At 40.1% G+C, this 571,078-nt stretch overlaps 2 protein-coding genes, 2 long non-coding RNA genes and 1 other non-coding gene across 15 annotated transcripts; 2 read left to right on the top strand and 3 right to left on the bottom strand.

The window, feature by feature from the left end:
• Window positions 1-21,626: 21,626 nt before the first annotated feature.
• On the bottom strand, window positions 21,627-22,173 carry LOC138753148 (uncharacterized). The gene is made up of 2 exons (XR_011351011.1): window positions 22,127-22,173; window positions 21,627-22,019 (listed from the first exon to the last, which is right to left on the bottom strand). It is a non-coding gene; the product is annotated as an uncharacterized lncRNA (long non-coding RNA).
• Window positions 22,174-22,503: 330 nt separating this feature from the next.
• Window positions 22,504-319,326, top strand: LOC138751440 (glucocorticoid-induced transcript 1 protein-like). 5 transcript variants are annotated; one of them, XM_069913709.1, is made up of 10 exons: window positions 22,504-22,671; window positions 22,773-23,169; window positions 31,842-31,993; window positions 143,455-143,544; window positions 220,981-221,097; window positions 237,470-237,622; window positions 248,145-248,189; window positions 258,255-258,465; window positions 299,404-299,524; window positions 317,093-319,326. In XM_069913709.1, exons 2-10 carry the CDS (start codon window positions 22,782-22,784, stop codon window positions 317,442-317,444), a joined length of 1,629 nt encoding a protein of 542 aa, XP_069769810.1. In that variant the 5' UTR covers window positions 22,504-22,671; window positions 22,773-22,781; the 3' UTR covers window positions 317,445-319,326. The 5 variants fall into 5 exon arrangements, with proteins under 5 accessions (XP_069769810.1, XP_069769811.1, XP_069769813.1 ...); XM_069913710.1 differs by having other exon boundaries at window positions 22,504-23,169; window positions 220,984-221,097; XM_069913708.1 differs by having other exon boundaries at window positions 22,505-23,169.
• ica1 (islet cell autoantigen 1) lies at window positions 304,553-470,288 on the bottom strand. 7 transcript variants are annotated; one of them, XM_069913714.1, is made up of 15 exons: window positions 453,371-453,400; window positions 426,724-426,895; window positions 409,676-409,748; window positions 408,505-408,628; window positions 406,910-407,108; window positions 393,391-393,516; window positions 386,395-386,493; window positions 383,106-383,206; window positions 369,574-369,620; window positions 368,220-368,291; window positions 368,060-368,119; window positions 343,798-344,049; window positions 334,495-334,590; window positions 331,214-331,383; window positions 304,553-304,633 (listed from the first exon to the last, which is right to left on the bottom strand). In XM_069913714.1, the coding sequence occupies exons 1-14, from the start codon at window positions 453,385-453,387 to the stop codon at window positions 331,262-331,264; spliced, it is 1,560 nt and encodes a 519-aa protein (XP_069769815.1). In that variant the 5' UTR covers window positions 453,388-453,400; the 3' UTR covers window positions 304,553-304,633; window positions 331,214-331,261. The 7 variants fall into 7 exon arrangements, with proteins under 7 accessions (XP_069769815.1, XP_069769818.1, XP_069769819.1 ...); XM_069913717.1 differs by lacking the exons at window positions 304,553-304,633; window positions 453,371-453,400 and adding exons at window positions 326,101-326,308; window positions 470,182-470,288; XM_069913718.1 differs by lacking the exons at window positions 304,553-304,633; window positions 453,371-453,400 and adding exons at window positions 326,101-326,308; window positions 469,746-469,842.
• On the top strand, window positions 469,488-475,858 carry LOC138751445 (uncharacterized). Its single transcript, XR_011349926.1, has 2 exons — window positions 469,488-470,546; window positions 472,973-475,858. It is a non-coding gene; the product is annotated as an uncharacterized lncRNA (long non-coding RNA).
• Window positions 475,859-519,197: 43,339 nt separating this feature from the next.
• Window positions 519,198-519,316, bottom strand: LOC138752030 (5S ribosomal RNA). Its single transcript, XR_011350325.1, has one exon. It is a non-coding gene; the product is annotated as a 5S ribosomal RNA (ribosomal RNA).
• Between the last annotated feature and the right edge of the window lie 51,762 nt (window positions 519,317-571,078).

Below are 571,078 nucleotides of genomic sequence, written 5' to 3' on the forward strand. Positions count from 1 at the left end.
CAATCTTTTTATTGCATTTAAGTTTTCCCCATGTTAACAGTCCATCCTTCCAGTCAGAGTTGAGACACATTATTTCTACACAAAACTGACATGGAGCCAGATTTGAATCCTGGGATATTTTACTTTACAACCAAACCTTTCTTCAAGTGATTTCAGTTAAAATATTCCAAAAAACTTGACTAGAACAACATTTTTTAATAAAAATCAGAATATGAATGTGAAATAAATTTTCTGATTGCTGGCACAAGACAATTTGCATCAGTGGATGAGCTATAATAAATACAGAAAAAAAGCTGTCTGCTAACCGTACATTGAAACTTGCCAATAATGAGAAATCTTGTCATAAACAATCTGGATATTTAATTTTAAATTATAAATGGGTCATTTTAAATGTGTGGAATAATCAGAATTTGAATCGTTTGAAACTGGGTAACTGAAGCCACAGATTAAAGGACACTGATACATTTGAGAAGATTCAGAAAACTATGATGTAATAGTTTTAAGTTACAGATTTTACAGGATTTATTTTTATTGATTTACAAAATATAAATTTAATTTAATAGAATCACAGATGCTGAATAACAAAAAGTATTTAATTCATTGTTATGTTAAAGCAAGAACATAAAAATCTCAATTAGTGAGGCAAGATCATGTTTGACAAGATGAACACCATCATCCTCTCAAAATTGATCAGAAAACTCCAAGAACTGGAACTCAACACCCCACTGTGTAATTGGATCATGGATTTCCTCACATCCAGACTACAATCAGTGAGGATTGGTAAGAACATCTTCACAATCTCCATCAATATCAGAGCACCACAGTACTGCATTCTTATCCCCCTGCTTTACTCACAATACCATCTACAAAGTTGCCGACAGTACCACAGTAGTGGGCTGTATAAAGAAAGGCAATGAGTAAGCATACAGGAGGGAGGTTGAAAACTTGACTGAATGATGCACCAACAACAATCTTGCACTCAATGTCACCCAAACCAAGAAGCTGATTGTTGACCTCAAGATGAGAAAACCAGAGGTATATAATCCAGTGATCATTAGGGGAATCAGAGTTAGAGAGTGAGCAAATTTAAGTTTTTGGGAGTCACTATCTCAATGAATCTTTCAGTGAATCACACCATGATTAAAGTATTCCAGCACCTCTACTTCCTCGAGAGTTTGCAAAGGTTTGGTATGATACCAGAAACCCTGGCAAATTTTGACAGATGTGTGGTGGAAAGTTGCTGACAGGCTGCATCATGGTCTGCTATGGGAACACCAATACCCCAAGCATAAAGCCTTCCAAAAGGTAGTGGACACAACCCAAGACATCATAGGCAGAAGCCTCCCCACTCTCATCTACAGGGAATACTGCTGTAGGAGAGCAGCTGCAATCCTCAAGGAACCACACTACCCAGCGCAGCTCTGTTCTCACTGCTGCCATCAAGAGGTATAGGTGCCACAAGACTCACACCACCAAGTTCAGGAAAAGCTGCAACCCCTCCACCATCAGACTCCTCAACAATAAACTTAATCAGGGATTGATTTAAGGACTCTTACTTTTGCATTTTATTTTGTTTTATTCTCTCTGTATTGCACAGTTTGTTTACATTTGTTAACTGTTTAAAGTTCTTTATTTCTTTACATGTGTGTGCTGTGTACAAATTTTTTGCTGTGCCCGCAGGAAAAAGAATATGTACTCTGACAATAAATCTGAAATCTGAACTATACATGTCATATGTTTTAACTGCCATTTAAAACATATGACATGTTTCAAACTGGCAAATAATTTCTTTAATAAAATTGTCTCCCTAAATGATTATACCTGCTTTCCCTCAGAACTTTTCCAATAGTTTGTCCATCATTGAATCTATACCCTATTAGCAGCTTTATCATCTTCCAGAAGCTAAAGAAATGTCTTCACTGTTTCCTCTCTTTTCTTTATAACCTGTAATGTATTTCATTCAGCCTTGCAATTTATCTACTTTTAAGGAATCAAACACTGTTAATATTTTCATCTATTTATCATTCTTTTCCTCCCCATTGCAATCTCTAAATCACCCTGATATACCATCAAGACTGATTCAGTGTTGTTTTGGAGCAACACTGTTATCTTCTGTCTCCACATTATCTTTCCCTTCCAATTATAAATTACTAATTTATGTTTTTGTTTCAATGCTAGCATTTTCTCATACAGTTCCTGTGTTTAATTTCAGTTCTTTAGCCTTTATGCAGTTTAGTAACCCTTTAATGTGGCACATTTGGAGTTTAGTAGGCCCGGACTAGCGGATTTTTTCAATTATTCATTATTATTCCTCTTACTTCCCTAAAAACACAATCAATTTTCTTTTCAGATTTTACACAGTCGGTTTATAGGGAATACAGGAATTGGTGGCCTTGTGAGTTTAAAAGGAGCATGGGAAACATTACCCAGTGAGCTAGACACTGGGATTTCCAAATAGCTGCAAGGCAGATTATAGAAATGTGATTGTATGGATTGTTTGAAATCTGACAAGTTTTTTTTCTCGTCCTTGACACTTTAGATTTGGTAGTACCAATTGATTTTTAAATACAGTGCAATTTTTTTCCCCCTTCACTAACTCCTCAGTGAATGCTGTATCTCATTCATTTACTTTCAAGTGGCTCTTTATATTCAGTTATACAGCATGGAAACAGGCCCTTTGGTGCAACTCTGACATGCCTCTATGCTAATCCCATTTTACTGCATTTGACCTTCATCTCTTTGAACCTTTAGTATCAATGAACCAGTCCAAATGTCTTTTCAGGATTCCATTTATTGTCACATACCCAAAAGATCCTTTTGCCTTGTTTTCCCTGTAAAAGACACACAAGGTGGCACTTCTATCAAGATGAGAAAGAGACGCAAAGGACAGTTTCTTCAGACACATCATGTCCATGGAACCCACCACATCGTCTGATATCACTCCTGTGTTTCCAAACTGGCTGTCCTATAGTCAGGAGTAAGCCTAAACTTGAGACATCCTAATCACAACTCCCTGACCCTCATTTACAAATCTCTGAAGCGATGAGGAAGATGTCAGCATGCAAGACCCTCTCAGAGCCCTGCTTATCATCAGCCCCCCCCCCCCCCCCCCCACAAATCCTGGACCCGATACTTGAGTGCCAGATGCAGGTCACCAGCAGCCCTCAGCGTGGAGCCCTGCGCCTATCCACTGCTGTGGTTTACTTCTAGGCTTCTCCTGCTTTAGTGCCCTGTGCTGGTCCGCTGCTCCTTCAGAGCTTGTACCCTCAAAGTCAGGACAACTAAAATGTGGGTGCCACTATCGTGGGTGCCAACCTCTGAATCTTTGATATTAAATATCTACCACTGGCTCTGTTCTATGGGCAGTTTAAACATGCACAAAAAAAATGAGCTGTAGTGGATAGTGAAGGTCTCCCAGAAAGTATGACTATGGCAATATATCTCAATAACAGGAAAGAAGCTGGTCATCACATCCAAAGTGCTCTGGGACTGCTGTACTTGGCACAGGTATGGGTTCTGCACCTCTGTCTTCTGGTTCATCTGGAAAACCAGTATGCGATGGGTTTGATGGGTGGCCATGTACAAATCATTTGAGAATGGGGGTCAAGGACCTCATCCTGATGGCCACCTTCATGCGTGACTGCATGACTATTAGGTTGTACATGATACCAAGGTATGAGGGCACCAAGTGCCACTACATACTGAGGTTCTGCATGACTGATGTTGAAAAGGATAGGCCTGGGCCCACTGCCACACAATGTTCTAGTCAGGTAGACATTGCTACTCCACCAACCCTTTGTAGAAAAGTTTTTCCAGGAAAACACCTTTGAGCATAAGTCCATCAGGCAGTGGTCAGCACAGACATTATGCAGGCACTGAGGTACAAAGACTTCATGGATGTTGCGGGTCATTCCCTGAGCAGATTGTCCATCTCATCTAGCAGAATGCCTCATCACCAGAACTCACTAACCAGCACCAGGAACTAGTCTAAAAGAGAAATGAGACACAAAATCTGGCAGATACTGTGATTGTAGTAAAGCACAAAAATACTGGAGGAACTCAGCAGATCTTGCAGTGTCCACGGGAGGAAAAGATAAACAACCAACTTTTTTTAAAATGGGCTTCCCCTCGGTCTCAGCCTTCCATACCCAGTAACAGAAGGACTTCAATGTGTGGTTCTTCCCCACAGCACCCTCATGTTGGCTGTTCAAGCTTCAGTGTGTCCATCATCACGTACTCCTGTAGCCTGGAATGTGCCAGTCTGCAGCATTCCATCACCAATATCTTCGTATGCCGAAAGGCCAAGAGGTTTTGAGCAGAGAAAAGGCATTTTCTTTACAGAATTGATGATCTTCCAGCAGTTTTGGTTGTTTTACTGTGTGCCCCCAGGAAAAGCCCATAAATCAGAGAGTCCTCCGTCACACTGCTGCTGGGGATGAACTGTGGCAAGGAACCTTGCATCCTTCTCCACGCACTTTTAGCGAATTTGTGAATCCCTAATGTGGTTGACTATCTCCACTCCAGTGCAGTCATCTTGGGGACAATGTGTGTTCTGGATGATGCTTCAATTATGCAGGAAGGATCTGACTGGGATGATTCCTCTTACAGCCGGCCAGGCCAAGTTCTGGTGCTTGTTTGTGAGCACAAGCACTCTGATGCAATGCTCTGCAGCAAATGTACCATACTACGATGCAGCCAGCCTGGACACTCTTGATTATAGCTTCTGTAGAAAGGCAACATGATGGTGGCCAATAGCCTTGCCCACATCCATCTTCTCAGGAAGTGTAATCGCTTTTGCACTCTCCTGACAAGTGAGATGTATGTCCAGGATAGGATGCTAATTGAGTGGACTCCAAGGAACTTGGTGCTCTCTACTCTCTCCACTACAGTATTATCGCTGTGTAGTGGAGGGTGGCCATTCATAGTCCTCCTGAAATCCACAATCAACCCCTATAGCTTATTCACATTGCGACTCAGGTTGTTATTCTTGCACCATAACACAAGATTTTCCACCTCTTCTCTGTAGTGCAACTCGTTATTGCTGATGAGGCCAACTACTGTTGTTTCATCTGCAAATTTAATGACTCTGTTAAAGCTGGATCTGACCTTGCAGTCGTGGGTCAGTAGCGTGAATGAAAATGGGCTGAGCACACAGCCCAGAGGAGCGCCAGTGCTCAGTGTGTCATTGCTTGATGTTCTGCAACCAACCCAGACAGACTGGTCTTTCCATTAGGAAGTCGAGAATCCAGTTACAGAGAGGGGTGTTGAGTCCCAGTGAGGATAACTTCTCCACCAGACTCTGGGGAATGATCGTATTAGAGGCCAAGCTGAAGAACTGCAGCCTGGCATATGAGGCATCTTTCTCCGGCTGGGTCAGGACATAGTGGAGGAACAAGGATATAGTGGATACATCAGTGAAATTGTTCCATCTGCAGGCAAACTGAGATGAGTCCAGTGTCTCTGGGGTGTGCTTTCATGCATTCCATCACCAGACGCTTGAAGCATTTCATAATGGTGGAGGACAGTGCCACAGGGTAGTAGATATTGAGGACTGTTACTGTTGCCCTCTTTGGTACCAGGATAATGGTAGTCTTGAAACTATGGGCTTAATGGACTGTAGTTGTGATGTGTTGAAGATGCCTGTAAGGAACTCCATCATTTGATTTGCACTGTCCTTCAGTACCTGACCAGATATATTGTCTGGTCCCACTGCCTTGTGTGGGTTCCCCTTGTGAGGGTTCTTCTTACCTCAGCTGTAGTTATGCATGGGGCCCATTCATCAGGGGGACACGGACCTTTCTTTGATGTTAGATTATTCTTCTAGTCGAACCATGTTCAGTTTGTCTGGCAGAGAAGCGTCGTCTTTGACTTGCAAGGTTGTCTTGTGGTCTGTTATGGTCTTGGCCCCTTGCCACATGTGTCTTGCGTCATTGGTATCGCATGGCTGACTGTGGATTTTCTGTGTGTACCTGTGCTTTGCCTTCCAGATTGCACAGGAGAGTTCAACCCTGGCTGATCTTAGTGCAATCTTGTCTCCTGTTCTGAAAGCAGTATCATGAGCTCTGAGAAGTATTTAATCTCAGTGACCTCCTCAATGCACTTTCTGATGTAGCCAGTCACTGAACTTGCGTAATCCTCAATTTTTACATGACTGCTGTAGATGGCCGCCTCCCTGAAAAAGCTCCAGTCCATGGTTTCAAAGCAGACCTGTCACACCTCCCTCCGCTCCTCCCATGTCCTGATCTCCTTGTGAACTGGCTTTGTTTGCTTTGCAGTGGTCTGCAGACCGATTGTTTGCCTAAACAGGAGACAACATTGTCATCCATGTGCAGGGAGGCTTTGACCTAAGTGCCTAGACTGCTTGGCAATGTCACTCCTCTTAAGCCTTCGTTTTTTCAGATGAATTCAGCAAAGTGCTCTATGCAGCACAAAAATAAAGACTGGTGTGAGCAGTCAGCCTTGCCTGACTCCAGACAATGGGGAAGCTGAGAGACTATTCTATCTGTAGTCTTAGTCTCATTCAGTTCAGTTAAAAAAAAGGATCTGCTGATCCTCTGTATCCCCACCTGCAAGGATATAATTGAGCCATTCTCTTCCTTAAGGCTGTAGATCACAGAGCTCCCTCTGTGAAGCTTTTGGAAGAAAAACATGAGTACATCTCATCCTGCTCCACTGTGCAAACTCTGGATTGGAAGATGATCTTGGACGACTCCGAGGTGAAAAACACAGCTTACTAGCTCTTTACCTCTTGGAATTCCTCTCTCACATCTACCCTTCTTGACTGCAGAAGGAGGAGATTCTGCAGGTCAGCCTGGAGTTGGCTCAGCTCCTTCTGTCTTGCTCTCCGTACACCTCTGAGGATAATAAGCTCTTAATGTTCTCCTTAGTTGCTTCCCACCAGTTCACTGGGGAATCAAAGGAGGGTTTCACGGTTCTCTAAACAGCATACATCTTCTTTAGTTCCACTACATTCTCTGAGTTCAGCTTTCATGTTCCCCTGCCCGCCTTCTGGTCCTGCTGAAGGTGATAGGAGGTACAAAGGAGGCAGTGGTCAGAAAAAAACACCAGTGTGACCATCTTGCATTTATTCCATGATGACATACAACCAAATAATTCTAAGAAACTGTAGAAAAACCTATCATTGACCAACAAGTTCCTCAATCTTTCTCACTATAAGGAATCACCTTCCATCGAACAAACTTTCCACAGATGCAGAATACATTTATGTATTCTCAGAGGCTGAGTTCCAAGCCATTATTGACTCATTCACTGAACTACAAGAGGCTGGCCCTTGCACTTTACATCCACAAGACAAAGAACCTTGATCAACCTACCTTTGGTGCACAACACTGCTCTCAAAATTTTTCACTTTACCTTTGCATCCTGCTCTTTTGTTTTTATGTAACATGATCCCTGCACTTGCAGTTCATGCCTTTCTAGGAAAATTTGGATAGCACGCAAAACAAAGTTTTTTCACTGTATCTTAGTGCCCATGACAATAAAAAATTCAACAAAATAAGCCTTAACCACTTCCAGCTTCCCCATCTGCATCACCCAAATTGGTCTCATTAGCCAAAATAGAACTCATAAAACCAGAGTGGAAGCAAGCCAACCTCAATTCCTAGGAACTACCTACAAAGATATAACTGCAGTACACAAGTCCTTTTGAAATGAAGGCCCAACACAACTGCTTCATGCAACTTCATGTTAGTTTTTATTGACATATACAAGGTCTGCTTGAGAAAGATCCATTAGTCCTTTTTTGTTCATCAACTCTCTATATATATCCTTGGATATGACCCCCAATTTCACATGCTTAAATGATGTTGACCATTGATTATGGGACCATAATCAAAAGCCTTCTTAAAATCCAAATGCACTATTTCTTCTGTTTTGATCTCATCAATTTTTTCCCCCAAAATTTGCCTCAATAGATTAACCTAACATAATTTTCCTTTCATAAATGTATGGTGACTCTGCTCAGTAATATTATCAATTTCCAAGTGCCTTCTTATGACAACCTTAATTACAGAATACAAAATTTTCTCCACTACAAATCCAAAGCTGTTGGTTTTCTATTTTCTTCCACCTTCCTTTCTTAAATAATGGAAGCACATTTGCTATCTTTCAATCTGTAAGAACCATTCAACAATTTCTAGAACTGTGGACAATAATAACCAGGAGGTTCCAAGCCCCCATAGTAACTTTCAAGTCTCTATGATCCATAGCCCCTTATGACTTTTAAGTTTTCAGTCTCATTACTGCCATAGAGAGAACCATAGAACATTACAGCATAGAAAATAAGCCCTTCAACCATTTTAGTCTGTGCCAAATTAGTATTTTACCAAGTTCCACTGATCTGCTCCCATCCATGTACCTGCCCACATTTTTTGTGAATGTTAAAATTGAGCCTGCACTCACCTCTTAAGCTAGCAGCTCATTCCATACTCCCACCACTCTGTGAAGAAATTCCACCAATTTTTAGATATACAGCATGATAATAGGCCATTTTGGCCCACTAGCCCTTTCCACCCAATTAACCTACAAGCCTTGGTATATTTCAAACGGTGGGAGGAAATTGGAGCCACTGGGGAAATTGCACGGAGATGTACAAATTCCTGATAGACAGCGTAGGATTTGAACCCTGGTCCCTGTTGCTAACACTGTAACAGAGTTGCACTAACAGAAAACATAGGACCATGGGCAGAATATTAGCTTACTGGCAGGAAGCAGAGAGGGATCATATTCTGGTGGCTGCTAGTTGCTAGTGGTGTTCTGCAGGGGTCGGTGTTAGAGCCGCTTCTTTTTGTGTTGTATATCAGTGATTTGGACTATGGAATGAAAGGCTTTGTGGTCAAGTTTGCAGATAATATGAAAGTAGGTGGAGGAGCAGGTAGTGTTGAGGAAACAGAAAAGCTGCAGTAGGACTAGGAGAATAAGCAAAGATGAGGCAAATTAAATGCAATAGCAGAAAGTGCATGGTCATGTCCTTTGATAGAAGAAATAAATGGGCAAACTATTTTCTAAATGGGAAGAAAATTGAAAATTTCCAGATGCAAAGGGATCTGGGCATCTTTAGGTTGAGTCAGTGGTGAAGAAAGCAAATGAAATCTGTCATTCTTTTCAAGAGGAATAGAATAATAAGAACAAGGATGTGATGTGGAGGCTTTTATAAGGCACTGGTGAGACCTCATGGAGTATTATGTGCAGTTTTAGGTTCCTCTTTTAAGAAAAGATGCACTGACACAAAATTGGATACAAAAGAGGTTCACCAGGATGATTCCATGAATGAAAGGGTTGTCATACAAGGAATGTTTGATGGCTCTTGGCCTGTGCTTCTTAGAATTTAGGAAAATGAGGGGGCAATCTCATTGAAACATTCCGAATGTTGAAAGGCATGGACAGAGAAGACATAGAAAAAATATTTTCCATGGTGGGAGCATCTTGGGCAAAAGGGCACAGATAAATGCAGATACATTTCTTTAGCCAGAGGGTAGTGTATCTCTTCAGCGCTTGACGTCCTGCTTTGCGGAAACTGCCAAAATGTTTGGCCTGGAAGTCAGCCTGAAGAAAACTGAGGTCCTCCATCAGCCAGCTCCCCACCATGACTACCAGCCCCCCCACATCTCCATCGGGCACACAAAACTCAAAACGGTCAACCAGTTTACCTATCTCGGCTGCACCATTTCATCAGATGCAAGGATCGACAATGAGATAGACAACAGACTCGCCAAGGCAAATAGCGCCTTTGGAAGACTACACAAAAGAGTCTGGAAAAACAACCAACTGAAAAACCTCACAAAGATAAGCGTATACAGAGCCGTTGTCATACCCACACTCCTGTTCGGCTCCGAATCATGGGTCCTCTACCGGCACCACCTACGGCTCCTAGAACGCTTCCACCAGCGTTGTCTCCGCTCCATCCTCAACATCCATTGGAGCGCTCACACCCCTAACGTCGAGGTACTCGAGATGGCAGAGGTCGACAGCATCGAGTCCACGCTGCTGAAGATCCAGCTGCGCTGGATGGGTCACGTCTCCAGAATGGAGGACCATCGCCTTCCCAAGATCGTATTATATGGCGAGCTCTCCACTGGCCACCGTGACAGAGGTGCACCAAAGAAAAGGTACAAGGACTGCCTAAAGAAATCTCTTGGTGCCTGCCACATTGACCACCGCCAGTGGGCTGATAACGCCTCAAACCGTGCATCTTGGCGCCTCACAGTTTGGCGGGCAGCAGCCTCCTTTGAAGAAGACCGCAGAGCCCACCTCACTGACAAAAGGCAAAGGAGGAAAAACCCAACACCCAACCCCAACCAACCAATTTTCCCTTGCAACTGCTGCAATCGTGTCTGCCTGTCCCGCATCGGACTGATCAGCCACAAACGAGCCTGCAGCTGACGTGGACTTTTTACCCCCTCCATAAATCTTCGTCCGCGAAGCCAAGCCAAAGTGTATCTGTGAAATTTATTGCCACAGGCCAAATGTTTGGATATTTAAGGCAGAGATTGATAGAGATTTGATTAGCCATCCCATTTCTGCTCCTATATCTTATAGTCTTATTTACTCTATCTATAACCATCATAATTTTGTATACCTCTATCAAATCTCCCCTCATTCTTCTGTACACTAGGGAATAAAGCCTTAACCTGTCTAACCTTTTCCTGTAACTCATTTCCTCAAGTCCCGGGAACATCCTGGTTAATCTTTGCACTCTTTCAATTTCATTTATATCAGTGGTTCTCAACCTTTTTCCACTCACATACCACTTTAAGTATTCCCTATGCCATAGGTGCTCTGTGATTAATAAGGGATTGTTTAAGGTGATATGTGAATGGAAAGAAAATGTTTGAAAACCACTGTTTTAATCATACCTAATTGACTCGTTATGTGCACGGTTTCATAACTCCAAAGGAAATGGGCCAATGACAGTTTTTCTCATGCAAATTATTTCAGTAACAATTGGGTCTAGAGCAGTGATTCTCAACCTTCCCTTCTCACTCACATACCACATTAAGCAATTCCTTATTAATCACAGAGCACTGATGGCATATGGATTACTTAAAGTGGTATGTGAGTGGAAAGATAAAGGTTGGAAACCACTGATTTATATCTTTCCTGTTGTGACCAAAATTGCATACAATGCCCCAAATTTGTCCTCATCAATGTCTTGTGCAACGCCACCATAAGATCCCAATTCCTGCACTCAATCTGCTAATTTGCAGCCCATTTTCCCAGCTGGTCCAGACCCTTCAGCAAGCTATGAAAGCCTTCCTCACTGTCCACTACTCCTGTAATCTTTGTGTCATCTGAAAACTTGCTGATCCAATTTACCACATTATCATCTAGATCATTGATTTTTTTTAGCCTTTTTTAAACAAAGAAAGAATATGACGACACTCCAATCCTCCAGCACCTCACCTGTGGCTCATGCCACTTTAAATATATCTGCCAGGGTTCCTGCAATTTTTGCACTAGCTTCTTTCAAGGCCTGAGGGAATACCTAGCCAGGCCCTGTAGATTTATCCACCTTTATTTGCTTTAAGACAGCAAGTTCCTCTTCCTCTTTAATCATTATTATAGGTTCCATAATCTCACTACTTGTTTGCCTCTCTTCCCTAGACTCTGTGACAGTAAATACAGATGCAAAAAACTCATTTAAGACCTCCCCATCTCTTCTGGCTCTAGAAATAACTAACCACAAAACTTCAACAGGACCAACTTTGACCCTTACTATCATTTTACTTTTAATCTACCTGTAAAAGCCCTTAGGATTTTCCTTCACCTTGTCTGCCAAAGCAACCTCGTGTCTTCTTTTAGCCTTCTTGCATTTTTTTTATAGACTTCAGTACCTCATTTGCTCTGTGTTTCCTATACCTGCTAATACACCTCTTTTTTCTTCAGAACTAGATACCCAATATTCTTTGAAAACTTTAGTATTTTCCTTTACTTTGTCTGCCAAAGCAACCTCATGCCTTCTTTAAGACCCTGTAATATGCCTATTAAATCTTTTCCTGCATTTTTTCAGACTCCTCAAGTACCTCATTTGCTCATGGTTGCCTAATCTGCTCTACATTTCTCTTCGGCTATATACCTTCTAAAGCAGATCCCCAACATCCTTTGAAAATCAAGGATGCTTTACACCTGTTAACTTTGTCTTTAATCTTGACAGAAACACATAAACTCTGTACTCTCAAAATTTCATCTTTGAAGGCCTTCCATTTATTGACCACATCTTTGCCAGAAAACAACTTAACCAATCCATGGTTTTTAGATTCTTTCTCATTTCCTCAAAATTGGCATTTCTCCAATTTAGAATCTCAATGCAAGGACCAGACCCATCCTTATCCATAATTATTTTTTTAAAAAATATTTTATTTTTGAATTTCAAAGACTCATATAGATTCAGACAATACACCTTCTTACAACACTTATGTATAACATAGAGACTCAGTTTTTCCCTTCCCTACCAACCCCCCCCCCCCCCACCCCTCATGCCCCAATACAACTGAGAATAAAGTTATATAAATTATACAAATACAAAAATCACAAATACCAGTGAAGTCAACGACACTTGTGAAAAAAACTGAAAAAAAACTAGGTACTTAAAAAGGGTAAGGGACAAAGAAAACAAGAACATATCATCTGTGCCACATCCCACTTCTTTGATCCCAATCGTTTCCGTGCTCCGATGGATTGTTTCCTTTATTCTGAAGTGGTAAAATTATATCTGTGTACCTATGAGTTTCAGATAAGGTTGGCACAACCGAACAAATGAATCATATTTCCTCCTTAAATTTTATTTGATTTTCTCCAGGGGAATGCAAGTCTGCATTTCCATATTCCATTATGTAGTATTTAGTTAGGAGTCGGATTTCCACATGACTGCTGTACATTTCCTGGCTACCGCCAAGGCGACCTTCACAAACTAAATTTGGTACTTGGACAGTATTAAATATTTCCCAGCAAGTACAATTTCCAGATCCTGTGGAAAATCCACCTTTGTAATTTTTTTTTAGAATGTCCGCCAGGTCCTTCCAGAAGTATCTCACCTTTGTACACAGCCAGGTTGAATAGATAAATGTTCCAATATTCACACCACACTTAAAGGACATTTGCAAAATTTCTGATTTAGATTTATGTAATTTTTGTGGTGTGAGGAATATTTAATGCAGGAAATTCTATTGCATAAACCTGTATCTGGCATTAATAACTGCTGTCAGTTTGACCAGCACCACTCATAGATTGTTGTGCCCAAGTCCGACTCCCATCTTTCCCTCGACCTGTGTAAGCCCGGCTTTGGCCCCTCACTTTGGAATATGAAATACATTATAGAGATAAACTTACACACATTCCCCCTTCTAATTAGAATTTCCATGTCATTACACATGGGCAAGGTATCTCTTAAAAAAGATCTTAGTTACAGATAGCAGAAGAATGTTCTATTAGACAAATCATATTTAAGCTTCAACTGCTTGAATTACATGAGCTGCCCTCGCTTGTAACAATTCTTGATACACCTGATCCCTTTCTGGCACTAGGTGTCCAGATCTTATTGTCCAGAGTCATGGATATTAAGGTGTTCTGGGTCAAGGATATTTTGGAAGATAACCCCACTTTCTATCCAATACATTGATTTATTCTTTGCCATGTCTGAAGTATGGGGTTATCTGTTTTCTTTGAAATTCATATAGTATCCCATTATATATAAACTCTCCTGCTATCTTTTCACCTACCGCATGTAGTCCAATTTGTGTCCATGAGTCGTGGGCTCCCTCAAAGAGTGAGGTTAATAACCTTGCTTGGGCTGTCCAATAATATATATTTTTTAAATCTGGCAATTTTAAACCCCCCAGTTTGTAATCCCAAGTCAACTTTTTCATGGAAATTCTAGCCACTTTACCATTCCACAGGAACTTTCTGACACATCCATTGAGTATCTTAAAGAAACCCTGGGACAACAGAATGGGAAAGAACTGAAATAGATCTTGCAGTCTATGCATCACCTTTGTTTTAACACAGTTAACTCTGCCCACCAAAGTTATGGGCAGGGTTTTCCATCTAACCAAATCCTCCTCAATTTTCTGGAGCAAAGAGAGAAAATTGAAAATAAATTGATTTTGTACTCCTCCTGGCCCACCTTGAACCCTTTTATTTCTGGATCCCATTGGATGGCTTTTGCTAGCAGTTCAATAGCTAATATAAACAATGCTGGGGACAATGGGTATCCCTGCCTACTGGATCTACCCAGCGGGAACACTGAAAATATCTGCCCGTTTGTAATAATTTTAACTTGGTAGAGCGTTTTTACCCAATTAATAAATGGTTGTCCAAACCAAAATTTCTCTAGTACTTGGAACAGAAATTCCCACTCCAATCTGTCAAAGGCCTGCTCAGCATCCAAAGCGACGGCCATGCCTGGGTCCACCCCAACTGTGCCAGATGCACTATATTGAGTAGTCTACATATTTTTTCTGCTGATTGTCTCTTTTTCACAAATCCAGTTTGGTTTGGATTTGTCAACTTCAGCAAATATTGTGCCAATCTATTGCCCAAAGATTTTGCTATAATTTTATAAACTGAATTCAATAATGAAATGGGCCTATAGGAAGAGGGATTCAACAGATCCACATCCTTTTTTTGGGATGACTGTAATAATTGCTGTTGACAAAGTCTCTGGGAGGGTATGTGTCTCCACTGCCTGATCCAACACTTTCATATGAAGGGGCATTAACAGATCTTTGAACTCTTTATAAAATTCAGTGAGGAACCCATCATCCCCTGGTGATTTGTTGGTTTGTAATGAACCCAAAGCTTTTTCAATCTCCTCTCCAGAGAAGGGAGCACTCAGCTCCTTTTGTTTATCCTGATCCAATTTGGTAATTCCAATGCAAGAAAGAAATCATCTATTTTAACAAAATCCCACACTGATTCTGATTTATACAGTCCTTTATAAAACTTTCTAAAATGTATCTCTTTTGGTTTATGGGAAATCTTGCCTTCCCCCTCCCTGTTTGAATCGCATTAATTATTCTTACGACCTCTTCTGTCCTTACCTGCCAAGACAAGACTTTATGGGCTCTTTCCCCAGCTTATAATACTGCTGTTTAGATCTTAAAATCATCTTTTCCATTGTATACATTTGCATTGTATTGTATTTAAGCTTTTTATTCATCGAATTTCTGTACTTTTCCTCAGAACTTGATCTTTGATAATTCTTTTCCAATAGGATTATTTCCTGTTCCAAATTGTTTATTTCTTTCATGTACCCATTTTTGATGCCTTTGTATATCCAATTAACTTGCCCCTTAACTAAGCCTTTAATTTGTCCCATAATAGGAAACTATTGGTAGTAGAGGGACAGTTCATCTCACTGAACAAATCTATCTGAGCTCTAATGAAGCTACAAAATTCTGGTTTTCCCAACAACAATGAGTTAAGGAGCAATGGTCTGCTTATCTGGCATGATGGTCAGAGTCAAGAGTGAATGGTCAGACAATAACTGAGCTGTGTACCATATTTATACAAAACAGGCATTCCCCTGCGCTTTATATGCATGTGCACGCTATACGTGAATATTTTTACATGTTGAAAGAATGTACACAATTAAAAGCGGACATGGGGAAAGTCAAACCGGCAATTTATAACGGGTGTGGGAATATAATAGCAGTATTGAAAGAATACGCACAATTTATAGCGGCTGTGGGAAAGATGCACCAGGAATTTAGAGCAAGCGTGGGAATATAATAGTGGCATTGAAAGAATACGCACAATTTATAGTGGCCGTGGGAAAGACGCACCAGGAATTTATAGTGAGTGTGGGAATGTTATAGCGAGCATGAGAATGTAATAGAGGCAATGAAAGAACATGCACAATTTATAGCAAACGTAGGAAGTTTTGATCTTGGGAATATCTCTTTTTACTGAATGCCATGGTATTCCTATAAACAGGATATTCTGGCAGGGGCACTGCACCTTCACCAATGTTAATTGCACATATTTAACCCTGAGGGAAGCGATTAACATATCAAGTGCCTCTGATTTGAAACAACATTAGAATTAAAATCCTGCTTAACTCTCAAGCCTGTCTTCCTTCGATCTATTTAATTGATTTTTCTCCAAAGCTTGTTAATATGTTGCAGCAGGATATCATCTCTATAATGGGCAATTGACACCTCTGGGGGAAGTTGATTGGGTGTTAATTGCAGGAGATTAACTGTGGCAGATGCTGGTATGTGCTTTACCTTATGTCCTATTGAAATATCGAGTCCACGCTGCTGAAGATCCAGCTGCGCTGGATGGGTCACGTCTCCAGAATGGAGGACCATCGCCTTCCCAAGATCGTGTTATATGGCGAGCTCTCCACTGGCCACCGTGACAGAGATGCACCAAAGAAAAGGTACAAGGACTGCCTAAAGAAATCTCTTGGTGCCTGCCACATTGACCACCGCCAGTGGGCTGATAACGCCTCAAACCGTGCATCTTGGCGCCTCACAGTTTGGCAGGCAGCAACCTCCTTTGAAGAAGACCGCAGACCCCACCTCACTGACAAAAGGCAAAGGAGGAAAAACCCAACACCCAACCCCAACCAACCAATTTTCCCCTGCAACCGCTGCAACCGTGTCTGCCTGTCCCGCATCGGACTTGTCAGCCACAAACAAGCCTGCAGCTGACGTGGACTTTTTACCCCCTCCATAAATCTTCGTCCGCGAAGCCAAGCCAAAGAAGATTGAAATACAAATAGCTTTTGTCAGTCAGTCAGAATTTAGTACACCAGTGCGTGTATGTGTTATACAATTTTTTTACATAATTCAAGATTTTCTGTATGTAATATGCTTGTGCACGTTATATGTGTGAAAATACAGTAGTTTGTCTTCACCATTCTACCCTCAATTGAGCTGATGCCAAAAATAAATCAATTCTGGTGTAGGAATTGTGTTGTCTCTTGTAAAAGGAGTAATACCTCTCTCAGATTCTGCCTTTTCCAGATGTCTATCAAATTTAGCACTTTCATAAAGGCTAGGGTAGATTTAGCTGCCCTTACCCTTGTTACTTTTCTCACTGATTTGTTCATGACCAGATCCAGAAAAAAGTTAAAATTCCCTCTAATCAAAGCATTTTCACACCCCTCTGTAACCTTCAGAAATATATCTTGTATGAATTGCTCATCATCAAGATTTGGAGCATATATATTCATGATTCAGAGTATATTTGACAGTGGATCATCACATATCTCCTGGCTAGATCAGTGACCACATACCAGAAGATAGCCACTTCATTGGCTCTGGAATTGAAGCAGGACATCATCACCTGGCCCACTCACCCCCTTTTAAACTTTTTGTGTTCTTGATTTGTGAGGTAGGTCTCCTGTAAAAATGTTATATTTACCTGAATTTTCTTTTAGGTATGCCAAGACTCTTTTTTCTGTCTGTTTATCCCATTTATGTTGAAACTTAAGAATTTAATTGTCATATCCATTACCCCAGTGCCATAGGGTATGGCAGGTGGGGCAGAGAGGTACCACTATCCTCACCTTATCACAGTCCTTATCCCAATAATCTCCATCACAGGGGTACAGTACTGTGCTGCCAGGAATCACTTGAGCATTGCTCAGGGCTGGCATCTCATCGGGGCCACTTGGGGTCGCTGTGGCATGGTCGGCACCTCGCTCAATGCGGGTGAAATGGGCAAAGTGGCTGTCTTTCATCTTCCTTACCCATAATTCCCCATGTAGCTGGAATCACTCTGCGTTTGCCTGGCGCTGGCATCTGGCAGAACAGTTCCAGATGCAAGGGGGATCATAGGTAAGGAAGATGAAGACGACCATTTTGCCAATTCATCCTGCATTGAGAGGAGCTGCAGCCAGCGGTAGCGACACCAGTGTGTGGGCGGCAGATGGCAGAGATGGGTGCGGAGCTCTCTGTGGTGGCTGGTTCGCTCCCACCGGGGATGGTGGTATCGGCAAACAAGGCGGGGGAGTTACAATACCTCTGCGCCAGACAAGCTCTGCCCCTCTCTGTTCAGTCCTGAGGCTGTCACAATGCCAAGGCGGCAAGAGAGGACAGGTAACATTGACCAGGATCCCACCCCCCACCAACAGGAGTATACGAACAGATGGCACCCGTCCTTGCGCCACTCTGCAGCCATGGAATCCTGGTGCACAGGCTGGCAGTCTCCAGAACCCCTGTCTTCGAAGCAGGTGGCAGCATCAGGGGAGAACCAGAGCCACCACCATCATCCAAGCAGCTTAGAGAGGTCACCAAGGTTGGCAAGGTACTGCCGGCTAGGCATGGGCTGTGGCAAAGAGCTAGGCTTTCTTCTAAGGTTACCATATCAAGAAATTATTAGAGAGCATTGGCAAGAACCTGGAGGTGGAGGAGGGAGGGAGGCAGGTCAGGGGAGAATCCAGGGAAGAATCCATAGATGCTGTCATGGGATAACCCCAAGAATGTCCACCTGCACAAGAGAGCAGCACAAGATCTCAGAGCCGGAGAGGTGGCAAGCCGGAGAGCACAGCTCAAAGCTGAGGGACCAGCAATTTAGATCAAGCGCACGCTTGCTACAAGCCCTGCAAAGTGATCATACATGTCAAGGCGTTGGTTTCAGACATGCACTGAAAGATACCTTATGAGCACCATCAAAATACACCACCAGGCGGAGATAAACGGGGAGATCAGCACTGACTATAGAATTTTTAAAAAAGGTAACAGCCTACAAACGCACCGGGTTTGAGGGTGGTGTCACAATACATTGTTTGGGGTGGGGGGGAGGCAATGCTCATGAATGCACCCCCTTGGCGCTGACCCTGTTGCCAGCTTTAAACTCCTAACAGAGTACAACACTTTCTTTTCCAAAGAAATTTCAACCCTCATTGATTTTATCTAATTTTATCTATGCTCTATTATCTGATTTCTGAGAAGAACCATTACAAAAAAATGGCTGGATAGAAACCCTGCAAGCTGATAAATTCAAATAAAATGAGATGTGTGAAAGTTGTAGGGCTAGAGGGAATATTAATAAAACCTCGCTCACTCACATTGTATGACAATGTTCGTCATTCCTCAGAGGGTCAGAACACAGGTTTTATAAAGAAAACAGCAAAGAGTTTAATTTGCAGGGCATTTTTGTGCAGTTTTTTTAATGAGGGGCACCGATGTCAGGGGCACCCCTAGGGCACCACTTTACCTAGATATGCCACTGCCTAGCGCCTCTCCATTAATTTTCTCCCCTTCCTTTTCCCCTGGTACTTATTTTCCATTCATCCTATCATCCATGGGTCGTTGACGCTGACAACAGCGCTCCAAATAAAGCCTAAACAAACTAAAAAAACTAAAACCAACAAAACAGACAAACAAAAACATTAATACTCCCAGGTACCCCTCCCCTCTTCTCCTCTTCTTCCTATCCCTCTGTTTCCCTTCCCAGCACCCATTCTCACACAACTGGCACCAAATTCTCCATTAATATGGAGTCTACTGCACCCATCTACCTCATACTCTGTTTCTTCTACCCTTCTCAGAACTCCCCATATTATTTCTTTAATAACATTCATGTTTCTAACAATACAATGAAACTTCCCCCTTTGTTCTTATCATTTACAGTATATTTATTTCCTTAATTTCTTTCCCATTTATATTTACATTTAATCCTGAGGGGCAGCAAGTATTTAACATAATTCATTGCCTCTCTAGCATCCACAAATAATACTTTTTTCCCTCCTAGCCTTGTTATTTTTAAAGTTACAGGGTGAAGAAGGGTGAACTCTATACCCTTTTGCTATAAATTTCTTTTAACTAGGTCGTATTCCTTCCAGTGCCTTAATAATGCTGCACTAATATTTTGGAAAAATAGGACTTTTTTTACCCTCATATTCAGCTGCTCCCTCCTCTCCTTTGCTCCCCTTGCCGCTGTCCATATAATTCACTCCCTGTCCTGATAGCAAAGGAGCCTGACCAGGATCGAGTGTGGTCTTTGATCTGGGTTCAGGAGGGGTGGGTGAAGGAAAAGAGACCAGTGGGATTTTTCTATTTCCAGATTATCCCCAATTTGGTCCCTCCCCAGCACTTCTGGGATCCATTTTTTTAAAGAATCCCACCGAATCTCTCCCCTCTGCACCTTCCTTCACCCCACTATCTATATTATTTCTCCTATAATTTTCTAAGGTTCATTTTATACCCATATTTTTTCTCTTTCTTTCATCCACACATCCATCTCGCTCTCCCTTCTTCCACCCTATCTAATCTCTCCTCTGTCACCATTACCCTTTTGGGTAAATGATCCAACCTTTCTTTAATTGCATTTTGGCCCACTACCAGTGTTTTTAATGTTTTTTGCATTTGTATAGCTTCCATAATATCCCTAGTGGTGGGCACCAATCTCTCTGCCTCCTTATCCCCCTGCCTTTCTCTTCTCACGGCCCTTCTTCTCTGCTCCTTTTCCTTCTCTTTTTCTTCTGTTCCTTCCTCCTTGCTGTCAGAAGTTATCAGGCTGGTGCTGCCCACGTCTCCTGACCTCTCCTCTCTCCATCAGGTCCCCACCCCTCCCCAATTATATTGTTCACACTGCCTGCCAGGACCGGCACCTTGACTGCGGTCTCCTCCTGGCCCTCGTGTAGATCTTCCTTACCTGATAAGTGTCTATTCCCTCTAGTGGCCCACAGCTTCCCCTCTGTCACTCTCCCTGCTTCCACGGGCCCCGGTCACTCCCGCTGTCCGCGGGCCTCTACCACCTCGTTCCATCAAGACAACAGATTGTTAAATACTGAAATAAGATTAATTGAAAATGTTTACACATGGTTTCCTGCCTTTACATTTGAGTTATTATAGTTTTGACTTTCATTTGTTATATACTGTACTTCTTTCAATGGTATAATGGCTTGAACTTTTACTCCACAGTCTTGCAATTTCATTCACTCCATACTGGATGTTACCTGCATGAGGGCTGGGATCTAAATAAAAAAATCTTTGGTCCCTGCATAACCCTTTTGTTTAAGTTTGCAAAGGATGAATAAATGTTTCTTTCGAGGCCTTGCTGCTGCAGAACTCTGCAATGCTCAAAGGTCCAAAATGTTGTTTACATGCTTAAATGTCTAAAATCAAATCCTTTTTAGAGCTATTGCAGAGAATGTATGGGAGAAGTTATCCTGGAAGATATTTTGGGGGCAAATGTGAGTAAGATTGGGACACTGCTTTTGTCATGGTTGTGTTAGGGTAGGAGGTTGGGGTATGCTATCAATCTGGATTTTAAATTGTTTTTGCCAAATTTTACCACAGGGAGATTACAGATCTTATTTTGCACGACCGAAAATACAGTGGCTGAGGTGGGCTGGAATATTAGCAATGGTCGAATTCTTTTGTACAATGTCCCCCAAGAAGTGAACGATTACAGCAACGTGCAGCAGGCCACGTGGCTCTTCGAGCCTGATCCACATTCAAGAAGACCATGACTTGATCTTACAATTCGACACAAATTCCTTGAGCCATTTCCCATATTACAAGATTGCCTTAATATCTAGAAATCGGTCCATTTCTGCTCAGAATCTTCACGTCATCAATTCCATGGCTCTTGGGTTCTACTCTACAAGCAATTCCAAACGAAGCACACAGAAATTAAATGAACGATTATGGTTGGGAGAAAGCAGGATGAACCAGTTTTTATTTCGTCTATTTTCGGTCACTTCGTAGATGAGATTTGGCGAACAAGAGAGACCGTTTTATATTTTAAACCTGCTACTTCGAAAGAGCTAAATTCCAGCCAGTAGAGGGTCGGAGCCCAAGCTCTCAATTGTGTGCCTCGCCATTTTCGTGTAAGCATGACCAACATCTGTGGGGGTTGAGGATTCGAAAATCTCTATCGCGATATCCGAAATAAACTCAAGCGGAACAATAACACACCATCTCACAGCTGGATTTGTCGAGACTTGTGCAAAGCTTGAATAGTAATAACTGACAAGGACCACTGACCCCCAACACTCCATTCCAGGAAATGAGTGGGGGGCGGTAGAAAGAGATAAACCTTTCCTGAAAAAAAAGTCAACATTAAAAATTATTATGCAAGTCAAACGGAGAAAAGATGCAAAGATTGAAGTACAACCAATGAGTCAGAAGAAGCTCAGCAGTCGACAAACCTTGCACTGAAAGGACAGGTTGCGTGGAGATGCCAATCACAGGTGCGTCATGACATCGCACACCGTGAACTCGGCCCGGGACGAGACAAATGATTGGCTGAAGAGATTGTCAATCAAAGGGTGCCCTGTTGGAAAGCCCTGTCATATTCTTCGAATAGCAAAGAGCAGAGGAGGGGAGTGGCTGGAGAATAATTGCAGAAAGGGGGCGAGGCCGCAATCAAATAACTAATCGGGCGAGGAGAGCAGAACGTCCTTTCTCACCACGATAGGATAATGTCATTGTCAATCCCACCCTGCGCTACTCTGTTGGAGAAGGTTGCGGCTGCATCCTCGTTTCTGATTGGCGAGGATGCTGTCAATCACTCCTCCCAGGCTGCGGCAGGCTTGTCGTTTCTTTGGAGTTCGGCTGAGCACAGCAACGCGAATGAGTGAAGAGCAGAGTAACCGGAGTTACTTGAACAAGCTACAGCCTGGAACCGGAGCGATTCCGGCCAAAGGAGTCAAAGTTTTCCTCAAATAACACGAATAGGGGATAGTAACCAACTGTAAGGAATATTCTTGAGTACGTAACGTACGTGGAGTGAAGCTATTACGGTATTAAGAAAACAAAAGTGTTATCATTTTGAATAACTCTCCTGTATTAAAGGGCCACGCCATGTCGTCCTCACAACCCACGTCTCAGAGAGTGCGGCGCAATGGATCGCCGACTTCGAACCGATTGCAGCCCATTAGGGCCACCGTGCCCTTCCAGCTGAGACAAGGCAATAACAGCCCGACGCGCTCCTCCTCCTCCAGCGGCGGCAGCAGCTCGCCAGCAGCAGTGGCTTCAGCATCAACAACCACTGCAACCACCTCGACCTCAACAGCAGCCACATCTACCACCTCCAACGGGCAGAAACTTTCGCCAACCTCGTCGCCCACCTCCTCGCTCTGGGCTCCGACTGCCGCTGTCGTCGCTGCCGACGGACGCATGAGGCACAGACGGTCTCCTGACAGCAGGAGCTCACCTGAGAGAAGGAGCCCCAGTTCTCCTGTTTGTAAAGGTACTGAGGAAAGCCTGAGAAACCGATTTATTATTCTGTTCAGGATTAGAGGAATGCATTTATTTTCAGTCCTGTGTTCTCCTCAAGTCAGCTTAGAGAGTCTGGTTTTTATTTTTAGTGCATTTTAGATTAAATGTCTTGAAAATAGAAAAGAGCAATAAGAATTAAAAAAAAAACAACTAATCGATCACAAGGACATTCCAACTCCTCGACTCGGTATTGTTTCAAACGTAAGAAATTGCAGTTATGTTTATTTCTCCATGATGCGAGGGGTTGGCGGTGTTCATGTTGCTACAAAAATGGATTTAACTGACATTTTCTGGGATTCCGTGTCCGTTTTTACAAACAGGGTTTTGTTTCCTCTCTGTGGCTTAACACTGTGTCATCTTTTCGGATTATCCATGTCTGAAAGAAGACCATGGAATGGCGGTTTAAAAATATTTAAGAACTCGCGAATAAGATACAACAAGAATAAGATCCTTCGGATCTCTGCATTGTTGAAACTGAGATCTCAGAAGCAGTTTTGCTGGCGTTCAATGAGTAAAATGCCATTCTCAAGATATGGCGCTGCCATATTCCGAATGGTGATTTCCAGCATTTTAATGTTTCTCCAAATATTTTGTTGTGAAATCCAGATTTCAGATTCCGCTTTCGCCCTCAAGTTGAGAAACGCGAATGTGAAGCAAAAGTCAAATTGAATGCCAAACCTGCTTGTGAAACACCGCATCACCGAGGGACCAGAGAGAGGCTGCCTCGACTTTTACGTTTCCCTTGAAGTCTATGCACGATAAACACGAGTGATGTGTTCCTTGATTCCGCCAAAGTTTTCCTCCGAAGAGCAACACGATTAGATAATATTTAATGAGGTTAAAGAAATATTATTTTAGGCCAAGCAAAACATCAGGCAATTGTAAAGGTTTCAATGACTGGGCGGTACATGATAAACTTGGACTTGCTAGATGTGTTACAAACACAGTGGACTGATGCCAAACATTTATGTTGAAGATAAAACAAAGTCTTCGGAACGTTTTCTTCGTGAATCTACTTGTTATGCGCGCAACCCTGTCTGCAAGGCTTGATTAATATCAGCTTTTTATCATATTGGGGTTCAGTATTTACTTTGACCGCCAGATTAAAATGCCACCTTTTTCCCACGAGCGGTTGTCGTCTGCGAGATGACCGGAGTAATGTAACCAATGTACAACTACGGTTTGGGCAATGGATGTTGCCTATCTACAGAAACTTGGGGGGGGAGAAAAACATGAAAATAAAACTGTCGTTTTAACTCTGCGTGATTTAAGAGGTAGTTCCCAAACAGATTTTAATGATTTACAACCTTCCCAATCTATTCACGTAAGTGGGGGGAGAATATTTTTTTTTAAAGAAGGTTAATGACATTCAGTGCTGGAGAATGGGCTGCTTTATGCAGAGCTGCCGAATGCACTTGGCATTCAGACAGTAACACATGGACGAAGGGATTGTGGGATTTTAATTCATTCAGGGGCCGTAGCGAAGGGCGATGCGCGGACTCTGTTCAAGCACGAGAGCCTCCAACTTGCATCAAATGCAAGTACTTGCAACATTTATTCAGAAAAATAATGCTCTTTATTTGAATTAAAATATGAAATTGTTTTTGCTAGAAAAATAAGATCACTATTCCTCGACCGACCCGTCAGCATGAGCGGTTTTACAAAATGAATCGGTGAGTTTGCTACTGAGAAAATGTGTGGCTGCCTGAGCTGGTTCCCAAGAATCGGACATTGCATTAGATGGTCCTGATCTCCCCATGCTTTTCTCCAATGTGCAGAATTCAGTTAATTCCATAACAACCTCCACCCCCAAAAAACTCAACCACGTTGGAGTCACAGCAGCGTTTCTGTACAGATGACTTGAACATATTTTGTAAGAGTGATTATTCAGGAAAAACACTTGCACTCGCACGCATAAGGTGGAACATTTAAAGCACAATGCCTTTATCCGGAGCCATACGTGCCCCGTTAATGTTGTCCCATAAATGAAAGCTTTTCATTGATGGGAAGGAATTTTAACAAACGCAAAAATGTTATTTTCTCTCAGGAGCTCCAACTCACTGGCTTGACGTCTGAGCACAGTGAGTTGGGAAAGTGGATGTGAGCTGGAGACTCAATTGGAAGGTTTTTTTTCCTCCAGAAAACACTTCAACAGTTGTAAATAACCTTGAAAGAGCAGGACTAAACCTTTTGGGTGGAGCAAGTCTGGTGTTCTTAGAATTTAGGTATGGACTCCAGTAATTGTGATTAAAGATTAAAAATCTGATGCTAAGCAGTAAACTTATTTGTGAAGGTTAAATTTTAAATTTGGTTTGGGAAATTGTGCCTTTTTGGGGAATATCAATAATCTTAAAGCATTCTTTATTGAAGCATTGCACTTTCTCCAATGGCACTGTTCAGTTTCTGGGGCTAGGGGAATGTGTAATTCCAGTTACAGTACTATTTCGTACAATAGCTATGGAAAGTCTTTGTCTGGGATGAGATTTGAAATTGTGATTTTTTTTTGTAATTGTTTGAAAGACTATCTGAAGTAAATAATTAATGTATTTTAAAATATTCAACAATGCAAAATTAAATCTACTTTGCATTTTAATTTTTTTTGCACATGAATATTCTTTTAAGGAAATTTGTGGCAAGATTAATCTGTTAGAATTTTAAAATGTTTAAAAAAAAAAATAATGATAGTAGAATTTGTCAACAATTTCTAGCAACCAAAAAAATTCTAGAAACAATTGTGTAGAATAAAATTTTTAGATTTGGGTTAATTATGATTTTATTTTTATAAACACATCTCATCATGTGTCTGTCAGACCTGGCATTATTGGAGTAATACATAATTCCTCTGCTTTGTAACCATCATGTACTTTCAACAAAATCAGATTGTATTGTTGATAGGGCCATCAAAATTTACAGCAATAGGCCCATTAGGCCTAACTTTGCCAGCTGTCTGTTGCTGCAATCCAGGCTAATCCCTATTCAGACTCTTGTGTTTCAGATATTTATTCAACTTTCCCTTAAGAAGTTGTCTCTGGTGCATTTAACACAATGCTTCCTAATCTACAGCAAATGTTAATTTAAATAAAATTCTAACCTCTCTGCACCCCCAGTCAAAAATAAACCTTTAAGAGATAGCTGGATAAACTTTAATGTTGCTTGTTTGAGGGGAACTATCAACAATTCAGTTTGTTTCATCTACATTCCAAAGTTTGAGAGGTAACCTCACTGAGGTGTATAAAATGTCAAAATAACAAGAAATGCTGGAAACATTCATCAAGTCAGGCAGCATCAATGAAAAGATAAAAAGTTAACATGTTCATTTTTTTAAAAGGGGTTGTGACTTTCTGTGTCAAAGTGCCTGCTCTATACTGTATGTTTGACTTTATGACCCTTCAGTATAAAAAGTTGAAACTATGGAAGAAGATAGATACAGGATCATTAGTTCATTGGTTTAGGAAATCCGGAGGAAGAGAATGGTCTTACATTTAGAGCAAGGGCATATAGAAGTAAATGATTATGTAAATAGAGTAGGAATCTGGAACCTGGGTACAAAATGTGAAGAAAACAATCTGGAAGGGAAGAAAAAGGAGTTAGAGAAAATATTACCGTAAATGGAAAGATATTGAAGGATATCGATGAATAGAGACACCTAGGGGTAAGGGAGCATATTTCTTTAAGTGAAAGTTCTGAAGCTTGGAGTTTAGTAAATATAATTTGATCTTTCAAATCATTCAAAGCTGTTCTGCAATCCCAATCAATTATGAGTGATCTGTATTTGTGAAGTGGATTTAGTGACATTTGCAAGACTGTGATTAGAAGTGTTTAGTTTAAATATTACAGGATGTAGATTAAAAGTGGGCAAGCACCAATATTCACAATCTAATTGAATATTGGATTTGACTTGGCAAAATTGCCAACTCTGTTCATGCGTTACAGGTATTCCCATCCCTGTCCCTCAACATTGTTTATTCATCACCTGTGTTTCATAACCCCTTAGTTTTCTCTCAAAATATTTATATCTGTCCACTTTAAAGCAAGTCTCCCAGCATGCTGCTTGTACAGTCATTTTACTCAAACTGTTAAATATATTTGCAGTTGATATGCTTATTGTTTTACCATACTGCAGTGTACCTTGATCATGCACGTTTTCAGATGATAACCACTGTATATTATTGTCAGCTGATTACAATTTCCATGTTCAGTGTAGTGATTTATTTGCATAGTGTTCAGAAGATTGTCTCTGCACTTGTGAGTTAAAATCAAATCCTTTTATTCTGTCTAACTTGATGTTGCTCTTTCTATGTTCATCCCATGCGTATAGACATTCTTGGTGTTCGTGCCAATTAAAACTAAAATCTGATTACCGGTAGCTAAAAATTTGTTGCTTGAGAAAAGAACCATTGTAAAATCTAAATCATAATCACTCAATAGTATTATTGTTAGTTATTTAAATGAACCTCTGGGTTCAGGACGTCAATTCTCAGCCACCTTTTTCCTTCAGTTAGAAGATCTACCTTGGCTGGATATTTTTCAGAATCTTTTGCATTGCTAACCAAGATTAAATAATTCCTTGCACCTGGCACTCCATTCAATGCAGCTGGCCTTGTGAACTCTGGAAATTGTGTTTAGCTTTAATGGGGTGTTTTGGATCATTTTAATAAAACCATAAATTGCTGAAACACTCAGAAAGATAGCACTTCAGGTTGAAGAACTTGATGTTCTCTATTTTTATTTCATATTTCCAACATCTGCAGTTTTAATTTTCACTTTGCATAGCTAGCACAATCTGACTGAGAATTATGTGATCATTTCAGTTTCTGAGTCGTCCAGAATCTGTATTGTTTATGCCTGTAAAATATTATCAAAATAATTTGAATTGGGTTTTTTTTGCATTATTGCCAGCAAGTTAGCACTTTTCAGAACATGAAAATTCGACTAACTTTTATGTATATACAATCTGATTATATGGACATAAAGATACATAAGACCATGGGAGTTTATTTCCTTTAAAGTACAATGTTAATGCTTCTTTAAAATGAATTTCCATTTTAAAATATCTTTGGTAATTTTATTGCTGAGTTCAAACAATTGATCACTTCTAATTCCATTCTTAACTCACATTCAATGTAGTAGTTTCAATGAGTTTTTAGCCCCTTTTCCATTGGAACCTTGAACCAGGAATTGTCAGCTAATTTATCGGTTAAGGGCCCAGCGTCAAATTACGTAGAATCATGCCGGGGATTTATGGCCTGGACCCCTACTCCCATCCATGCTGATTTAAACTATTGGAAAAAGGACAAGTAGCATCCCTGGACTATTGTTGAAGGTGCACTCTCCTATCCCCGGGATGACTTGTGGTCAGTGGGAAAACAATTTGTGTCCTGGTTAAAATGTGGAAACAGCAAAAACGACTTATTTAACCGGGACATTGCGTGGCCAATAACTGGGATGTCTGTGAAAAGGGGCTTTTGACTGTTTGATCTGGGAAATAAATATTAATTTCTTGTGGAATGGTAGTATTTCTATTTCTTTATCTGGGCTGACAAGAACAGGAGTATCATCCAACTTCCATACATAGAACTATTGCATTCTTTTTACTGTTGGGAAGAAATCACAATTTCTGGTTTGGAGAAAAACGCTCAATGTCCCTTTTAGATTTCATATTTTTTCCTCCAAAAGAGGTTCACAGTCGCCATGCTTGTTCCACTGCCATCATCCTTCTGATTTTTTTTCAGATGGAGGTGCCAGAACTGCTCAGAATAATATTTTAAATAAATTATTGCACTTTCATTTTATTTCTCTTGTCCCTTTATTTTCCACATTACTGAGATCCCTAAGCTCAGATCAGCAATTTACTTTGTGGAATTCTGTGAATGTGTATCCATTTCCCTTTCCTCACTGAATACAGCAGTAGAGGATGAATATGACGTGTGACTTTTTTAAATGTTTTGACATGATCTTGAGCTTTGTCTGTGTGCCCAGTCACTTGATCCATCTTCCTTATTAGAAGACTGTTCCATGGCAAAGCCTACTGGAGCACAGTGCGCCACATGGGTTTTGCTGCTTTGTTTTCCTTTGTGAAATGATGTCCAGCCATGTGTAAATGTGCTGTCCTGCTGTGTGAGGCCTGCTGCTGGCAGCATCACAAGAACCAACATGATGGAAGCAATGTCAATACTGTATTTATCTACTCTGGACGTTAACAGTGTAATCTTCAAAGATTATGTCCATTACCATTTGAATAATGGTTGCTGGGGGCAGGAGGACAAGCAGAGTTGAGAGTTCGCTAGTTGCTATGTTACCAGTCATTCTGCCTGGGTTAAAATGATTGCGCCCCCTGGTTTTCTTTTGCATCGTCTCCATTATGAAATTATTGATATAAGGCTACTCTGAGAAATTTTTGTGACTTTGTCAGTGATTTGCCCAATTTTTCCATTGCTCTCTGGATGGTGCATTTCTATTAGCAGAGGTTAACAATGCTAGTTATTGCACACTGAATGATTCATACAGCAATAGCTGCATGAATTAATTAAAGAAGCTACTGGGGGCTCTTTGAAAGTATGCACCCATCTTTCTCCATTGAATGCAAACCACAACCTCGTTAATTCATGTCAACCTGTCTGATCACTTTTTTACTGTAATACATAGAAGATGTAATCTTCAACAGACCTTTTTATCAATAGCTGTGCTAGTTAATTAATTTCATTTAATTAGGGATACAACACAGTAACAGGCCCTTCCAACTCACATGCCCATGCCACCCAAATACGTTTTGGAGGGTGGGAGGAAACTGGAGCACCTGGAGAAAACCCAGACAGGTCAGGGGGAGAACATCCACACTCTTTACATAGAGTGCCAGATTCAAAACCAGGTCACTGGTGCTGTAACTACACTAATCTGAATTACAAAGTTGTTGCGCCATGTGTTCATATTTCTTGCACATTCAAAGGACCAAAATATTGTACATCTTTTTGCAGAGATCAGTTTTCGATTACTGATCAATGACATCTGTACCAGAAGAGCAGATCTATTGCATTGCTGTATTGTACCTGACTGAATTGGATGGCCGAGGCCTAGGGGTAATTTTTTCTGTTTTAATTTTATTACTCCTTGAGAGCCAACACTTTAACTTCTTGGGAGTCACTATCTTGGAGGATCTTTCCTGAATTCAACACACTAATGGCATTGTGAAGAAAGCAGGACAGCGCCTCTACTTCCTCAGGAATTTGCGGAGGTTTGGTATGACACCAGAAACCCTGGCAAATTTTGACAGCTGTGTTGTGGAAAGTGTGCTAACCAGCTGCATTTGCATCGTGGTTTGGTATGGGAACATCAATACTGTGTATAAAGCCCTGCAAAAGGTAGTGGACACAGTCCAGGATACCACAGGCAAAACTCTCCCCACTATCGAGAACATCTATAGGGAATTCTGCCATCGGAGAGCAGCAGCAACCATCAAGGTTCACACCACCCAGAACATGCTCTGTTTTCGCTGCTGCCATCAGGAAAGAGATACAAGTTCGACAAGACTCACACTACCAGGTTCACAAACAGCTGCTACCCCTCCACCATCAGACTCCTCAACAACAAACTCAAACAAGGGCTCATTTCAGGACTTGTGCACTTTATTGAATTCCAAAAAAAAATTCTCTCTATTGCACAGACAGTTTGTTTACATTCTGTTTACATATATATGCTGGTTACATTCTTTTTTTGCACTACTAATAAGTGGTAATTCTGCCTCACCCATAGAAAAATAATCTCCGGATGGTATGTGATGTTGTGTATATACCCTGACGAGAAATTGGAAATCTGAAACAATTTGACTATTGTTCAAATTATAAACCCCTTGGATGTAGCAAAGGCCGACAAGACAAATTTTCCTTTGTGGAAATAGTCCCTTTAGCCCAAGTTCCATCTTGAACAAGTTGGATTCTGGCTTGTTCCCATTTAGTCCATTTCTTCTAAACCCTTCCTTTCTCTCAAAAATACATTTCCAAGGTTCCAATTGTGACTGCTTCTATGGCTTCTTCTGGTAGCTCATATCAGATGTACGTGACGCTCTGAGTGAAAAAGTTATTCCTTGGGTCCCTCTTAAATTTCTCCCCTCTCATCTTAACCTATGCCTGCTAATTGTAAAATTATCTTAGGCATGGCAAAAAGACAAAACAATTTATCCATACCCCTTGGATTTTATAAGCCTCTACAAGGTCACCCTCAGTCTCTTATGCTCAAGGGAATAAATATCTAACCTATCCACCTCTGCTCCCTATAACTCGAGCCTCCAGTCTCGGCAACATCCTAATCATTCTCCTCTGACCCCCTTCCAACTTATTGATGTGCTCCTTCTAGCTGAGGACCAGAACTGCATGAAGTCCATGAGAAAAATGTGCAGAAATTATTTGAAACAGGGATGTTCTGAATCTAATCAATCTTGAAATGGAACCCAGCGAGTACGAGTATCCACTGTGCATTTAATATTGTTGGTTTTTAAAGCATAATACTGTATTCCAAGAATGTTTAACCTCTACAATGAATATTTTACAAAATATTTTTATTTTGGATTTTTATTCCTTTCTCGAAGTGATTATTTTGATCATGGTAAGAGCTATCTAATATATATACTGCCCCCCTTCATTTCCACAGTTGAAAGGCCCAAATCGCAACAGATGAGAACCTCAAATACCATTCGACGCACCTCCTCTCTAGACACCATAACTGGACCTTATCTCACAGGGCAGTGGCCACGCGATCCCCATGTGCATTACCCATCATCCATGAAAGATAAATCGACGCAGGTAAAAAGCAAAACAATAACTATGGGTTTTTATTGTAATATATTTTGTTATATAATTTTATATTGTTGGTCAGTGCATGGCTGTCAATTATCATCTTTTGTGAAAAATACTTACTCCATCATTAAACAGTTTGAATGTTAGTTTTTAAAAATTATCCCATTTTATCATCGTCAAAGTACGAGAAGGAATTTGTAGCAAAATGTATTATAATGTGGCCTTTCATTTCTGAGGGACTCCGTTTGAGCCTAACACAGACTAATGAATTGAAAGTTTTATCTCACTGACTCTGAGGGTTGTAATTTACATTTTGGCATTTTAGCAGAATTTTTGTTGTAGATGTCACTGTATGCAAATTGGAATACTGCTTGCAATAGTACAGATTTCATGAGGTGGATTTGTGGGAAAAAAAAATAGTTTGGGCCTGCTCCATGGAGAATTAGATGCCTTTGGAATGCACAATAGTACAATTTCTGTGGAAAAACATGATGATTAAAAATTGGGATGGAGTTTGGTTTGAAGAGTTCACTATTTCCAATGCAGTTCCTGCAATTGTCTCATGTGCTGAGAGCCTTGGATGTATGCGTGCAGGCATCGAAGTGCCTCAATTGTGATTTTTTTTTAATGAGCTTGCATGCTAATATTATCTGGGCCATTGGTGCAGAGACACGTGAAGTTTGGTTCTGCTTGATTTAAAGTGATTTTACTAACCTAGTTTCACATCAACATTGGAGCCTGAATAGGTGGAGCTGATCAAGTATTTCACTTGCCCTCCTCTCAAGACTCTCTTAGTCTAATTCTTGATAATGAGTGCCATCATCTTTTTACAATCTTGTGTTGCCATGCTACAGTTTCCTCCCCACCCAATCAATGATACACAACCGAACCTCATCAACCCTCCCCACTACCAATCTGTCATAATTCCTGCAATTGCACCCTTTTTTATTCTGCTGCCACTTCCCACTGTTGCCTTTTTAACCTGCAGTTCAGCAATTGCCATGATTATTTCTCTGCTGGCATTTTGCTCCATCCTGGGCCTCTTTCCTTAATGTCCTAAACTTGCCTGATTTCTTTTTCATGCTTCTCACTGATAAAGGCCTTGTTTTGTGCACAACAGACACACCAGTTGGGCAATTGTGAATCAGCTAATTAATATAGCTTTGCAGATCTGTCTTTTGAGATCAGATGCTGTTGTGGAAGAGAACATGGACCTTTACATCACCTGAGGCCAAAAGAAGGGGTTCTGTTTGAGATGCCTGCTTTTGGCAAATGCATGATCCATATGTTTATAGGAGGTCAGGATTGTTGCTGCTTGGTTAGCCATATGTGCTGATTTTGAGACCTTGACCTTCAAGCATTCCTTTCCTTAGTTTGTCGAAGGCAGTGCTATTGCACTGAAGGTAATAGTGAATTTCTTCAGTGTCTTCCCTCATCAAGAGGTCATTTCCAAGATAATAGGAACATGATCCATGTTTTTAGGGCCTTTTTGCAGACCCTCATTGGTCTTATAATAAGAGATGGAGAAATCACAAATGGCAATAAGGAAGTGTACAGGAGAGAGATGGATCAGATTTTTGAATAGTGTAACAGCAACAACTTTGCACTCAACATTAGCAAAGCCAAGGAGATGATTTTGGACTTCAGAAGGAAGTCAGAGGAACACGACTCAGTCCTCATCGAGGGTGAAGAACTTCAAATTCATTGGTGTCAACATCTCTGAGGATCTGTCCTGAAGCCTCCATGTTGATGCAATCACAAAGAAGGCTCATCAGCATTTATACTTTGTGAGGTGTCTGAGGAAATTGGTATGTCACCAAAGACTCTTGTAAACTTCTACAAGTGTACCGTGGAGTGCATTCTGGCTGGTTGCATCACTGCCTGGTATGGAGGCGCCAACTCTTAGAACAAGAATAAACTCGAGGGTTGTTAACTCGGCCTGTGACATCATAGGCACCAGACTTCACTCCATTGAGGACATCTACATGAGGTAGTTTCTTTAAAAAGACGCCCACCACCTAGGTCATGCCCTCTTCACTCTGCTACTATTGGGAAAAAGGTACAGGAGCCTAAAGATGAGCACTCAATGGCACAAGGACAGCTTCTTCCCTGCTGCAGTCAGATTCCTGAATGATCAATGAACCAAAGATACTACTTTACTTTTCGTGCACTACTACATTTTTATTTATAGTAATGTTATAAGATGGTTATAATATGAATGTTTGCTCTATGATGCTAAAGACATGGTGTAGGAGGGAGGTCTTTAGGTTTCTGGATTATTGTGCTCTCTTCCAGGGAAGATGGGACCTGTTCTGATGGGATGGTTTACATCTGACTGGATGGGGACAAATATCCTTGTTGGCAGGTTTGCTAGTGCTGCTCTGGTGGAAGGGAACAGAGAGCATGGATTGGCATCTTGAATTATGACATTGGGGCCATTAGTGGAACTTGGTTGCGGGAGGGCCACGAGTGGCAGCTCAATGTTCCTGGCTTTCGTGGCTTTTGACATGATAGAATTGGGGGGGGGGGGATGAAAGAGGGAGGAGTGGCATTGCTTGTCAAGGAAAATAACGCAGTGGTGCTCAGGCAGGAAAGAGTAGAGGGCTCGTCTACTGATGCTATATGGTTGGAATTGAGGAACGGGAAAGTTATGACAACACTCCTGGAGTTGTGTTATAGACCAGCCAATAATGAGAATTGGAGGAGCAAATTTGTAGAGAAATAGCAGACAACTGCAGAAAACATAAAATTGTGACAGTAGGTGATTTTTAACTTTCCACATGTTGACTGGAACTCCCTTAGTGTAAAATCAATGAATGGGTTGAAGTTTGTCAAATGTGTTCAGGAAAGTTTTCTAAATCAATGTATAGAAGTACCTACATAAGAGAGTGCAATACTGGATCTCCTATTAGGGAACGAGACAGGACAGGTGACAGAAGTATGTGTAGGGGAACATTTTGGGTCTAGTGATCATAATGCCATTAGCTTCAAGTTAATTATGGAGAAGGATACAACTGGGCCTCAGGTTGAGATTCTAAATTGGAGAAAGGTCAATTATGAAGAAATGAGAAAGGATCTAGAATACGTGGATTGTGGTAAATTGTTTTCAGTTAAGGATGTGCGAGGCAAGTGGAGGACCTTCAAAGTCAGGATCAAAGGCAAGGTTACAAGGTATAGGGAATCTTGGTTTACGAGCAATATTGGAGATCTGGTTTGGAAGAAGGAAAGGTGCATAACAGGTATAGGCAACATGGAGAAACTGAGGTACTTGGTGAGCAGGAAAATGCAAGAAAAACCTCAAGAAAGAAATCGGGAAGGGTAAAAGAAGACATGAAGTTGCTTTGGCAGGCAATATGAAAAAATCCTAAGGGTTTCTAAAGGTATATTAATAGTAAAAGGATAGTAAGGGACAAAATTGGTCCCCTTGAAGGAAGGTCAGAGTGGTTGGCTTTATATGGAGCCAAAAGAGATTGGAAAAGTCTTAAATGTACCCCCCCCCCCCCCCCACCCCGGTATTCACTCAGGAAAAAGGCAGAGAATCATGGGAATTAATGAAAACAAGCAGTGAAGTCATGGAACGTATAGATTAAGAGGAGGAGGTGCTTGCTGTCTTAAAGCAAATAAGGGTTGATAAGTCCCCAGGGCCTGAAAGATATTCCCTTGGGCCTTGATGGAGGCTAGTGTAGGGGCTCTGACAGAAATAGTTAAAAAGTCCTTTGCCACAGGTGTGGTGCCAGAGGATTGGAGGGTAGCTCATGTTCTTCCAAAAGTAACCCTGGAAATAATAGGCCGGTGAGCCTGAAGTCGGTAGTAGGTAAATTTTTGAAAGGTGTTCTGAGAGATCAGATATACAATTATTTGGAGAGCCATGCACTGATTAATGATAGTCAACATGGCTTTATGCATGGTAGATAGTGTTTAACCAATGTTATAGAGTTTTTCAAGGAGGTTAACAGGAAAGTTGATGAAGGAAAGGGAGGTTAGTCAGGAAGGTTCAAAGGCTAGGTATTCATGATGAAGCAGTGAACTGGATTTGACAATGGCTGGACAGAAGAAGCCAGAGATTAGTGGTAGATGATTGCTTATCAGATTGGAGGCCTATGACAAGTGGTGTTGTACCAGGCTGGGACCATTGTTGTTTACAATCTATATCAATGATCTGGTTGATAATGTGGTAAATTGGATTAGTAAATTTGAAGATGACACTAAGATTGGAGGTGTTGTAGATAGTGAAGGTTTTCAAAGCTTGCAGAGGGATCTGGACCAGCTGGAAAAATTGATGGAATTTAATGCAGACAAATGTGAGGGTTTGGATTTTGGAAGGACAAATGAAAAAAGGACATACATAGTAAATAATAGGGCACTGAAGAGTGAGGTAGAACAGAAGTATCTGGGAATATAGATACATAATTCCCTGAAAGTTGCATCACATGTGGATAGGGTTGTAAAGAGAGTTTTTTTTTAAGCATATTGGAGTATTGTATAGAGCTTTGGTCGCCTAAATACAGGAAAGATATAATTAAAATAGAGTGCAGAGATTTATTAGGATGTTGCCTGGAATTCAGGGACTGATTTGCAGTGAAAGGTTAAACAAGTTAGGGCTTTATTCCTTAGAGTATAGAAGAATGAGGGGAGATTTGATAGAGGTATTTAAAATTGAGGGGGATAGACAGAGTAAATGTAGATAGGCTTTTTCCATTGAGGGTTGTTGAGATTCAAAAAGTAAGGCATGAGTTAAGAGTGAAAGGGAAAAAGTTTAGGGAGAACATGAGGGGAACTTCTTCACACGGAGGGTGGTGGGAGCGTGGATCGAGCTTCCGGCTGAAGTGGTAGATGTGTGCGCAATTTTAATATTTAAGGGAAATTTGGGCAGGTAAATGAATGGGAGTGGCATTGAGGGCTATGAACTGAGTGCATGCCAATGAGAGTAGGCAAGAACGAGGTTCAGCTCAGACTAAAAGGGTTGAAGAGGCCTGTCTCTGTGCTGTAATTGTTCTATGGTTCTTTCATTCTCTGAGTATGTAGATACACAATCATTACTGTCATATTTCTCAATGGCAGGTGTCGATAACCATGGTTTTACAATGGGGGTGATATTTTTTTAGTGGTATTCCATTTATCCCATAGATTAGATTCACTTGTGGAATATTTGTTGGAGACCTGGAGCAGGAATGAAGTGAGAACGATTGAAAAGTGTTGGGATGAAGAATGGGTCAGTTGTCTTATGGTTATGGCCATGTCTTGCATGCCATTTTACAGATATTTATTCTCCTGCAGTTTTATCACTCGGACACTATTCTTGCTCCTATTTGAGAAATACTTGGATATTCAGAACAAAACCAATATCAAACAAGGAAAACGAGCTTCAACCAAAGACCTGGGTGCCTGATGTGCTGTATGAGTGTACACTCCTGATGAAGGGATCAGGCCTGAAATGTTGACTGCCTTTTACTTGCTTTGAACTGCATGACTAGCTGAGTTTCTCCAGATTTTAGTGTTTAAAATCACCATACAGGCCTTTCAGCTTACGATGTTGTGCTGATCCATATAAACATATTCCTTCCTTACCTCGCACCCATAACTTTCAATTTTTCTTATTTTTGTGCCTTTCCAAGATTCTTTAAGTGTCCCTATTGTATCTGCCTCTACCACCACCCATGACAATGTATTCCAGGTGCCCACCATTTTGTGCATGTGCGTTTGTGTTCCTCCACTTGCCTGAAACAGATGTCCTCTGGTATTTGTTTGTCACCTTGGGGTCAGGTGGGGGAAATGCTGCATGTCCCTCTATTTAAGGCCCTCCTAATCTAGTATATTTTATTAAGACTTCTCTCTTCCTTAGAAACTGCAAAGTGATAATCCCTAGCTTGGTTAACATGTTCTTCAATTCAGGCCATATCCTGGTAGATCTTCAGTACATTCCCTCTAAAGCTTCTACATTCTTTCTGTAATGAGATGACCAGATCTGAACGCAATTCTCTGTGGTTTAATGTGAGGTTTATAGAGCTGCAATATTGTGTCACATCTCTTGAACTCATTTCCTTGACTAATGAAGGCCAGCACCACATACACTGCCTTAACCACCTCATCAACTTGTGGGGCAACCTTGATGGACCCTACTTTTATAAATTTGGATGTGAGGCATGCAAACAGGCCCTCCTGGTCCATGAGTATATGCCCTCTCAATACATCAATTAACCTACAAACCCCATGTATGGAGGAAGGGAGGAAACATACGCAGTCACAGAGAGAACATAAACTCCTTACAGCATTAGATTCAAACCCAAATCGCTGTTACACTAACCACTATGCCAACAGTGCCATCCCAAGATCCCTTTGTTCATCTGCACTGTTAAGAATCCTGCCATTAACTACGTACTCCAAGTTCGACATTCAAAAGTGCATAACTTCACACATCCTTATTGAACTCCATCTGAAACTTCTCCACCCAAATGTATATTCCATCTATTCCATTGTAACCCAAGGCAATCTTCTACACTATCCACAACATCTCCAGCTGCCTTATGTTCTCCAAACTTACTGACAAACCCCACCCCCACCACTTCTTTGTCAAGTCATTTATAAAGATCACAAAGTGGGGAGTTCCAGAACAGATCCCTATGAAATTCTACTAGTCCCTGGCCTCTGGGCAGAATCCATGCCTTATAACTTTCTTCATGAATCTACCATGAGGGACCTTGTCAGATGCTTTACTGAAATCCTTATGTACCATATCTACCTCCCTACATTCATCAATTTCTTTCACCACCTCCTATTAAATGCTCTGAGGTTTGTGAGACACAACCCTCACATAGCCATACTGATTATCCCTAAGAATACTAAAAGTGCTCATAAATCCTCTCCAATAGTTTTCCCACCATTGGTCGATAATTCCCAGGATTCTTCCAATTAGCTTTCTTAAGCAAGGAGACTAGATTTGCCTTCCTCCAATCCTCTTGTGCCTTCCCTGTGGCCAGGGAAGACACAAAGGTCATTATCAACATTACAGCACTCTCTTCCCTTGCTTCATGTAGTAGCCTGGGGTATATCCCTTCTGGTCCCAGGGACTTATCAATCTGAATGTTTTTAAGAAGATCCAGCATTTCCTCTTTCTTAACCTCGCCTCATTAGCCAGCTCTGCAGGGCCTCACATTCACCAAGATTTCTCTCCCTGATGAACACAGAAGCAAAGTATACATTTCTGACCTCCTCTGCCTCCAGAAACCTATTTCCTTTTTATCCCTAATTAGTCCTACCATCACTCCATTCAAAACTTTTGTTCCTCATGTATGAGTCAAATGATTTAGTTTTTCGTAATCCTACTTGTCAATGCATTCTTATGCCCCCTTTTAGCTTTCCTAAGTTTTCTTTGAGTTCCTCAGAGTTATTTCTCGTATTCCTGACTCTTGATTCCTCTTGCCTTCAAATCTATTTGCTGGGGTTATCATTCTGGTGGAATTAAAATATAGCCATTGAGAATGGTCTTGAGCAAATAGTGAGAAGTTGGGGTGCTCAGTAAGTCGGGCACTTCAAACCAGGCAGAGTGGAAATGGTCAACATTTTGGGTTGGGGTCCCTATGAGAGACTGAGTCTGTTAAGGGTCCCAAACTGAAATGTTGATTGACCAATTCTCAATCATGTTTGCACTAATTATTTATTTTTAAATACTGTACTTGCAGAACTGTGACTGGTGCTGCAAGACAGCAAATTTTGTGACACATACATGACATTAAATCTGATTCTGAAACCATGGATGGGGCCTGACCCACTTCTAGATTTTTATTGTTTGCCTCAGTGATCCTTTAGTTTGTTTTGGAAATGTTGCTTAGGGATATGGTTGGGGTTTAGGTACAACTCCTGAGGTTGTTTTGAATGTATTAGGAACAGACACAGGTCACTAGGCCTCCAGAGCCTGCTCTGAAGCAGATGGCTAAAGTTTTGTGATGCTGACAGAAATGATTGGGCATACTGAAAGACAGGTGTGACTCATTTGGTGAGTGGAAGAACTTCTGTGCATTCCCCCCCCACCCCTTATCTGTCTGTCTGCCTGTCTACCTATCTATCTATCTAAAACTGACATCCTACCTGATTGACAGGTTAATTGCCTATTGGGATGGGAAGTGATCAGGGAGTAAATTCCAAATAGTCAAGAGATTGTAGATAATTTTTAGAGTTTTGGTCAAAGCTTATTGATGGCTGATCAGACTTGAAGGGAACAAAGCTGCTTCTCCACTTCCTTCATTGATCTGGTCCTTCTCATTTAAAAAAAAATTCTGTACTTGCTGCAATGTCCAACTCCTGTTTAACTGGTTTTTACAGGTTAAAATCCTGTTTAAAATGGATTGTGTTTTTAAAGCCTTTTTCCTAAATGGATTAATCAAGTTGGTGGCTGGGATAGGGTAAGGAGCTTCTCTTCAAAATGAACTGGGCAGAGTATTAATGTTTTGGGAGGTGTCTGCAGTTGTCATTGATAAACATACTTCATCCCTTTAGCTAATTACACACTGAAGTACTTGCAGTTACACTGGTTGTATTTGGTAATTGATCTATTGTCCAGATTGAGGTTGGAACCAGTAATTGTATGTTAACAATATATATATATATATAATTGCATAGTTACCTACTAATCTTAAAAACTATAACTTGATTCCAAAGGCTGCTTTGAATATCTTATTGCAAACAAAGGAAATTGCTGCATTCTGAAAATTCCTCTAGATTGGGAAGACTTGTGCTTTGAGCAAGGACTTGCAGTAAAGATAGTGATGCTTTAGTCATAAATTTCCTCAATTGTTTTTGATTAGAAAAGTGTTAATATGAAAGCCGTATTTAACAAAAAAAATTACAAGTAGGTAAGGTATCTGCTTGTGTTTAACAGCTATTGTTCAAAAATTATTAGTCAATAATAGTGCTTTTGGGAAATATCAATCTGATTAAGCAGATCAATCCTATATCCTGCTTCTTACAAACTATTGGTTTTGTGAAGAAGTCTCAACCGAATGCCTTGAGGAGAAACCAAAGCTGAAGTGAATTTGGACTTGCAGAAGACATTTGACAGTGCCTCACAAGGGGTTAAGTCCCAAGATACTTGGTATTGGTGATAATATATTGGCATAGACCTCCTAAGTAGCCAGCTTTCTGGCACATGTCATTCTTTTGTTTGTTGAAGTGAATTGTCATTTGGGGTACTTAACTTTTGATCTTACATTGGAAAGAAATCAATTGTTTAATGATTCATGACAACTTTGAACAATAAGCATAAAAAATGTATGACAAATCTCAATGTGTGACTAAAAATGTATAGCAAATCAAAATGACCCAGAAGGGATTTGACAAGGTACAATAGAAATGTAAGACACAAGAATGAGATATTTTGCCCTGATGGGCAGAAGGCAATAAGTAGGGTTGAGGGTCATTTTCTCATTGGCAACAGTGACCATGGATACCACAAGGATCCATGCTGCAGCTGCTACTATATATGTTACTAATTTAGAAGAAGGAAACAAATGTTTAGCACCAAATTTACGTAAGGTACAAAGATAGGTAGGGCCTAAATTCACTATTTTCTCCTGAAGATGTTTCTTCTGTGCAGGATATTAATTAATGTCTTATTTTAGGTTGGTAATAAGTGCCAGTTGTAACTGGTTAGCTCTTGATAGGACATTCATAATTACTTTAATAGGAGTTCTAATGACTTTCTTGACATCTCCCACTTTTACTTTTCCCTGTACAACAATGCAGGGAGAATGGGACCTCTTGCATTGTCACTACCGATTGTTTTCTTCTGGCCCAAGTCCATGGAGTACATTCTGCAATCTGGCGTATGTGTTGACTATTTGTTAATGCACTTATTGCGAAGTTCTGCATTCTGAACTTAAATATGCTACTTTGTTACTTGTATTGTGAGTGAGAGTATTGTCAAATAATTTGATTGATTATGTATTAATAAAGGCATTTCATGATCAATCGGCCAAACTTTGATCTCATAGGCCACATATTGACAGAGCAAAGACTCTATTCCTCTCCAAGCTCAGTAATAAACTAAGTGCTTGTTTTGGAACATGTGAAAATCAATAGGGATGAAATTTATTTTTAGAATTGGTGGCATAGAAGAATGAACATAGGACTTTGCAAATTAAGCCCAAAGAAAAGACACAAGGTTTTCTGGATGTGCATTTGGCCATGTCAATTAGTTTATTAGTAGTATGTTCTTCAATAAATAGATATTTGTAACTTGGTACAAATGGTTGGTTTTTTTTTACTTCCATTGTTTTCAGGAATGTAACAGGCACAGAAACAGGCCATTTTCCACTGTCTGCATTACCATTAAATACACATTTGCACTCATCCCATTTATTCAATGCTCAATTTCCCCCCCCCCCCCCCACCCTCCCACCCCTCCCAGATTCTATCACTCACCTATACACTGGATACAGTTTATAGTGGCCAATTAATCTACCTACCAGCACATCTTTAGGATAGCCAAACTTCTGTGATCTCCGGGAGAATCTGTAAACTCCACTCAGCACCTGATTTCAGGATTGAATCTGGATGCTGCAGGGTCACCAGCTGGACCACTGTGTTGCATGGTATGAAAACACAGCAGATGGGGAGTGTGCCTATCAGACTGAGTTTGAAGCACAACATCAAAAGTAAGGTGAGGCCATTTGATCCAATGGGCAAACTCTTCCACTCAGTGATCATGGTTGGCCTTTTACCTCAAAACCTTCCTGTACCAGCTCCTTTCCTTTGATACATCTAATAAATAACCTTTGTCTTGAATATATTGAATGACTGGGCCTTCACAGCCCTTTAAGTTAGTGAACTAGGAGTCAGTACCTTTGGGATACTTTACCTCAATAATGAATAGGGCTCCTTATTTTGAAACTGTGATTCTTGGCACTAGATATTGAAGCCAGGGGAATCGTCATTCATGAATTTACTCTATTGAGGCTTGTTCTTTTAAAATAAGATGTGAATATACATATATATATATATTATTTCATGTGTTCCATACATTTCAAATGGAAGGGCTTTTTTTGCTCTGCATCTCTTACAGAGAAAAAAGGACTTGGTGGGTCTAGTGGATTGTTTTGTTTCGTCATCTCTCTAATATCTCTGGAGTTATAGATAGTGATCACCAGCTTTCTGAAGATGTTGTCAATTGTTCATCAACTTCTGTATTCCACTGAAATATTATTCATTTACTTTTATAGTCAATTAGCTTCATTCCAGTTGGAATTGCCTCTCTCCAATTAAAATTCTGCCTCATCTGATTAATTTCCACCCACTAGCTTCAAGTTCTTGACGCAATGAAAAAAAAAACAAGATATTTATAAATATACTCAATCTACTGTTTTTGATTTCATTTGAAATAGAAGATGATTTCTAAATGAATTTATTAGGCAGTGATGTGTGTATGTGTCCACCATCAATTTTCTCCCTGGTGCCCAGACATGTGCTCCTTGCAGACATTTGGCTCATGTAGCTTTTTTTGTCTTATTGCTGCCTCACCTAAGAGGACATTGTTGGTGTCAAACTTCAAAGATACACGCCCACAGCTAATTGTTCTTCTGGGTATTTCTGGGTAATTCCGTCTGGCTCCCTTTGGCCTAAACATTGATGAAAATATTCATGAATGATCAAGCCCTGTTTTGAAAGACTAACAGCCACCCCACATCTGTCCTGTCAATACCATGAATTACGTACTTGTATATTAAATCATCCCTTATTCTCCTCCCAGCAACACATCAGTGCTTCACCCACCTAATGAAACTGTGAGTCTAATAGAGGATGCATCGCTATTTCACCACCAGCTCATTTAATCTCCAGCTCCAGCCATTTCATCTACAGCTCATTTCAGATGAGATGGGCAAAACCCCAGATACCAGCCGGTCAGGTATTGTGAACTACTCGCTGTCAGCCAGATCAACTCTACCTTTTTCCTTTGCTGTATAATTGCAACTCAATCTGGCGTTTTGTCCAAGTTTTAAATGTTTATCAGTAAATATAATTTAAAAAAAATAAACATACACATCCTTTCCCATCATGGTCCCAGAATGCCAGATTGCCCCTTTTACACACAGCAATCCGGCACTGTTACTACCTCTGCTGCTGGAAAAAGTTGGGGCTGGAATGACCCACCCCACCCCCAATTCCATGTCTGTGCTTTTTACACAGAAGGTATAGCATAATTAAGCCGCAAATATCCCGGAACAAAATGGTTGTGTAAAAGGGCCAAGTAAATGATTGTTGTGTGTGTACAAGCAAAACTGAGCTTCCCTGGATGTTCTAGTTTTCATTTTCTGCTGGCAGTTAAGCAAGTAATGAACGTGTAAAGAACTTTCCTCCATATCTGGGAATATATTTGGGACAAAATTATTGAAAACATGCTTTAGTATATTCAGTCCTTGCAAACAAAACAAAAAATGAATTGATTGGATTAATCAGGGTAACTAAAAACAATACTAAGTAATTACCTGAGCCATGAAATAGGAAGTTGTTATTCTAAAAATGTTGCTTCAATATCTAAGTTCTTGACCATGGTATTTTAAAAAAATCGGTAATTTGACCTTTGTGAATGGACTGAAGTGACTGATCTATCTCAATTCAAGGTCAAAGTAATATTGCAGAAATATTTGTGAATATCCAGTACCCGTACAAATACTTTGTGTTTTTTTTTGCACTCTTGGTGAGAGTACAAGCTACCTTGATTGAATATTTTTCTTTGCTGAGAAAATTCTGCTACCAATGAATTAGTACAACCTTCCTGCACCCCCACCCCTCTGCTGACTGTTGATCTTCCTTATTTAGAGAATGATGAGATCTTGAGACAGGATAATCTTATTTATAAGAGAATGTTTAGCAGGAGAGATGATACAAGTTGTAAACTTGTAGAGGAAGCTTATTATTTGACATTGTACATTGATAGATGTTTACCTTTTTCTGATTTTGCCTATTTATCTTCAAGCTTGTATTCTGGAATGTTGCATTGTTGAAATATTTTAAAAAAAAACCTAGTTTTTGTCAGTTTTGCATGTGAAAGTTTGTAGGCGTCAACGATATGACACATGATTCCTATTTGATAAATGAACATTGACGCCTACACTATCTTTCAAGTATCTGGAGGAGTGTCAAAGATTTCAGAAAGAACATTTGCTAGATGGGTAGGTTTTTGACTTTGACCTTGTCAAACGAATGCTGTTTTGAAATATTAAATTTTGGTCTCTGCAGTGTAAAACACTTTAAATTAATCTTTTAAAGGAAGGAAGCTAAAACTGACTTTAAAGTCCAGCAGCATACATTTTTAAAAAAATTATAAATTTCATTAACATAAATTTTGAAGAACTGGATGTTTTTTTAACTACTTCACTGCTCTCTGAATAGCTGAACTTGGTTAATTTAATTTTCAAACTTTCACAGAAAGCATCTGTGAGAATGCTTACTGTGTAGGTTGCAACTTGATGTCACAAGGCAGCAAAGATGCACTAATGGACTGTGGTGTCAGGAGATACTCTCTCTTTCACACTTGTCAAATCATTTGACATTCACTGCATTCTCTTGTGCACTGGTGTTACTTTACAACTTTGGATAGGATATGTCTAGTTATCAGAATTAATTTTTGGATAGTGTAAACATGTTTGTGAATGAACAAGTACATGGCAGCCATCCAGGAGAGAGCTGTTTGGACATGGAACCCTTTCAATACTTTTTAAAAAAAAACTTGAAAATTTTTCGTAATTGCATTTATTTTTTTTGAAAGTTTGAAAAATGTTAATTGATCTCCATATGGAAACTATCAGCAAATATCTCTCTCCAGGTAGTGTATGTCAACAAACTGCCATTTCATAAACCCACAATAACCTTGCTCTTGTTCTTGTTTGCCTCATAAATATTACATACATCCCATTTGTACAAGTCAAGGTTGTAAAGATCATCTGGAATTGAATCAGTTTAAAATGCATTGCTTACTAATCTGAAGTTCAAATGTTTTTTCTGTTAAGACAAAACAATATAAAGGCAGGCAGAATTAATTAGATAGGAAACACCCCGTCTTGCATTGACTTGATCTGCCCATTTTCAGTTATATGACACGATTTCTTGACAATCAAGATCACTTTGCAATAGCAGATACTTTCTGCAACCCCCACAAAGTACAGTTAAAAACGTTTGGTATCCAGCACCTTTGGGGATTAGTAAATGCTGGATAAGTGAGTATTCCTGATGCTTGAGACACAATGCCCAACACTCTTACACTGCAGTAAGAAAATACAGTTTAAAAGACAAAAATACTATACTGTACTTGCACTGAACAAAATTCACTTGCATGAATATATAAACAAAGCACTGTAGCGGGTCCCTACTGCTACAGCCAGGTTATAGCTCACAGTTTTAGCTCCTGAGCTGCAGCTCGAAACTTGCAGAGGAAAGAACACGCACGCCGGTAGAGTGTATTTGACACTGAGCTTATTCAGGGGCAGCTCTGCCTTTTATAGTGAACTCTGCTGTGTCACTACCATGGCTTGAGCAGGCTGGCCACGGTGATGTCATTATTAACATCTGGGCCCTGATTGGACCCCCAGCGATCCACTGGTGGTGGTTGCCCAGTTTCATCATTCCATAGGCGGCCTTCGGAAATGGGTGTGTCCGCCTGTGTGAGGTCTTGCCAGTTGCCACGTTCGACAGACATTTCTGGTGTTGACCTGAGGTGTGGGGTGCTACACGACCCCTCTCCCCACCTCCAGAACCGGCAATCAGGGCAGAGTTCTTAGGAGGCCGAGCCCCTGCACTGTGGGGTTGGATGGGTGATGGACTGGTCAGAGTCTAAGTAGGCCTGTTTCAACCGGTTGATGGTAAAAGCCTCCTCTCTACCACTAATGTCCAGAACACAGGTGGAGCCGTCGTTTCTTATGAGACGGTATGGCCCCTTGTAAGGTCTCTGGAGAGGTGGCCAGTGTGCTCCGCACTGAACGAATATGTATTTACAATCAGCCAAGTCCTTGGGGATGTACGTGTGGGGCTGGCCATGGGGTCCGGGCTAGGGTGCCTAGGCAATCACAAAGCTGGGACAGTGGTTGCTGAGGGCTCCCCTAAGTCCTCATGGGTTGTTACATATTCACCCAGTATGACCAAGGGTGCGCAGTAGAGCAACTCAGAGGAGGATGCCTCAAGGTCCTTTTTGGGTGTGGCTCAAATTCCCAACAGGACCCAGGGAAGCTTGTCATCCCAGTTAGGTCCAGTCAGCCTTGACATTAAAGCCGCCTTGAGGTGTCTGTGGAACCTCTCCATTAACCCGTTGGTTTGCGGGTGATGCGCTGTGGTGTGGTGGAGTTGGGTCCCCAGGGCGTGGGGTAAGGCAGTCCACAGAGTAGAAGTGAATTGGGCCCCCCTTTCTGAAGTGAGATGTTCGGGGACCCCAAAATGTGCTACCCAAGTGTTGAATAGGGTCCCGTGCACATGCCCCTTGGAAGCCTCGAATAGTGGCACTGCCTCAGGCCATCTGGTCACCCGGTCGAGCAGTGTGAGGAGGTAGCGTGCACCTCTGGACACAGGTAGGGGCCCCACAATGTCAACGAGCATGTGGCTGAACGTTGGATTTACCAGCTATGTGCTCAATGCCCCTAGTAAATTCAGAGATTTAGGACAGGTGCCGCTGTTGCCTTCCTGACCAGGCAGACACCTTACGGAAGGTAAAGGTAAGGGGTTTGTGGACCGTGTAAACTTTGAACTTCCTGCTCTCCAGAAAGTATCTGGTTCCTCACTCCATGTTTGGAATCTGCTGAATGGATGTGAAGCATGGTGATGGTGCGGAAATCTGTCAGCATCTTGGTGAACTCATTGGTGGCAGTACTAACCAAGTGCAGGTGGGGGCTGGTGAGCTTGGTGCTTTTGAAGGAGAGCAATTGGAATATCTGGGTGTGTACCAGTCGATGCCCCTTGATGTCCACCAGGAGGGAGTGGGCCCTCAGGAAGTCAGCACCTAAAAGTCATTGCTGCACGGTGAACTTCCAGGAGAATTGGTGGTCCCCGAAGCGGAGGGGCATGGAACGGGTTTTGAAAGTTCGGATACTGGAGCTGTTAGCCTCTCGGAGTTCTTGGCCCATTTTGCCGCAGTGAACCTCGAGGCTGGTGGGGGTGGAATGATGCTGTTTTGTGCCCAAGTGTCCACGAAGAAGCATCAGCCTGACAGTGAGTCCTGGACATGTAGAAGGCTATGCAGTTGGCCAGTCGTCAAAGCCATTAATGATGGCTGGCCTGGACATTTCCCTGGAATGCACAGGGGGAGTGGCATCGATGGGCATAGGAGCCCTACAATTGATGATAATAACAGTACAGTTCACCAGTGGGGCATCTCGTTTGGTTGGTCGGTCGGATGGCTGGTTGAAGTTCCTCGTGGCCGGGCACTGTTGATGTGATGTCGTCACCTGGTCGATCAAAGTGCAGGTGTCCCTCTTTGTTGCCCATAGCATGTCTGCTTTGGCAGCCACCTTCCTGGGGTCCTCAAAATCCTCCTCCGTGATGAGCAGCTGAAAGTCCTCAGGCAGCCTCTCCAGCAATATTTGCTGGAACAGCGGGCAGGAGGTGTGACCATTGCACAGAGCAAGCATTTCGCCCATGAGGGTGGAAGGAGCCCTATCCCCCAAATCGTCAATATTCAGCAGATGGGCAGAGTGCTCACGTTTTGAGAGCCAGAAAGTGTGGGTGAGTAGCTCTTTGATGGCCACATACCTTCCTTATTCTGGGGGCAGCTGAAGGAAATTTATAATTCAGCCTGTTGTCTCCTGGTTGAAGCCACTGACCACATAGTAATAGTGAGTGTTGTCCTCTGAGATCCTTTGAATGGCAAACTGTGCCTCGGCTTGCTGGAACCACAACCGTGGTTGGGCAGTCCAGAAGCAGGGCAGTTTCAACACTATGGCGTTGATCTCTGGTTGTTGCTCCATCGTTGGGCCCAAAATACCACTGATCGGGGGTCAACACTGTAGCGGGGTTGCTACTGCTATAGCAAGGTTATAGCTCATGGTTATAGCTCCTGACCTGCAGCTCAAAACTTGCAGAAGAAAGAAGATATGCATGCCGGTAGAGTGTATTCGACACTGTTTATTCAGGGGAAGCTCTGCCTTTTATAGTGAGCTCAGCATGTCACCACCGGTGTGTGGCTTGAGCAGGCCGGCCACCAATTAGTCGGTTCCAGCATCTGGGCCCTGATCTGCCAGCGGTGATTGCCCAGTTTTATCCTTCCACTGGTGGCCTATGGAAACTGGTGACTCAGCCTGTGTGAGGTCTTGCCAATTACCTTGTTCGACGGCCATTTCCGGTGTTGGCCTGAGGGGGCAAGCCACTACAGCATTTTACTTTATACATTCCTTGAAAACATTTAACTGTCACTGCATCTATAGGTTCCTACCGTTCCACGGAGCTGCCCAAAAGAAGAACAATAACATCATTAATGACCCTTTCCTCCAAGTTTACAGGTAAAGCCTTACTAATATACTTAATAATATACAGATAAAGATTCTTACTAAGCAGGGATAAAGAGACACTTTAAAAGAGTCACCCAGTGGCAGGTGGCATCAACCAGCTCTTCATCCTGGACAACACTATTTTATTCCAAACACAACTTTATTCAAATAGTTGCTATGAGCAAAGCTGGACGAAGGCACTCTGGTGGCTGAATATTTGCCAAAGGTGTACGTGTTACTCAGAACATTTACTTTTGTAACTTTAAACTTTTATTTAAATTTTTATTTATTCTTATTTTTCTTAATTTTTGTTTATTTATTTATTTTCCTCAATTTTCTTTTTTTTTTTTGCTGGTTGCTTGAATTCTTGATAACAGGGGCTTTATTGTACATCCAAAATTAAACTGAGTTTGTGCATTGCCTTCATGGCAGGGACATGCATAGTGTCTTGCAGAACAATACTTATATAATTTGTTGATCTTCTATCACAGCATTTCCTCTCTTTCTGAGAGTCTTGTCAACAATGTAAAATTAAAATAAAATCATCCTTTGTTCAGATTTTGCAGCTTTGAAGAGAAAGGAATCAGAGTACCTTCATCTTTTCCCCACGATGGCCCTTCGAATCCTATCTAACTCGATGCAGCTCGGTTAGTGCAGCTGTTGCCATGCTGCTATTTCAGCACTGGTGACCCGGATTTGAATCCATCACTGTCTGTAAGGAGTTTGAATGTTCTCCCCTTGTGTGCATGGGTTTTCCCTGGGTGCTCCGGTTTCCTCTCACCTTCTAAAACGTGTGGGGTTGAAGGTTAATTTGGGTGTAATTGGGCAGTATGGGGTTAAATGGCTGGATTCTGCTTCTACTGTGGTGAAAATAAATTTTATAATTTAACATGTCTTAAACACATCCCATTGACCAATTTTTGGGATCCATTTCAAGTTGAATTGGTACTTCCTACATGTTGCCACCTCCTGGTTTTCAGGAGTCTTGTTAATATATTGGTGGGACTGGTTGATCAGGCTTTGCCATCAGGTGATGTTTTGCAATGATTATTTTCATTCCTCAACATGTATATCCAATTAGAAGACAACTTGAGAATACAACAATGGTACATAGAAATAAATAAATGTATTCCATTAGAAAAAAATAACATATAATTTAAGAAATAACATCACAATATTCGAACAAATATGGGAACCATACATGAAATACAATAGAGAAATCCTACCGTGGACCTCCACCACCTAAAATGACAGAAGGAGAAGACAACGAAATGAACTGACTCATATATAAAAGTAAAAGATAAAAATTTCTGTTTATTTTTATTAAGTGACGACATTGTTTAACGGGTTTAATGTATCTTATAGATTGAACTTTAAATAAATGGGGAAGGGGGTGAGGGAGGGAGGGAAGGAAGGGGGAAAAAGGGGAGAAAATGACACTATATATTCAAGAGAAAAACGTCTATGTATTTTGGTCAGTCTGGTTTATAGTGTGAAAAATAAAACAAAGAAAAACATGTATATCCAACTGACATGCCTTTTATTGTTTCTCTTAAAAGTAGAACTGCTGCACTGATAACTTGGAAGCCTTTGTAAAAGTCACTATTAGTTATTTTAAATTGCAGCTGCTTTGAAATTTCAAAGGTTCACACTTTCATCCTAGTACACTTCTGTGCATCTATGATACTGTGTGTATGATTTACTTCCCCTCAGACTTCCCATTTTGAAAGGCTTGGCATTGAGTAACTTGATGCAGTGTTACTATACAGTGTTACAGGTTGTGGAGCTCCAAAAAAAGAGCAGAATGCATTGCTCATCAGGAGGTTGGATCTTGTGTGAATTAAACTAATGAGCATCCTGAGCAAAATTAAAAACAAGTAGGCATTAAAAACAAGCTGCTCCCTGCCAAAAGCTACTTGCATGAGATCATGTTTCATTTCACGGCCAAGAAATCCATCAATACCATTTTATTTTGGTTTGTAAAAATCTTTCTCTGGGGTAGAGCATGCCAATGACTCTTTCTCGCTGAAATTGCGAGCCCTCTGACATTGACTGCACATCTTGGTGCATCTCACATTTCTTTCCACATCAATTGTGCACTGCACATTTACTCCTTTTTAACTTAAATTGGAGCTTTAGGATGTATCCCACAACCTTCACTGCACGTGCCCAGCGGAGCATCACGCTACCTTGTTGCTTTTGTGCCCATTTAAAGGGACACACTTGCTGACATGGCCCTATTGGGCAGCTTCAGAACAGACTGTTGACTGATGAAACACCTCCCAAAATCTACAGAACAGGGTTAAACTTTCATCTTTTTCTTCATTGGTTTCACTGGTGAGACTCCATTTAAAAACATCTCGGTGAGGCCTGTTAGCAATGGAACAGTTTCCACAGCAGTGATACTCCCTGTGATTGCAACAGGATCGAAACTAGATGGGGAACTGGGCTAAGGAAATTGCAGTTCAACTTGGCGCAAGGCGCTGCATTTGGTGAAATTGAACAAGGGCAAGACTGCTCTGTTAAGTGTTATGATGCAGAGGGACCTCAGGATGAAGGCACACAGCTCTTTAAAGATAGCAGCACAGAGTTGTGAAGAGAGCATTTGGGATATTCGTCTTCATTGGATGGGGCACTGAATACACGTGGTTGGATGTCATGTTGAAGTTGTACAAGATGTTGGTGAGACAGCACTTAGAATATTTTGTGCAGCTTTAGTTGCCTAGCTATAGGATTTCCATAAAGTTGGAAAGGGTACGGAAGAAGTTATGAAGTTGGGGCTAGGCTGAGAGAAGTTCAATTGTCTTGAAAGAATGGAAAAGCAAAGTCTTTGAGTTAAGGAAGTTGGAATGGGATCTTATTGCAGACAATAAAGTCATGAGGGGCATTGATAAGGTGAATAGTGACAGTCTGTTTCATAATGTGGGAGAATCTGAGATGAGAGGGCATGATGCAAAGTGATTTAGGTGGGATTTAGAAGAGATGTGATGGAGCAGTTCTTCACTCGAAGAGCTGCCAGACAAAGCTGTGCAGCCAGGTCACTCCAGCTCCTGTTCCTCTTGTCTATGAAAGAAAACACTGATCAATACAAGGAATACTAAAACCAGTAGGTTTATCAAGCGAGAGGACCAGATCATGAAGGTATTGTGTGAATATGAAAGGCACAGCGAGCCCGAACACTGAGCTGAAGCCTACTGTTGAAACCTGGGGAAAAGTTTGTGGACACGATGGGCAAGAAAGCAGAAATGTTCTAAGAGTGTTGGCATTCATGTAAAACTTAAAGTAAATCCATCCAGCCCCATGCTCCCAATGTTTTTATTTGCAAATGTACGATCTCTGGAAAATAAATTGGATTACCTGAGGCTGTATCTGAAGGACTACTGCACTCTGGTAATTATAGAAATGTGTCTCCACAACTCCACTCTAGATTTGGCCATCCAGTTAGCATTATGTTTGTTTAGATTGTTTATGTGATCATTGTGTACTGGACATTGTGTGTTTTTATGTGTAGAATGAACAAAGTTATGATTTAACAGCATGGTCTGACGAGAAGCTGTTTCATCTGGTTGTATATGTATAATCAAAAGACAATGGACTTGAATTTGTTAGCTTTATTTAAAAAAAAACATTTGGATAGCCACATGCATGGGAAGGATTTGAAGGGATATGGGCCTAATGCACGCAAGTGGACCTAAAGCAGGAGCATATATAGTTTGTTGTGGTCAGGCTGGGTTTGTATGACTGACTTTAGGCAATTTCAGGTGGCCAAAATTCCCCGATGTTAAGCCGCCTATTGTACTCCAATGCAGCTGTTGGGTGGCCACCTGAAAGTGGAGAACCCGGCCAGGAGCAGAACTTGCCTAACCCTCCTCATGTAGGTATAATATCTGGCTCCGAGAATCCCCCGTTGCATCTGAAAGCAGCAGTGGGACTACGGCCACGGTCCACAGGAGCCGGCGTTCGCTCATACGCGGCTCTCCTTCAGCTGGCACATTCAGGTGACAGAAAGCAGTCTTCTCTGTGTCCACCTGAACATCCCAACTGAGTCCAAGCACCTGAAAGCGGCTTTTATGACGATCATAATGACCAGATAATTTGCTTTAAAGACATTGTTATTAATCAGAGCTCGAATTGCTCTTCAAAATAATGCCCTGACTTGCATTCACCTTGGATAGCAGGTGAACCTTCTGTTTAATCCCTCAATCCAAGGATGATACCTTAAAAAATATTGTGCTTAGTAACTGCACTGGAGTGTTGACCTAGATATTGTGTACAGACATCTGGAGTTCGGCTTGAACTCAGATTTTCCTATGCCTGAATTAGGAGAGCTACTACTGCATTGGAACGGCCAAGTCGCAAGAAAATTAGAAAAGAAAGTGAGCTGGAGATGATAGCTGCATCTTTTCATTGCTTGTATGCTTAATCTTAAGACCTACTGAGGCTAAGAAATTTCTTTACAGTAAAAGACTGATCTCAACAGTTTGGAGCCTTGTTTCCATATGTTACCTCACTGGTTGGAAATTGCAGTTACAAATAAAATTGGCATTACATCGATTTGGGAGATTATTACATTTGGTGACAATTATAAAGACCAGCTTGACATTTATGATATGAATGTTTGTCATTATAATACAATGTGCATATATACCAAAGGTTTTACTTGTGCAGCCAAACAGCTACGCAATAAATTATTGCAATGTGTCATCCACTGCAAGATAACATGGATGATAGTGATGGTAAATAACTAGTTAATCAATTTTATGGTTGAGGTGTAGCAGCAGCTACACTGCTCCCGAAAGAACACACACAACCAGACGGGTTGAGCTCAGTGAGCAGACTAGTTTATTGCAGGCTGCTGGGCTGCACTTGTACTCCCAGCCCGGACCTGGCTGAGAACGGTGCTGAAGGGTGCTGACGTCACATGGGCGTCATGTGGTCCCCCAGCCCGGGCTTCTGAGTCCGGCGCTGGGAGGAAGGGAAAACCCCTAACGGCGCCATTTCAGCCGACTGCCCTGCGGCATGGCTTGCAAGCGGGGCTGGTTTGCCTGCCTAGTGGTGAGCCGCCACAGAGGAATAGATACTGGCTAAGATTTAGAAAAATTCCCTGCTGCTCCCTGTCAGCTAGTGCTGTGGGCTGTCTGATATCAGGTGAAATTTACCTTGTCCAAACCACAGCACATTTTTCCACGTTGCATTTGGGTGTGAGCCCAGATTCCAACGATCAAATCCTGGACCGTGACTTGAAACTACCACCTTCTGATTGATAGGAGAGTATGTTAGCAACAGGGCTAAGTTGACCTGACTGGAAAATAGAGAGGATCTATGTTGTGAAGTGATGCTTGTTGATTTTTGCTGTTAGAAAATTGGCATTTATTTTATTAATTCCCTTTAGTCGCTTTGGCATGCAGAACATTCAAGCTTATTTTCCTGGCTAAATGCAAAATTCCACATATTTGGACATGCTTATTTAAGCATAAATTCATCACTGGAAATCAGAACCATTGTAAATCAGACCATCTAAGCTCCAATATGAATTTAAGATTTATGTTCCCATTGTGTGCTCTGGTAGTGTCTTGCATATTTTCTATTTTTATTTTGTGGAGATGTACAATCCAACATTTTTTTCATTTCGCTGTTTAATTCCTTCATATTTGTCAGAGCAATTGGCTGATTTTTAAGGAATGAGTCAGTAGATGAGAGATGAACTATTTGCCTCATTTAAAATTGTCACATTTCTACTTAACACTGCTCAGACAGCTATGGAACATAGTTTGGGGTTGAAAGGCAAATCTGACGTGATGTCATTGAACAGTGGAACAGATTTTGGAGCAGAATTGTCATAGAGCAATAGGAATAGGCCTTTTAGAACTACTCCTCCATACTGATCAAGTTGATATTCTGGGCTTGTCCTATTTTCCTGCCCAGCTCTTTCAACCATTTTCCTCTGGTGGCTGTTCAGTGCCAAATCCCTCCCCACACCAAGATATTTCTGGCCAGTATGGTTATCTCTGAATATTTTGATCCTTTCCCTCTTGGGGAAGAATATTTTCTGCCATTTGTGTAATATGAAAGTTATTGGACTTTATTTTAAAATAATCTTCAGATAATATTGGTAGATTATTTGCTCTATTATATTTAGCCAAGATTGAGTGGCTTTGGATGCTGAAAAACTTTTGATAGGCTTTTTTTATTATTTCAAACAATGGAGAAATTTAGTTTATTAATTGGGTAAGTGCACTTTACCATCAGTCAAAAGCTCAAATAATTTCTAATGGACAGATTTAATCAGTCTTTTCATTATATGAGATCGAGTAGCCAAAATTGTCCACTATCTCCATCTCTATTTGTTTTGGCAATAGAGCCATGGCTGAAGCTGTCAAGAGGGGATCTAGACATAAAGGGGTTTAAAGTGGAGCAGGAGGAATATAAAACAAATTTATTTGCTGATGATATATTAATATATTTGACTGACCCACCTGACTCTCTGGGTAGACTTAAGACCACATTGGATAATTATGGGAAAATCTCTGGACATAAAATAAACTAATTAAAAATTGCAAGCACCAATATAAATCCAGTATTTTCTCCATGATAATTACAGGAAAGATGTACAGAAGGTGTATGGAACCTTGGTTTTCAAGAGACATTGAGACCCTGGTTAAGAAGAAGAAGAACGGGACAATTAGAGGACGCACAAAATCAGTGAACCTGTGCGGACTCGAAAGGCCAACATGGCCTGTTTCCGCTCCCTAAATGGTTATATGGTTTTATGGACAAGAGTGAGATTTTACCTTTAGGCAAAGACTATACCCACTATCAATATGGCAGTCAGCTTAATTGGACCAAATTTGACAAGAAATATTTGGGGATTAAATTTAATAATAATTTTGAATGATCTATATAAGCTTAATTATCTCTCCTTGCTGCAGAAAATTGAGGAAGACCGATTATAGGTGGGTTAACGTGCCCATTACATAATTGGGCAGAGTAAATTGTATAAAAATGCAGAGACTTCAATATACTTCCTTGTTATGTTGTCTTAATCCTTGAACTGAATGTTTTAGAACATGTTATTTATGAATAGGTATTACTTGAAGACAAAGAATTTTTTTAAAAATGGACTTGTTTTACTGGATTACCTCGTTCTTTAGAATTGACCTGTTTTACTGGATTATCTTGTTTTTTTCTGTATATTTCTACGGAATGCAATGCTCCTGCACATTTTGGAATGTTCCAATGGTTGGCTTGCTTCCTATTTGTTCGGTTGTGAACTTGTATGCTGTTAATGGAAATAGAATTTCAAGCATTGTTCAAGTGTGACCTGGGCATAGCGTACCAAGTGCACATGGATACTTGATATTTTTACAATACAGCTAATGGGTTTGGACCATTCATAGAATATTAGTTGCCTTTGTGTTCATTAATCATGTGCACCTTTTTAGGATGTGATGTCAAGAGGTTCTGAAGTAATTAGAATGTTTTCTGTTGGTCAGTGATTGGAAATGACTGGCTGATAATAAGAAGTATGGCTTTTTATTTAGATTTTTGACATGTTTAACGTGCACTTATAGAATTTTTAATTGTAGAGATCGAGGAAGTACACTTTACGATGATGTGTACTTCATATAGATGTTTATCCTGATGAGTTAGAGTTTAATGAAGATGACAAATGAGCATGTAATTTTTATTTTCTCTCTGAATGGTTTCCTAATTAGCAGGATTCTTGGAACATCTTCGCCTGGGTATGGTATTTTTGTGCCTAGCTGTGATTAAATCCTTTTTGAGGTTTTGTTTATTCTGAATTACTGACATTTCAGAGTCTTATCTCAAATATGTCAGAATTGTGCATCATCTGTTGCACAAAGTGCACTTCCTTGCATTTTTAATTGTTGGTTAATTTCTATTATCAGTTTTAATATGACGAACTAGGTTCTCTTAAGTACTTGCTGATTGCTGAAGTAGTTATTCATTTTAAATCCCATTTATGTCTAAAAATACCAGTACATTAAAACCTCCAATATCCAGAACCATTGGGGGTTGGTAGATGCCGGATAAATAAACTTGCCAATTGCCCGAGATTGCATGTTGCGTAATTGGCAAACTGACTGCTGGGTGTGCCAATTTTAAACTTGTAATTTTTACCTATTTATTTTCTGCATTTTTTTTTTGCCGTTTGCTTGACGCTGCCAATTGCTTGAATTTTACTGTATCACAATTAGTAAACTTTTAAGCTACATACAGAAAAGAGATTCCTTAATATCCAATTTTTACTTGTGTAAAAGTTTAGAAAAGTGTTTAAGACCTTGGGTTCCAGTTGGGATTGGTGGTTGATATGTTAGTTTTTATAATCGAGGGAGTGAATAAATTCTGCTAAATACTCAGTCTTTGCATGAATCTGTGCTTGCTATAAGATGGCTGAATTTCCAACTGTGGTGCATTGCAAGTGTCTTTATATGCCCTTTGTATCAGCATGGGTTTTAATGATCTGCAATATATCCAATGTACAAAGTAGAACTAAAAGTTTTGTAGACGGGGTTTGTTTGGGAAGCGCAAAAGACTGGGCAACTGTTCATGATTTATAATTGACATTTTGGCCATTCAGGTTCTGATCCCATTGAGAATGCAGATACCAGCCAAGGCATGGATGGCAGTAGTTCTAGTCATGTGCATGATGTCATACCTGAGTCAGAGATGATATCTCCATTATCATTGCTGCTGAATTAAAAAGGTATACAAGGAAAATGAATCATTGTTGCTCCCTACTTTAAAAATTAAAAGCAAAAAATAATTCTCCTTTGATGGAAATCTTTAAAAAAAAAAGCAGAAAATGCTGGAAATAATCATATACTTCAGGCAGTATCAGTAGAAATGGAAGGCATTTCATCAGATGTTCATCTACTTTAATCATTGATTTCAGATCATGCTCCCACGTCTTGGAGTTGCAAGTTCTGAGGTTCTGTTTGGCACCTTTTAAAGTTGTAATTTGCTTGCTTCATCAGACTTTTTTTTGCTTGTTTCTCTTTTTTTAATGCCTGCTCAGAGATCCTTATCTATTATTTTCCTCTTTCTCTACTTCTGGAACAAAACTGTTTGATATTTAACTTTTCCCAGACTCTGGCAAGTATTAACCAAGAACCACATCGTACTATTCTCAGAATATTTCTTGCATTGTCTGTATAAAAGCATTGAATGAACAAATTGAAGCAGGGAAAATCTCATATAGCGTTGTAATCAGAAATGAGTAACTTCTTCTCATTTTCTGAACATTCAACCTGACGATCCCCCAAACCCCATTCCCCCACATCTCGATACAGTGGCTTGTGTATTTTAAGTCAAAGTCATAGCATTGTAATCGTAGAAGTAATCTCTGCAGTCTAGCTGGTGCCTTGTTTAGGCTCTTTCTCTGGATGTGTTCCAGTGGGCGATGATCATTTTACACTATAAACTTTCTTCCATACAGAAACTTGTGAAACTTTTTGCATCCACATATGACTGCTACAAGTCTCTCTCAATATTGGCAAATCTGTCTCTGCTGTTGTTAGTACTTTTGAGGCAAAAGCTATTGGTTTTCCTCCTTGTACTAATGCTGCACCAGGGCCTCTGTTAGATACATCTACTTGTAGAGTGAGGGCATTTTCTCTAACATAGTATCTCAACTCCACTTCTCTGCATATTAGTTCTTTGAACTGGTCAAAACTTCTCTGATGTGATGGTGACCACTGAAATTCCATGTCTTCCTTCAGCAACTCTCTGATGTTTGCTGTGTAGTCTGACATATGTGGTATGAAGGAACTTGTGTATTGGACCAACCTAAGGAAACTTTTGAGTTTCTTTTCGGCCTTTGGGTGCTCCATCTTGGCAAAGGTTTCAACCTTTTCTGGAGTTGGCTTTATCCCATCAGGAGTGTACATCATTCCAAAGAATTGGCATTCCTTCTCTTTTATAACAGATTTGTCTGCATTAAGTTTAATTCCAGCTCCTCTTGTTCTTTCCATGGCCTCATGTAGATGAAGATCATGAGGTTTTCCATCTTTGCCAAAATCCTGGATGTCATCCACAATGACAACAGCACCTTTACACCCCCTGTAGGTCTCAGTAATCTTCCGTTGGAACACAACCTGGCTCTCCTTTAGGCCAAAAGGTAGTCACAGGAACTTGTAATGACCAAATGGAGTACTGAACATTGTTAGTAATATTGATTCCTCATCTAGTTTCACATTCCAGTATCAATTCTTAGCATTTAGCTTGCTAAAGATTTTGGATCCTGTTAGTTCCGCTGTGATGTCTTCTAGTGTCAGTGTTGGGTAGTGACCCTTTTTTTTTAATTGCTTGATTTCAGTCTTTAGGGTTCAGACATATTCTCAAGTGGCTATTTGGTTTTTCTTTGACCACTATGGAATTTACCCAGTCATTTGGCTCAGTCACTTTGACTATGACTTCCATCCTTTCCATGTCCTTTAATTCTTACTCCAGCTTCTTAAGCTGTAAGTGGTACTTTCTTTGGAATATGGACTACTTAAGATGGGTTTGTTTAATTCAAAAGAAAGGTGGGAACAAGATTTAGGTACAATAATAGGTCAGTAGGATTGGAAAAATTTATGTAAAGAAGTTGTCTAATACTATTAATGCAAGATATAGATTACTTCACTGTAATTTTTTTTACATCAATTGTATATCACACCTTAGAAACTGAATGGATGGAGATCACATTTATCGAATCAATGTTTTAGGTGTGGAACAGAAATTGTAACGTTTTTTCATTTCTACATGGTCTTGTTCAAAGGTTAATTCTTTTTGGGTTTCTGTTAATAAAATTTTGCAACGAATTACTGGAGTGATTTTTGCCGTTAAATTCTGAATTATTGTTGTCAGGAAATTTTTGAAAATGTTACTCCTAAATTACAGTTGTCAGATTCTCAATTAAAATTTGTTAAGTTAGTTTTAGTAATAGCAAGGAAATGTATCGTTATAACATGGAAATCTGATGTTTGATTAATATTAGATAGATGGCATGCTGAGATTCAAAGTTGTATTCCTTTAGAAAAAAATCACATAATTTGCGGGGTAAATATTTTTTATTCCTGCAAATTTGGAGCCCGTACGCTAGAACTATGAGGCTAAAATTATAATTTACTTAAAATTGATTTTAAAAAAATTCTCCTGTTCAGTGAAGTTTTCCTTGAATAAATAATAATTTTATGTTATTTTGGTTCCTTGAGTGTCATTTGAAGCAATCGATTACTATGTAGTTATGATATTATGTATTTTAGTTATGGGATTAGATTATGTAGTGCGCATCGAAAGAACCAAAGACTTGTTGATCCAAACCAAGGCTTTTATTAACTAGAAGAATGGAGCATATCACATGTAGGTCAACCAGTCCAGAATAACCTGGTCTAGCTAGGAGCAATCCTTTAAGACCTGCCAGTCAGTAGGTGTGGCTACACTCTCAGGCAATCACAGTCATCCTACGCTACCATATGTACATATACACGTTGGTGATAGAATCTGTACTATCACAGATTAGGTTTAAGGGGAGTGGGAAGGTTAGAAGGGGTTTTTAGTTACTAGCTATTCGTTAGTTTTAGCTTTAGTTAGTTTTAAAAATATTTTTTCCATACATCTTCAGCATTTATTTGTTAATGTATTATGGTGAATTATCTATCTTATTATGATCTTGTATATGTTGATTAAGTAAAATATTCAAAAATAAAAAGAGCATGGACTACTGGTTTGCAGTTTGGATGTATGGCAATGTGATAATCAAAATCTCCAAAGCATCCAACTGAATCATCAAAGCATTCAGGGTACATGCTCATGAGCTCAGCCTTGTTTGTGAGTGGATGTTGGTTCTCCAATGGAGTGTCTCTGTTGATCCTTTTGGATATCTTCTTCATCTGGATCTCATAATTGACAGATATCAACTGCAACTCCCGACAGCTATCTAGACCTAGAATTGCTGGTCTGTCTGCATCTACCACCTAGAACGTACAGAGGATGTTCTTTCCTTTATGGCAGCCATTGATTTCAGCTCTTCCGAGCTGCTTGATCATGGGTCCACCATAGGCCTTTAATGTGACATTTGCTGTTTCCAATGCACTGTCTTTTGGATACCCTTTTATTATGTTCTTTGGGAACATCTGGTGGTAGAGTCTGAGTGGAAGGACATTGCTTTGTGATCCAGTATCCAGCTTCACCTTTAGGTTAAATATTGTAGGTCTGTTCTGGATTGTCCTCTGTATTTGGATCCTTATGTGCAACTCGCTTCCTTCTTTCATCTCACCCAACATCTCGTGAAGGTGTATGGATCTATGTCCAGTATCTAGGTGGATCTTCATGTCTTTATTTCTTCACAGGTATTACTGTTTTCTTCATACCAGACTTGCACATCTTTGCCCAGTGGTTTGCTTTAATACAGGCTCTACATTCAGAACCGTACATGGGCATTTGTTTCTGTCATTGAAGGGGTGTTGTCTGCCACACTTCCTACAGGTCTTGGGGGTTTGCACTTTTCTGATTGTGTTCTTTATAGCATCAACCCTGTCTTCTCTTTGCTGTGGGTGGGTCTGCATAGATAGGGATTTCATTTGCATCCTTGTAGCTTTGAAGTCTCTGGCTGTGTCTATAGCTTTGGCCAGCTTCAAGCTATCCTTCCCAAAAGGGACTTTTGCACTTTTGGATGGGCGTTTCCCCATGTTAGGTGATCAACTAATCTTTGCTCTATATCCTTAAATCTGCATTTTTCAGCAACAATTTTTAGTCTCGTGAGGAAATTATCAATATTTTCATCAGTCTCTTGCATTAAGCCTTGAAATTCATAGTGATTAATTCTATGATTAAACCTGGGTTCAAAGTAAGAAGCAAACTTTGCAAATAGCTGCTCAAGATCATTTTTCTCCACCTCTGTAAACTCCCAGATATTAAGTCAAGGCCTCACTCGCCTGTCGAGAGAAATACATACTGACCTCCTCTGAAGTTGTGTTTTTAAATTAGCTTTTGAATGTTAAATTTCACTTCTGTTGAAACTCTTTAACTGATTCAATAATAACTTCAGCCTCCCAGTCCATCACTGGATGAACTGCTGTTGCTCCAGCCATTTTTTTTCCAGTAATTATTTTTCTCTTCTTCCATTTCGTATTTCAGTGACTTGCAATCAATTGTATGGCTTTATTCTTGTTCTTTTATGCTGCTGCCACCATGTAATGTCTCTGTGTTACTTGGGAGGCTTCTTAAAAAACTTTGAGATGGAAGATTCAAATAACAGAAGAGACTTAACTTACTGATACCTTCCACCATCTCAGGAAACTGTTTTCACGCACGCGCACGCACGCGCACGCACGCACGCACGCACGCACGCACGCACGCACGCACGCACGCACGCACGCACGCGCACACACACACCTCTCTCTCACATGCCCCACAGTGGTGCACTATAGTTACTATAGTGAGAATGGTGTATTCTTACGTGGTTACAAAATAGTTGACGTTATCCTGACTACATAACATCTGCAATGTTTTTTTGCTCCAGAGCATCTGCAGTTTCTTGTGTCTCCATGAGGCTACTGAGAACTGCTTTCATCTTAATGGTTGGGTGTGCAGACAAAATGAAGCTTCACTGAAATGTCATTTATTCAATTTTTTAAAAAGTTATACAAATATGGAATAGTCACCTCAACCCAAATAGAAAGCAGTTTTGTGACAGTGTGCTGAGACAGCTATTGCTTTGAAGAAAATGTAACAGTTAAATTTTAAATTTATTTACAGCAGATTAGAAGCCAATTCCGGCCACTTGTACCCATGCAACCCAAATTAACCAACAACCTTGTACATCCCTGGAAATCCCATGCAGACATGGGGAGAATGTACAAACTCCTCACAGACAGTGCTGGATTCAAACCTGATTCACATAACAGATTGAGAATTTCATTTCAAGTAATTCAAGCTACTGTTTCAATTTGCATGCACAGGATGAGAGCCACCCTGGTGAGGTCAATGTTTAATGTTTATGGATGGTACATGTAATGAAATTTCTGCTTAAACCCTGCAGCCATTCTGGTGCAGGTGCTATACAAGAGAGTGCATTCTGGAGCCTTGACTCTCCAATGAAAGAATCCAGGATCGTTTCAGGTGAGGATAATATGTAATTTGGCGGAGAAAATGTCGTCCAATTTGCTCATTCTATATAGTGGAGCCCTCTGGTTGGTGATATGGGTGGGGGGGGGGGGGGGGAACAGAGGGAGGAAAGGTTGGATGATGGGTACTCTAGAAGAAGGTTTGCTAATATGCTGTGTGAAAATTTTAAATACACACTGCCACCAGCATGTGACAGTGGTAGAAGAATTGAATGCTGAAAATGATGGAGTGCCACTAAAATTGGAATAACTTAAACAAATGTTGGTGGTGGTCTTATACAAGCACGTTGAGGCTATTCCAAGCACTTCTGCCTTGCCTCAAGTCTTGTGGCACCTACACCTTTCCTGATACAGCAGCAAGAACAGAGGATATTCTGGGTGATGATTCCTGCTGCTCTCCAAAGACAGGGTTCCATGTAAATCTTATTGATGGGGGTGTGGGGCAGGGTGGAGGGAGAGAGAGTTTTGCCTGGGTTGTACTAGGCTGTTCCACTACCTTTAGCAGGGCTTTTCACTGAGAGGTATCTATAGAAATTTGCCAAGGTTTTAGCTATCATACCAAATCTCCACAAACTTCTGAGCAAGAAGAGACGTCAATGTGCTTTCTTCATGATGACATTTGTGTTGGGTCTTGGAAAGGACTGTTGATGCTGTATAATGATTCTCAGGAATTTATATTTGCTCACCCTCTCCACCTGTTTTCTGGACTGTACACCTCTGGTTTTTCCCTCCTAAAGTCCACAGTCAGCTCCTTTGTTCAGCTGATATTGAGGTTGTTGTGAGTACAACATTCAGTCAAGTTTTTGATCTCCCTCGTATATGACCTATTGTCCCCCTTTTTTTTTTAACAACTCACTACCATGGTATTGAGAGCAAATTTGTAGATGGTGTTATTGTCTCACCAAGCCATGCAGTCAAGGTACAAAGTGAGTTGAGAAGTGGGCTAAGAATGAAGTTCTGTGGTGCTCCGATAACGATGGAGATTGTGGAGGAGTTGTTCTTGCCAATCCTCATTGAGGTGAGGAAATCCAGGATCCAATTATACAGTAGGGTGTGGAGGCCCAGGTCATGGAGTTTGCTGATAGGTTTTGAGGGGATGATGGTGTTGAATGCTGAACTGTAGTCGATATGTAATTGATGTTTTTTTTCAGAAACACAGCAAAATTAAAACAGTATTAGGCCAGTCAGCCCCTTAAGCCTCCTCCAGCAGCCAATACCATCATGGCTGATACTCTTTCACATCATCATATTCCCATGCACTCCCAACAATCCTTCATGCCTTCTATGCAAAGAAATTGATCCACTGCTTAATTATATTCAGTGACTCGGCCTCCATAACACCGTAATAACAAACTTCTAATCCTGAAACTGTGACCATTAGTTCCAGACCACCAGCCAGAGGGAACATCTTGCTCCATTCCTGTCAGATTTTTATACATTTCAATGAGATTGATTCTCATTCTTCTAACGCAGGCCTAAATTAATCCACTCTCTTGTACAACAGAACAGCCATCCCAGGAATCAGTCTCGTGATCTTTTGTCACGATTCCTAATGAAGATTCATTTTGTCACAAAAAGGGATAAAAGAAAATGAAGTAGGTAAAGGGATGAGAAATAAGAATGAAAGTTTGATAAATTCTATGCAATAGGATTAGGATTATTGAAAATTGGGTCAGGTATACTCAGTGATACTGGGCTTCGGTAACCTTAATTGACTCATGATCACATGAATAACTGTAACAAGCAAGTTAGAAAGATCTTCTAAAGAGTCTTTAATTTGGAGAAGTATATATATTTTCCAACAACATGCATAAGATTTGTATTGAAGTTTGGCTAAGTGTTGAGACCACTGTACTGAAATAATATTCTTGGGGAAGGTGGAGGGGGGGGGGGGGTGGGGGATGAAGAGCAAATAATTAGGTTGTAAAATGTTTACAAAATACTGTGATATAGGTGATACCATTAAGTAAAATTCAGCATAATAAAAGCCATGATTGTAGTAAACTATAAACACATGATATTCATCAAGATATTGAAAGCAGATGTGTTATCTAGGCCTGACATCTTTTGAGTTTCCTGTATTTAGTTTTGCCTTTCAGTGACTTAGGATGCCCACTCATTAATTTCAGTATTAAAGTTTCATTTACAATTTATGCAATGGCAAACCCACTCACTTCATTAGTGCAGAACTTATGGTACTTTTCTCAAAATAACCATAACGGAAGCAGGCCTTTCACAGACCATTCCACAGTCACAGAAAGTCTGCTTTCACAACAAGCTGAAGTTGTAAATTCCTTTGAGAATTAATTGAAACGGGTTTCTTTTTATTTTTACATGTAGCATTCACTGCATAATCACACAGTGAAAACAAAAATTAATGCGTTTCTTCAGCTTCAGTAAGGTGTAAGCATACAATGGTTTAAAGAAAGCCAACAGTTCCTTGAATACTTCGAAGAAGCTGATTTCCTTCCTGGACAAAAAAAAGTGGAACAGAATGTATTAATCAAAAACTAAAATAGTAAATTGTCAATGGACAATTGTCAATGGACATCAGTACTTGATGTTGAAGTAGCTCTGCATTTTTCTACATGGATATTGGATAATGGCCTACACTGAACTTGCACAAAAGCATTTCTGCAAAAACCAAGTGTTCATTGTTTATTTTTTTTTACATGACATGCTGATCGGAGTGCAGCAGAAGCACCTCCGAGGCACTGACGGCAACCCTCCTCCAGGAGGGATAATTGGTGGAATGCAGTGCTCCGCCGACGCACCCGAATGTGCAGCCGCTAAAAGCGGCTGCCTGGGGGCAGGCTGATGACTCTATCAACCAGCAGCCTAACTTCCCGCTGCCTGACAGCCCCCCCGCCGCCCCATTACCTGAAGACCCTGCCCCGGGGAGGGGTGGCTGGCGGTGGATGTCGGAGGGGGGGCGACTGGTGCTGTCTGTCACAGCCTGGCTGGCCACTCCTGCACCGGGGCTGCTCAAAACGCAGCATAGCAATGGCAGTCTTCCCTATCCATAATCCCCCCACACAGCTGGAACTATTGTGGGAATCACAGAGCGGTTCCACCTGCGTGGGGGATTATGGTTGGGTAGATGGCCATTACTATGCCGCATGTGCTGCTACAACACCAGTCTCACCGCCTCTATCAGATCCAGAGGCGCTTTCAGGTGGACCAGGCCAATGCTACAAGCGTCCTTTTAGCAAAGCCACCTGAAAGGTGAGTCCGCATGTTAAGATCCAATCCTGCCGCCACCCTCAAGGCGGAGGGTTCACCTGAAAGGGCCTAAAGTGAAGTTTCTTGAATTGTAATTGCAGAATTTCTTTGAGCACATGCCACGTTTCATCACATTGGTATTTCCATTTACAATTTGCAAATAAGTGGGAACAAAAATCAACACTTTTCATTTTTATGTGACCGTTTTATGGCAGTCTTTAGTGAACACGGAATGGGAGTCTTGGCAAAGGTATTTTTAAAGACTCATTTGCTATGTTGAAGTAGCTCTGCATTTTTCTTCATGGACATTGGATAATGGCCTACACTGAACTTGCACAAAAGCATTTCTGCAAAAACCAAGTGTTCATTGTTTATTTTTTTGCTTTGATTAAAGCAGTCCAGATACAGCGAATCTCTCAGAGGTTTTGGAGTGCAGGCAATAGGTAAATCAGAAGGGCAAAAAGAAGACATGAGATGAAGCTGGCAGGCAGGGAAAAGGAAAACTCCAAGAAATTTTACAGATATTTTAAGAGTAAAAGGGTGGCTAGGGAAATATTTGTTCGCATTACAGATCAATGTGGCCATCTTTGTGTGGAGCCGTAGAAGATGGGTAGGATTTTAAAAGAATACAGTATCCATCACCTATGAGGATTGGTAGATGCTGGATAAGAGTATTTCCAGTTGCATGAGACTTACTCTTACAATGCCTCACTAATAAATCTGCATTAAGAATAAATAGTAATAATTATAAATCTCTGGTTTTGTTTCATTTGATAAGTATATGAGAGGAGGTTACTAAAATTATAGGAATGCCAGGAAGATTACCTAGATATACTTCTTTGTTGCAAAATAAGAGTTTAATTTTCACGATGGACAATAACCTCCTTAAAATTTGGAATCCGAAAGGAATAAGAACAATAAATGATTGTTTTGGGGTGAGTCGTTTTTTATCATTTGATAGGTTGAAGGAGAAATACCAAATTCCTAATAAAACTCTTTTTGTTATTATCAACTTAAATCAATGTTGTATGATTGTTTAGGGAGACATTTGGAATTACCTAAAGAATCATTATTTGAGGTATTAATTCGAGATGCAGGAAAGAAAGGATTTGTTTCAGAAACATACATATTATTACAACGGAAAATGTCTAAGGGGGATTTGCATAAATCGCGACTTAAATGGGAGGAAGATTTGGGGATTCAGTTTGATATAGATAATTGGAGGAAGATTAATAAAGATACTATGACAAAGTTAGTTAACGTTAGGTGTAGGTTGGTAACTTGTAACTTTATACATCAATTATATTTAACTCCTGAACGTTTGAAACGATATAAATTGAGTGCTTCAGATTTGTGTTTTTGATGCAATGAGCAGAAGGGTACATTTTTGCATTCAATTTGGGCATGTGATAAGATTTTTGGTCTAAATTAAGAGACAGTTTGTAAGAAATCTTGAAAATACATATATCTCTAGAGTCAAGATCCTTTTAATCGGGGACCTTACTAAAATGGCTTTATTACATAAATTAGATAAATTTCAAATGGCATTTTTGAGATTGGCTTTAGCTGTAGCAAGGAATTGTATAGCTGTTTCTTGGAAAGATCAGATGGAGCTTAGCTTACAAAGATGGCATTCAGAAATGAGAGAAGAAAACTCAAGAGAAGAAAATTTAAGAGATCAATATTATAGATTTAAAAATATCTGGAGTGCTTATTTGGATTATTTTAATTTGATAATCTGAAACTGGCTGGACCTCTACATTGAAAACTAAATAAATGATTGAAGTTGTTCTCCTTATCTCTTTTCTTTCTTTTTTTTATGGGAAATGAGATAGATTTAGATTAAGGGGAGGGGGGGTTAGGTTTGTAGATTTTAGATCTTGTTTTTTCTATGTAACCATGTAAATTGCTTTTTGATAATGTGCTAATTCTAATTCGGTAATTGTAGTTATTACTTTGTTTTCTTATAAATAAAATATTAAAAAATTAAATAAATAGAGCAAGGGTGGCCAAACTTGCTTAATGTAAGAGCCACAAACGATAAAGCTCAGATGCTTGAGCACCGCAGGACAAGAACAAAATTCACACATATGTTTTTATTGTTACATACACATTTTGTAACCAAAATTTTATATACATTTTAAGAAATGCATATTAAATGCAATAATATTTATTCATGCATGAAGTTTTTAAACTGTTAATTTGTATTAGTTTCAGTAATCACAAAGACACAAATACACTGTATGTAAAAAAAAACAAAAAATGAGAGATATTTTAATCAGATTTCCATCTTACAAAATTAGTCTTAATATAATCATATTTTTATGACTAAAATACATTGCTACAAATATCAGTCTATTAAAGATGTGAGTTGGGCGGGCGAGAGACTGGCAGCGCGAGGTAGGCGAGGGCTAGAGACTGGCAGTGCAAGTTGTGTGGGCGTGGGGAGAGACTGGCAGCGTGAAGTGGGCGGGCGAGGGGGGAGGACTGGCAGCGCGAGTCTGGTGGGCGAGGGGGAGGGACTGGCGGCGAGCCGCATATTAAAGGTCAAATAGCCGCACGTGGCTCATAAGCCGCGGTTTGCCCACCCCAAATAAAGTAAAAGACAAAAATACTATACTGTACCTATATTGAACAAACTTCACGAGTGAATATATCAACCTTAAAGCACTTTATTTTTAGTCACATTCTTTGAAAACATTTAACCATTGCTGCATTTACAAGTTCCTCCCCATTCATGGAGTCACCTGAAAGATGAACAATAACATAATAGGTAATTAGCTCTCCTCCAGTCCCCCACAACTTTACAGAGAAAGCAACTGACTGGGTGACTCTTAAAGCAGGGATAATGAGACTCTTTAAAAGTATCACCCCAATGGAAAGTGGCATCAACCAATTCTTTATCCTGGGTAATGCCATTGTTGTTTCACACAACTTTATTCAAACAGCTGCTACAAGCGAAGCACGACCAAGGCACTCTGCTGGTTGAATATTTGCTCCCATCTTCACCAGAGGCTTATTTGTTACTTCAGACAAATTACTTTTACAATTTTAAACTTGTATATTTTTTAATCTATCATTTTCTTATTTATTTAAATGTTTTTTACTCATGTTCCTCGATTTTTAATGTTTTTTTGCTGGTTGTTGAACTCTGGACACCAGGGATTTTACTATATTTCTCATTATTCTTTATAGTGGAGAAGATCATGGAAGCCATGAAATGTATGTATGTGTGTATGTATAAATACATACAGTCATGCATTGCTTAATGTCCACAATGCGTTCTGTGAAGTAAGATATTGTCTGATTTGGACGCTGTGCGAACACCACATTAGCAAAGCTATCTGAGATACTGTAGTGTACCTGTATTGACAAAATAGCCAAGATACTGTAATTATACAGTACTGTATTTCAGCTAATGTATTTGGCTGTGGTTCCAATCCTGGGCCTCAGATAGCTTCAGTTCTGCTCTTTCCTTCCAAAATCAGGTCGTGTATAATTTGTGCCTCAGGACTTTAATCTGCTTGTTATCGGACAATGATTTTCTTTTCCACATTTATCACCTCACAAAGCTGTCTCTGTTTATATGTTCACACATTGTCGTCAGTTAATTGCAGATTTTCTTCAATATGGCAGTTCCCATTACTGTTGCTCTGATCACGTTGCACCCGCCACCGCCGCATAGAACCATATTGGTCAGCAGTCCTGCTTGAACATGCCGACCAACCAGCTCTAGTGGTCTGCTTTCTTCCCGTATATCTCGAAGCCTCCCCTTTCCATGTCCCTGGCTAAATGCCTTTTGAGCCATACAGATGACCCGGATTATGGAACTTATTCTGGCAGCGCATTCCATCTACATCCCAACAACGGAAGTATATGCAGTTGGACTTTGCCCAAATGAACGTTATGTGATGCATGACTGTGTGTGTATTTTTGTGTCTCTGTGTTGAAAAAGCCCTATTGATGTAAAGAGTGTGAGGACAAATGTGAGGTATATAGATTTGAACCGAGGCTGTCATACAAAAGGAATGTATACTGTAATGTCATGTTGCAGCTATATAAAACTTTGGTTCAGCCATGTGTGGTGTGTTATATGCATCCCTGGTAACCACATCACAGGAAGCCTGTGAAGGATTTGGACAGGGTGCAGAAGAGGTTCACCCTCATGCTATAAGGGGAGGTTGGGCAATCTTGGATTGCTTCTTTGCGACTTTCAGAAGCAACCTGGTGGTTTATAAAATTATGAGCAGTGTTGATGGAGTCTTGTTCCCAGGCAGAAATGTGAAATACTAGAGAGCATAGCTTTAAGATAATGGGGGTGAGAAGGCGTAGTTTAAAGGAGTCTTGAGACCTTTTTCCACTCCCTGGGAAAGTGGTGGAAACCGATAACAACAATGTTGAAGAGGCATTTTGGACCACAATGTGAAGAGTCAGGGAATGAAGGCATATGGACCATGTGCAGTTTAAATTGATATCATGTTTAGCATAGATATCCTGGGTCAAATATCCTGTTCTTGTGCTGTACTGTTCTATGCTCTGAGTGCAAAAGAAAGATAATTGAGCAAAATTTCATCACCAACAGGATGATTGAGAAGGCAATGAAAAGTAACTCTTCTAAGTAGGATTAGGTGTGTTTCTGGAGAGAAAAGGGATTGAGAGATATGTCACCACTGTGGATTTATTGTTTGTTCTTTGAAATTTAGAATTGTAAATTTTGTTTTCGTTATGAGATCTATTTTAATGTGAGAATAATGAACAGTGGCTCTTCCTTTGACTGAAGAAGCAATATCCAGTAGGATGCAAGTTGCTAAGACCAACCTATTCATGCCAGTGCTTGTGGTCCTGTCAAGCCAGCTCCCTCCTTTTCACTAAATTTTTGGCAGCATTGCTGTTCCCTTTCATCTTGTGTTTGTTATAAATTCCCTTAAATTAATATAATATTTGTCTCACCTACTTATAGAGTTAGACATAAAGCATGGAAACAGGCCGTTCTACCTGACTCATATGTGCCAACCAAGGTATTTTGCTGAGTTAGTCCCACTTACCTGCATTTGGCCCATATTCCTCCAAACCTTTCCTATCCATGATTCTGCCCAAATGCTTTTTAAATGTTGTAATGGTCCCTGTTTCTACCATTTCCTCGGCAGCTCATTCCATATTCCCATCACCCTGTGGGAATACTTACACCTCCAGTCCCCCTTAAATCTTTCCCCTCATCTTAAACCTATATCTAATTTTAGTCTTCCTACCTTGAAGTAAAAACTTGACCATTCTCCTGATGATTTTATAAACCTCTATTGATAGCCTCTTTTGGGGGAAAAATTGGTTCTCCCCTAACAGTCCTCTAGTGCAAACAATATTCTTTTAAATGTTTTTCTGCTCTTGCTTATGGCATATTTCCTATAGTATGGCCACCAAATCTGCATTCAGTATTCCAGATACAGTCTCGCTATTTTCTTATGTAGCTGTAACATGATGTCTCAAAGTTTCTTAAGTGTGTTCTACTTTAACTTTTTGTGTGGTTTCAAATTCCATTCCTTACAATACATGCCAAAAAAAATATTTTGAATTATCCATTGAATTTCTTGATGACTGTCTTGCATTGTAGGTTTTATCTTTACTATAACTGGAGTAACATGTATTAATAAATGACCCTCAATGTTGTATACTTTTAAAATGTTTAATTTACTTTGCTTCATAACTTTCTCTCCAAAGAATATTTTATGGGATTATTCTGCCAAATATCAAATGTTTTAAAATGATCCTTTCTTTTTCATTCTTTTTATTAACATTTTATAATATACATAGCATAAGGAGAGTAGAAATAACAATTCAAATGGTTTATCCAAGTCCACATAGTATAAGTATCATATGTATATAAATTCCAAAGAGTGAAAATGTGACAAATTAGAAATAATTCTCCTAAGACAAGAGAGATAAAGAAATAATTATAACATTATATCAAAAACACCAACTAATCTACTAAAATTGTGTGTGTGTGTGTGTGTGTGTGTGTATAGATATCTATATATATATATCTATATATATATAGATATCTATATATATCTATATATATATGAATAAATGTATATCTATATCTATATATGTGTATACATATGTCAATATCTGTTGAAGAGTTGAAAACATAGCTCTGGTCCACATGTACAGATAATAAAAATGGTAAGAATTATATTACATCTGGAAAGAAAGGGCTAATTTATAGAGTAATGCGTTGTATCCCATGAAAGTAATCAATAAATGGTTTCCATGTTTCTTCAAAGTTAATAGTCATAACTAAAGTGCGACTTCTGATTTTATTTTCTAGATATTAGAAAGACATTACATGAGAAAGTCACTAAAATAATGTAGGATAATCAGTGTTTCCATTTACGTAAAATGGCTCTTCTAGCTAATAGTGTAGAGAGAGAGCTATAACTCGATATGCAGAAGTAGGTAAACAACCTGACAATTTGTCCCTTTTGTAATTATACTATTATAATTAAGATTACCAATGTTGGTAGGATGAATTCCTGATTATAGCAGAAGAGAATGGCTTTAAGAGCCTTGGCTAGAGATTAGCAATCCAAAACACAGATTTTTAGTTGAAAATGTTGGAGTTTTTGTTTAAAAAAAACTTCAAATGGCTAGTTAAATGAAATGTTTCAAAGCGTTGGAAGTGTTAAAGTTATTTTTTCCCCAACTGGGAAAAAATCATTTGTTATTATTAAACTATTTAAGTCCCTGATGGATTTAACTGACTTTTTCTGATTTTATCGGCAGGATTAGTTTAGACTGGCCCACACAATTCTTTTATACCATCAAGCTCTGATCACACAGAAATCCTATTTCTGGAGAATCATCCTCGTCAATACACTTTTACTCATTAGCTCACCACTGCCATTTAATACACGCTGTGATGTTTCTCCTAATTGATGACAGGAATCATAATTCCTCAGGAATTATCTCAAAGAATTGGAAGTCTTGATTGTATTACATGTTAATAATTGACTATAGTAGTTGCATTTTGCAATTCCACAGAATAATCGTTGGAGATTTGAAGCTTTCGTATTAGGGAAGAATTGGAGTTCTGTGATCCCCTTGTTGTACCTTTTTATGTTTTGCGACATTTCCTTGTACAGAAATGCTATACATTTAACATGTCAAATTATCTTGCACAGTCTAGGATAAAAGGATAAAGAATAAGCAATAATGGCCATCAACTAGCTTGGCAGATTTTGAGACTAAATCCAAGAACTGCTTGCCTTCTCTTGAAGGATCTTGGACGTCACTGAGATACTTGGGAAAAGTTAATCCTGAATTGCTGTTCCCACAGTTCATCAAGTTTTACAACTGATATCCTGTTGACACCTGCAGCTGACTCCTCATCATTTTTTCCTCCTAATGGTCTATTAATCATCCAACCAAGCATGGTTTTAACAGTGTAAGGTCCATCTCCCACACTCCAAATTACATCTAGTGGTTCCAGAATCTTTGGTACATCTAAGCCAATATGCAACTCTATCTCAGAGTCAATTTCAGGTAGATGAACATTCCTTGGATGAGACCACTGATCAATATAGTTTTGATGTGGGATGTTTCCTTTGTGCACAGGCATAGCCTTCTGGGTGTATACCTTGGAGATCACAAAAATTGCCACTATCCAGTCCAGTGACCTCTAGGCCTGAAACAATGCTGATTTCAACGACCTTCCTTTGACCCATAGTTCTCAATAGAGTCCTTGACCTTCTTCCCTGAAGATTAAGCTTATTCATTAGCCCCATTGTGCAAAATAATGCAGTGCTACTTGGGTCAACTATGCACTATTACATTCCCCTTCCTGGCCTTGATTTGTACAGGCACTACTGAGAGTTTTCAGTTATCCTCACTGGACCCAGTAAGACCAGATTTCAGATTTATTGTCAGAGTACATACATGATATATACAACTCTAAGATTCTTTTTTTCCTGCAGGCGCGGCAGAATTACCACTAATTGGTAGTGCAAAAATTAACTGCATGCAGTGTGAACACATAAACAGATAATGAATGCAAAAAACTGATTGTGCCATACAGGGAAAGCAAAGAAAATCATTGAAGTGCAAAAGTTAAGAATCCTTAAATGTGTCTCTGATTGAGTTTGTTGTTGAGGAGTCTGATGGTAGAAGAGGGAGCAGCTGTTCCTGAACCTGGGTGGTGCAAGTCTTGTGGCACCTATACCTCTTTCCTGATGGCAGCAGAGAAAAGAGCATGTGCTGGGTGGTGAGGGTCTTTAATGATTGTTGCTGCTCTCTGATGGCAACGTTCCCTGTAGATGCAGTCAATAGTGGGGAGGGTTTTGCCTGTTGTGCCCTGGGCTGGGACCACTACCTTTTGGAGGGATTTATGCTCAAGGGTGTTAGTGTTCCCATACCAGACTGTAATGCAGCCGGTCAGCACACTTTCCACCACACATTTGTAGAAATTTACCAGGGTTTCTGATGTCTTGCCACACCTCCATAACCACCTGAGGAAGTAGAGGTGCTGTCATGCTTTCTTCACGATGCCATTGATGTGTTGGATTCAGGAAAGATCCTCCGAGATGGTGACTCCCAAGAACCAAAATGTGCTCATCCTCTCCACCTCTGATTCCCCCAATGATTGCTGGATTGTCTACCTCTGGCTTTCCTTTCCTGAAGTCAACCATCAGTTCCTTAGTTTTGGTGACATTGAGTGCAAAGTTGTTATTGGTGCACCATTCAGCCAAGTTTTCAATCTCCACCCTTTATACAACCCAATAGTGTGGTATCGTCGGCAAATATGTAGATTTTTTTTGTCATATCGAGCTACACAGTCTTAGGTAGGTGTAAAATGAGTAGGACAGGAGACTAAGAACACAGCCCAGTGGTGCTCTGGTACTGATGAAGATTGTGGAGGAGGTCTTGCCAATCTTCACTGATTGTGGTCTGGAGGGGAGGAAATCCATGATCCAATTATGCAGTGTGGTATTAACTCCCAAGCCTTGGAGTTGGCTGATCAATTTTGAAGGGTTGATGGTGTTAAGTACTGAACTGTAGTCAATAAAGAGCATTCCTGCTGTCCAGATGTCCAGCACTTTGTGTAGAGCTAGTGAGGTGGCATCTGCCCTAGACCTGCGATAGGCAAACTGGAATGGACACTGCTCAGACAGAAACTGATCTGCTTCATCACCAGCCTTTCCAAACACTTCTTCACTGTTGTAAGTGCTACTGGTTGATAGTTATTAAGGCATGATACTGTGTTCATTTTGGGCACTGGTATGTTTGAAACAGGTAGGTACCACACCCTGCTAGAGTGAGATATTGAAGATATCTGAATACCTGAAGATCAGCAGAGGTCTCTAGTACTCGGCCAGGTACTCCATCTGGGCTGGATGCTTTCCTTGGATTCACTCTCCTGAAGGCAGTATGCACGTCATCATCAGATATGGACAGGAAGGGATCATCGGGGACGTGGGGGTGTGGAGGGGTGGTTGTTCACTGTTACTGCCATCAAATCGTGCATAGAAGGCATTGAGTTCCCCTGGGAGAGAAACTTTGCCTTCAGCTACTTTACTGGATTTGGTTTTGTAACAGCATTTAGTCCCTGCCACAGCTGTCGGGTATCCCTTGTTGTTTCAATTTTCATCTAGAATCTCCACTTCACCTGGGAGATGGCTTTCCGCAGGTCATACCTGCTCCTGCTGCACTGATCACTTATCAGATCAAAGGCTACAACACTTTTTAGCTGCTTCCTTTCTTTCTGCTCGCTCCTTTTCCATTTCCTTCTTTGGTGGACACGCAGCATTCTGGAATGCTTTAAACCGCATATTTTGCAACTGAGTTACTTGCAGTTTTTGGTGATGTGTCCTTTACGCAGACGGCCCAAATGTACTCCACTTTCTTTTAAGAATGCACTTTTTTTTAAACTGTGTCCTCTTTTCCAACTGTGAACACATCTCCAAAGCATGTCCACCTCCACAGAAAAAAAACAGCTCTTCACAGCAGGCAAACTCTCCTTTTCCTTAGTTCCTCCATTGTTTTCCTTGTCTGCATCTGTCACAGTGGTTGGCAAAGATGCTTCATTTTATTAAATGAGGCTGTGACTTGGATCTCATCACATATCTGCTCACTGTTGAAATGTCTTTTGATATTTGAAAATACTGGTTTTGTTGTAATGCTCACTTGTCTTTCAAGGAAATCCACCATATCCGTAAAGGTAGCTCTTTGACTGTGTTTTGCCTATAAATCAGAGGACACAGTTCTCCATATCTCTCAGCCGGTAGGGAAACTTCCTTATAATGACTAGCATATTAGTAGGCATGTCAAGTTCATACATGTAGTTGATATCTTCCATTGCATTACAACATACTCTTAAAAAGATGGTGTATTCCTATAGAGCTTTTGTGTCATCCGGTTTTATCGACGACCATGAAAGAGCCTTCTCCATATAAGCCAGGGGTGTCAAACTCAAATTCACAGAGGGCCAAAATTAAAAACTTGGACTAAGTCGTGGGCCAAACTAAATATTTATTGAAAATTTTCAACAACATCTGCATGTTTTCTCTTCTTTCAACATATATAATGTTAAACTTTTTCTTATTAAAATAAATGTTTAATAATAGTTTTGGTTAAACTCTTTCCAGAAGAAGCATTAACAAATGAGAAATAAAATATTCAATAAATAATATTTCTCTATAGCCTTTAAGCTCCTTTTAAATGTATTTTTTTTCACAAGCCAACAAGTCAAAAAAATAACAACTTGCTTCAATGAAAATCCAATCTTTCAACTATGAACAGTCCAAAGTTAACCAAAGAAAATATTAATCCAAGCTGTGATTTACACTGTGATTTACTCTGATGCACCTGGGTCTAAACCAGATACTTGCATCTCTTCTTAGATGCAAGTTCATCAAACTCTGGGGTCAGAGTTTGCCTCCCACCTGTCTTGAAAGGTCCTGTTTTCTGTCTTTTGTTTGGCCATTTTCCGTAAGGGGTTTATTACATGTGAGTTCGGCGACAGGTCGCAGATGCTAATGAAAGTAAAGAGAGGAGGTGGGGGTGATTAGCGGGCTGACGGGCCGGCGGCAATGCATTTGCAAAGCATTCTGGGATTTGTAGTATTAGCTGTGCATGCGCTATACTGGCGCAGCGGCCAGCGGGCCAGCTCTAATACATATTTGATATGATCTTGCGCGCCAAATATAATTATATCACGGGCCAAATTTGGCCCGCGGGCCTGAGTTTGACATGTGTGATATAAGCTGTAGCAATTTTGTGCTGATTACCAAAATATTCCTGTAGTAAAGACTTAGCCTTCTTGAATCCTCTGTCCAAGGCCATATATAGACAACTCCTTACAAGTTCGCTCTGTGTACTGCTCCAGATAATAGAGACAATCTCTAGGGTTTTGTTTTTCCCTCAATTCTGTGTTCAAAGGATTTAATGAATGCTTCGTACTGAAGTGGGCCACCATCAAAAACTTGAATCTCCTACTTGAGCATGAAAGAGAGACACTGTAGCTGGATTAAAAATGTAGAGATTTCATTTTACCTTTCCTTGACTGAGAATACGTGGCTCTGTTCCCAGTTGCTTGTAGCAGGTATTGTCACTGGAGATGTCATATATACATGTTCTGATGCTTGTCTGGAGGTCGAGGGAGCTGCGGGGAGAGACAACTCTGTCTGTGGTTGTTAATATTGGAGTTTGAGGATTGCTAACACTGTGCTTTGGGAGGATTTGTCCATGTGTATTCATGTCTTGTAACTGGTACAGAAGGATCTGCCTTAACGTTAAATGTTTTTCTTTTCCTGCTGTCCTTTCTCAAAATATAACTCCATACCATCAGACACTTCAGATAAGTTACTTCTAACACTGGATCCCTTTGAGGTTCCTAGTACCTTCACTTTGGCCATAGAGGCAGTAATGTTTGCTTCCAGCTGCAGCTGCTCTTTTTTTCTCCATAGTTGTTCCACCTGGTTCCTTAGCTTCTTCCTCTGCTCTTCTAAAGCATGTTTATCCTTGAGCAATGTTTTGGCGTATAACAAGAGCAGCCATTTCAGCCTTGGCCTTTATATGTGTAGATGCAGTACTGGAAACACTGGAGCTTGATCTAGAAGAACTTTGTCACCTGGTTGTATTTAATCCTGCAGGTGTCGCCTTAGTTCTTGACTCTTTCTCCATTTGGAATTTGCACATCCTTTGCATCTTCTTCATCTTCATCAATATTTTGTGACGCACCTTCAGCCATTTCCAACTTGCTGACTTTTGTTTCAGTCGACGTCATCTCCAGTAGTTTTAATCACACCTCAGCGGTGGACTGCACCCAACCATCTGCCGAGCTTGAGCACCAAGCACACACAACACAAGCACAAAATCAAAATCCCCAATGGACAAGCAGCAGCGCCTCCAAACTGTGTTCAACTAAATAAGTACACAGAAAGAATCCACAGAAGTAAATCCTTCTGATGTCTATGAGGCGCTGCTGTCTATGAGTGAGTTGCCACCATGCCAGCAATCAGTGATGTCATAGTGATTCTTGACAAATGACTCTGCCAGCGTGTTCATGGGTTGTTCTACTCTAGGATTAGAAGACCTGGACCCCTCTGATGGAGGCGGATTGCTGTCAGCGGCCTGCACTCAGCATTTCCAACATTACCAGCATATTGCTTTCAGGCATATTGGTGTCCTCGTACTCCAAACCAAAGAGGGATGTTCAACAATGTCCAATTCAATCCTGTTCAATAATTTTCTTTTGACTAAAATGTAGCGACTACTATCCATAAAAAGCCTCTCGGAGGTGAAGTGGGTTCTTTGACATGTTGGAGGAATTTATGAAGAAGTCCAGATGAGTTCTAAAATGGTTTATTAACACAAAAAGATTTTTTTATGTCTGTGGTAATGTTCTTGAACTTGGTAACGTGTAATGATCAATCTCCTCAGTAACATCATGTGAAATGGTCAACAGAAAATATCAGAGCCTCACTCAGCCACCACTGAACGTTGGCAACCTCTGGACCCTGGGACCAACAATGGTAAATTATGAGCCTTTGACTTTTACAGAAGGATGTTCCATTCATCATATTGATCAAATCCTGATATTTTATCAACATCCAAAATGATGCAGTGTATTTTGAATTCTAGTTTTTGTTTGGCAAATAGTTTTTGGTAAATAATATTGTGGTCAGGGCATCATTCAGCATGAAGCCAACAGTTTATGCCAAGTTTTTACCAAAATTTTGGCATTTTAGCTTCCTGTGCTGAATAGTTTTATTTTGGAAGTAATGCATTCAATCAGCAAATGAGTTTTAGATTTAGTTTTCAGATTTATTGTCCGAGTACATGCATGACGTCACATTCAACCCTGGGATTCTTTTTCATGTGGGTGAGGCAGAATGACCACTCTCACAAAAAACTACACAACATGGTAAACAGATAAAGAAATATAAACACAAAAAAATGTTAGCAATGTGCGATGCACAGAGAATTAAAAAAAACAATAAAGTGCAGAATATAGTCTTTAAATGAGGACATGATTGAGTTTATTGTTGTGGAGTCTGATGGTGGAGGGCAGCAGCTGTTCATGAACCTGGTAGTGCAAGTCTTGTGGCACCGATACCTCTTTTCTGATGGCAGCAGCGAGAACAGAGTGTGCTGGGCGGTGTGGATCCTTGATGATTGCTACTGCTCTCTGACAGCAGTGTTCCCTGTAGATGTTCTCAGTGGCGAGGAGAGTTTTGCCTGTGATGTTCTGGGCCACGTCTACTACCTTTTGGAGGGCTTTACACTCAGGCATATTGGTGTCCTCGTACTAGACCGTGATGCAGCAGGTCAGCATATCAGGTCAACATACCACACATCTGTAGAAATTTGCCAGGGGTTCTGGTGTCAAATCAAACCTCCGCAAACTTCTGAGGAACTAGAGGCGTTGATGTGCTTTCTTCACAATGCCATTAGTGTGTTGGGTCCAGGAAAGATTTTCTGAGATGGTGACTCCCAAGAACTTTCATTTGCTCCCCCTCTGATTCCTAAATGATCATTGGATTGTGCTCACTTAACAATGCAAATTCAATCCAGCTCAAAGAATGGCCACATAACTGTGTGGCCACTGGAATCACAGTGGACATGGCGAAATAACCACACAAGGCATTTTTACTCTTCACCACCCACCCATCCTTTTAAAAGCCCAAATCACACGCTCGACACGTGCTGACATCATCACGCACTGACAACATATGACCAGTTCGATGCCTTCTGCGAGTTGTAATGCCGCCATAGCGCCGCTGCAACTGAAACTTCAATCAAAACCATAACATTCACAGCAATTGCTTTTTAAAAATCATACCTTTCACTGATCGTTGTACTTCTAATTTGTTCAGTTTAGAGATTGGGAGTTAATTTTAACTGAAGCTTGATTTATAGGCATTGAAGAGAATTCAGAGGCACATTTACTTCAGACTCACTGTGCTAAATTGAGTATGGTGGGTAAACTGTAACATTAGTTTAACCAGCACAAGAAGTAAGTAAGTTGTACTGGCAGATTGAATCGATACAAAGGCCTTTGCACAAAAGGTTTTCAGCAATACACAGAGTTGCACATCAACACTGCTGAACTGTGTTGGAGAAGTTGGGGTTTGAGCAACTAAAGTATGCAGTCAGTTGTTTCAGCTGTAGAATATTATGCGAGCCCTGTAGATGGAAAAATATGGGTAAGTTATAGGAAAATTTGTTCTCTGTTTTAAATCCATGTTCTGATTTTACATGATTTGCTTTTATGTTATGTGCAAATTGTAACAACATATTATTGAGTAGAACACTGGCCAAGAAATCCTTCTGTGCTGGGAAAGCCTGTACAAGGCCCGGCAGCAGTGAAATCCTATTTCTTGTGGCTTTGGATGTTGGGTATGAAAGGAGACCTTGCATTGCTCAAATTTGTTTCCAGAACAGAAGAAGTCTGGCACGTTACGAACTGTCTGCTGGAGTGGGTTGGGAGTTGCTCAGGTGAGTTGGATTTGCAATTGGAGAGTCTTGGAGGATGAAAGCATGACAGGGGAGAAGTGTGAGGCAATGGAATGAAGGAGGCTGGCATGCAGTTGAACTGACATTTGGCAATAGAAGTTTGGCAAATGACTGCACCAGTGTTTTTGGGAGGAGGGAGAACTGGCTATGATTGGTTACGTTGGAGGACCAGAGTCCTGGTAAGTTGAAGGATGCCTGGGGCTATTAGCAACAGGCTCCAAATAAATTACTGGCGAGATTGAAGATGGCTTCATGCTGCATAGCAGCAGCCAGGTAAAATCAGCTCGGTCTATGGCCTGCCTTATTTGCATGCTCTGAGGCTCAAAACAAAAGAATTTTGGGCAAAACCGTATCAAGGTGCATTGCATACCCTCTGACTTGTTATGTATTGCCTGCACATGTGCATCTTGTAGACATGGAGGAACCAGATCAAAATTAATGAATTGCCCCACAGGAATAGGTATTGAGTATTACAGCTGAATTTCTTTTGTGGTTATAAAGATTTGTCCAGCAAGTTCAGATGTTTCCACTTATGAACCCATTTTGTGATTGTGTAAAAATAACTAGACAGACCAATAAATAAATTGAAATAAATTAAAAATAAATGAATAAAGAATGAATGAAAAGAATGAAGGAATAAAAAATAAAGAAAATAGCATTTTGGTTGTATAGTGTACTAAAATGTGCTTTACCCATGAAACTGTTCCCATTCCAGTATTCTGAAATGTAAATGTGTGTTTACTTGGGGTTAGTCAATACTGAGTGATTTTGCCATGATGCCTAGATGCTATTCTGTCTGACATTTTGGCTATCAGTTCGTGACCGGCTTTGAACAATTATTTTGTGCATTAAAAATGGTTGCTTTATATTTGGGTGTTATACTTGCATTTAAAAATCTGTCATGGAAAATTTCCAGTACAGGTACTCCTCGACTTGCGACCTCTGCATCCATCCACACATATGACCACTTTTTTTTTTTAAAAAGAAAAATATATAAAATGTACACGATTATGGTGAAAATTGGACCTATCTATGGTGGCTGCCATGTTGACTGGTGGCCATCCTCTCATGAGAGTTGGCATTGGTGGCTGCAATGTTGAGATATTTCACCTCATGTCCCATTTTTTGATGGTCAGTTAGATTTTAGAGGGCAGTAGAGTCCACAAGGTGCTCAGGGTCCACAGCAACAGAGAGAATGAGAAGAATTCAGAGATAAGAGAACAGAAGGAAATTGATTGTTTTACTTCAGTATCACAGGTAAGGCAATTCCCCAACATACATCCATTCCGAGATCCTACCGGTTATCCAGAACAGAACATAGAAGTATGTCAGGGAGTACATGTATATAATATCTGAAACAGGATAAGCAGGAAACTTGTTCATATATAATTATGCAGAACTTTGTTTAACTGTGTCGCATTGCTGGAATTCTGGTTGAATCTGTTTTTTAAACTTTATTCATTCAAAAAACAAATAATATATGACATGCAGCAATTAAACATGAACATGAACGTTTTTTTGAAATATAGAAAAAAAAAGAACCCCCCCCCCCCCACTTCAGCCAACTCTCCTAAGGAGAGCCATTTAAAAAAAAAAAGGAAGAATATTAAAGAAAAAGTTAAATATACATATTAAAATCTAGTCAATATAAATTGAAATGTAAATATTCTGAGTATAACAGTCACTTTTTAATAAAAAAATTGTAATTATCATGTGAAACATATGTAATTTTTTCCATTATTAAACAATATTTCATCTCATTATGCCATCTATTAATATCAATCGTATTTGTATCTTTCCACGTACTAGCAATACATTTTTTCGCTACGGATAAATCTAAATATACAAAAGCAAGCTGGAACTTATCTAATCCCAAACCTTTCAGAGGTTGTAAACTACCCAATAAAAATAGTGTTAGATTTAAAACTATTTTAATCTTATTCAGGTATTCTAAAAATGATTGAATTTCCTTCCAAAAAAATTGAATATGTATACATAACCAAACAGCATGAAAAAAAAGTTCCAACCGTATCACCACATCTAAAACTCAAATCTGATTCATTGAAAGCATATTTTTTAAATTTTTCAGGTGTCAAATATAATTGACGTAAAAAATTGTAATTAATCATTGCATAACGTGCATTTATCAATCTAGTTACACTATCATAACAAATATCTAACCAATCATCTTGAGAAAAAATAAAACCAATATCCACTTCCCATTTAATTTTAGATCTATCCCAACCCTTTTTATCTATACCATCCTGTAATATTTGATACATAGATGAAATATAAATCTTCTCTGGTACCTTCATAAGAAAAGTCTCAAATTTGGTCATTTTAGATAAAATCATATCTCTTCTGGTTGAATCTGTTCTGATTTTCACCCATTTCCAATGCTGATTAGCTGGGTCTTCCATTCCCCCTACCCTGTTGACCAATAAAATCCTCTTCACAAAGGTTGATCCTCATCTTCCCCAAATCTGACCTTTTTGCCTTTTCATGAACTTGGGCTCAGCTGGGATTTGTTTTGCTCACCAGTTTCTTTCTTTCCATTGCTGCTGCAGATGAGGCCTTTTGGGTTTCTTTGGTTAGTTGGAAGTGCAAAACAAAAAGTACTGTTGCGATAATTCCCATGAATTACAATCCAGTATTTTTTTCTGCAACATCCTTGTGTAAATCAAACAATTCTGCCTGCAAAAAACAACTCTGAATTTTGATTTCTCTTTCTCTTTCTCTGCTGCTTTTAGTTGAATTAATTCCTTTGTTTCTAGAGGTTTCCTTGGGACCACAACTTTCACAGCCCCTCTCCCAGCACCCAGTAGAAAACTTCCTTGCCAATGTACTCTTTCCTAGCCTCTTTGTACCATTTGCTCCATCACCACCACAACCCATCCTAACGAAGGGTCTGATCCCTTCATCCTGGGCCCCTCTCCATCCTAACTGAGGGTCTGATCCCTTCATCCTGGGCCCTTCTCCATCCACTTCATTCCTTTGTTTTTTTTTAGAATATGAAAATGATGAGACAAAGAATGTAAGACCTTGTCTTTAGGACACAATGCGCTGGCTTTGTTTGCAATGGAAGTTGGTTTTGGGGAGAGAGGAGTGAGAATAGCATTTTAAAATAAGAATATGAAAATTGATCTTGGCCTGCTGCTGCTTTAGCAAACCTTTTCTGATGCAGAATTTGCATCCTACGATTTCCCCAATAGTTGCCCTTCAACAGTGAAGATTAACAAGTAAGTGAAAAAAATGACAGTAGTGCATTGAGAGATTGGTGTGAAGGCAAGAGAAATTCTTCTGACCTGCTCAAGCTGAAGGGAAATTGTGAAAGCAAGAACAGGGTGCAGCAAACCAGCACAGAGCACCAGTAATGGGGAGAAGCTTGGGAGACGACCTTACAACAGTGGACCAACAAGGGGCTCAGTGGGTGAGGGTCCCACGCAGGATGAGGGCGACTTGCAGTTGGGGAATCCGGGCACATTGCTGGAGACTGGCTCATGAGAACCAGGTATAGGAGAGGGTCCTGAGGGCAAGAAGGGCTCCTGAAGGGTCTTGAGTGCTGAAGACTTCCTGATCGCATCGAAGATTTGGATCTGGAGCTCAGGTTGACGATGGATTGAACAGGAGTTTGTGCAGCTGCTGAGGCTGTGGGAGTGTTGGATGCAAATCCATGGACTTGCAGTGATTCTGAAGGGACTCTCTTTTGCTTTTTTCTTTGTACTATAAGGGGAACTGGGCGACTAATACCAACTCTTTGTCTGACATGGCAAGAAGAAGGCAATTTCATGTACTATTACTTGACAATAAAGGAATCTTGAATCTTCAGGGGGATAAGGGACCACTCCCCACTATATGTCAGTGGCTTTGTCGTAGAGAGAATGGAGAGCACAACGTTCCTTGACACCCATTTAAAGGATGACCTATCCTGGACCCACAACTCCACCTCATTTGACAGGAAGACGCAGCAGTACCTACACTTCCTTAGGAGGTTGAGGAGGGCAAGATTACCAGCCGCCATCCAAACAACATTCTACAGCAGTATAATGCAGATCTTGGCTTGGCTGCATCACAGAGTGAAATGATAACTGCAAAGCATCAGATTGGCGGTCAGTATGAAGGCTGATTAAAACTGCCAAGAAGATCACAGGGATCTCTTTTTCCTCTATTGAGGACCCTACCTTCAAGAAAGAGGCACAGGGGCACAAAAGCCAGGTCTGCCAAGCTAGGTAGCAGATTCTTCCTGCGGGCATGAGACTATTGAAACCTGTAAATTAATTTTGTGTGTATGGCTTTGTGTGTGCACTATAGTCCGGAGCTGCTCTGTTTTGTCATGTGGTACACGTACAATCAGATGATAATGAATATGAACGTAGTTTCCAACAGTTATCAGACTTTTGAATGTTTCCTTTGTATACTAATCATAGACTATCTGTCCTATGGCAAGTCATATTTTTACACCAGGATTACTGTGAATATTTATTATCAAACTTGTATATTTATTATCTCTTTTAATTCAAATAGGTTAGTATTATAAGTACCTGTTTTGCTACAAGTGGTAACAATTTCAGGTTCTGTAGATTGTGTATGACAATAAACTCATGATCACAACACTCTGCAGAGAATTTGTACACAGGATACAAACAAGAGTTAAACCATCAATGTGTACAGGTGTTGGTGAAGACCTTTTAGAAGGTTTTGAAAGGCCTTCAATAGTTAAAAATCACTTAAAGCTGAAGATTATGAGACGAATAATATCGTAACCTGAGACAAGAAAGTCTTGAGGTGGATGATCTAGAAAACGAGTAAATCTATAGGATAGGTGGAGGCATACTGCAAGATCCAGCAATTGGATTCAAATATGGAATTGATTAATAAAGACTTTTATGGATTGTGAGGATAATCTTCTTACAGAGTTAGTAAAGCATATAAATCTTTCATTGTATTAATTTTATTATTTAAAGGAAGGATATTTAATAGCATTGCTACGGAATAGGATTAATAAGGCTGTGAATTGAGTTTTAGTAGCAGATGAAATGCAGCAATCCAGTCTGTAACTCTGCTGTAACACTGAAAATAGTGAATGCGCGTTTCTTCCTTTTCTAATTAACTCTTTGATAGACAGTGTAGAATTAATAGTTGTTGATTCTTGTAGCATGAGTACTTCTTAAGGGAATTAATATCACTAAATACTCTGAAGCAACAGAATGTAAGTTGAAGAAATAAAGTTGTTCAAAGTCCAGGCTAGGTTCCAGCTGGAAATCTGTTCTGGTAGTACATCTATTTAGCATATGGAATTAAATGAGAAATTAGACTTGGAAAAATTTTGCTTTTTTTTTTGCTGATTTGGTACTGAAGCTGATTGTGGACCAGGAAAAAAGGGAAACCAGGAGAACACAAACCACCTCATCGAGGGGTCTACTGTAGAAAGGGTCAAGAAGTTTAAGTTTTTGGGTGTCAAAATCTCTGAGGGTCTGTACTGGGGCTTCCATGTTGATGCAATCACGAAGAAGGCATGTCAATAGCTATACTCATGAGGAATTTGAGGAGATTTGGCATGTCACCAAAGACTTGCAAATTTCTACATGTGTACTAGGGAGAGCATTCCAACTGGTTGCATTACTGTCTGGTATGGAAATGTAAATAGACAGACAAAAAAACTACAGAGGCTTGTGAACTTGGCCAGCACCATCACAGGATCGATCTTCACTCCATTGAGGACATCTACAAAATGTGGTGTCTTAAGAAAGACACTATCCTCAAGGACCATACCCTTTTCACACTTCTACCAATACGTAGAGGTACATGAATGCCCAGCAACCGAAAGACAACTTCTTCCCCTCTGCCATCATACTTCTGAATGGACATTGAACCACAGACACCACATCTCCTTCTCTTATTTTACACTAACGTATTTATTTTTAAATGTAATTTTATAGCAATATTTGCACTGTAATGTTGCTTGTTCGTGACAATAAATTCTGATTCTGAAACAATTGTGAAGGAAAAACTGCCATTGCAAAGTTCAAATGCCTTCTCTGGAAGGGTCTCATTAAGTCCATTTTAGAAGTGCTACCAATTACCTTTGTCCAGTCTTTTTTCTTAAGGGCCTTGTCAAATTCTAAATGTTAAATCTATTCCATAAGCACAGAATGCAAAATAACTTTAGTCCTGCACCCTTTAAGGAGCACTTAAAAACTTTATACCACAAATCTATACCGAAGGGTGTTGCATCAACATATTTAACTCTAGAGTTTGATGGTTTATTTAAGATGGTTTAGAGGTTTCTAACATGTAAAACAAAGCTGGAAATACTTCACATCTGTATCATAGTGGTTCTGGTAGGAAGTTAGTACATTTGCTCCTGAACTGGAATAAAATCTAGCAATGAATCTAGCTGCAATTGAAGATTCTTAGGCATTGTAGTCTTTTGAGCAAGTTAGGATAATGTTACCAGATCTATTTTATTTGAACTTTAATTTGGGAAATCTTACTACTCACAACAGGAAAGGTTTCCTCCCTCCCTTCAAAACGAACCAGGGATGTAGGTTAATGGAGTGTAAATTGGGCGACATGGACTCATAGGCCGAATTACCCTGTTACAGTGCTGTATATCTAAATTTTTTAAAAAAATCTTTCAATGATAAAGCATCACAAAAGAGGAAAGTTCTTCATTCGGAGCATACAAATTCATCAAAGTCCAAGCCTCTGAAATTAGTTTACAGTTAACCTTTAAAACCCTACCTGTATTAGCAGAAAAAGATTCTAAAGTGAAAGGCACCTTTTTATGTATCAAAATTGCTACTCCTTGAGCCTTGGAATTAAAAGAAGACACGTGCCCAACTCCATCCCATTTCAACTTCAAATGTTCTTTCTCCGTCAAATGATTCTCTTGTCCAACATGCATTTCCTTTTTGTCGGATGATTAATCCCTTTAACATTAAATGTCGTGAAATTCAATTCACTCATTATTCCCTTCTGAATGGCACCCAACACAACAAACCCTCACACAAAGTATAAGCTCCTAAAAAAAACCCTTAAACTACCAATATATAAAATTTTAAAAACCTGTATATATAACCCCCCAATAAAAAAAAACACTAAAGTAATACCCCCCTCTATTATCCGGGTGTGGTCAAATCCACTAGTGGCAGATGACTTTGAAAGATGCAGAGTCATCCACCACCCCCCCCCCCCCCCCCCCAGCTGATAGGCCAATAACAAAAAAAAACTTTTCCATGTTTAAACAATCATTCCACAGCCCTCATGGCACCAACAACTTGAACATCATCTCCAATCTCAATCAGTTTCTGATCCTCCACCTTCTTCCTTCCATTTCCATTCCCATTCTTCTTTGGAGATCCCTGCAATTTTGGTTGTTTCTGCAACTCAGAACTATATGAATTATTTGGCAAAGAGTTAGCAATGTCAGAGCATCACTTTCATCCTCTAAAAACTGAGTCAGAAAATTACTATAAAACACGTTCAACACAGCTGGATATCTAAAAGCAAAGCTGTAACCCCTCTTCCATAACACCGCTTTTGCTGGGTTAAATTCTTTGTCTCCTTGTGACATCCTGACTCAAATCAGCATTTTAAAAAAAAACATTCTATTACCCTGGGCCAACAAAGGTCCCTTATTTTGGTGAGCTTTCTGCACTGCCAAACGTAATATCATCTTACAACCTTGATACCTTACACATCGAACAAGAACCACTCGCGGGGGTTGGTCCGGGAAAGGTTTTCGCCGTATCGCCCTATGTGCTCTATTCAATTCTAACCCTTCCGGAAACGCATCTTTTCCCAATATCTCAGGTATCTATTTCTGAAAAAAATCACCGGATCCGTTCCTTCTATATCCTCCAGCAATCCTACTGTCTTAATGTTGTTATGTCGATTCTGGTTCTCCAATGAATCAGATGTAAATGAATGGCACACCGTACAACAAACTGTTATAACTTGAAGCTATTGTGTTTTTAAAAAAAATAAGCTCGGGGCAGGGTGGCGGGGAGGGTTGTAGAGGGTGAGATAGTGGGGGGGGGAGGGAGGGTAGTAGGGGGTAGTTTTATTACTTTTGATTTTGTAAAATTTCTAAATAAAAATTTTCAAAAAAAAAACAAAAGAGGAAAGTTGGAGAGATTTTTGTCAGGAGACACGTATACATATCCATGCAAAACAATTAAAATCTGCAATGTCTATTAAGAAGAGAACTGCCACCATGTGCTGAACACTCTAAATCAAGGGCATGGGTTAGAACCTGCAGAATTGTTAAATGCAGTGTTCAAATGATTGGAGAGACCAGATCAGTCACTGCATGTGATTGAGATTAGTTAATAGATGTAGCAATCACGTGGTGTGACCAAATATGAGGGATCTTGAGAAATCATTGCCTTTATTGCTTGTTGACTGAACACATTTAATATAACTGCTGCAAGTTGAACTGTGCACCTATCACAAGCCAGTTACAGGAAAGCAGGCTGTTTTGAGTACTCAAAGAGATGGACTTTAACTCATCATAGTTGAATTGTCCAAGTTGGCAGTGGAATGGTGAAACTGATTTAATTTGCTCCCTTTGCTGCCTTATCTTCCAATGCAACTTTAGAAAGCATGGTATCTGATCCACGTCTCTACAGCCAATCCTGAAAGTAGTTTACTCCAAGCTGCTATCAACTTTCAGCAGTAGATCCAATTGAAAATTGCTTTTTCCAGTTTGGAAGAAATATTATGCAATAAAATCTCCAGTATTCAGATTTCAAGCAACTGGCAACCTAACCAACAGCTTAAAAAAAAATAGGATGAATAAAAAATTAAATAAAAGTTTAAAATTTTAAAATGGTTCCTGAAGCAACATAAAACCCCTTGGTGAAGATGATAGCAAACATTCAGCCAGTGGAGGGCCCAGTCGTGCCCTACCCACAGAAGCTGTTTGAATAAATGGCGACACCCAGGATAAAGAGGGGCCAATGCCCCTCATCTAGGGTGGCCAGGTGTCTGATTTTAGAGTGGGAAATCCGGCTTTTGAGTCCTCTGTCGGCCAGTGCATGTGTGGTGGGTTAGTTTACTGGGGCTGATTGGTGCGTGTGTGATGGGCCCGCAGATGCATGTATATGCTGAAGGATAAATCATTGAATAGGAAAAAGGCTCAAAGAGAAAATCACTGATTTATGTTGAAAGGTTTTTGTGTATTTATATAGGCAAAAAAGTTTAATGTTAGAATTTTTATTTAATAAAATAACTAAGGTGATCATCTGTTTGCATTTGTTGTTTTTGCAATATGGTTTAAATTTCAAAAACATTTTTTGAAATGTATATGTATGTATGTGTGTGTATGTATATGTGTGCATTTATACATAATGACCTATAACCATGTTCTCAGAGCCAGCACCAGCCAAGGGGGGGGTCATTCGTGGGCATTGCCCCCCTAAATGAATTGTTGTGCCCCCTCCACCCGCAGCATTAGCATCATTACACTATCTAAATCACTGTCACTTTTGTTCCCTGCCACCTTCCCCCCCCCTCCCACATAGTTACCCTAATGTCACCTCGCCCATTAGACTTGTTCTGACACCAACTCTGCATGTTGGAAATTGCCACCCTACGCTCACCACTGGGCGATTTTCCCCCAAAGTGTCTCCCTATCCTTGCTTAGTAAGTGTCTTCTTTATTAGATTTAAGTATATTAATAAGGCTTTATCTGTAAACTTGGGGAAGCGGGGGTTAATTATGATGGTTGCACGGTTAGCGTAGCTGTTAATGTAGCACCAGCGAACAGGGTTTGAATTTAAATTTTTAAAGTTATGGGAATTGCCTGATTAAAGTAAATTTTACTTAAGGATTACAATACTGATTTTTTTTTTCCAAATTAATTTACATTTTGCTCTGTCTTTTGTCTTTTAAACTATTTATTCTTGATGTAGGTGGATTAGTTTTGAATTGTCTCAGTCAACCTGAAAATTTGCATGTCGTCATAGGTGTCGGATACCAGGGATTTTACTTGAGAGACTAATGCACAGCGTTACTTCAGAAATTGTAACTAAAATGTGCCATCAAGGAAAAGAATTTGAATTAAAGTAGAAATGTGAGGTTGGACTTCTGTATTGATATTTATATAGCAACACAACTGCAATTTTTGCAATCCAGAAATGCCGGATATTTATTCTCTTTAAGCATTGCAATCCAATGATGAGGTGTAACTTAACTTGATGGAATTGTTAAAGGTTCCTTTTATTGTCACATAATAATACATTAAAAATATAATATACGTGGTATGCTTCATTTTTTTGTCAAGAAAAGTCAATAGCCAAAGAGCATTCCTTCCATGAATTCATTAAAGTTTAAATGTTCTCTTGTTACCAAAACTGTCCATTTTAGTTTAGAACAATAACTCTCTCAGACTGGACACTCAATGTGAAAATTGCATGAAATGCACTCCATAATTGGCTTTAACTCAGTAAGGGTAAAAGTGATTCTTTTTGGAATGAGGTTCAACAATGTTTTAAGTAACTACTGTACAATAAAACCCCTGGAATCCAGCACCTATGGGAATTGGTAGGTGTGGGATAAGCACATTTTCTGGTTGAGGTTGCATGCATTGGCGAAGCACAACAATTTTAACATTCTTATACTTTACTTATTTATTTTCTGCGGTGTTTTTTGGCTGGTTGCTTGTTCTTTGCATATTGGGGCTTTTCCAGCTCTTCAGCGCTTGACATCCTGCTTTGCGGAAACTGCCAAAATGTTTGGCCTGGAAGTCAGCCTGAAGAAAACTGAGGTCCTCCATCAGCCAGCTCCCCACCATGACTACCAGCCCCCCCACATCTCCATCGGGCACACAAAACTCAAAACGGTCAACCAGTTTACCTATCTCGGCTGCACCATTTCATCAGATGCAAGGATCGACAATGAGATAGACAACAGACTCGCCAAGGCAAATAGCGCCTTTGGAAGACTACACAAAAGAGTCTGGAAAAACAACCAACTGAAATACCTCACAAAGATAAGCGTATACAGAGCCGTTGTCATACCCACACTCCTGTTCGGCTTCGAATCATGGGTCCTCTACCGGCACCACCTACGGCTCCTAGAACGCTTCCACCAGCGTTGTCTCCGCTCCATCCTCAACATCCATTGGAGCGCTCACACCCCTAACGTCGAGGTACTCGAGATGGCAGAGGTCGACAGCATCGAGTCCACGCTGCTGAAGATCCAGCTGCGCTGGATGGGTCACGTCTCCAGAATGGAGGACCATCGCCTTCCCAAGATCGTATTATATGGCGAGCTCTCCACTGGCCACCGTGACAGAGGTGCACCAAAGAAAAGGTACAAGGACTGCCTAAAGAAATCTCTTGGTGCCTGCCACATTGACCACCGCCAGTGGGCTGATAACGCCTCAAACCGTGCATCTTGGCGCCTCACAGTTTGGCGGGCAGCAGCCTCCTTTGAAGAAGACCGCAGAGCCCACCTCACTGACAAAAGGCAAAGGAGGAAAAACCCAACACCCAACCCCAACCAACCAATTTTCCCTTGCAACCGCTGCAATCGTGTCTGCCTGTCCCGCATCGGACTGGTCAGCCACAAACGAGCCTGCAGCTGACGTGGACTTTTTTACCCCCTCCATAAATCTTCGTCCGCGAAGCCAAGCCAAAGAAAAAAAATAAGCTGCCCACAGACAGCCATCTCTTTTAAGATGGCTCACAATTTCAGAGATTTGCACATAGTTATTGATCTGAGAATTATACCTAGTTGCATTTGCTTAGCACCTAAACTGGATTCTAATTTGCAGCATCCTTCAAATTGAACATAATTTAGTTTGATTCTTTGAACTTGTTTTTACTGCTTTATTTTCATAAACTTGTTGATATTTGCAGAAATGACTCTTGATTGTACGTTCTGTGACAAACAGCAAATATCACACTCTAATCTCTCCTGTGAAATTAACACCTGGAGCCATATTTCAAAAATTTAAACAAAGCTCTACCCTGTATATTGGGTTTCAATGATTGTTATACCTGTTGGGATCATTGATGCTTTTAGCTTAGAAGTAGTTTGATTTTTAGGGAGGTATCCCATTGTAATTTCCATGCAGGTTTCCATTCATTGTGTGTGATTTTTAAACCACATCTAAAGCAAGGTGGATGCAGGGGTATATAAAAATTAAATTCTTCAAGCATTCTTGCTGCAGCTGAACAGGAACTTTATTTTAGTTGGGGTTTTTTTTAAACAAAACTACAGAGGTATACTTAATTGAATTAAAAAGAGACAATAAATACAAAAACTATTCAGTTATCCTAGTGGAAAATAAAGTACAGCAATAGTTAAGGCATTGCTTTTGATGTGTCAGAGCAGTCCCTGATTAATGTGACAGTTCAACAGCTTGATGTTCCTTTTTTTTTAAAATTCAGCAACAATTTAAATAATTCTGCTGGTTTAAGCATGACTCAGTGTTATTAGAAAGTTGATAACTACATAATTTTAAATGATTAATAAAAGCAAAAGCATATATTGAGTCACTTTGGAATATCAGATGCTTTTGATGCCCCTTAATCCCACCTCTCCAGAATTTCTTATAATTGAGAAGAGCCTCTTCTCCCTGTGGAATGAATGAATAACTGCATTATGACCCTTTAACTCAAGGTAATCGGGAGCCAACTCATGACAGGTATTAGTGCATTGCATTTGGGATGGCGTTGAGAACCTTAAGGCAATTCGCTTAAGCGGACCAATCAATTCGCAGGCAGAGAGAGTTAAACATTTGTCAGGGAGAAGAGATTAAAAAAAGAACATTTGCAGGGATTGGCGCTCCAATTAAATCATGATTCATTAGCAGGAGCAAATAAAAGTAAAGCAGGCACAAGTGGAGTGGCCATTGTTGGCGCAGTGTAGGAGTGGTGGGTTAGAGACTTTGCCTCAAGAGGCTTTGACGAGCAGAGGCTGAGGACATGCTACAGGTAAGATCTTTTTGTAATAACCCAGAGTAAGTATTGGAAATAGCAGCTAAGGCGGTGATGTGCTCCAATTGTAGCCTGTGGGAAACCTGGGATAGCACAAGTGTCCCTGATGGCTACACCTACAAGAAGTACATCCAGTGCAGCTCCTTACAGAGTGTTAGACAGCTGAAACTAGATGAACTCCGGATCATTCAGGAGGCTGATAGAAGCTATAAGGGGACAGCCACACCCAGGAGGCAATCAACAGGTAACTGGGTATCTGTTAGGAGAGTGAAGGCAGTCACTGCAGAGGTTCCCTTTGGCCATTCCTCTCAACAATAAGTATACTGTTTTGGGTAACTTTTAGGAGGACAACTTCCAGTGGCAAGTCATAATGGTCATGTCTCTGGTACAGTCTGGCCTATCAACTCAGAAGGGAAGAGGGGATGGGTGGGAAAAGAAGAGAGCTATAGTGATTGGGGATTCGATAGTTAGGGGAATAGACAGGAGGTTCTGCGAACAAGATCAAAACTCACAAATGGTTTATTGCTATTACCTCCCAGGGGCCAGGGTCAGGGACATCAGAGTCCACAGCCTTCTCAAGTGGGAGGGTGAACAGCCAGATATTGTGATCCACGTTAGTGCCAATGACATAGAGAGGCGTAGGGATGAGGTCCTTAAGAGGGAATATAGGGAATTAGGAAGGAAACTAAAAAGCAGGACCTCAAGGGTGGTAATCTCTATATTGCTGCCTGTGCCACCCGCCAGTGAGGGCAGGAATAGGAAGTTGTGGCAGATGAATGTGTGGCTGGTGCAGGGAGCAGGGGTTTAGATTCATGGATCATTGTAATCTCTTCTGGGCAAGATACAAACACCATACAAAAAGGATGGATTGTATCTGAATGGGAAAAGGACTAATATCTTGGCAGGCAGATTTACTTGAGCTGTTGGGGAGAGTTTAAACTCGTTGGGCAGGGAAATGAGAACCCAAATGAGGGCAGTGAATAGGGAGAAGATACATAAGTAGATATACTGTGGGTAGAATTTCAAAACTGCAATGGAAAAAAAAACTCTGATGGGGTTTGTATACAGGCCTCCAATCAGGAGCGAGGATGTGGCTTGCAAACTGCAGAGGGAGATTGAGAAGGCGTGTTAAAAGGACAAAGTTACAGTAGTCATGGGGATTTCAGTGTGCACGTTGATTGGGAAACCAAATTGGTACTGGATCCCAGGTGAATTAATTTATCGAATGCCTTCAGGATGGCTTCATAGACCAGCTAGTGGCTGAGGCGATTCTGGATTGGGTATTGTGCAATGAACTAGAATTCATAGCAAGGGAATCCTTAGGAGAAAGTGATTACAATGTGATAGCATTTGCCCTGCAGTATGAGAAAGGAAAACTAAAATCAGAAGTGTTAGTATACCAATGGAATAAAGGGGATTATGGAGGAAGAAGAGAGTAAGTGTACAGAAGGCAAATAAGAAGGCTATTAGAAAGGAAATGATGAACTTTGAAAGGAAGCTAGCAAATGTGATGTATATGGATTTTAGTAAGGCATTTGACAAGGTCCCCCATCAGAGAGAGACATGTTCATAAAGTTGAAACCTTGATTGCGTGGATTCAGAATTGGCTTGCCTGTAGAAAGCAGAGAGTAGTAGTGGATGGAAAGTATTCTGCCTGGAGGTCAGTAACTAGTGGAGTTCTTGGACCATGCTCTTTGTAATTTTTTAAAATAAATGACCTGGATGAAGAAGCAGAAGGATAGGTCTGTAAGTATACAGATGATATAAATTTTGGAAGAGTTGTAGATAGTGCTGAGGGTTGTCGTAGGTTACAAAAAGATATAGACATAATGCAGAGTTGGGCTGAAAATTGTGAAGTGATGCATTTCGGAAATCAAATCTGAAGGTTGAGTACAGGGTTAAAAGTCAAATATTTAACAGTGTGGAGGAACACAGGGACCTTGGAATGCAAGGATGCTGAGGAGGTTGATGGGATAGTTAAGAAGGCCTATGGGATGCTAGGCTTCATAAATTGGGGGATTGAGTTCAGGAGTTGAGAGGTCATGTTGCAACTCTGCAAATCCTAGTAAGACAACACTTGGAATATTGTATTCAGTTCTGGTCACCTCATTATAGGAAGGATGTGGAAGCAATGGAAAGGGTGCAGAGGTGGATGTTTCTGGATAGGAAAATAAGTCTTGTGAGGCAAGGATAGCAGAGCTAGGACTTTTCTCTCTTCAGTGAAGGAGAATGGGAGGTGACTTAATAGAGATCTAAAGGATTCTGAGAGGCAGCCAGGACACCTTTTTCCCAGGACACGAATAGCAAACACTAGAGGACATCTGTAAAAAGTGAATGGAGGAAAGTTTAGGGGAGACGTCAGGAGTAAGTTTTTTTTTACACAGAGATTGTGGGTGCCCGGAATGGCTTGCCAGGGGTAGTGCCAGAGGCTGAAACATTAGCAGCATTTAAGAGACTCTGGGATAGGCACATGGATGAAAAAAAGTAGAGGGTTACGAGATAGGAAGGGTTTTTTTTGGTAGGAATATATAGGTCAGTATAACCTAGAGGGCTGAAGGGCCTATATTGTGCTGTTGCTTTCTAAGGTGCCCTCCATAATGTTTGGGACAAAGATACTTGTTTACTTACCCTTGTGCTCCACAGTTTTAAATTTGTAATCAAATAATTCACAAATAATTAAAGTGCAAATTCCAGATTTTTTTTAAGGTTACTTGTATACATTTTGGTTTGACCATGCAAAAATAACAGCACTTTTTAGACTTAGTCCCCTCATTTCAGGGAACCATAATGTTTGGGACATTTGGCTTCACAGCTGTTTGTGATTACTCAGGTATGTTTAATTGCTTCATTGTTGCAGATATAAGGGAGCTAGGCTTTCTTCTAAGATTTTGATCACATTTGCAGTCTGTAGTTGCCATTTTTCAATATGAGGACCAGAGTTGTGCCAATGAGTGTCAAATAAGCTATTATGAGGCAACAAAAAAAAAGAATAAAATAGTAAGACTCATTGCCCAAATCTTAGGATTACCAAAATCCACAGTTTAGAGCATCATAAAGAAGAAAAGGCGTACTGGTGACCTCAGTAATTGTAAAGAGACTGGTATTTCAAGGAAGACCTCCACTGCTGACAGAAGATTTCTCATCATAATGAAGAAAAATCCCCAAACACCTGTCCGACAGATCAGAAACACTCTTCAGGAGGTAGGTGTAGATATGTCGATGACTACTGTCTGCAGAAGACTTCATGAACAATGTACACATGTACCAAAATTCTTACCTCCTGCAGCTGAATATTTACTGTTAAGAAAAAAATGACAATAATATACCTTAAATAAAAATAAGATAATAAATACAAAATATGGATAGTAATAAATAATGCCAAAAAAGTGCTGCTACAATAGTGCAGTTTTTTTTGGACAAGTTTGTTATCATCTGATTGTACAAGTACAACCAGACGAAAGTGTTTTCCGATCCTTGGTGATAAATGCACAGCTATAACATACTGACAAACAATACATAGGCAAGACAAATATTTCAACTATACCAATAAATAAATGTTGTTTCATGAATACGAGTGTCTCAGATGGTTCCTTTGAATATTCAGCATTCTCACTGTAGGAAGAAGATGTTCTTCAGCTGGTTGTGTAGCTGGCTCTGGATCCTCCTGTTTCTCTTGCCCAACAGAAGCAAATGAAAGACACTCTGTGCAGGGCAGAAGGGGACCTCAATGATTTTGCGTGCTCTCTTCAGATCAGTCAATAGGGGTGGAGGGAGGGAGACTCCAGTGATCCCCTCTGCCACTCTTATGGTCCTGTGGATTAACCTCCGATCCATTTCTCTGCAGCAACCTTACCACACTGTGGTGCAGCCTGCCAGGACACTCTCTGAAGAACTCCTATAGAAGGGTGACATCATTGTGGGCGTTAGCCTTTCCTGCTTCGGTCTTCTCAGGAAGTGGAGTTGCTGTTGTAGCTTCCTGACAAGTGAGGCGATGTTGCATGCCCATTATAGATTACTAGTTAAGTGGCACTCTCCACTCTCTCTAACACAGAGTTGTTGATATATAGTGGAGGATGGTTGTTCTTGGTCCTTCTGAATTCCATGGTTGTCTGTCTTGTCCACATTGAGAGTCAGGTTGTTATTCTCACACCATTTCACGAGATTTTCCACCTCCTCTGTAGTGTGACTCATCATTGTTGCTGATGAGGCCATCTACTGTTCTGTCATCTGGAAACTTGATGACACTGTTGGAATTGGATCTGGCAAAGCAGTCATGGATCTGTAGCGTGAACAGGAGTGGGCTGAGTATGAAGCCCTGAGGTGCGCCATTGCTCAGCCTGATGGCGCTGATGTCGGAGCAGCCCTGTGGTTAATGTAATGTAATGTAGGTTCAAGATCTTGATGATATGAGTTGGAAGGAAACTGCACTTGAACCTAGAGGTGTCAGTCTTCAGACTTCTGTACCTTCTACCTGAATGTAGCAGTAAGAAAAGGTAGTGACCAGGATGGAGGGGGTCTTTTTTGACATTAGCTGCCGCCTTAAGGTAGTGTCTCACGTACATTTTCAATGAATGGAACATTGGAGTCTGATCTTGAAGACTCGCATGTCTCAAAGCAGAGTGAGAAATAATCAGGCTCTTTTGAAAGAGGATTAGAGAAATTCCTGTTGCTTCCATTTCTATACTACAAAGTTCTGAATAGTACATTGCAATACAATGATCTTGTGGCGCATTTGAATGTGAAACAGCTACAGTTCAAACCAAATACTTTTAACTTCAGAGAAATATTGGTTGTCAGTGTGAAGAAAATTGGAACAGGAAAGAATGATGATGAATGAACTAGATACCTGGATGTGTTCCATTTCCAATGTGTCAACCAACAGAATTGCAATGGTTTTCAACTACATAAATAATGCATTTAGTCATATTTCATTGTGGTAGTTGAGGAATTGAATAATATATCTCATACCATAAGGGGATCTTACCCAGAAATAGTAACAATGTGGCAGCCTGCTGCAGTGGTGATTGAGCCTGCCCTCTGGGTGGTGAGTGCGTCCAAAGGTCAGCAGCCCTGCGCAGCAGCACTGGTTCCAAAAAGTGAACCGGCGGTTGAATGGCAAGGGCAGCTTAAAGGCCAGCGACCCCAAAATGGCTCTGGCCTTGCTGTGTAGTGTAAGGGATACTGGAATGTGAGGAGTCAAGCAAGTGCTCATTAGAAATGAAGTATTATGGGTTAACTTAAGGTGAAGGGATACTGGAATACAGTAGCCAACAGACATGGACAGCGTGCAGAGAAGGGCATTATTATGTCGGAAAGTACCTATTGTACTGACAATAAACACACCAGCAGTGCGAGTATAAGACCGCTTTAATAAACTAATATATATGTACACTAAGAGGTCTTGTCCCTCTGCAAGACGAACCTGGAAGGCTAGGCTGTAGCTCTGGACTGCTTTATATACAAGGTCACCGGGATGACCCCTGGTGACCTAATGGAGCATTTTGCATGTTGTGACATCCAGCCAAGGGGGTGGGTGGGGGGGTGGGCCACGGCAGGAAGAATGTATAAAAGCCAGGCCTGAGCCCTAATAAAACTCAGAGCTTAAGCTGACTACACTATGCGTGTGTGTCTTCTTTAGAGTAGCGTGCGGCTTCAATTGGTGACCCCGGCGGTTTAGATGGCATCTAAACCATCAATGAGCAAACAGGCAGCAGTCAATGTGGTCACTCTCAAGCTGCCGACCTTCTGGACAAATCAGCCATGTGTATGGTTTGACCAGGCTGAGGCACAGTTCCAGATCCAGCAGAATCCACCCGGTACTACCACGTGGTGTGTGCCCTGGACCAGGCCAGCAGGCCGGGTGGCCAACTTCATCCAGGAGCCCCCATTGGAAGGCACTGTGGGCTCTCATGCGTGAGAGAAGGGCACGACTGCTCCACCTGGATGGGCTAGGGAAAAGGCACCCGTCAGCCCTCATGAATGAGATGCTGGCCCTCCTGGGCAAACACGAGCCCTGCATCATGTTTAAGCAAGTATTCCTGGAACAACTGCCCTAGGACATTCAAAGCACTTGGCTGACATGGATTTCAGTGACCCCACCCTGGAAAGTTGCAGCACAAGTGGACGTTCTGTAGAAACGAGAGAGTGCTCTGCGTCCGTGGGGCACATCACTAAACCCTGCAGCTAGACCCATGCAGAGCCGCCGAGAAAACACCAGCACCCCTGAGGAGGTGATCGAGATGATCAGTGGGGTTTCTACCACCAGAGATGTGGCGCCGCAGGCTGCCATACACGTTTCAGGGAAACGCCATGGCCAGCCATCGCTAATGGCCATTTCGGCTGGCCACCAAGACAGCCTCCTGTACATTTGGGACTGCCAGTCCAGGTGACACTTTCTCGTGTAAACGGGAGCAGAGGTCAGCGTCCTGCCCCCGTCAGGTCAAGACACTTGGGAGAGGCATCGGGCCCTAAGCTGAGGGCTGCAAACAACAGCACAATTCAGACCTACGGTACCCACAAAGCCCAATTACAGTTTGTAGGCAGCCTCTTCTCATGGGTCTTCACGCTGGGTGCAGTGGAATAGCCACTCCTCAGGGGAAACTTCCTGTGCACCCACAGCTTGCTAGTGGACCTCAAGGGAAGGAAATTGGTCCACGCCAAGACTTTTCAAACATTCCACCTCAAAGACGCCTGGCTCCCAGCACCCCATCTGGACTTCGTACAAAGATCAGACAACAAGTATGCCAGGGTCCTGGCTGAGTTCTATGCAGTGCTTATCCCCCAATTCACCATGGTGATGCCCTAACATAGAGTACAGCATCACATCCTGACCCAGGGCCCATCGCTCCACGCAAGGGCAAAACACCTTCCTCCAGAGAATCTCCATCTGGTGAAGGAGGAATTCAGGAAGCTGGAGGAGCTCGGCATCGAACGGCAGTTGGAACAGCTCATGGGCTTCTCCCCTGCACGTGGTACCCAATGCAACTGGGGGCTGGAGAACATGTGGCGACTACCGCTGGCTTAACGTGGCCAAAACACCAGATCGGTACCCTGTGCTGCACATCCAGGACTTTGTGGCTAACCTTCACAGGGCAAGGATCTTCTCCAAGGTGGATCTCGTGTGGGGATATGATCAGATCCCAGTACACCCCGATGATATCCCCAAATCCACCATCATCATCCCATTCAGCCTCTGAATTCCTCCAAAAGCCGTTTGGACTAAAGAACGCCACACATACCTTCCAGTGACTCATGGAAACAGTGGGCCAAGACCTGGATGGCACCTTCATGTACCTGGGTGACATCTTGGTAGCAAGCAGGAACCAACAGGAACATATGGCACACCTCCACAACCTCTACACCTGACTGAGCGAGTTCGGACAGATGATCAACCCAGCCAAATGCCAGTTTGGATTGGAGGCCATGGACTTCCTGGGCCACAGGATAACCAGGGAAGGAGCCACACTGCTACCTAGTAAAGTGAAGGCCGTCTGGAAGTTCCCCAGACCCAACAGAACCAAGGGACTACAGGTGTTCATGAGGATTATCAATTTTTATCACAGGTTCATCCCTTCAGCTGCCTAGATTATGCGGCACTTGTTCGCCCAGATGGCAGGGAAGGCGAAGGACATCACCTGGGACAAGGAGTCGGCGGAAGCCTTTGTGAAGGCCAAGAAAGCCCTGGCGGATGCTGCTCTCCTGGCACATCCCAGGTCAGACGCTCAAATGTCCCTGACAGTGGATGCATCAAAAATGGCGATCGGCGGAGTTTTGGAGCATCAGATCGAAGGAAGTTGGTGGCCACTGACTTCCTTCGGCAAATATCTGCGGCCTCCAGAACTGAAGTACAGCACTTCCAACAGAGAGCTACTGGCGCTGTACTTAACCATCTGCCACTTCAGGTATTTCTTAGAGGGCAGGTCCTTCATGCCTTTTACAGATCACAAACCCCTGACTTTCATCTTGGCTAAGATCTCGGACCCTTGTTCGGCCCACCAGCAATGACACCAGTCTTACATCCTGTAGTACTCCACAGATGTAAAGCATGTCTCCAGCAAGGACAACATGGTCACATGATCATAAGAAAAAGGAACAGAAGCAGGCCATTTGGCCCATTGAGTCTCCACCATAAAGCCTCCCTGAGCCAAACTGTTCTCACATCTAGTTCCAAGTTCTGGCTTTGACCCCATAATCCCATGATACCTTGACTAGTTATATATCTATTAATTTCCCCTTTAAATTCCCCCATTGATCCAGCCTTCACAGCTTCATGTAGCAACGAATTTCACAAATCCACTACCTTCTCGTTAAAGAAATTTCTCCTCATCTCTGTTGTAAATTGGTACTTTTTTAATTCTGTGCCCTCTTGTCCTGGAATCACCCAACAGGGGAAACATCTTATTTGCATCTACTCTGTCCAATCCATTCATTATTCAAAATGTTTCTATGAGATCCCCTCTTATTCTTCTATATTTCTAATAAATAGAGTCCAAGAGCTGCTAAGCGTTCCTCATATGTTAGCCTTCTCATTCCTGGAATCATTTTGGTAAACCTCCTCTGTACCCTCTCCAACATTGCTATATCCTTTCTAAGATATGGGGCCCAAAACTGCACACAGAACTCCAAATGAGGTCTCACCAACATCTCTCTATTCTTATACATAATCCCCTTTGAAACGAATGCCAACATAGCATTCACCTTCTTTACCCCTTATCCAGCATGGCAGTCAACTTTCAGGTTATCCTGCACGAGGACCCCCAAGTCCCTTTGTACTTCTGAGGTTTGAATTTTCTCCCCATCCAAATAATAATCTGTCCGTTTATTTCCTCTACCAAAATGCACAACTATAAACTTCTCAACATTATATCTCATCTACCATTTCTTTGCCCATTCTCCTAAGCTGTCCAAATATCTCTGCAAGCTTTTGGTTTCTTCTACACTTCCTACTCCACCACCTGTCTTGGTGTCATCTGCAAACTTTGCCATGAAACTATTTAATTCACAATCTAAATCATCAATATATATTGAAAAAAGAAGTAGCCCCAATACTGAGCCCTGCAGAACACCACTATAAAATGGGCAACCAACCAAAATGGAATCCCTTTATTCCCACCCTTTGCTTCCTGTCTATCAGCCAATGCTCTACCCATTGTATTATTTTTCCGGTAATTCCATGGGCTCTCATCTTATTAAGCAGCCTCTTATGCGGCACCTTATTGAAGGCCTTTTGAAAATCCAAATGCACTACATCCACAGCCTCTCCCTTGTCTATCCTATTTGAGATTTCCTCAAAAAATTCCATTAGGTTGGTCAGGCAGGATCTTCCCTTCATGAAACCATGCTGGCTTGGACCTATCATGCCATGGACTTTGAAGTATTCCATCACTTTGTCCTTGAGAATCAATTCCATATCTTTTCAATACTGAAGTCAGATAATAGGCCTATAATTTTCTTTTTTCTGCCTCCCTCCTTTCTTAAACTACATTTGCGACCTTCCAATAATCTGGAACCATGCCTAAGTCTATTGATTTCTGGAAAATCAATTTCAATGCCTCTACAATCTCCAATGCCACCTTCTTCAGAACCCATGGGTGCACCTTATCCAGTCCTGGAGACTTGCCTACTTTTAGACCATTCAGCTTACAAAGCACTATCTCTCTTGTAATTCTGACTGTACTTAATTCTATTCCCGGAGACCTTTGAATATCAAGCATATTGCTAATGTCTTCCATAGTGAAGACTGACTAAATATCCATTTAGTTCCTCTGCCATCTCTTTGTTACCCATTATAATTTCTCCAGTTTCATTTGCAACCAGCCCTATATCTACCCATGTTTCTCTTTTACTTTTTATATATTTCAAAAAACTCTAAGTATCCTTTTGTATGTTATTTGCCAATTTCCTTTCATAATTCACCTTTTCTTTCCTAATGATGTTCTTTGTCTCTCTAAGTTTTTTTAAATTTCCCAGTCCTCTGCTTTATCAGTAATTTTTGCTACCCCGTTTGTCCTCCCTTTTGCTTTTGTTTTAGTTTTAATCGCTCTTGTTAGCTACATTTGTGACTTTTTACCATTCATCATTTTATAGACAATAGACAGTAGGTGCTGGAGTAGGCTAATTGACCCGTTGAGCCAGCACCACCATTTTTTAGATCATGGCTGATCATTCACTATCCATACCATTCCCAGCCCTATCCCCAAAACCCTTAACTTCCCTGCCTTATCTAACTCCCTTTTGAACATATCAAGCGAATCTGCCCCTATCAGCCTCTGTGGTAAAGCATTCCACAGATCCACACTTCTTTAGGTAAAACAAAATTCTCCTCATCTCTGTCCTAAAGGGCCTTCCCAGTATTCTTAAACTACGCCCTCTAGTCCTAGTCTCTCCTAACATTGGGGACATGTAATCTGATTTCACCCTGTCTAGCCCCTTGATAGTCTTATATACCTCAATCATGTCTCCCCTCATCCTTCTAAACTCCATTGCATATAAGCTCAGTCTTTCTAACCTTTCAGTGTATGTCAATCCTGCTGTCCTGGGAACTAACCTTGTAAATCTGCGCTGCACTCCCTCTATAGCGAGTATGTCCTTCCTCAAATTTGGGGACCAGAACTGGACGCAATATTCCAGGTGAGGTCTCACCAGGGCCCTGTAAAACTGCAGGGGGGCATCTCTGCTCCTATACTCCAATTGCCTCTATGAAAGCCAACATGCCATTTGCCTTCTTCACAACTTGCTGAACCTGCATGCTAGTTTTTAGTGACTGGTGTATGAGTACACCCAGATCCCTTTGCACTACCCCACTCCCTAGCTTGATTCCATTTAAATAATACTCTGCTCTCTTATTACTGCCTCAAAAATGGATAACCTTACATTTGCTCACTCCCCCAACCTGTCCTAGTCCTTCTGCATTTACCTGACCTCCTCCTCACACTTTACATTGCCACCCAGTTCAGTGTCATCTGCAAATTTGCTCATGTTATTAATAATTCCTTCATCCAATAAATTTACATAAATGATAAACAACTGAGGACCCGACACCAATCCCTGTGGTACCCCATTTGTCACATCCTGCCATCCTGAAAATGACCCGTTTATCCCAACCCTTTGTTTCCTATTTCTTAACCAATTTTCTATCCATGTCATCACCCTACCCCCCAATACCATACTTGTTGATTTTGCCTACGAGTCTCCTGTGCAGGACCTTATCAAAGGCTTTTCCTTTTCCTTGGAATATATCTATCCCGTGTTTTCTTTATTTCTTGTAAAAATATCAACCAATTCTGCTCTGTCATCCCTTCATCTAATTTACTTTTACAGTCAACTCGGGCCAGTTCCTCTCTCATACCACTGAAATACTGATGGACCTGATAACAGGTTTTTCCTTTTCAAATTGGAAGTTGAACTCTATCATGTTGTGATCATTACTTTCTAAGGGCTCTACAACCTTTAAATCTCTAATCACCTCAGGTTCATTACGCATCACCCAATCTAAAACCTATCCTTCTATAAACTCTTTCTCCTGAGATCCTGTACCTTCCTGACATTCCCAATCCCCCTTTCATATTAAAATCTCCCATAATTATCTTGACATTCTCCTTCTGACATGCTTTTCCTATTTCTAGCTGCAACTTGCACTCCACTTCCTGGCTGTTATTTGGGGGCCTGTATATTACTACTAGTAAGGTCTTTTTAATCCTTGCCATTTCTTATTTCAACCCATAAGGATTCCACAATTTCTGTCCCTATGTCCCTTCTTTCAAGTGATTTAATAGCATTGTTTACCATCAAGGCCCTACCACCCCCTCTGCTTACCTAATTATCTTTTCTATTCAAGGTGTAACCCTGTACATTAGTTTCTAATCACATCCATAATTCAGCTATGTTTTGGTGATGGCCACAATGTCATACCTTTTTATTTACATCTGCATAACTAGGTCATCTACCTTATTCCTAATACTCCGTCCATTGAATTACAATACCCTTAGATCGTTATCTGATTTCTTGGTAGTTTCATTGTTCACCAAATTATCTGGTCTTTTCCTTTGTCTGTCATTTTTGCTGCACATCAGTTTGGACTTGATTCCAATTTTAACTTTGTCCACCATTACATCCTGGTTTCTTTCTTGTTTGTAGAGGTCAGACCTTCCCCAGAAGAGATTCCAATCATCCACAAATCTGAACCCCTGTCCCCTGCACCAACTCTTGAGTCACGCATTCATCTGCCACATCCTCCTATTTCTACCCTCTTTAGCATGTGACCCTGACAGCAATCCTGAGATAACCTCCCTTATTTCTTAACTTCCTACCCAACTCCCTGTATTCTCTTTTTTAAGACCTCATTCCTACTCTCCATGTCATTAGTTCCCACATGGACCATAACGTCTGTCTGGTCTCCCTCCCCTGCCAGAATGCTGTGAAATCGATCAGAGATGTCCCTGACCCTGGGAGGCAACACACTAGTCAGGAGTCTCGATCTCATCCTCAGAAGCCCCTATCCACATGTCTAATCAAAAAGTCCCCAATCACTATCGCTCTTTTCTTCTCCCCCCTTCTCTTCTGAGCCGACGGACTGTCCAGGCAAAGAATCCACACGCCATCAAGGGAAGTATGCTTCATGGCAGAGGTGCAGGAGAAAGACAAGGACAATACAGGACTGCCACAGCTGGACTGCAGCTCCAGGATCTTTTCTTCTCCCCCCTTCTCTTCTGAGCCGACGGACTGTCCAGGCAAAGAATCCACACGCCATCAAGGGAAGTATGCTTCATGGCAGAGGTGCAGGAGAAAGACAAGGACAATACAGGACTGCCACAGCTGGACTGCAGCTCCAGGACATCCCAGTTGGCATAAGTAACACCACCCTCTTGTCAGACCTATTGTCTTGGCGGCTTGAAGACAATAGGTTTTCGAGTCCATCCATGGACTGGCTCACCCATCCATTAGGACCACGGTCCAGCTGGTGGTCAGCAAATACATGTGGCATGGAATGCAGAAACAAGTCAGTGGTTGGGTGAAGGCATGCACATAGTGCCAAACAACCAAGGTACAGCAGCACACCAAAACCCCACCTCAGCACTTTGAGCCCACAGAATGAAGGTTCGACCACATCCACATGGACATAGTAGGATGCTTTCCCATATCCTAGGGTTTCCACTATCTGTTCATGACGGTCGACCACCTCACCAAAGAGGCCAGAAGCAGTCTTGCTGGCAGACATGTCCACAACCTCGTGCGCCAGGGCCCTCATCTAATCCTGGGTGGCACAGTTCGGGTTACCATCTCACATCATATCTGACAGAGGGACCCAGTTCACCTCCAGTCTGTGGTCCGACCTCGCCAGCCTGTGGGGTGCCCAGCTGCATCACACAACAACTTACCACCCAAAGTCCAATGGCATAGTGGAGCGCTTCCACAGGCACCTCAAAACTGCACTTGTGACCAGACTCAAGGATCCAACTGGGTAGACAAGATACTATGGGTGCTGTTGGGCATCCGTATGGCACCCAAAGAGGACCTCAATACCTCTTCGGCCAAACTCGTCTACAGAGCTCCACTGGTCGTCCCAGAAAATTTGTATCATCCCCAGATGGACAGCAGGGTGACTCTGCAGCATTCCTCAGCAGGATAATGGAGTCGGCAATCTGGCCAGACACGGACATGCAAAGATCAACATACCCAAAGACCTGCAGATCTGTGAGTATGTTTTGTTTCTCAGGGATCCACATCGTCCACTGCTTCAGAGGCCATACGAGGGTCCGTTCTGGGACATCTGCAACAAAGGGGCCATGTTTGAGCTGTAGGTCAGTGGCAAGATGGAGGTCTTCACAGATAGGCTGAAGCTGGCACACATGGACCCGGCGCACCCCGTCGAGACACCAGCACCACGTCAATGAGGCAGGCCAGTAAAGGCTGCAGAGACTATACCTCTGGGCATTAAGGACAATAGCAAGGAAAATATCACTGGTTCTTTGAGGGGGCGGGGGAATCATGTGACGGCCTGCTGTGGTGGCGATTGAGCTAACGCTCTGAGCGGTGAGCACAACCAAAGGCCAGCCGCCCGTCCAGTGGCACTGGCCCCAACAAGCAAACCAGCAGGTGAACGGCAAGGGCAGCTTAAAGGCCAGCAACCCTAAAATGGCACTGACCTTGCTGCGCAGCCAACTGACAGGGACAGAGCACAGGGAAAAAAGGACATTGTTATGCAGGAATGTACCCGTGCATGGGGAAACTTGGTTTTGTTATGCCAGCCAAGGGGGGCCACAGCAGGAACAGTGCAAGTATAAAAGTTAGCCTGAGCCCTAATAAAACTCAGAGCCTAACTTGACTACACTAGGTGTGTGTGTCTTCTTTTGAGTAGCACGTGGCTAAAACAATACCATTTAAATAAATGTGGGTAAACAGATTTAATTTTTTTAATAAGCAAAGATGATTTTATGGCTCAAATGTCTACCTTCCTACTTTCTGAAACTCTTATTAACCACCTTTAGTCTTAACTCACATCAATTTTATCCCACTTTTCATTTTTCCTTAATGCCTGAAACAAATTTTATTTTTGGTGACATCAGTAATCTGAATAAAGATGTTTCTGATCCTCATCGAGATGATCACTCATTTCTGACAAAATTGTGAATTTCATTAATTACAAAGAATGGCATCATAACTAAAACTTTAATCAAAACCATAATATTCACAACAATCAATTTTCTTTGCCCCGATAAAATCATGAGGGGCATAGAAAAAAAATTGCTTCTCTCCCCATTCCTCCCCCTCCCCCCCCCCCCCCCCCCCCCCCCCACAGAAGGTGAATTGAAACATATAGGGCATAAATTTAAGGTACGATGAAAGATCCAAATGTTAAAAGATCCAAATGTTAAAAGATCCAAATGTTAAAAGATCCAAATGTTAAAAGATCCAAATGTTAAAAGATCCAAATGTTAAAAGATCCAAATGTTAAAAGATCCAAATGTTAAAAGATCCAAATGTTAAAAGATCCAAATGTTAAAAGATCCAAATGTTTAAAAGGCATTTAGACAAGTACATGGATAGGGAAGATTTAGTGGGATATGGGCTAAGGTAGGATCGGTTTAGGGAGGTGTATACAGCTGGCAGCATCCAATCATAGCATAACAGACCTGGGGAGGTAAGCCAGGCGGGTAGTGTAGTCCCTGATGCAGACTTTCTCGGGAAAGCAAACATCCATTCTTGAGGTGTGTTGTTGGTGGCTGTACATAAAAGTGGTCAGACAGAGTGGAGGGCATCTGGGAGGATGTGCTAGGAGGATCGTTTTCCAGATCGTGGCATTCTCCCTTTCAACTTGCCCGTTTTTCCACTAGGATGTAGCTGGTGGTTCTAGTCATGGCAATTCCCCGGCCGTCGCTCATCACTCATTAATGAGGTCCCCCGGTTGATGTGGATCAAGCCCCAGAGTGTGAAGATATTGCGGAGGGCCTTGATAACTGTGGCCATGTTCAGGCATGGGATGACAAAGGGGAAATGGTAGTATTCGTCAATGATTGTAAGGAAGTAGACATTCCAGATGGAGGAGGGGAGGGGCGCCTTGAAATCAATGCTTAGGTGTTCAAAGGGGTGGGTGGCTTTGATCAGGTGCACCTTGTCTGGTCAATAGAATTGCGGTTTGCATTTGGCTCAGTCCTGTCAATTTTTAGTCATTGTCTGGACTTCCTCAATGTAGTATGGTAGGTTCTGACCTTTGATAAAATGGAAAAACCTAGTCACTCTGGGGTGACAAAGGTCATTATGGAGAGTCAGTCTGCAGTCTGTCCATTTGGACATTGGCATAGGTCTCACGGGATAGAGTGTTTGGAGGCTCATTAAGTTTGCCAGGCCGGTAGAGGGTGTGGTAGTTGTGAGTGGACAGTTCAATTGTCTACCTGAGGATCTTATCACTTTTTTCTTTTGCTTATTATTAAACATGAATGCGAGCGCTCGGTCATCTGTGAGGAGAGTGAATAGTTTTCTGGCAAGATGGTGCCTCCATACTGCCACCATGATGGCCTGGGCCTCCTCGACAGAGGAGTGGCAAATTTCATGGCCCTGGAGGATGCATGAGATAAAGGCGATGTGCCTGCCTGCTTGGTTGAGTGTAGCAGCCAAGGCAAAGTCGGATGCATCGCCCTCCAATTGGAACGGTGTGGACTTGTCTATGGCATGCATGGTTGCCTTGGCGAATGCAGCTTGGGCCTTTGCCATCAGAGGAAACGCGGTGGCTTTGACCAGTGGGCGAAACTTGTTCATGTAGTTGGGGACCTATTGAGCACAATATGAGAAGAACCCGAAGCATCTCTTCAGTGTTTTGAGGGTATGTGGGTGAGGTTGACCCTTGCTTTCATTACACTGTGCCTGTTTAGTAGGATCAGTTGTGCATTTTGATATGTCCCAGAGTAAGTTTATTGCCTACAGAATGGGTGACCTTATATTCACACCTTAGGGTTAGGTGTGGGATTTGGGTTGGGGTTAGGTGTGGGATTTGGGTTAGCAGCCAACAGCAAAAGAGAGCAGTCAGCAAACCACTGGGACAGAACAGGATAGCAGGCTGCAGGAGGGAGCAGGCAGCGGACAGCCAGGACAGTGGAGAGCAGGCCGCGGGAGAGAGTAGGCAGCTGATCGATGGGGCAGAGTGGGCTGCGGTAGAGAGCAGGTACCATTAAAAATGTTACGAATATACTAATTACGGTACACAATACACTTTAACCTGAGTTCGTCACCGAATACCTGAAGTACAGTTTACACTTCAGGAGTTCTGGAAAAATGACAAGGGGTCGAGGCGGAAAAAAGTTTGAATTGGAATGGCATCCCCATTCCGGTTCTGAGCTTTTCACACAGCATGCATTCTGGGAAAATGGGAATAATTTTCCGGAACGCAGCAACTGTGTTATATTAAAAAATCCTCATAAATGACTGGCCATTACAGCTGACAAAGTGAGGGCAAACTCTATAAATGGCTGTGATGCTTCACTATCCAATGAGCTGAACACCTTCTATGCCCGCTTTGAGAAGAACCCCAAAAAGTGCCCACTAGAATCCTTGAAAAGGCTGAGGCCCCTGTGATATCTATCTCTGAGAGCAACATCAGAACATCATTCAAGAGGGTAAATGCTCGCAAGGCATCAAGCCCTGACAGCGTACCTGGCAGGCTGCTTTTCTCAATATCCTTGTGATGCCCTTGTGTTACTCAGAACATGCAATTCATTGACATTGAGAGGCTGGTCATGGCTCACACCAACTAGCCTCTCAGCTAGCCTTGACCCACTTCAGTTTGCCTACCATCTAAACAGACCCCCAGTAAACTCATTCCCAAACTTCAAGACCTTGTTCTCAGCACCACCTCCCCCACCTGAAACTGGATCCATGGTTTTCCATTTAACAGCCCACAATCAATGAAGATGGAAAATAACACCACCTCCACGATAAGGCTCAATATCAGCTATGAATTTGTATTTATCTCCCCTCCATGCACCCTAAAAACCGATGACTTTGTACCAAAACAGAGCCAACTCAATTTTTAAGTTGTCTTGTCACCACAGCTGTAGACTGGATATCAAATAATGATGAGGTGCTATACAGGCAGGAGATTGAAGGCAATGTCTCTTTCAATCTCAGCAAGGCAAAGGAGCTGATCATAAGCTTTAGGAGGGGAAAATGAAGCACACAACTGCCCAGATCAGTGGTGCTGGAGTGGAGACAGTAAAGAGCCTGGGTGTCCACATTTCAGGTGACCTGAACTCGACCAACATCAACCTGACAGTCAGGAAAGCACACCAACACCTGTACTCCCTTAAAAGGCCAAGGCATTTGAGGTGACCCATAACAGCTTGGTGCACAATTGAAAGCATACCAGTTGGATGCATCACAGCACGGTGTGGGAGTTGCTCCACCCAAGATGAGAAGAATCCTGAAAGTGGTGAATGCAGCTCAGAACAACACACAAATCTCCCTGACCTCCAACTTGATCTGCACTTACTAGTGCCTTGGAAAGCCAGACACCATGCTGATGGACCCCATCCCACCTTGGACATACACTCCCTCCTCTCATTGGGGAAATGGTTCAAGGATGTGAGAATGATCAACAAGTTCAAAGACAGTTTCTTTCATGCTGCCCTTGCTGTGAACTAATGGATTTTTTAAATGTGACACAACACACTGTGAAAGGCTCTTGCTCTTCAACGTTGTACTGCTGTGTATATGTTAGAGTTGACTTGTAGAATTGCTCATGAAACAAGCCTTTCTCACTGTACCAAATATAACTCAAGTGAATGAAGTTTAATGGTTTATTAGCTAAGGTAACATGAATCCTAGGAAATGGAAATGAAATTTTGTCTATTTGATAGACTTTTTAAAACATGGAATATACATTATTGTTCTTTCGAATACTTCCCTTGAATGGCTTGAATAATGTGGAGCTATTGCCTGGTTAAATACAAAATGTACTGTTTGCTTTTTATGGCACATTGTATGAAAGGGAATTGCAATAGGCACTTTCAAGCAGGGAAAACACCAGACTATAAAGGCGGATGTTCTATGCCTTTATGGCTAAAGACTTACCTTTCTGAATGCTCTGTGGCCAGCTCTGAGATGCCGATTATACTGAGGTCCATAATAATTGGATAGCTGAAAGAGCACAGCACTCTGCTTGTGATCATGGCAAGAAAGAAAATAGTCTCCTCAAGTAATCAAACTGAAAATTACTTTCTAGCATGTGCTGTCTAATCTGGAACTGTAAACTCCAATATTTAATCCAAAGTAAAACCTTCTAAAACTATAGAAAGTTACAGCACAGAACAAGCCTCTTCGGCCCTTCTAGTCTGTGCTGAACCTTTTTTTTGCCTTATCCCACTGACCTGTACCCAGTCCATAGCTCTCCATACATCTCCCAACTATATACGTGTCCAAATTCCTCTTAAATGTTAAAATGTTAACATTACAGCTCAAAGCTTGTTCCACACCCCCTCCAGTCTGCGTGAAGAAGTTCCCCCTCATATTCTCCTAAACTTTTCCCCTTTCATTCTTAACCTATGTCCTCTGGTTTGTATCTCACCTACCCTCAGTGGAAAAAATCTATCTACATTTACCCTCATAATTTTAAATACCTCTATCAAATCTCCCCTCATTCTTCTACACTCCAGGGAATAAAGTCCTAATCTGTTTAACTTTTCCCTATAATTCAATTCCTGAAGTCCGGGCAACATCCCAATAAATCTTCTCTCTACTCCTTCAATCTTATTGGTATCTTTCCTGTAGTTAGATGACCAAAACTGCACACAATTCACCAAACTTGGCCTCACCAATAACTTATGCAATTTTACCATAACATCCCAACTACTGTACTCAATACTTTGATTTATGAAGGCTAATATGCCAAATGCTCTCTTTGCAACCCTATCCACCTGTGATGCCACTTTCAGGGAATTATGTATCTGTATTCCCAGAATCCTCTGTTCTATTCCACTCCTCAATGCCCTACCATTTAGCATGTATATCCTTCCAAAGTGCAATATCTCACACTTGTCTGCATTAAATTCTATCTGCCATTGTTCCAGCTGGTCCAGATCCCTCTGCAAGCTTTGAAAACCATCTTCACTCTCCACAATGCTTCCAATCTTAGTGTCATCTGCAAACCTGCTGATCCAATTTACCACATTATCTTCTGGATGATTGATATAGATGACAGACAGCTAAGGCACACCACTAGTCGCAGGCTTCCATTCTGAGAAGCAGTCATCCACCATGACTCTGGCTTCTCCCATCTAGTCAGGGCTGGATTAAAGTAGTAGCAAATGTAGCCAATGCTATGGGCCCCATATTTTCAAGGGCCCCCGTGTTTATGTACTATGAAATATGAGAAACTTTATCGTTTTCATTTTCGTGCAGCAGCTATGAGATAGCACACTGATAGTCCGTGTTAATGACCCCAATTAAACATAAAAAAATATAAGAATTTACAGCACGGAAACAGGCCATTAGGCCCTTCTAGTCCGCACCGAACCAAACACCCCTCTCTAGTCCCACCTCCCTGCACAATGCCCATAACCCTCCATCTTCTTCTCATCCATATATCTGTCCAACCTTTTCTTAAATAATACAATTGACTCCGCCCCCACTATTTCTCCCGGAAGCTCATTCCACACGTCTACCACTCTCTGAGTAAAGAAGTTCCCCCTCATGTTACCTCTAAACCTCTGCCCCTTAATTCTTAACTCATGTCCTCTTGTTTTAATCTTTCCTCCTCTTAACGGAAATAGTCTATCCACATCCACTCTGTCTATCCCTTTCATAATCTTAAATACTTCTATCAAATCCCCTCTCAACCTTCTACGCTCCAAAGAATAAAGACCTAATCTGTCCAATCTCTCCCTATACTCTAGATGCTTAAACCCAGGTAACATTCTGGTAAACCTTCTCTGCACTCTCTCCACTCTGTTTATATCCTTCCTATAATTAGGCGACCAGAACTGCACACAGAACTCCAAATTAGGCCGCACCAACGTCTTATACAGTCTCAACATCACCTCCCAACTCCTATATTCCATGCCATGATTGATAAAGGCCAGCATACTAAAAGCCTTCTTCACCACCCTATTCACGTGAGTTTCTACCTTCAGGGAACGATGTACCGTTACTCCTAAATCTTTCTGCTCTTCTGTATTCATCAATGCTCTCCCATTTCCATGTATGTCCTGTTCTGATTCTTCTTACCAAAATGAAGCACCTCACACTTATCAGCATTAAATTCCATCTGCCATTTTTCAGCCCACTTTTCTAAGCAGCCCAAATCTCTCTGCAATCCTTGAAAACCTTCTTCATTATCCACTATTCCACCTATCTTAGTATCGTCTGCATATTTACTAATCCAATTTACCACCCCATCATCTAGATCATTAATGTATATAACGAACAACAATGGGCCCAATACAGATCCTTGAGGCACACCACTGGTCACCGGCCTCCAACCTGACAGACAATTATCCACTACCACTCTCTGGGCTCTCCCTTTCAGCCAATGTTCAATCCATTTGACTATCTCAAAATTTATACCTAAAGACTGCACCTTCTTAACTAACCTTCCATGTGGTACCTTATCGAAGGCCTTACTGAAGTCCATATAGACAACATCCACTGTGCTACCCTCATCCACATTCCTCGTCACCTCTTCAAAAAATTCAATCAGATTGGTCAAACATGACCTTCCTCCCACAAATCCATGTTGAGTGCTCCTGATCAGACCCTGTCTATCCAGATGTTTATAAGTACTATCTCTAAGAATTTTCTCCATTAATTTACCTACCACAGACGTCAAACTTACAGGCCGATAGTTGCCAGGCTTCCTCCTTGAACCCTTTTTAAATAACGGAACCACATGAGCAATGCGCCAATCCTCCGGCACTATCCCCATATCTAATGACATTTGGAAAATTACCGCCAGAGCCTCTGCTATTTCCTCCTTCACTTCTCTCAATGTCCTGGGGAAGATCCCGTCTGGTCCTGGAGACTTATCCACCTTTATATTCTTCAAAAGCCCTAAAACTACATCTTTTGTAATCTCTATATTCCCCATATTTACCCAATTTGCTTTTTTTTTATCTCACATCTCCCAATATCCTTCTCCTTAGTGAATACCGAAGAAAAGAAACTGTTCAATATCTCCCCCATTTCTCTAGGCTCCACACACAGTTTTCCGCTCTGATTCTCTAAGGGACCAATTTTGTCTTTAGCTTTCCTTTTACCATTAACATATTTGTAGAACTCTTTTGGATTAATTTTCACCCTGCTTGCCATAGTTTCCTCGTACCTTCTTTTAGCTTTCCTAATTCTTCTCTTAAGATTCCTCTTACATTCAATGTATCTTTCAAACATCCCCTTAACTCCATGCTTTTTATATCTAATGTATGCCTCCCTTTTTCTTTGAACCAAGTTTCCAATATTCCTTGAAAACCACGGCTCTCTCAAACCTTTTGCCCCTCCTTTTAACCTAACAGGAACATAAAGCTTTTGCACTCTCAAAATCTGATCTTTAAAAGACTTCCAATAATTGACTAAAATAACTAACTTTAAATGAAAGTTTAGTAATTTTAGCCAATTTTCACCTTTAATTGGGGTTATTACTACAGTCTGTGAGTGCGTTGTATTTCATGGCCGCTGCACAATAGTCTGATTAAAGATGATAATGGGCTAAAATTGCTAACCTTAAAAGGCTGTCCTCACCATGCCCAAATGCCTTGTTCCAAGATCTAGCCCCCCCACTCCCCCAATCTAACTCCTGACACTGCAGCAGGGGTGCAGTACTGCCGGAGCTCACCGGAGCTCCACTCCGACATCTGATCGGGCAGCTTTAGGTCAGCCTCAGCAGCTTGCAGCGACGGCTCAATGCGGGAGCAATGGCCGTCTTTGTTACCCATAATCCCCTACACAGCTGGAATCGCTCTGCCAGTGCCAGGGAAATGCAGAGTGGTTCCAGCTGCATGGAGGATTATGAGTAATGAAGATAGCCATTGCTCCTGCATTGAGCAGTTTTAACAGAGGAGGGGGAGGGGAGGGGAAGGAGAAGTGGGGGTGCAATTTTAGTGTTAGTGTAAGTGCAAAATGTGTAAGTAAGTTTTAACAGAGGAGGGGGTGCACAATTTCAGTGGTTGCCATAGGCACTATGTTTGCTGGAAACGGCAATGGTAATCACTGAATATATAGTGATCTGAGAAAGTTAGCATCATTTTGTTAAAAATAATTAAGACTATTTCAAACTTACCAAAATGAACGTGCAGGGTCACCATCAGAAACTTTCTTGGGTAGAGGGTGGGGGGAAACGCGCTGCAGTCACACTTCCTCCTCATTGCGCAGGAATCAGCCAGCCCTATTTAGGACCATGCATGCACCAGCTGGCACAATTTAGGGCCTCTTTAAAATAAGTGCTATAGGCCCCACCCTATCTTAATCAGGCAATATGTCCAGTGGCGAGTTACCTACTACCTAGGCTCTTGGCTGAGCTTTAGTAAGGCACCCCCTGACCTTTCCCTACAGAACCATCCTTCATTTGACACTGTGACTATGGTAAAACACAGAAATGCTGGAGGAACTCAGCTGTTTCGTAACGTCCACAGGAGGTAACGATACATTGAAGAAGAGCTCAGGCCCAAAACCTCGGTAATATATCTGACTGGCTGAGTTCCTACAGCGTTGTGATTTTACTACTCCATTTATAAACGTGAGTTATGCTTCTCTTTCATTTTGTTGAGATTTTATTCAAAACAATTTATACGTTACCTTTTTTACAACTGTCGAACGAATAATAACAAACCAAATACCCCTGCAGCGAAGGAACGAATTAAACTTTCATTTATTAATATAACTTGATTATGCAAAATCGCAGTACAGCAATGATTAAAAATGTAGAAATATTAAAATTCAAATAATTGTATTATTTGAAGAGAAATCAGATTTAGTTTAATATATAAGTTTATATATCAGGTTAATATATAAATTCAACAATTTACTTAATGTGCAACATTTCCTTGCTGATCCTGCCAATTTCAACGAAATGTTAAAGCGGTAGACCCGTCCCGCTGGATAAGGAGAGGCCATTGTCCCCTGTCCTGCTGGGCAGGGAGAGGTTGCCATTTCCTGGCAGCAGCCCCATTCTGCTGGGCAGGGAGAGGTTGTTGTCCCCTGTCTCGCTAGGCAGGGAGTGGTCGCCATCCTCCATCCCGCCGGGCATCCCCCAGCCCGGTCCACCGGGTCAGTGAGAAGTGCCTGGCCCGATACCCCCGGGACAAGGAGAGGTCACAATGTCGCTCAAGTGAGTGACCACTGAAACCCGCCGTGCCCCAGGTGCAGATGCGGGTAGGAAGGGCCACAAATGTCCCACCAGGTTCCTGCAGCACTGTGGCTACAGCACAGCATTCCTCCAGTGTTCCAATATATGTGCACTCTTCTCCAACCTGCAACAATATGGTCCATTTTTTCTGCTACTTTTGCGACGCTTTGATGATTTAATTAGCACAACAGAAAAGAATTGCCTGGCTGGCTCACTCGCCCAGAGCTTTTCATCTGATGGGAGGCTATCCCTGCAATTTTAATGAAATCAAACAAACACAAAGGATGAAGGAGAATAATGAACCTCATTGTTTTTGAAAATCAGTTTCATCAGATCATAATGCATCAGGGCCCCTTACCTTCCAGGCTCCTAGGTTTCAGCCTACTCTATTTAATATTTAATCCTCCACTTCTCCCATCCATCCATTGTCAAATCCAGTTCATAACTTCACCATCAATACCTAGTGTCTGAACCTTCCTGGCTGACCTACAATGTGGGACCTTGTGTCAAAGTCCTTACTAAAGTCCACTGTGATAACATCCACAGCCTTTTTTTCATTAACTTTCCAGGTAACCTCCTTGGAAAAACTCTACAAGATTGGTTAAACACAACCTACCATGTACAAAGACATGTTGACTCACTCTCCCTAATCATTCCATGGCTATCCAAATAATTGTATATCAGTTCATTTAGAATACCTTCCAATAATTTACCTATGATTGACATCAGGTTCAGTGTCCTATAATATCCAGGGTTACTTTTGGAGCCTTTTTTTAAACGGAACAACATGAGCTACCCTCCAATTCTCCAGCACCCCATCTGTGACAAAGGACAATTGAAATACAGGTGCACGATCCTTTATCCAGACATTTAAAATCCGGAAAGCTCCAAAATTCGTTAAGTAGGGAGAGAGGTGGCTGGGCGGCCAGTGCTTGGGGGAGGCGGCTGAGGGGCCGGCGCTTGGGGGAGGCGGCTGCGGGACCAGCGCTTGGGGGAGGCGGCCGCGGGACCGGTGCTTGGGGGAGGTAGCTGGGCAGACGGCGCTTGGGGGAGGCAGCCGAGGGACCGGTGGTTAGGGGAGACGGCCGGGCGACTGGAAGGGGGGTGGCGGGATGGATACGGCAGCACAATTTGGGTGGCCTTTCCGAAATCCGGAAAAATCCGAAATTCGGAACACACAGTCCCCCAAAGATAAAGGATCATGAACCTGTATTTCTGCCAGAGATCCTGCGATTTCTACACTAACCTCTCTCAACATCCAATTGAATAACTTGTCAGGCCCTGGGGATTTACCCACTCTTATTTGTTTTAAGACAGCAAGCTCTTCCTCCTCTTCAATCTGTATAGATTCCATGACCTCACTGCTTGATTTCGTTACTTTTCATGATTCTGTGTCCTTTTCTTGAGTGAATACTGATGGGGAAAAGAAACATTTAAGACCTCTCCCATCTCTTTTGGCTCCATACAAAGCTGAACACTCTGATCTTCAAGGGGACCAATTTTGTCCCTTACTATCTTTAGCTCTTGATATACTTGTAGAAACCTTCAGGATTTTCCTTCACAGTGTCTTCTAAAGCAACCTTGCATTTCCTTTTAGCTTCCTGATTTCTTTCTTGAGGTTTTTCTTTCATTTTTTATACTCTCAAGTACTTCATTTGCTCCATGTTGCCTACACCTGTTATACAACTCTCTTTCGAACTAGATCCCCAATATCCCTCAAAAACCAAATTTCCCTCTGCCTTGATCCTGACAGGAACATTCAAATTCTGTACTCTCAAAATTTCACCTTTGAATGTCCTCCACTTACCTTGCACATCCTTAACCGAAAACAATTTATCCTAATCTATGCATACTAAATCCTTTGTCATTTTATCAAAATTTGCCTTTTTCCAATTTAGTATCTCAACCCGAGACCCAGTTGTATCCTTCTCCATAATTAACGAAACTAATGGCATTATGATCACTCATCCCAAAATGCTCCCTTACACATACTTATGTCACCTGTCCTGCCTTGTTCCCTAATAGGAGATTCAGTATTGTATTCTCTCTAGATGGTCCCTCTATATATTGATTTTGAAAACTTTCCTGAACACATTTGACAAACTCCAAGCCATCTATCCCTTTTACAATATGGGAGTCCCAGTCAATATGTGGAAAGTTAAAATCTCCTACTATCACAACCTTATGTTTCCTGCAGCTGTTACAGATTTGTTCCTCCAACTCTTGCTGACTATTATATGGTCTATAATACAATCCCATGAGTGTAGTCATACCTTTCCCTTCCTCAACTCCACCCGTATATCGCCTCAGTGGACAAGCCCTCTGGTCTGTCCTGCTTGCTGTGATATTTTCCCTGACGAGCAATGCCACTCTCCACCCGTTTCATTTGTTCCCCCCCGTTCGCCCATCCATCCTATTCTATCGCACCAAAAGCAATGGAAGCCCAGACGGAATATTGAGCTGTTAGTCCTGTCCCTCCTGCAATCAAGTTTCAGTAATTGCCACAATGTCAATTTCCCATGTTCTAAGCTCATCTGCCTTTCCAACAATACTCCTTACATTGAAATAGATGCACCTGAGAACATTTCCACCACATTCAACCTGTTGACTTCTAACAGTGCATCCAATTTTAACTTCATCTTTTTCCACCTCAACTCCTCTATCTGCTCTGGCACTCTGGTTCCCATCCCCTGAAAACTAGTTTAAACCCACTGGAGCAGCACTTGCATACCTTCCCACAAGGGTATTAGTCCCCTTGCAGTTCAGATGCAAATTGTCCTGTTGGAACAGGTCCCACATTCTCTGGAAGAGAACCCAATGATCCAGAAACCTGAAGCCCTCCCTCCTGCACCATGTCTTTAGCCAGATGTTAAACTGGATTACCCTACTATTTCTAATTTCACTAGTACATGGCACAGATAGCACTCCTAAGATCACTAGCCTGGAGGTCTTGTCCTTCAACCTAGCACCTAACTCCCTGACCTCTCTTTGCAGGACCTCCTCACCCTTCCTACCAGTGTGACCTTTGTCCCTACGTGGCCCATGACATCTGGCTGCTCACCCTCCCTCCTGAGAATGCCATGAACTGGATCTGAGATATCTCTGACCCCGGCTCTAGGGAGTCAACATACCTTCCAGGGTATGCGATCTCTTCCACAGAAACTCTTATCTGCCCCCCTAACTGTGGAATCCCCTTTCACTACAGATCACTTCATATCCTCCCTTCCCTTCTTAGCCACAGGACCAGATTGTGCGCCAGAAACCTGATCTCTGTAGCTTGTTCCTGGTAGTTTACCATCCCTCCCATAAGTGTTTGAGGGATGTATTGTAATGGAGAACAAATAACTAGAAATTAGGATACAGTTTCATAATCCCCTGATTTAAACCATATCTGAAACATAATGGACATTTCAATGCATCACCCCAAAAATCTTGGAAAGCATTTATTATTGTACCTGGACTCAAGTATTAAATTAAGGAGAAAATTTAGATTTGAGTTTGTGTTCCCAGGAATTGTAAGTTGATTGAAGAGGAAATTGTTTGTGTTTCTTGGGTGGGTTCAGGTCTAGGGGCCATCATACTAAAGCTGAATTTGGAAATACAGGTACATGATCCTTTATCTGGACATCTAAAATCCGGAAAGCTCAAAAATCTGGCAAGTGGGGAGAGGGACTGCAGCGCAAGTTGGCTGGGCGAGAGACTGGCAGCGCGAGTCGGGGAGGTGTGGTGGAGGAGACCGGCAGCACGAGTCGGGCGGCCGAGAGACCGGCAGCGCGAGTCGGGCGGCCGAGAGACCGGCAGCGCGAGTCGGGCGGCCGAGAGACCGGCAGCGCGAGTCGGGCGGCCGAGAGACCAGCAGCGCGAGTTGGGCAGGCAAGGGATGGGGTGGGGGGAGACTGGCAGCGCGAGTCGAGCGGGCAAGGTGGAGAGACCAGCAGTGTGAGTTGGGCAGGCGAGGGGGAGTGGGGGGAGATGGCAGCACAATTTGGGTGGGCTTAAATCTGGCTTTCCAAAATCCGGAACACACTGTCCCCCAAGGATTCCGGATAAAGGATCGTGTATCTGTACTGCGATACAAAAAGATTGATTAAAAGTAGAAGCACTTTCTGTGCATGGCAATTGATGTGAGGTCATTTCTTAATTTTATGTGGTAGATTTTTGAAAAAAACATTTTAAGGAATGCAGGATAAGGTAATTTTATGAAGATGGGGTACAGCATGACCCAGCTTCGATTGAAAGGCAGAGTAAACTCTTGGATGCTGATTCCATGTTCTGGACCAAGTCTGACTAAAGAATGTCCCTAATGAGTTCCTGCACTGCTGTCATGGAGTGGAAATGATTGGCCTACAATAGCCACAACAATTTCATATTTGGTAATGCAGTTACTGCAGAGTTTTTGTTGATTTACGTGGATTGATTTTAGAAGAGAAAGAGGGATATACACCCTTGTCTCATCAATAGTACTAGAGTGGAGATTGTAGACCGTTAAATAACACCATCAAAATATTTTGGTCCATCCATGTTGATATTATGGCCAAGAAGGTGGATCAACGTCTCTACTTCCTTGGAAGCCTGAAGAAAATCTGCATCTCTGTCTGTATCCAATTTTTATAGTTCACATCCAAATATCTGTCAATCTCTCGTTTGAACATGTATGATGATTTAGTATTCATGGCCTTCTGAGGCAGAGAATTCCCAGGTTTCGTTGGCTTCTAAATGAAGTCTCCTTCCTCAGTCAAGTACCTAAAGTTGTATGAAGCGTACCTTGGCTATACTTAAAATGCTGTCAACAGCTCTGGCCTAACAATTCCCTATGTGTGCACATAAAAGGGAATTGAAAATAATTTTAAAAAGATTTGCATGGATGAGTTGAGAACTGACAGGTCATAAGTAATGTAGTAAGATTAGAAATGCTGGGAATGGTTTCTTTTGAAAAGAGTAGAGTGAGGAGTGACATTAAATTTATTTTAGGTTATCAGCAGGGTTGGATAAGATACTTTTAATCAGGGAGGAAATCAAGACCGATGAATCGAATAATTAAAAAAATGTAGACATGCAGCACAGTTACAGGCCCTTTCAGCCCATGAGCCCACACCAGCCAATTTTATCCAATTGACAAACAACCACTGTATTTTGGAACTGGAAACACCTGGAAGAAACCTAGGCAGACACAAGGAGAACGCACAAACTCCTTACAGACAACGCGGGATTCGAACCCTGGTCCTGATTGCTGGACCTGTAGCTGCATTGTGCTCACTGCTCTGCTGACTGTGCCACCCTAAAAAAAAACCAGTAACTTCTTTAGCCAGCATGTGGAACTTGTTCTTACAATAAGAATGAGTGCATTTAAGTGGCAACTGGATGAGCACACAATGGAGGAATATGTTGATGGGTTTAAGTGTGAAAGGCTAGGAAATTCAAATGCAGCATGGGCCAGTTCATCCAAGAGGAGCTATTTCTGTGTTGTAGACTTTGTTTAATGAAGGAAAAAGTTAGATTTCCTTAGTTATGCAAAATGGATTTGAAGTTTTCTAAAAAAATGTTTTAGACCTGACCTATAAATGTTAGCCATTCATAATCAGATATTTCATGTGCACACTATATGTGAGACGGCAATGTGGAGTTCATTAATATTTTGCTCTGAATTGCAGTATTATACTTGTTTTTATTATAGGTTTCGATCATTTTGAAAACCTGGGGGCACACCTTCTACATTATAATTGTAGCTCCACTACCTGTCCATTTAATAGAAGGCCAACAGCCCTGGGGAATTTTTCCATTTATGACCAGAATCTTATGGCCTGCAGAAGCTTGCTAATCAATCACAGGGCAGCAAAACGACTATCACTGTGGTTGGGGTGACTGAATAAAGACGTGTAAAATAAGTTTTTTTTTTCATCATTCAAACTAAATTATTTAAATATTGGGCCATGAATGTAGCCATGTGGATGAGAGGGCCCGGACCTTTGAGTGAGGGTTATGAATTGTATGGAGAATGTGGCATTTAATGAAGTGCTTAGTGAAGGTGATTGGTGATGCTGGTGGTGGAAGCCTGTGGTGTCCAGGCAGAGAGAGGAATTTTCCCAGGTGGGTAGAAAGAAGAAGTTGACTAATAGGTGGGTATGGTGTCACATCTGGGGGTGGGGGGGGGGGGTGGTGGGGGGTTGGATGCATGGTGAGTATGTAGGGACAACTGGTGAGTTTTACATGAATAGGTTAAAGGGACCCTTCTGAATTAGGTATCCAATACTGAACTGAGACCTTGTCTGTAACCTATATTTGTCATAGCCTTCAGTGCCCCCACAGCACTTTTATATAACTGAGAGAAAAAGTGCTCCCAAAACGACAAACCCAGCCCAAAACACAAAAGTGTGTAAAAATTCACTGTCATGCAACATCCATAAGAAGTTGAGGGTAATCAACTTCCAATGGATGCTGCATGATCTGTTGAGTTTCTATAGCTTTTGTGTACTGCTCTTGACCCCAGCATCTGCAGTTTATCTTGTTTAACTCCACAAACTCAGCACAGCTCATTGCTCTCCAGCGTTCTTTAAATACATTGAATGCCTACAAGCAGTCCCCTCAAAGGACAGAAATGTGACCAACGTTGACTGAGCCAATCCATGTTGTTCACTTGTCAGACTCAAGGGAAGCTGTCTTCTCCAAGCTTCAATAAAAGGTTGCCAAGTGACAAAAGAGTAGGTAGCATCCTAGCCTACTCAGCCAGTCCTTAAGCCATGACTATACAAAATGGAGAAAAGCCATCTGCAAAGACATGGAAAACTTTAAATCTTTTCATTGGAAGCCCAGACACAAAGAATATGTCACCTCCCGAGCTCTCCGCCACAGGCCCCTGTGTGTGTAGATCCTGTTTAGGATTTTGGCCACCTGAAAACCTGAAAACTACATGACTGGGTGGAGCTCCTAACAAAAGAGATATCTGTCGCTCAACACATCATTTGATCTGCGATTTATGTGCAGTCAACAACAATTTATTTTCCACCTTGGGAGTACTCTTGCTTTTTCCTCTGAAGTTGCTCCCATAGCCTTGCTGCTCTGTACACCACTAATACAAAATAGCACATCAGATCAGCGCTTCATAAATTTTTGTTTCCTTTCTGTCCATCACAAACACATCAGACTTTCATTTTGCTTTGGTCGATAGCTTTTACTTCACTCTTCTATGAATAGTAATTGAAATTTTCTTTGAACCATATTCTCATTAATCTTTTATGAAGAGGCTGTATGTTTACTCACGATGCAGATAGTCAAAATACTGAGAAGAAAATGTTCTTCTCATCCTCTAAAAGGGAGAACAGCACATGATGGAGGAGGTTTTAAAAATTTAGACATACAGCACAGTAAAAGGCCATTTCGGCCCACAATCTGTGCCACCAATTTACACCCCATTAACCTACACCCCCGGTACGTTTTGAACAGTGGGAGGAAACCGGAGCTCCCGGAGAAAACCTAAGCAGACACGGGGAGAACGTACAAACTCTTTGCAGACAGTATGGGAATCAAACTCTGGTCCGGTCCTGATCGCTGGTGCTGTAAAGGCAATGTGCTAACTGCTACACCAATAGGTGTTCATGTCTTTCAGAACAGTATGTGAGATATTGTGGTCTTTGCAGTCTTCTCTGGATGGAGCAGGTATTCCAGTTCACTGTTAATGTTAGTTTTTGTCCTGCTTTCCCCCCCCCCCCCCCTCCCCCATAAGGACTGTATGAAAATATTTGAACAAGATCTGGCTCGGCATGGTTCCCACTTATCGCTGGTGTTTTCCAGCACATGGGAAAGATTGCATGTTAGAGATTTGTGTGACAAAGGACCAAATGCAGGTAAATGGAGCAAGTACGGATGAGTACAGTGATCAGCAAGGATGAGGTGGGCAAAAGGCTCATGAGTTAGCTATTGTCTCCGTTCTAGTAACCCAGGTTCAATCCTGGCCTCTGGTGCTGGAGTTCTCTCTGACACTTCGCTGGTTTTCCCCTCCTTCACCAAGAGCTGTGGTCTTTTCCTGCATCTGCTTGCTGTAAATGATCTTTGTTATACTGGGTAAGGAGTTGAGCATTTGGGGCAGAAAAGGTTCAGGGAATAGGATTGATGGGAATGCTAAAAGAGCCAATATTACCTATTTTATAGAAGAATACCATGAAAATGTTATTGAAATAGAATGCTCAGAATTGCCCAATTGTACTCTCAATCTCCTGTCCTCCTCCTCCTTCTTTTCCCTTTTTCTCTTTAACACACTCTTTGCGTCTCTCTAATTTTTGAATGCATGATCATCCTCTCTTTCCTCCAAGCTCTGAGCTTTACAAGTTATATCCATCTGCAGTGTGATAGATAGATAGATGTATATATAAATATATATACACCACGTGAAAACAGTGTGCACGTTTGTGCTTTATATATTATCAGAGCATCCAGACCTGCTGAAAGATAATATTAGAGGGTGATGCTTCGTTTGAAACATCAAGTCCTTAAAAAAACAGTGCAGTTGATTATTGTATTTGGATGTTCTGTTGTTTTGAGATTTGTTCTTGAAACTGACTTGTGGACACCATTATTGTAGAAACGGGACTTTCTGTTTAAATTCTAAATCAAATTTTGTTCTGTTCTATAAAACAAATTATTTGCTGGTGAAACAAGTTACAGACTGCACCTCTTGTGTTCTCCACTGTTAGTAGGGTACAGTTTTACAACATGCTTTATATTGTGATCATTTTAAACATCACTTTCTTTGACCTATCTTTGTAGCGACAAAGGAGGTTAATGGCTTTATTTTCCCTGCAATGCAACTTCTTTTTCCACCTCCTTATTTTACTCATTATCCTCCTTCAGAGGAATTGGCTAGAAACATAGAAAATAGGTGTAGGAGTAGGCCATTTGGCCCTTCAAGCCTACACCGCCATTCATTTTGATCATGGCTGATCATCCACTCAGTACCCTGTTCCAGTACTCTCTCCATACCCCCTGATCCCCCTAGTCACAGTACTAAATCTAACTCTCTCTTAAATATAGCTATGGAACCGGCCTCAATCACTTCCTGTGGCAGAGAATTCCATAAATTCACCACCCTCTGAGTGAAAAAATTCTTCCTCATCTCAGTCCTAAACGACTTCCCCTTTATCCTTAAACTGTGACCCCTGGTTCTAGACTTGCTCAACGTAGGGAACAATCTTCCTGCATCTAGCCTGTCAAATCCCTTAAGAATTTTGAACGTTTCTATTAAATCTCCTCTTAATCGAGTACAAGCCCAGTTGTTCTAGCCTTTCTTCAAATGCAAGTCCCACCCTGGTATCAATCTGGTAAACCTTTTCTGCACTCTCTCCATGGCAATGATGTCCTCCCTCAGATAAGGAGACCAAAACTGAGCACAATACTCCAGGTGAGGTCTCACCAAGGCCCTATAAAACTGCATCAATACCTCTCTGCTCCTGTACTCGAATCCTCTTGATAAGAATGCCAACATACCATTCGGCTTTTTTACTGCTTGCTGCACCTGCATGCCTGCTTTTAAAGCGACACCCAAGTCTCTTTGCATCTCCCCTTTTCCTAATTGGATACCATTAAGATAGTACTCAGCCCTCCCATTCTTTCCTCCAAAGTGGATAACCGCACACTTATCCACATTATATTGCATCTGCCATGCATTTGCCCACTCATCCAACCTGTCCAAGTCACCCTGCACACTCTTAACAGCCTCTACACAGCCTACAGTCCCACCCAGCTTCGTGTCGTCTGCAAACTTGGACATGCTGTTTTCTATTTCCTCATCTAAATCATTAGTATATATCGTAAATAACTGGGGTCCCAGCACTGAGCCTTGTGGTACCCTGACTAGTAACTGACTGCCATTCCGAAAAGTACCCGTTTATTCCTACTCTTTGCTTCCTATCTGTCAACCAATTCTCTATCCACCTCAATACCATATCCCCTATACCGTGTGCCTTAAGTTTGTATAGTAATCTCCTGTGTGGGACCTTATCAAAAGCTTTCTGAAAATCCAGGTAAACCACATTACTGGTTCTCCCCTATCCACTCTACTAGTTACATCCTCAAAAATTTCAATAAGATTAGTCAATAGACAATAGACAATAGGAGCTGGAGTAGGCCATTTGGCCCGTCGGGCCAGCACCGCCATTTTAGATCATGGCTGATCATTACCATCAGTACCCCTTTCCAGCCTTATCCCCATAACCCTTAACTCAGTTACCCACAAGAGTCTTATCTAACTCTCTTTTGAACATAGTCAGCGAATCCGCCTCTACCACCCTCTGTGGCAGAGCATTCCACAGATTCACACTTCTCTGGGTAAAAAAATGCTTTCTCATCTCCGTCCTAAAGGGCCTAACCTGTATTCTTAAACTATGCCCTCTAGTCCTCGTCTCCCCCATCATTGGGAACAAGTAATCAGACTTCACCTTGTCTATCCCCCTGATGATTTTGTATACCTCAATCATGTCCCCCCTCATCCTTCTAAACTCCCTTCATAAAACCATGCTGGCTCCGACCGATGAATTCACCACTTTTCATATGTGCTGCAATCACATCTTTAATAACTGACTCTAACATTTTCCCCACTACCGATGTCAAGCTAACCGGTCTATAATTCCCTGATTTCTCTTTCCCTCCCTTTTTAAAAAATGGAGTTATTTTAGCCACCCTCCAGTCCTCAGGAACTACTCCAGAATCTAAAGAGTTTTGAAAAATTATCAACAATGTATCCACTATTTCATGGGCTACTTCCTTTAGCACTCTGGGATGCAGCCTGTCTGGCCCTGGGGACTTGTCTGCCTTTAATCCCTTCAATTTATCCAATACAACCTCATAACTTACACTTATTGTGGTCATTCTTGCCCAAAGGGCTTTGCACAATAAGATTGTTAACTAACCCTTCCTCATTACTCAGAACCCAGTCTAGAATGGCCTGTTCCCTCATTGGTTCTTCAACATACTGGGCTAGAAAATTATCCCATATACCTTCTAAGAAATCGTCCTCATCAGAACCCTTACCAATTCGATTCATCCAGTCTATATGAAGATTAAAGTCACCCATTATAACTGCCTTGCCTTTGTTGCATGCATTTCCAATTTCCTGTTTAATGCCATCCCCAACCTCTCTACTACTGTTAGGTGGTCTATATACAACTCCCACTAACGTCTTCTGCCCCCTTGCATTTTGCAGCTCTACCCACATTGATTCCACATCATTCAAGCTAACATCCTTCCTTTCTATTGCTTTTAACTCCTCTTTAACCAACAATGCTACCCCACTTCCTTTTCCTTTCTGTCTGTCCCTCCTGAATATTGAAAATCCATGAATGTTAAGCTCCCAGCCTTAATCCCCTTGAAGTCATGTCTCTGTAGTCATTTACAGCTATCTGCACTTTCAAATCATCCACCATATTACGAATACTCCTTGCATTAAGACACAAGGCCTTCAAGCTTGTTTTTACCAGAGCCTTAACCCTATCACCATTATGCTGTAAAGTGGCCCTTTTACATTTTCGCCGAGGTTACCTGCCTGTCTCTTTTGCTTTTCACCTTCCTATCTCTGACTTCTTCCCTCATGCTAAATCCCTCCGTCTCACTACTCCTGATCCCATCTCCCTGCCACATTAGTTTAAACCTTCCCCAACGGCACTACCAAACCCTCTCCCGAGGGCATTGATCCCAGCCCTGCCCAGATGGAGACCATCCTTTTTGAACTGATCCCATTTGCCCCAGAACCGATTCCAATGCCCCAAGAATCTGAACCCTTCCCTCCTACACCACTGTTCAAGCCACATATTTATTCTATCTATCCTGCAATTCCTACTCTGACTAGCTCGTGGCACTGGCAATAATCCAGAGATTATTATCCTAGAGGTCCTACTCCTTAACTTCCTTCCAAGCTCCCTGAATTCTGCTTGTAGGACCTCATCCCACTTTTTTCCTATGTCGTTGGTACCAACATGGACCATGACAGTTGGCTGTTCACCCTCCCCATACAGAATGCCCTGCAGCCGCTCCATGATATCCCTGATCCTTGCACCCGGGAGGCAACACACCAACTGGGAGTCCCGTTTACAGCCACAGAATAGAGGAGGAAATAATAGATCCAGCAGGGAGATACGTAATGTTAAAATGTCAGATATATTGTCCTACCACTCTTTTTCCGGCCCTCTTGCACAGCAGAGCTACTCACAGTGCCCTGACCCTGGCTACTGCTGCCTTCTCCTGAAGGGCCATTTCCCCCAACAACATCCAAAGCGGAATATCTGTTTTTTTAGGGAGATGACCACAGGAGACTCCTGCACTACCTTCCTGTTCTTACTCTTACCTTTGGTCACCCAGTCCCTTTCTCCCTCAACTCTATGAAGCTGTGGTGTGACTAACATGCTAAAGGTGCTATCCACCAAATCCTCAGCAACCCGGATGCTCCAGAGAGAGTCCATGCGCAGCCCCAGTGCCATCATGCGGTCAATCAGGAGCTGCAGCTGAACACACTTCCTGCATATGTAGTTCCTTGAGTTCCCACATAGCACAAGTTGTTTCATTTCAATCTCTATCCCCACTCCCTCCCCCCAATCAATTAAACATGAAGGTTGTTCCCTCAAGCTTTTGCCCTGCCAATATTGGCTTTCAGCAGGTCTGGATGGTCTGATAATATTAGAGGGTGACTTTGTGATCTTTTTGAAGAGAAGCAAAACAGGAATTGTGTATTTGCTTATTATTTAATTTGTGGAGATCTTGCAGTCAGATGATTTATATGAAGTCTATTCCACTCTTCTCCATTTTTGATGGCTACTTGAGATTTTGTTTTGATGAATGAATGTTTTGTTTATTGATCGTCAAGTTTATTGTCATCTGATTGTATAAGTACAACCTGACGAAATAGTGTTCTCTGGTTCTCAGTGCAAAACATGTAGACACACAGCCAGACATAATACACATACAAAATACATTTGCAAGACAGGTCTTTTCATGTATATAAATAAATATTGTTTTGAAAATATGAAAGTCTTGAATCGTTACCTGTGGGCAGTTTCTTTGGTCTTTCAGCGTTCTCACTGCCTGTGGGAAGAATCTGTTCCTCAGGCCTAGTGGTGCTGGCTCTGATTCTCCTGTATCTTATCCTGGACAGAAGCAGCTGAAAGATGCTGTGTGCAAGGTGGAAGGGGTCATCAATGATTTTGCGTGCCCCTCTTCAGACAATGATCGAGGTAGATCGCATCACTGTGGGGGAGGGGGGGCTGTGCAAGACTCCAGTGATCCTCTCTGCCACTTTGTGGTCCTGTGGGTTGGCCTCCGATCCATTTCTCTGCATCAACTATGATGCAGCCAGCCAGGATGCTCTTGATAGAGCTCCTATAGAAGGTTGACATAATGGTGGCCAGTAGCATTGTCCGCATCAGTCTTCTCATAAAGTGGAGTGGCTATTGCGCCTTCTTCACAAGTGAGGAGATGTTAAGTGTCCACAATAGATCTCTAATTTAGTGAACTCCAAGAAACATAATGCTCTCCACTCTCTCCACGAGTGTTGTTCATGTGTAGTGGAGGGTGGTTGTTCCTGGTCTTGCTGAAATCCATGATCATCTCCTCATCTTGTCCAGTTTGAGACTCAGGTTATCACTCTCGCACAATTTCACAAGATTTTCCACCTCTTCTCTGTGGTGCGACTCATTGTTGTTGCTGATGAAGCCAAATACTGTAGTGTCATCTACAAACTTGATGACACTGTTGGAGCTGGATCTGGTGAAGTCATGGGTCAGTATCATGAACAGAAGCGGGTTGAGCACACAGCCCTGAGGTGCACCAGTGCTCACCCTGACGATGCTCAACATTCTGCTACTGACTCGGACAGACTGTGGTCTTTCTGATAGCAAGTCCAGGATCCAGAGAGGGGTGTTTTTTAAAATATTTTTAAAATTTTTCACACTATGTACCATATTAACGAAAATACACACAAACATTTCCTTCTTGAATATACACAGTGTCATTTTCTCCCCTTTTTTCCCCCGTCCCTTCCCTCCCTCCTTCCCACCCCCCTCCCTACCCACTAAATGTTCAACATATACTTTACAATAAGCCCATTAAGCAATTTCATCACACAATGAAAATAACTAAGAAATTGTATCATCTACTTTTACACACTGGGTCAGTTCATTTTGTCTTCTCATTCTATCATTTTAGGGGGTGGAGGTCTGCTGTAGGTCCTCTCTGTGGTGTTCCATGTACAGTTCCCAAATTTGTTCGAATACTGTGACTTTATTTTTTAAATTATATGTTATTTTTTCCAATGGAATACATTTATTCATTTCTATGTACCATTGCTGTATTCTCAGGCTCTCTTCTGATTTCCAGGTTGACATTATACATTTTTTTGCTGCAGCTAAGGCTATCATAATAAATCTTTTTTGTGTTTCATCCAATTTGAGGCCTAATTCTTTACTTCTTATATTACTTAGAAGAAAGATCTCTGGATTTTTTGGTATGTTGCTTTTTGTAATTTTATTTAATACCTGATTTAGATCTTCTCAAAACTTTTCTACTTTCTCACGTGCCCAAATTGCGTGTACTGTTGTTCCCGTTTCCTTCTTACAGCGAAAACATCTATCTGATAATGTTGGGTCCCATTTATTTAACTTTTGGGGCATGATATATATAGACTGTGTAACCAATTATATTGTATCATGCGTAACCTAGTGTTTATTGTATTTCTCATAGTTCCGGAGCATAGCTTTTCCCATTTTTCATTTTTTATCTTTATGTTTAGATCTTGTTCCCACTTTTTTTTGGGTTTACAGCTTATTTCATCATTCTCTTTCTCTTGCAGCTTGATGTACATGTTTGTTATAAATCTTTTAATTATCATTGTGTCTGTAATCACATATTCAAAGCTGCTTCCTTCTGGTAACCTCACCCTGCTTTCCAATTTGTCCTTTATGTAGGTTTTCAGTTGGTGGTATGCAAACATTGTACCGTGAGTTATACCATATTTGTACTTCATTTGTTCAAAAGATAATAAATTATTTCCCAAAAAACAATTTTCTATTCTTTTGATCCCTTTTCTCTCCCATTCTCTAAAGGAAAGGTTATCTATTGTGAAAGGGATTAGTTGATTTTGCGTCAATAATAATTTTGGTAGTTGGTAATTTGTTTTTTTCCTTTCGATGTGAATCTTCTTCCAAATGTTGAGTGCAGTACTGGTGAACTTCTATGTTGAACCAATTTTTCATCCCACTTGTTTAGTATATGCTCTGGTACCTTCTAGCTCTAACCTGGTCCAATCTGGTTTTTCCCTTGTTTGATAAAAATCTGATTGATATCTTAATTGTGCTGCTCTATAATAATTCTTAAAGTTTGGTAGCTGTAAGCCCCCTTGTTTGTACCATTCTGTCAATTTATCTAGTGCTATCCTCAGTTTCCCCCCTTTCCTTATTATTTTCTTTAGTTCATTGAAGAATTTTTCTGTTAAGGGAATCGGTAATGATTGAAATAGGTATTGTATCCTTGGGAATATATTCATTTTAATGCAATTTACCCTTCCTATCAGTGTTGGAGGTAAATCTCCAAAGGTTCTAAGTCATCTTGTAATTTCTTCATTAATAGCTGATAATTTAATTTGTATAGATGGCCTAGATTATTATCTAGTCTAATATCTAGGAATCAGATTGCTTGTGTTTGCCATTTAAATGGTGATTCTTCCTTAAACTTTGTGAAATCCGCATTATTCATTGGCATCGCTTCACTTTTATTTGCGTTGATCTTGTACTCCGATATTTCTCCATATTCCTTCAATTTCTTATATAATTCTTTTATTGATAATTCTGGTTCTGTTAAGTATACTTTGATGTCATCTGCAAATAGACTGATTTTATATTCCTTCTCTTTTATTTTTATCCCTTTTATTTTATTTTCAGTTCTTATCAGTTCTGCCAAGGGTTCAATAGCTAAAGCAAACAGTGAGGGAGATAGTGAACATCCCTGCTTAGTTGACCTGCTTAATTTAAATTGGTTTGATATGTATCCATTTACTGTCACCTTCGCCAATGGTCCCTTCTATAATGCTTTAATCCAATTAATATATTTCTCTGGTAGGTTGAACCTCTGTAGTACTTTGAATAAATAATTCCATTCTACCCTGTCAAAGGCTTTCTCTGCATCTAAAGCAACAGCCACTATTGGCATCTTATTTCCTTGTACTGCATGGATTAAGTTAATGAACTTACAGATATTGTCCGTTGTTCGTCTTTTCTTAATAAATCCAGTTTGATCTAGTTTTACTATTTTTTGTACACAGTCGGCCAGCCTGTTTGTTAATAGTTTTGCTATTATCTTATAATCTGAGTTAAGTAGAGATATTGGTCTATACGATTCTGGTGTTAGTGGATCTTTCCCTGTCTTTGGTATTACTGTAATTATTGCTGTTTTACATGAATCTGGCATGTTTTGTGTTTCTTCATTCTGGTTCATTACTTACAGGAGAGGAGGAATTAATAGGTCTTGAAATGTTTTGTAGAATTCTACTGGGAGTCCGTCCTCTCCAGGCGTTTTATTGTTCGGTAGCTTTTTTAATATCTCCTGTATTTCCTCTATTTAAAATTGTTTTATCAATTTGTTTTGCTTCTCTTCTTGCAATTTCAGTAGTTCAATTTTAGCTAGGAACTCATCTATTTTGTTTTCTTTCCCTTCATTCTCATTTCGTTATAATTGCTCGTAGAATTCCTTGAAGTTTTCATTGATCTCTGCTGGGTTATATGTAATTTATTTGTCCTTTTTCCTTGATGCCAATACCGTTCTTTTAGCTTGTTCTGTTTTAAGCTGCCAATCTAGTATTTTGTGCGTTTTTTTTCCTAGCTCTTAATACTTCTGCTTTATTTTCATTATGTTCTTCTCCACCTTATAGGTTTGTAGTGTTTCGTGTTTTATTTTTTTGTCTACCAATTTTCTTCTTTTTGTTGTATCTTCCCTTGTTGCTAGTTCTGTACTTACTATTACCCTTTCCAGCTGTTCTATTTCCCGATTGTAGTTCTTTTTCATCTTAGTTACATAACTTATTATCTGCCCTCTGATGTACGCTTTCATTGCACTCCATAATATAAATTTATCTTTCACTGATTCTGTATTTATTTCAAAGTACATTCTCTAAAATCCTGTCTTTTAAGTAGCATGGAGTTTAATCTCCATCTATATGTTCTTGGTGGGATGTCCTCCAGCTCTATTGCTAATAACAGGGGTGAGTGATCTGATAACAATCTAGCTTTATATTTCATTTTCCTAACTCTCCCTTGGATATGGGCTGGCAACAGGAGCAGGTCAATCTTGAGTGTGTTTTATGTCTACTCGAATAATTGAGTATTCCTTCTCCTTTGGGTGTTGTCTCCTCCATATATCCAAAAGTTGCATTTCCTGCATTGATTTAACCATAAATTTGGCTACTTTGTTCTTTCTTCTAGTCTTTTTTCCAGTTTTATCCATCTTTGAATCCAAATTAAGGTTAAAGTCCCTTCCTATCAATATATTCCCCTGCGTATCGACAATCTTCAAAAAAATATCTTGCACAAACTTTTGATCCTCTTCATTAGGTGCATATGGATTGATCAAATTCCAGAGTTCTGAATATATCTGACATTTGAACATTACTTATCTCCCTGTTGGATCTATTATTTCCTCCTCTATTTTGATTGGTACAGTTTTATTGATTAATTTAGCTACACCTCTGGCTTTCGAGTTATATGATGCTGCCATTACGTGCTCTACCCATTCTCTCCTTAATTTCTTGTGTTTCACTTCAGTTAGATGCATTTCCTGCTCGAATGCTATATCTATTTTTTCTTTTTTCAGTAAATTTAATAGCCTCTTCCTTTTGATTTGGTTATGTATTCCGTTAATATTTATAGTCATATAGTTCAACATCACCATTTCATACTTTGTTTACATCTCATCTCTGCTTCCTCACCACCACCTTTCCCCTTTTCCCATTTCCATTTCTCAGTTTTCTTTTTTTGAACTCAATGTATGACAACACTTCTAAAACATAAAATATTTCAACCATTCCCACATCTAAAATTCCCTTAACCCCAAGTGTTCCCCCCTCCTCTCTGAGTAGCCCCTTGTCCCTTGCCGGGCAACCACAACTCCCTTCTCCATTCGGACTGCGAACCCATTCGCAAGTGTCAACTGATTTCGCAGTGACTGTTATTCTCTCCCACCCAATCCCCTCCAGAAAAGACTTTTATCTTCACTTTACAACAAAACTCCCCCTCTTTTATTCTCTTTTTCTTTCTATTATTTAATTATTTATTATTAAATATTTTTTAACCCCTCCTATTTCTTTTTCCCCCTTCTCCCTTACTTCTCTCCTTTAGTTCTGACTTGTACATTATTTTATATGTAGCTTGTCGTCGTTTTTTGTTCTTGCTACATTTTTTCATCTCTCTTTCTGTCTTGCAGGCATTCTGCAAATTTTCGTGCTTTCTCCGGATCTGAGAACAGTCTGTTTTGCTGCCTCGGGATAACTATTTTATGCACCGCTAGATTTCTTAACATAAATTTATCGCCTTTCTTCCATGGGATCGATTTTGCTGTGTTAAACTTCTTCAGGACCTCAAAACTTGTGTCTGGGTAGAAATTTTTTTTTGACCTTTGTATTCCAGTGGTTTTTTTTGTCTTCTCTAATTTTATTCATTGCCTTCTCTGATATATTTTCTCTTGTCGTGTATTTCAGGAATTTTACTAAAACGGATCTTGGTTTTTGTTGTGACTGTGGTTTTGGGGCTAATGTTCTGTGTGCCCTTTCTATTTCCATTTCTTCCTGCATTTCTGGTATTCCCAGGACTTTTGGGATCCATTCTTTTATAAATTCTTTCATATCTTTGCCTTCTTCATCTTTCTTTAGGCTCACTATCTTTATATTGTTTCGCCTACTATAGTTTTCCATTATATCCATCTTCTGAGCTAATAACTCTTGTGTATCTTTAACTATTTTGTCACTTTCTTCCAATTTTCTTTTTAAGTCGTTCACTTCCATTTCTACTGCCATTACACGTTCTTCCACATTTTCTAATCTTTTCCCTACATCTGTTATGACCAGCTCTATTCTACTCACTTTTTCTTCTGTACTTTTAATTTTTCTTTTAATTTCACTAAATTCTAGTGTCAGCCAATCTTTTAATGCTTTCATTTGTTCTTGAAATTTTTTTTTAATCTTTGTACTGTCCATTCATCTTACCTCCTTTTCCTCTGTGCAGAGCTTAGTATTCTTCTTCTGTGTGTGCTCTTGGGTTTGTGTCTTCTATTTCTTTTCCTTGTATCTGTGTCTCTTCTGACTTTTTTGTTGAGTTGCTTGTCTCAGTTTGTTGAGTTTTTTTTCCCATGGTGTCTTGATGTTGGTCCTCTTCTTCTGGGTTGGTTATCAGTTGTGTCTCTAGTTTTCTTTTTTCTTTCTCACCCCTCCCGTTCCCGTTGTTTTCTTTATCTTCCAGCTGGGAGCCCTGCTGTCGGGTCTCTCTCAGCTGTTCGTGCTGTGGAGTTTCACTCCACAGCTGGTCCTCCCTCCCGTCGGTGTTGTCCTTGTCATGCGCATGCGTGATTCCTTGTGCATGCGCAGTTGCACACCCCTGTTTGGCTCCGTGAGCCATTTTTGCAGTCCTGTGGTTAATGGGTCGTGACCCTGCAGGGTCTCCACCAACCTCGGGGAGTGGGCTCCTCTTTCCACGGTGGGTCCCTGTTTTATCGTGCAGGTAAGGCCTTCACCTTTCTCTTCTGGCGTCTTTCTTTCTTTTCTTCCCGTTGTTTTTGGCATTTTTTTCTGAGGTGCCATTTTCTCCACACCTCTATTTTTTATTTGTTGCGATTTGTGTGTCTGGGGCTTTGTTTTTTCTTCACTTTTTTCCTTCTTTTCTGGAGAGGGCTGGTATTCTCCTACCGGCCACTACTCCATCACGTGACTCCTCCAGAGAGTGGTGTTGAGTCACAGCGAGGACAGCTTCTCCACCAGTCCCTAATTGTCTTAAACGCTGAGCTGAAATCAATGAACTGTAGCCTGCTGTACAAGGTATTATTCTCCAGGTTGGACAGTGATAAGGCTTCTATAGGTGAATTGAAATGGATCCAGCATCTCTGGGAGGTGTGCTTTGGTGCATTTCATCACCAGATGCTCAAAACATTTCATAATGGTGGAGATTAGAGGCATAGAGTGGTAGTCTTTGAGGCCTGTTATCCATATAACCATATAACCACTTACAGCACAGAACAGGCCAGTTCGGCCCTACTAATCCATGCCGTAGCAAATCCCCACCCTCCTAGTCCCACTGACCAGCACCCGGTCCATACCCCTCTAGTCCCCTCCTATCCATGTAGCGATCCAGTCTTTCCTTAAATGTAACCAATGATCCCGCCTCGACCACGTCTGCCGGAAGCTGATTCCACATCCACACCACCCTCTGCGTAAAGAAATTTCCCCTCATGTTCCCCTTATAATTTTCCCCCTTCAATCTTAAACCATGTCCTCTAGTTTGAATCTCCCCCTTTCTTAATTGAAAAAGTCTAGCCACATTTACTCTGTCTGTCCCTTTTAAAATCTTAAACACCTCTATCAAGTCCCCTCTCAATCTTCTACGCTCCAGAGAAAAAAGCCCCAGTCTGCACAACCTTTCCCTGTAACTCAGACCCTGAAATCCTATCAACATTCTTGTGAACCTTCTCTGCACTCTCTCTTGGGGACTGGGATAATGGTGGCTGTCTTGAACCCTGTGGGAACGATGGACTGCTGCAGTGAGGTGTTGAAGGTGTCTATGAAGACCTCCATCAATTGGTCTGCTCAGTCCTTCATTACCTGACAGGTATGTTGTCTGGTCCTGCCACTATGTGTGGGGTCAACTTGGATAGGGTTCTCCTTACCTCAGCCGCGGCTATATAGGGGGCCCATTCATCAGGGAGATATGGAACTTTCTTTGGCGTCATCCTGTTCTTCTCATCAAACCGTGCATAGAACATGTTCCGTCTTCAGAAGGGAGGTGTTATTGTCCTTAACCTGAAAGGTTGACTTGTGATCTTTTATAGTCTTGATCCCTTGCCATATGCACCTCGTGTTCCTGGTGTCGCAAAGCTGTCTGTGAATCTTCTGTGCATACCCCTGCCTTGCCTTCTCGATTGCATGGGAGAGAACAATCCTGGCTGATCTTAGTGCCATCCTGTCCTGAAGGCAGCATCATGAGCTCTGAGAAGGGTCCGGACCTCTGTCTCTTCTTCTTCTTTGGCTTGGCTTCGCGGACGAAGATTTATGGAGGGGGTAAAAGTCCACGTCAGCTGCAGGCTCGATTGTGGCTGACAAGTCCGATGCGGGACAGGCAGACACGGTTGCAGCGGTTGCAGGGGAAAATTGGTTGGTTGGGGTTGGGTGTTGGGTTTTTCCTCCTTTGTCTTTTGTCAGTGAGGTGGGCTCTGTGGTCTTCTTCAAAGGAGGTTGCTGCCCGCCGAACTGTGAGGCGCCAAGATGCACGGTTTGAGGCGATATCAGCCCACTGGCGGTGGTCAATGTGGCAGGCACCAAGAGATTTCTTTAGGCAGTCCTTGTACCTCTTCTTTGGTGCACCTCTGTCACGGTGGCCAGTGGAGAGCTCGCCATTTAACACGATCTTGGGAAGGCGATGGTCCTCCAATCTGGAGACGTGACCCACCCAGCGCAGTTGGATCTTCAGCAGCGTGGACTCGATGCTGTCGGCCTCTGCCATCTCGAGTACTTCGATGTTAGGGATGAAGTCGCTCCAATGAATGTTGAGGATGGAGCGGAGACAACGCTGGTGGAAGTGTTCTAGGAGCCGTAGGTGATGCCGGTAGAGGACCCATGATTCGGAGCCGAACAGGAGTGTGGGTATGACAACGGCTCTGTATACGCTAATCTTTGTGAGGTTTTTCAGTTGGTTGTTTTTCCAGACTCTTTTGTGTAGTCTTCCAAAGGCGCTATTTGCCTTGGAGAGTCTGTTGTCTATCTCATTGTCGATCCTTGCATCTGATGAAATGGTGCAGCCGAGATAGGTAAACTGGTTGACCGTTTTGAGTTTTGTGTGCCCGATGGAGATTTGGGGGGGCTGGTAATCATGGTGGGGAGCTGGCTGATGGAGGACCTCCGTTTTCTTCAGGCTGACTTCCAGGCCAAACATTTTGGCAGTTTCCGCAAAACAGGACGTCAAGTGCTGAAGAGCTGGCTCTGAATGGGCAACTAAAGCGGCATCGTCTGCAAAGAGTAGTTCACGGACAAGTTTCTCTTGTGTCTTGGTGTGAGTTTGCAGGCGCCTCAGATTGAAGAGACTGCCATCCGTGTGGTACCAGATGTAAACAGCGTCTTCATTGTTGAGGTCTTTCATGGCTTGGTTCAGCATCATGCTGAAGAAGATTGAAAAGAGAGTTGGTGCGAGAACACAGCCTTGCTTCACGCCATTGTTAATGGAGAATGGTTCAGAGAGCTCATTGCTGAATCTGACCCGACCTTGTTGGTTTTCGTGCAGTTGGATAACCATGTTGAGGAACATTGGGGGGCATCCGATGCGCTCTAGTATTTGCCAAAGCCCTTTCCTGCTCACGGTGTCGAAGGCTTTGGTGAGGTCAGCAAAGGTGATGTAGAGTCCTTTGTTTTGTTCTCTGCACTTTTCTTGGAGCTGTCTGAGGGCAAAGACCATGTCAGTAGTTCCTCTGTTTGCGCGAAAGCCGCACTGTGATTCTGGGAGAATATTCTCGGCGACACTAGGTATTATTCTATTTAGGAGAATCCTAGCGAAGATTTTGCCTGCAATGGAGAGCAGCGTGATTCCCCTGTAGTTTGAGCAGTCTGATTTCTCGCCTTTGTTTTTGTACAGGGTGATGATGATGGCATCACGAAGGTCCTGAGGCAGTTTTCCTTGGTCCCAACAAAGCTTGAAAAACTCATGCAGTTTGACATGCAGAGTTTTGCCGCCAGCCTTCCAGACCTCTGGGGGGATTCCATCCATATCTGCTGCTTTGCCACTTTTCAGTTGTTCAATTGCCTTATATGTCTCATCCTGGGTGAGGACCTCATCCAGCTCTAGCCTTAGGGGCTGTTGAGGGAGCTCAACAGCCCCAGCTCCCCGGACCTCTGTATCAAACCATGATTTCTCATTAGCCCTAGCTGACAAGCATTTGACCTCAGTGACATCCTCAATGCACTTGCTGATGTAGCCAGTCACTGAGTTCATATACTCCTCTATGTTTACCTGACTGTTGTAGATGGCCACTTCCCTAAAATAGCTCAAGGTTGTGGTCTCAAAGCAATGTTGCTGTGCCTCCACCCCCATCCCACCATGTCCTGATCTGCCTGCAAACTGGCCTAGCTTGTTTTGCCAGAAATTTGTATGCGGGGGGTTAGCAGGACATATATGCGATCCTGTTAACCAAGTTGGGGATGGTGCAGCCTTGTATGCACTGGGGATGTTGGTGTACACCCAACCCAGGTTTGTTCTCTCTTCTGGTGGTGAAGTACACATGCTGTTTAAACTGTGGAAGACTGTTTTCAGGTTGGCATGATTGAAGACACCAGCATAAAATCATGGCACCATCGGGTGGGAAGTCTGGCCTTCGCAGATGGCACTGTAAAGCACCTTCATGGTTTCACCCTCATTAGCAGAAGGGGGAACGCAGACTGCAGCAATCACTGGGGCTGACAATTCCTTGGAAGGTAGAAGGGTCTGCATTTCAACAAGAGATACTGTATCTCTGCTGAGCCGAAGGTTTTTTTCAACAGAGACATTGGTGCACTAGTTCTTGTTGATGTATTCAGGTTATGGATAGCATCCCAATCTTTCAGTTTCCAAAGTTAGGAGTAAAACATGAAAGTCTGTAGATATGGTGATTGATGTAAAAACACAATGCTGGAGAAACTCAGCAGGTCAAACAGTGTCCTTTATATAGCAAAAATAAAGATACATAACCAACATTTCAGGCATGAGCTACTCATCAAGGTATGAACAAAATGTAGGCCTACCTTGGATACTCAAGTCCAAAACTTGGTTATGTATCTAAACTGTATGACCTGCTGAGCTTCTCCAACTTTGCACTTTGAGATTCCAAATTCAGTTTAAATTGTGATTCTATGCGCACCTAACTGCTCAGTGTCAGACAGTTAGGTGAGTTTAGTTTGAAGTATCTGTACATTGATAGGAAATTTAAAAACAAGTCAAGATTTTAAGAGAAAATTTGGATGCTTTAAATATATACTCATGGATTCGTATACATTTTTATAATCCTAAACATTTAAATTTATTTTTAATTTAAATTTTTAAAATTTAGACACACAGCATGGCAAAAGGCCATTTTGGCCCACTAGTCAATGCTGCCAATTTACACCCCGTTAACCTATACCCCCGGTGTGTTTTTGAATGGTGGGAGGAAACAAGAGCCCCCTGGAGAAAACTTATGTTGACACAGGGAAACGACCAAACTCCTTACAGATAGTGCATGATTCGAACCCTGGTCCGGTCTCGAGCGCTGACCCTGTAAAAGGCTTTGCGCTAATTGCTTCACCAACCGTGCTGTCCATTCTGCAGGAAATGGGATGAAAGAATCAAGTTCTTACTTTATCAGAAATCATTCTGATATTCTTCTGGATACCTGCACTGAGGGGCAAGCTCAGTTGGTGGTAATCTGAAATTCCCTTAAAATCACGGCCCTTTCTTCCCTCCTCACTTGACCTTTTTATTTCGGCAACTACCTACTTTTTGCTCATAACTTTGACAAAGGGCTCAGACCCGAAACATTGGTTATATGCCTTTACCAGTTATGGACGCTGTAAGACCTAATGTGTTTCTCCAATACTTTTTTTTGTGTTTTTATTTCTCTTAAAATATGGTTTTGTTTTTCTCTTTTTCAGACTCCCAGTTTTTGGACAGATGAAGGAACAGAAAAGAAAACCACACATCAGCGCTCTGCTTCATGGGGAAGTGCTGATCAGTTGAAAGAGGTAACAAGCAAGTAGTTCAAAATAAACATTAGATTTAATCAAATAGGGTGGTGAAGAAAGCATTTGGCATGCTGGCCTTCATAAATCAGAGTATTGAGTACAGGAATTGGGATGTCATGTTGAAGTAGTGAGGTCAGATTTGGAATATTGTGTGTTGTTTTGGTCGCTGAATTATAGGAAGGATATACAAGGACTGCTTAAAGAAATCACTTGGTGCCTGCCACATTGACCACCGCCAGTGGGCTGATCTCCCCTCCAACCGTGCATCTTGGTGCCTCACAGTTCGGCGGGCAGCAACCTCCTTTGAAGAAGACCGCAGAGCCCACCTCACTGACAAAAGACAAAGGAGGAAAAACCCAACACCCAACCCCAACCAACCAATTTTCCCTTGCAACTGCTGCAACCGTGCCTGCCTGTCCCGCATCGGACTTGTCAGTCACTAATGAGCCTGCAGCAGACGTGGACATACCCCTCCATAAATCTTCGTCCACGAAGCCAAGCCAAAGAAGAAGAAGAAAAAAAAGAATAAACAGAATAAAGAGAGTGCAGAGAAGATTTACAAGAATGTTGCCTGGGTTTCAGTATTTGAGTTTCAAGGAAAGGTTGAGCAGGCTGGGACTTTATTTCCTGGAGCATAGAAGATTGAGATGTGATTTGATAGAGGATTTAGAATTATGAGGAGGACAGATAGTCCATGTGGACAAGCTTTTTCCATTGAGAGTGGGGGGGAGGTTCAAACAAAAGGACATGGAGTGAGATTGAAAGGGGAATTTATTCACTCAATGGGTGGTGGGAATGGAATGAGCTTCTGACTGAAATGGTAGATGCAGGTTCGATTTTAATATTTAAGGAAAAATTGGATAGGTTTATAGACAAAGGAGGTGTGGAGGGTTAGGGGTTGGGTGCAGGTCAATGGGACTAGGTGGGAGAAAGTGTTTGGCATGGACTAGAAGGGCCAAACTGGCCTGTTTCTGTGCTGTAATTGTTATCTGGTTATGTTATATGGTTAAAGCCTGGGAATTAAACTTCAACACTGGCTTAAAGAAAATGTCTTTTTTTGTTGCAGATCCAGGGTGCTATAAATGTGAATAGTTGGTCATAAAAATTGTAATCATTATTCCATAGTTGGTTACTTCTGACATTCACCCCAAAAAATAGCTTTTTGCAACTCAGCATTAATTGAGTACCCTGTTGGGTTATCTGTATTTGATTAGGATATGTTTCCGTTGATGCACATTTTGTTATTTTTGCTTTAAATGCAAAAGCTTTCTATTAAACACTGGAGGATCAGCATTGGAATCCTTGGCTACTTTTCCTGATCTTTTCCTTGTGGGTGGAGTTAAATCAATAGCTGGTTAACCTTGAGATTGAAGATCATGAGGCTGACCAAGGATAGAAGCGATATAATGTTCTGTGGAGTTCTCTTGTGTTCGGGAAGATGAAATGGTATAGATTGTGAAGTTTATCTGAGATAATGATGTCTAATAAGATTATTTTAAAGTTTAAAAAAAAGCATTTTCAATTTGTTGTTATTCACCACTTTTGAAGTTATTTCCTGATAAAATGAATTCTAGGTGGACATTTTGTTGCAGTAAAAAAATCTTGAAAAAGGTGACCTTTCAGGACCTGATGAAATTCATTCAAGCCTGCTGAGGAACTCAGACTTTGTGAGCATAACAAGGAGGTCTCCAGATGACGGGATTGAGGGCAATATACAAATGTGCTGGAATAAATAACGGGTCACACAACATCCAAAGGAAGTTGAGGGTAACCAATGTTTCAGGCATGCGTCCATCATCAATTATAGTTTGTCAGACTGTGAGCACGTTGCATATTTGTCCAATAGCTTGCATTGGTTAGGAATGACTCCCTTCAATTGAAAACCAACTTGCGTAAAGTGGATCTTCAAAAATTCAAGAAAAGATTGGAGTCGTGTAACTGCTGGACCATCTGCCTGATATTCTTGGATTTGAATCCTTGACAATATCCCAGGCAATGCTCTGAGTGATCACTGGAAAGAAAAGGGATGAACAGAGATACTTAACAGACCTGTTTGTGTTAAAGGTGTATGGAAGACCCGGATAACTTAGTGCATGCTGATTATTTAATGGCATTTGATAAGCTTATGCTGCAAGATGCAATAATGAGATACCAAGAGATGGTCTGGATTGGGAATATCTTCAATTTAGTTGCTAGAAAGTTTGTCTGTTCTTTGAATCAGCTCGAGGGTGTACCAGTTGTGTTTTCCGGGATTTGAATCGATAGATAAGATTGTTTAGGTTTGCCATATTTTTGGTTAAGTTTTGGTGAATGGTGATGGTAGGAGTTCATAGGTGAGCTTGGTTATAAGAATTTTATTGTGACGTCTTGAACTATAGGTCATTTTGAACTATTAATGAAGCAGCTCTCAGAACATGTCTGTTTTAAAATTTATTTTATTCATAAAGTTGTAAGTTATTTAATTGCTTAGCATTAACACATGATCAGTTATCATCCTTTTATAAATATAAAGGAAATAGAACACAAATTTAAATATTATTTATGGAGAAGTCTACTCCCATTATGATATTGAAGAAAGCCATCAGGCTAACAGGTCCATCCTGATTCCTGGCCAAGTTAACCAATGAGTCTATTTCCCCTCTTCCTTTATTTCAAATTCTGACTGTATATAAGCAGCCAAACGAAACAGTGTTGTTCTCTGTTGCACTTTTTCTGCCATTTCCATTAAATGCTCTTTCATTACTTTGGCACACCTTCACTGAGAACTTGCTCACAGTAACCTCTTAAAACTGAGTTATGGTGAGAATGTGCAAACAGGACCCGAAAGCGGGATTAAACCTAGGAAACTGACTCGAGCTGGAGGCAGCAGCACAAAATGCAACACCAATGTCTTATCCAATTCTGTGTATTTTTCTTACATTTAAACTATGTGAGCAATGGGATGAAATTCCCATCACTGGTGCCCAAGCTCATTTTCCCTGCAGCTGCTCAAGTGTCAATAACCCAGAAGGAAGTGGTGAGTTTCATGCAATTCTTGAATTGCTCAGTCCTGGAGTTCCTGTGATGTTTTGATATTTAAATTGAATTTTGCAGATAACAAAGTGTGGCACCAAGAGAATCCGAATTAGAATATATTGTCATGAGCATGTCACAAAATTTGTTGCTTTGTGGCAGAATTAAAGGTGCAAATATTGTTATAAATTATGTTAAAAAATAAACAAATTATTACAAAAGGAGATAGTGAGCGTCTGTAGCTCAATGTCCATTCAAAATTCAGATGGCAAAGGGGAAGAAGCTGTTTTTGTGCCATTGAGTGTTCGTCTTCAGCCTCCTGTACCTCCTTCCTGATGGTAGCAGTGTGAAGGGGCATTGCCTGGGTAATGGGGATCTATGAGGAAAGAATCTTTATACACTACCTCTTATAGATGTCCTCGATGGAGTGAAGATTGATGCCCATGATGGCAACTCTCTGTAGTCTTTTCCTTTCTTGTGAGTTGACGCCTCCTTACCAGACAGTGATGCAACCAGTCAGAATAATCTCCACGGTAAATATGTAGAAGCTTGCAAGAGTCTTTGGTGTCATACCAAATCTCCTCAAACTCCTCGCGAAGTATAGCCGCTGGCAAGCCTTCTTCATGGTTGCATTGACATGCAGGCCCCAGGACCGATCTTCAGAGATGTTGCCACCCAGGAATTTGAGGTTCTGAACCCTTTCTGCTGCTGAATGGTTCATGTTCTGATTTCCCCTTCCTGAAGTCCACAATCAGTTCCTTAATTTTTCTAACATTGAGTGCTAGGTTGTTGTTGTGACATCACTTACTCACTGATCCATCTCACATCTGTTCAATTCCTCATTGCCATCTATGATTCTGCCAATTACTGTGGTGTCATCAGCAAATTTGTAGATGGCATTTGAATTGTGCCGAGCCACATAGTTATGGGTGTAGAGAGATTAGTGCAGTGGGATAAGCATGTATCCATGATATGCGGCTGTGTTGATTATCAGTGAGGAGGAGACTTTATTTCCGATTCGTACTGATTGTGGTCTTCTAATGAGGATGTCATGGATCTAGTTGCAGACTGCGGTGGAGAGGTCCAGGTTTTGCAGCTTGTTGCTGGAGGATAAGATCATGTTTAAAGCTGAACGGTAGTCAATGAATAGTCCGATGCATGAAGTTCATTTTCTTGGCAGGCAGAATCCAAATCAGGATTGATTGTGATGAACAAGTCGTGAAATTCAGTGTTTTGTGGCAGCATCAGAGTGCAAACATTCATATTACAACCATCTTATGACAATTTTATAAAAAATAAAATAAGAGTAACAAAAAGCAAGACAGTGCCTTTAGTTCATTGATTATTCAGGAATCTGATGGCAGTGGGGAAGAAGCTGACCTTGTGTTGCTGAGTGCTCATCTTCAGGCTCCTGTACCTTTTCCCCAATGGTAGCAGAGTGAAGAGGGCATGGCCTGGGTGGTGGGGGCCTTTGAGGATAGAGGCTGCTTTTTTCCAGACACCGCCAGATGTATATGTCCTCGATCGAGTGAAGACTGGTGCCTGTGATATTACAGGCTGAGTTAACAACTCAGTTTATTTTTGTCCTGAGAGTTGGCGCCGCCATTCCAGGCAGTGATGCAATCAGCCAGAATGCTCTCCTCGGTACACCTGTAGAAATTTACAAGAGTCTTCGATGACATTCCGAATCTCCACAAACATCTCACAAAGTATAGCTGCTAGCAAACCTTCTTTGTGATTCCATCAATGTAGAGGCTCCAGGACATATCACTGGGGATGTGGACACCCAGGAATTTGAAGTTATTGACCCTCTCCACTACTGAGCCCTCAATGAAGACTGGGTTGTATTCCCCTGACTTCCCTCTGAAGTCCACAATAATCTCCTTTGTTTTGCTGATGTTGAGCTCAAGCTTGTTGGTGTTACACCATTCAATGAGCTGATCTAACTCCCTCCTGTACGTTTCCTCATTGCCATTTGTGATTCTACCGTCAACTGTGCTGTCATTGGCAAACTTGTAGATAGCTTTGGAATTGTGCCTGGATGCACAGTTCTGAGTATATAACAAGTAGAGCAGTGGGTTAAGCATGGATCCTTGGGGTGCCTAGGATTGATGATCAGTGAGGAGGAGAGACTGTTTCCAATTCATACTGACTATGGTCTTCCAATGAGAAAAATCAAGGATTCAATTGCAGAGTGGGGTTCAGAAGCCTAGAGTTTGCAGCTTCTTGATCAGCACTGGGGGAAATAATGGTATTGAAAGCTGATTTGTAGTCTATGAAGGGCAGCCATATGTCTTAATTGTTGTTTTCAAGGCGATCCAGAGCTGAATGGAGAGCCAGCGATATTGCATCTGCCGCGGAGTGATTGTGACAATTGGCAAATTGCAGTGGGTCCAGATCTTTACTTAGGTACGTGTTAATTCTGTGGAGTATATGCAGGTTCAAGTAATTTTTAAAAAACTTTAAATGTTGGAAGTCTGAAATAAAAATAAAATACTGTAAGTGCTCAGCATGTCTGGTGACATCCATGGAAGGAGAAACAGTTAATGTTTCAAGTTGAAAACTGTTCATTGTGGCCCCAGTTCTGGCAAAGGGTCTTTGACTTGAAACATTAATTCTGTTTATTTTTCCCTAGGTGCTGCCTGATCTGTTGAGTGTTTCCAGCACTTTATAAACAGTGATGGAAACTTTTGAAAGAGGTTATCATTCTGCACAATCATGAAAGCTTCATGCGGTGAAGCAAGCAGTTACATTAATAGAACAATTTAGGAAAAATCAAATACATCCTCCTTTTTAGATTTCTTGGTTCAACTACATTTGAAATACTCTTTCTAAGTTCTCTTAAAACTTGAATGGAGCAACCTGAGGAGAGCTGTCAAAATTATTACTTGCTCAAAGCACCTTTATTGCAAGCTTTAAAGAGGCCGAATGATTTTTTTTTCATAACTTTCAATGACGTGACGAAGTTACATAAATAATGCCATGCCCTTTGATTATTTCTGTTTGACAGATTTAAGATGGGTCAGATGCCATAATTGCATTACTTAACCTCTAATTTATTTCCACTTTTAAGTGATAATTTTTCCAGGTAGTATGCATCTGGAATCTTGTTGGATTTGTGTGAGGATCTTCAAGAGTAATTGAAAAGTAAAGAACTGCAGATGCTATGAAATATCAATAAAACGGACTGTTTGAAACTCTCCAAAGGTCAGATCACCTTGGTGGGAAGAACAGTTAATATAATACAGTACCTGGCAAAAGGTAGACTAGGAGTGTCTCCTTTCTGTTGTCCATAATCTGCCCAGTGGGAAGTATTCAAGGGAAAAACAGCAAAAGTTCAGAGGCAACATGTCCCTGTAAGGATGAAAGCAAATTGTATCAAGTACAGGATATCAAGGGTTGGATCGAGAGAGACATGGATTTAGAGAACTTCTTTCTTTCTTTGGCTTGGCTTCTCGGACGAAGATTTATGGAGGGGTAACATCCACATCAGCTGCAGGCTCGTTTGTGGCTGACAAGTCCGATGCGGGACAGGCGGACTCGGTTGCAAGGGAAAATTGGTGGGTTGGGGTTGGATGTTGGGTTTTTCCTCCTTTGTCTTTTGTCAGTGAAGTGGTCTTCTTCCAAGGAGGTTGTTGCCCGCCGAACTGTGAGGCGTCAAGATGCACGGTTTGAGGCGAGATCAGCCCACTGGCGGGGGTCAATATGGCAGGCACCAAGAGCTTTCTTTAGGCAGTCCTTGTACCTCTTCTCTGGTGCACCTCTGTCACGGTGGCCAGTGGAGAGCTCGCCATAGAACACGATCTTGGGAAGGCGATGGTCCTCCATTCTGGAGACGTGACCTACCCAACACAGTTGGATCTTCAGCCACGTGGATTCGCTCCAATGAATGTTGAGCAGAGACAATGCTGATGGAAGCGTTCTAGGAGCCGTAGGTGAATTTAGAGAACTAATGAGCAGTGAATAGGGGGTAGGGACTAAGAACCTATCAACAGTAGAAAAAATGTAGGTAAGTCCTGATAAAGGAAATTAGAAGGCAAATGGGGATCATGAAGTACCATTGACAGACTGGATTAACATTGACCCAAGTGATTTTTATAAGTATATTAAGGACAAAAGAATAACCAGCAAAAGAGTAGGACCATTAGGGACATAAATATTTATCAACAATATTCACAAAAGAAACAGACTTCGTAATCGGACGATTCAGTGAAGGGGAAAATCTACTTCAAGCTTCCATAAATAGAGGAAGTATTCACTGCCTTAATGAGTTTAAAGATGGAGCCCCAGGCCTAAATCTAATTTACCATAAGCTTCTATGGGAGGCAAGAGAGGAGACTGCTGAGGCTCTGGCTGAGAATTTAAAATCTCTGCTGGCTGAACATAAGGTACAAAAAGACTAATGGATGGCAAATGTGGTTTCCCTTTGAAGAGAAGCAGAATGTCCTCCTTCTTGGTAATTACAGACCTTTTGACCTAACATCAGTAGTAGGTGAGCTATCAGACCAATTCCTCAGGGACAGGACAGGCTAGAACTAATTTGATCTCCAGCATGGCCTTGTCAATAACACATCCTGTCTGAATAAACTGGTTGAAATTTTTGAAGAGATAATAAATGTTGTAGTTGGATTTATAAGAACTTAAGTACAGCCTTTGACTAGGTCCTACATGGCGACTTCAGGGGTTTCTACGAGGCTCTAAAGGCTGTGTACGGCCCCTCACCCCAAGTCCAAAGCCCGCTGCGCAGCTCAGACGGCAAAGTCCTCCTCAGCGACAAGATCTCCATCCTCAGCCGATGGTCAGAACACTTCCAATCTCTTTTCAGTGCCAACCACTCAGTCCAAGATTCCGCCCTGCTCCAGCTCCCTCAACAGCCCCTAAGGCTAGAGCTGGATGAGGTTCCCACCCTGGATGAGACATATAAGGCAATCGAACAACTGAAAAGTGGCAAAGCAGCAGGTATGGATCGAATCCCCCCAGAAGTCTGGAAGGCTGGCGGCAAAACTCTGCATGCCAAACTGCATGAGTTTTTCAAGCTTTGTTGGGACCAAGGTAAACTGCCTCAGGATCTTCGTGATGCCACCATCATCACCCTGTACAAAAACAAAGGCGAGAAATCAGACTGCTCAAACTACAGGGGAATCACGTTGCTCTCCATTGCAGGCAAAATCTTCGCTAGGATTCTACTAAATAGAATAATACCTAGTGTCGCCGAGAATATTCTCCCAGAATCACAGTGCGGCTTTCGCGCAAACAGAGGAACTACTGGCATGGTCCTTGCCCTCAGACAGCTCCAAGAAAAGTGCAGAGAACAAAACAAAGGACTCTACATCACCTTTGTTGACCTCACCAAAGCCTTCGACACCGTGAGCAGGAAAGGGCTTTGGCAAATACTAGAGCGCATTGGATGTCCCCCAAAGTTCCTCAACATGATTATCCAACTGCACGAAAACCAACAAGGTCGGGTCAGATACAGCAATGAGCTCTCTGAACCCTTCTCCATTAACAATGGCGTGAAGCAAGGCTGTGTTCTCGCACCAACCCTCTTTTCAATCTTCTTCAGCATGATGCTGAACCAAGCCATGAAAGACCCCAACAATGAAGACGCTGTTTACATCCGGTACCGCACGGATGGCAGTCTCTTCAATCTGAGGCGCCTGCAAGCTCACACCAAGACACAAGAGAAACTTGTCCGTGAACTACTCTTTGCAGACGATGCCGCTTTAGTTGCCCATTCAGAGCCAGCTCTTCAGCGCTTGACGTCCTGCTTTGCGGAAACTGCCAAAATGTTTGGCCTGGAAGTCAGCCTGAAGAAAACTGAGGTCCTCCATCAGCCAGCTCCCCACCATGATTACCAGCCCCCCCCACATCTCCATCGGGCACACAAAACTCAAAACGGTCAACCAGTTTACCTATCTCGGCTGCACCATTTCATCAGATGCAAGGATCGACAATGAGATAGACAACAGACTCGCCAAGGCAAATAGCGCCTTTGGAAGACTACACAAAAGAGTCTGGAAAAACAACCAACTGAAAAACCTCACAAAGATAAGCGTATACAGAGCCGTTGTCATACCCACACTCCTGTTCGGCTCCGAATCATGGGTCCTCTACCGGCACCACCTACGGCTCCTAGAACGCTTCCACCAGCGTTGTCTCCGCTCCATCCTCAACATCCATTGGAGCGCTTACATCCCTAACGTCGAAGTACTCGAGATGGCAGAGGTCGACAGCATCGAGTCCACGTCTCCAGAATGGAGGACCATCGCCTTCCCAAGATCGTGTTATATGGCGAGCTCTCCACTGGCCACCGTGACAGAGGTGCACCAAAGAAAAGGTACAAGGACTGCCTAAAGAAATCTCTTGGTGCCTGCCACATTGACCACCGCCAGTGGGCTGATAACGCCTCAAACCGTGCATCTTGGCGCCTCACAGTTTGGCGGGCAGCAACCTCCTTTGAAGAAGACCGCAGAGCCCACCTCACTGACAAAAGGCAAAGGAGGAAAAACCCAACACCCAACCCCAACCAACCAATTTTCCCCTGCAACCGCTGCAATCGTGTCTGCCTGTCCCGCATCGGACTTGTCAGCCACAAACGAGCCTGCAGCTGACGTGGACTTTTTACCCCCTCCATAAATCTTCGTCCGCGAAGCCAAGCCAAAGAAAAAACATGGGAGACCATTCCAAAAGATTAGGCCCTATGCAATTACATGATGTTGTATTTGAAATTGGCTTGGTGATTGAATTAAATATGAATGAGTAGCTAGAATCTTCCAATGACTGAATGCAGGCACCCACAGACAATCAGGCAGCGTCTTGTGTAGAAAGGACCTTGCATCAGGATTGGCTGCTTCTGCCACAGTCTGGTTTTGTTATGTATGTTCCTTGGCAGTATTATGGGTTGCTGCTCTTTCTTCTTGTATTGGGCATCATTGAGACAATGCAGGAGGTCAATGATCAAGGGATCTGTTTGGTAATGTGAAAGAATTAAAGTGGCGTGGAAAGGAAGCAAGCCAGTGGACTAACTGAACAGAGGTGTTTTGCAAAGTAATTATCTAATCTGCATTTGATTTCTCCTGTGGAAAGGAGACCATGGCCAGATCAGCAATGACCTCTTTGAATGGAGGAGCAGGCATGAAGGCAAAATAGCCCTCTCCTGCTCCTATTTCCTAGGTTCTTGTGAGTCTATGATGTGAGCTTCCAGTGTACATTAGATGCGAAGAAAGAAGTGTAAATAAATTGTCATTTCAACTGGAAGGCCTTTTTGGGTCCCTGGATGGTGAGAATATGGGAGGTAGAGGGCCGGTGTATTCCCTGTGGTTGGAAGGGAAAATGCCATGAGAAGGGTTGGATGGTGGAAGTACAAGTGTGAGGCAGAGCCATGAAGGGAACTATCCCTTTAGATTGCTGAAAGGGTAAGTATTTCAGGTGCTATGTCTCGCAGTGGCTGGTGTTAGGAGAGAACTAGGCAAAAACAACCCAAGAAAAGCTGCTGGACCAGATAACATTCCCAGCAGAGTCCTCAGGAGTTGTGCAGCTCAGCTAGCAGATGCTCTCACTGATCATCTTTAACATCTGTCTGAGTAGCACTGTGGTCCCTACCTGCTTCAAAGGTGCCACCATTGTCCCTATGCTAAAGAAGTAATCTGCATCCTGCCTCAATAATTACCGCCCTGTCGCACTCACATTCATTGTCATGAAGTGCTTTGAGAGGCTTGTCATGGGGCACATCAAGCACCTGCTGCCCCCCCCCCCCCTCACTGGACCCCCTGCAGTTCACATATAGTTCCAACTACTACACTATCGCCACTGCCCTTCATCTAGCCCTCACCCACCTGGAAAATAAAGACTCGTATGTTCGAATGCTGTTCGACTTCAGTTTGGCATTCAATACAATACAATACCACCTCAGTACCTGATGGGTCTTCTGGGTCTAAACGCCTCCCTCTGCAATTGGATTTGCAACTTCTTGATGGGGAGACCTCAGGCAGTCCAGATCGGAAACAGCACCTCCAAGACCATCACACTGAGCACGGCTCCCCCACACCCCCAGGACTGCATGTTTAGTCCACTGCTGTTCAGTCTGCTGACCCACAACACAGCTCAAACTACATCATAAAGTTTACTGATGACACGACTGTGGTGCGCCTTATCAGCAAGATTGAGAAGGCAACATATAGAGACAAAGTGCAGACACTAACAACCTGGTGCAGAGCAAACCACCTGTATCTAAATGTTAAAAAAAACAAAAGAGATGTTTGTCGACTTTAGGAGGGCCTGGGGAGATCACACTCCCCTGACCATTGATGGCTCTACCGTTGAGGTCGAGTATCAAGTTCCTTGGTGTGCGCCTGGTGGAGAACTTCACCTGGTTCCTTAACACCAGCTCCATAGCCAAGAAAGCCAAGCAGTGCCTGTGAAGGCTGAGGAAAGTTCATCTCCTTCCTACCCTCCATCCTCACTAAATTCTACTTGTACTACCCAAACCATAAACTACTCTGGAAATGCAAAAAAGATCTATCTGTGCAAATGAAATTCCACCTTTTTTTCTTGTACTAATTCCAGCTGAATATTTATTGATCTATAATTTCATATTTATCTATTTTTCTCTCTTGGCATACTGTATTGTGTTAATTTGCAGTGTTGGATTAAGGTATTGTGGGGCCTGTAGCATTTATTTTAAAGGGACCCTAAATAGTGCTGGCTGGCGCGGTGGGGGGAAGTCTAATGGCAGTGCACAAAGTGCCACCTGGCACATGCACAATGTGGGGGATGGGTGATGTGGAAATCCCGCCCCCCACCCCCCCCCCCCCCCCCCCACCCTACCCCGTGAGAGTTTCTGACGCGAACCTTGCATGTTAATTTTGGTAAGTTTAAAATAGTCTTAATTATTCATAACAAAATTATCTTTCTCAAATCACTATATATTCAGTGATTACCAATGGCGAATCTAGGGAACATGGTGCCTATGGCAAGCACTGAAATTACACACCTCCCTGTTAAAACTAACTTACACATTTTTCACTTACACTGAAATTATACCCTCACTGAAATTTCCCCACCCCTATTTTTTTTAAAATAAAGCTTACTTGGGACAGCAGTTGACTCAATGTGGGATCAATGGGCATCTTCATTACCCATAACCACCCCCACTCATCTGGAACTGCTCTGCATTTCCCATTGCTATCTGCAGATGTAAATGAATAAAACTAGCCAGCTGACTGAGGGGCTGAGGTGAGGATTATTTTTTGTTCCGCTAAGGTGCGTTTTGCTTACATTTTTGTTTCATCTTTGTGCAGCGGCTATGAGATACCAATTAAAAGTGATAATTGGCTAAAATTTAAGTTATTAACACAGATTGTCAGTGTGGTGTCTCATAGCCACTGCACAAAGATGAAAATGAGAAAAGTTTCTCCTAATACATAGTACTTAAACACGGGGGCTCTTTTTTTGCTACTACGTTTATCTGGACCTGGTCATTTGATAAATACTGTTGTAGTTGGTGTATAGTTATTTGCAGCAAGTAAGAACTTTGGTGCATTGTATTTGCATGTAGATGATAATAAACTATCATTTTTTTTAAAGGAATTGAGTTGCAGCTGCATCTTTTAAAGGTGCAAAGATCACATAGTGTTGCTTTATAAATATGAATGTTCAGCGATGGTGATTCTCATGGTCCACATGGATTTGTGTTTGAATGCTGCAGGATGGCTGTCATTTTTTACTGAACTAGAGAGTAAAGCATTTGACCGCAGAGGAGCTGATCAATGGTGGTGATGGAGATATGATTCTCCACTGGGGAACATTCCCACTGGGGAAGCATGAAAAGCAAGTGATCTCTTCTGACTTGATGGGATTTTATTCTTCCCTACAATACGCCTGGGAATTAAATTGTCCTTGGCACTTGAGTTTTGCACTTCTATGAAGTCACCTTAATTTTTGAAGTGTTAGTGATTTGTAAACATGTTGCAAATGTTTACTCAGGATATAAGACCTGTTTTTGAAATGATCTCATTTTATTCCCACAACGTATCAAGCACAAAGAAAGTGAGAGAGAAAACAGAATTAGGAATGGATTATTTTTGTTGCTTGTTTATTTTCATGGTATAGTTCTACTTGGGGATATCATTGCACAGTTAATTAAATGTTACTCAGATTAGGTCATGCTCCTGCATGCAAGAAGAAATGGACATTCTTCTTTTAAACTCCATTGCTCTAAGGCTCAACCCAAGTTTTCTTTCTGGATCATAAAGTCTAGAAATAACAGGGGGTGGTGAAGGAAGGGAGACTCTGTCCTCCTTTACAAAGGAGAACGAATCAGGATGTACTGACAATAACCACACCAGCAGTGCGAGTATAAGACAGCTTTAATAAACTAATATGTACACTAAGAGGTCTTGTCTCTCTGCAAGATGAACCTGGAAGGCTAGACTGTATCTCTGGACTGCTTTATATACAAGGTCACCAGGATGACCACACAGGAGATATGTAATGAAGATGGTTAATAAAAGAGCCAGAAGTGACATGAGGGGAAAACTGGTTTGCAGAGCAAGTGATAGTAGTGGAGGCAGGTTCAATGGTGGGGGAGGGGAGCTACCCAATTAACACCTTTAGGCTGTTGGGTCTCAACTCCTCCTTCTCCCATTCTTCATACTATGTAGTCTTTAAAAGGCCCTTTTATAGAGGGGAAAAAAGACAAATATAAAGACAGAGATTCTCCGTCTTTACATCGCTGCACTTACCTCCATAAAAGTTTTGAAGGCGGATGGACTGCTGGAATACGCTCCAACTCCAACTTCCAGTAGTCACTCCACCTCCTCCATAAAATGAATGCCATTGAATGCAGCTCCAAAGGAGAGGGCTGATGACATCGTGATGACGCTGTCCGTCTGCGGCCCAGGAGTGCGAATTAAAAAAAAAACCCATATGGTTAATAGAGGCTATTATATTGTGCAAGAGATCTGTCTGAGTCCTAAGACTACTTGCACAGATCTCCACTAGCGCTCTTACCTGCTCTTTAGTCGCCATGGTTGAGTATAGGCCACTTTCCCTTCTCGGCACACAAATTTGTCATCTCTGTGGCAGGTGGCTCTACTGCACCACTCGCACTACTTCCCTCAGCTCTGGAAGCCGCTCCCGACTCAGCTGAGCATAAGGGGAGCATGGGATCTGCCTTATAAGTTGTCAGCATAAAAGGTAAAATCACCTTTTTTAAAACCTGAGACAGCTATAATGAATGGTTTTAGCATAAAAAGGCCTTTTAATTCAGATGTTTACCTGCCTTTTGCTTATAGTTTGAAGAAGGGCTCAGGCCCAAAATGTCATTAATATATCTTTACCTCCTATGGATGTTGCAAGACTGGCTGAAATCCTCCAGATTTAATGGGAGCTGGAGAAGAAAATGAAAAGAGAGAATTTGCAGCTGTTGGGGTAAGGGCCAGTAACGTCTGATTGCTCTTATGAGAGCCAGTAAAGAATTGATGGACCAATGACCTGCTTTCATACTGTAACCATTCGGTGGCTGATATTAATGTTTTGATAGCCCTCTGTACTGTCCACAACTCCACCACTCTTTGTATCATCTGCTAACTTTCTAACCCATCCACCTACATTTTTATCCAAGTCATTTGTGTATAGCCCAAACAACAAAGATCCCAATATACCACTAACACCATGGATAATAGGCCTCCAGCCCAAATAACACCCTTCCATCATGCAGACCTCTCAAAATGCAACACCTCACATTTTTCTCTGAATTAAATTCCTTTAACCATTCCTCTGCCTATCTGCCTAATCCATTAAGATCCTGTTGCAATATTTGGCAGCCATTTTCACTATCTGTGATGCCAGATACTTCAATGTCACTTCCAAACTTCTGCCATGTTCATTTTCATCTAAATTATGGATGTAGATGACAAACAGCAATGGGGCCAGCACTGAACTCTGGCACATCACTAATCACGGCCCTTCAATCTGGAAATACAAACTTGAACCATTGCCCTATGCCAGTGGTTCTCAACCTTTTTCTTTCCACTCACATATTACCTTAAGCAATCCCTTACTAATCACAGAGCTTTAATGGCATAAGCATTACTTAAAATGATATGTGAATGGAAAGAAAAAGGTTAAGAACCACTGTCCTATGCTTTCTACAAATTTTCTATCCTGTTTATGTCTCTGTGTTATTTGGGACACAGATTTAAAGTGCTAGGGAGAAATTTAAAGGTCATCTGAGTACTGAGTTTATCCACAGAGGGTGATTAACAATTTGGAATGAACTGCCAGGAAGTGGTGGCTACTGAAGGAGCTAGTGGTCTGAAGTGCATTATTTGCAGCTACATTGACTTTTCTGCACTTAGAACAGGGATATGTCTGCCTCTAACTTTTTGCAACTTGTCATGGAGGTGAACTATCCACAAAGAGGACTATTACCTACACCTTTATCCACCCTGAATTTCTGAGAACCCACGGCCACGATTGGACTTTTCAGAGGAGCAGTGCTTCTGCACCTCCTTCAGTCCTGACTGAGCATGGTCCATTCCCTCACCCATGATTGAAACATCCATCCTTGAAAAGGCAGCATTCACTTGTGGCTGGAAGTAAAAAAAAACAATGCTGGAGAAACTCAACAAGTCAAACAGTGCACTTTATATAGCAAATACCATCTAACCAATGTTGCAGGCTTGAGCCTTTCATCAAGATACGAGGAAAATGTAGATAGATTATAAATGATCAAAGTAGAGTGAAAATATTTTTTTTTGAGGTGTTGATCCCAAATTTGCAGTTCTGTTGTTAAGTTCAGGTAACTATTTTGAGTTAAATATCACAACATAATTGAATTCACTCTGCAGTGTTTGCGTGGGGAAAAGCTAAAATCTGATATTTTGGACAATCGAATAAAGGTAATCACAGAGGCATGAGAGAGGAGCTGGCCAAAGTTGATTGGAAGAGGACCTTAGTAGGGAAGCCGGTGGAGCAGCAATGGTAAGAGGTTCTGGAATAATTCAAATGACCAGGATCATTTCATCCCAAAGAAGAAGACGCATTCTCAAGGGTGGAGAGGCAACCATGGCTGACAAAGGAAGTCAAAAACAGCAAAAGAGAGGGCAAGCAGCTTTACATAAATTAGTGGGAAGCTAAAGGATTGGATAGCCTTTCAAAAGCAAGAGAAGGCAACAAAAAAACCAATGGCCAATAACATAAACAGGACACCAAAAGTTTTTTCAGATATATAAAGTAACAGAGAGGCAAGAATGGATATATAATGGCTAAGCATTATGCTGGAAATAGGGAACAAAGAAATGGCAGATAAACTGAATAGGTATTTTGAGCCAGTCTTCACTCTGGGAGACATTAGCGATGTGCCAGAAATTTGAGTAAGGGCAGAAATGAGTGCAGTTGCTTTAACTAAGGAGAAGTTGATTAAGAATCCAAAGGGGCTGAAGGTTCACCTGCACCAGATGGAATACACCCAGGGGATTTGAAAGAGGAAGCTGTAGAGATTATGAATGCATTAATAGTGATTTTTGAGTAATCACTGGAATTGGGAATGGTAACAGAGGACTGGAAAATTGCAAATTTCACTCCACTTTTTACGAAAAGAGAGAGAGAGGGGGGCAAATGACAGGAAGTTATAGGCTGTTTTGCAAGATTCTAGAGTCCATTATTTAGGATGAGGCCTTGGAACAATTGAGCATAAGATAAAATATGCTGGAGTCATCATGGTTTCCTTCAGGGTAGATTTTATGTGTCAAATCTTTGGGGTTCTTTGAGGAAATAGGAGCAGGACAGACAAAGGAGATTTAGTGGATATTTACTTAGATATTCAGAAGACCTTTGACAAGGTGCTGCACATAGACTGCTAAACAGACGAGGAATCCATGGAGTGTGGGAAAGATAATAGATTGAATGGAAGATTGGCTGACTGGTGGAAGGCAAAGAGTGGGAATAAAGGCAGCCTTTACTGGCTGGGTGCCAATGACTGGTGGTGTTCCATAGGGGTCAGTGTTGGGTCCGCTATTCACACCATATTGACATGATTTGGATAATGACATTGGTTTTGTGGACAAGTTTGTGGATGATATGAAGATAGATCGAGGAGCAAGTAAGGTGTCTGCAAAGAGACTTTGATTGGTTGGGCAAAGAAGTGGCAGATGGAATACCCTATAGGAAAGTGTTTGACAGAAGGAATAAATGGTGAGAGAAATCAGAAAGCAGAAGTCCAAATGGACTTGGAAATCCTGGTGCAGGATTCCCTAAAGATTAACATGTAGGTTCCATTGTTTGTATGGAAGGCAAATGCAATGTTAGCATTCATTTTGAGAGGACGAGAATATAAAGGCAAAGGTGTAATTATGAAGCTTTGTAAGACATTAGTCAGACTGCTTTTGGAGTATTGTGAGCAGTTTATGGCCCAAGATCTATGGAGGGGCTTGCTGTAATTGAAGAAGACCGAGAGGAGGTTTACAAGAATGATCCTGAGAATAAGAGGCTTAATGTATTAGGAATGTTTGATGGGCTAGTACTCACTGTAATTTAGAAGGATGAGGATGAATTTCATCTAAAATTACCAAATAGTGAAAGGGCTGGATAGAGTGGATGAGGAGAAGATGTTTCCAGGAGAGTCTAGTCCTTGAGGGTACAGTCTCAGAATAAAAAGACATTCCTTTAGAACTGAGATGAAGGGAAATTTCTTCAAGCAGAGGGTGTGAATTGGTGGAATTCATTGCCACAGATGGCTGTGCAGGCAAAGTCATTGTGTATGTTTAAAGCAGAAGTTCACAGGTTCTTGATTAGTACGGGTGTTGAAGGTTATGGGGAGAGAACAGGAGAATGGGGTTCAAAGGGAAAATACATCAGCCATGATTTAAATAGCAGAGCAGTCTTGATGGGCTAAATGGCCACATTTTGCTCCAAAATCTATGGTCTTATAGTCTTAAGAAACTGTAAAAAGTCTTGCAATAGGTCAATTAAGCATCCAATCCTAAAACCTACTTCACATTACACAAGAAATCTCTGGTCTGGGAATGTTACAATTAGAGAACTTTGTAAAAATTGTGTTGTGGAAGATATTGTGGGAATATCAAACAATTGATAAGAAGTGAAGTCATTTCTAGGTGATAATGACCATCAAAAAAATACCACTTATTTGTCCTTGTTCTCGTTGCTGTGACCCTGTGAAGACTTTATTGCCTGGTCACCAAGGACTTTAAGTTGACAGGCAACATGTTTACTTTGTACCATCTGGGTGTTGGTTTTAATTGCCATGTGTACCAAGCATCATGTCTTCCACTTTGCAGTATTCTCTTGTGTAATACATAGTTAAAAGGAAATAATTGTGGTGGCTATTTCTTTGAACAATAATGCTTATGAACATCAGTGTGGTTGCTATGCAATTAGATTTCAGGTATCTTGGCTTCATTTCAACTCTGAGGGAAGCCTCAGGAATGCTTTCCTCATCCAAGTTTAAGTCCATTGTACTGAAAATACTTAAAGATCTAAAATAGTGACTGTATGACTTTCAACCAAAGCTCTCTGATTTGGGCTCTGTGGTAAATATTTCAGACAGATAATAATATTTTATCACATCTGAAATAACTTGCCATGTACCAATCCAATTTCCTATACTGCCTTTAAATACTGTTTCCCTGAATTTCCTTTGGATGTTATGGGCTTTTTGTTGTATCCTCATGCATAGGTTGGCCCAGGTGAAGATTTGGAATTGATTTTATTCACAAAAATAAGTATAATTTTAATTCCTTGAACTTGCTTATGGATGCTTTTTATTTATTTAGAAAAATAAATTTTCTTGATACTTTAAAATCTGCCACAGAACCAGGAGAATAATGCAAGTGAGGACATGAAGTGACAGAGCAAGCTTCAGAATTCTGCCCCTTTCGCAGTTTGGGCTTTGAGAAATGGCTTTTTGACTGAAGATAATAATTTGGCCGTCACCAGTTTCACTATGGTCTGAATACAAAACTCCAAGCACAAGTTCCCTGCTCCCCCCTGAGCTTCCATATCAACTTAACTGAATCTCATTCAAACCTAGATCATCTTACTTTGTTCATCAAACCTATATATCTGATGTGCATCTACCCTATTGCTGATTGCAGCAGAGTAGAGCATCTAGTTTAAGATTTGTTTTACTAGACCCTTAGAATTCACATTTCTTTTTATTAAGTTTGCATTCTTTGTGAGGTGCCTTCTTCATTTCAGACCTTTCTTTCCTGGAGCCATTATGATATTATGGGCTGATCATTCTCCATTACGCATCAATATTTCTTTCGTGGAGAGAGTGGAAAGCAAAACGATCCTTGGTGTGTATATAAAGAATGACCTATCCTGGACCCACAACAGCACCTCATTATTCAGGGAGGCACAGCAGCACCTACACTTCCTAAAGTTGAGAAGGACATGGCTTCCAGTCCTCCTCAGGACAACTTAGTACAGGAACACATCTTAGAATGCCTTGTCTGGCTGCCGCATTGTGTGGTATAGTAGCTGCAAAGTATCAGACTTGAAGTCAATTCAAAGGATCATCAAAACGACCAAAAAGATCACTGGACCTCCCTTTCCTTTATTGACAACATTTATTGGAAGCATTTCTTAAATACAACTCAACAAATTATAGAAGACCCTTTCCATCTAGCACACAGGATCTTTGACCATCAAGAAGGATGTACAGGAGCATCAATATCAGGACTGCCAGACTGGGAAATGGCTTTTTCCCACAAGCTTTGAGATTGAAGAATAGTTTCCTATAGCTGAGTAAATCATTCCAAAATATATGTATTGTTTTAAATTGTATATTAATGTGTGTGTGTGTGTGTGTGTGTGTGTGCACACACCCAATGAAAATAAACAAGAAATTTCCACCCCCTAAAAGGATAGAATGAGAAGAAGATGAAATCAACTGACCCAGTGTGTAAAAGTAGATGACGCAATTTTCTTGTTTATTTTCATTGGGTGATGACATTGTTTAATGGGTTTAATGTATTGTATATGTTGAACGTTTAGTGGGTGGGGAGGAGGGTGGGAAGGAGGGAGGGAAGGGAGGGGAGAAAAAGGGGAGAAAATGACACTGTGTCTATTCAAGAGGGAAATGTTTGTGTGTATTTTGGTTAATATGGTTCATAGTGTGAAAAATAAAAAAATTATTAAAAAAATGATGAGCTTTGTTTTGAACTATTAAAATTTGAATTAGTGCATTGAGTGTGTTTCTGTCCGGATATTTAATGTACAAGAGTGACACACTGTTTTCATTCTTTGTAAGCAAAGTTAATTATTTGCGTTTGATATCTCAAGCTAAGGTCAATGTCAACTTGGGCTATCAATATACTTGCCAAATTCAAAGAGGAAATTTAACGTTGTTTGTTCAAGTCTGTACTGCTGCCTTTTTTTTCAAACTGATGAATTGATAGAAACATAGCATGCCTAACCAATGGCCTTGAACTTGTTTATAGTTTGATTCAGGATGTGATGGCTCTGGTAATTAATTCCACAAACTCATTAAAGCTGCAAATTATTTTAATGAGACTGTTATTAATGGTAGCAGTTGCATTCATGATCTCCAAACAAGATCTAACTCCACACTTCATGTAATCTTCCTCAAAGTGCATCATAACAGAGGCTCTTCACTTTGTACAAATGCTTTACAGGTACTCCCTGATTAGCAATCTATGTGACTTGAGTCCATCCGCACATACGACCAAATTTTAAAAAAAATATGAAAAAATATAAAATTTACGAGGTTTATGTTGTATTTGACAAGCTATAACAGGGATACAGGGCATGTAAAAGCCTAAATATGCATACTTACTTTGTTAGTCGCCATCCCGGGGTCCATAGGCTGGCCACGACCATCTTGATTCCTTGGCGCATGTGTGGTGAGTTTGCATATTGGACTTCGGATAGTTAATGTGCAGGAGTTAAGGACACAAATTCATTATTGTCAGGACACTATCTCGTGCATGTGCCAACTAAACTCCAATATTCAAACCCACCACACGTGCCAACTGACTCACGCATGCGCACAAGAATCAAGATGGCCGCACCCAGTCTATGAACCCCAGGACACCAAGTAACAAAGTATGCACATTTTGGCTCTTATGTGCCCTATATCCCTGTTATAATTTGTCAAATACAATATTTGATTAAAAAGTTTGCTTTAAGACTTTGGTACTCCACGTGTGTGGGCAAAATTCCAACTTAAGTCCATTTCGAAATACAACTGATCCTTTAGTCTCCATTATGGTTCTAAATCAGGGAGTACCTCTACAAAGCAGTTGCAGGAAGTCAAACACTAAAATCTAAATGTAGTGAGAAGAGTTACTCAAACAGTTAGTTGGCGTAGCAGTTAGTGCAACACCTTTATAGCTCCAACGATCTGGATCGGGATTCGAATCCCACGCTATCTGTAAGGAGTTTATACATTCTTCCCGTGTCTGCATGCGTTTACCCAAGGGGCTCGGGTTTTCTCCTACCATTCAAAACGTACCGGGGCTGTAGGTTAATTGGGTGTAAATTAGTCGGATGTGGGCTGAAATTACCTGTTTAAAAATTAAAAATTTAAATTTAAGGACTCAAGTTCAATAAAGTTTTCTATTCAAATTTCTTTAGGTTGAGAATAACAGATTAGTGGATTGAATTTGTTTGGATTTTCAAATTAAATTGCCTCTTATTATTACTTGTGTAATAGATGACATATGTAAAGCAATTAATTTTGGTTAAACTGACTGAAAGCTTTAAATATGCCATGTGTTGAAGGATCCCATTTTAAATTGAACTCTTTTGCTGAAGTTGAACATGTCTCTGACAAACACTGTCTGTCATTGTTCATGATTTGTACAAGACTCAATATAATTAACTTAGCTGACTTATGGTCCAATTATTCTGACATCACACATGCACTTTTTGAAGTGTTTCTTACAATTTTTGCTGTAATAACATGCAGATGCACATGGTTGTACACGAGTTCAATTGGATTCTATCTGAATTTTTGTCAACTCTTTGCTCAACAAAGTCTCATCACACAACCAACTCTGTGAATTGTAATTGAAAAAAAAAACTTTGGATTTAGCATGAAAATTGTACCAGTGGTCTTGCACTGTGCCTAAGCAGGGACTACATACATTGGTGTTCCACCCATAGTCTCCTTGAGAATGCAGAGACCAGATATGCTGGTAGCTTTCCTGTCAAGACCTTACCAAAACACATTCGTTTACACAGTTCACCCTCTCCTCTAGGATCCCGTCTGATCATTGCATTTGCAAGTTTCATTATTTGTGCATCTTGGGCTCCCTTCCAGTGAAGGTAGGACATGTTCTGATGGGTTGAACTGCATCTGAACTGGAGGGGGACTAATATCATTATGGGAAAGTTTTCTGGTGCTGCTCCAGGGGTTTAAACTAGATTTGCAGGGGAATGGGAACCAGAGTACCGGAGCAGATAGGGGAGTGGAGGAGGAAAAAGATGACATGAAGATTGCATGTAACATCAGAAATGAAAAGGTTGTACATGGTGGAAATGTTCTCGGGTGCATTTATTTCAATGCAAGAAGTGTTGTAGGGAAGGCAGACGAGCTTAGAGCATGGATTGACATATGGAATTATGACATTGGGTCCTTTGGTGAAACTTGGTTGCAGGAGAGGCAGGACTGGCAGCTCAGTGTTCTGGACTTCTGTTGTTTTCAGACATGATAGAGTAGGGTAGATGAAAGGGGAAGAAGTGGCATTGTTCATCAGGGAAAATATCTCAGCTGTGCTCAGACAGGACAGACCAGAGGGCTCATCTACTGAAGGTATATGGGTGGAGTTGAGGAACAGGAAAGGTATGAACACACTCATGATGTTGTATTATAGAACACCCAATAGTCAGTGAGAATTGGAGGAGCAAATCTATAGAGAGATAGTAGATAGCTAGTAGCAGATTTTAGCTTTCCATATATTGACTGGGACTCCCAGACTGTAAAAGGGCTGAATGGCTTGGAGTTTAGAAATCAGGAAGGCTAAAAGATCTGAGGTTGCTTTGGCAAACAATGTGAAGGAAAATTCTAAGGGTTTCTACGTATAGTAATAGCAAAATAATAGTAAAAGTCAAAATTGGTTCCCTTGAAGATCTGTATGGAGTCAGAAGAGAGGTGGGATATCTTAAGGAATTTTTACATCAATATTTACTCAGTAAACTGGCCTAGAGTCTAGGGAAGTAAGGAAAGCAGCAATGAGGTCATGGAACCTATACAGTTTGAAGAGAAGGAGATGCTTGCTGTGTTTAAATCCCCAAGTCCTGACAAGATACTCCCTCAGTCCTTGAGGGAGGCTAGTGTAGAAATTGAAGGAACTCTGGCAAAACTATTTAAAATTCCTTAGCTGCAGGTGTGATGCTGGAGGATTGGAGGATAGGTCATGTTGTTTTGTTGTTTAGAAAAGGCTCCAAAGGTAATCCTAGAAATTATAGGCCAGTGAGCCTGACATCAGTTGTAGGTAAATTATTGGAAGGTGTTCCAAGAGATTGGATTTACAAGTATTTGGAGAGTCAGAGACTGATCAGGGTTTGTCAACATGTGCGTGGTATGTCATGTTCAACCAATCTGACAAATTTACAAGGAGGTTACGAGGAAAGTTGAGGAAGGAAAGATCGTGTTTGTTGTCTACGTGGACTTTGTAAGGCATTTGACAAGGTCTCACATGGGAGGTTAGTCAGGAAGGTTCAGATGCTCCATATTCATGGAGAGATAGAAAACTGGATTTCACCTTAGCTAGATGGAAGAAGCAGAGAATAGTAGTGGATTATTGCTTCTCAAATTGGAAGCCTGTGACTAGTGGCTGGGACCATTGTTGTTTGTCATCTCTATCTGATCTGGATAAAAATGTGGTCAATTGGATCAGTAAGTTTGAAGATAACATGAAGATTGGAGGCATTGTGGACAGCAAGGAAGGCTTTCAAAGCTTGCAGAGGGATCTGGACAGGTTTAAAAATGCCAGATGGAATTTAATGCAGACAAATGTGAGGTTTTGCAGTTTGGAAGGATCAACCAAGAAAGGACACGCATGGTAAATGGTAGGCACTGAGGAATACAGTAGAACAAAGGGATTTTGAAATATAGATGCATCATTCCCTGAAAGTGGGGTCACAGGTTGTAAAGAGAGCTTTTGGCATTTTAGGGCCTTCATAAATCAAAGTATTGAGTACAGAAATTGCAATGTTATGGTAAGGTTGGTTAGGCCAAATTAGGAGTAATATATCCAGTTTGGTCACCTAACTACAGGAAAGATATTGTGAGAGTATATTGATATGTTTTTGGGAGATAGGTCACATACAAACATTTTAAAACAGATCTTATTTGAAATACTGGAGCTCTGCTAATGCTAGACATAATGACCCCACAGCCTTTGCAAGAGCTTTGGAGAGTGCCCAAGAGACTTCACTAATGGATTGTTGCTTACAAAAAGGCAACAGATGAAAGAGCTTGTCAGAGCCGCAGACAATCTGAAGGGGAACTTGCTGTTCTAAGAGGGTCATGGGGTTTTGCAAGCAGAGAGAGTAAAGCAGGCTTTCTCTCAAAGAGAGAGAAAAAGAAAGAAAGAGACATGGAGATCACTCTACAGTGTTTCAACCAGCAACAGCAGCTGGGACTGGAACAGGACAAGCTGGCAAGCTTGTGGGAAACCCTATGTGGAAGATGGGTTGTAAATGCTTGATTCAGCCTGTTCAAAGCCCTTATGGTTTATGCAAGAGGAGAGGACTGGCTGCCTAATGTTTCACTTTGAATAAGAGAAATAAAAAGGCACTCTGTGGTGACCTGAAAGAAAGAGGTTATCATCTGGAGAACCCTGAAGGGGGAAAGTCTCATCAGCAAGACACTGAAGTGGCTGGGAGTCCATCGTACTGCTAATCTCTCTCTGAAAACTGACAAGAACCCTTCCAGAGCAGTAACCATTTACCTTTCAAGCACCAAAGCCTGGTGAACTTTATAAATGTTAAATTCTGTGCACTGTATAAGAATTGCCTGCAACCAGTGAACTTGGAGGAATGAGAAGTGAGATTGGACTGTGAATCAAAGAATGTTTCTGAACTTACACACACATTACATACATGTTCGCTTAAAATTAGAATGGGGCTGTTAGGTTAAGTAAGTCAATAGTGATAAGTTAAAGTTTGATTCTTTTTTCATATTTAAAGATAATTAAAAGTAACTTTTGTTTAAGTAACCATTTGTCTTGGTGAATATCTAATGCTGCTGTGTTTTGGGGTCCTCTGGGCTCATAACATTTTCAATAAGATTGAAAGAGTGCAGAGAAGATTTTCTAGGATTTTGCCTGGACTTGAGGAACTGAGTTACAGAGAAAGGTTAAACAGGCTAGGACTTTATTCCCCTAAGCATAGAAGAACAAGGAGAGATTTGGCAGAGGTATTTAAAATTATGAATGGGTATATACAGAGTAAATGTTGGTAGGATTTTTTCAAGATGGGTAGGTGAGATACAAACCAGAGGAAATGAGTTAAGGGCGAAAGGGAAAACGATCAGGAAGAACTTCTTCACACAAAGTGGTGTGAAGTTGTAAATGTGGGCTCAGTTTTAATATTTAAGAAAAATTTGGCAGGAACATGAATAAGAAGTGTATGGAGGGCTACGGACAGGGTGCAGGTTAGTGGGACTCGGCAGAAAAATAGTTCGGCACAGACTAGAAGGGCCAAAGGGCCTGTTTCTGTGCTGTAATGTCCTATGGCTCTCTAACAGCTGTCATTGGATTTTCAAGCAATTATGGGTCTGCATTGATAGAAGTTACCAGAAATGTTTTACAGTCTTGCACAATTTATCAAAATCTTCAGCTTGCAATGATTTGACATCAAGTTAACAGCTTGTTAACACCTATTGGTGGGAATCAGAAATTGTTGTTCATGGATCAGTCGAGTGGAAAATGTGATCGAAACTGATACTCACTGACAGATGGAAATCGGATTTATTTATGAATGTTTTAAGTGAACTTCGTATATTTAAGCTACTTTGAGCATATTCGATCCATGCTTGAGCTTTATCACTGATTTCAATCAGGGGATTGTGTAATATATCCAAATTTGTTGATAATATTGGGTGGGTGCCGGAGCTTCCAGGTGGATGCTGACAGACTGAATGAGGCTAAAGCAGTGTAGTGAGAGAAGACATAAAGACATCCATTTACATTTGAAGAAACTGGCATAAAGCCAGGGTCAAAGGGATGACCATCATAAACTATCTAAGAGTCAGCATTGACTCACAATTCACATTTATTGCTGTGCCTACAAGACGCAAATTCAAAATGTAATGAAATACTGTCCATTTGCCTGGATGAATGAAGATCCAGCCACGGTCAAGAACCATAGCATCATAAAAGCCAAAGCAGCCCACGAATTGATGCCCCAACAACCACCTGAAAGGTTCATTCTCCACAGTGGCTGCAGTAAGTACTATGTATAAAATTAATTGAGTCTATTTGCCAAGGATCCTCAATAGCACCTAATGCTAAAGGTAAGGCTTCAACCACCAAGAACAACAGGTGAATGATGTCCCTTTTACGAGTTACACACAGTCATGACTTGAAAATGTACCACTAGTGCTGAGACTAAAACCTGGAATTTCCTCCTGTGGGAATACCTTCACCAGAAATTCGCTGGCAGATAATACTGAGCTCAGATAATGAGAGCTGGGCAATAAATATTGACCTTGCTAACAATGTCACACCCTTCTCATCCCCAATGAAGAAAAAAGAGATCATATTTTAAATAAAGACTAAAGTGTTTGTTGGAGCCTAGGTGACTTTGTAAACAAAGCGGTTAAAGTTTCCAGTCGTCTTAATTTATTACAGCAAGTAATTAGAAAGGAAAATTAATGTTGACCTTCAGTGAAAGAGGATTTGATTGCAAGAGTAAAAACATCTTGCTTTAAGGCCTGGTAAGACTGCACTTACAATTTTGCATAAAACTCTGATTTCATGCCTAAGGAAAGATATTTTGTATCAGAGTAAATAAATCCAAGGATCATCAGATTGAGGACTAGGATACAAGATTTGCTGTGTAAGGAAAATCAAGGAAGACAGATCCTACATGCTAAGAGTTTAAGACAGCAAAAGATACCTTCATTGAAATTCAGTGTTTTCTGGGGATTAGCAGGGAGAATTTTCTGCCTGCCAAGGACATGCAGAAGCAGAGGTCACTGTCTCACAATAAGGGCTTGGCTTTTCAAGACAAAAGGGAGAGAAAAAAAACTTCATCCAGTGATGTAACATTTGGAAATCTCTGCAAAGGCAGTGGAAGCTCAGTCACTATTGGTATTCATGGCCTTCTATTTGGACCCAATGAGTCATAGAGCATGCTAGCCCACTGTGTCTGTGCTGACATTCAGGCATGATTCTACTTTTAACCTGCAGTAATTCCATTCACCAAACCATTGTTTATAATACTTGCGAATTTCATCAAATATTGGGGGTAGTTGTAATAAAAACACAGTGTTGGAGAGACTCAGCAGGACCAACAGGGTCCTTTATGTAGCAAAGGCAGAGACACATAACTGACATTTTGGGCTTGAGCCCTTCATCAAAGTATGAGAAAATGCCGTTGAGCGTCAGAATAAATGAGTGGAAGAGGGTGGCAAGGCAAGAGATGATAGGTGGAAAAGGGAGAGAAGGTACAGCAGTACTGAGGGGTTTGGGGGTGGAAAGGCAAGGCTGTGTAGGTGAAAGAACTGGAAAGGCAGGAAATGGAGAAGGAAGAAAAAGCAAGCAGGTCAAGTGGAATGCAGTGAAGTCAACGTTAATGCCATCTGGCTAGAGGGTGCCCTGATGGAATATAAGATGTTATTCCTCCAATCTGCAGGTGGTCAGGTGGCACAGTACTCAAGGCCACGGACAGACATGTGAGTGCAGGAATTTGACCCAGAATTGAAGTGATTGGCCACTGGGAGGTTGCTATGGCTATGAACGAAGCGGAGGTGCTGAGCAAAGTGATCTCCCAGTTTGTGCCCAGTCTGTCCGATCTACAGAATGCCACAAAGGGTGCAGTGGATGCAGTAAAAAAAAAAGTCCCTGGATGTAGAGGTGAAGTTTTGCTGAACATGAAAGGCCTGTTGGGGCTCTGGACCATGGTGAGGGAGGAGGTGTGGGCGCAAGTGTTGCATCTTCTGCAGGCACAAGAGAAGGTGCCAGAGATGTGATGGGTGGGGAATGATGAGTGCACGAGGGAATCGCAGAGGGATCGGTCCCTGCAGAAAGTCGAGAGAGGAGTGGCAGGGAAGATATCCAGTGGTGGGATCCTGTAGTAAGTGCTGGAAATTCTGCTGGATGCGGAGGCTGGTGCGGTGGTAGCTGAGGATGGGGGGGGGGGGGGATTGTATGTTGATTGTGTCTGGAGGCAGAGGGGGCCAGGGCAGATGAGTGGATGCGGGTGAGGGCTGAATTGATAGTGGTGGAGGGGGAAGCTATGTTTGTGGACCAACCAACTCACACAACTACCTTGACTACACTTCCTCACACCCTGCCAGGATTCCATCCCCTTCTCTCAATTTCTCCGTCTCTGCCGCATTTGTTCCCAAGACCCGCTCCATAAATGGTTATATGGTTATGAGGTCTTTCCCTCTAGCAATGAAGGCCAACATTCCATTTGCCTTCTTGATAGCCTGCTGCATCAGGAAACCCTTTTGTAATTCATTCACGTGCATCCCTAAGTTCTTCTGTGCGACAGCATGCTGCAATTGCTTGCCATTTAAATAATTTGATCTTCTATTTTTCCTTCCAAAGTGGCTAACCTCATTTGCCAACATTGTACTCCATCTGCCAGATCCTTGCCTACTCACTTTATCTATCTATGTGTCTCTGCAGACTCTCCGTATCCTCTGCACACTTTGCTTTTCCACTCAATTTAGTGTCATCAGCAAACTTAAATACACAACACTCTGTCTCCTCTTCCAGATCTTTAATGTATATCATAAACAGTTGTGGGCCCAGCACTGACCTCAGCGGCACTCCGTTCGCTACTGATTTCCAACCAGAAAAACACCTTGATTCCCAAATCTGTTTTCTATTGGTTAACCAATCCTCTATCCATGCTAATACATCATCTCCAACTCTATGCATCCTTATCTGGTGTGTGTATTTTATGCGGCACCTTATCGAATGCCTTCTGGAGATCCAAGAGAACAATGTCCACCTGTTCCCCTCTATCTACAGCACCCATTATATTCTTAAAGAACTTCAGTAAGTTTGTTAAGCAGGACCTGCCTTTGCTGAATCAATGCCACATCTGCCTGATGCATCCATCTCACTCGAAACGCCTTGCTATTTCTTTAATGATAGCTTCAAGCATTTTCCCAATCACAATGGATGTTAAAATAACTGGCCTATAATTCCCTGCCTTTTGCCTACATCCTTTTTTAAATAGTGGTGTGATATCTGCTATTTTACAATCTGCCAGAAACTACCCACAGTCCAGAGAAGTTTGGTAAATTATCACCAAAGCCTCTACTATAATCTGTCTTTCTTTGAGTACTCTGGGATGCATTCCATCATTTGTTTACAGTTGCTAATGCAATATCTAAAATTTTTTTCTTGTTATTTGTCCAATTTCAATTTTATATCTCTTTTATAAATATCTCCCAAGTAAAAATATTATTGGATCCTTTGGTATCTTTTTCTTCATAATTTGCCCTAATAATAAACTCAGTTCTTTCCAAAACCTTTCCACTTTTTCACAAGACCACACTGAATGCCAAAGAAGTCCCTATTTCTTTCGCACATCAAAAACACTTAATTGAATAATTAGGATTAAGTCCATTTAACTTATGTGGAGTATGATGAATAAAATTATATTGAACTATTTGATATTTAACATTTACTGTGTTCATAACACTTTCTTCACATAATTTTGACCAAATCTCCTTCTGAATTTGTATAGTTAAATCTTTCTCCCATCAAATTTTTGAGTTATATAAATCTTTTTTCTTTACAGTCTCTTGTAATTTTATATACATTTTAGTAATAAATTTCTTAACAAATTTATATGTTATTATTTCTTCAAATTGACTTTGTTCAGGGAGTTTCAAACCTGCTCCAAGTCTCTCTTTCAAATACATTTTTAATTGATGATATGCAAAAATTGTATTATTATGTATATTGTATTTATCTTTCAATTGATCAAGTGCCAGATTTCTTGACAACAGTCCAGTGGAGCAGCTTGGTGTATTTGCAGTTTAATTAATGTTTTGGGGTGACAAATGCCCTATACTCTAATCATCACTGATGATCATGGCCAATTACAAAACCGTTGCTACGGTTACCATTTGCATTCCTATCTTTGGTCTATTTATTTTGCAATTCATTGGCAGTCCAGTACCATTGAATGTCCAAGGGATGTTAAGTGAAGGTCCTCTTGAGTTATGGTGACAAAATCATTGCCCATGTGATCATAAGAGGTGAAGACCTTTGCATTTGAATCCAATTATGAGCAAACTCTGTATATAAAAAAAAATTAGAAAAGGCAAAGGAGAAAGGCATCAAATGGAGACTATTTACTTATATAAGTGTGGGGTGTAGGTTGAGAGTTTTAAGAAAGCAGTCAGCAATTGTACACCAATTGTCTGCAATTGTCATTCGATAAAGTTCACGAATTTGACATGATCTAATTGTTGATAGAGTTGCATTTTCTTAAACCACCGTCCTGTTTCCTGACTGAACTCAAAATAGTAAAATTTTGCTGCCCATAATCTGTACCATCTGACCTCCATTTGCACACCTGTACTGTGCCTTTCAAGTTCATTTTCTATCGAATAGGGTAGAATTACAGAGTTAAGGCAACAGTCATTTTTTATAGAATGTGCCTGGATAATTGGTTTTATTTCATAACATTTGCTGATTGTAACTAGGCTTATTGATCTGGAACGGTGATGTAAAATGTTTGCATTGTTTGCCTCTTATTGCCTTTGTGAGGCAAGTATAACTATTTTTCAAAAAAGTCATTAATTTTCCTTGCAATAGCCATGAAAGGAATTTTAGTATTTGAATTCAACTTCTGGTATATGGTAAAATCAACATACTTCAGGTTAATGGCTCATCCACCAGATGATTCTTGCTAACATATTAACTCCTAATTATAGTCCTTTTTTTAAAAAAACTTTATTCAAAAGATTTTTGAACAGTAGACAATCAAATAACAAAAAAACCCCAATTTTTATTTATAAACAACAAAAACCCCTCCCCATCCTCCCACCTCTTCAGCCAGCTCCCTTAAGGAGAGCCAAATATAAAAACTGAAGAGAATATATACAATATTTAAAAGTATTTCCAAATTCGTATATTCCAAATAAGAAGAACACATTTTAATAAAGAAGGAATAATTGGATAGTAACAATCATAGTACTACATTATACCAATGTACTATATTAATCTCTACATTATCTTTCCAAGTACTAGCTACACATTTTCGTGCTACAGCCAACACTAACGCAATCTGAAATTTATCCAACCCCAATCCCTTCAAAGAGACCATATAACCTTCGAAGAGACCATATAACCCAACAACAAAATTGATGGGTCTAATGGTAATTTAATTTTGAGTAATTTTTCCAGAACCAACCTAATTCCTTCCCAAAATGGTTGTACTTTAACACAAGACCAAATGGCATGTAAGAAAGTTTCAATACATAATCCACATCTAAAACGAGAATCCAAATTACTAAACCCATATTTTTTCAGTTTATCTGGAGTCAAATATAACTGATGTAAAAAATTATAGTTAACCATTCCATATCTTACATTCGTCAGTTTAGTTACGCTTTCGTAACACATAACTTCCCAATTCTCTTGAGAGATAATATAAGTTAAATCACTTTCCCATTTATTTCTAGATTTCTCCCAGTCGGGTTTATCCATACTTTCTTGTAACAATTGATACATATCCAAAATATAACCTCTCTTTGGTATAGAAGAAATCAAATATTCAAATTTTGTTAACTTAGACAAATTCATCTCTTCACCATAATTATCTTTTATCAGAGCTCTGAGTTGATAATACACAAATAAAGAATTTACAAATATATCAAATTTCACCCTCAAATGGTTAAAAGAAAGAAACTGACCTTCTTCAAAACAGTCTGGAACCATCGTTACACCCTGAGAATTCCATCTCTTTAAATGATTAGTGAACATTGATAAAGGAATAAGCTGATTATGATATAACTGGGTTTGAATTGATAATTTACCCTTCGATCCTAAAACCATATTTCTTTTAATCCATATCTTTAGCAAATATTTTAATACCGGCATATTAGATTCCTGCAATAAGTTCATATTCCACTTAACTATAAACTGGTGTACCTCAACCTCAGAAATACAAGCCATTTTCACCTTCGCCCAACTCGGGGGTTGGTCCATATCCATCAATCTACTAACAAATTTCAACTGAGCTGCTTCATAATAATTTTGAAAATGAGGTAACTGAAGTCCATCTAATGCATATTTCCATGTAAGTTTGTGCAAAGCTACTCGTGCTAATTTTCCCTTCCATAAAGCTCCCGCACTGCTCTATTCAGATCCTGAAAAAAACCCTTTGAAAGTAAACATGGTATCGACTGAAACAATATTGGATTCGAGGAAAAATATTTATTTATTTAGTTTTTAATTTTTAAAAATTTTTCACACTATAAACCACATTGATCAAGATACATACATTTTCCTTTTCAAATATATACAGTGTCGTTTTCTCCCCCCCCCACCTCCCTCTTCCCATCCCACCCTCCCTACCACCCCTCCCATTCATTTAAAGTTCAGAATCTAAGATACATTAAACCTGTCAAACAATGTTGTCACTCAATAAAAACAAACAAGAATTTCCACTGATTCTTTTCATTCCCTTATCCTTCTGTCATTTTAGGTGGTAGATGTCCCTGGTAGGTTTTCTCTATTGTGTTTCATGTATGGCTCCCATATTTGTTCAAATATTGTAATATTATTTCTTAAATTATATGTTATTTTTTCTAATGGAATACATTTGTTCATTTCTATATACCATTGTTGTATTCTCAAGTTATCTTCTAATTTCCAGGCTGACATAATACATTTTTTTGCTACAGCTAGGGCTATCCTAACAAATCTTTTTTGTGCACCATCCAAATCAAGTCCAAATTCTTTGTTTTTTATGTTACTTAGGAGGAAGATCTCTGGGCTTTTTGGTATATTACTTTTTGTGATTTTATTTAATATCTGGTTTAGATCTTCCCAAAATCTTTTCACTTTCTCACATGTCCAGATTGCATGAATTGTTGTTCCCGTTTCCTTTTTACAGCGAAAACATCTGTCAGATACTGTTGGGTCCCATTTATTTAACTTTTGAGGTGTAATATATAGCCTGTTTATCCAGTTATATTGTATCATACGTAACCTCGTATTTATTGTATTTCTCATAGTTCCTGAGCATAACTTCTCCCATGTTTCATTCTTTATCTTTATGTTTAGATCTTGTTCCCATTTTTGTTTAGTTTTACTATTTGTTTCCTCGTTCTCCTTTTCTTGTAGTTTAATATACATGTTTGTTGTAAATTTTTTGATTATAATTGTGTCTGTAATCACATATTCAAAATTACTTCCCTCTGGTAACCTCAGACTGCTTCCCAATTTGTCCTTCAAGTAGGATTTCAGTTGGTAGTATGCCAACACTGATTCGTGAGTTATATTATATTTATCCTTCATTTGATCAAAGGATAATAATTTATTTCCTGAAAAGCAATTTTCTATTCTTTTGATCCCTTTTTTCTCCCATTCTCTAAAGGAAAGGTTATCTATTGTAAAAGGGATTAGCTGATTTTGCGTCAGTAGTAGTTTTGGTAGTTGGTAATTTGTTTTATTCCTTTCTACATGAATCTTCTTCCAAATATTGAGCAGATGATGTAATACTGGAGAATTCCTACGTTGTACCAATTTTTCATCCCATTTATATTATATATGTTCGGGTATCTTCTCCCCTATTTTATCTAGTTCTAATCTAGTTCAATCTGGCTTTTCCCTTGTTTGATAAAAATCTGATAGGTATCTTAATTGTGCAGCTCTATAATAATTTTTAAAGTTTGGCAGTTGTAAGCCTCCTTGTTTATACCATTCTGTTAATTTATCTAGTGCTATCCTCGGTTTCCCCCCTTTCCATAAGAATTTCCTTATTATTTTCTTTAACTCCTTGAAGAATTTCTCCGTCAAATGTATTGGCAATGCCTGAAATAGGTATTGTATCCTTGGGAAAATGTTCATTTTAATACAGTTTATCCTTCCTATTAGTGTTAGTGGTAAGTAAGTCTTTCCAATGCTCTAAGTCGTCCTTTAATTTTTTCATTAGTGGATAATAATTGAGTTTATATAGATGGCCGAGGTTTTTATTTATTTGTATACCTAGGTATCATATTGCTTGCATTTGCCATCTGAATGGTGATTCTTTCTTAAATTTTGAGAAATCCGCATATTCATTGGCATTGCTTCATTTTTATTTGCGTTAATCTTGTATCCCGACACTTCTCCATATTCCTTCAATTTCTTATGTAATTCTTTTATTGATATTTCTGGTTCTGTTAAGTATACTATAACGTCATCTGCAAATAAACTGATTTTATATTCCATGTCTTTTATTTTTATCCCTTTTACTTTATTTTCTGTTCTTATCAGTTCTGCTAGTGGTTCTATGGCTAACGCGAACAATAAGGGCGATAGTGGGCATCCCTGCCTTGTTGATCTGCTTAATTTAAATTGTTTTGATATATATCCATTTACTGTCACTTTCGCCAATGGCCCCTTATATAATGCTTTAATCCAATTAATATATTTCTCTGGTAAACTGAATTTTTGTAGTACTTTGAATAAATAATTCCATTCTACTCTGTCAAAGGCCTTCTCTGCGTCTAAAGCCACCGCTACTGTTGGAGCTTTATTTCCTTCTACTGCATGAATTAAGTTAAAAAATTTACAAATATTGTCTGTTGTTCGTCTTTTTTTAATAAATCCAGTTTGGTCTAGATTTACTATTTTTGGTACATATTCGGCTAATCTGTTTGCTAATAGTTTAGCTATTATCTTATAATCTGTGTTAAGTAAAGATATTGGTCTATATGACGCTGGTGCGAGTGGATCTTTCCCTGTCTTTGGTTTTACTGTAATTATTGCTGTTTTGCATGAATCTGGTAAGCTTTGTGTTTTATCAATCTGGTTGATTACTTCCAGGAGGGGAGGAATTAATAAATCTTTAAATGTTTTATAGAATTCTATTGGGAATCCATCCTCTCCTGGTGTTTTATTATTCGGTAGTTTTTTTATTATCTCTTGTATTTCTACTATTTCAAATGGTTCTGTTAATTTATTTTGTTCCTCTATTTGTAATTTCAGTAGTTCAATTTTAGTTAAAAATTCATCTATTTTGTCTTCTTTCCCTTCGTTTTCAGTTTGGTATAATTGTTCTTAGAATTCTCTGAAGTTTTCATTAATCTCCATTGGATTATATGTGATTTGTTTGTGTTTTTTCCTTGATGCCAATACCATTCTCTTAGTTTGTTCTGTCTTAAGCTGCCATGCTAGAATTTTGTGCGTTTTTTTCTTCTAGTTCATAATATTTCTGTTTTGTCTTCATTATGTTCTTCTCCACCTTATATGTTTGTAGTGTTTCATATTTTATTTTTTTATCTGCCAATTCTCTTCTTTTAGTTGTGTCTTCCTTCATTGCTAATTCTTTTTCTATATTTGCTATTTCCCTTTCCAACTGCTCTGTTTCCTGATTGTAGTCCTTCTTCATCTTGGTTACATAACTTATTATTTGCCCTCTGATGAACGTTTTCATTGCGTCCCATAGTATAAACTTATCTTTCACTGATTCCGTATTTATTTCAAAGTACATTTTAATTTGTCTTTCAATTAATTCTCTAAAATCCTGCCTTTTAAGTAGCATGGAGTTTAATCTCCATCTATACATTCTTGGAGGGATGTCCTCTAACTCTATTGTCAATATCAGGGGTGAGTGGTCTGATAATATTCTAGCTTTATATTCTGTTTTTCTAACTCTGTCTTGCATGCGAGCTGATAACAGGAAGAGGTCTATTCTTGAGTATGTTTTATGTCTACCCGAATAATATGAATATTCCTTTTCCTTTGGGTGTTGTTTCCTCCATATATCCAAAAGTTGCATTTCTTGCATCGATTTAATTATAAATTTGGTTACTTTGTTCTTTCTGTTAATTTTTTTCCCAGTTTTATCCATGTTTGAATCCAAATTAAGGTTGAAATCCCCTCCTATTAGTATGTTCCCTTGCGTGTCTGCTATCTTCAAAAAAATATCCTGCATAAATTTTTGATCTTCTTCGTTAGGTGAATATACATTGAGTAAATTCCAAAACTCCGAATATATCTGACATTTTATCATTACATATCTCCCTGCTGGATCTATTATTTCCTCTTCTATTTTAATTGGTACATTTTTACTGATTAATATAGCTACTCCTCTAGCTTTTGAATTATTTGACGCTGCTGTTACATGTCCTATCCAATCTCTCTTTAATTTCTTGTGCTCCATTTCAGTTAAGTGTGTTTCTTGCACGAATGCTATATCAATTTTTTCTTTTTTCAGTAAATTTAGCAGTTTCTTCCTTTTGATTTGGTTATGTATTCCATTAATATTTAAAGTCATATAGTTCAACATAGCCATTTCATACTTTGTTTATCTTTCCTTTCCGTTTCCTCATCATCACCTTTCCTTCTTATCCATTTCAGCTTTCTTGTTTTGAACACTTTATAAGACAACATTTCTAAAACATCAAACATTTCCCTTATTCTCCTATCTAAAATTTCTTTAACCCCACTATCCCCTTCCCTTCCTGAGTTGCCCTTTTTCCCTTGTCGGGCAACCACATCTCCCCTCTCCATTTGGATTTGCGAAGTCACTCGCAAGCGTCAACTGATTTCGCAGTGACCGTAACTCCTCCCCACCCAGCCCCCCCAGAAAAGATTCTAATTTTCATATACAACAAAGGTCACTCTCTTAATTCCCTCCTTACTTCCTCTCTTCCCTTTCTTTCCCTTATTAATTCTTATCTATACTCTATATATTTTCCTTTAAATACGCATACACTCATGTACACACATATATACATACACACACACACATATATATATATATATATATATATATATATATATGTGTGTGTGTATATATATATATCCTCAACATTCATTGGAGCGACTTATATAGACTTATATAGACATATAGACAATAGACAATAGGAGCTGGAGTAGGCCATTCAGCCCGTCACCGCCATTTTAGATCATGGCTGATCATTACTTCATCCCTAACATCAAAGTACTCGAGATGGCAGAGGCCAACAGCATCGAGTCCACGCTGCTGAAGATCCAGCTGCGCTGGGTGGGTCACGTCTCCAGAATGGAGGACCATCGCCTTCCCAAGATCGTGTTATATGGCGAGCTCTCCACTGGCCACCATGACAGAGGTGCACCAAAGAAAAGGTACAAGGACTGCCAAAAGAAATCTCTTGGTGCCTGCCACATTGACCACCGCCAGTGGGCTGATATCGCCTCAAACCGTGCATCTTGGCGCCTCACAGTTCGGCGGGCAGCAACCTCCTTTGAAGAAGACCGCAGAGCCCACCTCACTGACAAAAGGCAAAGGAGGAAAAACCCAACACCCAACCCCAACCAACCAATTTTCCCCTGCAACCGTGTCTGCCTGTCCCGCATCGGACTTGTCAGCCACAAACGAGCCTGCAGCTGACGTGGACTTTTTACCCCCTCCATAAATCTTCGTCCGCGAAGCCAAGCCAAAGAATGTATTTATATATATATATATATACATATATATATACACACATTCATATAGTTTGTGGTCATTTTTGCTCTTGTTACATGTCTTCATCTCTCGGTCTGTCTTGTAGTTGTTCTGCAAATTTTCGTGCTTACTCCGGATCCGAGAATAGTCTGTTTTGCTGCCCTGGAATAACTATTTTAAGTTCCGCTAGATACTTTAGCATAAATTTATATCCTTTTTTCCATAGGATCGCTTTTGCTGTATTAAAGTCCTTTCTCTTCTTCAGGAGTTCAAAACTTATGTCTGGATAGAAAAAAATTTTTGACCTTTGTATTCCAGTGGCTTTTTGTCTTCTCTTATTTTCTTCATTGCTTTCTCCAATATATTTTCTCTTGTTGTATATCTTAGGAATTTTACTAAAATGGATCTTGGTTTTTGTTGTGGCTGTGGTTTAGGGGCTAATGTTCTATGTGCCCTTTCTATTTCCATTTCTTCCTGTAATTCTGGTCTTCCTCGGACCCTGGGGATCCAATCTTTTATAAATTCTCTCATATTCTTGCCTTCTTCATCTTCCTTAAGGCCCACTATCTTTATATTATTTCTTCTATTATAATTTTCCATTATATCTATCTTCTGAGCTAACAGCTCTTTTGTCACTTTAACTTTTTTATTAGATTCTTCTAATTTCTCTTTTAAGTCCTCTACTTCCATTTCTACGGCTGTTTCTCGTTCTTCCACCTTGTCCACTCTTTTTCCTATATCTGACATGACCATCTCTAATCTATTCATTTTTTCTTTTGTACTTTTAATTCTTCTTTTTATTTCACTAAATTATTGTGATTGCCATTCTTTTACTGATTACATATATTCTTCAAAAAAAATATATCCATTGTCTTGCCTTTCCCTTCTTCTTCCATTTCTCTGTGTTCTTCTTCTTCCTCTGGGTTGGTCATCTGTTGTTTCCTTGATTTCTTTTTACTCTCTTTCTATGTTCTCTTCTTGTTGTTGTGTTGTGGCTGTCATTCTCAGCTGTGGAGATCGACTCCTCAGCTGGTCACCCCTCCCGTCAGTGTTTTTTTTGTCATGTTGCGCACTTTTGCTTGGCTCCGCGAGCCATTTTTGTAGTCCCGGGCTCGGGACTTCGACTGACCTGAGGGAGCGGGCTTCTCTCTCCGCGGCGGGCCTCCTCGGATAGGTAAGGCCTTCGCCTTTTTCTTCCGATGTCTTTTCTTCTTTTCTTCCTGCTGCTTTCGACTTTTCTTTCTTCGCTGCCATTTTCTTCCCACCTTTACTTTCACTTTATTTTAATTTTTGTATTTGTGCCTTTGTGTTTTCTGTGTTTTTTTTAAAAACTTTTCAGGAGAGGGCTGGAGTTCCCCGACCGGCCACTACTCCATCACGCGCCTCCTGGAAAAAATATTTATTTTAATGCAATTTACTCGACCAATTAATGTTAACGGAAGATCTTTCCATTTAATCAAATATTTCAGACTGCTCTGGTTCTGTCAAATATACCAGCACATCGTCTGCAAATAAATTAATCTTATATTCATCATCCGCAATTTGCATCCCTTTAATCTTATCATTCTGTCGTATTGTCTGAGCTAATAGTTCGATAGCCAATGCAAACAAGGCTGGTGATAATGGACAATCTTGCCAGGTCGATCGCGTCAATTTAAATGGTAAAGAAGTGTGACCATTTGTCACCACCCGAGCAATTGGATTTGTACATAGAGCCTTAACCCAACCAATAAAATAAGGGCGAAAATTAAACTTCTCTAACACCTTAAATAAAAAATTCCACTCAACCCTATTCAAAGCTTTTTCTGCATCCAGTGGTTGGGTTGCTGTTGTTATCAATCTAAGGATGTTATCAGACACGTTTCTATTCTTAATAAAGCCTGTTTGATCTATATGTATCAACTGAGGTAAATATTTAGCAAGTCTATTCACTAATACTTTTCCTATAATTTTATAATCTACATTTAATAAAGAAATAGGTCCATATGAAGATACTTTCAACGGTTCCCTATCTTTCTTTGGAATCACAGTAATTATAGCACTTGAACAAGATTCTGGTAATAACTGATCCTCAGTTATTTGCTGTAATACTTCTCCAAATACAGAGGATGAATCTTCATAAAATACTTTATAAAATTCAACTGAAAATATGTTATCCCCTGGCGACTTTCCATTCGGCATCACCTGTATATCTTCTTTAATCTCAAAATCTGTAAATGGAGCTTCCAATTCCTTAACCTCCAACTCACATAAAACAGGTAATTTTAATTTGGATAAATAAGATTCAATAGGACCAATGACCTGCTTTCCCAAGAACAGTGGTTCTCAACCTTTATCTTTCCACTCACATACCACTTTAAATATTCCCTATACCAATGTGATTAGTAAAGGATTGCTTAAGGTGGTATGTGGGTGGAAAGAAAAGTTTGAAAATCACTGTTTTAATTGTTCCTAATTGACTCGTTATGTGCACGGTTTCAAAACTCCAAAGGAAATGGGCCAATGACAATTTTTTTCAAGCAAAATATTTCAGTAACAATTGGGTCTAGAGCAGTGATTCTCAACCTTCCCTTCCCACTCACATACCACCTTAAGCAATCCCTTACTAATCACAGATCATTGATGGCATAGGGATTACTTAAAGTGGGATGTGAGTGGAAAGAAAAAGGTTGAAAATTAATGCCCTTGAAGTATATAATTTTTTGGTAAAATGAATAAAACTGATCATTAATTTCCTGAGGTTTATAGGTAACTATTAAATTCTTTTTAACAGCATTAATAATTTGCGATGTCTGTTCCGTTTTTAATTGCCATGCTAATACCTTATGAGCTCTTTCACCCAGTTCGTAATAACGTTGCTTAGATCGGTGAATTAAATGCTCATATTGGTAAGTTTGTAATGTATTATAATGTAATTTCAACTTCGTTAAAGCAGCTTTTTTATCTTTTGTAACATCTTTCTGAAATTCCTTTTCCATCTCAGTAATTTGCTTCTCCAATGTTAAATTTTCCACTACATACTATTTTTTAACTTTCGTAGTATAACTAATAATTTGACCATGCAAATATGCTTTCAAAACGTCCCACAATACAAAATTACTACTTATTGAATTAGTATTCTCATTTCCTTAACAAAAGTAATAAACTCTGGTTTCTTCAGTAGGATTGTATTAAACCTCCATCTATAAGACAATTGCACCACTTCTGGACTTGCACAGGAGAAGAACAACATAGAATGATCTGATATAATCCGGCTTTTATATTCAGCCAGTCGTATTCTACCTTGTCAATGTGCCAATACCAAAAAAAAAATCTATTCTCGAAAATTAATCATGTCTAGATGAATGAAAAGAAAAATCTTTCTCTGTAGAATTTACTCTCCTCCAAACATCAATGAAATTCAAATCTTTCATCAGAGCTCCTATTTGTATTGCCGTCTTTGATTTCCTTATACTTTTTGGAGATCTATCCAATAAAGGATCTAAAACACAGTTAAAGTCTCCCCCAATCAAAATATTTTTATTAGCCTGATTTAACAATAAAAAAGCCTCCTACATGAACCTTTTATCATCTATATTAGGTGCGTAAATATTTAACAAGGTCTATGATTCAGCAAAAATTTTACAATTCACCATCAAAACCCTCCATGCATTTCCTTCAAATAATTCCAATTCAAATGGTAATTTCTTATTAATTAAAATAGCTACACCTCTTGCCTTAGAATTAAAAGAAGAAAACACATGACCAACCCACTCTCTCTTCAATTTCAAAGGTTCTTTTTCAGTCAAATGTGTCTCTTGCAAAAAAACAATATCAACTTTAATTTTCTTTATGTAAGCCAATACTCATTTACACTTAATGGGATTATTCAATCCCTGAACATTAAAAGTTGCAAAACTCAAATTAGTAATAAACTGCACACTACTATAAAATTGCTTCCCTTTCTAATGCCCTTAATATTCTGAATCCTCCCCCATATAAAAATTCCACAAAGTCAAAAAATATACTAGCCCAAACAAACTACTAAAAAGTAGTAGCTCCCTAAAAAACTGGGTGTGGTAAAACCCACTAGTGGCAGATGAGTATAAGGTCTCAATGTCATCCACTCCCCCCCAGTCAGACTTTCACAAAGTACATAATCAAATATATTCAATCTAATGATTCCAGTCCCAATTATTGTTCTGGGTTTTCAATGTCAAGAAGACTTTGCATCAATTTAACTTTCTTTCCATGTTTCCCATTCTTCCCATTCCCATTACCATTTACCCTCCTTTTAGGCGACGGTAATGGTGACTGTCCACTTCCTCGCAGATCTGGCAATGAATTAGCAAAAATTAATGCATCATGGTCATTTAAAAAAAAATGAGATTGAAAATTCCCATAAAAAAACTTTCAATACAGCTGGGTAACGAAAATTTAATTTATAACCCTTTCGCCACAATACTTTTTTTGCTGAATTAAATTCTCGACGCCTTCTAATAATTTCTTGACTCAGATCAGCATTAAAAAAACACTCTGTTATTTTGAACCATCATTGGAGTTTGATTTTGCCACGCCTTCTGCACTGCAACTCGTAGTATAATTTCTCTATCTTGGTATTTCAAACAATGAATCTAAACTGCTCACGGTGGTTGACCTGGAAATGTTTTTTTCCTCAACGCTCTATGTGCCCGGTCTAGCTCCAGACCATCCGGAAAAAATTTATTGCCCAGTACCTCAGGAATCCATTTCTTAAAAAACTTTACCGGATCTGAACCTTCCATATCTTCTGGGAGACCTACAATTTTTACATTATTTCTTTGATCTTGATTCTCTAATGAATCAATCTTCTTCAGTAATTCCTTCTTCTGAATCCCCCAATCCACAAAAGAATCCTTCACTTTTTCCATTTTTTCTCTATTATGATCCACTTGATTCTTACATTCAAAAAAAGCTTCTTCAATTTTAAAAAAATTATCCACTGTTTTTATACATCTACTAACATCACTTTTAACTACAGTCATATCTTTCTTCATAGAAGTCATCTCTTCACACATATTATTCATTTTATTTTTCACTTCCATAAATCCTTGATTTATCTGAGAAGACATCTGCATTGACATGTTTTCCATTTGATGAGCAATCCCTTCCAATATTGTAAACTTCCCCTTGAGGCCTACCTTCTCTGGTCCCAGTCCCCATATATTCTTCCTGTGTTGATTCCAGTAATGCTGTACTTTCTTCCTCTTCTAATACAGTGGTTCCTCTTCCCGTGCAGCTGCGAGTCTGGATACCTGTCGACAGCATTCCGACCTCGTCAGCCCGCTGTCTTTCGGGCTCCCCCACATCCCACACCTTTTCTAATAGTTCACGGGCTCACGATGCACCACGCATGCCCGGAAGAGTCACTGACCGCGCAGGTGCATCTTCCGACACTACACTGTGCGTCCCTAGACCACCAGGCATGACTGCGGGCTCGTGAGTCTGCCCCCGCTCAGCCGATCTGCCCGCATGCCCGGGCTCACGGAGGCATGAGTCAGGCCTGGCCGAGCTTGTCACAGAACCAGCGCCATCTTGCAGATGTGCAATTGGCACCGGCATAATACTCAGCCGAGCAGGGGTCCTTTAAGGCTTGGGAACTCCAGTCGATGACTCCGTGGCTTCAACTTGGTAGGTAGGCCTCAATTCTTCAATGCTTTTATAAGGTAATTTCTTTTGTAACTGAGTCTTTGATTTCTTCACATTTGTAGCCATTGCAATCCTCCACTTTTCCAAGGTCTGTAAATACTATTTTTAACCACTTTTACAGGTTTTAAAATTGGGCATGTATAAGTCTAACTGGGGAAAGGTGGAATTGCACGTCTTCCCTCTACACCATCTTGCCATGCTCCTACTCCTAATTATAGTCCTAACCCAATTAACACTTGTTAATTATTTTGTTTTGAGAAAGACTGACTGATAGGTTATTTTGGGATATCTTTGATCAAATGTGAATCTGATGGACTTTTGTTACAACTCTATTCAGTCTTTTTGAATACAATCCTCTCCTTTTTGAATACTTTATTTTAATTTTGTGGACAACATGTATCAATAAATAACCATTACTTAAATACATAAATTGAAATTTAAAAAAAATCAATGGTACAAGTTCAAATAATCCCACCCCCCTCCCCTCCAATCAAAGCCCTGAAATTTAAAGAAATAAAAAAAATACAAAAATTAGGAACAGAAAAGCAGGAAAAAGAAAAAGAGAGGGAACTGTCAGGATCTGGTGTCCAGTTCAGAGGATCTAATTAATTTTCTTGCCTAGATAAGAACCAGGTTGTAGAACTCAGGAATAGGATAAGTATCCCTAAATATTCAACACTGTGTGCCACAAATATGGAAGTCATATCTACAAAAGCATATTATACTTCTTCCTTAGATTGTAAATATTTTTCTCCAGGGGAACACGATTCATTTCCACATTCCATCAGGCTATATCCAGAGGCGAATCAGATTTCCAAATAACTGCAATACATTTCCTGGCCACCACCAATGCAATTTTAAGAAATTCTAATTGAGACTTGGACAACCTTATTTTGGATCTTATGTCCACAATATTTACTAGGAGTAACAATTTTGGACTTTGTAGCAACTGTTTCCCAATAATCTGGTCTAATAAAATTGTTAAAATATTCCCAAAAAGGTTTCACTTTAGAGCATGACCAGGCAGAATGTAAAAAGGTTCCTGTTTCTTCACCACATCCAAAACATATATCCCATATATTAGAATTTAATTTATGTAATTTCTGCAGGGTAAGATATAGCTGATGCAAAAAATTATATTGCACCAATCTATATCTTACATTTTTTGTATTGGTCATGCAATCCTGACATAAATCAGACCAGTTCTTATCGCCAATACTAATATTCAAGTCTGAATCCCATCTTTGATTTGATTTATATAACTCTCGCTTGGGAGTGCCCAACTGAAGTAAGGAATACATTGCAGATGTAAACTTCCTTGTGGTAGAGCGCGTCAAAAGAATCAAAGACTTTTTGATCCAAACCAAGGCTTTTATTAACTAGAAGACCGGAGCATATCACAAGTAGGTCGGCCAGTCCAGAATGACCTGGTCTGGCTAGGAGCAATCCTTTAAGACCTACCAATAGTTCTCAGCCAATCACAGTCATCCTACACTACCATCTGTACATATACACATTGGTGATAGAATCTGTACTATCACACTTGTGTTCCACTTTGAATCAGAATCTTAATTTCACTACACTCTGGTAACATAATAGTCGACCATAATTCAGCTCTGAAAAAAAGCTCTTAATTGAAAGTAGCAGAATATTATATCTATTTTTAGACTGTTCAAATTACATTAGTTGCCATTGCAGATAACAATCTTCTGCATACCTTATCCCTTTACGGGAACATCTGTGTAGAATTTTATTATACATTGTTAAAGGAATTAATCTATTTTGAGTCAAGGGCATTTTTGGACATATTTTCCCCTTTGTTCCAATTAAATTATTCAATTTGTACCGAATATTCAAAATATGCTTTGTTGAAGGTGGTGCTTTTCTACTAGAAATAGATTTCATTTATATATGAGATCTTCTGCCACTCTCTGACTTTGTGCAGTTTAATTTCTACCGATGCTTGTCTCTTCCATCAAAAAGGGAAGTGACACATTTCATCTGGGCTGTACAGTAGTAATATTTAAAATTTGGAGTTGCAAGCCCCCATATGATATTTTCAAGTTAATTTTTCCATGGAGACTCTGACTAACTTCTTTTCAAAGAAACTTCCTAACTAATTTATTCAAATTTTGAAAAAAACTTCTTTGGTAATGGTATTGGAAGAATCTGAAAAAGGTACTGTATATGTGGGAATATATTCATTTTAACAAAATTAACTCTTACAATCAAAGTTATCAGAAGAGTTATCCATGTAATAAATCTTCTTCAGCTTTCTTAATCAGGGGGAGATAGTTCATTTTATATAAATTTTTCAAGCCATTATCTGTTTTGATCCCCAAATACTTAATCCCATTCTTCAGCCATCTAAATTTCTTATTTCTTTGACATTTGTATAATCCCCCATCAATTAGCTGCATAATCTCATTTTTATCCCAATTTATTTTATACCCATAGACACTTCTGTAGTCTTCCAGTTGTAAATGGAACTTTTGCAAAGAAGGTTCTGGTTCTGTTAGATATATTAAAACATCATTTGCAAACAGACTGATCTTATGTTTATCTTGGTCAACCCTGAATGCCTTAATGTCTGGATCCCATCAAATAATTTCTGACAAAGGTTCTATAGCCAATATGAAAAGAGCTGGAGATGATGGACATCCTTGACTGTTAGATCTGGACATTCTTGCTCATTTGTCACAGCTGTGGCCTGAGGTTCATTATATAGGGCTTGAATCCAATTTTTGACCTAATCCAAATCTTTCCAGTATTTTTAATTAAAATAAAATCCCACACCCGTCTATCAAAAGCCTTTTCCGTGTCCCAGGCAATTGCCATACTTAAATCACCTCTTTTCTGGGCCAAATGAATTATGGTCAGCAATCTAGTTACATTATCTACTGATTGCCTCCTCTTAACAATCCTGTTTGGTCCTTATTTGTCAATTTTGTCAAAGATTTTGCCAATCTGTTTTCCAAAGCTTTTGCTAGTATTTTATAGTCCGTATTTCAGCAAAGAAATCAGTCTATAGGATGGCTGTTTCAATGGATTTTTTTATTGGAATCACCGTTATTATTGCTGTTGAGAAAGAGTCTGACAGGATATGTGATCCCACTGCTTGATTTCATACCTCCATAAAGAGAAGCATTAACCCATCATTAATTGTGGAAAACCACCTTCACCAGGAAATCTATTAATATGCAATGAATACAGTGCCTCCTCTATCTCGATATTCGGTGAAAGATGCATTGAGTTTCTTCTGCTCTACAAAGTCCAAATTTGGGAAAATGAGATGTGACAAGTAATCATTTATTAATATCTCCTTGAAATTTTGATTTATATAATTCTGAATAGAATAATTTGAAGGCCTCATTAATTTCCTGTGGTTTTTAAAGAGATGACATTGGCTTTTGTTTCAATTGCACTGATTGTTCTAGAGACCTGTTTTTAGTTTCCAAGATAGGACCTTATGAGCTCTTTTCCCCAGCTCGTAGTACCTTTGTTTTGTTTTCATTAATGCTTTCTCTATATTTTAAGTGTGTAAAATATTGTACTTGAGCCTTTTATTAATAAGCACTCTTCATTTCTGTTCTGAGCTCCACAACTTCAGGTCTTTTTCCAAATGATGTATCTCTTCCAATTTATCTACTCCCCTCATGTATTTTTTTTAAATTCTTGAAGTATAACTAATTATTTGACCTCTTAAATAAGCAATCAAGGTGTCCCATATAATAAATTTATTGGCAGCAGAATGATAGTTAGTCTCACAGAAGATTCTAATATGTTTTCTTATGAATTCACAAAACTCAGATCTTCTCAACAACAATGGATTGAAACACCATCTATATACTATGTCCTGCTTATCAGGCAGAACTATTGAAAATAATAATAAAGGTGAATGGTCTGACAAGACTTTCGCCTTATACTCAATTTCCATGATTCTACCCTGCAAATGCACTGATAGTAAAAAGAAATTCTATCTGGAGTATGAATCATGTCTACAGGAGTAAAAGGAATAGTCTCTTAGTCTTGGATATAATTACCTCCAGGCGAATACAACCCCCTCTTGATATTCAAGTCAGGTGCCAAATATTATCTGAACTCCTGTAATCTCTACATTGCACTGGAGCTTTAGAGAAAGGTTTAGATTATGGTATTCTCATTCTAGATATACATATTACTTTTTAAATTTAATCCAGGAAATGTATCACTGAAGATGGGCATTAGTAAATTTGGAACACTTCACACCTCTTGTCAAGGACATTGCAGTGTTTAAAAATAACAATATTGCTTATATTATACTGGCACTACTCAAGACCAGTTTCATCACCATTGTTTCTATCTGTAGAGCTCTTTAGAACTGGAGGTTGAAAGGTAGTTATATCAATAGTTTGAATCAAGGATAAATCGAGTGAGTTGTAAGTAGTTAGAAGTTAATGAATTCTGTTTGATGAGAAATGGTTGCTTGCTTGTCTTTTAATCAATTTCTCACAATAAATGTAAATACCAATGAAAAAGGAGGAATGTATAATCTGGGAAATTTGTGAAGTGCATAATTGAGGGTGTTGATCAGGTTTGTAAATTTTATCCACATGAACTAAATGACAAGTTTGGCCAACAATCCTGTCTGTTTCATTTTGTGACCACAGTTTCTAATGAGCACCAATTTCTTACTATGTTAGTATTCTTTCTCCCTTGACTTTAAATTGGTCAACACTGTTCTGAGAAAATGGTGCTGTTAATTTTTTTTATGAATATCAGATTCAGGTTTCAAATTTAACGTCATTCAATACTCGCATCACTTACAAACCTGAGATTCTTTTTCCTGCAGGTGAGGCAGAATTACCACTTACTGGCTGTGCAAAAAAATTGTACTCAATATACACATTCAAACAAAAAATATAAACAAACTGACTGTGCAATATAAAGAGAGAAAAAATCAATAAAGTCCAAAAGTAAGAAATCTTAAATGATTGAGTTTATCGTTGAGGAGTCTCATGGTGGAAGGGTAGCAGCTACTCCAGAACATGGTGGTGCAAGTCTTGTAGCAGCCATACCTCATTCCTGATGGGCGCAGCAAGAACAGAGTGACGTAGATCCTTGATGATTGCTGCTGCTCTTTGGCGACAGCATTCTCTGTAGATGTTTTTGATGGTGGGGTGGGTTTTGCCTTTTGCAGGGTTTTATGCTCCGGGGTATTGATGTCCCCATACCAGACCATGACGCAGCCAGTCTGCACACTTTCCACCCCACATTTGTAGAAATTTGTCTGGGTTTCCGATGTAGTACCAAACCTCCTCAAATTCTTGTGGAAGTAGATGCGGTAATGTACTTTCTTTATGATGCCATCAGTATGTTGGGTCCAGGAAAGATCCTCCAAGATGGTGATTCTCAAGAACTTAAATTTGCTCATCCTCTCCACCTCAGATCCTACAAGGATCACTGGATTGTATACCTTTGGCTTTCCCTTCCTGAAGTCAACAATCCGCTCTTTGGTTTTGGTAACATTGAGTATTTTGCAGTCAGTTGCCACTGATGTCGTAGGAGTAATAGCATGCATGAGCGGGGTAGTTAAGCAGTCGACATATATGGGATCGATTTCAGACACAGGAGGAGCATGAGAGGGTCAGGATCACCATTGTGGCAGTGAAGCATTGAAAAGATCAGAGGGGTTTGGCTGGCTGGTGTTTGGGGATTTGAAGAATGGAATATTGTATCTAAAGAGAATAAAGAAAGTCAACTCCATTTTGTGCTGAAAGAAACAAATGAGTGTATTCTTCAATTGTGTTTCGACTGGAAAATTCAATGCTGCTACAAGCGCAAGGCTGTTGTTGGTGTACTGTTCAGCCAAATTTTCAATCTCCTCCCTGTTTGCTGACTCATTGCCCCTTTCTATACAACCCACTACCGTGGTATCGTCAGCGAATTTGTAGATGATGTTGTTGCCATACCAAGTCAGACAGTCATAGGTGTATAGCAAGTAGAGCAGGGGATTAAGAACACAGCCCTGTGGTGCTGCGGTTACTGACAGAGATTGTGGAGGAGATGTTCTTACCAATCCTCACTGATTGTGGTCTGGCAATTGTACAGTGAGGTGTGGAAGCCCAGGTTGTGGAGTTTGCTGATTAATTTGGACAATGGTGTTGAATGCCGAACTGTCGACGATAAAGGGCATATTACAGCTAGGAATGAGCCTGCATTTACCACGTCAGATGGCAGCTCATTCCACACCCTCACCACTCTCTGTGTGAAGAAGTTCCCCATGAATTTTTCCCCTTTCAACCTAAAGCCATGTATAGATCTCTCCTAATCTAAAGCCCCTTTCACACTTGCATCCCAGTAAATTAGCCATTCAGTGTCCTGGGATAGGAATGGAGATTTACCCTTTCACAGAAGACCACTCCTAACTGAGACACTGAACGCTTTCACACTTGCAAGGGTTTATCCCTGGCATTTGGTCTGTTCTACCTTTAATAGGAAGTGCCTCCAATGCAATTGCCCATTTCACACTTGCCTGATCTCAACACCGGTGTCTGCAGATGCTGGAGATTGTACTAGAGGTCGAGGCCGGCAATCCCCAGCGTGAGATGATATCATCTGATGCCGGCGTTGTGCAGATTTTGCTTTCACACTTGCCACTTTAAAGGCTGCTTGGCATTCGATTCCTGGGTTCACTGGTAAGTGTGAAAGGGGCTTAAGTGGAAAGAGCCTAATCATATATATTCTGTCTCTATCCCTCATAATTTTGTAAACCTCTATCAAATCTCCCCTCATTCTTCTTCACTCCAAGGAATAAAGTCCTAACCTGTTTAATCTTTCCCTGTAACTCAACTCCTGAAGACCCAGCCACATCTGAGTAAATCTTCTCTGCACTCTTTCAATCTTACTAATATTCTTCCTGTAGTTAGGTGACCAGAACTGCACACAATACTCCAAATTTGGCCTCACCAATGTCTTATCCAACCTCACCATAACATTGCAACTCCTGCAATCAATACTTTGATTTATAACTTTTTTTACAACACTGTCTACCTGTGACACCTCTTTCAGGGAATTATGTTAAAGTCCTTATCCCTTTGTGTGATTCCGAAAATTGAAAACCTCCAAAATCCGAACAACTTTTTACTGCATGTACAGCAGTACATGGGTGGAAAGTAAAAGTTTGAAAACCACTGTTTTAACCACCTAATTGATTCATTATTTGCACGGTTTTGTAACTCCAAAGGAAATGGACTAATGACAATTTTTCTCAAGCAAAATATTTCAGTAACAATTGGATCTAGAGCAATGGTTCTCAAGTTTCCTTTCCCACTTATGTACCACCTTAAGCAATCCCTTACTAATCACAGAGCACCGATGGCATAGGGATTACTTAAGGTGGTATGTGAGTGGAAAGATAAAGGTTGAGAACCACTGATGTATAGTATATCTTCAGGTGTTCTAGAGAAAGTGAGAAAAGAGCACAGCTCGGGCAGGAAAGCAGAGAGAGAGCAGCAGCAAAACTCGAGTGGGTGACTAGGGAGAGAGCAAGGAGAGAACACGGCACGGGTGGGCTTGCAGGGAGAGAGCAGCAGCAGCAAGACTTGGGCGAGTGAACGGGGAGAGAGAATCAGCGTGACTTGGGCGCGCGTGGGGAGAGAGAGAGAGAGGGGAGAGAACGCAGTCGAAGAATGTGGAGACCCAGTGGTGGCAAGGAGAGTCTGAGTCGTCGAGATCAGAGGGCGAAGGGACCTGAGTGCTGAGCTCATGGCCTGGGAGGAAGGAGGAGAGAAGCAATCCGACACAGGATCAATGGCTGTTTTCATTACCCATAATCCCCTATCCAACTGGAACTGCTCTGCATTTCCCAGAGTGGTTCCAGCTGCATGGGGGATTAAGAGTAATGAAAATGGCCCATTCTCATTGAGCTGGCTTCAATGCGGCATCGATCCTTGAAAAGGGCTTGTGTTTTACGCGAACCTGTACCGCTGCCATTTTGATTCCATTATCCGGAATAATCTGAATACCAAGAAGTGTCTGGTCCCAAGAATCTCAAATAAAAGGACAACCACTTGTATCTGTATTCTCAGATCCCTTTGTTCCTTGGCACACCTCAGTGCCCTACCATTTACAGTGTATGTTCTACTTTGGTTTGTCCTTCCAAAATGCCACACCTCACTTTTGTCTGCATTAAATTCCAACTGCCATATTTTGGCCCATTTTTCCATTTGGTCCAAATCCCTCTTTAAGCTTTGAAAGCCTTCCTCACTGTCCACAACACCTTCAATCTTAATGTCATTAGCTGATCCAATTTACCACATTATCATTGAGATCATTGATATGGACAACAAACAACAATGATCCCAGTACCAATCCCTGAGGCACAGCGCTAGTCACAGGCCTCCAGTCTGAGAAGCAATCATCCACTATCACTCTTTAGCCACTTTCAGGTGGCCACAATCTCTTTTTTTTTTTTTTTTCTTTGGCTTGGCTTCGCGGACGAAGATTCATGGAGGGGGCAAAAAGTCCACGTCAGCTGCAGGCTCGTTTGTGGCTGACCAGTCCGATGCGGGACAGGCAGACACGATTGCAGCGGTTGCAAGGGAAAATTGGTTGGTTGGGGTTGGGTGTTGGGTTTTTCCTCCTTTGCCTTTTGTCAGTGAGGTGGGCTCTGCGGTCTTCTTCAAAGGAGGCTGCTGCCCGCCAAACTGTGAGGCGCCAAGATGCACGGTTTGAGGCGTTATCAGCCCACTGGCGGTGGTCAATGTGGCAGGCACCAAGAGATTTCTTTAGGCAGTCCTTGTACCTTTTCTTTGGTGCACCTCTGTCACGGTGGCCAGTGGAGAGCTCGCCATATAATACGATCTTGGGAAGGCGATGGTCCTCCATTCTGGAGACGTGACCCATCCAGCGCAGCTGGATCTTCAGCAGCGTGGACTCGATGCTGTCGACCTCTGCCATCTCGAGTACCTCGACGTTAGGGGTGTGAGCGCTCCAATGGATGTTGAGGATGGAGCGGAGACAACGCTGGTGGAAGCGTTCTAGGAGCCGTAGGTGGTGCCGGTAGAGGACCCATGATTCGGAGCCGAACAGGAGTGTGGGTATGACAACGGCTCTGTATACGCTTATCTTTGTGAGGTTTTTCAGTTGGTTGGACTGTAAAGCAGCCTATTGTACTCCTATGCGGCTGTCGGGTGGCCATCTCAAAGTAGAGAACCCGGCCAGGAGGTTTGCCTACCTGACCCTTCTCTTGTAGGTATAATATCCTGTTCCAAGTCACAGTGACTGCAGACTTTTGTGTGTTTTTTTCTCCTCTCTACTCTGCCTATCTGAGAGTCCTTTGAATGTTACCATTATGCTAGCCTCCAGCACCCCCTCTGGCAATGCATACCAGGCACCCACCACTCTGCTTCCTTCCTGTAGTGAGGCAACCAGAACTGAACACAAGTGTGGTCTAACCAGTATTTTGTAGAGATGCAACATTAGCCACTTTTAGGTGGAATCATTGGGAGAATGCAGCTCCAGAGCCGGCTGCGGGTGTCTGTGAAGGGACGTTCAGGTGGCAGTGCTGAAGGCAGTGTTCTGCCATCTGAAAGGCCTGCAGTGGAGCAAACGCCGGTTCCTGATTCAGGGCAGGGCAGCCGTCTGACAGCTCGCCTCCCCGCTACCTGACAGCCCCCCTTCCGGACAGCCCCTCCTCGCTGCCTTACAGCTCCCCGTCGTGGGAATACAGGGCTGGGGCAGCTGGTGCGGGCAGCCCCGTAGTCCCGTGCTGGCCGCCCCAGCCCCGATGTCTTGCGCCGGTCGCCCCAGCCCCAACGTCTTGCGCCGGTCGCCCCAGCCCCGACGTCCCACGCCGGCCGCCCCAGCCCTGACATCCCGTGCCGGCTGCCTCAGCCTCGTAGTCCCATGCTGAGGACTGTCAGGCAATGGGGAGTTGGGTTGCCGGCTGCCTGTCATCATCCTTCCCCGCTGCTAGGCACCTGAAAGCTGCTAATCGCTTTGCCTTGCTGCTTTCAGGTGCAATGGGGGATTATCTGAGCTGGAGAATATAGCTACAGGAGGAGGGTTAGGTAAGTGCTCCTCCTGGCCAGGTTCTCCACTTTCAGGTGACCACCCGACAGCTGCATTGGGGTAGAATAGGTGGCTTTACAGTCAGGTGTTTTGGCCACCTGAAAGTGACTATTAACTCAATCTCCAACTAATAAAGACCAGTACATCAAATTTTACTTAAGTAAACTTCAATTTCCATTGTGCCTTTCCTGCACCTTTGTTTTTGTATATGTTTCAAATATTCATAATTTAAATCTCTTAGATTTGAACATGTAATGAATTTGAAAATAATATTGCCAAAAAGGTCATTGATGCTCACAGAAGTTTGCACAGTGTATGAGACTCTAGGTTTCACTCATTAGGCTCTTTCAGGTGGCCAGAATACCCCAATGTAAAATTGCATATTCTACCCCTATGCGGCTGTCGGGCTACCCACCTGAAAGACCCTTCGCTCCTCCGAGGTGCACTCACCAACCTTCCTCTGGGAGGGTCAGCGAAGTCCCCTAACGCACCTGAATGCAGCCACTTGAAAGTGGCTGCTAAAGGATGGGTTAATGACACTATTAGCTGGCAACCCAACTCTCTGCTGCCTGACAGCCCCCCTCCCCACTGCCCGACAGACCACCTCCCTACAGCCCTGGCCCCGAAGTCCCCGCTGGCCGCCCCTGCCCCTGCCCCGATGTATGGCCGACCTCCCCTCCCAAGTAAGGCAGGGCCTATCAGGCAGCGGGGAGAGGGGATTCAGGCAGCAGGTTGGGGGCCGTCAGGGCAGGGGTGGCTAGTGGGGGAACGTCGGGGACACCCTGTGTGGGCTGTCACAGCCCGGCTAACCGCTCCTGCACCGGGGCAGCTCTCTGCTGCTCAAAATGCAGCATAGTAATGTGGTCCTCCCTACCCATAAACCCCCATGCAGCTGGAACTGTGTGGGAAACACAGAGCGGTTCCACCTGTGTTTGGCGGATTATGGGTAGGGAAGACGGCCATTGCTGTACCGCATATTTATGATGGGTGGCACCAGTCGCCCTGCCTCCTTCAGATGCTCTACATTCCTTCTGCTGATAAGGCCACATCCCTTTTGAATATATCCAATGAACTAGGCTCAACAACTTTCTATGTTAGGTGTTCCACAAGTTCGCAACTCCCTGAGTATAAAGATTTTCCTCATCTCAGTCCTATGAGAGATGTCCCATCTTGGGAGACAACTTTTCCACTGACATATTTTACAAACCCACCAACTCCCACAACTACTTCGACTATACTTCCTCACACCCAGTCTCCTGTAATGATTCTATACCCTTCTCGCAATTTCTCCATCTTTGCCTTGTCTGTTCCCAAGATGAGGTTTTCAGGTCCAAATCATCTGAAATGTCTGCCTTCTTCCACAAATGTGGCTTCCCCTCCACCACCATCAACTCAGCCCTCACCCGCATCTCCTCCATTTCCTGCTCATTTGCCCTGGACGCTCTGCCCCAGACACAGCAAACACAAAAAAAAACCCCTTGTCCTTACCTACCACCCTACCAGCCTCCGCATCCAATGCATTATCCTCTGAAATTTCTGGCACTTACAACATGATACCACTTCCAGACATATCTTCCCCTCTCCTCCCCTCTGCCTTCTGTGGGGACTTGGTCCCTCTGTGATTTCCTTGTGCACTCATCCCTTCCTACAAATCATCCCCTGGCACCTTCTCCTGTGGCCACAGGAAATGCTACACTTCTGCCCACACCTCCTCCCTCACCAGTTTGGTGCCCCAAACAGTCCTTTCAAGTGAAGCAACACTTCTCTTGTGTATGTTCAGGAGTCATCTACTGCATTCAGTGCTCCCATTGTGGCTTTCTCTACAGCAGAGAGACGGGATGTAGACTGGGAGCTTGCTTCACTGAGTACCTTCGCTCTGTCCGCATCAGTGACGGGGTCCTCCCATTGGCCAACCACTTCAATTCTGCATCCTACTCATGTGTCTGTCAATGGCCTCATTCACTATCCCACCAAGACTTTCCACAAATTGGAAGAACAACACCTGATTTTCTGTCTGGGCATTCTTCAGCTAGATGGCATTAACAACGACCTCCAGTTTCTGTTAACCTACTCTCCTTTCTCACTCACTTCCCTTCCCCTTCCCTTCTCCTCTCAGCTCTCCTGCTCTATTCACCTTGTCATTCCTCCTCTCTCTCCTTGCTGCTCTGCCATCCCTCCCTTCTCCACCTATTACCTCCTGCCTTTGGGACCATGTTCTTTCCCACCTCCCCCCCCCCCCCCCCCACCCCCGACATTCCTTTTTTCTATACCTTGATGAAGGACTCAGGCATGAAACATTGGTTGGACAGCACAGTTGGCATAGCCTTTACTATGCCAGCGATTGAACTGGAGCTTGAACCCCACGCTATCTGTAAGGAGTTTGTACGTTCTCCCTGTGTCTGCATGGGTTTTCCCCAGGTTATCCAGTTTCCTCCCACCATTCAAAATGTTCCGTCGGTGTAGGCTAATTTGGTGTAATTTGGGCAGCACGAACTCATGGTCTGAAATGGCCTGTTACCATGCTGAATGTATAAATTTAAAATATACATCTTTATCTTTGCTACAAAAAGTTCACTATTTGATCTGCTGAGTTTCTCCAGCATTGTGTTTTTATTTCAACCATGGTGTCTGCAGACTTTCATGTTTTATTCATTCCAATATGACTTGCTCTTTATTCTTAGACTTGAGGAAGGGTAAACCATAGGTGTACAATACAGTTATCATTGGGGAAATCAGAGGGTGAGCAAATTTAAATTCCTTGGAGTCATGATCTTGAAGGACCTTTTCTGGACCCAACATACTAATGTCATCAGGAGGACAGCACATCAGTGCTTCTACTTCCTCAGGAGTTTGCAGATGTTTGATAAAATATCGGAAACCTTGGCAAACTTCTACAGATACTTCTCAGTGGAACGGCCTGATAAAGGTAGTGGACGCAGTCCAATACATCACAGGCAAAACAATCAAGAAAATCTACATGGAATACTGCCGTTGGAGAGCTGCAGCAATATTCAGTGATTCACACTACCCTCTACTCTGTTCTTGCTTATGCCGCAGGAAAGAGGTATTGGTGCCACGTGACTTGTACCACCAAGTTCAGGAATAGTTGTTACTCCTGCACCATTAGACTCCCTAAGCAACAGACTCAATCAGCAACTCATTTAAGGACTCTAAATTTAAACATTATTTATTGCTGAATATTTATATTTTTCTGTATTGAACAGTCAGTTTCTTTACATTTATTTCTTTGCTTACATTTCTTTCTTTTGTATACATATCCTTTTAGTATAGTTTACAGTTAACGATAAGTAGAAATTTTGCCTGGGAAGCAAGAATTAGAGCACACTTAGAGCATTGTATGCAGTCTTGGTTGCCACAATATGGGAGAATGTGGTTGTGCTGGATAGAGTGCAGAGGAAATTTAGCAAGATGTTGCCTGGACTGGAGGATATAAGTAATGGGGAGTTATTGAGTAGACTGGGCTTGTTTTCCCAGGAGCAAGAGAGTTTGAAGAGTGGCTTGATGGAAGTGTAAAAAAAAATTAAAGAGGCATAGATTGGGTAGATCAAATCTTTTTCCCTTTTTTAAGGATATAAAACATAAGAGGATATAGGGTTTAGGTGAGAGAAAGGAATTTTAAAAGGGATTTGAGGGGAAATTGTTTGACATAGATTTGTTGATATCTGGAACTCACTGCCAGAGGATGTAGTGAATTTGGATGCAGTCATGATATTTAAGAGATATTTAGATCGGCACTTAAGTTCATTATCATCTGACTCTACATATATAGTACAAAGATGAAACAATGTTCTCCTAATCACTATGCATACACATACACACATAACTAACAGCACATAACGTAGATCACAGATAAATAATTAGACAAGACGTGGAAGGATATTGACCCAATGTAGGCAAGTGGGATTAATATAGGTCAGTTAATAGATGGCAAGGATACAATGGGCTAAATGGCCCATTTCTGTGCTGTACAACTCTGCAAATATTAGTGTCTTTCAATTGTTCCTGGAATGGTGACATTGATCTGCAATCTTGTGTTAATTTGTTGTTCTGTTAATGGAACTCTCTCAGGCGTTTAGATCCAAGATGGAGAAAGAAGGGTAATGAAAAGGTTAAAGGTGGCAAGGAAATCAAAGAAAGTACATTGAAGCAGAACAGGACAAGTGTTGGGATAAGACAGATTAGCTTTGTTGAGTTTATTTTATCACAAGAAGCCTGAAAGGGAAAGCGGAAGAATGAGCTTAGGGTGTGGATAGGTACAGAACAATAGGATATTGTAATATTAAATATAAATTTAGACATACAGCATGGTCTGTTATAGACCATTTCGGCCCATGAGCCTATGCCATCCAATTTACACCTAATTAACCTACAATCCCATACGTTTTGAACAGTGGGAGGAAACCGAAGCCCCCAGGGAAAACCTACGTGGACACGGGGAGAACATACAAACTCCTTACAGCATGGGATTTGAACCCTGGTCCCGATCACTGGTGCAATAAAGGCAATGCGCTAATCACTATGCCAATCGTGGTTGAAGGAAGATCAGGTCGAGCACGGGTGTGATCGGAAGAGATACTGGGCGAGGGGGGTGATGTAATATTACTCAAAGATAGTCTTTAGTGAGGATATTGTGAGAGAACTATTGTGTGAGGCAGGAAATCAGGAACTGAAAATGAATAGTCACTCTGATAGGTAAACAGTGATCAAAGGATCAAATATGTAACGTGATTGCTGATGTCAATTTAAAAATAGCATAGCTGTGGTTGTGGGTGATTTCAACTTCTTAACATTGACTGGGAATGCCAAAGTGTTAGGGGATTGGATGGAGTGAACTTTATTAAGTGTGTCTAGAAAACATCCTACATGCCTAGACCTTGTGGGGAATGGACAATATTGGACCTTGTACTGGGGAATGAAGCTGGTCAGGTAACTGAGGTATTGATAGGGGAACACTTTGGGACCAGGGTCCAGTGTCCATAATTTCATTATCTTTAAGACGGTTATGGAAAAGGATAACACTGATACTTGAGGCAAGGCCAATTTCAAACTGGTTAGGCAGGAGAAAGGAATAGCTGACTGGACACAAATGTTAGAGAGGAAGAGCATGACTGCCAAATGGGAAATGTTTTAGAGTGTGATAAAGAACGTCCAAGATAAACGTGTTCCTAGAGGGGGAAAGGGCAGGATTTTTAAAAAAACCAGAAATTCTGGAGGAACTCGCCAGGTCTCGCAGCATCTATCCGAGGTGATGATATCTTACTGCTATTTTGGGCCTGAGCCTTTCTTTAAGGTATGAGGGCAGGAATGACAAGAGTGAAGTGCTTCATTTTGAGAAGAATAATCAAAACAGGACATATGCAGTGAAGTGGAGGGCGGTGACGAATGCAGAGGAACAGAGGGATCTTGGAATAACAGTTCATTGTTCTTTGAAAGTGGATTCTCATGCAGATAAGGTGGTAAAGAAGGCTTTTGGTATGCTGGCCTTTATAAATCAAAGCATAGAATATAGGAGCTGGGAGATGATGTTGAGATTTTTCAAGGCATTGGTGAGGCCAAGTTTGGAATATTGCATGCAGTTCTGGTCCCCAAATTATAGGAAGGATATCAATAAGTTAGAGAGGGTGCAGAGAAGATTTACTAAAATGTTGCCTGGGTTGCAGTATCTAGAATATCAAGAAAGATTGAGTAGACTTGGCCTTTATTCATTTTTTAATTTTTTTTATTTTTCACACTATAAACCATATTGACCAAGATACATACAGACATTTTTTCTCTTGAATATATACAGTGTCATTTTCTCCCCCTTTTCCCCCTCCCTTCCCTCCCTCCCTCACACCCTTTCCCATTTATTTGAAGTTCAATCTATAATATACATTAAACCCGTTAAACAATGTTGTCACTTAATAAAAATAAACAAGAAATTTTACTGAGTCAGTTCATTTCGTTGTCTTCTCCTTCTGTCATTTTAGGTGGTGGAAGTCCATGGTAGGATTTCTCTATTGTATTTCATGTATGGCTCCCATATTTGTTCAAATATTGTGATGTTATTTCTTAAATTATATGTTATTTTTTCTAATGGAATACATTTATTTATTTCTATGTACCATTGTTGTATTCTCAAGTTGTCTTCTAATTTCCAGGTTGACATAATACATTTTTTTGCTACAGCTAGGGCTATCATAACAAATCTTTTTTGTGCTCCATCCAAATCGAATCCAAATTCTTTATTTCTTATATTACTTAGGAGGAAGATCTCTGGGTTTTTTGGTATATTGCTTTTTGTGATTTTATTTAATATCTGGTTTAGATCTTCCCAAAATTTTTTCACTTTCTCACATGTCCAAATTGCATGAATTGTTGTTCCTGTTTCCTTTTTACAGCGAAAACATCTGTCTGATACTGTTGGGTCCCATTTATTTAACTTTTGAGGTGTGATGTATAGCCTGTGTATCCAGTTATATTGTATCATGCGTAACTTCGTGTTTATTGTATTTCTCATAGTTCCGGAGCATAGCTTTTCCCATGTTTCATTCTTTATCTTTATGTTTAGATCTTGTTCCCATTTTTTTTTAGGTTTACTGTTTGTTTCCTCGTTCTCCTTTTCTTGCAGTTTGATGTACATGTTTGTTATAAATTTTTTAATTATCATTGTGTCTGTAATCACATATTCAAAATTGCTTCCTTCTGGTAACCTCAGACTGTTTCCCAATTTGTCCTTCAATTAGGTTTTCAGTTGGTGGTATGCAAGCATTGTATCGTGAGTTGTATTATATTTATCCTTCATTTGTTCAAAGGATAATAATTTATTTCCCGAAAAACAATTTTCTATTCTTTTGATCCCTTTTCTCTCCCATTCTCTGAAGGAAAGCTTATCTATTGTGAAAGGGATTAGTTGATTTTACGTCAATATTAATTTTGGCAGTTGGTAATTTGTTTTATTCCTTTCTACGTGAATCTTCTTCCAAATGTTGAGCAGATGGTGCAATACCGGTGAATTCCTACGTTGCACCAATTTTTCATCCCATTTATATAGTATATGTTCATGTATCTTCTCCCCTATTTTATCTAGTTCTAATCTGGTCCAATCTGGTTTTTTCCCTTGTTTGATAAAAATCTGATAGGTATCTTAATTGTGTGGCTCTATAATAATTCTTAAAATTTGGTAGTTGTAAGCCTCCTTGTTTGTACCATTCTGTTAATTTATCTAGTGCTAACCTCGGTTTCCTCCTTTCCATAAGAATTTCCTTATTATTCTCTTTAGCTCCTTGAAGAATTTCTCTGTTGGGTGAATTGGTAATGACTAAAATAGGTATTGTATCCTTGGGAAGATGTTCATTTAAATACAGTTTTTCCTTCCTATCAGTGTTAGTGGTAAGTCTTTCCAATGCTCTAAGTTGTCTTGTAATTTTTTCATTAATGGATGATAATTTAGTTCATATAGATGGCCGAGATTTTTATTTGTATACCTAGGTATCGCATTGCTTGTGTTTGCCATCTAAATGAATTTTCTGAAATCCGCATTATTCATTGGCATTACTTCACTTTTATTTGCGTTGATCTTGTACCCCGATAGTTCTCCATATTCCTTCAATTTCCTATGTAATTCTTTTATTGATATTTCTGGTTCTGTTAAGTATATTATAATGTCATCTGCAAATAGACTGATTTTATATTCCTTCTCTTTTATTTTTATCCCTCTTATTTTATTTTCTGTTCTTATCAGTTCTGCTAGTGGTTCTATAGCTAACGCGAACAGTGAGGGAGATAGTGGACATCCTGCCTTATTGATCTGCTTAAGTTAAATTGTTTTGATATATATCCATTTACTGTCACTTCCACCAATGGCCCCTTATATAATGCTTTAATCCAATTAATATATTTCTCTGGTAGACTGAATTTTTGTAATACTTTGAATAAATAATTCCATTCTACTCTGTCAAAGGCCTTCTCTGCGTCTAAAGCAACCACTACTGTTGAAGTTTTATTTCCTTCTACTGCATGAATTAAGTTAATACATTTACAGATATTTTCCGTTGTTCGTCTTTTTTTAATAAATCCAGTTTGGTCTAGTTTTACTATTTTTGGTACATAGTCGGCTAATCTGTTTGCTAATGGTTTAGCTATTATCTTATAATCTGTGTTAAGTAGAGATATTGGTCTATATGATGCTGGTGCTAGTGGATCTTTCCCTGTCTTTGGTATTACTGTGATTATTGCTGTTTTGTGTTTTTTTCAATCTGGTGGATTACTTCCAAGAGGGGAGGAATTAATAAGTCTTTAAATGTTTTATAGAATTCTATTGGGAGTCCATCCTCTCCGGGTGTTTTATTGTTCGGTAGTTTTTTTTTCATATCTCCTGTAATTCTTCTATTTCAAATGGTTTTATTAATTTATTTTGCTCCTCTGTTTGTAATTTTGGTAGTTCAATTTTAGTTAGAAATTCATCTCTTTTGTCTTCTTTCCCTTCGTTTTCAGTTTGATATAGTTGTTTGTAGAATTCCCTGAAGTTTGCATTGATCTCCGTTGGATTGTATGTAATTTGTTTGTCCTTTTTCCTTAATGCCAATGCCATTCTTTTAGTTTGTTCTGTCTTAAGCTGCCACGCTAGAATTTTTTACGATTTTTCTCCTAGCTCATAATATTTCTGTTTTGTCTTCATTATGTTCTTCTCATTATGTTTCATTTTTGTTTTTTTGTCTGCCAATTCTCTTCTTTTAGTTGTATCTTCCTTTATTGCTAATTCTTTTTCTGTATTTGTTATTTCCCTTTCCAACTGTTCTGTTTCCCGATTGTAGTCCTTCTTCATCTTAGTTACATAACTTATTATTTGCCCTCTGATGAACGCTTTCATTGCGTCCCATAGTATAAACATCTTTCACTGATTCCGTATTTATTTCAAAGTACATTTTAATTTGTCTTTCAATTAATTCTCTAAAATCCTGCCTTTTAAGTAGCATGGAGTTTAATCTCCATCTATACATTCTTGGAGGGATGTCCTCTAACTCTATTGTCAATATCAGGGGTGAGTGGTCTGATAATATTCTAGCTTTATATTCTGTTTTTCTAACTCTGTCTTGCATGCGAGCTGATAACAGGAAGAGGTCTATTCTTGAGTATGTTTTATGTCTACCCAAATAATATGAATATTCCTTTTCCTTTGGGTGTTGTTTCCTCCATATATCCAAAAGTTGCATTTCTTGCATCGATTTAATTATAAATTTGGTTACTTTGTTCTTTCTGTTAGTTTTTTTCCCAGTTTTATCCATGTTTGAGTCCAAATTAAGGTTAAAATTCCCTCCTATTAGTATGTTCCCTTGCGTATCTGCTATCTTCCAAAAGATATCTTGCATAAATTTTTGATCTTCTTCATTAGGTGAGTATACATTGAGTAAATTCCAAAATTCTGAATATATCTGACATTTTATCATTACGTATCTCCCTGCTGGATCTATTATTTCCTCTTCTATTTTGATTGGTACATTTTTATTGATTAATATAGCTACTCCTCTGGCTTTTGAATTATATAATGCTGCTGTTACATGTCCTATCCAATCTCTCTTTAATTTCTTGTGTTTCACTTCAGTTAGATGTGTTGTACGAATGCTATATCAATTTTTTATTTTTTCAGTAAATTTAACAGTTTCTTCCTTTTGATTTGGTTATGTATTCCATTAATATTTAAAGTCATATAGTTCAACATAGTCATTTCATACTTTGTTTATCTTTCCTTTCCGTTTCCTCATCACCACCTTCCCTTCTTATCCATTTCTGCTTTCTTTTTTTGAACACATTATAAGACAACATTTCTAAAACATAAAATATTTCCACTATTCTCATATCTAAAATTCCTTTAACCCGAATAGTCCCTCCCCTTTCTGAGTTGCCCTTTGTCCCTTGTCGGGCAACCACATCTCCCCTCTCCATTTGGATTTGCGAATCCGCTCACAAGCGTCAACTGATTTCGCAGTGACTGTTATTCTCCCCACCAGCCCTCCCAGAAAAGATTTTAATCTTCATATATAACAAAGGTCACTCTCTTAATTCCCTCCTTACTTCCTTTCTTCCCTTTCTTTCCCTTCTTAGTTCTTACTTATACTCTATTTTTTTATATGTATATATATATATATATATATATATGTATTGTTGTCATTTTTGCTCTTGTTATATCTCTTCATCTCTGTCTGTTTTGTAGTTGTTCTGCAAATTTTTGTGCTTTTACCGGATCCGAGCATAGTTTGCTTTGCTGCCCCGGGATAACTATTTTAAGTACCGCTGGGTATTTTAACATAAATTTATAACCTTTTTTCCATAGGGTCGTTTTGCTGCATTAAACTCCTTCCTCTTCTTCAGGAGTTGAAAACTTATATCTGGATAGAAAAACAATTTTTGACCCTTGTATTCCAGTGGTTTTTTTGTCTTCTCTTATTTTTGTCATTGCCTTCTCCAATATATTTTCTCTTGTTGTATATCTTAGGAATTTTACTAGAATGGATCTTGGTTTTTGTTGTGGTTGTGGTGTAGGGGCTAATGTCCTGTGTGCCCTTTCCATTTCCATTTCTTCCTGTAATTCAGGCCTTCCTTAGGACCCTGGAGATCCATTCTGTTATAAATTCTTTCATATTTTTGCCTTCTTCATCTTCCTTAAGGCCCACTATCTTTACATTGTTTCTTCTATTATAATTTTCCATTATATCTATCTTCTGAGCTAACAGCTCCTGTGTTTCTTTAACTTTTTTATCAGATTCTTCTAATTTCTTTTTTAAGTCATCTACCTCAATTTCTATGGCTGTTTCTCGTTCTTCCACTTTGTCTACTCTTTTTCCTATATCTGTCATGATCATCTCTAATCTATTCACTTTTTCTTCTGTACTTTTTATTCTTCTTTTTATTTCACTGAATTCTTGTGACTGCCATTCTTTTAATGTTTCCATATATTCTTTAAAAAAAAAATATATCCATGTACTTGCCCTTCCCTTCATCTTCCATTTCTCTGTGTTCTCCCTCCTCTTCTTCTGAGTCGACTCCAGGATCTGTGTTTTTTACCTCTGTCTCTTCTGATTTTCTTGTTGGGTTGTTTATTTTATTTTGTTGGGTATTTTTGTTTTTCTTATTTTTATTAAAGGTGTCTTGGTGTTGGTCTTCTTCCTCTGAGTTGGTCATCTGTTGTTTCTTTGATTTCCTATTTTTATTCTCTTCCTTCTTCTTCCCGTTATTTTCTATGTTTTCCTGTTGAGAGTCTTGCTGTCGTGTTGTACTTGTCTGTTTCAGCTGTGGAGATTTACTCCTCAGCTGGTCGCGCACTTTTGTTTGGCTCCGTGAGCCATCTTTATAGTCCTGGGTTCAGGGTTTCCACTGACCTCGGAGCGGGCTTCTCTCTCCACGGCGGGCCTCCCCGTACCGGTAAGGCCTTCACCTTCCTCTTCCGACGTCCTTCCTTCTTCTTTTCTTCCCGTTGTTTTTAGTTTTTCTTTCTTTGCTGACATTTTCTCCACACTTTCACTTTCAATTTGTTATGGTTTCTGTGTTAGTGACTTTGTTTTTTCTCTACCTTTTTTTTAACTTTTCTGGAGAGGGCTGGTATTTTCTTACCGGTCACCACTCCATCGCGTGACCTCCTTGGCCTTTATTCATTGAAGTGTAGAAAGTTGAGGAGGGATTTGATAAAGTATATAAAATTATGAGGGGGATAGATAGAGTAGATATGAATATGCTCTTCCCCTTGAGATTGGGATGAGGGGTCATAAATTAAGGGGTAGGGAGCAAAAGTTTAGAAGTAACATGAGAGGAAGCTCTCATAGTGTGGTGGCTGAGTGGAATGACTTTCTGGAAGAGGTGATTGCAGCAGGGTCAATTTTATCATTTAAGAGAAGATTGGATAAGTGCATGGATGTGAGGGGGTTGGAGAGTTATGGACAGGGAGCAAGTAGTTGGGACTAGAGGAAATCACTTAAATCGGTGCAGACTAGAGGGGCTGAAATGGCCTGTTTCCGTACTGTAATTGTTATATAGATATATGGTTGTTAACTTGGCCAGCAACATCACACGCACCAGACTTCACACCATTGAGGACATTTACAAGAGGCGGTGTCTTAAAAAAGCAGCCTCTATCCTCAAAGACTTTCACTCTGCTACCATTGGGGGGGGAAAAAGGTACAGGAGCCTAAAGGCAAGCACTCAGTGGCACAAGGACAGCTTCTTCCCCACTCCCATCAGACTCCTGAATAATCAATGAACCAAAGATGCTGCCTTACTTTTTTGTTCACTTTTTAAAATTATTTATTGTTGTAAAGTGGTGTATATAAATGTTTGCAGTATGACGCAGTCTCAGAACACCTAATTTCTTATCTTGTTCATAACAATAAATCTGATTCTAGTTCTGATAAAGGAACCCTGGTGAACAAGTTATATGGAGGCACTGTTCAGAAAGGGAAAGGAGGCATTTATCAGGTACAGACAGGTTCGAGGGGAATCCCTTGAGCAGTATGTAGGAGCATTGTGAAAAGAGAAATAAGGAGGGCTAAAAGAGGTTTTGAGGCTAAGAGAGATTACGCTGAGTGATCTGCTGGGCATTGGCTGGAAGCGATTGCTATCGTGGATGGTCCATCAACATAACGCAGCACACAACGAAAATATGAAGCAATCTTGAGTTGAAAATGACAGAAATGGCCAAGAAAACCAACTGCGTTACAGCAAGAAAATTTGATGTGCATGAGAAGTTAGTAAGAGATTGGAGAAAGTAAGAAGAGACTTTAAGAAAAATACAAGGCAATGTTCATTGAGAAAAGGAATCACTTGTTGTCCAAAGTTGGAATATTATGTTGCAGCATGGATATGTGAACAGAGGCAAGATTGCTACATAGTCACCCAAAATAAAATAAGAACATTTGCACGTCAGTGGACCAAGTCGCACTCAGACCTCAGTGATGATTTTGAGGCTGCTCCAATCATTTCGTGAACAGGAAAAATCTGGTATTACACCAAAAAAAAACAAACATTGCACAGAAACTTCCAAAAGATCTTGATCATAAAGTTGTAAGTTTCACCAATTTATTATACGGAACTGGCAGAAACATCAGTTTGTATTGGCAAATATCGGAAACGTGGACAAAACCCCCTTGAATTTTGACATGATAGGCAATAGAACAATGGAATGGAAAGGTGTTAAAACTGTGCAAACCAGAAGTACAGTCCACCGAAGGACCAGGTTTACTGTGATATTATTGTGCATGGCTGATGGGACAAAGTTTAGATCCATCGTAATATTCAAACATAAAATTAGATCAAAAATGAAATTCTCTGCAGATATTTGTATACATTTTCATGAAAAAGGATGGATGAATGAAAATGATGTAAAACTATGGATAAAGAATGTGTGGAACAGGCAGCCAAGTGGTTTATGCAAAGAACTGAGTTTGTGGTTTGGGATATGTTTCATAGCCACTTAACTGAGATCACTAAAAGTAGATTAGCACTACATAATACTTGCATGGCGGTTATCCTAGGTGTTTGATGTCTCTATTGCAACCTCTCGATGTCTGCTAGAACAAGCCATTCAAAGACTATGTGTGTGAGGAATGGAATACATGGATGTTGAGTGCAGAAAAGTCTTTTACGAGAGGCAGGGCAATGCATGCTGCATCACTTGATATGCTGTGTAACTATGCTCGTGAATGGGACAAAGTTAAAGTAGAAACTGGGATTAAAATCGTTTAAAAAGTGCAGTATCTCTTGTGCAATTGATGGCACGGAAAATAATTTATTGTGGGACACTGACGACAAAGCTGAAACTGCCTCATCAGATACAGACTGGGACCCACATGATGACAGTGAGAGTGTGGATGTGCTTGTTGCCATCTTTGCTTCAGACAATGATATCAAGAGTGATTTTGAAGGAATCTAAATGTGTTGTGTTTTCAGACAATGATAGCGATTTTGAAGGGTGGTAATTGTGTTGCTGTTTTCAATAAAAATCTCAATGAAAATCTGTCATAGTCAAGTTTTTTTTGGTTTTTCAAGGGTCGACTTATACCACGGATCAGTGGGAGATTGGATTTTGAGCTGAATTTAAGGTCTCAAAAATACATTCAACCCTTTTTTTTAAAGAGTTCTTTAGGGTTTCCTGACTCAACTTATATTCCGACATATATTAAATTTATTAAGAACAAAAGGACCATGAGGAAATGAATAGATTCCCTTAAGGGTTTGGATGTGTGTCTATGTATAGGGCTAGGAGATGGGAAGATCTTGAATATTTTGCAAATGTGTTTACTGTGGAATAGGATAAGCAGGAGTGGAAGTGAAGGAGGTTTCAGAGGGCTGAAGGATGATAAATGTTTTGTCATTATTTAAAAAGGGTTGGAAGGATAATCTGGCTAAATATGGACCTGTTTGTCGGATGTCAGTGGTAGAGAAACTGCTGGAGAAGATTCTGAGAGAATGAATCTATCGACATTGGATGGCCATAAGGAAATGAAGGAGAGCCAGGGTGGATTTATACCTGGAGAATCATATCTGATGTAGGAGAGTATTTTTTTGAAGAGGAAAGAGCAAGGCAATTGATGTTGTCTATATGGATTTTAGTAGGGCTTTTGATAAGGTCCTATATGGTGGGGTAATCAATCAGTGCATTGAATACAAGTTTTGGGATATCATATTCAAGTTATATAAGAAGCTACCTTGGAATATTGTTTGCAGCTTTGGTTGCCTAGCTATAGGAAGGATATTATAAAGTACGGAAGAGGTTCATGAAGTTGTTGCCAGGATTAGGGAAGCTGAGTTATCACAAGAGACTGGAAAGACGGGGCCTGTTTTGCTTGGAGCGTAGTAGATTGAGAGGGGATCTTAGTGAAGATTTTATAATCACGAAGGGCACAGATAAGGTGAATAGTGACAGTTTCCAAGAGTAGGAGAATCCAAGAGGAGGGCATAACTATAAGGTGAGAGAAGGTAGTTTTTAATTTGGAGGATGAAGGGCATATGAGCTGCCAGTCGTAGTGGTGGAGGCAGGTATGTTAGCTTCTTTGAGAAACATTTGGATAATTATATAGGATGGAGAGGCTTGGAGCGTAGGCCTAATATGGGCAAGTGGGACGAAAGCAGGCATGGACAAGGTGAGCCTGTTTCTGTACTGAAAGGCTATGACTCATCAATATGGATGCTCAGAAATCCAGGATTTCCCTACTCCCTTCTCTATCGACTTACACCCAGGCAAGTTAATCCATTCTTAGTTGTGCAATTTTTTAAAAAGTGCAGGGTTTAATGATATAGGAAGTAAAGAGAGCGGGATATTGTGTTACAAAGATGAAGTGCACGGTATGGAGATAAGTACAGTTAAAGAGCAGAAACCAAATGTGAGATACATGTAAAAGTTTGATAATTGCAGGGAAGAAATATCCTTCAATCTGGCAGTGTGTGGTTTCAAACTCTTCTGTACAGAAGGGGAGAGGAGAGAGAGTGATCGGGGTAAGATTGGACCTTTAATATATTTGGCAGCTGTCTCAAGACGATGGGAGGTATCAATGGAGGCAGTGGAAAGGAGATTGGTTTGCGTAATTGCCTGAGCTGTGCTCACAACTCTGTCCTTACTTCGTAGTGGTTAAGGGAATGTACAGGCAAGAAACACAATTCACAAACACTCTTGGCTCTTGCTGGGCAACAGCACGAGGGTGTAGCTCGGGTAAACATGATGTCAAGATCTCCTGTCACATGACCTTTATCCTGTCAATTCAGACATCAAGCAATTAACAGTTTATGAAAATAGTTTTCGATTCCCCGAATGCTGTTGAATTCTGGGTTGAACAAAGGATGTTATGCTTTATCTAACTGTGTTGCCTCAACTCTTCCACCAGTACAATCCCTCCCCCCCTCCCCGCCCTCCCAGCCCACTATTGTATCCCACCAAAATGCATTTTTAATTTCTTTGTGGTGGTTCTAAAATGGCATCTGCTGAAAGATATCTCATTAAAATTTGATTAAATCGAAACAACTCAGAGTGTCCATTGGGAAATGGATGCTAGTTTTGAATTGTGGTGAGTAAATTAGTTGGATTATATTTGGCTCATGGTGTCTTTTATAGATAATCTTTCCTCCCCCTTTGTGCTTGCTATGCAGCACTTATTTTGCATTAAATATTGTTAAGATTTTGTATACTTACAGACTAGGTACAATAATTGTATCAGGTCTCTTGAAAATTGGCCTAAATATGGTACGTGAGTTGCTTTTTTCTGTTCTCATTCAAATGTTTATGATCTAGTGTAGTCTTATTATGACAAAGCATTAGGATTTTTACTTTAAAAATCAATTTGTGATTTTTTTTTAATAATTGCGATGTGTGGAAATAAGTGTAAAACAGAACAATCACTTCTCTGAAAGTGTGGCCAGAGGATTGATGTACCAGCCTATATTGCTGCACCTGAGACTAAATTCAGGCAAGCTTGACCCTCCAGCCAAGGAATGGTGCATTATTTGATATAAAGGTCAGGATGAGTGAAAAGTTGAGGCTTAAGCATATGGTGCTATTTTTTTTTTTTGCAATCCCATCCCTCACTGTTAAATCAAATTTCTCACATGCTTGTTGGCTTTTTTTTGAAATATTGAAATATTTTTGAAATATTTGAAATATTCAAGCCTGCATTCATGCAACCCAACTCTGCCTGTTTTCCTACTGTTTAGACTGCCAGCACAATCGTTTTTGTTTTGCAGTGGGTTCATAAATTGTTCCCAGTGGGACCAAATTTATTGTATTGTAACTAAGAGCAGGTTGAGATAAATAGCTCCCTCTGCTGTAAACTAATGTGATTCTGATGACTGAATACACAATAAAATGGGATCCAAGCCTGAAGCATTGTCGGATGAGAGATCTGAGCTTGCAGTGGTTACTGATCTCTAACTCAGCCCTTGAAATGGAGATAGAAAAGTCGAGAGAAGCAAGGGAGTCAGAGGTAAGCCATGTGAAAGAGAGAACAGGGTAGAAACTGGCAGCAAATGAGAGGAGACAACTGGTGAACATAAAGCGATTACAACTCCCCCTCCTTCACCATGATACTGGAGAAGGACAGGAATAGACAATTTGGGAAAACATTTAATTGGGACAGGAGAATATATGGTGCTATCAGGCTAGAGCTTGGAAGCATTAATTGGGAGCTGATGTACTCAGGGGAATGTATAGCAGAAATATGGTAAATGTTCAGGGAACATTTGCATGGCACTCTGCACCAGTATATCTATTGTTCGGGGAAAGGATTTCAAGATGAAAGAACTATGGTGTACAAGAGATGTAGAAAATCAAATTAAGAAAAGAAAAGCTTATGAGAGATGTAAGTAGATAGGAACTGTTAGAGCCCTGGAGGATTACAAGACTGCCAGGAAAGAGCTTAAGGATTTAGGAGAGCTAGAAACCATGGCAAACAGGAATAAGGAAATCCCCAAGGCAATCCATGAGAATGTGAAAAGAAAAGAGACTGAATCATTTAGGGTAGGACCAATCAGGGATGATGACAGAAAAATATTCATGGAATTCAATTGAGATAGCAGAGGTCCTTAATCAATAATTTGCTTCAGTATTCTCCAGAAAATAGGACCTTGGCAATTGTGAGGATGACATAAATGGACTGAAATGTTGGAGCATATTGACATTACCAAAGAAGATATGTTGGAACTTTTAAAAAAGCACAAAGTTTGATAAGTCACCAGGACCAGACAAGATTTACCTAAGGCTACTATGGGAAGCAGGGTGGAGATCTGAGCCACTGGTGATGATCTTCACATTGGCTTGAGGGTCAATTAGGGTAGGGCAGTGGATGTAGTGTATATAGATTTCAGTAAGGCATCTGATAAGGTTTTCCATGCAAGCCTTATTCTGAAAGTGGATGCAATCATATAGTTTGAGGAGATTTGGTCTGATACAGGTGTATCATGGAGAGCATTTTGACTGGTTACACCATTGATATGGAGGTCCCAATACACAGGATAGAAACAGGCCACAGAGAATTGTAAACTCAGCCTGCGCCATCATGGGCATCAGTTTTCACCCCATTAAGAACACCTACAAGAGGTGGTGTCTCAAGAAAGCAGCTCTAAACAAGGACCCTCACCACCCAGACCATGCCCTTTTCCTATTACCTTCATCATGAAGGAGCTACAGGAGCCTGAAGATGCACACTCAAAGTTACAAAAACAGCTTCTTCCCCTCTACCTCACTTTTGCCTTTTTTTTCCACATTATTTGATTTTTTAAATTAATCTTGTATTTATGAAATTGTAATTTACATCAATTTTGCACCTTGTTCTGCGCTATACTGCTGCCACAAAACAACAAATTTAATGATACATGTTTATGACAATAAACCTGATTCTAAAAGTAAGATGCATTGTGGAGATAGAATTTCTTTTGCCATAGAAGATAGAGGATGTTTGTAGATGGTACATACTCTGCATGGGAGGTCAGTGACCCGTGGTATTCCACAAGGATCTGTTCTGAGATCCCACTTCTTTGTGATTTTCATAAATGACCTGGATGAGGAAATGTAGTGGCAGGTTAGTAAGTTTGCAGAAAACATGAAAGTTGATAGAATAGTGGAATGTCTGGAGGATTGCCAAAGGTTGCAGCAGGACTTTGATGGGCTGAGAAGTGGAGGTGAAGTTTTACTAGCAAAGTGTGAAGTGTGAATTTGGTAGGTAAAATTTGAAGGCAGAATACAATATTTAATAGGAGGACTCTGAGCAGTGTAGAAGAAATGAGAGATCTTGGGGTCATGGTCCAGAGAGTATTCAAAACTGCTGCACAGGTTTATAGTGTTGATAGTGGTGTGTTCACCTTCATTGACTGTGGGATCGAGTTCTGACCTTAGTTGGACCCCACTTGGAATATTGTGTTCAGTGCCAATCAGATCACTGCAGGAAGGATGTGGATGATATAGAGAGGGTGCAGAGCAGATAAACAAGGATGCTGTCTGGATTGGAGAGTATCCCTTTTGAGGATTGGTTGAGGTTATGAGAGATGCTTGATCTTTATGCCTTGGAATGGCAGAAGATGAGGGGTGACCTGATAAAAGATGTATAAGATGATGAGAGACCTTGATCATGTGGATAACCAGAGGCTTTTCCTTAGGGCTGAAATGGCTAACATGAGGGGTGCTTGGGAATAAGTACAGGGGAGATGTAAGGCAAGTTTTTCCACACAGAGAGTGGTAGATACATGGAATGTGCTGTCAGCAACATTGTTGGAGGCAGGTACAATAGGATCTTTTCTGAGACTATGAGATAGTTACATGGAATTGAGTAAAATGGAGGCTTCTGCACTGGGGAAATTTGAGGCATTTGTTAGAATAGGTTGTTAGGTTAGCAAAAAAATATTACAGTGCCAGCGATTAGGACCAGGGTTCGAATCCCATGCTGTCTGTTCTCCCTGTGTCTGTGTGGGTTTTCCCTGGGGGCTCCAGTTTCCTCCCACTGTTCGAAACATACTGGGGGTGTAGGTTGAGTAAGTATTCCGTGTTTCATCAGAATATTCACTCAATAAAAAATCATTATTTTGTTTTCAGAACTGAGTATGAGAGATCAGGCAAGACTTGAGGGTTAACCAACAAACATTAATCGATAAATATCTTTGCTGTAAACTCGTGTCACTGGGGATCCTCTGGATAGCATAGTCAGACATGACACTACCTGATCTAGGATACAATGATAGGAATGTTTCAGTCTTTACTGTCTGTGATCAATACAAATTTCTTCATAAGTTGTTTAAGGCATGGAATATTACTGCACAGTACAGGCTCGTCAGCTCATGATGTTGCGCCAACCTATATAAACCTTCTCAACAATTCTCAACCTCTGAATTCCCCCCGGAGGAAAACACACCCTGCATAGCTGCAGCTGGAGGTAATGAGGCTAAACCCACACAAAGCAGCAGGACCAGATAACATAACTTGTCAGGTGCATATGGACTGTGCTTACTATCTGACTGAGATACCTTCAATATCTCATTCAAGCAGTCCATTGTCCCTGCAGGATTCAAGCCAACCACTATCATCCCAGTGCCTAAGAGAGCAATGGTAGCTGGACTAAATAACTGCCATCCAGTGGTATTGACCTCCACAATCGTGAAATGCTTTGAGCGACTGGTAATGGCATCAAAGCACAGCTACCAGCGACAATGGATCCATTCCAGTTTGCCTATCGGCCAAACCGATCCACAAAAGATGCAATTGTCTTGAACCTTCACTCCATCCTGATCCACCTAGAGAATGATGCCTTGTACACAGGATATTTTTCATTGACTGGCAATTGTCCAGTCACTAGAGAATAAAATTGATGATCTGAGAGTGGGGCTCTTTATCAGTGGCAAGTGAGGCAAATCTCATTTGCTTGTTGCTCCGAGACCTAGCTCACAGAGAACACATCAGACTCTGCTATCTGACTAGAAGGTTTCATCATTCACAGACTAGATTGGAACTCAGATTCTAGCAAAGAGAGAGGGGACAGTGTATGCTTTTCCCTTAATACTGGCTAGTGCATGGACATTGGGGTTGTGTCGACCTTCTGCTCTTCTGCCTTAGAGCAAATCATGATTAAATGCTGACCCTTTTCTCTACCTCAAGAATTCTCATCAGCAATTCTTAGGGGAGTTTATATCCCTCCTGATGCCGATTGCAAATGAGCACTTGCGTGGCTGCATGATGTGGTCAGTAAACAAGAGGCGGCCCAGCCCAACACACTACAAATCTTGGTGGGTGATTTTAACCAGGCCTGTGTTAAGAAAACCTTGCCGAACTACCACCAGCATGTAATCTGCTGTATGAGAAGTCTCAGTACACTCAATCACTGCAACACCAAGATAAGGAAAGCCTCCCGTTCTTTCTTGAGACCGCATCTGGCTCCTTCTGCCTTCATACATAGAGAGCCTAAAAAGAGAGACTCTAGAGATCAGGACAACTAGAAGATCTGAAGAACAGTTACAGGACTTGTAGTGGATTGGGTAGTGTTCAAGGACCCAGTTGCTGATCTGAATGATTAGACCAGTGTTGTCACAGACTTAATCAAAATAGCTGTGGATGGAGGTGTCCTCACCAAATCATTTAGGGTTTTCCCCAACCAGAAGCCCTGGATGAACAATGAAATCTGGAAATAGCTCACAGACATTTAAGTCTGGAGATTCGGATTGCTACAGAAAGAGCAGGTATGACCATCTCATGGGTGAAGTGGAGTTTCTGGGTGAAAATGGAATCAACGAAGGATACCTGACAGCTGTGGCAGGGGCTAAATAACATAACCTGCTACAAATCCAAGAATAAGGAAGGATTACCACTCCACACCCCCAAGACCCCAGATGATCCTCTCCTATCTGTATCCAAGGATCATTTGCAGGCTGCCTTCAGGAGAGTGAATCCAAGGGAAGCATCTGGTCCATACGGAGTACCCAGCTGTGCATTAAAAATCTGTGCTGCCCAACCTACCGATGAATTCACAAATAACTTCAACATTTCATTCTGGTACTGCATGATATCTACCTGTTTCAAAATCCTTTTACACTTACATCCCACTAAATTGGCTGTTTAGTGTCCCGGGATAGAAATGGCATTTTTGCTATTCACACTTGATCACTCTTAATTGGGACACTCCACATGTTCACACTTACAAGAAGCCATCCCCAGGGTTAGGACTGTTCTACCTTCTCCTGGTGATGTCATAGTGCATCAAGTATTGGTGGACCTGCCTGAATCCTGATCAATGTATTATGATCTTATATTTAAACAAAATTATTCATGCCTAAATATAACATAATTAATCTTTACGTGCAGCCCAGTATGAGCTCTCGCAGAATTCTGTGCAGCAGAGAAAGGGCCGTATGCACAGCTGCATGCACGGAGCATTCATTGGAGGGGTTTCTCTGCTGCAAAGAATTCTGGGAGGGCAGATCTGCCATCACTTTTTCCCACGGTCTTTATAAATTGTGTGTGATAGCACTACCAACTTCCCCACACTGTGTATAAATTGTACGCTATTGCTATTTATTGCTAGCACTTTCCTTTCTCTCTCTCCCCCACTGCGACTTTCCCACAGCAAAGTTTATACCTTCATTTTAATCTTTTCTTCCTTCACATTCTTGCACTCACGCAAAAACTTGTAATTTCTGTCCTAGAATGCAATTGCCCATTCTACACTTGCCTGATTCCAATGCTTGGCATCTGCACCAGAGGTCGAGGCAGTCTACTCCCAGAGTGAGATGATGTCATCTCACGCTGGCGTTGAGAAGATTTTTATTTCACACTGGAGCCTTTTTAGGCCAATTGGCCGTTAATTCCTGGGACCACTTGCAAATGTGAAAGGGGCTTTGGTTTGTTTACATTTCTTTATTTGTTTACATGTATACGTTGTATACAGTTTTTTTTGCCCACAGGAAAAATAATCTCAGGTTTATATGTGATGACAATAAATCTGAAATCTGACTTCACCTTAGCATTCGACACAATCATACCTCAGAGGCTGGTGTATAAACTGTTCGCGCTGGGATTCAGTACTGCTCTCTGCAACTGGATCCTGGATTTCTTGATTGAAATACCATAGTCTGTCCAGGTTGGCAGCAAAACCTCAAGACCCATCACATTGAGCACTGGCGCATTTAGGACTGTGTGCTCAGCCCACTACTGTTCACGCTGCTCACTCACAACTGTATTGCCAGGCTCACCTCCAATGTCATCAAGTTTGCAGATGACACAATGGTAGCTGGTCTCATCAGCAACAATTATGAGTCAGCTGACAGAGAGGAGATTGAAAGGCTTATACAGTGGTGCAAGAGTAATGACCTGAATCTCAATGTGGACAAAACAAAGGAGATGATTGTGAACTTCAGAAAGACCAAGGACCACTCCCCACTAAATATCAATGGCTCTGTCATAGAGAAAGAGTAGTGGAGCACAAAGTCCCTTGGTGTCCATTTAAAGGACGACCTATCCTAGACTCACAATATCTTCTTACTGGTCAGGAAGGTGCAGTAGTGCCTACACATCCCAAGGAGGTTGGGGAGAACAAGACTTGAACCATACTTCACCTCTATTCAAACAATCCCTTCATAATTTGGGACTCTGAGTTATTGCAGAAGGAAATGCTTTACTCAGCTACCTAACAAGCCGACAATTCAGCTGTAAAATGAATTTGAAAATAACCTGGCTCCTGCTTATTGTGGAGGAACAGCAACTCACCTGCTGGGCTTCAAACTTTGCTGAAGGTCTTGCAGGAGGAATTATGCTAAGCATTTGGTGTGCAGTAAGCTAGGTGCACAACAGTTGAACATTCTGCAAATGTTAAGGTGTCCACTAATGGTATCAATTAAATCATTGGGATGTAGTACATGTAATAACTGTAGCCAGTGCTTAATGTAGGTTTGGTGTTGATGGTTGGGCAGATCCAGTGAGCTGCAGGGCCTTTTTCTGTGGTGTATCTCTATATGTCTAAACCATTGCTTTGCTGAACTCCCAAGTTCAAGTTTATTGTCACATGCACCAAGATCCTGTTGTTCACCTGAGTTCACTTGGTAAATGTCCATTAAAGGGAGGGTTCTGATCCATTCTGGACAAATGTGTTGATTGTGTTAATTTTTCAGTGGTTTGGTCTTGATACTATTAACATGCATCTGCTCATATCCAGCCGCTGGGGGCTATCTCCCAGATGATAGAGACCACTGGAATCATGAGACTATGATTTTGGTCTGTCTTATTGTTGGTAAAGAATGGAGAGACTTGATTGCCCACGCTGAATAGCAAGGCACCTGAATGCATGATTATCAGTATTTGTAATAACGTGGAGTGTTTTGTCAGAGATTCTTAATTCGTACTTTTTTTCCTTGTATTCATTACAGCAGATTGCTAAACTGAGGCAGCAGCTCCAGCGCAGTAAACAAAGCAGTCGGCACAATAAGGACAAGGAACGTCAGTCACCACTTCATGGCAATCATACTGCTGTCAACCAGTCTCAGGTAAGAAGCTATAAAGATTGCATGTGTACAAAAATTGTCAAAACTCTTCCCTTGCCTGTAAAATCACCTTGGGAAGGTATCTAAACACATAGTGTCTTTTGAGCATAGTAATTTGTTCAAGCATAGATGTGGTTTCTGAAATAAAATAAAAGCAAAAAATACTGAAAATGCCATAATATGGCCAAATTAAGCCATAACTTAATAAGCAGATGTTGCTTATTGTTGCCAATTATCTTGAAAGGTATTGGTAATTAACATGAATACATCTGACAACCTTCTTCACCAGATCTTTTCCTTTCAATTGCAATGCATTTGCATCAATTTTATTTTAGTTTGATTTTTATACTTTTAGAGTTTTATCTTACAATCCACACCTGTTTTTCCTGTGATTTGCCATGGTTGGTTCATGTCTGCTGATAGCTATGATGTAGATTATGCATTTTTAAAGATGAAGGCAACTTCTGGGGAAGAACTGAATGCATTAGTATCTTGGTCATACCTTGTGCTTTTCAAATTCACAGCCGCAATGCTCAGGGCTGGAAAAACCCCATACCTTTACCGTGGAAGAAAATGGACAAACTGCCATCAACCTTCTTACAACCTTGTAGGTTTGTTACAAGGCAAACTTGTGTCATAACAGCTATGATCAGCTGAGAACTGGCTACTTTCCTCAACTTTTTTGATGGATTGTCATCTGTGAAAAGAGAGAAATCTAATCTCTTGAGAAAGCATAATTAATAGAACCATTGGGGAAGGGGAACAGTCAACAAATGGCATAGTGAAAGAATTGAAGCACATGGGCTTGGTGAACAAGAGAGGCTGCAGATAGGGTAAAACTAGAGCAGCAAACAACATTTTGGAGGAACTTAGCAGGTCCAACAGCATCTAATGAAGGCAATGGATTGGCACAAAATGTTGACTGTCTTTTGCCTTCCATGGATGCTGCCTGAATTGCTGAGTTAGAACGTAGAACATACTATAGAAATCTAAAGCACAATACAGATGGGGTGGACAATACAGAGCCTTCGGTTCAGTGTTGTGCTGACCTAATAACCTATTCTAACAACTGCCTAGAATATCCCTACTGCACAATCCTCTGTTTTTCTCAGTTTCATGTACCTATCTCATAGTCTCTTAAAAGATTCTATTGTATCTGCCTCAACCACTCACTCTGTGTGAAAAAATTGCCTCTCAAGCCTCCCTGTTCTTACTCCCAAGCACTTTAAAATGTGCCCCCTCATGTTAGACATTTCAGCCCTTGGGGAAAAGCCTCTGGCCATCCACATGATCAATGCCTCTCATCCTCTATCAGGTATCAACCTATGTCACTCAATAAGACCACAGCCTTATATATTTCCTCTTCCAGATTGATAGGGTAAATAAGAAGGCTTATGGTGTGCTGGCCTTCATTAGTCAGGGGATTGCATTCAAAAGCCATGAGGTAATGTGGCAGCTCTTATTAAAACTCTGATGAGACTACACTTGTAATGTTGTGCTCCATTCTGAAGGCTTCATGACAGGAAAGGTGTGGAAGCTTTGGAGAAGGTGCACATGAGATTTACCAGCATCTTTCCCTGAATTGGAGAGCCTGTCTTTTAAAGCAAGATTAGCAGAACTTGGGTTTTTCTCTTTAGAGCAAAGAAGAAAGAGAGGCAACTTAATAGAGATCAACAAGATTATGTGGCATCGATGGGGTGGACAGCCTGCACCTTTTTTCTAAGAGCGACAAGCAAATATCAGAGCATCTATATTATATGTGAGGGGAGGAAATTTTAGGGGAGACATCAGGAGTAAGGTTCTTTACACAGAATAGTGGGTGCCTTGAATGCATTGCCAAGAGTGGTAGAGGAGGCAGGAACAACATGGACATTTAAAAGACTCTAAGGCACATGGATGCAAGAAAAATAGAGTGTTATGGGTACAGAGCCCTCCATAATATTTGGAACAAAGACCCTTTTTTTCCTTTATATGCTCCTGTGCTCTAAACTTTTAGATTTATAATCAAACAATTCACATGTGATAAAAGTGAACGTTCCAGATTTTATTCAAAGTTATTTGTATACATTTTTATTGGACCTGTGAAAATTGCAGCACATTTTATACATAGTCCCCTCATTTCAAGGCATTGTCATATTTGGAACATTGCATTGATAAGTGTATTAAAGTAGTCATGTTCCGTACTTGGTTACATATCCCTGCCGTGCAATGGCTGCTTGAAGTTTGTGATTTGTAGACATCACCAAGTGCTGAGTATCTTCTCTAGTGATGCTCTGCTGCAGACGTCTTCAGCTCCTGCTTGTTTCAGCTCCTGCTTGCTTCAGGGACTGGTCCCCTGAGATTTTTTCTTCTGCATATGAAAGGCATGTTCAGTTGGATTTAGATCGGGTGACTGACTTGGCCTTTCAAGAATATTCCAAGTTTTAGCTTTGAAAAACTCCTTTGTTGCATGAATAGTCATTCTGGGGGACCATTGATTTGCTGCAGGGTGAAGTGCCATCCAATGATTTGGGGGGCATTTGCTTGAACCTGAGCAAATAAGATGCTTCTATATACTTCAAGATTCAATTTGCTACTGCCAGTCAACAGTTACATCATCAATGAGGATAAGTGCACCAGCACCTGTGGCAGCCATACATGCCTAGGCCATAACACCCCCACCACCAAGTTTCATGGATGAGGTGATATGCTTTGGATCTTGGGCAGTTCCTTTGTGCCTCCACACTTTGATCTTGCATCACTCTGATTGATCTTGGTCTCATCTCTCCATGACCTTTTTCAAAATTCTGCAGGCTCTTTTAAATACTTCTTGGAAAACTCTAATCTGACCATCCTAGAACCATAGAAAACTACAGCACAGAAATAGTCTCTTTAGCCCTTCTATTCTTGCCAAAACATAATTCCGCTAGTCCCACTGACCTGCACCCATTCCATAACCCTCTAGTCTGCACCCATCCATGTATCTATCTAATTTGTGCCTGTATTTACCATGTCATATGGCAGCTCGTTTCACACTTCCACCACTCTCTGTGTGAAGAGGTTTCCCCTGAACCTTTCTTCTTTCACCCTAAAGCCATGTCAACTCATATATATCTCTCCTAATCTAAGTGGAGAGAGCCTACTTGCATTTCCTCTTATTATACCCCTCATAATTTTGTAAACGTCTATCAAATCTTCCCTCATTCTCTATGCTCCAAGGAATAAAGTCTTACCCTGTTTAATTTCACCCTGTTTAATCTTTCCATGCAACTTAAGTCATGAAGATCTGACAATATAGTAGTAAATCTTCTCTGCATTCTTTCAATCTTATTGATATCCTTTTTGTAATCTGGCAACCAGAACTATACACAATATCCCAAATTTGGCCTCATCAATATCTTATACAACCTCACCATAACATCCCAACTCCTATACTCAATTCTTTGATTTATGAAGGCCAAGATGCCAAAAGCTTTCTTTGCAACCTTGTCTGCCTGTGATGCCACTTCCAAGGAATTATGTTCAGTATCTGTATTCCCAGATCCTTTTGTTCCTCTACACTCCTCAGTGCCCTATCTTTTACTATGTTTTTCCTACCTTAGTTTGTCCTTCCAAAATGCAGCACCTCACATTTGTCTTCCATTTTCTGACCTATTTTCCAGTTGGTCCAGATTCTCTGCAAGCTTTGAAAGCCTTCCTCACTGTCCACAACACCTCCAATCTCAGTGACATCAGCAAACTTGCTGATCCAATTTTCCACATTATCATCCAGATCATTGTTATTGACAACGAGCAACAATGGTCCCAGTACCAATCTCTGAGGCACACCACTAATCATAGACCTCCAGTTGAAAAGCAAATATCCACTATTGCTCTTGTTCTTCTTCCATTCAGCCAATTTTGAATCCAGTTGACAACCTCTCCATGGGTACCCAGTGTCTGAACCTTGTGAATTAACCTCCCATGTGGGACTTTGGTCAAAAGTCTTACTAAATTCTATTCAGACAACATTGACAGCCTTTCCTTCATCTACTTTCTTGGTAACTTCCTCGAGAATATTTATAGAATTTTGTTGAAAATGACCGACCACACAGAAAGCTAAGCTGACGATCCTTAATCAGCCCTAAGCTGTCTAAGTACTTGTATATCCGATCTCTCAGAACACCCTCCAATAATTTACTAATAATGTCAGGCTCACTCGCCTGTAATTTTCTGGATAACTTTTGGAGCCTTTTGTATACAATGGAACTACATGAGAAACCTTCCAATCCTCCAGCACCTCACCCATGTCTAATGACATTTTAAATATTTCTGCTGGGTCCCTGTAATTTCTACACTAGTCTCCCTCAAGGTCTGAGGGAATATCATGTCAGGCCTGGGAGATTTATCTATCTTTATTCATTGTAAGGCAGCAAGCACCTCTTCTCTTTAATCTCCGTATGTTCCATGCCACTACTGCTTGTTTCCCTTCCTTCCTTCCTTGTACACTATGCCAGTTTCCTGAGTAAAAACCGATGCTCAAAAAAAAACTTTGAGATCTCCTCCATCTAATTAGTTGACCATAGTTGACCACTCTGATCTTCTAGGGGACCAATTTTGTCCCTTATTATCTTTATACTCTTAATATTCTTGTAGAAACACCGGGTTTATCTTCACATTATCTGCCAAAGCAACCTCATGTCTTCTTTTTGCCTTCACCATTTCCTTCTTTCCTTACATTTTCTACACTCTTCTAGTACCTCGTTTGCTCCTTATTGCTTATACATGCTATATACCTTTCTCTTCTTCTTAACCAGATTGCTAATATCCCTTGAAAATCAAGGTTTTCTATGCCTCGTAACTTTGCCTTTAATCCTGACAGGAACATACAAACTCTGCATTCTCAAAATTTCAACTTTGAAGGCCTTCCACTTACTGAACACATCCTTGCCAGAAAACAACTCATCCCTATCCACCCTTCCAAGATCCTTTTGCATTTCCACAAAATAGGACTTTCTCCAATTTAGAATTTCAGCTTGAGGACTAGACCTATTCTTATCCATAATTAACTTCAAGATAATGACATTATGGTCACTGGACCCAAAATGTTCTCCTACACATACTTCTGTCACCTGACCTATCTGGTTCCTTCATTGGAGATCCAGTATTGCATCATCTCTCATTAGTATCTCCATATATTGATTTAGAAAACTACTGAACACATTTGACAAACTCCAAGCCATCCAGCCGTTTTACATTATGGGAGTCCCAGCCAATATGTGCAAAGTTAAAATCTCACAACTTTCTGTTTCTTACATCAGTCTGCTATCTCTTTTCAAACCTGCTCCTCCAATTTGCTCTGACATTTAGGTGGTCTATAATACAACTCTATCAGTGTGGTCAAACCTTTACTGTTCTTCAGCTCCACCCATATGGCCTCTGTAGACAAGCCCTCTGGGCTGTTCTGCCTAAGCACAGCGGTGATATTTCCCCTGACTAACAATGCTACTCATCCTCCTTTCATCCCTCCCCCTCTATCATGTTTGAAACAATGGAAACTCAGAACATTGAGCTGCCAGTCCTGCCCCTCCTGCAACCAAGTCTCACTAATAGAAATAATGTTGTAATCCCATGTGCCAATCCATGCCCTAAGCTCGTATGCCTTTCCGATAATACTCCTTGCTTTGAAATAAATACACTTTAGAACATTTCTCTCATATGCAAACCTTTTCTGTCTATACATGCAGTCCTCACTATGCATTTCCAGCTCCAATTCCCTAACTTGCTTTGTCAGGAGCTGCAGCTGGATGCACCTTTTGCAGATGTAGTCATCAGGGACAGTTCTGCTGTCCCAGATTTCCTACATCCCGCAATCGGAACAATCCACTGCCTTAGCTGCCTCCACTTCCTTCCCTAAATTAAATTAAATGATTAATTAAAATATTAAGGAGTGCTAAAAAATAAAAAAAATGGAACTTCACTTCTCCGCTGCTCCCACCAGACCTCGCCTCATCGAGTTTAGCTCCATGCCACTGCTCCTGCTGGGCCTCCCCTTAACTCGCCAAAGCCTCACCACTGATGACCTGCTGAAGCCTCACCACTGCTGACTCGCCGAAGGTGGCCTTGCTGAAGCCTCACCACTGCTGATCCGCTGATGACGGCCTCACCTATACCTCGCAGCTCTCAACTCGCCAAAGCCTCAGTGGTTTGAATCTTGCAGTGAAGTCTTTGTATTTCTATTCATGAAGTCTTCAGCAGACAGTAGTCATTGACATATCCACACCTGCCTCCTGAAGAGTGTTTCTGATCTATCAGACATATGTTTGAGGATTTTTCTTCATTATGATGAAAATTCATCAGTCATCGGCAGTGAAGGTCTTCCTTGGTCTACCATTACTAAGCTCACCCGAACACTCTTTCTTCTTAATGATGTTCCAAACAGTTGACTTTGGTCATCCTAAGGTTGGGTGATCTCCCTTACTGATTGATTCTTGTTTTTCAGCCTCATAATGGCTTCTTTGACTTTCATTGGCACAACTCTTGTCCTCATGTTGAAAAATGGCAACTACAGACTCAAAGCTGTGAAGCAAGCCTAGCTCTCATACCTGCACCAATGAAGCAATTAAATATACCTGAGTAGCTACAAATACCTGTGAAGCCAAATGTTCCAAACATTATGATCCCTTGAAATAGGGGAACACTATGTAAAAAGTGCAGTAATTTCTACATGGTTAAACCAAGATGTACACAAATAATCTTTAATAAAATCTGAAATGTGCCTTTTAATCACATATGAATTGTTTGATTACAAATTTAAAACTGTGGAGCACAGGGACAAATGAAAGAAAAAAAAGTGTCTTTGTCCCAATCATTATGGAGGGCACTGTAGATAAAGTTTAGATTGTGGAGTTGAAGGGCCCCTGTAATGTTCTATGTATCCATCCTCTTATAGCATGCACATCCTTCCTGTAGTGACCTGACCAGAACTAAACAAAATATTCTAAATGGGATGTAACTAAAGGTTTTATAAAGCTGTAGCATTACCTCGCGAATCTTGAACTTGATGCCATGGTTAATAAGACCAATGCACCATGCACCATTCTAAAAACACTGTCAACCTGTGCAGCAGCTTTGCCTGTCCTATAGGCATGGACCCCAAGATCTTTCTGTTCGTCTGCACTAATCAGGGTGTTCCCATTAACATTGCCTTCAAATTTGACCTACCAAAATGAACCATTTCACACTTTTCAGTGTAAAATTCATCTGCCACTCCTTAGCCAGCTCTGCACCCTATCCATGTCTCTTTTTAACCTCTGACAACCCTCCAGACTATCCACAAGATCACCCACTTTCATGTCATAAGCAAACTTATTAACGCTCCCTTCTACTTGCTCATCCCGATCATTTATAAAAATAATGGAGGAGGAAGGGTCCCAGAATACATCGCTGTGGAACACCACTGGTCACGACCTCCATTCAGAATACAAACCATCTACACTTACCCTCTGGGTAATCCAATGCTGTATCCACAAAGCAAGGCCTCCTTGGATTCTATACCTCTTTACTTTCTGAATGAGCCTTGCATGGTAACCTATCAAATTGTTTACTGAAGTCCACATATACTACATCAATGTTCTTTGCTACAGCCTTGAGGAATTCTATCAGGCTCATGGGTCATGACCATCCCTGACAAAGGCATGCTGGCTCTTCCGAATCAGATTATGCCGCTCTAAATGCTTGTAAATCCTGTCTCTTAGGATCTTCTCCAATAGCTTTCCCACAACTGAAGTAAGACTGGACTATCTCTGTTCCCTTTCTTGAAGAGTGAAACAACATTTGCCACCCTCCAATCTTCCAGTAATTCTTCTGTCCTCATTGACAAAGAGAAGGTCATTGCCAGTGGGTCCGCAATCTCCTCCCTCAGTTCCCACAGTAGCCTTGCATAAATTTCATTGAGCTTTTCGAAAGTTCCAACACATCCTCTTATTATCAACATGCTCAAACATTTCAGACCACTTGAAGTTATCTAAACAATTGCCAAGGCTCTTTTCTCTGGTTAATATTGAAACAAAGTATTAATTAAGGGCCTCCACTACATCCTCCAAGTCTATGCACACGTTTCCGCTATCCCTCTGATGGATCCTGTCCTCGTATGCATTTTGTGTACTGCACATGGACCTGGAATTTCTCTCAAGAGTATTATCGGGCTATGTTTGCATATTAATCAGATTTAAATGATGGTTTGGGAAGCAAGTTTTGAAGGAACGTGCAAATAGGCTATGATTCACATGGTAGTACATTTTGTAGTTCAGTGAATCATACACATAAACAACTTAAGTCCTGGGTACTCAAGTTCTGGAATGAATTCAAGACCAGGATGTTATTACTACAATTAAATGGGAGTTACCAAGCTGATGAATTTTGCTCTGCAGAATATGGGCATGAACCATGTTATTGGCCACAAAAGCTTATGAGCACTGAAATGCTCCAAGTGCCAACTAGAAGTAGTTTTTCTATAAATTTAATGATTATAATTCTGTAGATGTCCATGTCAACATAATTCTCTGCTTTAGTGGTGATTAAATCAAATGGTGCTGGCAAATGTTTTAAACATTTGTCGCATTAAAGGTAACTGTTTTTTAGGTTAAAAAATGTTCAACCCCACAAATCAGGGTCTTGCTGAATGTTTGGTTATTTCAGAAAAAAATAATGGAAACCTCAATTATGCTTGATGAAGCATAATTGCCACTATAATATCTAATAAACTATGATCTGTTTGGTACACAATCACTTAAAAGTACACAATTCATGTTGAATGTTTAAATATTGCTGCTGAGAGCCAAGGACAATTTTTTTTTAAAGTTGAATTTCCTGGTTGCATTTAAGATGAAGCAATAGTTCACTTCTAACACGCATTGGCAATGTATGGATTAGCATTGTTATTTTCTGTATAATATACTTCATTGTCATTTCTGTGCACTTCTTTGTGACTATCTTTAAGATTAGTGGAAAAGGCTGTGTGGTTTGCTTGTGGAGATCCATGCTGTAACTTGAAAGAGGAAAAAGTTAAAAACACAGGGTTGTTTGTTAACTATGAGGCTTCACACATAGGGTTATTATGAGCACATTTCAGTCATGACCTGTGTAACTACTGATACCAAGATTAAGCCCTTGAATACCAAGGGGGAAAGAAATTTAATTAACCTTTAGATATTTTCAGGTTTGTGCTCCTAGACTAAGGCATTATTCGACACCATGTGTTGATTAAAAATTGACAAAGCCAGTGAGTGAGTGACAACAAGTTCGAGCACTCGCTTTTTGGTTCTCCTCAAGAAGACCAAGAACCAGACAAACATCTGTCCTTCTCTTTTCATACGTTAGTGGTTCAATATGACTTAAATGAAACCAGTACTAACAACAGCACAAAACAGCAACAAATGACTGCTTATGAGTAGCTGGCTGGTACGACAGGGAGATATCAGACTGCTGCAGTAATGGAATGTCTGCAATAAACTTTTGTAGGATTCCTTAACACAAGTCCTGACATGGACATGGTTGGAAAACGTAGCATGTTCTCATTGTTTGATACGGTCACTTGTAATTTTTTCTTTGCTCTAAACAGTAAATAATAAAAGAAAATTCAATTCATAGACTTTGTTTATGAGGTAATTCCATGACAGAGTAAACCTTGGAACTGCTTACAATTGCATATAGAAATTTGTCCCCAGCAAAACTAAGAAATCGGGCCCTTTGGGAGCAGCTATTCTTTTTGCTTAACATTGAAAAATCAGTTTAATCTCCCTGAATATTTTCACATAATGTGCATGTCTGGTCACCAGAATAGATCTGGCTATAGTTACACAGACATCTGCTGGAAGCTTTGGGAAATTAACCAAAATGTTGAGAGACAGCACATGATAGAATTTATTAACATTGTTAATTCAGTCCAACTTGCTGATGTGCAAATGGATGCCATCCCTAGTGAATTCTAAAGTAATAAAACCATTCCCATCCTCCACTCCACAAATGCCTTTCTTTATTTAAGTGTGGGCTAAGTTTTATGTTGATCAGCTATATACTGTCTCTGTATTTAAATCAAAATTTGAGAAAGTGAACTTCAAAATACCTGCAGATGGTGGAAATTGAAAACAAAATAAAAAATGCTGGATTGACAAAAGCTTTCCAACCTAAAATATTGATTGTTTCTTTTTACCACAGATGTGGCCTGATCCTCTGAGAATGTTCAGCATTTATCATTTTGTTAAAGATACCATAAAGTACTGCTTTATAAACAAATGAAAGAAACCCAGTGGTTTTGGAAAGATGCAAACTAGTTATAACCAGCTTACCCAGCTTCATCCATTATTATTCTCCCTGTACTTTTTCATTTAGTTCCAAATGTGCTCTTTCTATTAAAATTTTTTCCAAATAATTCACATTTCTTTTTGAAAGTATGTATGGCTCTCTGCTTTATCACACGTACTGCAAGTTTTAATACCTTCTGTCCTGTTTATATCCTACTCTTAAGTTTAAAAATCATGTTGAATTGTTACCCGGGTGTGACTAAAGCAGATTTTCGATCCTAGCTTTCTTTTGCGTCTGAGAGCAGTTGCAGACCCCATCTGCCCACTGAGGTTGATATGAAAGGTTCTGTGTGATTTTTCAAAAAGAAATGTAGTACTTGCATCCTAATCAATAATATTCTGCAAATAAATAACTAAAGCAGGTATTTATTCAGATCTTGCAGTACACAGTTGGTGGTAGGTCTTTCCTCTTTTATACTACTGATGCCGGTTTAGTTGTGATTCACTTGTGAAAGACCTGAGGAAACTCATTGCAAAAGCTGGAAAATTGTACCTTCAAGTTCTTATTCCTTTTCATTTTGTCAAACAATCAATCGTTCAGAATCTTAGACTTCTGACAAACTACCTCATAACCTTCTTAGTTGATCTCATAAAACCCCTAATCTTGAACTCTCTATATAATTGTGCCTCCATCTGAAGTATTTTGAACTTAGTGCAGAAAGATTCTTGTATCACAACATGAAGTAGCAAAAAACATCCCACTGTGACTTTTATTTTCACAAGACTGTACCTTTCATGAAATCCCAACTTCACTTTAAGTTAACTGAACAGAAATGAATAGCTGTGGTGAAATCCTTCCAAGATGTTAATCTTTAAAATTTCTCTGTGCCATTCAAAGATAATGGAATTAAATTCAGGAGCTTTTGTTCAAACTCGCAATCAATACAATTTAAACTCAATCAGTTGCATTCCACAAGTTACATTTCTGTTGCCCTCCTGCAACAAGAAATGTGCATGTCTTCAATAGCAGACAAATTTAAGATTAATTTCAAGACCAAAACCATTTAAATCTTTAATTGTCTAGCTATCATAGTTCTTTGTGGCCTGTGGCCTTCTAGGAGTACATAAGGCGAGAGGACCAGGAGTTTATATGCTTTTGAATTTTTTGTAGTTTTCAATCTTTTTCTGAATCGTCAATAGTTTTAATGAGCAAGATACCTTTCTTGAGTAAATATTTATATAAGTTTTAATTATTCAGAATTAAGTTTAAAGAAAATGCAAAAATTACGTGATGTAATTTATACAAATGAGTTTTTAAATTTGATAGTGAAATTTCATGAGATGGTTTTAAGGCAGGTTAACTGACTGTATCTACAAGCCTGGACATGCCTCAGCCAGCAATCTCCATCCAGTTGCAGGATTCCATGCTTCAATAACCAATAAAAGTTTGTTTCAGGTTACTGGAGGGTGGAAGCACAACCTATTGAGTAACTATTGCCATCCCAACAGATGAATGTTTGCTTCACAACAAACCTTTATTGGAGTAATCTATCATTCTATATTGTGTATGATGTAAGCTCTTGGAATTTAAAGGAGTAGAAAACAAAGCAATTTTGTTAAGAATCCATGTTTAATATTAAGGGGATCAGATGAATGGAGCAATGTTTTTGAATTTCCCTTGAGGGTAAAAGGAAGAAGTTATGGAAAGTTCACCAGAACAATGACTTGCATTTGAGGATCAGTGCTAAAGGCAAGGTATCTACCATATGCAGCAAAGCTGCCCGCAGTTCTTCAATTGATTCCAGAGCCTAGGTTTCCACTTTTCCTCCAATGGGACCTCAGATTTGTTGCGGCCGGAATGGTACTTCTGGCAAGCAGGTTGATAGAATGTGACAGTAAGGCAGGAAGCAAAAACTGGGAAATATAATTCACATTGAATTGTGGTTCAAATAACAAAATCTTCACAGGGCAAGAAACTCAACAGAAAAAGGGAAAAGGGAACTGTTGGCAGTTACTGTGAGAGTGCAGCATGTAATGCTGTGGGACTTCCCTTGTGCTGACGTCCAGGTTTGTGGGCATTTAGTCTTGCTCAGTAACACTGGCCAGCGGTGAACACCTGCTGTTGTTCCTACCATCAATTCCAAGCCACAGACAGACACAATATTAGCATTATCAAGGATGCTTATAAACTATTTTGTCTTCATTAGGAGACAAAGCAATATGAGAAGAACAGAGAGATTTACAAAATTATGGGAAGCTTTGAGCTGATAAGTTTTAGTAGCCTAACAGAAATATCCTGGAACAGACCAAAGATCTTGGTTAAAATCTAAAAGCAGAATTGATGGAAAGTTACTGAAGGTTATATCAACATGAATTGCTCCACCAGTTGTGGCTATTCAGAGTGATGTTTGAAAGAGAATCAAGTATGTTCAAAAGGAAGATTCTCAAGGACAAGTGTGAGGTGAGACTGTTCCTGGAGTACTGTGTGCAGTTTTTGCCTCCCTGCTTTAGGAAAGTTGGAAAGGGTGTGGAAAAGATTTGCAAGAATATTACTGGGATCAACAGGCATGAATTTTAAGATTAGGCTGGATAGGCAGGGACTTTTCTCCATGGATCTTTGGAGGTTTGATAGGGGATCTTGTATCAAAGGATCTCTAAGGACCAGTGCACTGAGGGAATTGTGGAAAAGGCTTACCAATGTTTCTATATTTAAGGAGGTTGCGGAGCTTTGGCATCCTCTATCAAACTCTACCCTACCGTGAGAAGTAAGCTGACAGGTTGCATCGTTGTTTGGTTTGGAATCTTGAATGTATCCAGAAGGATGCAGAAAGTAGCAGATATAGCTAAAGTCTATCATGAGCACTGAGCTCCCATCTATCAAAGACCTCTATTAGGCACTGCCTCAAGAAGGCAGAAATGTCACAAAGGACCCCCATTACCTTGTCCATGCTCTCTCCTTACTGCTTCCCTCAGGCAGAATGTACAGAAGTTAGAATCACCAGGTTCTGTTTTCATTAATCCAATTCTGTCTTTAATTTCTTTTGAGATCTGTGGCTAGATCACTTTTGCAATTTTTTGTGTTAAAGGGATATTGGTCACAAACTTTCCATTATTTTAATGTGGTTCATTTATTGCCATTGCTCTAAATGTGGTTTCCCAATCTATCATATCCAACAGATTCATCATTCTTTTGGAAGGCAGCACAGTCGGTACTGCTATTGCACAGCTCCAGTGTCCTGGGTGCCATCCTGACTGAGAGTGCTACTTGTGTGTTCATGTGTGACCAAAAACACGCTGGTCATCAGTTTTTCAGCTCTGTAAATTGTTTCTGATGTGGTGGGTGGCAAGAGAATTGGGGGTTGAGTTGATGGTTATGTGAGAAGAAAATAGATTGAAGGGAAATAATTGTGGGTTTGGAATTGGGAATGTTGAGAGCCAACATCAACTTGATGCAGTGAAGGACTGCTTTCTGTGTTATTATGAAATATAAATAAAATATAAAATATTATTTGTTACATCTAAATTTAAAACTTTGGTTTGTTAATAAATTAAATCACAATTTTTGCAATAGAAGCTTGTTATATGATCATTGTGTCATATGAAAGAAAGCCAGATCAAACATAGCCTTCCCCCCTCCATTGGTTTCTCACTGATCTATAAAACCGTTTCCTGTGCATACGAGTGCTTCCTCCACACAAGCACTTCTGATTTGGGTTTGTCAGTATTTTTGTGGATTAAACTCTCAGAAGTTTTGTATTATCCATGTATAAAGCAGTTCTACTTTCCTTATTGTGTGCTGCATTTCCCTTACTGTTTGAGGACACATGCACAACTCTCAGTACTTTTGTTTCTGAGCTTCATTTCAAGTAATTCTGCTTGATTTTCCAAGCTGAGTGCTTTTTTTTTGACCACCATTATTTTGTCCTTTAGACATCATGCCTCTCTTTCCATTGTGTCTCTTTTCTGACATTAACCTTGGGTATTTTGGGTATGACTCAATCATACTCATTTCTATTTGTGGCATTAATTCACCTTCCTTGTTGAAAATTCTTTCAGATCAACAACCTTCAACCTTACTTTTTTTTAACCATCTGGGGACTGTTTCTGCAAGATATGACTGACCGCTTATTCCTGTTCAAAATTTGGAATTTTAACAACCGTATGGATTTCTTTTGTTTACAGGGAGATGTGATTTAACTTAATTTGGTAGCATGCTTGGCACAGACATTGTGGCCCAAAGGCCTTGTTCCTTGCTGTACTGTTCTATATTCTATTTAAGGTCCCTAGACATTAAACAAAAGGTAATGTGACTTGGACTTTTTTCTATCAATTTTCTATCACCATACATTTCTTGCATTCAGTTAACTTCCTATATAAAACAATATCCAAATACAAGACAGATTAGAGAACTATGTGCTAAATCACCAGTGGGAAGAGAAGTGCTTTTAAATGGAAGTAGCAAAGGAAGATTGCTTGCTTTGTAGAGTGAATTTCTTTCCTTCAAACAAACATTTTCAATTTTGATGAAGTGGGAAAAAGACACTGAAGCAATGAATTTAAATGTTATTAGGAGTGTGATTATCATTTGTGCATTATGGAAAAATGCTCTACCAGATCATATTTTCCATCATTTTCTATAACATTTTATTTGTAATGGATATTCCATTACTGCAGTCTGTTGTGCCTTTGAGGTTCCCAGTCATATGCAAACACCGGGCTTTGGTCAACATCATTTATAAAAGCATCAGCTGTTCTTCCAAACTCAGTCACATTTTATCATCAGCTTTAAAAATTCTGATAAAATTATTTTAATCTGTACACCATAATACAATATGCTCCTTTAACTTTGATAATATATTTTTTTTAAGCGGTAACCCTGAAAATGTATTGCATATTATTCATTATTCACCAGTAATTGATCCTATGCTTATCTGAAAAGTGAAACCATAACTGCACTTTGGATATGACCTGTTACCAGAACATTTATTTTCTGTTGTACTTGGATTTAATATGATTTATATTTATTTAATCATTGAAATGTCATTGAATATTTTGTTATAAATCATTTAAATTTTACTTAGTGTTCAGTCTAAAGAAGTAGGAAAGAAGAATGCCATTTTCTTTCTCTCACTGCGATTTGTACTTTTAGCAGTGAGATGACAATGTAATTTGACATGTGCTGTTGAGGAGCAACTCTAGGGACCTAATTAAATGCTTGGAGTCACTATTGGGCATGTTACTGATTCTTTGGTCTGCCGCAAGTTTATGGTTTATTGTATGTTTGATTATTGATGGTTGCTACTGTCCTTGTTAGAATAAAAAAAATAATCCAATGCAGTTTAAATGCACACTTGATGAATATGTTGATATGGTATTGTCAAATCAAAATACTATTTTTTCTTGTACGGTGCAATCAGTACTGTGGGTAACAGTTAAGGTTCTCAATTGTTTGCACTGTTTATTATAGCAATGCACAAAAATGTTGCTGAAATTCAGCACCTCGCAGCATCCATAGGAAGTAAAAGGTAATCAAAGTTTCGGGCTTCAACCCTTCATCAGGAGTCAGGAAAAACCAGGTAGACATCTGATTAAAATAGTGTGGGGAGGGTGAAGGAGCACAGGTTAACAGGCAAGAAGTAATAAATGGTACAGGTGAGGGGGTAGAAGAAAAAGCTGAGAATTGATAAGAAGGGGTAAGAAGGATAGCTCTCTGACAAGGAGAAGCGGATGGAGCACTGGAGGAAATGAGACAGAGGGATAGGGAGGAGATAGACCGGGGGGGGGGGGGGGGGGAGGGGATGGTTAACAGAAACTGTAAATTCTGGGATCTGGAGCAAAGTTCTTTCAGTCTTGATGATGGGTTTAGACCTGAACTTTGTCAATTCCTTCCCACCCCCGCCAATTCCCATTGATACCATTGGACCCACTGAGTTCCTCCAGCCCTGCTGTTTTTGCTCCAGGTTTTATACTGAAGGAATATATTACTTTGAAATGACTTATTAAAGTATTGTTTACAAGACCTACTTTGTTTTCTTTTGCAAAAATTCACCATTGCTGTGTTTGAATGCTAACGATAATGTTTTTAATTTCTCTGGAATTTTTTTATTTCCCAGGCTTCTGCTGTACGATTCATCAATGGCCCAGTGTCAAACATAACCATTTCAAAATCTGCAATTTCAAGGGTCCAGAACAGTGTTGAAGGCATAAATCAAGAGATAGAAAGAATGTTTATTAAAGATAGTAATGAAAAAGAAGAACTATCCAGGGTAAGTGCAAATTCAGCCTTTTTACTCTACTTTTTTCATGGCACATAGGAACTGCAGGTCTGAACAGAGCAGATTATGTTTAGAAGGAACAAACAAAAAAGTTTAAGTCTTGGAAATGTAGCAAAATATTTGGAAAACCACAAGGTTATCAGTCTCTGCAGCAGGAAAAACAGTATTCAACAGAGCTGCACGTTCCACCTTTAACTGGCAGCAAAATATCTTTAAGCTTCTGTTTTTAATAAAGATTCAGAAGATTGTTTGTCCTACATTCAAATGATCTCAGTGGAGCCAATTGGATAACAAATCTCTCTGGACCTGGTTTTGCTTGTAGGTATGTATTGGTTTGGCAGCGTCCGTAATTTCCTGAGAAATTGGATGATGTGGTATTGCCTTCTAAATCAGTGGAAATAAATTGCTGTACCATGAGATTAAATACCCAATGTAATTAGTTGTGTAGTGACAGAGTCATCGAGGTCTTCTGCACAAATGAATGCAGTCCCTGCCATGACTCTGTTTTTCTGCAAGCAGCCACGTTCTATTAGATCCATTAAGGGTATTAAATCCCAGTGGTGACATCATTCATTTGATTACATCATTCATCTTCACTTTTATTTTTGAATTAGTGTGAATGTTTTTCAGGTGTTTGTTATTGCCCTAATCTCATCCTTTGCCACTAATTTAATAATCTTGTGTTACCATGACATGCTCTTTGAAAAAAACATTTGGGTAATCAAGTTAATTAATGGCTTGCCATTGAAAGTTTCTCTTTGCACATAACTTTGGCATTATAGTTGGTGGACTTTTCCCACACAAATTTAAGATTGTCTGTTTAACATTTACCTAGGGAAGGCATGGATCTGGAAGTTAGAAAGGTCAGGAAGTTTCACATCAGGAAAAATACCTGATGACATCTGAAAGTGCAATTCTTCCTGCAGGGGAAATAATGTAACAAGATCAATTTATACTTAAATTTTAGATTTTTTTGCAATCTATATTCTTTCATTTAAAAATACAGTAAAACCCCTGATATTCAGAATTCAGGTAACTGACAGCCTCAAGCAACTGGCAAAAACATTGAGGAAAATAACTAAATTATAAAAAAAAATGTTTAAAAAGAAAAAATGTTCTCTGAAGTAATACATAAACCTTTGGTGAAGATGGGAGCAAATATTTAGCCAATGGAGTGCTTTGGCCATGCTTTGCTTGTCACAGCTGTTTGAATAAAGTTTAAATAAAGCTGAATTGGAATAAAATGGCATTGCCCAGGATGAACATCTGGTTGATGCCACTTGCTATTGGGGTGACTCTCTTAAAGTGTCTCCTGATCCCTGCTTAGTAAGAGTCTTTATCTTTATTAGTGTATTATTAAGGCTTTATCTGTAAACTTGAAGGGGGGGGGAGTTAATTATAATGTTATTTGTCTTTCGGGTGTCTCTATAAAGGGGAGGAACCTGAAGATGTAGCGATGGTTAAATGTTTTCAAAGAATGTGACTGAAAATAAAGTAAAATGCTTTAAGGTTTATATATTCTTGCAAGTGGTTTGCTCAGTATAAGTACAGTACAGCTACAGTATTTTTGTCTTTTAAGCTGTTTGTTATTAATCCAGGTGTCTTAGGCATTATAAGAGTGAGTGTCAAGCAACCGGAAAACTTGCTCATCCCGCATCTACCATTCCCTATAGGTGCCGGATACTGGGGTATTACTAAATGTCTCTTTTGTGTAAAATTTCAAGAATGTTATTCAAACCTCAATTCAGTTTTTCAAATAACATTTTTTTAAAAAATGTACAATATAAAAAATGTAACTCATTTGTCATGTTAACAGTTGGATGATATCTGAAAAATGATAATGCTTCTTTCGTATCATGAGAAATGTAAATGTAGTCCAAAGAAGGCATATGAGAGGTTCAGGAAGCTGAAATTTGATAGGGCCCTTGAGCAACATAAAGGAAGCAGGGACGAGCTGAAGATGAGAATTGGAGAGTTTGGGGGGTGGGGGTGTTGTTAAAAGAGCCTATGAAATATCCTTGGAGAGTAGAATTAACAAGGCATTTTATGTTTAAAAATAAGAAGGGAGTGAGGGGAAGGGTAGAACTAATGAAGGATAAAGGAGGGAATTCGTGATTCAAACCAGAGGAAGTGGGCAAAGTACAAAATAAGTACTCCACGTTGGAATCACTGAGAGGGGCATGAAGGATAATGAGATCAGGAAGAGGTACGATGATAATCTTGGGCATGTTGATCTCACGAAGCTGGTGATGTTGGGACTCTTCAATTATATTAAGATGGACATTTCCCCAGGCCCTGATGGAAAGCAAGAGAAGAGTTTGCTGGACCCTTGACATATCTGAGTACACTCTTTAGCCAAAGGAAAAGTTCCAGAGGACTGGAAAATAGGAATATTATTTCTTTGTTTAAGAAAGGCAACAGGGATAATCCACCAATGACAGGTTGAACCTCTTTAATCCAGCAACATCAGAACCTGGCCATTGCCCAACCACAGAAAATGCTGGAAAACAGAAATTGACCCCTAAGGGAACCCCCTATGTAAACATATGAAAGGTAGAACAAAGTTTAAAACAGGAAATAATAACATGGAGAGGCATGGTTGGTGTAGTTGAAACATTCCTGAAGTGCAGTTTGGGCCTCCAAAATCACAGAGAACATTTATTTGATGACAGTTTGAAGGGCTAGTTTGATTGGATCAGAGGCCTGAAGAGATGGTTTGGTACAATATTGCTGAGACACAGACTGAAAGGGATACCTCTAAATTGAATGGTTTTGATTGTCATGTGTACCAAGATTCAGAGAAAAGCTTTGTTTTACACACAACTCAGACCATTATGAGGAGTGTGGGACTCCAGAGAGTTGGGTCTGTCTGGAAGCAGCTGGAGGTGAGTTCATTTAAAAAGCAAATTAAGGGTTAAATAGAACAGTGATTAGTGGGAGAGTAATTAAAATAAGGGATAGTGACAAATAAAAAGCGAGGAGGCTCAAACGGAGCAGCCAGTGAGTGACTGAGGATGAGCTTGATTTCACCAACGTAAGATCTTTGAATTTAATTAAGAATTAATGTAGTCAGCAGCTTGGGCAGTGGAATGCTCTAATTGCACAATTGTCCCTATGACCACACCTGCAAGAGGTGCATCCAGCTGCAGCTCCTGGAAGACCGTGTTAAGGAGCTGGAACTGGATGAACTCAGGATCATTTGGGGGGCTGGGGAAGTGCTGGAGGGAAATCACCACTAAAAATAAAAGAGACAGGTAACTGGGTGACTGTTAGGAGAGGGAAGGGGAGGAAGAGGCAGACAGTATAGAGCACCCCTGTGGCCTTTCCTCAATAATTTTTTTGGATACTTTTTTTTGCAAGGGAGAATAATCTACCAGGGACCAGTCATAGTGGTCCTGTCTTTGGCACAGAGGCTGGCCCTTGGCTCAGAAGTGAAAGGGGGAGGGAGAAGAGGAGAGCTATGGTAATGGGAGACTCATTGGTTAGGAGAGAAGATAGGAGGTTTGGTGAATGAGATTTGAAGCTCCCAGATGGTCTGTTGCCTCTCAAGTGCCAGGGCCAGGGACATCTCTGATCAAGTTCATAGCATTCTGGAGGAGGAGGGTGAGCAGCCAGATGTTGTGGTCGACATATAGACCAATGACATAGATAGGAAAAGGGATGAAGTCCTGAAGAGGGAATATAGGGAGTTAAAAAGCAGGATCTCAGAGGTGGTAATCTTGGGATTGCAGCCTTTGCCATGTGCCAGAGAGGGCAGGAATAGGAAGTTATGGCAGATGAATGTGTGGCTGAAGACTTAGTACAGGGGGCAGGGACTCAGATTTCTGGATCATTGGGATCTCTTCTGGGGAAGGTCTGATGTACAAAAAAGATGGGCTGTACCTGATCTAGAAAGGGACCAATATCCTAGCGGGCAGATTTGCTAGAGCTGTTGGAAAGAGTTTAAACTAGTGTGGCAGGGCGCGGGGAATCAGAATGTGAGTGCAGAAGTACAAAAGCATGATGTTCTGTGTTCTGAATTGATGAGGAAGGACTGTCAGGAGCAAAACATAAATGTAGCCAGTTAGAAAAGTTGAAATGTCTATTTCAATGCTAGGAGTATTGGGAATAAAGGGGATAAACATAGAGCATGGATCAATATGTGGAATTATGATGTTGTGCTCATTACTGAAACTTGATTGGAGGAGGGGCAGGATTAGCTGATGCAGGTACTGGGGTTTAGGTGTTTTAAAAGGAATAGGATGGGAGGTAGAAAAGGTGGGGAGTAGCATTACTGGTCAGGGATAGTATCACGGCTATAGATACGGAGGAGGCTGCAAAGGGAGTGTCCACTGAGTTGGTGTGGGTGAAAGTCAGAAATAGGAAGAGGCATCACTGTGCTGGGAGTAGTCTATAGACCCCCAAATAACCCAAGGGACATTAAGAAATGGAGTGGGAAATACAGGTTGTTAGTTATGGGTGACTTCAACTTCCCTAATATTGATTGGCTCCTCATGACTGCAAGATGGATGGATGGGGCTGAATATATCAGATGTGTTCAGGAAGCATTCCTGTCACAGTATGTAGACCAGCTGACGAGAGGAGAGGCCATAGTGGATCTAGCTCGGTGTAATGAATCTGGTCTGGTGGTGGATCTCTTGGTAGGGGAGCATTTTGGTGAGAGTGATAACAACTCCCTTAGCTTCAACTTAGTTATGGAAAAGGACAAAAACAGACAAAATGGAAAAGAGCTTAACTGGAGAAGGGTGAATTATGAAGGAATGGGGCAGGAACAAGCAAGAGTAAATTGGAAACAGATGTTCAAGAGTGAAAGCACAGAAGTAATGTGGAGGAAGTTTAGGGACCACTTGTGCTGGGTTCAGGAAAAGGTTTGTCCCACTGGGACAAGGAAAAGATGGTTGGAAAAGGGAACCGTGGTTGATGAAACAGGTGAGGCAACTAGTCAAAAAGAAGCATATGTTAGATACAGAAAACAGGAAGAGCTCATGAGAAATATATGGTGGCCAAGAAGGAGCTTAAGAAAGGACTTGGAAGAGCTCAAAGGGGGCATGAGAAGGACTTGGCACATAGACTTGACAACCCCAAGCCATTCTATATGTATGTGAAGAACAGAAGGATGATGAGAATGAAGGTGGGGCTGCTAAAGGATAAAGGAGGCAACATGCTGGAGGCGGAGGAGGTTGGGGAGGACGTAAATGAATACTTTGATTCAATATTTACAAGAGAAAATGTCCTTGATCAGGGTGAGGTTGAAATAGAACAGGCCTGTGTGTTAGACAATGTGGAAATTAAGTAAGTGTTAGATCTTCTTAAAAACATCAAGATTGATAAGTCTCCAGGGTCAGATGCGATTATACCCCAGGTTGCTGTGGGAAGTGAGAGAAGAATAGCTATGATATTTGAATCTTCTTTGGCTGCAGGGGAGATGCCAGAGGATGGGAGAATGGCAAATATAGTCCCCTTGTTTAAAAAAGGTAATGGGAGAATCCTGGGAATTATAGACTAATGAGTCTTGTATCAGTGGTGTGCAAACTATTAGAGAGGATTATTAAGGATAGGATGTATGAGCTTTTGGAGAAGTACAATCTACTCAAGGATAGTCAGCATGGCTTTGTGAAGGAAAGGACGTGCCTCACGAGCTTAATTGAGTTTTTTTGAGGAGGTAACAAAAGAAGTTGGATGGTAGGGTTATAAATGACCTGGATGAAGAGGCGGATGAATGGGTCAGTAAGTTTGCAGATGACACGAAGGTTGGAGGAGTTGTGAATGGAGCTGAAAGTTGTTGAAGGTTACAAGAGGACATAGGCAGGATGCAGAATTGGGCTGAAAAATGGCAGATGGGGTTCAATCCTAATAAATGGAAGGATTTTGGAAGGACAAACCAGAAGGCTGAGTACATGGTAAATGGTCGATTACTTAAGAGTGTGGATCAACATGGAAACCTTGAGGTTCAAATCCAAACATCCCTCAAGGTCGCCGCAAAGGTTGATAGGATAGTTAAAGCCTATGGGATGCTGGGCTTCATTAATAGGGAGAATGAGTTCAGGAGTTCAGGAGGTCACGTTGCAACTCTACAAATCTCTGGTGAGACCACACTTGGAGTATTCAGTTCTGGTCAACTCATTATAGGAAGGATGTGGAACCTATGGAAATGGTGCAGAGGAGATTTACCCTGGTAAGGTTAGTGGAACTGGAACTTTTCTCTTTAGAGAAAAGGATGAGAGGAGACTTGATAGAAGTGTATAAGATTATGAGAGCCATAGGTAGGGTGGATAGCCAGCACCTGTTTCCCAGGGCATGAATAGCAAACACCAGAGGACATGTGTACAAAGTGGATGGAAATTTAGGGGAGACATCAGGGGTATTTTTTTTTACACAAAGAGTTGTGGGTGCCTAGAATGCCTTGTCAGGGATGGTGTTGGAGGCTGAAACATTAGGAGGATTTAAGAGACTCTTAGATAGGCACATGGATAAAAGAAAAAATAGAGGTTTCCAGGGTAGGGTGAATTTAGTATTTTTTTTAAATGAGTATATGAGTCAGCGAGGGGGAGGCGGTGGCCCCGGCCTCGGTAGAATGAAGCAGGCGGAGGCCCCGGTCCGGGCAAAAACGAGGGGGGGGTGGCGGCCCCGGCCTCGATTGAGTGAGGCAGGCGGAGGCCTCGGTTTGGGCAGCAAGAAGGTGGCGGCAGCCCCGGCCCCAGTCCAAGCAGAAGGTAGGCGGCGGCGGCCCCGATCCGGGCAAAATTGAGGGGGAGGCAGCGGCCCCGGCCTCGGTAGAGCGAAGCAGGCAGAGGCCCCGGTCCGGGCAAAAGCGAGAGGGAGGCGGTTGTTCCGGGTCTGGAAGGCTGGCGGCAAAACTCTGCATGCCAAACTGCATGAGTTTTTCAAGCTCTGCTGGGACCAAGGAAAGCTGCCTCAGGACCTTCGTGATGCCATCATCATCACCCTGTACAAAAACAAAGCCGAGAAATCAGACTGCTCAAACTACAGGGGAATCATGTTGCTCTCCATTGCAAGCAAAATCTTCCCAAGGATTCTCCTAAATAGAATAATACCTAGTGTCGCCGAAAATGTTCTCCCAGAATCACAGTGCGGCTTTCACGCAAACAGACATGGTCTTTGCCCTCAGACAGCTCCAAGAAAAGTGCAGAGAACAAAACAAAGGACTCTACATCACCTTTGTTGACCTCACCAAAGCCTTCGACACCGTGAGTAGGAAAGGGCTTTGGCAAATACTAGAGCACCTCGGATGCCCCCCAAAGTTCCTCAACATGGTTATCCAAATGCACGAAAACCAACAAGGTCGGGTCAGATACAGCAATGAGCTCTCTGAACCCTTCTTCCTTAACAATGGCGTGAAGCAAGGCTGCGTTCTCGCACCAACCCTCTTTTCAATCTTCTTCAGCATGACGCTGAAACAAGCCATGAAAGACCTCAACAATGAAGACGCTGTTTACTTCTGGTACCGCACGGATGGCAGTCTCTTCAATCTGAGGCGCCTGCAAGCTCACACCAAGACACAAGAGCAACTTGTCCGTGAACTACACTTTGCAGACGATGCCGCTTTAGTTGCCCATTCAGAGCCAGCTCTTCAGCGCTTGATGTCCTGTTTTGCGGAAACTGCCAAAATGTTTGGCCTGGAAGTGAGCCTGAAGAAAACTGAGGTCCTCCATCAGCCAGGTCCCCACCATGACTACCAGCTCCCCCACATCTCCATCGGGCACACAAAACTCAAAACGGTCAACCAGTTTACCTATCTCGGCTGCACCATTTCATCGGATGCAAGGATTGACAACAAGATAGACAACAGACTTGCCAAGGCAAATAGCGCCTTTGGAAGACTACACAAAAGAGTCTGGAAAAACAACCAACTGAAAAACCTCACAAAGATTAGCGTATACAGAGCTGTTGTCATACCCACACTCCTGTTTGGCTCCGAATCATAGGTCCTCTACCGGCATCACCTATGTCTCCTAGAATGCTTCCACCAGCGTTGTCTCCGCTCCATCCTCAACATTCATTGGAGTGACTTCATCTCCAACATCGAAGTACTCGAGATGGCAGAGGCCGACAGCATCGAATCCACGCTGCTGAAGATCAAACTGTGCTGGGTAGGCCACGTCTCCAGAATGGAGGACCATCGCCTTCCCAAGATCGTGTTATATGGCGAGCTCTCCACTGGCCACCGATACAGAGGTGCACCAAAGAAGAGGTACAAGGACTGCCTAAAGAAAGCTCTTGGTGCCTGCCACATTGACCACCGCCAGTGGGTTGATATCGCCTCAAACCGTGTATCTTGGCGCCTCACAGTTCGGCGGGCAGCAACCTCCTTTGAAGAAGACCGCAGAGCCCACCTCACTGTCAAAAGACAAAGGAGGAAATACCCATCACCCAACCAACCAATTTTCCCTTGCAACCGCTGCAACCGTGTCTGCCTGTCCCGCATCGGACTTGTCAGCCACAAACGAGCCTGCAGCTGACGTGGACTTTACCCCTCCATAAATCTTCGTCCGCGAAGCCAAGCCAAAGAAGAAAAGAAAAAAATATGAGTCAGCGCAACATCAAGGGGTGAAGGGCCTGTACGGTGCTGAAGTGTTGTATGTTCTATGTAAATCAAGTCGTACTTGTGTACACCAGATAGTTCATTAATAAAACATTGATGTAGCATTACAATAACTCAAAGACTACAGGGCATAGAGTTACAAGACAAAATGAAGAGTATAAAGGAAAATGAAGTTGAAATAGTGCAAGGCCATCATCTTTTACCTACAAACGATCTGTTTAAGGGTCTGATAACAGCTGGAAAGAAACTGTCCTTGAATCTGGAGGTTGTGATTTTAAGCTCTTGTACCTTCTGTCTGATGGAAGAGGTGAGAAGAAATGTGGGATGTGTTCTTCAATATGTTGCCAGCTTTCCCGAGACAGTGGGAAGTAACGATTTAGGGGAAGTTAGTGTGCATATAGCTCTCTGCAGTTTACTGTAGTCTTGGGCATATACCCTAGTAATCTCAAATATAATGTGCATTTCTTTGAACTTTGGGTGACAATTAAATTTGGTTGTAATGCTATTACTGGTCCTTGTCCCTCTTGTTATAAATGTCTTCAAGAAAGCAGTGATGGACACACTAATGTATTCCTTCCCAAAGAGAGAAGAAAGTGGGTGCAGGGAGAGAATGATGAATAGTTTAAATTTTACAATAAGTTTTCTCCTTTAAACCCCACACCATTAAAACATCAATATGCAGGTTTTTCCTTTGGGCCATTTGCCAAAGGCAGGTTACAGGAGAACTTGAGGACTCAACTCCTGATGCAGTCTCAGCTCTTGATGCATGCTGTCAGTGAGTCTTGGTCAGTTTAGGAATGAGTGTGCAACTGTGTCCCCAGTGCAGTCAGTTTGGACAGGGGAACGATCATGAAGGTTTCCATCTCCCACCACTGAGTCAGTTCACAAGTGCACAATTCACAGTCTGTGCATTTCTCGTAATCAGAGCTTGTGAAAACTCTCTGATGCTCGGGGCCTGTGATTAAAAACCCAGTTGAATATGATATCATAAGACTATGTTTAAGATGTAAAATAGGAAGTGGAAGGACACATGAAAATGTAAATAATTGTTTTCTAAGGCACTTAACCCAAACATATTGCCAGACCCTCATCAGAAGAGGATGAAAGAACAAACTGAAGTGTTGTTTGGGAAGTAAAATAAATATGGAATTTACCAAAAATAATTAAAAGAAGACATTGACACCTAAAATATACATGTATTTTAAAGAGCAAACAATTGTTGTATTAACTGGTGTTCACATGATTGTTGAGGGGGCAGTTTTCCTTCATCAAGTTATGAGACAAAAGGTCTGTAGTAAACCGACCTTTTGGGATTCCTAACAGATGCTCGCCAACTTGGTCAGCATGGATGAGTTGGGCTGAAGGGCCTTTTCTCTGCTGTATTACTCCATGAGATGCTGCAGTTCAGTCTGGTGGCCCATGGCAGATCAATGAAATCCCATTAGGAACTATAAAAAATAATGCAATTGTGGATTAATAATGCCTTTTAGCTGATGTGATCTTTGGAGCAAAACTGGGTTACCATTGAACTATCAAAACAATGATGAGGTTGGTCATTTGTTCCTCTTGTGGTGTGCCAACATCCCAATTATGCTTGTGTTTTTAATAACCTGGTGTGTGTTGGGGAAGTTGTACTTTTAATGAAGATTGATTGGTTTATATGCTTTACTCTGGATCTCTGTGAATCATAACATAAGATGTCAGTCTCATTAAATCTCACTTGAATGTTTTATACTTGATTGAGATGAATAAAAGCATCAGAACAGCTGAGCAAAACTCATCATTCTGCCTTCAATTATGGTATGGGAGTTTGATGAAAAATCTTAAAAAAATGAAAATATCTGAAGTAACCACAGGAAATGCTGGAAATATTCATCAAGTCAGCAGCACTTGTGGAAAGGGAAGCAAAGTATTCACCCTAAAATGTTAACCCTGTCTCTCTTTCCATAGATGCTGCCTGATCCACTGAGCATTTCCACATCTATTTTTATTAAGGTATGGAACCCAATAGTTTTCCTTTAATGGTGACTTATGCTCACTTTGTAGCAGATGGAAATCCTGGGAAAAGAAACTCTTTGTGTTATAATGACCTTGTCAATGTTCTGGCCAGAAGCCTTCATCAAAGATTCCAGCCAGAAAAAAATGCCAATTAACATTAAAGATCTGGAAAAGGGGTCAGAGTGTAGTGTCTCCGAGTTTGCTGATGGCACTAAATAGAATGGAAAAGCAAATTGTGCAGACATTGCAGAGTGTTTCCAGAGAGACATAGATAGGTTAAGTGAATGGGCAAGGGTCTGGCAGATGGAGTACAATGTTGGCAAATGAGAGGTTATACATTTTGGAAGGAAAAATAGAAGATTATTTAAATGGCAAATGATTGCAGCATGCTGTCATGTACACAGAATGTACACGAATTGCATAAGAGTTTGTAGGTGCAGCAGGCTGTCAAGAAGGCAAATGGAATGTTGGCCTTCATCGCTAGAGGAATTGAATTTAGGAGCAGGGAGGTTATGTTGCAACTGTACAAGGTACTGGTGAGACCACATCTGGAGTTCTGCATCCAGTTCTGATCTCTTTATTTGAGAATGAATATACTGGCTTTGGAGGCGGTGCAGAGGAGGTTCATCAGATTTGTTTCAAATCAGTTTGATTTTCCAGTTTGTGCTTTTCATCAAAGGTTTGGTTTTCTATCTTGATGGATAAAATGCTTTTATAATTCTAGTAAATTGACAGGGTGATCTAATTATTGTAAGTATGAAAACCACTTCTGAACTTTCATAATAATAGAAGACGGGAGTAAAATAGAAATGTCTTTCATTTGATTTAGAATTAAGCCAGGGAATTGTGAGACTAATTTCCATCATGTCCGTTGTAACTTGATGCAATTTTTCATTGATTTAGAATGTGCTAGTTCACACAACATTGACTGATTGTTCTTTTATTGATTGGTCAATATGCATTATTTTGGTGACAAAATGTCATGTAAAAATTGCCTGCATTGAAAAGCTTTTAGTTTGCTTTGAACACAAAGCAGATATTTTGTGGACATTACAGTGTCTGGTCTTTTCTCATTTGTATGATCCTTCAGCTCCTTGTTTCCAAATACTTGAATACATTTTAACTTCTAAACATGGGATGATTATTTATTGTTTTTGGGCCCAACCAATGCTTCAAATGGAATCTGAATTAAGAATTTTATTTGTTGAAATAACAAACTTTTAATGAGCTTCTATCACTTCCTGATGTGTATGTAATCTTGTACACAGTATTACTTAATGCCTACACTTGGGCAGCAGTCAAACTATAGCTCTAGATCACAGACTAGTGTCTGTACTGTGCATTGCATGACAGGATATAATATTGGCAGTATATCCAACCAAGTTATCGCAATCCCCATGTAAAAAAAAGGTTTGCAAATTGCACTTGGACAATATGTGCAGTTGTCTGCATTTTGATTTGCCCCTTCTGTTGAAAATGTTTTCATTGCAATTAACTTTCAAGAAGTCTTGTTATGGAACTGAATTGCGTTGGTTTCTTAAATCCATGTGATGATAGATGATCCCTTTTTAAAAAAAAACACAGGTGTTGGGGAGGGAAGAAGTTTTTCTTTCTGCCCTATCATTACCGGTAACATCATTACCTGTTCATTGAATCTGATATCCCTTCCTAGAAATGTTGAAGTGGCAGTAGTCTGTTGATGTTGTGGAGATGAATGACTCATTGAATCAGAATTTATTGTCATGCTGTCATGAGCAAGTCACAAAATTTCTTGTTTTGCTGCAGCATCATATGCAAACATTTATCTAAACCACCTTACAACAATAAATAAAAATAGTGCACGAAACGTCAAAGTAAGCCAGTGTCTTTGGTTCATTGATCTTTAAGGAATCTGATGGTAGCGGGCCTTGTGCCACTGAGTCCTCATCTTTAGGTTCCTGTACCTTTTTTCCCAGTAGTAGAAGAGTGAAGAGGGTATAGCCTGGGTAGTGGGGGTCCTTGAGGATAGATGCTGCTTTCTTAAGACATTGCCTCTTATTGGTGTCCTCGATGGAGTGAATTCTGGTGCCCATGATGTCGCAGGCTGAGTTAACAATTCTCTGGAGTATTTCTTTTTGGCCTTGGTGTTGGCACCTCCATACCAGACCGTGATGCAACCAGCTAGGATGTTCTTCACGGTACACCTGTCGAAGGTTTTGAGAGTCTTCTGTGACATACCGAATATTTCATCTTGTATTCGGATGTGTGAGTTCTTAGTCAACACAAGGATGAAGGAAAAGGTTCTTTAAAGTTGTTGTAAACAGCACCATGAGGTATGCCATGAGGCTGCGAGCCTCCATTACAGATACAACATACTGTGTGTCATCCCCCTGCTGGCAGTCAAGTCTAATCAAATAGTAACTATAATCAAGGCCTTCCTTGCTAGTGACCATGCAAACATGATACAAACATTACAGCAAATCTCCTCAAATACCTCACTAAGTATATCCGAGCCGCCTTCATGATTTCATTAATATGGAAGCTTCAGGTCAGATCCTCGGATGTTGATACCCAGGAATTTGAAGTTCTTGACCGTCTGCATTACTAAGCTCTCGATAAGGACTGGATCGTGTTTCCCCCTGACTTCCTCCTGAAGTCTACAATCATCTCTGGTGTTTTGCTAACATTGAGCACAAGGTTGTTGGTGTGACACCACTCACTGAGTTGATCTACCTTCCTCCTGTACACTCCTCATTGCCATTTGTGGTTCTGCTGACAACTGTGGTGTCGGCAAATTTGTAGATAACATTGGAATTGTGCCTGGCCACACAATTGTGGGTGTATAGTGAGTAGAGCAGTGGGCTGAGCACTCATCCTTGGTGTACCTGTGTTGATAATCACTAAGGAGGAGGCATTTTTACCAATTTGTAATTATTGTGGTCTCCTAATGAGGAAGTTAAGAATCTAGTTGCATGGGGAGGGTGGGGGGTGATTCAGAAGACCAGTGTTTGGATCTTCTTGACCAGCACTGAAGGAATAATGTGTTGAAGGTTGAGCTATAGTCAATGAAGAGCAGACATATATATAGGAGTTGCTGTTTTCCAGCACTGAGTGGAGAGCCAACGATATTGCAACCACTGTGGAGCAATTATGATGATAGTCTGCAAAGTGCATTAAAACCAACAGCTGTTAGAAAAACTTTTTTTTCCCTCCAAGATGTAAAAATTGAAACTGAATTACAAAATATGGTAAGGAGATTGTAACTACTGAACCACGGTGTCACAACAATGATCAAACTTGCATGGGCTTGTTAATTTAAGGGTTTATTTTAGCCTTTGTACTCCCTGATTTGCTGTGTTCTAACAGCTGTACGTCCTTCTCTCAAAGGAGAGGTGGATTTTATTACTCCTGCTGGTGGAATGGAGCAGTAGTAATGATGCCCGAACTGTTTCTTTCTGTCTCTAACTCAGGTGTACCTTATATAAATATTTTGTGCTGTTTAGTTTAAGGCAAGGGTTTGATAGTTCTCAAAAAAAAATCACATGTTTAATTGTCAGTAATTTGCATATGATTCACTGCCAAGATCGTGCTTTATGGCGAGCTCTCCACTGGCCACCGAGACAGAGGTACACCAAAGAAGAGGTACAAGGACTGCCTAAAGAAAGCTCTTTGTGCCTGCCACATTGACCATTGCCACTCACCTCAAACCGTGCATCTTGGCGCCTCACAGTTCGGCGGGCAGCAACCACCTTTGAAGAAGACCGCAGAGCCCACCTCACTGTCAAAAGGCAAAGGAGGAAAAACCCAACACCCAACCCCAACAAACCAATTTTCCCTCGCAACCGCTGCAACCGTGTCTGCCTGTCCCGCATCGGACTTGTCAGCCACAAACGAGCCTGCAGCTGACGTGGACATTACCCCTCCATAAATCTTCGTCCGCGAAGCCAAGCCAAAGAAAAGAAAAGAAAGAACTGCATATGTAATACTAAAATCGTTAAGTAGGAATGCTGCAATCAAATTGACCAGATCTGCTTTTACTAAGTCACAGTACAAAGGGAATTTTCATTCCACTTGCATGGTCTTTGTGAGATGTTAAGGCACATTTTAGATTTATTTTTGTACTCAGTATATTTGAACTGTGGAGATTTAGAATCTGCACGGTTTTTAAAGAAGGATTTTAGCCTCAGTAAAAAAGGGGGCAAGGTTAATGTTTGAATGGTAATGTCGTTCAGTATGGCGGCTTGGATTTACAAGAGAGGAATTTTGTTGCCATCCCTGATTTTTTTTAAAATTATTTTATTAGTTTTCTTTCCCCTACCTCCATGTTTGAAAAATGGTGTTGTGTGGCGGTGCACATACTCATGACGGACTGGCCCCGCTTCTACCACCGCGTGGTGGGGCAGCCGCGAGAAGATGGCGGTGTTGGGGAACCTCCTTGCCTCGTGGCTTTTGCCAGCGTGCGCCCCAGGCAGACGTTATGATGTCACCGCCCACGCGGGGGCAGAGCTCAAGCTGTCCTTAAAGGGGAGTGTGCGGAATTTGAAATAAACGGTCTTTGAGAATCTCCATCGTGGTGGCTGTGAATCTCTTTCATTGCAGCTGCCGCTACAATGGTGACCCCGATGAGCCAAGACGTTTTTCTGGTCTCCCAGCATGGATCCCGCAGAGATCAACACGGTCACCATGAAACTACCCCCCTTCTGGACCCATTGCCCACGTATGTGGTTCAGGCAGGTAGAGGCGCAGTTTCACCTCAGGAACATTTTTTCAGATGCCACGATGTTTTACCACGTCGTGAGCGTGCTCGACTAGGAGACTGAGGTCAGGGTGGATGACCTCATCCACAACCCACCAGTGGAGGGTAAATACCTTGCCCTCAAAAACTTCCTTCTGGGTACATTCAGCCTCTCCCCACAGCAGCGCGCCTCCAGACTCCTGCATCTAGACAGACTAGGAGACAGAACACCGTCAACCCTGATGGATGAGATGCTGGTGTTAGCAGAGGATCACAAGCCCTTCTTCTTGTTATGCCAGATCTTCTTGGACCAGATGCCCGAAGACATTCAGCTTCTGCTGGCAGACGAGGATTTTACTGACCCATGGCGAGTCACAGCCCGAGCAGACACCCTCTGGTGAACCAAAAGGGAAAATGAGGCTGCTCTCAGCCAGGTCACCCGCCCAGGAACCAGCCAGTCACAACCCTCCCCCAAGCACAAGCTGGAGGAGCACCACCCCATCTGGTGCTTCTACCACCAATGCTGGGGGGAGCGCAAGCTCGTAAGTGTAGACGGCCCTGTACCTTTCAGGGAAACGACTCGGCCAGACGCCATTGATGGCTGCGGCGGCTGGCCAAACGAACAGCCTCCTGCATGTGACCGATTAAGTCCACCGGCCAGGGATTTATGGAGATAGGGGACACCGGAGCGGAACTGAGGTCTTACCCCCGACTGCCCTCAAGACCTGCACCCGAGCACAGGGTCCCACCCTGCGGGCACCCAACATTTCTCCCATCAAAACCTTCTGCGGGCGCAGATCCAGATTGGGAAAGACAAGTTCCGCTGGATTTTCATGCTGGCCTCAGTGGGTACTGCGCTGTTGGGGGCCAACTTCCTCAGAGCGCATGGCCTGCTGGTGGATATAAATGACTAGTCCATGCTTGCACTTTCCACTCAGTCCGCCTCGAGGCCACGGAAGCCTGCAAGCCGGAGATGACTGCCATCAACGCTCCCAGTGACGAATATTCCAGCATGCTCGATGAATTTCCCACCATCCTACAGCTGCAGTTCACCGCCGCCATGCCCCAGCATGGGGGTCTATCACCATATCTCCATGCAAGGCCCCCTACTGCCCGAGAGACTACAGCTGGCCAAGGAGGAGTTCTCCCGCCTGCAGGAGTTGGGAATCATCTGCCGGTCTAACAATCCCTGGGCCTCTCCTCTCCACATGGTCTCCGGGGGCTGGTGAACATGCGGGAATTATCGGCACCTGAACGACGCGACAACGCCAGACAGGTATCCCATCCCGCACATCCAAGACTTCACAGCGAACCTCCATGGCGCCCAGGTCTTCTCGAAAGTCGACCTGGTACGGGGCTACATCAGATCTTGATCCACCCTGAGGCTCGCTAGCAGCCCCACCTCTCCTATGTGTCAGAGTTCACCACCAACATCCGGCACAGAGCAGGTAGAGATAACGTCATAGTGGATGCGCTCTCTCAACCCGCAATCCACAACTTTGCACCAGGCCTAAACTACACCCAGCTGGCACAGGCACAGAAGGAAGATGCAGAAACGCAGGCCCTCTGTACCGCCACTACAGAGCTCCGCCTCCAGGACATTCGTTTTCTGGGCAGACTGGACATGCTGCTCTGCGATGTTTCCACCGGTTCGCCGTGCCCGGTAGTTCTGCCGCAGTGGAGGTCGTGGGCCTTCAGCATGGTCCAGGATCTAGCACACACCTCAGTCAAGACATCGGTGTGGATGGTGGTGGAGCAGTTTATGTGGCATGGGCTTAAGAAGGAGGTAGCCCAAGTGGTGAGGAGCTGCACACAGTGCCAGGCCTCCAAGGTCCACCGGCATACGAAGGCTCCGATTCAACAGTTTGACCCGGCAGTCAAAAGGTTCCAGCACATACATATTGATATTTTGGGGCCCCCTACCAGTGATCAGAGAGGCGTGCTATCTGCTGACGGTGATCGACCAGACCATGAGGTGGTCGGAAGCCATCCCCGTCAAGAACACTTCCGGCGAGACGTGCGCCAGGAATTTGATTGCTCAATGGATCGCCAGGTTCGGAATCCTGGCGCACATCACCAAGCGGCAGGAATGCCCAGTTCACCTCTGCCCTCTGGACCCAGTTGGCGAGCCTACTGGGGTTAAGCTCCACCAAACCACGGCATATCACCCACAAGCTAATGGCCTGGTGGAGCGATTTCACCACCATCTGAAGTCGGCCCTCATGGCTCGCCTCAACGGTCCTGGCTGGGCAGCCGAGTTGCCCTGGGTCCAGCTTGGCATCAGGACAGCCCCGAAGGAGGATCTGCAGGCATCATCCGCAGAGTTGGTGTATGGCGCGCTACTGTCACTGCCCAGTGAGTTCTTCGGCCCAGAATCAGACTCCATGACCGATCACCCAACCCTGTTGCCAGATCTCTGCAGCAGACTCACCTCGCTGGCCCCCCCGCATCCTACGCATCACGGCACCCAGTCAACCCGACTGCCCAAAAACGTGGATGTGGCCGAAGTCGTCTTTGTCCACTGCGGCCCACACACTTCACTCTTGCAGCACCCTTATGAAGGCCTGTCTTCAGTGGTCCAGCAAGACTTCACATTAGACATTGGGGGTAAAAGTGATCTATTTACAGTAGACCACCTGAAGGTGGCACACTTAGACCTTTCACAACCGATTCAAACGGCTCAGCCCAAGCGCCAAGGCCGTCCGCCTAAGCGGCGGGACGCATAAGCCGGTTCTGGGGTGTTGTGTGGCAGCGCACATACTCATGGCAAACCAGCCCCACTTGTACCGCCACGTGGCGGAGCAGCCACGAGAAGATGGCGCCATCGGGGGACCTCCTTGCCTCGTGGTTTTTGCCAGCACAAGCCCCAGGCAGACATTATGACATCACTGCCCACGCGGAGGCGGAGCTGAAGCTGTTCTTAAAGGGGCGCACTCAGGATTTGAAATAAATGGTTGTTGAGAACCTCCAATGTGGTGACTGTGAGTCTCTTTCATCGTAGCTGCCGCTTCAAGTTACCAAATTTAGTTGCAATAGTAAAAGCTTGTCGCTTCATTAGATGCTTTTGTATTGGACAGCAACTGAACATTCTTGTGTAGCTTACTGCTTGTTGAAATGCAGTTGTTCAAGGTTAGCTAGTTGGGAAGATCATTGTCACCTGTATTTTAAAAGGATAGATAATGCCTCCCAATTGAAAATGTTGTCAAACCTATGCAACTAACCTTTACAATAAGTTGCTAAAAGAAAGTTTCACAATGAAGGACATTAGAAATTATTATTCTGTTAGATAAAATAGGAAGATGTTACAACTACATTAAATGACCTATTTAATTTTGGAAGTGCATTCTTGGGCACATTGCTTGGCTACGACAAAAGGAGTTTGATTTTACTTGTCCTCTCTGTTGATGATGAAGCAGTATGGCTGTTGTGTTTTATGAAATATGTCAATATATCATCTTTGGACAGATAACTTGGTTTGAGAAGTCCAGGGAAAACTCTTGACTATATACCTATTTAAAGGTAGCAAATGTAGAGAGTACAACACACCAGGTGATTGTGACATTGTGTTTGGTGTGTTTGCAGGACAACATTTCAAGTTAGCACTTTTGTTATATTGATGGTGTCAACCCAGTACCAATGACAAACCTTCCGTGATACACAAATGATGTTCCTACTTGTCGTTGAGCCCTGCTTAGAGGATGAAGGTTTTGTAGCCATATACTGATAAATATATGGTGAGATCTAAATGGAGCCTGTTCTTTTAAGATCAGATCATGATGATCTGCTCAATCTGTTCACATCAAACAACCACATTTATAGAAGCAGGAGAGTTTTTTAAAAAATTTGAAGTACAAGTTTCAAAATGGATTTTTTGAGTTTTGTGTGCCCGATGGAGATGTGGGGGGGCTGGTAATCATGGTGGGGAGCTGGCTGATGGAGGACCTCAGTTTTCTTCAGGCTGACTTCCAGGCCAAACATTTTGAATGGTAGATAAGCTTGTAAAAGGCTTTTTTTATTCGTAGCTGCATTTGAATAGAGATGTAAATAATAAGGGCTTGTAGAAGGATAAGGGACTAACCTAAAATGCCAACTTGGTTGGCATGAATGAATTTGGCCAAAGATGACTATGAATGAAGGTCTAATGTGGTACTCATATTTTTTCACCCTGGGGAAGTGTGTGAAGCCCTGGATAATAGTGCCCAGAGCTATTCTTGAGTCTGAATGAGTATTGCAATCCTAAATCTACAAGTTATAAGGCAAAACATCAACATTTTAGAATAAACAAACAAATGAAGGAACTTAGTGGGTCAAAAGCAGCATCTGGAGACACAGATAGTTGATGTTTCTGTTTGAAACCTTGCAACAGGGTCCCAACCTGAAATGTTGGCTATCCTTTTCTCTTACCCACTGACCCCTCCAGCAGTTTTCCTTTGCTCTAGATGACAATGTCTGCAATCTCTTCTGTCTACATTTCAGGGTACCTTGGTGCTATGCAGTATTCTGCATTTGTCATCACTTTTTCTTTAAATAGCCTTTAATTTTGAAATAATGAATTAAAAATATTGTTTGAAACTGTAACATTTGGTACATGGCACTCTTGACCATGAAACTGTCAAACATTTTAACATTACCCTGTATGGTCTTTGAAAGAAAATGTTAGGATCCCAGATATAGAGGCATTATGAGGTTGACTGATTGGTAAACAGACTTGAAAGAAAGGACTGATATTGGTATGGATCCTTTTATAAGTGACAAATCATATTTTGTACGTGTTCTGCAGGGTACTAAGCCATTTACCATTAAGCAATCAAACATTTCTAATTAAACACTTAACTGTGGATTCTCATGTAACAGGTGATAATTGAAAGTCCGTGACTATATCCGTGAAGTTAGAAATTGTTGGTGAGTGTTGTGGGAATATGAATGTACTTTCAGCACTGACTCAACAGTTCAAAGGATGCTTCTTGAATGAATTTATTTTTCCCAATCTAAATGCCTCAACATTCTCAATGGTTTGAAGACATTGTTACAATATTCCTCCTATTTTTGTTCACATAGAAGCATGGATTTGTGTGATACATTCATTGGAACCAAAATAATGGACATGGTTGTTTGTCAGAATTCACCACTTTTGCTTTCTTTTGTAGGTTGAAAGATTAAAATATCAGTGAATAACAGTAACATGTTTGTCTTCGTACACATGGAAGTACACTCTTTTTAAGACATACTCTTCAGTTCTTACAAACCTTATTTTAGTTTTGAATTCTGTGGAAAAATTAGTATTAACATTAGCTGCTGCCGTTGTAATGGCAATAATAATAACGTACCCCTGTTCATTTATGTTCTAGCCCCTGGAGATTCCTGATGGCCACCGAGCGCCTTTTCCTACCCACTACCGCAGCAGCAGTACTCGCAGTATTGACACACAGACACCCTCTGTCCAAGAGCGGAGTAGTAGCTGCAGCAGCCATTCACCTTGTGTCTCTCCCTTCTACCCTACTGGATCTCAGGAGGGTAGCCCTTGCTCAACAGAAGACCTTCAATATGACAGGGAAAAAGGTGAGAGTATAGACTTCAAAACTAGTCTGAATACAGTGAGCTTTATTACAAAATATTACCAAACTTTAAGTGTACAGATCCATCCAAAACAGCATACAACTAGAGAAGTCATGCAAGATTATTCTGAAGCTGTACAGAATCATTTAATAGGTTCAAATTGTCAACACTGAACAACGTCTGGGAGGGGAAAAGATAATCTCATCAATGGGAAGAATTATTGCTGTTGAATTTGGAGGAACTGCAAATGCTGCATTTTGTTCTTAGAAATTGTTGCATTTGTTTTGATCATTGAAAATTTGAGGTGACAGATAGCAATACAAAAACAAATAATTGCACACTCACTATCTACATTTGGGAACTTCGAGATGCCAAATTAATTCTGGAGGGTTTCTTCAGCAAAGTTGAGTAACACAGAAACTCGTTGAGGTCAGTTTTCTTTGGTGCCCCAATGAGCTGAGCTAATTTCAGAACTTGCACTGCTTTTTATCCCATTGAAATTGAGGTGGTTGTAAGGATTCTACAACAGGTGAGTGATGATCTTCTCCAGAAACCACCTAGATAGGGGGGGATGAAGATCTGGGCAGTGGGTTGCTCAAACTCTGCTTTGAAGGAATGTACTTTTCAATGCTTCTGTCTCCACTGTTCAAACTTGCAAAAGTATTTCTGGTGTAAGTTGATGGGATCACAGTCATTATGAAGGGCAATGTATGAATTGGGAAATCTGCTAAGAAGGAAAGTTGGCTTATTTGAGAAGATTTGGAATGACTGTAGTTTGTGTGTTCCCCAGTGGGATGCTCAAATCCTGAGCTACAATTTCTTTGTGTGTGTTCTATGTGCAGTTGCTGATCACATTTCCTGATTAGTTTTGATCACAGAGCTGGCAATGTTGTTTATTGCGAAAGGATTTTGAACTCACTGAATCTTATCTCAGATTGCAATGTACTGTTAAAATCTGCTATGTTATAAATCTAACTGCTGTAATATTTCTAAAATGTCAAAGACCTCCAGGTTATTTAATTTTATTTAGAGGTGTTCGTCTTCCTGGTAAGGTAAAAGTACATCTTTGTTTCTAAGTTGAGATTGGATATTCTTTGAATAGAATTTTGTCCTTAATTGGTGCTGTACCCTTATTCCTTCCCCCACCCCAACTCGCCCCCCCCCCACTCTCTCTCTCTCTCTCTCTCTCAGGGCTATAAGATCATTATGTCTGTAGCTAACAAAATGGTTACAGTATATGTCACCTTACCCCCTTTTCTCAATTCATAAGGTTTTGCACACATTCCTGTTTTAGACTTGGTTTTTGATCATTATATTTGTTCTTGCTTGTTCTTCCCCCTGAAAGTTGATGTTTGTCTTCCTCCAGTGAAAACTCAGTTATCTATAAATCCATAAAGGAAAGGAAAAATGAAGGAATTTTCTCTCCAACGGCTCTTCATCATCCAGCTATTTTTCTTTGCTCTTCAACCATCAACACAAGTTGCTCAAGAAGCAGCTCCTCCATAACCCAAATTTGAAATTTATAATGCCAGCTCTTAAATGTGTCTGTTTCTAATTTGTGACATATTCCATTTCATACTTTATACACTTATTTTAGGTATTTTATCATTTGCTTCCAAATGAAGTTTTTGCTCTGATTTGGAGATGAGTCAAGTTGTTCTTCACTTGTAGTACTTTGACAGTTCCTTACTTTCCAAAACTCGACAATGTTCATGGTGTGTGATCAAAACAATGTGAAAGTAAACTGCAAGAACCTTGGGCTCTGTTACATGATGTCAATGCTTATTTCCTGTTGATGCCCCTTTCTTCACCCATTGTCTTGTGTATGTCCAAGATTTTTACTTTGAGGATCCATTAACTTGATTCAAAGTGTTTTGTTGAATGGGAAATAGAGAAAACTGCAGACATAGGTGGTCACAGCCCACCTTGTTTATTTGCTAGAGTAATCTAAAATTACTCCCACCATTTTCCTTCCTTTTCTTGAAATGTTGACCTAGCGACAGCTTGAAGTATGTGGAGTTTTCTGTTTCAGCTTTTCCTGTGATGAAATATTCCACATTCCAATGATAAAATCTCATTGAAACATAAATTTTTGCAAAGCATAGCAAAGTAAGATGATGTCGCCTTCCCAGGCCAGGAAGTGTACAAGGGGGAATGCACCAACAATAAGTGTTGAACCATTTGGGATTGAGATGAAAAGACATTTCTTTACTTGATATTGAAGGTTTTGAATTCTCTATGGAGGAGGTTCACTGATTGGGTACATTCAAGGCTGAAATCCAATAGACATTTTATTAATATTTTAGTAATAAAAAGTTACCTATAATTTTTGGAATTGTGGAGCAGACACATTCTTCCTCCTGCTTCCTATACATTCAAAATTTGAAACAAAAATATACACTGCCAACATGCTTCTTTTATGCTTTGTGATATTTAATATTGATCTCTTTTTCTCAATGCAAAGGTACAGTTTAAATTCTTTTATATTAATTATTTTTTATCACTTTCCCTGTCTTATTTTTTTAAATCATCTCTCATCCATGAGAGCAGGAAACACTAATTTTCTCATTCATGGTGTGATGTACGCCGTCCATGACTAATGCAGCAGATTTTCCCCATCAACTTTCTAAGTTCCAAGCAATACCACTGTAGTTTGTGTAATCTATAAACATTTGTGGTTTTCAAAAATATTTGCACCCTTGTTTCACCATTCACCTTGCCCTTCACCCCTGTATTGTAGGTTCACTCTCATTCCCTGTATTCAAGGTTCCTTTATTGTCATGTAATAATAAAACATGTAATATACTTGATTTGTGTCATCTTTTGCCTCTATAAAAGCAAAGAGTTTCCACCTCAGTAGTAAGTGAAAGAGAATCTCTTCAGAAATGCTAAGTATGTGGATTTGCTACAGACTCCTGTTCATCCATTGGCAACCTGAACTCCAGATCCAAAACGTCGATATGATCAGGAAGCCTTCAGTGCCCAATCCTTTTCTTCAAGTCTTTAATCTGGTCTCTCCCCCCCGCCACCTTCCATCCAACATTCACTTTAAATGAATGTCCTCCAGTATTTGACATTTTTGCCCTGGGAAGAAGACTCCGATTTCAGAATATATTTTCAAGAGTACATACATGGCATCACATACAACCTGAGATTCTTTTGTTTTTCTGTGGTTGAGGCAGAATTAGCACTTATTGGCAGTGCAAAAAAAAACTGTACACAGCATATTCATGTAAACAAATAAAGAACTATAAGCAGACAACAAATATAAACAAATTGCAATACAAAGAGAATTTTAAAAATCAATAAAGTGCAGAAGTAAGAGTCCTTAAATCAGTCCCTGATTGAGTTTGTTGTGGAGGAGTAACAGCTGCTCCAAAACCTGGTAGTGAGAGTCTTATGGCACCTATACCTCTTTCCTGAATACAGCAGCGAGAACAGAATGTGTGCTGGGTGGTGTAGATCCTTGCTGCTCTCCGATAGCAACATTCCCTGTAGATGTTCTCGACATTGGGGAGGGTTTGCCTGTAATGTTATGGGCTGTGTCCGCTACCTTTTGGAGGGATTTTCGCTCAAAGGTTTTGGTGTCCTACACCAGACCGTGATGCAGCTGGTCAGCACACTTTCCACTACATATCTTTAGAAATTTGCCAGGGTTTATGGTGCCATACTAAATCTCCAGAAATTCCTGAGGAAGTAGTGGTGTTACATAGAAACATAGAAGATAGGAGCAGGAGTAGGTCATTCGACCCTTTGAGCCTGCTGCGCCATTCAACGAGATCATGGCTGATCTTAAAGTTCAGTACCCCGTCCCCAATGATCACTGGATTGTATACCTATAGCTTTCCCTTCCTGGTCAATGATCAGCTCCTTATTTTTGGTGACATTGAGTGCAAGGTGGCTGTTGGTGCATCATTCAGCCAAATTTTCAATCTCCCTCCTGTATGCTGACGCATCTCCTTTCTTCATACAACCCACTTCTGTGGTATTGTCGGCAAATTTACAGATGATGTTATGGTTGTGACGAGCCACACAGTCATAGGTGTAAAGTGAATAGAGCAGGGGGTTAAGAATCCAGTACTGATGGAGATAGTGAAGAGTGTTAAAAACGTCACCTCCACAGATTGTGGGCTGGAGGTGAGGAAATCCAGGATCCAATTACACAATGGAGTGTTGAGTACCAGGTCCTGGAGTTTGCTGATCAATGCTGAACTGTAGTCGATAAAGAGCATCCTTATTGTGGTGTGCTGTTAGCCAGAATCAGACACACACAAGGTAAAGACTGTAAAACAGACTTTAATCCACAAAGACTTCCACAGAGCCAGGCTGGCTGTAGCTGCATTAACTCTGAGTGAGGCCTCAGGAGGCCGGCGCAGGCTTATATCCCAGAGGGTGATTGACACCCAACCAGGTAGAGCTTGATCCATTCAGGCCGACTGATTGACAGCTGGCTAGGTGCTGTCCTGTCCCCTTATACTCCTGCAGGTACAGAGGTTGCCCTCTGCAGTAGGCCGGTCATGTACCACCAAATTCACTCCCTTTAAAATTGTCCCAGGTGGGGGGGGGGGTCAGTAGTAACAAAGGAATTGCACCCACTATATACATACAATATTTATAGGTTAGACGATCCGGCGGCCACCGGGGTCTCTGCGACCATCGTAGGACTGGCTCCTGGTCACTGGTCAGAGGGGAAGTGGTGGGGGGGGTCTGTGTGGCGCCGCGCGTAGTGAGGGTGGGTTCATCTCCCAAGGCTGACGTGGGCCCCTGGTGGTCAAAGAGGGCCTGCGTGGCCCATAGCTGCCTGGGGATGGGGATGTATGCCTGGTCAGTGTCATCCTGGGCTGGAGGGTGGTGTGGTGGGTGCTCCTGCTGGTGCCAGATACCTGGTTGAGGCGGTGTCCTCCCTGCCACTGCCGAACCTAACATAGGCATAGTTATGGTTTGTATGAAGGAGAAAAACCTGCTCTACTAGGGCTTCGGCCTTGTGTGTCTACATGCTTATGAAGAAGCACCGGTCCCGGGGACATGAGCCATGCTGGGAGTGACATTCCAGTCACCGACCTCCTGGGGAACGAGAACAGACATTTGTGAGGGGTCTCATTGGTAGCCGTTCACAGCAGTGACCGAATGGCATGGAGCGCCTCGGGGAGGGCATCCTGCCAGTACTTAACGGCCCACCCTTTTACCTGAGAGCCAGGAGAACTGCCTTCCAGACCACCCCGTTCTCACGTTCCACTTGCCCATTGCCTCTCGGGTTATAGCTCGTTGTGCGACTGGTCACCGTCAGGTACTGGCGCAGCTCGTCACTCATGAAACTAGACCCCCGGTCGCTGTGGATGAAGGCGGGGTAGCCAAACATGGTGAAAATCTGTCCCAGGGCACTGATGACAGTGGCCATGGAGGTGTCCGGGAAAGGGATAGTGAAAGGGAAGCGTGAGCACTCGTCCACTATCATGAGAAAGTGGACGTTTTGGTTCGTGGAAGGCAGGGGCCCTTTGAAGTCCATGCCGAGATGCTCGAAAGGCCTAGTAGCCTTTAAAACATGGGCCTGGGGCGGGCAGAAGAAGCAGGGTTTACACTCCACACAGACCTGACAGGCCTCAGTCATGTCTCTGATGTCTCTGATAGTGTACAGCAGATTTCAGGACTTAATGAAATGGTACAACCTGGTGACACCCAGATGACAGAGGGACTTATGCAATGCCTGAATGCCTGCAGCCTATCGTCGTGCATAGACGCGCAGGTGCGAGAGAGGGCATCGGGGGTGTCGTTAAACTTCCCGGGCGGTACTAGATGTCGTAGCTGTAGATTGCCAGCTCGACTATCCAGTGCAAGATCTTGTCGTTCTTGATCTTGCTCTTGTGGGTAGTGTTAAACATGAACGCCACGGCCCGCTGGTCCGTGAGGAGGGTGAATCTCCTGCCGGCCAGGTAGTGGCACCAGTGGTGGACTGCTTCCACAATCGCCTGGGCCTCCTTTTCAATGGCAGAGTGCCCTAGCTCAGAGCCGTGGAGGGTCCTGGAGAAGAAAGCGATGGGGCACCCCCTTTGGTTGAGGGTAGCAGCAAGGGCCACTTCGGAGGCATCACTCTCCACCTAGAAGGGGGAGTCCTCATCCACAGCCTGCATCGTGGCGTCCACGATGCCTTGCCTGATGCGGATGAAGGCTGCCTGCGCCTCGGGTGGGAGGGGACAGGTTGTAGCTTGGGCCAGTGGGCGGACCTTGTTCGGGAAGTGAGGGACCCACTGCGAGTAATAAGAAAACAGGCCAAGGCACCTGCGGAAGGCCTTTAGTGTGGGGGGGGGGGAGGGGTAACTCCATTAATGGGCGCATCCTTTCTGGATCTACGATGTACCCCAGGATGGCGAGGCGGGTGGTGCTAAACATACACTTTTCCTTGTTGTAAGTATGGTTCAGCTCCCCGGCTGTCTGGAGGAATTTTTCCAGGTTAGCATCGTGGTCCTGCTGGTCACGGCCGCAGATAGTGACGTTATCCAGATACGGGAACGTGCCTTCAGCTTGTGCCAGTCGACCATGTGATCCATCTCTTGATGGAAAACGGAGACCCTGCTTGTGACCCGTCTGCCTCAAAGGTGGTGTAGGGGTTGTCATTCGGGTGGATGGGGATTTGATGATATGCTGACTTCAGGTCAATCATGGAGAAAACCAGGTAGCGGGCTATCTCATTGACCATGTCGGTGATCCTCGGCAGGGGATAGGCATCCAGTTAGGTGTACCGGTTAATGGTCTGGCCGTAATCCACAACTTTCCTCTGCTTACTTCCCCCTTTGACCACCAGGACTTGGGCTCTCCAAGGGCTGTTACTGGGCTCTATGACGCCTTCTGCCAGGAGTCGCCGCACCTCCGCCTTGATGAAGTCTCTGTCTGCGGTGCAATAGTGCCTACTTCTGGTGGCGATCGGCTTGCAGACTAGCGCAAGATGTGGGAAGAGTGCTGGTGGGGTGATGCGCAGTGTGGAGAGGCTGCAGGCTGGCCGAGACTGGTAGGTTGGCGTTCTGTGTAATGTGAGTGGAGGTTGGGGACCCCTGAAGGCAAGGTTGACACTCTGCAGGTGGCACTGGAAATCCAGTCCCAGAAGGATTGGGGCCCAGAGTTTGGGCATGACCAGGAGCCTGAACCCTGTGTAAGTCTCCCCTCCCACAGTTATATCGGCCGAGCAGCGCCCGAGGGTAGCAACGGTCTTATCCTTGGTGGCAAGAGCGATCAAGCAGGTGGTGGGGTAGACTTTTAATCCCAGGGAGTGGGCCACGCTCAGGTGAATGAAGCTCTCAGTGCTGCCACTGTCGAGCAGGCACTTCATTACCTGCCCGTTGACTTTGTATGTCCATCATCAAGCACCCGAGGTCGTGAGGGATGTCCCTGGTCAGTGTGGTAGCTGCCAGGACATTCTTGGTGTCAGAGTCGTTGCTCTCCAGCCATGCGCAGCAATTTATGGCTTCCGGGGACATGGGGCGCATCGGTAGGGTGGCCTGGTCTTCGCCCCGTTGACTATGTCGTCGGTCGCTGGATGCGGCGTGTGGCAACCGATGGCACCTGGAGGCGTGGGGAGCATCAATAGGGCGCCCTGGTCATCGCCTGTGTTGACCACATCGTTCTCAACATCATCATGGGCCCTCCGTGTCGACTGCTGCCTGGCCCAAGTTGGCGGCGGCGCGTGGGTGCCCGCTGCGTGGCTGTCCTCCTTCCCCAGCCGTCTCCGTTGTGCTGGGGGGGGGTGACGTCATCGCGGCCGAGGGCAATGACGTCATTACGTCAGCCAGAAGTGACATCACACTGTGAGCCGGAAGTGACGTCGCTGTAGTTCTCGGCGAGCGATGCTGGCGAGGATGGGTGCTCGTGGAGGTGATTGGGGCACACACTGTGACAGTCACTGGCGGAGCCGAATGTCGCACAGTCGAAGTCGGGGAAGGCGGAAGTCATTGCGGGGACGATGGCACCACCTGGCACGCGCAGGTGGAGGGGTCCGCGGGAGAGGTGGGGAGATCATAGAGGGCCGCTGAGCTGCTGGCTGGTTTTGAGAGGCACACTTTTGCAAAGTGGCCTTTCTTGCTGCATTGGGAACAATATTGGTTCCTCGCCGGGCAGTTTCAGCGCGATCATTGGTCTGACCCACACCAGGACCCACAGTACTTATAGGGGCGCCGGATGCCAGCCTCAGCGACGTTTTCCTCCCCAGCTCGATCTGGGGCTTCATTTGCAGTGTGAGAGGGCCATTAGAGAGCCTGGGGGAATCTGGAATCGAAGGCTTCGATGTGCAGGGCTGCCGCTTCCAGGGTTTGGACCACTTCCCCAATCTTGGTTAGGGCGTAGATATTGTCTTCCAGCAGCTTCTGCCGGATGGCCCTTGAGTGTGGCCCTCAGATGAAGGCGTCCCGGATCAGCCTCTTGACTTCCTCTGCACCTATCCCGGGTTCAGCCAGACACAGTCGGTGTTCCAGGTAAGACTCAGTCGTCTCCCCGGGTTGCTGGGCTCGGGTGTTGAGGAGGTACCTTGCACAGACCGCATTCATGATGGGCTTGTACAAGTTCTCGCGAGTGTCCATTGCGCTCTTGTATGTGGAGCAGCCTTTGGTTACCTGGAAGGCTTGGGGACCCAGCTTTGACCAACCTCTTCTGATGAGAGACCACCTTCAGGTGCCTCAATGATTGCCTCAACCACGTGCTGCCAGATCTCGAAGCGTGTCTGGGCTTCCGGGTGGCGTGGGTTGACTTCGAGGCTCCCTGCGCTCAGGAGTTTTTCCATGGCAGCTGTGGGAAAATTTTGTGGATTAAATTGTGGTGCGCTGTTAGCCAGAATCAGACACACACAAAGTAAAGACTGTACAACAGGCTTTAATCCACAAAGACTTCCACAGAACCAGACTGGCTGTAGTTGCAGTAACTCTGAGTGAGGCCTCAGAAGGCTGCCACAGACTTATACCCCAGAGGGTGATTGACACCCGACCGGGTGGGGCTTGATCCATTCAGGACGACTGATTGACAGCCAGCCAGGTGTTGTCTTGTCCCTTTACACTCCTGCAGGTACAGAGATTTCCTTCTGCAGTCGGCTGGTGGTGTACCACCACACTGATGAATGCATCTTTACTGTACATGCGTTCCATGGCTTTGTGCAGAGCCAACTATATCCAATGTTGCAGCTTTAAACTGTCTAGTATCTTCTCTATTCATTGCTGCTGATGGTTGACTCCATCTTATCTCAGAAGGTAGTTATGTCAATCTTCTTATTTGTTACAGGAACTATCTCCAGAATCCAAAAAAAATCTCATTATTGGAATTAATTCAACAGTTATCATGGCAAGTTGCTGATGCAGAATGATATTGCATGTTCTAGAGCCAAAGAAGTTAATTAGATCCAATTATATTTTTCCAATGACAAGTGCAACCAGCTGGAATTTGCATGATTGCATTGAGAATAGAATTTCCCAGAGCTTTTCCTGATTAGCTCAGCTCTTTTTGCTGCTCTTGGGAGCTACCAATACACTTGTCAGAAAATGACTCCACCTGTTTGATAGTTAGGTCTGATGATCGATCTGTTTTTCATGTGCTAGATTCTGCCCAGATCAGTGAAGATAGATGGAAGGTTGGGATGGCACAGCCCATAGGGCCTGTTTCTGTGCTGTATAATTCATGAATTTTTTTGTCCATCCATCAATCATAGAATAAATCCAAACAGCTCAGGTTATTTTCTGTTCTCTTGCTTAAGTAGTGCCCTCTCCATATGCTGCAAGAGCACAATGTTGCATGAATTATATATCCAGGTCTACACTTCAAACGTATTTTGTCAGGACACTATTTCTCCACTTCTGCAGTGAAATTTGTCGCATTGAATCAAGTTTATCTAATAGGATGTGGAGATTAACATTTTGAAAAATGATCTTTATTCCAACAATAACTTATTAGCATATAATACTAATTAAAAGTTGTTAGAAATTTTACTGGGGGTGGGGGTAATTCAGTTTTTGATCTGCATGTTTTTATTACCTTGAAAAACTTTTGATTAAACCAGTTGTCGAAGGTGAATTGATTTCAGAAGAATGTTGTCATCTATAGCAAGACTATTTCCTACTTGTGGTTACCCAGAATATCTAGTTTTGATCAAACAAACATTCATGAATGTGTAGTCAAATTAAACTCATTTGGTGTGCATAGATACCATAATGGGTAATTTAAACAGAAAACATTTATCAGCTTAGACATTGAATTAAATCTTTTAGGTGAGGTTCAAAATAAAAGACAATAGATTCTTATACTTTCTCAACCACACAAATGTTTGATAATGGAAACTGATTCTTGTAAATACAAGTTTTGTCCAATTCTTTTCCACAATTTAAATGTGGCAAAATTATCAAGAAGCTGCACAACATTTTCTCATCTAATGTTATTTCTTATGAAGCATGATTCTGAAATCTACGAAGTGAGACCATTTTGGACTGATATGGATTGTTAACCAACTAAGTAGATCTCATAAATGGAGATACAACCCTGATTTATAGGAACAGACTATCAGTTTTAGGAAAATGAATTTGTCATTCCTTCTTCATATGATGGGTTGCTGCAGTATTTTAAGTGTGTAAAATGTTTTCTTTTCTCTCTCCCAGGCTCTGCTAACGCTACTCTTGAACTGACTGCTTGAAAGTGTAAGAGATCAGTCCAGGATGACTCGTTCACCTTATTAATTTGTTTCCACTCTTCTTTCTCATCTTTTCTGCCCTCCTCTTCTTCTAAGATCATGCAATTCACCAGCTTTTTTTCAATCCATTTTCTCTACGAAATGCTAATTATTGCATAAATTTCCGTGTGATCTTCTATGACTTCTCACCATGTTATCATGAGATTGGTAAACCACTTGTGTGGAAGACCTTAGTTGTCAATTCATGTCACTCTTATACATGTTCACAGTAAAACAAATAGAAGGTAGTCAATTTGTGAGAATTGTGTGTGAGAGTCTGGTAAATCAGTTTGATATAGTTTAATTCGTGACCATATAAATAACAATTTCAGAAAGAGCCAAGGAGAACCTTTCTCTTAACACTTTATTCCAATGCTTTTTTGATGCACTTGTCATCTTCCACCTACTATAACCTTGAGTTGATCCAAAATTTTCTGCCGTAATTCATATTCTACTATTTATCCAATGCTGACATACTTGCTGGTTTACCTGTCCCCAAACCAATCTGTAGCCCCTTTCACTTTGGTGAACTGCTAAATTGGTCAACAAGCCATTTTAAAATACTGGTAAAGCCGTTCACACTGGACCAGTGTTAACTGGTTCTCTGCACCCTTTCACATTCACCACCCACCATCACAGAGCAAAGGGGCGTCTATCCTCCAGTTGTGACATTCGGCATACCCCCTGTCATGTTCACACTGGGCGAACCGGTACACCAATTCAAATCTAATTGGCGATGATACAATCTCTCTAGGCAGTTCAGCCCCAGGGCGATTTGACCCCTGCGTGCCAGTTCGTGAGCATTCACACTAGCATGTTAACTGGTCAATTGACGATTAATTACTGGGTGAAAGTGCCAGTGTGAAAGGGGCTAATGCTATCAATTTAAGATTTTCATCCTTTTAAAATCTTTTCATCCCTTGAATCTCTATAATGCTGTTATCTGTTCTATGCTAAACCTCGCTGAGAACTCATCCAACTTTTGTTCAGTGGTTATGTACTGGGGTAGTCGCCCAGAGACCTGAACTAACAAGTCATTAAATATTCCATTCTATCATTTCAATTTGGAGAATTAACTGAGGAATAAAAAGATAGCAGACCAATAATGACCATAAAACTACTGGATGTCATTACCAAAAAAAAAGAACATCCTTTAAGGAAGGGAAAACTTGTGTCCTTTCTTTTATGACATATATGTAGTTGCAGATTCTCAGCAGTGCCATCTCTCCCAAGCTATATTATCCAAGCCACTCCAGTGTAGCTACAGTATGCTCTCAACCCAGCTAGGTCCTATTCACAGAAAGCAGGAAAAATCTAATCTACTCCAATATCAGCAGTGAAGTTGCTCCTTTAAGATGCAAGGCTTGGTTGTGAGAATTTCTCAGGACAGCATTGGAACCCAATCATCATCAGCTTTTTTGGTAATCTTCCTCCTCCAGATTTGTTCTGTCCTGCTCATTACTTCAGATAATGAAGCATTCTATCAGTCCTGGACAACACTCAAGCTTGAGCTGATAAATGGCAAGCAAACACTTAAATAGTGATGTCTATCAACTTTCTATATTTGATGTGACTACCATTGCTGAATCTCTACTATTGACATTGCGGGAGGACAGCATGACACAGCAGATTATTATGAGAACGTAAAAAGAACAGCTCCTCAGTGTTCTGGAGTATCTTGCTCAACTCTGCATGGCAAGTGTGATGGACTGCTTCTCTGGATAAATGCAGCACCCATGAGATAAACTCAATCCAGGGAAAAACAGTCTGCTTGGTTGGCATCCAGAATATTAAGTTGTTCACGTTACATTCATAATCCTTAAACATTCATTTCCCCTTCACAAATGGTTAAGAGTACGTGGAGAATATGCCATCAACTATGATATATTCAGAAACTAGTCTGGGTTTCTTTGATAAAACTGTTTAAACTTCTACCCTTTGGAAGAAGAGGATTAGCAAATGTCTGGGTATGCCACCACCAGCATATTTTCCTTCAAGTTAGATTCTTAGTTAGAATTTTTTTTATTTTTTAAATGTAGACATAGCAGGCCCTTTCAGCCCACAAGCCAGTTGACCTACAACCCCGGTACATTTTCAAATGGTGAAGGAAACTCGAGCCGCTGGGAAACCCACGCAGATGTGGGGAGAACATACAAACTCATTCCAGACAGCGTGGGATTTGAACCCCAGTCCTGATCACAAGCACTGTAACAGCATTGCGTTAACCCCTAATATTTAGTTTTTATTGTCACTGATTCAAAATGCTGGAACTCCTCATGACGTGACTGTATGCTTAGAGACATTTCATTTCAAAAAGTTGATTCTACAGTGGAGAGGATCATAAAGTCAAGCCTTGCTTGTTACACCCAGAGCCCATTGTTTATTCATGTGTTCAGACAGCAAAAATGTCTCCCTCTGTCTCTCTTGCTTGTTAGTATTTGGAAAAATAGCATGTATGTTTTGCACCTTTTGATGTGCCACTTAAATTCAAGTAGTCTTTAATATTGTACACAGATCTAAAGTAATGAAATGTTCAAAATGCTAATCCTATCAGTACTCCAGCATCTACGATGAACGTTGAATACATTTCTTTTGTATCTCAGAAAGTTTTAGTTGCATTAGTTGTTGGAGAGTAGGGTTTGGAAATGGACATAATTAAGAAGCATCTAAATAACAGAGTGAGAAGAGTAAATGAATGTTGTGAACAGTTACATTCATCTCCAACTGAAGGGGAAAGCGACTGATGCTGAATTGTGTTTTCTTTCGATGCTATTTCCACTTAATCCCAAGAGTGACCATTAAGACCCAATATAATACATGATGTCGCATTCACATGATGTCGCTTGGTGCAATTGCAATGCATTCCTCTTTGGAGGAGGAGCTGTAACTGGTACATTAATCTGCATATTTCAAGTAATTATTCTCTGATTTTAAACATTTTTGCAGTCCAAACCTGACTCTGAGACCACCTAGCGTTGAGAAAATTTGTCACAGAAATCTTTAACAAAATGTAATAAGCAATATGTATAATATAAATATTACATTCAGCCCTTAGTATTCAAGATTCAATTTATTGTCATGTAATAAAAACAGTATTGTATTACACAAAATTATTTTTGTCTGCTATAAGGCAGACAGATTCACCATCAGCAGAAATTGCCTGAAGTGTCTCTTACAGTCAGAGAAAGAGAAGCAAAAGAAGGTTCTCTTCCTCCCCCTCCCCCCACCCCTCAATATCACCGAATGTCCATGGATTTGAGTCCAGAACTTCCGCAGCTAAAGAGTCCAGTCCAAAACATGGGGCAACCTGAGGTCCAGATCCGAGCCTTTGACACGATTAGGAATCCTTCAGTGCCCTTGGCACCCTCTCACATTCCGTCTATGATACCTGGTACCCCTTCAGTCAGTTTCAAGCCCATCTCCAGCTGTCTGCAGCCTGGTGTGAGTCCCTAGACCACAGCCTCCAGCACCCCACAGCCTCCGTGGGTTCCTTGCTTCCAAGTCGCAAACAGCCCACTATGTCTGTGGGTCCCTCAGACACAGAATTCCCTCACTGGTCTGCCACCATGGTCATCATCCCGTGGGTCATCTTCTCTGCTTCTCCTTCTTAGATGGGATCATCTTTCCATTTTCTGGTACCCTAAGCAAGTCCTCTGCTTCCTCTCATCCTGCTGCCAATCACAGGCATCAGCGTCTTGGGTGCAGACCCCGCAGTTGGGGATTTTAAATACAACTATCATCAGCTCCTTTAATGTGTCATTCAAAGCCGATAGAGAGCTGACTCAGCCAGACTGGACAGTTGGACCCTGCAAGAGCACTATGTCGCTGCTCCCCATTCATTGCTGGTCCACACCATTTTTGTGAAATGGACAGAAAAACGTGATCTCATAGTCATGTTACAATTGAAATTGTTTCTTTTCCCCCCAGGAGATTCCTGGTGGAAGTTCCAGTGATGCAAAACAACCTAGAAATGATCAGATTCCTTTCACCTTTTCTAGAAAGATGCTTGGTGACACTGAAATTGCATTGAACCCTTAAACTGGCCTGATGAGGTGCTTTCTGTGTCAATGTTGAATGGGATGATGTGTTTCCCCGTCCAAAGTACCTGTTTGAGCATTGGAGGAATCTTGGATCATGAAGTTTGGGGACAGACCATCTTTTGACACTTAACTTTGACTCCCAAAGCAGAGCTGGATGGGTTTAGTTATTGATCGTTCATTATTTTCACCCAGTATTCATTCAGTTCTTCAACCCAAGACATAAATTTTATGGCACAGACTACTACCTTCACCTCCACTGAAAATCCCTCACCACAGCACAGGACTCGGCTACACTTGTTGCCCAGTCCAAAGTTTGCCACTCTGATGCCTCTTTTTCACTAACTACTGTCTGCAGCATGTAACACTTGCCCAACCCAAATCCTGAGGCACAAGACTTTGATGCTATGTTGCCTTATTTGTGATTAACACTCATGGACTACAGCACTGGGCTTCAATTCTTCTATGTCTCCTGACAGAGCCTAGGCACACAAAGCTGTCATGTCCACTCCAGACCTGTCACCCAGCATTGAATCTTGGCTCACATCACACCATGGGGTGCTGTACCTTTGATTCTGGGGAAAAAAAAACAATGGAGAGGATGGCAGTATTGGTGTGGACCCAGAGAGCAGAGACACAACACTACTCCAAAGAGTTCAACTGCTTGGGCCTAATGATAATGGCTCATTTAGGCTGTAAACAACTCGTTAAAGGAGATGATAGTGTTTTATTTTTAAAATGCTACAACTGCAGATGTCTGTGCCCAAGATAGTGGCACCTATGTTTGCCAGTGGCCTCATGGGTTTGCAGATTCTAGGGGAAGCAGTGACACCAGAAATTGGGAGAATCCCAGCCACTGGGAAGGAGAAGCAGAAGGGCAACCCTTCAGGACGGTGACCATGGCAGTGGAAAAGTGATGGGCTCAGTACCTGTGGGACCCATATAGGTTGTAGGGGACTTGTAGTCAGTGGACCCGCATGGGCTGCAGGCTGCTGGACATTGGTTCATGGGGACCAGGTATCAAAATCTGGATTTGAGAGGGTGCTGAGGGCAAGAAGGACTCCTGATTGTGTCAGAGGTTTGGATCTGGAGCTCAGGTTTCCGATGGATTGAAAAAGAGTCTATGTGGCTGCAGAGTCTGCGGGAGCACTGGAGGTGAATCCACGGACACTCATTGACTCTGAAGGGACTATTTTTTGCTTTTCTTTCTCACTTACTGTAAGGGGGCACCATAAGTCACCAATAGTGATCCTCCTCAAGGCAAGCAGAAGGCAATTTTGTGTAATATTACACATTCTGTACTATTACTTGGCAATAAAGGAATCTTGAATATAGGTGATATTTTCATGGGAAAATGAAGACCATGTCCTTTGGTTAAACTCCATCATTCCGAAATTCATGCCATCTTGGAAAGCTGTTTTTCAAGGAGTTTAAATGGAGTATCAGATTATACTGCTCAAAAATAAGATTCTTTTATTGGCATCACAAGATTTGTTGTTCTTTGTCCTATAAATGCACATGAAGAGATGCCACTAGACCAGTACCACTATCAAAACGAGAGAGAAACGAGAGAGAGCCCCCTCAGAGACATCAAGTATCTGTGGATCTCACCACCTCCTCCCATGCTGTTGTCTCCTCCACTCTGTCAGGCTCCGTAGCTATAGGGTGTCCTGTCTGTGCCCAAGCTCAAGGCTTCCAAGCCCTTCTCAGCCCACCTTGTCTATTCTGATGAATTACCTAACTATGCTAATATATTTACCAGCACTCCATAGCTTTCTATGCCTTGTTGATTCAAGTACTAGTCCAGATGCTTCATAAATGTTCTGTCAATGCATGCCTCTTCCACTTGTACAGGTGGTGGGTTTTAAATTCCAGACACTCTGGGTGCAAAGATTCTGCTTCATAACTCCTTTAATCCTCATTTTAAACCCATGCTGATTGGTCTTGGACACCTCTACTGTAGGATATCTCTACCTCATAATATCATACATCTCAATTACTTTGTCCTCTTCTGCTTCAAGAAAAAAAAGCCCACTTTATCCAGTGTTTCCTCCACTGAAATTTTTCATCCCAGGCAATATCCTTATAAATTTAGTTTGTACTCTGGCCAGTGTTACCACATCCTTCCTACACTGGTGAACAACATGGCATGAACTACTCCATCTTATTGGACTGAAATTGATTGACAGCATCAGGGAAACAAACTTCTACTAAAGATGCATCTCTGGAAAGCTAGTGATTATGATACAACTTAAGCCATGCCTGTCCATGAAAACTAAACAGTTATGGAAAGATAATTGAGAGCAATATTATTTATTTAATATAGAGATATAGCACGATAACAGGCCCTTCTAGCCCATGACCCCTATATGTTTTTGGTTATATTGTTGCGAAGTTGGCAGCTCCTCAGGATACAGTCATTTGAACCATTTACAGATTTTAGGCCCATTTAAATCTTCTTGTTGAGCCATGGTCACCAAGTGGATGCTCCACGGCAAAGAAAAGCTGCAGCTGCTGGAATTTGGACAAAGAATTGCTCGAGGAACTCAGCAGATCAGTCAGCCAACTATGGGTGGAAATGGTTGGTCCACATTTTGAGTCAGGACCTTTTATCAATACTAAGAATTAAAAAAGTAACATTACATCTATAAAGGGGAAAAGAAGCTGGTGAGAGACCAGCAGGTGTGAGAGCTGAAGAGACTGGTCGAGGAGAAACCATGGGAGGGAGGGTAAGAAATGTTAGAGAGAAAAAAATACATTAGGTAAAGAGATGGAAATAGTAGAATCATTTGGGTGTGGGGGTTATCTAAAATTAGAAAAAAATCAATGTTCAGACTCTCCAGGAGATGTATGATTTGTTGTTCCTCAATTTACCTTTAGCTTCTCCCTAATTATGGATGAGGGTGAGGCCAGACGAGTCGCTGTAGGAATGGTTAGGGGAGTTAAAATGGTTGGCTGCAGCAAGCTCAAGCTTAGACCCATAATAAACAAAGTGCAGAGGTTCAGCGAAGTGATCTAGTTTTGACCACATCAATGCAGTAGATTATGTTGGATGATGTGCATGCAAGGTTCTGCCTCAACCGGAAGGATGATCTTTGCCTCTGGATGGAAGTGAGGGAGAAGATGTAAGGAGAGGTTTTAACCATATAACCATATAACCACTTACAGCACAGAACAGGCCAGTTCGGCCCTACTAGTCCATGCCGTAGCAAATCCCCACCCTCCTAGTCCCACTGACCAGCACCCGGTCCATACCCCTCTAGTCCCCTCTTATCCATGTAATGATCCAGTCTTTCCTTAAATGTAACCAATGATCCCCCCCTCGACCACGTCTGCCGGAAGCTCATTCCACATCCCCACCACCCTCTGCGTAAAGAAATTTCCCCTCATGTTCCCCTTATAATTTTCCCCCTTCAATCTTAAACCATGTCCTCTAGTTTGAATCTCCCCCTTTCTTAATTGAAAAAGCCTATCCACATTTACTCTGTTTGTCCCTTTTAAAATCTTAAACACCTCTATCAAGTCCCCTCTCAATCTTCTACGCTCCAGAGAAAAAAGCCCCAGTCTGCACAACCTTTCCCTGTAACTCAGACCCTGAAATCCGTCAACATTCTCGTTTTCTGTGGGGGTGAAATGGTGGGTAGGGAATGAAAAGTGGATTTGGGAGTCTCAGAGATTTATCCCTGTGAAAAATAGTATGGGGTGGCGAGGGGCGGATGTGGATGGTCGTGGGATCACATTGAAGTTGGCAGTAGTGTTGCAGATGTTTGCCTTATTAGCACAGCTGGAGCTTGGGCAGCTATGAACATTACCAGCCAGCTGCTAGAACTTGTGGGGGAATAAAAATAAGCTGCAACAAATGGAAGGTTATCATGAGGCCAAAAGGAATTCTAATGACTCATTCTGAATGAGCTCCAATATCTTTTGATCATTGTGTTAACAGGAAAATATCAGCAAAATGGAGAGAAATCACACTTCCTATGTCCTGCTAGTTTCTCCATGAAAGTTGCAAGTGTATTCCTGCAAAGTGCAAATTACTTGCATTGTTCAACAACTCCTTAAAAAAAAATGAAACCCTCCCTTCCTCATAACCCTCTCTTTTTATTTCATCCATGTGCCTGTCTAAGAGTCTCTTAAATGCCCCACCACCACCCCTGGCAATGCATTCCAAGTACCCACAACTCTTTGTTTAAAAAAACTTACATTTGATGTCTCCCCTAAACTTTCCTCCCTTCACTTTGTACAGACGTCCTCAAGTGCTTGTTACTCTCGCCCTGGGGGAAAAGGTTCTGAGTATCTATGCTTGTCATAATCTTGTAGATCTCTGTTAAGTTAATTTTCATTCTTCTTCATTCCAAAGAAAAAATACATCACTCTGCTAACCTTGCCTCATGAAGAAGTATTTTCCAATCCAGGCAACATCTTGGTAAATGTCCTGTGGACTCTCTCCATAACTTCTATATCTTTCCTGTAATGAGGTGACCAGAACTGAACACAATATTCTAAGTCTCACCAGAGATTTCCAGAGCTGCAACATTAACATGAATCCTGAACTCTGTCCCCCAACTAATGAAGCCCATCATACCATAGGCATTCTTAACTGTCTTATCAACCTGTACATCAACTTTGCGAGATTTATGAATTTGGACTCCCAAGGTCCATCTGTTCTTCAATGCTGTTAACTATACTACCATTAACCATGTACTCTATCTTCAAGTTTGACCCTCCAAAGTGCATCACCTCACACTTAACTAAATTAAATTATATTTGTCACTTTTCTCCCAACTCTGCATCCTGTCTATATCTTGCTGTAATGTACAACAGCTTTCAACACTATCCACAATACCTCCAACCTTTGTATCAGCTGCAAACTTATTGACCTATCCCTCTACTTCATTTAGGTCATTTATAAAAATCACAAAGAGCAGGGATCCCAGAACAGATCCCTACAGAATTCCACTGCTCACTGACCTCCAGGCAGAATACTTTCCGTCCATTACTACTCTCCGCTTTCTGCAGGCAAGTCAATTCTGTATCCACACAGCCATGGACCCCACCCCTCATGGCTTTCTGAATGAGTTTCCCAATGGGATCTTGTCAAATGCCTTACACCACATGCACCACATCTACTGCCTTGCCTTTATCAATTTCTTTTGTTACTTCCTCAAAAAAAAACTCAATTAGGCTCATGAGGCATGACCTCACAAAGGAATGCTGACTATCCCTAAGAAGACTACTTCTCTAAATACTCATAAGCTTCTTGAAATACTCTAATCAATGGAGAGTTTAATAATGAAGCTGCTTGTTTATCTGAAAATACTGGATTTAAATGCTTCCTTTACAAGGGTCACATCACCCTAGATTTAAGTATTCAGATACATTGATTAATGAATAGAAATGGTTCAAAAATGAAATGGGAAGCTTCCAAATGTCCATCCCAATTCCTTAGAGTGTATTAGGTTAGTGGATACAATTGATACTCGTGGCACACTAAATCAGATGAATCAGATGTGTTCATGTTGGGTAGGTGGTGTGTTTGCTGATGGGAATGGATGCATAGTTCCTGAACTCGCTCTGCATGCATTAGTTTTGTTAACGTTCATATTGTTTACAGAATGAATATGAATTTAAATGTAAAGGTTACATGGTTGAGAAGTCATTAGCTATTCCATCATCTCATTAGACAAAGTTTTGCTTTGTGTTTATAGCGTATTGGACTATCCTTTTAAGCAATGTAGCATGTATATTGTATTTGTGAGTCAATATTTGTATTCGAGAAAGTCTGAGTGAAAAATGTAAATGTGGCTCAATTTTGTCATGTGAATGTAATATATTAGAAAGTGATTCGGAAAGAAATATATAATGTGCTATTTTTTAAAATTAAACTCTGAATATTGTCATAAACTAACATTCTATTGTCTGTTTTGAGCTAATAAATTGGTTTCATACCATGAAACACAATACCTGCGCTGCTTTTGAGAATAGAAATTAAGCTATCTCTGGTTATAATCCAATGTTTGTCCTCCAATATTTATGTCAAAGTTTTAAGTCTCATTTCTAAATGAATGACAAGTTTTGTGAAGGAAATCAGATAAATTGCTTTTATAAAACATATTTTTGCTTCCTTCTATATTTTTATTGAATTTTACAGAAAAAATACATAAGTAAAAACCATTAATCAAAGGTAATATATAAAAAGGAATATACGGAAAAAAAGCTATATAAGAAAAATAAAATTATATATAAACTCGTTATCATAAGTCAAACAGGAAAAAAATGTATCAGTCATTTAGACAATTACAACATATGGCTAATTGGAAAAGATTCAAATTCTAACCCCTTCCCATCTGAAGTTGTCTGATAAGCACACATAATTTCACTACCATTAAAAGAAACCACAAACTCACAAAGCAAGATCCATATGATCTTATAAATTGTGAAAATAATTGATAAAGAAACACATAATTGAAGAAAAATTATATCCATTACAGTAGAAGCACATCTGATTTTTTTCCAAAGTTAGGCATGTCATCATATCGGATAGCCATCGAATATAAGTAGAAGGGGCACTATATTTCCATCTCATCAATATTGAATGACAAGCAATAAGGGAAGCAAAAGTGCCTACATGGGATTGAGGCATAGTTAAATTCAAACCATTTGTCTCAGTTGATCCAAAAAAGGCATTATGGATTAAGTATCAGATTCAGATTGAGAACGAAAGATATCTTTCCAAAAAATGCAAAGAGAGGAACAAGACCAAAAAATTTAATAAAGTACCTTCTTCAGTCTTATACCTGTCACATTTCAAGGAAAATGTTAGAGTAAAATTTAGCTCATTGAACTTTAGAAAAGTAACCTTGATGTACTACCTTAAATTGTAAAAGTGAATGTCAGGCACACAAAGAAGATGAATTTATCAATTTTAAGATAGAATCCCATGGAATATCCGAAAATTAAAATTGAAGATCTTGCTCCTGTAATTTTTTAATGTTGTCAAGGGAATTATCCCAAGACTTTAATAATAAATTATATATAGATGATATCAACTTTTTTTGATTTGGTTTACAATCATAGATTATCCCCATCATATTTATAACAAGGTCTTGAGGAAGTCTCAACACTGCAGAGTTCAAAAACTCCTAATTTGTAGAAATCTAAAGAAATGAAGTTTGGTAAGTTTAAATTTAAGAGATAGTTGTTTGAATTAAAGCTAAATTATTATCAATAAATAAATCTTGAAAAGATTGGATAGACAATTTAAGCCATTCATGGAAAGCAGAATCTTGCACAGAAGTTGGAAAAAAAGAATAAAGTAATATAGAGCTAGCAAATTCTAAATTGAAACCAAATTCTCAAAGAATGCTTAACAACAGCTATTATTATTATTTATTGTTATTGTATATTATTATCATTTCTGAAGATCAAACTGTGTTTATTAAGGGCTGTTATTTTCAATTTAATATCCTTCACTTATTAAATATTTACTCTCCTGTCTCATCTTCTGAGTGTTTCTCTCATTAGATGCTGAAAAGGCATTTGATAGGGTAGATTGGGCTATTTAAAGTGTAATAAAAAAACTAATTTTAGGCCCTAAATTTATCAATTGGATTAAATTGATATACTTATCTCCTGTTGCCTCAATCTTTACCAATTCTTTAAAATCCAACACCTTTAATCTTTACTGCGGAACTAGGCATGCCTGTCCTCTTAGCCCGTTACTACTTAATTTGGCATTAGAATCTTTAGCTGTGGCCTTTCGGCAATCTAAAGACATCTCTGGAATCTTAAGAGGTGGAAGTGTTCATAATGTTTCTTTATATGCAGGTGATCTTCTGTTGTATATTTCAGACCCTGATCATTCAATTCCATCTATTCTGCTTCAACAATTTGGCCAATTTTCAGGTTATAAACTCAATCTTCATAAAGGGTGTTGTTTGCATTTAATTCTTCTGGCTCTCTGGACACTGCCATTCTTTTTTAAATAGTTAATAATCATTTTAATTACTTAGGTGTTACTGTTACTAAAAATTATAAAAAGTTGTTTAAAAATAATTTTCTTACTTTAATGAACTATGTTAGAAGCCTTTAGCACAGTGGCCTCTTCTCTCAATGTCCTTAATTAGATGAATTAATGTTATTAAGAAGAATATCTTACCCAAGATTTTATCTATTTTCCAAGCTGTTCACTTCACTCAATTATTTCCTCATATATTTTGAAAAATAAGCAATCTTGTCTTAGTAAAGTTTTCCTTCAAAACCTTAAAAGTAAATGTGATTTGGAATTACCTAATTTCAGATTTTACTATTGGGGGCAGCTAATATTAGTTGTATCATTTTTTTAAATTCATTATAAGGATAGAATGGACACTTCAAATTGGATTAATTTAGAAATTAACTCTACTAAAAAATATTCTCTTATTTCCATACTTGGAATCCCATTACTTTTCTCTGCTTACAAATTATATAAAACGTTATTGCTAAATGTTTCATGATATAATCATTCCGATTTCTACAAGAAGTCACTATTTTACAGTATGTTGTATTTTCAAACAAAAATTTAATACTTAGCATTAATGCATGAAGAAATTGTGGGTTATGTAATAAATTTTAGTCGTGTATTCTTTCTGAATGTGAAAGTTTTTGGTTCAAAAGCGTATATTTGATTTGGCAAAATTGGAAGCTGGGATACCTTGAGAAATGAAGATATATCAAACCTATTTTATTACATTTTTATGATGAGAATGATGTCATTAAACAACTTGTCAGTAGGGAAACTTAAGCAGTGTGTAAAATTATTTTCTTTGAATTTTATTATATCACTTCATGTATGTATAAAATTAATTTTGAAGCCATGCATGTATCAGCATATTTAAACCTAGCCAATTACTGAACAACTTATTATTCTGCTTAACTGTAGCTGAACCATGGTATAGTGTTTCTGTTGGTGGGAAGCAATTTCTTTCACAGGTGATAGTCATGGATCTATGCTGTGCTTTCAGCTTGAGAAGTTGTTATTTCAATTTGAACTCCTACACCTTTCCTTTCAGTCACATAGAAGGCACAGAACTTCTGATTAAACATTCCCAAATTGTTACTTGGACCATAAATTTTCCGTTATGTTTTTGACCCATGATGTACTCTTTTTCTTTGGCTTGGCTTCGCGGACGAAGATTTATGGAGGGGTAATGTCCACGTCAGCTGCAGGCTCATTTGTGGCTGACAAGTCCGATGCGGGACAGGCAGACACGGTTGCAGCGGTTGCAAGGGAAAATTGGTTGGTTGGGGTTGGGTGTTGGGTTTTTCCTCCTTTGTCTTTTGTCAGTGAGGTGGGCCCACCTCACTGACATGATGTACAGTACTACTACAAACTGCATATCCATGTAGACAGGTCACATCTTGAAATCTAGTCTCTGGAATCCTGCCAAGGAAATTTGCGAGAAATACAACTGCAGTAGCATGGAAAGCCTTTACGATGTTCTTTATCTTTTGAATTACAAAGAGTATTTCATATTTTTTGTACTTTAATATCTTGATTTTCATTAACTGTTCTTTTGTTTTTTTTCACAATTTATTTTGAGTTGAAATTTTCCTGTACTCTTGGTGGGTTTGGGGAAAACAAGCATGAGATGAAGTCAATTATGATAGAAAGTCAATTGAATACTATGTGTTCACTCCTATAATGCGAGGAAAATCTTAAGCTATGTAAAAATATTCTTGTATAGCGCATACTTATATGCCACATAGGTGTAGTATTCTACATTCCAACTCATGAGCAATTTGCATTTACTAAGGACAGGAGACATAGTGAGACATTTACATAATCCCACTATCTGCCACAATTTATAACCCATTCAACTTCCCCCAGAAGTGTCAATCACTATTGAATAATAGATGATATGCTCCTGCAAAGTCAGTCTGAAATGTTGTCTCAAAGACACTTGATATGTTAATCTCTTCCCTCAGTGGACAGGTCTGGGCAATTAACATTGATAAGGTGCAGTGCCCTCGCCAAAATATCCTGTTTCTTGGGCATTCCCGAGACTGCCAGGATCAAAATTTTGAATTTTTCTATTTTGTATGTACCCAACTCCAACTTTTGTCTGCAAATTGTATGCATCTGTTTCATTGCTGCTATTACTTTCCCACGCCCACTATAAATTGTGTGCATTGTTTTATTGCCAGTGTGACTTTCCCACACCCACTATAAATTATACGCGTTGTTTATTGCCGCTATTTCTTTCCCACACCTGCTATAAATTTTCCGCATTGTTTCAACATGTAAACAAAATTCTTGTATAGCATGCACATGCATATAATGCACGCTGGGTTACCCTGTTTGTGAAAAAAAAATGCATATAACATGTGGTGGTTTGCCTGGTTTGTTTAAAATAAAGCATATAGTGTGCATGTTATATGCGTAAAAATACAGTAACACCAACGCTTTCACTCTGTTATCGTTCCTTGTACCTCTTCATGGTGATTCAAAGATGATTAAATGAATGCATCTTTAAATGATCTTGAAGGCTTCTTTCTTTCATTTGACATTAACACTGGATTTTTTTTTTGTCTTGTATCAACTGGCATGGAACATTACTATAGAAACTTGTGTTTCAATGCTTCTAAAAGTCCCCTTGTTGGTATAAGGGCAGATGCAAAAATAATTTCATTATAAGTTACTGAAACAGTCACTATTTGCCAGAGCTGCTGTGTTGGTTTCTGTACTGGAATAACCATGAATCTATCAAACACAAACTAGCAGTGTGTCTGAGCTGTCCGCTTTCTATGTTTAGATACATGAACAGAGGTCAAGAAGCTCCTGAGCTGAAATGGGATTTCCAAATACACGATTTTGATAGATATTAATAAGTTTTGGAAAGTTCTGAGTGTACAATATTTCTCATCTGTTCAATGGTCACCTGTCTTAAGTTTAAGTTTACTTGAAATAAAATGCATAGTTCATTGAGAGGGGTTCCTCTGCGAAAAAACTAACAGGCTATCTGTACCATTCATGCAGGCCATGTAAAGAGCACAATTTACAGAGGATAGGATTACACTGAGCAAAGGCAGCATATTATGTGAATGGCTGTGGGGAAGAAACTTTCAGCCCATTGGTTCAGGCTTTCACACTCTTGAACCTTCTCCAGATGGGAAGAGGGAGAAGAGAGTATGTCTGGGGTGTGATGGGTTCTTCAGTGTGTTGATTTTCAATGGTGCACCTGAATAGGTTGTTGGGGGTCAAGGGGCACATGCTGAGCTTCCTCAATATTCCATGAAAGTCTAGGCTTTGGTGCACTTTTTTGACTGCCATGCCAAAGTGCTAGTCCCATTCCAGGTCATTGTAAATAATTTATTCCTAGGAACAAGAAGCAATCTACTCTTTTGGTCTCAACATTATTGATATGGACAAGGGTATGGACTTTTCCCCCTCTCCTGCAGTTAATGATGATCTCCTTTGCCTTATTGATGTTGAGAGAGAAGTTATAAGCTTGGCACCATGCTACAGGGCTTTCAGGAAAACTATAGAAGAATAAAGTGGTGTGGAGGGATTCTATGCACATCCAAAACTATCCATTCAGTATGTTATTCTCCACATCAGAAACGGAGCTAAGTTTGTAAATTATAACAGGAGTTCAAAGTGCCTGAGATTGGATGTTAATATTTTCTTTTTCTTGTCAAAATTTTCACAAAAATAAATGAAGTATGAGTCTTTGGAAGTACAGAAAGCTGGCAACAAAACACTGAAGATACTGGAATCCAAAGGAAGAAACAGACTGCTGGGGGGACTGAGCAGACCAAGCAGCATATTGTGGGGTGGGAGGGGGAGGTGAGTGGGGAAGTGGACTGAGCAGGCTAAACAGCATTGGGGGGGAAGGTCTGTGCAGGCCAAGCAGCATCTGGAGAGGGGGGAGTAGTTGTCAAGGCCATGCATGAGGACTGAATGTGGAGAAGGAACCTGGCCAGGAGGAGAGGAGAGGAGAGGTGAAGGTGGATCATTGTGGGTGGACTTTGATGGATAGATGGTCAGGTGTGGGATGGGAAAGGATGGAATTGGGAGGCAGAAGCAGTCTAGAGGCAAAAAGGCAAATGGAACCAGGTTGGGGGAGAGGAGAGTAAAGGTGGAGAGAGCTGATGAAGAATAGCAAGCAGGGCACATAACCTATCAGTGATGGTATCTAGTTAGTAAATATGGTAATAATAGGAACTACCCAGGAAGAGGTGAACAGTAGATGGAGCCACGTAGGGGAGAGGATTCAGAGTATGAAGTTCATGGTCAGTAGGTGGATGGGACAGGTTGGGTGGGAGGAGTGGGATGGTGGTGGAATGAGATTGCAAAATGGGATGACTAGAGATGAATCAATAGAGGAGAGAGAAAGGAATAAAGAAATCATAGCTTATCTGAAATTGGAAAATTCAATGTTCATACCACTGTGATGTGGAACATGAGCTGTTGTTGCTCTAGTTTGTATGGGGCCTGCCCCTGGCAGTGGAGAAGACCCAGGACAGACACAAGTCAGTGTGAGAACGGGAAGAGGAATTGAAACTGAAATGAGAGTGGGATGACCATTGAGTGCAAGTGCTCTGAAAATCATTCATCTGGTCGGCTCTTGGTCTCTCATATCCACAACGCCAAATGCAGGAAATGAGAATGGGGGAGGTGCTTGTGAGTGTTTGCCTCACATGGAAGGGCTGTTTAGGTCCTGGACATTGGTGAGGGAGGAGGTACAGTTGCAGGGAAAGTACCAGGGGTCAGGGGGTTGGTGAGGAGAGAGTAATTAGACTAGGATATCATGGAGAGTGATCTTAGACTACTCTTAATTCAGAAATAAAATGGTATATTCTGGAGGTTATTGGTTTAATCTGGATGTACTGTAGTTCTACACTCATTTGTGGCCCAGAACTCCCAGTTATCCAAATGAATACAAAAGGAATATAGCAATGTTGCCATGGCTGCATTAACAGTTGTAATCGGGAGGCAAACAAGGATGAGAAATATTTTTTGCCTGCCACTGCAAAGGGCAAGGATGCATTTCAGATTCCCTTTCTATTGTTATTTCTGAACTCTTAAGCCCTATATGTTTATCACAGTGTCAATATATGATTAAAGATGTATGTTAAGTGTTTGAAAAAATATTTTGTGGCTATTTTTAAGATGAATGGAGCTAAGACCTGGAGAGGAGTAGCCCTAAGTATGCATTGAAACCTTTGCCGGTGGGCACTCTCCCTTCAGTCAATCATCATGTATCAAAACTTGAACCACCTGTACTAGGCATAAGGTCCTTGGATTCAAATAATCTGGTGGTTTTACTACATCTAGTTTAGAAATAGCCCATATCACCTTCTAATCTCCCTCTTGATAGATGGTGTATTGATTTTTTTTTTCCCTAAGTTTGCTTTCTAATTTGTTTGTGATAACTTGGAGAGTTGGATTGTAAGTTTGCAGATGATACAAAGATTGATGGAGTTGTGGACAGTATAGAGGGCTGACAAATAATACAACAGGATATAGATCAGTGACAGGTGCAGGCAGAGAAATGGTAGATGGTGTTTAATCTTGAGAAGTCTGAGGTGTTGCACTTTGTAAGGTCAAATATAAGGCTAATGCATACAGATAATAGTGGAGCTTTTAAAAGCATTGATGTGCAGATAAATCTAGGGGTACAGGTCCACAGCTCATTGAAAGTGGCCACTAAAGTTGATAGCCTTCTTTACCAGCCTATCTGCTTCTGTGGCCTCTAAACAAGGCAACATTCTGGGCAATCTCTTGTTATATCCTTTTCACAGCCTCCACATCATTCCTTTTAATGTGGCAACCAGAATTTCACAGTATTCCAAGTGTGGCCCAAGTGTTATATAGCTATAAAATGACCTCCTTATTTTCATACTCAATGGCCTGGCAAATGAAGTCAAGCCATATCTACTATAACAAGCAGTTTCCCAGGATGTGGCTTGGTTTAGAGGGAATGAGTTATGGAGAGATTGAACAAACATGGGTTGGTTTCCCTGGAGTTTGGGAGTCTGAGGGGTGAGCTGATAGAGGTTTATAAAATCATGAGAGGTATTTATTAGGGTGGATTTTCACATTATGAACCATATTAACCCAAATACACACCAAGATTTCCCCCTTGAATAGACACAGTGTCATTTTCTCCCCCTTTTCCCCCTCCCTTCCCTCCCTCCTTCCATCCCCCTCCAAACCCATTAAACGTTCAACCTATATGATGCATTAAACCCATTAAACAATGTCATCACACAATGAAAATAAACAAGAAAATTGTGTCATCTACTTTTACACACTGCGTCAGTTCATTTCGTCTTCTTCTCATTCTATCATTTTAGGGGGTGGAGGTCCGCGGTAGGCCCTCTCTGTTGTGTTCCATGTACAGTTCCCAAATTTGTTCAAATAATGTGCCTTTATTTTTTAAATTATATGTTATTTTTTTCCAATGGAATACATTTATTCATTTCCATGTACCATTGCTGTACTCTCAGGCTCTCTTCTGATTTCCAAGTTGACATTATACATTTTTTTAAACTGGATGAAGCACAAAAAAGATTTACTATGATATCCTTAGCTGTAGCAAAAAAAAATGTAAGAGGACATGTTTAAGGTGAGGGATAGGAACTTAAGCAAGATGTGCAAGGCAAGTATTTTACATACAGAGTGGTAGGTCCCTGCAATTGACTGCCTGGAAACAGATGCAACAGTAGCTTTTAAGAGGCTTCCAGAAAGACACACTAGTACGAAGGGGATGGTGGAATATCTCTCAGTTGCAAGCAGCACATTTTTAGTTTCTCTTGGATATTATGTTTGGCACAGACATGTGGCCTGAAGGACCTTAATCCATGTATTAATTTTAAGGACAATAGTAAAGTGACTGATTGCATTTGACAGCTGTGGCCCATTGTGGTTCCACAAATGTTGAATTTCCTGTAATTTTGTTCTAATTATGATGTCAACTCATCACTTACACTGTATTTACTCTTGCTGTTTTTTTCTTACCTAGCTATCTGTAAACAGTAAGATCTATATGAGTGTTCAAAATCAACAATTTGTGTATTTGCAAGTTTCAGTATTGCAATGGATAGAGGTGTCGCATGCTGTAGATCTGGAGCAGGTTCTCCCACAATGTTTTTAGACATGGACATAGAACTGCATAGTATAGGCCCTTCACCCACAATGTGTGCAGAATTCAGATAAACAATATGTGTATTTGAGACAGCGGGGTGCGTGACTTGGAAGAAAATCTCGAGGGTCCCAGGTTCCTGCTGTTCTTGTCTCTTCATGATTAGAGGTGGAAGATGTGTGATAAATCAGAATTTATTGTCACAAAATTCATTGTTTTCACTAGCATTATAGGTGCAAAATTGCTATAAATTACATTTAAAAAAAATAGAATAAGAAAAGGTGGGGTAGTGTCTGTGGTTCATTGTCCATTCAGAAATCTGATGGCTGAGGGGAAGAAGGTGTTTTTGTGATGCTGGGTGCTTATCTTCAAGCTCTTGTACCTCCTTCCTGAGGGTAGCAGTGTGAAGAGGGCATGGCCTGGCTGGTGAAGGCCCTTGAGCAGAGAAGCTGCTTTTTTAAGATGCCGCCTCTTGTAAATGGAGTGAAAACTGGTGCCTGTGATGTCACCATCCGAGTTGACAAATCTAGAGTTTTTTTCTTGTTATGAACATTAGCACCTCCATACCAGACAGTGATACAATCCAACAGAATGCTCTCCACAGTACAGCTATAGAAATTTTTATGTGTAATTTCAAAAATAAAGTAACTCTTCCTGAGTGGTATAGATGGTAGTGGTTGTTTGGGCACATGGGGAATATTCTATCATGCTCCTCATTGTAGCATATAGACAATATAAAGACTTGGGAAATTAAAAGATGAATTATTATTGTATTTATCTAGCCTTGACATTCTCTTGGGAGGTCTTGATGAATTCCTTTGGCATCCTGTTCAAAGATATTCATTCATCTTATGTTCTGGGCCACTCCCCTGACTGGGCGACTGGGAGATCACTTCAGTGAGTGATCTCCCAGTGGCCACCCATTTCAATTCCCTGCCCCATTCCCTTGCTAACATGCCTGTCCATGCTCTCAGGCACTGCCAGACTGAGACAAACCACAAATTAGAGGAACAACACCTTGTATTCCGTCTGGGAACCTTACAACCAGATGGCATTAACATCGACCTCTCCAGTTATTATTAGTCACCCCCGCCCCCCCATGACCCCATGTCTCTTCTCCTCTAGCTAAGTTTCTCTCTTTGTCCTTCTTCCTCTGTGTCCTTATCCCCAACTCTGCCCTCACAGAGCCAATCCCCCAATCAATTCCTACCTTTTCTCTGTCCAATTAATACCTTTTGACTGTTGGTCTGTGCTCCTCCCTAGCCGTTCTTTACTTCTCCCCAGCCTTTTATGAATGCTGCAAGACCTGCTGAGTTTCTCCATCACTTCTGAGTTTGTACTTCAATCACAGCATCTGCAGACTTTTGTGCTTCACTCCATTAATTTGCTCTACTGTGAAATCTGTTCAAGGATTGTCTACCCTGAAGACAAAGGAGTTCTGTGAGAGTCTCTCTCACTGCTTCTTATCAGCATTCTGCCGCTGTCATACTCTACAAACATGTACTCATCCAGAGTCACTTCTACAGCCATGTGGATTCCAGCTCTGGTTACAAGACTCCTAGTTTGGCCTCCAACAGGATCATGTACCTGTTCTCTTCATTTCCCTTGCCCTATCCTACATGTGCAGATACCAGTGAACCCTCGCTCTCTCACTACCTCACTTGCCACAGCCTGCACGGTCTTCTCCTGTGCTTCATCCTCTGGCAGATACGTGCCTTCAACTGCCAGTTCTGCACTCTTGTGGTGTCTATCAAGGATCAGAGGCTTGCCTTCCTGGACACTGTTACCTCTTACCTCCACTGTGAGTTTCCACCATGGCCTTGGCAGCTTACAAGGTCAAGCCTCTCTCTCTCTCTCTCTCTCTCTCTAGTCCCTATCTCCCTCCCCCTCCGACTTTCACAACCTTCCCCTTCCTCTCTTGGATCCTTCCTTCCAACCTCCTCTTGATCCATCCAATCCTTCTCCCCTGACACCCTCTACCTCATTGACTCTCCAACCCCTGCCTAGTCTTTACCTCCCGCTCAACCGTCCCCTTTTGGAATGCTCTGTTCTCACTAGAGGCCTCCTCTTTGTCCCCCTTTGCCCACACCTCAACGAATTTCACATACACCATGATGCCAAATTATTCTTCCATCGTTTCTGTCTCCTTGGGCAATTTCACAACCAGGATTCTAATTCCCACCCCCCCCCCCCCCCCCCCCACTTCCCCCCATGACAGACTTCTTCTCCTGCCTTAAACCTTCTTCCTCCTTCTGGACAACTTGTTCTGGCATTCTTCCTGCACTGGACCTTCATAAATCCAACTGCTGTCGAGACATCAACTGTATTGACTTCACCACTCCCTTCCCTCATTCTTATCTCATCCCCTCGAAACACCCTGCTCTCCACAGTAATCCAAACTTCACCATCAAAACCTGTAGACAAGGGTGGCATTGTTATGGTCTGGCTCACTGCCCTCTATGTGCCCAAACCAGATGACAACTCTCAGACACCTCCTCATATTTTCCCCTTCAACAGGACTCCAATAAACTCATCAAACTACTGTCTCGGTACTCTCTCTGAACTCATCAGTTCCAGTCATTCCCTTCCATGACTACCAACCTTATTTCTTCCTAATCCTACACTATTCAGTTCTACCTTCTACCCAAGATCCACAAACCCATTTGTCCCAGCAGACTAATCATTTCCGTGTGCTCCTGTACAACTGAACTGGTATCCGCTATATCTACTCTGTTATATCCCCAGTCCAGTCCCTCCCCTCCTACATCCATGATATTTCACATGCCCTCCATCACTTTAACAACTTCCATTTCCCTGAATTCAACTGCCTTATCTTTACCATGGACATCCAACCACTGTACAGCTCCATCCTCCATGCTGAAGGCCTCAAAGCCCTTTGTTTCTTTCTCAATAACTGACCCAACCAGTCCCCCTCAACCACCACACTCCTCCATCTGTCAGACTTTGTCCTCACTCTCATTAACTTCACCTTATTATGAAGAAAGTGGGATAAGTCAAAGGGGTAGCCATGGAGAACCATATGAGCTCCAGCTATGCCTGCCTTTTTGTTGGCTAAGTGGATTAATCCATGCTGCAAGGTTACAGAAAAAAAAGGCTTCTCAAATCTTGCTCTGCTACATCGATGATTACTTTGGATCTGTCTCATGCATCCATGATGAGCTCATGGACTTTATCCATTTTGCTGCCAACTTCCACCCTGACTTCAAATTAACTTGGCCTATCTCTATCAACACTCTCCTCTTTCTCAATCTCTCTGTCTGCATCTCGGGAGACAAATTCACGACAGATATCTTCTACAAACCCACTAACTCCCACAGCTATATCGATTAGACCTCTTCACACCTTGTCCCCTGTAAGGATTCCATTCCTTTCTTTCAATTCCTCTGTCTCTGTCATACCTGCTCCCAGGATGAGGTGTTCCATGTCATATTATCATCTGAGATGTCTTCCTTCTTCAAAAACATGTCTTCCCCGCTACTACCATCCACTTGGCCCTCACCCGATCTTCTTCATTTCATGCACATCTGCCCTGACCTCCTCTGCCCCGACGCAACAAAGACAGGATTCCCCTTGTTCTCACTTAACTTTTGTGGCTGTCAGCATATAATGAATCTCTCTCTGAAAACCAACAAGAATTTTCCTGAGGGGTAACCATTTACCTTTCAAGCACCAAAGCCTGGTGAACTTTATAAATGTTAAATTCTGTACACAGTATAAGAATTGCCTGAAACCAGTGAACTTGGAGGAATGAGAAGTGAGATTGGACTGTGAACCAAAGAACTTTTCTGAACTTACACCCACACATTACATACACGTGCACTTAGAATTAGAAGGGGGCTAAGTTAGGTTAGTTAAGTCAATAAGTTAAAGTGTGATTCTGTTTTCATGTTTCTTTTTCTTTGGCTTGGCTTCGCGGACGAAGATTTATGGAGGGGGTAAAAAGTCCACGTCAGCTGCAGGCTCGTTTGTGGCTGACAAGTCCGATGCGGGACAGGCAGACACGATTGCAGCGGTTGCAAGGGAAAATTGGTTGGTTGGGGTTGGGTGTTGGGTTTTTCCTCTTTTGCCTTTTGTCAGTGAGGTGGGCTCTGCGGTCTTCTTCAAAGGAGGTTGCTGCCCGCCAAACTGTGAGGCACCAAGATGCACGGTTTGAGGCGTTATCAGCCCACTGGCGGTGGTCAATGTGGCAGGCACCAAGAGATTTCTTTAGGCAGTCCTTGTACCTTTTCTTTGGTGCACCTCTGTCACGGTGGCCAGTGGAGAGCTCGCCATATAACACGATCTTGGGAAGGCGATGGTCCTCCATTCTGGAGACGTGACCCATCCAGCGCAGCTGCATCTTCAGCAGCATGGACTCGATGCTGTCGACCTCTGCCATCTCGAGTACTTCGACGTTAGGGGTGTAAGCGCTCCAATGGATGTTGAGGATGGAGCGGAGACAACGCTGGTGGAAGCGTTCTAGGAGCCGTAGGTGGTGCCGGTAGAGGACCCATGATTCGGAGCCGAACAGGAGTGTGGGTATGACAACGGCTCTGTATACGCTTATCTTTGTGAGGTTTTTCAGTTGGTTGTTTTTCCAGACTCTTTTGTGTAGTCTTCCAAAGGCGCTATTTGCCTTGGCGAGTCTGTTGTCTATCTCATTGTCGATCCTTGCATCTGATGAAATGGTGCAGCCGAGAAAGGTAAACTGGTTGACCGTTTTGAGTTTTGTGTGCCCGATGGAGATGTGGGGGGGCTGATAGTCATGGTGGGGAGCTGGCTGATGGAGGACCTCAGTTTTCTTCAGGCTGACTTCCAGGCCAAACATTTTGGCAGTTTCCGCAAAGCAGGACGTCAAGCGCTGAAGAGCTGGCTCTGAATGGGCAACTAAAGCGGCATCATCTGCAAAGAGTAGTTCACGGACAAGTTTCTCTTGTGTCTTGGTGTGAGCTTGCAGGCGCCTCAGATTGAAGAGACTGCCATCCGTGCGGTACCGGATGTAAACAGCGTCTTCATTGTTGGGGTCTTTCATGGCTTGGTTCAGCATCATGCTGAAGAAGATTGAAAAGAGGGTTGGTGCCAGAACACAGCCTTGCTTCATGCCATTGTTAATGGAGAAGGGTTCAGAGAGCTCATTGCTGTATCTGACCCGACCTTGTTGGTTTTCGTGCAGTTGGATAATCATGTTGAGGAACTTTGGGGGACATCCGATGCGCTCTAGTATTTGCCAAAGCCCTTTCCTGCTCACGGTGTTGAAGGCTTTGGTGAGGTCAACAAAGGTGATGTAGAGTCCTTTGTTTTGTTCTCTGCACTTTTCCTGGAGCTGTCTGAGGGCAAAGACCATGTCAGTGGTTCCTGTGTTTGCGCGAAAGCCGCACTGTGATTCTGGGAGAATATTCTCGGCGACACTAGGTATTATTCTATTTAGTAGAATCCTAGCGAAGATTTTGCCTGCAATGGAGAGCAACGTGATTCCCCTGTAGTTTGAGCAGTCTGATTTCTCGCCTTTGTTTTTGTACAGGGTGATGATGGTGGCATCACGAAGATCCTGAGGCAGTTTACCTTGGTCCCAACAAAGCTTGAAAAACTCATGCAGTTTGGCATGTTTAAAGATCATTAAAAGCAACTTGTGTTTACGTAACCATTTGTCTTGGTGAATATCTATTGCTGATGGATTTTGGGGTCCTCTGGGCTCATAACATTTTATTGGGGGTTTTCAGAGAGGGATTCGTTGTATGCTGACACCCACAACTGATTCCTTTTTTAAATCAACCACTTCAGTGTCTTGGCGAAGAAACTTTCCCCCTCAGACTTCTCCAGATGATAACCTTTTTCTTTCAGGTCACCACAGAGTGACTTTTTGTTTCTCCTATTCCAAGTGAAACATTAGACAGCCAGTCCTCTCCTCTTGAATGCACCACAAGGGCTTTGACCAGGCTGAACTAAGTACTCACAACCCGCTTTCCAAATGGGGTTTTCCATAAGCTGGGTAGCTTGTCCTGTTCCATTTCCAGTGGCTGCTGCTGATTGTAAAACTGTAGAACTGATCTCTGTCTCTCTCACTCTCTCTCTCTCTCTCTCTCTCTCTCTCACACACACACACACACACACACACACACAGAAAGCCTGTTTGACTCTCTCTGCTTGCAAAATCACATGACCCTCTTTGAATAACAAGTCCCCCTCCAGACAATCTGTGGCTCCAACAAGCTCTTTCATCTGTTGCCTTTTTGTAAACAACAATCCATTAGTGAAGTCTCTTGGGCACTCTCCAAAGCTTTTACAAAGGCTATGGGACCGACTTGTCTAGGATTAGCAAAGCTCCAGTATTTTAAAAAAGATCTGTTTTTAAGTGTTTGTACGTGACCTACACTAAATCCTGCCCCCATTTAATTCCCAAAAACATATCTGTATACTGTCACATTTGTGAATCTGCAAGGTTCCTGTTATGCTCTCCTCTACAGCAAAGAGACTAGATGCGGACTGGAAAATTGCTTTGTTGAGCACTTTGGCTCCATCCACCACATTAGGGGGTATCTCTCAGTGGCCATCCATTTCAATTTCCCACCCTATTCTTTTGCTGATTTGTCTGTCCATAGTCTCAAGCACTGCCAGGCATTAACATCAGCTTCTGGTTCCTTCACCCCCAACCCCATCAATCCCTATGTTTCATCTCCCCTAGCTCTGTCTCTCCCTCCAGTTCTGTATTCCCAGAGCCAACCCCTCCCCCCCCCCCCCCCCACCACCACCCCTCTCCCAATCTTCTCCCTAGTCTTTTAATTCAGGTTAATTGAAGAAAGGCTCAGGTCCGAGATGTTGGTTATATATATTTACCTCCTATGGATGCTGCGAGACCTGCTGAGTTCCTCCACCATCTGTGTTTTCACTCCCCAACCATAACCACTGAGTCAAATATCTACCAGTATTCATCCTGTTCCCTCAAAAAAACCCTTTCTCTATCTAAGTGTTAAAATTGTTATATTTCTTTTCAAATATTGTTGTGGCCTCCCTATACAATCTTTAATTCAGAAGAACAGGATTGGGTTTGAAATGGTTTTTTTCTGACTGTATTTCATTCAATTAACTAATTTTCCTCTCTGGTTAATATTAATGCTTTGAGGATTGCAGCCTACATTCCAATAAGCTTTTGAAGCAGATAATGATGAATGTTTGCAAGTGATTGGCCAAGCTAAATTTAATGATTAAAGTTAAAAAAATGTGTTCGATATCGATGCAGTGTCAGAATGTCATAATCTCTATAAACCCACCAATTCCCACTGCTGCTTTGTTTACACCTCTTCCCACGCTGAACCCTATAAGGATTCCATTCTATTTTCTAAATTTCTCCATAGCATCTACACCAAGGACAAGGACTTCCATGCCAGATCATCAGAGATTACCTTTTCCTTCAAACAATGTGACTTTCCCTCTACCACAATCAATTCAGCACTCACCCGCATATCCTCCATTATCTGCACATCTGCCCAGGCCCCCTCTGCCCCCACCAGCATCCGCATTCAACATATCCTCCTACGCCATTTCCACCAGCTACTATGTTATCCCACCACTCGACTCATATTCCCCTCTCTGTCTTCAGCAGGGACTGCTCCCTCCATGACTCCCTTGTCCACACCTCATTCCCCATCGATCCTATCCTTGGGACCCACCCCTGCGACTGCAGGAGATGCTCACATATCCTCTCTCACCACCATTCGGGGCCCCAAACATTCCTTCCAAGTGAAGTAACACTTCACTTGTCAATCTGCAGGGATCATCTACTGCATCAGGTGCTCCCGTTGTGGTCTCCTCTACATTAGAGAGATTGGACACACATTGGGAGATCGCTTTGTTGAGCACTTCGGCTTGTCTGCCACAATAGGGAAGATCTCTCAGTGGCCATCCATTTAAATTCTCCATCTCATTCCTTGCTGACATGTCTGTCCATGGTCTAATGCACTGCCAGATTGAGACCAACCATAAATTGAAGGAACAACACCTCATAGCTCATTTTCCAACTGAGCGGCCTCTAACTAGATGGCATTAACATGAACTTCTCTGGCTTTTGTTAGCCCACTCCCCCCTCATTTCTTCCCCCATTGCCTTCCCCCAGCTCTGTCCCTCCTTTCCCTGTCTCCTTTCACATAAGCTTGATAAATTCTTACCTGGTCCCTTATCACATCCAATGAGCACCTTTTGTTGGTCTGGGTTCCGCCCCAGCCAGCATTGTCTGAATTCTGAGACTTTCTGAGATTTTCTTCTTCTAGCTTCTTCTGCTTATTCCTTAAAGAAGGGCTCAGGCCCAAAATGTCGGCAATATATCTTTGTCCCCTATGGACGGCTGAGTACCTCCACCATTTCAGAGTTTTTTTCTACAATCACAATGTCTGCAAACTTTTGTATTTTACTTTTGTCATAACCTTAATGCTGACACTACCTTTAAAGCAAATTTATAGCTTAACTATTTAATTGATGTAGATGGCTCTGTCATTGCAATCCACTCTGGTTTGTAGCCACAGCTGATGATTTGTTATGTTGATTTTAAGTCAAGCACATAGCAAACCTGATGGTAAATCAGTGACTCTACATTTGTGTGGTGAGGATGGATGCCACAACATCCTCTTCTAATCTATCCAATGAAAGAATTATTCATTCATCTACCTAAAATGCTTCTCACTATTTTACACACAATTAATCCCTGGATTATTGTGTACTTTTCATTTTATGGATTTAACAACCATAGAGAATACTAGATTCCTTGTTATATGAATGGGTTTATGTTTGTTGCAGAGAAAACTGATGTCACTAACTTAGACTCGACAGGCAGAATTTGTTCCTTTCTTTGCCATCAAGAAATGTGGAAATATTGTGCTTTAACTGTACTGTTCTTCTTCAGTGCTGACCTAATTTTATATTTCAGCAGAGGGAGAGTGGTGCAGCAAGTAGATCTAATAACTCAGCTCCAGTGATCAGCTTCAATTCTGCCCTCTGGTGCTGTCTGGGTGCAGCTATCATCTTATACCTGTCACTGTGTGGATTTCACCTGGGTGCTCTAGTTTCTCTCATGTAGGTGAGTGATAGGATAGAACCACGGAAACTTACAACACATAAAACAAGCCCTTCGAGTCTGTGCCAAACTATTAGTCTACATAGACACACTGATCTATATCCTTCCATATCCCTCCCTGTTATCTGTCCAAATTTTGCTTTAACGTTAAAATTGAACCCACATTCACCATTTCAGCTCATTCCATACTCTGTGTGAAGAAATTCCCCTTCCTAAACTTCTCCCCTTTCACCCTTAACCCATGTCTTCTGGTTTGTATCTCATCTATCCTCTGTGGAAAAAGCCTACTTGCATCCATACCCAGCACACTTTCATCAAACCTCTATCAAATCTCCCCCCATTCTTCTACACACCAGGAAATAAAGTCCTTACCCATTTAACCTTTCCCTGTAACACAGTTTATCAAGTTCCAGAAACATCCTCTTGAATCTTCTCTGCATTCTTTCAATTTCATTGATATCTTTCCTGCAGTTAGGTGACCAAAGCTGCACACAATACTTCAAATTTGGCCTCATCAATGACGAATACAACTTGACTATAACATCCCAACTCCTGTATGCAATACTTAAATTTATGAAGGCCATACATCGAAAGGATTTGGGGAGAGTTGATGGGAAAGTGGGGAGAATAAAAAAAATGGGTTTAGCGCAAATGGGTACTTGATGTTTGGTCTGAACTCTGCGGTATGTGGACTCTGACTCATCTCTTCTTTTAGGGCAATTTGATTTGTAATTGCCTGACACTGATTTATTTTTCATTCTAAACCTGTGTGCAAAAATTAAAAGTGGCTTGATCATAAACAGAACTGCCAAAACTTGTAACCAGGCAGCACATGGAATGTTGAAAACCAACCATAATCGAGAGTATAATTAGCCAAACTTTGAGATCATTTAAATGAGATGAATATGTAGTTGAGAGTAATCTCATTTTTTGTTCCAGAATGCTTCCTTTCAAGTGATGTTCATGACTAGAGTTTATTCAAAAATTCAGGAGATCTCTAAGTCAAATAGGACTGGAATTTGAAAGATGTAGAGAACAACAGCATGTATTTACATGATGCCTTTTAATAAAGTTAATCATGAGGAAAACAGGCAAAAATTTTTGCAGAGTTTTGCCAATGCTTGCTCATAGAGGAACTGAATGATCATATTGAATGAAAGAACAATTATTTCTACAGTTGAATTGAGGAGGGGAAAAGCTTTTAAGCATTTGAACACCATGTAGTTCCAGTTAAGTTTTCACATGCATGTTCAGGTTGTTATGTTTATTGATTCGTATAGTGTTAAATATTCATTGCCTCATTTGGAATTTTTATTTGCAGTGAATAAAGATAAACGCAAGCATTCTGATTGTCAGGAGTAAGGCAATGAATAAAGAAATGTTATTGATTAGTTGTGTGCAATGAAAAGAAACGACAGATGTGAATGCAGCAGTGCTTTGCACACAGATTGTGTGCAGGTTGGAAAGGTCAGTGACTCTCCTACAGTCAGGGAGAGAGTGGCCAAGGCCTGCGTGTGTTCCAGCAGCCTTGGTGGAGCATATTTTTTCTGCATTTTTCAGTTTTTTTTAAAGTTAATTTACGACACAACATGGTAGAAGCCGATCGAGGCAGAGACTATATTGCTGTTCTTCTCTTAAAAGGCCAAATGCATGATCCTTTTGATACACTTTTTGGGTTTCTTCATGTATGATATTTATAGTTTTGTGCTTTAAACTTTTCAGCATTTACATTTTAGATGAAATCCTAACTTGCTACAATCTATCTAGTTTAGAGATTACTCTAAATTGTTATGATAATCTATCATAAAAATTCCACTGCAAGCAGTTTTATACATCATTAAAACCTTTTAAATCTTGTTCAGAACAGATATCCTACAGAATAACAATGGGTTTCTTTGAAACACTTCATAAGCAAATCTTTAATTCTGCATTGTGAAACTGTTTATTTTTGGATTTCTCTTAGTTGAATTTCTTCTTTTTCAATCTGAGATCTTTCACTAACTTCTACCATTGCATTTACAGACAGTGGGAGTAACTCCCCCCTCCCTAAATATGCTTCATCACCCAAACCAAACAACAGCTACATGTTCAAACGAGAACCCCCAGAGGGATGCGAGAAAGTGAAAGTCTTTGAGGAGATGTCGTAAGTGTTTTTAAATTGTGTTTTAAAATATTAGCTACTCTTTAAAAATAGCTGAAATGCACATTAAATGAATGAATAAATCAATGGTGCAAATACCGTTGCAATCCTGTTTGGATTCTGTATTTATGTTATCACAGGAAGGTTATCACTATAGATTGTATTTTATGCATGATGTGCCACATATAGATACTTGTGACAATGTTCTATTGCATAAAGCGATAGAACTCCACTCCTAATGAGAATTTCTGAGTACGTCTTCAAATTAAAACGTTGTTGCAGTAGTCCAATTAAAAATGACATACAGCTCTACCAAATGTGAATCACTTAAGACATAAAATTGATAAATCTGGTGTAACCTGGAGAGAAAATTAGTGTTTTTGATATTAACAACTAGATTTAACTTAAGTATGTTACCATCAAATATTAAGTCCCAAAAGTTTTTTTTCAAGTCACTTAGTATGAATGACTTGCACTGAGGACCAGAGAACACCGTTTTGTTGGGTTGTACTTGGACAAGCAGATGACAATAAACTTGGCTTGAAATACAGTGAAATAGTTCGGATGAATATTTACAGAGAGGTATGGGCATGGAGAAGACTACAGAGAGGTCACGTCATATTTACTGTAAGGTGTTGTTTTGTCTTTTGTCACATAGTTCTGCTCCAGCACTCTGCCTGTCCCTCCAACCTATCCCAGCAGGCAGCCTAATTGAGGAAACTATGGAGACAGAATATAGCAGAAAGAGTGCCATGGAGTAGAGGAAATCTGAGAGACCATCAGTGAGGTCATGTTGTTCATTAGTAGTAAAAGTAAAAACCTGTTTGATGGGCTGAGTGACTAAGATTTCTGTCCTTGGAATGGAAAAATGCACGAGGATGGCAAGAACTGCTGTTTATTGGCCAGAGAAAAATGCTGACATTGGCAGGATGGTTTCCAGCTGTGAGACTTGTTTGAAGAAATGCACACTTAAAAGTACGTGTTGCTGATATTTGTGTTATTTTGCGTTGAACTTTAAAGAATATTATATTAGAGTGTCATATTAGATTAAACATCTCAAGGAAAGGGCATGTAGTGATAGAGTGCTACCACCTGGAGGAGTTGGAATGTGTGGCATCTGGGGAATATTGCATCTTAGATAGATTCAAGATGGATGCCTCCACATGAGGACCTGCCTGTGTGTGTTCTGTTCTTAGTACTGTTTTCTTAGTTAATAAATCTAGTTGTTTATAAAGAACAGAAGTTTCTTTATTGTAATAAAAGAAACATCACAGTTGCTGTTTCTGATTGGAACCCTTCATGAACACTGACCCAACCTGAAACGTTGACCACAATGTAAATGAATATGTCATCTCCAGACATCTTGTGCCATTGTTCTTCCTGTAGAGATCAACATTTGAATGATATAAATTGTGTAATACTGAATCTTGAAACACTCCCACATTAAAATGTGCGCCACTCATTCAAACTCATTCATCCTGTTCATCAGCATTAAAGTTTTGTTGAAGCAATTCAAAGCTAATCCATCAAGTGTGAGGGAAGTGCATTCACTTCCTGCAAGCTCTCACCCATGTCACATACCCCGCTACCATGGAATATATTTGCCTTTTTTTCATGACTTTGGTTCAAAGACTGCAAACTCCTAAGCTAATAGCACACTTGGACTACACCAGCTCACCATCTGCTTCAGGGCAATTTGAGATGACCAATAAATGCCAACCTACAGAACAACCTCACATCCTAGTAATGAAAAATAGATTCTGCTCCAGCCTTTCCCATAGTAAAGAAATATAAGGCCCAACACCACACTGTGGAGAGAAAATGAGAGGTTCAATACCAGAGGAATTGACCAATGGACATACAGGGGAGAACATCAGTATTAAAAACTACATGAAAGAAGAGCAGAGGGCTTTGTGCCCTTCCTGATGGGGGTGAAGGTGTGCAGAAACTGGACCTCCATGGGTGAAGATGAGACAATGGGTGCCAGGAAATGGGAAGCTGTCAGAGTGCCAGAGGACATAGGAGGTATTCTGGTTTTCACTTGGTCCATTTCTGATACTTCTCTCCCCTTTCTAGATCTCTGTGTCTCCATTCAACATGCTACTAAATACAAAAAAAATGGCAGAAAATTATTGAATAAAAGCTTACATGCAAAATTTAAAGGAAAAGGTGAAAAGAAGGGTATCAGAAATAAAAGAATGAGTTGATTTATGTTTCTGTAGAAGGATGAACTTTAAGTCAATCCGTATGCTAGCGAATATAATTTAGATCAGCTTGAGCAAAAATACATTGAGAAACATTCAAAAGTCTACACCAGGAGATGAGGGGAAAAAAAACTAATTTTGGGAATAGAATATCTGGAATGATAAAGGAAATGCAAGTTATTTTTACAAAGGAACAATTCGAGAAAGAGGAACTTGAGGTTGGTGTTTATTTTTTAAACACCAATTTGTGTGAGAGAACCAGGTCAATAAGTGATCTGTGCCGATGATGATTCTGAGGAAATGGGATATGGTGTGAGATTGCAGATTACCTGCAGAGTTTTGGACAAGTTGGAGGATGTTGAGAGTGTTGGATCAAAAGACAGCAGGGTAGTATTAAAATATTAGTCCAGAATTTACAAAGGCACACAAAAATATTTTAGGAATGGATGTGGTGAGGTAGGAATAGAAGTGGGTAATGTGACAAAAGTAAATGAAAGTAGACAGGCCTTCAGCTGAGCTACCTTCGTGTCGCCCAAGATTAAAGGTTCAGGAAGATTGTGCATATCTGCAAAAAGTTGAGCTCTCAAGGAACTGTGAGGTGGAATTAAAGGTTTGTGGTCAGAAACTACACAGAACTGCTGCACTGTTTTTAAATATATCACAAATTCATGACTGATTTTTCCATAATACTAAAAGTCTGACCACAGTGCAAAATAATTATCTAAATTAAAGCTGAGAAAGCTGGACCCTGTTAGCAGGTCGGGCTATGTCTGTTGCAGGCGAGCACAGGCAGAGCCTTCATCAGAACTGCGAGAAAAGATGTAAGAAAAACATCTTAGAGAGAGCAGAGAATATCTTTGACAGGGCGAGGCCAGGGTTGCCAAGGTGATATGACTAATAAGTTCTCAACCTTTCTCTTTCCACTGACATACCACTTTTAAGTATTCCCTGTGCCATCAGTGCTTTGTGATTAGTAAAGGATTGCTGAAGGTGGTATATGAGTGGGAAGGGAAGGTTGAGAATCACTGCTCTAGACCCAGTTGTTACTGAAATATTTTGTTGAGAAAAATTGTCATTGGGCCATTTCCTGTGGAGTTATGAAACTGTGCATTTAACAAGTCAATTAGGTATGATTAAAACAGTAGTTTTCAAAACTTTTTCTTTCCACCCACATACTACCTTAAGAAATCCCTCAGAGCACCAATGGCATCTCTCTCTCATGTCTCTCTCATGGCCCATCCCTTCGTAAGCGAAGATGAACATGGTGCCTTGTAGCTCTTCTGTCCTCTCAGAACTTTTGATCTGTTTTCCATGGAGCTTGCCCAGGACAAACACGTCCTTCTGGGTCCCACGCCACTGGGCCTGGCGAAGTGCGAAGCACGACATTTGCTGCTGCAGATCGTTAGGGAAACGCTCTATCACAGCTGCCAGCTCCTGCTACCAGACTGACATGTGCTATTTCCCCATAGCTGGGACCATTTCCAGGTACTGACAGCTGGGCTAACCGAGCCTGGGGATTTGAAGTCAGAGTTACCTTCTCCTAGCCTTTGCCTGAAGAGGCAAAACCTGCAAGGTAGCAGTTGGTTTGAACCCACAGATCCACTCCCGGGAAGAGGGAGCTCCATCCGTAACCGAATCCTGGTCTGACTCCTTCCTGCCCTCGTCCCACTCCCCGGCTCCGAAATGCTCTCCTTCCAGCGACCCGGACTGCAAGGCCGGCTGCTCGATGCAATCCAGGAGGGAGAGATGCGAACAGACATCAACAGCTGGGCTCAGTGCTAGGCCTGGAGTAGGCCTGAGGTCCCAAGTAGTTCACGCCGCCTCTTCTCCATATGTCACCGACACTTCCCCACCGAGGTCCCGCTCTTGCCCGGGAGCCCGAGGTCTGCCGCTGCTGCTACCGCCACCGGTGGAGGGGGGTGGGGCGATGTCCACTGCCGCCGTCGCCGGGAGGACCAAGGTCCATAGTTGCTGCCGGGGAAGGGAAAGGGGGCAAGGTCCGCTGCCAGGGGTGGGGGGCGAGGTCTGTTGTCTCCGCCACCAGGGGGGCTGAGGTCTGTTGTTGCCGTCGCCATGGGGACTGAGGTCCTTTGTATTAAAGTGGCAGAAAACTGGTTATTACATGGAAAAGAGTCGGAATAAACAAATCTTTTTCAGGTCAGGACTTAACTAGTAGTGAACTACATGAGGAATCAGCTCTTGGCATAGGGATTACTTAAAGTGGTATGTGAGTGGAAAGAAAAAGGTTGAGAACCATTGAGTTAGAGGAAGGAAACAAAGGGACATGTTAAATTTGTGAAATGCAGATCAGAACTATTGAAGCCCAAAACCAAAATGAGAATGTTGGAAATTATCTTTATGCCAGGCAGTGTTTTCACAAAGAGAAAGATGAATCAATTTGCAGCCAAATAACCTTTTGGCAGAATTGGTCTATTCTGATTCCAAAAAGGAAAGTAAGTTATCTGCAATTGCTGAGTTTGATATTGAATCTGGAAAATTGCTATGTGGCCAGACAGAAGATGAGGTGAGGTTAGGTTCACAGACACTTGGTCAGAGAGGAAGCAGGATGGAGAATTAATCTTTTATCAAACTCGTTGTCATTACTTTGTTGGCAGTATTTTGCATTTAAAATGGATAGACATTTTAAATGATAACAAATTCACTTGGCTAGAAACTCTTAGCTTTTTAGCTTATATTCTTTGACCAAAGTGCAATCTGCAATAGATTTAGTTTTGTGCAGTAATCAACTTGCATATTTTCTAGTAGCTTAACAGTTTCAATGCAATTTCATTGTACTCAACCTCCATTGTTTGAAGAGTGGATAATGTGGTGTATATCTGTTTTGATGTTTCCCATTTTTCTTAAGAGTTGAATTCTTCTAATGAGAAGAGCAGCTCCTTGTAGGTGTCTATTAATAGTGCAGAGTAATTGGCATTCAGTAGTCTTAATGACCAGTCACAATTTTACTAACTCTAAATAATGCCAATTGAACAGTCTGCTGAGCGGAGGTTATCTGAAGGAAACTCTGCGAGTCTAATTTAAAATGTGTCACCCTTAAATACTGACTTCTGAAAGAATTAAAGAAAATTTTTGCAGGAGGAAGTTTTATCTGCAGATTTCCTGCTGGAATAGTTTGTGTATGTCAATGCTTTCACATTATAATCCTAATTTAACCTACTCCAGCAAAAATTTGCTTACATTCTTCCAGAAAGGAAAATCTATATTTAGGAAAATACCTGATTAGGCAGAGATGAAGCAGAAGTGAACTCCTATGTGCTCATCCCCAGCACGTGCAGTGTATTAGTTATAGTCCAAGACACATTTACAAAACAAGCAATTATTTTACATTTAGGTGACTGGTCAAAAAATACACAGTTCTTTGTGTTTCAGTACCCTTGGTGGGATAAGCATAGACTGGTGGTCAAATGATCTTGAGGTTCATGTGATCCAATCCTTGTAGAGCTTGTACATTAAATTATCGCCAGTGGTTAAATGCACATATTAGACGAGATTAAAATTAATCTGATATGTTTAATAGGCATTCCAGTTTTAAGGGAAATCTACATTCCTTTTTCAAAGCAGTTTTTTAAAAACTTTTTTTTGACCCACTTTTTAATTATTGATGTTCTTTTTCAGTTAAATGAGTCTCTTGCAAAAATGCATATCAACCTTTAATTTTTTAATATAAACACTCTTTTTCTTTTAATCAGATTATTAAAAGCCTGTTCACCTTAAATGTAGCAAATTTTAAATTAGCCATCTTATCTCACAACCATCCTAACCTGTGTAGCAGGATCCGCATCCACATCGAACATACTCAAATTAATCTACATCTCCTCAACAAAGTAAAAAGAAAAGAAAAAATGGAAAAAATATCCTGAAACAATTAAAAAAAACCCTCCCTCCCAACCCTACAAAATACTTACTGTACTACCCCCTTCTACGGCACGGGTAGCGGCCTGATCCACTAAGTGACCAACGGTTTCGTTTTGAGATAAAATGAGATTTTGCATCTCTCCCAAACAGAAACAACAGTATGAACAAGAAGTTCAAGTATGATAAGCTTCTTCCATCTCTTTATCCACTTGCTTCTCATCAATAGACATCTCTTGAAAGTCAGAACGTTCCTTCTTTTGCGTCTCGTCCTTCGGTCTTTCTGTGCTTTTTTTCTTTTTCTCCATCTGCACCCCATTTTTCTCTCCGGAAACTCCATTTGATTTTTGCATCTGAGAAGATGAAGACTGACCTTTTTTAAGATCAGGAAAAGAATTGGCAAAATCAGTACATCTCCATCAGTGCATCTCCATCAAACTGCAGGGAATCTGAAAGCAAATTTTTGCCAGAGGACTGCTTTCGCTGAATTAAATTCTTTATGTCTTTTAATAATATTTTGACTAAGATCCACATAAAAGATCACTGTTCTATTCTGAACTATCAACGGGCATCCATGTTGTTGTGCATTTTGAACCACCATTCTTTTTTAAAATTTTTTATTTTTCACACCATGAACCATACTGACCAAAATACACACAAACATTTCCCTCTTGAATATACACAGTGTCATTTTCTCCCCTTTTTCCCCCTCCCTTCCCTCCCTCCTTCCATCCCCCTCCCCACCCACTCAACGTTCAACATATATGATACATTAAACACATTAAACAATGTCATCACACAATGAAAATAAACAAGAAATATGTGTAATCTACTTTTACATACTGGGTCAGTTCATTTCGTCTTCTTCTCCTTCTGTCATTTTAGGGGGTGGAGGTCCGCGGTAGGACTTCTCTGTTGTGTTCCATATACGGTTCCCAAATTTGTTCGAATACTGTGATGATATTTCTTATGTTATTTTTTCCAATGGAATACATTTATTCATTTCTATGTACCATTGCTGTATTCTCAGGCTATCTTCTAATTTCCAGGTTGACATAATACATTTTTTTGCTACAGCTAAGGCTATCATAATAAATCTTTTTTGTGCTCCATCCAAATCGAGTCCAAGTTCTTTACTTCTTATATTACTTAGAAGAAAGATCTCTGGATTTTTTGGTATGTTGCTTTTTGTGATTTTATTTAAGACCTGGTTAAGATCTTCCCAAAACTTTTCCACTTTCTCACATGCCCAAATTGCATGTACTGTTGTTCCCGTTTCCTTCTTACAGCGAAAACATCTGTCTGATACTGTTGGGTCTGATTTATTTAACTTTTGGGGCATGGTGTATAGCCTGTGTAACCAATTATATTGTATCATGCGTAACCTCGTGTTTATTGTATTCCTCATAGTTCCGGATCATAGCTTTTCCCATGTTTCATTCTTTATCTTTATGTTTAGATCTTGTTCCCATTTTTGTTTGGGTTTACAGCTTGTTTCCTCGTTCTCTCTCTCTTGCAGTTTGATGTACATGTTTGTTATAAATCTTTTAATTATCATTGTGTCTGTAATCACATATTCAAAATTGCTTCCTTCTGGTAACCTCAGCCTGCTTCCCAATTTGTCCTTCAAGTAGGTTTTCAGTTGGTGGCATGCAAACATTGTACTGTGAGTTGTACCTTATTTGTCCTTCATTTGTTCAAAAGATAATAATTTATTTACCGAAAAACAATTTTCTATTCTTTTGATCCCTTTTCTCTCCAATTCTCTAAAGGAAAGGTTATCTATTGTGAAAGGGATTAGTTGATTTTGCATCAATATTAATTTTGGTAGTTTATAATTTGGTTTATTCCTTTGTACGTGAATATTTTTCCAAATGTTGAGCAGATGGTGCAGTACTGGTGAATTCCTATGTTGCACCAGCTTTTCATCCCATTTATATAGCATATGTTCAGGTACCTTCTCCCCTATTTTATCTAGCTCTAATCTGGTCCAATCTGGTTTTTCCCTTGTTTGATAAAAAATCTGATAGGTATCTTAATTGTGCTGCTCTATAATAATTCTTAAAGTTTGGTAGCTGTAAGCCCCTTTGTTTGTACCATTTTGTAAATTTATTTAGTGCTATCCTCTGTTTCCCACCCTTTCCATAAGAATTTCCATATTATTTTATTTAGCTCCTTGAAGAATTTCTCTGTTATGTGAATTGGTAACGATTGGAATAGGTATTGTATCCTTGGGAAGATATTCATTTTAATGCAATTTACCCTTCCTATCAGTGTTAGTGGTAAGTCTTTCCAATGTTCTTCTTGTCTTCTTTGGCTTGGCTTCGCCGACGAAGATTTATGGAGGGGTAAATGTCCACGTCAACTGCAGGCTCGTTTGTGGCTGACAAGTCCGATGCGGGACAGGAAGACACAGTTGCAGTGGTTGCAGGGGAAAATTGGTTGGTTGGGGTTGGGTGTTGGGTTTTTCCTCCTTTGCCTTTTGTCAGTGAGGTGGGCTCTGCGGTCTTCTTCAAAGGAGGTTGCTGCCCGCCGAACCGTGAAGTGCCAAGATGCACGGTTTGAGGCGATATCAGCCCACTGGCGGTGGTCAATGTGGCAGCACCAAGAGATTTCCTTAGGCAGTCCTTGTACCTCTTCTTTGGTGTACCTCTGACACGATGGCCAGTGGAGAGCTCGCCATATAACACGATCTTGGGAAGGCGATGGTCCTCCATTCTGGAGACATGACCTACCCAGCGCAGTTGGATCTTCAACAGCGTGGATTCGATGCTGTCGGCCTCTGCCATCTCGAGTACTTCGATGTTAGGGATGAAGTCGCTCCAATGAATGTTGAGGATGGAGCGGAGACAACGCTGGTGGAAGCGTTCTAGGAGCTGTAGGTGATGCCGGTAGAGGACCCATGATTCGGAGCTGAACAGGAGTGTGGGTATGACAACGGCTCTGTATACGCTTATCTTTGTGAGGTTTTTCAGTTGGTTGTTTTTCCAGTCTCTTGTAATTTCTTCATTAATGGCTGATAATTTAATTTGTATAGATGGCCTATACAAGCATCGCTTCACTTTTATTTGCGTTGATCTTGTACCCCGATACTTCTCCATATTCCTCTAATTTCTTATGTAATTCTTTTATTGATATTTCTGGTTCTGTTAAGTATACTATTATGTCATCTGCAAATAGACTGATTTTATATTCCTTCTCTTTTATTTTTAACCCTCTTATTTTATTTTCTGTTCTTATCAGATCTGCCAGTGGTTCTATATCTAACGCGAACAGTGAGGGAGATAGTGGACATCCCTGCCCAGTTGACCTGCTTAATTTAAATTGGTTTGATATATATCCATTTACTGTCACCTTTGCCAATGGTCCCTTTATATAATACCTTAATCCAATTAATATATTTCTCTGGTAGGTTGAACCTCTGTAGTACTTTGAATAAATAATTCCATTCTACTCTGTCTCTGTGTCTAAGGCAACTGCCACTGTTGGCGTCTTGTTTCCTTGTACTGCATGGATTAAGTTAATGAATTTACAGATATTGTCCGTTGTTCGTCTTTTCTTAATAAATCCAGTTTGATCTAGTTTTACTATTTTTGGTACACAGTCGGCCAATCTGTTTGCTAATAGTTTAGCTATTATCTTATAATCTGTGTTAAGTAGAGATATTGGTCTATACGATGCTGGTGTTAGTGGATCTTTCCCCATCTTTGGTATTACTGTAATTATTGCTGTTTTGCATGAATTTGGCATGTTTTGTGTTTCTTTTATCTGGTTCATTACTTCCAGGAGAGGAGGAATTATTAAGTCTTTAAATGTTTTATAGAATTCTATTGCGAGTCCATCTTCTCCCGGCGTTTTATTGTTCCGTAGTTTTTTTTAATATATCCTGTATTTCCTCTATTTCAAATGATTTTATTAATTTATTTTGCTCCTCTTCTTGCAATTTTGGTAGTTCAATTTAGGTAGAAACTCATCTATTTTGTCTTCTTTCCCTTCGTTTTCAGTTCGATATAGTTGCTCGTAGAATTCTTTGAAGTTTTCATTGATCTCTGTTGGGTTATATGTAATTTGTTTGTCCTTTTTCCTTGATGCCAATACCGTTCTTTTACTTTGTTCTGTCTTAAGCTGCCAATCTAGTATTTTGTGCGTTTTTTTCTCCTAGTTCTTAATACTTCTGTTTTGGCTTCATTATGTTCTTCTCCACCTTGTATGTTTGTTGTGTTTCATATTTTATTTTTTATGTCCACCAATTCTCTTCTTTTTGTTGTATCTTCCCTTATTGCTAATTCTTTTTCTGTACTTGCTATTTCCTTTTCCAGCTGTTCTATTTCCCGATTGTAGTCCTTCTTCATCTTAGTTACATAACTTATTATCTGCCCTCTGATGTACGCTTTCATTTCATCCCATAGTATAAATTTATCTTTCACTGATTCCGTATTTATTTCCAAGTACATTTTAATTTGTCGTTTAATGAATTCTCTAAAATCATAGAGTTTGTTGTGTTTCATATTTTATTTTTTATGTCACCAATTCCCTTCTTTTTATTGTATCTTCCCTTATTGCTAATTCTTTTTCTGTACTTGCTATTTCCTTTTCCAGCTGTTCTATTTCCCGATTGTAGTCCTTCATCTTAGTTACATAACTTATTATCTGCCCTCTGATGTACGCTTTCATTTCATCCCATAGTATAAATTTATCTTTCACTGATTCCGTATTTATTTCCAAGTACATTTTAATTTGTCATTTAATGAATTCTCTAAAATCCTGTCTTTTAAGTAGCATGGAGTTTATACATTCTCGGTAGGATGTCCTCTAGCTCTATTGCTAATAACAGGGGTGACTGATCCGATAACAATCTAGCTTTATATTCCATTTTTCTAACTCTCCCTTGGATGTGGGCTGACAACAGGAACAGGTCTATCCTTGAGTATGTTTTATGTCTACCCGAATAATATGAGTATTCCTTTTCCTTTGGCTGTTGTCTCCTCCATATATCCAAAAGTTGGATCTTCTGCATCGATTTAATCATAAATTTGGTTACTTTGTTCTTTCTGCTAGTCTTTTTTTCCAGTTTTATCCATCTTTGAGTCCAAATTAAGGTTAAAGTCCCCTCCTATCAGTATATTTCCCTGCGTATCTGCAATCTTCAAAAAGATATCTTGCATAAATTTTTGATCCTCTTCATTAGGTGCATATACATCGAGCAAATTCCAAAATTCTGAATATATCTGACACTTTATCATTACATACCTCCCTGCTGGATCTATTATTTCCTCCTCTATTTTGATTGGTACATTTTTATTGATTAATATAGCTACTCCTCTGGCTTTTGAATTATATGATGCTGCCATTATGTGCCCTACCCAGTCTCTCCTTAATTTCTTGTGTTCTACTTCAGTTAGATGTGTTTCCTGCACGAATGCTACATCAATTTTTTTCTTTCTTCAGTAAATTTAACAGCCTCTTCCTTTTGATTTGGTTATGTGTTCCGTTAATATTTATAGTCATATAGTTCAACATCGCCATTTCATACTTTGTTTACCTCTCATTTCCACTTCCTCATCACCACCTTCCCTCCTTATCATTTCTGTTTTCTTTTTTTGAACACACTGTAAGACAACACTTCTAAAACATAAAATATTTCCACTATTCCCACATCTAAAATTCCCTTAACCCCAAATGTTCCCCCCCCTCTCTGAGTTGCCCTTGTCCCTTGCCGGGCAACCACAACTCCCCTCTCCATTTGGATTGCGAACCCGCTCACAAGTGTCAACTGATTTTGCAGTGACTGTTATTCTCTCCCACACAGCCCCCTCCAGAAAAGACTTTTATCTTCACATATAACAAAGCTCACCCTCTTAATTCCCCCTTTCTTCTCTTTCTTCCCCTTCTTAGTACTTACTTATACATTACTTTTCTTCTTTATATGAAGTTTGTCGTCATTCTTGTTCTTGTTACATCTCTTCATTTCTCTGTCTGTTTTGCAGGCGTTCTGCAAATTCTCGTGCTTTCTCCGGATCCGAGAACAGTCTGCTTTGCTGCCCTGGGATAACTATTTTAAGCACCACTGGACATCTTAACATAAATTTATAGGCTTTCTTCGATTTTGCTGCATTAAAGAGCTCAAAACTTATGTCTGGGTAGAAAAAAAAATTGACCTTTGTATTCCAGTTGCTTTTTGTCTTCTCTCATTTTTTTTCATTGCCTTCTCCAATATATTTTCTCTTGTCGTATATCTCAGGAATTTGACTAGAATGGATCTTGGTTTTTGTTGTGGCTGTGGTTTTGGGGCTAATGTTCTGTGTGCCCTTTCTATTTCCATTCCTTCCTGTATTTCTGGCATTCCTAGGACCCTGGGGATCCATTCTTTTATAAATTCTTTCATATCTTTGCCTTCTTCATCTTCCTTAAGGTCCACTATCTTTATATTGTTTCTCCTATTATAGTTTTCCATTATATCCATCTTCTGAGCTAACAACTCCTGTGTTTCTTTAACTTTTTTATCAGATTCTTCCAATTTCCTTTTTAAGTCGTCCACTTCCATTTCTACGGCTGTTTCTCATTCTTCCACCTTGTCTACTCTTTTCCCTATTTCTGTCATGACCATCTCTAATCTACTCACTTTTTCTTCTGTACCTTTTATTCATTTTATTTCATTAAATTCTCGTGTCTGCCATTCTTTTACTGCTTCAATATATTCTTCAAAAATTTTTCTATCTATGTACAGTCCATACCCCTTATCTTCTATTTCTCTGTGCAGAGCTTGATGTTCTCACTCCTCTTCTCCGCTCCAGGACCCGTGTCTTCTACCTCTCTTCCTTGTATCTGTGTCTCTTCTGACTTTCTTGTTGAGTTGTTTATCTCAGTTTGCTGGGGTTTTTTTTTATGGTGTCTTGATGTTGGTCCTCTTCCTCTGGGCTGGTCATCTGCTGTGTCTCTGATTTCCTTTTTTCATTCTCCTCCCTCCCGTTCCCGTTATTTTCTATATCTTTCCACTGGGAGCCCTGCTGTCGGCTGGTCCCCCCTCCCATCGGTGTTGTCTTTGTCGTGCGCATCACGCATGTGCGATTCCTCACGCATGCGCGGTTGTGCACCTCTGTTTGGCTCCGTGAGCTATCTTTGTAGTCCTGCGTTCGGTGGGTCGCAACCCTGCGGGGTTTCCACTGACCTCAGGGGGTGGGCTCCTCTTTCCATGGCGGGTCCCTGGTTCTTTGTACAGGTAAGGCCTTCACCTTTCTCTTCTGGCGTCTTTCCTTCTTCTTTTCTTCCCGTTGTTTTTGGCTTTTCTTTCTTTGGTGCCAATTTTTTTATTTGTTGTGGTTTGTGTGTCTGTGGCTTTGATTTTTCTTTACTTTTTTCCTTCTTTTCTGGAGAGGGCTGGTATTCTCCAACTGGCCACTACTCCATCACATGACTCCTCCTTGAACCGCCATTCTTAATATCAGTTCTCTGACTTGATAGTGTAAACACCTCACCAAAACAGGCCAAGGTGGTTGACCAGGCAGTGGTTTCCTTCTAATCACTCTGTGGGCCCTATCCAATTCCAACCCGCCTGGAAACAAATCTGATCCTAAAATCTCTGGAATCCATTTTTGAAAAAAATTTACTGGTTCAGAGCCTTCAAAATCTTCCGTAAAGTCTCACTATCTTCACATTATTCCTCCGGCTCTGATTCTCCAAAGAATCAATTTTCTTCAATAAATCATTTTTCTCTATTCTCCATCCAGTGAAAGAATCATCAAAAGTATTCAACTTCTGTTGACTTTGATCTATATCACAAACATAATCCTCCATCTTCTTAACCTTCTCTTGTACTTTATCTACTACTTTAGCACATTTTACTACATCAGCTTTAACAGTTGCAATTTCTTTCATAACATTAGAAAGCTTGTTATTCACAGATTTAAAACCCAAAGAAATCTGTTGAGACACTGCTTGAAATTGTTGTTCAAAATAATCTTTACGTTTAGCTGTTGGCCGACCATGAGCTGCAAACTTCTTCTTCCTCACTAAATTCCAGTTGTTCCTCTGAGCTTTCAGCTCCAACCACTTTTGCAGATCCTGCCCCCAGTTCTTCAGCCTCCACCACTGTGGGAAGAAAAATGCTCGGTATGGTGCGCGTGCACACTACTTCTTCAGTTTCAATGGAAGAGCATCGCTTGACATTGGCACCATCTTTCCCGGAGCTCCCTAGTGCCGGCATCACTCTTGAGTTGCCAGTTGTCGTTGCTGGGCGTGAGGATGACCATTACTCAAATCCCCCAAATCCAGCTCTGAAGTAGGCCTCACTTCTTCCAATCTTACCGATTGTTTTAAAATCGGTTTCTTCATCGTTTGAGCTCTGGTTTTCTTCATAATTATTTCTGGCTCTTATAATACTTTCTTGAAATTTTTATACCATTAGAAGGGTATTTCAAAATGGGCTTTTCTTTAATCTGTCGGGAGAGATGTCCACCCACGTCTTTTACCTACACCATCATGCCACGCCCCTTTCAAAGCAGTTCTTATGAGATTTCTTTCAGATCTGATTCTATTTCAGCTTTCTTTAAGAATATGAACAGAAAGGAGGCAGGCTCTTTCTCTCTGTCATTGTTTGAACAAATGAATTTGAGAACTATAGTTCAGTATTTGGTTATTTAAAGTTATTAAAATGCAGCTGTTAAATGGGATTACTGGCCTATCAAAACCATTCAATTCTCCAGAAGCATGTTGATTGGTTAAAATAAAATGGTCTCACCTGTAGATGTAATGTCATGTCAATGAAATGCAAGGGTACAGCTAACTCAGGGATAGGTGATGCATGGTTAATGGCAGCCCAAGTGGGGAGTACCATATGAGAAGTGTCAAACGCCCACAAGAGTCCAAAAGGTCTGGAAGTGAAGCTCAAAGGGCACTGAAGCAGTTAGATGTGGAGGTCAAAGCCTGAAAACAAGAACTAAGAATTTGGATGAATTATTGCAAGAAGCTGAGTGGTGAGTCTCGGTATGAATGCTGAAAAATAACATTGTCCTCACTGATAAATTCACAGTGCACCCAAAAGTTGCCCAATAACATGTACGTAATATTCAATATACCAGTATGTCCCAATGTACCAAGCATGGCTGCAAGCCTCATACCAACATCATTTAACTGGTACACGCTCTTCACCTAGGATAGCTACACCACCTGAACACTCATGCCAATTACTGACAGTCTCCCTCTTCTGCAGGAGAAGATGGCACTGAATTGGAGGTTGTAGCTGGAGGGATCTATCCTGCCTCCATATCCTTCCTCTCTCTTTTATTGATGGCCTTGACCACTATTTGCAAAACACAGAAATGCTGGAGGAACTCAGCCAGTCTTGTAGTATCCATAAGAATTAAAGATATATTACCAATGTTTCAGGCCTGAGCCCTTCCACACATCTTGAAGAAAGGCTCAGGCCCAAAATGTCAGTAATATATCTTCCCTCTCTTATGGATGCTGGGAGACCTGCTGAGTTCCTCCAGCATTTCTGTGTTTTGTCTACAACCACAGTGTCTACAAGCGTTCACGTTTCACTTCTGATCATTATTGGGGCAGGTGTTGAGACGAGGAGTGGCGATGAGGTTGAATCCATCAAAAATTGTGGTATCCTCGTACATAATCAGCTTCCTAACGCCTTCAACCATGTCCTTCTTACAAACTGTCAATGATGCAAATATCCACCTCTTCCCGCTCATTACACCAAAGTCTTGTGTCCCTACCATGTCCCTAAGAAATATAACATGGCTGAGTGGAGAAGAATGACTAAATATGCAGTGTCAATTAAAGCATACGATCGCTCGATCTCACCACAGTGAATGAAGTCAGTACAGGTCATCTGAATAATGGGTGAAGACTGCCACCACAGTTCATCAGTAACCAGGCCAAGAATATTCCAAGTGGCAGCTGATCTAGTTTGAGATCCCTGATAGAGCTGAGTGTAGAGGAAGACTTATGAATTTATGTGGTGCACGCTTGTGTTGCTAGCGATCCACTGTTCACTGTTATGGAGCTTAGAGGAGCCTAGACTAGTTTTGCACACTGTGTGGATACTATCCTTTCAGATGTGGAAGTGATGGCCATCTCCGTGAATTGGAGCCAGTCATCTGATGGCTGATGTCTAGCGGTACTTGTAGGTTTCAGGCTGGCTCAGTGGAAGCCCAGAACTTCAGCTGTATTTAGTCTGCATGCTCTTACTGTTACCCTGCTGTTAACATTGCAATCCATTGGATTAGAGCCTGCAGAATATCACAGCACTCGAGCACAGCCCCAGGGAGGTGGAAAGGATTCCTGGGGCACAAATCCACTTTTTCCTCTCAGGAAGGGAACTTTTGTAACCCTATTCCAGTTATTATGCCAGTGCAAATGGTGATGACAGAGGCCAGCCGGGGTGATCGCCGCCACCAGTGCCCAGGCAATGGCTGTCTGGAGCCAAATCTGATGTCTTCCACGCTTCAGAGAAAGCTCTTGCTACTTTGCTCTTCACTGGTGTCAGGGAGATTACTGATGTTTCATCAAACAGATGTCATGTTAACTCGACTTGTTGCTACAATTTAAAGATGTACAATTTTCGTTTTGTAAATTACATCTGTGGATAATAAATAGGAAAGACTCTTGAATTTACAAGACCGCCAGAACTTTGAAGTGCAAATCTTACTATTCTTTTGCAATTCCCACAGTGGATTACAAAGAGCAAAGCTGAAGGTGTTCATCATTATTTTGAAGCTCTGAATTATTTTTACTGCATTTAAATGACCAAGATGTTTTCAACCTTAGAAATTATTTCCATTCAAAGCCAAAATAAACATCTTGATTTAAATTTTATAAAATCTTGAATAGCTGCTGAAGCTGTGTTCTTGAATAACTTTTGTTCACATGATGTATTCTCGCAAATTTCCTTCCCCCTTCAATTGGATTTGTTCTATCAGTGTTGTGTTTAATTCTGCCAAAACAGCCGAGAAGATCACGGATCTATTGATGACATTTATGTCCCATGAGTGTTGCTTAAATAGGCCTCAAAGAATTATTGAGGATCCCTACAATCCGTCATAAAGTATATTTGCAATACTGCTGTCAGGAAGAAGGGACAGGAGCATCAAAATCCGGACTGCCAGGCTGGGGAAATAACTTATTACCACAGGCTGTGAGATTGGACAGTATCCTGTAACTGAGTAAATCATCGAAATATTTATTTATTTTATATTATTTTATTGTATACATGTGACTGTTATGTACTGTGTAATATGTGAGTGTACTGTGGTCTGGAGAATTTTGTCTGGTTGTATATGTACAGTTAGATTATAAACTTGAACTGAGCAAACCCTGGAAGATCAAATGCTTTGAAACCACAATGGAGATGATGTTTTGCTGAGCTATTGTTTCACTCTCAGTGCTGAATCTCCCCTTGAAAATTATAAACTGCAGTAAAGTAGATTTTGAGACACCAAAAAGAAAATTTTTTTCATTAATTAATAATTTTGGTCTCTTCTAGATCTCGTCCTCCTAGCTCCGTCCCTTTGTTTTCCTGTCCTGACAGAAACAAAGTGAACTTCATCCCAAAAGGGACTGCCTTCTTCCCTGTGAGTATTGTCAGCCGACCTCTGTTTTCCACCTCTGATCTGATGCTGAAGAGCTCGTCAGTCTCTGGCTTCAGTCCCAGCATAGCATCCAGCACTGTGATTGCTGAGCAGTTTTCATCTCAGGTCTCGTTCTCACCTTTGTCAGATGACACCAGCACAATGGATTCGGAGGCTTTGATGCACCAGTCACGTCAACAGCAGCAGCAACTCCTTGAGCCTCAAACTGAAGAACTTCCCTCTGCTCAGAGCTTTATGATAATCTAGACCCCTGCCCCCTCTCCCCAAGGTGGAGCAGGCCTCTGCCTTTGTGTAGGGGTAGCCTATATATCAGATTGTCTGCATGGAGTATCACCTGCATTCCGAACAAAAGTCCTTAGAATTTTAGCATATCTTACACTATTCTTGGCAGGGATAGAATTCCTCTTTTTGGGAATGTTTGTGAAAAGCAGTGATGCTTGCAAAACACATGCTTTCATATCTAGTAAGTGGTTTCAGTGCAGACAATGCATCACATGGTACATTTGGATGGATTAGTACTGTTGTCCTGTATTCCGTTCCATCTCCTACAGTAAGAATAAGCTCTATATATTAAAGAAAAATGCCTGTCTAAAAGCTAGAAAATTAGATGTTGTGTTGCGTTATGTCCAATGGAGAAAAAAAAATATTATGTTTACAAACAATCCAGGTTCTTTAAGTTTATAAATTCTTGTAACATATACAATGCAAAAAAAGAAAAAAAAAATGGCCACAGCAGTTGCACAGTGCCCACCCAATGGCCTAGCATCAGGTACTTCAGTTGAAGTCTAAACTCAGGTAATTTGGAATGTATATCCGCAGAGGATTTTAATGAATTTGTGGCTGAACAAGCAGAGGAGCTTAGGGTAAGGATCACTCTTGCCTTTCCTTTTTTTTTGTACATTAACCTTTCCTCATGACATTCCACTTTCTTTAAACAGAAGTGCATTCTGATCCAGGGAAGACCTGGACAGGTGTGAATATTAAAGAACCAGCATTGCTGTGATTTCTGACATCACTTGTTTTAGTGGATGTTCAGTCAAAAATTGCATAAACCATTGTTTTCAAAAGTATCAGCGTTTTGTATGACATTTCAGAATTAAAGAAAACAAAGTTTCAGGTGTTGAAGACTGTTAAGCTGTTAAAAATACAGTAAAGTGTTGAATACTGGGCTGTATCTAAGAAACATTCCATGTTGTGAAGCGATCTCAATGGTGAAATGTTTAAGTCACAAAACCAGGTTCTTCAGGTTCTTGTGTTAGAAATGTTCCCTTTTCTATGTGTGAAGTATGGAATTGGCAGATACACAAAGTAAAATGCTATGACAAATATGAAGTAAAATTAATGTTTAGTTTCTCGTCCTGATCCCACTTTTTAGTTTTAACCCCTTGTTTGCACAATTTCCTGTGACTACCTGTTGGGTAGCTTTTCCTTTGTAGAGTTTATTATATCAGCAGTTATTTAGCTTGTATTTATTTAAATAAAATGTACTATGGTATAGGAATGTAATGGATTAAGGTTCAGCATAGCACATTATCTTTTTGCTATTCAATTCTCAATTACTCCTCTCATTTGAGAAGTGTTACACTGGAACTGATGAAGAAATCAAGAACCTGGGACTCAGCACTTAACTCCAGATATAAAAATTGGACCCTATATTGGATTTTGCCACTAGGTTGGTATAAATGATGAGCTGAATATCTGTGAGAGACAACTTACTGGGGAATACTGTGTCCAAATCCCTTTCCAACTTATTTTTTTCACCTGAGAAACTAGATATTAATTTTTATCAAACACTGTTGCAAATCTGTTCTGATTATGATCTTTATAAAGGTTTTGAACCAAATTGGTTGACATTAGCTGAACTTAAAAATTGTAAATCTAAATCATTTATTGGTCTATGTCCTACATCCAGATGTAGAAATTTTGTTTGTCAAGTGCATTGTTTAAAAACTTGTTTGAAATTTGTACATAGTTTTGCTGTTATTTCTAGCCACTCTGCTAAACAGTATTTATGAGTTGCCACACAATGTTACTTTAAATAACACATGTGGCTTTTGTTTTGTATTTTTTCAGTATATAGTTCTTGTCTTATTTAAAGTAAAGTTATAGCAAAGAGCATGAATAAAAAGTGACAATTTTCTAATAAAATTTGGCTTGTTATTTGAAAAGATAGACAATTAATTGTTAACACCAGATTACATAGGTAGGTCTGATTTAAATCATGAACATTTCAAATGTGTCTACCTTAAAGCTACAATGCTACAAATGCACACACATGTTCTTTTCAATTCTTCAACAACTTCATACCCTTGTGATTTCATTACGGATATCTTTCAGAGTCCAGCATTCCATCCTGTAAACATTTCCTTCCTGCAAACTTGTCAATCATTGCAAAATCAGCCCCCTTTGAATCACATCAGAAATGAAGCAAGAATGGGTCATTCTTGATGGGTCATTTGGTAGTCATGATTGATCCTTTACATCAGTGCCATTTTCGTAAGCTAAACTATTTCCCTTTGTTCCCACAATATTTAAATATATCGATCTCTGTTTTGAATATAAGAAGTGGCTTTGTTTCTACAATTCTTGAGTTGAGAATTCACTACCATGGGCTGAGCAAGTTTCTCCTGATCTTATTCCTGAATGCCAGAACTCCACTTTGAGAAATCACCTCAGTTCAGTCACCTTTATTTATTGTTCGTACCATACTCACTCGGTAAAGATGAGATAGTGTTTCTCCAGGACCACAGAGTATATTTACATAAAGTTAGAATAGAAGTTAAACACATTAAAATATTGAGACGTGTACAGTAAAAGTCCATGGTACATTATCAACATCTGTACTAGAAATTCAGCGGCCTGATGGCTTGGGGAAAAAATTTGTTGCCCAATCTGGACGCAAGGGCCTGAGTGCTATGGTACCTCCTATCAGATGGCAGAATGGAAAATAGTTGACGTGAGGGGTGTGTGGAGTCCTTCACAATGTTTATTACCTTTCATCTGCATTGTGTTTTGTAGATGTCCATCATTGGTAGGAAGAGAGTCCCCTATGATCTTTTCTGCTGACTTCACAATCATCTGCAGGGTCTTGCTGTCCGGTGTGGTACAGCTTCCAAACTAGGCGGTGATGCAATTGCACAGGATGCTCTCAATACATCCTCTGTAGAATGTAGTGAGGATGGAGGGTGGGAGATGAACTTTCCTCAGCCTTCGCAGGAAGTCGAGGCGCTGCTGGGCTTTGTTGGCTATGGAGCTGGTGTTAAGGGACCGGGTGAGATTCTGCACTCTTGATATTTGATATCTTTTAAAAATATGTTTTTTAAAAATATACATAATATCCTCAATATTAAAATGTATTAAACTTTTTCTTACAAACAACAAAAACAAAACAGTCCTTCTCCCCCTTTCCATGCATACAGATCTGCACACTGTCTGAGCTTCTTTGGCTTGGCTTCGCGGATGAAGATTAATGGAGGGGTAATGTCCATGTCAGCTGCAGGCTCGTTTGTGGCTGACAAGTCCGATGCAGGACAGGCAGACACGGTTGCAGCGGTTGCAAGGGAAAATTGGTTGGTTGGGGTTGGGTGTTGGGTTTTTCCTCCTTTGTCTTTTGTCAGTGAGGTGGGCTCTGCGGTCTTCTTCAAAGGAGGTTGCTGCCCACCGAACTGTGAGGCGCCAAGATGCACGGTTTGAGGCGATATCAGCCCACTGGCGGTGGTCATACATATCTTTTAAATATACAGAATACAATTGGGGAAATCACATCAAGATATGTATAATACTGGTAGTAACATTTATAGTCCTTTTATTACTGTATTTGGGCCCCTATATGGTCCAGGTATGGCTGCCAGATCTTTACAAAAGTGTCATATTTATTCTTTAAGTTGTATGTGACTTTTTCCATAGATATACAGCTGTTCATTTCCGCAGTCCATCTTGCTACAAGTAGAGAGGAGTTGGACTTCCAAGTGTACGTAATACATTTTCTTGCTACTCCCAGTGCTAATTTTATAAATGAGATTTGATATTTATTCAACGTTGCTTATTTCCATGAAGTTACCTAATAAATATAGCTCTGGGTCACTTGTGAAGGCCACTCCTGTTATCCTGGTTAATTTTTCTGTGATATCTTGCCAAAATGGCCTCACCTTCACGCACTGCCACATAGCAGGTAGAAAAGTTCCTGTCTCAGTTCCACATCTGAAACACATCTCTGATATTTCTACTTTTGATCTATGTAACTTCTGTGAGGTAAGATTAAATTGTTAACACCAGATTAAAATTAAATCAAACCAATCCATATATTCCATTCATAATTGATGTCATGCTGTCCTTGCACCAATTTGACCAGCTTCTTTCTAAAATCACTACATTCAAGGATACTTGATACTCTTGACAACTTCAATGGTTGAGCCATCAATGGTCAGTGAAGCGTGGTCCCCTCGGGCCCTCCTGAAGTCAACAGCCATCTCTTTTGTTTTATTAATGTTCAGGTATGGGTTGTTGGCTCTGCACCAGTCTGTTAGCGACTTCATCTCATCTCTGTATGCTGACTCATCATTCTTAATAATAAGGCCCATCACGGTTGTGTTGCCAGCGAATTTGATGATGTGGTTTGAACTGTGTTTAGCTGCCTAGTTGTGGGTCATTAGAGTGAACAGCAGTGGACTAGACACGCAGCCCGTGCTTAGTGTGATGGTTACTGATCCAGACTGCCTGAGTCTGCCTGACAGGAAGTCGAGAATCCAATTGCAGAGGGAGGTATCTAGATCCGACAGGCTCAACTTCCTTATCAGGTACTGAGGTATGATTGTGTTGAATGCCAAAATGAAGTAATTAAACACCATTTGAACACCAGTCCTTATTTTCCAGGTGGGTGAGGGCTAGATGGAGGCAGTGGCAATGGCACTGTCCGTAGAGCAGTTGGATCTGTATGCAAACTGCAGATTGCCTCCTTTTAGCGCCCAGGGGTGGGGGGATGTATACTATGAGGACCATGAATTTCTGCAGCAGATAAAATGGTTTACATTTGACAGTTACAAATTCCACCAGCATTGAGACTCATGCAGAATCCTTGCACCATTCCGTGTTGATGTAAACGCACAGGCCACCGCCACGGCCTTTACCACACAGAGCAGCATCTCTGTCAGCCTGAAATAAAGTGAGCCCATCCAGCTGAATGGCGGTGTCCACATTTCAGTGAAGACTAAAGCACTCACACTGCACAGACCTCTGAAGTCAGATGTTGTCCATTTTGTTCGCCAGGGAACAGACATTGGCAAGCAGGATGGACAGGAGGGCCAGGCGGCAGGGGTGTCGACCTACTCACACTATTGTTAGGGACGAAGTTCCAGCATGTTCCGGAAGGAACATTGATATGTTTACAAGTCAGGATGGTGTTTAGCTTGGAAGGCAATTTCCAGGTGGAGGCAACTTCCTATACTGCCCTTGTTCTTCTAACAGATTAACTAGTTATTTGTATAACAGGCTACATAAACTACCAAAATTAAAATCAGATCACTTTTGAGAAGTGCTATAAAACACTCTCATGCCATTGTTGGGTATAACTTAAGTGCAACATATTTTGAATGCTGTGTTTTCCTTAAAATGATTATTGTTACAGTATTTCAAGCTCTAGGAAGTTGATGAGCTGGCCTCAGGATTCTGGAACCTAAATCTTGAAAGGTCAAAGGACACAAAATATGTAAAATCCATTTTAATATTTTAGTCTTTACAGTGGTTTTGCTTGAAAGAATTTTTTTTACTGTGAAGTCATGACCAAGTCTCGCTCTGGTTTATAATGTGAATGGTCTGGCCGTCTTGCTGATCCATATCAAAGTCAATGTAGCTGTCTCTCTCTTTCCCTCCCCCAACCCCCCCCCCCCCCACCCCCCCACACACACACACACAACCCCCACCCAAAATTTCATTTCTGATGCAGGAAAATTTAAGAGGGGATTGTGACAATTTGGGCTTTCTGCCAAGATTCAAGCCAGCCAACCAACACGTGTGAGATATGAACGTTGCAAACTAATTGCTACCCTCTGATTCCCTATTAAAATTAGGCTTGATCTCCCTGTAGTTTGACTGAATATGTCATATTATTGGACCATTGATTTCAAGTTAAGCTTGCAGTCTACTTGGAAATGTGTTGAATTGCATTATTTACTGCAAAAAAAAAGCTATAAAATACTATCTACGTGCATTTAAATCTGTTCCGATAATTATTGAACAAATGACTCCATTTTCTATTTTTGGTCGTTGGTACGAGAATGTGAGCCAGTTGGTAGTATGCTCTTTAGAGTCACTTTCTTCCGTCATTTTATTAGTATAGCCTCAAGCAGATTTATATGGACGTAGGAGTATGATTGCAAAGATGGAGGAAAATTGCATGCAGGTGAAATTTATATAACCATGATTTAAAATTATTTTAATAATTCTGTATGCTTTTTAGGAGGCTCAACCCACCTTAAAAACATAACAATCTTAATGCAGACTGCAAAAGGTTAAAGGACAAAATTAAAGAGCAGGGAAGTCGTTGGTGCCAGTCCACAGCAGAGGCAGAGCCAATTTCATAGCCTCTTCATTTTAATGCTGCTCAATTGAAAACAATGTTGGGTGAGACACTTGTGAATACTTCCTGTGGTCGTCTGGCACTGCAGATTGCCTTTGGATCACAATTCCAGATGGTTATCACAGGCACTAATAAGATTTTTTTCCAAGGCAAATTTTCAGCAGGGAATCTGGATGCAAATTGTATTATCTAAACTCACTCCTTTTGTGTATGGGATCAAGATTTAATAGCATATTTAACTGAGAAATTCTAGAGTTATTTTCATTAATATGTAGCTTTTGTGCTCATTTTTATCCAATAAAGGTAAAAACACAAAATGCTGGAGAGGCTCAGCAGGTTACACAGTACCCTTTATGTGGCAATGGTAAAGATACATAACTGACATTTTGGGCTTGAGCCCTTCACCAAAGTATGAGAAAATGCCAGCAGTGTCCAAAGATAAGGTGGGGGGTGGGGGGGGGGGGAGGGGTCCAAAGGCAGCAGATGATAGGCGGAGAAAGGAGCAGTGAGGGTAGGAGTGGATGGTGGAAGAACTGGAAACAAGGGGGAGGGGAAGAATGAGTGAGCAGGTTTAATGGAAAGCAGTAAAGTCAATGTTAATACCATCTGGCGGGAGAGTGAGACTCAGAATTGAAATGGTTGGCTACTGGGAGATTGCTGTTGTCGTGAATGGAGTGGAGGGACTGAGCAATCTCCCAATCTGTGACCAGTCTCTCCAATGTAGAGAAAGCCACAAAGGGAGCACCAGATGCAGTGATTTACTTTATCCAATAAAAGATGAATTAGTAATCCCTCCCAATTTGCATGGAGTCTATCATATTTTGTGTTCAAATCTTGATGGAATCTTCAAGTTCAATTTCTTGTGTCTGAAATCCGTCACTAATTTATGTTTTGATTTTACTTTTAATCAGAAATTCCCATTGTATTGGAGTGAATGCATTAATGTAATGGTGACCTAAAAGCTAGTTTACACAGGAGCAATAATTTATAGTTCCATTCTATTCCATTGTATTTCCATGTCAATATTGGTGCATGCAGTACTAGTCATGAAACTTGATGGATTTTGATCTGCTGTTGAGTGGTATTCTGGTAAGCATCCCAAAATGAGAATTTGATTTGATAGATCATTAATTAAATGGCACTTTACCCTCCAACTGAGACAGATGCATTGTGTTTCATATTATTTTTGATAATTAATAGGACATAATTTCCAAAATCTGCCAGGCTGTAGATGGGATATTCCTGGGCTTGGCACATGATGGAAGTAATTGGAGCAGTATAAATGGCTTTAGACTGAAAAGTTAAGCATTCTGTATCTCACACTGATGTCACTCAACCTGCTGAGTTCCTCCAGCTCCAGCATTCACAAATTTCCCAACTGTGTGGCCAAGAATCCGTCTTCTGTTACCTGCACCAGGTTAGATCTACAAGTACATTTTTCCCATTAAAATAGAGAAACTGGTTACTGAGAGAAAGGTAAGTAGTGATTTTTGTTTTGTGTTATTAAGGCCAATTTAAATGTTTTTGTACACGTGTTTATTTTAATCTTCATTTTAAACATAAATTCCTTTGTTATTATTTTACAAGTCTCAAACCTTTATAAATGTTTGTTCAGGTCAAAGATGGTCTAGAAATGGACCCAAAGAGATAGTGCCTTTCTCTTGATACTGGCAACTACCTTCATTGCTTATGCCTTCTAACACCAGCATGGCTGCACCGTGTGCCATATACAGAATTTTAAGGGCAGTTAGTGATACGCAAAATATTACTGGGATTGTCTACAATGTCCTCATCCCAAAATGGGAATAAATAGGTGAGTGATAGATGGTGAGCTTGGAAGGAGAAAGGGCTGTGAAAATGTAATTCCGTAAGTCCATTGATACCCAAGAGTGTCTGTCCTCGGTGCTCGAAGAATGTGCCTGAGATTTAAGCTGGATGTCCAACAAGTGGAGAAAGCTTATTCTCAATATTCATGATGGCATTTTTCTTAAAAAAGCTGGCTTTATCATTTCTGAACTCTTTCTATTAACTTAGCAATGTATATAATTTTTTCCAAGCCAATTAAATACAAATTTAGACAGAATCAACTGACAGCTGCTGGGTCTACCTGGAGCTCTTAGCTGTCCCTTGTTTGCAACTTTGTGCATGTTGGACTTCACACATTTGGCCAGTGATAGGTCAAGAGTCACTGACTGGGATTCAGTGCCAGCACTTCTGTGCATCAACTGCGCAAATGGACCACCATTAAATCCAGTGGTAGATGGAGGAAGGGGTCCATGCTCTTCACAGCCAGCCTACCAACATAGTGGATCTGACCATAACTAAATATTTGTTATTTTGTTATTAATTAGTTTTTTATTTTTAATTGATTACTTTGTAAACAACGCTGATGTAGGAAGTGGTTCTAAAAATTGTCAAAGCCAGTGGAGGTGTCTTGTACCAGGGTTTCAGGATCTACTTCTGATGCCTGGTTGTCATGAATAGCTCACTGCCTCATGGACTGTCTCTCAGGTGGAGAGGGTCAGCTCATTGTCTTCTGTAAGCAGGAAAATATAGTATTGTTAGGATTTATAGGTCACGAAGTTAATGCTAGGCAAAAAGAAAAGTTTTACTGCTTCATTTTGTTTAACATCTTTTTGAACAACTTGCATTTGGAGAGAGTGCCAGTAATATCCTCTGGTATCCTTCCACTGGAGTGATGGCATCTAAATCACATAACCATATAACCATTTACGGAGCGGAAACAGGCCATGTTGGCCTTTCGAGTCTGCACCGGTTCACTGATTTTGTGCGCCCTCTTCAGGCATTGGTCCCGGTAGATCTTCATTCAATAACGATGGGCGAATTCAATGCAGGTGGAATCAGATAATTCAAAAGTATTTTTATGTGGAACAGGAAATTAAGACATGACTCAGAGGTAGGTTATTGGCATTTTAGGATGCTGGGAGATGTAGGAACAAGTGAGTACATTCTAAGAAACATCTAGGAGGCAGGAAATGAAGAGGTTTATAGGACAATAGGAGCACTGTACCTAATGGAGTTGGGTTATGAGCAGGAAAGTGTTGGATGGGCTGGAGACTGAGGAGGGTGAAGATGGCAGGCCAATCAGGACTATCTTGATTTTCAAAAAAAATGTTAAAAACTGTCATTGTTTTGACCAAAATATATTGCCTATTCCTAAGTGACCATGAACACTTCCAGTCCTTTGGTGAAGTACCACCATGGTTAGGTTGGAGAATGAGTTGAACAATAACATTTAGTATGGAGGATCAATGACTAGAAAAGATATGTGCGTGGTGCCCAGACAGTGAATGCTTAGGTTGGTGGAATGAGCGCCAATCAAGCAAGCTGCTTTATCCTGGAAGAAGTTGTTTCTTGAGTTGAACTGCAAGTGATTTTAAACCTGTCTGAGCTAATGGCATGAGATTTCAAGATGTTTGGTGTCAATGGTGAGAACCCAGGGCTGATCACTTTTACCGATAGATCAACATAAAGTGGACCTATTTTGCTGATGGGATAGGATATACCTGGAAACTGTGACATTGGCTGTGAACAGTAATTCTCAGTATACATATATTAGGCTATTGTTTCTATAATCAGTGGACTCTCCAATTTAGACATCAATCCACAGATGTTTGAGAAGAGCATTGAAAGGTCACTGGAAAGGCATTGGTGGGTTGTTCTTCCTATTTTATTTTTATTCTGTTAAGAGTGGCTACCTAAGGTTTATACATGGGTTCTGGAGTCACACATGGACCAACTTGGGCAAGAATGGGTTTAAGGAATAGTAGTTTCATTACTATGGTTCAATAGCTTTGCCTGCTGTGATTGCTCAACATTTGACCATTGCCCTGGAAACAGTAGGGTCTCACATTACACAACTTCAGAACCTTTTATTCAGAGAGCAGGTTTGTCACTTTCTTGACTTTGCGTAACAATCTACACAAAATATCGTGCATTTTCAAAGATGGGCTCTGATGATATATTCTGTGTTAATTATTAGATTTAAAAATAAACCAAAAATATCTCTTGAGAATACTTAATCTATTTTCTAAATTTGATTAATTTGTTTAGCACCTTAGTCTCAGGTGTTCCCTGTTTTTTTTTTAACATGTTCTGCAAACATCCTCTGAGTGAAAAGATTTGTATTAGTAATTTAGTCACATTGCTCTAAAGTCTAATGTTGTTAATGAATATTAGCTAACACTAAAGTAACATTAAAGATCAGAGATTGTGCTAATACCACACGGGCAGTCCTTTTGTTATTGCATATAACTGCATGAAAATAATTTGTTCAATGGAAGAACCATTCAAATTATTTTAAAAATGAATCCTGATATGATATATTTTTAACAGAAGTCATAAAGTAACTGACATGGATTACAGAAAATAGGACATGTTGAACACAGAAACTGTTCTTATGCCAAGGAATCTCACCTTAAGACTGATTTTTTTTTCCTTAATAATACAGCAAAAGGCCTTTCCAGCCTATAAAACCTGTGCCACCCAATTAACCTTCAAATCCCATACATTTATTGAATGTTTATAATTTTAAGAAAACAGAGCCACGTATCTTTCAAGCAGTTTTAAGGCAAGTACATTCAATCTTGACCAAATAGTTGTTCAGTTTGCTATTGCAATCAAAAATGTTGCTTTGATAAAATAAGCCTCCAAAATTCCTGTGGCATAATTGTGGCCAAATCATGTTACAGCTTGGTGACAGATGAAAACCTTGGATGTTTCAGAGTATTGAATTGATAACAACCTTTAAATTTTGTCCACCTGCATAAGCAGCGGGATGTGGCTTGATATTATGGAATGCAGTAATGCATGCTGGCCATGGTAAAATTACCACTTTTCTAAATGTATTCCCAGGCTCCTTCAAGTCTGTTCAGAGTAGCACTTGGAAGGAACAGGCAGTCTGTCAGCATATCATCAACTTGATCAAATCATTTGAGAAGTTGTCAAGCAGCAAGATGAGATTCTATATTAGACAAGTCCAGGAGATGCACTTCCACAGCCACTAAATGACTTGTATAGTGCTTTCATTTTAACTGAAGTTCCTAAAAATTCCAAGGATGAAATTATAAATACACTTAGCCTTATTTATTATGGCAAAAATGATTTGGAGTGTATTTGTAATTGCTACTTGAGGCTACGCCTCTGTATCAAAAGCAGCCAATCACTTTTTTTCATCCTAGTACTTGACTCTCTCTAGAATCAGCCAACATTGAACCCACAAAAGCTTGGGATGTTTTTGACTTTAGCACAGAGCAAGAGGGATAGGAATCAATATCTTGACAACTGATCATTTAGTCATGGAATTATAAATAAACAAAAAAGAGGAAAAAGTAATTGGAAACAGTTTTATTTTCATGACTCCAAGACAAAAGCACAGGAAGAAACCCTGAAATTGTGCAATTTTAAACACTTTAAAAAAAACTTGGTAGTGATATTAGATACCTTATTACTAAGGATGCTCTTACCAGTGGGATTTTTAGAAAACAGTTTATATTGCTTTGCTATTCTACACATCTAAAATGTATTCAGAAAAAAAAATTCTAACCATTTTAATTTTAAATAAAATTTCACTTGGTTTAATGTTTAGTTCTTACAAAACAATAGTGAGATTGTGGCAAATGGCTTAAAACACGAATTAAAATCTTCTATTTGCTACTTTTGGCAGTTATTCTAAATAATAAGTCTATAATTTAAGAGGGATCTGACGAGCAATGACTTTACTCAGAGGGGTTGTCAGAGGAAACTGTAGAAGTTGGTACAATTTCAAAGTTCAAAAGACAAATACAAGAGAAAGCAAGTATGCGGTACTAGCCCTTTGTTAGCAAGATGAGTTGGGCCAAAGGGCCTATGCTAGTGTGACTGTGACTCTCTTTGCAATAGCATGTGTAAAATCTTACAGAGCCAGCAGGACTGCTAACTGTGCAATATTCCAGACAGCCTCTGCTGGCTACATTTGTTTAAGTTTCTCACTGTATTTCTTTCCTTGTACTTAACTAAACTGGAGGCTGGCAGCCCAGTTCTGATTGGTGCAAAGTTATGATCTTTCAAGTCTTTTATTGGGAGTCCTGAATAATTTTAGGATGAATGATTGGGTGTGCCTAGAATGGATGATGTCTGCTGCACCACCTATAGCAGATAGCCAAATTTTGATCAGTGAGGTCAGAAGATGGTCAGTTGCCCAACCATTGTCTGGGATTCATTAAGAAAATCTAGTTGTAAGCAAAAATATTTTTAACTTGAACAAAGTGCTGGTGAGACGACTTATGAAATATGTTGTTCTTCCATTTCAAAAGAAGATTTTGCTTTCACCAAAAAATGTTTGCAGATCAGAGTAATTAAAACCTTAATATCACAGGTGAAATAAAATCAGCCCGACAGCAGAGAAACTGCTTTTCCCATTTTTGTACTATGCACCACAATGTAATCAAGTGATAGGATAGAATATGGTCTAAAATTGGACCTCTGGCCTCATTTCAATAACTTGGGTGGGCTGCTTGTCTCATGCAATCCACCCAAATGAATAAACTAGTAAGTAGACAATAGCTGCTGCACAGGAGGAGGGGTGGACAATTCAAACATGCTTCCATATCATTGGTAATGAGAGGCTGGTAAGTAGGTTTGACACATGCCCTGCAATTGGTAACCAGTTCAGCAGAGAACCTAAAGTCCATTGGGAACTTTTCAGATTGTTAATGAACAAAACACTCCAACTGTCAGCTGATTAGGTGTTGGTTATAGTCTAACACTGGTACTCTTTATTCATTTTTGCCAGAACAATGGGTACAATTAGGCCCAATTTTTTAACCCCCATGTTGTGGTCACTCCTCTTCCCTCTAAAACTGACCAAACTTTTTTGGGGAATAGAAAGTTCTGGTTTGAAATTCCTGTCAAGGATCCAGTGGGTACTCTGGGCTGATATTGCTACAGCCTTGCTTGTCAGTGCAAGAGCCATACTTCTTTATCTATGATTCAGAGATGTACTAATTGCAATGTTATGGTCCAGCCAAAGAAAATTCGTAATGATTTGTTGGCATTTTTTGCTGATAATAATTATGGTTTAGCTGTGCAGTTTTATAACCTCAAAATGAACCAATGAAAATATAATCATTATCAACTAATTAAGGATTGTTTTAGAATGAGATGCATATACAATATGGTGGGGTGATGATCCCCTGATAAAGGTGTGGAATTTAGCAGATTCATTGTCGGTGGTAGGAAAGAACAGAAAGCATTTACTTAAATGAACAAAAATTAGTTTACTTTCTACTCTTTCATTTGGCAACAAGGCTGCAAAATTTACAGATTCTTTTTAATAGATTTTTTTTGGGCTGATAAAAATAATTAAACATTTTCTCAGCTGGTCATAATGAGTGAAATATTAGAAAATTAGGCTATAGAGCTCAACAATCAATAGACTTACCAAAGATTACAATACTATAGTCATGATTACTGCTTGTACAAGTGTGCGTCATGCATTGAGGAACTCGTGCTCCTTGTCAGTTCTTCCAATAGCATCAGGATTTGATAATGGGTCCAAGTCAGCAAAAAGGTTAAACCACGTGGACAGGTCAGTTGAATTTTTCTGGACAGCTGCAAGCACACAAAGTGTCACATATTTACATTACTTGCTGAATCCAGTGACAGATTAACCATTAGGTTGAAGCCCAGGGTTCTGGAGGGTAATGGGCCACGAGTTTCAGCCTACTCAGTAAAGGGTAGCCTGTTTCACACTTACTGCATGGGTGAAGCCTTTGACTGTGACGTGTGGGCCATTGCTGGGATGGTTCCTGGGAACTGGCAGTGGCATGAAGATTTGTAGTGTGTGTGATCCACCACCTTCCCACCAAACTATTACATTTTTTGGCATCCAATTTGGTCAGAGAGACATTAAAAATCAAATAATTTGGTGGGAAGGTGGAGGATGATTGGGGGGGGGGTTGAATTAAAGCAGCTCACCCAGAGGTAGTTAAGTAATTAGTGGCATGCTGGTGGGTGCCACTGGGCCTGGGTGACTGACTGAGGGGCCTCTCTGAGGTGGCCCACCAGTCCCACCAGAGTGCCACTAACTGCCTCCAGGCGAGCTGCTTTAATTTTCAACCTCCCCACTCCTCAGCAAACTATTAGAATTTTAATGTCCAGTTTGGTTAGAGAGAAGTTGAAAATCTAATAATTTGGTGGGAAGGTGGAGGATTGGTTTGAATCCTGCCCAAAATCTCCAGTACGCTGAATGACATCATAACAAGGAAGAGTTTAGGAGTCCCCCACGTCAAGGGCTGGCGCTCTGATTTAAGATCATTGGTGTTAGAATCGCAAGGGGCCACTAACGATTTTATTTACCTCATGAGTCTCTGTGATCCACACTGCACTGCCTGAAAAAATGGGGTTTTCAGCAAATAGGCTGGGTTTGAGTGTCCCAAGGGCATAGTGGTGGGAGGGAGAGAGAGAGAGACAATCTATCTTCATTCCTTGAACTTCACTGCTGTTTCAGCCTATGTTTTGCCTCAAAGCCAGGGGTAAAGTCATTACCTTTCAATGCAAACTGCAGTCACCTCGCCATTTCCTGAGAGCCTCTCATATCCCGGTAGTGTCCCAAGTTAACATGCTTCATAAAAATAACCTCCTTTTTGCAAGTCTCCCAACGAACAGAAATATATCTGCATTTTCAGTGTGGTATTTATGATTGAATAAATCTGAATCGGTCAACTGGGAAGCTTTCAATCGTGTTGTCAAGGCACAAGCAAAAGCGGACCCTGGACAAAGTATTCTCTTTCAATCGATGTAATTAGAGGAAAGGCAAGGTCGGGGAACAATGTGGAAATGGAAATATACGTTTAATAATAGATTAAATGAAAGTGCATTGCATCTTAGAAATTCACCGATACCTAATTTTTTTTTACCCTACTGTTTTTCGATTCTAGTTATTTCTCTGAGCCCCGGCACCAAGGCACATCACTACCGGCACAACCCCTCTCCACTGGGCTGTTGCCAAGCGTAGTGTATATACACACACCCCAAGTACATACCCACCCGGCGGATAAATTTAGAATGTATGAGGGGAAGTCATCACTGGGGGTTGGGGTGTCCAGGTGGTAGTTAATCTGCCACTGGCTGAATCTAATAATAATTTTACATAGGAAAATAAATATAGCTTATCTGTCAGACTGCATTACATCATATTTTCTGAATGATGTTTCAAATTATAATAAATGGCAGATGCAATTTTACTCAAATTCTGCAAGGATGAAATATGATTTTGGGCTTCAATGTAATCAGACCATAGATGGTGATTGTGCCTCTATGTAGCAACACATCTGCTACAGATTTATTGACAAAATAGGACATGTAACAAAAATCACTTGCACACTGTTGGGAATGTTCCACTGTCCTCCAAACAGTTGAAGAGAAATGGAAAAACACATTTGAGAATTATTTTGGAAAAGGACACAAATTCAGGCAATTACAGGAATTTCAATCAACTAACTGGATACAGTCAATTTAAAACTTTTGGTTAAGTAGCCTTCTCTGGATGAATGTTTCCACATTATTAAAAGAAGTAAAAGGAGTAAACTCAGAATACTATTTATTTCACCACTTATTCCTGACTATAGTGGAGGATTAGATGGCTGCTAGCTTTGTACTGTTGTTAAATCTTCTATAGAAAAGCACTTATTGATTATGGATCTGTTAACTGAAAGCCCTGTCAAATTGGCCTGACAATCTTTGAACAAGCAACTTATTACTGTGCAAAGAGTCTGTTTGGATCTGAGCAAGATTATTACTGAGGGCCTGCGAATTAGGCTGGATTGAAAAGCCCATTGAACCCAAGGGAAAGTAGAAAATTGTATTTCAAGTGGCCTCAGTGGTAGGAAGCCAGAGAGCCTGGCCTTTTGTACTTGAAGGATCTTGCAGTAAAGAGAATGCAGAGTTGGGCTGAGAAGTGGCAATGGATTTCAATTGGGACAAGTGATTATACTTTGGAAGTTCAAAGGCAGAGTACATGGTTAATGGGAGGACTCTTAGCCATGCAGAGAAACAAGATGATCTTGGGGTCCAAGTCAATAGATCCCTCAAAGTTGCCACACAAGTTGATAGGGTGATTAAGGTGGCAAATGGTTTGTTGGTCTACATTAGTTGGGGAATTGTGTTCAACAGCTGTGAGAAAATGTTGCATCTTGATAAAACTCTGATTATACCACATTTGGAGTATTCTGTTCAGCTCTGATTGTCTTTTTATAGGAAGGATGTGGAAGATTTAGGGTGCATAGTGTTACGTGGATTGGAGAAAGTCAACAGAGCTTTTCTCTATGGAGCGAAGGAGGATGAGAGGTGATGAGGTTATGACGGGCAGTCCAAGAGGACATTTGTGGACAAAATGTCAGGGTTTTTTTTTAATTAGTATGCACAGAGTAGTGGGTGTCTGGAATGCATGGTCAAGGTGGTGGTGAAGACTGATAAAATATGGACATTTAAAAGACTCTTAGATAGGCACATGGACATAATAAAAAATAGACGGTTATGAGGTTAGATTGACAGAGTAGTTTTATATAGATCACCACAACATCGTGGGCCAAAGGGTCTATATTATTTCACATTCTATACATTTAAGTAGGTAGAGTTTGTCCCTTTTATACACACTTTGGATCTTATTTCAGTCCTTATTAAAAGTTTATATTACAACTAAATAGCAGATGGAACAGTTACCTTTAAATTGATTCTTACTCTTGTTTTCAATGAATCCATTTATCAGCTCTTTTGATTGAGATGTAGGTTGAATATTGAGATCATCTGCTATCCAGCCTTAAAAAAATCAGCAAAGAGAAAAAATTATTTATCAACTTTAATCCATATGACCTTGACATACATTTTGTCATTATGGATTAGTATCAGATTTACAAATGCACACTCTATTGCAGAACTACTTGCATGCAACTTGATTATATGTAGTTAAAGTGTTTAGTTTATGTATTCATTTAAATCTCCTACTGATTGAGAACCAATAGCGTATTTCCGAGCTATACTTGCAGTTGTAAAACGTGGAAGTCTGAAGACTCCATGACGAAGAGCTCAAGCCAGTAACATTGGTTATGTATAGAAACATTTGCTCTATAAAGCACTCTGCTTCTCCAGCATTGAGTTTTTTTTAACTATATTCCCAGTTCCACAGCAAAGCAGAAAATTAATTTTAATAATGACACTGGGAACAACATCTCAGTTCTTCTTTGAAATTACACTTGAATATCTGAAGAGATCAGGCAGGGCCTCAATTTAAACTTTGCACCTGAAAGATGGCACCTTCATGAGTACAACATTAAGTGTACTTAACTATTTTAGAGCACTTCCAAGTGAAGTATTCCTGCTCACAGCTCAGCACCAAGATTCTAAAACCATTCCATGGGCTCAGACTTAAGGACATGTTTTTCAGCAAATTATAGCAATGACAGCACAGGAAGAACATTATTTGTTCCTCTTCAGATATTTTTAGTCTTTTTTATGCCTTTACTATTTTCTTTTAAGTGACACTCCAGATTTTGTCTCTACCTCCCAAACCCACTCCATTCATGGAAGCAACCAAAAAAGACTGATGCTGGAAAGCTTGAGGAACTCGGTGAAGGCAATAGACAACATTTCTAGCCATAATCCTTCATCAGTAATAGCAAGGAAGGTGGCGGTGGGAGGCATACTATCACTAGCTGGGACAATTTTTCCCAGGGCAAGAAGCGTCAATTTGAAGGGTGTTTTGCTGCTTCCTATGCTGTCCCCTCAGATCAAGGATGACCCATTCAGATTTGTGAGTTCTGAGGAAGCTAATGAGATCCTGTGGGAACCACAGCCTTTTTCATGGATGAGGCAACTGGTGTCCAATAGGGTAGGTTCCTGTTCAACATGCAAGGTCATTCACTCTTCCACTACTTATACAAGGTCAAAGTGTGCTCTTTGAGGTTCTTAATTCTACATGATGCAGGAATTTGCTTAACCTCAGTTCCACGAGATTATCATTCTCTCGGCACCTGCTCTGAACATAATCACTCCTCTGCTGATTGAATTTGGCCTCCATTTCGTAATGCAAAGTGCACCTGGCCTGTCAGTTTTAATTCTGGGATAGCTGGTGGAAAAGCCTTGTTTCTCTTTCTCTCTGAACTTTGTCCACTATAACTTACCCCCAACCACCTATAAACTTGAGGAATTTAGTCAGAGTTTGGGCTTATCAGTAAATAAAACTGTGGATTTGATTCAGCCAGTCAGATATCTCAACCCGAAACCTTGTATTCTGGCCATAAAGCCCTGATGTGAATAGCCCCAAAATGACATGAGTCAATTCCAAATTGGGAATTCTACAGCATATTTGACAATTTCCCAGCCAACGTACTCACATTGAATCTTTCCCTTTCTGTACTCAGCAGAAGACAAAGAAATTAAATTAATATAACCTCAGGTTCACCAATCCAGAATACTAGAACTGCGCACTCCAAGCATCAAAATTATTTTCATAAGAGCTCATTTTAAAACTTGGCTATTTGATTAACCCAACATTTTCCTCAATGTACTAAAGAGAGCAGAAGGCAACTCTGGAATGTACTTATTTTCCTCCATTCTCACTTTACATGCCACTCATCTGGGAGAAGCTATTCAAGCAACATATTAATTTAAATTATATAACCAAAGCCAGCCAACTACAATTCTCCTAGTATTGAGACTCCTATGAGAACTGTCTTCGTCAATCACTGCCCTGTAATTTGTATGCAAATCAAACTCATTCATAAATCCTGCCTGAAATTGGGACAAGCCCACTGACAATTTTTTCTTTCAAAATGGCGAGTCCAATTTTGAAAGAAGCAATGAGATGTCACTAAATAGGAAGAATTATTCATACATGGGAATAACCTCAAATTTTTAATTTCTGAAATGCTGAAACTGATTTTGGGCAATTCCATTTACATTTTTTTTTAAAAGAGTGCAATATATTTATCAATGCAAAACCATGCTTTTTTTTTCTGTGACACAAATGGGCAAGGTGAATATTTCCTTTAATATCTCGTTTGATGAACAAGACAAATTATGTCAAATCCTATTATAAAAAGAGGTGAATAAAGAGACTGCATTCCTGACATAGCACAGCCAAAATCAAGAACTTGATCATTTTTGGCTGGCCTGAAAAGATCACAGATCACTTTTTAAATTTCACCTTTGACAGGAGCATGGATTCTAGAACAACTCATTACAATATTGCTTATCTATTCAAATCTGTATTTCTGGTTTTCCTCTTTATATTTTTGTGCCTGTCAAAGTGAAGCACAAGTACTGAAGAATGGGACTAATCCCACTTCAAGCACCAATACCAACATTAAACATTCCCAAGTCAAGTCTGTACTGACAATATTTTAAAAAAAACTGCAGCTGCTGAAATCTGAAATAAAAACACAAATTGCTGGAGACAGTTCCGAGAAAGGATTTTGGACATGAGCAGTTAAAACTATTTTTCGTTCCATAGACGTATCCTAACCTGCTATTTCCAGCATTTTCTGATTTTATTATGCACAGACAGATGCACTGTAGAACTAAACCCCACCATGCCTGTTCATGTTTCTTGTCAGAGTACTTACACGGCATCTCATATAACCTTGAGATTTTTTTCTATGGACCAGACAAAATTTCAAGATTCCTTCATTGTCGTGTAATAAAAACAGTGCAATATTACATGAAATTGCCTTTAGTCTGCTGCAAGGCACTCAGATCCCCCATCAGTAGAAATTGCCAGGTGCCTAAATCAGAAAATGTGAAGCAAAAAAAGAATGTCCGTGGATTGGCCTCCAGCTCTTCAGTAGCCATACAGAATCTAAACCATCGGCAACACAAACTTCAGATCCAAACCTCCACCACTATTAGGAGCCCTTCAGTACCCTCTCACATCCGTGCTGATATCTGGTACCCCTTCAGCCAGTCTCCAGCAGCATACATGGGTTCCTCTGCTGCCATGGTCACTGTCCCGTGGGCAACTTTGCTTCTCCATCTCAATCAAGGAATGTGGGGCGCTCTCCCATTTTATGGTGCCCTGCACCAGTCCTCTGCTTCCCAGGAGTCTGCAACCTGTTGTGTCTGTGGCCGATCATAGGCACCATCATCTTGGGTCCAGACCCCGTGGTCACAGGAATTTAAAGCCTGTACAGAATCGAAAGCAATCGGACTGGGGGTTTGGGCCCCACGGAGGAGCACTGTGTCTCTGGTCCCAACTCTCCGCAGGTCCCCACCTGCAGCACTTTTACTCATCGGTAGTGTAAAAAAACTGAACAAGATAAAAAAAAATATAGACAAGAGAAATGCAAACAACTGTGCAACACAGAAAGTAATAAATAATATGGAAAGTAAGAGTCCTTAAATGGGTCTCTGATTGAATCTATTGTTGAGGAGTCTGATGGTGGAGGGGCAACTGTTCCTGAATCTAGTGATAAGAGTTTTGTGGTACCTAAACCTCTTTCTTGATGGCAATAGCAAGAACAGAGCATGTTCTGGGTGGTGTGGATCCTTGATGATTGCTGGTCCTCTCCAATGGCAGCAGTCCATGTAGATTTTCTCAATGGTGGGGATAGTTTTGCCAGGCTGCGTACACAATGTTTTGCAGGGCTTTCCACTTAAAGTATTGATACCCCCATACAAGGCCATGATGCAGCCAGTCAGGACACTTTCCACTACACACCTGAGGAGGCTTCCCATGATTTCCGATATTATTCCGAACCTCTGCAAAATCTTGAGGAAGCAGAGCCACTGATGTGGTTTTTTCACAATGACATTAGTGTGTTGAGTCCAGGAAAGATCCTCTAAGATAGTGACTCCCAGGAATTTAAATTTGCTCACCCTCTCGACCTTTGAACTCCTAATGTTCATTGGATCGTACACCTCTGGTTCTCCCTTCCTGAAGTCAAAAATCAGCTCCTTGGTTTTAGTGACATAGTAGTGCATCATTCAACCAAGTTTCATCTTTCTAACTGAGGCTGCCAGTTTGACAAAACTTAAATGTGTTTGTGCTATAGTCCCATCACAATCAGGATTTGTTATAGATTTACTCCCATCGCATTAATTTGAACTGTATTGAAGTTAAAAGTAAAAATCCTGTCTCCCTTCACACAAATATGTCTTTTTTTCAAATCTCTTTGACTGCCATACACACTTCTCTTTCTGGTATCCAAGAGGTAAAATTCATATCAGGATGAAATATAAAATTGAATATGTTTAAAAAATACTGCTGATTTGCTCATACCTATTGACCAAGAGGAATTTGCACTTCTTTACCTATTTAATACCAAATCTCATTCTTTTAACCTGTGTGCTTCCCCGCTGCCATCTTTTGAGATGCTGATCTGTTCACTGGTAATGACTTAACTTGCATTTAATATAACCTTTGAAATATTATAGTGTCCTATAATTAGGCAGATATCTAGCAGAAGGAGGGGTCTTTGGGATAGCTAGCCGAAAGCATAATCAAAGAGTTGCTTCAAAGAAACATCTTAAACAAAAGGAATGAGAGAGAGAGGGAGAGAGAAAATATGGAAGCAAGGATAAAACAAAAGGACAGAATTGAAGGGGAGATGGAGATTGCATACTTGAGCATTCTTGCAGAGGGCAAGACATTTAAAACAATGGCATTATGTATGGATAGGTAATGGCCACAGTGATGAAGGAAGATATTAAGCTTGGACACCTTCAGCAGTTTTAGACAAACTTGTTTGTGAAGGTGAGAATGATTAGTTCAGGGGTTAGTGAAATAATGGCTAGGAAATTACAGAAATGGACATTCATCCATCGTCGTTGATGAAGACCTTGACACCATTAGTCACTTTAAGAATGAATGCGATGTATCTGAAGATGACTGGTCAAGCCAATTTGGACACGGAATGTCCTGCCACATGTTGGGCAGACGTGTAGTTACTGCAGTTGTTGAGCTGATGGCTCTGGACTTTTGCAGCTCGCGCTTATGTTGTGCTTCACAAGCTTGACAGCCCGTATGGGTAAGGCTACGTCAGGTAGGTGGTTTTGTGCCAGCATTTCCCAGGTGGTTGTGATTATGTCAAGTGACTTCAGGGAGGCCTTTAGTGTTTTTGGAACATTTCTTCTGTCCTCCATGCAAGTGTCTACAAGCAGAGAGTTCTCCAAAAAGGAGTTGCTTGGGTATGTGCTCACCAGCATACGAATGACATGACCTGACCCCCCCAACGTCTGTGCTGTCATCAACAGTGTGTATGGACTGATAGCAGACTTGCTTTAGAGAGAAATTCAGTGTTTGGTACTTTGTCTTGCCATCTGATGCCTAATACTCTGCGAAGACAAGTCATGTTAAAATGGTGAAGCTGTCTTGAATGCCTTTGATACACAGTCCATGTTTCACAGGGATGCAAGGGGGTAGTGAGCTGTGTAGACCTTCATTTTTGATGCTAGACTGATTCCTCGATGTTCCCATACAGTGAAATACAGCCTTCTGAAAGCAGAACTTGCCTTTGCTATTCTGCAGTTAACTTCTGTATTAATAGTCAATCCTCGGGAGAGGGTTCTGCCAAGGTAAATGAACTGATCCACTGCCTGTAGTTTCCACCCTTTAATTGTGATTTTGGGTTCTGTGTACATGCATGAGGTGCAGGCTGGTGCATGACTTCAGTCTTTTTAATGTTGACAGTGAGTCGAAAGTTGACACAGGCCATGGAGAAGTTGTCCATACAGTTGCAGGGAGAGGGGGGAAACTCCCAAGAGACTGGGGTTTGTAGAGTCTGTTGAGGGCATCATGGAACCGTATCCCTGTATTTCAGAAATGGACTGTTTACGGTGACAATACAGGGTCAGAAATGAGGTTTAAAAAAAAAGGATTATCATTCAGGCCAGCTAGAAAAATGAAGGAATTAAACTGGAAACCAAGTTTGATGGTTTTTAGATTTCTACATTTGTCTGTTAGAGGATTCAGATCAGCTGCAACTGAATGGGAACATCAATACCTCTGAGCATAAAGCCCTCCAAAAGGTGGTGCAAAAGCCCAGGACATCACAGGCAAAACTCTCCCCACTAGTGAGTACATTTACAAGGAATGCTGCCGTCAGAGAGCAGCAGCACTGATCAAAGACCCACATGACAGCACACGCTGTTCTCGCTGCTGCCATCAGGAAAGAGGTATAGGTGCCACAAGACTCGCACCACCAGGTTCAGGAACAGCTGCTACCCCTCCACCATCAGACTCTTCAGCAATAAACTCAATAAGGAACTCATTTAAGGACTCATGCACATTATTGATTTTCTTTTTTATTCTCTCTGTAATGCACTGTTTGTTTACACTGTGTACATTTTTTTTGCACTACCAATTAGTGATAATTCTGCTGTGACTGCAGAAAAAGAAACTGAGGGTTGTATGACAATAAATCTGAAATCACTAAGATTAGCCATGAACTTATAAAATGATGGAGGCCTGGATGGCCACTTTTTCTACAGCTTTTAATTTTTAATAAAATTACAGTTTTTGCAGGTAGATTTTGCAATGCAAGTTATTGAGTAGCAGGAATAACATTTTAGAACCAGTAGTCCCTAAATGTTCTTGTAACTTAGCTGATCATCACATTAAAGATCTGGGGCAAGGCACTTAAATCTATTCTACTTGAATGGCATATTGGTGGGTACTATAATTGTGAGCTTACCTAACAAATAATGCATGCATGGCGATCTTAAATATTTAAAAAGTGGAAATCAAACAAAACCATAAAAAATTGGTCTTGAAACTTCAGAAAATTTAATTTTAGCTTTGATTTGCCAATGTCTTCAAGATACTTAGACATCTAGCACATGAACGATACAACTTTAATGGGAAAAAAGTTATTTTTAAGTAATGTAACTTTATCTCAGCCATGATTAGTTACCAAGGGAAAAAGTTTATTGGACGTACCTACATGCCATTGATTAGGATGATCTTGAAATCGGGTCATGCTATACCAAGAGTCTAAAAATTCTTAACTTGAAAACAAAGTCGCAATACCACCTCCATCTTGCGCATGCCCCTTTAGTTATTTGTAAAGTCTCAGCCCTTCTCCACAGGGTCCATCTGCCCAGTCGGACTCCTATTAGCTCTTTACAAGCTTTAAACAGCCTGTTACAGGAGCTGACTGTGGTTTATTTTAAAATACCCAAATAAAATTTAAATCTTTAAATGATTGGTTACAGTGATTTGCTTTTAACAACATCCACTGGTCAGCCAGATCTTGGGGTCATCTTGCACAAAGGGTATCACTCAAAACCAACATCTTAGTTGGAAATTCCGGGGCTGTCCTTTACACAAGTCATCCTATATAATGGCATATACGGTATTTAGACTTGAATGAATTAATAACATTATTGGACACTTGCTATTTAGAGTCATCACTTGAGTTAAATACCTTTGGAAATGAAAATAAGTTTGTTTCCAGAAGACACACCTGTTTTGCACCCCAATGGTTCAGTTGAAAATCTACTTCACTTTAAGGTCATAGCCATTTGAGTATTGAAGAAGTGATTCTCAATACAAAACTACTGTGGTGTAAAAGCTATAATTATAAAGCTGGGTAGAATGAGAAATGACAATTGTAAATAATGTGCCAGTTTGGAAGTTAGAATGGAAAGATATGAGTACAGCAATCAATTTTGTTGTAACGTGGCATGTTGATCATTATTTCAAAAGGCTTTGGGAGTACAAATGTAAGGGGCACCTTGTTGAGACCACATTTGCAGTTGTGCATGCAGTTTTAGTATATACCAAAAGAGGGATGTAATGGAATACCAGTTAGTGCAATATGATTTTACAAGCTAAAAGTCCAAGGGGTACCTACAAAGAGCTTTGAGAAATGGTGCACAACCCCATGACATTTACAAGAATGAAGGATGCTTTTGCTGAGTTGCACTAGATTGAGAGGGATTGACAAAATGGAGGTTGAGCTAGTTTTCTCTTGGTGAGTTACATGATCACAGCATAAGACGTTGAGTACATTTTTTCTGGTTACAGGTTTTGCAATAATCAACCTCAGGTTTTGGTGCACTGTCAGTTTATTCAAAGCTTCATTCGAGAGATTTTTTGATGCTTAATAGGTCAGGCAAACTGGTAATCACTGAAAATGGACAAGGTACATAATTTTGTTGAATGGAAGAGCTGAAAATTAATTAGGTCAACTATTAAGAAGATAAATATGTACTTCAGGAGAGGGGTTAGAGTCCACACCCTTGTTCACATTAATGATGCTGAAGTCAAAAGAGTCGATGGCTTCCAGTTTTCAGGAATAAATATTTCCAGTGACATGAATATATGGACAAGCATATTGATGCATCAAGAAGCCACACCATTGCCTCTATTTTCTTAGACCAGAGAAGTTTGTCATGTCCTTCTTGTCCTTCAACAACTTTTACAGGTGAATCAATGAAAGCATGCTTGCTGGATGCATCATGGTGTGATATGGGAGCTGCTCTGCTCAATATCTGAAGCTACATAAGGTAGTGAATGCAGCTCAGAACAAACTCCCTCCTCCAACTCCATCTACATCTCCTACTGCCAAGGAAAGGCAGCCAATATACTGAAGAACCCATCACAGCCTGGCACACATACTATTCCCTCCTCCTATCGGGAACATGAAAGCATTAATCAACAAGCTTATACAGTTTTGTACCTGCAGTCATTAGGCATCTGAATTAACCTCATAACAGTGCTGTCATGCTGTCTTTACTTGGTGCTAAATGATGTTCATTTTCATTGTAATTCTAGACTGTGCAAATTGTGCTTTTCACACAACTGGATTAATATTAAGATATAACCTCAATCTGTTCGCAAAAAAGCCTTTTCATCATTATTTTATGACAAACCTGAACTCAAGTGGAAACCGCAATATAATTAAAGTCGAAAAAACTTCTACATAGATTTTTTTAAAATAACTACAAAGATGTTTGGGTAAATAACTTAAGGGGCACATTATCACTACAAAATAGTTTGTGGTATAATCCTCAGTTTTCCATGCTTACCAGTGGCTGAAAATGATGCATCGCCCACACTTTTATCAAAAAGTTGAGAAGGAAGGAAGCCTGAAGGGGAGAGAGATTGGTCAACTTCCCCAGCTGTTGGATTGAAAGGTGAACTCAGATCTCCGAATACTGTCTGCCATTCCCTGCTGAAGTCACCCTCTTCCAGTGATGTCCCATTTAGTATTTCATTCAGCAGTGCCATTTCATCTTTGTCACTTGTTCCACATTCCATGGAGTTGATCAGTAAATCTGCTGGAGTTGAAATTAAAATTGGAGAAAGCTACTAGTTTGCATTACACATATTGATTGATATGCATAGGCAAAATGGAGGAATAAAATCTCATTATCAGTTATTAAAATAAGACTTGTTCTTTATTCATACCATTCTTTATTCATTTATAACTTTACAATTACGACAGGCTTGCCATAAGCTGTTTATCCTGCAAGTAGAGTTATAAAATGCTGCAATGGATCAACAGCAATTTTTAAAACCTATTTCTTGGGGAAAGTAGCTTTTTTTTAAAAAAAAACTCTTTATTTTAGGCCGAACTTGTGCTTCTCATTACCAGTATGATTTTCATTGCATTTCATGTAATTTTAGAATTAGTTTTCCTGAAGTAATTTGTGGCTTCAATCAGTCCTCTTATCCTGTGCAATGTTATTCACTTGGAAATCTTCGATTGCTTCCAGAATTGTAGAAGCAAGACAAAGACCACCAGTTTTGCAATATAGGCACTTCAGCTGACTAATTAGTCAGTGGACAACATTTTGGTACGGGGACAAGTGAAATTCTCCAGTCCTTACTGGGTGCTAAATGACCTTCCTTTTCATTTTTCTTTTGAAAATTTTATTTATTGAATCATGATGCCATATGTTGAAACATTTATTCATTTTAATGAATAAAACTTGAAGAACAATACACAGAATACATACATGATATTTTAAAACTAATCCCCTACAACCCACCCCCCTCTAACCGACCCCAAAAGGAAAAAGGAGATCACATAACAGCAAATTTCATCAGTTAATTACCATGGTTTGGAGTAACACCACTACTGTGCAACGAGGGGATTTAACAATTCAACCCCATAGAATCCAAATATGGACTCCAAGCTTTACAATAAAAAAAATCATCACGTAAATTATATTATCTTTTCCAATGGAAATACAAGACCTCAACTCCATATGCCATCCCTGAATACTCAAATCAGTCTAATTTTTCCAAGTAATTACCAAACATTTTCTAGCTACAGCTAATGCCAATCTCAAAAAAGCAATTTGAAATCTATTTAATTTTAATTCTAAGCTAATCCTCTTAATATTGTCCAACAAAAATACTAAAGGATCTAATGAAAATTTCACTTTCAAAATAACTTTTAAGAATTCCTTAAGTTTATTCCAAAAAGGTTTCACTGTTTGACATGACCAAGTAAAATGTAAAAAAGAATTTACATCCTTATGACATTTAAAACGTTAAATCCGAATAAATAAAATTATATCTCCTTAATTTTTCCAGAGTTAAATATTAATTGATGAATAAAATTATAATGAACTAATCGATACCTTACATTTATAACTTTAGTCATACTATCCTACATAAATTCATCCAATCATCCTGAGAAATAAGTATACCTAAATCTTTCTCCCATTTCAATGTAGACTTATGTATATTTGTCTTAAGCATTTTATTCTGTAATAAAGCATACATCTCAGATATAAATCCCTTCTTACCACCCTCACTAAGTAAAAATTCAAACTTAGATTGTCAAGGTTACCGTAAAGTATGTCCAAAATTATTCAACAGTAAAGCTTTAATTTGATAATAAGAAAAAAAAGAGTATTTGAGGATGTATCATATTTCTCTTTCATTCTTTGAAAAGAAATAAAATATCCTGCTTCATAACAATCTTGCACCAATTTAATACCCTTTTGATCCCATAACTTCAAAAATTGTTTATTAAGTGTAAAAAGGAAGAGTTTATTTTGGTACAATGGAGTTTTACCTGAAATCTTACCTTGAGTATCTATGGCTTCATTTTTTTTTTATATACCATAAATCCATTAAGTGTTTCAAAACAGGTAAATTATAACTACTCAATAACTTAGGATTCCATCTAAAAATAAACTGATCCATCTTCTTCTCCCCAATTGAGATAGATACCTTTAATATGGGCTCATATTGAACTATTTCAAATATCCTATTAATAAATTCCAATTGTGCTGCATCATTATAATTTTGAAAATTAGGAAGTTGCAAACCTCCTAATTCATATTTCCAAGTTAATTTCTCTATGATACCCTTACCATTTTATCCTTCCATAAAAATTTCCTCACCAAGGCATTTAAATACTTTTTAAAATTTTGAGGAATCTTACAAAAGACTGAAAAAAAAACTGAATTTTAGGAAAAATATTCATTTTGATACAATTAACTCATCCTATTAATGTAATCGGTAAATCTTTCCATCGATTCAAATCATATTTAATTTTAGACAATAGGGCAAATAATTTAATTCATATAAATGACTATATTTACAATCTACCTTAACACCTAAATATTTAATCTGATCTGACTATTTAAATTTCACAATATGCCTACATAAAGAATAATCCATTTCAGCTAAGGGCATAATCCCACTCTTTTCCCAATTAATTTTATAACCTGATATCTCACCATACTGTTCCAATTTATCATATAAACTCCTCAAAAAATTCTGAAGTTCTGTAAAATATATCAAAATATCATCTGCAAACAAATTAATTTTAAATTCATCAGATTTCACCTTAATACCTTTAATATTACTTTCTTGTCTAAGCACCTTAGCTGAAGGTTTGATAACTAATAATGCAAATGGAGCTGGTGACAAAGGGCAGCCTTGTCTAGTTGATCTAGTCAATATAAAAGGTAAAGATAACCGTCCATTTATCACAACTCTAGCAGTAGGACTTCTATATAAAGCCTTAATCCAACCAATATAAAAGGACCAAATTTAAATTTCTCCAAAACTTTAAATAAAAAACTCCACTCTACTCTATCAAAGGCCTTTTCTGCATCCAATGAAATAACCATTGGTAAGTTGGATCCCTGCCAAGAAACAATAATTAAAGACACCAACTTCACAATATTAGCTGCCAAATAACAATTTTTAATAAAACCTGCCTAATCTAAATGGATTAAATCTGGTAAATATTTAGCCAACCATTAGCTAGAACTTTCACAATAATTTTATAATCAATATTTAAGAATAAAATTGGTCTAAAAGACCCCACTTTCAATGGATCCCAATCTTTCTTAAGAATAATTGTAATAATTGCTTGAGAAAAAGAATCCAGAAAAGAATGAACCTCCGCCGCCTGTTTCAATACTTCCATCAATAAAGGAATTAATAAGTCCTAAAATTCTTTATAAAATTCCCATTTGGCATAGATCAAAGTGCATCTATTACTTCTTTAGCAGTAAATGAAGCATCCAGATCTTTAATATCCTTTCTGCTCAAAAAGGGTAAATCCCCCACTACTTCAGAAGTATACAATTTTTCATAAAATTTTCTAAACACAATCATTAATTTTCTGATGTTTATTCGTAATCGTTGATTCATGTCTAATAGCATTTATTGTTCTAGAAGCTTGTTCAGTTTTGAGCTCTTTCCCCTAATTCATAATACCTTTGTCTAATTCTCTGTAATAACTTCTCAATTTTATAAATCTGTTACGAATTATAACGTAACTTCATATTAAACGTATTTTTTTAATTTCCATTGAATTTTGCTGCAAATCCTTTTCTAAAATCTCAATCTCTTTCTCTAATTTAGTTACATCAACTACATGTTGTTTCTTAATTTTAGCAGTAAAACTAATGATTTTTCCCCTCAAATATGCTTTTAAAGCTTCCATAAAACAAATTTACTATTAACTGAATCCACATTTATTTTCAAAAAAAGCTGTATTTGATCTCTTATAAAGTTATGAAATTCAACATTTTTCGACAACAAAGAATTAAATCTCCATCGATATATATTGTCAATTCTCTCTGAACCAATATATGTTATTAACAACAAAGAATAATCAGACAAAATCCTACTCTTATATTCAGCTTACAATTGTGCTGAAACCAAATATAAATCTATTCTAGAATAAGAATCATGTTGAAATGATTAAAACAAAAAATCTTCTCCATATATTTACTAAATTTATATCTTTCATTAACACAATCAATTGTTTAGCCATTCTAATCGTAAACTACTGTTTTTGGAGATTTATCTAATAATGAATCCAAACAACAATTAAAATCACCTCCTACCATAATGTTTTCATATGCTTGATTTAGATTAAGAATCGAACATAAATTTCTCATCATCTGTATTAGGAGCATAAATATTCATTAAAGTCCAAGACTCAGAAAAAAATTTACAATTAACAATCAAAAGTCTACCAACTGACTCAACTTTTTATTAAATCAAAATAGCTACTCCTCTTGCTTTTGAATTAAACAAAAATGTTATAACATGTCCAACCCAATATCTTTTCAATTTTTGATGTTCCTTCTCAGTCAAATGTATCTCTTGCAAAAGAGCAACATCAACCTTCAATTTTTAAATATATGCCACTCTTTTTTCTCTTAATCAAATTATTAAGCCCATTAACATAAAAGTATCAAAATTTAAATTAACCATCATTACAATTCACTTCAAAAACCACCTTACCACACATGATGAAACTGCTCTCCATGGCAACCACACAAAAAAAGACTAAATGATCTCAAAATAAAAGAAAAAAACCCGATATTTATATAAAAAAACAAAAAAAAATACTGTACAGTATTACCACCTCAATTATGCGGGAGTGGCCAATGACCTTGGAAGGATCAGTAGTTAAACCACTCCCCTCCAACGAACAGAACCAAAAAAAATCATTCAAGTATGACATACTTCCTCCAGATCACTATTAACTTGATCATCGTCGATGACAATATCAATCAACTACTGAGATTCATTCTCACACCTTCCATTCTTCCCCTTCTGAACTGGAACAGACTGTTTAAAAAAACTTTCTTGACTTTGCAACTGTTTATTGTCCGGTAGAGAATTAGCAAATGTAAGAGCTTCAGCGTCAGCACTAAAGAACTGAGATTGAAAGTCTCCATAAAAAACTTTAAGTACAGCAGGATATCGAAAAGAAAATTTGTATCCTTTCTTCCACAAAACAGTTTTAGCAGAATTAAATTCTTTATGTCGTTTAATTAACAGCTTGACTCAAGTCAGCATAAAAAAAAACTCTTATTCTTAACCACTGTTGGGAGCTATCAGTAGCCCCAATAATGACACAGATAAAGACTGAGGGGAATGATAGGCTTTATTGTACTAGAGACTGTTGGCCTGGGTCCAAGGCTTGGAATGAGCGGGAAGGAGAGGGGACTCGACCTTTATGGTCCGGGGTCACATGGCCAAGACTAAGGGAGGAGCCAAGGTAGAAGGACTCCTGGAGGGCTGGCCAGCCCGTACATATAATCATATCACTACAATCACCAAGGGGCCTTGATTACTTCTCACATTTTGAACTGCAACTCTTAAAATCAATTTTCTATCTTGATAATGTAAACATCTAATCAGGATAGAACGTGGAGCTTGACCTGGAAGAGGTTTCCTTCTTATCACTCTATGAAATCCAATTCCAAAACCATTCAGAAAATATTCTTTCCCCAAAGCTTAAGGAATCCATTTCTGAAAAAAATTGAACCGGATCTGGACCTTCAAAATCTTCCAGGAGACCAACAATTTTAACATTATTCCTTCGACTTTGATTCTCCAATACCTCAATTTTCTTCAATAAATAATTTCTCTGAATTTCCCAAGCAGTGAATGAATCCTCCATCTGACCCATCTTTTCTTTACATTGTCCCACATCATCCTTACAATCATGAAAGTCTTCTTAAATTTATCTTGCATCTTGCCCACCATTTTCACAGACTTTGCCACATCTAACTTAATAGATGATATCTCTCCCTTCATATCAGCAAGCTGTTCCTTCACCTTCCTTTTCATTATATACTCTTCAAATTGTGCTCTTTACACAACTGTGTGAATATTAAGATACATCATATTAGTCTGTTTCTCCATTAAGTGCACTGTCACAAGGGAATATTAACAAGCAGCAGAAATTCCATCTTTCACCAATAGTTCCATCACTCAGACCCAAACAGTGAATGAAGCTAACTGGTCCATTGTCAGTTCTTTGCCAAAATTGCTAATATAGTAAAATGTTTTGAGACTTTTTAACAGTTTTTTTTTAATAGTTATAATTCCATGTTATTTCACAACTTGGTACAGGAACTGCTCTGCCCAAGACTACAAAGAGTGGCAAATAAAGCTTAGGCCATCACAAAAACTAACCTCCCCTCCTAAAATATTAAAGAGTCAATTTTTCCCCCAATCATTGGGGGAAGATATGTCCTTGAGAACATACACTTCCACATTCTAGGACAGTTTTTACTTTCTTGTTATCAGACTCTTGAACTGATCTCATATTTGCAAAAGATTATGTCCTTGCACTGCCTTTTACAACTGTACTTTTCTCTATAGCTGCACCGTGGTCTGCTGTAACAGTACTCCCTGCACTGTTGTCTTATTAATTTGCTTTTTTTTTTAATTACTGCACCATTTGCCAGATGAATTGGATTGTCAAATATTTTGCAAATATGAGATCCGTTCAAGAGTCTGATAACAAGAAAGTAAAAACTGTCCTAGAATGTGGAAGTGTATGTTCTCAAGGATATATCTTCTGCCTTATACACGTAGAAGAGAGAATGATTGGGGGAAAAATTGACTCTTTAATATTTTAGGAGGGGAGGTTAGTTTTTGTGATGGCCTAAGCTTTATTTGCCACTCTTTGTAGTCTTGGGCAGAGCAGTTCCTGTACCAAGTTGTAAAGCTTTTACACAAAGCTTTTTTTTATTATATTTCAGTACAGGTGACACTTATTCATGCTTGGAGAGTTTCCTTAATTATTCTCACCAACTTAAATTTCATTTGCATGTATTTTTCATCCTCCACCAGAGATTTCTGATTTAACATCTAGGTTCACAATTAATTATTAAAGATAGGAGACTGCTATCTACATTGCTTTGGTTCTTCACTGAATGTTAAGCAGCTATAAACCATAGAGAGGTGACACACTCCATGATAAAAGAAAATCATCCTACAGAATGGTAAGAACACTAGAAAAGAGGTTAGGTGCGTTTAATGGGAGAGGGATCTAAATTATGATATGATTGATATTAAGGTCATCAGGTATGGTTAATGATACTTAACATCACAGATTTAAAGTCTAAATTGCTGCATAGTACCACTAAATTCTATTAAAATCTTAATTTTATACATTAATGTCCCCCAATTTGCTATTTACAGGGACCCCTTTTACTGGGAAATAAATAGGTAATAAATGCTGGCCAGGCCAACAATTTCCACATAACAAATAAAATTAAAAAAAATTTTGACAGTTGGTTAGACTGCACCAGAAAATGAATGTCCAGGAATCTCACTGAAAATTATACCAATGAGGGCAAATATCTAATTAAAATATTGTCACCTAGAAAAGCTCTCAATGATACACAAGAATAAAAGCAAATATGCCACTGGTGAGCCTTCATGATTGCATCTTCAGAGATGCTGACTCCCAGGAATTTGAAGTTCTTAACCGTTTCTACTGCTGGCCTCTCGATGAGTATTGGTTTGTGTTCTCCTGAAGTCCAACGGTTAAAAAAAAAACTTCTTCCCTTCTGCCATCAGATTTCTGAATGCATAATGGACCACAGACAATGCCTCACTTTTCTCTATTTTTTGCACTAATTAATTTTTAAAATATACGGTACAACTCCAATTATCCAAAATGGGCCCATTTTGGAAAAATTATTTTTTGGAAAACTGGTCTTTTTTTTAAAAAAAAGCACCCCAGTAGCAACAAATCACTTCCAACAGTGTTTATACAACAATAAACAACATGGCAAGGCTTTTTAAGAATTAAAATAAAGTTTAATTCTCACCAAAAAAATGCTGGCCCCTGTCGATCACTGAACTTCCTCACCGAGGCCCTACTTGTGCTGGGCTCCCAAGGGACCCGCTCCTGCCCAGGAGCTTGAGGTCTGCTGCTGCTGGCGCCAGGAGCCTAAGGTCCCGGTCAGTTCAGCTCCGAAAAATTTATCGGATAAATGAGGATTTCAGATATCCTCATTTATCTGAATTTTTTTTAAAAATTGGATAACTGAGGATTTTGCAGAATCCGATTTCAGATAATCGGAGTTGTACACTGTAATTTATAGCAATTTTACACGTGTAACGCTGCTGCAAAACAACAAATATCGTGACACATTCATGACAATAAATTATGATTCTGAAAGTTTCGTGACAGCACTGCAATGAATCACCTTTGTCAAGGCTGACCATGTTCTATCATCTGATTAAAGTATTTAACCTGGGAAGGACCAAACTTTTCATATGCAGTAAAACCTGTTATCCAAAATTCAAGCAAATGGCAAAAAAAGGAAAATTAATACCGTAAGTAAATATTTAAATAAAAGTTTAAAATTAAATGTTCTCTGAAGTAACATGTAAACGTCTGGTGAATATGGGAGCAAATACTCAGCCAATGGAATGCCTTAGTCATGTTTTCTTATAGCAGCTGTTTGAATAAAATGGTATTGCTCAGGCTGAAGTGCTGGTTGATGTTGCTTGCAGTTAGGGGAGACTCTTTTAAAGTACAGTTTCCCTGCTTAATAAAGCATTTTTCTTTATTAGCATATTAGTTAGACTTTATCTGTAAACTTTGGAGGTGGGGGTTAATTATAAGGTTATTGTTCACCTTTCGGTTCCATGGAGGAACCTACAGATGCAGCAAGAGTTAAATGTTTTCAAAAATGTGACTGAAAATAAAGTAAAATGCTTTACTTTATATTCATGCAAGTTTGTTCAGTGCAAGTACAGTATAGTATGTTTTGTCTTTTAAACTGTTTATTCTTAATGGAGGTCTATTATTTAGGCATTGTAAGAGTGACTCTCAAGCAACCAGAAAACTTGCTTATCTGGCATCTACTAGTCCCTGTAGATGCCAGATATCAGGGGTTTTAATGCATTTAAGGTTTGACTAGGAATAAATGTAAAGTTGCTGAGTATTCATTGAAAATACCCTTCCTCTAGCAACTTTCTTTTTTAAGTTGTCAAATGCCTCTCTTCTTATCAACGACCATACCACCCACAATTATTTCATCCTTTGTGATGACAAGGAAGCCACACATGTATGCCTTGGAAAATCAACTGGAATAGGGCTCTAATGGGGAGATTCCTGTTGGATGATGGCAGTCTGCTTATTAGATGTCTAAATAAAGAGAGAGTGTCAGACAATAAAGCCAAACAAAGCACACTTTGCTAGGGTTAGAGAATAGAATGAGTGGATGAATGGGGTGACAGAGAATGGTCAAGGTTTCTTTTTGTTAATCACTTTATAAAGATTGAAGGGTAGTTGATTACTGTTAAATGAATGAAATCTGGCTTTACTTTAGAAGATGTATAAATGGTCTTTTTCAGCATGGAACACTGGATCAATTATTACTTTGGCATTCCTCAAAATATGATGCACTAATTGTTAAGTCCCATTCATCTTCAATAAACTGCCATATCAGGGGAAAAATACATCTAGGCTTTCTGGATGACTTACAACAGGGTATAATTGGAAGACCGCTGTTATAGAGTCCCAAGAAGAAATCAAATTACTACCAATATTCACTCCAATATTGAGAATAAGCATATTTAAAATTAACTTAATCCCAAAATTAAATTACCTCTGCTAATAGTACTTCCAACTTTTAACAAAAATCAAATGAATCTCAATTAGTTGGAACTGGAAAAGCAGAAAGGCCAAGCTTGTAGAAGCTGTCGAAAACTAGTCACCCCGATGGATCAAGTCTACCCAATTCCCATTTTTATTAAATTTTTCAATCAGAGTGAGATTTGTGATGTGTAATAACTAATATGTAGCTTTGAGAATTCACACATACAAGAGGCGTGAAAGGGAATTAGATATGTCATACTTGACACATACAATGTAACCATCAGAACCTTGGAAGCCTACAGCTTTAAAATATTCGTGGATGCAGGCTCAATGCTCCTAGATATATTTCACAAAACCAACTATTGGAATTACATTTTGGAAACCATTATAAGAAACCAATGAAAAAAGCATGTCATAAATATTAGAATAATGGTGTTATCAGAAAAGATGAAGTTCATCCATTATTGCAAAAAAAATTGGTTGCAACAATACACTGTTCAATCTTAATGTCAACAGAAATATGTAGAATGTTCCTTTTTGTGGCAGTTGTTATAACTTCAATTTTGTTCTCTTGCCATGATCACATTGATCCCTCTGATCACATTGATACATTATAATCTTTCAGTGTATTGAAATAAAAAGTGGATGAAGGATTTATTCTAAAAATGTAATATTTAACTAAATCTGAAGGACATTCTTCCATTAATTTTGTTTTTAATTTTCCTTTTTGCCATTACATTTTGATAATTAATCTACCACATCTTTTTCCTTAATTGTGCCTCTCAGGTTTACTTTCTCCACAACGTTTCTCCACTTGTGGCACAAATCAGCACAAAGGGGTATGATTTAATGGCCATTACAGAAACATGGTTATAGGGTGGAGAGAATTAGGAATTAATTATCCAAGGAAATCAGCTAATATGGAAGGATTGGCAGGGAAGTGGCATAGCACTCTTAGTGATGGATGAGATCAAGGCAATAGTGAAAGTTGATGCAAGATCCAAGGAGCAAAATTTTGAATCCAACTGAGTAGAGATTAGGAATAGTAAAAAGTTGGGGGGGGGCGGGGGGGGGAAGAAATCACTGTTAGCAGTTGTCCATAGGCCACTCAATAATAACATTACAGTGGCACAGCCAATAAACCAAGAAATATTGGAAGGATGGAACAGCACATAGACTGGGTGCATCAGTTGGTTGAGGCAACCTTGAGGAGGGCTTCGTAGAATGTATCCGTGATAGCTTTCTTGAACAGCACGTTACTGAAGCAACAAGGGAAATGCTACCTTGGATCTGGTTCTATGCAATGAGACAGGTGAAATTAGCAATCTTGTAGTTAGGGATCCTTTTGGAAAGAATGATCACAGTATGATTGAGTTTCTCATACAAATGGAGGGTGCAATAGTTCAGTCTAAAACTAGTGTGTTTTGCCCAAACAAGTAAAGCTACAAGGGGATGAGAGAGGAGTTGGCCAAAGTAGACTGGGAATGCAGGCTATATGGAGGGACGGTTGAGGAACAGTGGAAGACTTTCACAGAGATTTTTCATGGTGCTCAACAGAAGTATATTCCAGTTAAAAGCAAGGATAGTAAGGGTGGGGAGAGCCAACCTTGAATGATTAAGGAAATAAAGGAAGGCATCAAACTAAAACCTCGTGCATACAAAGTCACCAGAAAAATCTTCTAGGAAACTAGAAGACTGAGAAAATTTTAACAAAGATCCACAAAGCAATCAATAAAGTGAGAGAAGAAAAGAAAGATTAGCACAAAATATAAAAAAGGATAGTAAAGAGTTTTTATAATTATATAAAGCAAGAAAGGGTGACTAGGTCCCCTAGTCCTAATGGAATGCATCCAAGGGTACTGTATGAAATGGCAGAAGTTATATTGGAGGCTTTAGTAATTATTTATCAAAATTCTGTGGACTCTGGGCAGGTCTCAGCAGATTGATAGAGAGAAAATATCACACAATTATTTAAAAAAAGGATGTGGGCAAAATGCAGGTAACTATAGGCAAGTTATAACATTTGAGGTTGGGAAAATGCTTGAATCTATCATTTCAGAAAAAGCTAAGCATCTGGAACAAAATGGATCCATCAGGCAGATGCAGTATGAATTCAGCAAAAGCAGAACCTGTCTGACAAACGTCCTGGAATTTTTTGAGAATATAAATGAACATTGATGATTTGGATTTCCATAAGGGCCTTCGATAAGGTCCCACATAAAAGGCAAAGATAAGGGGGTGATGTATCAGCATGGACAGAAAATTGGTTAACTAATAGAAAGCAAAGTTGGGATACAGGGATGTTTCTCTGGTTGGCAATCCATGGTGAGCGGAATGCCGCAGGGTCAATGAGGAAGCGTATAGGAAGGAGATAGATCAGCTCGTTGAATGGTGCAACTACAACAACCTTGCGCTCAATGTCAGCAAAACCAAGGAGATGATTGTGGACTACAGTAGGAACTGAGGGGAACACGACCCAGTCCTCATCAAGGGCTCAGCAGTGGAGAGGGTCAAGAACTTTAAATTCCTGGGTGTCAACATCTCAGAGGATCTGTCCTGGAGCCTCCACATTGATGCAATCACAAGGTAGGCTCGCCAGCAGCTATACTTTGTGAGGTGTCTGAAGAGATTCGGTATGTTACCGACTCATGTAAACTTCTACAAATGTAGCATGGAGAGCATTCTGGCTGATTGCATCACTGCCTGGCATGGAGGTACCAACTCTCAGAACAAGAATAAAGGGTGTGGGGGTGTGGCAAGATGGCATAAGGAATAGACGTGCCTTCCAGTCCTCTCCCGACTCTTTGGTGTTGTTCTGTCTTTAAATGCCCGTTAAAATCTTTTCAAGGTTAGATATAGTTAGAGCTGTTAAACTAGTTTCCAATGGTACAATTGTTGAAAAAAAGCAAGAAAAAACGGCAACAGATTGTTAAGAATTACATTTTCCGATTGTTAAGAATTACATTTTCTTGTTTACAAGAAGCCAGGACTCAGCGTGGAATGAATCCAGGAGGAGAAGCACAGGAATCAGCAGCGGAGCTCCGTTCTTTGCTGGTAGAGCTCTTTAAAAATGGCACCCGGCAGCCCTTAGAACAAAGGGCTAGCCAGGTGCGTGTATTTCAGTCAATGCCCGCTATGAGCGCTGACACAGAGCTTTTGACAGCTGAAACAGCTGGGAAGCTGCCAGCAGAAGGCTTGCAGTTAAAGGGACGTCCACTGACTGATGTAGTGGTGGCGCTGCGAAGTGCACCACCTGAAATTAAGATTCCGATAGACCTCGATGTGTTGGAGATGCTTGACAGAATATGGCTTGGGGATAACCCTCGCCATCAACCTCCAAATATTACTGGGGAGGTTGATGGCGGGGGTTTCTACACAAAGACACACTGCAAGAAAAGCAGTTAAATTAAGGGAAGGAATACAAGACCTTTTGGCTATTCAGAAACAACTGGACCCTACTGTGTCTGAATCTACTTCAGTGGATAAGTTTCTTAAGAATCTTGAATCTAAGTTAACTGCCATATTGAAAGAATTTGTTAAAGCTTTAGATCAACTTGATACTAAACTTAATACCTTGGTGGATATTAATACTCAACAGATGGGTGATTATGGAGCTTTTAAGCTTAAAATGAGTGAAAGACTTGATTTTTGTGACCAAGGTTTAGTTGAGGTACAAGATCAATTACAAGTTGTCAATAAAACAATTGAAACTTTACAAATTCAGAATAAAAATTTAATGAAAAAGGTTGATTATTTGGAGAATCAATCCAGACGGAATAACATAAAAATTGTTGGTTTACCAGAAGATATGGAAGGATCAGATCCAAGAAAATTCTTTACTGAGTGGATTCCACAAGTATTAGGACAAGATAAGTTCCCGGAAGGCTTAATACTGGAACGTGCACATAGAGCTTTGAGAAGAAAGCCTTCTTTTGGACAAAAGCCACGACCTGTTTTGGTTCGTTGTTTAAATTATTATGATAGAGAGACAATTTTGCATGTGGCCATAAGAAGTGCACAACAAAGAAGATCTCCTTTGATGGTTCAGAATAATCGTGTTTTTTTTAAATCCGGATTTGAGTCAAGAAGTTATGTCTCAACGACGTGAATTTAATTCTGTGAAAGAAGTGTTGTGGAAAAAAGGTTATAAAGCAACATTGAGATATCCTGCGGTACTGAAGATTTTTCAAGATGGTTACCAATCAAAATTTTTTGATGATCCTAAGGAAGCTATGGATTTTGCTCAATCGTTACCAATTATACAATTTCAGGAAAGACGTAGTCCTCCACGGTCTCCAAAGAGAGTGGAGATACAAGATGGGAATCGAATTCCAAGGAGAAATGGAATTAATGGTGGTCGAAGTGTAAAGTTGATTAAAAAATACTAAAAATATTTTTTTTTTCTCTTTTTGAGAAAATTTTAAATAATGATGATAGTTTATGTGAAACGTGAGTTGGGAGAGGGAGCTGGGTGGGCACTATTTTCCAGAAGTCATCAGCTACGTGTGAGTTATCTCACACCCGATATTGTGTGGGAGTTACCGCAATGAGCGGTTGACCCAGGAGGAGGTAGCAGTTGCCTCCTGCCTGTTTTTTTTTTAATTTTTGGATTGAGGAGTGAAGGTTTCTTTTTTATTATTTTTAAAATTTTTTAATATATTTTTTTGTAGTTTTAGGAGGGGATAAGGGGAGGGAGTGTTTTTTTTTCTCTTTTTTTTCCTTTTTTTTCCTTCTCTTTTTTTTGTGTGTTCTTTTAAGTAATGTTTAAATTTAAATTTGTTTTTTTTTTAATACTTACGGTTTTAATAATTTTATTAAGTATAAGAAAGTATTTGCTTGTTTAAAAAATTAAAAGTTGATGTGGTTTTTTTTGTAAAGTTTATTTAGTAGATAAGGAATATTTGAAATTTAAATCTGAATGGGATGGATAAGCTTTTTATTTTTTATTTAACTTCAAGGTGAAAGGAGTGGTAATTTTGGTGTAAATTATTTTATTATCTTAGTTACAGAACGAAGGGAATAATGGTGAAAGCTATAAATTGAATTGTACAATTCTTAATAAGGCTTGAATTTTGTTTGTTGTTTATGCTCCATTTGTTGAAGATATAGTTTTTGTTGTAGATGTGTTTTTATTATTTGGATATGTGAATTTTAAAGTAATGATTGGGGATATTTAAATGTGGTATTGGGGCTTTTATTGGATAAGTATTCAAGAGCAAAAGGGAAAAATGGTGGAAGAATACTAAAATTGAATTGTATAATGCTTAATGAGGTTTGGATTTTGTTTTAAGATGGTGGTTTATGTGACTAATATGATGATAGATGTGAAGTTAGTTGATATTTGGTGAAGGTTTATTTTTATAAAGAAAGTTTTTTTTAATCTTTTTTTCTCATGCTACAATTCTTTTTTAAGAATTGATTATTGTTTAATGTTTTTGTTTTTTTTGTAAGTGGGTTTTTTTCTCTTACATATATTACTAATCTTATTAATCCTTCACTCTTTATTGTGGGGGGGGAGAAGGGGGGGGTTGGATTAATTTAAGTCGGTTTATTAATGTGGTGTAATAATTATTGGGGGGTATAGTTTGTTTAGATTACTGATGTTGTATTGTAATTTCATTATTTCATTTTTAATTTTTTTTTAATGTAATCTTATATCTTATTCATGTTATAAAATCTTAAATAAAGTTAAAAAAAAAAAAAGAATAAAGGGTGTTAACCCAGCCTGTGGGTTATCACAGGCACCAGACCACTCTATCAAGGACATCTTAAAAAAAGAAGCTTCTATCCTTAAGGACTCCCACCACCCAGGCCATGCCCTCTTCACTCTGCTACCATCGGGAAAATGGTACAGGAGCCTAAAGGAGAGCACTCAATGGCACAAGCATAGCTTCTTCCCACTGCCATCAGATTTCTAAATAATCAATGAACCAAAGACACTGCCTTACATTTTGTGCACTATTTTTTTTATAGTAATGTTGTAAGATGGTTATAATATGAATGTTTGCATTATGATGCTGCGGCAAAACAACAAATTTCACAATAATAAATTCTGATTCTGTTCAGGGCCTGCAACCGTTCATGATATACATTAATAATCTGGAAAAAGGTTCAGAGTGTAGTGTATCTAAGTTTGCAGATGACACTAAATTGAGTGGAAAAGCAAATTGTGCATTGGATACAAAGAATCTGCAGAAATATAGATAGGTTAAGTGGGTAGGCAAGGGAATGACAGATGGAGTACAATAATGAAAGGGAAATGGAAGATCAGATTATTATTTAAATAGCAAGCGATTGCAGTATCCTGCCTTGCAGATGGACTTGGTAGTGCTTGTGCATGAATTGCAAATGGTTGAGTTGCAAGTGTAGCAGGCTGAAAAGAAGGCAAATGGAATGTTGGCATTCATTGCTAGAGGGATTGAATTTAGGAGAAGTTATGCTGTGACTGTAGTGGTGAGGCAGCATCTGGAGTACTGCATACAGTTCTGGTCTCCTTATTTGAGAAGGACGTGCTTGCTGGCTTTGGAGGCAGTGCAGATTCCAGAGAAGAGGGGAGATTGGTCATCTGGGGCTGCACTTGCCTGAATTTAGAAGAATGAGAGGGAATTTTACAGAAACGTACAAAATTATAAAAGGCGTGGATGAGATAAAGGTAAGTACATTGTCTCTATTGGTCGGGGAAGACGGGGGACATGGCCTCAAGATTCAGAGGAGGAACTGCTTTACCCAGAGAGTGGTGAATCTGTGGAATTTGCTGCCCATTGAAGCTGTGGAGGCTACCTCAGTAAATATAATTAAGAAAAGGTGGATAGATTTTTAGAAAGTAGGGGAATTAAGGGATATCAGGAAAAGGCAGGTGGGTGAAGAGGAGACTATCATCAGATCATCCATGATCTCATTGAATGGTGGAGCAGGCTCGACGGGCTGGATAGCCTACTCCTTATGATCTTATGTCCTAAACACTTTGGAAATGGAGAAAGTCAGCAGAGAAATGCCAGGTACGTGAAGCAGCATGCAAGTTTCCATATTCTCTTACACAAGTCATTTCAGCTAATCATATGAAGGCTTCAATTGTGAAAGTAGGGTGTGACCTCAAACCCACGTACAAGACATGAGGTACTTAAACTAATCGCACAACTTTCTGTCTGGAAGGACTCCAATCAATCACAATACTTTGGAAGCTCCAAAAACACCAGTAGGACACAATGAGTCACTTTGAAGAATGGGAGTGTGATGAATGTGATGTGCCAAGTATTAAGTGCAAACCTAAACAGATTGATAAAAAAATGATTTTCACTTGAACTTCTCAAACATTTGCAAGTGCAACTTAAATTCTGACCCCTGTGACTTCCAAAAAGCCACAGCCAAGTATTTCTGGAAGGGCCCAAAGTAAATTAAAATTATGGTATGTTTCACTGTTACTGTACAAATTTCACAAAGTAGTCATCTGCCAGCAAATCTGATCAGCTACATATCAAGGCACTGAACTAATTACAGACATTATCATTCCTTTCTGTCTGCAGGTGGTGGGAACAGTATTCAAATTTGGCAGAAAGCCAAAAAATAGTCATGCAAATCACAACCAGAATTTATAAAGTTGCAGAAATGGAAGAAATCAGAGATATCAGAAAGTATTCAGTCAAGAGCAGTTTCAAAATAAGTGAACTAAGTTTATTGTCATACACACAAGTACAATCTACAGATGCAAAGAAAGTCCTACTTTAAATGGGTGTGTTAAAATCAATGCATTACCAATGAAGGTCAACAAAGGCATAATGGTGGACAAAGGCCTGAGACATCATGGGCACCAGACTTCACTCCATCAAGGACATCTATAAGACCAGTGTCTTATATAACCAGGTTTTTCTTCAAGGATCCCCACCATCCAGACCATGTTCTCTTCACTTTGCTACCATAAGGAAAAAAGTACAGGAACCTGAAGGAGAGCACTCAATGTCACAAAGACAGCTTATTTCCCTCTGCCATCAGATTTTTGAATGAGCAATGAACCACAGATACTGCCTTACTTTGACTTTTTCCTGCGCTTTGTTTTTTAATTTGCTTTGTTTATATAAATGTTTGCACTGTGATACTGCCACAAAACAATGAATTTCCTGACATGTTCACAACAATTGATTCTGATTCTGAAGATTCGGAACTAGTTTGTACATTAGTTGCTAAATTATGGATGACCACAACTTTACAGAGGTGAGTTGCCCAAAATGTTCCATCTCAAAATATTATCCAGGAAAATTAATAAGCCAGTGCTTACATACCACTGGTAAAACAAACCAAAGCAGTTAACAGTGGAAGTCACAGCATTGCTGCAGGACTGCTTCAAAACCACAGACAGGAGTGCATTCAATAAGACAGTCACTTACAACAGCCACATCAACATCAATTACCTTAAAAGCACAGTGGCTAGCTGTACAAGAGTACTGAGGATGTCACAGTGAACAAATGCTACATAGCCAGAATAAAGCAAAAATTATGGCCAGAGGGTGCATTACTTAGAGCTCATGAAGTTGCTTTTAGGTTGGGAGACAAGATGACATCAAGATCAGCAAGGGCTGAACTTTTTCATGAAATCAGGAAGGCAAGGCATGTGTATACAGAGAATCCGCAGAAATCCGTGTGACTCCAGCAACATGAGGAATATATGGCAGGGGATTCAAACAATAAGTGATGAAATCAACCAGTCGCACGACAAGCTATAACCCGAGAGGCAACGGGCAAGTGGAACACGAGAATGGGGTGGTCTGGAAGGCAGTCCTCCTGGCTCTCAGGTCAAAAGGGTGGGCCATTCATGCCATTCGGTCACTGCTGTGCACAGCTACCAATGAGACCCCTCACGAACATCTGTTCTCATTCCCCAGGAGGTCAGCGACTGGAATGTCACTCCCAGCATGGCTCACGTCCCCGGGATCAGTGCTTCTGCGAAAGCATGTACGGACACACAAGGCCGAAGCCCTAGTAGAGCAGGTTTTCCTCCTTCGTGCAAACCATAACTACGCTTCTGTTAGGTTTGGCAGTGGCAGGGAGGACACCGTCTCAACCAGGGACCTGGCACCAGCAGGAGCACCCAACGCACCACGCCAGCCTCCAACCCAGGACGACGCTGACCGGGCATACATCTCCGTCCCCAGGCAGCAGGGCCTCCTTGACCACCTGGGGCCCGCTTCACCCTTAGGAGACAAACCCACCTCCCCCCCAACTATCCAATATGACCCACATACGTCGACCCCGGCCCCCCTGGCTACCCCTCCCCTCAGCACAACACCAGCCACACACACCCCTGCCGCCAGCACCCACTTCCCCTCCGACCAGTTACCAGGAGCCAGTCCCATGACGGTCATAGAGACCCCAGCAGCCACCGAATTGTATCAACCTGTAAATATTGTGTGTACATAGTGGGTGCGATTCCTTGTTACTGCCCACCCCCCCCACCCCGGGACAGTTTTAAAGAAGGGGGTGAATGTGATGGTACACCGCTGGCCTACTGCAGGGGGCAACCTCTGTACCTGCAGGAGTGTAAGGGGACAGGATAACACCTGGCCGGCTGCCAATCAGTCGGCCTGAATGGATCAAGCCCCACCTGGTCGGGTGTCAATCACACTCTGGGATTATAAGCCTGCGCTGGCCTCCCGAGGTCTCACTCAGAGTTGCTGCAGCTACAGCCAGCCTGGCTCTGTGGAAGTCTTTGTGGATTAAAACCTGTTGTACAGTCTTTATCTTTGTGTGTGTGCCTGATTCTGGCTAACAGTGTATCACAGTGGGCATGCTATTCATCATGGATAAGCTAGATCTGTGGGTCTGTTTCTAGGCTGTAAGTCACCATGACTTCTAAATGTTTCCAAGAGACTGTTCATAAATGGGAAGTAGGAGGGAGTTAACAACAGTTCTCTCAGACTCCTGATATAACGGTATTAAAAACATAATAGAAAGTGGTAGTATGGCTAAATTAGAATGGAAATAGATAAATGTAAATCTACTCAACTGAATAAAGTAGAGGCCTGTTTGATTAATGCAATTAACTATATCTGTAAACAGATCAGAATAACAAAGTGCAATACACAAGAGGGTTGGAGAAAATCAGCAGGTCACAACACATTCATAGAAACTAAAAGTCAACCACATTTTGAGTCTTTGCTATTTTTAAAAAAAAATTCAAGTTCCATTAATACCATCTTCTATTGAACCAGCTGGGGCCATATCCTAATGAAATGAAATAAATCAGGCGTAGGAGTTTAGAACACATGACAGTACAGCACAAGAACAGATCCTACAGTCCACAATGCCAAAATTAAACTAAATCTCTTCTGCCTGCAAGCGACAAATATCTATCTACTCTCTGCATATTCATGTCTATCCAAAAGTCCTTCAAGTGTTACAATTTGTCAGTCTTTCTTATGAACCCAAGAGTTAATTAAAATTACAGAATTGGGTTGGTAATGGATTAAAAAATAGTCCAACTCAGCAAGCTACCTTTTGTTTTGGAGGCTATGCTGCAGAGGTTATACAAGAGGGCCAACTATTCACAATTTAAGCCAATGCTTTGCATGGGGTAACAAATATAATCCATTCAGGTGGTTTTAATAATTTAATGCTTTGTGGCCCTATCAGCTTTGATAAGGATTTTAACAGACAGAAACAAGTCCTGTGAATAGGACAGAATGTGGCAGGTAGAAATAATATGGAAAAATGTGAGGTCATCCACACTGGTAGGAAAAATAGCAAGGAAGAGTACTTTTTAAGGTGGTGAGAGATGAACAATCATGCCTTTTAGTTCAAGGCAAAAGCTCAGAAGGCTGGAACTTGATTTCAAGAAAAGGTGTTGTTACTCCACCATAGATTCTGTTGATGCAAATATCCACAATCATTTACAGAATTACAAAGACTTCAGTGACAAGGCAACTTCATACGAGACTTAATTACCCAGGAAAATTATGAATTATAGCTTTTTCACTCATTTTATTTTTTTTATTCCTATAAGTACTTTTTTTTGTACAATACATATCCCATAATCAATTTTTTTATAAAAATTACTAATAGTTTTTTCTATAAAAAGCAATTTGGCGCAGAAATTCTAGTGCACCCAAGAGGCAGTGCTGCAGTAGGAGATCAATTTGGTTCTGGTCTATCTGCTCCAAACTCTTGTTTAATTAAAGCCTAAAGACTCAGGAACAAATAAATAGGTTCTGCTCTTTGCTATTTCTCAGCTCTACTCCAAATTGATTCCTTTTCCACATTATGATCAGCTAAGCAAAGATCATTTCTTACCCCTGCACCAATTGTTAATAGCACAACACCATTTTTTAATCTGTCCTTCCTGAGCATAAAATATCCTAGAACCCGAGTTTTGGTCATCCACAGCAATTTTTTTGTAGTGGTAATTAAAAGATGCCTGTTTGCTTGGGTAAACATTGGTTAGACTCCACTTGTTTGGAGTGGGGGGGCTGTAGTTGCAGGGTGAAATTGGATGGGCTGGGTTTATTCTGACTGGGACATCAGAGCCTGAGCGGTGATCTTATAGATGTTTATAAAATTATGGATGGATTATTTTCCTGGGGTAGAAGATTCCAGAAATAGATTGCATAGGCTTAAAGGTAAGTGGAAAGAAATTTAAAAGGAAATCTTAGGGATTTGACTCCATTTGCTGCTTGCCTGGTTTCCATTGTCTATTTTTCTTGGTCACCACATTTTTAACTTCCACAAAGCTTCATTTTTATCTTTCCAAAGTTCCCTTTTCCAAGCTAGTTTAAAATTTCTCCAATGGTACTAGCAAACCTCCTTCTTCCCACCCCCAGCAAGGATATTGGTCCCAGTCCTGCTGAGGTGTAATCTGTGATTCCTATAGTTCCTACCTGCCTCCAAAACATCCCAAATGCCTCAAATCAAGAGCATGTTCTCTTCCAACAATTCTCAATCTACATTCATTTGCTTTTTCTTGTGGCACAGTGGGTAAGGAATGCACAAGACTTAATAATTCATGACTGTATGGAAATAAGATACTGCAGATGCTGGAATCTGTGGCAAAAACCAAACTGCTGGAAGAATTAAGCGATTTGAACAGCATGTGCAGAGAAAAGGATTAACCACCAAGGTTTTCCCTCCCTTTGTTCATCTTTCAAATTATCTTCCTTCCTAGATGCCTAGACTGATAACCCTTCAATACCTGGTTCCATCTACCCATCCCGATCCACCTGGGTTTCTTCTCCCTTGGTTCACTTTTCTATCCTCTCCCCCACCAAGTTCCATCCGACCATCATCTCTTTCTGATTCCAGCTATCGTCTGCTAGCCTATCTCAACACCTCCTACCCATCTAGATTCATGCGCCCATCATTCCTCACCCTTCCCTCTTATATTCTTATAATGCCCATCTTCCCTGAACACAAGTCAGTTCTGATGCAACTATCTGAAACTATGATTGTCCTTTTGCCTCCACATGTGCTGCTCTTGATTATTTTGCTGTTCAGCCTTCCAAAATTCTTTAAAATGGTGATTTGGTACTTATAGTCAAAATTAGGGAAACACTGAGATCATTACCCATAATAAAATACATGGAATTGCCTCACAATATGGGGTTTGCAAGTTTTCACTCACAATTTCTACTGAAGGATCAACATTTAATGATAATCCCTCATCCCTTCTGAAGGTACAGAGAGGCATCTGCATGACCCCCTGTGGACTCGTAATGAGCAACCTCATCTCGTTTGTTAGTGGATAGCTCAGACAGTGAGAAACAGTGATATAAGGTCAGGATGGTGAGAGAAAATTTGGTTCAACACAATAGGTGTAAAAGCACCACTGATCTCAAAGTACAATAATTTTCACAGTAATTCAAAGCAATGCCTCTAATGTTCACAACTCAAATTTATCTCAGATGGGTAAATAAGATCTCCTTCAAATGAATACCCTAACTTAGTTATAAACCATTGAGAATCTTTTCTAATAGTGCAGATATGGAGCTGTTTCTTGTGGTTAGTGCCTCCTCATGATTCAGGACTCAATTTGGGGATTAAAGTATTCTTTGTGTACTTCAAATATTGGCAATGAAATTAGCACCAAGCAATTTTAAAATATTGTGGTTGTGATTCAAACTGCATGCAGATGGAGACTATAATGTTTAAATAAAATCTATGCTGCACAATAGAATTTCTAGCCACAAGACCATAACATACCTTGATTTCTATTTATAATAGCATCAGGGAGAACAAGCACATTTCTCTACCACTACTCATTTACAAGCAAATTGTTCAAGATAACTGGCTGTTCTTAACGATCAAATTATTTCTTTATTGATATGTGCAATCAAATGAGAACAATGAAGCATTGCAACAATAATTGTAGAAAGCAAGTCCAATGTACATATCCACAACTAACCTTCACTGAGAATAAACAGATGCCAATAAATTTGCCTTAATTCTCTGCCTTACAAAACACAAATTAACCTACCCAAATCAACTTCAGATTGAATAGAGTGCAATCTTATAGTTAGATTTTTTTTACATTGATTTGATCAACGAAATCAACTTGTTTGGATCAGTCAGAAGGAGGTGAACAAGAAGTCTGCAGATGCTGGGGTCAAGTGCAACACACAGAAGTGTTGGAGAAGCTCAACAAGTCATGTGGCTTCCCGAAAAGGGCTCAGGTCCAAATCATTGCTTGACTATTGCTCTCGACTAATGCTCAATAAGTTGTTACGTTTCTCCAGCAGTTTTGTGGTACTGCAGATAAAGTCAGAAAACATGAAAAACAATGACAGATGCAAAGTTGATGTATTCATTCACATTATAATACAAATTTTGCTGATACTGTACAAATTTAATGTATAAAAATAATCCTGCTGTTAAAATTTAGGACACAAACTTTGGTAAATAGCTTAATTTGATTCACTTAGTTTATGGGAAACAGGAAGCTCATTTCTATAATGCCCAAAAAGCCATTATCTTTCATCCTCACCCACAGTGTTTCATCAATGAATAGCAAAGTTTAAAAACTTAACCAATGCAAAAGTTGCTCCCTAGCTTAACTCAGCTGGTGTTAACATGGAGGGCAAATTGCCTCATATTTGGATGTAAACCATATAAATGGTATATTGGTGTGATTAAGACTTTTTATGAACAAATAAATATTTATGTATCAGTTGATAGGGAACAATGTAGATTTAAATGAGAACCCTGAGATGATGTGAGAATAATTGTACAAAGCAATGACAGTGTCGATATTCACAATAAACCTTCACTTAAAATGAACAGATGCTAAATTTACTATAGCTCTTCTCCTTTATGAAACATGAATGATCATATCGAAATTAACTTCAGATTGATTAGTACAGAGGGCAACCTTTCAGTTAGTAATTTATACATTTGATTTGTTAATGCTCAATTAATTTTGAGCTAAATCAACTTGTTCAGATTATTTGTTTTTGTTTTGCACTTACCAGTCTGACACAAAGTTGTCTTTTCTTCCTTTTTTAAATCCAACAAATCATCTATGGATTCTACAGAGTGAAAATTAAAAAAAAATTATTAGCACTTGTTCAATGATCTTCTCAACAAGAATGAAATGAATCCCAATAAATGCAATGAGGAACTTGTTACCTGATTTATGCTGATTTCTTGAAGACCTTGGGTCAAAGGCATCTTTTCCCATTACTGGGGACAAAAGAGTATCTGAAAACATTCAAATACAAATTGAGATTTCTGTAACTGAGGCTGGTGAGGGGGTAGGTGAGGACAAGCAACTGCCTGGCATTTCATGGAATCACTGGCTGCTCATTAGCATGTTCTGGCTCAATGGCTCTCAAATGAGTAGAAAAGAAGATTTGACATTGCTCACCCCTTGTGTGATGCAGCAAGCTAATTATACGTACCAAAATGGTAAGAACAGCAATTTAAGAAATCCCATCACTATCTTCGCAGCCCATCTGACAACAAGTTAAAGATCATAAATAAACATTCTGAGAATTACTATTTTTTAAAACAAAAGGGAATAATTGCCCCAGCTTTTTGATCAACTTGTAGCACAAAATTATTACAAGGGGAACTTAAATCTGTCCTCCACATAGAATTAAAAATTAAATATAACAAAGGAAAACAAGTTATAGATTCAGGATTCCTATTATCATGTAATAATACATTAAAAATGTAATAATGCACAAAATTTTCTTCTGCCTGTCATAAGGCAAACAAAGAGTCACCATTCACATTGCCTGACACCTCCAACAGCAGAAGAACGTGAAGCAAAAGATAGTCCCTTCAGAGATGCTGAACGCTCCCACAGCCTATGCGGCCACACAGACACCTGCTTGATCCACTGGCAACCCGAGCTCTAGATCTAAACACCAATAATGATTAGGAAGATTTATACAGTCAAGGCCCTTCGGGAACCCTTCTTACCCTAAGCATCCTCATGAATCCAGGTTCTGATGCCTAGTTCCCATGTGCCAGTCTCCAGCAACCTGCAGCCTGTGTGAGTCCTTTGACCACAAGCTGTCAACAGTCTGTGTGGGTCCTTCAGCTGCTGAGCCCATCACTGGTCTACTGCCATGGTACCCTCCTGTAGGGTCATCTCCTACAATTCTCCTCAACGGGGGGCTTTCTCCTGTTTCTGATGCCCTGCGGCATCTGGTTGCTTTGATGGAGTGTGCAAACCCTCATGGTCTGCTGCCTAGCACAGGCACCACCATCCTGAGCACAGACTGCAAAGTTGCTGGATTTAAAAAAAATAGATTGTTTTAACAGAGTATAAGGGGATTCAGAGAATTGGAAATCACACAGCGCTGAATGAAGAGTTGGACAGAGGCGCATAATTAACTCTTTCTGTGCCTATAACTTCATTTAGCCAACATGACTGTCCTTCAGAAAAATATTGAAATGTAAAGTACCACTTTTCCCAAGTACATGCATGTGGCTAATTTTACAAATTTAAGCTATCAAGATACAAAAATCATACCTGAACTGCTCAGTTCCTTATTTTCCACATCTTTTAATGAGATAAGCCTGGCAGATGTAACAAAAGAGTAAAACTTATTAACTTGTAGGAATTCATGCTCATTTAAAAAAAAATGTACATTGAATGAGGAGGCAACTGATAACATTGGTAATTTTTGCACATCTCTAATTTCCCCAAAAATGAGAAACCAATCAAAGCAATTCCATTGGTGGTTCAGGGTAACATACAGGTCAGACTAGATAAAAGACAGCAGATTTCTAACTATGCTCAAATTCATGTGATTATCTGGCCTATACCTCTCTATAACAATCTGCTCCAAATCTCTCTCCAATTCCCATCTTTGATGACTGTCGTCACAATCACTGAAATGTTAAACTCTTTCTTTGGAAGAATGAATTGCACTACTATCCACAATGTCATTGACATACACGTTGGAGTATTAGATTCCCTTCAATAGGTCAATCCAAATGCCACCAGGCACCAAATTTAGCCAATGGATCATCGGTTATCAAAAAAAAGAATTAGAGTTTGTTTCTCAAAACTGATCTACACAAAAGCATCTTGTACACAATCCATTAATTTTCCCTCCACACTGTTATGCTAATTTAGTTTGCACAGGCTACTATGGAGGTTAAAGGCCTCCGAGGTTATTGTATTCACCTTCTTACTTGCAACAGAACCAACAACCTTGCACTCAACATTAGCAAAACCAAGGAGATGTTGTGGACTTCAGGAGGAAGTCAGGAGAACACAATCCAGTCCTCACTGAGGGCTCAGTTGTGGATAGTGTCAAAAACTTCAAATTCCTCGGTGTCACATCTCTGAGGATCTGTCCTGGAGCCTCAATGTCAATGAAATCACAAAGAAGGCTCACTAGCAGATATACTCCCTGAAGTGTTTGAGGAGATTTGGTACATCACCAAAGACTCTCAAAAGCTTCTACAGGTGTACTGTGAAGAGCATTCTGGCTGATATGGAGGTGCCAACACTCTAGACAAGAAAAAAACAGAAGATTGTTAACTTGGCCTGTGACATCACAGGCACCAGACTTTACTCCATCGAGGACACCTACTAGAGGTGGTGTCTTAAGAAAGCAACTCTATCCTCAAGGCCCCCCAGCACCCAGGCCTTTCCCTCATCACTCTGTTACAATTGGGGAAAAGGGAACAGGAGCCTAAAGATGAGCACTCAGTGGCACAAAGTCAGCTTCTACCCCGCAGCCATCAGATTCCTGAATAACCAATGAACCAAAGACACTGCCTTACTTTGACTTTTCATGCACTATTTTAATTTATTTTTTATATTGTGGTTTATATGAATGTTTGTGTTATGACGCTCCCACAAAACAATGAATTTTGTGCCTTGTTTGTGACACTAAATTCCAATTCTGACCTTTAACTTCTTGATTTATATTGTTCCCTACAGTACTACTAAAGGGGCCGACATACAATGCCTGCCTACCAATGGCTTCTGCTCCTTGTTTCACAACCCCACCGAAACTGATTGAAACACTTGATTTTCAGAGTTGAGGTCCTTTCTGGCTACAGACTTTAGTCCATCCTCAAATACCAGACTACCTTTCCCATCTGCCAATCTGCTCTAAAGGTATACTGGAACACAGCTCTCCCCTGGCTAACAAGAGGGTTAAGTTCCAAGAACCATTTGTAATGTGAAAATTTGTAGTGACAGGTGGGTGCAGTAAATGTACTACCCCTGAAAATTGCAAATACCATGAAGTGTTGTCCTGGTCACTCTGCTGTTTGTTTTTTCAGAATTTGAGAAAGTACACAGTTAATCAATCTCCTGGTATTGTGGATTCAATAAAACCAAGCAAACCACATTTATTCTGGTGAATTGACGCATACAATTCATATAATGACCACTGCCACTGGGAAAGATTTGCACTGAGTTCTTAACCTTAATCACATTGCAATAGTATCTCAGTAATGGTTGCTAGATTACAACTGTTTTTTCTGAATGTACCATCAAATTGTTTATCTTATTATGAATGATGCAGGCTTTCAGATAAAGATCCTTCATTGTGTCATTTAACCATTTAATCCAATTCCAACTGAAGATGTTCTCTTATATCTGCCTGCTTCATACCATTTTGAACTCTAAACTAATGTTGCAGTAGAAAAATGATTTAATTGCATTGCTATGAAATTAATGGGATAGGCAGAATGCAAGCTGGGGTTGTTATGATGCTCAAGGTTTTCATTAATTTCCTAGGGTTAGGGATAGAGGGAAATAAAAATGTAAATGTAAATTCTTAAAATATCCTGATAGATGCATCCTGAGAACAATATTGCATCTGAATTGTGATAGGTCTCATCATTTCAACTGACTAATTTCCATTTAGATGAGTGAAGGCTGCTGGTACATTTAGAACCTTCGATCATGACTTTTTGGGACGTGCTTTGTTCGAGAATGAGTGAGTCAGACACCAGACTGAGTCGAATTCAAGGTTCTTTATTACCGGATTGTAACACTTGCAACTAACAGTGTTAGTTGGAGAAGGCGCATTCTCCCGATATCAGCAAGTGGTGTTTTTTTTATACCTCAGGACACGCACTTAGTAAATTATCATACCATTACATTGTCCAATGAATAAGCTGTTGCTACCCTTCTCTGTTAGTCTGCTGCTCATCAGCTTGTTATTGCTAAACTTATCTTGAGCATACAAGGTCACACCTGCATTCCTGTTACTCCTTAGTACTGGGTGACTCCTTCTCCGGTCCCAACTCATGATGTTTTTACCTTACAGACATGAGAGTAAGTGAAAGGGGCAAACAAGCAAAAGTACCTTTGCCACCACATATGGACAGCAAGCCAGCTTCAAGTCAATGAGTATGCCTTGTGGAATTTAATAAACTTCTGTTTAGGAATATTTCAAATCAAATTTTTAGCTTGTGATATTGCCATATATTACAGAACATTGTAAAGACTAGAGAATTAAAGATATCTTTATCTTCAATTTTCTGTTAAACAGTTCTCAAAAACATAAAATGCATTATTAATTTCTGCATCGTAAATAATGCACCAATTTTCATTGAAAATTATTTAAATTATTCATTTCCAATTTATCAATGTAGTCTGATGAGAAATCCATCAGCTTAGTGTAAATTTTAATTGTATTGATAAACTGCAATGTAATATAACTATCCAAGATCATTTCGCAGATAAAGTCCACAAGATGCACAAATTCAGAGCAAATTTTCAAACTCTTTTACAACAAAAAAAAAGCTATTTTTAAGGTGCAAATATATTCTGGGAAACCTGCTTTACTGGATCATTTGTTAAATTTTAATTTCATATTAAATGTAACAACTGATAAAAGAACTAAAATAAAGACCCTTAGAAGAGTTGGATATTTTCATGACACAAGTTGTGCGATGTTCCATGCAACAATAGCAGATGGTGTAATTAAAATAAAAACAATCAAATCTTGGATAGTGTTAATATTTATACCTTTCTCTTCCTACCAAGAAATATATCCAAATAATTTCTGACACAATCACTCTTGTATGGTTTCTCTTAGGAGTAACAAAAGCATAAGTACACCATTCTCCAAAGCAAAGTATAAAACCTATGAAACAGATCTGTGAACTCTCCCAATCGTGCTATTGGAGAGGTTACTTAGGGATAGAATCTACATGTTTGGAAAGGCATAGCCTGATTAGGGACCGTCAGCAGGACTTTGTGTGGACTGGCGTCTTACATGCTTGACTGAGTTTTTGGAAGAGGTGATCAAGATAGTGGCTACAAAGATTTTTAAAAAGCATTTGACACATGGAAGGCTGATCCAGAATTGGCTTGTACATAGAAGGCAAAGGGTAGCGGTGGAGGGTGCAATTCTGGCTGGAAGGCTGTGACCAGGGTGTTTCACATGGATCAGTGTTGGGACCCCTGTTGTTTGTGATTATTATGTCTTGGATGTCAATGAAGATGGGAAGATTAGTAAGTTAGCAGATGACTTAAAGATTCAGGCCCAGATGGCAGTGCTGCTACAGTCACTATAATGGCAGCGCAGGCCTGAAGATGCAGGAGAACAGAGATGGATTTTTAAGTGCACCTCCACAGTGACTTTCTGCCCAGTCATTACCCTAAAATGATCCAAATTGCCTCCTGAATGAATCTTGCAGCATTTTAATTTTTTTGACAACCAAGGTCCTTGGAGATCTGTGCCTAGTGTAATGGAATTTATATTTTGGAGAAAAATTGGTAAAACTAGAGTATGTTACATACATACACACATTTTAAAACAGATCTTATTTGAAATACTGAAGAATTCATATTCAGTGGACTTTAGAGAAATTATGCAGAATGCGATACACATTTCACAAGTAGATGCTAATTGAAATGTCGTCATAAAATGAATAGACTTTTTTTGGAATGGAGACACTCTGGCTGTTTGCAAGTATCTTTAGTGCTCACAGAAAGGTCACTCCTGGGTTTTGTTTACCTAAAGGCAACAGCTTGACCAAGAAGGATAACTCCTGTGGTTTGCTGATGAAGGTGGAGGTTTTGTGGCAAGTGAGAGAGTCGCATGGGCTTTCTAGTGGTCTTAGTTGGAGAGAGAGAGAGATGAAACAAGCTCTCTCAGCTAGTGTGTGTGACACTGAAAGCAGCTGAACAGTGCAAGCCAGGAAGAGCTGGTAGGACCAAAAGAAAAGCTCCAGAGTTGCTGATGGCTGGAAGTGCTTTCTGTCTGATGTTTCTCTTGGAATAAGGGAAACAGAAAGGAACTTTGTGGTAGTCTGAAAGAAAAAAGTTATCATCTGGAGAACCCTGATGGGACAAGTTTCATCAGCAAGATATTGAGGTGACTAATGGTGGTACTTCAGTTGTGAAAATCCTGGAACAACAAATCTCTCTCTGCAAACCCTACGAGAACTTTCCTGAGCAGTAAACATTTACCTTTCGAGCACCAAAGCCTGGTGAACTTTATACATGTTAAATTCTATGTACATTATAAGAATTGCCTGCAACCAGAGAACTTGGAATAATGAGAAGTGAGATTGAATTGTGAACCAAAGAACTTTTCTTAAATTTACAAACACATTACCTACACGTGCGCTTATAATTAGAAGGGGGTTAAGTTGGGTTAGTTAAGTTAATAGAGATAAGTTAAAGTTTGATTCTGTTTTCATGTTTAAAGATAATTAAAAACAACTTTTGTTTAAGTAACCATTTGTCGAGGTGACTATCTATTGATGCTGGGTTTTTGGGTCCTTTGGGCTCATAACACTACAATGTCAGGACCCATGCTCAGCAGCCCATCCACGACTGTTGCAGACTCTGGGGAGTAGTAGAATAGTGCAGGCACTAGATCAGGAGAACAGCCTCCACCCCACAGAGTAGGAAGCCATAGCAGCGGACCATCATGAGTTTTGTGGGCTGCTGGTGGCTCCCTTGTGTGAACCAGGTGTCAGGACTAGGTTTTGTGATGGTGCCAATGGAGAGCAAGGCTCCCAATGTGCCTTGGGAACTGACAGCATCAGGGATTTAGAATGACAAATATGGCTTGAGCTCAGGTTCACTACTAGATCAGAGAAGAGGCCACGTGATTCAGAAGATAATGAGAACACAAAAGCAGTGGAGGAGATGAGGGGATCTATACATTTGATGCTGCTTAAGGACTCTCTTTTGCTTCTCCTTTTTGTCTTGATGGTGCTGCTAGAACATTGGCACCTCAAGCAAACAAAAAACAAATTGTGTGTATTTTGAGTGATGACAATAAAGGAACCTTAGTGGAGTTGTGGATAGTGTAGAGGCCTATCAAAAGTTATCACAGGATGTAGATCAGTTACAGATATACATGGAGAAATGGCAGATGAAGTTCAATCTGAGCAAGTGCAAGGGGTTTCACTTTAGGAGGTTAAATGCAAGGCCATTCACAGCAATGATGTACAGTGGAATTTGGGGTGCTAAGTGCATAGTGTCCTGAGGGTGATCATTCATTTAGATAGAGTAGTAAAGGTGTACATCACCCTCACCTTCATTGGTCAGGCCACAGAGTACAAGAGTAAGAAAAAGGAATAATGCGTGCAATTCTGGTCACCACATTACAGGAAGGAAGTAAAGGCTTTGGAAAGGTTTCATGGATTAAGTTGTATGAGCTGAAGGAGAAGGTAGACAAACTTGGATTGTTTTCTCTGAAGCATTAGAGGCTGAGGAGAGATGTGATAGAAGTTAAAATTATGCAGGGCATTGATAGGTAAACAATCAGAACCTTTTACCTCACAGTAAAAATATTACATGCACAACTCTGGTTTTTATTCCAGAGAATGGTAGGATGTTTCAGGAGTAGTGGTCTTTGAGCACCTATTAAGTAAAAACACAAGTATGCAGGGAACAGAGGGATATGGAACATAGAGACTTAGTTTGATTTAGCACCATGTTGCACACACACTGCAGACTAAAGGGACTGTTCCTGTGTGGTTCTATTCTATGTTCCATTTGTTGAACAATCCATAAGTGGATGGCTCAGAATCTAAATACCAATAAATAAATTTGGGTCTGACTATAATGTGGCCTTTGTCCTCAACATCCCACACTATTTCAATACAGCATTACTCAAGCTTAGAGTATTTTGTTTTGAGATTGCAATCTTCCAGATAAGCTTTCCAACAATGCAGGTAACAATTCTTTTATTCTTATTTACAGCCTTGCTTGATCAATCTTTGGTTCTTTTACTTATTTCATCATTAATCCTACAATTATAAAATATTACAACACAGTACTGGTTATTCTGCTATTCCACCCTTGATGTTGTGCTGGCCCATATATACCTAGCCAAAAATATCCTCTTTTGCCTTGCCACTTCAAACTTCTGGTAATTAAATCTCACTTTTCCACTTTCCCTGCCAGTGCATTTGGTTACCACTCACATTTTTTTTATTCAAAAAGGTTTTTAAATCTCAAATAAATTTCAAATACCAATTCTTATTGTTCCACAGATTACAGCTTTCCCACAATCGATTAACTGCTGTTACAATACAGTGAAATCTTAGTGCATCCGAAGGTCAGGTCTCAAGGTCTCTTTGCTCTTCCGCACCCCTCACTGCCCTACCCTTTACAGTGTACATCCTTCCTTGATTTGCTCTCCAAAATATAATACCTCACAGTTGACTGCATTAAACTCAATCATCTATTTACTGGCCCATCCTGACAATTGGTCCAGATCCCTCCGCAAGCTTTGAAAATCTTACTCATTATCCACTATGCCTCCTATCTTTGTGTCATCAGTAAACTTGCTGATCCAATTTACCACATTATCATCCAGATCATTTATAGAAATAGCAAAACAACAATGGTCCCAACATAGATCCCTGAGGCACATCACTCGTCACAGGCCTCCAGTCTGAGAAGCAACCATCCACAACCACTCTGTTTTCTCCCACACAGCTAATTTCGAATCCAGTTTAAAACCCCTCTATGTATATCTCGCATCTTAACCTTCTGAACTAACCTCCCAAGCGGGACCTTGTCGAAAGCCTTACTACAGTCCATGTAGACAGCATCCACAGCCTTTCCTTCATCTACCTTGTTGGTAACTTCCTTTAAAAACTCTATAAGATACGTTAAACATGACCTACCACGCACAAAGCCATGCTGACTGTCCTTAATCAGCCCATTGCTTTCCAAATATCTATATATCCTATCTCTCCTTCCAATAATTTACCAATTGTGCTACTTGATAATAATTCTTAAAAGTTAGAAAGTTGCAATCCTCCCAATTTATATTTCCATGTTAATTTTTCTAGAGATACTCTTGACATTTTACCTTTCCAAAGAAATTTTGAAAGAACTTTTGTGGTAACCATATAGGTAAAGTTTGAAAAAGATATTGTATCGCAGAAAGATATTAATCTTAATACAGTTTACTCTATCTACTAATATTATTGGCAAAGTCATCCATTTTTTTAAATCTTCAACTTTTTTAAGTAATGATAAATAATTCAATTTATATAAATTATTTAAATTATTATCTATCCAAATCCCTAAATATTTAATTGCTTCCTTTGTCCATTTAAATTGAGTATTTCTTCAACAAAGAGTATAATCTCTTTGTGTAAGGAGCATAACCACTTTTATTAGACTCACTGGTCTATAGTTACCTGGTTTATTTTTAGAGCCTTTCTTAAACAGCGAAAATTATTCTGATACCAAAAAAAGATAGAGGTCCTTTGAAACCCTTTTTTATAAGGCCAATTTTATTATTGAATGCAAATTATAAAATATTGGCTAAAATTATGGTAAACAGAGTTACTAAATTATTGCCTAAATTAATAAACATGGATCAAACGGAATTTGTTAAAAAGACAGTCGATGGATAATGTACCCAGCACAAAAGAGGAAATACTTAAGTGTAGCAGTGACACTGGATGCGGAAAAGGCTTTCAATAGAATGGAATGAGGCTTTTTGTTTAAAAGCATTAGGTAAATTTGGGTTTGAACAATTATTATATCAAGGTATTATATAAAAATCATAAGGCAAAAGTAGTAACTAACGGACAAATTTCTGATCCATTCTATCTGGTGAGATCTAGTAAACAAAGTTGTCCTTTATCCCCAGCTTTGTTTATTTTAGCTATAGAGCCACTGGCTGACATAATAAAGATGATTTAGAAATTAAGGGGCTCAAGGTTGGTCATGAGGAGTATAAAATTAGTTTATTTCTAGACAATATTTTGATCTATTTGACAGACTTCCTTACGTAAATTACATTTACATTTGGAAGAATATGGTAAGATTTCAGGTTATAAAGTAAATTGGGATAAAAGTGAAGTTATGCCCCTTACACAAAGAGATTATACACTTTGTCAAAGAAATACTCAATTTAAATGGGCAAAGGAAGCAATTAAATATTTAGGGATTTGGATAGATAAATAATTTAAATAATTTATATAAATTGAATTATTTATCATTGCTTAAAAAAGTTGAAGATTTGAAAATATGGATGACTTTGCCAATAATATTAGTAGGTAAACTGTATTAAGATTAATATCTTTCTGCGATAGAATATCTTTTTCAAACTTTACCTATATGGTTACCACAAAAGTTCTTTCAAAATTTAATTGGAAAGGTAAAATATCAAGAGTATCTCCAGAAAAATTAGCATAAATTGGGAGGATTGCAAATTTCTAACTTTTAAGAATTATTATCAAGTAGCACAATTGAGGGTTTCTTACTTTTTTATTTGAAGGATCGGAATACCGGCCTGGGTCAAAATAGACATGAATAAAATAGGAAAGAAATCAGCAGAGGAACTTATTTATAAATGGGATTCAAAGTTAATAACTGGTGTGAAGGAGGCACCTTTGCTTAAACATTTGAAAGAATAAGATAAATAATTAAATAGGAGCAAATGGAAGTATATCACCTAAAACACCATGATTCAAAATAATCTTATCTTTTATTAAGGATAACCTTTTAAAAATATTTTGTTTCACTATGGTATTAAAACTGAAGATTGTTACGAACAAGGTCAATTGATATTGTTTCAACAGTTAAGAAATAAATAAGGAATTACTTGAAGTACGCTCTTTTGCTATTGTTACAGGTTATATTATATTTTAAATTATATATATAAATAGGTCTTTAAAAGAGATAGATTGTGGCAGGGAATTTAGTGTAGGTCACTTCACAAACAGACATCAACATTTCACAAAAGACATCTCATTTGAAATGTAAGAGCTACGCATAAGCAGAGACTTCATGTCCACAGTGACTTTACAGAAACTTTGAAGAATGCCTATGTAGTCTTCACAAGTAGGTGTTAATTAGACTGATGTTGTGGAATAAATGGACTATTGTCTTTAAAGCATCTGATGTCCAGGCTCAGAAACCGATTCCGGTGTCAGCAACCTGTCTGGTTGCAGTTTTCTGTTCTAAGAGGGGTCATGTGGTTTTGCAACCAGATTGGGAGGCTGAAATATGGCAAGCTTGTTGAAAACCCAATTTTGAAGATAATTTCTGAGTTCTGAGTTCAGCCTGTTGAAACCCCTTGTAGTTCTTACAAGAGGAAATGGCTGGCTAGAATGTTTCTCCTTAAATAAGGGAAATAAGAGGAACTCTGTGGTGACTTGGAAGAAGAGGTTATCATTTGGAAAACCCACGATGGGGCAAGTTTCTTTGGCAAGACACTGAAGTGACTGATTGGAGGGAATCAATTTGTGTGTGTCCAATGAGCAACAAATCTCTCTCTGAAACCAACTAGAACCTTCCTGAGCAGTAACCATTTACCTTTAAGCTCCAGAGCCTGGTGAAAATTCATAAATGTTAAATTCTGTGTATAGTATAAGAATTGCCTGATACCGGTGAACTTGGAGAAGTGAGAAGGAAATGATTGGATTATGGGCATTGTGCAGGGAGGTGGGACTAGAGAGGGGTGTTTGGTTCGGTGCGGACTAGAAGGGCCTAATGGCCTGTTTCCGTGCTGTATATTGTTATGTTATTATTATATGTTAAAGCAAATAATTTTCCTGAATAGATACACATTATATACACGTGCACTTAGAATTAGAAGGGGGTTAAGTTAATAGTAATAAGTTAAAGTTTGATCCTGTTTTTATGTTTAAAGAAAATTAAAATCAACTGTTCTTTAAGTTACCATTTGTCTTGGTGAATTTCTATTGCTGTTGGGTTTTGGGGTCCTCTGGGCTCATAACACTATCTCCAACTGAGGGGGAATTTGCAGGAAAAACTAGGTCCAATAATATATTTGCTTGCTGGTCGTGAACTGGAGGTATTAGGAGAGATTATACTAAAAAAATTATTTCTGCAATGCATCTTTTGTTACAAGCAGGTACTATTAAAAAGGGAATATATAAATCTAGACAGAAATGGAAGGTTAATTTAAATATTAATGAGAGAAGATGGGCAGAACTCTGCCAAGATTGTATGAGAAATATTACAAATGTCAGATACAGTTTAGTTCAATATAATTATTTGCATCAATTATATTTCACACTGCAAAAATTGCATAAAATGAAATTGGATTTATCAGATAAATATTTTAGATGTGGTGAAGAAGTAGGAACCTTTTTACACTCTACTTCATCAGGTTCTAAAGTTAGAACTTTTTGGATGGATTTAGGAAAGTTTTTGGGACAGATTACTGGGATTGTTATCCCACAAAATCCAGATTTATTTTTGTTGTGGAATATAGAAAGAACAAGACCTGAATTAAATCTATCATTTTATCAAGTTATATTTATTAAAATAGTTTTAGCGATGGCAAAACAGTTTATTGCAATAACTTGAAAATCAGATGTGCATTTGGGCATGGAAAGATGGCACTCAGAAATTCAAAGTCGTATACCCTTGGAGAAGATTATATATAATTTGAGAAATAAATATTCAACCTTTGTACAAATATGGAGCCTGTATATGCAAAGTTTAGGGCTAAATATGTAAGAATGCACTTCCAGCTTTTTAAGACCTGTATAATCTTCTTCCCCAAAGTTGATTAATACTGTAAAATTGCAGTGTGTGAGCCAATCCTTTGTGCAATCCAGACTGATATTACTTTTTCTTACTCTTTATAGAATTTTTAAAAAATATAATTATATATTGTATCTATTGACATAATTATGTTTATAGTGGTTGGGGTGAAATGGAAGGGGAGGGTGGGTAAGGGGGAAGAGGTTGATATCATGTGTTACGGAGTTGTGTTGTGTATTGACCCGTGTTGTGTGGTTTTGTGTTGAAAAGTGACAGTTTACCTTAGAGAGCCAAGGTGAAGGTGGACTGCTGAGAGAGTGGGAGACGGACTGAGCATGTGCAGAAAATGATCTAAAAATGTCTGGACTTGGACAATAAACCACCACTGGGGGGTGCTGTGGAGTGGAAGAAGGCCCAAAACATGAGTCATGGGCTGGAGGACAGTTTAGAATGTTGGGATTTCAAAAAGGATGAACATTCCGAAGGTAGCTAGAAGGATCCGGTCCAAGCCAGTGGTTCCTCTCTCTGCAAGCAACACAAGATGACTTCGAATTTTGTGCTCTCTCTCTCTCTCTCTCTCTCTCTCACAAAGATCTTTTGGCTTCAGTTTACCAAACAAACTGAATTTTGTTTATGATCCTTGCTTCTGTTGAGATCAAAGTTTTGTGTGTTTTGTGTCTGTTTTTCTGTGGGCTGGTTAGAAATATAACTTAGACTTTAATTACATATGTTATATTTAGGCTAGGGAATGTATTAGTTTTACACTGTTATAGAAATTTGCATAGTAATAAAAAGGGGGGATATTGAATTAAAGTTTGAAGGTGAATTTTTGTTAATAAAGTAATTGTTCATCTTTACCCCTGTGTGATATGCCTTCTTTGTGGTTGCTGGTTTGATCTTGTAACACATCATGTAACCACTAATTTTCAAATTTTATTAAGTATTTATTCTATCATTATAATTACATGGATGGAAACTTTAAATACAAATTTCAAAAAAAAAGATAAGAGGCCTTGTGTGCGGCAACTTGTCAAAAACTTTCTGAAAATACAAATACACAACATCCACTACATCTTCTTTATCCAGCCTGTATTTCAACACAGCAGAAACAGGTTAAAGCAGTATTCCCTAGTTGCAGGCAAAAGAAAGCTTATGTGCAGATTGTATGCTGGCAGAACCTGGGAGCTGGTTAATCTGCAGAAGTTCAACCTACTGGATTCCATGGAGAATCCAATGATGCAGTATAGGAGTACCCAGAAGTACCAGCAGCATTGTCAAAGATGCTTTTGCCAGTTTTAGTGCTCACCAGTGAGGAGTTAAAAAGTGATGGTGTTCTGAACTAGTATTACTCTGCACAGGAAACTCTGCCCTCTCATTCTGCAGTCTCAGGCATTTACATATGGTACACTGCCAACATTCAGAAAACCCAGCACAATGAGAAATACATTGGTACAAGCAGCACTTGTGATTTTGAGACCAGTTACAGCAAGTCCACGCTGCTGAAGATCCAGCTGCGCTGGATGGGTCACGTCTCCAGAATGGAGGACCATCGCCTTCCCAAGATCGTGTTATATGGCGAGCTCTCCACTGGCCACCGTGACAGAGGTGCACCAAAGAAAAGGTACAAGGACTGCCTAAAGAAATCTCTTGGTGCCTGCCACATTGACCACCGCCAGTGGGCTGATAACGCCTCAAACCGTGCATCTTGGCGCCTCACAGTTTGGCGGGCAGCAACCTCCTTTGAAGAAGACCGCAGAGCCCACCTCACTGACAAAAGGCAAAGGAGGAAAAACCCAACACCCAACCCCAACCAACCAATTTTCCCCTGCAGCCGCTGCAACCGTGTCTGCCTGTCCCGCATCGGACTTGTCAGCCACAAACGAGCCTGCAGCTGACGTGGACTTTTTACCCCCTCCATAAATCTTCGTCCGCGAAGCCAAGCCAAAGAAGAAGACAGCAAGAATGGTCTAATTACATAAACACAAAAATCAAGTATATTTCAACTTGTTCAGGTGAACTCTACACCTCTTTCTGAATATTTGTACAGCAACCCAGCCACCCCCCCCTCCCCCCCAACTTACTCATCATCTTTATCAGTTGCATCCTTTGTCACATTATGCTTTGCATTATTTTCTTCTTGTGACCCCTGTTCTATCAATTTATTTACAGGTCCTTGTAAAATCTGAAAAATAGGAAATTTAGAGAATATTATACATTCAGCAGTTTCAGAACCTATAATATGTTGCTTTCTAACAGTGCCATCTTGTAAAGGAAGATACTCAAAGGAGAAACGTGACATGAATGTGGCAATTAACAACTCCACTTTCACCTCTTTGCTGGGCACAATGCACACATTTAGTTATTCATACACTCTGTCTAATCTATTTTATCCAAGATTAATCCAGAATACTATTTCAAGTTAGCTCAAGATAGGACTTGAGCAGGGGTGGCCAAACTACAGGGCCTGGGTCATTTGCAGCCTATTATCATTTTTAAGTGGCCCAGGGTGAATTTTAAAAATAAAATGGAATATGGCCTGTTATAACATAGTTTCTAACAATAAATTTCACTGTATATACATTGCACTTCTAAGTTTCAATATTCGATGTTGCTGACATTTTGAACAACTCCTAGAACAGTGGTTCTCAACCTTTTCCTTTCCATTTTAAGTAATCCCTATGCCAGCAGTGCTCTGTGATTAGTAAGGGATTGCTTAAGGTGGTATGTGATTGGGAAGGGAAGGTTGAGAATCACTCCTCTGGACCCAAATGTTACTGAAATATTTTGCTCGAGAAAAATTGTTAATGGCTCATTTCCTTTGGAGTTATGAAACCATGAGTTAATTAGATACGATTTAAACAGTAGTTTTCAACCTTTTTCTTTCCACCCACATACCTCCTTAAACAATCCCTTACTAATCACAGAGCACCGATGGCATAGGAAATACATGAAGTGATATGTGAGTGGAAAGAAAAAGGTTGAGAACCCTGTCCGAGACGGACCATTGCAATGTTACTTATTGATGTTTACCTCCGTTAAAAAAATTACCTCAGTGGATTAAACATAGCAGAACCAAAAAAACAGAAAAATAGCAAAGGAATACAGAAAATTTCAAACATGGTGGGAAAATTAATACTTTTTCACAGAAGTCAAGAGTAAGTGTGTTTGTTTGATTTGCAAGAAATTTGTTAACTTTAATGCCCTATCTACAGATTTACTCATTGCATCATAATCATTAAGGTGGACACTTGGGCCATGAACTGTATTCACTGAGAATTGTGGAGGAATGTTGGAGATGGCCTTGTCTCTTTCTTGATCATTTCTCCTATTCTTTTGCACCCAGCTTTTAATTTTGTACTGCTTTTTGAATGAAAATTTTATTGTATTCATTTAAATTAAATTTGAGAGCAGCAGATACAGAAATAACTGTAATGGAAACAGTTAAAGTGTTCAGTAGTGTTGTATAGTTATTTTGATGAAAAATGAATTTGATGGCAAAGAGGTTTTCTGGTCTAAAAACACCATTTTTCTTGCAATGTAACTGGTTGAAAACTCCAGGCTTAATATTGTTAACTCCTTATATTTTTCTGTATGTGGCTCACAACCAAAAAGAATTGGGCACTCCTGATATAGGGGCAGGACCAAAATCAGGAAGCAATTTTTACAAGGAGCAACTGGAAATAGTCCTCTAAGTCAGATCCTGGAGACCACAATGGTCAAGAGACCACTAACCACTGTGATATGGTTGAATGGTTAATATTGAAGGACATGCCAGAGACCAAGTAGCTTCCTCATGAGAACGCAATTTCACCTGTTAATTGCATCTTAATTGAGAACCAGCCACAGAAAGATTAAATCTAATTAGTGATCCAATTAATATCAGTTTATTAAATTCATCTTTTTAAAATTGTGACATGGTTTATTTGCACTAACTCAGTTATAAGGCATGAACCCACATATTAGTAGATCAATAACTTCAAGACATGCAATTGTCATATTTTATGTGGAAGCTGTTCCCTCTGAATGATGGAATTTCCAAGTCACTTTTTTTTTATGTAAGTAAAAGTATATTCTCTTTTTCCTAATAATGTTGTTCAAATCTGTTCATTTTCAAACTTATTGGAAAAAAGTACAATGTCTCCTCATTGTAAAAATTCTGCGGCTGGTGAATTTTGCAGCACAAACACAATATAAATAAATGGGCAGCACATTTGGTGCAGCGGTTAGCACAATGCCTTTACAGGGCCAGTAATTGGGACTGGACCTGCGTTCGAATCCCATGCTGTCTGTAAGGAGTTTGCACATTCTCCCTGTGTATGCGCAGGTTTCTCCGGGGGCTCCAGTTTCCTCCCACCCTTCAATTTACACCCTTATGGGCAGCATGGACTAGTGGGCCCAATTGGCCTGTTACAGTGCTATATGTCTAAATTTTAAAAAATTAGAAAATAGTATCTTCATTTTCTCCCACCTAGATAGAGCCTAACAAAGCAAGTGAGAAGAAAGAACAATTTTCTCTGTACCCAACTTCACATAGTAACATTTTTCTCTGTGGCAAAAGCAAGCTGCTATTTAAGCCTGAATACAAAAATACCAGAAATAAAACAGGCTATTCAGAGGACAAAAAAAATTTGAAGACAATTAATTTATTGTTTGTCAATTAACCTACCAACCTGTTTTTTTGGGATGAAGGAATAAATCGGAACACCTAGCAGAAATCCACACAGGCATAGGGAGAACTTGCATAGTCCACATGGACAGCATTAGGATTGAAGCACGAATTCTAATTGCTATACCACTGTGGAGATAAACAAGAAACCTGCAGATGTTCAGGTCAGAAATGGCAACTGCCTTTTGCTTTCTATGAATGCTGTGTGACCCGAGGTTCTTCAGCACTTTTGTGTACCTCTATGCCACTGTACTGCCCTGAAACACGAGTCACAAATATTTTGGTAGCAACACTAAAAAATGAACAGACCAAGGAGTTTTCATGCTCTGGTTTCTTTCAGAGAAAGTAGTTGGCACCAGCCAAGTTCCAAGTTAACATGTTCAGGACTGGGTGGGGGTAAGGGAAGCAGTGAATGGAAAAAAGTTAATTTTTAATAAAAATATATTCAGAGAGCATACTAAATACTAAAGGTACAATGTTTTTTATATATTCTGACACTACCCTATGGTATTGTTATACTCGCTTTATTAATATTTTGTATGTCAATTATGTTGCTCACAAGTGTAGTTTTAAAAATTTCAAACAGCATTGGAAACTCTTTTCAACATCAATAAGAACATTTTAGAAAAGATAGAATCAATAATTTTTTCCCTCCAAACCACCACATAGCAATAATGAACATGCAAACCTAAATAAACATTTACCTTCAACATTGCAAACTCATATGGCTGGTACCCTTTGAAACTTTCATGAATAGCTGCCATGGTGTGCGATGTCTTTTCCCAAAAATGGAGTAATGTCGTCTGAATCAGGGAAAAAAAAATGTTGTATCATTCTCAATTTATTCACTGCTTACAGTTCTCTGTTAAGTTCAGATTTCAGATGTAGAGTGGAAAAGATTTTTTTTTAAAGTTACAGATCTTCAAATACCCCTTTGTTTTGCCACATTGATTATTGAATTAACTAATTCTCAATAGCAGCAAAATAGTATACAACATTTTTTGACAGCCATCAGGTTCAGATTTCCAAAGCATTAATGTAGCAGCAAAATTGTCTCAGTACTATAGCAAACCCCCTGGTGGTATCTGTGTGGAGCTTGCATGTTTTCCTTGTGTCTGGATGGGTTCATTTAGATGCTCTGGTTTCCTCAACTATTCCAAAGATGTGCTTTAATTGTAGGTGTGGGTGTATGACGCAGAGTTGAGTTAGTGGGCATACAAAGGAAATTGTTGACAGGGAGGCAAGTTGGGGAATAAGATTGATGGGCTTGCTCTGTGAACTCGCACAGTCTATAAACCAAATAGTTTCCTTCATGTGATAAAGATAAGTGCATATAATACAAAAATAACTACATATTTCAATAAAATCATGGAAAAGACAGCTGTAGCACTGTAATCTCATACAGGCAAAGCTACGTTGAAGACAGTCAAACATTTTTAAAACTAGTATTAGATTTTGCATGTGGAGGTGATTTTAATGAAGGTGATCATTTTCAAATTTCTGAATCTTTTGCAGTGCAAATTCACAGGCTAAAGGCATTAGTATGATCCCACTAAATGAAACCTCCATAAAAGCCTTTGCTCCATGGTTTTTTAGCATTGAATTAGAAGCCCTTCCTTGTCAAAATATTTAAAATTGGGCTATAAACTAGCAAGGTAAACTGAATATATTTAAAAATTAGCCTGTGTTACATCACTTATAAATGAACTGTTCTACCCTCCAAAAGAATGATCAAATATTAAAATATACATTTGTTAGACCTGGGAAACTTAAAGAGAAGCAACAAACTAAATTAAATATCATCCTTCAAGTTTTATGTGGAGTTTTAAATGGCTACATTTGCTTTCAACCTCATTTGAAAAACAAGGATCCCAAGTCTTCTACCTAAAAATTCAACTCTCCCTTTGCTGTCTGACCTTTATTGTTTTTCCAGTATTTCCTACTTGCGCACCATATTTTTAGCATCTGCAATGCTTTATTCTGATAAAAAGCTGACCCATTTTTCTTGACATTTATGACAGATTAATGTAAATAACATTTTTTTTAAAATGAAACAATAGAGCAAGTTTAATGATTATGTCAAAACTGATCAAAATAAAAGGAGATTCGAGCAAAGGTAGTAACTTTAAAGAATCAGATCACTAAAACTTCCTGGTAAAACAGCAAGACAACCAAAGGACATTGAAAGAATCATGGAATTGTTGCTCTATGCACAAGCTGTTTTTTTAGGCTCAGAAGAGACATAGATTAATATTGAGATGCAAAAAAAAAATCATCATCCATTGCTACAACTTTACAGATATTAAATTTCACATTTCTCGTGCACAAAGAGAAGGAAGGTGGTGCACGGTAATGATGTACGATTTTCCAAAGAGAAATAGTCATAGCAAGTTTCTATCAATCTGATAGGTCCGAATGCTTTTGAAGCAGATAGGAAATTGGGGGATTGAGTTGGATCAACTGGGATGAGACATCCAATGGCAGTCACTGGACTTCAAAAACTGAAATGTGATTAGATTTAAATAATGTATATTTTGCTGATACAAGTAAACTGACAGTAATATTTGAAATAATTCCCACTTGTAAGATGCACAAGAATATAACATTTTGATTATAAAGTAGCAGAGGAATCTATGTGCCCTAGTGAAAGATTCACAAAGCCAAGTGTTTTGCTCGTTCTTTTAAGAAGAATTACTTTACGTGGGTTTTCTGTTAACTGACATTATTTTCCTTGAGCTGCTGCAACTGACTTCGAGTGACAACCCCCATCATATGTCACTTCTGGTTCCAGCCAACCATTCTCATTGCATGCAGGGAAATGTAGTTCTTATTTACACTTTCCCCTTTAAAAAAACCAAAAGGCAAACACAATATTATGTCAACCTAACAAAAGTATCTACATTCTGCAGTTAGTCTCCTTCCACTAGATGCATCTGATGACTTCTGGCTTCATGAAGTCGTTCAAGTTCATTCAGCGCATCCGCAAGATTCAGCTGAAGTTCAGAAATCCATGAAGAGGTTCCTGTTTATCAGCAAGTTCACGAGCAGTCACCAGTAGCTGTTGACTTTGCTGTTGCAGTTCCTCAACATTATAATGGGTCACCAGATGCTGAGAACGGCTTATGTCAGCAGAACTGACTTCACCTTCACGTCAAATATGATTTCCTCACGCATCTTATTGTTCCATCAAAAGCACCTATTCTGCTATGAAAGGTCTGACACATTTGCATTTTGTATCTCTGATTCTCCCTGTTGAGTAATGAAGCATGCTCATTCGCCTCATCAGTGCATTTTTGTAAATGATAAATTTCCTTTATGGTATCTTCTGATTTTGCTGAGAGATTTGCCACAGATTTTTGCATATGTTCATATTCTTCACACTTGCACTTCAGAAGCAGTGCTTTCATCTCCACTTATTTCACCCAAACATTTATTCACTCTCTTATGTTCGAGTTTTGCCAATAGCAATTGATCTGCAGTAGGCAACATAGCTGCCAGTTCCTCCTGATAGTGTGGCAGCTCCTTTAAGCTTTGTAGTTGAAAGAAGATGGCTTGCATTTTCCAATTCCTTATCATAAAGGGACTCTTCATATTATTTTCTTAAGAGTTCAGATTCTTGTATTGATATATTCTTATCCTCTAATCCAGCCATTCTTTCTTTTGGATGCAGCTGAAGCTGCTCATTAGACTATGCCAACAATCTGTCCATTGTGCCTCACAGTCACTTATTGTGTTCTTCATTCATTTTCCCTCTGTAAGGCCCTTTTCAGTTCCTGATTCTTTTCTTCCAGCTGAGTCTCTAATGTCTTAAATGTTCTTCTATGCTGCCATGTCACTCTTCAGCCTATGCCAACGCTGAAATTCACTGGGCAAGTTCAGCTTCTTCTTCTGGTAACGCTTCTGCTCACTTCATTGTTTGCTGCAATTTCTGTTCAGCCAGTTCCAGACGTCCTGTAACTGCCTATCTTTGTCCTTTAGCTGGTGTAAGAAGGCATCCTTATTTGGCAATTCATTTTCCAGTTTGTCATTTGTGTCATGTTATGAGGTTGACTCTCTCTGTACATTAAAGTATCACTTCTCCAATGTAGATATCCATGAGTTCTGTGTGCTTATCTTTGGCCTATGAAGCTACTACAAAAACTGTTTTCCCCAGGCCGAGCTCTTCACATGCTCTCAGATGCAATATTGGCCATACTCTCTACAATCAGTATCTGTGACTTTAGATGCTGCCCTTTGTGTTTGAAGGTCACCATGCAGCCTCCTTTTTCTGTTATGTTCTCTCCAGTGTTGCCTGTCACTTTTAATTTCACTGAATAAATCTTGCTCTTTACAGTGAGGGTCTTGTAATCGTCCATAGATAACAGATTCACCTGGGCTCCGGTGTCAAGCTTAAATGGAATTACTGTCTCATTTACAATCACTGGAACAATCCATTCCATTTTGCCAGCTGCAGTCTGTAATGAATGCATGAAGAATTCCTCCATTTCTTCATCCACTATGTATATCTTTCTCTTGGTATCCCCTGCTTTGCGGCACTTTGCTCAATGATTCTTCTTCCCATATTTATAGAAGGACTTTCCATAGGCAGGACACATCTTGGAATATGTCTACCTCTGCTCCTGCAGAAATTGCTGCTTGAACTTACCACTTTGCTTTGTTGTTACTTTGGGAAACTCCTGGTCTGCTGTTAATCTGTTTTCATCACATGCACTGTTGTGTCTATCCTGTGCAGCTCCTTAGCTTGTGCTCGTATGGGCTCTGTTCCCCTTCACATATTCTCAGCCTTTTCCAGCAACAGTTTTTCTCTCAGCCCATTATCTGGAATTCTGCACACTATTCTGTGAATTTTTGAAATCTCCAAATTCACAGGACTTACTCAGTGCGCGAAGCTCGGATAAGCATTGGTCAAAGCCCATACCTTGTTTCTAGTCACAGGAGAGAAACTTGAATCTTTCAGACATGACAATTTTACTTGGAACAAAATACTCCTCAAATTTTGTCAACAGAGGGCCCAATGTGAAAGCTGTCTCAATTCAAAAACTGTTATAGATGTCCAAGGCAATATTCACTCATCACGTACAGAAACAAAGATGCTTTCTTTTCCATCAATCTCTCCCATTCTACCAGCTTCTAAATAAATGTTGAATTGCTGTTTGAAGCCTTTCCAATTATCAGTTAGATTGCCAGTAAACTGCATCTGTGTGGGAAGACTTAACTTATCCATGACGGAACTATTGTCTTCTCTTATTCAGACACTTCTGACACTATGTTATGCTCGTTCTTTCAAGAAGAATAACTTTACGTGGGTTTAACACTTAATCGACTTTATTTTCCTTGAGCTACTTCCAGTGACAATCCCCATCATATGTCACTTCTGGTCTCTGCCTAACCATGTGCATTACATGCTGGAAAATATAATTCCTATTTACACGCATAACACACCAAGTACAGTAAAATCCCATTATTTGGCACTATAGGGATTATGGATGCCAGGAATGGAATTTTCCAGTTGTCTCAGACTCACTCTTGCAATGCCTAACTAATACAGCTACATTAAGAAAATACCACTTAAAGGGCAATGTAAAGGAATTTGAAAAAAAAAATCAGTATTCTAGTCTATAATTATGTAAAGTTCACTTTAATCATGTAATTCCTGAAACTTACAAATTTTAAATTTACATTCGAACCCTGCTCGCTGGTGCTGTAACAGCATGGTGTTAGCCACTACACTAACCGTGTCGCCATCATAATTAACCCCCTCCCCCTTTTACAGATAAAAACTTATTGATATACCTAATAATAAACTAATAAAGACTCTTACTAGGCAGGGATAGGGAGACACTTTGGGAGAGTCACCCCAGCAGTGAGCAGCATCAACAGGCCATTTGTCCCAGTGAGGCCCTCAGCACAACATGACTCAGCTCCACACAAGTGCCCCAGTCAGGCCCTCAGTGCATCTTCCTTTAAATTTGAACCCTGGTCACTGCAGCTGTAACAGCATTGCACTGGCTGCTATGCTAACTGTGCTACCTTCATAATTAATAACACCTCCCTCAAGTTTACAGATAAAGTCTTACTAATGTACCTAATATACTAATGAAGACTCTTAGCAGGGAGGGATAGGGAGACACTTTAGGAGAATCGCCCCAGTGGCTGGTGGCTCTTCATCCTGGGTGCAGCCAATTTAATCAAACACAACTTTATTGAAACTTTATTCAAACAGCTGCTGCAGGCTGAATGTTTGCTCCCAAGGGGTTGTGCAGAAAACATTTACTTTTACAATTTTAAACTTTTGGAGTTCTGTTGGAGTAACTCAGTGGTTAAGCAACATCAAGACATCTTGATGAAGGGTTCTAGCCTGAAACATTGACCATTCCTTTTCTCCCACCAAAGTTGCTTGACCTGTTAAGTTCCTCCAGTAGACAGTTTGTTGAGTCCCAGGCAAACCTCACAGATACCAGCAACAGTGCCACTTTAATTTACCTAAGTTCCATAGCAGCACCATCTCTCTGGCCCAACAATCAGCCACAAAATATCTGGACAGGAAGGACACGTACATTTGACTACTATTCAGACTGCAGCCAAGCCTTCAACACCATAGTTTCAAATCCACAAAGTCCAAGACCTTGGGCTCAGCATCCACCACTGCATCTGGACTTCCAGTCCTGCAGACTGCAATCAGTAAGGATTAGTAACACCTCTTCTATGACACTGGAGCCCCACAGGGCTATATACTCAGCCCCCAACTACACTCCCTGTTTACCCAAGACTATGTGGCTAAACATCTTTCCAACTCAATCCATAAATTTGCACATGACTCCACTGTCATTTATCATTGTATTAGAGTTGGAAATATGGCTTATATTACAGATACGTTATCACCTTTGTATCCTGGTTAAAAAAAAAACTACTGTTTTATCACATAAAGTGCACAATAAATTTCAAGCTGTTCAGCAGTCAAACTCTGTAGCACATTAATAAACACAGTGAATTTAACCCAACTTCCAATGTGCAGGTGGCATAATATAGGGGCAGCATGTTAACGAGTGGTTAGTGCAAGGCTATTACATTCCTAGTGACCTGGATTCAAATCTGGTGCAGACCGTCAGGAGATAGCAAGTTCTCCCCATCTCTGCTGGGTTTCCTCTGGGTGACTCGATTCCCCCTCACCCTTCAAAATGTATGGGGGTATTTGGGCAGCACAAGCTCGTAAGACCACATTAAGAATTTCTCTGATTCACATTAGGATTTACAGTGGAAAAGATGATCAGATTTTGAATTCAATAAATAATAAAGATTGAATTGTTGTTTTCAGCTGTAAAATTAAGTAGTGAAGCATGGCTCTCCAGCAATAACATGCATAAACCAAATCATAGAATTATTACAGGATCGGATATTTATGCTCAGTCATAAATGCACAATTTACCTAAACACTAAAATAATGCAGAAGTTCAGCAAATTTGAGTTTCAGTATAATTTTGTCAATGTGAACACTGAAGATCCAAACATAATTAATTTTACTGTGACACCATTTATCCTCATCTGAAAGCAGGTGTGATATATAACTAACCAAGGTGGGGAAAATAAAAATAAACAGAATTATTCTATATCTTTTCATTGCTCTCATTTTTCTTGTAAGTAGCTCATCACATTTGTCCAGTATTCTAACTCACAATAAGATGAAGTTTCAGTGCTTTTACCTGATAAGTTGCTAAAATGTGAGACAGAAGATTGCAACGACTTGCTCCAAGTAAGTCCACTTTCTGGCACACATCATTCTTTAATTGGTCAAAGTGAATCTTTGTATGACGAACTTGGCCTTGGACCTTCAATTATAAAGAAATGAAGTCTGTAAAGATTCATGATCATTTTGGGGAGATCATCGTGTGCTTAAGAAGCAAGTTATAGCCAAATTGGCCCATTTGGCAAGCACCTCAAAAAATCCCAAGTCACAAAAACAGAACATTTTGAAAGAAGTTTGCCTAACCAACAGGAAACAGTGGGTCCTTTTCTAGTTCACAACTCATGAACAGTGGGGTACAATAGAGATCCATCCTGGGATAGATAAACAAACACAAAATACCTGGAAGAAAGAAGTGGTGAATAGATGGAAAGTGGAATGGCAAGATGCAAGGAGATACAAACGATGTTGATGAATGGGCAAAAGATTAGCTAATGAGAAATGTGAGATTGGATTTACTGGAAGGAAAATTAGAACCTGTGGGGTAGCAAGCAGACACAAAAAACGCAGGAGATTGTACTACAGGCTTTAATCCATTAAAAGCTGTACTGCAATTTCAGTCCCTATGGCTCCACAGTTACTGGCCCAGGAGGGGCCAGCTCAGGTTTATATCCAGATCGGTTGATTGACAGCAAGCCAGGTGGAGTCAGCCCCTTAGGTGGTCTTCCTGCAGGTACCGAGGTCGCTCCTGGAGTAGGCTGGTGGTCATATCACCACATTCACCTCCTTCTTAAAATGTGGAACAGTGCTGGGTGGTATTTACAAGTTCAGGCGGTCTGGCAGCTGTATGAGTCTCTGAGACCATTGCAGGGATGGCTCCTGGTCAAAGGTCAGTGAGGTGGGGTTGCCAGAGAGTTGGCTGGGTCTGGAGTGGATGGTGGTGTGGGCAGAGTGGTGTCCGTCGGCAAGGAGGTGGCCGGGTGGGTTTGGTCTGCGAGGAGTGGGGCTTTCCAGAGAGGTGGAAGGAGGAAGTCGGTTCCTGAATCCTGAGTAGGCCAAGGGTACCCACAGTGGAGAGGTTGAGCTGGGTAGTAGTGATGCTAGGGAGGTGGGTCCCCTGCTGGTGCCAGATCCCTGATTGAGATGGTGTCCTCATGGCCATTGGGGTACCTGATGTAGGCATAATTCTGGTTAGAATGGAGGAGGACCACCTGCTCTACCAGCGGGTCGGACTTGTGGGTCCTCATGTTAGGAGAGGAGCACTGGTCCTGGAGATATTAGCCAAACTGGGAGGGAGATGCCTGTTGCCGATTTCCTAGGGAACAAGAAAAGGCGCTCATGAGGGGTCTGATGAGTAGCCATGCTCAAAAGCAACCATATGGCATGGAGTGCCTCTTGCCAGTAGTCAACGGACCAGCCTTTGGACCTCAGGGCCAGGAGGACTGCCTTCCAGATCACCCGGTTTTCACGCTCCACCTGCCAATTTCCCTCAGGTTGTAGCTGGTCGTGTGACCAGCTGCAATGCCTCGTGCTACCAGGTACTGGGGCAGCTCCTCACTCATGAAGCCGGACCCCCGATCACTGTGGATGAATGCCGGGTATCTAAACATGGTAAAGATATGTATCAACGCCTTGATAACAGTGGCTTTGGAGGTGTCAGGGCAAGGGAATGGCAAAGGGAAATGGGAGTATTCGTCTACAACTGAGAGGAAATAGACATTTTTTAATGGAAGGCAAAAGGCCCTTGAAGTCGATACAGAGCCCTGTTCGAAGGGCAGAGTGGCCTTGATGATGTGGGCATGTGGTGGGTGAAAGAAGTGAGATTTGTGCTCCACACAGACCCTGCATGACTTGGTCATGGTCCGGACTTCATGGACAGTGAAGGGAAGGTTCTGTGACTTAATGAAGTGTGATGCCTGGGTGGCAGGATTTTGACACGGTGCTGCATACAAAACTGCTAAACAAGACTGAAGCCGATTGTAATATGGGAAAGGTACAAGCGAAAATGGAAGATTGGCAAAAATAATGCACATTTCTGTAATTGTCATGTCTACTTTTTGATAATATTGTTCCATTAGTTTATCTTTGGCATCCCTGCCTATCATATCTAAATATATCTTTGTGAACTCCCTTCCAGTAATTTCCCATCAATGATCTCTACTGGAGTTGAACATTTTCCCACTGTAATTTTCTGGGATGTTATGGCATTTTTTCCATGGAATTTATTAACTAATGGCTTCCTGATGCTCAATTAAGTCTTTATTTCACGAGATGAACTCTTTCACTTTCAAGTTCTGCATTCTGATCACTAATCCTGATTGCTCGGATCCTTTCCATACCAAATCCTTGCTTCCTTCCTGCAATAAAAATGTTGTGTTTGTAGCTGGAGCCATCATCACAAAATGAAGAGTATGGACTGAAGCCACTGGGTCTGTGAAGTCCATACTTGTTCTATGTCAGAGAAATCCATTATCTCAATTTCCAAGGTAAGAAAATTGCAGATTGTGGAGAAGCTTTGAGTCAATGATTGAAAATTCAGGATTGCTGAGTCAAACTATTCATAGAATATTACAGCACAGAAATAGGCCCTTCGACCTTTCTAGTCTGTGCCATATCATTTTTCTGCCGAGTTCCCACTGACTGGCATCTAGGGAATAACCCTCCATACCGCTCCCATCCACATACCTGTCCAAATTCTTATTAAATGTTAAAATTGAGGTGACATTCACAATACAGCTAGCAACTCATTCCACACTCCCACCATTTTATGTGAAGAAGTTCCCCCTCACCTTCTAAACCAGTGGTTCTCAACCTTTTCTTTCCATTCACACACCACTTTAAGTAATTCCCATGCCATCGGTGCTCTGTAAGGGATTGCTTACGGTGGTATGTGAGTGGAAAGGGAAGGCTGAGAAATCAATGCTCCCGACCCAATTGTTACTGAAATATTTTGCTTGAGAAAAATTTTCATTGGTCCATTTCCTTTGGAGTTATGAAACCGTGCACATAATGAGTCAATTAGGTACAATTAAACAGTGGTTTTCGAACATTTTCTTTCCACCCACATACCACCTTAAGCAATCCCTGACTAATCATAGAACACCGATGGCATAAAGTGGTACATAAGTGGAAAGAAAAAGGTTGAGAACTTTCTAACCTGTTTAACCTTTCCCCTTTCATCCTTAAACCTTGTCTCTGGTTTGTATTTCACCCACCCTCAGTAGAAAAAGCCTACCTATATTTACTGTCTATCTGCCTCATGATTTTAAATACCTCTATCATATCTCCCCTCATTCTTCTACACTCCAGGGAATAAAGTCCTAACCCATTTAACCTTTCCCTGTAACTCAGTTCCTGAAGTCCTACTATATCTTCTCTACACTCTTGCTATCTTGTTGATATCTTTCTGGTAGTTAGTAATCAAAACTGCATACAATACTCCAAATTCGGCCTCACCAATGTCTTCTACAACTCTACCATAACATCCCAACTCCTATTCTCAATGCTTTGAATTATGAAGGCCAATATGCTCTTTACAACCCTATCTATGGGTGATGCCACTTTCAGGGAATTACGCATCTGTATTTCCAGATCCCTCTGTTCTACCATATTCTACCGATCGCAGAGGCATATCACTAGACACAGGCCTCCAGTCTGAGAAGCAATCATCCGCCACTTCTCTCTGGCTTCTTCCATCCAAACATTGTCCAATACAGTTTATTGCTTCACCATGATTACTGAACAACCTCCCATATGGGACCTTGTCAAAGGCCTTACCAATGTCCATGCAAACAATATCCACAGCCTTTCCTTCATGAACTTTCCTGGGAATATCATTGAAAATCTCTATCAGATAGGTTAAGCACGGCCTTCCATGAGCAAAACCATGTCGACTCTCCCTAATCAGTCCTTGGCTATCCAAATAATTGTATATTTTATCTCTTAGAACACCTTCCAATAATTTACCTACTACTGAAAGCAGGATCACCAGCCTACAATTTCTAGAGTTACTTTTGGAACTTTTTTTTAAAGCAAGCAACAGAACAACATGAGCTATCCTCTAATCCTCTGACACCTCACCCATGGCTAAGAACATTTTAAACATTTCTGCCAGAGCCCCTGCAATTTCTACACTAGCCTCTCTCAAGGACCAAAGGAATATCTTGTCAGGACCTGAGGATTTATCCATCCTTTTTTTTTTAAGACTGCCTCCCCTTTAATCTGTATAGTGTCCATGGCCTCGCTGCTGGTTTTCCTTACTTCCACAACTTTGTGCCAGTTCCCTGAGTGAATACTGATGAAAAAAACATTTAAGCTCTTCACCATCTCCTTTGGCTCCATACATAGCCGACCACTCTGATCTTTGAAGGACCAATCTTGTCCCTTACTATCCATTTTCTCTTAATATACATGTAGAAACCTTTAAGATTTTCCTTCACATTGTCTGCCAAAGCAACCTCATTTCTTCTTTTAGCCTTCTTGATTTCTTTCTTTAGGTTTTTCTTGCAATTTTGATACTTCAAGTACCTCATTTGCTCTGTGTTGCCCATACCTGTCTCTCTCTTCTTCCAAACTAGATCCCCAATACAGAAATTTTAGTTGTTCTCATTTGATACATTAATTGTTACTTATTTTCCTTTTATGTTACTCAGGAAGCTCTAAGATCCATCAACTATACAAATTTGAAATTCATTTTGCAAAAAATTTAATTTTTAATGCATTTTTGAAAAATCTCACAACTCTCCAACCATTCCCGTGGGAATCACAAGCCTGCCTGGGGTTCTTGTGTGTCTTCCAGCAGTGTGGCAGCAAATAACCCAGAAACGTCACCTTCATTTTCATTTATTTCAGTGGTAAATTTAACTTTTAATAACAATGTAAAAAAAAATGAAAATGCAAAGCAGATGGAGGGTGACAAAGTTATGGGTTTTTTTTAATTGTTCCACTAACAGATCAAAAGTCTTCCTGCATAGTAACCATTGTTGTTCCATGAGATTACCATTTGCTTCATGATAATGAAAATATATTTTGGATCTTATCTACAGTATATTAATTGCATGTTTTCCAGAAAAACAAACTTAGCTAAATGAAAAGGATTTTTAATTGCTACTACATTCAACAGCTCCGGCACATCTGCACACATTTTATCATTAATGCAAAAAAAATTACACAATATATTCCCAGATTTTATATTTGAAAATCTAATTGCAATATTTCCATTCCTAACAGATGCTGCAATGATTTTGCATGCTTAATCATTTTGTTGGAACAGAATCCATGACACTTGATTATACACTGTCAGAGCTCGGATTTGTATTTTATTTGAAGAAAAAACAAACAGGGAAAATTAAGCAATTACAGTGCCCTCCATAATGTTTGGGACAAAGACCTTTTTTCCTTTATTTGCCAGTGCTCCACAGTTTTAAATTTGTAAACAATGCACAAGTGATTAAAGTGCACAATACCAGATATCATTCAAGGTTTTCTTTTTATACATTTTGGTTTGTATGTTTGGGAGATTTTGCTTCACAGGTGTTTGAGAGTACTCAGGTATGTTTAATTGCTTCAAGAGCAGTACAAGAGAGCTAGGGTTGCTTCTAAGTTTTTGATCATCTCTGGAATCTGTAGTTGTCATTTTCAACATGAAGACCAGAGTTGTGTCAATGAAAGTCAAAGAAGCCATTATGAGGCTGAAAAACAAGAATTAAACAGTAAGAGATATCGCCCAAACCATAGGATTCCCAAAATCAACAGTTTGGAACATAATTCAGAAGAAAGAGCGTACTGGTGAGCTCAGTAATCACAAAGGGACTGGTAGGCCAAGGATGACTTCTATTGCTGATGACAGAAGAATTCTCATCATAATGAAGAAAAATCCCCAAATACCTGTCCCACAGATCAGACACACTCTTCATGAGGCAGGTGTGGATATATCAATGACTACTGTCTGCAGACATCATGAACGGAAAAAACAGAGGCTACACTGTAAGATGCAAACCACTAATTAGCAATAGAAACAAGATGGCCAGATTACAGTTTGCCAAGTATTTAAAAGAAGAACCTGCAATATTCAGGAAAACGGTGAATGTCAACAGATTAACATGTATCAGAGTGATGACAAGAGCAAAGTATGGCAGTGCAAAGTATATGTCCAAGAACCAAAGCATACTATTTCATCTGTGAAACATGGTGGTGGGTATGTTATGGCCTGGGCATGTATGGCTGCCACAGATACTGATGCATTTATCTTCATTGATGATGCTACTGCCCACAGCAGTTACATGAATTCTGAAGTGTACAGAAACATCTCATCTCCTCAAGTTCAAGCAAATGTCTCCAAACTCATTAGACAGCTCTTCATCCCAAACATATTACTAAAGAAACAAAGGAGTTTTTCAAAGTTAAAAACTCAAAATTTCTTGAATAGCAAGTCAGTCATCTAAATCTACTGAGCATGCCTCCCATATGCTGAGGAGAAAACACAAGGGGATAAGCCCCTGAAACAAGTAGGAGCTGAAGATGGCTTCAGTAAAGGCCTGGAAGAGCAGCACCAGAGAAGATACTCAGCACCTGGTGATGTCTATAGATCAGACTTCAAGCAGTCATTGAATGCAAGGGATATGCAACAAAGTACTAAACATGACTACTTTAATATAGTATGTTATTGCTAAGTCCCAAATATTATGGTGCCCTACAATGAGGGGACTATGTATAAAAAGTGTTGCGATTTTTCTATGGTCAAACCAAAATATATGCAAAGTTGATGAAGGAAATAAAATCTGAAATGTGCACTTTAATCACATACAAATTATTTGATTACAAATTTAAAACTGTCGAGGACAGGGGCAAATAAAAAGAAAAATGTGTCCTTGTTCCAGACGTTATGGGAGGCACTGTACATCAACAGAATTATGCATGAAAGCAGTTTAGTGGTTTTCATTCTTTTTGTTCTCATGTCCAAATCAAATAATGGGAAACCACAAAAGAATGTCATGTAAGGAATGTAGCGATGCAAACAGGTACGACATAGAAGGAAAGGAAATTGTTCTCTCTGCAACCTCCCCACCGCCCCCGCCCCTCAAACCCCCTAGTGTCTAATCACAAAACAGTTTTTAAAAAAGCATCCTGTTAAATTCTGGCAAACTGTCTTTGACTTGGAGCATTGACTTTGCTTCTTTCTACAAATATGCCTGACCTACTGATTGTTCAAGATATTTTTTTCTATTTTTCATCTCAGATTTCTACCATCTGAAGTTTAGTTGAATTCAGAGTGTAGGAAGACATCTAGATTATAGATTTGTATGCTCAATTTTAAATATCATCTTTTTTGGAAAATTTTATTTATCATTTTAATATGCTTAACAATCAATCTTACCAAATGTAAAACATCAAGAAAATCCCTCCCTCTATACAAATCCTATAAACAGAAAGAATGAAAAAAAAATCATCCCATTGTCAGTGCACACAATAAAACAATGGATACACGATAATACCGGTGTTAAAATCTTTACAGAGGTCTACCGGCTAGCCAGTAGCAATCATAACTCTATATTGAAGTCAGTGAGGTAAAAAGCTGCCAGATTTTTTACAAAGGTATTATATCCCTTCCTGAGATTGTATGTAACCTTTTCAAGTGGGATGCAACTATTCATCTCCGAAGACCATCTAATCCACAAATAGATGGGTAAATATCATAATTGAAGGTTCTGTTTAATATACAGATTGACACCAAAAACATTTTATGCAAAGACAAAAGTTTTGAATATCCAATTCATGTTTATATAAGGCTTTCATCATTAAGAATTTCCCCACTATTTTCTTGTTGATAGCAGGCAAGAACTAAAATAAATACTACCCAAATTTTGAAATGTTTAGAGCATCAGTGACCTTAATATTTCTAGTATTCTATCTATATTTCTGTAATTTTTAAATTTATTTTTGAGCTAATGTCCTCATTCATGTTTCAGTTACTTTCAAAGAAGTTCATTTTAAATTTACAAAGGACTCCTGATCCATCTGCATAATTACAAGTCTTCTGGAACAATAACTGAAGTATTTCCAAGTATTCTGAACAATAGGAAATTAATTTAACTACTGCAAAATAAACTTTGAATATTGAAACTAGAAAAAATGTATAAAAGGGAAACAAGATCCATTATTTAAGCTAATTATAATCATAGTTAAAGTCATACATTTTACATACAATTTCATGTTGGTTGTAATCTCAGTCATCCAGTCTTTAAAGGAAACTTCTGAAATTAGATCAGAAAATGTAAATGCCAGAGCTATGATGAGGACTTAATGGCCAGAGTAACCATCGTCTGTTAAAGTTTAAGTAATATGATAATTATGTAATGTTAAAAATACCTACAAGGTAAACATTTTCCAGATATGAATGAAAAAAGGCAGTCAATGGTTGCCAACAATCATGGGACCCCAAAAATGTGATCGATAGAAACAAATAGGAACAGTAACAAGGAGGGTCCATAACAGACAAAAGGAGAAACTTACACATGGATGCCAAATTTGTACTTTGCATCTGACTTCACCAGGGAAAAGAGCGCTTTCAAAAAAATTATGAAGGAGGTGGCAAAATACAGGACACTTTTTAAAAAAATGACAGCATAAAAGGCATCAGAAAAAGGAACAATTTCCTAACATACACAAGTTACCAGGAACAAAAAGGATTCAACAGATGACTTTGAGTGATGTACAAGAGAGAAAGAAAATGCACGAGCACTAATCATAATACAGTATTCCAAAGCTCTCTGGATATATTGATGCCAGAAGACTGGAGAGTGATTGGTACATGTTGCTCCATTCTTAAAATGGAGCGAGGATAAGCTCTTCAGCTGAAGACCAGTCAGTTAGAAGAAAGCTTTTGAAAACATTGATCAAGGACAGAATGAATGGCCATTGGAGAAAAATGGATTAGTTAAAGCAAGCCAGCATAAATTCACAAATTCTATTTATTTGACTTCTTACAAAAGCAAACTCCAGTCATTTCAGACCTATCATACAGTAATTAGGCAGATGAGTTGCTAGAACAGTAAAACATCGTTAGATCTTGATTTGTTAACTGCTGATAATGAGGTGACAGAAAATTGATAAGGAGCAACATAGTTGCTCCTGTGTACACCAAATTCCAGAAAGGTTTTGAAAAATGCTACAAACAAGCTTGTCAATAAAGTTTAAGCCCATAACGTGAAAGGAGCATAGATAGAAAAGATAATTAAATGAAAAGATAGCAGAGGGTTGTGCTGAGAGGCTGCTTCCTGGATTGGTGGAAAGTACATGTGGGATTCAATGAGGAGAATCAATTTAAAATATCAGATATTTCTAAAAGGGGTGCAGGAGCATGGGGACCTGGGAACAAATTTTCATAAAGCACTGAAAGGAGAAACAGGTTGAGAAAATAGCAAATATTGTACACAATTCTTTTTTTTTTAAAAAGTAACAGAGACATTGAGTTTAGATTATATTCTGGGTGTCCTGTTATAGGAAGGATGTGAAGGCTTTGGAAAAGGTACAAAATAAAATGTTGGCTGGAGTAGAGAATATGGGCTACAGGGACAAACCTGGCTTGCCTTCTTTGGAGCATTAGAAGACTTGGTGGGGGGTGGGGGAGACACGACAGATCTATAAAATTGAGGCACTGATAAAGATAAAAATCTTTTTCTCCCCAAGAATGTGTTTAAAAGTAGTGGTGGGCAGCAATGGTGGGGGAGGGGGGGTGGATGAGGTGGTGGAGTTTAAAATATGGGTGAGGCAAGATTTTTAAAAAACACAACACAATTGGCCCACTAGTAGCAGTAGTGGAAGCCGATACAGCAAAAGGCATCTAGGTAAACACAAATTGGTAGGGGATGGGGAAAATAGGGATCATGTACAAACAGCAGAGTTTTTGTTTACTTTGGAGCATCAGGTTCAGCACACACTTCATGGACTAAAAGAGTCTATTCCTGTGCTGTACTGTTTTATGTTCCATAAAAGCATGGAAGCAGATCATAATGATAGAATTCGCCCTGCAGTTTAAGAGGGAGAAACAAAAATCAGAGGTGTCAGTATAACAGCGGAATAAAGGAGATAACAGAGATGCAGTCCAAGAGATGAGCCGGCCAAAGTTGATTGGACAGGCACACAAGCAGGCAGGATGGCTGGAGTTTCTGCAAGAAATAATGACGATGCAGATCAGATATATTCCAGGAAAAGAAATATCTGAATGGAAAATTAACAACTGTGTCTGACAAGTCAAATCCAAAATGAAAGCAAAAGGGTGTTCAAAGAAGCAAAAATTTAGATTGAAATTTAAACATAGTAACAGGCCCTTCTGGCCCATGAGCCCTTACCATCCAAATTTCCCAATCGTCCTGTATGTTTTTCAAAGATGGGTGGAAGCCAGAGCATCCAGAGAAAACCCACGCAGACAGTGGGAGGCATGCAAACTCCTTACAGACACCAATGGATTTGAAACCGTGTCACTGGGGCTGTAATAGCGCAGCGCTAACCACTATGCTGAATATGCCGTCCAAATTAGTGGCAAGAGATCAAACTGGGAAGCTTTAAAAAGCTTACAGAAGGCAATCAAGAAGGTCGTTATGAAGGAAAGGATGAACTTGGAAAGCAAGCCTGCAAATAACATTAAAAAATATGCCAAAACCTTAACTATATTAAGAGTGAAAAAGAGGAGAGAATAGATAGAGGACCAATAGAAAGTAATGCTGGAGAAATTTTAATTAGAAACAAGGAGATGGCAAAGGAACCAAATGAGCATTTTGCATCAGTCTTCACTGTGGAAGATATTAACAGTATACCCAATTTTCAAGGGTGTCAGGGAAGAGAGGCAAGTGCAGTCCCAATCACCAGAAAGAAGGCGCTTGGGAAGCTAAATGGGCCAAGGCTAGACAAGTCTCCCAGACCAGAGGGAATGCACGTTCGGGTTCTGAAAGAAGTAGCTATGGAGACTGTGGAGGCATTAGTATGATCTTCAAAGAATCAATATATTCTGGCATGGTATCCAGAGGAATGGAAAATGGCAAAGGTCAGTCCGCTATTTCAAAAGGGAGGGAAGCAGCAGAAAGGAAATTATAGACCTGCTAACCCAGTAGTTTTCAAACTTTTTCTTTCCATTCACATACCACTTTAAGTAATCCCTATGCTCTATGATTAGTAAGGGATTAGTTAAGGTGGTACGTGAGTGGAAAGAAAAAGTTTGAAAACCACTGTTTTAATCTAATTGACTTGTTATAGGCACGGTTTCATAACTCCAAAGGAAATGGGCCAATGACAATTTTTCTCAAGCAAAATATTTCAGTAACAATTGGCTCTAGAACCTGGACTGCTATGCTAAGTGTGCCACATGCAAAGCTGTGATTATTTAATTTTTCAAATCCCCCCTCAGTTTCCTCTTTAAAGAGCTGAATAACATGACAAGGGGTCAGGACAGTGGTAGGTTGTTCTGATTGGTAGCGGAACAAGATATCACAGGCATAAAATAAAGAATAAGAAAATTAAGAGTGATACAAGGAAAAGCTTTTTTGCACATACATGGTTGAAATCTGGAAACACTGCAAGCAGAGGTCCCATTATAACACTGAAAAGGGAATTGGGTAAATACGTGGACAAAAAAAATGCAAGGTTCCAGAAATGTGGCAACATCACTGAGATCTGTCCTGGGGCCTCCATGTCGATGCAATCACAAAGAAGGCTCGCCAGCAGCTATACTTTGAGAGGAGTTTGGTATGTCTCTGAACTCTTACAAATTTCTACAGGTATACTGTGGAGAGCATTCTGACTGGTTGCATAACTGTCTGGTATGGAAATACCAATGCACAGGACAGAAAAAGACTACAGAGAGTGGTGAACTGGGCCAGCACCATCATGGGCATCAGTCTTCACTCCATTGAGGACATCTATAAGATGCAGCGTCTTAAGAAAAAGCCTCTATCTTCAAGGGTCCTCACCACCTAGACTATGCCCTCTACTCACTGCTAACAACAGGAAAGAGGTCTAAGAGGTCTAGAAGCCAGAAGACAGACACCCAGTGGCACAAAAACAGCTTCCCCAGGGCCATCAGATTTTTGAACTGACAATGAACCACAGACATTACCTCACTTTTTCTTCTATTTACACTAATGTATTTATTTTAAATGTAATTTATAGCAATACTTGTACCTGTAATACTGCAGCAAAACAACAACTTTTGTGACATATTTCAGACAATAAATCCCATTCAGAATTTGATTCCGATGGTGAATGAAACTAGAGTTGCTGCGGGAGAGCAGGATTGGACATGGACTAAATGGACTGGTGCTGCAACACTGCAGTTCTACGAACTGGGTTTACCCAAATTGAATGAAATTTAATTTCATCGAAAATTCATTTATATAGTGCATTCATGAAAATCTAGTTCAAGAAATATTGGAGCTTCAATTTCTTTAACACCAATTCTAAAAACATTCAATTTGTAATGATTGTACAGGGTAATGTGCTCCATGTTCTTTCTCTAGAGACCTTTAGAAAGCACCAGACAGATATTTGTAAATGTACAGGTGTTCTCTTTGTGGTGAATGTCTGCCAAGCTGCCTGTCTCCCCTCTGGCGAGCCTTGCTGTACTAACATTGGCTGTGCATTATCTCGACTGCTAAGGACACTCCCCTTGGATATAACTGTATATGCATCTATTGTCTTTCATTATTGTACCATGAGTTTCTGCTAATAAAAGCAGTGATTATTGTTTGATCACATCGCCTTTGTCTACTTCATCAACTGGCACTTCAATTTTATTAGCAAAAATGGATGCAGCGCTCAAGCCAGAGTGTTGGATAATTGACCTGTCTGCCCCGAGGGCCAGAGAAATTTCCAACCACTGGATTGCTTGTTTTGATTACTACATGGCTCGAAACAATGTGGTTGATGAGGTGATACAGTGGGGCCACCTGAACTCTCTGCTAACACTCTTGTCTCCTTGAAACTATTCGATAAACAGGTTAAGCAGATCTTGATGGAAGAGAAATAAGAGAATTTGACAGCAGGGAGAGGAGGAGGTTGAGGAATGGCAAATGTGAATAGCACTATTTATATGGACAATCTATTCCAGTGTTGCAATTTATAAATTATTTGTCAGTAGTGAGCAGTGCATTGCAGAAGAGATTTGTTGTCCAAATTTACTGCACAGCATATTTACAATACAATGGATTACCACATTTTTAAAGACAATAGAAATAACACCACACAATGCATGAACCTTAAATTAAGGTTTTGCACAGAATACAGTTAAGATTATGGGCCTGTTTGGGGAAAATAGTTGAATGATGTAACACCAAAATAAAAAGGCTCAGTCTTGGAGGGAAAACAAAGACCTGACTACATATCTCAGTGCTTTTAATTTCTGTAACCAAAGCAGAAAATGACAAAAAAATACTCAGCAGGTCAGGCATAGAAGACTTGGATCTGTTTCTCAATCTTGATTAATAATACAACACTGTTACAAATATTTGTTTCTGATGATTAAAAAAGGTAGCATTATAAATTTTTACCTTCCTAAACTTTTCAAGATGCTTATACATGTCAGGGTCCAACTCCTGAGAAATATCTTTCATCCACAGTAATGCTCCCCGGTATTCTGTGCGAGACTGTTCCATTCGATTCACAGTCAGCCAGGTGTCAGAAATGGCACGGTACCGAAACGTTTCCACTTCCTGGTACAGTCGACATAAAGGACTACGGAGGGCCAGCCTGAGTCAGAAAAATTATCTGATTCGTAATTTTATTTCTCCTCCACACTCTTAAGTGATGCAGCAAAAACTCTTCCCATTCTCAGTGCTTTACCTGCTGCTGTTATGTGAAATTAAGATATTCTGGGAATAACATTTTAGTATACCTCTATCCATATCCTTCCTCCTTACGTTCTCATTTGCTAGAACCTAGTTATTTGATATCGAAATTACATTGTCGGAATGGGACAAATACAAAAGATGGTGAGGTACGATGGGAATGTACAATGGAAAGCAAAGAAAAAAAGCATGGGTGGGGTTAAAAAGGTACATATTTGAAATCAGAGATACAGGTGATTTAAAAATTCAGAACAGATTGAAAGGAGGAAAATTCTAATGTACATTTTTATTCCAAGATATCAATTACTGATAATTGTTATAAAAATACAACCAAAAGGGGCAAACAGAAATAAAACTGATCAAATTTTTAAAAAACAGTAATCATCAATATTCAGAAACTATCAATTCTATGGTATTCATAATTATGTCAGTACCAACCATAATTTCATGGGAACAAATAAAAATAATGCAAATAACAATGCACAAACACATGAACTTCAAAATGGCTTGTGTACCATTATATTCTGTGCTGCGAGAGGAAGATGCTGAGAATGGAGCAGCTGCAATTTCAGTGGATATGTAATTTATTTTAATTAAACATTTGAATCATTTTAAACTCCGGTATAATTTTTTGGTAGATGTTAAGAGTTATTCACAAATTTTAAAATCATTTCACAAATCTGAAAGTTAATTTATCCAATGAGCATGGATTAACCAGTTGTCAAAGCATTTGTGTGTGTGGGATTTATTCAGGACATTAAGTGATGTCAGGCTTTTATGAGCCAGAACAGAGCCACTTGTAGCCCAAGATGTTGACTCAAGGTCTATAATGTCATGCAATGATTATGGAATATAATTCTTGCCTTAAAAAATCCAGCAACGTATTTGATTTACATTTGGTACAAATAAAATCTTTTCCAATCAAAGCAATTTATTTGAAATTCATGGACTCAATCATCAACTTATTAGGAATCCAGGAACAGTATTAGTCAGTGTCATTACCATTATTAGTTTCAGATAAAGGTGCATTTCTAACATTATACCTTCCCATTCCTTATCACATTCATTGCACAACAGATATTTTGGAAATAAATGGTTCTATCAATGTTCATGTGGAAATAAGAACCAAATGTTAAAATAATAGATTTTAATCTATTTGGAAACCATATTGTGAATTCAATGAATACAAACAATTATTGTGTCAATTTTGTTTCCTGCAACTGAATTAGAAACCTTACCACTCGCCATCCTCTTAATGCCAGACTATCTTACTTTAAATATGAAAATTATCCTAATACCTTTGCTGAGAGGAGAAACATAGCGATTTCCCAGTTGCTTGCATTATCTTTCCTGCTCTGGTTTTATCCTGGGAACCCTGGGTTCTGAGAAATCTTCCCAATTCATTTTCTTCCTGAGATAAAACTGAGAAGGAAAGACAAGTGATAAAGCTTATCATCATTCAAAACTTGGAAATAAATTCTTTGAGACTCACACTCTCAGTATAAACCAGCTTTCAAAGGTCTCAAAAATGTTCAATGCATTTAAAAATTATTAAATTATTATTTTTAAAAAAATTATTAAAATGTTAATACAAGCTAGTAAGATTTTTTAAAATACATTAAGATCAACTCAATAAAAAAGAAACAAATTAACTGAATCCTCCCACCCTTGCTTTACTTTATGTTGCTCTTCCTTTATCCAAGTTTTTGTGAGACTTAACTGTACACCGAGTGTAGTCTCAAGATCTATTACACATAGTTTTCAGCCAAAGTATAGATAGGTATCTGTGATCACAGAATTCACAACCCATACATAACTGATTCAGAAAAATTGTGAAGGAAATTAGTTAATATATACTATTCTAAACTTATATTTGATCTAAGTTATCCCTGCCACATATCTGATCCTTCCCAACTTCAACACCACACACTAGGAATGCTGCCAGCTGCCTTCCTTTTTCAATGTACCCATAAAAATGAGACTTGCTGGTAGTAATTGTACAGAGTTGACACCCCACATTTTATGCCTCAACCCAGTGAAAAGAGCCAAAAGTAATAAGAAATTAAGCAGCAACTCTGGTCAAAGTTCGAAATAGACAAAATAGGTATAAGCAGGAGCTGATGTGCAGCTCAGCCATAACCTACAAGTGACAGAACTCCAAAGGCTAAATGTGTTCCATTCATTGAAAGAAAAATAAAATCAATCTGGTTGAGGAACACACCAGATCGATCAGAGAGGGCAAGAAGAACTGATGACATTGCAGGTCAAAGTCCTTCATTCTAACAAGAATCCTGCATCAGATTTCCCCCCCCCCCCCACCATCTGCAATATCTTGCATCTTTTGTTCTTTACTGCTTTTATTTAATGTTTCCAAATGTTTATTAACTTTTCCTTGCAATATTTAATTCTAATGACAAATAGTTACACAAATAGGCATGTTGTTAAAATAACTGTGCATTAAATACATACAACAAATCCGTTTCTGGTACTGTTCAATGACCTTCAGAAGTTCCATGCATGTTCTTTGAATGGAATGGAATACCTAAACAGAATAAAAAGGCTATATTGAAGTAACTGCACACACCGAGGAAAAATCCTCAGAGGGAAGCATCAGTGTTAAACAAGAAAATCTGCAGATGCTGGGCTCAAGTGCATTACACAAATGTTCTGATTTACAATACACAAATATCAATGCAACTTGGCCTGTTGAATTTCTCCAGCTCATATGTATATTGCCGAGGGATGCATCAACAGGTTTTGCAAAAGTAAAAGTGATAGGCTTAACTACAGTGTTGGACTATGGTTTCCAAACTTTTGGCAGGTGTCATAATGGCAGAATCAAGTTACCATCACTGTTTTGCAGAAGAATGACAGACAAAGGCACGATATTCTATCATCTCAGTGAATTGAACATAAAAAGGTACATTTACTTCCTGACATAAAACTAAAATGGAGGCCAACTATATTCCCAATCTAAATTTGATTGCAAGGAAAATTTCATTAAATTTTAACAATTGTTTCTGTTAAGTGAGATAACTGGATATATGCAGGAGTCTACTGGCATAGATACGAAATAAAAATCCAGCCTAGATATAAAATCACATATCACCACACTGATAAATAGGAGCAAAAGTATTCAACAATTGTACCCATTGGCTATAATTAACCAGAATATTTAACAGTGTAGAAACAGACATAATCTCCTGTCAAGATTTAAAAGCCAAAATCTACAAATGTTTCAAATCTGAAATGAAACTACAAAAGTCTGGAAATATTTAGCACGTTAGGTAGAATCTGCAAAAAGAGAAACAAAGTTATTGATTTTAGATTTAGTTGAATGTTTTTAAATCTTGTTCAGTAGAAGCACCAAAGCATGGTGCTGTCACCAGACTGAGTGTATGATCTCTAAGTGAGAGAGGATCCCGATTTAGATAGAAATAATTTTCAACCAACTTCAGTATTGAAGGGAAACATCAAATACTGAGTTTTAAACAATGAGGGAAATTTTAAGACGATTCAAGACACTTTCATTGTCATGTAATAAAACAGATGTAATATTACACAAAGTACCATTTAATCTGCCATAAAGTAGACAGACTCACTGTCAGCGGAAATTGCCCAGGGTCATTACAGTCAGATAAAGTGAAGCAAAAGAGTCCCTTCAGAGTCACTAAGTGTCCATGGACTCTCCTCCAGCACACCCATAGTCTCTTACAGCCACACAGACTTCAGCCCAAACCATCGTCAACCCGAGCTCCAGATCCAAATCTCCAACACAGTCAGGATGTCTTCTGCACCCGAGGCTCATTCCCACCCTTGGCACCCTCCACCACCCTGTTCCAATCCCTGGTACCCCTTCAGCCAGTCTCCAGCCAGTGTGAATCCTTTGACTGCAAGTTGACAGAAGCCTATAGGATTCCTCGCCTCAAATTGTGCCCTCAGCTTATGTGCTTTTCAGTCGCAGAGCCCCTCACTGGTTTGCCACCGTGGTCACTCCTCTGCTTCTGCTCAGTAGGGAAGGTCTCCCGGTTTTCTGATGTCCTGCACCAGATCTCTACTTCCAAGGAGTCTGTAACCCCTCGAGGCTGCTGCCAAACATAGGCCCATTTTGGGGCCAGATTCTGTGGTTGCAGGATTTTAAAATAGTTGGCTTCTTTAACAGGCTGTTTAAAGCCTGTATGGAGCTGTCAGTAGTTGGACTGGGCGGTAGAAACCTGCAGAGAAGCAGTGTCTCCTCTCCCCAAATCCGCACCAGCACTGCTGTTGCAGAAGCTCAGCCATTTTTTTAATTTAAAAAAAAGCAAGGAAGGATTGCACTATCAAGAGAGGCTAAACTGGTTAGGTCTATATTCTTTGAAATTTATAAATGACAGGTAATCTTATTAAAGCACGAGATTTGAGGTATTTAAGCGCACACAGTGAGGGAAGAATCTTGAATGAGGAGACATACTTTCTCAAGATATGGGTTTGATCATTTTAACACTATTGTGTCCACAGAATTCTATGCTTTACCTAAAAGCACGCTTAAATTTCTTCTTGCAGAGGGTGGAGAATCTCTGGAATTGACTGGAGAGTCGTGGAGGTTAGAAAGTTGAAAGCATTTAAATTAGAGGTTGAAATGTTTTTGAGAGAGCAGGGGAGTAGAGGAGGCCTGGGTGGATCAGCCATAATATTAAAGGCAGGGGAGGCCTGATGGCCCAGATGGTCCATTCCCACTTCAACTTTTGTGTACTTTTATTCCATCTACATCTAAAGCCAGTCCTGCTCTCCCAACTTGGAATATCTGCAATCAGGAGTTATCCATTCTATCTACCAAGGGAATTCTCCGCCATCATCCTGATTGCTATGTACATTCCGCCCCAGGCTAACATCAGGCTATCCCTGATCAGCAGCCACCAAACAGCACATCTCGATGCCTTTCCAATCATTGTTGGGAACTTCAACCAGGCCAGCCTGAAGAAGTCCTTGACAAACTATCACCAACATAATACCTGCGCAACCAGAGGAGCCAACATACTTGACTACCAATATATCATTAAGAATGTCTATTGATCCATCCCACATCCGCACTTTGGAAAGTCTGATCACCTGGCTATACTTCTACTCAGCACACAAGCAGAGACGGAGGACCACAGAACTAGTGGTAAATACAGGGAAAGTATTGTCCGGGGGGCGGGGAGGCGCACCTGCAGAACTGCTTTGAATCGGTGGACTGAACAAAATGCAAAGATTAATCTTCAAACTTTAATGAATATGCCACACCTGTCACCGACTTCATAAGGACATGTATGGATGAGTGTGTGCTCATGTACACAATCCATGACCCCACCCAAAACTTTTGGATGAATTAAAAGACTCACAACCTGATGAGGGCTAGGTTTATGGTGTTTCAGACCAGTGATCCAGATCTCTACAGGAAGATCAGGTACTACCTATGGAAGGCTATCTTAACAGGAAAGAGGCAATTCCTTGGGAAGCTAAAAACAGAATCAGCTATCCGCCCCCTATGAAAGGTCTTGTAGGCTATTACATCCTTCTAGGCCTAACATCATAAATGGCTGTGATGCTTCACTCACCGACGAGCTGAACAACTTTTATGCTCACTTTGAAAAGGAGAATTTAATGATATCAATGAGAATCCCTGCAAAAGCTTGGTGGCCCTGCAATAACTGTTTCCTAGACCAACATCAGAACCTATTTCAAGAAGGTAAATCCTCAAAGCATCAGGCCCTGATGGCATACCTGTCAGGGTACTGAAAATCTGTGCCAACCAGCTAGCTGGAATGTTCGGGGACATTTTCAATCTTGCTGCGGCAGAGGCTCCCACTTGCTTCAAACGGCCATCAATCATACTGGTGCCCTAGAGCAAAGTGAGCTGCCACAGCGACCATCGCAATTTAGCACTCAAATTAACTGTAATTAAATGCTTTTGAGAGATTGGTCATGGCCAGAATCAATTCGACCCAAGTTCTGGGCCCACTGCAATTTGCCTACTGCCACAACCATTCCATAGCAGATGCAATCTCACTGGCTTTCCACTCAGCCCTGGATCACCTGGACAACAGCAACATGAACATCAGGCTGCTTTTCATCGATTACAGCTCAATTTTTCAACATCATCACCCCCTCAGTACTGGTCAGCAAGCTTCAAAACTTGGGCCTCTGCACCTCCCTCTGCAACTGGATCCTCAGAAGACAACAATCAGTGTGAATTGGTAACAACGTCTCCTCTTCACTGATGATCAACACTGGTGCTTCTCAATAGGTTCTTTTAACCTGCCTTGTAAAATGGGGTTAACCGGGCAATTTGCCTGGTTAATGCCCCACTCACAAGATAGCTTGAAAGGATCCAACCCAGTCAGCAGGCTCCAAAATCAACCTAGTCCCTCCCCTACCTCGGAGGTAGTCAGGGAATCCAGTTAAGCTTACCTAGATCTAATCCACTAGTGGCTTGAAAACAAAAATGGCAAACCCAGTTACTCCTGTGACATCAATGCTTGCATGCTGGCATCACAGGGAATCCATAGATGAAGTGTCTGCCCTGATCAGCGGGAGAGAGGAGTGGGGCCACAATTGGAGGGAGTGAGGTTGCTGACATGGAGGCAGAGGAGAGGGCTTGGTTGCGGCGGTGGGGGGGGGGGGTGCAAGAAGAGAGGGATCCGCTGCCGCCGGGGGGGGGGGGGAGGGGGAGAAGAAAGAGGAGAAGGGTCGCTGCTGTGGTGGCCGAGTGGGGGGGAGGGGAAGGAGGGGTCAGGGGGCGTCTGACAGCCGGTGGGGGGGGGGGGGGAGGGAAGAGACTTACTGATAGTTCCCTAGGGCATGCTGCGTCACTTACCACGTCATCGCAGGGGCGATTTAATGGATCCATTCCCCCCCCCGCACCTTTCCCCCCCACTAATCGCACCTGGGTCCCAGGAAAGCTACCCAGGTGCTGCAGTCTAAAGTCACCTATTGATGAGAGCTTAGCCCACTACTCTACTCTTTACACTCACAACTGTGTGGCTAGACAAATGCCATCTACAAATTTGTCAATGACACAATATGTGTCAACAGAATCATACACAGCAATAAGGAAGCATGCAGGAGGGAGATAGATCAGTAGATTAGAGGTGTCACAACAACAACTTTGCACTCAACATCAGCAAAACTAAGGAAATGATTATGGACTTGAGGAATGGGATCACAGAAGAACACAAACCAGCCCTCTTCACAATAGTGCAAAAGAACATTTAATTGAATCAGATGGTACGAATTTTCAAACCAGTGAATCTTCTGCCTGATTGGAGGCAGGAGAAAATGAGTAAATGGGGTGAAATTAATTTTTTAATGCACCAACAGCTTTACCAAGGCAGTGAGAAGTGTACACAGTGTCGATGGGGGACATGTTGGTTTGTGTGAAGGCCTAAGCTGTATTCACCACTCAGAAATGTCTTGCTATTTGGGTCGAGCAGCCCTTGTACCTAGCTGTGAAGTTACATTCTTTGGTGGATCTATAAAAATTGGAAAAATATTGCTGAATTTCCTTCGGCTTCTGAGGAAGCAAAAGCATTTGTGAGCTTTCTCTACCACAGTACTGACGTAGTTGGACCAGGACAAATTTATGGGAATATTTTGCACCCACAACCTTGTAGCTCACCATCATTTTTAACCTCAGCACCTGTTAGTTTTTTTTTAAAGAAACAAAGTTCCTCTGGTTAAGAGACAGGCAAAATTTTGGACGAGCCTAGCAGGACAGTTTAAATTTTAAAAACCGAAAGGTAAATAAAATTAGTATTGTACACACTAAAATATCATGGTTTAATTAAGCAGGTTGAAATAAATATAGAAGGATTACTTCTTTTAACTAATGAAGAACTTGATATCTACATCACAGAAATGTGGGTTGACTTTCTTGCCAAGATTAAATTTTAAAGATGCAGTGCAGTCAAGGACAACAAAGCAGAGGCGAGGTGTTGGTGCAGAAAACAAGATGCCGTAACGTCGCCATCATGTGGCCATAGACTGGAATTATTTTTTTAAAAGAATTTGTAAGAATAATTTTAGTAATATCTTACAAAAGTGATTTGATAATTATATGGGTTTAGAAATGGAAGATGAAGCTGTACATAATTGAAATGATTATATTTGGGGTAAGATTAAGATATCCTGTAGCAGCCTGCACATGGAGACATGGACTGGCCCACAAAATGGCCGATGAATGTGGCAACCATGCGGACCTCGGGGTGACATCGCCCGTTGTCCCAGGTGATCACCCATACGCCAGGAATACAGGGAACTGTGGCAGGAATGCCAACAAATCTCAAGCCAGCACTCCGATGACGCAGGACCCTTAAATCAGCTCCTGGGGCCCATTTAAATGCAACGGCCAGTGCCATAAACTAGTCTCGATTTCAAGGCTTTGGTGTGCGTGCCGTTCTTCTCTACGTCCATTTAGCACAAATGCTACATTGGTGATTGTGACAGGTCCAAACGGCAATTAGACTCGAAGATGAAAGACCAGGCAGAGCCAGCATCCACGTGGTCTCACTCAGGTTCCCAATGTTTTGCGTGTTGCAGCCACACACGTGATTCAAGCAGGCCGAGGCTCAATTCCAGCTTTGACACAACACTGCCGACAATGGCCTCTACTTCTGTCATGAGCACATTCGATCAGAACACGGCGGCAAGGGTCATAGACTTCCTACAGCAGCCTCAGGAGCAAGGTAAATGTGTGGCCCTCAAAGAGCTGTTAACCCGCACTTTCAAGCAGTCCCAGTGCAAGCGTGCTGCCCAATTGCTGCATATGGACAAATGGCGGGGGGGGGGGGGGGTGTAAGGCCCCATCTGCCTTAAAAAGCAGGATGCTCACTTTGATCAAGGGCCACAAATCTTGCCTGCTCTTCAAGCAGATCTTTTTGGAGCAACTACCAGCAGATATCTGACTTTTGCTCATGGATGAGGACTTCAGTGACCCTGAGAGAGTCGTGGCAGGGTAGACATGTCCTGGAGAATGAAAAAGAATATCAGCGCCATCGTAGACCACATCAGCAAGCCCCACAAACAGACGAGAAGCAAGTTTATACCCCAGGACAATTCTGCTACCATCATCAGTGATGGGGTGTGGAGGCCTGTCAATGCCACCCACCCTCTCGGTTTCTGGGAAAAGCCATGGCCAACCATCGTTAATTGCTACGGCGGTTGGCCCACATGATAACCTCCTCTACGTTGGGCAGGCGGTTCCTGGTCAATACCATTGCCGAGATAAGTTCCCTGCCTCCCGCGGGCCTCGACACCTGCAACAGCAAAGCAGGGCCCAACACGGAGGGCAGCTAACAGCTTCTCCATTCAAACTTTTGACATCTGCACCATCCCCTTTCAGTTCAGCAACAGCCGCTTTACATAGACCTTCACTCTCACGGCAGTGGTGCAACTGCTCCTAAGGAGCGGCTTCCTTCGTGCCCACTGCATGCTTGTAGACCTCAAGGGACAGTGCCCACCAGAACTTTTCAAACTTTACCTCTGGCAAAAGCCAAACTATCCGCCCCCACCACCTTGATTCTATAAATGTTTTCAGATAACAAATTTGCCCGCATCCTGGCGGATTTCCCCTCAATAGTGGCGCCACAGTTCTCCACAGTTGAACCAAAGCATAGCTGAACCAAAGCATGGGGTAAGACACCAAATTCTGACTGAGGGAATCCACGTCAGGCCACACCTGCTCCCTCCCAAAAAACTCACCTTAGTAAAGAAGGAGTTCAAAAAAATGGAGGAGCTTGGGATTGTGCGACACTCTGACAACCCCAGGCCTCCCTCTTCCACATGAGGACAAAAAACAGCAGAGGGGTGGGGTGGAGGCCATATAGTGACTACCACCTCAACGAGGCTACTACACTCGACAGATATCCCATGTCCCACATCCTAGACTTGGCCCCCAACCTGCATGGGGCATAGATGTTTTCCAAGGTGGACCTCATCTGGGGATACCACCAAATCCCAGTTCACCCCCAGGATGTCCCCAAGACCCCAATTATAACCCTTTGGTCTGTTCGAATTCCTTTGCATGCCCTTCGGTCTAAAAAATGCAGCAGAAACTTTCCAGTGGCTGATGGATATAGTGGGCCGGGACCTCCCATTTGCATTCATCTATTTGGACAATATCCTCATTACCAGTTGCAGCCACAAAGACCACGCCACCAACTGGAGACAACTGTGCACCCAGTTGAGGGAATTCAGTTTTACAATTAACCCCATGAAGTGCCAAATCGGCTTGGGCACTATTGATTTCCTGGGGCACAGAATAAACTAACATGCCCCTAAAGGTCGAGGTGGTCTGGCACTTCGCCATGCCACATACAATAAAGGGGCTACAGGAATTTACCGATATGACAAACTTTTACCACAGATTCATACCGGTAGCAGCCCACATCTTGCCGCCCATGGCAGGCAAGTCAAAGAACATTACCTGGGATGAGTCTTCGAGGGCGTTCCAGAATGCCAAAGATGCACTGGCCAATGCCACCATCCTGGTACATCCCAGCCCAGAGGGACCTACTGCTCTGACAGTCAATGCCTCCAGCACAACAGGAGGCATATTAGAACAGTTTATTGAAGACCAGTGGCAACCCCGAGCCTTTTACAGCAGACACCTCCACCCCCCAGAGCTCAAATACAACACCTTCGACATAGCTGTAGATGCTGTACCTGGAGACAAGAGATTTCCGTTACTTTTTGGAAGGTTAGCAATTTAAAGTCTTCACCGATCACCAACCATTGACCTTAGCCTTCCATAAGGTATCATACCTGTAGTTTGCCTGATAGCAGAGACACTTGTCCTATGTGTCCAAATTTACCACAAACATACAGAACATTGCAGGGTAAAGCAATGTGGTAGCCAAAGCTCTCTCACTTCCCGCAATCGAGTCAGTACACGTCCTGTCTCAGAGGATCAACTACATGGCCTTCACCAAAGCACAGCAGCAGGACCCGGAGATCCCCATATATAGGACAGCCGTCTCCAGTCTTAGGGTGGAAGACGTCCCCGTCGGCCCAGTTAACCTGACACTACTGTACGACATCTCCACCAGCAACCCTCGCCCCAGCTGCATTGGGTGCCAGGTTTTCGACACCATACACAACCTGGTGCATGCTGCAGGCAATACGAGCCACTGTGAAGATGGTGGCTAGCAGGTTTATCTGGCACAGCCTCTGCAAGCAGGTCAACCAGTGGGCCAAAACCTGAACAAACTGCCAGTTCTCAAAAGTGCAGGCCCACACAAAGGCGCCCACACAGACTTTAGAACCATTGCTCTGGCCACCCCTTCAATTACCCTATGAGGCCCCCTACAGGGTTATCAAGGACAACACGATGACTTTCATCCAACACTGGTGGTAAGGAAGAGACCTTTACCATTGACAAGAGATAATAATGATTAATATGAGATGCAATATTGTAAAATCAAGTACAAAGATAAGAGATGATGTAATCTGACAACATAATGCTGTAATTTTAACTTTTTTTGTATTTATGGACCTGGTAAAGTCAAAAAAAATAGATTCTTCTAGTTTGGATGATAGTTCTAAGATGTCGCTTTCTAGTTTTCTTTGAGTTATTTTTTTGAATTACTCATCTCTTATCTGGGGGAGGGGGTGGGTAGATTAAATTTTGGTTTTAAAAGCTATCATGTAACATGATTATATATTAATATACTGAATATGAATTTTGAATCTGAATGCATGTATGACGAAAAATTCAAAATAATTTTATTTTTAATCTGCATTTTGAGGTTTTCTAGGAAATGATGTGTTGGAACTCAAGGGTCCAGAGGAAGTTCATGAGAATGATCCCTGGAATGATTGTTATCATTGAGGAGCATTTGATGGCTCTGAGACTGTACTCGAGTTTAAAATGAGGAGGGATCTCACTGAAACCTATCAAAGACTGAAATGACAAGGAGGAGTGGATGTAGAGAGGATGTTTCCTATGGCGGGGGAGTCTGGGACAAAAGGACACAGCCTCAGAATACAAAAACATCTCTTTAGAACAGAAAATAAAGGAGGAAATTTTTACCTCAAGAGTGATGAATCAGTGGAATTCATTGACATGGAGGTAATCTATAATGTTTGGGATAAAGACACTTATTTCCTTTATTTGCCCATGTTCCACAGTTTTAAATTTGTAATCAAACAATTTGCATGTGATTAAAATGCTCATTGCAGATTTTATTCACGGTTATTATCTACATTTTGGTTTGACCATGTAGAAATTACAGCACTTTTTAAACATAATATGTGGGACATAGCAAACAGCAATAGTACGTATATTGAAGTAGTCAGGTTTAATACTTCATTGCATATCCCTTGCAGGCAATGACTGCTTGAAGTCTTTTGATTCAAAGACATCACCAGGTGCTGAGTATCTTCTCTGGTGATACTCTGCCAGGCCTCTACTGCAGCCATCTTCAGCTCCTGCTTGTTTTAGGGGCTTGTCCCTTTATGTTTTCTCTTAAGCATATGGAAGGCATGCTCATTTAGATCAGGTGAGTGACTTGGGAATTCAAGAATTTTCCAGTTTTTAGCTTTTGTTGCTTCAGCAATATGTTTGGGATCATTGTCTTGCTGTAGGATGAAGTGCTGTCAATGAGTTTGGAGGCATTTGATCGAAGTTGCACGGATAAGATGTTTCTATACACCTCAGAATTCATTTTGCTACTGCCATCAGCAGTTACATCAATGAAGAAAAGTGCGCCAGCACCATGGCAGCCATACATGCCCAGGCCATAACATCCCCACCACTATGTTTCACAGATGAGGAGGAATGCCTTAGGTCTTGGGTAGTTCACGTATGCCTCCACACTGCTCTTGCTATCACTCTGATACAGACTAATCTTGGTCTCCTCCATCCACAAGACCTTTTATCCAGAATTCTGCAAACTCTTAAATACTTCTTGGCAAACTGTAATCGAGCCATCCTGTTTCTGTGGCTCACTGGTGGTTTGCATCTTGCACTGTAGCCTCTGTATTTCTGTTCATGAAGTCTTCCATGGATAGTAGTCATTGACACATCCACTCCAGCCTCCTGATGAGTGTTTCTGATCTATGGGACAGGCAGTGGAAGTTTCCCTTGGCCTACAAGGCCCTTTGTGATTACTGAGCTCATCAGTACGCTCTTTCTTCTTAAGAATGATCCAACTGTTGATTTTGGTGATTTATGGCATGGGTGGTGTCTCTTACTGACTTCCTCTGGCTTTTCGGCCTCAATGGCTTCCTCGACTTCCATTGGCACAACTCTGGTCCTCATGTTTAAAAATGGCAACTGAAGACTCCAAAAGTGATCAGAAGCAAGATTAGCTCTCTTATACCTGAATTAATGTAGCAATTAAACATACCCAAGTAATCATAAACATCTGTGAAACCAAATGTCTCAAATATTTTGGTGCCCTGAAATGAGGGGACGTTGTACAAAAAGTGCTGTAGTCGCTACATAGTCAAACAAAATGTAATACAAATAACCTTTAATAAAATCTGGAATGTGCACTTTAATCACTTGTGAATTGTTTGATTACAAATTTAAAACTGTGGAGCACAGGGGAAAATAAAGGAAAAAATAGTCTTTGTCCCAAACATTACTGAGGGAACTGTAGAATCCTCTGGATTCAGCACACTAAGGCAACTATGAAAGAGTGAAAGGAGATTTGGCATGTCACTGGACATGCTAACAAACAACTCCAGGAGTACTATGGAAAATATACTAACTGGTTTATCATGGCCTTGTTTTGAAACAAGTGCCCAGGAACACCGAAGTCTGCAGGAAGTGGCAAATCGAGCTAAGTCCATCACAAGCGCTGACATCCCATCCACTGAATGCCAATATGGGTGGTGCTCCCTTAGGAAGGCAGCCAACATCATAAAGGATCCCATTCACCCTGGTCATAACTTCTTCTCACAGCTACCTCTATTCAAAGGGTACAGAAACCGGAGGTAAGGTACCTCAAGGGTCATGGACAGTTTTTATTAAACTAAACAGCTATTAGGGTTTTGAACCTCCCAGTACCACCTTAATCAGAGTACTACTCCAGGACCAAAGATCTGTCTGCATTATTGTGACATCTGTAACTATGCATACAGAAAGATAATTATTTTTTCTGATGTGATAATTCAATTTATTGTCATGGTTTTTCAATGCATTTTACTTACCAGTGTAGCTGCAGCAAGAATTTCATTGTACCTGTATGTGTGCCCATGTACATGAGAATGAGAGTTTATTGTCAGATACCACAAGTGTCAGGCATTGACCAATTCCAACCAGAACAAGTCTAATTCCCAATCTCAAATATTCAAATGCTGAACAATGTGTTGAGTGACTTGCCTTCGGATAACTAACAGGCGAGGATCATGAATAAACTTCAACAACACTAAAAGGAGCATCGAGCCACTTGATTGGCAACACAAAGACAAAGTTGATATTGTCTCGACCTGAAATGCTGACCATCTCTTTGCCTCCACAGATGATGCTTGACCCAGAGTTTCCCTAACAGTTTGTATTTTGTACTGGATTGGCAAAATCACTTCCTTATTCTGTGGGTCTAGAGATGGGGCAGGAAGTGATTGATGTACAGGTCATTTGTGAGGTGCCCAGTTCTTTCCATCATTTATGCTGGGGTAATTCATAGTCCTGGAGCACTGACAAAGTACTCAATGCCATCCTGATATACTCCTTCTGGTTATGGGTCTGAGATCACCAAGTAGGATACTGCACTTCAAAGAGATTTTGAACATGTCACCGAATCTTTTCCTGTCTAACTAGTAATGTCTTTCCACAATGAACTCAGTGTATTGAGTGACGCTGGTGTCGAAGCAGCATGCCAGCCCAAACCAACTGACAGTGAACTAAATCCTCAATAATAGCAATGTTGGCTTTGGGTAGGGCACCAACATTGATTCACTTACCCCTCCAGTTAATTTGAGGAGTTTGAGGACATATCAGCAATGAGATCACTACTTAATTGCCATGGGAGCACCAGCTTTCTGGCACAGCATTGCACACCCATGGTTGCCTTTTTATTTCCAAATGCAGACTTATGTACCAGAGGGTGTTCAGATTCTCAGCTATAAAAACTGGCATCCTGGGATTGTGCCGGCAGGTGGCAAAGTGCCAATGTAATCTCAAAAAGGGAAACATTTCCCATTCCCAAGTCAGGAAGCTAATCATATTTCTTCACTGTGACCCTCAAAATACATGGTCACCTTAATCTAGGAATTCCTCAAGTTCGCAAGGATATGCCTGTCTCAAACAAGAACAAAATCTGATTGGTGGGGGGGGGGGGGGGGAGGTGACAGATTATGTTGTTTGTATTGTATATAGATATGTTTTTAGGAGATAAACTGGGGCAGGTTTTTTCTTTTAAGTGTAGGTCACATGCAAACTCTAAAACAGATCTTATTTAAAATACTGGAGCTCTACTCATGCTAGACATATCGCCCCCAGAACCTTTGCAAAAGCTTTGGAGAGTTCCCAAGAGACTTCACTAATGGATTGTTGAGGTACAAAAAGGCCACAACGAAAGAACTTGTTTGAGCCACAGACTGTCTGGAGTAGAACTTGCTGTTCTAAGATGGTCATGTGGTTTTGCAAGCAGAGAGAGTAAAACAGGATTTCTGAGAGAGACAGACAGAATTCAGTTTGCAGTTTTACAGTCAGCAGCATCAGCTGGGACTGGAACAGGACAAGCTGGAAAACTTGTGGAAACCCCATTTGGAAGATAGGTTTTGAGTGCTTGGTTCAGCCTGTTCAAAGCCCTTGTGGTTCATGCAAGAGGAGAGGACTGGCTGCCTAATGTTTCACTTGAAATAAGAGAAACAAAAAGGAACTCTGTGGTGACCTGAAAGAAAGAAGTTATTATCTGGAGAACCCTGATGGGGAAATTTTCTTCGGCAAGACATTGGAGTGGCTGATTAAAAAGGAATCAGTTGTGGATGTCCTGGAACAACAAATCTCTCTCTACAAACTAAGAGCCTTCCTGAGCGGTAACCATTTACCTTTCAAACACCAAAGCCTGGTGAACTTTATAAATGTTAAATCTGTGCCCAGTATAAGAATTGCCTGCAACCAGTGAACTTGGAATGAGAAGTGAGATTGGACTGTGAACCAAATAACTTTTCTGAACTTAAAACACATTACATACATGCGCGCTTATAATTAGAAGGGGGTTAAGTTAATAGTGATAAGTTAAAGTGTGATTCTGTTTTCATGTTTAAAGATAATTAAAAGCAACTTTTGTTTAAGTAACCATTTGTCTTGGTGAATATCTATTCCTGCTAAGTTTATGGGTCCTCTGGGCTCATAACAGGAGATTGAAGCAGTGACCATAATTTAACAAATTTTACATCTCATTGAACCCATTCCAGCTCTTTATAAGAACTCTAAAATTTGTGGTTAGCACCAGTATGACAGATAATATTTTATATGGATATGTTTTTGGAAGCTAAATTGTGGGGCTTTTTTTTAAGTCAAGATCACAAACAAACACTTCACAACACAGATCTCATTTAAAATGCCAGAGCTTAGCCTAAGGCAGACAGTACAGGCTTCTGGTGCCTTTGCAAAAACTTTCAAAAATGCCTATTGAGACTTCACAAGTAGGTGTTAATTGGACATGCTGTGGAGTAATGGATTATTGTTTTGGAAAGCAACACATGGAGGAACTCAGAAGATTGGGTCCAGTGCTAGAGGTCTGTATGAAGGCAGTTTGCTGTTATAAGTGGGTCATGTCGTTTCCTCTGAGAGAGGGGGGGGGGAGAGAGAGAGTGGGGGAGAGAGTGGGGGAGAGAGTGGGGGAGAGAGTGGGGGGGAGGGGAGAGGGGGAGGGGAGGAAGGGAGAGGAGAGGGGGAGGGGAGAGGGGAGAGGGGAGGGGGAGGGGGAGGGGGAAGGGGAGGGGGAGGGGGAGAGAGAGAGAGAGAGAGAGAGAGAGAGAGAGAGAGAGAATTCAGTTCAGCAGCTGGGATGAAAAACCCCATTTTGGATACAGGTTTTGAGTTCTTAGTTCAGCCTGGTCAAATCCCTTGTGGTCCATACAAGAGGAGATGGCTGGCTATATCATGTTTCGCCAAAGATAAGGGAAACAGAAAAGGAACTTTGTGGTGACCTGAAAGAAAGAGGCCATCATCTGGAAAACCCTGATGGGGCAAGTTTCTTCGGCAAGACACTGAAGTGGTGTCCAGCGAACAACAAATCTTTCTGAAAACCGACAAGTACCTTCCTGAGCAGTTACCATTCCATTTTCAAGCACCAAAGCCCTGTGAACTTCATAAATGTTAAGTTCTGTGCACAGTATAAGAATTACCTGCAACCAGTAAACTTGGAGGAGTGATAAGTGAGATTAGACTGTGAATCAAAGTACTTTCCTGAACATTACATACACGTGCGCTTAGAATTAGAAGGGGGTTAAGTTAATAGTAAAAGTTTGATCTTGTTTTTAAGTTTAAAGAAAATTAAAAGTAACTTTTGTTTAAGTAAGCATTTATCTTAGTGAATTTCTATTGCTGCTGGGTTTTGGGGTCCTTTTCGCCCGTAACACCAGTGAGAGACTAATACCGTATCCAGGGTTAAAGAGCAACAGATCTATACCTACAAGGATGTACTGATATAGTAGAAGCAAATCTGAATCAACCAGCGTTAAACCAATCACAAGGTAAGAGATCATCTTAACAGTTACAGGGCATGCTTCAGGACTCTTAAGGTGACTTGTGCCAACAACACAATAAAAAGACAAAAGCTGAATACAGACTGGTGGGTCTGGCTGGGACCCTGGTAGCAGTTCTGATAACATTGGTGTTCCAGAGACCAAGAACTGGCAATGATAGGGCTTAGGCAAACAGCAAGGAATAGCAAGACCTACCAAGTTCCTCCAGCATTTCTGTGTTTTTACTACAATCACAGCATCTGCAGAATTTCACGTTTCACTCCATATTGGCCTGTACTCCCTTTTGCTACCACCATAACCTAATATCTTCTTGTTTTGCCTCATCAGATCTCTTGAATGATAATCAAGTTGCACATGTTAATATTTTCTCAAAAATATCAGAAACAGAAAATGATTTTCAGCCAATATCACTGCTTTCTTGTTTTAAACTTGAATCACCTTTGAGTAAAGAATAATGTTAACTTTTAAGTATTCACAAGTGCACAACACTTCTAGCTGTCTGTTTACCTATTCTATCAGCTGAAATGGTAGAGATACCAAAGCACTGGAATTAATTAAATAGAATAATGCCAAAATAAAATCCCAATACAACTTGCCAGATACAGAATGAAGTGGCCTGGAAGTTGTTGGATTCATTCACACAAATCATTTTTGGTGGTTTGGTGAAGAGAGCCTGATATTTTTAGGTTTCTAAGAAAAATTATTTCAAAATACCCTTAACATGGCTTCTTCAGCTCTAAAGCTGAAGCAGCCCTGAGCCAATCTTTCCTAGCACAGCACAGAGTCCTGCGAGGTCATGGGATTTCCAAATGGCAAAACACAAAGGATAGGTGAACACTTTAGCCAACCATTAAGATTACTTTGATCTATTTGTTGAAATTATATCATCTTTCAAAATTCTTAATTTGGCATCAACACAAGTTGATTCTTTACATACAGTTATTTAAAATTCCAAAGTGCCTTACATTGACTAGAAAAGAATAAATACCAAGTCTAAAATGAAGCGATGTGAGCAATCAAAGGTTTGAACAAATGCCAGACAGTCAGCATTTATGAGGACATTTCCACTCCAATGACATGGATTAGAGATTTTCCAATCGATATGAATCATACGCAAATGAGTCAAAGTTTTAAACACTTTTTAAAAATCTTGATCCAAGATTCAAATCAAACATCTTTCCCATCATGAAATAAAACTCCTTTTACCCAACTCCATTCCTTGCTCATCCTCTCGATTACCAAATGCATCCATGTTCTTCCAATTTAATTTACCTAATAATCATCCTTCTATTCTCCAACTCTACTTTTTCAATATCCCAATAATCCTGTTCTTGTCAACCCATAATGATTTTCTTTACCCAGCTTACAAAACATAAGGTCTTGTCTTCTTTTTCAATTACTTATACAGCTTTGCTCTTTTTCAATCACTAAATCCCAGAGCCTCGTCTCCTCTCTCAATCTCTGGCTTACTGATTCAGTGAAATCATAATTACCCCTCCTCCATCACACAACCTTCACTTTTCTTTGGTCCAACTCTTTGAAACTTCTCTAAGTCAATTTGTTTCAATGTCTTTGAAAACTCTTTATTTTAACCCAACTTTTGGCTGTTTCCAAATTATCTTTGATGATATTTATTCTCATATATTCAGTGGGAAGTACTTTGGAATTTTAAAGTCACAATAAATACATAAAGAATTTTTTTTTTTGTCTAAGCTAAATTAGGGCTTTTGAAGATCAGACAACTTCAACTAGTAGGTCAAAACAATCCTACATTAAAAAAAAAATACACTTGGATACACTTGCAAAATTCTAAAGAATAACACTAATTTTTTTTTTACCTCTAATTTACCATCAAGGTCTGCATCTGATGCCACAACATGTTCATCTTCTTTCTTCCCAGTGACCTTGATAAATGTTTGCTTTGTTTTCCAGTATCTTTGTTGCATTTTGTTTACAAATGTACCATCTTGGCTCCGGGCATACTGACTATAAAATTCTCGAGCATAACCACTGATAAAAGAGAAACACCTGGGTTATTCAAACTATATTTCATCATAATTATCCATTACACCAGTCTTTTCACCCAACTTGGAAAAACATGGACATTTTTGGATTTTGGGCTATAATCACAAAAATCACTTTAAAATTGTCCTATCACGCATTTTATTTCAGATACAGTACAACTCCGATTCCAAAATCAGATTCTTCAAAATCATCATTTATCCAAATTTTATTTTGGAGCCGAACTGACTGGGGACATTGGGCTCCCAGCGCCGGCAGCAGCGAACTAGAGCTCCCAGCAGGGACCTCAAGCTCCCAGGCAGAAGCAGGACCCTCGGGCTCCCAGCATGAGTGGGGTCTCGGTGGGGAGGTGTTAGTGATGGCCAGCTTTTTTTAAAAAATGAGAATTAAAAATTACTTTAAGGCTTAAAAAGCTTTTCCTTGTTGTTTGTTGTTGTTTAAACACGATTACAAGTGATTTACTGTTGCTACTACTAGGTAGTTTTTTTTAAAAAAAATGACCAGTTCTCCAAAAGAAACATTTATCTGAAATAGGCCCTGTCCTGACCATGCTGGATAATCGGAGTTGTACTGTATAACATATTTTGTGATTTCCTATCACATATTAAGTGTACCAATATATTGCCAACAAAGCAAGCAGTTTTAGTCATTCCAAGCATGCCTGGGCATGTACTCGGTGCAGGGACTATGCAAATGTCTTAGACCAGGGAATGCTTAATCAAGATAGATGGAGCCAGGCTATAAAAGCAGCTCAGATACACAGATGCTGCTCATTACATTGACATAGATTGAACGCATGTTGGTGTGCATGTTCTTCAGGCAATAGCATAAGGCACTTTCAGATGGCCACAATACCCGACTGTAAAGCCACACATTGTGCTTCTGTGTGGTTGTATTGTGGCCATCTGAAATGGGAGTACCCGGCCAGGAGGTCTTCTCACCTAACCCTACTCCAGTAGGTGTTAAATGCTGCTTGGAATATCCTCCTTGACAGCTGAAAGCAGCTGGGCTGCCAGTGGGTGGGCTGATGACGTCGCGATTACGTCGTCAGCCATCGACTCTTGGTTCAAATAGATAACTGCGTTTCACAACGAACCTCTCACTTTTAACAACGAGTTATATAATCATTATCTATCTAATACTGGGGGGGAGTCATGTAAACTGTGTAATACTGGTTCATTGCTATTGTATCTTTGTGAAGTCACGGTATTCATTGTGTGGGAAATTTGATATTGGCAAACCGCTAATCCAGGTGTTAATCGGGCCGTCATACATCATTTACGGATGAGTTATATTACCCTAGCGCACAGGGACTGTCAACGAGGGTGATAGCACAGAAATAATTTACACCTTTAAATGTATATTAAAACACACAAAACGTCAGTCAATGCTTCTAGGTTCAAAGAGATGAAACCTGATCACTGCAAACTTCATCAATTCCTCACTGTCAGAGAAAATATTGTAAAGGAAATTCATCTTTGAGGGGTGATGAACACCCAAACTCTTCGGAAATTTTCTTTATTTCGTTCTAGGGGTCTTGGTCCTGAATCACTGCTAGGTAAAACTCTTTGGTTATTAACTATAGTTGTGACCACAGTTTCTGGGTTTGGACTTTGTTAGCAGGTTCATGTTCTCCCGATTTCTGATTGCAAACCTGAATTCTTTCCATTTGCTACCTCCCACTCTAAACCGCTTGTGTTTGTCGAGGGTGTGCTTCAACGGTAGCTTTTCTATACACCTCTTTAAAATGAGCACGTCACATTAGTTTTCGTATGCTTATAGTCACCCTGTCATTCACTGTGAATGAGGCGGTCTGGGGGGAAAGGTGATTGTATGTTGATCCAAGAAGCACATTCATAAGCCGAGTGCTCTATCAAAAAAAAGTCCCTTGATACACACTTCTTTCTGCTTTAACTTAGGTTGCTAGGTATCGTGTGTAGTGCCATTAAGAGCTCAAATATTCAAACAATTCCTTAACCTCACACAAATAAATAATTGATTGCTTTGCCAAAACTCGCGCTTGTGGCTCTCCGTCTGGTTGCTCCCTCTAACCGAAAAGCAAATATTTAATGGCAGTGCAAGGAAGTTGCTTTCGCAGTTTCTGCTGATATGAACTTTAATTGCAAATCTTATCTTGTTCCTAAGGTGTTCAACGCGGTGAAGGCATTCCTCCCTCTAATAGCTGCATGATATTACAATGGTTTCATTCCTATTGTTCGGGTGACAAGGCTTCGCAGACATGCATCTTTGCTGATCAAACAGGCTGTTTCAATTTCAGAGGGCGCTGCAGTGGTACCTGCTGTGATATATTATTGTGGTAAACAAACAATCTTGACATCTGTGAAATGCACCTACATATGCATGTGTGAAATACCGCAGACTCATCTGATTGAACAGGGAGTTGAGCTGCAGTGGTAAGGACTATTAACCACAACCAGTTCCACTAATGCATCACCACCGCCAGTCAGAAGGAAAGGAATTTCAAAGCATGTCACAAGAGAACTGTGCCTTGGTCTTAAACTGTGAAGAACTCAAAGTAGTAACCAAGTGACCTCTTTTCAACTGTTTAGTGACCCCTTTTATCTTTCTAGAGAGATGTGAACGCACAGAGTAACTTGGGGAGGAGGGTGTGGAGAACAGCTGGTGCATTCAGCCCTCTGCTTCCTCGATGTATGTGCACACCTTCTGTCTGAAGTACCCGGTTGAATGTCTGTCCGGGGAAACTCTCATCGGTGCCAGTGGGAACACTTCCCCCTCCCCCCCATTTTTGTCAATCCCATCCCGGGTTTGTCCCCACGGTGTTTGCGCTGGCCTCGTCTCCACTGCAGCGCCACCAGTCCAACCTAACCTTGCCCCACTTTTCCTTCTGTCCTCCATGCTCGCGATTCTGTTGTGTTCCACATCAGCCCATTGCACTGCAATGACGTCAAGCCAGCATGGCCAGGTCATGGGTACAGCAAAGTTGAACTACAAATATGGTGATGACACAAAAATCAGGTCATGTCATCTTAGCATAGAGAGCACCAGAAAACTCCAGTATGATTTAATAATGAGGGAACAGAGAGGTGACACTTGTGGAAATTAATGACATTTGGAAAGGAAAACCAATAAATTTGAAGTATACAATTAATTAAAAGCCAAGATACTTGAAATGTACAATTTCCCAAATGCCTTAGCACCATCAATAAAAAAAACATTTTGCCAATGGAACTCAAGAATGTATGGTGAAAAAAAATCTTGATACAGTAAAATCCCCATGGATGTCAGAAATCCGAATTTTCCAGTTTTCTGAGACTCACTCTTCCAATGCCTAATACACCTGCATTAAGAATACACTGTTTAAAAGACAGTACAAAGTAATTTGAAAAGAACAGTACTGTAGTAGTTTAATTATGTAAAGTTAATTTTAATCAAGTAATTCCATAACTTACAAACTTTAAATTCAGACCCCAGTCGATGGTACCAGGTTGTGCTAACCATGCCACCGTCATAATTAACTCCCTCCCCCAAGTTTATAATTAAACCCAAACTAATAATGCAGTATTTAACTCTAATAAAAATAAATACTTTTACTGGGCAGGGATAGGGAGAAACTTTGGCAGAATCACCCCAGCAGTGTCTACCAGCTCTTAATCCTGATTGTTCTGGTCAGGCCCTCGGCACACCCGATTCACTTCCATGCCAGTGTCTTGGTCCGGCTGTCAGCACAACCCAACTCACCTCCATGAAGTGTCCTGGTCAGACCCTCAGTGCATCTTCCTCACGATGACAACCTGACTCACCTCCATGCAAGTGGCGACAGCAAAAGGAATGTGTGCATTGAGAGGCATTGCCAATTCAGCGGGCCAAACCTGCGCATGTCCAATAAAGTCTCAGCGCTCCCCTGAGGTCCATCCACCTAGTCTTATTCAAATTATTTATTTGGTAACCTGTATTTCCTTTTTGTTGCCAGATAAGATTTTACTGCACTTTGAAATATATCTATAGTCAGACCACAGTGAACACATTGAAGGCAATGTTATCCCACTCTTTTTCTTTTCTTTGGCTTGGCTTCGCGGATGAAGATTTATGGAGGGGGCTCGTTTGTGGCTGACAAGTCCGATGCGGGACAGGCAGACACGGTTGCAGGGGAAAATTGGTTGGTTGGGGTAGGGTGTTGGGTTTTTCCTTTGCCTTTGAGGTGGGCTCTGCGGTCTTCTTCAAAGGACAAGTCCGATGCGGGACAGGCAGACACGGTTGCAGCGGTTGCAGGGGAAAATTGGTTGGTTGGGGTTGGGTGTTGGGTTTTTCCTTTGCCTTTGCCTTTGAGGTGGGCTCTGCGGTCTTCTTCAAAGGAGGTTGCTGCCCACCAAACTGTGAGGCGCCAAGATGCACGGTTTGAGGCGATATCAGCCCACTGGCGGTGGTCAATGTGGCAGGCACCAAGAGCTTTCTTTAGGGAGTCCTTGTACCTTTTCTTTGGTGCACCTCTGTCACGGTGGCCAGTGGAGAGCTCGCCATATAACACGATCTTGGGAAGGCGATGGTCCTCCATTCTGGAGACGTGACCCACCCAGCGCAGCTGGATCTTCAGCAGCGTGGACTCGATGCTGTCGACCTCTGCCATCTCGAGTACTTCGACGTTAGGGATGAAAGCGCTCCAATGAATGTTGAGGATGGAGCGGAGACAACGCTGGTGGAAGTGTTCTAGGAGCTGTAGGTGATGCCGGTAGAGGACCCATGATTCGAAGCCGAACAGGAGTGTGGGTATGACAACGGCTCTGTGTACGCTTATCTTTGTGAGGTTTTTCAGTTGGTTGTTTTTCCAGACTCTTTTGTGTAGTCTTCCAAAGGCGCTATTTGCCTTGGTGAGTCTGTTGTCTATCTCGTATAGTAAAAGCATTAAACCAATGACTAGTATAGTAGAAAAAAATCACCAGGAATAGGTAAACTACCTGCAGTCAGAAGAGACACCATATATTATCATTATTTCCACTAAATCAAAGCAGGCCAAGAAAAGATTAGAGAACATTTCTTAAATTCTGAGAGGATTAGGCAAGACAAGATGAATAAGATAACAGAGGTACCTCTGGAGGAAATAATAATTAGAGGTTAAAATTGTATCTTAACAGCAAGTAAATAGAGAGCCAGATCATGAAATATTTGCAATTAAGTATGAAATGGTTAAGATTTCAGAAAATGTGAACTATTTTAAGATTATTGCATTTGCTAATGAAAATTAGTACTTACACCATTTCTGGGAAAATTGTCAACCAGTTGACTTGATCCACTTGGTAGCTAAGGCCTATAATAGTTTTGAGTCACTGAACCTCAGCTTGAGCATTTCCATTCGTATCACCACAAAGGCATTTATTTGTTTCTTGTTTTACATAAAGTAAAAACAGGGAATCACTTTAATTGCAAAGTGAAAAACAAATGTTAGTAAGTGAAACTATTTTACACCATAATCATATTTCCTTTCCATTGAAGTCAACATTGTTGAACCATACATTCCAGCAATATGATGAAAAGCAACCAGGATTAAACCAGCATGGAAACTGAATGGATCATTGTGATCAGGCGAAGCAGCTGATTGCCCAAGTTCATTCCTGATCCTCACAAGCAGTGAGGAGCAGTGGTCATTTCCCCCAGTGTTGTATGGCAACAAGATCCATTCATAGGGTTCCAAAGGGGCTCCACAGTAAGTGTCATGGGGGCTCCATGGTTAGTAAGGATTACTTTAGGTGGTACGCGAGTGGGAAGAGAAGGTTGAGAACCACTGATCTACATAGAATTCTGATAATTATTAACAATAATGCAAGAATACAAAAATATGCTACTCCATTTAGAATCAGAATTTATTGTGATCAACAGGTCATGAAATGTGCTGTTTTGTGGAAACATTACAGTGCAAATATTGTTCTAAATTATATTTTAAAAATGAATTAGTACAAAATTTTTAAAAAGTGAGGTCAAGTCTGTGGTTCATTGATCATTCAGGAATCTCATGACAGAGGGTAAGATGCTGTCTTTGTACAGCTAGTTATTCATCTTTAGGTTCCTGTACCTTTTTCCACAATGGTAGCAGAGTGAAGAGGGCATGGCCTAGGTAGTGATGGTCCTTGAGGAAAGAGGAGGCTTTCTTAACACCTCTTGTAGATTTCCTCAATGGAGTAAAGACCCATGATGGCAGAGTTCACAACCCTGTAGCCTGTTCCTGTCCTGTGCATTGCCACCTCCACATCAGACAGTGATGCAACCAGTCAGAATGCTATCCATGGTATTCCTGTAGAAATTTGCGAGTCTTTGGTGACATACCAGATCTCCTCAAACTCCTCATTAAGTATAGCCACTAGTGAGCCTTCTTCCCAATTGTATTGACATGGAAATCCCAGGACATATCTTCAGAGATGTTGATAACCAGGAACTTGAAGTTTAAGTCAATAATCATCTGATTGTCCAAGTACAACCCATCAATACTGCGTTCTCCAGCCTTCAGTGCAAATCATGTCGTTACACAACCAGACCTAACATGCATAAATACAGACAAACAATACATATGGAGGACGTGTTCATATATACAAATAAATAAATAAATGTAGTTTCATAAATAGCAGAGTCTAGGCCAGTTAGCATGAGTAGTTACTTTGGTCATTCAACATTCTCACTACCTGTGAGAAGAAGCCGTTCCTCAGCCTGGTGGTGCTATGTATGAAACACCTGTATCTCTTTCCCATTGGGAGCAGCTGAAAGATACTATGTGCAGGGCGGAAGGGGTCCTCAACAATTTTGTGCACCCTTTTCAAACAATGATCCTGGAAAATTATCTCAATGTGGGGGGGGGGGAAGAGGGGGGAAAAGAGAAGGTGGGTAGAGAGAAAGACTCCAGAGATCCTCTCTGCCACTCTTATGGTCCTGTGGATTGACCTCCGATCCATTTCTCTGCAGCAACCGTAATGAACTAGGATTCAGTTGGCCAGAACACTCTCAATAGAGCTCGTGCAGAAGGATGACCTAATGGTGGCTGGTAACCTTGCCCGCTTCAGTCTTCTCAGAAATTGCAGTCACTGTTGCATCTCCACTATAGGTCACCAGTTAAATGAAATCCAAGGAACTTAGTACTCTCTACACTAGAGTTATTGATGTCTAGTAGAGGGCAGTTGTTCCGGGTTCTCCATGATTATCTCTTTTGTCTTGTCCACATTGACACTCAAATTGTTACTCTTGTATCATTGAGATTTTCCATTTTTAAAAATATTTTATTTACTATTTCATACATTCAGTAACTACATAATACAAATATACATACATTACACCCCACCCCAAAACCCTTCCCCCCCCCATTCAACCTCCCCCCACCAGCAAAAAAAAACATAAGCAGAGGAGAAACAGAAAAGATTAGAAATGGGGACAGCTGAAAGACAAAAGAAAATAGACATGGAAATGGAACAGAATAAATTAGAAATGGAACAAAAGGTAGTAAATGCAGAGGAACAAATTTGTCTTCATGAGCTGAGGAAAAAGAAGAGAATGGAAGGAAAGACAATAGTCCCAAGATCAAATTTTTGGTCATGGTGAGGGATTTACGGTCAGTAGAGAAGTTAGGTTAGTTCATCCATTTGAGAAAGATCAACATTTTCTTCATTTTGAGAAAGTGGCTATGAATTTAATAGACCACTGGCTTGGTGGTCAATTTTATGTTACAAAGTTTAATTAAAGGGAAAGCTCAACAAGCTTATCCGGCCCTTACCATTTGAGCAAGCTGTTAATTATGAAATTATGAAAGAAGTCATATTCCAAGCATATCAACTAGTTCCAGATGCTTACAGACAGAAGTTTAGGAATTTAAAAAAAAATCAACCACCTAATCTTGTATAGATTTTGCTTATGAAAAGGTTGTGTGTTTTGACCAGTGACGCACATCTCAGATTGTGAACAATGATCATAATCGATTGAGAGAAATGATAATAATTGAACAGATTAAAAGATGTGTTCCAGTTGATATTAAAACATACAGATGAGAAGGTGGTGAAAATTTGGCATGAAAACGCCAAGTTAGCTGACCACTATTCTTTAACACACCAGCCTTAGTGGACGTCAGGCAAAATTTTCAAAAGTGCACTGCAAATAATCCCAGCAAGGTGGAGAGAAAATTTGGAAGTAATAACAGGTGTAAAGATGAATGGAAGTTGGTAAAGGAAAAACCTTCGGTTCCCCATTGCCTCTACTATAAGAAGGCTGGTCACATAATAGCCAGTCATCCAGTACTAAAAATTAAAAGAGAAAAGATGCAGCACCAAATGATTGTATTCAAAGTGAGAAGAGCTATAAAAACCCAGAAGGATCAGCAGTTAATAATGAAATAAGAGATACATTCAAACCTTTTGTGACTATGGGTTTGATTTCAGTTAAGGAAGGGTTAAAAGAACTGCCAGTTAAAGGTATCGGGGGATGATACGGAACCCATTCCTTTGTGTGTTTAAAAAGTTTGTTTTTTTTTAAATCAGCCTTGGTTAATAGATTTTTCAAGATAGAAGTTCGTTCGGATGTACCAGTAAAAACAATTTCTTTGTTGCTAGGCAATGATTTGGCTGAATGAAAAGTGGTTCCAACAGTCCAGATGACAACAAAATCAGTCAGTGTTGAATCAGAGAGAAAGAGAGAATCTGATATTTATCCCACTTGTGTAGTAACAAAAGCAACGTCTAAAAAGATTGTTGATGCCGAAAGGGCTGTAGAGAGCAATTTGATTGAAGATGACCTGGTGGAGATTGGGCAGCCTTTTTTGTTAGACTCAAGTTCTGATGATAGACCCAAGGCTGCAGATTTATCACTATCCAGACAGGAGTTGATCACAAGATAAAAATCCTTGCTGAACTGAAAGAGAAGTTCTCACTGACATGGAGATTAAGAAAGTGCTGGTGGGTTATGTCAAGGATGCAGTATTAATGAGAAAGTGGAGACCATATGATGTCACTCCCAGTGAAGAATGGTCAATAGTGCGCCAGGTATTAATCCTTAAAGCTTATAGGGATGAAATTATAGCTTTGGCTCACAGTATAACCCTCAGTGGCCATCTTGCAGTGAAGAAAACTATGGATAAGAATGAAATACATTTATTGGCCTGGTTTAAGAAAGAATGTGGTAAGTTTTTACAAGGCCTGTCACACTTGTCAAATGGGGAGTAAGCCAAATCAGGGTCCCCCTACTGGCACCCTTACAACCTATCCCTGCTTTTTGGGAGCCCTTTTCCAGAGTGATTGTGAACTGTGTTGGCTCATTGCCCAGAACCAAAGCTGGGAATCAGTATTTGTTAACTATTATGTGTGCAGCCACAAGGTTTCCAGGGGCTGTTCCTCTGAGAAACATTAAAGCAAAGGCAATTGTAAAGGCCTTGGAAAAAAAATTCACTTTCTTTGGCCTAGCCAGAGAGATTCAGTCAGACCAATGGAGTAATTTTATGTCAGAGTTATTTCAACAAGTCATTGAATTAAGAGTTAGGTAAATAGCATCTTCTGCACACTATCCTGAGAGTCAAGGAGCCTTAAAGAGGTTCCATTCGATCCTAAAAAACATGAGAACTTATTGTTTTGAGAATAACAGAGATTGGATTGAAGGAGTTCAAGAGTCACTTGGTTTTAACCTATTTGAGTTAGTTTTTGGACATAGGGTGAGATATCCTTTGATGTTATTAAAGTATATATTCTCAAGGTGGGGCATATGCCCTACCGGTGTGGCGTGGGAATATTTTGGTGGGATGTAGGAATATTTTGGAAAATAATTAAAAAGATGGTTTGGAAAAAAAATAAACTCATTATGTTGGTGTGAAAGATGTGACTTGACAACACTGTCAGTGCAGCACAATTGTAATAACTTCCAAGTAAAATCACTTTGTTCTTTTTATTTTCACAAAATGTGTTTTTGCTCTTCTGATATTTCTCTGTTGTTTCTCTTACATTATAATTATGTTCTGACCCGTCTTGTAATCATTCATTCCAAATTATCTCTTTTTTAGGGTCAGTATTCTTCCTTTGATTCGATCATAACTTTCATTACATTTTTCAATTCTAAGACATAATAAAATATTGATTAATACAACAGCATGAGCTCCCTGAAATAAATTAATCTGTTTCAGGGAGTTCACGCTGTTGTATATTCAAAATGAGCAGACCAAGCAAACAAAATGTTTGTCACTATTCAGTGAAGTTTGGGGAGGTCACGTGATGCCAAAGGGAACCAGCACTCCCTTATGACTTCAAGATGGAGTCAAGCTCCTTTGAAGAGGAGGAAAGAATTTAATCCAGTTAAGAAGGCTTTATATGATAAAGATTATAGATTTGTGTTGCGATACCCAGCAACTTTGAAAGTTTTTATTCCAGATCAGCAGAATGTCTTCTTCAACAATTATATTCAATTGTTTTGTGAAACTAATTTAAATTCAATTGAAAATATGTTTATTTGGGATACACTGAAAACTTATTTACGAGGTCAAATTCTAAGTTATTCTTCAAAACTAGCTTTGAGATGGAGGCTGGGGAGTCAATTTCTTTTCATCCGAGACCGCAACAGCAGTCCCTGGGTAAGCCTCAGATGACCCCAGCACCGACATCGCAGAGCGTCGGGGAAGATGGCGCTGGAGCCAGAAGAACACATCCTCCCAAGTCTGAGGAGCAACAGCGCATGCGCACTATACAGAGTTTGGCCTATGTAGTGGGGAAACCTGACCTCTCATAGCCCAGTGAACCTGGACCATCAGGAGGGGGGGACCAGGACCCGTGAGCATGTCGAAATGCCGTCAGTATCAACAGAAGAGGAAGAAAGAGACATCGTGGTGGGACTGAAAGAAGATGATATCTACCCAGGTAGAGAAGAAGAAACTGTAATATACAAGGATAGGCCTTTTTCTAAGCAGGAGCAAGGGAATTTTAAATCTGATCCTCATTATTCAGGTTCAACAAGTCAATTTGATATGTTATCTAAACAAATAGAGACTATGGCAAATCAGATGAATCAAGTTTTTTTAAAATCTTTGAAAGAACAATTTACTGATATGGAAGAAGAAATTACATCAATCATGTCTGATGTGGCAAAGTGTGTGAAGCTGGTGGATAAAGTGCAAGACATTTAAGATTGAAGAGGATTTTCATTATTGTCAGGATGATGTAGAGCAATGTAAATAAAAGTTGGGACAGATGGAGGATTCATTTACTGGATAGCAAATTAAGAGAAATGATTTAATGAAGAAGATTGATGCTTTGAAGAATCAAAGCCGAAGAAATATTGCCAAAATTGTTGGTTTACCAGAAGATTTTGAGGGTGCAGATCAGGTTCCATTTTGTCCAGAAATGGATTCCTGAAGTTTTAGGGGAAGAATATTTTCCAAATGGTTTGGCACTGGCAAGAACTCAGAGCAATTATAAGAAAAAACCTCTTCCTGGACAAGCACCATGCTCTATACTAATCAGGTGTTTGCGTTACCAAGATAAAGAGATGATTTTACATGTAACAGTTCAAAATGCAAGCAAGCATCAGGGCCCGTCGGTGGTTAAGAAGTCTTTTTTTTTTCTTTCTTTCTTTTTCAATCTTTTTATTATTATTATAATTTATAAACACATACAGTTCAAAGAGATATAAAAAAATACATAGTAAGTAATGAATTAATACAGAGATATTAAACAATAATATTACAGAATAAAAATATATCATAAAAAAAAATTTAGATCAGTTTAGGGTGTGAACTATCTCTAAAAAAAGATATAATTAATAACAATATATGAAAAAAGAGAAAAAAAACCCCAAAAAAGAAAAAAAAACATCTAAATTAAAAAAAACTTAAAAAAAAACTTTAAAAAACCTACAGATATAGCTAAACCACGCCGATCACTCCGATCTCATCTTACAGCCCAATTATCATACATAATCATAGAAAGAAAACAGAGCCAGATCAACTCACCACAAATGAAAATATTGAATAAATGGTCGCCAGGTTAACTCAAACTTAGAAGGGATTCATAGACAGAGTTTCTAATTTTCTCTAAATTTAAACATAGTATAGTTTGTGTAAACCATTGGAAAACAGTGGGAGGATTTACCTCTTCCCAATTTAATAGTATAGATCTTCTAGCCATTAGTGTAAGAAAAGCAATCATACGATCCGCAGGAAGAGATAAATAAGTCAAATCTATCATAGGTAATCCAAAAATTGCAGTAATGGGATGTGGTTGTAAATCAATATTCAAAACAGTAGATATAATGGAAAAAATTTCCTTCCAATAATTCTGTAAAGAGGGACAGGACCAAAACATATGTGTAAGGGAAGCTATTTCCAATTGACATTTATCACATATAGGATCGATATGAGAATAAAAACGATGGAGTTTATCTTTAGACATATGAGCTCTATGAACAACTTTAAACTGTATTAGTGAATGTTTTGCACATAGAGAAGAAGAGTTTACCAGTCGCAGAATTTTATTCCAATTTTCATTAGAAATATGAAGGTTGAGTTCTCTTTCCCAATCATTTTTAAACTTTCCAAAAGTCCCAGAATTTATTTTTGTAATTATATTATATAATTTAGATATCACACCTTTTGGAGGGAATTTTGAATATAGTATATCCTCTAAAACAGTCGTAGTCTCCCAATTGGGAAAAGAGGGTAAAGTCAAAACTAAGAAACTCCTAATCTGCAAATATCGAAAGAAATGAGATCGAGGTAAATCATATTTCATAGATAATTTTTCAAATGACATGAAAGAGTTATCCAAGAATAAATCCGAAAAGCATGTTATACCTTTAACTTTCCAGAGTAAATAAGCTTGATCAATTAGAGAGGGATGAAAAAGGAAATTTAGTACAATAGGAGTTTCCAAGATAAAATGACTTAGGCCTAAAAATCTCCGGAATTGAAACCATATACGTAGTGTATGTTTAGCCATTGGATTATCAATTTGTTTATATAATTTAGTAAGAGTAAAAGGGAGAGCAGCTCCCAAAATAGAGCTAATTGAAAAATTTTGTATCGGTTTAATTTCTAAATTTACCCAATGGGGATTTAGAGATAATTCTGAATAATTCAACCAATACCTTAAGTAACTAATATTAATTGCCCAGTAATAAATTCTAAAGTTGGGTAATGCCAACCCTCCCTCTAGTTTAGATTTCTGTAAATATTTTTTCCCCAATCTAGGATTCTTGTTTTGCTAGATATACGAGGACAATTTAGAATCGACCTTATCAAAAAAAGATTTAGGAACAAAAATAGGTATAGCTTGGGATATATATAAAAATTTAGGTAAGATCATCATCTTAATAGCATTAATTCGGCCTATCGTGGATAGGGATAATGGTGACCAATTGGTAAGTAAACTGCCGATCAGGTCCAATAGAGGGAAAAAATTAGTCCTAAACAAATCTTTATGTTTTTTAGTAATCTTAATCCCTAAATATATAAAATGGTCTCTAGCTATTTTAAAAGGTAAACTATCATGAATAGGAACCCATCCATTAAAAGGGAATAATTCACTTTTATTTAAGTTCAGTTTATATCCCAAAAAATTACTAAATTGGGCTAATAAAGATAAAACTGCAGGAATAGAATTTTCAGGATTGGAAATATATAACAATAAATCATCTGCATATAGTGATACTTTATGAATATCCCTGCAACGAATAATACCAGTAATATTGGGTGCTTCTCTGATAGCAATTGCCAAAGGTTCTAAAGCTAAGTTAAATAATAAAGGGCTAAGGGGGCACCCTTGCCTGGTGCCCCAAAATAATCGAAAATATGGTGATCTTTGGGTATTAGTAAAAACCGAGGCAACTGGGGAATTATAAAGAAGTTTAATCCAAGATATAAATATCGGACTAAAATTAAATTTTTCAAGAACTGTAAATAAATAAGGCCATTCTACTCTATCGAAGGCCTTCTCAGCATCTAGTGAAATAACACATTCTGAAGACTTATGTGAAGGAGTGTAAATAATATTCATCAATCTTCTAATATTAAAGGAGGAATAACGATTTTTAATGAATCCAGTCTGGTCTTCAGAGATAGTCTTTTTTTTTAAATGCAGATTTGAGCCAATTATTAAACATCATAAAAAGCTAGATTGTGGAAGAAAGGATATAAATTTTCCTTTTTCACAGGCAATTATTAGCTATTCTTAAAAAAGATAGAGATCCTTTGAATGTTGAATCTTATAGACCTATTTCATTATTAAATGTTGACTACAAGATTGTAACAAAGGTTTTAAGCAAAGAGATTGGTAAAATATTCACCTACTTTGGTTAATTTAGATCAGGCTGGATTCATTAAAAATTGTTATTCTGAAGATAATATTGTTAAATTGATTTCTTTGATTCATATTTCTCGGGAGGAATCCAACCTACCTATGGTTATATCATTAGATGCTGAAAAGCATTTAATAGATTAGAATGGAAGGGTTTTTTTTAAGTGTTGGAAAAGTTTAAGTTTGGAACTTTATTTATTGGTTGGATTAAGGCTTTATATAAAAATCCTATTGCTAGATTTGTGATGAATGGGCAGATGTCTTTGCCATTTGTACTGGGAAGATCTACTAGACATGCTTGTCCATTGCACCAGTTCTTTTTGGATTAGTTATTGAACCTTTGGCACAATTGATAAGGCAAGATTATAATATTAAGGGTATTAAAGTGAAATCTTATGAGTTTAAAATTAATTTGTTTGCTGATGATGCTTTGATACATTTAAAAGAACCTCAGAAATCTTTTAAATAGTTATATGATTGATTGGAACAATATGGAGAAATATCAGGTTACAAAATTAATTTGGAAAAAAGTGAAATTCTGTCATTGTCTGAAGTGGATTATACTTCTTGTAAAGATATTGTTAAATTTAGATGGTCAGATCAAATTAAGTATTTAGGAGTTAAAGTAGATAAAAATGTTAAATTATTTGTATGACTTAAATTACTTACTTTTGTTTTATAAAATTAAAAATGATTTATATCGATGGAAAGATTTACCTATAACTTTAGTAGGTAGAGTAAATTGTATCAAGATGAATGTTTTTCCTTGATTACATTTTTTTTTCAGTCTATTTCTAAAAAAATTTTTTTAAAGATATGAATTCTATTTTAAGGACATTTTTATGGAAAGATAAGATGGCAATGATGTCTTTGCAAAAATTAACTTGGAAATACAAGTTAGGGGGTAAACAGCTTCTGAATTTTCAAAATAATTTTAAAGCAGCACAATTAAAATTTATTAATAGAATATTTAATTTGGAAAAATCATTGGTATGGGCAAATATTGAATTATCTCAGATTGGTGAGAAGATGGATCAATTTATTTATAAATAGAATTCTAAATTGCTACATCATTATAAGTCACCTATTTTAATACACTTGATGGAATTATGGAATGTGGTAAATGAAGAAATATGTATACAAGGGAAAATTTAAATAAAACACTTTTGTATCAGAATAAACTTTTCCCATTTATGCTTAATAATCAGTTTTTTTGAAATTATGAGACCAAAAAGGAATCAAAACTGTACAAGATTGTTTTGAAGTGGGCTATTTTATTTCTTTTCAAAGAATGAAAGAGAAATATGAAATAGTCAAATACTTTTTTTTATTATTATCAAGTTAGAGCTTTATTATTGGATAATTTCGGTTATACTTTGAGGTTATCTAGACAATCTCATTTTGAAACTACTTATAGGAGGTAGGAAGAAGAGATTTATATCTGAAATGTATTTGTTATTGCAGAATAAAATGCTCAAGATAGATTTGCAAAAATCTAGGTTAAAATGGAAAAAATATTTAGGGACTGATTAATCAAGAGAATTGGAGGAATTTGTGTAAAGACAGTAGGACTAAGATTATTAATGTGAGATACAAATTAGTTCATTATAATTTTATAAATCAATTATACTTAACCCTGGAAAAATTAAAGAGATATAATTTATCTTCAGATTTATGTTTTAGATGTCAGAAGGAAGTAGATTCTTTTTTATATTCTACTTGGTCAAGTGATATGGTAACATCTTTTTGGATGCGACTTATTAAAGCACATTTTTAAGGTTAAAATTCTGTTGGATCCATTATTATTTTTGTTAGGCAGTATTAAAAAAAATGAGTTTGGAATTGAGGTTGACTAGATATCAAATAGCATTTTTGAGACTGACATTAGCTGTTGCTAGAAAATGTATAGCAATTAAATGGAAAAATGAAATTGATTTGAGTTTACATAGATGGCATATTGTTACGAGCCCAAAGAACCCCAAAACCCAGCAGCAATAGATATTCACCAAGACAAGTAGTTAGTTCAACAAGAGTTGTTTTTAATTATCTTTCAACATGAAAACAGTATCAAACTTTAACTTATCACTATTAACTTATTTAACCCAACTTAACCCCCTTCTAATTATAAGTGCACATATATGTACTGTGTGTGTAAGTTCAGAAAAGTTCTTTGGTTCACAGTTCAATCTCACTTCTCATTCTTCCAAGTTCTCTGGTTGCAGGCAATTCTTATACTGTGCACAGAATTTAACATGTATAAAGTTCACCAGGCTTTGGTGCTCGAAAGGTAACTGGTTACCACTCAGGAAGGAAAGATGTGTAGTTCCAGGATTTCCATAACTGAGGCACCACCATTAGTCATCTCAATGTTTTGCTGATGAAACTTGCCACATCAGGGTTCTCCAGATGATAACTCCTTTCTTTCAGGCTATCACAGAGTTCCTTCCTGTTCCTCTTATTCCAAGAGAAACATCAGACAGATAGCACTTCCAGCCATGCGCCACTCTGGAGCTTGTTTTCAGTTCCGACAAGCTTCTCCTGCCTTGTTACCACTTTCTGTGTCACACACAGTCAAACAAAGACTTCCTTCTGTCTCTCTCTCTCTATCTGAGATTCCAACTGCCAGCAGCATCTCCTTCTCTTTCTTACTTGTAAAACCCCTGACCTTCTCCAGCAAACAGTAGGAGTTAGTCTTCTGCTCCATCTGCTGTTTTAGGTAAACAAACCTCTCAATTACCTCTGTGAAGACGTATTAGGAGACACCCTGTCTCTTGCTGTAGCTTTTAAAGACAATAGTCCATTCATTCACTTCAATTAAGCCACTTGTAAAATCTCCTTAGCATTCTTCATAACTTCTGTAAAGTCATCGTGAATATGAAGTCTCCAGTATTTCAAATAAGATCGGTTTTTAAATGTGTGTATGTATGAAACCTACTCTAATTTTAACAATTTATCTCCCAAAAACATTCCCAAATATTCTATCATAATATGGAATTGAAATCTTGTATTCCTTTGAAAAAAGTAACATAATTTAAGTGATAGTTATTTTTAAAAAAAAGCAGAAAGTTTGGAGCCCTTATTTAAACTATATCGGTTTAAAATTGTGAATTCTCCGGCTATGCTGTGGTGGTGTTCTATTCCATGGTACTCAATTATGTTATTGTGGTTTATAGCTCCTTTTCCTTTTCTTTAACGGCAGATATGGGTGGGATGGGTTGGAGGGAGGTGAGGGGGATAATAATTATTTCATTTTAAATAAAATTTAAAAATGACAATGAAACTTGCAAAAGGATATTATTCACAATGTAGACAAGTGGTTTGTTTTAAATGGATTAAATATTTATACAAATTTGAAAATTTTATATAATTAAATTATATTCCATTTCTTAAAAAGATATAGGAAGATTTAAAGGAATGGACAAGTTTACTGATTACGTTAATTGGGAGAGTTAACTATAAAAATGAACATTTTTCCACATCTTCAATATTTATTCAAAACTTTACTTACATCTCTACCACAAAAAAATTTTCAAGATTTAAATAAGCAAGTTAGGAAATTATTTTGGAAAGGGAAGATGGCAAGAAAGTCATTAGAAAAATTAACAACAGGGAGGATTACAAATTCTCAATTTTAAGAATTATTACGGAGCAGCACAATTAATTATTTTGTTTTTTATATTAGTTAAAATTAAACCATCATGGGTGGATATTGAACTAAATAAGATAGGAAAAGTTAAACCAGATGAGTTAATTCAATTGGGATTTTAAATCCAATGTCATAGATAAGGGACCTCCGATACTAAAACATTTGTTAAACATTTGGAATAAAGTTAAATTAGAAATTGATGGATGTATTCTTTCATTAAAAACACCAGTAGTTAATCCTTTTTTTTAAATATGGTAACTTAAGAGAACCTCTAATTTGGGGGATGTTATGAAAATAGATTGATGACTTTTGATCAATTAATGATTAAATATGGTATACCTTATAATACATTATTTTGTTATTTTCAATTGAGGGCTTATTTGAGAGAGAAATTAGGACCAGAAATAGTTTTAAAAGACCTTTCAAATTTTGAACAAATCATGGTTGATGAAATGATTACATTTTTTAATTTCAATTGCATATATTACAAGAACAGACACCTAAAGTAGGTTTGTTTAATTCAAAAGAAAGATGGGTATGAGATTTGGACATGATAATAGATCAACAGGTCTGGCAAAATTTGTGTAAAGAGGCTATGACAAATATTAATGTACAATACAGGTTACATAATTTTTTTACATAAATTGTATATTACTCCTCAGAAATTGAGTAGATGGAGATCAGATTTATCAGATCAATGTTTTAGATGTGGAACAGAAATTGGAACTTTTCACTATACATGGTCTTGCTCAAACGTTAACCCTTTTTGGGCTTCTACTCGTAAAGTTTTACAACAGATAACGGGATTTAATTTTTCTTTAAATCCTGAATTTCTTTTGTTAGGAAATTTTGAAAGTGTTACTCCTAAATTATTGTTGTCATGTTCTCAATTAAAGTTTGCTAAGTTGGTTTTAGTAATAGCATGGAAATGTGTCACTGTAATATGGAAATCTAATGTTTTATCAACATTGGATATATGACATGCTGAAATTCAAAGCTGTATACAAGTGGAAAAAATTATGTACAATTTAAGGGATAAATATTCTTTATTTTTTCACATTTTGGGTCTGAATGCTAAAATAATGAAAGTAAAATTATGATTTTATTAATTTGCTTCTTGATCAGTGAAGTTTTCCCTAAAAATAAAAAAACTTTCTGATGTTTTTAAGGTCTTTGAGTGTCAACTGACACAATCTAAATTAATTACTTTAATAGTTTTATAATGAAATTGTGTAGCAGTACGCTGGTGGGGGAGGGGGGTGGAATGGGCAGAAACAGCACCAACAGCTCCAAACTTATGATAGCTAGACACAACAGGTTCCTATCCACTATAGCATAGTGACTCAGCAGCACCCGTAGGTCTACTGAGAAGCCCTGGCCTACTCAACGTGAATGTCAGGAGGTAGTACGTATTCCAGATGTCATGTCGCCAGGTCACCTGTTGTTTGTCTGTATCTAGCCTGACAGCATATCAATAAGTGACATTTACTCTTCTCTGGCTGAAACCTGAGGTGTGGTCTCATTATTCATCTTATTTCAACTTGATGGCATTTGTCCATAACTTACGTCGGCCACAATATCTTATATTTTAATTTTGGGACGAGATTAGATAGGGTGGAGATATTCACCAAGACACATGGTTACTTAAACAAAAGTTGCTTTTAATGCCAAAACAGAATCACATTTTATCTTATTACTATTAACTTAACTAACCCAATGTGTGTGTGTGTGTGTGTGTGTGTGTGTGTGTGTGTGTTCAGAAAAATTCTTTAATTCACAGTCCAATCTCGCTTCTCATTCCTCCAAGTTTACTGGTTGCAGGAAATTCTTATACTGTGCACAGAATTTAACATTTATGGAGTTCTCCAGGCTTTGGTGCTTGAAAGGTAAATGGTTATCATTCAGGAAGGTTGTTGTCAGTTTTCAGAGAGATTTGTTTGCTGGAAACCCACAGCGGATTCCTTTTAAGCAGCCACTTCAGTGTCTTCCCGAAGAAACTTGACCCATGAGGGTTTTCCAAATGATAACCTTTATTTTAGGTCACCACAGAGTTCCTTTCTGTTTTTCTTATTTCAAGTGAAACATGAGGCAGCCAGTCCTCTCCTCTTGCATGAGCCACAAGGGCTTTGACCAGACTGAACAAGGCACTCACAACCAGTCTTCAAAATGGGGTTTTTCCACAAGCTTGCCAACTTGTCATGTTCCAGTCCCTGCTGCTGCTGACCTGTTGAACTGAATACTCTCTCTCTCTCTCTCTCTCTCTCTCTCTCTCTCTCTGAGAAAATCCTGTTTTTTCTCTCTCTGCTTTCAAAATCACATGACACTCTTACAACAGCAACCTCCACTTAGACAGACTGCGGCTCTGAACCTAATCCTGAGTTCTTTCATTTGTTGATTTTCAAAACAACAATCCATTAGTGGTCTCTTGGGCACTCTCCAAAGCTTTTGCAAAGGCTCTTGGAGTCAGTCTGTCTAACTTGAGCAGAGCTCCAGTATTTTAAATGAGATCAGTTTTGAAGTGTTTGTGTGTGACCTACACTAGAAAACCTGCCCCAATATATCTCCCAAAATCATATCTATAATCTATCACAGGGTTAATAGGGTTTTTTGTAGTTTGTAGATTTTTTAGTTTTTAGATTTTAGTATTTTAGTTTTTATATATGGACTTTCTGTAAGTATTTGTTGATATTTTACTACGTACTTATGCTATAATATTCTTAATTTTTGACATTATACAAGTTGAATAAATAAAATATTCAAAAAATATTCAGTGAAGAAGTTTGGGTTTATACCTGCTGTACACGATGAACCTGCACCTTTTTACCCATTATGCCAACAGATTGACAAATGAATCAAAATGAAAACGAGCCATCTTGAAGCTCATTTGAGGGTAAAACATCCTAACCATGTCAATTTGAAAGTGGAATATTTTAAAATCACTGAAAGAGAAGTTTGAAAATAAATTAAAAATTACTTCATTATTCAATCTACAGCCCAGAATCGTATCCTTGAAGCTATGAAATTTCTCTGCTGAGAGCAAAACATGGTGAGAATCATATGATTGGGAAGTAACTGATTAAACCGGCAATATCATTATTTCTCAAAACAATTCTGCAAAAGGATGACAAAGATGTCCAAGCAATGCCATCGAGTAATAGTACAGTCTGCAACAGAATAGATGACATGGGTCAAGATGTTGAAAAACAGCTTATTGAGAAGTTGAAATCACAAAAGTTCTCAATACAACTGGATGAATCTACTGTATGGGACAGTGAGGCTCTGTTATTGGCATATGTGAGTTTCAAGAAGAGCTGATGTTTTGTGAATTATTAGAAACAACCATTACTGCAGTTGATATCTACAGCAAGCTCAAAAATTATTTGGATGGAAATGGAAATACCAAAAGGAAACACCATCTTGTTTTGCAGATGGTGCACCTGCTATGATGGGTATAAAAAATGTTTAAAATTAATGAAAGATGAAAATACAAACATGCCGGTTGTGCATTATATTATCAACTGAGAAAACCTGCCAAGAAAGTTTCCCCTGTTCTAAATGAGATACTGCATTCTGTGATCAAGTGTATCAATGCCATCAAAGACAATACCAAATGTGAATGTCTGTTTAATCAGTTTTGTGTTGACCAAAATGCAGAACATGCGAAATTATTGATTCACACTGAAGTAAGGTGGTTGTCATAGGGAAGCTGCTTCAAAGGTTTATGGAACTGTTTGATCTCCTCAGTGAGTTTTTGAAGAACAAACCTGAAATGAACGTCTTGCTAACAACAGATGGCAAAGCTTATGTGAGTTTCTCAAAAATGTCTGTCAAGTAACTAAGTACATTAAACAAGCAACTCCTAGTAAATATGATGCCCATTGGTGCAAAAACAAAGGCATTTGGATTCATGACATTTCTAGAATTATGCCAAAGGAATATTTCTGCAAGAAATTTCAGTCAATTCTGTTGGTTGAATAAGTGTGAGCTAACTAATGCTGCTACAAATGTCACTGACCATTTGAAATTGTTGGTTACTGACTTCAATGATAGATTTTGTGATTTAAAGGCAATGGATTTTTCCTCTTGGTTAACTCAGCCATTACTGATGGATTTATCTGAAATTCCAGTGTAATACCGAAAAGAACTGCAACATGATGAATCTGTGAAAACTGTTCTAAGTGAAAGGAACCATAATGTGGCTGTCTAACAGGATCAAAAAAAATACCAAAACTTGACTACTTTAGCAAGGGAACTATTGATACATTTTCCATCGTCTGATTTAGTAGAATGTGGCTTCAGTGCTGTTAGCAATTTGCTACAAGCTAAGAAAAACCGACTAAAAATTACAAAACGTAGAGTTTTAAGGTTGAGACTAACAAAATTAGTCCCTTGAATCAAATATAAACTAAGGTTATTAATGTTGTGTTGCAATAATTACTTTATTTTTATTTTTTCTTTAAATGTAATTTCTTTGTTTTATTCATGTAATAAAATCTTTAAATGAAGTTTCAAATAAATAAATAAATAAATAAATAGATGAATATATAAATAAATAGATAGACTCCAGCCAGTGTCAGGGGCAAGGTTTTCACTGAAGTGACGACAATTATTGAATGAGTGTTTGAGATGGTTGAATATATGCATTCCAGTGTATTCTCACCTTAATTACATTGAAATACACTTGTAGTAAATGATTTAATTAAAACTTCTTTTGAATATATAACTTTTTTCCACTAATAGTGGGATGCATGTTTTTTTTGAAAAATTAAAGTGAGGCCAAGGACAAAAAAAGGTTGAGAACCACTGTATTAAAGGAAAAGTGGGTTAATAATGATGTACATTTAAATTTGTTGGACTATGACTTTAAATTTAAGGATTAGTTGGATAAGGCTTGTAAAATGACAAAGGAGAAAAACCACACAACGGAAAATGAAGGTTTGGTATGACTGCAAAGCAAAGATGAGAAATTTTAAAACTGGTGACAAAGTGTTGGTTCTGTTTCCTATACATTAAAATCCTCTGAGGGCAAGATTTTCAGGGCCATACAAGACAAAATCCAAAATTAATGAGGTCACTTATGTCATTGAAATACCTTATCATAAATGAGAAACTCAGGCCTGTCATGCAAATACGATTAAGCCATATTTTGAGCAACTGCCTCACAATAAGACTAAATTTTCGCCAGAGGTGATTGTTATCAACCTTAATACTGAGGAGACAAGTGAAACAAATTTCAGAGAAGATCATGGGACACAGAAGTTGATAAGGCTGAGATTGGAGATTTGCAGAACCTGGAAGCAAAGTTGGTGCATCTCAAAACTTCAGAAAGGGAAGAAATTAAACAGCTATTTTTCAAATTTAAAAATCTTTTTCCCAGATGTACCTCAGAAAATTTCTGTAACTTATCATGATTTGGATGCAGGTGATGCAAGAACTATTAAACAGCATCCCTATTGGATGAATGTAGAAAAATGCAAATTAGTAAAAAATCCAAATTAGTAGATCAGGAAATTGACTACATGTTACAGAACAGTATCATTAGGAAGTCTACTTCAAATTTGGAGTTCACCTTGTGTTTTAGTGCCCAACCCAGATGGAACTGTGAAGTTTTGCACAGACTATAGGAAGGTGAATGCTGTTACAAAGACATGTTTACCCTATTCCTAGAGGGAATAGATATATAAGTTGGGGAAGATAACAGGAGGATAGATAAGTTGGGGAAGGCAAAATTTCTTACTAAAATAGAACTTAAAAGGGTATTGATGTGTGCCATTAACAGAGTAGGCCAAAGAAATTTCTGCCTTTGTAACATCTTCTGGACTTTATGAATATAAAGTCATGCCCTTTGGAATGAAGAATACTCCAGGGACATTTCGAAGACTGATTAATTTGGTGATTCAAAGGTTAAAGCACACAGGTGTCTACATTGATGATTTAATTATCAGTATTGACACATGGACACATGAGAAGAACATGCTTTTCTTTAGCCATGGATGCCAGCGATGAAGAATGATGTTTATCATTCTGTCTCCTACCTTTCAGAGGTTTAATGAGCATCAGAAGAATTACTCCACCATAGAGTGGTTAACTTTTGTGTTGGCTCTACAATATTTTGATGTTCATCTTTGTATAGCTAAAAAGTCACATAGTATAAACTGATCATAATCCATTTTTTTAATATAGAATGAAAAATAACAATAGATACTTGTTACATTGCAGTTTAATTTATAAGAATATGATTTAATAATCACACACGTTAAGGGAAAGGACAATTTGATTGCTGATTGTCTTTCTAGATGCTAACATTTTGTAAAATGAAATTAGCTACCATGTGTATTGGTATCTAAACATTGTTTTGTTTTAGATTATGTAGTACTAAAATTTTGTTCTTGTAGATCAAAATTTTACTTTGAGGGTGGGGGATGTTATGGACTCTGTTAGGACGGTGGACTGTGACAAGAAATGGACGAGTTCTACAGCTTTCTGTTTCACAGGCTGTGTTAACTGGCCACGGTCAGGCTAGGCAGGTAAGGAAAGGGAAAAAAGGAAGTAATGTGAAGGAGTGACAGGAGATCAGCAGGAAGAAACTGGAGAAAGGAAGACGAGAGTTCACCTCTCTAGACTAGAAGGAGACTCAGAGACACTGTTCTCTCTTGGTTGAGAATGATTCTACCTGACTGAACTTGAGTGTGACAGAGGGAGTCACTTAACACCTTTTAGTGAAAGAGCTGTTTAGAAAGCCCGTTGTGCCAAGGCCTGTGGAGGAGTTCCAAGTCTGTAGCACCACATCCTCCTGTTATCTTCAGTGTTCAATTTTGGATGTCCTTCTTGTTATTCAGTCAAAGAACTGAACTTTGGACTTTGAACATTGCGAAGTAACTTTGAGGATGGAGTTTTTTTTTTTGTTTTGACTGACTTCCTGACAAGAATGAGCAATTTGGAGGTTTTTCCTGTGTATTTTGTAGTATTGGGCACAGACAGTAATGTCTGAGGTTTACACACACAATTTGAAAATGTATTTAGTTCTGTACTAAAATGGGTTAATTTGGGAAAGACACTGCATTTTATTGTTGTTAATAGTTAAAATTTAACCTATTGAAATATGTATTTTTTCTACTGGTTTGGGACATAACAGTACATGGCATTTCAATTGTGCACACAGCTATGGGTTACGAGCGAGTAGAGCAGTGGGCAAAGCACACATCCTTGAGATGTGCCTGTGATGATAATCAGTGAGGAGATATTGTTTCCAATTCATACTATTGCAAAGGAGGGTGTAGAGGCCCAGGTTTTGGAGCTATTTGACTAGCATTGAAGGTATGATGGTAATGGACGAAGAGTAGTGTGATGTACGTGCTGCTGTTGATTCAGAACCGTGAAGCAATTATGGTGATAGGCAAATTGCAGTGTGCCAAGATCTTTATTTAGGTACAAGTTAATTCTGGCCATGACCAACCTCTCAAAGCATTTCATCACGGTAGTTGCGAGTGCTCCTGGCTGATAGTCATTGATTCAGCTCACTCTGACCTTTTTGGATGCCACAATGATCGATCCCCTCTTGAAACAGGTGGGAACCTCTGACTGCAACAATGAAAGACTGAAAGTGTCCATGAACACCCCAGCTAGTTGGTTAGCATCAACTCTCAGCATCCAGCCAGGTACTAAATTATCAGGGCAATTGTGCTCGACCTTAAGTACACATTTTAGAAGATCTCAATTTCCCTCAGTGCTTTTACCATCAAGTTTTAACATTTTAAATCCTGTTTTTCTGCAATGATTGCTTCATTTCTCCTTTGGAGAACTGCATTTTTTTCCTTGCCTCAGTCCTGATATCGGTCACCCCATCGTTCTGGACTCGGTGAAAACATATCTACCTTGTCAATCTCTCATTTTTCTAAACTCCACCAACTGTGGACCCATCACAGAATAACTTATTCATCTCACATAACATCTACACTGCATCACATCCAAGACACATAGTACAAAAGGAAGAGATGGTAATAGAGACAAGCAATGAATCTTAATTCATAAAATGGGGCAAGTTCAAAAGAAGAATCTAGTGTAAAAAAAAATATTTTTCTGGAATTTCGTTTCAAGCCCTTTGTGCCAAAATGAAAGTGGGTGCTATTTGACTTACAGAAAGGAGACCACACAAATAAATACACATCAATGAAGGAGCTAGAAGAAATAGCATTACTGACAAAGAATGCAGGTGGAATTTAAATTTCATTTTCATCGCCTGTTCACTGATAAAGGATTGCCTAATTTTTGTTATATTACTTTGAATGAAAATTAAGTGAATTCAAAAATAAAATTACCAGTAAACTGATATAGTGGATCCTCATCCGTTTAGGATGCCACACTTATATCTATCAAGCTTATTTTCTTTGCCACTGCCTTGAGTGATGCGAATAATATTTGAAATTATAACGCAAACTGATCCAACGTTTTTCATTCTGATTCTGTGCACTGGTATTTTCTGTTGCTCTGTCTACAGTACTATTTCTATAATTTTTTTTCAGAAATTTTAATATCAAAACTTACTAGCTTGGATGGTCCATGTTTCATTAGAACCTGAAACAGATGTGAATTTTTTTTTAATTACTTACTCAGAATTGTGCAGTTTTGCTCAATGAAATAAGCAAATACTGTACTTCCAAATAATTCAATTTTATTTCTACTTTAAATGTAAAAGATCATTCAAAATTAAAAGAACTGTTGCATTTTCTTATATTTCATCATAAGAAATTGCTGACAGAAATAATTTCTTCATTTATTTAAGACTGCTACAATCTGTGAACAAAGGCATCATGTCACAAATGACAACAGAATTAAAGCATTAAAGGATAACATTCTGCCTAATTCTGCAATGCTAGTGATTTTGTGCTGCACTTGCGCTCCTTATCATTTCATCCTTTTAAATCATGCATGAACTTTACTGAATGCATCCACCTGTCTCAAACACTTGTGAAGCAAATTCGACAGTCCTTCAGTTTCTTCAAAGCTCCTTACTGGGAGGTATTGTTCCTAATTTTGCACTTTTAAACATGGGAAAATACAGTACATCTTCATCCACCTGATTAAACTGGTCAAAACTTTTTTTTGAGTCCTAATTGGAGTCTTCTCTTTAGTCGCAAGTCGGACGAAATAGAAAAGGGACTGTAGCCCATTGCAACTATGCTTTTCATCATTTCCCCTTTTTTATTTGGGGGGGTGGGGAGGTGAGAATTAAACAATACCCATGTGCTTTTCCAGATGTCTCTTAAATGTTCTTGCTATTCCTCCCTCCACCACCTCCATTGACAGTTCATTCCAGATGCCAATTATTATATCTTAGGAAAAATTATCAACTTCAATCTTCCTAAAATCCCCTCTTCATTTTAGACACCCTTACCATGATGTAGTTTGGATTGTGGAAGGTCATGTGGCCTCTTCATCTGGAATCTAGTGGGAGTGTTGATTGTAAGAATAATGCAGTCTCTCTGTCAGGAATCGGAATGTGGATTGCAGAGAGTCGAAGGTCGCCTGCGAATCAAGGGTTAGATCTGCCAAAAGATGAGGCCGACGCACAATTGGCCCTCGCAAGTCACGTGGACTCATCTTGCATTAACAAAGCCTCTGCCCTCTCTCTCTCTGATTGCATGGAGACCATCACTGAATTCCAGGCTGCAGACCAAAGGCTGCTCCGGAGGGCAGAATCCAATGGCCCTGTCCCAGATTCCAAGTCATGGGCAATGCTGGAGATTAGGTTCATTTGATATACTTGTTAGTTGAAATTAATTTACTATTTGTTAATGTGGTGTACCTGCTCAAGATAGAGTTAATTGCACTGTCTGTTTAACACTCGCGTTCCCAATCAGGTGTTGAGAATGTTTAGTAGTAATTTATTCACATCTGGTGTATAGTTATTTGTGTATTATAGTTTTTGTGTATTATTGCTGTGTATGTGTTCATAAGTTGTGACCATTGCAGAACTCCAGGCTGTGAGCCACGGGCAGCTCCAGATGTCCGACTCAATGGGCCCATCCCAGACACCGAGCAGCAGTGTCACTGGAAATCTGATTCATGTGTATGTACTCATTAGTTTTGCAGTATACTGTACCTGTGGATCATGGGTGCAGAAGAAACCCTCATTTCTGGGTATACCGTGCCTGTAGATGATGAATGCCAGAGAAGTCAAACCCCTGTTTCTTGATATACTGTGTCATTCTGTGTGAGCTTGTACCCTTTTGTGAATTCCCTTGCAATAATAAGGCCCATCGTTTGATGATTACACATGTCCAGCCTTGATTTTCTTTGAATCCATCAAACTTATTCTTACAGCACAGGGAGGAGTTAGGATGGCCTTGGACCACCTACTCGCAGATAGAGTGGTACTGCTGCTGTTGTCAGTAAGAAGCGGGGCATTGGTATTCCCAGCCAGTCGGGAACAAATTAAAATGATCCAGGTTCCAGTCCCTAGGACACAATGCCCTATGGGGAAGCTGATGAACCTGTAGGGTGGGAGGCGATGGGAGGAAGTTGGCAGACCATCAGTGGGTATGGGCTATGTATAATGAAGATACATCTGTGGGGTAATAGTCTGTAAAGGGATTGGCATGGTGTGGTGACTTCCAAGGGGTAGAATGTAGTGTGGATTGAGGATAACGTAGCCTCTGGAATCTGATGGGATTGTGGAGTCATGTGGCCTCTGGAATCTGGTGGGATTGTGGAGTCATGTGACCTCGGACTGGAGTCTAGTTGGAAGTCACCTCAACTGTTAATCAAAGGTTAGATCCGCACATAGTTGAGGCTGACCCACACAATTGGTCCTCTCAGGTCATGTGGATGGGTCTTGCATTCAAAAAGCTGACCACATGCAGTTCCCCCCCCCCCCACCTCCCAGCACTCACCAGCATTTTCTCACACCTTGATGAAAGGCTCAAGCCTGAAATGTCAGTTATGTATCTCTGCCTTTGCTGTTAGACCTGCTGAGTCTCTCCAGCATGGTGTGTTTTACTTCAATCACAGTGTCCATAGAATTTGGTGTTTTCCCCATGCCTCTGCAATTATATCATTCATCTTCATCACCCTCTCTATTGGAGTTGCCACTTTCAGGGAAGTATTTACTTTACCCTAATGTCTCTTGGTTCATACCTCTCCCAGCTAATCTAGTTACTGCAAGGGAGGAAGCTCTCCATCTACTATAACATACCATGAATGACAGTCCCCAAAACTCCCCACATTGACCACTGCTTCTTGTTCAGTTATTATCGACCATGGTGTGATCCTTCTCAATACCAGGCTCAAAGCCTTTTCTGGAGAAAATTCCACTTGTTGTTCCACTATCATATGCACAGAAGCCTAAAGTGCAGAGAAACTGATTTCTGCTCTTTCTTATTTGCATTAGGTAATAGGGGAAAGACTTTAAAGGGACTGGATGGAAGAGTTCAAACAAGCTGCCAGAGGTTAAAACAGGTACAATTGTAATACTGTATTTAAAAGAACAATTAGACCTGCACACAGATCGGAAAGGCTAGAGCAGTGTTTTGCAACTTTCCACTCACATACCACTTTAAGTAATTCTCGATGCCATAGGTGCTCTGTGATTAGTAAGGGATTGCTTAAAGTGGTATGTGAGTGGAAAGAAAATGGTTTGAAAACCACTGTTTTAATTGTTCCTAATTGACTCGTGATGTTCGCAGTTTCATAACTCCAAAGGAAATGGGCCAATAACAATTTTTCTCAAGTAAATACTTCATTAACAATTGGGTCTAGAGCAATGATTTTCAACCTTCCCTTCCCACTCACATATCACCTTAAACAATCTCTTACTAATTACAGAGTATTGATGGCATCGGGAATTACTTAAAGTGGTATGTGAGTGAAAAGAAAAAGTTTGAGAACCACTGGTTTAGAGAAATATGAGCTAAATGGGACAAAGCTGAATACACAACTTGAACTGCATGGACATGTTAAGCAGAAGGACCAGTTTCAATTCTGTTAAAGTCCAACTATCACCTTTATAAATTAAATTCATTTAAAGGATTCTTATAATTTCTTCATTTGCTTGAATGTCCTTATGTTAGAAGGCCAGGGGGATGGTTTCTCTAGAGTTTCTACATGGCTTTTTAGAGACTGGAATTGCACATAGTCTAATGGAGAACTACGGAGCTGCATCGCAAAGCATTTATTCAGTTTTTAAAAAACTACTTTGGGGCATTAGATTACATAACCAAAACTGGGTTAAAAAAAAATACATTGCTTCCAAAGCTCAGAAACTTGACAGCTGAAGGCAGGGTTGCCAAAGTTCACACAATTAAATGCTGACATAAATAAGAGGTCAAAATTAAAGGTCTGAAGATATCTCAAAAAAGATACAGGGCATGGAGTGGGGAAGGGAACGCAGCAATGACTACGGCCGCAGTTCACAGGAGCAGTGTTCACTCAGACACGGCTCTCCTTCAGCCGGCACATTAAGGTGACAGAAAGGCGTCTTCTCCAAGGCCACCTGAAAGTCTTAACTGCACTCCCCCAGCCGCGTCTGCTGGTGCATTATCTGCGTCCGAGCACCTGAAAGTGGCTTAAGGAAAGCATCTAGTCCAGATGGAGTACCCAGCCAAATACTGAAAACCTGTGCTGGCCTGAAACCCACCTGTTTCAAACAGGAAACAATCATACCTGTGCCCAAGTGTGGCAACCTGCCTAAATGACTACCAACCAATGGCACTCACATCCACAGTTATGAAATGTTCTGAGAGGCTGATGTTGAAGCACATCAGCTCCTGTCAGAGTGGCAACATGTATCCATTCCAATTTACTTAGTGGAACAACAAGTCTACAGCAAATGTCATCTCACTGGCTCTACACAAAATACGAGAACATCTTGACAGCAAAGATTCATACATCAGGATGAGCTTTGTTGTCTATAATTCAGCATTCAACATTATTATCCCTCAAAACTAATCAGCAACTCCAAGACAAGCCTCAATACCAATAATGTTCAATTGGTGCACCAAAAACTTAACTCAATGTCACCAAAACCAATGAGCTGACTCTAGACTTTAAGAAGCGAAAACCAGAAGTGTACAATTCCGTGATCATTGGGGGGGGGGAGAAAAAAGATGGAGAGGGTGAGCTAATAAAAATTCTTTGGAGTCCATGCCTCAGAGGGCCTTTCCTAGACCCAACACACTAATGTCATTGTGAAGAAAGCACATCAGCACCTCTACTTCCTCAGGAGTTTGTGAAGATCTTGTATGACATCAGAAACCTCAGCAAACCTCATGCGTAGTGGAAAAATGTGTCAAAAGTCTGCATCACAGCCTGGTATTGGTGCACCAATACCCGAGCGCAAACCCCTAATACAGGCTGATACATTACAGGCAAAACTCTCATCACCATCAAGAAAATCTATATGGAAAGGTGCCATCAGAGAACTGCAGCAATCATCAAAACTCCATTCCACCTAATGAAGAGGATCAAAAATTTATGCAAGATATCTTTTTGAAGATTGCAGATACGCAGGGGAATATACTGATAGGAGGGGACTTTAACCTTAATTTGGACTCAAAGATGGATAAAACTGGAAAAAAGACTAGCAGAAAGGACAAAGTAACCAAATTTATGTTGAAATCAATGGAGCAAATGCAACTTTTGGACATATGGAGGAGACAACACCCAAAGGAGAAGGAATACTCATATTATTAGGGTAGACATAAAACATACTCAAGGATAGACCTGTTCCTGTTGTCTGCCCACAACCAAGGGAGAGTTAGAAAAATGGAATATAAAGCTAGATTGTTATCAGATCACTCACCCCTGTTATTAGCAATAGAACTGGAGGACATCCCACCGAGAACATATAGATGGAGATTAAGCTCCATGCTACTTAAAAGACAGGATTTTAGAGAATTAATTGAGCGACAAATTAAAATGTACTTTGAAATAAATACGGAATCAGTGAAAGATAAATTTATACTATGGGATGCAATGAAAGCGTTTATCAGAGGAAAGATAATAAGTTATGTAACTAAGATGAAGAAGGACTACAATCGGGAAATAGAACAGCTGGAAAGGGAAATAGCAAGTACAGAAAAGAATTAGCAACAAGGGAAGATACAACAAAAAGAGATTTGGCGGACAAAAAAAAATACGAAACACTACAAATGTACAAGGTGGAGAAGAACATAATGAAGATAAAACAGAAGTATTATGAAAAAACGCACAAATTACTAGCTTGGCAGCTTAAAACAGAACAAACTAAAAGAACGGTATTGGCATCAAGGAAAAAGGACAAACAAATTATATATAACCCAACGGAGATCAATGAAAACTTCAAGGAATTCTACGGGCAATTATATCGAACTGAGAACGAAGGGAAAGAAGACAAAATAGATGAGTTTCTAGCTAAAATTAAACTACTGAAATTGCAAGAGAAGCAAAACAAATTAATAAAATTGTTTGAAATAGAGGAAATAAAGGATATATTAAAAACACTACCGAACACTAAAACACCAGGAGAGGATGGACACCCAATAGAATTCTATAAAACATTTAAAGACTTATTAATTCCTCCTCTCCTGGAAGTAATGAACCAGATTGAAGAAACACAAAATATGCCAGATTCATGCAAAACCGCAATAATTACAGTAATACCAAAGATGGGGAAAGATCCACCAACACCAGCATCGTATAGACCAATCTCTACTCAACACAGATTATAATAGCTAAACTATTAGCCAACAGATTGGCCGACTGTGTACCAAAAATAGTAAAACTAGATCAAACTGGAATTATTAAGAAAAGACGAACAACGGACAATATCTGTAGGTTCATTAACTTAGTCCATAAAGTACAAGGAAACAAGATGCCAACAGTGGCAGTTGCCTGAGACGCAGAAAAAGCCTTTGACAGAGTAGAATAGAATTATTTATTCAAAATACTACAGAGGTTCAACCTACCAGAGAAATATATTAATTGGATAAAAGCATTATATAAGGGACCATTGGCAAAGGTGACAGTAAATGGATATATATCAAACCAATTTAAATTAAGCAGGTCAACTAGGCAGGGATGTTCACTATCTCCCTCACTGTTCGCGTTAGCTATAGAACCCTTGGCAGATCTGATAAGAACAGAAAATAAAATAAGAGGGATAAAAATAACAGAGAAAGAATATAAAATCAGTCTATTTGCAGATGACATCATAGTATACTTAACACAACCAGAATTATCAATAAAAGAATTACATAAAAAATTGAAGGAATATGGAGAAGTATCGGGGCACAAGACCAACGCAAATAAAAGTGAAGCGATGCCAATGAATAATGCGGATTTCACAAAGTTTAAGAAAGAATCACCATTTAGATAGCAAACACAAGCAATTCAATACCTAGGTATTCAACTAGATAATAATCTAGGCCATCTATACAAATTAAATTATCAGCTATTAATGAAGAAATTACAAGACGACTTAGAACATTGGAAAGATTTACCACTAACACTGATAGGAAGGGTAAATTGCATTCAAATGAATATCTTCCCAAGGATACAATATCTATTTCAATCATTACCAATTCACCTAACAGAGAAATTCTTCAAGGAGCTAAAGAAAATAATAAGGAAATTCTTATGGAAAGGGGGGAAACCAAGGATAGCGCTAGATAAATTAACAGAATGGTACAAACAAGGGGGCTTACAGCTACCAAACTTTGAAAAGCTGGTGCAACAGGGGAATTCACCAGTATTGCACCATCTCCTCAACATTTGGAAGAAGATTCACAAAGAAAGGAAAAAAAATTATCAACTACCAAAATTAATATTGACGCAAAATCAACTAATCCCTTTCACAATAGATAACCTTTCCTTGAGAGAATGGGAGAGAAAAGGGATCAAAAGAATAGAAAATTGTTTTTCGGGTAATAAATTATTATCTTTTGAACAAATTAAGTACAAATCTGGTGTAACTCACGGTACAATGTTTGCATACCACCAACTGAAAAACTACTTGAAGGACAAATTGGGAAGCAGGCTGAGGTTACCAGAAGGAAGCAGTTTTGAATATGTGATTACAAACACAATGATAATTAAAAGATTTATTACAAATACGTACATCAAACTGCAAGAGAAAGAGAACGATGAAATAAGCTGTAAACCCAAACAAAAGTCAGAACAAGATCTAAACATAATAAAGAATGAAACATGGGAAAAGCCATATTCCAGAACTATGAGAAATACAATAAACATGAGGTTACGCATGATACAATATAATTGGTTACACCACGCCCCAAAAGTTAAAATAAATGGGACCAAACAGTATCAGATAGATGTTTTCGCTGTAAGAAGGAAGCGGGAACAACAGTACATGCAATTTGGGCATGTGAGAAAGTGGAAAAGTTTTGGGAAGATCTAAATCAGGTATTAAATAAAATCACAAAAAGCAACATCCCAAAAAATCCAGAGATCTCTCTTCTAAGTAATACAAGAAGTAAAGAACTTGGCCTTGATTTAGATGGAGTACAAAAAAGATGTATTATGTCAACCTGGAAATCAGAAGATAGCCTGAGAATACAGCAATGGTACATAGAAATGAATAAATGTATTCCATTGGAAAAAAATAACATAATTTAAGAAATAATATCACAGTATTCGAACAAATTTGTGAACCATACATGGAACACAACAGAGAATACCTACTGCAGACCTCCACCACCTAAAATGACAGAATGAGAAGACGACAAAATGAACTGATCCATTGTGTAAAAGTAAATGACACAATTTTCTTGTTTATTTTCATTGTGTGATGACATTGTTTAATGTATCATATATGTTGAACGTTGAGTGAATGGGGAGGGTGGGTGGGAAGGAGGGAGGGAAGAGAGGGTGGAAAAGGGGAGAAAATAACCCAATATATTCAAGAGGGAAAGGTTTATGTGTATTTTGGTCAATATGGTTCATAGTGTGAAAAATAAAAAAAATTTAACAAAAAAGAATCCATTCCACCCGGGGACATTATCTTGCTGCTACCACCAGGAAAGAGGCATCAGAACCACAAGACTTGTACAACCAGGTAAGGAACAGTTGCTAGCGCGCCACCATCGGATACCCATACAACTCTACAGACTCATTTAAAGGCCCTTACTTCGCATATTATTACTAAAAAAATTTCTCTACTACACAATTTGTTTACATTTTTCTCTTTTGTATATGTATGCTGTATTTTTCTTGAGTTTACCTTTACTAAGAAGTAGAAATTCTGCCCATAGGAAAAATATATTATATGGGATATTGTGCATGCAGTTCTAATAATGAACTTTGAAATACAGAACAAAATACACTGCATAAAATTTAAATGGAACATGTGAAGTAGTAGTTTCAAATTAATTATGGAGAAGGCTAGGCCCTAGTCCTCCGGTTGAGATTCTAAACTGGAGAAAGGCCAATTTTGAGGAAATGAGGAAGGATCTAGAATGCATGGATTGGGTCAAGTTGTGATCTACAAAGGATGTGCAAAGTGGAAGTCCTTCAAAAGGTGAAATTTTGAGAGTATAGAGTTTATATGTTCCTGTCAGGATGAAAGGCAAAGTTAACAGGCAAAGGGAACCTTAATTTTCTGATGATATTGGGGATCAGGTTCAGAAGAAGAGATGTCTAGCAGCTATTACCAACATGGAGTAAATGAGGTACTTGAGGTTTATTTTAAAAAATGCAATAAAAACTCAAGAAAGAAATCAGGAAGGTTAAGCAGGAGGTTGCTTATGCAGACAACATGAAGGAAAATCCTAAGGGTTTCTACAGTATATAAAGAACAAAAGGATAGTAAGGGACAAAATTGATCCCTTGAAGATCAGTCTAGTCAGCTATGTATGGAGCCAATAGAGATGGCGAGATCTTGATTTTTTTTTGGAATCATGATTTACTCAGGAAACTGGCACAGAGTCAAAGGGTTAGGAAAACAAGCAGCAAGGTTATAGAACCTATACAAGTTAAAAAGGCAGTGCTTGCTGTCTTAAAGCAAATAAATGTGGATAAATGCCCAGGGCCTGACAAGATATTCCCTCGAAACCTTGAGGGAGGCTAATGAAGAAATTGCAGGGGCCCCTGGCAGAAATATTTAAAATGTTCTCAGCCATGGGTGTGGTGCCGGAGTAACAGATAAAATATTGGAAGGTGTTCCAAGAGATCAGATACACAAGTATTTGGATAACCAGGTATTGATGAGGGATAGTGCATGGTAGACGGAGTCCCACATGGGAGGTTGGTCAGGAAGGTTCAGAAGCTCAGTATTCATGGTGAGGTAGTAAACTGGATTCAACATTGGCTAAACAGAAGCCAGAGAATGGTGGTAGATGATTGCTTCTAAGACCAGAGGCCTGTGATTAGAGGTGTGCCTCAGAGATCGATGCTGGGACCATTGTTGTTTGTCATCTATATCAATGATCCAGTTAATTGGATCAGCAAATTTGCTGATGACACCAAGATTAGAGGCATTGTGGACAGTGAGGAAGGCTTTCAAAGAGATCTAGACCAGCTGGAAAAACAGATGGAATTTAATTTAGACAAATGTGAGGAGTTGCATTTTGGAAGGATAAAGCAAGAAGGTACATACACGGTAAATGAGGAGTGTGGTAGAACAGAAGGATCTGAGTATATAGATACACGATTTCTGGAAATTGGCATCACAGGTAGATAGGGTTGTAAAGACATATTGGCCTTCATAAATGAAAGTATAGGAGTTGGGATGTTATGGTAAAGTTGTACAAGACTTTGGTAAGGCCAAATTTGGAGTATTGTAGCAGTTTTAGACACCCAACTACAGGAAAGATCAGTAAGATAGCAAGAGTGCAGAGAAGATTTACTTGAATGTTGCCTGGACTTCAGGAACTGAATTACAGGGAAAGGTTAAACAGGTTAGGACTTTATTCCCTGGAGGGAATAAGAATGAGGGGAGATTTGATCGATATTTAAAATAATGAAAGATATAGATAGAGTAAATGTAGGTAGGCTTTTTCCACTGAGGATAGGTAAAATACAAACCCGAGGACATGTGTTAAGGGTAAAAAGGGAAAAGTTTACCATTGGGTACTATATCCATATATCTTTCTTTTTTTCTTTCTTTCTTTTGGCTTGGCTTCGCGGACGAAGATTTATGGAGGGGGTAAATGTCCACGTCAGCTGCAGGCTCGTTGGTGGCTGACAAGTCCGATGCGGGACAGGCAGACACGGTTGCAGCGGTTACAGGGGAAAATTGGTTGGTTGGGGTTGGGTTTTTCCTCCTTTGCCTTTTGTCAGTGAGGTGGGCTCTGCGGTCTTCTTCAAAGGAGGTTGCTGCCCGCCGAACTGTGAGGCGCCAAGATGCACGGTTTGAGGCGATATCAGCCCACTGGCGGTGGTCAATGTGGCAGGCACCAAGAGATTTCTTTAGGCAGTCCTTGTACCTTTTCTTTGGTGCACCTCTGTCACCGTGGCCAGTGGAGAGCTCGCCATATAACACGATCTTGGGAAGGCGATGGTCCTCCATTCTGGAGACGTGACCCACCCAGCGCAGCTGGATCTTCAGCAGCGTGGACTCGATGCTGTCGACCTCTGCCATCTCGAGTACTTCGACGTTAGGGATGAAGTCGCTCCAATGAATGTTGAGGATGGAGCGGAGACAACGCTGGTGGAAGCGTTCTAGGAGCCGTAGGTGATGCCAGTAGAGGACCCATGATTCGGAGCCGAACAGGAGTGTGGGTATGACAACGGCTCTGTATACGCTTATCTTTGTGAGGTTTTTCAGTTGGTTGTTTTTCCAGACTCTTTTGTGTAGTCTTCCAAAGGCGCTATTTGCCTTGGCGAGTCTGTTGTCTATCTCGTTGTCGATCCTTGCATCTGATGAAATGGTGCAGCCGAGATAGGTAAACTGGTTGACCGTTTTGAGTTTTGTGTGCCCGATGGAGATGTGGGGGGGCTGGTAGTGATGGTGGGGAGCTGGCTGATGGAGGACCTCAGCACCACACAATTATAGCACAGAAACAGGTCATTTTGGCCCTTCTAATCCTCACCGAACTAAGTACTCTCTTCTCGTCCCACCTTCCTGCACCCTGCCTATATAACCCACCCATCCATATACCCATCCAATTTTTCCTTAAATTACATAATTGACTCTGCCACCACTACTTCTCCCAGAAGCTCATTCCACACAGCCACCACTCTGAGTAAAGAAATTCCCCCTCATGTTATTTCTAAACTTTTACCCCTCAACTCATGACCTCATTTCAGTCTCTCATATTCTCAATGGAAAAAGTCCTATCCACATCAACTCGGTCTATCCCTCTCATAATCTTAAATACCATTATTAAATCTCCTCTCAACCTTCTATACTCCAAAGAATAAAGACCTAATTTGCTCAATCTATCTTTGTAATCTAGATATTGAAACTCATAACATTTTTGTAAGTCTTCTCTGCCCTCTCTCCACCTTGTTGATATCCTTCCTATAATTCAGTGACCAGAACTGCACACAGTACTCTAAATTTGGCCTCACCAATGCCTTGAGCAGTCTCAACATCACTTCCCAACTCCAGTGCTTTATAAAGGTCAGCCTATTAAAAACCTTCTTCACCACCCTAATCCACATGAGATTCTACAATGCACTGTTATTCCTAGATCTTTCTGCTCCACTGCATTTCTCAATGCCCTCCCATTTACTATGCATGTCCTGTTTTGATTATTCCCACCAAAATCAAGCACTTCACACATCAGCATTAAACTCCATTTGCTATCTTTTAGCCCACTCTTCTAAGCAGTCCAAATCTCTCTGCAATCTCTGAAAACCTTCATTACCCACAATTCCACCTATTTTAGTATCATCTGCATATTTACAAATTCAATTTACCAACCCATCATCAAGATCATTATGTACATGACAAACAGCAATAGACCCAATACAGATCCCTGAGGTACACCACTCGTCACTGGCCTCCAGCCTGACAAACAGTTATCCACTATGACCTTCTGTAATCTCTCTTCCAGCCACTGTTGAACCAATTTCACCATCTCAAAATTAATACCCAACAACTGAACCTTCCTAACTAACCAACGTTCCATGTAGAACCTTATCGAAGGCCTTACTGAAATCCATCTAGACAACATCCACTGCTCTACTCTCATCAACATTCCTAATCACCTGTTCAAAAAAAATTCAACACGATTGGTCAAATATGAACTTCCATGCACAAATCCATATTGAGTGTTCCTGATCAAACCCTATCTATCCAGATACTTGCGTATACTCTCTAAGAACACTTTCCATTAATTTTACTACCATAGACGTCAAACTAGGCTTGCTCCTCAAACCCCTTTTAAACAAAGGAACCACATGCAATACCCCAATCCTCTGGCACTATACCCATCTCTAATGACATTTGAAAAATCACTGTCAGAGCCTCTGCTATTTCCTCTCAAGGTCTTGGGGAAAATCCTGTCAGGGCCTGGGAGACTTGTGCACCTTTATATGCTTCAAAGGCTCCAATGTTTCCCCTTTCCAAATCACTATAGTCACCATAATTACCTTCTTTGCTTCCTTTACCCTACACAAATACCAAAGAAAGGAAATTGTTCAAGATCTTCCGTCCCCCTCTCGTTTGGCCCCCTCCCCCTCTCGTTTGGCCCCCTCCCCCTCTCGTTTGGCCCCCTCCCCCTCTCGTTTGGCCCCCTCCCCCTCTCGTTTGGCCCCCTCCCCCTCTCGTTTGGCCCCCTCCCCCTCTCGTTTGGCCCCCTCCCCCTCTCGTTTGGCCCCCTCCCCCTCTCGTTTGGCCCCCTCCCCCTCTCGTTTGGCCCCCTCCCCCTCTCGTTTGGCCCCCTCCCCCTCTCGTTTGGCCCCCTCCCCCTCTCGTTTGGCCCCCTCCCCCTCTCGTTTGGCCCCCTCCCCCTCTCGTTTGGCCCCCTCCCCCTCTCGTTTGGCCCCCTCCCCCTCTCGTTTGGCCCCCTCCCCCTCTCGTTTGGCCCCCTCCCCCTCTCGTTTGGCCCCCTCCCCCTCTCGTTTGGCCCCCTCCCCCTCTCGTTTGGCCCCCTCCCCCTCTCGTTTGGCCCCCTCCCCCTCTCGTTTGGCCCCCTCCCCCTCTCGTTTGGCCCCCTCCCCCTCTCGTTTGGCCCCCTCCCCCTCTCGTTTGGCCCCCTCCCCCTCTCGTTTGGCCCCCTCCCCCTCTCGTTTGGCCCCCTCCCCCTCTCGTTTGGCCCCCTCCCCCTCTCGTTTGGCCCCCTCCCCCTCTCGTTTGGCCCCCTCCCCCTCTCGTTTGGCCCCCTCCCCCTCTCGTTTGGCCCCCTCCCCCTCTCGTTTGGCCCCCTCCCCCTCTCGTTTGGCCCCCTCCCCCTCTCGTTTGGCCCCCTCCCCCTCTCGTTTGGCCCCCTCCCCCTCTCGTTTGGCCCCCTCCCCCTCTCGTTTGGCCCCCTCCCCCTCTCGTTTGGCCCCCTCCCCCTCTCGTTTGGCCCCCTCCCCCTCTCGTTTGGCCCCCTCCCCCTCTCGTTTGGCCCCCTCCCCCTCTCGTTTGGCCCCCTCCCCCTCTCGTTTGGCCCCCTCCCCCTCTCGTTTGGCCCCCTCCCCCTCTCGTTTGGCCCCCTCCCCCTCTCGTTTGGCCCCCTCCCCCTCTCGTTTGGCCCCCTCCCCCTCTCGTTTGGCCCCCTCCCCCTCTCGTTTGGCCCCCTCCCCCTCTCGTTTGGCCCCCTCCCCCTCTCGTTTGGCCCCCTCCCCCTCTCGTTTGGCCCCCTCCCCCTCTCGTTTGGCCCCCTCCCCCTCTCGTTTGGCCCCCTCCCCCTCTCGTTTGGCCCCCTCCCCCTCTCGTTTGGCCCCCTCCCCCTCTCGTTTGGCCCCCTCCCCCTCTCGTTTGGCCCCCTCCCCCTCTCGTTTGGCTCCACCCACAGTTGTTTGCTCTGATTCTCTAAGGGACCAATTTTATCCCTCATTTCTTTTGCTATTAACATATTTGTAGAAACCTTTTGGATTTATTTTCAGCCTACTTCCTATAGGCACCTCATACCTTCTTTTAGCTTTTATAGTTTAAGAATCCTTTTACATTGAATATATTCTCCAAACATCTTTTTTCCTTGTTACTTATTTATTATTGTAGGTCTCAGTTTTTTTTCTTTTAAGAAATATATGGATTTGGACCCTTTGTTTTTCCTGCCATTAACCACGCCATCTGTCTTCAAGTTCGACCTTCCAAAATGCATCATTTCACACTTATCCAGATTAAACTCCATCTGCCACTTCACCTAACCCTGCATTCCATCTCTATCCTGTGGTAACCAATAACCTTCTGCATCCCCACAATTAAGGTTCTACAGATCCAATGCCTCATGACTTTCGGAATGAGTCTACCATGGGGAATGTCAAATGCCTTCCTAATACCACCCTATTAACAATTTACTGTCACTTCCTAAATGAACTGAATTAGACTCGTGAGGCATAACCTGTCCCTCACAAAACCATGTTCACTATCCCTCAGATTATGCTTTTCCAAATGCTCATAAATCCAGTCTAAGAATCCTCCCCAATAGATTACCCACTACTGATGCATGATTCACTGTCTACAATTCCCAGAAATTTCCTGCTTATCCTCCAGTACCTCCCAGGTGGCCAGGGAGGATGCACAGATCATTTGCCCATGACCCAGAAATCTTCCCCCCTCACTTCCTTTTAGTAACCTTTTGATCCCAGGGACTTATCAATATCCCTTTTTTTCTTGATCAGTGCCTCAAATGAGCAAGGTAACAAATCAATAAATCAGCAGAGCAGGGTGTTGTATTAAAATTAATAAAAGCAAAGAGCAAAAAAATATATTAACATATTAATATATTAATATATTAACAAGGGGTTCAGAGCATATCAAGTCACCCCCATCTATTTAAATTGATGGTAAAATAAGCACCAATTATGCATAGCCACAAAAATGTTAATAGGAGGAAAAAAGTGAACTAATAATTCATTATTAAATACTAGACCACAGAATGCACCAAAAGGCAATCACCTTTGTGGACATCCCCAAGGACATGGAGGAAGTGATTGTCAGAGGCTGGAGGGTTAAAAAAAAAATCAATTAATTCATTGGGTAATATTAGAGAGCAATTCGGAATGGGAATACAAATTTGTCCCAAGGTTTCTCAGAAGCAACGACATGCCAGGCTCAACAAGGTAATATCACTACTTGGAGCTGTTGAAAGGAAATGGACAATTACCACAGGCAACATTAAACATCTTTTGAAGGATGTTCGTATAGATTTTTTTCCACCAATATGAAAACAGACGATACAGAGTGAAGCATTTTCCACATAGAACACAATTAATAAAGTATTAATAGGTTTGCAAGAAAAATCAAACCCAAATTTTCACAAAAGACAGATGTAGACTGATGCAAAATTTGATAAAAGGCACATCTGCTGAAACTGCCAATTTTGTTGCACATCCTGTTTTAATATAGCCATTATAACCATGGATGAATGAATTGACAACCAGAGCTAGATAAACTTGTCACACTGTAACCTCAATGCATTTGTCTGTGACGCTATAGCAATTTACAACCCAAAAATTCTGGTAGAAAGTATACAAATCTGATCTTCTAATTACAATTAGATTATAACAAACAGACTGACCACTACTAAAATCAGTTTTTCTGTGAAGTACAAGTTTGTAAGAGATGGATGTTACATCAGAAATTTGACTGAAGATGCGAAATTTCCCACACCAGATATCGCTGGTTTTAAATGATCAGGACCCAAAATATTTACCAGCTTTGTTTATAAACAGGTTTTGTTTCTTTTAAACTTTTTCTCCCCCAAAGAACTTGTCCAATTTTGTTTACAAAATACGAAAGGGCTGCAGAATTTTCGAATGACAACTAAAACAATTACAGCGCAAGGTTCCTTTCAGGAGAATAAAAAAGGAAGTTTCTAAATATCCTTACATTTTAAAAAAACCTGATTAGATGACAATAATTAAACTTGTAGGGCCCGTCTTTGGGCCATTTCACATCTGACTGAATTCTCTCATGACGCACAATATGTTCGTGTCAGTGCATTGACCAACGATCGCACAGGGGCAAATTTGGTTCTGCCGCCTTCCGGAGTAACTGGTCAGACCTGGGGAGACGTCTCCGGCTCACCTAAAATTCAGCCCCACCCCCGCACGCTTCTGAGCTGTCCTGCATCTGGAAGAAAACACCCGAGGCCTGCAAACTGCAACCAGAGGGAAAGCAACTCTCAGCCCATACTTCATTTGGCCGATGCTGCCACCGCCAATATGGAAGGGGAGAGGACAAAAGCCGACCGCCAATTGCTTTCAGAGGTGTCCACTGCTTGCAACAATGTTACAATTGGTGGGGAGGAATCGTTCCCACTCACCAGCTGAATGAAGACACGGCTGCCACAGACGCAGTGGGTCGCAAAGACGCAATCAGCTGCAGACCTCACGCGCGGTGGGTCAGGTGTACCTCTGACGCAGCCGCGCGTCAACAATAGCCAGAGAGCACGTGCCATTCGACAAGCCTTGTCATTCAGCCACCTGCGTGCCGCTGCTCCTTCGAGAAGTCCCTCCACCACGCTGGGGCCCGGTTCGGGTGGCGGCATCCAATTGAGAAGCGTTTGGCCGGAAGCGAGATGGTGCATGTGAAGAAGGAGAAGATGCTTCGGATGGAAATTAGGGGAAACCGTTTGTGACGGGGCTTTTTCGACGATGGAGCAAGGCAGAGAGAATTAGCTAACTTACTGTACGTACTGAGATAGGACCAGAAGAGATTGGAGTAGAATTAGGCCATTTGGACCATTGAGTCTGTTCTGCCGTTCAGATCACGTCTGAAGTCATTTTTAATAGCTTCTCCAACTTACAGCATTGGATAAACTCACTTTCCTCAAATTAAATATCAAGAAAACAATGAATTCCACAATTATCCAATGAGATTGAGTATTGAAGGGGATTAAAATGAGTAGCTATCAATATTCTCTGACAATTTTCTGGTGCTAGTGTTTGATCTGCTTATCCCTGTGCCAATCAGCTTGTAGCTGAGGTGACAATATGGAGATTATGATACTTGAGATTCTGGATTTTCATTGAACATTTAACACCTGATATCTAAGCAGATTTTGTTCCTTTTTAATGGCTGGGGTCTTGGACTGTAACAAGGAAATCTCCCCATCTCCCTTATAAATGACCTTCCATCACGTTAAGAAACTTCAAGTTTTTAATAATTGTTCCATAAGATCACTGCATCCCAAGAACCTTTTGCTTCTGCTCTTTCTTTATTTGAAGAGATTTGTGCTCCTCATCTTCGAGATATCAGATACATTGACCTGTTGGCTAAAGGATTTGCTCATTTATCTCCCCAGAGTTCCCCATTCGCCTCAGACCAAAAGTCACATCCTGCCGTTCCTGCCGCTGTGTTTTACTTCAAGGCTTGACTGTATCCTGGAGAAGATGATCCAGAAATGCCTCTCTCTTATTGGTCAATGATTCAACTTTCATCTGAAATGCCTCAAGGCAGAGACAGTCCCTGGTGGTTCATGGCAAACTCAATATTCACAAATATCATAATATTGTAATATGAATTCACATTAGTTTATTAATATTAATTTGCTTCTGGAAAAAGATAGACTTGCTTAAGATCTAAAATTTATTTCAAATGGATTTAGCTTGCTTTTAGGGTAATTTAAAATTAATCAGTCTTGTTTTATGTTTATTTCTTTTATTCTCCCCTAACTCATGTGAACTCATTTGATAAATCTTTCACTTTCCATACCTAATTTCCACCCTGAATGAATTCAGTCTTCACCCTGTTTAGCAATCATTCCATTAAATGATTCAGTCAGCTTTAAGATGTAACTCTGAGTTTTCGCAGCTATCCTTTCAATATATAATTTCAAGAAAGCATAAACATCTACTTGTTGTGCAATTTCTAGCAACAATAATTAGCTCCTGTTTCAAAGAATAATAAAATATTAGAAGAAGAACAGATGATCTATTCAGGCCTCAAAGATGGCAAACTGTCAAGTTTATTTTCAATTCCTTATTCTTTTCCCATACAACATGATTATTCTCCTCTTTCAAATATTTATCCCGTTCTCCCATGCTTGCTTCTGATTCACTTGGGCCCCATTTCTGCACTCATTTCTGATCTGTAGGGACCCAACCTCTTACTATGGCCTTGTTCCCCACTCTATCTTTAAACTTACTAGTTCATGGAAATAGTTATTATTTGCTTGTGTAACATTGAAAGACAAGTGAATTAGCATCCAATGGTCCTGAAATTCTGCTTGTCCAACTGTGCCAGATTAACAAAGTTACTGTATATGCTGGTGTACAAGATGGCCCTTGAATTTTAAAAATGTCACCCCAAAACCCAGAGTCCTCTTATATGCTAAGTATAAAACCTGAATTTATTGTCATGAATGAGTCACAAAAATTCAAACCTTAACAGCAAAGTCTCAGCACTTTCCTGCAGAGTCCATCGACCCAGTCCAACTACTGTTGGCTCTCAGCAGGTTCTAAAAAGGTCTGTTAAAGGAGCCGACAGTGGTTTATTTAAAATGTACTGATAAAATTTAAACCTTTACTGGGTAATTTGCTTTTAAAATATTGTGATTAGTATATTAAAGGTGCCTAACTTCACTCCACTGGTCAGCAGTAAGTGTCAGACTTGGGGTAGTCTTATACAGTGAATGTAGCTCAAAACCTGTATTTTAGGTAGAAATTCTTGTACACCAGCATGTATGGTATACTGTACATATCAATAACAGTACATTGATCAGTAAATTTTATTTACATTCACCCATTTCTATATTTTATATGGCAGAATATATTACTACTAAAATTCTTTTGCTGAATCATGTGATTTCTTATTAGAAAATGCTAGTGAAGTAATCATAAAACATTGAACATTACAGTAGAGTATAGACACTTCAGCCCACGATGTTGTGCCGACTGATAGAAACCAAGTCAACTACCTACCTTACACCAATAACCCTCTATGTTTCTTGTATCCACGTGCCTGTCTTAAGAAACTTTTAAATGTCCCTATTGTTCCAGCCTCCATCACCACCCCAGGCAATGCATTCTAGGCACCCACTACGTTGTGTAATAAAATCTATATCTGTTGTGTGGGTCTCCACTAAATATTCCTTCCCTCACTTTGTGCTGCAGTGAGTGCCTCCGAGTATGCCGTCAAGTTGATGCGGGACAGACTGCTGACAAACAGGTCCATCAAAGATTTCTGGAAAAAGGTAACTGCACATTGCAAGAAGTACTGGATTTGGGTAAAGCGATAGAGACTGCGGTGCAAAGATGTGAGTCTTACACCACCAGCGTCCACGTGGAGAATGAGAGTGCTGCCATGTTGGGATATGGCACCGTCAGCAGGGGCAGCTGGGGCCAGGAAGTGCGGGTTCTGTGGGCTGGCCAGATACCCCCAGAAGTCCTGTCCAGCCAGGAATGCAGTGTGTTCAAAGTGTAAAAAGAAAGGGCACTGTGCGCAGGTGTGTCGGGGGCAGCCACTACTAGCAGTGCCTCGTGCAATCCGAAGGACAGGTCTCCATCTTGGGGGAAGCTTCGGATCAACAACTGCTAACTTCACCTCCGGTCCCAGCCATGTGCGAGTTCTGGGGGTGGCTATCTTCCTTGATGCTGGATCAGAACAGGCCTCACCAGCTGGTGCAATCGATGATGAACATTGAGTTAAACGGTCGCGTCATGTTTGTTTGACACAGGGAGCACCGAAAGTTTTATTCACCCAGACTTAATAAAGCACTGTGCACTGAAAGTGTCTCTGGAAAAGTGCCAAATATCCCTGGCATCTAAAGCCCAGACCACAGAGACATGTGGGTGGTGTCGGTAGATTTAAGGGTGTGGGGCAGGAAGTACAGGGATTTTAAAATCACGGAATGCCCATACTCTGTGTGCTGGATGTCCTGGGTTAAGAATTCCAGTGTCAGCTGGAAAGTGTAATGTTGCAGTTTGATGGTCCGCACCTTCCGAACATGGTGAAAAATGATGACTTTGGCCCAGCCAATGAGAGTAAACTGGGCAGTATATGTGGGCTGTCCACACTTTGGGTCCCTCCACCACTGCTATTTGAGCACTTATCAGAGAATTGCAGACTGATATTTGCCAAAAGCAGGAGATATAGCCCCGAAGACAGATGCTTCAATAAAGCTGAAATCCAGAGCTGTTGGCCGAAGGCATCATTGAGCCCAGCAATAGCTCCTGGCAAGTGCAGGTGCTGGTGGTATAAGGGGGTGGGGGACGGGTGGAGAAGAACTGGATAGTAATAGACTACAGCCAGACTGTGAATAGATTTACATTACTGGATGCCTGCTCCCTACCCCAAATCACCGACATGGTGAACAAGATAGCCCAATATCGGGTCTTCTCCACCATAGACCTTAAGTCAGCATTCCATCAGATCTCAACCTGCCCGGAGGACAGGCCCGATAAGGCTTTTGAAGCCAACAGCTGACTGTATCAGTTCCACAGGGTCCCATTCATCATGGACCACATGGTGGACAATCACAAACTAAGGGCAACATTCCTGTATTTGGAGAACGACTTCATATGTGGCCATAAAGTGGAGAAACACGATACAAATCTAAGGGAATTCCTCACCACAGCAAAAACCTTAAACCTGAAATATAATCAGAAGTGCATGTTCCGCACTTCACAGCTGGTGATACTAGGGTGCGTGGTGGAGGGATGGATCATGTCCCCATACCCCAAGAGAATGCACCCCCTTAGGGAACTCCTATTGCCCCAGAACCTGAAAACCCTGAAAAGGTGCCTTGGGTTCTTTTCCTATAATGCCCAATGGGTCCCCAATTACGTGGACAAGGCCCGGCCATTATTGAAGACAACAAATTTTCCTCCCATCAGCGAAGACTCGTAAAGCCTTCAAGGGCATCAAGGAAGAGATTGCCAAGGCAGCGATGCATGCCATTGATGAATCTATCCCATTCCAAGTGGCAAATGATGCCTCTGATGTTGCCCGAGCAGCCACGCTGAATCAGACAGGCAGGCCAGTGGCATTTTTCTCTTGAGCTTTCCGGGGCCTGGAACTCAGGCATTCGGCAGTTGAGAAAGAGGCCCAGCTGTCCGCCAGTGGAGGCATTATTTAACTGGTAGACTATTTACCCTGCTGTCGGACCAGAGGGCCATCATGTTTATATTTAACAACAAACAGTGGGGTAAAATAAAAAAATAGGATCATGCGGTGGAGAATCAAATTATGAGATCTTACACCGGCCCAGGAAGCTTAATGAGCCACCCGATGCTCTGTCCCGGGGAATATGTGCCAACGCACAAGCGGATTGTCTGAAGTTCCTGCATGACAAGGTCTGCCACCTGGGGTCACAAGGCTGTATCACTTTGCGAGGGCTAAAAATTTACCCTACTCAGTTGAGGAGATTTGGGAACTGTCCCATAATTGCTCGGTCTGTGTCGAATGAAAGCCACATTTTTACAGACCAGATAGAGCCCAACTGATTAAGGCAACCCATCGCTTCGAACGTCATAGTATGGACTTCAAGGGTTCCCTTCCATCCAATAACAGGAATTTGTATAACCTGAATGTAGTGGATGAGTACTCCTGGTTCCCGTTTGTTATCCCTTGTCTGGATATGACCGCAGCCACGGTATTCAAAAGCACTTTGGACCATATTCACTATGTTTGGATACCCCAGCTACATACACAGTGACAGAGGTTCCTCCTTCATGAGTCAGAAGCTGCAACAGTATCTACAGGTGGCGGGGATAGCCACGAGCAGAACTACAAGCTACCAGTCCCATGGGAATGGGCAAGGGGAGAGGAAGAATGGTACAAGCAATCATGTTGGCTCTCACGTCAAAAGGGATACTCATCTCCCAGTGGCAAGAGATACTACCAGACGCGCTGCGCGCTATCAGGTCGCTGCTGTGCATGGCTACAAATGCCACCCCCCATGAGAGACTTTTCTTTTCCCAGGAGGTTGGCATCCGGAACCACTATGCCAGTCTGGCTGACGACACCAGGGCCGTTACTTCTTCGCAGACATATTAGATCACACAAGACAGATCCACTGGTGGAAAACGTACAACTGGTACACGCGAATCTACAATGCACATTTGTGTGGTACCAGGACGGGAGGAAGGACATGGTGTCAGTACAAGACCTGGGCCGGGCAGGGTACACTAACACTGATCAGGTGACCACAAAAGAACCAGACGGTCAGCCAATCAATAGAGTACCCATCTATATCCCAGGGTTTTGACGTACACCCACCACCCACCCCCCCCCCGATAACCTTAGAACCTCCCCCACCAGCACCAGTCATCAGTCAAGCATCTGCGGTGGTCAATCCCACAGAGATCTTGCCAGCAAGAAGCCCACCCCAACAGGTAGCGAAGGGCTCTGTAACCAAAATTCCACCCACACAAGTACCCAGTCCTGCGAGCTTGACGCAGGAACAACAGGGGCATCGCTCAATGCCTTGGAAGTAACAGAGGATCAGGAGACCACTGGACAGGCTGAACCTGTGATCGACACTATGAACTATGTATATATGTAATAAAGCACAGTATGTGCCCCACATTGCCTCATCACCCCATTGGGTTTTATCTCAAAGAAGAGGTGAATGTGGTGAAAAGTATTTGCATAGATGTATGGACTGGCCAGTCCAAACCTACCTGACCTTCCCTAACCCCACCTTTGGCTCCTCCCCAGATTTCCCAACAAAGGCTGGCATGCCCGGACTTGCACCCTCTTGCTCCGGAACCTGGCCAAGTAATGTATCAGTAATCCTCAGGTTTTCAGTAATTAAAGCCGTTTAATCACTCCATCATGTCGATGTGATTATTGTGATTATTGTGTGCACCACAGTCTTCAACAACAAACTTATTCAGTGGTTCATTGGAGGACTCTTAATTTTTTTCTGTATTAGACAGTCAGTTTGTTTACATTCGGTATCTATTTAGAGTTCTTTATTTGTTTACATGTATATGCTGAGTACAGTTTTATTTTGCACTACCAATAAGTGATATTTCTGCCCTGCCCACAGAAAAAGGAATCCCAGGGTTGTATGTGATGTCATGTATGTCTTCTTCTTCTCTTTGGCTTGGCTTCACAGACGAAGATTTATGGAGGGGTAATGTCCACGTCAGCTGCAGGCTCGTTTGTGGCTGACAACTCCGATGTGGGACAGGCAGACACAATTGCAGCGGTTGCAAGGGAAAATTGGTTGGGTGGGGTTGGGTGTTGGGTTTTTCCTCCTTTGTCTTTTGACAGTGAGGTGGGCTCTGCAGTCTTCTTCAAAGGAGGTTGCTGCCCGCCGAACTGTGAGGTGCCAAGATGCACAGTTTGAGGCGATATCAGCCCACTGGTGATGGTCAATGTGGCAGGCACCAAGAGCTTTCTTTAGGCAGTCCTTGTACCTCTTCTTTGGTGCACTTCTGTCTCGGTGGCCAGTGGAGAGCTCGCCATATAACACGATCTTGGGAAGGCGATGGTCCTCCATTCTGGAGACGTGACTTACCCAGCGCAGTTTGATCTTCAGCAGCGTGGATTCGATGCTGTCGGCCTCTGCCATCTCGAGTACTTTGATGTTGGAGATGAAGTCGCTCCAATGAATGTTGAGGATGGAGCGGAGACAATGCTGGTGGAAGCGTTCTAGGAGCCGTAGGTGATGCCGGTAAAGGACCCATGATTCGGAGCCAAACAGGAGTGTGTGTATGTCAACGGCTCTGTATACACTTATCTTTGTGAGGTTTTTCAGTTGGTTGTTTTTCCAGACTCTTTTGTGTAGTCTTCCAAAGGCGCTATTTGCCTTGGCCTGTCTGTTGTCTACCTCGTTGTCGATCCTTGCATCCGATGAAATGGAACAGCCGAGATAGGTAAACTGGTTGACTGATTTGAGTTTTGTGTGCCCGATGGAGATGTGGGGGGGCTGATAGTCATGGTGGGGAGCTGGCTGATGGAGGACCTCAGTTTTCTTCAGGCTGACTTCCAGGCCAAACATTTTGGCAGTTTCCACAAAACAGGATGTCAAGCGCTGAAGAGCTGGCTCTGAATGGGCAACTTAAGCGGCATCATCTGCAAAGAGTAGTTCACGGACAAGTTGCTCTTGTGTCTTGATGTGAGCTTGCAGGCGCCTCAGATTGAAGAGACTGCCATTCGTGCGGTACTGGATGTAAACAGCGTCTTCATTGTTGAGGTCTTTCATGGCTTGTTTCAGCATCATGCTGAAGAAGATTGAAAAGAGGGTTGGTGCGAGAATGCAGCCTTGCTTCATGCCATTGTTAATGGAGAAGGGTTCAGAGAGCTCATTGCTGTATCTGACCCGACCTTGTTGGTTTTCATGCAGTTGGATAACCATGTTGAAGAACTTTGGGGGGCATCCGAGGCGCTTTAGTATTTGCCAATGTCCTTTCCTACTCATGGTGTCGAAGGCTTTGGTGAGGTCAATAAAGTTGATGTAGAGTCCTTTGTTTTGTTCTCTGCACTTTTCTTGGAGCTGTCTGAGGGCGAAGACCATGTCAGTAGTTCCTCTGCGCGAAAGCCGCACTGTGATTCTGGGAGAACATTTTCGGCGACACTAGGTATTATTCTATTTAGGAGAATCCTAGCGAAGATTTTGCTTGCAATGGAGAGCAACGTGATTCCCCTGTAGTTTGAGCAGTCTGATTTCTCGCCTTTGTTTTTGTACAGGGTGATAATGATGGCATCACAAAGGTCCTGAGGCAGCTTTCCTTGGTCCCAGCAGAGCTTGAAAAACTCATGCAGTTTGGCATGCAGAGTTTTGCCACCAGCCTTCCAGACCTCTGGGGGGATTCCATCCATACCTGCTGCTTTGCCACTTTTCAGTTGTTCAATTGCCTTATATGTCTCTTCCCAGGTGAGGACCTCATCCAGCTCTAGCCTTAAGGGCTGTTGAGGGAGCTGGAGCAGGGTGGATTCTTGGACTGAGCGGTTGGCACTGAAAAGAGATTGGAAGTGTTCTGACCATCGGTTGAGGATGGAGATCTTGTCGCTGAGGGGGACTTTAACGTCTGAGCTGTGCAGTGTGCTTTGGACTTGGGATGAGGGGCCATACACAGCCTTTAGAGCCTCGTAAAAACCCCTGAAGTCGCCAATGTCCGCGCTGAACTGGGTTCGTTTGGCGAGACTAGTCCACCACTCATTTTGGATCTCCCGGAGTTTGCGCTGAAGATGGCTGCATGCGCGACAGAAGGCTCATTTCTTCTCTGGCCAGGATGGCTTTACAAGGTGAGCCTGGTGGGCAGCTCGCTTCTTTGCCAGCAGCTCCTGGATTTCCTGGTTGTTTTCGTCGAACCATGTATGTATGTACTCTGACAATAAATATGAAATCTGAAATCAAAACCAAATCCAGTGAAATTGGTGACAGCAAAACTTCACTCCCATCATTCCCCTAAAAACTGATCAGCAAACTCCAAGACCTCAATGTGTAATTGGATCCTGCATTACCTTACCTCCACAATCAGAGAAGATTGATAAGAACATCTCTCCACAATCTCCATCAATACGGAGCACCACAGGGCTGTGTTTCTTGTCCCCTGCTCTACTCACTATACACCTAGACTATGTGGCTTGGTACGACAACAAAACCATTTACAAATTCACTGATGATAGTGGGTTGTACAAATAGGGGCAACGAGTCACCATTCAGGAGGAGATTGAAAACTTGGCTGAATGGAACACCTCATACTCAATTTCCTCAAAACCAAGGAGCGGATTATTGACTTCAGGAAGGAAAAACTAAAGCTGTATGATCCAGTGGATGCATCACGGTCTGATATGGGGACACCAATACCCCTGAATGGAAAGCCCTGCAAAAAGTCGTGGACACACCCCAGGACAGCACAGACAAAACCCTCCTCACCATCTACAAGCAACTCTGCCGTCAGAGAGCAGCAGCAATCATCAAGGATCCACATCACCCAGGGCATGCTCTGTTCTTGCTGCTACCATCAGGAAAGAGGTACAGATGCCACAAGACTCACACCACCAGGTTCAGGAACAGCTGCTACACCTCCACCATCAGAATCCTCAACAATAAACTCAATCAGGAACTAATTTAAGGAGTCTTATTTTTGCACTTTATAGATTTTTTTAATATCTCTGTATTGCATGGTCAGTTTATTTACATTTCTTTTTGTTACAGTTTTTTGCCTCACCTGCAGAAAAAATAATCTCAGGGTTGTATGTGATTTAATCTATATACTCTGACAATAAATCTGAACATGAACTTTGAACCTGCACAGCAACCTTGGGAGAACTATGGATTTGGACCCCAAGATCCCTCTGTTCTTCCACACTGTTAAGAATCCTGCCATTAACCATATACTGTGCCTTCAAGTTTCCAAAGGCATCACTTCACAATTATCCAGATTGAACTCCATCTGCTACTTTAGGAGTTAGGAAAAAGCCGAAGAGCAGGAGTTTCAAGGTGGGAATCTCAAAATTAATTCCAGTGCCAAGAGCTAGGGAAGGTCAGAACAGGAAGATAGTGTGGACAAATGAGTGGCTGAGGAGATGGTGCAGGGGATAGTGTTTCAAGTTCCTGGACCATTGGAATCTTTTCTGGGACAGGATGGAGAGATTACACTGAAATGGAGGAGAGCCAATATCCTGACAGAGAGGTTTGCTAATGCTGTTGGTGGGGGGGTTTGGTGGGGGTGAAATAGTTTCACGGGGGGGGGGGATGGGGACAAAAGTGAGGAGGTAGAGAAAGAGGCAGTTGGTACACAAGTAGAGCCAACTGATGGGGAGTTTGTGTGGAAGGACAGGTAGAGGGCAAACTTTCAGACAGTGGGATGAGTTACAATGCAACAGGGACATTGAGTAACAAAAAAAGTAACAAATACGGGGCTACAAGTTTTACATTTAAATGCACACACGGCACAAGAAATAAAGTGGATGACCTTGTAGTACACCTACAGATTGGCAAGTATGATGCTGTGGCTAAAGAATGGATGTCATTGGGAGCTGAATGTCTAAGGATATACAGAGTATCGACAGAATAGCAGTTAAGCAGAGGGGGTGGTGTGGCTCTCTTGGTAAAGAATAACATTAAATCATTTGAAGAGGTAACATAGGATCAGAAGATATAGAATTACTCTGGGTTGACTTAAGAAATGGTAAAGGTAAAAGGACACTGTTGGCAGTTATATCCAGACATTCACACAGTAGCCAGGATGTGGACAAAAAATTGCAACAGCAATTCAGAAGGGCAATGTTATGGTAGGCATGAGGAACTTTAACATGCAAGAAGATTTGGAAAACAAGGTTGGGGTTGGATCTTAAGAGAGAGAATTTGTAGAATTATTCATTCATATGGGGATTGAGTTCAAGAGTAGAGAATGCATGTTGCAACTCTACAAATCTCTGGTGAGACTACACGGAGTATTGTGTTCAGTTCTGGTCACCTCATTATAGAAGGGATGTGGAAGCTAATGGAGAGGGTGCAGAAGTAGATTTACCAGGTTGTTGCCTGGATTGGAAAATAAGTCTTTTGAGGCAAAGTTAGTAGAACTGGGACTTTTCTCTTTTGAGCATAGAAGGATGAGAGGAGACTTAATAGAGTTCTACAAGATTATGAGAGGCATAGATAGGCATAGCACCTGTTTGCCAGGGCAAGAATAGAAAACATCAAAGGACATATGTACAAAGTGAAGGGAGGGGAGTTTAGGGCAGACATCAGGGGTAAGCTTTTTACACAGAGAATTGTGGGTGCCTAGAATGCCTTGCCAGAGATAAAACATCAGGGGCACTTAAGAGATTCTTATACAAGTACATGGATGGAATAAAAATAGGAGTGTTACAGTGTAGGGAGGGTATTGAATTTTTTTTAAGGAATATACGAGTTGGCACAACATCGAGGCCCAAAGGGCCTTTACTGTGCTGTAGTGTTCTATATTCTAATGCCTGAGATGATTTTTTTAGACCAGACTGTTGATGTGCCCATTAAGGTAGTGGCTTCCCATTAGGAGGTCTATAATACACCCGTATAAATGTAACTACCTCTTTTCCATTCATTATTTCCTCCCTGGACGAGTCCTCTAATCTATCCTGCCTAACCACCGCTGTAATATTTTCTCTGACAAACAATGCAACACCACCCCCTCTTGTCCTTCCAATTCTATCACACCTAAAGCAACAAAATCCAGAAATATTTAGCTTCCAATCATCCCTCCTGCAAACATGTTTCACTAATCACTAAACGTCATGCTCCCAAGTGTCTATCCACACTCTCAGCTTATCCACCTTCCTTACAATGCTCCTAGCATTAAAATATATGCATTTCAGTGATTTCCCACTTCTTACTCTCTGTTTGCCCACATCTTTACAAACAACTCTATTATGTTCTTTTTCTATCATCTCCCCTCCATCTTTGGACAGAGCATCTCCCTTCCCCATCACCTGCCTTTCCACTCTCTTCAGAAGTAACAAATTGAGTATGCGTTGTCCCCAGCCGGTCAGCCCACAGTCAATCTCCAAAGCTTGCAGGGCTTGGAGTTTGATTTGTTCTCTTAAAGTGACAATCCCACTCAAATTAAAATGAACTGGGTGCACGTAATAAATGGGTAATTTGAAATACAATCTCTGGAGCCAGTCTGATCCTTGGTACAATGGTCAGAAACAGATTCTTTTTTTAAAAAAAACTTCTTTTTTGTCACCCACATCTACTCCTGTGCTGAGATTTTTTCCATATTATTTTGTAAATAGAAGTAATTTCAGCTTTTTGTGTCTTGCTGGCTTATTAGGCAATTTCATTCCTCAACTAATTTTCCCAAAACCCAATGGAGTGATAGAGTCATACAAGCAAGCAAACAGGCAGTTTGGCCCACACTTCATGCCATCCTTTCTAGTCCCCCAACATTCCCATCAACTTTCCCTTTTTCTACCTCTCTGACGCTTGTGCTTTTTTGGTGGCTTCTTCTTCTTCTTCTTCTTCTTCTTCTTCTTGTGATGTTTGTTGTTAAAATGTTAAAAAAATTATCCAAGGCCACCTGCACTGCCAAACTGAGGCTATCCACAAATTGGAGGAACAACACATAATATTCTGTCTGGGCATTCTCTAACCAGACGGCATTTACATCGTCTTCCCAGATCCCATCAATCCTCACCCCCTCCCCCCATTCCCCAAAATCTCTCCCTTTGTCTCTTTTCCTCTTCTCTTCCCTCTCCATTCAGAGCTACCCCTTTTCTCTATGTCTTTTCAGTTGTTCTCAATTCTACCCTCCCACTTATATCCACCTATGACCTCCTATCTGTTAGCCTGTGCCTCTTCCCCTGCCCCTTCCTTCTTCTCTCCTCTCCTCCCCTTCCTCCCACCTTTTTATTCAGGCCTCCATTTTGTTCATATTTTTACAAAGGGGTCAGGCCCAAAACTGGTTACCCTTTACTTCCTATAGATGGTTCATGACCTGTCAAGTTTCTCCAGCACTTTTTATTTAAGATCTTTTGTTGGAACATCATACATAGAACACAGAACATTACAGTATATTATAGGCCCTTCAGCCCATGATGTTGTGCCAGCCTAATATAAACTTGCTCAAAAACGTAATCTTCCCTTCCTTGTTACCCTCTATGTTTTCTTGTATCTGTATGCTTAAGAATATTTTAAATCTCCCTACTGTACCAGCCTCCACCACCACTCCAGACAATGCATTCCAGACATCCACTACTCTCTGAGTAAAAAAAACTTACTCCTGACATCTCCCCAAAACTTTCTTTCTCTCACGTTTTACAGATTTCCTCTGGTGTTTTCTATTATCACCGCAGGTAAAAGGAGCTGGCTGACCACCCTACTGATAGCTCTCATAATCTTACAGACACCTCTCATCCTTCTTCACTCCAATGAGAAAAGCCCTAGCTTTGCTCGCCTTGCCCCAAAAGACACACTGTTTAATCTAGGCAACATCATGGAAAATCTGGTCCCAGGGACATACCAATCCTAATGATCTGAAATTTCTTCTTCCTTAACCTCAAGTTGCTCCACCACATACACTTGTTCTATTCTGATCTCACCTTGACCAAGATTCAGAGAGCACTGAAGCAAAGTATTCCTTTACGACCTTCCCTACCTCCTCCATCTCCAGGCAGATGTTGCCTCCTTTGTCTATAAGTGGCCCTACTTTTACTCTCATCATATAACCATATAACAATTACAGTATGAAACAGGCCACCTTGGCTCCTCTAGTCCATACTGATTCAAGTGATCTCCTCTAGTCCCACTTACCTGCACTCTATCCATAACCTTCCAATCCCCTCACATGCAGGCACCTATCCAATTTTTTCTTAAATTATAAAATTGACCTTGTTGCAAACACCTCTTCCAGAAGGTCATCCACTTAGCCACTACTCTGAGTGAAGAAGCCCCTTCTCATATTACTTCAAACTTTTTGCCCCCTAACCCTTAACTTATGACCCCTCATTCCAATCTCACCCACCCTAAAGGGGAAGAGCCTATTTACATCTACTCTATCAATCCCCCTCATAATTTTAAATACCTCTATCAAATCCCCCCCCCCCAACTTTCTACGCTCCAATGAATAAAGACATTTTAGTAAATCTTCTCTGCACCCTCTCTAAATTATTGATATCCTTCCTATAATTTGAGGACCTGAACTGCACACAGTATTCCAAATTTGGCCTCACCAATGCCTTGAATACTCTCACCATTACTTCCCAACTGCTATATTTTATGCTTTGATTTATAAAGGCCAGTATACCAAAAGCCTTCTTTACCACTCTATCCACGAGATTCCACTTTCAGAGAATAATGAACAGTTATTCCAAGATCTCTCTGTTCCTCTCCATTTCTCAATGCCCTCCCCTTCATTGCATATGTCCTGTTTCCTTCTGTTCTACACACATGTATAGAATGCCTTAGGGTTTTCCTTAATCCTAATTGCCAAGGCCTTCTCATGCTGCCTTCTCACTTTTCTAAGACCTTGCTCTTCCAATTACTTTAGAACCCTAGAACATTACAGCAGAGAACAAGGCCCCTTTGGCCCTTCTAGTCTGTGCCAAAATTTTCTTTTGTTTCTTCCTGGCTACCATATAATTCTCATGAACCCTTCCTGTCCTTTTCTCCCTAAATCTTATGCATGCTTCCATCTTCCTCATATCTAGCTGTCTCGCTTGTTTTTGTCATCCATGGTTCCATTATCCAGCCACATTTTCCCTATCACAGTGGGACAAACCTATCCAGTAGTCCCTGAATATTCTCCATATTTTCTCTGCGCTTTCCCCTGAGAATATCTCTCTCCCTAGTTCCTGCTTTATTCTATCATAATTATCCCTTCCCCAATTAAACACTTTATCATTTTGTCTGCTTTTATCCTTGTCCATAGTAATGCTTAAGGTCAGGAAGTTGTGGTCACTTTCACCAAAATTTTCCCCCACTGAGATGTCAACCACCTGACCAGGTTGATTATCCAGTACTAGATCCAGTACTAGATCCAGTATGACCTCTCCTCTAGTTGGCTGGCCAACACATTGTGACAGAAATCCTTCTTGGACATGCGTGACAAATTCTTCCCTGTCTATCCTTCTTGCAGTAAGGAGGTGCCAGTCAATATTTGAAAAGTTGAAATCTACCATAACAACAATCCAGTTATTTTGAACCATTTCAAAATCTGCCCACTTATCTGCTCCTCAGTGTCCTGAGGACTATTTGGGGGGGGGGGGGCCTATAAACTACTCCCAATGCAGTGATTTCTCCCTTCCAGTTTCTGATTTCCGCCCACACCAACTCAGTGGGAAATCCCTCCACATTGTCCTCTTTTTCTGCAGCCCTGATAATGCTACTCTCCTCCAACCCCCCCCCCCCCCGTCTTTTCCTCCCACCTTATTCCTTTAAAAGCATCTAAACCATGGTACCTGCATCAGTCAAATCTCTGCAACCATCACAACATCGTAATTCAACATACTGATCTATTCTCTACATTTATCTCCCTTATTCCTAATACTTCATGATTACCATCCAAATTGTTAATATGGATGAAGAAAACAATGGACCCATAACTAACCATTGATTGAATTGGATTGAAGATCACCCCATAAATATCCTTTCAGATTCTCTGAATGGTAAACTAAGTTTACAGCTACCCATGGCATTGCTCTCCATTTCATCTATATTAAGTAGAGGCTTCATTTACTGCCTCCAATGCATGGCAAACACTGCAGGTTTGTACATTTCATGCATTATTCAAACCAACCATGACTGACCCTGAAAGTATCAAACCTTTCAGAAGATGCATCAACTTCCTCACATCATTTCATGCCTTGCCATAATGACCTTGTATTTTTTTTTTCCTGGATCATTCTGATTTAAGCACACACTTGTCTTTTTACTTTATTTCCATGATAACATCTTCATAAAACAAAGTGCATTTCCAGGGACATCATTTTGGTTTTATTTTGCCAATATTTTTAATAATTATTCACACAATTGATACTGCAAGGTTAAACAAAAAGTGAATACCCACCTGTCACCCTTTTCACTTCTATTAATTATATTCAACTTAATATTCATGGTTCTAGTTTGCTGTGATTTATTTGACAAAGTCCAATCTTCAGAACTGGCAGGATGTTTTGAAACTATTTTGAAGGATGCACAACAAAATAAATTGTGATAAACCATGTGGGCAAAATAACATTGAAGGAAATGTTAAATGCAGTACTGGTGGAGAATGATGCTCCTTTCATTATTGTAATAAGTAGCTCTATAAGTTAAGAACACCAAGCCCAAACAATTAATGGAATTGCAGGAAAAAAAAATGAAACTTGAATGCTCATCATTTGAGGAGTACCCGTAAATCTTTCTTTTTGGATTGCGCTAGAAAACAAATAAAAATTTTAAAACTTATTATGAGTTGGGCGTGTATTCAAGAGTCATCAATCATCCTCTGGAAGGATGCATGAACAGAGAAAAGAATACAAAAATCTTTTATCTGTAGAAACACTCCTGTTCCTGTAAATTCTCATTTCATTATATGAATGGTTTACTTATTCCTTTAATTAATATGACTTATTGAATACACTTTGTATAATGTACCTTTGTTTTATACCTCTTGCATGGATGCAATGCAAAAGTAAGGACCACCAACTAGTCTGAGGAAATTACTAACTAGTTAACCTACATTTTCACATCTATAAACCGTTGTGAATGGAACTAAAGTGTGAATTTTTCACTGTAATTTTCAACTATTTAACTTTAAGCATGAGTTTTCACATTCAGCAGAACTAATCTTTTGAATTGTTACATTTTGAATATCTTCTTTATCTGGCTGAGATGAGTTAGTAAACTGTTATTACAGGTAAATTGTGATTGGATACTTTCACAATAAGAAAATCCAATTGAGCAAATGTGCCTAGAGTTAACTCACATCCACCCACCGTTTTGATTTGATTGTCTGTAGTTAACTTGTGATACTGAAGAGTAAAATGATTGATTTCCTTATATTCTTTATCTCCAAATCCTTCTCATCCTCTCTGTTGTGGCATGGCCTGAGCACCCTGAAGACTCCACTCACCTATAAAATCTGTCTGACCATCAGAATATTGAACAATAGAATCAGAAACAACATGACACAAGGAGTTAAAGTGTGGTGAAATATCTCAACATGCTGGGCACCACTGCCAACCTCTCACAAGAGGCGTTATTTTCCATAGATGGGCCCAAATTTCCCTGTAATTATATGTTTTATATATTTTTTTTAATAAAAATTTTGGTCGTATGTACAGATGGACATAAGTCGTATAGGTCGCAAGTCGGGCAGTACCTGTACACTACCTTAGCTCTCAGGTTGAGAACCCTGAATGTTATGAGTGACTACCTAATACCTCTTCCAGGAACCACAAAGAATGACTAAGTAAAAATTACTGTTAGGATGTGTTAATCATTGTAAAGTTTGTTGCTTTTTGAACATTCTCTTGGCCACAGTCACAGTAGGTATCACAATAAATTTACAACTTTGCCAACAAAATTTTGATGGCAAAATTAAGTAAAATGATATTTGGTTTGATTGAAAACTTAGAAAAGAGTAAAACTTCCCAAAAATGCAATACTCTTTTTGGAGTCATTATTTTGTGAAATCTTTGACAATGGCCATCACTTGATTATAAATCATGAGTGTGATGAATTTTGTCATTGGTAAGGGGGATGGGGGAGGGGGATGGGGGAGGGGGATGGGGGAGGGGTTGACCATTCAACCAAAAAAGACAAATAAAAATCCTGTTATATTTAGTTCAGATTCAAATATAAAGTTATGCACAAATTTCTTTATTTCTAAATTGAAAAAAGATGTTTGCATTATTGGATAATTAGTTAAATTTCTATCCTGATATAAAGATTTATTAAATTTCTGAATTCTGAATGTCTCTTTGATTTAATCAAAATCCACGACTGAAATAATCTTAATTTGGAATTTATTTGCATCTTATGACATAATTTGTCCATATTAAAGTGTTCCTGTAATTTATTTTGTTTATTCCAAGACCTTAAATTTAATATATGAAAGTTTTTTAAAAAAGTTGGATGGGAAAATACAAGCAGACACATTAAGACCCCACTGAATCCATTATACAGTGAAACCTCCATTTTACGCACCCTGATTTAATGAAAATTCAGGTATAACACAATGAGTCATCGGACTCGGGCATCGGCTTCCCGGCAGCAGTGGGGATGTCGGGCTCACGACAAGATGGGGTCCTCGGGCTACTGGCAAGAGTGGGGACCATGGGCAAAGTACAAGTCCAGTGAATCCCTGATTTAGCGTGGCTCTGCTTTTTTCGCGATGAGATTTTATGAACCCCAATTATCGCATTTCGCTGTAATGGTTTCACAGAAAAGGGGAGGGGTTAGCAGCAGGGTTCTTTTTCCATAATAAATGCATTATATATTTATATTACAGTTTTTGCAGCAAAGTGCAAAGCATATTGTAAGTACAAATATGAAAGGATGAAACTGTGAGTAGATCGGGAAATCAGTTTTCCGAGTGCATTGAAGTCAAATGCTGTGATACCCTCTCTCTCGGGGAGCATATCAAGAAAGCCCAAGTTTACACCATTCCCATATAATTCCAGCGTTAGTGAAAAAAACTTTAACGAGTGCTCAAGAAGCCTGATAATTCCTCTGAGAACTTTACGGTAAAAGAGAATGCCATGCCCATCCTTTCCTAATACAATAAACAGACCTCAGAACATCCATTCATGTGAAAGGCTTAAGGCGTCTTTGTTTTGGATTTCTAGCATAGTTCCTGCAGTAAGTCTGATAACTGCAAAACAATTGAACCTTAAAAGATATAATCAGAAAAAAAATCAAATATTTGAGTTCCTAATTTATAGGTTCTCTTTGTACAGTAAAGACAAATAAGTTTATAAGAGAAATACAATCTGAACTTAAGCGTCATCAAATTGATTGTTCCTAACATACAAAGAACTGGTTTGAGGCTGAAAGCACTGGCTTACACTTGTGTATGTATTTTAGAATTGACCACTCATTACTCAAGTAAGCTACTTCCATTCTTCAGCTTGACTTCTCAAAGGGAGATTCTATTTTAAAGACTTTCACTGCTGCAAAGATTGGACACATAATTTACTCTATGGAGGCTTGACCTTGCTGTAGCAGATGTGGTCTGTGTGTAAAACACTTCAATTTGGCAGGTGATAGAGTCAGGAAGCCGAGAACAAAAGACAGCCATAGGAACTGAATGATATATTCATAAAAAAAATAAAATGGCCTAGTTAGTAGCATTGCAAATTATATGGTGAAGGAGGGGGTGGGGGGGTATTTTGATTAGCTGTGGTTTTTTCGAATATAGGAGCTTTCGGAACTCCTTAGAAATTGTATGGGTCTGACATTTCTTATATTGAATTGTCATTTGTTATCAAGGTTTGGAACTAAAAGTGAAATAAAAGCAGCAAACAATATACATCACATAATTTCCATAACACGTTATCTTCCATCAAGCTACCAGATGGTAAGTGCCAGCACATTCATTGTCTCCAACAGAGACACAGAGTACACAAAATGTACCAGTGAAGTTCCACCAATGCTCTTCTGCCACTGCTAACACCCGATGGAGTTTGATGGTATTGCAGGAGCTTGCTGAGATTCCTCAGCAGAGTTGAAGGCTGCTTGGTCCTGCACTCATTAATCCTGGTGTGGAATCTGAGGCCTCATCTGTTCAATGGAGATTATAGACTGGAGAAGAAAGCTGGAAATAAAAGATAAATGTTATCATTTGCATTAAGTAGGATGTGTTTAAAAACAAATAAACTCAAATATACAAAATATTTTAAAAATAGTGTTCAGTCATTTTAAAATAATATACTGTATATTTCGGCATATAAGTCGACCAGCAGATAGGTCAATCCCCCCCCCCCCCTTTCTTAGCCTCATTTGAGTGTTTTAAGTTTTATCTGGTGTATAAGTTGACCCCCATTTTTCAGACTGACCAGGCCTCCCAGGAACAATCCAATTTTAAAAAAAATAAACACCCCAATCGCAAGTAACAAAGCTGTAAAAAAGAACTTCAACCTACCGGGCAACAGCAGCAATGGCCCAACTGGTGACACTGTGCCCCCGGCAGGAGAAGGAACCTCGGCCTACCCGGCAGCAGCAGTGATGGTTACCTCAGGGTCCCAGGTAGGAGCGGTTGGTTAAAGCAGCGCCCAACAGTGGGGAGGTGTTGGGAAGCAGCAGCGCTGGCGGTGAGGAAGTTCTTCCATCATCAACTCACACCATTTTGACATCAATCTGTTTTTTTTTTGTGAATTTAAGGGCTCAAAAGTATATCCGGCATATAAGTTGACCACCCCATTTTGAGAATTTTTTAGGGTTTTATTTATTTTCAATAATATTTCACTGTTTTTAAGTACCAAATGTATTCAGAAACATTAAATAAAACCTTACCATATGGGAAAGTTTGGGCAGAAAAAGGTTTCTGGAGGACTGAATAGGCAGTACTTGTTTGATCCTGTCCATGATTCACTGCTGGTCTTGGCTAACATCTGGACTAAAATATTTAGACATACAGCACAGAAACAGACTATTTTGGCCCATGAGTCTGTGCCGCCTAATTTACACCCAATTAATCTACACCCCCAGTATGTTTCAAACAGTGGGAGGAAACCAGAGCCCTTGGGGAAAACCCACACAGACATGGGGAGAACATACAAACTCCTTACAGACAGCATTGGATTTGAACCCAGGTCCCGATGGCTGGTGCTGTAAAAGTGTTGTGCTGACCACTACACCAACCATGCCTACCTGATGCATTCTGGAGCCATTCTGGATTCAGGAAAGGTAAGTTTGGAAGAAAAGCTGAATGTGGGGAGAAACAATGTTGCAGGTCTCACAGGAAAAATCCAGGCCTTAACATTTTATAGAACCTTTAATGATCTCATAAAAAATGGTACTGTACAATCAATTACATACCTTTGAAATGTAGTCACAAACGTAGTGTAGGAAAAGTAACATAGAAAATATTACAGTTGTTCTCATGCTGGACAGACTAGAGGGCTAGTCTACTGAGGCTATATGGGTGGAATTGAGCAATGGGAAAGGTATGACCACATTAACGGGGCTGTATTAAAGACCAACCATTCTCAGCAGGGCCCATCCAGTACCCCATGGGCCACAGTCCTAAGGGGGCCATAGCCAAAAACAAAAGGTTGAGAATGGCTGTTATAGACCACCCAAAAGTCAGTGAGAATTGGAGGAGCAAATCTGCAAAGAGATCACATTCCGCTGGAGGAGACATAATGTTGTGATAGTAGATAAGTTTAACTTTTCACATATTAACTGCGACCCCCCCCCCCCCTCTCTAATACTGTAAAAGGGCTGGAAGGCTTAGAGCAGTGGTTTTCAAACTATCCCCCTAAACTCACATTCCACCTTAAGCAATCCCTATGCTATGGGTGCTCTGTGATTAGTAAGGAATTGCTTAAGGTGGTGTGTGAATGGGAAGAAAAAGTTTGAAAACCATGGTTTTAATCATACCGAATAAACTCATTATGTGCACAGTTTCATAACTCCGAAGGAAATGGGCCAATGACAGTTTCTCTCAAGCAAAATATTTCAGTAACTAATTAGTCTACAGCAGTGATTCTCAACTTTCCCTTCCCACTCACATACCACCTTAAGCAATCCCTTACCGATCACAGAGCACTTATGCAAAGGAATTAACTTAAGGTGGAATGTGAGTTGGGGGGGGGGGGCAGTTTGAAAACCACTGGCTTAGAATTTGTCAAATATTCAGGAAAGTTTTCTAAATCAATATAATCGCGATACCAACTAGAGAGTGCAGTACTGGATCTTTTATTAGGGAATGAGACAGGACAGGTGACAGAAGTATTGGTAGGGGAACACTTTGAGTCCAGTGATCTTAATGTCCTAAGTTTCAATATAATATTAGCTAAGGATAGGCCTGGTCCTTGAGTTGAGATTCTACTTGGTCAAAGGCCAATTTTGAGGAAATGAGAATGGATCTAGAAAGCGTTAATTGAGATAGATTGTTTTCTGGCAAAGATATCCTTGGTATATGGAAGTCCTTCAAAATGTAATTTGAAAGAACAGAGCTTGTATGTTCCAATATGGAAAAAAAAAGTTAACAGGAATAAGAAACTTTGTTTTTTGAAGGATATTGGGGATCTGGTTAAGAAGAAGAAGAGAGAAGAGAAGGGTGGCATAGTGGTTAACACAACGTCTTTACAGCGACAGTGATCGGGACTGAGGCTCGAATCCCATGCTGTCTGTAAGGACATTCTCCCCCTGTCTGCATGGGTTTTCCCCAAGGGCTTGGGTTTCCTCCCACCATTAAAAACATACTTGGGTGTTGGTTAATTGGGTGTAAATTGGGTGGCATGAACTTGTGGGCCGAAGTGGCCTGTTACTGTGCGCTCTGTTTAAGTTTTAAAAAAATTATAATCAACAAGAAGCAAATAAGGTGCTCAAGGAGTATAATAATGCAAGGAAAAACTTAAAAAGGAAATCAGGAGGACGAAGTGTGGGAAAATTCTCAGGGCTTCCATAGGTATATTAAGAGCAATAGGATTGGAAGGGAAAAACTTGATCCACTTCAAGATCAGAGTGGTCAGCTAAGAATGGAGCCAGGAGAGATAGGGGAGATCTTAAATGGGTCATTTGCATTTGTATTTACTCAGAAAATTGTCACAGAGTCCAGGGAAGTCAGGCAAACAAGCATTAATTCATAGAGCCTATACTGATTAAAGAGGAGGAGATGCTTTCTGTCTTAAAACAAATAAGGATGGATGAATCTAGGTCCTTGAGGGAGGCTAATGCAGCACATGTGAGGCTCTGGCACAAATAGTTAAATTACCCTTAGCCATGCATGAGGTGTTGGAGGATTGGAGGGTAGCTCATATTCTTCCGTTGTTTTAAAAATGCTCCAAAAGTAACCCAGGAAATCGCAGGCTGGCTGGTGAGTCTGATGTCAGAGGCAGGTAAGTTACTGAAAGGTCTTCTAAGAGTTTGGATATAATGAATAAGTACTTAGATAATCAGTGACTAATTAGAACAAGTCTAATTAGGAGGCATTATGGTAACAGTGGAGGGGCACAAACTGATGTTTGAAAACTCATTCGGGGGGATGTGGGTACCGTACCTTCATGAACCTCCTCCATGCGCCGCCATCACACTTCCTCCTCCCTCGGATGTAACAGACAAATGCACATGGAGACAAAACCATGCGAAGCTAGTGACACTAGTGATGCTAGTGCTGTGGATGGGTGGGGGGGGGGTACTATAACTCATTTGAGGGGGCATGGCCTGTGAATTCCCCCACCATGACCCCGAGCCTGTGATTAGGGATAGTCAACATTGCTCTGCATGGTAGATTGTGTTTAACCAATCTTATAGATTTTCAAGGAGGTTACCAGGAAAGTTGATGGAATGGCTGTGGATGCTGTCTACATGGACTTTAGTAAGGCCTTTGACAAGGTTTCACACTGGAGGTTAGTCAAAAAGATCAATCGCTTGGTATTTATGGTGAGGTAGTAAATTGGATTAGACAATGACTTTATAATAGATGCCAGAGAGTGGTAGGTGGATTATTGCCATTCAGACTGAAGGCCTGTGACTAGTGATGTGCCTCAGGGTCCATTATTGTTTGCCATCTATGACCTGGATGATAATGTGGTAAATTGGATCAGCAAGTTTGCAGATAATATAAAGACTGGAGGTATGAGAACAATGAGGAAAGTTTTCAAAGCTTGCAGAGAGATCTGGACCAGCTAGAAAAATCATGTGCAGATAGAATTTAATGTGTTTTGGATAGACAAAGCAATGTAGGACATTCATTGTAATGATAGGGGACTGAGGAGTGTGGTGGAACAGAGACATCTGGGAATACAGATAAATCTGATCACAGATAGTTGGTATCGTAAAGAGCGCTTTTGGTACATTGGCCTTCATAAATCAAAGTACACCTGTATAGTGTATAGGAGTTGTGATTTTTTTTTTTTTTTTTGTCTTTTTCTTTCACTATTTTTATTTATTTTGTAAGATGGTTTATATAAATGCTTGCCCTGTGATGATGCCACAAAACAACGAATTTCATTACATGTTTTTTTTTTTTTTTCACACCATAAATCACATTAGCCATGATATACACTATTTCTTTTTCACACATATACAGTGACTTTTTCTCTCCCCCCCCCCTTTCCTCCCAAACCACCCCCCCACCCCCCCCTCTCATCCATTTTAGGTATACAATCTAGGTTGCATTAAGCCAGTCAGACAATGTTGTCATTCAACAAAATTACACCAGAAATTCTACTGAGTCCATTCTTTTCTTTCCTTCTCCTTCCATCAACTTAGGTAATGTTTGTCCCTGGTAGGTTTTCGCTATTGTATTTAATGTAAGGCTCCTATACTTGTTCGAATATTTCAATATTATTTCTTATCCTATATGTAATTTTTTTTCTAATGGAATACATTTATTCATTTAAATTTAGTAGTTTCTTCCTTTTAATTTGGTTATGTATTCCATTAATATTTAAAGACATATAGTTCAGCGTAGCCCTTTTATATTTTGTTTATCTTCTCTTTCCGTTTTTCCATCATTACCTTTCCTCCTTTTCCATTTCTGTTTTCTTATTTTCAACTCTTTATAAGACAACATTCCTACAACATCCAACATTTTCCTTATTCTCCTATTTCTATCTTATTTATTCCCAATCTCCCATTCACCTCCTGAGTTGTCCTTTATCCCTTGTCGGACAACCACATCTCCCCTCTCCATTTGGATTTGCGAATCCACTCGCAAGCGTCAACTGATTTTGCAGTGACCGCTATTTCCCCCCACCCCGCCTCCCCCAGAAAAGATTTCACTTTTCATATGTCACAAAGGTCACTCTTTTAATTCCCTCCTTATTCTCTCTATTCCATTACCTTCCCTTATTAATTCTTGTCTATACTATCTATATTTTCCTCTAAGTACAGATACATTCACGTATGCTCCTTGTCTCTATTCACTCTTATACCTCTTTACCCGCATACATATCAATCGTGATCATTTTTACTCTCATTACCCGTCTTCATCCCTCAGTCTATTTTTGTCTTTACCCACATACATATCAATTGTGATCATCTTAACTCTCATTACCCGTCTTCCTCCCTCAGTCTATTTTTGTAATTGTTCTGCAAATTTTCGTGCTTCTTCTGGATCCGAGAATAGTCTGTTTTGTTGTCCTGGAATAAATATTTTCAATACCGCTGGATGCTTTAGTATAAATTTATACCCTTTCTTCCATAAAATCGCCTTTGCTGTATTGAACTCTTTTCTCTTCTTTAGGAGTTCAAAACTTATATCTGGATAAATGAAGATTTTTTGCCCTTTATACTCCAGTGGTTTGTTGCCCTCTCTTACTTTTTCCATTGTCTTCTCCAGTACCTTTTCTCTTGTAGTATATCTTAGGAATTTTACTACAATCGATCTTGGTTTTTGTTGTGGTTGTGGTTTAGAGGCCAATACTCTATGTGCCCTTTCTATTTCCAATTCTTGCTGTAGTTCTGGACATCCTAGGGTCTTAGGGATCCACTCTTTTATAAACTCCCTCATATTCTTGCCTTCTTCATCTTCCTTAAGGCCCACTATCTTTATGTTATTTCTTCTGTTATGGTTTTCCATTGTATCTATTTTTTGAGCTAGTAGTTCTTGTGTCTCTTTAGTTTTTTTATTAGATTTCTCCAATTTCTTTTTTAAGTCTTCTACCTCCATTTCTGCTGCTACTGCCCGCTCTTCCATCTTGTCCATTTTCTTTCCCATTTCTGTTAAGGTCATCTCCATTTTATTTATTTTCTCTTCTGTGTTGTTTATTCTTTTTCTTAAATCCTTAAATTCCTGTGTTTGCCATTCTTTAAATGACTCCATGTATCCTTTAATAAGAGCAAGTATATCCTTTATCTTGCCTTTCTTTTCTTCTTCTATTTCACTGTATTCTTCCTCTTCTTCTTCCTCTGGGTTGACCATCTGTTGTTTCTTTGGTGCCCTTTCCTCCTCTTCTTTCTTGTTTCTATTGTCTTCTGTGGTCTCTTCCTGCTGCAGGTGTTCTGCAGCTGTCGTTGCCGGCTGTGGAGATCGACTCCCCAGCTGGTCCCCCCTCCCGTCGGTGTGTTTTTTTTCATTCGCATCGCGCATGCGCGAAGTATCGCGCATGCGCGGTTGCGCACTTTTACTCGGCTCTGCGAGCCATTTTTGTAGTCCATTATTTACCGACCTGAGGGAGCGGGTTTCTCTCTCCGCAGCGGGCCTCTTCGGACAGGTAAGGCCTTCACCTTTTTCCTCCTTTGTCTTCTCTTCCTCTCTTCTTACCGTTGCTTTCGATTTTTCTTTTTTTGTCGCCATCTTCTTTCCACCTTTATACTCACTTTTCTGTAACTTTTATTTCTGTGCCTTTGTGTTTTCCTTTGTTTTTCCCGACTTTTCTGGAGAGGGCTGGAGTTCACCGTCCGGCCACTACTCCATCACGTGACTCCTCGGAGTTGTGATGTTATGGTCAAGTTAGTTAGGCAAAAGTGGATTATTGTGTGCTGTTTTGGTCACCTGAGTGTAGAAATAATCTCAATAAAATTGAAAGAATACAGAAGCGATTTACAAGGATGTTGTCAGACTTGAAGAACTGAATTACAGAGAAAGGTTAAACAGGTTAGAACTTCATTCCCTGGAGGCTGGAGCATAAACGAATGAGGAGAGATATGATAGATGTATAATTATGATGGGTATAGATAGCAGCAACCTCTTTGAAGAAGACCGCAGAGCCCACCTCACTGACAAAAGACAAAGGAGGAAAAACCCAACACCCAACCCCAACCAACCAATTTTCCCCTGCAGCCGCTGCAACCGTGTCTGCCTGTCCCGCGTCGGACTTGTCAGCCACAAACGAGCCTGCAGCTGACGTGGACATTACCCCTCCATAAATCTTCGTCCGCGAAGCCAAGCCAAAGAGATAGATAAATGCAAATGGGGTTTTTCACTGGGGTTAGGAGAGACATGGATTAAGGGTAACAGGGAAAAGTTTAAAGGAAACATTTGGGTGATCTTCTTCACACTGAGCTGCCAGCTGAATTGGTCAATGCAGACTCAATTTTGACATTTAAGAAAAAAATTGGACAGGTACATGGATGGGAGGGGTATGGAGGAATATGGTATGGGTGCAGGTCTGTGGGATTAGGCAGAATGATAGTTTGGCACAGGCTAAAAGAGCTGAAGGACCTTTTGCTGCACTGTAATGTTCTGTGGTTCTATGATAGTAACCATGTAATATGAGGCAATATCCCACAAACACTATTATCTGATAAAGAAGGTACCATTGTAGGAGCATTAAAGGGCAGATGGGCCTTGGTGGGAGAGGGGATTGAAATATACAAAATGTGTAAATTGATTGAACTGGGACTGACTGGGGGCTGGAGAGGGTATGAAAAAGTAATCATAAAGTGGAATGAGAGAGAGAGAGAGAGAGAGAGAGAGAGAGAGAAAAGAAAATACAAGAAGTAAGGTTCACTCAAAATCAGAAAATTCTGGGTGTTTGCCCTTCATAGTCGAAGATGACCATGACTTCAAAATCAAATGGGAGATTGGTAGCTATGGGTCCAGAAGTGACTGGTGAGGCCAATCCAGGCCCTGTAGGCTCACCCACATGTGGGACACAAGTGGATGGGCACTGTCATGGCACCTCTGTGATGCGCCTGACTTCAGCTGCACGGGCTCCTGTGGTGATCTTGCCGCTCCAAGCGTGTTGATGCCGATACCCAGGCCTTTGAAGGATGCTTTGAGGCAGACTGATCGCTTGCCCTGACACAGTTCTCTGTAAAGCAGCTGCTTAGGCAATCGGCTGTCTGGCATTCTGACCACATGTCTAGCCCACCTGGCTTGGGCTTTCAGCAGGAGGATGTAGACGCTGCAGAGCCCAGCTCGTTCCAGGACTTTGTCCTGTCACCTGATGTGGAGGAGTCTGCGGAGACAGCTCGGGTGAAAGTGGTTGAGCTCTTTGGCATGTCTGCTGTAGACAGTCCGGGTCTCGCTGGCATAAAGAAGGGTGGCAAGGACCACTGCACAATAGACCTTCAGCTTGGTAGTAAGGATGAGTCCTCTCCACTCCCAGATGGAGCACCTTATTTGCTTTGGCAAACCTGTTGTTGACCTCTTGTTCACTGCACAAGAGAGTATGCTGCCCAGGTAGGTGAAGTTGTCGACTGCCTGGAGGTTCTAACCCTTCACCGTGATGCGCAGCTCCTGGTATGGCTTTCCTGAGGCAGGCTGGTACATAACTTCAGTCTTTTAATTAGGTACAATGTCCCACCTTAAGCAATCCCTTACTAATCACAGAGCACCCATGACATGGGATGTGAGTGGAAAGAAAAAGGTTGAAAACAAACCACTGCTCCAAATTAACCCTGGTGTAAGTGGGTGGTAGGAGAATCGGGGATGGTATTAAAGGCGTGAAAGAGAAGAGGTTTCAGAGAATGAGATGGTTTTCAGAGCCACCTTAGACTGGTCGGGCTAAACGGACTCTCCCCTTATCGAAATAAATTACGAAAAGAATTCAATCGGTTGTAAAGCCCGAACAATCATAGGTGCCTCCACCCTCTCCCCAAAAAACCCTGGATTCATTCAGCCACCTTGCTGCCAGTTTGCGGCCACAGCGGGGCGCTGTCCGACAGCTAATGGCTGTGAGCTGTGGGATCTGTCGTTCAAGCCGAGCGCCAGCAGCACCCAGTGCCGGCTGTGACAAGGCAACAGAACCACTCGTTCACTGGGGTTCTGATATCTCAGGAACGTTCACATTCTATACAATGGTGTGTATTTTAATGGTACGGATTGACAAAGGGCGGCTGTGTTGTGTGTGCAAAGGGATTAATCCTTTTCGTACAAAGGATGTGGGCAGGTCGAGGAGATTTGCCGTCTACAGCCAGAACGTTTGGGGGGAGGGGGGGGGGGGGACATTTAGCAGTGGTGGCGTAAACGGGTTGACACCAACAAACCGGTTTACATCGCATGCTGGAAAGGTTCTACCCCAGAAGACGATCCATGAACGGATAGAATGGGCGCCAAAAGATGAAAGGGGCAGAAGCTGCCACTTGGACCCTCGAGCCTATTAAGATGATGGACGCGGCGAAAGGGGGTGGGGAGTTGTGGTTTCCGCGGCGGGACACAGTGCATGGCTTTGCCGACTGCCTCACTTACAACGCAGCGACTCGGGCGCAGAGATCGGCAGGCAGCCGGTGTTATGACTTGTCACTGTTGTTACGGTGCCGGTGGGAAGAAACCGTGCGCGACTAACTCTAATCTGACCATAATTTATCACAAATGCCTGCCCTCCTGCCTGGTGCTGAGACGTGCTCCGCAGAAATCACTGGGTACTTGACACAATCGACTTCTCCCTCTCTGCCCATCCCAAGAGCTTAGCCAGCACCTTGTGTGAGTTTCTTAGATACTTGACATCGCGCAGTCTTTTGCAATTCTCACGCTGCCAGCGACATTAGTCATGAGAGAAGGGTTTCTTTTGGTTCTCTCAATATTCGCACCAGGAGCGCTTGATACCAAAATAAACCTGCACACCTGCTTGTCGCTGTGAAACTAACTCACGGCGTCCTGCTTGGATCTTGCTGGATGTGTTTGTGTATCACGTATGAAAGAGGAATCGACCCCAGGAACTTCTCTCGGAGTCCGAGCAAGGTTCTCGGGTTCACCCCCTCCCCCATGATCAATATTTGGATCCGGTGCCGACCCGCTACCCTTTCAGCAGGGCCTAAACACACTTTTAGACCCCCAAATCGTAGTAACATTTAAAACACATTTTGGTTCATCCTTTCCTTGCGGAACAGAAGCATCTGTCTGATCCAATCCACCCTTCAGCATTGGATCCGCGTCCCCGTCGAATGTCGCATCCAGTCCCCCCCAACTGTTCTGGCTGCAGACGGCAAATCTCCTCGACCTGCCCACATCCTTTGATTATGGGGAGGGTTCCTCTTTCCACCACCCTTCAAGGCAGGGTTCTCGACCTGTACCACCTCGGGGTAAATGGGGAACTTCATTAATCCTTCTACCTCAAATCTGTGCCCATCGTGTTTGACCCTCTGCTAAAAAGAAATAGATCCCTCCTATTCACATCTCATCAAGGGAAATATTGAAAAGGTTCTTATCGAATCATAAGGTATGAAAACGCAAGAAATAGTCATAATCCTGTTTCCCAGAATAGGGGAATCTTGAGCTAGATGGCCTTTAAGACGAAAGGGGACTGGACTGGATCGGAGAGGCACCTTCACACAAGAGGGTGGTGGATGTATGGAACGAGCTGCAAATGGTAGAAGCGGAGACAGTTGTAACTGAAAAGAAAAACGTTTAGATGGATAGGAAAACTTTAGAGGGATATGGGTTGAACGCACGCATGGATATGTTGGGTCGAAGGGTCTGTTGCCGAGCAGTAGAGCTTTACGACGGCCTGAGCTCTTCTCTTCCCCCACTCCCACCCCCCCCCCCCCGCCCAACTCCCCTTCCGTGCTCCCCTCTGTTGCAAAGACAGGAAGCCCATCCTATTCTAATCTTTCCTTGCGCTGCAGATAGAATGCTCCACGGCCCACCCTAACAAAACCCTTCTGCATCTTCTTCAGTGGAATCAAATCTTTCCGGTCATGTGAAGTACTGAACTGTACGCAGTGCGCAAGCTATGGCCGATCTCGTGTGTTTACAAACTTGACAATAACTGTCATACTCTTATATTCCGCCTCGGCTAACAAAGGACAGCACCTGTAACGCACGCAGCCACACCATCAACCTGTCCCGTTACTTCTACGTATCTGCGGAATCCGCCGCCTCTGTTCCCCAACATTTCTCAAAATACTCCAAACGCATTACCTCGCATCTCAGGATTAAACTCCTTTGCTCATTTTGCTGCTCAACAGACCGGATCATCTTCATCCTCTTGAAGTTGAAAGCTCGCCTACTCTGTGTGCGCACAGTTTGGAAGGCCGCGGAAATGGATCCTTTCTCGGACGTCTCCTGCTTTGGTCCACGGCGGTCAGCTCCCCGAAAACCGATTTCATGGTTTTAATTCGTTGGGTGTCTTCCCAAACAGAGCTTGACTTGACTTCCCCGACTTCCACCCACACATTCCTCACATTCTAGTCTTTTGCTGTCTGTGGCGAAACTTGAAGGTCAAGATTTTCTCCTCTTGAGGGAGTCGTTTCCCCAGAACTTTGCATTTGTGAACTTCCCCGGCCCCGCGACACGTCCACAAGCTCACTCGCAAATGTATCAGTAAAGAGTTTGTTTATCTTTGTGAATTCATGCATAATAATCCCTCACGATCTCCACTTACTCTAAGTGAATTTTGAAAATATAAGTATGAGAACCTCTCGTCAGTGCTCGTCAGCTAATGGGAAGCATCGGGAGACATGGGTCACGTTATTTTTCATCTCTTCATTCCCCCTGAGCTCCGACTTTTGCAGCAGTAATGCTTTCTCTTGCAGCGCCCCACCGCTCTGCCAAGAGTCCCGCAAATGGATTCGGGGCACTTAGTACCTCAACATGTACGACTATGAACCTTTCCCCCTCCAACGTGTGTGTGTGTGTATGTGTGTGTGTGTGCACGCGTGCGCGCGCTGCGCAGGCGATGACAGTGTGACAGAGAGAGAGAGAGAGAGAGAGTAGTTTAGAAGCAGGCTCGTTTATTGTTGAGATTCCCAGTCCATGTTTCTTCGCAACGCGGGAGAGGAAGCGATGAATCTCGCACGCCACGAGCAGGTTGGAGAGTTTCCTGAACCATAATTATGTAAACAGATTGGATACCCATTTGTCTTTCTTTTCCCCACAAAAAAAACTGCTCCGCATCTTAGAACCAGAGCCGTATCAACGATGGACCTTGATAGACTGATTACACCTTGCTATCATTACCGCTGTTCAAAGAATCAATAAGGTATTATTATGTCTGACAATGCTCCAGTAATTACATATTATTAATAATGATAACATCAATTCAAAAGGAGGTTGATTGTATAAACAACGTGAGAGGTATTTTAGAATCAGAAGACCGCAACTAATGAGAAGGTTCACAATCCGAGTTCGGTAGCAGCGATGTTCAGTCCATGACACCCAAACAGAACAATAATCTGTGCAGAACAATGCAAAATGTACTCATGGTGGCTTCAAATTAATGTCACGGATTAGTTCAAATATCTGTGGGAAATGCATAAACATTGGAAAGATAACTTCAATTTGAAGTCTTAATGAGAGGAAATAATTCAATCTGTCTGCAGATGTGTCAACATTATAATTCAGCTGATGAAATCCTAGCAATCTAACAATTATAATCAAGTGGCTGCAGAACTGGTAAATAATAGAAATGTTGTTCTTGGATAAATATTGAACGTTGTTAATCAGATGACCGTGATGCATAAAAATGTACAAAACAAACAGGCTACATTCCGGTAGGTAGATTGACTTTCTTTTGTCAGTCAGCACTCCAGAGGCACCTGTACCAATGAAGAGACCTAATTGTATAGGACGGCAGTTACTTCGAGACATTTTAAAAAAGACTAAAAGAATCTTCTAATGAGCGAACCACACATGTCAACGCTGTAGTGGCCGCGGTAGGTTTGCGATTTCTCATCCCCTCCCCCCCCCCCCCCCCGTCTTTGCAGGGTTGATGCTCTGCCCTCCTCCCCTCCCTTACTGTTGGGCTGGGGTTGGGGTGTTCGGGGGGGTTCGCGGGGAGTTGTGGGGGGGGGGGGGGGATGAGGGTGCTTGCTGCCAGTCTCTGATAGGCAGCCGGCTACCCGATGTCACGGGCAGTGACGTGCTCGAGTGTTACCAGCGCGGGCTCGATTGGCGTTTGCAAGCGAGTTGAGGCGGCGGCAAAGAGGGGCTGATCACCAATGATCAGATTTAATCGTCCCTGAATTGAAACTTGGCAGGCACTGAATTATGAGATTGCTTCACTATTTTGCTGGATTAATTCGCATTTAATCGTATTTTTTTTTATCTGAAGTAACCTTGTCTAGTGGTCATGGGGTCTATAATTTCATTTTTGTTTAGATGTACAGGCTCGTGAAAGATCCCTCTTTACTCTGGCGGATACAAGGTGGATCTATGTTAAGAAGCAAAGGGAAAGCAGAGGAAGTTTAAGAGGGGAGAATGCAGGCTGTTTATTGGTACACTGTCCTTCTCCTTCAGAACACTCTTTATCTGGTAAGTTTTCGGATGCTTCATAAATTCAACATTTTAAGAGGTGTTGTGGGGACAATAGGTTGTTTTTTATATGTATTGTAGACTTGAAAACGAAGCACGGAGTGTCGTCTGATGCTGGTGACTTTAGTGAGCTGATGTCGGAGGACAATAAAAACGTTTAGCTCGGTTATTTCTTAAAATATTGGCAAACTTCGCTTTTATACTAAACGCGTATTTTCCACTGGTAGCAGAATAAAGGAGATTTTAAATGACAGTAATTTGAGAGTCCTTATTTTTGTTCGTTGACCTGAATGTAAATGCTCTCAAATTTGCTGATTTCTGAAAGAAACATGAAAACAATGATACCTTACAACGAGGATGCTGGCCGATGTATCACTAAAGGGGGTGGGGTGAAATGGAAGGAACTCTTATCAGAGTTCCTCGCCACTTCAGGTCGGTTTAACAACGAGTAGTTTCAAATTGCGAACGTATTTTTTTCTTTGTTACATCATTATCTGTCCGAAATACCTCGCTTCAAATGAAGCTTTAAGCCACAAGATACTTTTTGGTTATGCCTACCTACATCATGCAAAATAAGCATTGGGGTCGCCTTACCTTGCCACATTAATATTTTAACCGAAAGCTTCATTTTATTTGTGTTTTATTTTTAACCGCAACAACAGCCTTGTTGAATAACGCGTGGAGTTCTGGTTATTTACACTGGTGGTCTCTGCGGAGTTACTATTTTTTTGCAATGGTGAGGGGTAGTGGTTGCAGTTACAAAAGTACGCCGACAGAGAGTGCAGGAGATAGCAGAATGTCTCTCGTGGACATATTTCCCTGGAAGTGGAAGGGTTAGGAAAGCATACATTTTGTTGCTAGGATCCCAGCCTCTCTTTTAGCCCAATGGATATAAATGCATTATTTCAATTCTCCATCTGTGCAGGATTCTGAGGTTGAAATTTGATCTTAAATCTCTAATTTATTCTCGTATGCTCGGGGTTTTTTTTCCCCCCAGAACGCGGGCAAAATATTACATTGGTAGGATTCCGGAATACATTTAACTGACTCGTTCCTAACTTGTTTGAACGACTAGGTATGTAACAGTGGGATAAGTGTAACAATGGGATAAATACCACAAAAGTAAAACTAAGTTAGACAAAGGGGCTAATTGGTCATAGCAGGGAAAGGAAACAGAGCTAATGAAGCTCCACAGTAAAACAAAGGGAAACAATTGCCACCACAAATAAACATTCATTTTTATAGTTATGCACATTTATACTTTTAAGAAAATCAGACAGTTGGAGCTCACTTAACTAGGACTTGTACCGGATGTAAGTATTTATTGTTTAACTTATGAAACGCACCAAGCTGTATTTTTTTTTAACATTTGCTGATGCCAGGGAAATTAAACATTTTACCCACCAGACAACTCACAGCTCTCATAATTTTATTATTATTTTAATGAAACGGTTCAATTGGAGAAATACATTTGGTTACTTTGCAACACTTACATGGGTCGCATACCTCCTTTGGAATTGCCGCATTGGAATACAGTTTGTTTAATGTGCATTTTTTCACGTTAGCCCTATTCATCCATCCCCTTTCCCCCCTCCCCCCATTGTGATTTTGGGAGCTTTTCAAAACGATTCCCTTTGCAAATTACGCTGATTTAATGAATGCGTAGTTGACTTCATTACGTGTAATGCTGCAAACTCGTTGATGCAAAAAGTTGTCTAAATCTTAGACGATCTTGTAAAAATCAAGTTTCCAATGAATTGTGATAGAAATGAATGCCATTTAAAGAATTCGTACTTAAAATCAAATAAATGATCGGTGCAATTAAGACAGAAATATAATAAAGACTCTAATAAAGTAATACAGAAAAGATTAATTTGCTTAGGGAACTCGTGCGGATCTCCACCTATTGATCATCAGGGATTGAAATGAACGACAAAGCCTTAAACACACAGGGAACATAACGCTGGCCTGTGATGGGCTGGTACGTGGGGACATCAAAAAAGTATTGCTTTGACTTTGAGGATCAGATGAGAGGTTAATTAACACAGGCCTGTGGAATATCATTGAAGTTCTTTTATTCTTGACATCGAAAACATATTACATTTAAACACATGAATTAACCAGATATACTCATTTTGAACGACTCTTCAGCATTCCCATGTATTCAGACGGGGAAAAGACTATTAATTTTACTTTAAAAAGAGTAAGAGAATGTGGACCGATCGCAATCTTGCGTGTGTGAGACTTCAATTTTAGAATAGAATGGCCAGGGAGTATCAGACTGAAAAGAATAGGTAGTTTTCTTTCGCAGCTAGTAATCACGTTCTAATCATCAGGATCTCACATTCGCTAGAACTATCTGGGTTCGCAACTGGTCATTCTTTCGGGGCCAGAAATCTCTCTTCCAAGGTATCCGCAGGCTTAAGAGGACGAATTCCTGGACAACAGCCCATCATCGGTAGACCCCAAGCCCTGGCCAAGAGAAGCAAATGACGAAGCGACGGACATCTGCTTTATGAAAAGAATGAAAAAGATAATCTGGGAGGCGCCTGAAACATATGGCACACGCCCCGCTGTCGGAATGGGCAGGAACCCAAAGTCATTCCTTCCAGCAGGACTCAAACTGGCACATAAAGATGCGCAAGGATTCCCGTCACATGAAGGCAGAGGGAGGATATGGTGTATATTGGCAGCACAAATAGATATGCACTTGCAAGCAAATATGAATTGTGTGTGTGTGTGTGTGTGTGTGTGTGTACCCATACACCATTCTGCACTCCTACCAACTGTTTTGTTAGAACTATCACAGCTTTGCCCCTTTTAGGGAAAATCCGGGTAGCATGCCTGAAAGAACAATTTTTCATTGCAGTGTCGACTCCAGTATTAAGGCCGTAACTCGCGTCTGCTTTTTCGAGTTGTCACTAGTGAATGCTATATAATTACAACTTGGAACTTTAAATCAGAAAATTGTCTTATCTTCCAAATTATCAATAATTTTGGAGACTGCTTCATCGAAGTTTTTTTTTGTAATCACTCTCCGAAGATCGTACTGCATTCTTCCGGGTATCATTATGATAACTCAATGCACCATTTAATTGTATGCATTTTGTCCGCTGAACTGAGTAACTTGCATCCTTGGAAACTATGACAATTGTTGCCCTTTGGCAATATATCAGCTGACGTTGGGATAGAATTGGACCCTCCTCCACTTCGCCACGAATACCATTTTGGAGTTTCATAGTGAGGGAATGCTCCTATGCAACGAATATATCAATCATATTAGTTTTATTAAATGATTTTACTTGAGTTTTATTTTCTACAGATGTTTGAGCGTAGTTTTAAAACAAATTTTAAAGTATGGACTGAGTTGGTTCATGTTGGATTCATTGTTTCTATTTTTTTGGGATCGACTCTTTTCTCGAGATATGTCGTCATTAATTGATCAATGGTTGGCACTGCTCTGTGTTCCACTCTACTCCATACCGAAATTATTGACTGGAGCGCCAAGTGCCTAGTTCGACGGCGATTGGAAGTATATTCACTATATACTAATAATGAATCCCGGTGATTTTCATATGATTATATCTGGTTGCTTGTCAAGGACTGTACACACGTGTAAAAGCGAGTGTATCAAACATGTTGTCTTATGGTATACATGTTTTTAACCCTCCAATTAGTCTCATGCGACTTTTATTCATTTAGCGCACTTCATTTGATTAAATAATAAGTGGAATTCCGGTGAAGTCGCCTGAAATAATTTCAAATTGATAAATGGCTCCCGTTTGGATGGATTTCGGCAAACTTGGAAAGCGTTGAAACTTTGGACCAGGAAACCAAGTATAGTTGTTTAAAATAAACTATAGATGGCATTAAGAGACTGCATTCAGTATTGTCTTACTTTTTTTTCCCGAGCTGTATTTGGATTTCCGGTCCGAGCAAAATGACAGCTAAGTGTGATTATAATATGGCCATCTCAGGCATTTGTTGCAGCGGATCAATTTCGGTATATTTTGCGTTCATGGCAGGGGGTGTGTGTGTGTGTGGGGGGGGGGGGGGGGTTCATTTCTGGTTAATGCGAGCAGGTCGCTGCTGTTTCTATAAATCTTGACATCCTTGTAATTCAGATCAAACCTTCACATCGCTCTACAAATATGGTTTATGAAATTTTATATTCAGGATTGACATGTTCATACTTCTCACTTTATGAACGTGACGATAAAATTAAACAAAAATAACCCTGAGTTTTTTTAAGCAAAAGGCTCGACTGTCAATCAATTCAACTGGAAAGTCATGAAAATGTTCCCAAGATGAATATTATCAGCGACATTTCTCAATTTGTTCTGCTACTCACAACTCCAAGGACTTGGAATGGAATGAGATAAAAGATTAGAAACGCGATTGAAAAGATGCTCTTCTGACTTTTTTTTAGCGTTCATAGTGGATTAGGGAACTGTTTGTAAAGACTGGGTAAAAATGGAATTGACTGATGCTCATAGAGTAAGAATCCCTGTAATTAATAAGGTCAGGTGGAAAGAATATTATTAGGAGAGATGTCAATCAGCCACTTGCCTGTAACCTCACAAAGGCACAATTTGAGCGATTGTCGTGTCTTTTAAAGAACTACCTTGCTCATCTTTTTGGAGCTGAACCTCAGCGTAGGGTGACCTAATACTTTTAGCAGCAACTGTTCTGAATGCTGTTATTTAAAGATTTTCCTAGCACATTCCATTAAAATACAACATGTCATCAGTCGCCTGAAGCCATGATATTCTGAAGAGGGAACAAAGAAGTATGAGATTTGATAGATGTCGAGGAGTTTTCCTTCACTGCTAGTCATTCTAATACATTCAGATTCAAATATATTGGACTTTAAATGTGTTCTTCAGCGCACAGGGACAATGAATAGGCCCCCAAAAATGACAGTCACGTAAAAGCTTAGTCTCTTTAACACGATTGAAATGCAATACTGAAATGGATATTCATTACACCATACACATTACATGCTTACTGAATGGATATTAATTACAGTGTCTTGTGATAGAAAACACAAAATGATGGATGTGACTCAGGGATTTATGGTTGCGAGAAGTGGCCGTTTAGTAATTCATCTGATTTATTAAATGTCTCAGCGATTATCTTTACAAACAAAGCGCCATTTTGCCCTGACACAGTATGATAACTAGTGTGTTTTGAAGGTAAAGAGGGTAGGGACCAATATTCCAGTCCAGTGGTGATTCCCCCCCCCCCCCCCCCATAAGCTAAACACGATCTGTGGAAGGAAACCACTAAGTTCCTCCAGCAGACTGTGTTTACCTGCAGATTCCAGCATCTACAGTCTCCTGTGCAACTTTCATTTCCTTAACCCGAATAAGATGGACTTCGTTAAAAAAAAAATTGCCGCGTGGTCTTTTCGGTTAAAGTAAGAAATAAAGCTTTGAGACACATTAAGGTAGGTGCCTTTCTTTAAGGCCCTCTGTTATGTAACATTGCAAACCCTTTGAATAGATCCTTTGTATTAATTTAAAGTGGATGCCAGTTTACTGAATTTTAGAGTACCCCCACTCTTTGGTACTAAGCGCTGAAATGAATATGATGATTTTGGTTTAATGTGAAGTCTAGTTGATAAGAGTACACGTTGTTGAACTGTGTGTGTGTGTGAGAGAGAGAGAGAGAGAGAATGTATGAGTGTGTGTGTGTGAGAGAATGTATGTGTGTGTGTGTGAGAGAGAATGTATGAGTGTGTGTGTGTGAGAGAGAGAGAGAATGTATGTGTGTGTGTGTGAGAGAGAGAAAATGAATGTGTGTGAGTGTGAGCGTGTGCGCGTTTTGTATGTGTGTGAGAGAATGTGGGGGTGGGGGTGTTTGCGCGCGCGCGTTGTAAAAATTTGCACGGGTGTCATTAGACTCATTACGGACTTCAATTCTCCCCTCGCCCTTTGTTTTTGCATGATCATAAAAATGTGAGAGAGATATTTTTAGATTCTGGGACCGTTGAAAGACATGTATCACCTGAAGATTGGACACGTTGCTTCACATCGTCACGTTTTGCTAAATGAAACGCAGCCCCAGGAAATAGATAACGAAACACCTTTCTCACTCCACTCCGAGCATAACACCACATCTGAAATCTTAGAAGGATCTTATCGGAAAACAGAGGCAGGACTTTTCCAATGTAAGGTTGACGACCTGAAACATTAATTGAGGCCCCTTCTTTACAGATACCACCTGATTTGCTGAGTGTTTTGGCATTTGCTCTTTGCATTATTGAAAATGAGATATGAGCTTGCAGGTGCAAGAGACGTCAGAAAGCAAAGCTGATGTGATAAGGCCGACATTAATCATTATATTCTTGCTAGGGTATTGTCCTTTCCGTCGTGCACACCTACAGCAGCGTAATCGACCCGTCTCCGAAACCCCACTGCAACAGGAATAATATAACCGTATTTGCAAGGTTAACAAACAATAACTTTCCACACGTACAGCTATTGAAATTATTTGCAATTGGTAATGTGTAAAGTTTTCTTCACATTAAAACAAAATCTAAGGGACAATCCAGATTGTATTTGTTTGCATAAAATTAAAGACTTTATGAAAGTTACGAGTAAACTTGTATGTCAATATCTGTAGCAAAACACAATTATTGGTCGAATACATCGCATGCAGGAAATATGAATTCAGAACCACTTAGTAGGTTCGTGTCGATAGGAACGTAATTCAATTCCACATTCTTTCAACGTTTTGATGAAATGTTAACGCTGTTTCTTCTTCAAAATTGCTGAATTTAAATTTTATCTCAATTATGAATTAATGGACAACATTGATTGTTGTGATTGGATTGTAGAGTTGATTGACTTACACTCTTCAAGTTTTTAGAAAAATGCGAGAATTGCTTTATGCGGATTTAAATCTAATGCCACAATTTCCATTTAAATTACCGAAGTTCTGCGCTTTGTTTTGTTGACTGTTCCCCTGTTCGTAAGGCAAACTTGACCCTATTGTCCGCGACGACACTACGTTGTAAGTCCTTCAGAATTTCCCTAAATGTGCCGAATTGAAGATGGGGCTTATGCTAGATTGAGGCAAATCTCAAAAATGCATTAGCAGTTTTCGTTGGTCAGAAGGATTTGAAAGAAGTGAAAGCGGAGAGGTAAATTTGAGCCATTATTCATAATATTCATTCATGCCAGCCTGTAAGTTGGCTGATACACATATAGCAAGCGATACATTTGTGTGATTACTGTAACAGCTAGAACTACCATTGCTTCTGTGGAATGCACCTATTCAGTCAAATCCATTCAAGGCTCGTTGCATCGCCGTTAGTTTCTATTGCACTTGTCTTACCAAATAAACCGAAGAACAGCGACTTGAAAATTTTATAATTACAATAGTATCAACAAAAATTGTCTCTTGAAACGACTAATCATAAAACAACTTTGGGAAGCGCCAAAGCCAGGACTATAAAAGTACTTAAAAAGTTTTTTTTCTTTATCAGTTATAGACAAGCATCATTAGACGTGAACAGATCTTCGTTTTTTTGTGTGCCCCCCCCCCACCCAGACCCTTGATTTTACACGCCAAGCACATTCGACAGTGTTCTTCCAATGTACGTGAAATACATTTGAACTCGATAATGATCTCTGTATTTTACTACAGTTCTTCTTTTGAAACAGTCGCTTGCAGCTTCCGAGCTATAAAAACAGATTCGATCAAATCATTTGACAGACAACTTTGTATTTGCATGGGAAAACACGAAGGGGAACAGTTAAGCGGAACAGAACTGAATGACTAGATAGTGAAAGCAAACAATACTCTAAAGCCAGTTATGCATTAGAATGAAGATACAAAACAGTTAAGCAGAACATTATCTGTATTCACCACTTTATTCTGCCGACTTGATCGCAGGTTCCCGGATTCGAATTGGTTAATGTTCCATGCGAGAATCCTCACGAATATTGCGTGGTGTTTCAACAGAAAGTGAACAACCAAGGTAGCGAGAGAAAGGGGGGGGGGGGGTGGGGGCTGGAGGGGGGGGGGTAGCAAAGAGAGGGAGAGAGAGAGAGAAGAGGAGGGGAAGCAGAGAGAGAGAGAGAGAGAGTCGCAAAATAGCTAGATCGCCAAATGTTCTTTTTCGTCGACCACTCATCCAGCTCGAGCAAATCTCGAAACGTGATAACTTTCTGTGGCATTAAATCAGAATATTTGCACGGTTCACCCAAACGACATCCAGAAACTGTATTCTAGAAATGTGAAAGTGCTGAAGTATTTCGCTTTTCTGATCGGCTGAGAGAAAATAATTTTTTTGCAAACACGTTTTAATTACGCCGTGAGCGGGACAAGAGACCTGCTCGACCCCATTTTAAACAGGAAACCAATATAGTGTCTGGAACTGTGACCAATGGCGCAGTCGAGAAGTTTAAGGATACTGGATCCGGTTTAACGGGAACCTCCTTTCGTACCACTGATACCTGAGGCTCCGGCAGGATCGTGGCCCCTGGGGTCAATTAACACGGCATCAATCTGCATAATGTTGGAACTTCAAATTCGATCAAATCATTTGACAGAAAACTTTGAATTTGCACACCCCCTCCCCTCGACAGAATACAGCATTTCCATCTCGAAATATTGACAATTTAGAAATAAAAGACGTGGGATCAATGCCAAATGAAATGTCGCGTGACAGAGCCTGGAGTCTGTATGGAGTCTGTCAACATTTAATGTCATTAAAAGGTTGCTGCTTTTAATATATTTCAATTGCATGTTCAGATAAATCTTCCTGAAACCATGTTATGCTGAACTAAGGCAAATCACAAACTTTTATCTATAAACAGGTAGGATCTCTGCGATTTTTAAATAGTAACAGGTCGCATTTTAACGCAGTAAACCATTGACTACAATGCAAGAAAATACATATCCATATCGGCTTCTGAGGCCCTCAAGCCTGGCCGCACTTCATTGTAATCACTTTGGGTCTCCACTCTTCCTCTGTTCCAGACCCTCATGGTAAATCTCCCCAGGTTTCAGTGATCTGGCCTCCACAATTCTCTATGGAGCTTCACTGCCCTCTTCCAGAGAGAAGAAAAATATATGTACCTTGGTTTTAACTGAAAGGTCTCGTATTCTGAAATTCGTTTGGGACTCCTATCTCAACATCTGCCCTAACCGCATTAAAGTACATTTTTTCCCCACCCTTAGATAACCCCCACTCCCATCTGGTTCCATCTCTTTTTTTTACCTACCTGCACTTTTTTTTCCCTCTCGAATTTTGCTCCTTCCCCTCCCTCAGACCGTGTCTCCATCTCCCCTTCTGCCCCTTGGCCCTTCCCCGGGTTATTTCCCCCTTTGTAGACGTAATATCCCACTTTCTTCTTTCGTCTCGATAAAGGATCCAGACCCAAAAGTTGATAGACCATTTCTACTCATTGATGCTTTCTAATATGCTGAGCTTCTCCAAGAATTCTACCCCATCATGCCTTTTTGAGTCTCAGCTGTTTTTAATAATATCGCCCGTCATTATTCCATGCTTAAAGAATACGGATCCAACCTGTTTAACCTTCGTGGACAAGGACAACTCTCTCATCCCAAAAATTAACCTGCTCAATTTCCTTTGGACTGGCTCCGATGCTACTTTAACATTTCTTAGTTAAGGAGGTCAGAACCATGCGCAGTACTCCAGTTGTAGTTTCAAATGTTTATAATCTGAACGTTTTGTACAAACCTTCCCGATGTTAAACTCCAGCCTCTTTGCAATATATGCAATTCTGGTTCTTCATACATCCACAATAAAAATAAATTTTGATACTTGCTGGAAGACATCGGTTTTCACCGACCTGATAAGTGACATTTGGCGAGATTTTGAGGGGGGAATTGGCGCAGAAGTTCTAACACTAACAAGTACGGGGCAGAAATAGGGGAAGCATTTTGTGGAAGTATATTCCCAATAGAAAAAATATTCAATTTAACCGTCGATACAAGAGGAATCAACGATGCGAAATCATATATTTTGGGATTTGCCGTGTCTTATTTGTGCATAAGCTCGAATTTTTCGTGAAATATTTTCATCATAATTTTCCAGGCAAAAAAATATACAGGGGAGTTCTAAGTGAAAAAAAAATCGGACCATTGGGTTACAATGAAACATTTACAGGGATTATGAATTTCTGGCAGTCATTTTCCAAGCCCTATAATAGAATTCCTACCTGGAATCAAAGAGCCCGGAAACAAATTTGATGAATTGCGTCGTTATATGGTTAACATGATATCATGACTGATTGCGTTGGGGACTGGAGCAGCCGTGGACTGTGCAAAGGGCGAACTGATATGAGAATCATACTTTTTCAATTTGAATCTTGAACCAGGTCATCTTTCAACTTTATTTCCAACTTCTTTGTCCAGTTCCAGCCCTGAAATGAGTTAATCTGTTGCTTCATCCAACTCTGTTCCTTTGGTACCTTGATTCAACCTGTTCGACGTCTTCCTCCTGCGTACCAACGTGGTAAACGCTGCTGCAGCTCCCAACACAGCCGCTCCCCTCTATCATCGATCTTATTAAACGATACCATTTTAAAATGGTCTTCTTAACTTATAACTCGCTTCACTCTCCCCTTTGTAATCTCATTCAGAACTATAACCCCAATTATTTCCAATGGTCCAGTTTAATCTTTCCAGGCGGCGTGTCTTCAGCTGCCAAAGTTCAATGGTATGGCATTCACTCTCAAAACTACAGATGTTTAAATTTGAAACGCAACACAGTCTTCTGCGGGAAATCTACAATTCTTTTTTCTTTAATTGACGAAGGGCCCAGGCCCGTTAGGTTGGTTACCCTTTTACTTCTTATGCATGCTACGTGACCTGAGTTTATCTAGCATATTTGTCTTACTGCTTTTCTCCCACTGATTCTGCTTGACCCGCTCGACCAGCAGATGGTCTTTATCTCTCAATGTCTTCCCTGTTTGAAGAATCTTTTCGAAACTTGGCTTACTCTTCAAACATTTGGTCATCCTCATCGATTCTTCGCATAACATTTTCGAGAAGCACATTGAGATTTTTTTTTGCCTCGATATCAGCTTTTGTGTGAACACCGCAGGTTTTCCAGTTTTACCATTCCAGTTGTGCAGATCGCGTATCCCGAAAAGAAAGTACAGCCAATGGGAAAAGGGTTGTCCAAATGCGAATACTTTGTCGATTCAAATAAGGGATGTTATAACGAACACCACTGCTTTAAATCCGGAATGGGTTGATCGCCTTGCGGAGTTAATAATAAGTGCAATATTTTGGGAACTCAGAATGAATTCCAAATAAATTACTCAAATTATTTACATTTCAGACCTAAGTACATGATAAGATTTCAGACTTCAGATTTATTGTCAGAGTACATGCATTACATTACATATGACCCTGAGATTCTTTTTCATGCGGGCCAGGCATAAGGATCACTTACTGATAGTGCAAAATTTGTTAATAACTGCTTGTGCAATACAGTGAAGAGAGAAAAAAAATCAATAAAGTGCAAAAATAAGAGTCCTTAAATGAGGTCTGATTGAGTTTGTTGTTGAGTCTGATGGAGGAGGGGTAGCAGCTGTTTCTGAACTTGGTGGTGGGAGTCTTGTGACACTTATACCTCTTTCCCGATGGTATCAGTGAGAATAGATCATGTGCTGGGTGGTGTGGATCCTTGATGCTCTCCAACAGGAGAGTTCTCTGTAGAAGCAAGGCACTGTTAAAGATCTAACAAAAAGAACAGAATGTGTGGGTTGAATGCAAGTTCCCATGGGAGCTCGTATAGAGTCAGAGTTCTGCAGCACCGAAACTAGCCTTTTGATCTAATTTTGGAGTATTGTTTGCAGTTTTGGTCACCTAACTACAGGAAATAATATCAATAAAATTGAAAGAGCAAAGAGGAGATTTACAAGGATGCCACTGAGACTTGATCTGAATTACAAGGAAAGATTTAAGTAGGTTAGGATTTTATTCCCCGGAGCATCAGACAATGAAGGAGGTTTGGTAGAGGTATTTAAAAATGATGAGCGATGTCAATAGAGTAAAAGAAATCAGGCTTTTCCCACTGAGGTTAGGTGAGACAAGAATTAGAGGACATAGGGTATGAGTGAAATATTTAATGGAAATATTAGGGCGAATTTCTTTAGCAGAGAGTTGGAGCAATCAGTCTAAGTGGCGAATACAACATTTAAGAAAAAAAATGGACAAGTACATGGATGGGAGAATATGGATGGGGGTGTAGGTCAGTGGGATTACAGAAGAATAGTTCGGCATGGACTAGCTGGGCCAAAAAGCTTGCTTCTGTGCTGTAGTTTACATTTAGGTATACAACATGGTCACAGGCCATTTTGGACCCAATTTACACACATCCCAGGTACTTTTTGAATGGTGGGAGAAATTGGAACTCCCGGGGAAAACCCACACAAACATGGGGAGAACGTACAAACTCCTTAAAGACAGCACGGGATTCAGTCCAATCGCTGGCGCTGTAAAGGCATTGTGCTAACCGCTAGCCACTGTGGTTGTCCATGCGAACCCATCTAGCAAGTACCATATACCTGCATTCAGCCCATATCCCCCTGGATCTTTCCATTCCATGTGCCTGTATTAATGTATTTTCAATGTTTCAATTGTTCCTATCTTACCTTCTTCAGGCAGCTGGTTTCATTTACCCATCACTCTCTTTGTGATAAAGGTGCCCATCATGTCCTTTTACATCTTTCCCCTCTAGTTTCAGACCCTCCCTACGCTGTTAAAATGACTATGCTTTCCCTTATGGAGTTGCTCTGTGCAGTTTATAGTATGGTCCTGGATGGTCACTTCAGCAAAGTGTCAAACACTTGTTTCTGAATATGGAATGAAAAATAAAACACAGACAAAATCTGCCATTTTCTGATCTTCAATAACTAGGCAAACATTTCAAACAATAAGAACGGTCTTAATAAGAGCAAATCTGCATTTGCAAACTGCGTTTTGTTAATTTATTCGAATAGGATGCTTTACTTGTCTTGAATTATGTAAATTAAGTGGTAATGTACCAAACCCCACAGGTCTTCCGACTGAGTAATCACACTAAAATTTAAGGCAATCAGTATGTTATCCAATTACAAGCAGCCACAAACTTAAATAGAATGAAAAACTCGGGGTTGAGATTTCGTGTTCCATTCTTACCCCTATCTCCATTCTTGTGCAGGCCTCGTTTTATTGGATTGTAAATTTTAATCCCTTATAAATTAGAAGAAACGCTTCTTATATGCTGTACCTGAACTATCGTGGCAGTTTGTAGCCGAATGCACATTGAGGAAAGTCGTCATTGTAATTGTACCCACTTTTTACACATACCACTATTTATGTTTATAATTGTAGTTTTCTTTCGTAGATTTCTCTTGGCGTACTCTTTGTTCCTCATTTCGTTACCTGTACCACACTGAGAGTGACAAATAGTAGCCCATTTAGAGGATGTTTCCCAGTCTGAATTTCTATTTTAGATAGAATAATGTAACCGCGTATCCCAAAACAGTTGGCTAACGACAACTTTTTTTTTGTTAACTGAAACATTAACAATTTAGTCTCATGATTCACGTAATTTTCATTGCATTCGCGGGATTTGGACTTGCATCGCACTAATGTTTGAAACCTACATGGATTCATAAACTCCATGTCTTTCTTTTCCTCTCAGCTGTTAATTAGCTCTTGCGATTTATAGCCCAATAAATCCACAATCCAGTAATTAAGTCTATGCCGTAGACAATAAAATGTCTGAGTGTTTCAGTTCTAACATCTGAATTTACAGCAGACCAGGATCGGGTCAAGCGGTGTTTATAATCTGTGGAGGAGCCAGTGATGTTGGCAAGGCACTTTATCACGCCAAAGCGACATACACTGCAAGATATGCATCATTTACTCTTAATACGTTCTTTTTTTTTGCCGGCAGAAACACAAAACTATTCTCTCGTGGAACACGCCCGCCTCCACTTGCCCATCAACTACTTTAAGCAGATACTTGTTAGTTAATTCCAAAGACCCGATAAACCGAAAGACAGATAATCTGCCAAATACAATCCTTTTCAAAAGGATTAGCACTGAAGCGCAGCGATCAAGCACAGGGCGAGGGATTGTTTGTCTCTTGTTGTAGAGCTTCCTGTTTGAAAATAAGGGATCCAAGGTAATCCTATGAATACTAATCTTCTATTGATACCACATGCCTCCAGAGAGCAGGCAGTTGACAAGTGCCTGTCACTGCATACATGCTTATTGATAGACTGGACTATGGTCCATACAACAATGAAATGTAATTGTAGTTGAGGGTATTGTGAAAATATTACAAGATCTCTGGCACTATATTGTCATTTTACCCCATTCAGTATCCCGAAGCAAAGGAAGAAAAGCAGATGCTATAGTACTTCACAACAACAACCTTCATTGACATCACGTTTCAGACGCCACTATTTAGATATAAGACCGTGAAGCCGTCATGAATTATTCATATTTTGTTAACCGTCGTTATTGTTATCACCAGGGCACGGATTAACATTTTTATATGCTGTAATGTGGAATGATTTATCATCAATGTGTGCCTTTTTTCCAGAACAGCCATGCAATGTTTGTTAACATATTTAATTAAATACACATCTTAGCTCCAAGCTTCTGCTCCGACTCGATCAACAATAGGATTGTGGTTTATAGGACTTGAGTATAGCTTCGGATTTTCTTCGTTTTTCGTGCCCAAGTGATCGTCTCTCGTTGCTCCTGGTTGAACCGAACACCAGCAGGCGGGGGTTACTCAATTACCCGTTGAGCCCAGAGAGAGAAGCGGAGGAGTGTCTTTTGATTGAAAAATGGGTTGCGATATGGACGTTGACAGACATCGGAGAGAAAAAAAAGTTAATTCGACTGTTAGACACTTCTGCGCTCTTGTCACCGCGAGTGTTAGTAATTCGCTTTTAAAAGGCCAAAGAGTCCATTAGAGAAAAACGGCATATGATTAAAGAAGATGCAGCTGGATTTTCTTAGGTTATCTGCTCCTACTCTGTGAAATAATGGTTTGCCCTCATTCAGGCTGCCTTCGGACAACACATGGCGTTTCACAATCACGCCCAATGAAGAATTTTTCACCATTTCAAACCAAATACATTTGTAATTTAGTCTCTCCCACAGACCCCCATTTCTCCTCTCTTTACTCTTTCTTCCTTTCCCCTTCTACCTTGGAGAATCATTGAAGACCTTTACATTTCGAACTTTTGTCACTTCTAGTGCAATGTTCTGGACATAAGATCAAAAGACATAGGAACTCTAAAAAGCCATCTCAGAGGCACTCTACAAATTCTCTCTGGAGATCCTGTCCCAACCTAGGTTTTCCAATCTAATGTTAAAATCCCCCATGACTACCATAACATTGCCCTTCTGGCACACCTTTTCTATTTGCTGTTGAAATTGGTCTTCCACATTCCGGCTACTATTTGGAGGTCTGTATATATTTGACAACCATAGAAATTGCTTATGGTCTATGATATAATGGGTTGTCGATTAAGTCCTTTATTATTTAACGTAGCCTTGGAACTTTTAGCAATTGCAGTTTGTGACTCCAGTAAAAATCAGTGTATTAACAGAGGAGATACAATTCATAAGATATCTTTTTTTAAAAAAAATTTTTTAAAATATTTTTAAAAGCCTACGGCACCTGGTATTCCCAGGCGGAATCCCATCCAAGTACTGACCAGGCCTGAGCCTGTTTAGCTTCTGAGATCGGACGAGATCGGGCGTTTTCAGGCTAGTATGGCCGTAGGCCATAAGATATCTTTATATGCAGATAATCTTTTAGTATATATTTCAGATACTGAGTAATCTATTCCTTCAATGCTGTCTTTGCTTTCCCAATTCAGTATTTTTTTTCAGGGTATAAACTGAATCTCCATAAGAGTGAACCATTTCCAATGAATATGTATGTGCCTATCTATATACCTTTTAGAGAGGTTACAGAACACTTTACATATCTTGGGGTTAAGATCACTAAAAAATTTAAAGATTTATACAAATTTAATTTTCTCCCTTGACTATGTGAAACAAACACTTTCTAGATTATCTCCATTGGCTATAAATTTAACAGGTCAAATAAATGCTATCAAGAAGATAATTTTACATACATTTTTGTATATATTTCAACCAGGTCCAGTTTTTATTTCTAAATCATTTTTTCACAATATTGACTCAAATTTCTTATATATTGAATTTCTTCTTGTATATGGAACCTAACATTCTATGTGGAATATTGAATGCTAGGTTGAGTAAATTTCATTTGCAAAAATTAAAGAAAAATAGTGGTATGGCTTTACCTAATCTTAGATCTTATTATTAGGTAGTTAATATTTGATATATTATTTTCTGGGTATATTATTCTGACAAACTTGAACACCCTCATTGGACAGATTTGGAATTGAAATCCATCCAAATGTATTCATTAGCTTCCTTACTGGGAGCTGCTCTTCCTTTAACAATTTCTAAGATTAATGGACATACCTTTAACCCAATACTTAAACCTTCATTTGGTTTAATTTGGTTTTAATTTCAAAAAGTTTTTGATTAAAAAAAATTAGTTTATCTAATACTATTTATTGCAATTATTTTTTTCTCATCTTCTATAATTGATCAAGCTTTTTCTTTTTGGAAAAATAAATGAAATGTCTATTTTTCAGATCTGTTTATAGATGAATGTTTAGTGTCTTTTAACATAATATCTAACAAATATAATATACCTAAGTCACATTTTTTTTAGATATTTCCAAGTTAGAAGTTTTTTGAATAAATTATTACTTAACTTTCCTATATCATATCAACCTGATTTTGATACTCTTTTTCATTTGAATCCTTACCATAAGGGTTTAATAGGTAATATTTACAATAACTTATTAAAATTGAAATCAATCTCTAATGATAAAATTAGAGGAGCTTGGGAATTGGTACTTGACTCACTTGTCCCAGAGGAACTTTGGGAAAAGATTTTTGGAGTGGTTAATACCTCTTTATTATGTGATCGAGAAGCATTGATTCATTTTAAAGTGGTACCTCGGGTTCATATGTTGAAAGATAAATTGGCCTATATTTTTCCTAATGTTAGTTTGACATGTGATAGATATAAATCACAAGTGGCCACACTAACACATATGTTTTGGTCTTGCTCTGTATTGGAGAAGTATTGGACAGATATTTTCAAGACTTTGTCAGTTATACTGGGTTTTAGATTGCAACCTAATCCATTGACTGCTATTTTTGGAATTATAGTTCCAGAGGTGGGCTGAGTTCCCACCTCTGCACATCGGGCTGTAGTCTTTACTACACTGTCAGCCAGAAGAGCTATTTTATTTAAATTGAAATATCTGAATTCATCTACTTTGATGTAATGGTTCTCTCAAGTTATGTCATGTTTAAATTTATAAAAAATTAGAAGTTGCACTTTTGATACCTGCATTAAGTTTGAAGAGACTAGGCTTCCTTTTATAAACTATTTTTGTATGAGTTAATTTGTATTTTAACTTTACCTTCCAGACTGTTTTGGATTTCTGTTGTGTGTTTTTTTGTTGGCAAAGACCAGATAAATAGTTTGTATTGATTTGTTGTAGCGAATTCTCAGTTCAGGCTGCCCAACCTTCTTTTTTCTGTTGTTGTTGGTGTTTTTTGTTTAGTTTGGTAGGTTAGATGGGGTTTTAATAATAATTTTTTCCTCTTTTTTTGAATATTCCAAATTGAGGAGAAAGGGATAATATTGTTCAATATGTTATACGTTATATTATGTATTGCAATATATTGACGTTTCTGTTTTTACTATTCAATTTTGTATTCTATTATCCTCATATATTACTTACTTATAATATGTTTAATAAAAAGAAAGAAACAATAGAAATTTACCAAGATGATGGTATTTTAAAAATTATATTTTTTTATTTATAATGACTAATAACATAACATCTTACTTAAATCTAAACTTAACTCCAACTATGCATGAATGTGTGTGTGTGTGTGTGTGTGTGTGTGTGTGTGTGTGTGTGTGTGTGTGTGTGTGTGTGTGTGTGTGTGTGTGTGTGTGTATTACAGCTTAGACACAATTCTGGAAAGTCAATTCCCAAATTTCAGTCTTAGAAATCCTGTATTGAAACCCAAAACTTATAATCCCATGTTCAGAAGTAATTATGAAGTAGGTGAGACACTGAGTCACCAGATTGCCTTTAACTCACTAGTCCTTGTCAAATTGGTTCTAGAGAAATGTTCTTTCATACAAATGGTTGTCACAACTCACTTCTTCCTTGCATAGGGGAAACAGAACTTTTGACTTCCACAGGGAAATGTCAGATGAAATGACCATCAGAATGGTAACGATCTAAATGAAGCAATTTTCCTGCTTCCTTTACTCAGATATGGGTAAATCCAAAATGACCATTACAATGGTCATAGAAGATCTCTGTTTCCCCGACAAGGAAAAACAACAAAAGTGTCCAAAAGTCCTTCACTTCTGACCTTAGATGCCTTGTTGATGATACTGAATGCTGCTTCTTCAAGTTTAAATCTGTTTCTGTTTCAGTTTCCCAAAAACATGACTCAAAAGCATATGACTTATTTCTCCACAGATGTCTTTTCCTTTGATAAACAATTCATTGTTCTGGTTCTTAAGAACCATTAACTTTTTTATGGTTCCTATTTGATGGTGCCTTCTGTCTGATCACAAGCTGTGGATGGTTTTGCTTGAAAAGGTTTTGTTATGAAATTGTTTCAACCTGTGTTTCCACCACAACTGTTAAGTATCTAATCATTAACCCTTAAAGTGTGCTTACTAAATAAAATGTGAGCTTATAACACCTGCGTATTTTTTGGATGCACAGAACATAGAGCATTACAGCACAGTACAAGTCCTTTGGCCCTTAATGTTGTGCTGACCTATATATTCCTATCAAAAAATACTAAACCCTTCCTACCTCATAACATTCTATTTTTTTCATCTATGTGCCTGTCTAAGAGTGTCTTAAATGCCTCTAATGTTTCAGCCTCTACCACCATCCTTGCCACAATTCTCTGTGTAAAAAAACCAACCCTTACTCCTCTAAACTTACCTCCCTTCACTTTGTACAGATGTCCTCAGGTGTTTGCTAATCCCTCCCTGGGGAATAAGGCACTGGCTGTCTACCTTAACAATTCCCTTCAGAAACTTGTAGATCTCTATTGAATCACCTCTCATTCTTCTGCATTCCAAAGGGAAATCCCCCCAGCTCTGCTAACCTTGTCTCATAAGATTTATTTTCCAATCCAGGCAACATCTTGGCAAAACTCGTCTGCATCCTTTCCATAGCTTCCACATCCAGCCTATAATGACGTGATCAGAACTCCAAGTGTGGCCTCACCATGATTTGTAGCATTGCAACATAACCTCTTGACTCATTTCACCTATTAATGAAGCCCAGCAAACAATAGGCCTTCTTAATTATTCTATCAACCTGCACAGCAACCTTAAAAGGTTTATGGATTTGGACCCCAATTTCCCTCTGTTCCACCACAACTGTTAAGTATCCAATCATTAACCCTGTATTCAGGCTTCTGGTTTGACCTTCCAAAATGCACCACCTCACACTTATTTGGATTGAACTCAATCTGCCACTTTTCTGCCCAACTCTGCATCCTATATTCTTTTGTAACCTACGACAACTTTCAGCTCCATCCACAACTCCTCCAAACTTCATATCATCTGCAAACTTTCTTACCCATCCCTCTGTTTCTTCATCTAGGTCATTTATAAAAAGTACAATGAGCAAGGGTCCCAGAACAGATCCCTGCGGCACCCAACTAATCTGCAGGCAGAATCCTTCCCTGCCATTTCTACTCTCTATTTTCTACATGCAAGCCAAATTTTAATCCACACAGCCAAGGTTCCATGGATCCCATGCTGAAATTTCCTGATACTGTGTTGAATGTCTAAATTAAAAAATAAAAATGAAAAGGTTGGCTACCTTTGAATTGAATTCTTATAACCTCAATGCCTATTTGCTGTAAAATATGTTAATTGGGTTAAGATTTAGGGAACAGATCATAAGCTGAACACCCACTATTGTTTACTTTCATCAAAAAATTGACTTCTTAGTTTATAATTAATGTATTAATAATTTAGTCATAAGCCTCCTCTCTCCATATCTTGTGACCAGCCATACCTCTGACGGGATTTGATCAATTTTTGATATCTATATTGAGTGGCTGTCATTTATACATAGATTATAATATGGAATATAGCTAGAGGCTGCCAAATGGAAGTGGAAATGACAGGAATACGCTTCTATTCCATATACATCTTGTACATATGGAATAGTGGATCACCACATGCTAACTTACTGCTGGAGATGGGTAGCTAAGTTTTTGTCTTTGTGGTCCATTTGATTAACAATCATCAAGCTGCAAGGATTGCATATAAAGTCAGCTATTTAGCCATTAGTTTATTAAAGAAGCATTGTGTTCTGATCTCATAATAATTCAGACCTGAGACTGATAAAAAGAAAAGCTCTTTGTAAAGCATTACAACATTAATACATGTATAGTGAAGCAAGAACTTGAATTTGGCAGTCTGGGCTTCACTGAGTTGATTGTGCCTGCTGGTAGGATGTATATGCCCCCAGGGTAGAGACGTCTACTCCATATCTTCACACTTTAATTGCAAATGTCAAAAAAAAATCCCAGGGTTAAATCTGAGACTCCTAATTCATTTTTTATTCATTTTCATTTTCTTGATACGATAAGACATATATGATATGATAGTGGTCAGAACATTGCTAAGATGCCCTTTAAAGATATTTTGATGTGACCATTGCGCAGTAATATTGTCAAATGATTCACCAACAGGTTGTTTGTGCAGCTGGATGCTGTTACCATTCTTCTTTTCCACTATTTATCTCAACTCCTTCCTCCCAGACCACATTGTAAAAGACCCCCATCTCTCTGGTTATGCTCTCTTCTCAAGATATCTTCAGGCAGAAGTTACAGAACCTGGAAGTTTGGCACATATACATTCAAGGATTTTTTTTTTTAAAGCAGCTATCAGGGTCTTGAAACTCTTCAAGTTGTCCTAAACATAATACATTTTTTTGCTACAGCTAGGGCTATCATAATAAATCTTTTTTTTGTGCTCCATCCAAATCGAGTCCAAATTCTTTATTTCTTATATTACTTAGAAGGAATATCTCTGGGTTTTTTGGTATATTGCTTTTTGTGATTTTATTTAATATCTGGTTTAGATCTTCCCAAAATTTTTTCACTTTCTCACATGTCCAAATACAACAATGGTACATAGAAATAAATAAATGTATTCCATTAGAAAAAATAACATAGAATTTAAGAAATAACATCACAATATTCAAACAAATATGGGAACCATACATGAAATACAATAGAGAAATCCTACCATGGACCTCCACCACCTAAAATGACAGAAGGAGAAAACAACAAAATGAACTGACTCAGTATATGAAAGTAAAAGACAAAAAATTCTTGTTTATTTTTATTAAGTGACGACATTGTTTAATAGATTTAATATATCATATAAATTGAACTTTGAATAAATGGGAAGGGGGGGGTGAGGGAGGGAGGGAAGGGAGGGGGGAAAAAGGGGAGAAAATGACACTGTATATATTCAAGAGTTAAATGTATGTATTTTGGTCAGTCTGGTTTATAGTGTGAAAAATAAAAAATAATAAAAAAGAACAAAGAGACAGGATTAGACCAAAATAAAAAGTTACCCTAAACATAATACAACCAAAGATCTACTGCACTACTGACAGATCACATTTTTTTGAACTACAAGTCAAATTTATATTCATATTTATAATCTTTTTGTTTCAATTATATTTGGTGTTGTTATTATATTTTATGTACCTGGCTGTTTCAGCAAGCAAAACTTTCATTGTATCTGCACATTGTGCTTGTGTTATATGATAATAAACTCTTAATTCATGAATTCATTCTTAATATGCTAACTCCTTGTGCAGTATTGTACCTTCCTTATCTTGAACACCCCACCAAACTTGTCAGCCTGAACACTGAGTGACATGGATACCTCAGTTCTGCCTGGAGTCCAGGGACTTCTCATTCTATAACATACTGATGCAAATTACTGCAATTTGTGAATGGAATTAACATAGGGCTCATCCTGGTCTGTAGCTTTACAGTTTTGGAAAAAGCTGCTTCTCATTTCAAAGCAAATTTATAATTTGATTAAGTGTCCAGTTTTAATTAAAATAACATAATTTATCTTAAATGTAGGTTTGCATCATAGATTTCAAAATATAATTGAGGGATGCTGATGGATCTTTAAGATATGCTGCATAATAAATAGAATGGCTACAGAGGATAAGGAAACAGACAGATGATTTAGAATGAAAAACAGCCTTATGCATTAATCACCAAGGATTTTTTAAGACCAGAAGACATTGGAGCAGAAATAGGCTATTCAGCCCATCAAGCCTGCCCCACCATCTAATCATGAGCTGATCCATTTTTTTGACTCAGCTCCACTACGCGGCCTTCTCCCCATAACCTTTTCTGCCATAACCAATCAAGAACCTATCAATCGCCGCCTTACATACACCCAATGACAGCCTCCACAACCTCTTGTATCATCAAATTCACAGACTCAACACCCTCTGGTTGAATAAATTATTTTGCATGTGTTCTAAGCAGATATTCTTCATACCTGAAATTGTGCCCTCTTGTCCTAGACACTCCCACTCTGGGAAACATCTGGATCTACTCTGTCCATGCCCTTCAACATTCAAAATAGTTCAATGAGATCCCACTACATTCTCCTAAATTCCAGTGAGTTCAGGCCAAGTGCTGCCAAACGCTGCTCATATGATAACTCTATCATTCTCTGAATTGTCTTTGTGAACCTCCTCTGAATCCTCTCCAATGTCAGCACGTCCTTTCTTAAATGTGGAACTCAAAAGTGCTCACAATAGTCCAAGTGAGATCTCACCAGGGCCTTATAAAATCTCAACATTGCTTCCTTGCTCTTATGTTCTATTCCTCTTGAAATAAATGCCAGCGTTGCATTTGCCTTCTTCACCATCGAATCAACATGTAAGTTTAAGTTCATGATATCCTGCATGAGGTCTACTAGGTCCCTTTGTATCTGGATATTTTCAATTTTCTCCCCATTTAGAAAATAGTTTTCCCATTTGATATTGAGGGGGGACTTGATAGAGGTGTTTAAGATTTTAAAAGGGACAGAGAGAGTAAATGTGGATAGGCTTTTTCAATTAAGAGTGGGGGAGATTCAAACTAGAGGGCATGGTTTAAGATTGAAGGGGGAAAATTATAAGGGGAACATGAGGGGAAATTTCTTTACACAAAGGGTGGTAGGGATGTGGAATGAGCTTCCGGCAGTCGTGGTTGAGGCGGGATCATTGGTTACATTTAAGGATAGACTGGATAGTTACATGGAGAGGAGAGGACTGGAGGGGTATGGACCGGGTGCTGGTCAGTGGGGCTAGGAGGGTGGGGATTTGTTATGGCATGGACTAGTAGGGCTGAACTGTGCTGTAAGTGGTTATATATGGTTATATATATTTGTTTTTTTCTACCAAAGTACATGACTGTACACTTTTCAACATTATATTTAATTTGCCACTTCTCTGCCCCTTATCTTAATCTGTCTAAGTACTTCTGCTGCCTCCAGGTTTCCTCTACAATACCTGCTCCTCCACCTACCTTTGTATAATCTCCCCTTCGCCATCAGAATTGTCAATGACAAAGTCAACCAGAGACTCATTTAAGGAATCTTCCTTGTGCACTTTATTGATTTTCTTTGTTCTTTCTGTATTGGACAGTCAGTTTGTTTACATTTGTTATCTGTTTATAGTTATTTTTACATATTCACACCGTGTGCAGTTGTTTTTTTTTGCCTTACCAATTAGTGGTATTTCTGCCATGCCTGCAGGAAAAAGGAATCTCAGGGTTCTACGTGATGTCATATATGTACTCTGACAATAAATCTGAAATATGAAATATCTTCTGTAAACCTGGCCACTAAGCCTTTCATTCGATAATCCAAATCATTAATATACAGCATAAAAAGAAGCAGACCAACATTGACCTCTGTGGAAAAGCACAAGCAATTGGCAGCCAACCAAAATATGATCCTTGTATTCCAACTCTCTGCTAATCAGCCATTGCTCTACCTCCAGTCTTATGTTTCCTGTTGAACCTGGGTTTTATTCTGTTAAGTAGCCTCATGACCAACACCTTGTCAAAGGCCTTCGAAAATCCAAATACACATCATCAATTACATCCCCTTAATCTAGCCTGGTTGTCACTTCTTCAAATAAGAATTATCAATGATTAAAAGTTTTCATGAATATGATTATTAGATAACTGACATTTTCCTTTTGCATTTATCAACAGAATCTCCTGACATAGACATCAAAGTAAAATCAGTACTTGGTTTTGGTAGAATTGATTTATATTTTTTTCTGCACACATTTAAAAGAAACAGTCATTTCAAATAAGTCTCAGATTGAAAAGCAAGAAAAACAAAAAAGCAGTTTTTGCATTAGTCTGTTGATGGTAGATGATCAACCAAATTCCTTCACATTCCCTAGATGCTGAGTCATCTCTTACTTAACATAAGCCTTTTTATTAGTGATCATCAGGAAATATTTCATAATTGTAACATTTTTTACTTTCTGTTTGGCTCTAGTGGTTGCCATCATTAAATAGGATGTGCCTTTGTTATTTTTCTCCACAGGAGCATTGAAATATAAATTTAAAGGTGCCCCTGTCTCTCACACATTACCATGAGGTAAATGCATTTGCCTTTGGTTAGACTATTTTTGCCTCATGCCATTTTCTTCTACAGTTGTATCTTTCTTGAAAATTGAGATTGGATAGTTCCTTTCAAGTTTTCATTAATATCACTTAATAGCTGAAATATGAGATTGTAAACCTCTGTGCAGAAAGAATCATATGTATAAAATAAATATATGCAAACCATGGCGATGGTCCTTCCCAAGATCGTGTTATATGGCGAGCTCTCCACTGGCCACCGTGACAGAGGTGCACCAAAGAAGAGGTACAAGGACTGCCTAAAGAAATCTCTTGGTGCCTGCTACATCGACCACCGCCAGTGGGCTGATATCGCCTCAAACCGTGCATCTTGGCGCCACACAGTTCGGCGGGCAGCAACCTCCTTTGAAGAAGACCGCAGAGCCCACCTCACTGACAAAAGACAAAGGAGGAAAAACCCAACACCCAACCCCAACCAACCAATTTTCCCCTGCAACCGCTGCAACCGTGTCTGCCTGTCCCGCATCGGACTTGTCAACCACAAATGAGCCTGCAGCTGACGTGGATATTTATCCCCTCCATAAATCTTCGTCCGCGAAGCCAAGCCAAAGAAAATGCAAACCATGTATGATGTGTCACATTGGCTACAAGATTGCTTTTACAACTATGTTAAAATCTTATGAATTTAAGACTAAATTAGATGCATGCTTACATAATCTAACATGACACACAGTGTTGAACGATAGCTGATTTGTCAGTAGAATAATCCTTTTGATATTAAACTAATTCCTGTTCACCTGCACCAGTGGACATAAAATTCCCTTAGCACTATTCAGTGTTGATGTCCTGACTAATGTACTTCAGTGGAGTTTATGAAGCTTAATAGAGGCATTCTTATTAATGGATTTGCTTTAATCATGTGTACTGTATTTCTAACAGACATTCAAAACAATTATAATTTAAAGTGGAATTAGTGAAGGAGGAAGTAAACAGCTCAATATCATAAAATTTAAATTGTGGCTCTGGGGTTTATCACCACCTCTGCAAATAATAGTGGTAACTTTCTAACAGAGTGCTCAATGCACATCAGTGGAATGGTATGTGAAATATTTCTGATTGCCTGACCCACATCTGACAGGTTTGGGTTTCATGAGACTGGGCTGGCTCCTTTTAAGTAACTACACTAATTTCCAGAATCCACAAAATCAGAAACTTATAGTCTTGTTATACAGAATTGGATTCTGTGTTAATCGTGGTATTAAACTCATTTCCATCAGCTGAAAGATGAGGTGATGCATGTTTTTTGTCCACAGATGTACAGACTGGCTTTCCAACTGAAGCTTGGCACACTTGTAGGATCAATTTTGTAAGCCACATAAAATTTTAAGTCCATGCATTCAGTTTGGGTTTTACTTTGATAACTTTAATATGATTTGTTGGCAGTTGGGTTTATGTATTTGGTTCTTCTCTATTGGATTGTTAATTTCAACTGCATCAATGTGGGAAAATATTGGTCTACTAAATTTTCATAGGGGGCAGAAAAATGGCCTTTCACATAATCCTTCAAATTCTTTCAATTGTCTTAGATCAGTAGATTACACTTTTATATTATCAGAGTTGAAGTGTTGCAGTGCCAATGTAAGGCAGGGATAGGGAGGCAGCATAGTTGGCATAGTGGTTAGTGCATTACTAATACAATGCCAGCAGTCTGGCGCTGTCTGTAAGGAGTTTCTACGTGCTTCCTGTGACCTGTGTGGGTTTTCTTCAGATGCTCTGGTTTCTAGGTAGAGCTCGGTAGATGAGTAACAGTGGGTTTTGGTTGATGAACAGCATGGACTAATTGGGAACCATGGAACTACAGAACATAGAAAGGCCCTTTGGCATTTCTAGTCTGTGCTGTACTATTATTCTGTCTAGTCCCACTCACTGCACACAGACCATATCTCTCCATACCCCTCTTGTCCAAATGTTTCTTAAATGTCCCTTCATTCACCAATTCAGCTGGTAGCTCATTCCACTCACCCACCACTCTAAGCATTAATGTTCCATTTAAACTTTTCCCCTTTCACCCTTAATCCATGTTCTCCAGATTTTATCTAGCCTAACCTCAGTGGAAAAAGCCTGCTTGCATTTTCTCTTTCTATTCCCATCATAATTTTGTACACCTCCCCTTATTCTTCTATGCTCCAGGGAATAAAGTCCTAACCTTTCCCTTTTACTCAGTTCTTCAAGCCTTGGCAACATCCTTGTAAATCTCCTCTGCATTCTTTCAATCTTAATAATATAATTCCTACAGTTAAGTGACCAAAACTGTGCACAATACTCCAAATTTGGCCTCATCAATATCTATACAACTTTACCATATCATCCCAACTCCTATACTCAATACTTTTATTTACAGTATAATGGCCAATATGCCAAAAGTTCTCTTTATGATCCTATCCACCTGTGACCCCACTTTCAGAGAATTATATATCTGCATTCCCAGATCCCTCTGTCCTACAACACTCCTTTCATTGTTTTGTCCTTCCAAAGAGCAACATCTCACATTTGACTGCATTAAATTTCATCTGCCATTTTGCAGCCCATTTTTTCCATCTGGTTCAGATCCCTCTGCAAAGTTTGAAAACCCTTCTCGCTGTCAATCTGTGTCATTTGCAAACTTGCTGATCCTATTTATTCATTATTTATCAAATTAGATGTATCCAATACCAATCCTTGATGCATCAGTCAGAGAGGCAGTCATTCACTACCACTTTCTGGCATTATATAGGTGCTCTTATTTTTATTTTCGACCATTAAGAATTATTCATATGCAAATTTCTTTTGAAAAATGTATGATGCGTCACCACTGAAATGCAAGAAAATTCTGGGCCATTATTATGTAGTTGTATAAAATGTAACGAGACTGTTAAAAGCCACAAATGTCACATCTGGTTCCCTGTTTTAATTTTATGGTCATAGAAACATACAGCATGATAACAAACCATTTAACCCAGCATGTTCATGCTGACCCATGGGCAGCCACCCATATGAATCCAATTGGCCTATAGCCTTCTCTGTTGAGATGATTCAAGTGCATTAGGTGACATGTCTTAAATAAAGTCAGTAACTTTGCTTCCATCACTCTTTCTCAGGCAGTATATGCTGGATTGGATATTTACCACTCTTTCAGTGAAAATAGATCCCTCAGATCTCTGCCAAACTTTCTACTCTTCACGCTAAATTTATGTCCTCTCATTTTATTCACCCATGAATTGGGGAAAAAAATTTCCTGCCATCTACCCTATCAACATATCTCATAATTTTACACACCTCAATCATGTTCTCTTTTCTTCTCCTCTGCTCCAGTGAAAACAGACCAAGCCTCTCCAGTCTCTTCTCATGGTTAGAATGTTCCAACCCAGGCAACATCCTGGTGAAATTCCTCAGCACCCCCTCTACTGTTTTGATATCTTCCTTATACACTGGGCATCTTCCCCTTCCCCTCAAGGAAAGGGCCTGCACGCGTGAAATATGAATAGCTGCCAGTCACCGATGCAACTTTCAGTTCCCAGTGGCAGGTACAGGGAACACCTTTAAAATAATAAAGCCACGAGTTTTGGACCAAACCTGTCGACTGCTAGTAATTACGCAATTATACATGTGGTGATTTGAAGTGCATGCGGTACTCGAGTTGAGGTATGACCAATGTGTTATAAAGTTGGAGATCACTCTACCTGCCCTTGTTTTAGTTGCCCAAATGAATAAAGACCAGAATCTAATATACTTTCTTAATGATGTTTTCTATCTGTGCGGTCACCTTCAGGGATCTTTGGACTTGCAAACCAAGGCCTCTCTTTTCTTCAAGACTCCCTGAGCTTATTTCTTAGATTCCTTAGTATTTACCCTCCCCCTCTTTCCCCCATTCTCTCCTCACCTCCCATTGATCCTTCCAATCCTCCATCTCCTGATTCACCCCACCCACTTCCCCCACACAATCTCCACACCACTGAGCCACTCTCCAACCTGTCTGGAGATGGTAATCTCCCCAACCTTCCCCTCTTGGAATCAGAATGGTTTGTCCTCAGTAGAGGCCTCACCTTCATCCCCTTTCATCCTCATCTCAATAAGTTCCACGCATGCCATGATGCTGAACTTTTCATCCATTGGCTCTATCACCTCACTGTCTTCCACAACTAGGATTCTCCACCCCACATTACAGACCCTTCTCCCACTTTAAACCTTCTTCCTCCTCCTGGATACCTTGTTCTGGCCTTCTACCTACACTAGACCTTTATAAAGGTACCATGAAGAAGGGCTCAGGTTTGAAACATTGGCAATAAATCTTTTCTTCTTATGGACACTGTGAGACCTGCTGAGTTCCTCCAGCTCTACTGAGGTTTTACTACAATCACAGGATCTGGAGACTTTTGTGTTTCACTACAGATGAAGCAAGTTTATTACAAAGTAATGGAGGTTTGGCAGGTCCTCTGCCATTGAATACATTGCCTTTAAATCACAAAAAATCATATCATGTCTTACTATATATGAATCACATCCTGGTGTCATTGCTTATTTTCTTTTAAAATATTTTTATTGATGTTTTACAATATAAACAATTGTATAGTAGAATTATACAATGCACTACAAGATTTGAGAAATAAATTTTCTTTTAAACATTATACTGTAGCGTTCACACTATGGAGCAAATAACGAGACTAGCAGTCGACAGGTTTGTTCCAAAACTCGTGGCTTTATTGTTTTAAAGGTGTTCCCTGTACCTGCCACTGGGAACTGAAAGTTGCATCGGTGACTGACAGGTATTCATATTTCGCACATGCAGGCCCTTTTCTTGAGGGGAAGGGGAAGATGCCTGGTGCTATCTTGGTGTAGGCTGTTCCGACTGTACGCCTGTTAGAATCAGAGCTGGTTTGCCTGAACACCAACACGTTGTCTCTAGTGCAGTGGGTGGGATGACACTGATTTCTGTCCCCGTGTCCATGAGGACATTTTGTCCTATATGTGCAGCAGGTTGTCTGGGTGGCCAGCTACTGAAGACATCAGCAGCGGCTGGCCCTGGCATTTCCCTGAAATGCACAGAGTGATCTGTACCCCACCCCTAATGGTAAAAGCACCATGGGTCCTCTGTGTCTTCCATCTTCTGTTGGGGTTGCTGGCTCTCCTGTGTTACATTGGGTATGGCTAGCTGCAGGGTCCTTGTTTTGGACAGATAGCTGATAGCACCTTCATTCTCCCTGCTGGTTTTTCAGAGGATGTCTGCTCTGGCTGCTTCCTTCCATGGGTCACTGAAGGCTGCGTCTGTGAGCATCAGCTAGATGTCGTTGGGCAGTTGCTCAAGGAATGCCTGTTTGAGCATGAGACAGGGCTTGTGTTCCTCTGCCAGTGCTAGCATTTCATCCATTAAAGCTAACAGGGTCCTGTTGCCCAGACTGTCTAGGTGCATCAGCCTGGCTGATGTTTACGTCTGGAGAGACTGAAGGTGCTGAGCAGCAGAGCTTTTAGCACTCCATATTTGTCTTCCTTTGGTGGGACATGGATTAAGTCATCTACCCTGGAAGTGGTTTCTTGGTCCAAGGAGCTCACCATGTGGAACTACTTCATGGAGTCTGATGTTATTTGTCTGCCTCCGCTTGACTCATCCATGCTGCTGTATCCATGATGTTGAGTCCAAAATACCTTTGTCACCAATGTAGCATTTGTGTAATGGAGCGAATAACAAGACCGGCAGTTGACAGGTTCGTTCCAAAACTCACTGCTTTAATGTTTACTCACTGAGTGTTTTAAAGGCGCTCCCTGTTCTCACCGCTGAGAATCAGAAGATGCATCGCGCTGACTGGCAGCTATTAGTACTTTGTGTGTGCAGGCCCTTTCCTTGAGGAGAAGGGGAAGATGCCCAGTGCCATCTTGTTGTAGGCTGCTCCAACAGGGCGCATGTTAAAATTGGAGCAGGTTCACCTGAACACCAAACATGTTGGTCGCCACAACACAATATTCTCATAAGGAAATCCAGAGCACTGAACACAATCATAACAATAAAATAAGATTTAACAACAAAAAAGAGTTTATATTTCTCTTTCCTTCTCCTCTTCTATAATATTTTTTATCAATGTTTACATTATAAGCATTTGAACAAAACATTTATCTACCTTACAAAGCCATCCTGGCCAAAGAAGAAACAAGCCTTCCGTCGCGCATGCAGCCATCTTTAGCGCAAACTCCGGGAGATCCAAAATGAGTGGTGGACTAGCCTCGCCAAACGAACCCAGCTCAGTGCGGACATTGGCGACTTCAGGGGTTTTTACGAGGCTCTAAAGGCTGTGTACGACCCCTCACCTCAAGTCCAAAGCCCGTTGCGCAGCTCAGACGGCAAAGTCCTCCTCAGCGACAAGATCTCCATCCTCAACCGATGGTCAGAACACTTCCAATCTCTTTTCAGTGCCAACCGCTCAGTCCAAGATTCCGCCCTGTTCCAGCTCCCTCAACAGCCCCTAAGGCTAGAGCTGGATGAGGTCCTCACCCAGGAAGAGACATATAAGGCAATTGAACAACTGAAAAGTGGCAAAGCAGCAGGTATGGATGAAATCCCTACAGAGGTCTGGAAGGCTGGCGGCAAAACTCTGCATTCCAAACTGCATGAGTTTTTCAAGCTTTGTTCGGACCAAGGAAATCTGCCTCAGGACCTTCGTGATGCCATCATCATCAACCTGTACAAAAACAAAGGCGAGAAATCAGACTGCTAAAACTACAGGGGAATCACGCTGCTCTCCATTGCAGGCAAAATCTTCGCTAGGATTCTCCTAAATAGAATAATACCTAGTGTCGCCGAGAATGTTCTCCCAGAATCACAGTGCGGCTTTTGCGCAAACAGAGGAACTACTGACATGGTCTTTGCCGTCAGACAGCTCCAAGAAAAGTGCAGAGAACAAAACAAAGGACTCTACATCAACTTTGTTGACCTCACCAAAGCCTTCGACACCATGAGCAGGAAAGGGCTTTGGCAAATACTAGAGTGCCTCGGATGCCCCCCAAAGTTCTTCAACATGGTTATCCAACTGCATGAAAACCAACAAGGTCGGGTCAGATACAGCAATGAGCTCTCTGAACCCTTCTCCATTAACAATGGCGTGAAGCAAGGCTGCGTTCTCGTACCAACCCTCTTTTCAATCTTCTTCAGAATGATGCTGAACCAAGCCATGAAAGATCTCAACAATGAAGACGCTGTTTACATCCAGTACCGCACGGATGGCAGTCTCCAATCTGAGGCACCTGCAAGCTCACACCAAGACACAAGAGCAACTTGTCCGTGAACTACTCTTTGCAGACGATGCCACTTTAGTTGCCCATTCAGAGCCAGCTCTTCAGCGCTTGACGTCCTGTTTTGCGGAAACTGCCAAAATGTTTGGCCTGGAAGTCAGCCTGAAGAAAACTGAGGTCCTCCATCAGCTATCTCCCCTCCATGACTACCAGCCCCCCCACATCTCCATCGGGCACACAAAACTCAAAACGGTCAACCAGTTTATCTATCTCGGCTGCACCATTTCATCGGATGCAAGGATCGACAACGAGGTAGACAACAGACAGGCCAAGGCAAATAGTGCCTTTGGAAGACTACACAAAAGAGTCTGGAAAAACAACCAACTGAAAAACCTCACAAAGATAAGCATATACAGCCGTTGTCATACCCACACTCCTGTTCAGCTGCGAATCATGGGTCCTCTACTGGCATCACCTACGGCTCCTAGAACGCTTCCACCAGCGTTGTCTCCGCTCCATCCTCAACATTAATTGGAGCAACTTCATCCCTAACATCAAAGTACTCGAGATGGTAGAGGCCGACAGCATCGAATCCACGCTGTTGAAGATCCAACTGCGCTGGGTAGGTCACGTCTCCAGAATGGAGGACCATCGCCTTCCCAAGATCGTGTTATATGGTGAGCTCTCCACTGGCCATCGTGTCAGAGGTGCACCAAAGAAGAGGTACAAGGACTGCCTAATGAAATCTCTTGGTGCCTGCCACATTGACCACCACCAGTGGGCTGATCTCACCTCAAACCGTGCATCTTGGCGCCTCACAGTTCGGCGGGCAGCAACCTCCTTTGAAGAAGATCGCAGAGCCCACCTCACTGACAAAAGACAAAGGAGGAAAAACCCAACACCCAACCCCAACCAACCAATTTTCCCTTGCAACCGCTGCAAGCGTGTCTGCCTGTCCCGCATCGGACTTGTCAGCCACAAACGAGCCTGCAGCTGACATGGACATTTACCCCCTCCATAAATCTTCGTCCGCGAAGCCAAGCCAAAGAAGAAAGAATAAAAATCAAAAGAAAGGAAAAAGAAAAACTTAAACAAAAAAAGAGAAAAAAGCCTTGTAAACCAAGACCCCCACCATTAAGCAAGGTTAAAAAAAATACATGGGAATCAGGTGACACCAATCTGGAACCAAACAGTGCGGTATCAGCTCATCTAAACACCTTATTTCTTTAGGTTATGATAGTAGTCCATAAATGGGACCCACATATTTTAAAGTTAATATCTGAATCTTTAATAGCATATTTTTTTTTTCTAAACTTAGATAAGACATGATATCATTTAACCATTGTGTATGTGTAGGTGGGGTATTGTCTTTCCATTTAATCAAACTTGCATGTCTGGCTGTCAATGAAGTAAAATATAAAATTTGATTTTGATTTGGAGTCAATAAAATATTATCTTTTTGAAATGATCCAAATAAACAATTAAAGGGCAAGGTTCCAATATGACCTTGAGAATCACCAATAAAGTTTAAAGGTATCTTTCCAAAATTTTTCTAGACTAGGGACAGTCCAGAACATATGAGTCAATGAAGCATCAAAATTTTTGCATTTGTCACATAGAGGATAAAACAAGATAACTTAACTTTAGACTAAAGGTTCTCAACCTTTCTCTTTCAACTCACATACTACTTTAAGTGTTCCCTATGCCATAGGTCCTCTGTGATTAGTAAGGGATTGCTTAAGGTGTTATGTGGACAGAAAGAAAAAGTTTGAAAATCACTGTTTTAATTGTACCTAATTGACTCATTGTGTGCACAAGTTTCATAACTCCAAAGGTAACGGGCCAGTGACAATTTTTCCTCAAGCAAATTATTTCAGTAACGATTGGGTCCATTGCAGTGTTCTCAACCTTACCTTCCCACTCACATAAGCAATCCCTTACTAATCACAGAGCACCAATGGCACAGGGAATTACTTAAAGTGGTATGTAAGTGGAAAGAAAAAGGTTGAAAACCATTGCGTTAGACATATGTAGACTATGGACCTCTTTAAATTGCAGCAAACAATTTTGTGCACAAGGAGGTTGTATTAATCAGCTTACAAATAGAATCCCACACCTCATCCGAAAATTATAAATTCTAATCCTGGTCCTAATTGTTCTTGATCTTAACTAGTGAGGCTATTCTTAATTTCAGTAAATTGTAATAAATAATATATATTGAACCTTTATGAGAAAGGTATAAATCAAAAAGTAAATGAAGAATATTTGCCTCAGGAATTCATGAAAAGTCAAGGATCTTTGATTGAACAAAATGTCTAAGTTGTAAAAATCTAAAAAAATGAGTGTTTAGTGAGTTAAATTTGTTCAAAGGAAGTAAAATTGTTTTGAATCAAAAGGTATTTAAAACATATAATACCTAATCTATGCCAGTCCTTAAAAACAATATCTAGTAAAAAAGGTTGAAAAAGATAGTTGGATGTAATAGAACTGGCAGAGAAAAACTCCAAATTCCAAAAACACTTTCTAACTTGTGCCCATATTCTCAAACTATGTCTCATTATCGGATTATCAGCCAGTTTATATAAAGAAGAGGATTAAAAAAAAACTTTAGAATTGCCAACATAGATGTGCTTTTCATAAAATTCAGTTCCTTTTTCACCCATGAAGGGTGGTCAACTAATTTATTGAAATGTATAAAAGAAGCAAATTATGTATATTAACTACCTAATAATAAAATATAAAATTAAGAAATGCCAATCCCCCCATTCCATTTAGTTTTTTGAAAGTGAACTTTATTTAAGTGAGAGTGTTTTCCTTGCCTTATGTAGGAAGATATAAGCGAATCAAGTAAATCAAAAAAGTATTTGGAGATAAAAATTGGTATTGATTTTAAAAGAAAAAAATTTTAGGTTAAATGTTCATTTTAATGGAATTAATACATCTAAACATGGAAATAGATAAAGGTGACCATCTTGATAACAATAATTTAAATCTGATTAAATAATACAGAACAATTTTCCTTAAAAAGGTGGTTATAACTTCTAGTAATTGTGATACTAAAATAGTTAAATTGATCCTTCACAATCTTAAAAGAGAAATTGGAATATCTTGATAGAGAACTAATTAAAGATAATAGTTCACTTTTATGCAGATTCAATTTATTCCCAGAGAATTGACTAATATGAGAAAATAAAACTAATATGTTTGGTAAAGAAAAGACAGGACTTGATATAAAAAAAACAAAAGATCATCTGCATATAAGGAAACCTTATGTTTGATACCATTCCTATGTATCCCTATGAAATCTCTACTTTCACGAAGAGTAATTATTAGAGGTTCTAATATGAAGTCAAAAAGCAAAGTACTTAAAGCACAACCTTGATGAGTACCCCACTGAAGATTAAATGGTTTTGATTGCTGTAAATTAATAAGAATTGAGGCAGTAGGACATAAATATAACAATTTAATCCATTTAATAAAACATGGTACAAAATTAATTTTTTCCTCCTTATCAAAAGCCTTCTCAGCATCTAAAGAAAGAACACATTCAGGGGCAGGATTAGAATGTAAATATAAATATTTAAAATTGCTGTATATTAAAATAAGAATAATGATTCTTAATAAAATCAGTTTGGTCTTCAGAAATAATTAATGGTAAAATATTCTCCAATCTAATGGACCAATATTTTGGACAAAATCTTCATATCTAATTTAAATAGTGAAATAGGCCTATAAAGATCAAATTCAGAAGGGTTCCTCCATTTTTTCCAAAATAAGAGAGATACAATCTTCATTCAAAGATAATGAATTAAGCACAAAACTTAAATGAGCCACAAACCATTTGGAAAAAGGATTGATAAAATTCAATAGGTTATCCATCAGGTCCTGGAGATTTACCAGATTATAAAGAAGAAATTTCAAAAAGTATTTTTCTTGAGAAATAGACACCTCCAGACATATACATTAATTCTAAGAAAATGTAGGCAGATTAAGGTGGTCTAGAAAATCCAACACTGAAGTACAATCTTTATTAGATTCAGAAGTATACAATTTGGAATAGAATTCTCTAAAGGTATCATTTATTTTAAAATGGTAAGTAGTCTCCATACCATCTCCCATCCAAATCATATATTTTTTAGCAGCCATTCCTTTCAGTTGGCTAGCCAAAAGCTTACCAGACTTTTCACCATGAATGTAGAAGTGGGTCTTACTTTTCAAAAGTTGTGTTCAATGGGATAAGTAAAAATAAGATCAAATTTAGCTTTAAGTTCAACACTCCTTTTATATAAATCAGGATTTTTTAAAATCTTGAACATATTGTAAATCAATTCCAATCTTTTCTTATTAGTCTTCTTCTTTATACTAGTCATATAAGAAATAATTTTCCCTCTCAGATATACTTTCATATTGTCCCATTCAATCAGATTAGAAATAATTGGAGAAGAATTTGTTTTGAAGATAAACTATATTTGTTCTTCCATAAAATTAAAAAAATCATTATCTGAGAGTAAGATAGAATTAAAATGCCAATACCGTTTTTGTAAAAGGAATATCGGGAAAATTCAAAGACAAAATAACAAAATGATCAGATATTACTATTCCTTGATATTCACATGATTTTGTCAATGAAATGAATTGACTATCTATTAGAAAATAATCAACCCTAGAATGGGAATGACACACAATTGAAAAAAAGAATATTCTCTGTTATTAGGATATAAAAAAGCCATCTGAAATATCAAAAATTATTAAAAAAGAATGGATTGCATCTGCAGATTTTCTTAGAATAACTGGTCTCGAGGAAGAATGACGTAGAGCAGTATTTAGCCAACAATTAAAGTTCTTTCCCAAAATCAATGAGTATTGACTTCAATCAGTTAGGGCTGAAAAAAAATCTTTCAAAGAATCCAGCTCATCAGTATTCAGGTCATATATATTAGCAAATACCACACTTTGATTACATAATTTACCTGTAAGAATAATATTATGAGCTTATTTGTCTGATATAGTGTTATGAAGTACAAATGGAATATTTGGATTAATTAAAATGGAATTCCTCTGATCTTAGCATCAGAAGAAGACTGAAAACATTGTCCCTTCCATTTGGTCACAGGCCTATCTTTATTACAATTACTAATATGAGTTTCTTGAAGAAAAGCAATACCTGCCTTTAAAATCCTAACATGGCAAATACCCTACAATGCTTAATTTACCCATTTATACCTTTAATATTCCATGATATACACATAATAGGATTAATCATGAATCTTAATTAATATTAATTAATGTTGTGAAAATGCTCTGGCTGTGTCTGTTACCATTCCAAGAGCTGTCACGTTCAAACCCTACTGAAACTCAAAATATGTAGATCATGAAATACAAATAACCTTGCAAATCCTATAAAAACCCGAACAAAAACCCTCCCTTCCCAAATTCCCGGCTCTGAAGGTTTCCAAAATTGCAACCAGCTCACAAAAATACATTGTAACCCCACTCATTTCTGCTGAAGATCTTATTATAGCCCCTTATATTATTTTTTTTCCCAAACAAAGATAAATTCTATTAAGAAGAAACTTAACCAAAGTGAGAAGACCAAGCTTGTTGTAAGGATAAACAATATAAGCACATGTGCAATAGAGTCGTGTCTCATTTCCACTCTCAGCTAAGATGAAAAAACATATGCAGCTACATTAACATAAGAACATTAAACATTCATCATAATATCTACTCATTGAAAATTAAAATGATGGCTCCTTAAACTATAAAAAATCCACATTTAACTAGTAAGTTAAACACTAATCCTTATACTTGAATATTATAAAATTTTTCCATACCTAAAATAGATTAAATGCATATTCATTATTTCAATGCTGACCGTGTTTTCCCACGTCCTTATTATAACTAACTGTACAAGCTGAACTTTCCCATGATCAAACAATAAACTACCTCTATCATATCACACTGTATTAATAAATGAAAAATCAAAAGAGACAAAAACTATTTAAGTTACTAAAGTAAAATTAGTACCATCTATTTAAGTCTTAATATAAAAAATAAACAAACCAAACTAAGTAAATAAAATTAATATAAAAAGCCACATAATTATTAAATCAATTAACCTTTCAATTGACAAAGGAAAACAAAATCCCATTGAAATATCCCCTACTAGAGAGAAGGAAAAACCCTTCAGAATAGAAAAAAAACTTCAGGCACAGAGTATTAACTCATGTTGGAATCAGACAGAACTTTGCAAGCATCTTCCACCGAATCTAAGAATTTCTTGCAGTCATTTTCCATGGTGATCCTCAGATGAGCTGGGTCCAGCAGAGTTTGTCCGAGTCCTTTGTTGTACAGCACAGCCATAACATCTCTGTATTCTTTCTGCATCTTCATGACTTCAGGGGAGAAATCTAAAACAAATCTAATTTGTTGACTCAGATAGCTCAGATTTCTGTTGTGATGGGCTTCATGGATAACACACACCTTTAATTAGAAGTAATGAAAATGAAGAATTTCCAAATGTGGATGATTTTCTGAGGTAGGCTTTGGAATCAATGTGCTTGATCAAGCATGGGCTCAGTAGCGAAAAACTCTTTTCCAAACACCTTCATAAGTAATTTAGAAAAAAATTCAGTTAACTGGCCTTTCTCAGAATCTTCCTTTAAGCCCAAAATTAGAATGTTTTGAAGTCTGCTCCTGCTCTCCAAGTTGACCACCTTGGAGTTTGCTCGCAGCCATTTCTTCTCAACGAGTTTCTAAATTCTCAATTCAGTTATTAACAGATAAAAAATCATGGTCTACAGCATCCAAACGATCTTCATTTGCTAAAATTGATTGTAGAACCTTTTCAAGCTTGGGATCAATCTCTTGATGGTGTTCTTTCATAACCACAGCTATTTCTTTTGTTATCTGCCGTGATTGTTTTTTCATCATGTCTGAAATGAGGTCTGAAGTCAGAGGGGCTGTTTCTTCTTTAGCATTTTTCTAGATGTCGTCATTTTCAGAAACAATGATATTAAATATTGAAGGAACGAAGTTTAAGCCACTTTTGTTAAAAAAATTAAGTTGAATGAGTGGGAAATGTTTGAAAACTCGCAGGAGCTCTCAACTACTGCCCCTTGAACTATGCAGTCTCCAGATGGAAGTCCATGTCATTGTTACACATTAATAAATACCTTAATTTTTTTTAATGTCTAAAAATAATTATTAAAAATAAATCACTGTTAAAGATGGTGGAATTTCCATTAATGCTGATGAGACTTGCAATTAATATTGGATTTCAGCAGAAAGCTAGGATGTGCATTACTTTTTCAAGCAGAATATTATGGATTGATATATAACAGAATCATAAAGAACATCAGACTTGACATAATGTTTTAATTTCTCCTCGTGTGCTGTTGCAGTCAGTTGCAGAGGTGAACTCAAAGAATAACTTCAACTTTTCATTTCATACTGCGTTTTCCAGAAGACATAAAACCATATGACATTGGAGCAGAAATAGACTATTCAGTCTATTGAGTCTGCCCTGCCATTTAATCATTAGTTGATCCAGTTTCCCACTCATCTCCACTGTCTTAAATACACCCAATGACCTGGCCTTCATCACCGCCTGTGGCAACAAATTCCACAGATTCATGACCCTCTGGCGAAATAATTTCTTCTGCATCTCTTTTCTAAGTGGATTTCATTCAATCCTGAAGTTGTGCCCACTTGTCCTAGACTCTCCCACCATGGGAAATAACTTTCATTTAGTCTGCCCATCCCTTTCAACATGCAAAATGTTTCAGTGATATCCCCCCTGTTAAGGGCCCAGAGGACCCCAAAACCCAGCAGTAATAGAAATTCACCAAGACGAATGGTTACTTAAACAAAAGTTGCTTTTAATTATCTTTAAACATGAAAACAGGATCAAACTTTAATTTATTACTATTGTCTTAACTGACCTAACTTAATCGCCTTCTAATTCTAAGCACACGTGTATGTAATGTGCGTATAAGTTCAGAAAAGTTCTTTGACTCACAGACCAATCTCACTTCTCACTCCTCCAGCTTCACTGGTTGCAGGCAATTTTTATACTGTGCACAGAATTTAACATTTATGAATTTTACCAGGCTTTGGTGCTTGAAAGGTAAATGGTTACCGTTCAGGAGGGTTCTTGTCTGTTTTCAGAGAGATTTGTTGCTTATTGGGCACAAACTGATTATTTCTGACCAGTCATGCCAGTGTCTTGCCGAGGAAACTTGCCCGATCAGGGTTTTCCAGATGATAACCTCTTTCTTTCAGGTCACCACAGAGTTCTTTTTCTGATTCCCTTATTTAAAGTGAAACTTTATATAGCCAGCCATCTCCTCTTGTATGGACCACAAGGGTTTTGACCAGGCTGAACTATGAACTCACAACCCGTCTTCAAAATGGGGTTTTTCCATAAGCTTGCCAGCTTGTCATGTTCCAGTCCCAGCTGCTGTTGACCTGTGGAATACTTTCTCTCTCTCTCTCTCTCTCTCTCTCACACACACACACATCACACACATGCGCACACACACACACACACACACACACACACACACACACACACACACACACACACACACACACACACACACACACACACACACACACACACTCTCAGAAAAAAAAAACACATGACTCTCTTAGAACAGCAAACTGCATTCAGATTGTGACACTGGTCCCAGTCTTCCGAGTTTGTTCATCTGTTGCTTTCCAAAACAATAATCCATTACTCCACAGCATGTCCAATTAACACCTACTTGTGAAGTCCTTATAGGCATTCTTCAAAGTTTCTGCAAAGCACCCGCAGCCTGAATTGCCAGGCCTGAGCAGAGCTCTGGCATTTTAAATGAGATCTGTTTTGAAGCTTTTGTATGTGACCAACATTAAAAACCTGCCACAGTTTTTCTCCTTTAAAACATATCTATATACAATATAAAATCTAACATAAGCTGTCACACCCCTCATTCTCCTAAATTCAAATGAGTACAGGCCTAGAGCTGTTGAATGCTCCTTATATGATAACCCTTTCTTTCCCTGAATCATTCTGAACCTCCTTTGAACCCTTCCCTAAGTCGACACATCCTTCCTTTTTAAAAATATTTTATTTACAAATTTTAAACCACAATAATAATTGCGTTACATTCAATTCAAAAGTTATTTCAAAAAATTATACTTGTGGTATATAAACACCTCTCCCCTTCCACCCTCCCACCTCCCCTCCCCACAAACCCCCTAGAAAGCCATTATTCATAACTATCTCCCAACTTATCCAAACTTCCCTGGTTATATTCTTGAACCCCATCCTCCATAAACATATGCTCATCTAAAACCTCGATGCTCAATGCCTACTCACCCATTACTAATGAAGATTCCAAACAATAATATTGTTTGGTATCAGTTATGTGATTCAATATGCATTGAAATTGTTATGCCTGTTATTCTGTGTATATCCTTGAAGAATAACATTATTTTTAATATCTCAGAGACATTTTGTGGATTAAATTCCAAAATCAGTGGCTGTAAATTCAAATCTATTACCTCCCTTTGTTAGGCTGCTGAATTGAATCCATGATGTCCATGGACCATTTATTTGACATTGATGTTCCACTCATGTTCCATTTGACATTGATGTTCCACTCATGTTCCATTTTTGTAATGGTATTGCCACATGACAATAGACACCTAAAGAGCATGTGCAAGGTCAGTGGATTTTAATGTCAGTCAGCATGCGGCAATGATTTTATATTTGCATTTTTGAAACTCATATCTGAAAGCTTCAGGTGTCACCTTTTCACAGCCATTCAAGGCTCAACATAGACTCAACTGGACAGGCCTTTAGACCCCTCTGACACCAATTCACTATTGATTGCTATTTATATTTATTGACACTCGCAACAGTTTCTTAGATTCCAAGATTTGCAAAATATAGTTAATGTTGGTTGCTTCCAGGAAGCAATGTGTCAAGCAGTGACCAACTTCAATGTGACTTCAAGGATTCTGCACAAACCACTTGCTTCAAGATATGGTTGGTTGGCATGGACAAGTTGGTCCAAAAGGCCAGGTTCTATCCTGTAAAACTCCAGGAGGTAATCAGATTGTAGCATGACTGAAAAAGTGAATTATGATGCACAGAACAGGATGTTCTGACAGGAGAACTAAAGCAAGAAGGGTCTTTGCAGAAAGCTATTGCTTATCTTCAGTGAAGACATTAGCACTGAAACCAGCCATTTGCTCCAGCTGCCACACCAAACTGAGAGACAAGACTGATTTGCCAGGGTCAGAGGAGGTTTGCAGCCAAGAAAGACTAAATTTTGGGTTTCTTCCAAATTGGAGCAGAAGACACTTGCATCATCTGCCAACCACTGTCACATAAGGGAAATCTCAGAGAGGTTTTGCTCCAAGACAGCCAAATATATTCCCTCTTGTCTTGTCTCCAGCAAAGCAAGCACACTTTAATAAAAGTGAAATGAAATGCAAACCAACTTGTTGACGACAGCTTAGAATCAGTTTATTCTACGCAATGGATTGAATGAGTGAACATGCTAATTTAATTGAACATTAAAGATAGATGATTTGACTCTCTCAATTTGGAAATGGAAAATGCTTGGCAGTTGTGGTGCATGAATGTTGCTTGAAATTTAAACAACAATATGGCCTGTAGATTGTCTCATGCTGCTGCATGCAGACATGACCTTCTTCATTTGCTGAGGATTGTGGAGGTTTTTCATTCTAGTTGCAAATCAAGGAGTAGTCCTTTGTCCAATCTTGATCATCCACTCAACTCTTCTCAGAGAACACAATTGAAAATACCTCAGCCTTTCTCTTTGGCAGTCACATGCTTGGCCCTTTTATCCTTGAAGATTTGTTTTGGACTATCCTCAAATGAATTGACTAATTATTGATGCCCATTCATAACAAGACATAATTTTAATCTGATCCATTAGCTTTGCTCTGCTTTAATATATTTTTTCTATTTTTGAATTTGAATTTCCAGCACCAATCTCTTTTTTCATTTACATTTGATCTTTGGTCTTGGCATAATGAGAAGATGAACAGGATATGCTCCAAACCTTTAGTGCTCTGGAGTGCATATCAGAGTTGTCACAGATGTCAGTGGGAAAGGACTCAATTTCTCTGTGTCAGAGAGCACACACATACACCCAAGTGAAAGTTTTTGGATCTGGGTATATGCCAGACCCAAACACTGGAATGCTATCAGACCCAAACACTGTAGCATGGCTTTTCAGAATGCGGCTGTTTTCTGAAGATAACATTTCAATTTGTTTGAACAGGTTGGTTTATTAATTAGAAGCACATCTTTGGCAATTTGTACAGAACATACCTTTCTAGTTGGTCAGTGCATTGCATTCTTCCTTTGAAACTCATGGTATTGATTTTACTGGAATGAAATTGGTGGCATCTGCATGAATATATAATTCATTTAGAAGTATTGGTACATAAGTAGCAGATTTTTATTGTGATTCAGAAGTAGAGATTTTATAAATTGAAGTAAATAAGTCTTGAAGAAGGGTTCTGGCCTGAAACTTTCTTTCACTCCCACTGGTGCTGTTCAACCTGTTGAGTTCCTCCAGCAGATTATTGTTGCTTCAAATTTACCTTCTTCAGTTCCTTGTGTGCCTCCAGGTTAAAGAAACAATCTGGCTTTATTGAACTGGTGTTAAAGTGGAATCACTTGGCTGATTAATATTTTTAAAGCAGCAGGAGGAGGGAAGTGTAAAATTTTCCCAATTTGTAGGGCAGTTGGCGATGAATAATCAGCATTGCACATACACTGGATCTTATTTTGTGCTTGGCAAAGGACTTCCTCTGGGCTTTGTTATGTCGGTGCACTCAGGAAACGTGGCACCCTTTAGTTTTGACTGGAGGATGAAGTTGTGTCTCAGACTAAAGATTAGTTATTTAACAGCAAGGAAGTCCATTCACTTCCAATCAAATATGGAAAGCAAATTAACGATAGCAGACAAAAGATGATTGTGTTATTCTGTGATTGTGGTTGAGACTTTCAACTATTCATATGGGGAGAAAAGCTTGAAAGCAAGATGTGCCTTCACATGTTTTTAATCAAATTCATACCTATAGTGGAGCATACAAAAGCACCAATAGATAGTTCAGTTGAGGGATACATGTCTTGTTTAGATTTGTGACTTGTGTGACTTGGCCCGCTTGTCCAACTCCATTCATTTTTGTAAAATGCCAATGTGTATTTCAGTCTGCCCAGGAGTGGTTGTGATCTAAAGATGTGATTCAATTAATTATGGTGAAAATTAGTTTCCACAGCTAGTGAAAGCTTTGCATATTATGACATTGTTAATTTTGACTCCTGGGCTATTGAGAAGCTTATTGCCATGTCAAAAAAATGCCTTCATCTAACTGAGTGCTTGTTTTCTATCACTCCAGCGTGTCTTAATGACCCAGATAATTCAAAAGTTTCATACTTATTTATTGACATTCTAAAACATTGGTAAGTAGTTTTTGACTCAAACAGAGAGCTTAATAACATTATTTCTAAGAGTTAATTAAACAAACACAGACTTTATGGAGGCATGATTGCAACATGGTTTGCTATTTGAAAATTTAATTCGTAGCCTGATTCTCAGTCTTCAGCTGGCAAGTTGACCAGATAGTTTGAACAAACAAATAGTCCTACATGGGTTAAAAGGTTACAATGGAAGTACAGTTTGGGAGATATCAAAATGCTCTGCAATGTGTAATCTAGGGCATGCATGAGACCAGATTATTATAGAGGGTTGTGTGGGTGATGATGGAGCCAAGACATGATAAGAGAGTAAATAGCAAGAGAAGTAAAAAATTAACAAACAAAAATATAAACATTTGTTTCAATTACATTTTTGAACATGTTTGGAAGTAATTAAAATGTATCACAATATTAAAAAAACCATTCTGACATTAAAATGGATGAGTGCATGAAAATCAGGTAAAAACTGTAACTCATGCTTATTTGTACATTGGAAATGGTGAGATCCTTAACAAGTTATGAATAGTTTCAATGGATAGAAAGTTCCTGGCCTGGCCATTTAATTGTTTGCATGTGGTGCTGTGTGAGATTGGCTGGGACAATACATTATTTGTGCTTACACAAGGTCTACTGATGGAAAATGCATAGAGCAGTATAATACACTGGGATTGAATATCCAGTTTACTCTTAATAATCATGAGTGAGGTTGACAAAGCTACAATTCTTCTCTTGGAGTGATGAAGGATGAGAGATGACTTAATAGACGCAGGGTTTAGATCGGGTAGCATTTTTTCCTGGTCGGCAATAGCAAATACCAGAGGGCATTTGTTGAAGGTGAGTGGAGGAAAGTTTAGGGAAGATGTCAAAGGCAAGTCTTATACACAGAGTGGTGGGTGTCTGGAATGCATTGCTTGGGATAGTGGTGGAGGCTAGAACGACAGGGACATTCAAAAGACTCTTAGATAGGAACATGGATGTAAGAAAACTAAAGGGTCATGGATGTGACGTGGAAAAGATTAAATTTGGTGGAGTAGGCTTATATAAGTCAGTACAACATCATGGGCCAAAGAATGCTCTGTGTTCTATATTCTATATGGCAAAATCTAGCATAATGTTATATCAAAGGAAAAAAAAACAACCTGCTGAAGGGGCTCAAAGTATTGAGCAGTGTCTGGGGTGAAGGAATTGTTGAACTTTTAGAATGACACTGCATTAGCACTGTAAGTGGAGGAGGAAGATTGCTAGGATAGAGAGAGAGGGGTGAGACAGGGCCAGGATGTATTAGGTGGGCCAAGAAGAATGGACATGTATGGGGGTTGGGAATGTTGAAGTTAGGAGGCAGGGGAAAGTGGTGACACAGATAAGGAATAAAAGACAGATGGAGCCTCATGGGGGGAGGAGAGGATGAAGGTGGAGACAGCTACTTGAGTGTGATGAGCAGCAATGCAAAGGCTACCCATGAACTCTATGGGGGGGGGGGGATCTGATGGGTGAAGTTTGGGTAATCGGTGGAAGGATGAAAATAGGTGATACAAGGCTGAAGAGGTGTATTGAAAAGAGAACAAAAATGAAAGGACCAGAGTGGATCAGAAAGAGAGAGAGGGGAATGCAGGTAGTAAGGATGTCCTGAAATTGAAAAATCATTAGCTTGTAGACTACTCAGCCTGAATATGAGCTGTTGCAGATGCTTTGCAAACCAATCATCTAGTTTGCACTTTGTCTTGCCAATGTAGTTTAGTAGATGAGATTGGAGGATGTGCAGATGAAACTTTGCTTCATTTGGAAGGACTGTTCAGGATCCTGGCGAGTGTGAGGGGAAGATGTAGGAAGAAGCATTCTACCTCCTAAGGTTGTAGGAGGAAGTTCTAGGGGTCTGAGAGAAGTGAGAAGGGATAAATATACCAGGGATTTTTGTAGAGTGTGATCCTTGCAGAAGGCAGAATGGGATGGGGTGGGGGAAGCTGTGGCTGGTGGTTGGATCCCATTGCAGCCAACAGAAGTGATGAAGGATTAACTGCTGGATGCAGAGGCAAGTAGATGAAAGGTAAGGATAAGGGGAACTGTCGCTGGTTCTGTTTGGGTAGAGGGTTTGAGAGCAAATGTCCAGGAAGCTAAGGAGATGCAAGAGAGGGCTGCATCAATTTTAGTAGAAGGGGAGCCACATTCCCAGAAAAAGGAAGACACTTCAAATATTCTGGAATGAAAGACCTCATCTTGAGAGCTGATGCAGCAGAGGAAGAAAAACTGGGATCTCGTTGTTCCTGATTTCTGCCTGTAGATTTTTGGCCAAGAGAGACTGATCATTAGATTTCAATCTAAATCTTGGTTTTGGAGAAGACAGTTTTTCAAGATAGTTCCTTAGAAGTAAAAATGACTTTTCCCATAAATTCTCTAAATTTGATGATCCAAATCTTATTATTTGTATCTGGAAACTGAACCTAACAAATTGATATTTCATAATGTATAGAGTTTATGATTAAATTGTAAATCTCAGCTTTAATAGGTACTAGACCTTGGGTTAGGCAGCATTTATTCCAACCTTAATCCCAAAATGTCAGTATAATGTTAATAGTGAACAGTGACCTGGTGCATGTAAACACTTTTCATCAATAGAACTGTGTGGTGAAAGATCCCATTTTTTCTAAGTTTATTTTCCTGCTCTATTCCAATTATTGTAAACCCTTTCTGAGCTTGCTGAGTAGTTACTATTACTGATGGAGTTTATTACGTCTATAACACAGACATCCAACAGATTCTCTCTGTTGCACTGTTATCAGTGGGCTATTAAAAGTTAATGTGCTTTTGGAAAACTGGTACCTTGAATAAGCCACAATTCGCTTGATATACTTCAAATTTATGGTCCTTATATACTATTGGATATTATTTCCAACAGTCAAAATTGGTTACACTTCTGTTCCATAGTTCCCAGATCTCATGCAGATAACTAAAGAATTTTTATATGTGATATGAACAACAAATAGTGCATTGTTTAACAGAAAGACTGGAAAGAATTGACACAGTAAAGGTCAGAGAGTAATTTATAAAGAGGACAAAAGGAAGCCACAGAAGAGTATGGAAAGATTAAGTGAGTGGGCACAGATCTGATAAATGAAGTTTAATGTAGGGGAATGCGAAAGTGTTCATTCTGACAGGAAAAAAAATTAAAAAAAGAAGCGTGTTACTTAAATTCTGAGATATTGCAGAAGACTGGGATGCAGAGTGATCTGGATATCCTGGTATATGATTCAAGAAAGGCCAGGATGCATATAAAGCAAGTAGTCATTATTTATTGTTCAGGAAATGAAAATAACATTAGGAAGCTTATGCTTAGGATATATTGGTTATTAGTCAGAACGCATTTACAGTTCATAGCACCTAATAGTGGGGGGAAGTGGTGTTTCTCTACTTCAACGTCTGTGATTTGTGGTGTTAAACAAGAGTTGGTGCTAAGGACCTCTATGGTTTGTGAAATATATGAAAAATCTGGTTGTAAATGTCGATGATCAGATTGGTACATTTGTAGATGATACGGAATTGGTGGAGTTGTGGATAGTGAGGAAAGTTGTCCAAATATAGAGGGACAGAAATCGATTTGGGTGGAGAAGCGGCAGATGGACTTTGATCCAGACTTGAGAGGTTCTGTATTTCTGGAGGTCAAGTGCAAGGGGAAAATATACAGTAAAAGGATTATGAAGAGCAATCCACAGCTTCCTGAAAGAGGCAACGCCACTGGACGGGAGGTAAAAAAGACATGTGGCAGGTTTGTATGCATTGGTAGGGTCATTGAGTATAAAAGTCAAGAAATCACAGTGCAGCTGTTTTAAATGTTAATTAAGCCACATTTGGAGAACTGTGTACCATATTACATGAAAGGTGTGGAGGGTTTGGAGAGGGTTTAGATGAGATTCATCAGGATGTTACATGGATTGGCAAGAAGAAAATGTCAAACACTAGATAGCATAGGTTTAAGGAGAGGGGAGGATAATTTAAATGAGATTTGAATATATTTTTTTTTAGACAGAGAGTGGTAGGAACTAGCAGAAGCAGAACTTGTATAAGGAAACACAATAGCAAAATTTAGCCACTTAGACAGACACATGAAAAGGCAAGGAATAGAGGGATAGAGTCCACGTGTAGGTTATATGGAATATTTAAGGTTGGCATCACGGTCATGACATGATGGGTTGAAGGACCTTTTCTTTTGCTGTACTGTTCTAAGTCTTATGGTCTCCTTATTTAAGGGAAGAAACACGTTAGAATCAATTTAGTGAAAGGGTAGCTTGTCTTAAGACAATATAGATTGCATAGAAAATTGGGCAGACTATTACAAGTAGAATTTCATCCTGAAGATTTCAAGATGAAATATATAGGAAAGCCGTTTAAGGGTAAGATATAGACAAAAAATGGTAAGGTGCAAAGAATATTGATAAAAATAATAGGAAGACTGTAAAGTTCAAGTCCATAGTTCCCCGAAAGTGGCAATATGTGTGGAAAGGGTAGAAAAGAAGACACATTATGTTCTTGGTTTTGTAGATCAAGCAAGGAAGATAAAAGTTGGGTCATCATGTTGCAACTTTACAAAACACTAGTTAGAGTGCGCTTTAAATATGGTGTGCAGATCTGATCACCACACTAGGGGAAAGGAAGTAGTTGTGCTTCAGGGTGTGTAGAGGATATTTATTAACCTGTATTGGAGGACTTTAATTATGGGGAGTGATTGGATTGGATGAGTTTGTTTTCTCTGGAGTGAAGAAGGCTGAGGGGATGCCTTGTTACAGGTAAATAAAATTAGAAGAATCATAGGTAGGATATATAGTCAGAATATTTTCCCCATGATATAAAAACCATGAGAGCATAAGCTTAAGGAGTGTTAAAGGAAATTTAATGCACAGAGTGTGGTTGATATCCGAACTCACTACCTGAGTAGGTGGTCGAGTCAGATGTTGTCACTACATTCAAGAGATATTTAGACAAGGAGAAGGTGAGGCATAAAAGGACATGGAGTTAATGCAGGCAAATAGGATAAGTGTAGGTGGGTTTGAATGTGGTGTGATAATTCCATCAGATTGGTCATCTCGGCTTGTATCTGCCAAAGTTCCCAAGAGCGAAACATTCAAAATCTTGAGGAATTTTGATTGGAGATGCTGTTTCCTTGTGGGTGAATCTATAAGTGCGGTTTGGGTTGGGGGTATGGTGGGGGTTTGGGATGGGAGAATTACTGTTTAAAAATAAGCATTTAAAGTGGAAACAAAAGGAATATTTTTCTCCCGTGAGTGTTTGGAACTCTTATCTGTAAAGGGCAGGAGAAGAAGAGTCTGAATATTTTTAAGGAAGAGGCAGATTGTTTTTGGATAAGCAAGGGAACGATAGGTTAAAGGTGTGGTGATACACCACTAGCCTAATGGGAAATAAAAGTATCAAAAATATAGAAACTCCACCAACCTCCTTCAGATCCACCATCTCCTGTTTTAATGGTGGTGAAATAAACTTACTTTTCAAAGGATGAATTAAATTAATCGCTTATTGTCACATGTACCAAGACACAGTGAGAATCTTTGTTTTGCATTTTATCCCGGTACATTAACCCATACTTGTTCCACAGGTAGGGCAATAATAAAACAAAATTGCAGTGTGCAGAAGATAGAAAGATTGCTATGTACACAAGTTTAAGATCTGCCGGCAACAGCTCACAAAATAATGTCACACTCTGGTGCCATCTTTTCTCTGTATACTTCCATATTTATAGTGTTTTATGTTAGCGAGATCACAAAGCTGGCAAGTGAAAGCAGCCGACGAGGTCTCAATGCATCAGGGCAATTTATTTACAGCACAGCATGTGAACAAAAAGGAGCATTGAGTTTCAGCTCCAACAAACCTAACCTGTTAGCTGTCGCACAAGGTACCCCCATCTAACTTCTCAGTTACACCTCCTCGAGTCTCGAGCAATGTCATTTCCTTCATTGAAGACTGATGTAAAGTATTCCTTTCAACTCTCAGCTGCGGACGTTGCCTCCAGGAGACCATGTCTGACATTTTCTTACTGATCCGTGATGGTTGCTGTGGCTTCTGATGAGTCCCATTAATCTTTTATTCCTCAGGTTTAGTCCTGAGCTCTCTGTCCCCTCCCCAACGATTATGGTCTTTACCCCAAATCACTCAGCCTTTAATGGAGGATATTTTTGCTGGCAACCAAGCCTTTCAATCAAATTGGCTTCTGATGGGTACATTCTTTCATCAACAAGCATGCATAACTTACACAAGGCAATCAGGAAAACCTGCATTTCACATTTCCTGGGTGTAACACGTTATCCCTGTTTTCATGACTCTAAAGAACATTGGCCTCATTGGTCTCATATGTAGATATATATTGAATGAGTCTGACAATAAGCTAATGAGGAAGAAACATTTCTTCTACGTTCCAAGTTAAAATCTTGTCTGTTTAATTAGAGAAATCAAATGGCTGAAATTACAGTTTCAATTTATTGCATGATTATTTTTCATTGATTGCTTCATAAAGATACTAAATTTAACTTCTGGACCAAACTAATTATTGGTTTCACAGTTTATTGATTTGACTATAAATGTGCCTAAAATGGTGGAATTCTTAATTGTTCCAGAATTAATATTTCAAATTGACTCCCTTTAAACAAAGGAGTTGTTTACTGTTACAACAAATGCCTTACAATCTGGTGAAGATAATGTTAAGTCATTTGTTATGTTTTTTCTGCCTTCCAATTGAAATTTCATATTTAAGCTTTTGAATCCTTTGCTGGATGTGAAATTGTGCTATGCCAACCCATTTTATTTTCATGCGGTTTTCATATTGTTGAGCAATGCCATGTCATATGTTCCATTTGCTAAATTGGTATGAGCATGAGATGTGGACACTTTCCCACTGCTAATACTCATTTATTAAGCAAAAAAAAGTCTGCAGATGCTGGAGTCTAGCAAAAGTGCTGGAGAAACTCAGCAGGCCACCCAACATCCATGGATAGTAAAAGGCTTCAAGCACAAAATATTAAGCAGCATTTACTTCCTATGGTGCTGTGTGATCTGCTGAGTTTCCCAGCATTCTTGTGTACAGCGTGCATTTATTAATACTTCTTGAAACAAAATTCTTCAATGAAGAGATATGAACGGTTCAAATGTGTTTTGAACTATTGTCTCAAGATTGATAAATATCTAGAATGATCTTCAATAATACATAGTACAAAATTATATTTTAGATGATTACAGTCCTTCCGTACTATTTTATCTTTCAAGTTATTGAACTCTAAAACATGTGTGCCCTTTGATTGATAAACTGATTATTATGGCACTTTATAATTTACCAAGCGATGTTCTTGCTTTTGATCTTTACTATTTGAAGATATCATGGTGACTCTGTGGAAGTAATTGATGGGCTGATGCGTTCATTCATGCTGAAACTATGCTTACTGACTGGAGAATGATGTTTACTTCTCGAGAGACCAGAGTAAATAAATGCAACCTTCTCCATGGTATAAAGTAAAAAACACAATGCTGGAGAAACTCCACCATCCTCCTTCAGATCCATCATATCCTGTACTTTATATTCCAAAGATAAAGAGACAAAACCAACGTTTTTGGCTTTAGCCCTTATCAAGGTAATGAAAAATGTAGGCAGACATCTGAACAAAATGGTGGGGTGGGGGGAGGAGCACAGTCTGACAGGCAGGAGATGATAGATGGATAGGGGAGAGATGGCACACCAGCAAACAGCGGGATGAGGGCTCAGTAAATGGAGATGGAAGGGGTGAAAAGCTGGAGGAGAGAAATCAGAGGGATTGGAGAGGGAGAGAAAAACGGTTGGCGAGTAGAAACCAGAGAAGTCAATATTAATTCCATTGGATGGAGAGTTCCCAATGGAAAATGAAGTGTTGTTTCTCCAGTTTACGGGTGGTCTTGGTTTGTCAGTACATGAGGCCATGTCAGCATGGAGTGGGGTGCAGAATTGAAATGGTTGGCCACTGGGAAATCCCTGTCACTGATGTGGACAGAGCAAAGGTGCTCAGTGAAGTGATCTCCCAGTCTGCGCCCAGTCTCTCTGATATAGAGGAGGCCACAACGGGAGCAGCAGATGTGGTTGATGACTTCTACGTATATATAAGTAAAATGTTGATACACTTTAAAGGAGTATTTGTGGCTCTGAATGGTGGTGTCGGAGGAGGTGTGGGTGCAGAGTATGACATTTCCTGTGGCCTCAGGGGAAGGAGCCAAGGGGGCAATTAATGGGAAGGGATGTGTGGATGAGGGAGTCACAGAGGGAGCGGTCCCTACAGAAGGCAGAGAGGGGAGGAGAGGGGGAGATGCATCTGGTGGTTGGATCATGTTGTAGGTGGTGGAAATTGCCGAGGATAATGCGTTAGATGCGGTGGCTGGTTGGTATGTCTGTAGTAATTATGGTGAATTTAGACAGGTGAAGGGCGGACATGAGATTTGTGAGCAGGAACCATTAGAATTGGGTTTAACCTTGGGTCTTGCCAAGGAACATGTTTCATTTTGGGCCCCTTGTCACAGCTCTTTAGATCAAATGGCTGATCATCAGGCAATAGTTCCTTCGCTAGCAACGCTTGTCTGAAAACATGTTTCAACCTACCGTTTGTACATTAATAAATGTGGATGGTGGAGTCGCGGGCATTGGGAGGGAATTAACATTTTGGAACCCAGAAATAGTTTCCAGTACAAAAGCAGAAATTGACAGTTCAATTAAAATTTAGTTTTGCTCCATTGGGAAATGTCTCTGACAATCAAAGATCATAGCTTGGTGGGAAAACAAATGGAGGTCAGTTAAAATAATTGAGTTGAATCTTATTGAATTGTTTAGTGTGATGTGTATTGAGATACAGTGAAAAACTTTGTTTGTGTGCCATCCAGGTAAGACAAACTAGTGCAAGAATAAAAATTAAATTGCTAGAGGAAGTGTCATAGAAAACAAAAGTGCAAGATATAGTGATAAAGAGAGAAGTGAGGGATCATTTTTAAACATTTAGACATACAGCATGGTAACAGGCCATTTCGGCCCATGAGTCCATGCTGCCCAATTTACACCCAATTAACCTACACCCCTGATACATTTTGAAAGGTGGGAGGAAACTGGCACCCCGGTGAAAACCCAAACAAACACAAAAAGAATGCACAAACTCCTTACAGACAGTACGGGATTTGAACCCCGGTCTCAATCGGTGGCACTACAAAGGCATTGCGCTAACTTCTATGCCAACTGTGCTGCTCATCTTATCTTACTGGGTGTTCATTCAGGAGTCTGATGACAGCAGGAAAGAATACATTTATACTTGAACCCGGTGGAGCATGTTTTCAAACCCATGTTCCTCCTGTCTGACAGGAGGGGGAAGAGATGTGGTGAAATGTATCCTTTAACTTGTTGTTTGTTTTCCTATTAAATGCATCAAGGTACAGTGAAAAAATTGGCTTTGCATGCTATCTAGGTAAGTCAATCCATACTTAAGGCACCAATAAAAGTGCAGAGTATAGAGTGAAATACAATAAAAGCAGTGAAAGTGCCACAATGAAATATGATTTGTAAGATCATGCAAATGTTTTTACTTATGAAAGGTTCATTTAAGAGTCTGATAATAACAGATCAGAAATAATCTTTGAATCTCATGATGCTTGATTTTAAACTTGAGTATCTTCTGCATGACAGGAAGAGGGAGAAGAAAGTGTGACTGGGGTGGGATAGATTGTTTAATATGTTGGGTGTTTTCCAAAGGCAGTAGGTATTTATTCTTCAGACCTGACTTAGGATAAGCACATTGATGCGATACTCAAAAAAATGCACCAACATCTCAATTTTTTCAGAAGACTAAGGAAGTTTGTCGTGTTCTTTGTCCCTCATCAACATCTACAGGTGTACTATCAAAAGCATACTTGATGGATGCATCACATGGGATCTGCTCTGTTTAAGAATGGAAGAAGGTAGTGAATGCAGTTCAGAACATAATGCAAACTTCCCTCCCCTCCATGGACTCCATCTACATCTCCATCTGCAAAGGAAAGGGAGCCAGCATATTGAAGAACCCTTCACACCCTTCTCTTCTCCCTCCTCCCTTTGGAGTGAAGGCTCAAAAGAGTGAAAGTATGCATCAAAAAGCTTAAAGACAATTTCTTCCCCACAACTATCAGGCTCCTGAACAGTGCTATAATGCTGCACTTTTTTGGTGCTAATTGAGCTTCCTTTTCACTGTAATTCTACACTCTGTAAATGGTGCTCTTTACACAGCTGAATGAATGTTTGAGATATCCTGTTTTCCTGTTTGCAGAAGAATTCCTCTTTGTGACGAATAAACTTAAAACTTTGAGTCGATAGTGGCGAGGTTAGTTTGCACAATGGCCTGAACTGCCTTCATAACTCTATACTTTCTTGTGACCTTGAGTAGTGAGTTCCTAAACCAGCTTGTGATGCAAATGTTCAGGCTAAATTCTATGATGCATCAATAAAAATTGATAAGAGATATTGTGGAATGTTGAATTTCCTTAAGATGGTGAGAAAGTAAAGGTGTTGGTCTGCTTTCTTGGTTGTAATGTCAACATGGTTGACCAGGGCAGATTGTTGATGAGCTTTATGCCTAAAAACGGGCCACTGTCTATCATCTGCACCTCTGCACCATTGATTCGGATAGTTATAAGTAATCTATCCCTCTTCATGGAGTTGTTAACAATAGTAGGCAGAAGTTGAACTGAACTAAGGTGTAAGAAGGGTGCAAAGATTCGACTGTGGTAAAGGTGTGTGTAATGGATGCAATTGTCCTAATTAACAGTTGATTTGCTTGGGTTGAGGTGGGAAGATGCTGAGGTGAGAACACTATTTTTTTGCTACTGGTTCTCAACCATTTCTTAAAAAGTTTCATCCAGCTACTCCCAAAGCCTGAGGGATTGCAACCCATAAACTAACTCAGCTATCAAGTTAATAAGGCTATCACCTGCCAAGTTGAGCTGGGGAGAATTCCTTTACTGTCCAGCCCTAAAACACCAGAAACAATAATGGTGAGCAGCTACCTTAAATCATTGTAAAGTAAATCATGATGGTGTGGCGACGCACATATTTGACGGCCAGGCGAATCAGTTCCGTGTGTTAGGTGCGTGTCATCGGAGAAGCTGCATCAAAGATGGCATCAGATGACCTTCTTTTCTGGCAGAAGCTCAGGGCCTGCAAGCACGCAGGTAGTACACTTATGTCATGATGACGCGGTTTCTGCACACTGGGGAAGGAACTTTGAATGCCTTGGAAGCAGCAGCGCGATAGTCAAAATAAAGGTCACAAGTTCTGACGAACTCGCCAACTGCTGGTCTCGCTCATTTGCTCAGTTGGCAACAGTTCCTCCATGGCACCAATGGGAAGGGAATTCCAGGATGACATCACTGCTGGTGATGTATTTCCAAGTCAAGGTGTTGTGAGCTCAGAGCAAGATATGGAGAGCTGAAGTTCGCTCATGCTTTGTATTCTTGTATGTGTAGGTGGTAAAGATTTGGGAGGAAAAAATGAAGTCTGCAGATTTAGGAAAATGGTCAGAAAAATTAAACATCCATAGAGAGAAATAGACAATCAATTTTTGGAGCCAGAATCTTTCACCAGGAATGTTCCGGCCTGGAACACCAACTGTCTATTTCTTTGCATGGATGCTGTCTGATCTGCTGTACTTTATATATTGTTAAAGATTTGAAAGGTGCTGTTGAAACCTTGATGATGCACTGCAGGGCATCTTGGATGTGACACAGCTGCAGTGCACATTGGCCGCTGAGGGATAATGACGCCTCCAGCTACTTCCAGGATGATGACTAAAAATCAAGGAGACTGCAGATTCTGGATACCTGAAGCCACAAAGCACTGGAAATATTATGTGGGTCAGTCAGCATCTGTGGAATGAGAAAATTAGTTACAATTTCATGTCAAAGACCCTTCACTACAACTGGGACAAAGAAGAAAGCAAGTTGGATGCTGGGGAAGTAATGGTAAAGACATAGGGAATATTCTCTTGAGATGACTTGGGAATTGCCGAAGTGATTCCAGTATTTATAAAACTGTCTATTTAGTAAATTAATGGATGGTAAGAGAAGGAGAAATGAAAGGGACATGTTAAAGCAATGAAATGCAGATCATACCTGCTGCTGAATCTGAAACCAAAAGGAGAATGTTAGAATTACCCAGTGCATCAGGCAGTAATACCAATGAATATTAATGTGGCCAGTTCAAATATACACAGGAAAAACAATTTTACTGAAATTGTTGATGTTGATATTGAGTCCTGATTGCTGTAATATGCTCATTTCGAAGACAAGGTGCTGATCCCCAAGCTTATATTGAGCCTCATTAGAAATTTGCAGTTAGCTGCACTCAGATAGATTAGAAGAATCAAAGGAACAGAAAACCAGATCACATTGAGCTTAGGGTGCAGTTGGAATTGTGAACAATTTGCACAAGGGGTGGGGTATACACTCCCAACTAATGCATTGTAGCAAATGGAAATACTTTGAGAGTTTAAAAGTATGTGAATTACTGGCAAGGAACAGCCAGCGTTCACGTGAGGAAATGAAAATTGGTGGCAGTTTAGTGCTCGATACGTGTACTTCCTAAAGAGATATGGAAAGAATACAGGTCAGTATGAAGAGAACTATTAACTTGAATGAAAGTAAACACAGACATCGTCTAGTTAAGCCAACTAGACCTTTCAATGCAGCAACTATTTCTTTTCTATGCAGCAACTATTTCTTTTCTGACATGTCCGTTACTAATCCAGCAAACTTTTCAGACATGTCCATTACTAATCCAGCAAACTTTTCTGACATGTCCATTACTAATCCAGCAAACTTTTCAGACATGTCCGTTACTAATCCAGCAAACTTTCTGACACGTCCGTTACTAATCCAGCAAACTTTTCAGACATGTCCGTTACTAATCCAGCAAACTTTTCTGACATGTCCGTTACTAATCCAGCAAACTTTTCTGACACGTCCGTTACTAATCCAGCAAACCTTTCAGACATGTCTGTTACTAATCCAGCAAACTTTTCTGACACATCCATTACTAATCCAGCAAACTTTTCAGACATGTCTGTTACTAATCCAGCAAACTTTTCAGACATGTCTGTTACTAATCCAGCAAACTTTTCTGACACATCCGTTACTAATCCAGCAAACTTTGCTGACAAGTCCGTTACTAATCCAGCAAACTTTTCAGACATGTCCGTTACTAATCCAGCAAACTTTTCAGACATGTCCTTTACTAATCCAGCAAACATTTCTGACATGTCCATTACTAATCCAGCAAACGTTTCAGACATGTCTGTTACTAATCCAGCAAACTTTTCTGACATGTCCGTTACTAATCCAGCAAACTTTTCTGACACGTCCATTACTAATCCAGCAAACGTTTCAGACATGTCTGTTACTAATCCAGCAAACTTTTCTGACATGTCCGTTACTAATCCAGCAAACTTTTCTGACACGTCCATTACTAATCCAGCAAACTTTTCAGACATGTCTGTTACTAATCCAGCAAACTTTTCTGACATGTCCGTTACTAATCCAGCAAACTTTTCTGACACGTCCGTTACTAATCCAGCAAACTTTTCTGAGTAATATTCATTCCAAATGTTTATTTCCAAAATGATCTCTTATCCAACATTGGTGTGTGAAAGATTCAATCTTCCTGTACAAATATACTGCTGTCTCACACAATCATCTCAATCCCATTAATTTTATTGTTCCAAAAGAAATTTCATGGATTATTTAAAGTGTGAACAGAGAAGGTGGTTCTGATTATATGATTTATGGTGCATGTTTATTGTGACCCTACATATTTATTTCAATGTAACATAATATGTTTCAACACCTCTAATCCTTATTTCTCCCATTATTTGCATATTTGTTATTCCCTCATGGCAGTGAATACTTTAGTCAATTGTTAGGTCAATTTCTCCAAATTCCATTTTGGAATATGACCATGGAGATGACCATGGTTTTATTCTTCCTAAAATATAATATTTTTCAGGATTTTTTTCCGCTTCTACCCTGTAACCCTTTCCAGGATTATTAAAAACTTCATATCAGGTCACTGTGCAGTGTTTTGTTTAGTTAAAAAAAAATCTTGATTGTTATAATCTTTCATTTCAGGCTTCCCCCTTGCCATGTCCTTTTGCCACATGTGCAGGAGTCTGTGAAATCTAAACTGTCAACTTAGCATCAACCTCAAGGTTGTGGCACTACACAAGGTTGTGTGTATGTTGCTTGCATTGTGCACTGCAATAAGGAGCCTCTTGCAATGAGATGATCTCTTAATAACCTCCTACCAGATTGTCTATGGCACTTGTTTTGAGTCCACAACAAATTTGTTTCAAAACAACTACTTGCTTAGCACTCCACCAAGTATTGTGTGGAGATTGATCTGCTAGTTGCCTGATATCAAAGATGAGGATACTGTCTCATTTAATACTGATAATCCTTCCCAGATTGCTGCATCCATTTGATTGGTGCATTACCATCAGAAACTGTGGAAAATAGGGAATAAAGTCAGTTGTCAGAACTATTCCCACTTAATATCCTATTTGTTTAAAAAATGTGTTGAAGTCAGTCCTTCTTCTTCTTTTCTTTTCTTTGGCTTGGCTTCGCGGACGAAGATTTATGGAGGGGGTAAAAGTCCACGTCAGCTGCAGGCTCATTTGTGGCTGACAAGTCCGATGCGGGACAGGCAGACATGGTTGCAGCGGCTGCAGGGGGAAATTGGTTGGTTGGGGTTGGGTGTTGGGTTTTTCCTCCTTTGCCTTTTGTCAGTGAGGTGGGCTCTGCGGTCTTCTTCAAAGGAGGTTGCTGCCCGCCGAACTGTGAGGCGCCAAGATGCACGGTTTGAGGTGATATCAGCCCATTGGCGGTGGTCAATGTGGCAGCACTAAGAGATTTCTTTAGGGTTAGGGTTCATCCCTTCTCCTCCTCTTCTCTATTCAATCTTTATCATCAATATCAAACAATGACATGTTTCTCTGCACTTCATAATAGAATGTGACATCAGAATTGATTGTAAAAATATTGACAATAACAACCACTTGTTTGTATGTTATTTATACATTAATTTCCCCCCCCTCCACTTACTGATTACTACACTTGTGTAGACTGTTGCTGAGCATTTTTGTCTGATCATTATATCAATGGTTACCTGCACAGGTGATGCATACTTTGTTCATCAAGTATGCACTATGACTTGCTGGCCATTCTGTAGTCCCAGCACACATAGTGTTCTCAGAGCTATCAATAGCACTTATTCCATTTTCCTGCAGCAGGACGAGTCTGTTTACTGTACTATTACTGTACTCATAGCTATTGCCATTATTTATTTGCTACCGATTGACAACTTTAAATGCAAAGCATACTATGTTGGTACATAATGGTTGTGCCATCTGGCACATTTGTGTTCTTTAATTAAATTAAAAAACAATTCTTGCATGCAATAAAAACAAGTCTTCTGCATTGTACACATTTAATACTTTTAATATCAACAAGTTATTGATTGTGCCATTTCTCTCTGTTCTGAACCTGCACTGTTTATGAAGGTTAAACAAAAAGTCTGCAGACACCGCGATTGAAGCAAAAACATAGTGCTGGTGAAACTCAGCAGGTCAAACAGCGTACTTTATATAGCAAAGATAAAAATACATAACCAATATTTTGGGCTTGAGGCCTTCATCAAGGTATTTACCAAATATATTAAATAACCTTCAACATTTTGAAGGGTGGGAGGAAACCAGAGGACTCAGGGAAAACCCACAAAGAGACGGGGAGAATGTACAAACTCCTTACAGACAGCGCTGCATTCAAACTGGGGTCGCTGGTGCATTGACCACTCTGCTCACTGTGCCCCCTCCCCCTTTCCTCATGTTTTGATCTATGATGTACCTCTCTCCATCTCCCTGCCTTCTTCAACTATAAAATTTCCATACAATCACTACTCTCAGTTAGAAGAAGTCCTTCCTTTCAGAAAAAAAATCATGATCTTACCCTTATTTCTTTTACTCCACTTATTTAGCCACAAGTTAAATCAATTTATTTTTATTTGGTTGTTCATTTTTTCAAGATTCATGCCAAGTCCACACTTTATTGTCTCCATGCTGAGTAAAAATGATTCAACCTGCACAATCTTTCCTGGCACTTTCTTAATTTCCAGTAATATTTCTTCCACTTTTCTTCAATGTTTCTGTACATTTTTACTATAATGAAAATCAAATCCACATCTGATACTCTATTAAATACTGTACATTAAATGCATAATTTGCCATTCCTTCCTTGTGGTGTTTTCGATTCTTTAAAAAGAACAGTAACTATGGTAGTTTGTACACTCTATACCTGAAATTTGCATCACCACTTTCCAGATCTTGTTTGTCTAAGCTATTTAGATTTTCACCTCATAATTATTGTTAAAATAGCTAGTTTGTGTCAGTCAGCAAATGACCATACAAATAAAATTTCTGCGACATCAGTTGCTTGTGAAGAGAAAGGACGGGTTCCTATCTGTGAGTGAATTTTGTATCCTTAGGATTTTTTTGGCTTCAATGTCAGTAGGATTTTCTATAGTACTGTTCAGTAATGCAAGTAAGCAGGATAGAGTTCTAACCAAACAGTCTTCATGGGTGGGAAACAAGACTCAACAATAACAGTGAAGGACACAACATTGTATTCCTATGATGTGCACTGTTCCGGAATTTTAATTTTTAAATTTAGACAGACAGACATACAGCACGGTAACAGGACCTTCCTGCCCATGAGCCCATTTTGCCCATATAACCGAATTAACCTCCAACCCCTTTACATTTTGAAAGGTGGAAGGAAACCAGAGTACCCAGTGGAAGTGCATGCAGACACAGGGAGAACATACAAACTCCTTACAGACAGTGCATGCAGGATTTGAATTCCAGTCTCGATCACTGGTGCAGTAACAGTGTTGCGCTAACTGCAATGCTAACCATGCTGCCCCATTATGCTACAAGCAATCGCAGTATGCAACAACATACGGCAAGTCAGGCCACGTCACTGTACATACAGTTTGTCAGCACTGTGAAACACAACACCCAAGGTACTATTATAACTGAAGATTTTTTTTCAGCCCAGCAGCACTTACAAGAAGGGGAAGAGGTAGTTTGAAAAAGCTGTGATCTATAGCAGCTGTTTTGAGGTTGAGGGTTCTGTAATAAAGCTGAGCAATGATGAGGTATAATAAGGGTTCCTTTCCTTTCTTTAAACCCAGTACTGATTTTCAAGGTCGAAATAACTGTCAGTCAAGAGGTTTGCTTCTCCTGTGAAATGTGAAAGATAAGGGAAAAATCAAATGTCCCTGAAAATTACATTTGCAGAAGTATGCCCTTAAATTTGATTAAGCTTTTTGAACAGATGTCCACGTGGATTGATGAGGGCAGGGTGGTAAATGTTGTCTATATGGACAAAACCTACAATGACATGGGGAGAATGTACGAACTCCATATAGACAATGCCGTATTCGAACCGGGGTCACTGGTGCTTAGCAGCGTTGTGCTAACTGCTACGCAAACCGTGCTGCCTCTTAAATGAATGTATTCATTCTATACATACTGCACTGCTTTTCCCTAAAGAAAATCCCCATAACAATAAGTGTCTATCTGTAATAAATAATTTTACAATATAAAATTGTACAAATAACTACCCATATACAAAGTTCACAATTAGATTTAACAACTGCAGATTTAGTTAAACACAAATTAAATTATTTTCAAATACTCTCAATGACAATTCTATAATATAAACTGGATTTAACAATTTAGAAATTATTTGCCTCTGATATCATTCAACTCAATAAATATCTTGTGCAATATGCTTCATAAATAACAAATCTCACATCCTGGACTGCACATAACAATGAAAAAAAGTCATTTCATGTGAATCTCTCATATCAATTCCAAACTTCCAAAGATCAACATTTACCAATATTCCTTTATGTACTACAGTATTTTCAAAATATTAATAATAACAATTTCTAACATAATGTTTGCTGAACACCTATCCTCATGCTCTCTCCATTTCTTTTCTCTTCCGACCTTTTCGAAGTAGACTCCTTTAACTTTACTTTCACAATGGTTTCTATTCAACTCAGCCACCCAGAACTCAGTCTATCTTGCTGCATTGAGCGCTGAACTGTATGTTTTGGCCTGATAGTTCATCTTGCATAGGATTGACAGACTCTGCAAGGAATCTCTGTATATCAACCCGATTTTCAAGCAAGATATCCAGAATAGTCATTGAAGAGCAGAAAATTTAAAGCTTAAATTTATTGTCAGAGAGCATATGACATCACATATAATCCTCAGATTCTTTTTCCTGCGGGCCAGGCAAAATTTCTACTTATCGGTCACTGCAAGTTGTATTTAACAAGAAAGATATGCATACAAAAAAGAGCAATGTAAAGAAATAAATGCAAACAAACTGTCTGGAAATCCAGAAAACAATTTCAGTTATAAATAATGTGTAAAGTAAGAGTCCTTAAAAAAGTTTCTAATTGAGTCTGTTGTTTAAGAATCTGTTGGTTGAAGGATAGCAACTGTTCCTGAACCTGGTGGTTTAAGTTCTGTGGCACCAATATCTCTTTCCTGATGGGAGTAGTAATAATCGGAACATGATTGCTGCTGCTTTCCAATGGCAGCATTCCAATGTAGATTTCGTCGATGTGGGGGAGGAATTGCCTGTGATTTATTGGGCTGTGTCCACTACCTTTATCAGGGCTTTCTTCTCAGTGGTATTGGTTCTCCCACACCAGGCCATGTTGATGACATAGTGAACATCCACAAATTCCTGAGCAAGTTCGTGATGGCCATTAGCATGCTGGGCCCTGGAAAAGACTTCTGAAATAGTGACTCACAGGAATATGAATTTGCTCACTCTCTCCATCTATGATTCCCCCAATGATCTTTCCTACAGGCTACAATCAGCTCCTTGGTTTTGGTGTAATTGAGTAAGAGATTGTTGTCAATACACCATTCAGCCAATTTTTAAGTTACCCTCCTGGTGTTGTTTTGAACTGAGCCATGTTGTCATCGATATTAAGTGAGTAGAGCAGAGGGATAAGTATGCAACTTTGTAGTGCTTTGGTGCTAATGGACATTGTGGAGGAGATGTTCTTGCCAATCTGATGGGGTCTAGAGGTGAGGAAATCCAGGATCCAATTACACACCGGGGTATTGAGGCCCAGGTCTTGGAGTTTGCTGCTTAGTTTTGAGGGGATGATGGTGTTGAATGCTGAACTGTAGACAATAAAGGGTATCCTGATGTATACATCTTTGTTGTCCAGATGTTACAGGGTTTTTTTTATAGAGCCAGAGAGATGGCAACTGCCAAAAAAACCTATTGCTGCGGTAGGCATATTGGAATGTCATCGCTCAGACAGGAGCTGATTTGATTCAAGACCAGCCTTTCAAAACACTTCAGCACTTTGGATGTAAGTGCCATTGGTTGGTAGTCATTTTGGCAGGTTACCACACTCTTCTTGGACACTGGTACGATTGAGGTCTGATTGAAACAGGTGAGTACCACACTGTTGGAGTGAGATGCTGAAGATATCCATGAATAAATTGGCAAATTGGTCAGCATCGGTTTCAGTGTACTCAGCCAGGTATTCTGTCTGGACTGGATGCTTTCTTTAGATTCACTAGGATCTGCACATCTTCCTAGGATACATACAATATAGGAGTATCACGGAATGTGGGTGTGTGAAGTGGTTCCTCCTCGTTCTGGTGTCAAATTGAGTGTAGAAAGCATTGAGCTTATCTGGGAATCAAGCTTTGCTGGTTCCTATTACAGCGTTTGGTTTTATTGCAGGTTACATCATTTAGGCCTTCCCACAGCTGTCAGGCATCCTTCGTTGCTTCTATGAAAATGAAAATTATGTCGTATAGACATCATTTTCTTTTTCAACACCAGAGTAGGTTTGTCTACCATAGTAGCGCTATCCACTTTGATTGGTGGATTCAGTTCTGTGGATCCCACTGTGGATCTTCTCACTTAATATGTGAATTATTTCTCCCCCTAGAACACCTCTTAGAGTTTCGATTCTTAACTTTTAATTTAACCTTATGATAGTGTCATTTACCCATTGTACAACAACATTATCTATACATGCTGTCCCACAGTAAAGGGGAAGAGCTCTAATCGGCAGGACATTCAGATAGCCAACACTGCAAATTCCAAGGTTTCTACTACATTCTTACATTTCTTTTGTCAAGCCAAAAGGTATTTTCTTAAGCTACCCCCATTTGCCTTTGCTTGACCTATATCTCTCTTAGCCTTTTTGATTCATGTATTCATCTAAATTTCTTTTAAAAATGGTCTATTGTCCATTGCAATTCCTCTGACAGCTTGTTCCATGTACTTACCACCCTTGGTCTGAAAAAGGTGCCCCTAAAACCTCTTTCAAATTATTTCCTTTCTCCTTAAATCTCTGCCCTCTTGTTTTTTTTTAAATTCCTCCCCACCCTATCTTACGATTTTTAGCTGCAGAGAAGAATTCCATGTTTAAAATTCAGTTAGTAGAGAAATCAGTTCATAAAAATAATCTGTCATGACAGAAATGATATTTATTAGTTTAACATTTGTGAAGAACATATAAATCTATGAAGATCTATTTTCCTGGTTTATGGCCTGCTGCATAATATGCATTCTGGTAATATCTTCTGTGCTATGTGTAGTCTTTTATTGCTCTTTATCTAGAAAGTTTTGGCACCACTGTCCATTTAGATTCTTTCCAATATTTTCTTTACTTGACCTTGACAAAGAATGAATGAGATTTTCTGAAGTGTAAACAGGACTATTGGCTGAGAATGGTTGAAATTAGGGTCAGGTTCCAATGGTACTACAGATCTAGTTTTCTTTAATATAATTGCAATCTGAAAGAACTGGGAAGCTATTTAAAAAATGAGGATTGTATAAAAGTTTCGACATTAAATATGGCCAATACATTGATGCTCATATTCAGAAATGAACATTTTCAATGCTGCATTAACAAATTGGTAAGAATAACCATTTTTGTATTCTTCTTGTTTCTTCAGGGTTTCAAAATAAATAATTTAATTCAGTGTCTAGAATTATGTGAACTACTGAGGCAGACAGGGCTGCAAAGTCTCATTGGGCTAAGAACAAATTAGCTGGGAAACATTGTTGTCAGTATCAAAGAAATCAGCTGGATAGGCAGGTGAAATAAATATCGGGCAGGATGCTAGGCATATTACTATGCCATCCACTAATTTCTAATAAAGAAATCTTATGATACCCACACTCATAGCATTCCCACAGTTACTCCCACCACTCTGTCTATCAGAATAAACTCATCATTTTGATAATTTTCACACAAGATATAGGAGCTGATGTTGGCCCATTGAATTTGTTCCATCATCCCCCATCCAGCCTCACTCCCTAGCTTTCTCCCCTGATGCACTGATTAATCAAGTACGTTTCAATCTCTGCCTTAAATACACCCTATGATCTCTCTTCCACAGCCATCTTTGGCAACAAGTTCCACAGACTCATGACCCGCTATCTAAAGAAAATTTTCCACATCTCTGTTTTAAATTGACACCTTTTTATCCTGAAGTTGTGGCTTCTTGTCCGAGAATCCCCTACCATGGGAAACATTCTTGCTAAATCTACTCTGTCCAGGCCTTTCAGCATTTGAAATGCCTCTATGAGGAACCCCCTCATCTTTCTGGATTCCAATGGATATAGTCCTAGAGTAGACAATTGCTCTTCATATACTAAGTCTTTAATTCCTGGTATAATTCTAGTAAATCTTCTATGAACCTCTCCAATGCCAGCACATCTTTTCTTAAATACAGTGCCTAAAAATGTACACTGTACTCCAATTGAGGTCTCACCAGTTTTATAGAGTCTCAACATTACATCCCTGCTCTTGGATGCCACCTCTCTAGAAATGAATGCCAATATTGCATTCGGCTTCTTCATTACCAACTCAACCTGGAGCTCAACCTTCAGGGTATCCTACAAGAGGACTCCCAAGCCCCTTTGCACCTCTGAATTTTGAATTTTCTCCCCATCCAAATAATAATCTCTCTTTTTATTACTTCTAACAAAGTGCATGAATGCATACTTTCCAATATTGCAATTCATCTGCCACAACTTTTCCCCATTCTCCTAATCTCTTTGTGACCTTTCTGCATCTTCAGCACCCTACCACCAATTTTGGTATCATCTGCAAATTTATGTATTCCATAATACAAATCTCTTGTATACAATGTAAAAAGAAGTGTCCCCATCACTGACCCCTGCAGAACACCTTTAGCCAACCAGAATAGGATCCCTGCAAAACATGTGTAAAGAAGTTACGACAAATAGTATTAATGTAAGATATAGATTACTTCTTTATAATTTTTTACACCAACTGTATATTACTCCGCAGAAATTGAGTAGAGATTGAATTAAGCGGATCAATGTTTTAGATGTGGAACAGAAATTGGAACTTTTCTTTATTCTATATGGGCTTGTTCAAAGGTCAACCTTTTTTTGGGTTTCTACTAGTAAATGTTTGCAAAGGCTAACGGGGGTGAACTTTCCTTTAAATCCTGAATTACTTTTGTTAGGAAATTTTGAAAGTGTCTCCTAAATGCCCGCTGTCGAATTCTCAATTAAAATTTAAATCGGTCTCAATTAAAATTTAAGTTGCTGAAACATGGAAGTCTGCTGAGATTCAAAGTTGTATTCCATTAGAAAAAAAAATGTTTAATTTAAGGAATAAATATTCCTTATTTTTGCAAATTTGGGGTCCATGTGCTAAAATAATGAAATTAAAATTATGATTTTTTTTCCTTATCAGTGAAATTTTCCCTGAAGGTATAATAACTTTATGATATCTTTGAGGTCTCTGAGTGTCAACTGATGCAATCTGAATTAATTATTTGTAACCATTTTATAATGAAATATAT

Source organism: Narcine bancroftii, chromosome 1, assembly GCF_036971445.1.
Source record: "Narcine bancroftii isolate sNarBan1 chromosome 1, sNarBan1.hap1, whole genome shotgun sequence".
Taxonomy (NCBI): domain Eukaryota; kingdom Metazoa; phylum Chordata; class Chondrichthyes; order Torpediniformes; family Narcinidae; genus Narcine; species Narcine bancroftii.

What these genes read in the sequence shown, in the direction of transcription:
- ica1 (XM_069913714.1), bottom strand. An exon ending in ATCTTGAAAAGTTTAGGAAG is followed by an intron (nt 393,517 to 406,909) that starts GTAAAAATTTAT and finishes TTATAATTGAAG; the next exon opens with GTCCAAGGCCAAGTTCGTCA. An exon ending in GCAACTGATAAAGATGATGA is followed by an intron (nt 369,621 to 383,105) that starts GTAAGTTGGGGG and finishes TACATCTGCCAG; the next exon opens with GCTTATCTCATTAAAAGATG.
- LOC138751440 (XM_069913709.1), top strand. Translation starts at nt 22,782, where the DNA reads ATGTCGTCCTCACAACCCACGTCTCAGAGAGTGCGGCGCAATGGATCG. An exon ending in TGAAAGATAAATCGACGCAG is followed by an intron (nt 31,994 to 143,454) that starts GTAAAAAGCAAA and finishes TCTCTTTTTCAG; the next exon opens with ACTCCCAGTTTTTGGACAGA. An exon ending in CTGCTGTCAACCAGTCTCAG is followed by an intron (nt 221,098 to 237,469) that starts GTAAGAAGCTAT and finishes TTTATTTCCCAG; the next exon opens with GCTTCTGCTGTACGATTCAT.